Source organism: Balaenoptera borealis, assembly GCF_965194805.1.
Source record: "Balaenoptera borealis genome assembly, chromosome: 2".
In the NCBI taxonomy this organism is placed as follows: Eukaryota; Metazoa; Chordata; class Mammalia; order Artiodactyla; family Balaenopteridae; genus Balaenoptera; species Balaenoptera borealis.
Genome location: NC_138867.1, coordinates 60,962,898 through 61,451,572, shown reverse-complemented (window position 1 = coordinate 61,451,572; position 488,675 = coordinate 60,962,898). Strand labels below are relative to the sequence as shown.

General features: G+C 38.1%; 4 protein-coding genes across 14 annotated transcripts; 2 read left to right on the top strand and 2 right to left on the bottom strand.

Annotated features, from left to right (window-relative positions):
* The first annotated feature begins 165,962 nt into the window (after positions 1–165,962).
* On the top strand, positions 165,963–204,158 carry POC5 (POC5 centriolar protein). 7 transcript variants are annotated; one of them, XM_082377360.1, is made up of 12 exons: positions 165,963–166,085; positions 169,502–169,597; positions 176,428–176,569; positions 178,373–178,456; positions 181,903–182,108; positions 183,980–184,156; positions 185,759–185,863; positions 187,489–187,668; positions 189,143–189,296; positions 193,844–194,127; positions 199,094–199,270; positions 201,559–204,158. In XM_082377360.1, the coding sequence occupies exons 2-12, from the start codon at positions 169,514–169,516 to the stop codon at positions 201,700–201,702; spliced, it is 1,737 nt and encodes a 578-aa protein (XP_082233486.1). In that variant the 5' UTR covers positions 165,963–166,085; positions 169,502–169,513; the 3' UTR covers positions 201,703–204,158. The 7 variants fall into 7 exon arrangements, with proteins under 7 accessions (XP_082233486.1, XP_082233484.1, XP_082233487.1 ...); XM_082377358.1 differs by having other exon boundaries at positions 178,370–178,456; XM_082377359.1 differs by having other exon boundaries at positions 165,969–166,082; positions 178,370–178,456.
* A 107-nt stretch (positions 204,159–204,265) lies between these two features.
* ANKDD1B (ankyrin repeat and death domain containing 1B) lies at positions 204,266–262,103 on the bottom strand (the record flags this gene model as incomplete). Its single annotated transcript, XM_082380428.1, is given in 18 exon segments — positions 204,266–205,164; positions 206,135–206,213; positions 206,215–206,262; positions 208,683–208,904; positions 212,932–213,027; positions 217,228–217,326; positions 219,856–219,954; positions 222,459–222,557; positions 228,423–228,521; positions 233,274–233,350; positions 233,353–233,371; positions 234,116–234,214; positions 241,733–241,837; positions 241,936–242,034; positions 251,205–251,290; positions 253,840–253,962; positions 261,529–261,787; positions 262,092–262,103. Coding segments are annotated over 18 exon segments (1,782 nt in total). The 3' UTR covers positions 204,266–205,102.
* A 2,785-nt stretch (positions 262,104–264,888) lies between these two features.
* On the bottom strand, positions 264,889–343,229 carry POLK (DNA polymerase kappa). 3 transcript variants are annotated; one of them, XM_082375968.1, is made up of 16 exons: positions 343,108–343,197; positions 326,716–326,884; positions 315,724–315,888; positions 309,335–309,454; positions 300,061–300,213; positions 290,849–290,980; positions 287,604–287,757; positions 283,809–284,048; positions 282,516–282,640; positions 281,031–281,197; positions 278,619–278,651; positions 275,315–275,411; positions 272,805–272,976; positions 270,148–271,104; positions 269,535–269,577; positions 264,889–269,300 (listed from the first exon to the last, which is right to left on the bottom strand). In XM_082375968.1, the coding sequence occupies exons 2-16, from the start codon at positions 326,761–326,763 to the stop codon at positions 269,216–269,218; spliced, it is 2,691 nt and encodes an 896-aa protein (XP_082232094.1). In that variant the 5' UTR covers positions 326,764–326,884; positions 343,108–343,197; the 3' UTR covers positions 264,889–269,215. The 3 variants fall into 3 exon arrangements, with proteins under 3 accessions (XP_082232094.1, XP_082232096.1, XP_082232095.1); XM_082375970.1 differs by lacking the exon at positions 326,716–326,884 and having other exon boundaries at positions 343,108–343,229; XM_082375969.1 differs by lacking the exon at positions 278,619–278,651 and having other exon boundaries at positions 343,108–343,198.
* On the top strand, positions 343,195–476,416 carry CERT1 (ceramide transporter 1; the record flags this gene model as incomplete). 3 transcript variants are annotated; one of them, XM_082377324.1, is made up of 19 exons in its annotated part: positions 343,195–343,280; positions 343,513–343,933; positions 348,768–348,902; positions 380,856–380,972; positions 403,860–403,967; positions 404,759–404,897; positions 410,014–410,097; positions 421,572–421,729; positions 425,909–426,001; positions 447,192–447,278; positions 449,370–449,462; positions 449,972–450,049; positions 455,897–455,992; positions 463,492–463,624; positions 464,472–464,542; positions 467,726–467,854; positions 468,402–468,531; positions 469,763–469,899; positions 473,361–476,416. In XM_082377324.1, the coding sequence occupies 18 exons, from the start codon at positions 343,195–343,197 to the stop codon at positions 469,888–469,890; spliced, it is 2,286 nt and encodes a 761-aa protein (XP_082233450.1). In that variant the 3' UTR covers positions 469,891–469,899; positions 473,361–476,416. The 3 variants fall into 3 exon arrangements, with proteins under 3 accessions (XP_082233450.1, XP_082233449.1, XP_082233448.1); XM_082377323.1 differs by lacking the exon at positions 343,195–343,280 and having other exon boundaries at positions 343,442–343,933; XM_082377322.1 differs by lacking the exons at positions 343,195–343,280; positions 449,972–450,049 and having other exon boundaries at positions 343,701–343,933.
* Positions 476,417–488,675: the final 12,259 nt, after the last annotated feature.

The following is a 488,675-nucleotide window of genomic DNA, read 5'->3' as shown; positions in this document are numbered from 1 at the left end:
GAACATTTTCTATTCGCTGTTGGTTGAATCCACAGATGCAGAACCCACAGGTATGAAGGGTGACTGTATAGGTCTTCTACTGTACTCAGTAAATGGTGTTCATATTTCTTATTTTGTGATTATCCCCACTCCTTCGAGAGAGAGAGAAAATCTGAAAACATCTATTTAAAGGAAAAAAATGGTGTTAGAGAGAGGAAGCAAAGAGCAACTTGGCATTGATCCGCTTTTAAACAAGTCAATATTAAACAAATATATCAATTCTATTTTTCTCTTTGCATACAATTCTCAGCTAAACTATACCTGCCTTTCAAATGTGCTCTTCAAATGAGCCATTGCACTATTATTCCTGCACTGTTTTAGTAAGTACATTTGTATACTAGCTCTTCTGCAGTATTGATTTAAAGTGAATGACTTGGGATTACAGTTACTGACATAAAACCCTTCTCTTTTGGAACAGGAAAGCATGATATAAGCTTCTCCCCTCCCCTCTTTGTCTATTACACAGGACAGTTTAATGCAGGACTGTAAGGGATAGACAGATTGATGCTGCCTGAGCCGCACTGCTCTTGAGTTTATTGTGTCACTGTGTAGAGACAGCTGTGCTCTGAGGCTTTCCCTAGAGCCTCACCAATCTAAAATCTCTCTCACTTTTACAGTGTTTGTGATGCATGCATCCCAAGGCTCTGCATATAAAGCATGATTAAAACAGGCTTTCCTGTGCTATGCGGCTGCTTCTCACTAGTTATCTATTTTACATTTGGTAGTGTATATATGACCATGACACTCTCTTACCCTGTCACATAGCACAGGGAGATCAGCTCGGTGCTTTGTGACCACCTAGAGGGGTGGGATGGGGAGGGTGGGAGGGAGGGAGATGCATGAGGGAAGAGAAATGGGAACATATTGTATATGTATAACTGATTCACTTTGTTATAAAGCAGAAGCTAACACACCATTGTAAGGCAATTATACTTCAATAAAGATGTTTAAAAAAAAAAAAAACAGGCTTTCCTCCTGGAAGCCAGAATGTCCTTTCTATTGCCAGTTCTTAGGACTAGAGGGAGAGGTTTCAGGATGCTAATCCCTCTACGAAGAGTCTGTCCTGCGATAATGAGAACGCTTAGGAGATTCACATTCAGTGCACAACATCATCATCCTCAATACGAGACACAGGAAATGTCTCAGGCATCCTATAAGTTTTAAATAAATTCCTACATGAATTGGAAATAAAATGTGCCTATAGACATGCAGCCAGGATTTTTACATATTAGATGAGGTCATTTATATCCAAGTTCAGCTGATGAATTCACGAGTCCACCTTTTCTTTCAATTTTAGGCAGACGTCAAATTGACTTGAAGAGACACAGTTTCTGCCATCATTTAATAAACATTCCAAACCACCAAAATGCACACAAACAGTGTTTTATCAGGTGTACTCCTGTGATATTTCCTGAATTTATGTTCCAGCAAGCTCCCTGTATCTGTATTTGAAAATCACCAACCAGCAGAACTGTAGGAGTGCTGTGATTTTCTTGATTTGGCTTTTTAGCAGCACCACCGTAGGGTGAGGTGCTGCGTGCTTTGTGCTGTACTGAGGTGCAGCTGTTGGAAGTAATGGAATATCAGTAGGCATCCTATCAGTTCACACGAGTCAGCAGGTGGTTAAAAGCAGGAGCTCTAGGGAGATACTATATGGCCTGGATTCCTGCCTCTGTTGCTTTCTGTTGTGTGATTTGGGCAAGTTTCTTAGAAACCTCTTTTTTTTTCCATCTATAAAATGGCAGTAATGATAGTACTTGCTTCGTAGGGTTTTGAGAAGCATGTTGTATAGTTTTAAAGTTATGTTATAGATGAGATAGGTAGGTAGATAGATAAACAGGCGGGTAGATAGACAGATGTAGGGTTAGGAGGAGTGTTTCTATAGTGTCTGGCACAAAGTAAACACTGAATGAGAGCCATGATGATGATGATGTCATTGATGATGATGGTGATATTGGACTGATATAGTCCTGAAGAGTAGCCTATTAAGGGAAATGTCAGTAAAGCAAGTTAGATTCTTTCAAGCTACTTTCATTTTTTCTTCAGAGATGTATCCTCGGCTGAAGCCATTATCTGACATTGTCAACAAATGGGATAACCGTGCTTCTCATTTGATGCCGAATGACAGTGACTCCTCATCCATGCTTAGAGGTCTAGCTCTCCACTCTCTTGGGGACATTTTTACGTGATTTCAGGAACAATGAGAGCATGCTGGAATAGTGGGAGTGGTATCACACCTCCTCAACAAGAGCTGTGCTTCCTTTTATAAGCTAAATTCATCTATGTATATAATAATCTATTACTTTTTATATTATATAAAATCTGAGTTTTGCAAGTTGGCTTCCCACTAAGCAAAATATACCTACACTGTATAGGGTGCAAAAGTGAATCTGGATGACACAATTCAATATTTACCTAGACACAAAAGCAAAGTATTGATTGGGATCTGTAGTTGGGAAACTTCTTAACATATTAATATCACGACCCAGTTAACATAATAAAATCTCATTATTTATATATCCTGGATTTGAAATTTTAAGAAATCCAGACAGAGTACTAATCCATGTGTGCTAGGCCCAAATAGCATATAGAAGACTGATTTTTAAACTTTTTTGACACATAGAAAAAGAATTTTTTGCCATATATATTTTCTCCACTCATCTGGAAGATCTGCAACCAGCCATGAGAATTTATGGAAGGCATTCGCTCATATCTAGGTTGAGATTTGCCACTGAGAGGAGGTGGTGGGCATGGGCATGGGCATGGGTCTCATGCAATTTTTTTGGAATTCTTCATTCTTATCCATGTCTCCAGCGAGAAAGAAGTCATAAACTTGGACACTCTGAACGAGGCTATAATTTGTCTTGTTCAAAACACCTTTTTTTAAAACACTGGCCATTCAAGTTAAACATGCTCATAACTTTGTAGGATGGAATGTTTATAGTACTTTGCTACAATGCTACGGTTGACCAAAACCATGTGAAATAGGCCTGGGGCAACCCAGTAACAGATGCCAGTCTAGACCAGATGTCATAAAAGTTTACTTTTCTGAATCCTACCCTAAGGGTCTTTCTCCTTGCTGGCTCCTTCTATCCCAAAGATCTCTTCTGAGCCACAAATGCAACATGTTTATCCTTTTTCTTCAGTGTCTATGCAATCACCCAATCTTTCTTTTAAGGTTCTTATTCTTCACTGGGAACAAATAGTCTCATATTAACTTAAACGTTTTTTCGGGAGAGGTTTTATGTAGGTTCAGGTTGGTCAGATTTACTTGAAAATGGAGACATGTGTAGGTGACAATCTGATTAGTGCCCTATTCATTCCATGTGAAGTCTTTTGAAAGATTTTCTAAGGGTGTTGCCAAATAATTTTGGTAGAATGTACCAATAGGTATTGAATTGTCCATACCTGAAGTAGACTAGGATAGTAGTTTGAGAACACACTCCTACAAAGCTCATTTAAATCTACATAGATGTATTAATGATAGCTTATCTAAGGTATTTAAAATAAGTCAATGTCTTCAAGGACTTGTACCTGGTGAAACTTAAAATGAATCACTTATTTGGTCTAGTCTGAGTATCTTGTGCTTGAAAATAATAAAACTATGTCTTTTAGAAAATTAAAAATTGTGGTTTACTCTGAAAGAAAATCATTTCTTAAATCAGACTCTGTTTCAATTTAAAATATTAGCAAATAAAATTATTGACTGAACTTGGGTATTTGCCATGAAATTTAGGGTGTGGAAAATTAAAATATATATGTAGAAATTTTATTAAAATTTTTAATTAATTAATTAATTGATTTATGTATTTACATTGGCCCCACCAAGTGGCTTGAGGGATCTTAGTTTCCCAACCAGGGATCAAACTGGGCCCTCGGCCGTGAAGGGGTGGAGTCCTAACCACTGGACTGCCAGGGAAGTCCCTATGTAGAAATTTTAAAACTTTATCATTAACTCATGATCATTATTGTTTCAATGAATGCAAAACTTCTTAAAATTAATAATAATAATAATAGTTATAATACAATACATTGCAAAGAGTGAATTTGTAAATTGATCTTCTTTTTTGGATATTAATATTAAATTTTCAGCCATAACTTATTTTTTGTCCATGGTTCTCAATCCCTTTAATAATATTGTAGTCCCATCTTCCCCCAAAAAATTCTCTCTTAAAGAAATAGTGCAAATAAGAGAGAATTAATCTTTCTAGAGATTTTGTTTGGCATCTTTCACAAATGTTCTTGATTTCATATGAACTAAAGTCAGTCTATTGACCATCCCCAAATATTTTGAGAGCTCTTACTGTATACTAGACACCACGTATCATTCATTCAAATTAAACATGTTCATTCTCTCAACAAGCACTTGAGTGCAGACTCAGTGCCTCCATTTTGAAAGACAGAGAACAACTTCCTGTTTTGCAGAGCTGTTCTGTATAGTCTTTTATAATACTCATCTAAGGCTAAATGTAAACCAAATCAACTGGACAACGTATTTATCATGTATCTCATTCAAAATGTGTATGTACCAATCTCCCCTCTTCCCTCTTTCAATCCATAGGCTGACCCTCCTGGAAAACACATTTCTGTATCACCTTCTCAGAAAGCCTTTTCTGGTGGGTTGCTTACACTCTCTAAATGCAGTTCTCACCCATCTCTTCCCTTCATATGCACTTGGAATGTGTATTAATCTGAATAATTAATGCTATATGATGTAAAAACCACAAACAAATAACCTCAGTGGCCTACTCCAACAAACACCTATTTCTTGCTCACGTCATGGACTGATGTGGCATTGGTCCCTCTCCAGCCTGTGTCTTCTCTATCCCCTGGCTACGCCATCTGGAACATGTGGCTCCCAAGGTTGTCTGGGCAGGAGAAGAGAAGAGCATAGAGTGGACTCCCTACTCTTATCTACTTGGGACTGGAAGGCACACATTACTTTTGTTCACATTCCCTTTGCAAGAATTAGTCACATGGCCCCGGTTTAACCACAGCAGACTCTTCCTGTGTATCCAGGCGCAGAAAAGGGGTGGGGGACATTGTCTCTGGTGGAGACATATTTACATGTTTCCGCTTAGAAAATAAAAAATATTATCTGACCTTGACACTGACATACCCTTTTCTCTACCTAGTAGTGGTACATTCACTCACTCATTCATTCAAAAAATATAGATTGTATGCCCACCATACTGCAGAGTGGAGGGATTGGAGCTGTATCCACATCAGGTTGCAAACTCCTTCAAGATAGAGATCATAGCTGTTTTATTATGTGCCTCATTTGCCTATTCTCAGCTTTCAAAAAAGTGTGTGCTCTATAAAATCTCATCAATGTGATAATCTAATATGATTTTTACAGACAAGGGAGTTTATTTTTCTATGACCTTTTTAAAACCTTTGGGTTTATTTCCTGAAGAGTCAACTCAGCACTTACTGTAAGTCCCAAGGGAAGTAACTCGCTAACTAGTTTTACACCAAGCCCTGGAAATGTCAACATTCAACCCTAGTATATAAATTTCTAGACAATAAAGAGATGCAAGAGTCCGGCTGTTTATTTAAAGAAGGCTGAAGAATCATTCACAACATGGACTTGAAGTTAAACATCACTTTTTATATGTTTTCTATGTTGTTTTCATGTTTTGGTTATAAACAGCAAACGAATTCCCCTTGGTTTCACTATTTTCAGTTTCATTACCCCTCAAAACAGCCTGTTGCCCCCTTCGTCCTCCCTGTCATTTCAGGTCTTGTGTGTATCCTAGGCACTCCCAAGGGGAGTAGGAGAGTGAAGGGAAATAAGACGTATAGTAATAAGGCAACATTTCAGGGAGCATTAATGGTGTTACCCTATTACTTCTCTTTCCCTTTAAGTCAGTGCTGCCAGGGGTAGATCAAGCACTTTAACTGCAGAGTTTGCTGGGGTAGGAAATCCAGACCTTCATGGAGCTTAATTATTTGAAGAAAAGTAAGACACAGAAAGCATAAAAGAAACATGAAAGAGAAAAAAGTGAGAAATATATTTAATTATGAATGGGAAATTAGCACAGGGAACAAGAAGCACAGACCAAAAGAATAGTAGCCTTTATCTTCCATGAAGGGGTGTGGTACATGTTTTTGATTAGGGAAAGAGATCATTAGAATGCGTATAGGATGGTTCACGATATTCACGTTATGTCTTTAAAATAGGGCTTTTTTTGTCTTCCAAAACTTTTTCAAAGATAAAGAGGGTAATATAGTTTATATAATCAAAGAGACAAATCCTAAATATTGAAAGAATTTGTCTCTAGGCATACAAATGTAAAACAACAACTCTCATGAGGCCCCTTTTCCATGGTAATCAGATTAAAAATTGAAAAGATTATCTGGCCTCATTATTGATTACTCCCCTCCCCCGTCCTCCCACATTGTCTAAACCTCCAGTAGAGGTCATTTCTAGTTAGTATACATCATTCATTCATTCAGCAAATATTTATCATAAGCCCACAAGGCAGCATGGTGAAGAGGTTAGAACACCCATGCTGAAGCCAGACAAGCTGTCTTTGTATCCCGGTTCTGACGCTTATTAGCTGTGTGACCCTGGGCAAGTGTACTTAACTCTCTGGGTCTCACCTTCCTCAGCTGTAAAACCTAACAGTTCCTGCCTTTGTACCAGCAGTTCTCTCTTCACAGATGTTCCTCCTCCAGCGAATCCCAGGGTTAACTCAATCACCTCCTTCAAGACCTTGATCAACTCTCATTTCAATGATGCCTACTCTGCCACCTGATATAAACTTTTAACCACCTCCTGTGCCTTCCTCCTGACCCTTCTTACCCTGACTTTAAAAAATTTCCTCCCTGGCACTTATAACATGCTAGGTACTTCATTTACTTATTATACCTGTTTCTTATCGTCCATCTCCCCCTGCTAGACTGTATGTTCCACCAGGGTAGAAATCTTTCTTTACTATGTATCTCCAGCATCTAGAATAATTCCCCACACATAGCTAGAGCCCCATTAGTAATTTTTGAATGAAAGAACATTCTATCGTTTAAGGAGAAGAGCATCAAAGAATGGGTTTATTTGCAGAAACATGACCTTTTGGTCATTTGAGTACTGAGAGGTTCATCAAAAAGAATAAATTTTTATAAATTAATCATAGTATATATGCCTTATTCATTTGATCCTCCATAATCATTTTAATTGTGGAATATATACATATATTTCCTAAAGAGTTTCAGATACTTGCAGAAAGTCAGGTAACCAAAGCCCAGGGTCTAAACCTGGGTCTTTGGACTGTTGTGCTTTTTCCCACCATATAATGTAGTATGGGAGCAAAACAGAATAGCCATCTTCACTTTTTGACTGCTGAAAGTGTGATTCCTCACACAAAACCTTAGTTTACTTGTTTCTCTCTCACCTTAGGTGAATGTATTAGATTTAATGAGCTATTCAAAACAAAGGCTAAGCATAAGTCTCAGTCATAACTAACCTAGAGGGCACTTAGAACTGGATTGTATAAAACTCCCAGCAGTTAGTTTGGTTACTTATAGACCAGAAAAGTTTTCTTCTTTGCTATACTTTCCTTCACAACTTGTATTGAAGGTGGGTAATCAATAAAGTAGAAAATACTTCTGGAAGCCATATAGAGTGCAATTGTAACAGGGTCTTTGCTTTCTTAGCTGTACATTGTGTTCAGAATCTCAACACAGTGACAATTTTAGTTTTGTTTTTTTTTTTTAATTTTTTAAATGCTCCGTGAAGCTGATGATCTGGAAAGATTTAATATGGGAATGTTAATCTTTTGCCTTTGTGTGTGAGCATTTTTGACAGTCAAGTACAGCTATGCTAGGTCATTGATTTTTCTTATTTCTCTGGAAAATTGAAGATAATCTTCCAGCATTTGAAGAAGCTCTAGTATTTGCTCTTCCTGTATCTCTAGCAACGACAGACTAGAATTCAAAGACTCAGTCTAGAATAAATGTGTAAAATTATACCAGGAGGACCAACTCACATCCATTAGGATAGCTACTATCAAACAAAACAAAACAAAACAAAACAGAAAATTACGTGTTGGTAAGGATGTGGAGAAATTAGAACCCTTGTGCACTGTTGTTCAGAATGTAAAATGGTACAGCTGCCATGGAAAACAGTATAGTGGTTCCTCGAAAAATTAAAAACAGAATTACTCTATGATCCAGCAATTCTACTTCTGGGTATGTACTCGAAAGAATTGAAAGCAAGATCTCTATTGGATATTTATTTCTACACCATGTTCAAAGCAGCAATAGTCACAATAGCTAAAACACTGAAGCAACCCAAGTGCCTATCAGTGGATGAAAGGATAAACAAAATGTGGTATATACATACAATGGAATATTATTCAGCCTTAAAAGGGAAGGAAATTCTGACATATACTACAACATGGATAAAACTTGAGGACATTATGCTAAGTAAAATAAGCCAATCCCAAAAGGACAAACACTATATGATTCCATTTATATAAGGTACTTAGAGTAAACATCATAAAGACAGAAAGTTGAATGGTGCTTGCCAGGGGCTGAGGAGCGGATAAATGGGGAATTATTGTTTAATGGGTGTAGAATTTCAGTTTTTGAAAGATGAAAACAGTTCCAGATATGGATAGTGGTAATGGTTGCATAACAATATGAATGTACTTAACGCCATTGAACTGCACACTTAAAAAATGGTTAAGATAGAAATTTTATGTTATATGTATTTACCACAATAAAAAATTTTTTTTAATTCCTCGCAGGAGGAGAGGAATCAATCTGCTCTACTTTCTTACTCCATAATCCTCTGACCAAGCACTATAATTAATATGTTCAGTTTGTGAGAGTCTAGTGTCTCTGAGACCGAGCTGATTGGTTTGATCTTCAGGTGGGCAGTGAGCACCTATTATCGCCACTGATGGTGCCCTTCTTCTTAACTCTTGCTCTCACGGTGAGTGTGCCCCTAATCATAAGCAGGAACAAGTGAATGTGTCTGCAGATTCATGATCTGTACATAAAGACAGTCCTGTGCACATGTCCCTCTAATACTGTCATCTTAAATATTAAAATGGAGAGTTTTTATAGATCGTACTGGGTTGCACCAGTGAATATATTATCGTAATTATAGGTTTCATTGGGAAGCTAAAGATTTTTAAATCGTCTTCCTATCATCTTTTTTCTTTTAACTAGTTTATAAAAATTACTTTTATTGTTGCAAAAGAAACAGAAACTTCATGATGACTACTGAATACACATATTTATTAGCCTCCTTCCCCACCCCAAAACTCCATTAAAATGAGAGCAAAAGAATAAAAAAAATAAATGCATAGCAGGAAAGGGACTAAGACGGGAGCCATGAATGGATTAGAGATTTCAACAAATTTCTGAAAGATAGAAAGTGGAGGAAGTGTGATGATTGGTAGAACGTGGTGGAGAAAGCCTTACCCAAGAATATTCTGGAAGGGGCTTTGATGGAAGAGGATGCCCAGAGAGGCTTCAGCCATGGATTCAGCAGGTATGAAGGTTAAGAATGAGAAGGGGGCTGAAAACAGGATGGGGACTTTACTGAGAGCCTGACAACAAAAGAACTATGCCAATGGCTTCACTCTCCTGTCTCACTAATGAGCACAATACTTACAACAGTTGCATATAGTACTCAAGAAGCATCTCATAGTATTAAACAACTTATATTACTTCAAGTTTACACTTATATAGAACTAAATGTAATATGTATGGAAATGTATACTAATTCTTTACATCGTTAACTAGATGGCTCTTGAAAACTAAAAATGCAAATGGTTTATTTAAAATAATTTAATATTATGTAACTAAAATTTCAAAACAGATTAAATTTCAGGTTTTAAAAATAATTTTACTTAAAATTTTGATATTTATTAATTATATTTTGTAATTTTAAAATAACATTCTTGAAACATATACAGTAACTTGTTTCTGTTTACCTTAATTTACATTTTTTAAAAACATTCTAATTATGCTTTCATTTTATACATTTACCTTCAGTTTTTATTCTTTTACACCATTTCTTTCAAGAGAATACAAATAATCTAAAAATCTTGATTACAACAAAGAAATCAGTGAATTTGCTAAAATGAAGGCAAGAAAAATCAATTTAATGGACTATATATAATAATTTATGAATTATGTATGTCTTTATTACTCATCCAAATAGCACCAGCCCACTGACATGCAAAAATAATTAAACCACCTAGACATGTGCTAAAAATAATTAAACCAAGTCATCTTTGATATCTGCTATCTTTCAGTCATATGGAAACCATGGCTTTATGTGTATTTTTCAATTTTACAGTTATGAAGGTATATTTACAAGGTAAGAGGAGAGAGCATATTTTATTTAGAGGTGTACTAGCTTAATATATAACTTTTAAATATTTATACGTAGATGTATGGTATATGGGCTTCCATTTGTATTCTTGCCCCAGCCCACAAATATTAAGGGAGGGCCTTCGAAGAGGCACAAGACAGAGTCCCTAGGAGTCAAATCAATCCACTAGGACAGCCCAGTGGGTGTGGCTGTGATCGAGGTGAGTGCAAAGTGGTGTCAGAGCACAAGGGAGGGGAGGGCCCTGTCCTTTCATCCTTGTATCTAATATGAACACTCTGGAAATGTTTGGGAATGGATAAATGAATGCATGCAGGCATGCATGAGGTACTTATAAACATGAATACAATAAACAACAAAGCTATAAATATTAGAAACAGGTTGTAAAAAGTCATAAAAGAGCAGAGCAATAGACAGTGACTGGCACTTGACTTAACATGGTTATTATAGAATATACCCATGAGTTCTGTTTGTTGATATTTGATTGACCTTCAAGGTCATATAAAAATAGCATCAGGAAGAATTAGAAATGGTGGGGGGGGGGGTCATACCAGCAGGAAGATTTTATAATCGCATGAAGCCACTCTTAAGCTTGAATATCATTTTTCACTATAAAGTCTTTTCAGCAAATTCACTCTGCAATACAATCGTGATGTACAAGCATTACCGCTAATTTTGTCTGAGGAAGCAGTAATGATGCTTCAAGTCTTTAAAAGAGTATTGATTTTTAGTGCAATTTCTCGTTTCTTTGTGAATAGAACTGGTCTTATATTTCTTTTTCCCTCTACCGGAGAGAACGACGTTTGCAAAATCAGGTATTTCTATCTTTGGACTGACAGAAGATAGATAAAGAAGGAGGATGCGAACAATTGACCCCACAAAGTAACAATGAAGTAATGTTGTCTGAAGTGTATATTATGCCATCTCTGTGGATTTACATAATTGATATTCCTCCCAATGATCATAGAAGCTAGACTAAATCTTTGAGCAGCAGTATGATTTTAAGGATGTTGTGTGTGCGTATATTTCATTGATAAGCTTCAACCCTAGTTCCATTTTAGAATGACTTGGGGAGCATTTTAAAAGTACCATTATCATGCTCCCCACCCCCAAAGATGAAGAGAGTCAAAAATTACTGCATTAAGTAGACAGGAATTATTAGTTCTAACTACCTAACACCCCATGAGGTGTTAAACAGGGTAAGTGTGGAGGCAATCGATTCCCTCCAGATTGTATTTGGGATTTCCTTAGAAGGAACACAGAATAAATGACAGAAGTTCCAAAAAGGGCTGTTCTATGCAGGTGGCAGGCAAAGAGAGCAGGTCTCCTCTAAGGACAGCCTCCACCCAGCCACAGAGCAGAAAATTAGAAAAGAGGTCCTTTACTAGCCTGTCTCCAAGGCATAATTTGTTCATATCTGGACTTCTTAAGTCAGAAACACTGTCTTCTTCTTTTTTTTTAATTGAAGTATAGTCGATTTACAATGCTGTGGCAATCTCTGCTGTACAGCAAAGTGACTCAGTTATACACAGAGACATTCTTTTTTTATATTCTTTCCCATGATGGTTTATCACAGGATATTGAATATAGTTCCCTGTGCTGTACATTAGGACCTTGTTGTTTATTCATTCTAAATGTAATAGTTTGCATCTACCAACCCCAAACTCCCAATCTATCCCTCTCCCTACCCCCCCAGTGGCAACCACAAGTCTGTTCTCTATGTCTATGAGTCTGTTTCTGGTTTGTAGATAGGTTCATTTGTGCCATATTTTAGATTACACATATAAGTGGTATCACATGGTATTTGTCTTTCTCTTTCTGACTTACTTCGCTTAGTGTGATAATCTGGAGTTGCGTCCATGTTGCTGCAAATGGCGTTATTTCATTCTTTTTTATGGCTGAGTAGTATTCCATTGTATATATGTACCATATCTTCTTTATCCATTCATCTGTTGGTGGACATTTAAGTTGTTTCCATGTTTTGGCTATTGTGAACAGTGCTGCTGTGAACATAGGGGTGCATGTATCTTTTTGAATTATAGTTTTGTCCAGCTATATGCCCAGGAGTGGGATTGCTGGATCATATGGTAATTCTATTTTTAGTTTTCTGAGGAACCTCCATACTGTTTTTCATAGTGGCCGCACCAATTTACATTCCCAGCAACAGTGTAGGAGGGTTTCCTTTTCTCCACACCCTCTCCAGCATTTGTTATTAGAAACCCTGTCTTCTTTATCCTTGTGTCACTAGCAGTCACCATGGTGCAAAGAGCAGGTGTTTAATAAATAACTGGTAAAATAATATACGCATGAATAAATAAAAACTGATGTTAATGAAAGACTCTGTCACAATTTTGGTGTGAGGGATGAAAAGGTAGGGGAACAAAAGGGTAGACAGAAATTCGTCCTCGTTTGCCAAAGGGAACCACCAAGTCACCTATAAAAGGAAGTGTTTCGAAACTCTTATCCCAATGTGCACTTCAAGAGTATCAAAGAGTTAAGGGTGAAGAGGTCAGGGAGAGGATTTCCTTGGAGAGAAGTGTGGGTATGCTGTGAACACCCCACCGTACAATGGGAGAGTGTAAGGGCCCCCCCTTCACTTCAAGCGTAATGAGAGATGCTTCAAGGAGAACCATAGGGAACCTGATACACATCCCCTGAGCCTAGGAGGCCAGTGGAAATCTATACTAGAGAAACCTCCAAGGCCAGAGGCAGTGACTGGAATCTCCTCACCTGAAAGGTGAGGATGAGTGGCCAAGTTGTAAGGGGTCTGCCCTCCAGAGTTTGTCAGGGCAACAGATGCAAGAATGTGTTCTGGGAACCAGATGTGGTCCAGCTGGAAGCTGCCTTAAGAGTATGTACCCAAGAGGAGTTCCTGCCAGAGGCAAGTTTGCCTCAATAGAAGGAAACAGGAAGAATACCAGCAGATACAGATGTCTGGGGGTGAGAGGTAGGGGTTTTCTAGTTTGGAGAGAAATCAATTCCCTCACATTTATAGAACTTCAGATGAAAACTTACCAGCTATGAGGTGTCTCCAAAGAATCCACAAATGCACTGCAAGAGAAAGAGACGGTTTTGAAGATCTACCTGGCCCATTGAGAGTCAGCTTCGACACCCACCAAACCGAGGGGGTGCCATTTCAGGTCATGACAGTTCCACTAAAGACATCCTTCCCTACCCCCGCCTTCCTTGAAAAACTCTAGTGCGGAAACTGGGGGCAGGTAATCTCAGCTGCCTTTCTAACTGCAGGCCCAAACTATGGGAGAAAAGGAGCTTTAACTTCACGCTGAGTTTTGAGTTTTAATTATTACACGAGTGGATTTTTTAATTCCTGAAATGAAACTGGTTTTTGTATATGTATGTGTACGTGTGTGACCAAGGCTAATTGGAAGACTCTTAGTATCTACGTACAAGTAGAAAAAACTCTAGGTCTACCAGAAATGGTGTCCAAGGGAGAGAAGGAACCCACTCACCGAGTGGTTTTGATCAGGCAAATAAAATTGCTTTATGATTACGCACCATCAAATGACTCTTGTTCTGTGCAATGGTTACACTGGTTATAGTCTGAATTCAGAAAGTCACTGGTGCTTTTTAAAAAAGGGGGTTTTCCGAATTTTAAGTATACTCTCTAGATATTTTCAGTGCTTCTCACTATTTGCAAGGGTATCCATGAGTCATTCACAAGTTATGCAGACTATACATTGACAGTTTTCAATTAATGCTGGAGAGTGAACAGGGAGGCAAGGCCATGTTCAAGAATGCTGATTCTGGACTCAGAGTCTAGGGTGTGAGATAATGCTTCCCACCGGCTCCTTGACCGATCTCTTGTTTTACCATAAGTGACTGATTAGATGGCACCTTAGTTTTGTAGGGCAGTAGGGAAGTGAGTCAGGGAAGGGAAGGCAGCCAAAGAGGGGTGTGTTACCACTGTAGGTAGCTGGGAAATGGTGTAAAACACCCACCTCAGAATTATCCCCTTGAGGGGTGAGGGAGCTGGGGTTCTCTGCACCAATTATTGTCAGTCTTGAGTGAGGGCTGCTCCTGGGAATGTGAATTCCTCTGCGTTTAAGGCCTGGTGTGCACGAGGGCAAACTGGTTTTCGGTGTTTCAGAAAAAGTCATTAGGCACAGAGGTGCAGACTGGGATTGGCAGCCAGCTGTAACCCATGGGGATGGTGAGTCTGAAGCACTGCCAAGCGTCTGGAATAGCACATCTCTTTCACCACTCAGTTCCCTTGTACCCTATGTTAAGTTCCCTCTGTCCTATCACTAATTCTTCAAAGTGGTAGCTGGTCATAATTTCTTAAAAGAAAGACTTTTAACGACAGGAGGGGTAGTAAGAAAAGATACAATCCACACTGCTGTAGCTAGTCCTAAGGCTGCAAGTGATATCTGTCATCTCCTTCCTTCCCACCCTTCTAGACTCAACTCATTCTTGACTAGCACTTCTGCTGGTCTAGGTTGCTTGCTCATGGGGATTACACACACTTTCATCCATGAGAGGTCTGAGCCCTTGTGCTCCCTCCAGGCTATGGTTGTTGCAATCACCCATTTGCGGACATAGAAGCACCAAGAGGTGTCCCGGTGAATCTCCTGTAACTCTAGATTTAGTGAAACACTTTCTGTGTCTTTTAGGAAATGTGTCCCTCTCCTGAGAGTCAGGATTTCTGATTTCACAGAGCCTAAAGTTGCAGGTATGGGAATCACAAATTTCCCAAGTGGGCCACTGAGAGTAATGGTGAGAGGGTCCACTTCTACTTTAACCTCGTTTCCCAAACCCGTGCGTTCTACCTACTGAAAACACAGTACCATGCAATCGCTACTATGCAGAAAACTTTTGGATAATATGAGGTAGGACCAGAGGATACTGTGACTATAAGTCCATTGTTGGACCTCTTTCACCCTTACATGGGTCCCTGGTTCATAGCATTGTTAATAGGCTTCCATGAGAAATCAGACACTCCATGTGATTGGACTGGCTGAGGAACTATGGGACAAGGAAGGCAAACTCACATCCAGAATGTGTACTGACTGTAGGAAGAATGAATTGTTGTCCCCTCCAGGGTGGCAGGGGTCTGATGTAATAAACCTGTCACCATATTTTCCTCACAGTGTGGTACCATATCAAGGACTCAGCATCAGTCTCTGCTGTTTACAGGTCAGCCATTCAGCAGTGGCAATTGCCAGAGCATCTTTGGTGATCCCATGCTGCTGGGCTCACGGATAGCCGCCATCCCTGCCACCATGGCTTCTAAATTCATTGGCCTGAGTGTGCAAACAATGGAGTGACTGGAAGGCATAGCTGGCTGACTTCCACTGGACAAGCTTTCCTCTCTATCCCATTGATCAGTCTCTTTTGTGGTAGATGGCTTCTGGTTGGTATTGATATGAGATCCAATGGGAAAGAAAAAGAAAAATGTGGGAGAAGAGTGTCTTGGAAATCAGAGGAAGTGAAGAGATTCAAGATCAACAATGTCAGATGAATTATCTTGGTCAGGGTTATTTCAATTTTCTGTCCTTCAGTTTCACTAAAAGCAAGTTGGTCTATCAATCTTTATTCCATTTTCACTGGCTGTACTTACTGAACCCCTTAGGTTATAATAAAGACTTGTGAGTTCTTTGGGTTACATGAGTATGATTTCTTATTATTTTTACTACTGCTCACCAATCACTTGAAAAGATTTCCTTGCTTGTGGGTGAAGCAGGGGAGATAACAATTAGTTTTTTCCATGACCTTATTTCCTTTGCTATAAAATGAGTTCCTTGGTGAAAAGAAGTTTTATGTGGGTTACCATAATGGTGTATAAGGCTTTCTATAAGTCTACAAATAGTGCTGTTGACAGAAATATGGTGATCGGGGAAGGCAAATCCATATCCATAACCAGAATGAGTGTCTTTTTTCAGTGATAACAAATCACTGCCCTCTCCTTGATGGAGATATATATAATTTTTTTTCTCTGTGTGAAGCATCTCTAGAAGATCAGGTAAATCCCCAGATTGAGACAGTGTATTTAATTGGAATCTCCTTTGTTACTTCCTTGTTTAGCCAAAACAACCCCATGAAGCACAGGTTAGGGTTCCTTGGCATGGGATACAGTTCAGCAAGGCTCTCCAACCTTGAAAAATTTGGAAGCCTTGGATCTGAGAGAGCCTTGCTGAAATGGAATAATTTTTTCATTCCGGTTAAGAAGCACTGACAGTTCCCATTTCCCAGCAGGCAGAAGCAGAGTGATCAATTCTGAATAGAATCTCTACTGAGAGCATTTTAATCAACTAGAATGAGTACAGACAGCTGGCTCATCACCAAAAACTCACAGATGTGTTTGCACCCAATTGGAAAACAGTAAACATCGGGCATCAGGCCAGGTCGATTTGGTGTATTAATTTCTGAGTCTAAAATAAATCTTACAGGCAAACATTTTTTCTACCCTCATATACAGGAATACTTACCTTTTTCTTCCTACCATCTAGACTATCTGAACAGAACTAGCTCAAACCCAGCTTATAATAATCAAGATAGTTTTAATATCCTATGGCATTTTTGTATACAAATCTATAGACCAAGAATAAAAAGGGATAGAGAGAGAGGCTGGGTGCTGAGAGTTGGCATAGGGGAATTAAATTTCACCTCTTTACCATTTTCCCTAATTTTTAAGATAATTAGAATTATTTATTTGACTTTGAAAATGTGGCTGTAACACAGAGATTTCAACAGCAAAGCTTATGTATCTAAATGAAGGCAGACACCATGGAAGAAACATAATTATTCCAGGGATATTGCCATTGTTCAAAAATATTTTTGAATTCCTTCTTTGGAATGTCTCTCAAGGCCATCAGGAAATTCAGTCTTATAGACCCAACTCACATTTAAGAGTAAAATGTTTCTCAATTTATTCATCCATTTATATCTGGCTTGACTCTGAGTGATGTTTGGCAGTTTTAAAAAATAAAATCCACCCTCAAAAGACATTTTGCCATCTCTAAGGATTCTCGAAGCAATATGTGTATGAAGGATAGTCCAACTGTAAATTCCAAATATATCTTGACCAATTGTAGTATCATCAGACTAAGTATTTAGCCATTGAAAGGGACTATTTCAAAAGAGGGAGTATTCTTTTGAATGTAAAAATTTCTCATGTTTGTTAAGTTAGTCATATTACTGAAGTAATATTTAGTAATTTAATATTTAGTAATATTTATAAATGTTAGTAATGTTAGTAAAATTAGTAATATTTATCACTTTATAATTTATCAAAATGGGAAATAACTTTCTAATTCTTCCCCTCCATGTGGGGTCTTTTTGAAAACCATAACATATGTGAGTGTTGGTAATTTATTAAACTCATTGGTGATGGCCTATTTCTCAGATGTGTTCTCTTCATACCATCTCCTCATTCAATTCAGTTCAATTATGCTTATTTTTGAAGTATGTACCATGAAACACTAGAGAGATAAGCGTAAATTCTGTAATGGAATAAATTTAAGAAATGCAGCCTGTTATATTCCCTCTTAGATATTCATAATGCATGTAAACACATCAAATGTGCCCCAGGGCTCAGTTATAGCTAATATTTTATGGGGTGGAATAATACCTCCCACTCTTGATAAAAACTTGGAAAACATAAAGAACATAATTTGGAGCCCCTTTTTAAAAAAGCAAGATCAAGGAGGAGACAAATGTTACTTAGCTCAATCATGCCCGGGGTGATTATTTTGTAAGAAAAAGGTTAAAAGAAAGGTTAGTAAGAGGTTATACCTTTCTCATTTGAGATAGGATGTTTATATTTACTGTAGTCAGGTACAATTTGCTCTTGGGTAACTCAGGAGAAAATGAGCTGTAGCTGCCACTGGTAGGACTAGGACACTCATTATCTGCTTTGTACTCTACAGACCAAATCGCATGTCCTCACCTTCCCCTCCCACCCTTGTATCCAGCAAACCCTGGGGAGAAGAAATCTTGTAGCATTCAGAGTCTGAGGCACCAGACTTTTTAAGATATGAAGAGAGTCTTAGGACTATGATGGCCTCCCTAGTATGGAAAGGGGTGGGGTTTTCCAAGGGCAGGAATGGAGAAAGCAGACTGTAGGTTGTGGGTTCTGAATTGAGACTGCAGAAAGAGAAAGCCAAAGTGAGATAAAGAGGAATCTGGAGTGAACGTTCAGTCCAAAGACAAAACTGGGGCCTTCTCTCTTCCTCAGCACAATTCCCAGAGGGACTAAGTTGGATCAGGACACAACTCCTGATTCTCATGCTCTGTATTGATTAAGGTGTCCCAATGCGCATTTATCTTTATTCCCACTGGCACCTCCAAATTCTTCCTATTTGGGGAGAGTTCCCAATTGTATGAAACTTTGTGGGAGTCCAAAAGAAGCCAACAGCAACCCAAGACCACCTCTCCCCACCCCTGGAAGTTAAGGCGTGGTCACCAACCAGACTCAGCCAATCAGATTCTCATACTTGGATCTTTCAGTCTTGAGCAAGATATGCAAAGATAAAAGATTAGTAATAAAAAATACTTTAAAATTTAATTTTTATTTGAAATACAGTAAATTTCACTCATTTTACGATTCTGTTCTTTCTGTTCTCATGAATGGATATAGAGTCATGTATCTATGACCACAATTAAGACACAGAACAGTTCCACTAACCCCAAAACTGCATGCTGTCCCTTTTTAGTCAAACCCTTTCCCTGGCAATTACTGATCTGATCTCTGTTGCTACAGTTTTGCTTTTCCAAAATGTTATATAAAATATGTAACCTTTTGAGTCTATCCTGTTTCACTTAGGATAGTAAATTTGAAATTCATCGATTTTGTCAAGTGTATCAATGATTCACTTGTTTTTATTACTATGTAATATTTCATTGTTATTTCTGGTAATGAAAAGGAACAATAATAGCTTAAAATTTTTCAAAAGACGAGAACAAAATTGAAAGACTCATACAACCTGATTTCAACTAGAAGCTAGAGAGTTCAGAAATTAACACACATAAATATAGTCAATTAATTTTTGACAAAGATGCAAAGCAATTCAATGGAAAAGTACGGTCTTTCTTTTTTTTAATATAAATTTATTTATTTATTTATGTTTCTTTTTGGCTGTGTTGGGTCTTCGTTGCTGTGCGCAGGCTCTCTCTAGTTGCGGTGAGCAGGGCCTACTCTTCATTGTGGTGCATGCGCTTCTCATTGCGGTGGCTTCTCTTGTTGTGGAGCACTGGCTCTAGGCGCATGGGCTTCAGTAGTTCTGGCTCGCGGGCTCTAGAGCACAGGATCAGTAGTTGTGGTGCACGGGCTTAGTTGCTCCGCGGCATGTGGGATCTTCCAGGACCAGGGCTCGAACCCGTGTCCCCTGCACTGGGAGGCATATTCTTAACCACTGCGCCACCAGGTAAGTCCAAGGATGGTCTTTCTAACAAAAGTGCTGGAATAATAGGCTATCCATAAGCAAAAACCCGAAAACCCTTACCTCTACCTCACACCTTATTCTTTTATTATAATATCTGTAGATCTATAGTGATACCTCCTCTTTCATTCCTGATTTGGTAATATGTGTTCTCTCTCTCTCTCTCTCTCTCAATCGATGTGGAGGTTTGTTAATTTTTAAAAATCTTTACAAAGAATCAGCTTTTAGTTTCATTGATATTATTGTCTGCATTTTTTATTTCTCCTGTTAATTTCCATTTTTCTGCTTGCTTTGGATTTCATTTTTTTTTCTAGTTTCTTAATGTGGAAGCTTGAATTATTATAAGGTCTTTCCTTTTTCTAACACAAAGGTTTAATTCTATCAATTTTACCCTAAGTACTGCCCTACCTGCCTCCCATGTATTGTGATATGTTCTGTTTTCCTTTTCACTTTACGCAAAATATAATCTAATTTTCTCTGTGACACCTTTTTTGACCTATTCATTATTTAGAAGTCTGTTGTTTAATTCCCAAATATCTGATGATTTTCCAGATATCCTTCAGTTATTGATTTCTTATATAATTTCATTATAGCTAGAGAACATATTTTGTATGGTTTCAATTCTTTAATTTTTTTAAGGTTTGTTCTATGGTCCAAGATATGAACTATGTTAGTGAATATTGTATATTATTAAATACATGTATTTTGTGGTTGATGCCTGAAATATTCTATAAATATCAATTATGTCCAGTTGATTGATAGCCTTGTTCAGGTATTCAGATATAATATTTTCTAGTTCTAAAATTTATGTTTGTTTCTTTTTTATAATTTCTACATCTCTACTGAGAACTTCTATCTTCCCATTCATTTTAAGAGTTCCCACCATCACTTCATGGAGCATTGTTATTATAGCTGCTTTAATTCTTCTGATAATTCCAACATTTGAGTCATCTTAATGTTGATTCTGTTGATCATTGTTTCCTGGGGTTTGCTGGGCTGTTTTTAGTTTTGTTCGCATATTAATTGTATTTTTTACTCTTTGTATATTGGGTAATTTTTGATCCTAGAGTGAGCATTTTGAATATTATGTTGTGAGACACTGGGTCCTATTAAAAATCTTCTGGGGACAATTAAAAAATGGGCAGAAAATCTAAATAGACACTTTTCCAAAGAAGACATACAGCTGGCCAACAGGCACGTGAAAAGATCCTCAACATCACTAATCATCAGGGAAAAGAAAATCAAAACCACAATAAGATATCACCCTGTCAGAATGGCAATTATCAAAAAGACAACAAATAACAAATGCTGGTGAAGATGTGGAGAAAAGGGAACCCTCCTACACTGCTGGTGGGAATGTAAATTGGAACAGCCACTATGGAAAACAGTATGGAGGTTCTTCAAAAAACTGAAAATGGAAATACCATATGACCCAGCAATTCCACTCCTGGGTATTTATGCAAAGAAAATAAAAACACTAATTAGAAAAGATATATGAACCCCTATGTTCATTGCAGAATTATCTACAATAGCCAATATATGGAAGCAGCCTAAGTGCCCATCAATAGATAAATGGATGGAGAAGATGTGATACACACACACATACACACACACACACACACACACAGAGGAATATTACTCAGCCATAAAAAAGAATGAAATCTTGCCATTTGTGATAGCACGGATGGACTTAGAGGGTATTATGCTAAGTGAAATAAGTCAGTCACAGAAAGACAAATACTGTATGATTTAACTTATACTTAGAATCTAAAAATCAAATTAATGATCAAAAACAACAAAACAGAAACAGACTCATAGATATAGAGAACAAACAGGTGGTTGCCAGAGGGGAGAAGAGTAAGGGGATGAGAGAAATAGGTGAGGGAGATTAAGAGGTACAAACTTCCAGCTGCAAAATAGATGAGCCATGGGTATGAAACATACAGTCTGAGGAATATAGTCAATAATTATGTAATATCTTTGTATGGTGACAGATGGGAACCAGCCTTACTGTGGTAAACATTTGGAAATGTATAGAAATATTGGCTCATGATATCATGCACCAGAAACTAACCTAGTATTGTAGGTCAATTATACTTCAAAAAACAAACAAACAAATCCATAAAGAAAGAGATCAGATCTGTGGTTACCAGAGGTGGGGTGCAGGGGGGGGGGAGGGGGAATTGGATGAAGGCGGTCAAAAGGTACAAACTCCCAGTTAGATAAATAAGTACCAGGGATATAATGTACAACACGATAAATATAATTATCACTGCTGTACGTTATATATGAAAGGTGTTAAGAGAATAAATCCTAAGAGTTCTAATCACAAGGAAAATTTTTTCTATTTCTTCCATATCGTATCTATATGAGATGACAGATGTTCACTAAACTTATTGTGAAAATCACTTCATATGTATGTAAGTCAAACCATTATGCCTTACAGCTTAAACTTATATAGTGCTGTATGTCAATTATATCTCAGTGAAACTGCAAGAAAAAATCCTCTGGAGAATGTAATTTTTTTAGCAGACAATCAACCTGGTTTGTTTTGAACCATAAAGTCTATCTTGCCTTCTGTGGGTTCCAATAACAGTTCATTTTTAAAGCCTTCAGTAGGCTGTTTGGATCTGGCTGGTAAAGACCCAGATGTTAGATCTGGTCAATATTTCACAGGGCAGTTTATTTCTGGAAGTCTTTGCTCTGTTTCTTTGGGTCTGGTCTACATGTGTCCAACTTGGAGGTGAGCCTGGACCTAATATTAGTTTGTGCATATACTTAAGGGATCCTCATCTCCAGTCTTTTCTCTCTGGTGTTTCAACCACACTTTGGTTCATAGTGACTTGTTTTTCCCAGTTCCTCTGGCCAGAAAGATGGAGTGCTAGCCTCCTGTGCTTTTTTACAGTTCCACATAACTGGTGCTGCCTTCAGAATAAAGGAAATAGGGAAACAAGAAAGAAAAATAAGGGGATTTCCTCACACTCTTTGGACAACAGGGGCCCCTTTTTCCAATTCCTTTTTCCCAGAACTCAGTCTTCTCTTGGGGTAAAGGTGACTTCATCACAGTGGTGGCAGTGCAATGCCATGACTAAGGCAGGCCCTGAGTCAGGAAAAGAAAAGAAAAAACGTAAAAAACGGGAAAAAAGAAATCTCCTCCATACTTTCTGGAAAGCAGGGGTCCCTTTTCCTGATCCTCTGGATAGAAAGAGATGATTTCTCCCAGGTTTCCTGTCAACACTTGCTGCCCAGTTGCTCATGTCAGCCTGCCCCCAGTTCAAAGCCAGGAGTCAAAAGAGAGAGAAAGAAAAAAACCAAAAAGACCCCAAAACCACGAAACTCTTTCTTGCTACAGTTTGTTAATCAAGTTTTGACTTCAGTCCCTGTTTCTTGTATTGTTTACTTTTCAGAGTCCTCAAGTAATTACCTTTTCTATGCTGTCCAGAGTTTTAGTTGTGACCAGTGGGATAGGCCATTGTCTACATACCCCATCTTGGCCAGCATGGGAATTTCAGTAACAAACATCTCTTTATCCAAGCAACAGGGAGCAATTTAGTTGGCCTGCTGACACACATATATCAATGAAGACATTAGTAACAACTTGATTATTGAATACTAACTTCCCAGGATATTTGCTCATAGACCAAAAGACAACATGAATTAAGCTATACCACACTCAAAAAGCCACAAAAGTGGATGGGCAAAAAACATTAAAGTAGGTAAGCAGTTTCCAAGTTCTTAGCCCACTATATGAATTAGTTCTCTTGTTTTTTTTCTTTTTGTCTTCTTTTTTGTAACAATTCATGTCCTGCACCATTTTTTTAAATGAATAAAAACATTGATACACTTCTGCTCAAAAAAGTTAATTCTCCCATCTTCACAGACCCCTTTGGCAGCAATAAAAAGTTCTCTTGCTAAAGCAAGTAGAGAAGGGTGAGGGGGATAAAGAGGGGGATAGAGGAGTCATTTAACACATATCAGAACGAATACTGGCACCTCCAAATGAGTCTTTAACAAAAAAAGGAGGCCATGGATGTGGTCTTGGGGAAAAGACTATTTAGAGAACACCCATTTCCATATTTTAGGACAATAAAACTGAAGTCAAGAGAGGTGAAGTGTTTTATTCAAGTCAACCATCTATCTCCTTTTTGCCCACGTTTCAGAATTTAGCATAGCAGTTACAGACGGAGTGATTCACTTTGAGAAACACTGCTTTGTGATTTGGAAGTTTGTAGATTGTAAATCTTTTGCAGTGTTGAGCAGACAGGATGGAAAAATCAAAAATGGAAAATAGTAGGGGTAGAGGAACAAGAAAATGAATGAGCTGAAAGAGGATAGAATATTACATCCTGAAAAAAAAGGAGGGGGGAGGGGGAGGAGAAAGGAATGCAGAAAAGCCAGAAAGGATCTGTCCTCCTGGAAGCATTATTTTAAGTTCCAGAGCCACTCTACTGGGAACAAAATATTTTTGCCATTCGGGAGAAAAGTCACATTAAAATAATATCCATCAACAGTTGTACCCACTTAAAAGCCAGTTGCCAATTGAAAAGTATTTAATTTATATTTATCTCTCAAGCAGTATCACAAACTCTAGACTTCTTCATCTACTCCTCCAAGAATTGTCAGCTAAATCCTGTTCCTGAAGGGTTTATTCTTTATTAGCTTTCACATTAGAATGTGATCTTGCTCATGTAGATAATTCTGGAGCTGTACCAATGGGCACTTCCAGACTCAGCCCTGTGCAGAGGTAACCAGGTCTCTATTCCAAGTCAGATTTCTTAATTTGAATAACACAGTGCCAGCCTTAATAAGAGAATCTTCCTTTAATCCAGAAACCTGAAAATAGAGAATGAATAAAAGCAATTCGATAACCTAACTCATGTTAAGAAGTTACTGACCAGAATACTTTAACATCTGCTCTCCCAGAAGAGTTGAGTTTTAAGAGGGAAATCTAGACGATATTACGCTTTAGTCCCTAGAAATAAATTATGAATGGTGGGAACTTATGTACCAGTTAGGATACAGGTTTAAATCCAGCTATAGAAAAGGGCAAAGAAACAATAGCTTAAACAAGTTAGACATTTTTTTTTCTGTCACATAACTGACCGAGGTAGGCAACCTAGGCTAATATTGCTGCTCCATGGTGCTGGAGACCCCAGTTCTTTCTGTCTCATGGCTTGGCCATTCTCAGCATACAGCTTCTATCTCATGATCTAATGTGGCTGCTCCTGCTCTGGCCATCACATCTAAATTCTACTTTGTGGGTAGAGGAAAGGAAAGGGGGAGATCACATGCCTCTCCTTTTAAATGAACAACCAAAAATGCATGTAGGTTCATCAGTTGTAACAAATGTATCACTCTGGTGGGGGGATGCTGATGATGGGGGAGGCTATGCACGTGCAGGGCAAGGGGTATGTACATGGGAAACCTCTGCATCTTCCCCTCAGTTTTGCTGTGAACCTAAAACTGCTCTAAAAAATAAAAGTCTATGAGAGAAGGAAGGAAGAGAGAGAGGAAGGGAGGGAGGGAGGGAAGGAGGGAAGGAGGGAGGGAGAAAGAGAAAGATTACAACCAGCCACAGAAAAAGTAAAAACAGTTGTAGGTCTTACAGAACTAATAAAACAAGCACACAATTACATTTAAAAAATACTCTTGTGCCCTAAGCGTTATACATTTCAATTATAAAGTAACAAAAGATTAAGAATCTCTTGCAATTTAAATCCATTTAGTCATTAAACCTTCCATTCTTGTTTTCTCATGATGAAATAGTTCTGTAACTACTGCAAGGATTATTTGCCCTTTCCTATAACTCTCTTTTAATGATTTGGTACAAGGTGACTCTAATAGGCAGGAGGTCAGTCACACTTTGAAGTAAGAAACATACCCATTAAGAAGTAAATCAAGTGTGACTGAGGCTCTTGTTTTTGAGATATTAGAGTCTCTGCAAATTGTGCATGGCCCGCAAATTTTGTTGTGAACCAAGGGGACCATTAACTGGTAGGAAACAATTTTAGTCCCATCAAAGCAAAGGTATCAGATACTAAGAAAAACAAAACCTGAAGGCACAGGTGAATGAAAGTGCCAAATATTACTTCAATGGTGCTTGTTAAATAAACATTTATAGAATGCCTATTATGTGCCAAGCATAGTAATGGTACTAGGAATCAGACAGGTGAAAAAGCAAGGTTTCTCTGCTTAGGGAGCTTACAGTCTTGAGGTGGAGACATTCTTGAACATATAATTTCAACACGGAATGATAATTATAGGACTAAAGTTCAGTTCCCAGTGAAGAGACCTTAGGGGGAAGTAAGGCAGGGACGAGGGAAGGTTTGCTGGAAGAGACAGGGCTGAATTCAGACTTGAACTAAAAGACAAAGGAAGGCAGGTGAAGGAGAGGAGGAAAGACCTTCCAGGTAGGAGGGCCAATTGAGTGAAGGCACAGAGACCTGAACAGACATGGTACAGGCTGTGTGCGATTGCCAGGGCAGGACAGAGGTCATGCTTGGGAGGGATAGATTTGGGAGTCAACTGCATTTTAAATAGTGTGATACTTCTGGGTTCTTGTTTCATCTGACCTACTAAAATCATTGTACAACTATTTGGGAAGATGGGGGATAGGAAGGGTGACTACGTTGTGAGGTTGAGAAAATATGAAATCTTCATTTTTCCCCCATTGGAAGTTAACAGATAATGTCCAGAATGGACTGAATTGTGTCCCCCCACCCCCAGATTCATATGTTGAAGCTCTACCTCTAATATGACAGTATTTGAAGATGGGGACTTGGGGAGGTAACTTGGGTTGGGTGAGGTCATGAGAATGGGGTCCTCATGATGGGATTACTGGTATAAAAATAGGAGGAAACAGAGCCCTCTCTCTACCATGTGAGAATACAGCAAGAAGGCAGCTGTCTATATGCCAGGAAGAGGACCCTCAATGGGAACTGAACTGGCAGGCACCTTGATCTTGAATTTCACAGCTTCCAGAACTGTGAGGAATAAATGTCTTTTGTTTAAGTCACCCAGTCGAGTTATGTCACCATACAAAGATATTGCAGATCTAGTGGCGGCCTGCTGGTGGGTAGGGCCAGCTCCTGACATGGCTGGCTGCAGGGTCTGGTATGTCCCCAAACTGGTATCGGCCTGCTGCTGGGTGGTACAGATCCTGGGAAGGCTAGATGCGGTGCCCAAGGTGTTCCAGAGTTGGTGTAGGCTTGCTGGTGGGTGGGGTCAAGGCCCAGGGGGTTCTGGGGCTGGTGCTGGTCTGCTGGTGGGTGGGTGGTGTCCTGACATGACAGGCTGTAGGGCTGCGGTGGTCTTCGGGCTGATGTCACCTGACGGTAGGCAGATCCAGGTCCCAGGGTCTCTGGTTGCAGGACCTCGGGGTCCCAGAGTTGGTGTGTCAGCCCAGGACCCGTGGGGTCCAGGGCTGATGTCTGTCTACTGGTGGGTGGGGTTGGGTCCTGGGCCCTCTGGTGGACAGGGCCAGGCCCTGGCGCTAATAAGCTAGAGGAAGGATTCCAAAATGGTGCTTGCCAGTACCAATGTCCTTGTGGTAGAACAAGCTCCCCCAAATGGCTACCACCAGTGTCTCTGTTCCCAGGGTAAGCTCCACTTGCCTCCTGCCTCTCTGGGAGGCTCTCCAAAATCAGCAGGTGGGTCTGACCCAGGCTCCTTTCAAATTACTGCTTCTGTCCTGGGTCTTGGAGCAGCTGAGATTTTGTGTGCACCCTTTAAAAGTGGAGGCTCTATTTCTTACAGTTCTCTGGCTCTCCCAAAACTAAGCTCCACTGGCCTTCAAAGCCAATGTTCTGAGGCCTCATCTTCCTGGTGCAGGACCCTCAGGCTGGAGAACCCCATGTGGGTCTCAGAGCCCTCGCTCCTTGGGGAAAACCCCTGCAATTGTAATTATCCTCCTGTTTTGGGGTCACCTACCCAGGGTATGGATCTTGACTCTACTGCGTCTCCACCCCTCCTACCCATCTTGTTGTGGTTCCTCCTTTATATCTTTAGTTGCAGAAAATCTTTTCTGCTAGTTGTCCAGTCTTTCTCATTAATAGCTGCTCTGTAAATAGTAGTAATTTTGGTGTGCCCGGGGGAGGAGGTGAGCTCAGGGTCTTCCTACTCCCCCAACTTGGCCACTCTTCACCTCTATAAACATTCTTATGCATGTCTTTTGATGAATACATGTATGCATTTCTGTCAAGCATATACAAGCAGTTCCCAGCTTGCACAGTACCAATATGCACAAATTTCAGTCGCCACAGTTTAGTTAAATAACACCAGTCCCCCAATAAGACAACCTGAATTTCAGTTAACGCTGTATGTTAACTGTGAGCAATTGCAGAAATTACAGACTTCACTACTAACCCTTCAGTTCACAAATCACTATGTAAAAAATAAGATGGACATCATGATCAGAGATCAATCATGGACTTTGAAAGAAGTCTACACATCTGTTATTCAGTTCACTCATAGCAAAGCCTATCGCTGTGTTGCTTACTTGTTTCCCAGTGATAAATCCACATGGCATTTTATAAAAATGGATAATTGAAAAAGGAAATTGGCCAATGAAGAAGAAAGTGCAAAAAATAAGCAAAAAGTGGCAACGCTAGAGGTGAAATTTGAATCAAACATAAATGGAGTTATAGAAGAAGTAGTTGGTCATGGGAATATTGACACTGCCATCATCTGAGACACTAGATATGCAACCAGAAGAGCCTGGCAAAGGTGAACTCATCAACATATATGAAGAAAAATGATTATGATGAAAAGGATGAAGATGTCCCAGAGGAAGTGACACCGGCAAAGATCTTTAGTTTAAATGAACTCTCAGAGATACTTCACAACATTGAAAGAACAAAAATGAAATGTTGGGAGCTAATACAAACTTAGGAAGGAGTGTGACAATCGCTAAGGCATAGAAAAGATGCTCATTCCATATCGTATATAATATGACAAGAAGAAGGCAATTATTCTTCAAACTACCTTTGATAACTTTTTTTACAAAGAAACAAAATGCTTTAATTCTCAATGTTTCTAATGTAATAATTTACAGTGTACTAAATACATATTAGTTTTACTCCCCTATACAAATGTGACAGGAAGAGACTTAACGTTTTGACAAAGTTTTTGAAAGATCACAGAAGAATTATCATTTCCCCATTGATTATTAAGATCGTTTTCCATGGTCTCAGGTTACATGGTCATGTTTCTCTCCCACATTACTGTGCAAGGCAAGGACTGCCTGTACTGAGGAGTATAATTGCTAGCTTAACAAACATTTGACACACTGCTCAACTACCAATTAATTCCTGTCATAAACCCCTGTCCTAGTGTGATAGCCTTAAAGACTATGTTCCAATTAGGATCAATAGATGTGTAAGTCAACTTATGCCCTTGGAAATTAGTAAAGGTAAAGCAAAATGAAGAGTGAATAATCATTAGACACTAGCTCAGAATCTCAATATCAGCAAGCTCTTCTCTCTGCTTATAACATATGAAGTCTGTCTTTAGCCACATGAGCTCAGGCTTTGCCACGGTAATGCACCTTTTCACTTTGCCTGGTCCCACCCCTTATGTCACTGTCCACAAACTTCTGACAAGATAGGCCTTTCTATGTAAAACTTGGCTGTACTTCAGTAGCAGGACCTGAACCAAAAACAGTCACTATATGTGGATAAATTTTTAAATACTAATAGTTGGAAATTAATTTCAAAAATCAAAAATCAAATATTAGAGTAAACAGATAGAATCAAAATCTTTATTCAAAGTGTTTCCCAGAATTGCCTCTGCCCAAAATGGTGATGGGCCTGTAAAATCATAGACCTGAGGATGACTCAAAACCAACAAACAAAAAACCAAAAAGCAGAGGAGGTCAGCCTGCAGAGAGGAATTGTACAGATGTGTGAAGAGAAGCAGATGTAAGAGACCCTGGGGCTCTGGAAAGAGAAGCTTTGGAACTTCCCTGATCCCTAGAGACTGGATTGTATGAGTTTCCTAAGATTCTTCTACATTTTTTCCTACAATTTAACCTACAATTAAGGGGTTAATTCTACACATGTTTTTTAAATGAGTTTCTGTTCCTTAGGGTATTATTGCGATACCCTAAGGTCACGTTGCAATAATATCCCAGTAATGTAGCATAATTCAAATGCCACATGCACCATGCACAGAGCTCAGTTTTTAATAGAAATCTATCATTTTAATCTAACCAAAACATTTGTAGATTCACACTAATAATTTTTCATTTCTGTTATAAAGTTACAAAGGTATTTCATGTAGGGATAGTCAGTGTAAAAAAACTAAATGATCCAGAAATGTATAGAGAGACTGTGAATGTGAAAATTCCTATACTTTCCCACCAAAGACTGGCCCTCCCCATGTACTCTCCAGAGATAAACACTAACAACAATCTTTCAGATACTTTGTATGCCTCTATGTTTATAAATGTCATCTATTCCTTAATATAAGCAAGATAATACTTTATTCATTCTTTCATAACTTGCTTTTGCAATCATTAATATATCCTAGATATATTTGTCAGTCAATTAAGATCTTCCTGATGGTTTTTAACAGCTCTATGGCAACTACAGTATTAATAATTATACACTTAATTATAACCATAATTATTACCCTTTCCTTATTGATGGTTGTTTCTAGTCTTACAGTATTTAAAATTATGCTGCAATGATTTATACATCAATTACTGTGCACATGGTTGAGTATTTCCGGAGCGTAGATTCCAAGAAACAGAATTGCTGAGTCAACTTTCAGAGATGTTTCCCTCCTATTCCAGCATATAAGAGAACATATTTCTCTCACATTCTAATCAGTACCAGACACTAAATATTATCAATTTTTGATGAAAATAACGGGTAAAGTTTTTACCAATCTGGTAGTGAAAAAGTTCACTTTTTGTTGTTTTAAACTCATAATCCAAAGAGCAAACACAAAATGAGGTTTTAAAATTTTATCTAATTCACTTTTGAGTATCTAATTTAGAATACATGGTTTCATGTTGGAAAGTCAAATATGAAATTTCAACCATGTCTGAGAAAAATTAGTATATAAACTATTACATTATAGGTAAGATATATTTAAAAAATAACAAACCCATGGGCATTTCTTACAAGAAAAGCTGCCATGTAGTTAAATACATTGGTAACATTTCTATATGTCAGTATTTTATAAGCAACTGATATTTTCCCACAAAGTAACCAAAGTTAGTACACAAGATAAAGAGCATGAGATGACTGAAGATGAAAAAAAATTGTTTTCCTCTATCTGCTCCTGTCCATCGTACTGGCACCAATGTGTGTTCACTGCTTCTTCCCTGATCCTCTCCATCCCTGAGGAGGAGAGGACATAAGTGCAAATGGCCTCATAATGACCACGGACCCTCCTCCCCTTAAGTAGACTAGGACTCAAAAGCAAAATTAGTAAGACAATGACACAATGAGACATTTTTCTAAGGCCTACGTCATTCTAATTTCCTTTTTCAAAATTTCTTTATGTTTTAAAACAAGGGAAGAAAGAAACCAAAGCAGAATTGGAAACAAAACTCTATTTACTAGGAAATAAAGCAATGTCGTTTGTCTCAGTGGAGTGAGTTATAAGATCATAGTCTAATGAAGTGGAGGATTAAGAGTATAGGTTGGCCCTACAATCAGACCATGTGAGTTTGAATCCCAATGTCCCCTCTTACCTTGAGCAAATCATTTTCACCATCTAAGCTTCATAAAAAGGCGATAATAACAGTAATTACTCAATAGAATGGTTGGAATTGAATGAGAATTGAAAGCAATCATCCTTGTAAAGTTCTCAGCCTCTGTCTGGTGTAGCACCTAAATGCTAAATTAATAGTATCTACGTTTCAGTGGAGCTGAATAGTGATCCTGTGCCTTATAAGAAGGCTGTATGTGGCCTAAGGTGAGAGAGTCTCCCCAAAGGCTATGAAGGTATAGGGGAATGAGGTGGCTCTACTGAGGTGGCTCTACTGAAGGGGTATGAGCAAACCTAGGTAGGCAAGATGAGAATGTAAAGCATAAAGGGATCATAGACAGGAAACTGGAGCAGACTTCTATAGAAGAAAGGAGGTGAATGAGGCAGGAAAGTAAGAGGAGGCAAGCATGGCAGCAGTTGGCCTGGAACCTGGATGGTTCCGCACTAGATGCACAACATATTTAACCATATCAAAACATTCAGCTGAGCAACTAGCTGTGGTGGTTTTGGTCCTGCCCCATGGTAGCCCTACCCAGTCTAGCTCCCTGAATAGTGATCTCAAGGATAAGTGGCCATGGGCTAGAGACTGTCAGGCCTTCCCTTAAACATTCTCCAGGCCATTCATTCATTCAGCCATTATTTGTTGAACATCTACTAAGGGCCAAGCACTGGCATAAATGTCGAGGATACAGTGGGTATAAACTGGTGAACAGACAAGTAAATATATAATCACAAATTGTGAACAGTTTTATGGAGGAAAAGAACAGAGTATGATGAGGAAGAATAAGAAGAAATACCTAATTTATATTGTTAGGTTAATGATGATGGTGGGGGTAGGCCTAGGGGAGGCTTCTTTGAGGAAGTGACATTTAGGTTGAGAACAGATAAGCAAAAATTAAAGTTGGAAGAAGAGCTTTGATGAAGAGGAAATATCAGGTGCAGAGATCTTAAGGTAGGAACAAACAACCCAAGAACTGAAAGTAGACTGGAGTGTGGTGTGCCAGGGCACCAGGGGCAGAAGATGAAGTTGGAGAAGTAGGCAAGGACCAGATAATACAAGGCATTATAGGCCACTGTCACAGGTTGGGTTCTGAGATGGAGTTTAGTTTGCGGGATATTTATTAAAGAGTTCCCTCTAGATCAACACATGTGGAAAAGGGGAAGAAAGTAAGAAAGATGGGCAGAGCAAGAAGTGAGCTGAGGTTCAGGCCCAAATGACAGCTGCAGCCAATCCCATGTGGAGCTATAATGGTCTTTCAGGCCAAGATGGCCAAGCATTTATGCCACTGCATTAACCTGTTATTGGATGTGGGCCACCCTGGGAAGGGCAGGACCTTAGGCAAGGCAGCTCCCTGCCACTGAAGGGACTGATAGCTGAAGGTATCCACCAACAGCATTCTCAGTAGCCAGAGCAACAGATCCTTTTTTAAAGGGGGATCTGGGCAGGATACCACAGTGTTTCCCATAGCCATTGTCTTGAAAGTTGGGATTCTATTTCTATGCAATAGGAAGCCACCAAAGGATAGAAGAGAAGTGGATGACACAGCTCAATACACATGACCAATATGGCTGCTGCATAGAGAATGGATCAGAGGGGTAAGCTTGGCAGCAGAGAGACCAGCCAGGAGGCGGTAGTCCAGGCAAGAGATGATGAAGGCTAGGATTAGGGTGGGAGAAGAGGAGACGGAGAGAAGTGAAGAGATTTGAGTTGTATGGAAGAACGGAATTGATGAAGGCTTACATAAGTGAGGAGGGGCAGTACCAAGAATGCCCAGATGGAGCCTGATTTCTCAGAGGCCTGGAGCTCTGGAGCTAGGGATTGGGGACACAGCTTTGAACTTGCTTTCGTTCAACAACCAATCAGGTTGAATGTAGCCTCAGCCTCCATATGACATTAACATAATGGGCCAGCAATGATCTGGTCCTCAAACAAGGGAGCAGAGCAGCATCTGTGGAAAAGGCAGCATTGGTTTTGGAACAAAGATTTGCCCATGCACTACAGTTTACAAAAGAGAGAATAACATTACATGCAGTTGTCAGGGCACTTTCAATCATCACCACTTTGAACCGTAGCATTTTAGAGCTGGAAGGGACCGTTAAAAAACATATGATTCAACTATTCTATTTTACAGATGGGAAGATTGAGACTCAGAGCAGTTAACTGACTTATTACCACATAGGAGATTTGTGACAGAACATAAACTATGATCCAGCTTTCTTACCCTGTACATTTTCCACTATACCACTGCCCTTCAAATGATTAGAGATGGAAGAAATGCTGCAGAGGGGAGTTAGCCAGTTATTCCTAAAATGAGGATTCTCTCTCTCAGGACATGACAAAAAGGGTTTGCTTACTGTGACTCCTCACCAAAAGAAACTGATTGTCAAATCAATATAAACAGTCCATAAATTATTTAACATACTATTCTCAAATGTGTCTTTCTCTTGAATGTACATTCTACTCACATTTAAAATTTTTCCTGAAAACACCCTCAAGCTTCAAATGTGTCATTAGAAGAGTGCTCACACCCATGAATTTCCAACTTTCATACCAAATTTGCAGTGTTTTTCTTTTTCATAAAGGTCAGTGAACAGAAACTGCATTCTGAAATGCAATCTCCTGGATTACAAACCTTCCAGAGAATTCTGTGTGGTGTTCAAACCATCACACACACTGCAGAACCAATTGCTGACCCATGAAGGGAATAGCATGTCATAGAGACCTTTTGTACAATTCCTTTTGTTAATAGAACCAGTGAGCCTCAACTGAATTCAATCTTAAATTCCCAGTGCACCACAGCTGGATGTCCACAGAGAAATATGTGCCCTTCTAGGATATTGTAAAACTTAAAATTGGAAACTTCTGTCCTTTTCCAGAATAATGTGAGGAAGCATGAAACATTTCTGTTTGCATTTACAGATGGTCCCCTTCCCAAATGTCTCCACATTGCAACTGAGACTATTTTAATGGGTGTTGCCAGACTTAGCAGGGAGAGGGGAGAGAGACAGAGTGGAGGGGAGGAGAGGATAAAGGAGTGGAAGGAGAGGAGAGGAGACGAGAGGAGAGGAGGGGGGAAATGGAGGAGAATAGAAGGGAGTAGAAGGGAGGGGAGTAGAGGAGAGGGGAAGGATGGGGGGGGAGAAAGAAGGGAAGAGAGAATGCTTATGAACCAGCTCTCATCAAGCTTTTTCTTTCATTGCTTTCTCCTAGAGGCTAAGAATTTGGGGAAATTCCCATAAAAATCTATTTTTGTTGGTATGACAGATAGAATTTTGACAGTAAAAGTTCTGATAAATACGAAACACACACAACTAGTCTGTACTCAGGACTTCCAGAGCTTTAGGATCCAGCCAATGTTTTACAAAATATAAACAAACAAAAAATAAATAAAATAAATATTTCTTTTGTTCAAAAAAAGTAGTTTGTTTCTCTTAAAATATAAAAGATAGACCATGCTCAATAAGTAACCAAAGACTGAGAGCAAAGTCTGAGACTAAATAAAATAATTTATATATAGTGATTAGCACAGTACCTGCGCTTAGAAGGAGCTCAGCGAACACTAACTTATTATCATTATTATTTGTGTAATGGTGCAACCCAATAAAGCTTACAACAAAATTAATTGGACACGAATTACCTACATACATAAATGTTGGTGTATGTGGTAATTAGCCATAAATGATAAGTTCTCATAAATTTTTATAATTAATATTACCTTTACAGAACCAGATCTAGTTTTTCTCCTTTCTGTTTTAGAGTTTTGCATCTTTATAATGTAACATGACTTATATTTTCCCTAACTTCAAATTAATCCTCTTTCCACATTCATGATAATCCTATTCCTGGAAGCCACAGAGGCCAGATAGTATTCTCCCAAGCAGGTGTCCCTGCTTCCCCACCTGACCTTAGGTGCACATTCCCTGGTTCTCCTATGGAGGGGGCCTGGCCTGGGTACCTGAAGACAGAGGGCTCAAGGCTGCTGACTCTAGAGTGTGAGCAGTGCAGAGAAGGCCAGTAGCATCCCCCCAGAGAAAGGACCAGTATAAAGGGACAGGCTGGGGGTAGGAAGGCTCAGACAGGGCAAGGGATGTCAGTGAACCTTTTAATTTCTCTGCAAAAATCTTACAGACCAGGAGATAGTGGGATGATATATTCAGAGTTTTGAAAGAAAAAACTCCAACCAAGAATACTTTAACCAGCAAGGCTCTCCTTTGGAAATGAAGGCGAGATAAAGACTTCTCCCAGACAAAAGCTGACGGAGTTCACCATCACTAGACCTGCCTTACAACAGATGCTGAAAGGAGTTCTTCAAAGTGAAATGAAAGAATGGTAACAAGTAATATGAAAACACATGAAAATATAAAAAACACTGGTAGGGGCTTCCCTGGTGGCGCAGTGGTTGAGAATCTGCCTGCCAATGCAGGGCACACGGGTTCGAGCCCTGGTCTGGGAAGATCCCACATGCCACGGAGCAACTTGGCCCGTGAGCCACAATTACTGAGCCTGCGCGTCTGGAGCCTGTGCTCCGCAACAAGAGAGGCCGCGATGGTGAGAGGCCCGTGCACCGCGATGAAGAGTGGTCCCCACTTGCCACAACTAGAGAAAGCCCTCGCACAGAAACGAAGACCCAACACAGTCATAAATAAATAAATAAATAAATAAATAAAAGAACGTGAATTTCTTTAAAAAAAAAAAAAACACTGGTAAAGGCAAGTATATAGTCAAATTCAGAATATTCTAATACTGTAATATGGTGGTATGTTTACCACTTAACTCTAGTATAAAGGTTAAAGGACATATATTAAAAATAACTATAGCTACAGTAATTTGTGAATGGATGCAATATAAAAAGATGTAAATTGTGACAAAAACATAAAATGGAGTGGAGTAAATGGGTAGAATTTTTATATAAGATTGATATTAAGTTGTTATCAGATTAAAATAGACTGTTATAACTACAGGATGTTTTATGTAAGCCTCATGGTAACCACAAAGAAAACACCTACAGTAGATAGACAAAAGATAAAGATAAGGTAGTCAATGCATACCATTACAGAAAATCATTAATTCACAAAGGAAGACTGTGAGAAAGGAAGAAAGGAACAAAGGAATTACAAAACAGCCAGAAAACAATTAATAAGATGTCATTAATAAATCTTTTGCTATCAATACTTACTTTAAATGTAAATAAATTAAATTCACCAATTAAAAGGTATAGAGTGACTCGATGGATAAGAAAAACAAGACCCAACTATATGCTGCCTACAAGAGACTTATTTCAGCATTAAGGAAACACACAGGCTTAAAGTTAAGGGATGGAAAAAAGATATGCCATGCAAATGGAAACCAAAAGAGAACAGAGGTAGCTATACTTATTTCAGACAAAATAGACTTTATATCAAAAACCGTAACAAGAGACAAAGAATCTCATTATATAATGATAAAGGGGTCAATTCTTTAAGAGGATATAATAATTGTAAATATTTATGCACCCAACGTTGGAGCACCTGAATATATTAGATCTGAAGGGAGAAACAGACAGCAATTCAGTAACAGTAGGGGACTTCAATACTCCACTGTCAACAATGGATAAATCATCCAGACAGAAAATCAGTAACAAAATATTGGACTTGAAGTACATATTAGAACAGATAGACTTAACAAATACATACAGAATATTCCATCTGAAAGCAACAGAATACACATTCTTCTCAAGCATTCATGGAACACTCTCCAGGATAGCTCACATGCTAGGCCACAAAACAATTCTCAACAAATTTAAGAAGACTGAAATCATATTGAGCATATTTTCTGATAACAATGTTATAAAACTATAAATCAAAACAGGAGGAAAACTGGAAAATTCACAAATATATGGAGATTAAACAAATGCTCCTGAACAACCAAATGGATCAAAGGAAAAATAAAAATATACTGAGACAAATGAAAATGGAAACACAGCATACCAAAACTTAGGGAATGTAGCAAAAGCTGTTCTAAGAGGAAAGTTCATAGTGATAAGAGCCTACACTAAGAAAAAAAAAGATCTCAATCTAACTTTACACCTCAAGAAATTAGAAAAAGAAGAACAAACTAGGCCCAAAGTTAGTAGAAGGGAGGAAATTACAAAAATCAGCATGAAAATAAATAAAATAGAGACTAGAAACACAATAGAAAAGATCAATACAAGTGAAAGCTGGTTTTTTGAAAAGATAAAATTGATAAAATTTTAGCTAGACTAACCAGGAAAAAAAGAGAAGACTCACATAAATAAAATTAGAAATGAAAGAGGAGACATTACAACTGATACTACAGAAATACAAGTGTTCATGAAAGACTACTATGAACAATTATATATAAACAAATTGGATAACCTAGAAGAAATGGGTAAATTTCTAGAAACATTCAACCTAGCAAGACTGAATCATAAAGAAAAAGAAAATCTGAACAGACCAATAATAAGTAAGTATACTGAATCAATCATCAAAAACCTCTCAATAAAGAAAAGCCCAGGACCCAGTGGCTTCCCTGGTGAATTCTACCAAACATTTAAAGAAAAATTAATACTAATCTTTCTCTAACTCTTTCAAAAAATTGAAGAGGCCAGCATTATGCTGATACCAAAGCTATACAAGAAGACTACAAAAAAAAAAGAAAATTGATGAAGAACATAGATGTAAAAATCCTCAACAAAATATTAGCAAACTGAATTCAAAAGCACATTAAAAGGATCATATACCATGATCAAGAGGGAGTTATTCCTGGGATGCTAGATGGCTCAACATATGCAAATCAATCAATGTGATACACCACATTAACAGAATAAAGGATAAAAATCATATGATCATCTCAACAGATACAGAAAAATCATTTGACAAAATTCAACATCCTTTCATGATAAAAACTCTCAAAAAATTGGGTATAAATGGTATGTACTTCAACAACAAAGGAAACCATCAACAAAATGAAAAGACAATGAGAGTGGCAAGAGTAGGCCTCCTTGATAGTGGATGCCCAATATTCAACATAATACTGGAAGTCCTAGCCAGATAAATTAGGCAAGAAAAAGAAATAAAAGGCATCCAAATCAGGAAGGAAGAAATAAAACTGTCTCTGTCTATAGACGACATTATACATAGAAAACTCTAAAGACTCCACCAAAAAACTTTCAGAACAAATAAATGAATTCAATAAAGTTGGAGGATATAAAATTGATATACAAAAATCAGTTGCATTTTTATACACTAAAAAATCAACTATTGGAAAGAGAAATTAGGAAAACAATCCCATTTACAGTTATGTCAAAAAGAATAAAATGCTTAGGAATAATTTTAGCCAAGGCGGTGAAGACCTGTACACTGAAAACTATAAGACAGTGATGAAAGAAATTAAGGAAGATAAAATAAATGGAAAGGTATCCCATGTTCATGGATTGGAAGAATTAATATTGTTGAAATGTCCATACTATCCAAAGCGATCTACAGATACAATGCAATCTCTGTTAAAAATTCCAATGGCATTTTTCACAGAAATAGAAAAAACAATCCTAAAATTCATATGGAACCACAAAAGACCCCCTAATAGCCACAACAATCTTGAGGAAGAAAAACAAATCTGGAGGCTTTACATGCCTCAATTTCAAACTATATTACAAAGCTACAGTAATCAAAACTAGTATGGTACTGGCATATAAACAGACACACAGACCAATGGAACAGAACTGAGAGCCCAGAAATAAACCCACACATATATGGTCAACTAATCATTGACAAGGACACCAAGAACACACAATGGGAAAAGGATAGTTTCCTCAGTAAATGGTGTTGGACAAACTGGATAGCCACATGCAAAAGAATGAAACTAGGCCTCTATCTTACACCACTTACAAAAAAATTAACTCAAAATGGATTTGGGACTTAAATGTAAGATCTGAAACTGTAAAAATCCTAAAAGAAAACACAGGGAAAAATGCTCCTTGACACTGGTCTTGGCAATGATTTTTTGGATATAACACCAAAAGCACAAGCAACCAAAAAAAAAAAAAAAATTGGGACCACATTAAACTAAAAACCTTTTGCACAGCAAAAGAAACAATCAAAAAAATTAAAAGACAACATACAGAATGGGAGAAAACATTTGCAAACCACATATCCAATAAGGAGTTAACATCCAAAATATATAAAGAATTTATATAACTCAATAGCAAAACAAACCAACAACCAAGTACCCCAATTAAAAAGTGGGCAAAGAAGCTCAATAGACATTTTCCCAAAGAAGACATGCAAATGGCTAATTGGTGCTCAACATCACTAATCATGAGGGAAATGTATATCAAAACCACCATGCGATATCTCACCCCTGTTAGAATGGCTATTATCAAAGAAACAAGAAATAACAAGTGTTGGTGAGGATGTAGAGAAAAGGGAACCCTTGTTCACTGTTGGTGGTACACTGGTAAACCCACTATGGAAAACAGTATGAAGGTTCCTCAAAAAATTAAAAATAGAACTACCATGTGATCCAGCAATTCCACTTTTGGATCTGGGTAGATAGCCAAAGGAAACAAACTCATTACGTGGAAGAGATACCTGCACTCCTGTGTTCATTGCAGCATTATTACAATAGTCAAAAGGGGCTCTATGGGCTTTCTCATACCATCTGCCTAGATGCCTCATGCATCCGTTTCTACTCTATTGCTCCCACATCATGTTGGATGCTAGGGCTTCTCTAGATGCTTGATACATGTCCTGGCTTGGTTTAGAAAGCAAAGCACAGATCCAACCTGTTGTCAGAAACCCAAATCTATAGGTGGTTTAGAACATGCACATGCCTCTGGTCTTCCACCCTGGGCTCAGCTCCACTTGGGAGTCAAAGCACAAGATCCTTTCTCAGAAAGACTCAATGGTATCAAACTGTCTTGTCCTCCAACTCCTCCCCCAATCTGTAGGATACATAGCTCCTCTCCAACAGGAAAAACAAGCTCTACATTACAAATAGTAATTATAGTAATAATATTCTAAGTAAATAATATTAATCTGCCAATTTAAAATCCTTCAAATTGCACAGCAAATAAATTGAAATATGATAACAATAGATTTAACTAAATTTATAATAGCAGAGTGAATGAATTATACTATGAAGAAGTAGCAATTTGGAAAAGCTGCAATGGCAGTGTTTTGAAGAAATTAAATATTTCTAATGTCAATCCTGAAAAGCCACTCAAAGAATTACAATGTTTATGAGTAATACCATTTCTTCACATAGCTTAATCATCTGAAGAAAGGAAGATCATTTTGGTTAATTGATAAATGGGTATAAAAAATGCTTCAAAATGAAGGATAACAGCCTGTTTGTTTATTAAACTGGGGTTATAAATAGAAAAGTTTGTTTTATTATTAGCTATATTTTTACAACTTGGTTATTAATATGCTTTTAAAATACTTAATATTTAGTGATTTTTAAATAAATTTCTCAGGCCATTTCATTAAAAATTTTTTTAAATTTTATTAAAAAAATAGCCCTTAAAAATTTGAAGAACAATGTCTTCCATTAATTCTATCAATACTGTCTTTTTAATCTGTATTCCAGGTATGCTAATAGAGAATCCTACGTAGTAGGAAAACAGGTGCAACGGGCTAGAACTGTTCAAATAACCCTCAGTCACATTAAGATGGGAACATTCAATGTAGAAAAAATCTCTTTTTTTATTTTTACTGAATTCTTACATAAATGGGACCTAAGCTATATGGAAATGGCATGCTTGCCAGTAGCATCCGGTTCTGGTTGTCATATTTTCAAAGGAAGTGGAGAAAATAGTGATGATTCAACGAAAAAGAACCTAAATAATGTAGCAAACAGAAGTTGGGCTGTGTGATACATGTTGAAGGAACTGTTCACTAAAGAGAGAAAAAAGTTTAGAAGTGACAATTTGTGAAGATTTTCCATGAGAAAAAGTTCAGTTGTTTCTCTCTAGAGATATAATTACCAGATGTGATAAAATGGAATTAATATGGGAGGTATTTAATGTGTAATATAAATCAATTAATTGACCAATATGATATAAAAAATAAATTGACTACAAGAAAAAAACAAACAAGCTCTGACATCCACATGCATTCCTTCTAACTGTGTTAATGGCAAGACTTTTTTGCACTCTTTCAGGATCTTAGTTCTTGATATTCAAGAATCAGGATTTTGAAATCAAAACTTTTCCTTCAAACTGACTTGAGTCCATTTTGAACCTCAAACCTGAGAATTGATTTCTCTTTTTTTTCTCTCTCCTATGACACGCCTTCCCAGAAGAAATTGATGCTTCTGGTCTACTGTAAACAGGTGTGGGGATGGGGGTAGCTATAGGGATTAAAAGGAACCACTAAGAGGAGTTTTTTTTAATGGTTAATATATTAAGATGTTGTAACCTATTCCTCAACTGTGAGGATTGCTTGCCAAAGGATTTTGGCCCTTTGTAGCCATGTGCACACTCAGCCTGGCAGGAATGCTGCTTATATACACTGCTCTGGCCCACATCAGCCTTTTTCCCCCTATTTGTTGGCAATATCTGGCTATATACAATGTATATTCATCAGGAACATTTGGTCTCCAATATTATTCAAGTGACTTGGATTCAGAGCCACCAGATTACGCAGGTGAAAAGTAGAGCCAGCCTCTTCAGTATATTCCAGTACTATACTCCTTTTTAGTGTCAGGAAAACTCTGACACTAAAAAGGAAAAACAAAAATGGAAAAGATGTATGTGTTTAAGAATTATTAGCATTCTTTGAAGCCAATATGATTGCAAAAATTATCAGTAGCAAAGCTCATTAGTTCTTTTAATGTCAACTGAAATGCCAAGAATTCCTTCTGTCTTTCCAAGAATGTTTTGTTATACTTGGTAATTTTTTTATTGAAGTGAACTAAAATAACTCTGAAAGAAACTTCCATTATACAGCTGCAAGCCTTGGAGCAGAAGTAAATTTGGATAAGCTCAGTGAGGATAATTTATATCTGTGTCAAGCTACCCTGGCCTGTAATTCTTTTCCTAAATTACACACAACTTTGATTAAAGTGAGTATTGCTTTTTTCTATCAATTACAGTTAAATGGGACCTATATGGAAGTCATTTCAACCTGAAACACAAAGAAGCCCCGATGTCAGTGTTTCAGTAATTTCAGCATTCAATAATTTGTACAAGAGTCTTACTGTCTCTGGCTTAGACATGAGTCAAAGAAAGAAAAGAATAAAAGAAACCCAAGTGGTTCATAGAAACCTAAGGTTAGGAGGTCATCCAGTTCATCTGAAGAGTCACATTTCACCACCACAGGGGATGATAAATCATCCTATTTGAAAAAACTATAACCTTCTCAGATGGCTTATTCTTGTAGTCTACGTTCTTTGTGTTTTAAAAAATATCTTCCCTGTTCATAAAATTAATATATATTTTTAAATGTACATAATATTGCAAATAATGAGGACTCTCCCTCTCCACCCCCATGATACTGACAACCAGTGCTAGTCACTGAAATACAAGCAGAGTTTGAGCCCTTGAGTCCATGGGTGACTCAGGTGTATCTAAGGATTATCTGTTGAACTTCAGGGGCTGCCCTCCGGCACCCTCTTTGTTGAAGTTTGGGAAGCCTTCAGGAGGGAACTCTCCTGGAGGAGTGCCCATGATGAGACTGATCTCCTGAGCAAGCCCTTTGCTGCTGGAGGGAAGGAGTGGTTCTGTGCGCTGTGTACACAGTGTACTGGACTTGCTATCTCAGCCCTGTGAGGGGATCGGGGAATGCTGTGAATAGGAACTGTAAAAGTAATTTCTCTACATTCTGACTTACTAGGGTCCAGACAACACCACCTTGATACCCATTTACAGATTATGACAAAGGAGATGGAGGCATTCTTTCCTGGGGCCCAAAGACAGCTTGAGTGCATCTATGATGAGGCTGGTGGAACAGAGGTCTGGCCTCAGTGCCCATGGGGAGCAACCTCACTGTTGTGAGCACATGTAAAAATCTCTTACCGGTAAAATGGTACCTGATACCATTTTACACATTACAGGTTTAAAGAATAACCTCCTGCATATTACCTTATTGAATGCTCACAGCAATCTGTGGCAAAGGCTTGATAGATACGTGAGCCTCTGAAACAAAATGCCGGGGGAGCCCCAAACACCTGACACCCTCTGTTCTTTGTGGTTGTGTCTTTTGCTGTTAACAGATAAAAGTGGGTCTAGTCTTTAAACCATGATGTTATTACCACATCCTTGTTCTCATCTCCTAGACAATGTTCTTCTCCTTTATAGCTCTACCAGAGTCTACTCACAGGATATCTGCTATGCCCTCAGCCCCATTCTAAAGAACTGTTATCCAGAGACTTTTTTTCTTAAGAAAGTGGCTATAGCTAATTCATTAAACATGTATGGCTATGTCTTGTGCCACGTATCTCCACCATCTGAGTATATGTTTTGGACCAGGAGAGGGACCTGACAATAAATCCCTGAACTGACAATCAGCCCATAAGAGGCCTGGTACTTCAGTTTTGTCCAACAGGGATGACAGAAGTTAATCAAACTTATCAAACTCTTGCACTTATGGAGTTTGGAGTTTAAAATATAGAGTTTGGAATGGAGTAAAGAAAGTTGAAGGAGAAAGACACAGAGAATGCAGTACACAGGTGCCACTGTCAAATACTGGCTCCCCAAAATGTCACCAGAACAATCTGTTGATAAGACAAAGCCAAGTGTATTGTTTACCTACTGAGAGAGAATACTACCTCAACAGAGTCTTGGTAGCATCTCAAAGAGTAAATGGCAAAATCAGGATATTGAATGAAATTTTGAAGTCTGGTTCTTTTCATGAGTGGGAGGGGCTTAATTAGGATAAGGTCAGGGTTATGACATAATAATTTAGGATTGGTGCACATGGCTAGGTAAGGATTTTGAGGGGAAGGGTTCAAAGAGTCTTGGGAATAAACTGGTTTTTGATGTGCTCTATTGAAGAGTTAATGGATCTTCCAGGAAATTACTGGAACAAACCATGAAGTTATTTGCAACTTTTATCTTCCTGGGGAGAGTCTCCTGGACTAGTAAAATTATTCTGATGAAGACAATCAACTGTGTGGATGGTTTTGGTTCCCATCACAAAGCAGAAGAAGCAAAGAAGTAAACAGAAGCAGAAAGCAGAGAAACACTGTACAGAGCAGAAACAGAGAGCATCTGAATCACAGATGGTGGAGCATTGGAAGACCAAGTCTTATTGCAGAAAGTATGTTTTTCCCCTCATCAATCTGCTTTGCCCTCAGACAATCTGAGTCATCATGCAATCCAACCAGTAACTGGTACTGTTATTTCATGTTGAGCAAAAAGAATGAACCAACCCAAAACAGGGTATTCCATGATAAGCCTTGGGCTCACAAGTTTACATTCTCACTTACAGTTCCATTCAACAAAGCTTTGGAGGTGGTGGGATCCCATCTGGATATGAGAGAGAGAAAATTGCCAAATCAGGAAATCATGGATTCTGCTGGCATATTTGATATATTCCCTGGCATCAAAGAGTCAATGTAAGCTCATTATGCAGTGAATATCAGATCTCACCATTTACTTCTTACGCCCACTACTTTGTGAACTGGAATGTGTTTATAGCAAAGTACATTTGGTTTCCAGTTACAAACTTGTGTTAGTTCTGTTGGATTTGGGAATTGTGTTTGTCCTTTTCCTGCAGTATTCACTCCCTAGGGTAATCCTCTTCTCTCTTGTTCTCTGACCTCTGGTTTCTCTTGGAGCATCTATCACTCCTGTCATTCACCATGAGCACCTCAAATTCCATCATTCAAGAGATAGTCTTTTTAGTTTTGATTAATTGCAACAGTCTGAGTGGCAGATGAGGAGTCAAGAAGAGCCACTCGGAATGAGCAGCCTACAGTGCCTCACACACAAAATGGTACCAAGGGCTGTTGTGTACCAGACATCTCTGTGATGATCGAGTTCTTCCTCTTATTTCTCCAGCTCAGCTTTTTTTTTTCTTAGAGCATCCATTTTTCACCAAGATGCAATATTTACTTAATCAAAAAGTCACAGAAAATTGTTCGTCATTGAAATGACAATAAATATGCCACTATCATTCTGTTCACTTGCCTATAAAATACTTAATACACAGGAAAAAGTGTGTAAAGCCCCAGCCTTTTTTTTTTCTAGAGACATGGAGAAGACATTTGCTTGGGCTTACTGCATTTATCAAAGTGTTGGAGGGTTGTTTGGGACAAATGATAGGTTACTGTTCCTTGAGTAGCATGATATGGTACAATCCCAGCTCTACAAATAACTGGCTCTGTGACCTGCATAAGCCACTTAAAATGTCACTTGTTCATTCATTAAACAAATATTTTTTTCCAGTTTAACTATGTGCCAGGCTGTCTGCTAAGACCTGGATACAGTGGCAAGTAAGATACAATCTCTACCTTCTTTGGTCTTACCATGTAATAACATCTTCAGCCAAAAAATAAGGCAATATCTACTTCTCAGGTTGTGAGGTTTAAGTGAGATTATTATATGTAGAAAGTGCCTTATTTGGTGCCAGCTCTGTGGTAAATACTCCTTTAATGTTATTTCTTTTCTTGTTCCTCTTTTAATAGCATTCTAGGTATATTTCATTCTAGATATGGCTCTATACCTAACTTCAGCATTTGAGAGTTTATATACAGACAGACAAAAATGCTATGCACACCTGTCAGATACTCATGCTAACTTCTTGTGGCTGAATTCTCTATTTTTGTTTATTATCAATTTTGTGTGGTAGGGAGGAGTGAGGTATTGTCCTGGACTTCTTAAAAAAGAGTCTGTTATTTTTTTTTTAAATCTATTTTAATCTTTATCTTAAGCAGATGTTGAGACAAGGATTAAAGCGCAAATAGTTTCATTGAGAGGTTAAAGAAAAACCTGTTTCTCTAGTTACAACACTTCTGATACCAAACGTATGGGGTTTTCAAACCAAGCAATTCTCCAATTTTATGCAGACATCAACTGAGTGTTGTATAATGTAATTCACATAATACTAACTACTTGGAGTTAGTGCAGACACCACAGATTAAGAGCTCAGTCCCACAAGACTGCCCCCCACTTCAGATGCCAATTGCAAGTCTGGGCCTCCCATACTTCTGACTGGCTGGTTATAAATTGAAGGTTCCCATGACCCCCTCCTCTGATTCAGTAATTTGCTAGAATGGGTCATATAACTCAGAAAGCACTTTACTTACTATTACTAGTTTATTACAAAAGATATAACTTAGAAAGAGCCAGATGGAAGAGATGTATAGGGCAAGGTACAGGAAAGGGGGCACAGAGCTTCCATGCCCTCTCCAGGCACACCATCTTCCCAGTGCCTCCATGTGTTCATCATCCTGAAAGCTCTCCAAACCCTGTAGTTTAGGGGGTTTTATGGAGGCTCCATCACTCAGGCATGACCAATAATTATTAACTAAATCTTCTGCCCCTCTCCCCTCCCTAGAGGATGGGGGATAGGGCTGAACATTCCAAGCTTCTAATGAAGGCTTAGTCTTTCTGGTGACCAGCACCCATCCTAAAGCTATCCAGGAGCCCACCAAGACTCACATCATCAGAACAAAAGATGACATCACAACAGTATGAAGATTTCTTCCATGTTGTGTATTTCAGTGGTATGTAACTTACAAGTCCTGTTCAAATACTCTAGCTTTTTGAGAAGAATCCAGAATCTCTCGCTTTTTTTTTTTTTGGAAATGTTCACGTTAGCAATGGTATTTCTAAGAGCTCTGTTCCTGAAACACAAGGCAAGGATGGTTCACCAGTCCTGGTGTCCTCCAACTACTTTTCAACACATCCAACCTGCAATCCTGGACCCTAGGAAGTCCCCAGACAGTTTAGTGGGATCATTCCTATCAGAAGATGGGGTCTGGAACCAGTCTTGCCATCTACATACAATGTACATGTAGTGAACTCAGGCACTCACAAGCTTTCAGAACTACAGCCTCCCTCTACCCCAAAACTACTCTCATGTCTGCCTAACCCCTAATCTTTCCACGTCTTTCTAATTATCTCCCCACTTTCCAGCACCTAGACTTAAGCCTTTTATGAGCTTATTTGCCTGGGACCCTGAGATTTATCTTGCTCTAATTTATACCATCCAGCGTAGGTTGGATCTTTTCCTCCAAATGCAATGAATTATCCAGAAGCATGATACTGTTACCTACCTGATTTCAAGTATGGTCAATTTCTGGAGACTCTTGATTTATATCGTACTCACTGGATTAGATATGGGGACTTCAACACAGACCAAACCCACTTTCACTCTGTACCTTAAGACACTATCATTTGGGGAACCCTACCAGACTAAATTACTAGGTTGGGTCCAAGCATCTGATGTCTTTCTCTCCCACTGGTCATTCCTGTGGTCTAGCCTGCTTCACAGAAAACCTGGTTTGCATTTACCAGGAATGAAACAGGGCCTGGTTCAGATTGACCTAAAATGGATCAGGGCCATTCTTAGATTCTTGCCTTCATGGCTTCCACTAAATCCCAAATCAGATGTACTCTCCTGCCATATGAGAAAAAGAGAATTTGGTCAATTCAGAGTTACTCCAGCCCACCTGGCTTGATCTTCCTCTTGGGCAATGTAATCTCAAAATATAGTCTAAAACCTATTAAGCTAAGGTACGTTACTTTGGCTTTATTCTGAAAGAATTCTGCAAATATTTTCTGTGGAAAACTTTAAAACGTTCCCCTGTTTCAGTTTGTTTCTTCTCTTCTACTTGGTTGACTGTTACTTAAGGGTGGGAAGAAAAATAATGGGGCCTTGCAGAGTTTTCATCCAGGGCCCTCCATTGAATAAAGTCTAAAGAAGTGATGTGAGGTTAAAAACAAAAACAAGGTCCCAGTTGATCATATCCCACACACTTGCTCCAAGTATATCATTTTTTTTTTTGACATTTTTCATAGCCAAGGGATATGTTCTTTTTTCTATTCAAAAAGGAGATGAGGACTTCCTTGGTGGTGCAGTGGTTAAGAATCCGCCTGCCAATGCAGGGGACACGGGTTTGAGCCCTGGTCTGGGAAGATCCCACATGCCACAGAGCAACTAAGCCCGTGCGCCACAACTACTGAGCCTGCGCTCTACAGCCCACGAGCCACAACTACTGAGCCCGTATGCCACAACTACTGAAGCCCTCGTACCTAGAGCCTGTGTTCTGCAACAAGAGAAGCCACTGCAATGAGAAGACTGCGCACCGCAACGAAGAGTAGCCACTGCTTGCAGCAACTAGAGGAAGCCCATGTGCAGCAACGAAGACCCAAAGAAGCTAAAAATAAATAAATAAATTTATTTTTTTAAAAAAAGGAAATGAAACTACTTTAAACATGAGATAAGTTGGAATCAATCAAATATTTGTTGAGCCTTCTATGTACATTGGTTCACTCATTCCACTAATATTTATGGAGTGCCTGCTCTGTGATAGTCATCATCAGGGATGCAGCAACGAACAGTAGGGTATAATCCTACAGCTCTGGAGTTTCCTGGGCAGGACACACTTAGATCAAACAGGGGCAATTCTTGTGTCTGCGGAAGGATTATCTAGGCTCTGTGGTATTCGGTGGGGGGGGGGGGTAATAATTCTTTGTGATTTTATGTCTTTTGTGAGGGGGATGGGGAAATAGGTATAATTGTTTTTTTAATCAAGTAAGTATTTGGAAAGTACTGACTTTATTTTTTTATTTCATATTTAGATATTTTATTCATCTAGATATAAATCCTTATTCATTTTTATTAACACTCAATCAAATGCTTAGAATATTCTGGAGAATCCTAGTGGCTCTTTTTTTTTTTTTTTTACATCTTTAATTGCTTTACAATGTTGTGCTAGTTTCTGCTGTATAACAAAGTGAATCAGCTATATGTATACATATATCCCCATATCTCCTCCCTCTTGCGTCTCCCTCTCACCCTCCTTATCCCACCCCTCTAGGGAGTCACAAAGCATCAAGCTGATCTCCCTGTGCTATGCAGCTGCTTCTCACTAGCTATCTACTTTACATTTGGTAGTGTATATATGTCAGTGCTTCTCTCTCACTTCGTCCCAGCTTACCCTTCCCCCCACCCTGTGTCCTCAAGTCCATTCTCTACATCTGTGTCTTTATTCCTGTCCTGCCCCTAGGTTCATCAGAACCATTTTTTTTTTTTAGATTCCATATATATGTGTTAGCATACGGCATTTGTTTTTCTCTTTCTGACTTACTTCACTCTATATGACAGACACTAAGTCCATCCACCTCAGTACAAATAACTCAGTTTTATTTCTTTTTATGGTTGAGTAATATTCCATTGTATATATGTGCCACATCTTCTTTATCCATTCGTCTGTCAATGAACATTTAGGTTGGTTCCATGTCCTGGCTATTGTAAATAGTGCTGCAGTGAACATTGTGGTACATGTCTCTTTTTGAATTATGGTTTTCTCAGGGTATATGCCCAGTAGTGGGATTGCTGGGTCGTATGGTAGTTCTATTTTTAGTTTTTTAAGGAACCTCCATACTGTTCTCCATAGTGGCTGTATACACTTATATTCCCACCAACAATGCAAGAGGGTTCTGTGGAAATAGGTATAATTTTACTACCTGCTATTTTGGGAAGTTGAGAAGGATAAATGAAAGAGATAAGAGATAAATTAATTAGTTTACATATTTAGGAGAGTGACATCACCAGGATGGTGGCATTGGTCATTCCCAACTTAGCTTTCCCTCATAAGAACAACTCACAACTATTCATGGACAAGAAACCATTGAGAAAATCCTAGAACAAACTTAACAGTAGCTTGGGCTTAGAGGGAAAAACAGGCTAAAACTAAAGGTCAACACATGTATTTATTGTTATGTATGCTCTCCTGGTATCCCAACAGTGTCTTAATGGAAAGAGATTGGAAACAGAAACAATTTTACCACTCAACAGTAATGGTAAAAAAACAAAATGCCTTCAAGAATAATCCCTCTTCCTCTGCCTTTAGCCCACTCGCTGTCTCCCTCTTGCTGGTGTCTCTCTCCCACAAACATACCATTTTCTAGGCCTCACACTCCCACGGTGCATCAACAGAAATAAGACCATGCACTCAGCAAATGCAATTAGCTAGTCACTGGTACGGTGCAGATCCATTCACCTCCCCCGTTTAGACTAAGTGACATTATAACAGCATCTGTGGTACCGGAGAAAGGGCAAGCAGGAGCACCGACGCCTCTGCTGCCTCCGCATGAGAAGGGCAGTACTTAATGTCTTACCAAGGTAGCAGGAAGAGCATTCAGGACCTTGACACATGAGGACAGGCTGTCATTAGCAGACCAATTGGGCCACATCTTGCCATGGTTAGCACTGCACTGTGGAAATCAGCGTGGGCCCTTAGGAAAGAGGAATAGAGGCTTGGTCAGCAAGCCTGATTCTGGAGCCGATGCTGCTGCCTCTGGCTTCTGAGTCTCAGCATCTCTGCAAGTGAGAACAGTAACATCTACCTTCCTACAATCAAAAAGCATGATGCCTATAGGAACCACTAACACTGAGTGACAGTGAATGTCAAAGGGGGTTTTAAGTACAAAATGTGGCAACTTCATAGGCATTTATTATATGAGATGATACTGAAAATTTCTGTACTGCTGGAGAGGTTATCTAGCACTTGAAGAAGGATTGTCAGAGACTGGTGGAACAAAAACCACCAGCAATGATAAAGCCACAGAGTTGGAGGAGCAGGCAAAACAGGGACTGATGGAATTGTGGAAAGGCTGAGTGGTTGGCATAACCAAATCCAGAGGTCCATGGAAGGAGAGGAAGGTAAATTGCTGGGATTGAAATGCACTAACAAGCCCCAAGTCACTGGTTGGATGAGTAGCTCACAGGTACCCAAACCAAGGGGCAGATTGGGACTCATCCTTTCCCTTGCTCATCTGGCACACGCAAATAATTCATACAAATTATTGCTGGAAGCAACCCAAATATCTGCCAACTGATAAATGGATAAATAAAACGTGGAACATCCATACAATGGAATATTATTCTACTATAAAAAGGAATAAAGTGGGCTTCCCTCATGGCACAGTGGTTAAGAATCCACCTGCCAATGCAGGGGACACGGGTTCAAGCCCTGGTCCGGGAAGATCCCATATGCCACGGAGCAACAAAGCCCGTGCGCTACAACTACTGAGCCTGCGCTCTAGAGCTTGCAAGCCACAACTACTGAGTCCACGTGCCACAACTACTGAAGCCCACGTGCCTAGAGCCCGTGCTCCACAACAAGAGAAGCCACCACAATGAGAAGCCCACTCTCTGCAACTAGAGAAAGCCTGCTCACAGCAACGAAGACCCAACACAGCCAAAAATAAAATAAATAAATTTATTTTTAAAAAAAGGAATAAAGTACTGATACCTGCTACAACATGAATAAACTTTGAAAACAGGCTAAGTGAAAGACTCCAAACCAGAAGGCCACATATTGTATGATTCCATCTGTATGAAAAGTCCAGAACAGGCAAATCCATAGATAATGGAAAGTAGATTAGAGGTTGCCTAGGGCTGGAGAAAGAGGAGAATGGGGAGTGAGTGCTAATGGGTAGTCTTCCCGAGGTGATGAAAATTCTCTCAAATCAACTGTGGTCATGGCTACACATAATCTGTGAATATACTAAAAGCTATTGAATTGGATACTTTACATGGGTGAATTGCATGGTATATTCCAAAAAGCTCCATAAAGCTGTTATAAAAGAAAAGTCATACTCCCTTTCTGACTCATGCCCAACTAACATTGGCATTCTCTGCCCAAGGCCAAGAGCATCACACAGTTAAATCCCCCTTTCCCAGGAATGCACCTACCAGGAGATGAGAAGGAGCAAGGACAAGGCTGTCTGTGCAGGGACAGGGCTCAGAGACTTCATCAGAAGCTCATGGCAGTGGTTCTGGGGTTTGGCTTCCTCAAGGCATGTTTAATATTCTGTCTTCCTTTAATATTCTGTTTTCCTCCCTCTATTACATTAGAACAATTTAGCTGTTTTGCTTCATCTCTTTTCTTACCAGGCTACACAGAATCAGACTAAAGAAACAAAAATTAACCATCTACCTGCCTTTCCAACTACATGATGGTCTAAAGAGGATCTATCTCAGTTAGGGTCAACCTTGGTCCTCACCAACAACCCCTCACTGACATTTCTGCACAAACCCATAGTTATGTCACCTTTGCTCTCACATATGCCAGATGACAAGTTTCCCATCTACCCAAGATAAGCCATTCCTATTACACTCTCTCCCAGGGCTCTTTTCCTTCTTAGCACTTGTCTCAGTTTTATATGTGTGTTTGCTTATATCCCTCTCCTCCATTAGCCTGTAAGTGTCACCATAGTGTAACAACCTGGCAGTGAAGCTCACCACCTTGGCCCCTGCATACTGTACCTGGCACAGAGCCTGGCACAGGCCAGAATTTCTGTGAGCATTTGCTGAAGGAATAATCGAGCCCTGGTGTGCTGCTTTGGAGACGGGCCATGATCAAGATCACCTTGTTTCTTTTAAGTAATATTTCACAGTCAAAAGAGTCAGAGCTCCTCCACTTGTCTCCTTACTGAGCATGTATTTTCCCCCAAGCATTCCTCCCTTTGGGCACTACTCCTCTTTTATGTGGCATAGATGGGGTTAACCATGTGACCCTATGAGTTGTTATTATGGCCACTTCAATTGGTTCAAGCTTGGGCACATGACCAAAACTGGGCCAATCAGAATCCCCCTGAAACTTCTCCACCAGCACTTTCAGGAGAGATGCTCTAAGGCAGATTTTTCAACATCAGCCCTATTCACTTTTTGGTCAAGATGATTGTCTGCCCTATGCGTTCTAGGATGTATATCAGCATTCCTGATAGATTCCAGTAACAAGCCCCAGTCTGGACAACAAAAAACTTTTCCAGATATTGCCAAAAATCCCTTGGGGAGTGCAAAAGTAACCCCAGTTAAGACCCACTGCTGTAAGATGTGCCTGTGAAAAAAATAAACTGGTTTTGCTTGTATCTGTGTCCCTGGGGCTCCCTGGAAGGAAGCTTCCATGCAGAAGCCATCTGCAGGAGGAGAGGCCAACAGAAAAACAGTAAGAAAGCTGAGAGATGGGGAGAAACCTAATGACATCTAAATCTCATTTGGGTGTGATTTTTAGGTTATCTGCAACTAAAGCAGACTCCTGACACATAGGACCACACATAACTATCCTTTCTGAAGCCAAGTATGACCCCAGTATCTCTTGCAGAGACACATTTGCCTATTCCAACCACAGGTGAGTTGGTTAAAAAAGGCTCACGATCAGCCGAAAACAAACACAAAAACTGTCTGCTATCCATTGGGGCATCTTTTACAACTTTTGTATTCTTCATATCTTTTTTAGTATAGTGTGGGACACAAAGTAGCTATCACCCAAAAGTGGTTGAAGGATAGTGTGTGTGTTAGTTTCCTAGGGCTGCCTTCACAAATTACCACAAACTGGGTGGCTTAAAACAGTGGAAATTTCTTCTCTCACAGTTCTAGAGGCCAGAAGTCTGAAAACAAGATGTCAGCAGGATTGCTTCCTTCTGGAAGCTCTAAGGGAGAATCTGTTCCAAGCCTTTTTCCTAGCTCCTGGTGGATGCCAGCAACCCTTGGCATTCCTGGACTTATAGCTGCATCACTCCAATCTCTGCATCGCATGGCCTTCTTCTCTGTGCGTCTGTGTATATGATACTGTCTCTTCTTATAAGAACATCAGTCATTGGATTTCGGGCCCACTCTAACCTAGTTGACCTCATCTTAACTAATTACATCTGCAAAGACCCTAATTCCAAATCAAGCCACATTCTGAGGTGCCAGGTAGATGTGAATTTGTGGGGGACACTATTCAATCCACTACAGAAGGTGTAGCAATACTTTATGTTAGAAAGCCCTACAGCTTTCACAGCATTTTCAAGAAAATAAATAGAGCAGGCAGGCATGAAAGTCACCTTTTTTCAAGGATGCTCTGAAGTGGAGAACTCTGAGTTCCACAGAGTGAGTTAGAAAACCACTTTACAGCATCAGCTGGGAAACTGGAGACAAGCTGGATTGCCTGTCTGCAGACCACTATGCCTCTCTTTCTTACTCTGTCTTAAATTTCATCTGCAGCCTCAGTATGTGGATCTAAATGCTGGTTATATTGTTTTAAGAATCATCTGAGTTTCCATGTGCAGTTCTATCCAAAGCAATATAACACCACAGCCAACCAAAAGAGTTACTATTTCTTTTTCCAGTTTATTTTGCAACATGGGTATGCATTTCTAAATGCATGCGTTAATCAAACTGCCTACTAGATGATTTGTCCCAGAGGATAAGGACAAGGACTCCAGCAGAGCACTAGCAGCCAAAAGCTTGCCATTTGAGAGTTATTATGTATCAAAGGCCTTTGTTCTCCTATGATCACTACCAGTGGCTCCTGGGTGGAAGCATAGGAGAGAACAGAAGGCAACTTTGCTTTGTTTCATGGCCAAATCCTAAATTGGAAAGGTTAATGGTTGTAATATCATATTGCAGGACTAAAACCTAAATTGGAGCTAAAAGCATCACTCCAAGGACATTTTGAAGTAGGGTCATGCTTACCTCCAGTTATCATTGATAATCATTTGAAGTGTTGGGATTATCTACACTCATCCTTGCTTTCCAGTAAGAAATACGACTTGATTTTCATTTGCAAAAGTGAACTCTATGTCCTCTCCATTTACTATCAGGGTCTAGTCAGCTCAAGAATTTAACAGAGGGGAAGGAGTCAAGATGGCGGTGTGGGAGGACGTGGAGTTCGCATCTCCCCACAACTAGGGCACCAGCTGGACACTGGTGGGGGACCTCAATACTCAAGGAGACAGGAGGAACCCCCAAGTGACCAGGTAGGATGTGGGGGGACTGAGGGGGGAGGAGAAGTGGAGGCTGGACAGCACTGGAGTCCCTGAGGGGTGGCTGGGAGGCGGGAGGGACCCTCAGGGGCTTGGAGGATCGGGCGGAGTGCGCCTAGCATTTCCACTGCCCAATCAGGCCCTGGGAAGCCTGCTGGGCTCCCGGGCTAGGTCCTCTGTTTTCCGGGGCCCCTTCCAGCCTTGTGGGTCCTAGGGACATGGGAGGGAGGGAGAAGGGGGGAAGAGGAGAGGCGGATGGTGGCGGAGGGACCCTCCAGGACCAGAGGATCAGGGAGGCGTGGTGGGCATTTCCCCTGCCCACTCAGCCCTGGGAAGACTGCTGGGCCCCCAGGCCGGGTCCCCCACCCTCTGAGGCCCCATCCAGCTGCAGGGGTCCTAGGGGCATAGGAGGAAGGTGGAGGGGGAAGAAGAAGAGAGGCCAATGGGGAGGGGCCCTCCAGGATCAGAGGATCAGGGGGGAACATGCCTACTCACCCACTCAGGCCCAGTGAGCCTGCTGGGGTCCTGGATCTGGTCCTCCACCCTCCAAAGCCTGGGTGGAGGCTGTGTTGGGTCCCTGGGTCCCTCCTGCTGTGTTGAGCCTAAGCTCCACCCCACCCCCAGGGCCTTTTCCAGCTCTGTGGGTCCTAAGCATAGGCCTCACCCACCACCTAAACCCCGTCCCTGCCTAAGCAACCCCCCCCCAACAGCCAAGGCCTTTTCCTGCTTTTTTTTTTTTTTTCTCCTCTTTTTTACTATTGTGGTTCTGTTTTACCTTCTGGTTGTTGTTTCATCTATATTTTTATTTTTTTATTCTTTCTAACATACCTGTTAGTTTTCAAATCTTATTTTATTTTTTACTCTTTGTTATTGTTCTGCTTCTTTTTTTTCATTTTTTCTTTTTTTGCCACCCTGCATGACTGGCTGGATCTTAGTTCACGAGCTGGGGCTCAGGCCTGAGTACCTGCGGTGGGAGCTCCAAGTCTGAACCATTGGACTAACAGAGAACCTCAGACACCAGGGAATATTCATCAGAGTGAGGTCTCCCGCAGGTCCTCATCTCAGCACCAAGACCGAGCTCTACCGAACAGCCTACCAACTCCAGTGGTGGAAGCGTCAGGCCAAACGACCAGTAATACAGGAACACAAACCCACCCATCAAAAAATTTTAAAAATGAGACGACAAAAAATTGTGACACAGATGAAGGAGCAAGGTTAAAACCTACAAGACCAAATAAATGAAGAAGAAATAGGCAACCTACCTGAATTCAGTAAGGATAGTAAAGATGTAAAGAATTCAGAGTAATGATAATAATGATGATCCAGAATCTCGGAAATAGAATGGAGGAACAGATTGGGAAAATACAAGAAATGTTTAACAAAGATCTAGAAGAACTAAAGAACAAACAGAGATGAACAACACAGTAATTGAAATGAAAAATACACTAGAAGGAATCAATAACAGAATGAGGCGGGAGAACGAATAAGTGAGCTAGAAACCAGAATGGTGGAAATACCTGCCGAGGAGCAGAACAAACGATGAAAAGAATTGAATACAAACTCAGAGACCTCTGGGATAACAGTAAACGCACCAACATTCGATTCATAAGGGTCCCAGAGAAGAAGAGAAAAAGAAAGGGCCTGAGAAAATATTTGAAGAGATTAGAGTCGAAAACTTCCCTAAGATGGGAAAGGAAATAGTTACCCAAGTCCAGGAAGCACAAAGAGTCCCATACAGGATAAACCCTAGGAAAAACACACCAAGACACATATTAATCAAACTAACAAATATTAAATTCAAAGAAAAAATATTAAAAGCAGCAAGGGAAAAACAAAAAATAACATACAAAGGAATCTCCATAGGTTACCAGATGATTTTTCAGCAGAAACTCTGCAGGCCAGAAGGAAGTGGCAGGATATACTTAAAGTAATGAAAGAGAAAAACCTACAACCAAGATTACTCTACCCAGCAAGGATCTCATTCAGATTCGATGGAGAAGTCAAAAGCTTTACAGAGAAGCAAAAGCTAAGAGAATTCAGAACCACCAAACCAGCTTTAAAACAAATGTTAGGGTTTCCCTGGTGGCGCCATGGTTGAGAATCTGCCTGCCAATGCAGGGGACACGGGTTCAAGCCCTGGTCTGGGAAGATCCCACATGCCGCGGAGCAACTAAGCCCGTGCACCACAACTACTGAGCCTGCGCATCTGGAGCCTGTGCTCCACAACAAGAGAGGCTGCGATAGTGAGAGGCCCGCGCACCACGATGAAGAGTGGCCCCCGTTTGCCGCAACTAGAGGAAGCCCTCGCACAGAAACGAAGACCCAACACAGCCAAAAAATAAATAAATAAATAAATTTTAAAAAAACAAACAAACAAATGTTAAACAAACTTCTCTAGGTGGGAAACACAAGAGAAGAAAAAGATCCACAAAAACAAACCCAACAATTAAGAAAATGGTAATAGGAACATACATACCGATAATAACCTCAAATGTAAATGGATTAAATCCTCCAACCAAAAGACACAGACTGGCTGAATGGATACAAAAACAAGACCCATATATATGCTGTCTACAAGACACCCGCTTCAGACCTAGGGACACACACAGACTGAAAGTGAATGGATGGGAAAAGATATTCCATGCAAATGGAAATTGAAAGAGAGCTGGAGTAGCAATACTCGTACCAGATAAAATAGACTTTAAAATAAAGACTGTTACAAGAGACAAAGAAGGACACTACATAATGATCAAGGGATCAATCCAAGAAGAAGATAGAACAATTATAAATATTTATGCACCCAACATAGGAGCACCTCAATACATAAGGCAAATGCTAACAACCATAAAAGGGGAAATCGACAGTAACACAATAAGAGTAGGGGACTTTAACACTCCACTTACACCAATGGACAGATCATCCAAACAAAAAATAAATAAGGAAACACAAGCTTTAATGACACAATAGACCAGATAGATTTAATTGATATTTATAGGACATTCCACCTGAATGTGGCAGAACACATTTTCTTCGCAAGTGCACACAGAACATTCTCCAGGATAGATCACATCTTGGGTCACAAATCAAGCCTCAGAAAATTTAAGAAATTTGAAATCATATCAAGCATCTTTTCTGACCACAATGCTATGAGAGTGGAAATTAATTACAGGAAAAAAACTGTAAAAAAACACAAATAAATGGAGTCTAAACAGTGTGCCACGAAATAACCAAGAGATCACTGAAGAAATAAAAAAATACATAGAAACAAATGACAATGAAAACACAATGACCCAAAACCTGTGGGATGCAGCAAAAGCAGTTCTGAGAGGGAAGTTTATAGCAATTCAATCTCACCTCAAGAAACAAGAAAAATCTCAAATAAACAATCTAACCCTACACTTAAGACAACTAGAGAAAGAAGAACAAAGAAAACCCAAAGTCAATAGAAGGAAAGAAATCATAAAGATCAGAACAGAAATAAATGAAATAGAATCAAACAAAACAACAGCAAAGATCAATAAAAGTAAAAGTTGGTTCTTTGAGAAGATAAATAAAATTGATAAACCCTTAGCCAGACTCATCAAGAAAAAAAGGGAGAGGACACAAAACAATAAAATTAGAAATGAAAAAGGGGAAATCACAACTGACACAGCAGAAATACAAAGGATTATAAGAGAGTACTACAAACAACTATAAGCCAATACAATGGGCAACCACGAAGAAATGGACAAATTCTTGGAATGGTACAGTTTTCCAAGACTGAACCAGGAAGAATTAGAAAATATAAACAGACCTATCACAAGTAATGAAATTGAAACTGTAATTAAAAATCTTCCAACAAAGAAAAGTCCAGGACCAGAAGGCTTCACAGGCAAATTCTATCAAACATTTAGAGAAGAGCTAACACCTATCCTTCTCAAACTCTTCCCAAAAATTGCAGAGGGAGGAACACTCCCAAATTTGTTCTACGAGGTCACCATCACCCTGATACAAAAACCAGAAAAAGATATCACAAAAAAAGAAAATTACAGACCCATATCACTGATGAACATAGATGCAAAAATCCTGAACAAAATACTAGCAAACAGAATCCAACAACACATTAAAAGCATCATACACCATGATCAGTAGGATTTATCCCAGGGATGTAAGGATTCTTCAATGTATGCAAATCAATCAATGTGATACACCATATTAACACATTAAGGAATAAAAAACATACGATCATCTCAGTAGATGCAGAAAAAGCTTTTGACAAAATTCAACACCCATTTATGAAAACAACTCTCCAGAAAATGGGCATAGAGTGACCCTACCTCAACATAATAAAGACCATATATGACAAACCCACAGCAAGCGTACTCAATGGTGAAAAACTGAAAGCATTTCCACTAAGATCAGGAACAAGACAAGGATGTCCACTCTCGCCACTCTTATTCAACATAGTTTTGGAAGTCCTAGCCACGGCAATCAGAGAAGAAAAAGAAGTAAAAGGAATACAAATTGGAAAAGAAAAAATGAAACTGTCACTGTTTGCAGATGACATGATACTATACATAGAAAATCCTAAACATGCCACCAGAAAACTACTAGAACTAATCAATGAATTTGGTAAGGTTGCAGGATACAAAATTAATGCACAGAAATCTCTGGCATTCCTATACACTAACAGTAAAAAATCAGAAAGAGAAATTAAGGAAACACTCCCATTTACCACTGCAACAAAAAGAATAAAACACCTAGGAATAAACCTGTCTAAGGAGGCGAAAGACTTGTACTCAGAAAACTATAAAACACTGATGAAAGAAATCAAAGATGACATAAACAGATGGAGAAATATACCATGTTCTTGTACTGGAAGAATCAACATTGTGAAAATGACCTATACTACCCAAAGCAATCTACAGATTCAACGCAATCCCTATCAAACTACCAATGACATTCCTCACAGAATTAGAACAAAAATTTTTTTAATTCACATGGAAATACAAAAGACCCCGAATAGCCAAAGCAATCTTGAGAAAGAAAAACGGAGCTGGAGGAATCAGGCTCCCCGACTTCAACTTATGCTACAAAGCTACAGTACTCAAGACAGCATGGTACTGGCACAAAAACAGACATATAGATCAATGGTACAGGATAGAAAGCCCAGAGATAAACCCATGCACATATGGGCACCTAATTTATGACAAAGGAGGCAAGAACATACAATGGAGAAAAGACAGCCTCTTCAATAAGTGGTGCTGGGAAAACTGGAGAGCTAATGTAAAAGAGTGAAATGAGACCTCTAACTAACACCATATACAAAAATAAACTCAAAATGGATTAAAGACTTAAATGTAAGACTGGACACTATAAAACTCTTAGAGGAAAACTGGAAAAACACTCTTTGACTAAACCACAGCAAGATCTTTTGGACCCACCTCCTAGAGTATCGGAAATAAAAACAAAAATAAACAAATAGGACTTAATTAAACTTAAAAGCTTTTGCACAGCAAAGGAAACCATAAACAAGACAAAAAGACAACCCTCAGAATGGAAGAAAATATTTGCTAACAAAGCAACAGACAAAGGATTAATTGCCAAAATATACAAACAGCTCATGGAGCTCAACATCAAAAAGACAAACAACCCAATCCAAAAATGGGCGGAAGACCTAAATAGACATTTCTCCAAAGAAGACATACAGATGGCCAAGAGGCACAGGAAAAGATCCTCAACATCACTAATTATTAGAGAAATGCAAATCAAAACTACAATGAAGTAACCCCTCACACTGGTCAGAATGGCCATCATCAAAAAATCTACAAAAAATGAATGCTGGAGAGGGTTTGGAGAAAAGGGTACCCTTTTGCACTGTTGGTGGGAATGTAAATTGATGCAGCCAGTATGGAGAACAGTTTGGAGCTTCCTTAAAAATAGAACTACGGTATGACCCAGCAATCCCACTACTGGACATATACCCTGAGAAAACCATAATTCAAAAAGAGTCATGTACCCCAGTGTTCACTGCAGCACTATTTACAATATCCAGGACATGGAAACAACCTAAATGTCCAGCAATATATGAATGGATAAAGAAGATGCGGTACATATATACAATGGAATATTACTCATCCATAAAAAGGAACGAAATTGGGTCATTTGTAGAGATGTGGCTGGGCCTAGAGTCTGTCATACAGAGCGAAGTAATCCAGAAAGAGAAAAACAAATATCATATGTTAACACATATAAGTGGAATCTAGGAAAATGGTATAGATGAACCTATTTGTAGGACAGGAATAGAGATGTAGACGTAGAGAACGGACATGTGGACACAGAGGGGGAAAGGGAGGGTGGGACAAATTGGGTGATTAGGTTTCACATAAATACAGTACCATGTGTAAAATAGATAGCTAGTGGGAACCTGCTGTATAGCACAGGGCAGCTCAGCTCATTGCTCTGTGACGACCTGGATGGGTGGGAGGGAGGTCCAAGAGAGAGGAGATATAGGTATACATACAGCTGATTCACTTCATTTTACAGCAGAATAACACAACATTATAAAGCAATTTTACTCCAATTTTTTAAAAAAAGGAATTTAACAGAGTGATAATTCTCACTAAGATGTACGGTTTTTCAAGTAACAAAGAGTTATCCATCATAGCCAGACCATAAATAGTACTTTAAGTGATGGATTTACTAAAACTGGTTCTCACATCATAGACTTCACCTCTGTCTGTGTCTATGTCTGCCTAAGGGAGGATGACAGATGGGAGCCATGTTCTTCCAGGATCCAGTCCCAGAAGTGATGGCTCAAACTTGGGAGGGGGATAGGAAGTCAAGTCATTAAATTGTGCAGTGATATTGATCACTTGTTAGGGTTTGGGCTCCATTTTCCTACTCACATGTGCAAAGGACAACTTTGTTCTCAACATTCTGGCCAGAGGACAGTCCATCCTCTCAAAGTTCTAATCAATTGGCACAAAGAGGGTGAGAAGTCACAGGACACCCAGAGCTGCTGGGGTATTTCACTGGCTTAAGCCTACCCACAGCCTCTCTTTTTCAGGACTGCAGCCTCTGGGATCCCTGATGCCAAGTAATCCACGTCAGAAGTATCTCAAGGGCCCCCAGAGAGTGAGCTGGTACTCAACTTACCTTCCAAAGGCCTGTTTTGAGCAAACAAAATACCCTAGCCAAAAGAAATCATGTTTTTATAGGCAATAATTTAATCACCTGAATTAGAAGAAAAAAAGAAAAGTTCATCTCTCCCTAACCTTCTGAAACTACACCAAACTATATAAAAACTATCAAAATCCATCCCTCAGATGTGAAAAGCACAGATTTGGTTTTGAGCTGTAATGTGTAATTCATGCTTTCAACATCCATGTGTGTTTATGCAAACCTCTTTAATCATTCGCCCCAGAAGATTTTATTCATGAGTGTGTGTAACACTATGCTAATTGATGACCTTTTTCTTTGAATGAAAGAGGAATGCAAGTAGAAACCTGAGCTGTAAACAAAAATTTAAATCTCAAAACAGAATTCTAAAGATGAAGTTGATAATTCTGCCTACCTTCGTGGCTTCAACTCCCACAATTCCCCTTAACATCCAGTCAATTGCACCAGTTGCCACAGGTCCAAAATCCTTGTTCTCCTTGGTGACTTCTCTGGGCTCTCCAGCAAGAATATCTCTCTTCCTCTGTCTTATTTACTTCCAGAGTCTTTCTTCTGTGCTTTTCACATGGCAGATGTGAAGCAAATTTGTTGAATCAAATCTCAGTGTTGGGGCTTCCCTCGTGGCGCAGTGGTTAAGAATCCGCCTGCCAATGCAGGGGACACGGGTTTGAGCCCTGGTCCGGGAAGATCCCACATGCCACAGAGCAACTAAGCCCATGTGCCACAACTACTGAGCCTGCACTCTAGAGCTCACGAGCCACAACTACTGAGCCTGTGCTCTAGAGCCCGCGAGCCACAGCAAGAGAAGCCACCTCAGTGAGAACCCCGTGCACCAAAACGAAGATCCAGTGCAGCCAGAAAGAAATAAATAAAACAAATAAATTAAAAAATATATATCTCAGTGTTAGAAGTTAGTCAAACCCACAGAAGCTAGAAAATTTTACAGACCTCATGATGGCATATTTGCATCATGAGAGCAGACAACTCAATATCTTAATCCCAAATCTAGAGTTTGAATAACAGACCTAGATGGTTAAACCTCTGCACTCTTTCCCAGTGCATTTCAAGACCCATCCTCATTGTGCCCTCTCCCCTTCCCATCACCATAATAGCACATGTTTCGTAATGAACAGGGAGTATAGTACCAGGAGAAAGAAGAGCAATGAGCCCAACTTTTTCCCGTAGTGAAGAGAAGTGACTCCTCAGGGGCCTCCCTGATGATCTTGTGGGTTCTTAATCAACACCAACAAATTGGCAATTGAAAGTCTCCATAGGTCAATGTGTTTCTGATTTCTTGGCCCAAAGGCTACTACTCAGAAGCTTAAGCCTCTATTCAATATCCAGGCTATAATACATATATCAGTTGGAGTTTTCAGCCTCTTGAGGTCTGGGTGAAATTGCCTCATCTCATGCAGTTTCTGGCCTTCAGGACTACAACACTTCTCCAAGGCAATTAGATCTGGAAATCCCTGTTGTGTTTTCTCCACTTCTCAGGAGTCTTTTCCTCACCTGACACCTCAACATACTCAATCATCTTAGACAAATCAGTTCATCTGTGGTTTTTCATTTAAAAAACCTATATATTCTTACCCAAAACATTCTTAATTTGTTTAATATCTGAGATTCCTAGGAAGGGTTCACATTGTGGATGGTACAAGAATGTATCCTGAAAACCTCTGTTAGCCATTCCTACTCTCCAAAGTTTTTACTCTCACCTTACCTCTAAGGGTTCATCTTTTGTACCTTCTCTTCTCAGAGACCAAGGCTTTATCCTTCCATCCTTTTCTTTATCACCTCTTCTGTCATGAAAATGACAAATAAGTCCTCACCCCCTTTATGTGGGTCTGCCCTCTTTCCTCACTTTCTGTCACCAGCTGACACCTATCTCTTTGGCCTCTAACTTTCTACCCCAAGTGCCTATCCAGGTATTTTTCCAAATATAATCCTCTCCCTAAGAAAAATTATCTTGCCAGACATATTAAGCAAGTACAAGTTTTTTCCCAACTTGTTTCAAGAGAAAATAATTATACATCTGACTGTCTAACTCTACCTAAATCACATAAAGAGCCAACAATATGTCCCAGAATAAAAGTAGATGTCAGCTGTCAACTAGAAATCAACATATTGAAGAGTAATAAAAACATTATTTGGATGGAATAGAGGGAAGAGGGACTACATTGCTGGGTGGATTGAAAATAGTCACCGTCTATAGAACCTTCCCCTGTAAGATCTCATCTACCCAAGACAGCTCACCACAGTTCCACCTGAGCAGCCTCTATTATAAATCTTCCCATCAAGCAGTTCAGTTAATAAGGTAGTGACTGACACAACATAAACCATAGTAAGACCCAAACCGGGGATATAGGAAGATACATAATACCAGAAAAGAAATAGATCCCTTCAGCCATGAAGTAAGGATTGGCATTTTAGCGCAAGGCCAAAATCAAGTCTGAAGAATAAAAGAGGCCAACTGTTATAAAAGGCAGGTAAAAGAGTTTTAACTTGGAAATGGAGGCCAAAGTTTAAGAATCTGGAAAGCACAGCAAGCAGTAAGAAACAGGTGATCAAATTTTGTTATGGAGGTCAGGGTTTATCAGACCCTAAGCTATCTTTAATGGACCAGCATGCTCAAGTCATTCTGGGTCTGTGACTTCTCAAAGGTCCCTCCTGGCCCCAGACAGATCTCTGCAACACAAAATGGGTGTTGCCATCTCACAGTCTAGACACAGTCCTAATAAAGATGAAAAGGGAGAAGGAAATTTATTCTACAATTCAATTATGTCAGTCAGTGGCACATTTCTTTCCCAAGTCACAAAGACATTTACATAGTCTGACATTGCAAGGCAGATATCTCAAAACTAAACTTCTGGAATGAAAGAAAATGGATTTTAAATTGCAGAGGTAACATTTCTATTTCATGCCATCTGTTATAACTCAAGTTTCCCCAAATAGATTATTCACCAGAAAGGATACAAAAAAAAAAATCAAAATTATGTCATAGGAAACAAAGAAATTAAAAAATGATGATAAATAATCATTATTTAAAATAATTTTTAAAGTACTGAATCAATTTTTTTTAACTTAAAATGTAGTTAGAGATTATTGATTATGCATCAGTGTTCTTGGATGTACCAAAATGATGATATATTAAACCTTTTCCTGAAATAAACCTAGAACATGAGTGCACATTCTATGTATTTTACAAATCTCCTAGCACGAGTACTGAAGCGTGAGCATTTGTCTTAAGAATGTTCTACTCTGCAGAGTCCCTTTGAAATCTGAGATGGTGGATAAAGGCAGCTGGTCAAGGATTAGGAGTCCTGGACATTTTACTGCAGGCACAGGTAAACCCAGTGTTTGGATCTGATCAATAACCAAAGTTACTGGACTAACACCACATTTGTCCTCTATATTAATCTCACTTTGAATGGATGAGCAAGAAGCAACAAGTATATTGGAGGCCTTCTTAAAGTACTGAATTCCAGAGGCTGGGGAGATAAACTGAGAAGATACAGGGTCCTGCCCCATCTGTGAAGATTTTAGGGGTCCAGTGGTCTCGGACATGCCAGGATATCCCCTCTAAAGTGAAGGACAAATGACTACATCTTGCGCTTCCCACCACTAAGGAGGAAGCACCATGCCTGGTAGGCCTAGGGTGACTAACTGTCTCGGTTTGTCCAGTTCTGGGGCATTTTCTGGGGTGCAGGACTCCTAGTGCTAAAACTGAACAGTCCCAGGCAAACTTGGATGGTCAGTCAACCTAGTAGGCCTCTTATATTTTTTTTAATAGATATTTATTGGAGTATGATTGCTTCACAATACTGTTAGTTTCTGTTGTACAACAAAGTAAATCAGCCATATGCATACATATCCCCTCCCTCTTGAGCCTCCCTCCCATCCTCCCTATCCCACCCCTCTGGGCCATCACAAAGCACCAAGATGATCTCCCTGTGCTATGCTGCAGCTTCCCACTAGCTATTTTACATTTGGTAGTGTATACGTGTCGATGCTACTCTCGCTTCGCCCCAGCTTCCCCCTCCCATCCCGTGTCCTCAAGTCCATTCTTTATGTCTACATCTTTATTCCTGCCCTGCAACTAGGTTCATCAGTACCATTTTTTTTTTTTAGATTCCATATATATGCGTTAGCATACGGTATTTGTTTTTCTCTTTCTGACTTACTTCACTCTGTATGACAGACTCTAGGTCCACCCACATCTCTACAAATAACTCAATTTCTTTTCTTTTTATGGCTGAGTAATATTCCATTGTATATGGATGCCACATCTTCTTTACCCATTCATCTGTTGATGGACACTTAGGTTGCTTCCATGTCTTGGCTATTGTAAATAGTGCTGCAGTGAACATCGTGGTACATGTCTCTTTCTGAATTATGGTTTCTCAGGGTATATGCCCAGGAGTGGGATTGCTGGGTCGTATGGTAGTTCTATTCTTAGTTTTTTAAGGAACCTCCATACTGTTTTCCATAGTGGTTGTATCAATTTACATTCCCACCAACAGTGCCAGAGGGTTCCCTTTTCACCACACCCTTTCCAGCATTTATTGTTTCTAGATTTTTTGATAATGGCCATTCTGACCAGCGTGAGGTGATATCTCATTGTAGCTCTGATTTGCATTTCTCTAATAATTAGTGATGTTGAGCATCTTTTCCTGCACCTCTTGGCCATCTGTATGTCTTCTTTGGAGAAATGTCTATTTAGGTCTTCCACCCATTTTTGGATTGGGTTGTTTGTCTTTTTGATATTGAGCTCCATGAGCTGTTTTTATATTTTGGCGATTAATCCTTTGTCTGTTGCTTCATTAGCAAATATTTTCTCCCATTCTGAGGGTTGTCTTTTTGTCTTGTTTATGGTTTCCTTTGCTGTGCAAAAGCTTTTAATTAAGTCCAATTTGTTTATTTTTCTTTTTATTTCCATTTCTCTAGGAGATGGATCAAAAAAGATCTTGCTGTGGTATATGTCAAAGAGTGTTTTTCCTATGTTTTCCTCTAAGAGTTTTATAGTGTCTGGTCTTAATTTAAGTCTTTAATCCATTTGGAGTTCATTTTTGTGTATGGTGTTAGGCAGTGTTCTAATTTCACTCTTTTACATGTAGCTGTCCAGTTTTCCCAGCACCACTTATTGAAGAGGCTGTCTTTTCTCCATTGTATGTTCTTGCCTCCTTTGTCGTAAATTAGGTGCCCATATGTGCGTGAGCTTATCTCTGGGTATTCTATCCTGTACCACTGATCTATATTTCTGTTTTTGTGCCAGTACCATACTGTCTTGATTACTATAGCTTTGTGGTATAGTTTGAAGTTGAGGAGCCTGATTCTTCCAGCTCTGTTTTTCTTTGTCAAGATTGCTTTGGCTATTTGGGGTCTTTTGTGTTTCCCTACGAATTGTAAAATTTTTTGTTCTAATTCTGTGAAGAATACCATTGGTAGTTTGATAGGGATTACATTGAATCTGTAGATTGCTTTGGGTAGTACAGTCATTTTCACAATGTTTTTTCTTCCAGTACAAGAACATGGTATATTTCTCCATCTGTTTATGTCACCTTTGATTTCTTTCATCAGTGTTTTATAGTTTTCTGAGTACAAGTCTTTCAATTCCTTAGGCAGGTTTATTCCTAGGTGTTTTATTCTTTTTGTTGCAGTGGTAAATGGGAGTGTTTCCTTAATTTCTCTTTCTGATTTTTCATTGTTGGTGTATAGAAATGCTAGAGATTTCTGTGCATTAATTTTGTATCCTGCAACCTTACCAAATTCATTGATTAATTCTAGTAGTTTTCTGGTGGCATCTTTAGGATTTTGTATGTATAGTATCATCTGCAAACAGTGACAGTTTCATTTTTTCTTTTCCAATTTGTATTCCTTTTATTTCTTTTTCTTCTCTGATTGCCATGGCTAGGTCTTCCAAAACTATGTTGAATAAGAGTGGCGAGAGTGGACATCCTTGTCTTGTTCCTGATCTTAGTGGAAATGCTTTCAGTTTTTCACCATTGAGTATGCTTGCTGTGGGTTTGTCATATATGGCCTTTATTATGTTGAGGTAGGGTCACTCTATGCCCATTTTCTGGAGAGTAGTTTTCATAAATGGGTGTTGAATTTTGTCTAAAGCTTTTTCTGCATCTACTGAGATGATCATATGGTTTTTATTCCTTAATTTGTTAATGTGGTGTATCACATGGATTGATTTGCATACATTGAAGAATCCTTGCATCCCTGGGATAAATCCCACTTGATCATGGTGTATGATGCTTTTAATGTGCTGTTGGATTCTGTTTGCTAGTATTTTGTTCAGGATTTTTGCATCTATGTTCATCAGTGATATTGGTCTATAATTTTCTTTTTTTGTGATATCTTTTTCTGGTTTTTGTATCAGGGTGATGGTGGCTTTGTAGAATGAATTTGGGAATGTTTCTCCCTCTGCAATTTTTGGGAAGAGTTTGAGAGGGACTGGTGTTAGCTCTTCTCTAAATGTTTGATAGAATTTGCCTGTTAAGCCTTCTGGTCCTGGACTTTTGTTTGTTGGAAGATTTTTAATTACAGTTTCAATTTCATTACTTGTGATAGGTCTATTTATATTTTCTAATTCTTCCTGGTTCAGTCTTCGAAAATTGTACTTTTCTAAGAGTTTGTCCATTTCTTCGTGGTTGTCCATTTTATTGGCATATAGTTGTTTGTAGTAGTCTCTTATAATCTTTTGTATTTCTGCTGTGGCAGTTGTGATTTCCCCTTTTTCATTTCTAATTTTATTGATTTGTGTCCTCTTCCTTTTTTTCTTGATGAGTCTGGCTAAGGGTTTATCAATTTTATTTATCTTCTCAAAGAACCAACTTTTACTTTCATTGATCTTTGCTGTTGTTTTCTTTGATTCTATTTCATTTATTTCTGTTCTGATCTTTATGATTTCTTTCCTTCTATTGACTTTGGGTTTTCTTTGTTCTTCTTTCTCTAGTTGTCTTAAGTGTAGGGTTAGATTGTTCATTTGAGATTTTTCTTGTTTCTTGAGGTGAGATTGAATTGCTATAAACTTCCCTCTCAGAACTGCTTTTGCTGCATCCCATAGGTTTTGGGTCATTGTGTTTTCATTGTCATTTGTTTCTATGTATTTTTTTATTTCTTCTTTGATTTCTTCAGTGATCTCTTGGTTATTTCGTGGCACACTGTTTAGACTCCATTTATTTGTGTTTTTTACAGTTTTTTTTCCTGTAATTGATTTCCAGTCTCATAGCATTGTGGTCAGAAAAGATGCTTGATGTGATTTCAAATTTCTTAAATTTTCTGAGGCTTGATTTGTGACCCAAGATGTGATCTATCCTGGAGAATGTTCTGCATGCACTTGAGAAGAAAGTGTATTCTGCCACGTTCAGGTGGAATGTCCTATAAATATCAATTAAATCTATCTGGTCTATTGTGTCATTTAAAGCTTGTGTTTCCTTATTTATTTTTTGCTTGGATGATCTGTCCATTGGTATAAGTGGGGTGTTAAAGTCCCCTACTATCATTGTGTTACTGTCAGTTTCTCTTTTCATGGTTGTTAGCATTTGCCTTATGTATTGAGGTGCTCCTATGTTGGGTACATAAACATTTATAATTGTTATATCTTCTTCTTGGATTGATCCCTTTATCATTATGTAGTGTCCCTCCTTATCTCTTGTAACAGTCTTTATTTTAAAGTCTATTTTATCTGGTATGAGTATTGCTACTCCAGCTTTCTTTTGATTTCCATTTGCATGGAATATCTTTTCCCATCCATTCACTTTCAGTCTGTATGTGTCCCTAGGTCTGAAGTGGGTCTCTTGTAGACAGCATATATATGGGTCTTGTTATTGTATCCATTCAGCCAGTGTGTGTCTTTTGATTGGGGCATTTAATCCATTTACATTCGAGGTTATTATCAATATGTATGTTCCTATTACCATTTTCTTAATTGTTGTGGATGTATTTTTGTGGGTCTTTTTCTTCTCTTGTGTTTCCCACCTAGAGAAGTTTCTTTAGCATTTGTTTTAAAGCTGGTTTGGTGGTGCTGAATTCTCTTAGCTTTTGCTTGTCTGAAAGGCTTTTGATTTCTCCATCAACTCTGAATGAGATCCTTGCTGGGCAAAGTAATCTTGGTTTTAGGTTTTTCTCTTTCATCACTTTAGGTATATCCTGCCACTCCCTTCTGGCCTGCAGAGTTTCTGCTGAAAAATCATCTGATAACCTTATGGGGATTCCTTTGTATGTTATTTTTCGTTTTTCCCTTGCTGCTTTTAATATTTTTTCTTTGAATTTAATTTTTGTTAGTTTGATTAATATGTGTCTTGGTGTGTTTTTCCTAGGGTTTATCCTGTATGGGACTCTTTGTGCTTCCTGGACCTGGGTGACAATTTCCTTTCCCATCTTAGGGAAGTTTTTGACTATAATCTCTTCAAATATTTTCTCAGACCCTTTCTTTTTCTCTTCTTCTTCTGGGACCCCTATAATTCGAATGTTGCTGTATTTAGTGTTGTATCAGAGGTCTCTGAGATTGTCTTCAATTCTTTTCATTCTTTTTTCTTTATTCTGCTCCTCAGCAGTTATTTCCACCATTCTGTCTTCCAGCTCACTTATTCGTTCTTCTGCCTCACTTATTCTGTTATTGATTCCTTCTAGTGTATCTTTCATTTCAGTTATTGTGTTGTTCATCTCTGTTTGTTCTTTATTTTTTCTAGATCTTTGTGAAACATTTCTTTTGTTTTCTCAATCCGTGCCTCCATTCTATTTCCAAGATTCTGGATCACCTTTACTATTATTACTCTGAATTCTTTTTCAGGTAGGTTGCCTATTTCCTCTTCATTTATTTGATCTTGTAGGTTTTTACCTTGCTCCTTCATCTGTGACATATTTTTGCTGTCTCATTTTTTTTTTTTTTTTTTTTTATGAGTGGGATTGTTTTCCTGTCTTACTGGTTGTTTGGCCTGAGGCTTCCAGCACTGGAGTTTGTAGGCTGTTGGGTAGAGCTGGGTCTTGGTGCTGAGTTGAGGACTTCTGTGAGACTCTGATGAATATATTCACTCTGATGAATATTCCCTGGGGTCTGAGGTTTTCTGTTAGTCCAGTGGTTCCAACATGGAGTTCCCACCACAGGAGCTTAAGCCCGACCCCTAGCTCGTGAACCAAGATCCCGCAAGCCTCATGGGGTGGCAAAAAAAAGAGAGAGAGAACAATAACAAAGTAAAAAATAAAATTAGACTAGGAAACTAACAGATATGTTAGAAAGAACATAGAAATAAAAATATAGATGAATCAACAACCAGAAGGTACATCAGTACCACAATAGTAAAAAAGAGGAGGAGGGAAAAGAAAAAGAAAGAAAAAAAGAAGGAGGAAAGTCCTTGCCTGTGGAGGGTGGGGCCTAAGCAAGGGGGAGGTTTGGGTGGGGGGTGTGGCCTATGCTCAGGACCCACAGGGCTGGAAAAGGCCCTGGGGGCTGTGGGGGGTGGGGCTTAGGCTCAAGCAACAGAAGGGGCCCAGGCGTGCCCACCACCCCTGGTCTCAGAGGGCAGGGGACCTCACCTGGGAGCCCAGCCGGGTTCCTGGGCACTCAAGCTCGAGTTCCCAGGAAGCCTCTGCTCCTCTCCAGCTCTTCCCGGATGGCTCCTCCCACCCTGCCTCTCCTGATCTCCATGGCCACCCCCCTATGCCCCCAAGGACCCACGTGGCCTGGAGGGAGCTTTGGAGGGCAGGGGACAGGCCTAGGAGCTCAGCAGGCTCCCTGGGCCTGAGTGGGTGTGGCAAATGTCCTCCACTCCTCTCCCGTTCCTCCCAGAAATTCCCTCCCACCTGCCTCTCCTGATCTCCCTGGGCTCAGAGGCACCGATCCTGTCTGGCCTCCACTTCTCCTTCCCCCTCAGTCCCCCCACGTCTTACTGGTTCACTTGGGGGTTCCTCCTGTCTCCTTGGGCATCAGGGTACCCCCACCAGCGGCCAGCAGGCACCCTAGTTGTGGGGAGACACTAACTCGGCGTCTTCCCACACTGCCATCTTGACTTCGTTCCTCAGGCCTCTTATTTTTTAGAAGCTACCCTGAGTCGGGTCTTTGTTTCTTGCAGCTACGAGCATTCTAACTTATACTACCCCAGAGTCTGAAAGAGACCCAGGCACAAAGTAGGAACTCTGTAAATGTCTGATTGAATTGAGCTCTGAGTTGAACGGTTACTGAGCAAACAAGAAGAGCACCTCCATCTATTAGATCCTAAGTGTCTGGCACAACCCCTAGACCACAGAAGGTGTTTGGCAAATATCTGCTTAAAGCCAGAATGGCTTCAGGATCTTCACAAGCAACAGAGAAATTTTAGCAGTCTGGATGGAAGGCTGAAGATGAGAAAAAATTAGCTCAGTCAAAACTCAAGTTCTGGAAGAATCTTTCTACTCAAATGTACATTGAGGGAGCCGCCCCAGGCAGGGTCAGGAAAAGAGAAGCTGAAGAGGTCTCTAGCCTTCTCTGGTGGCTCAGAGGGGAAGGCACTGTGTCACTTAGGAATCTGTGTGAAGTTGGAGATGGGGAAGGGAGTGGAAATGTACACAAGAGACATCCCTTGGTAAAAAGAGGCAGAGTCTGATGTCTGGAAACTTCCTTAGAAAGGAGAGGGATGAAGCAAAGGAAACTCCAAGCTTTCCTGCCTGTATCTATCCCATTAGCTCATGGGAGTTATGGCAGCTGAGAACTCTCAGCCGAGTCCATCTCCTGGACTTGCCCTCAGTTAACTAGTGCTGACTTACCCAAGGCCAAGCCCCCTTCCTTGGAGCAGCCCAAATATAAAGACTTGTCCATGCAAACAGCTTCCAGGCCCAAGCCTCTTTCTCCAACTGGGGATAACACTGAAAGGTCATCCAGGCTTCAGAACTGCCCGTGGAATTGACTGAAGCTTGTGGCCACACTGCAGTTCAACAGCTTAACTTTTCCCTCAGCCCAGCCCACTTTCCTGTGTTCCCACAATGGTATTGCTCTCAAAAGCATCTCCCATTGACTTTGTGCATGCAAATCTCCTCCCAGTCTGCTTCTCTACATCAAAAACTGAAGGGTCTGAGACTTTTACTCTACCTGCAAGCTAACAAGTTAATCTGCCACAGGCTCATAGATTCTGGCAGAACACATGAGACTCCTAGGTCAAGGACAAAGAATGTTGTTACTCATGGCACAGTAGGCAGCATGAACTTCATACTTAAATTGATTTTCCTTGCTCCCCAAATCCCACGGGGTGATACAGAACACAGAGTAGGTTTGCGTCACAGCCAAAGAACCCTGTGCTTAGGAAAACCCTATCTTTTAAATGGGGCAACTAGCAAATCTGCTTACCCTTTGACCTGGAGGGAGACATTATATTTATTCTACTGGTTAGGAAACAAATATGCCTTCTGTCCTGGAGGCAGGTGGTCTCTCTAGCTTCTAAGTCTGTTTGCCACATAAACATCCTTTAAAAATTTTTTTTTAATTTTTATACAATCTTTGGATATGTACTGTTCCATTGTACATAAATACCACATCTTCTTTATCCATTCAGCTGTTGATGAACACTTAGTTTGCTTCAATATCTTGGCAATTGTAAATAATGCTGCTATGAACATTGGTGTGCATGTATCTTTTCAAATTAGTATTTTTGGTTTTTTTGGATATATATCCAGGAGTGAAAACACTGGGTCATATGGTAGTTCTATATTCACTTTTTTGAGAAACCTCCATACTGTTTTCCACAGTGGCTGCACCAATTTACATTCCCACCAACAGTGTACAAGTGTTCCCCTTTCTCCACATCTTTGCCAACATTTAAATTTGCATTCTTTTTGATGATAGCCATTCTGAAAGGTGTGAGATGATATCTCACTGTGGTTTTGACTTTCACTTCCCTGATGATTAGTGATGTTGAGCATATTTTCATGTGCCTGTTGGCCATCTGCATTTTTTCTTTGGAAAAGTGTCTATTCAGTTCTTCTGCCCATTTTTTAATCGGGTTGTTTAAACATCCTGGAATAGATAGTTCAGAACAAAAACTGATAGAAGATATGCAGAAATGGGAGATGACCAGGGACAGTTGTCGCCCAACACGGGAAACCCAGCCTGTGCTACACACACATGCACACACACTTGTGAAGCTATTGTAATTTCAGCATTCATGTAAATGTTGTCTCTTAATTTTCAGAGTAGTGTTTTTTTATTTTCAATTATATATTTGAGGGTTATTATAGAGTTTTTTCTTTTTAGTTGTTTACTTTTGTCAATTAAATATGTATATAATTTAAAAAATCAAATGGGGGACTTCCCTGGTAGTGCAGTGGTTAAGAACATGCCTGCCAATGCAGGGGACATGGGTTTGAGCCCTGGTCCGGGAAGATCCCACATGTCATGGAGCAACTAAGCCTGTGCACAACAACTACAGAGTCTAAGCTCTACAGCCCACGAACCACAACTACTGAGCCTGTGTACCACAACTACTGAAGCCTGTGCGCCTAGAGCCCATGCTCCGCAACAAGAGAAGCCACCACAATGAGAAGCCCGCGCACCGCAATGAAAAGCAGCCCCCGCTCGCCACAACTAGAGAAAGCCAGTGTGCAGCAATGAAGACCCAGTGCAGCCAAAAATAAATACATAAATTTTAAAAATATCAAATAAAAATCAAATGGAACCAAACTCATAATGGAAAACAAGTAGTCCCCTACCCAATCCCCGTCACTACTATTTACTGTTTCCAAAAGGCAACAACTTTCAATTACCATAGCCAATTCCACTGGTATTTACCTTCATATTAATAATTTAAAAACAAAATACTGATCATGTCATTGTTGTCTGTTTCTCTTAAATAGAACTTGTTGCCTACCTACAGAAGTCAAGGAATTAACTCATATCAATTGTCATATACACACATTTTTTCTCCCCCACCCTCTCAGTATTGTTTTAGTTTTAGTTAAACCCATATTCAATTTTTCCATTTTTATGATTAAATAAATATTGTTTACCAAGGAGTCAAGAGTATATGATAATATTTCCTTCCTAATTCACTTCTTTCCTGGAATTAATTACCTTTTTTTTCCCATTTGGTTTAAATCTCCAAGTGCTTTCACTGTCTTCAAATAGCTCCATAAAATGTCTCCCAATTCAATTTTCCATATGACCAAAGCTGTCCAATAATCTACGAGTCCAATTTTCCTGAAGGTATTCTACCTGTAATGTCCTTTTCCAGCCTGGGCCAGTTGCTCTCTAGACCAGGTGTGCCACTGCTATCCCTGGATTCCCAGGTGTATTATCAAGGAAAATTTCCTCTACTTCTCTCCCTCATTTTGGTAAGGCAACTATCCTCCAGTATTTGCCTGAAAAATGGTGCATAAGAGATAAAAATCTGTAGACCCTGGAGGTATGAACATGGCTTTTTTTTTTTTCTCTCCTTATGCTTAAATAACAGTTTGTCTGGGTATAAAATTTGAAGAAATTATTCATCAATTTCAAGCCTCCAGAGTTTCTTTTAAGAAATGTGATATCTATCTTAATCTTTTATATGCAATCTGTTTTATATATCTGGGAGAATTTAACATCTCTCTTCTAACTGAAAAGTATCTTCATATACTTAGTGGGCCCTTTCAATCTGGAAATATGTTTTTCAGTTCCAAGAAATTCACCTTGGTCAATGGATCCATTTCTTATTCTCTGTTCTCTGGTTCTGAAATTCTATTAATTGAACATCTACCTCCTGAACAGATCCTTTAATTTTCTTATCTCCTCTTGACTATTTTGTATTTTCTGTCTTTTTTATCCTTTGGTCTTTCTATAAATGTCATCTTTATCTTCTAATCCCCCTCTTGAAGTTTAAATCTTTGTCCATATTTTTTAAGTTTCAAGAGTTTTTTTCTTATTCTCTGACAATACTTATTCTTCTTTTTTAAAAAAAATAGCATCTTGTTATTATTTCATGAATCATTATCTTTAATCTTTCTAGAGTGATCATCAGTTGTAGGTTTTGGATAGTTCCTCCTACATTTACACTGCCTTTTTTCCTGGTGTGTTAGTTTTGGCTTTGTATTTCATGTTAGAGGGTATCTTCAAATGTTAGATGTTCCTACGCTGTCCATTATGATTAATAGTGAGAATTAAAATCCCAGTTGTAAACTTTATATGAATGAGCCAGACCTGTCAACAGGAAGGTTTCAATATTGTTGACTGAGGTGGGTCCTAGCTTTTCTTAGGAGGAACTCTCAAATATCAGTATCTGTAGGTATTTTTTGTTTTGTTTTTAAGCTGGCAAGTTTCCCCAAATGGAACTGCTCTAATCTCCTACCTCTCCTACGGCTCCGAGGCTCAGCATTCTCAGAGCCAAGAAGAAGAGATTGGGGATGGATCTCATCCTTCAGCTTATGGATTTTCATTTAATCCCCTCACTCTATTTTTAACACAGTGCCACACCACTGTACCCATCTGTGCCTGGTATCCCTGAGACCTGACCTCATATGGCTCAATACCTCTAAGAGAGTGAACATCCAGTCTTCTGCTATGGGCTGAATTGGCTGAGTGTGCTTGTTGATTAGCTGAGTGGTCTGGAAGAAGGAACCTGGAAATCTAGCTGACTCTTCTAAAGGCTTTCAACTAGTTTTCTGTTTGGGGTTCTGCCCCGTAATCTCACCTTCAGGAATATCCAATGTCTCCAATTCCTGAACCTTTCTAGGGTTCTGTGATGCAAAAATTACTTTCTCCTCACTGATTTCTCCTCTACAGGCACGTAAGTTTCAGCTCTCTCCGGCAGGCTAACTTGTTTTTACATTTATCTATTTGCTTTCCATATTCCAAAATTTTGTTTTTATCTCTCATCTGCTGCCATCTTTTCTTCCATTCCCAATGTCTTTGTGGTTTTTCACCTTTCTTTACCCGTTCACTCATTTTAATAGGGGAGGGAGTTGAGAAGAACTAATGTGCTCATTCTATCATGTTTAACAGGAAGGCTTGGGATGCCATCATCTTTTTATATCTTATGATCTCTAAGGTTTGTGATCTAGCCTTGGGGAGATTTCAAGGCAAAAACTACTCATTAAACACCTACAACCTACCAAAGATTCAAAATAATTTCTGGTTCAGAACACATACATATTCATGGCTTACAAAGAGGAAACAACTAAATATTTTACAAGCTAGGAAATAATAACACTCAACTATATGATACAAATAAAGACAAGACCCAGGGCCTTCCTTGCTCTATACCTCTCAGAGGGGATCAATGTGTGGTACTTGCTGTGAGTTTGCTGGAGGTGGTGGGGTGCAGACCTAAAGATTCTTAGAGCAGACTTGGAAGCTCTATCTTACTGGAAGATGTGTAGGAAATGAAATAAACTTTGAAGAGTTAAAACCTTAGAAATCTTAGAAGCAGAAGCTTATGATAAGATAACCCACATATTTAAATGTTTTTAAAAGAATTTACTATGCAAATAAATAGTATAGCTGTAGAAGTGCTGGCCCCCTGTAGAAAGAAGGTCTTCAGCAATAATTTTCATCTTTGAGCAAAGATCTGTTCATTTTAAATCCTTCTTTTTTCTTGTTAAGATTCACTAACTTATAGAGCTCTATTCCCTCCCTCTTCAGTACAGTGTTATCAAAGAAAATCGTATTTCTTTAAATATGTTATATTACTCAGACAGCTCGTTAGCTCAGTCTGACTTTCTCTGCTCTTCCATTTCCTGCCAGGTAATAAGCTTAAAGCCAGAAACAGAAATGGAATTGCCAGGGGCAGAGGGCAAATGTCAAACAGTAGAGAAAGGTAGGCTCAGAAAGTGACATGGAGAGACTTCCCTGGTGGTCCAGCAGTTAAGACTCTGTGCTCCCAAAGCAGGGGGCCCGGGTTCAATCCCTGGTCAGGGAACCAGATCCTGCATGCCACAACTAAAGAACCAGCATGCTGCAACTAAGACCCGGCGCAGCCAAATAAATTAATAAATATTTTTAAAAAAAGGAAAGAATGAAAGAAAGAAGGAAAAGAAGGAAGGAAGGAAGGAAGGAAGGAAGGAAGAAAGAAAGAAAGAAAGAAAGAAAGAAAGAAAGAAAGGAAGGAAGGAAGGAAGAAAGAAAGAAAGAAAGAAGACAAGGACACAGGGAATAAAAAAGGACTCAGAAGGTGACTGATTGACATAAGTGGAGAAGGGGGGGGTTGCAAACAAAAGGGGATACAAGGAAAGGGATGGAATGAGCAGAGACACCACCCAGCAGGGCAGGTTGTTGGTGCAATGGGAGGCTCCTCTGCAAAGGGTAGACCTCAGAGCAGTTCTCAGACAAGAAATGCAAATATGCCAAGCTCCATCTGTCCTCTGAGAATATGTCTGTGGACTGCAAGAGTTGTAGGAATTCAGATTTGAGGAACACTGATTTATGAACCTCAAGTCTTATGAAAATGTCTCTTAATCATGAATTACCTTTGCAAAAAAGAGGTTTTCACTTTTATCTGGTTTAAAAAAGGTTTTACGTTTTCATAAAAATAAAAATACCAAGTTTAAAGAACCGTATAGAACTTGAGGACCCAAACACCAGTTTGAGAGGTGTTGCTGCAGAAGGCCAAGGAGAGGGTCCACAGAAGTGTCGCCTAAGGAAGGCTCAGGTGTGATGGGCAGAGGACACAGTACACACTGACATTTAAATGAAAATAGATCACTGGTGCTGCCTACCTGACTTGTTGCTTAAAAAAGTAGGAGTGTAAGAACAGTGATGATAGGGGCCAAGGCAGGGAACAGCAGCACACATAGAAAAGGAGTATTACTTTCTCTCGTGATTTAGCAAATTCTTCAAAAAAGTTGTCACTAATCCCTGGAGTCATAGGCCAGAAAGGACTCTACAAGGTCATTTAACCTGGCCCTTTACTTCAGATGGCTAACTTTGGCTACCTTTCCTCCCTGGTAGCCAAACTCTCAGGAAGGAAAAAAAAAAGCCAAGTCACATTTGTTTCAACTTTTCTTAGACCAGCAATGAAAAAAACAGTTGTCACAGATTGTCAGTTATCCAAATGTGAAATTCAGCTTTCTTTGCCACTGAGCAAAAATTATTATAAATACAGCTTGTAAAATAAAAGCCTCTATTGAGAGTGCCTTGCCATAAACAAGAGAAGTTCTGCAGCCCCAGGCGCTGAGTCAGGATTTGTATGCTGTACTATCTAATTCCAACCAGAAGCAAGACTGGGAGTTACAGCACTGTTTGTCCACCAACCACTCCTGCAGCCGCCCTCACACCTGCTTTGGTCACGGAGCAGAGAATACTCACCCCCCGGAGATGCCCACGGGCACTGTGCCAAGGACACTTGATACGGCTGTGGGGGAAACTGTGCCTGAGAGCTATGCCTGGAGTCTGGCAGGCCCTTGCCTGAGCTCTGACTCTGCAGCTTAGAGCTCTGTGATTCCAGAGGAGGTGGGAAGACAGAGAAGAGGGTAATAAGCAGGAAATAACAGTACCTGCCTGATAGGACTACTGTAAGGGTGAAATGAAGAAATAGATGTAAAATACTTGGAAGAATGCCTGGCAACTCCTCCAAAAAAATGTCAAGTGCCGTTAGCATTAGCAGCAGCAGTAGCAACACCAATATCAGTAGTTGGAATCCCTATATTAAAAGCATTTCTATATTATCGTAAGGCTTAGAGGGGGCAATTTAATTGGAAAAGAAGGGAGTTTGGTGGGATGGGATCTTAAGCTGTGCTTGGGTAGTAAGAGTATTCATAATGCATGTTTATTTGGAATGGTTTAGCAGGGAGGCAAACATCTCTTGGCACTGCTGCTTACCATTATTATTATTGTGTTGTCCTTGTAATTACTATGATGACTACTACAACGTCTGATACCTGAAGAAACATATCTGGGTACCATGTCTGGAGAGAAATGGCTCCCAAGAATTGGTGCTTTACATCAAAGTCCCCCATGGTCAGTGGTGGGTCACAGGGCAAGAGAACTAAAAGGAAATAAATGATCAGGCCCTACACTGCACAAGAAGTACAGAAAAATCATAGAGCAGAAATATGGGTAGCATTAGAACAAACCCTATGGGGTCCTAGGAGCTTTTGATAGGATATCTTATTTAATTCTCTGAACAATTCTGTGATGCAAGTATCCTTAGCCCCATCTTTAGAGAGCCAGACTCCCTGGCTCTGCTACTTATTAGCCCTTTGACCTCAGCAAGTCATGTACCCACTTTCTGCCTCAGTTTCCTCATATTTAAAATGAGGACAATAATTTACCTATTTTGTAGGGTTCTTAGGAGGATTAAATGAGTTAATGAATGTAAAGCATCCAAATAGTGTCTGGCACATAGTAAATGTTACAAAAGTTGAGGTGAATATTATTTTAGAGCTGAGTAACTTGATACAGAGAAATTGAGGAATGCCCCATCAGTGTAAAACATTAGGCATCCCTAGACTCTAATTAGGGTTGGGGGGAAGGGGTGATAGGATGATTAGGGGGAGTATTTACTTGGTAATCCCTATAATTTGTTTTGGCGCAAAGAGCCACACTTTGGAATAATGGGCACTAAATTTCTTGTATGTGTCACATCTCTAGGATAAACAAGCCCTGTAAAACTTTCACGTGTTGAGTCAAAAGCCACTCAAAATAGCCTTTATTCTATTGTTTACTTGTTTTTGTTGCCTTGAATTTCAAGTATGATTTAGCATCTTAAATGTCACAAAGGTTTTTATTATTATCACTAATTGTGCTGTGAAGATCCAATACTTTTGGCACACCAGAATGAGTATGTTGTTATTGAGTTCTATACAATATGTTTTAAATGCATCATTTACATAAGTTTGCAACATACTCAGCAAGCATACCTCAACCCAGTTTTACATTGTGAAATAAGAATAACCAAGTCCATCAACCCTGTCTATGAACAGTCAGAAAAGGCAGATATTCCTTGAATGGATATATTGAGCCATTATTCTATAACATAAGGATGTTGCTTCTGTAGGATATTATTTAGCCATGTAAAAACAAAGTGTATTATTATTAGAGTTAAAATAGTCTCTCATTATGCACAGTTTGAGACCAATGACATAAAAGCAATTACAGCGCAATCAAGCAAAATGACATTGTCGGCAGGTTCCACTTATCATTCCAAAATTACCACATTAGCAAAAGTCAAGCATTTATTTGTGCTATGCAAAGCCAATCAGATAGTCCATTCACATGGGCCCTTTTGGTGTTTCTAAAGTTGTGCTCACACCTGTGGAGCATGATTAATTCACGGTAAAATTTCTGTTTGCCCTCCCCAAGAAAACCCCCCAAGACTGGAGTCAATCTTTCCTAGTTTAACAGAACCCAAACTCACTTTTGTTGAGTCCCAGTCTTTATTAATTTCCTTATTAATCAGAATTTGCATTTTCTTGCATCTTCTTCAATTATCAAAGTGACTGGTAAACAATACCATTGTGAAAATGCCATTGAATAGAATGTTCAGACAATGGTTAGCTCTGTTAACAAGATAACCAGAAATATACCTGAAAGAATTCAGTTTGTTGAAAACCTTTCTAAAATAATATTATGTACTTTCAAGATTTCATAAGTATACTAATAAAAATAATAGTTAACACTGCGTAGTACTTACCATGGGCCAGTCACTATGCTTTACATATATTGGGCTGGCCAAAACATTCGTTTGGGTTTTTCCATAAAATGTTACGGAAAAACCCGAACAAACGTTTTGGCCAACCCAATATTAAGTTATTTAATCTCTACTGCAAAAAGGAGGAAGCTACCATTTTTCTCTTCATTTTACTGAGAAAATTGTTAATTTCCTCAGATTAGTTGGTTTCCCAAGGTGAAATAAATGATAAGTTCAAGTGAGGTTTTGAACCCAGCACTCTGGCTCCACTCATTCAAGCACTCCAGTACATGGTATAGCCAGTGTAGGGTTTATGTTTATGTGTAATAGTTCCTTAATGATTTATTATCCTATATTATGTCAAGACCACCATTATGGACATGATTTCTCACTGAGGAAAATGTAAATAAAGTAGGTGTAAGAGCTTGTGTAAATGGTGGGTGCTGGGGAAGGGGAAGAGGTGGTTTAGACCTTGAGCTCAGTTAATTTGGGGGCTTTAAAAATTGTTGCAGCTTTCCCTCTGAAATAATACCAATCCATATTAATTGGGAGAAATAATAAAAGTATAAAAAAGAAAGAATAAAAATTACCAACTGTTCCTGCCATTAGTAACATTTTAAAGGATGTTTTATCAGTCTTTCTCTGTATCCTACAGATGTGTTTAAAGAAATTAATGGAAGTTTATAGTATAGTGGTTAAGTAGAGTCTCAAAAAGAGACAGACCTCTAACCTCAAATTTCTAGACTTCAGCTTCCTCCTTTGTGAAATGGGCATAAGCCTAGAACTTACCCCCACTGAAGGATAGGCAGATGTTCCATGTAAAATACTGAGCATGATGTTTGGCATATAGCAAGCACTCAAGAGAAGTTAGATATTGTTATTAGTATCAGCAATACAGAGCACTGTCAACTTGCCTTCCTACCCAAATCTAGATTGTGTTTTCTCACTTTATCAAATATTCTTCAAAAACATTTTATGCAGCACTATTTACAGTAGCCAGGACATGGAAGCAACCGAAGTGTCCATCAACAGATGAATGGATAAAGAAGATGTGGCACATACATAAAATGGAATATTACTCAGCCATAAAAAGAAACGAAACTGAGTTATTTGTAGTGAGGTGGGTGGACCTAGAGTCTGTCATACAGAGTGAACTAAGTCAGAAAGAGAAAAACAAATACCGTATGCTAATACATATATATGGAATCTAAAAAAAAAAAAGGTTCTGATGAACCTAGTGGCAGGACAGGAATAAAGACACAAACGTAGAGAATGGACTTGAGGACGTGGGGAGGGGGAAGGGTAAGCTGGGACGAAGTGAGAGAGTAGCACTGACATATATACACTACCAAATGTAAAATAGATAGCTAGTGGGAAGCAGCTGCATGGCACAGGGAGATTAGCTCGGTGCTTTGCGACCACCTAGAGGGGTGGGATAAGGAGGGTGGGAGGGAGACGCAAGAGGGAGGGGATATGGGGATATATGTATGCATATAGCTGATTTACTTTGTTATACAGCAGAAACTAACACAACACTGTAAAGTAATTATACTCCAATAAAGATGTTAAAAAACAAATAAATAAAATTTTAAAAAACATTTTTAAATGTTTATTAGAGATTTAATTTATTTTATTTTTTATTTTTTTGCAGTTTTAAGTGTGCTGCAGTGAATGTCCTCATAAATAATTCCTTTGTGATTTTCTGATTTTTTCCTTAGGATAAAATTCCAAAAGTGAAATGGCTATTTCTAAGGATATAAACACAAATATTTTGAGATAATAATAATATATTATTTTCATATTATGCTACTGAATCAATTTACTTATTTTTTCCTCACATTTTAAAATCTGCATTTATATGAAGTTATTCTGTCATTTCTTCTGTTATATCCACCAGATTTTGACATTAGACTCATGCTAAACTTGTTTAAATAAATGGAAAAGATTTCCATCTGTTCTGTGCTCTACAAGATGAATAGAAGCAAAGTAACTGTTCTCTAGATGTTTATTAGAACTTGCTAACAGTATTTATGCACATGCGACCTTTCCATCTTCTTAGAATGTAACACCTTATTTTTAAATTCCTCTCTCAATGCCTTTGTAGTAAAATTTTTGTGTCACAATCTTTCTTCCTCACAAGTCTGTAACAATTACTCCTTTATCTTCAGGCTTTTGATAGTAGAGAAACCCTGGTGCTTCTCCTTCCTGGTGGATAACTTTTTTAAACACCTGATTATGTATACATTTTTTTTAATCTTTGAAAGTCAAAGTATTTGCCAGGATATGTCTAGGTGTTGATCTTATTTACTTTTACCAGAACTTGTTGACCTCTTAATCTGAAAACAATTAATGTTTAATATTTGTTCAGCTCCAGAAAAGTTTTAAAATCTATTTCCTGATTATTTCATTTCTTACACCTACTCTGTTCTCTTTTTCTGAGATGTCTATTACATGCATATTAGATCTCCTGGCTCAGTCCTTCATTACTTATCTTTTAAATTTTTTCCACATTGTTGTCTTCTCTTTATTCCTCGGAATAAATCCTGCAAATCTGATCTTCATTTAGGCTTTAAATATTACCATCAATTGTTTTTCTTCTATGCTCTTTTTTCTGACCCCAGATTGTTCTTCATGACCACCTTGTTTATTTTTGTAGACTCAACAACCTCTTCTCTACCATGTTAAGATGACAAATTTAAAACTTGAACTTTTCCCCTCTATTTTGAACAGTAACTGCAGGTCATAAGAAGACATTTGCCCTGGTCCTACAGCACAGCCCACTCTTTTTAAAGAGCAGTATCTTTTCATATGTCTGATGGATTCTTCCTGTTTGCTCACCCTTAAAGAGGTATCTGTACTTGTTCAGTTCTGGGAAGTGAGATGGATTCTGTCAAAGATTATTTGGATCTTTGTCCAGATCTTTCAGACCCAGACAAAAAGGGAAGTGAAAGGTTGGGATTTAATGTAATTCTCCATTCAGAGTATAAAAACGGAACCGCCTGGGTCACTAAGCCAGAGCTAAAGCCAGAGGCAGTCACAGCAGGAAGAACAGTCCTCAGGCTGGCGCTGAGCTTCTGTGTTTATTGAGCAGCCAGGAATTAGCTGCAGCAATGCCCCGATTCCTTGTTTGGCATGTTTGTCCTCATCAGGAGCCAGATGAAACTCTTTGTCTGGGACAGATGTCTGTGTTTAGGGTAAGCCAGGAACAAAATCATTCCCAGCTCCACTAAGTGTGGCATGTCCCAGGGGAACAGGCCCTCACCTTGTCACCGCCTGCCACCACACCACAAATCCTCCTAAATAAGGGAAGGAGAGGAAGTTCTGCTGAGAACTATATTCCTCGACCTCCCAGGACCCAAGTGGAGAGCCTTGATTCACATTAGTCCACCCTTCACTTCAGTCTCATCTGTCCTGCAACTGACAAACTTCCTGGCAAATTGGGCCACGCTTTCATACTTTCCACTATCAGTTTCTAATATTTCTATTTGACTATTTTATAGGTGTGTAAGTGGAACTCTAGGGAAGTGGTAGACTTCTTGTCTGTGCTCTATTAGTTTCTTTCCAGGGATCCCTCAGTTCCTTTCTAACCTACCCTTAGGAAAGTGCTATTAGACACTGCTAATGGGGATGGGGACAAAGCCACAAAAATTTTCTTTAAGAATATAAGGGAAAATTACTTTTTTTACTTAAGGAAACTAGCCACAGAATTTTTATACTCTTAATATGGTGATCTTCACAAGCTGTTTTTTTCCCCCCCCTTCTTTCTCTTCTTGATTGAGAGAAATAATGCAGAAAAACTCAGATAAAGGGTGTAGTGGGAACTGCACAGGCTTTTCTAATTTACTGAACTTGCTAAAGATTGAAATTTAATTCATTTCTTCATCCTAAGCCAGTAAAACATATTTCCTCTGGCTGAGACAACAGGTTACTACCGCCAGGTACTGAAAATACGCAAATCTGATTTTTGATAGAATTCAGGCTGAATTAAAAAGAAACATTATTAAAGTAGTCCAAGTACAAAATTGTTAAAGAAGTGTGAAGGATTGAGAAGGAACATACCCAAATGTGTTTGGCATTTCTTTCTAATTAAAACTTGCAAGAAAACAAGTACTTGCTTGCTTGGCTGTTCTTTTTTAGGTTTAATTGTCTTAATAAAATATTGTTTCGGGTAAATTAAGAAGGAAAACTCGGAATTGTGATAGGAATCTTTCAAGCAAAGCCTGTGCCTTGCAATTCACACCAGGAAGCAGAGAAGACTTTTCAGGAGAGTGCTGTCAACAGTCATGGCCGTGGAGTAGTAGTGGGAAACAAGCATGGTGGGCCGGTCCTCTGGAGCAGAAAGATGGTGTCTTAACTCCCAGACTGCCTTCCCTTTGACGTTGCCACCACCCAGCGCTGGGACTCTGCGTCCTCACTTCCAATTCCGTTCTCAACCCTCAGCATCATGACTCTCAGCTCACAACATAACAGCTTTTTATCGGTGGGCAGAGTGAAGAGAAGATTTTTAAGTGAGTCTTGGTGAGCAAACTGTTTCAGTTAGTTCACCATCTTCTCTTCCAGGAGCAAGTATTTCCTGAAGCCAGCAGCTAGGTTTTTTAGGTCTGGTCCCAGTACTGTTTGACACGGAGATTCCCTCTCTCCAGTCTTGCCCCTCTCTTACCCACCTCACATACAATAGTCAAAGTGCTCACTTCAGAGAACAAATGTGTTCATATTACTCTCTTGGTTTTATTTTTAAATACTCTCTTCATAAATGGCAGAGGAAAAAATTCAGTCCCTAAAGAGTTTCATATTCAAGTGTTTTATGAATTGGCTCCAACCTCATCACTCCTAAGGGGGACTTCCCTGGGCCCTGATGGTACATGCTAGCTAATTCTCACTGATCCTTCAGAGTGTGATTTCTTACCTGCTTAACAGACCCAGTGCACCCCCAGCTGGGTTGTGCTGGGATTGAACCCCAGTTATCAGCCTGGCAGCCAGCAGAGGAGGTGGGTGGGCCCTTAAGGAAACCACTTGCTGCCATGATGGGAGGGACTCCAACGTGTGGATGGAGACTTCAGAGGAGAACACAGAGCCAAATTCCCTAGGGACAAACACCCAGACGCCCTCATCCTTATTTTCAAGGTTCCAGTTTGCCAGCCAGGGAAAGTCAATGCAACTGACCTGCCTTGGCTGGCAAGTTCCATCTCTGTGGGGAACTTCATTCTAACTATCCAGCCTAGTATCTTACCCTCACCTGGGTCAGCTTTCTCTGCAGGAGATCAGAGCAGATACACAGTAGGTACTATTTGGTAAATAAATGAATAAATGAATGGCACTGAACAAGCAGTGGTTTGGAAAACCATAGAGGTCATTAAAAAATTCAGTTTTGTATTATTTCTAAACAAAACAGAGAATATGAGAATCAATTTTTCTAGAAAAAAGATCCTTTTGTCCTTTATTTTCTCTCATTATCTGATAAATCATTACCATGAATTATTAAACAGAATGTGTTTTTTATATTGCTTCTCATGTCATTTGTAAAATAAGAAATTGTAAATAGGATGTATAGAATATTACACTGAAATCATTCTACAATAATTCAAATGATTGTAAAATCAAAGTTATGTTGTTTAGAGCTAATTATATACTGCTTTTTTTTTAAATTAATTTATTTTTATATATATATATATATTTTTTTGGCTGTGTTGGGTCTTCGTTTCTGTGCAAGGGCTTTCTCTAGTTGCGGCAAGCGGGAGCCACTCTTCATCGCGGTGCACGGGCCTCTCACTATCGCAGCCTCTCTTGTTGCGGAGCACAGGCTCCAGACGCGCAGGCTCAGTAGTTGTGGCTCACGGGCCTAGTTGCTCCGCGGCATGTGGGATCTTCCCAGACCAGGGCTCGAACCCGTGTCTCCTGCATTGGCAGGCAGATTCTCAACCACTGCGCCACCAGGGAAGCCCTATACTGCTTTCTTTATGTAATGGGCAGACAGTTGAATATGTCCAAATTTATATTTGCCATATATTGAAAATTGAAAGCTTGAAACATTTTAAAGATTCTTTAGTAAGCAAATTGAATCAGCAGAATAAATCAACAGAAAAACATAATTTAGGATTCCGGAAAAGAATAAGAAGAAGTGACATTCAATCTGCTCAGAATGATATTTGGGCACAAAATCTTGTTTGGTAAATGAGCTATAATTTCACTACCAGAATGTGGGTCTTTAAAAATATCTCAGGCATTAATGTCACCAAGTGAGTCAGAACCAAATAGTTGAGCAAAACCTCGAAATGTGAAGCCCTGACAATGCATAAAAACCCTTGTGATCCAGAGAAGCTGAAGGTAAAAGGGACAAGTGAAAAAGCTACAAGTGAGGGAAAATGGCCCCAAAACCTCTTAAATGTTCTACATAATCAGATTATTTGCAAATAATAAGACATTTACCTCTACATTTCCAATATTAAAAGCAAAGGCAATCAATACTCAAAACACATAACTTTCTAATTTTACAGTTTTCTGTTCTCTATGCCCTTAAGATTATATCTGTTTTCAAAATGGCTTAAAGATTTAAATATAAGACATGACACCATAAAACTCCTGGAAGAGAACATAGGCAAAACATTCTCTGACATAAATCATACCAATGTTTTCTTAGGTCAGTCTCCCAAGGCAATAGAAATAGAAGGAAAAAAATACAAATGGGACCTAATTAAACTTACAAGCTTTTGTACAGCAAAGGAAACAATTTAAAAAATGAAAAGATAACCTACAGAATGGGAGAAAATATTTGCAAATAATGCAACCAACAAGGGCTTAATTTCCAAAATACACAAACAGCTCATATAACTCAATAACAAAAAAAACAAACAACCCAATTAAAAAATGGACAGAAGACCTAAATAGACATTTCTCCAAAGAAGACATACAGATGGCCAACAGGCACATGAAAAGATGCTTAACACTGCTAATTATTAGAGAAATGCAAATCAAAACTAAAACGAGGAACCACCTCACACTGGTCAGAATGGCCAATCATCCAAAAGTCTACAAATAACAAATGCTGGAGAGGGTGTGGAGAAAAGGAAACTCTCCTACACTGTTGGTGGGAATGTAAACAGGTGCAGCCACTATGGAAAACAGTATTGAGGTTCCTCAAAAAACTAAAACTAGAATTGCCATGTGATCCAGCAATCCCACTCCTGGGCATATATCTGGGCAAAACTATAATTTGAAAAGATACATGCACCCCAATGTTCATTGCAGCACTATTTACAATAGCCAAGGCATAGAAACAACCTAAATGTCCATCAACAGATGAATGGATAAAGATGACGTGGTACATATATAAATGAAATACTACTCAGCCATAAAAAAAGAATGAAATAATGTCATTTGCAGCAACATGGATGGACAGAAATTATCATACTAAGTGAAGTAAGTCAGAAAGAGAAAGACAAATATCATATGTTAACACTTATATGTGGAATCTAAAATACGACATAAATGAACTTACCTACGAAAGAGAAACAGACTCACAGACACAGAGAACAGACTTGTGGTTGCCAAGGGCAGGGGGGTAGGGGAGGGATGGATTGGGAGTTTGGGATTAGCAGATGCAAACTATCAATATTGTATACAGAATGGATAAACAAGGTCCTACGGTATAGCACAGGGAACTATATTCAATACCCTGTGATAAACCGTAATAGAAAAGAATATGAAAAAGAATGCATATATGTATAACTGAATCACTTTGCTGTACAGCAGAATTAACACAACACTGTAAATCAACTATACTTCAATAAAATAATTTTTTTTTAAAAAGATTATATCTATTGTGTCTCTGTGGTGGAAATGCTGCTTAATGTTATTCTACCATGCATCTCTACCCAACCTCAAGTTCAGTAACATCACATTGGTAGCTTGAAATCAGCCATGGTGGGAGTATCTACATCACAGAAATTGGTGAACACTATAAATTGAAGTTTTTTCTTCGTTCAGAGACCAGGTGTTTAAACATTCACCAGCACAACCTGGCAATACTCTTCCAGGCCCTAAAAATTTGAGAAAGGTCTCAGTCTTTCCGGATCAAGGACTGAAATACTAAATATTTTGGAATCCACACCAGCTGACAGATGACGTTTGAGTTCACATTAGCAGTGTTTGTATAGGCCCCCTCTTCCATAATTCCTGGAACCAAGCATTGCATTGTGCCATCATCAGAAAGAGTGAAAATTTTGATCCAGCAATTCCACTTCTGGATATTTATCTGAGGGAAATGAAAAGATATCTGTATCCCTATGTGCACTGCAGCATTATTTACAATAGCCAAGACATGGAAACAAGTGTCCATCAACGAATGAATGGATAAAGAAAATGTGGAATATATATGAATATTATTCAGCCATAGAAAAGAAGGAACTCCCATTTTCAACAACTTGGATGGACCTTGAGGACGTTATGCTAAGTAAAATAAAAATGGACATAAAAAGACAAATATCATATGATCTCACTTTTACATGGAATGAAAGAAAGAAAAGAAAGAGAAAGAAAGAAAGAAAGAAAGAAAGAAAGAAAGAAAGAAAGAAAGAAAGAAAGAAAGAAAGAAAGAAGGAAGGAAGGAAGGAAGGAGGGAAGGAAGGAAGAAAGAAAGAAAGAAAGGAAGAAAGAAAGAAAAAGAAAGAAAGATGAAATTCATAGATACAGAGAACAGATTAGTGGTTGCCAAAAGCACAAGGTAGGGAGTGGGCAAAGTAGGTGAAGGTGGTGAAAAGACACACACTTCCAGTTGTGAGGTAAGTAAGTCCTGGGGATGTAATATACAGCACGGTGACTATGGTTATTAACATTTTACTATATAATTAAAAGTTGCTAAGAGAGTAAATCTTAAAAGTTCTCATCACACTCAAAAAAAAAACGTAACCGTGTGTGGTGATGGATGTTAACTAATTCATACTGCAATATATACATATATCAAATCATTATGTTGTATATCTGAAACTAATACAATGCTATATGTCAATTATATCTCAATTTTTGAAAAAAAAGAGTGGAAATTTTGTTCTGATCACAAGAATCAGTTTTGTTCCCCATCCCACCCCTGATATCATTACGCTTTCTCTTTCTGCATCTACTCAGAGACTGTGATATCATTGTGCAACACAAGAAGCAGAGAGATGGAGAAAGATGCCTTTCATGTTGGGATGGTCAGTCCTCTAAGAAAGGGCAGAGAAAGGATGAGGACAGGTTGCTTCAACCACAGTTCCTCTTCTCCAGCAGTGCTTGCTGGGGCTAAACTTTTCCTGAAAACACCCAAAGACAACAACTTGCCACAGCAAGACCTTTTTCCTCTTGACGTCCAGCCAGTTAAGCCGACCTGAAAAATGCCCTGGTTTCTTTATTTGCAGAATACTTATTTCCCTTATTTTACCACTTGCCAAATAACAACCTTGGTTTTATAAGACCAAAGGACATTCAGCTATTTCCTGATCTGTATGTATATGTTTGTCATTATAAAATTCTCCACACTAACCATGCATTTCCCAAAGTTGTCTGGCCATCCATCTAGAGCCTAGGCAAATGGCATCATGTTTACATAGTTTTTCTCTAAACATGAGCTGCTCCCCCACTAAAACAGATATTTTAATTTATTAATATATTTCAGTTCTCCCCCTAGCAAGAGAGGTCTATAGACTCATGTTAAATTAACATTGGCTGTTCAGGGTATTGCAGGGATGATTGGGGCAGAGGAAGGAGGGCAGGAGAATGTAAAGTGTGCTATTTTCCAGGTCAAGCAGAGGAAGGAGTCTGAAATTAATAATGCATTCTTGACTCTAATTTAGATGTATTAATTAGGTTCTTTCAGGTGGCATGAACAGAAAAATGATCATACTGCCTCAAGTAACAGGAACTTATTTATGATATAGGTTATTCAAAATGCACACAAGTTCAATGAGAAATGCAAGTAAATAAAGACGATTCAGACCTGGCTCTTCAGAGAACTGATGCCCAGTGGTATTCCAAAGAGTTGTTGGTTTTTCTCCTGAGGGCAACAGATAAACTCCTAGAAAGTAAGTGCCCTCTTGTATGAAGATGTAAGAGACACAGACTGATAGATATCAGGATTCTAACTCTTTAATCTGAGTATCATTCAAGTGATAAATAAGAAGTTCAGTGATACAACAAAAGTGAATCTCATATCCCTAGTCATGTGTATTCAGTCAAGAAATTGCTATTTCACCTGAACAAACAGATGATTTCAGATTCATGACAATTCATCCAATATTAGACTTCTGCTAAGAAAAGAAAAAGGAATCAGTACATTTGACATGTGTACAAACATTATTGACTATAGAAAAAATTGTGTAGTAGACTAAATGGATCTTGGAGCTTATACAATTTGCTACTTTACAGTTATTAAATAGCAAGATGACTTCATTACTAAAATAGACCATTTTCAAATTACTGCTAATACCATATGTAATGGTGAAAGATTAAATACATTTCTCTTAAAAGTGGAAAGAAGACAAGTCTTTTTCACTGCTCCTACTCATCATTGTACTAGAGGACCCAGCCAGTGCAACAAAGCAAGAAGAAAAGTAAAAGGCACGCATACTAGAAAAGAAAGTGTAAAACCATCTTTACTCACAGATGACATGATTGTGTGCATAGAAAATTCTTAGGAATCTACAACAAAAGCTAGTAGGAGTATTTATTAATTTAGTAAGGTCACAGGATACAAGGTCAATATATAAAAAGTAATTGTATTTATCTTAGCAAGCAATTAAACTGGAAATTGAAATTTAAGTATCCAAAGCCATTTACAATAGGAAAAAAACCCATAAGGTACTTAGGAATACATGTAACAAAATATCTGCAAGATCAATAAATGGAAAACTACAAAATACTGCTGAGAGAAATTAAAGAAGAACTAAAGAAATGAAGATATACCGTGTTCATGGTTTGGAAAACAATATTGTTAAGGCAAATCAAAACTACAATGAGATATCACCTCACACCAGTCAGAATGGCCATCATCAAAAAATCTAGAAACAATAAATGCTGGAGAGGGTGTGGAGAAAAGGGAACACTCTTGCACTGTTGGTGGGAATGTAAATTGATACAGCCACTATGGAGAACAGTATGGAGGTTCCTTAAAAAACTACAAATAGAACTACCATACGACCCAGCAATCCCACTACTGGGCATATACCCTGAGAAAACCATAATTCAAAAAGAGTCATGTACCAAAATGTTCATTGCAGCTCTATTTACAATAGCCAGGACATGGAAGCAACCTAAGTGTCCATCATCAGATGAATAAATAAAGAAGATGTGGCACATATATACAATGGAATATTACTCAGCCATAAAAAGAAATGAAATGGAGGTATTTGTAGTGAGGTGGATGGAGTTAGAGTCTGTCATACAGAGTGAAGTAAGTCAGAAAGAGAAAAATAAATACAGTATGCTAACACATATATATCGAATCTAAGGAAAAAAAAAAAAAGGTCATGAAGAACCTAGTGGCAAGACGGGAATAAAGACACAGACCTACTAGAGAATGGACTTGAGGATATGGGGAGGGGGAGGGGTAAGATGTGACAGGGTGAGAGAGTGGCCATGGACATATATACACTACCAAATGTAAAATAGATAGCTAGTGGGAAGCAGCCGCATGGCACAGGGAGATCAGCTCGGTGCTTTGTGACCACCTAGAGGGGTGGGATAGGGAGGGTGGGAGGGAGGGAGACACAAGAGGGAAGAGATAAGGGAACATATGTGTATGTATAACTGATTCACTTTGTTATAAAGCAGAAACTAACACACCATTGTAAAGCAATTATACTCCAATAAAGATGTTAAAAAAATAAATAAATAAATAAATAAATAAAAATAAAAAATTTTAAAAAAAAGATATCAAATCTCCCAAAATTTGCCTATAGATTAAATGCAATTCCACTTAAAATTCTAGCAGGATTTCTTTTAATAAAAATTGACAAGCTGACTTTAAAATTATGTGAAAATGCAAAAGACATAGAATAGCCAAAGTAATTTTGAAAAAGAACAAACATGAAGGATTTAGAGCACTGGTAATCAGTAAGTAAAGGCTTCCTTACATCCAACACACTTCAAAAGTCCCATAGACAAGTATGAGTTTTATGTTGTCCAGATTTTTTTGTAGTATTACAAAAAATACTACAAGGAAAGGTAATACAAGAAAAAGTTTCCCATGCCCTTCCTAAAGGTTCTGAGCACCCAATCTCAGTGTGTGTGGGTTTTTAATTCACACATCCAAAAATTTCTCCAACACCAGCTGATGTCCTACAATTCAACTCAGTTGTGACACCGTGTCCCAGAGGTAGCATCAAATTCCACAGGTTAAGGGCTTAGTCCCACATGACTGTCCAGAATCTCAGATGCCAATCGCAAGCCAAGTTTGTTCCCTGGGCTTCTGCCTAACTGGCTATTGATTGGAAGTTCCAATGACCCCTCCATGGGTTCAGTTAATTTGCTAGAGTGGCTCACAGACCTCAGAAAAACATTTTACTTAATGGATTACCAGTCTATTATAAAATGATATAACTCAGGAATAGCCAAATGGAAGGGTTTCATAGAGCAAGGTATGGGCAAAGGGCATGGAGTTTCTATACCCTCTTCCAGTGCACCGATCTCCCCGCAACTCCATGTGTTTGACACCCTGGAAGTTCTCCAAACCCATCCTTTAAAATTTTTATGGGGGCCTCATTACATAGGTATGATTGATTACATCATTGGTCACTGGTAATTGAACCCCATCGCCAGCCTCTGTCCCCTCCCAGGAGGTGAGGCAGGGGGACAACTGAAAGTTCCAGCCCTCTAATCCCATGGTTGGCTGCCCTGGCAACCAGCCCCCATCCTCAGGTGTTGGTCCAAAAGTCACCTCATTAACATAAACACAGTTTTGGTGGAAAGGGGCTTGTTAGATTAACAAGACCCCATTTCACCTTTGTGGCTCTGAAGTGATTTCAGAAACTGAGGACAAGAGACCTAACGTTATGACAAAAGATGCTCCTATTGCTCTTATCACTCAGAAAATTCCAAGAGTTTGGGGATATGTGAGCCAGAAACCATGGGCTAAGACCAAATTTACACTTCTTATAAACCACAATATGGCACCTTCACAACCTAGCCTGAAGTGGAACTGTCTACACCAGTTATTTTATTTTTATATGTGGTCTTATGAGAAGAATATGGTCTTTTTGATTCAGACAAATAAAACTTGGACTCAAAGTTTTTAATTCAAAACTACACTTACTAGCAGAATATACTTCAGCTAGTAGCTAATATATAAAAATATTATCTGGTTGGTAAAAACCTTTTAAGATATCCCACTGAAGCATCCTTTCACATTGTATACATATATCAATTCATCACGTTGTATACTTTAAATATATGCCAATTTCATTCATCAATTATACCTCAATAAAGCTGAAAAAAAGTAAACTTTGAAACGTTAAAAAAAAGATATTCCACAAAGGAAGAATGAGCTACTGTTAGATAATAATTTCTGCTGAAATTTCCTGGGTCACCTTGCATAGCTAGAACTGGAGCTAGTGACCTGACCAAAACTGAATACCAATCTGTGTGATAGCCTGGGATTTAACAATTAAATTCTTACCAGTGTTAGGTAGTCATAGTAACAGATTGGTCATTTTCTCAGAAATGAAAAGTAATGGTCCACTCAAGAAGTTAATTTCATATTATTGATTATAAAAAAAGAAGCTGCAGTTTCAAAGCCCGTCTTTAAAAGCCTATTAAAAACATAAGTATTTTGTGGTTATTAAAATGAATACTTCCCAGAAAGTGTCATCTTTTTCTGCATATGTATAACAGAAATTGACAGAATATCAACTTGCCTCAGAGGTGAAAACACAATCACACCAATCATTGGAGTGGACAGTTCTTGAATATATTAATAAAACATATCTTTTGATTCAGAGTCTAATTCAGTAAATCATTCTGCACAGAAAGAAGTACTTAATAATCATTTGTTGGTCGACTTCTAACATCTGATTTTATCTATTAAATCTGCTTAGTAAAAATCTGCAGTCAATAGGGAAACAGCAAACATTCTACTCAGAGTAGTGATCTCTGAAACTAATTCTACCTTAGTTAGGGCAGGGCTCCACTTCCATTCATTGATAAGTTTTTTGAATACCTACTGTGTATCAGACTCTGCGTTAAGAACTGGGTACAGCCATGCATAAGAATCTTGTGGCTTCTGTCCTTTTAACATTTACAATGTTCCACAAAGTCAGATATTAGACAATCATTACTATGGTAATGAATGCCACAAAGAAGTACAGAGAGCTACTGGAGTGTTACAACAAAGGCTAACCTAATCTGGAAGCTTCCATCCAGGAAATGAAGTTTAAACTGAGGCCAGAGGATACCCAGGAGTTAACCGGCTCCTGTGAGCATAGAACACTTACGGCAGCAGGAACTACCAAAAAGGAGAGAAAGTAATTCAAGCTAACTTCTTAGTTTCATTCTTGCTCATCTTCAGCTATCCTAAACAGTTTGATGATCTAAATTTATTGCATTCCGGACTTCCCTGGTGGCACGGTGGTTAAGAATCCGCCTGCCAATGCAGGGGACATAGGTTCGAGCCCTGGTCCAGTAAGATCCCACATGCCGCGGAGCATCTAAGTCCATGTGCCACAACTACTGAGCCTGCACTCTAGAGCCCATGTGCCACAACTACTGAGTCTGTGCTCTAGAGCCCACACACTGCAACTACTGAGCCCGCATGCTGCAAATACTGAAGCCCACGCGCCGAGAGCCCGTGCTCCGCAACAAGAGAAGTCACCGCAGTGAGAAACCCATGCACCGCAACAAAGAGTAGCCCCTGCTCACCACAACTAGAGAAAGCCCGTGTGCAGCAACAAAGACCCAAGGCAGCCAAAAATTTTTTTAAACTTTTTAATGAAAATAAATAAATAAATAAATAATAAATAAATAAATGTATTGCATTCAACTATTTCATGGAATACCTGGATTGGATTCCTTTTTCATCTACACTTGCAGCATCTACTAAATCTGTGCTATTCAAATCATAGTCCACTTACCAGAGCACCAGCCTGTAGGAAATGCAGGGTCTTGATCTGCACCTGTATTAGTATCCTAGGGCTGCTCTAACAATTTACAATAAAGCAACAAAAATGTATTCTCTTACAGTTCTAGGGGCCAGAAGTTGGAAACTGACGCATCAGCAGGACTACGCGTCCTTCCAAGTTCTAGGGAAGAATCATTCTTTGCCTCTTCCAGCTTCTAGTGGCTCCAGGTGTTCCTTGGCTTGTGGCTACAAAACTCCAATCTCTGCCTTCACATGGCTGTCTCCCATGTGTGTCTTTTCCTCTTCTGTGCTATCTCTTATAAAGACACTTATCATTAGATTTAGGGCCCACCCCCATAATCCAGGGTGACTAAATAAGGTAATATTCATAGATTCTATGGGATAGAATGTGAATATATCTTTTTGGAGGCCACCATTCAATCAACTACACTATCCATTAAATCAAAAGCTCTGGGTACAAGGCCCAGAGATTTGCAGTTTAACAAATTCTTCAGGTGATTCTTACAATGCTAAAGTTCGAGAATCACTAGAACAACTCCTTCCCACTCAGCTGGATTCTATTAGCTTCTCCTAAACAACTCTTTTCTGCTACTGGTCTTAGAGAAAGATCTTTATGGGAAGCATGAAACGTTTGTTCTACATTATTCAATGATGACATACTCAAATAGCTATTTTCAAAAAAACATAAGAACCTTTTCCTTTTCTCATAAATAAAAGAGCATTTACTTACAGCTTGATGAGAATGCCATAACACTAGGGCAGACCACTTTGTACAGAGGGCATTCCTTAATGTGGCAAAGAATATGGAAATCAAATGAGGAGGATTTTCAAGAAAAACAGAATTAAAGAGCATCACTTACTTTGTCAAGGATATTAAATCTCTTTAAATATTAGAAATATAAAATTTTATTCCTTCAGAAAACTATTACCCATCATTCCTAGCAGTTATGATAAAATAATGAAAACTACAGATTTTAAAGGATTTTTTTTTAATTTTTACAAAAGGAAAAGAAAGAAGGTTTACTATGTCCTAATCCTATCATCCTTTACGATTTTGCTCTTATTCCAAGGTCAATTCTGTTACCCATTTTATAAATGAGCCAGGTCTAAGGGCTAATTATAGTCTAAAAACCTACAGTGGTCTTGAAATGTCAAATGAAAATCTTTAAAAATTTTCTTCATCTTTACAAGCTTTTAAAGCTACTTAAAGCATTAGAAGTAAAGAAAAAAAAATTCTTAAAGCATTAGTACTGACCTTGTGATGCAGTTAAATTCTATTGTTTACATTTTTCATACAGAAAAACTCATTTTGCGTATGATAGATGGATAGATAGATAAGTAGATAGATATAGAGATCCAAAACAAGCAGGTCAGAATGAAAAATCTAATCCAAGTACTTTATAGACACTCAGAAACACACAGTAGAAACACACACACACGCACTTCCCCATAAACATACACATACTTTTGGAAAAAACAACAGTGGTCTATAAAGGTATGATTCTATAGCTCAGGATTTTTTCGCCAGTGTGGACCATGGCTATGTATTCCCTTTCTATTGTCAACATATGTGTGCCTATGACTATGATTGTTTTCTGTTTCCGTCCCTGTGATCAAAACCTGCTCTCCTGAGACTCATTCACAACCATCTGTTCTTCCATTTACCTCACTGAAGTCTAAGTTTTTTCCTTTCATTTGGGACTTACCCTATGAGTAGAACCCACTTTAATACTCCCAGCTATCTCTCCAGAGCTCCTTCCCAATTTATTCATTCAACAGCTATTTTTTTGGGCACCTACTTTGTGCCAGACACTATGGATACGAATGTGAATAAAGCAGAAGCTCTGCCTATATGGAGCCTTCTTTCATGGTGAGGGGTAGGAGTGAGTGAGGGTGGGGTGGGGACGAAGGGGCACACTGGAGGTCAAGAATACAATACCGTGATTATATTCCAGACACTATGTGCCAAAAGTGTAGTATATTTCATCTCATAACCTCACAACAACCTTATGAAGTTGAACATTTCCTATTTCCTGCAGATGAGAAAAATCAGATTCAGTAGAATCAAATAATTTGTTCCCAAACAGAAAACTGGTTGCCTGTTTCAGATTGTCTACTCTCCATCATATCACCAAACTACCCCATATGGGATAGAAACTTCAATACACTCCTCTGCCCCCTTCACCCTCATCCCCTCAACCCCTGCCATCTCAACACAAAAGCAGGCTGAGCCACACAGGTACAAATTAACAGGGTGCAAACATGTTCACTTTATTTGTATAACAATTAAATCTGTTTCGCCAGTCTGTATAAGGAGAGGCAACTTAAAACAAGTAGTTCCTGGATTTTCTTGGTCCAGCAGTGATCTTTCACTCGATCAATTCCAACTTGCAATCAAATCACTTACCAGGTTAAACCTTAGTGAACTAAATGTTCTGTCTTCCTCCATCCTTCTCTCTGGGATACTATCTGAGTCCAGGTGGGAGCGTTACGGCACTGGTAGGCTATATGTCACCTCTCTGAGATCATGTCTCTGCTGGTGTCCCCTGGGGGTGTAACTTGTCTGTCCTCTTGGTTTAAGGTGTTCAGTGCTTCCTCAGGCAGAGCTCAGAGCTCTTGACCACCAGCTCCCTCTTTGCTCTCTGGTGCTGCCAGCCCTCTGGCTTCAGTTCTGCAATCTATCTTGTCCCTGGCTGAAAGCACAAACAGCATTCTTTTGGTGAAGACCTTCTCAACCCTGTAAGGTGACCTCCTGGCATGTGGTTTATCAGCTCTCACTCATAGCTAACTTCTGTGTCCCCATGCTGGGGCTCCAGGAGTAACTGGATCTCAGGATCCATGAGAAAAGTGGTGTGTTTTTTGAGGGGAGGGTAGTGTCTCCGTCCCACTCTTTTCCATCTATACCATTCCGCCATTTTGCCGAGACAACATAGACCAAGGGATTTCTCTGGAGGCTTGCAGTTGTTCCAAATTTCACCTGGGACATTCCTCTCTGGGATCTTGAGATGTAAGGAAGATTTGAGAGGGTGGAGACATACACTTGGGTGTGAAGTCACTATACTGATTCTAATTTCCTTTGTCCTCTCTCTAAGTCTCTCCTAGTCTCTAGCTTGGATGTCATTTATTAAGTTTGGGGATTAGCAGGCAGAAATATAAACATGTTCTTTCAGTTCCTCAAATCCATTTCTGGTCTCTTCTATCTCACAATCACCTCAAACTTAGAATCAAAGAATAAGTCGGCTTTGTCCTCAGCTGTGAATTATTCCTACATTGAGTTTTTCTCGCCACATGGGAAGAACTGGGCAACTATACAAGGTGGACTTGAAATAGTGCAGCAATTAATGATTTGAAATATTATCCTGCAATACTAACAATACATATTTAACAGAATTCTAGCTTTGGACCATTTTCTCCTCCAAGTCAGTGTGCATGGGCAGACACAACTATAAAAACTGAAGTTATGTGCTAGGTGTCCACTTAGACTCTACATTTTCTTCAATAGCAATATAGGTGTTCAATTAACCGCAAGAAGTGGGATCAGGGACAGAAGCAAAGAAAGCATTCATATGGTGCATGTTTTGATACACAGTTAAAGATTGGTGGTGTTTGAAAGCATTAAGAATCATTCAGAATGCAACTGAAGATTTTCATGATTCTTCACAAGTTTCTATCCTCAACTGTTAAAAAAAGCAATATGAAAAGATATACAGAAAAACAGCGGAGGAAATGGCAATGTACAAATAATCATTTGGAAGTCTTACTTTGTTCAAAGACAAATAATGGTCATAACAAAGGTGGCTTACCTTAGATTTAAAAAGGCAAATAATTTGAAATTAAAAGCATAGGGGTGTTTAATATGTTGAGTTGCTTAGAGAGTGGTTCAGGGCAAATTAGTTGGATCAATGTTTCCCTGGCAGAGAGGCAATTACACTTAAGAAAGTTTTAAAAGGTGGTTACTAAGCAACTACACTCAGCCTACACACATTGTTCATCACCTCTGGTAAATGACAGGAAATGACAGCCTGTCATTATAGAACAGAGACATACAAAATTAGAGCATTGTTACTCTATGTTCCCCCTACAGGAGAAAGATCAATTATATCTTTGGCACCACGATTAGGTTAAATAACTACAATAAGTATTAAATGTTAGTGTGTCGTGGTGAAAATGTGTAAAAAGTCCAGGAGTTTTTCGAAGAATGACCCTTGTCAGTAGGTACAACCCTCCCCTAACCTGACTTCATATCATACAACATATACTAGTATTATTCACAACTCAGAATTCTTTATTCTCTCTAATAAGAAGATGATATTCTTGGAGTCAATGCTGTTTCAATAGTGGTATCTTAGTGACTGCTTAACTATTCATGCGAATAATACTAATATATGTCTTTTTTGTACAGACCTCTTTGACCAAAGACTCACTTAAAATTCTGCTAATAAAGTTGCATGTTTTGAGCTGCTCTTGCCGTGACAGGAAAGACACAATGTGAAGTCAGGTCAGGGGAGGTTTGTACCTGCTGACAAAGGTCATTCTTTGAAAAAGTCCTGGGCTTTTTACATATTTTCACCATGACACACTAACATTTAATACTTATTATAGTTATTTAATATAATCATTGTGCCTAACTATCCCTTTAGATAAGAAGCTCAATATATAGCAGTAGGTGAACTCCAAACACCCCATTTAAGAGTACTGGGAAAACATCTAGTTTCTTGGGTAACAACATACTTCTTTGAAAAGTGTATGCCACCCATATATCCAGACAAGACTTATAAAGCAAAAAGATACATGCACCCCTATGTTCATAGCGGCACTATTCACAATAACCAAGATATGGAAACAACCTAAATATCCATCGACAAATGAATGGATAAAAAAGATGTGGTACATATATACAATGGAATACTACTCAGACGTAAAAAAATGAAATAATGCCATTTGCAGCAACACGGATGTATGTAGAGATTGTCATACTAAGTGAAGTAAGTCAGAAAAAGAAAGACAAATATCATATAATATTACTTATATGTGGAATCTAAAATATTACACAAATGAATTTATCTACAAACAGACTCAGAGACAGAGAACAGACTTGTGGCTGCCAAGGGGGATGGAGAGAGGGGAGGGATGTCCCGGGAGTTTGGGATTAGCAGGTGCAAACTATTATATATAGAATGGATAAACAACAAGGTCCTACTGCATAGCACAGGGAACTATATTCAATACCCTGTGATAAAGCACTATGAAAAGGAATGTATATATAATGTATAACTGAATCACTTTGCTGTACAGCAGAAATTAACACAACATTGTAAATCAACTATACTTGAGTAAGATAAATTTTTTAAAAAGTGTATGCCATTGAATTAAGTAATCATGTGACCAATATATACCAGATAATGCAAATGTTCTCAAATTTCAGGGAAAACCTATTGAATAAATGTATTTTGAAGTTTTTTTTCCATTCCTTATTTACAAAAATAATCCCTGTGGTTGGGATAAAACCAGACCTCTACTGGTTATTCATTGCCATTTCAAAATGCATTCTAAAGCAATCCATCTTCAGAAATAAGGCGTTATTTTCTCATGCTCGCTTCCCACTCCTCTTCTCAGCCTATGATGGTCAAGTTCAGGTGGACATACTGAGCAGAGTGGCTCTTTCTCACTACTCAGCAGCACCACTTCACACAGTTATTTCTCTCTAATGGTGGCTCTCACCATCACATCAGTAAAAACTCTGAGGAAAGAAGAAACTTGTTTCCCAGCCTCATTCATTTCAGCACAGCTTATTGCCATGTAGGACATTATTATTAACTGTGACCTAGAAAACTGGGTAAGAAAGAAAAGCCCAACGTCAAAAGCAACAAATGACCTGGAACTGAACAGGAACTGCCAGACAGGGGGGCCATTCCAGAGACTCCCCTCTCTTACTATGGCCCCTCCCCAGGGCTACATGAACTTTCTTTCACTTCATTTCTCCTCTCTTCATTGTATCTCTACTCAACAGATGTTCTGCTTTCTCATAGTTTCTGCTTCTTCATAACCTTGGTTTACCCATGGCCTTGTCTATAAGTCATGGTTTTCTTCCAACTCTACCTCCCACTTCTAACTAGATTATTCCAATGCATTACTTAATTTAAATTTTTGAAAAAGAGAAAATAATTAACCCAGTTTATCTTTTTGAGCCAGACCATGTTATAGACCACTACCTAGCCTATGGGTTGTGTGATGAAATTTAAATGTATCCAAAATTCTCGGACACTCCTCCCATCCAGAGATGAGGGCGTATGTCTTCTCCCCTTGAATCTAAGCCGTGAGACACAACCGAAGTGACACTGTGCAGGTTTCCAGGACCAGACCTTAAGAAACTAGTAGGTTGCTCTTGGAATCCAGCCACCATGCTGTGAGAAAGCCCCAGGCTACACAGAGGAGCCAGGTAGGTGCTCCAGCTGAGATTCCAGCCAACAAACAGCACCAACCATGACACACATGTGAGTAAACTGCTTCCACATGATACGAGGCCCCAGCCATTCAGTCATTCCCAGCCTTTGAGTCTTTCCAGCTGATGCAGCAGATATCATGGAGCAGTGACAAACCATACTTACTGTGCCCTGCCTGAATCCTTCATTGACAGTATCTATGAGCGTAATAAACTGCATGCTTTGCATCACTAAATTTTGGAGTAGTTTGTTATGTACCAATAAATAATGGGAAAATATTTTGCTACTATAAGTAAATTATCTATAGCTGTATCAGTTAACAATACACTTTAGTGACTTAAAACAACAACAGTTATTTTCTTTTCTTTCCTGTTTCTGGGGGTCAAGAATTTAAGAAGCACTCAGCAAGGGGAGTTGTGGCTCAGGGTGTCCCATGACACCCTGCTGTAATAAGGTAAAGGCTGGAACTAGAAGACCATCGGTGCTGAAGCAGCTGGTGGCTGGCCAGGCACCTCTCTTTGTTCTGAGGTTTCAGGGGCTCACTGTGTGGTCTCTCCATATGGGTGGTTTGGGCTTCATCACAGAATGGCAGACTCAGGGTGATGAAATTCTTTCATGGTATGTAAATTCTTACATGGTGTGTAATAGTCCAGTGTGACTGTTCCAGTGAACCAGGTGAAAGACATATGGCCTCTTTTGACCTAGCTTCCTAAGTCACATAGTATCATTTCTACCATACTCTATTGGTTAACTGGTCATTAAGGTCAACTTAGACTCAAGGAGAGGGGACACAGACCTCACCTTTCAAAGAAAGGAGTTTTAAAGAATTTGCTAATGTCTATTAAACCACAGTTTAGTTCTGGGCCAAAGCTAATTAATTCTTCTTCTAATGAGCTATGCCCAAGGTTGGTGGGATCATATGTGTACCTACCACTGCTCTTTTGTCAGGGAATAGGGGCAGGGATGTCTCCCTTAGAAGGAGCTACATTGGCCTATTCAGAGCACTACACCCCTTTCCCGCCTGGTACCTAGGATCCTTCCTCTTCTGTATACCCTATGTCCTCTGCATCCTGTTGATCCCATCTGTTGGAAATCTCTTGAACTTCTCTTCAACTGGCAGCTATAAGATAGTCTTTACACAAAATTTGGAGAACACAGAAAACTAAGGGAGAGAAAATACCTCATTCCACATATATAGTTCCTAAGATACCCACTCCCAACATGGTCTAACATGTTTACAATCACAAATATGCTGATCTTCTGATAAGAGGAAAGCAATCCAAAGTCATGACCAGTTATAGCATCCAGAAAAAAATATCAAGGACTGCTTTAAAAGCTGCTTGCCTATCAGAGTTCAGCATCTTCAATGACATGTAACCTTTTTCTCTAGTCTGGTCTCCTTTGGCTCTGCTCCCATCCAGACATTATTTCTTACCCTTTTATGGACTCAAACTGACTAATGTTAAACATCAAAGCACTCTGAATATAACGAGAAAAAGTAAATAATATTTATAATAACAATTTTTATTTGAGTACAGAGGGAAAATAAAGAACCATCTTTTAATCCTGAAATTCTAGACTTACATATTTGTGATCAAGCAGTATCTACAAATTTGTATTCTGCATTTTCTTAGTATTTCAAGTTGTTTGGTTATTACTATAATCTCTTAAATCATGTTTTTCCTCTTTATTTTCTATAAAAAAATTAGTCAAATGAAGAGAAAAAGTAAATATCTAATAACTTAAGCAACTCACTATTTCCATTTTTCCTCATCACCTTACTATTAATAACAAAATATCTTATTTTTAAGTTGAATTAGTCAGCAAACTAATTTGCCTAATTATAACTCTATCAATATAACCACTTCTTATTTTAAGGCTTTTTCATAATTTAAAATGCAATACATAAATTTATGAGTAAACATGGTGGGTAGAATATAATTGTTTTTTCCTTGTTTCCTCTGAAATCCCACTAAAATGAAAGGAAAAGGTATTTAAAACTATAAGTCCACAGGGAAAAAAATAAGGAAATAATTACAGCATATGAGAGATGTCAACAAAATCTGGAAACTGAAGAACAATAAATGAAAAGTAGCCTAATAGACCAGAGAAAAAATAAGCTTGAATCTGTAATGGAAAATCCAATAAGAAGTAACCTAATTATGTGTCCAAAACTTGATAAATTACTGAAGCTTGGGAATTTTCAAGAATTGGATAAACCAGATATCACTGAGTACAACAGTTTAGGTTGGGCTGAAAGCAAGAGGATTGGTTGAAAATCTTTATAAGTAGGTAGGAGCCCAGTGCCCAGAGTACTCCACCAGCCCATTCAGACAGGGCATGGAGAAGATCAAAAGACCAGAGATCAGAAGATCTCTCTGGCTTGGGAAAGGTCAATCAAAACTGAGTGCAGGGATGGGGTGACTTATTGAAAAAGTAATGTTGTTAAAATGTCAGTACTACCCAAAGCAATCTACAGATTTAATGCAATCTAAATCAAAATTCCAAAGGTGGTTTTTGCAGAAATTAAAAAAAAAAAAATCTGTCCTAAAATTTATATGGACTCTCAAGGCATCCTGAATAGCCAAAACAATTTTGAAAAAGAAGAATAAAGTTGGAAGTCTCACACTTCTAGATTTCAAAACTTATTACAAAGCCACAGTAATCAAAACAGTACAGTATTGGCATAAAGATAGACATATAGGGACTTCCCTGGTGGCACAGTGCTTAAGAATCCACCTGCCAATGCAGGGGACATGGATTCTATCTCTGGTCCAAGAAGATCCCACATGCCGTGGAGCAACTAAGCCTGTGCACAACAACTACTGAGCCTGCGCTCTGGAGTCCACGAGCCACAACTACTGAGCCCATGCGCCGCAACTACTGAGCCCATGCACTGCAACTACTGAAGCCCGTGCGCTCTAGGGCCCGCATGCTGCAACTACTGAAGCCCACGTGCCTAGAGCCTGTGCTCTGCAGCAAGAGAAGCCACTGCAATGAGAAGCCCACACATCACAACGAAGAGTAGCCCCCACTCGCCACAACTAGAGACAGCTCGTGCGCAGCAACAAAGACTCAATGCAGACAAAAATAAATTTAAAAAAAAATTTTTTTAATTAAAAAAAAGAGAGATAGACATGTAGCTCAGTGGAACAGAATAGAGATCTCAGAAATAAACTCTCACATATATGGGCAAATAATTTTTGACAAGTGTACCAAGACCATTCAATGGAGAAAGGACAGTCTTTTCAACAAATGGTATTGGAAAAACTGGATACCCACATGCAAAAGAATGGATTTAGACCCTTAAACCACATGGCAAAAATAAACTCTAAATGGATCAAAGACCTAAGTGTAAGACCTAAATATACAAAATTCTTAGAAGGAAATATAGGGGAAAAGTTTCATGACATTGGACTTGGTAAGGATTTTTGGGGAATGATACCAAAAGCATAAGCAATAAAAGTAAAAATAGATCATTGGACTACATCAAAATCAAAAACTTCTGTATGTCAAAGGACACAATCAACAAAGTGAAAAGGCAACCTACGGAATGGGAGAAAATATTTGCAAATCATATACCTGATAAGGTATTAATATGGAGAATATACAAAGAACTTCTACAACTCAACAACAAAAAACAAATAACCTGATTAAAAAATGGGCAAAGGACTTGAATTTCTCCAGAGAAGATGTTAAAATAGCCAACAAGCTTATAAAAAGATGCTCAACATTACTGATCATTAGGGAAATGAAAATCAAAACCACAATGAGATATTACCTCACATCCATTAGGTTGGCTGCTATATAAAAAAAAACAACAACAGAAAGTAACAAGTGTTGGCAAGGATGTGGAGAAATTAGAACTCTTGTGCACTGTTGGTGAGAATGTAAAACAGTGCAGCCACTATGGAAAACAGTATAATGGTTCCTCAAAAAACTAAAAATAGAAATACCATATGAACCTGCAATTTCACTTCTGGATATATATTTAAAAGAATTGAAAGCAGGGTCTCAAAGAGATATTTATACACCCATGTTCATAGTGGCATTATTCCCTATAGCCAAAAGTGGAAGTAACCCAGATAAATAGTGATGAATGGGTGGATAAACAAAATATGTTATATACATACAATATTACTCAGTCTTAAAAAGGAAGGAAATTCTGACACATGTTACAACATGGATGAACCTTGAAGACATTATACTGAAACAAATACTGTGTAATTCCCCTCACATGAGGTATCTAGAGTAGTCAAACTCATAGAAACAGAAAGTAAAATGGTGGATGCCAGGGGCTGGGGGGAGGGGAAAATGGGGAGTTTTCAGGTATGAAACAGTTCTGGAGATTGGTTACACAACAATTTGAATATACTTAACAGTACTGAACTGTGCACTTAGAAGTAGTTGAGATGGTAAATTTTATGCTATATGTATTTAACTACAATTTTTTTTTTATTTTAATGGGAAGGTAATCATAACACATTACTTGGCTCAGCTGTGGACATGTACATACATATTCATAATAGTGTAGCACTCATTATTTATTTAGACAAAAATTGTGTTACAACTACATTTGCTAATAAGATAGAGGAAGCTTAGTATGGAGGAGGGTATATTTCATCCTTCTATATTTCATCCTTCATCTACTCTATTCTGTCTAATAAGGTAGGTATTTGGTCTCTGCAAGCTACATTCTCCATGCTGCCATGTCAGATGAAAACAGCTGGTTTGGTCAATGGGTGGTACTGTCAGAAAACTGAATGGCAAGAGGAAAAGAAAAGACAGAGTACTTTGTTCTCCTTCTATGTCATAAGTACCATTTCAAGCAGTGTCTGTGTTTCCCTCAAGACTCCAGCTCCCACCAGACAAGCCCACTCAATGGTTCCAGATTCTGCTTATTTACTCTAGCTACCGGCCTAAACAGCACCTCTTCCCTTCATCTCCCAGCCTCAGCTTCCTGATGTTGCAAATTTTGATTTGCTCACCAACCCCTGTTTGGCTTCTCAGCTTTTCCCTTACTAATTCCTGCATTAAAATTCCTCTATTGTGAGAATTTTGTTTCTGCCTAGCATGTAGCTGGAAAGGTATCATTTCCATCCCAAGTACAAAAAAAGATGGATTAATTGCTAATTCACAACTTTTCTTTAACCCATCAGAGAGCTGAGATCAAAGGCCAGTGAAGTAGATTGAAAGCCAAAGAAAGACAGGAGCCTCCAAGGAGGTGGAAGTATTGGCTTACTTGCGGCAGAGTATGGGAGACAGAGACACTGGACACCATAGAAGTGGGCAAGAAGAATTCAGCTAAAATTCTTAACAACTTGCTAAAGGCCAGCGTGGACTAGTGTGATATCATAGAACACCTGGGAGCTTCAGACACAAGTGGAGTTCATATTCACCTGCAGTTCTTCTACAGAGAACTCCAAAATGGGCTCATGAGAAAGGTTAGGCAGGGTGAGAGACAGGAGAGGGCTTCCCTCAGTAGAGTGGGAAAGGCACAAAGCCCACCTGAACCCTATTTTTCTGTGGAAGTCACAGGGGAAAGGGCAACAAACCCCGCCACCCCCGGTAGAAGGTTATAAGCAAAGGATGCACATTCTAAACTAGAAAACAACCTCTAAAAGCAACCAAGTTAATAAACAAACTTATTAGCTAAAAGGATAGCTAATAAGTCAATAGTGGAAACAAATGAAATATTATAAAATACTCAACTAACCCCCAGAAAGAGGGGAAAAGGGAACAAAGAACAGAGGAGATTAAAAAAATAGGTGACAAAATAGTAGTTTTAAATCCAACCGTATCAATAGTCACACTAAATATAAATAATTTGGATGTTCTAATTAAAAGGCAGAGATTATCAGAGTGAATTAAAAGAATTCTACAAAAATGTTCATAGACACTTCATAATAGCAAAAAACTGGGAAAAATCCAAATGTCTACCAATAGGTGAACAGATACACAAGTTGATTTGTTCCTGCCCCAGTGCCATTGTGTTTTAATAACTATAGTTTGTAATATGTTTTAATACCTTGTATGAGAAGTTTTACTCCTTACTACTCTTTCAGATTTTGTGAATTCCTGCATGTTTTTCTTCCAAATTAACTTTAAAATATTCTTTTCAACTCACCCTTCACTCCTACCCCAAACTTCCTATAAGTCTTAATTTAAGGAAAAAAAAATCATACAAGATTGAATCTACCTACCCAAGGTAGATTATTTTCACTTTTTCAGGTGCACCTCAAGAAGTGGAATTGCTCTTATTGGTTATCTGCTAACCTATGCCACAATCTCACTCCCAATATCCCACCTAGGATACTTCAACTTTTCTATTTACAGAGTTGTATTCCAGAGTTTGGGGCTATGGAGATGAAAAGATTTGCTGTCATCTTAACAGTTCATCATGGCTCTGGGGCAGTTCTTCATAGACATGATCAGAATTAGAAAGCAGGATGTTTGTTACTTTATTGAATTCAGTCTAACTTAATTCAGTAATCATATATTGTGCACCCATTTGTGCCAGACAAGATGCTAATATCTGTGAGAGTCACAAATGCACAAGCCATGGGCCCTGCTGTCAAGGATCTTCTGCAATATGATGGTATCAACCACATAAATCAAAAAGCTTCATAGGCAAAAACGTCCTCAGGATGCAGAGAGGCTATGTGGGCACAGAGGAGAGACTTCCTCTTTATGTAAGAAAAAAAGCAATATGATAAACTACAATGTTCTGTATAAAAATATTGATTCAACTTCTTATATCTTCTTTCTAACAAACCCTGAGGCCTACAAATTTGCTGAACCTGGTGCTTTGGTGACTGAGTCCAGTTTACTTCACCGTTCTTGCAACTACAAGGTTTAGAACATCCTAAGCTTGTATTTTGTTTTACAATCATATTCCTCACATTGCCTGCTTAGGTGATAATTCTTTCTTAGCTAAGAACAGAACTTGCCAAAGAAATTAAAAAGAGAAATTAATGTAGGAATGAATGGTGGGGCAGCTCTCCATTCAACATTTTATTGTTAATTATAAATTTGCTGCATAATTTCAGTTCCTAAGGAAGCTTAAATTTTGTTCTAATTACGGGAGACAAGTGGTGTGTATCAGAGGCAGCTGCTCCAGAGAGAGTTTTTGCTAACAGTCATTTCCACATTATACACACGCAAATGATTCAGCCTTGTTTCTTTCCATTTCAACCTTAATATGTGTGGGTTTGTCATTTCTTCACATACAATGTAAAGAAAAATCAGTTAATCTCCCAAGATTTTATTATGCCTATTCACTTCATTTTCTCAAATCTATGAAGACCTGTGCAAGATAACCCAGCTAAGATCACTTTTTAAAATATAGGGATAGGACTGCCCTGGTGGCTCAGTGGTTAAGAATCTGCCTGCCAATGCAGGGTACACAGGTTCAAGTCCTAGTCCAGGAAGATCCCACATGCCACGGAGCAACTAAGCCCGTGCGCCACAACTACTGAGCCTGCGCTCTAGAGCTCTCAAGCCACAACTACTGAGCCCGTGTGCCACAACTACCGAAGCCCACGTGCCTAGAGCCCGTGCTCCGCAACAAAGAGAAGCCACCGCAATGAGAAACCCATGCACCGCAACGAAAAGCAGCCCCTGCGTGCCTCAACTAGAGAAACCCTGTGTGCAGCAATGAAGACCCAACACAGCCAAAAAGAAATAATAAATTAATTAATTAATTTTAAAAATATATTTAAAGTATAGGGATAGAAGGAAAAAGAGAGGGAGGGAGAAAGGGGCTAAGGGAGAGAAGAAGAGAAAAGATGGAAGAAAGGAAACAAAGGATAAAAAAGACGAATGGAAAGAAGTTTGAACAGAGGGAAGACTACTGGAAGAGTAGAGAATGAAGAGAAAAATGCAATTTCTTGCATTGTTTCTGCATTATAATAACACATTCTGGCCTAAGAGTAAAGTGTTAGCTAAAATGTTATAGCTTGGAGTTAGATTCTCCAGCATCATTCCTGACTTCCTGTCCCCTACTAACTGCGAGGCCTTGGACAAATTATTTTCTAAGTCTTAGATTCCCCATCTATAAAATGGCATTAATAATAATACCTGCACCTAAGTTTGACATCAGCGAGAGGAAAATAAGAACTGTAATGTGATACCATCACACCCATCAGATAAGCAAATTGTTAATATCCGATAACAACGAATATTGTTGAGGAGGTCAGGAAATAAAATTCTCATACAGTTGATGGGAATATAAAGTGGAAAGCAATTGAACAATAGAAAACGTTAGAAATGTACCATACTCTGACTCAGCTATTCCTCTCCTAGGATGTTCCCTAGAAAAGCTCCTGTACATGTCAACCAAGATACACATACAAGAATGTTTACCATTATATTATTTATAATTGCCAAAAACAGAAAAATTCAAATGTCCCTTAACAGAAAAATGGGTAAATCATAACATATTCATACAGTAGTGAAAAGGAATGAAGTAGAGCCACATGTATCAATATAGATGACTCTCCTACACAAATTAAGTAGTAAAAAAAGAGTCAAGTTTGAGGTTTTAGAATGTCAAGGCAGAATCACAATGGAAATAGAAGAGGGATAAACTTCACCCAGAGAGCCTGAACTTGAAGCTCAATACAATAACTAATGTGTTCTCGATCGTATGCAAGGTATTTTTTAATATTAGGATAAGGCATTTAAAATTCTGCCTGAAAATCCACGTGTGATGTGGAGGGGAGGGAAGTGAGCCTTAAAGTGGTAGAATGTGGTTTTGTTCTTTTTGTCTGCCCAACATCCCCATCCTTTTATTCGTTAACCATACTTTTTGTTCCTGTCAATCGTAATTCCCCTTGAAGCTCCACCCCTGACCAGTGGCTGGGCATAGAATCCAGTCTAGGTAAATCAGACACCCTCTCTCTCAAGGGAATTTAAACCTTGGGTGGAATTGCAAAAAGATGAAAAATGATACCAGTATCCCCTAAGAGCTCATGGCTCATCTGATCACAGAAGGATTACATTGGATCCTCTCCTTCATGAAAGGAGTAGCAATTTAAAACCACTATAATTGACACTTATTTCAGATCTGGATTTGCCATCCCCGCTTGCTATGCTTCGCCAGTGAAACCATCCATGGTCTTATTCACCATTACGGTGTCCCATAAAATGTTGCTTCTGGTCAAGGAACTCCATTCACAAGAGAGGAAAGGCAATGGAACTCACTATTTTATACAACGTGTTGATGGTGGGTAATTTGGCAGTATAGGATATAAACTGCAGAACACTGATGTAGAGCTGTAGCAGAGCTAGATGGAGTTGGATTTGGAAATGTAGTGGTAACTGAGGAGATTTGGCCTACCTTTGGGAAGGCACAAGTATGCTTTCAGGTGTCTGAATAAACAGTTGCATTATGTAAGGAGGGAGATTTTTCCTTTCTTTCTTTCTTCTTAACAGAACTAAACATGGGAAGTAAAGTGTGCTTTAATGTGGGGCAGCCAATAGCATGGATTGTAGTCAAGTCCTTTTGGCTGCCGAACATTATCCCCTTCCTAATGGGTCTTGGTGGGAGGCACATCGCCTAGAGCATTTGACCTAGGGGAAAGGAATCAGACACAGAAACTAAAAGTGTGGATGTGAAGCTAGGGATGCAAGAAACGGGGCAGTGGTGAAATTTAGGTGGTGGCAATGGCAACAACATGCTCTAAAATCTAAGGCCAGCAAAAATTGGAAAGAGTCACTACTTACATTAATTCTGTCATGGACCATACTGTGATGTCCTCAAATTATCTTGCCTAGGATTGATATATGTTACTCCCAAGCTAGGCATAACTACATCTGGTTTTAAAAAAAAAAAGCACCTGATTGAAGAATCATAATGGCACAACATGAGACCCATTATCCCTGTAAGTTAAATCATGCTTTTTATACTGCATTTGACTATGAGGAAGCCTGAGGTGTAATACTTGAAGCTGGGCCCAGAGGTTGAGCTGTGCCCGACTCTCACTGTCCTTCCGGCTACAGCTTAGCATCTCTGACGCCCACTCAGTTCTGCACCAAATAACCAGTTATGCGGCCTCTCTGTAGCTCCCTATTTTTATCATGCACATAATCTACTACATGGAGCGTTCTTAGGGAAGCTGTCACAGCCATACTCCACGACAGCTTTGGTACTACGGCTTCTCTGAAAGAGTCAATGAGGAGACAATAATGGCGCAAGGATGGAATCAAAGGCTCACCATTTATCTCAGGAAATACATTGTCTCCCCACCTCAACCCATTCCCCATTTTCGAATTTGGCCGTAGCTAAGGGTCAGGGTGTGAGGTGCCTGCTGTGTACATTACTATGTAATAAAAGGTGAAATTTTTACATTTTGACTCAGCGACTTTAACGCTATGCTTCCAGACAGCTGCATCAGAATGATATCAACAAAGTGTCTCCCGCGTCAAAAGAGCTGAACCAAAACCATAGGTCAAGATGGCTGCTTCACTTCCCTATCTGTATGGCTGCATGAACGTTGTGGGCGGCATTTCTGTTAGAAGCAGCTCCTTGAATCTGCCTTGAGCTATCCTTGGGGAGGGTGATGTCAGGGACTTCCTCCTTCCCTCACTGGCTTGGCACCTGAAGGAGGAGACAACACCTGCTGTCTAGTGACCCACAAAGGGATGTTACTGTGGTTGCCTATTAACAGCAGAGGTGTGGAAGAGTGGGGACTGAGGGCCCCCACCTGTAACTCCTCACTCCCGCATCAGGGAAAAAACCTCACTAAAGAGCTGGGATAGGGACAGGGAGGGTGTTGGGAGGGTGCCTGAGTGTTTGCTTCTTTCCTAGCTCTCCCCCTCTCTCTTTCCTAATTCTCCCACAGCCCCCGTCCTTTAACCCTTTCTTCCTCTGCTAGCCGTGCTCCAGTCACTGCCCAGCTTCTCCCCTGGGTTCTACCACGACGTCCCACGAAAATAGTCATATCAGTCCCCATCGTTTGCCTCCAAGTCTTGCAGATTCCATAACCCCAAGTGTTTCGTGCCAGAGGGTGTCTACTGTGCCCACTGCTCAGCAGAGGGGAAGGGTGGTTCTGCTGGATCTGGGCTGGGGGAGGGTAGAGTGAGAAATGAAGGGGCTCCTCTACTCTGGGGTCTATGCAGCGCATTCTCTCTTAAAGGTTCTAAACGTTAAACACACTTTGTCACCATAAGGATTAATTTTCACCCTCCAACTCACATGATAAATTCATAGCATAAATTTGATGTTATTTTACACTAAAAAATATCACAGCCTTATTATGAGAATATTTGCTCCTTCTTGCACTGGGTTACATGACAAAGCATGCTACATTACCTGAAGATAAATTTTGCCATGCCCAAATTGTCTCTATTACTTGATTTCCCTCCTCACTACGGGAGGTAAGGGATGAGTTTTATTTGCCCCACTGCCCATGTTATGGCAGTCTGACTGGCCATGACTTTTTGTTGAGCCATTATAAATATCAGGTTTGGTAAAATGGTAAAAGGTGCTACTGGACAACTTCCATTTGAACTGAACATTCACAATTTTATAATGGGTTATCACTTAAGAAATTGCCTGAATGGGCTGCTGTCTCATCTCCAGTATTTTCACATTTGCTGGTAAGGAGCTGGTGTTCTCTGCCATTTTATATGACATCTTAAGAGTCCTGTTTTTCTATCACAAAATAGATTCTCTATACCTTGAACTCAACATTTCCAGAGTTAGAATCTTCCTGCCCATGGGATGATTGTCTGCCCTGAATTCCAGATCAGGGAACCATGGCTGGCAGTTGCTGACAATATAGTCATCATATTTTTCACAAAGGACCAATTTATGAACAATAGCATTGTCTTGGTTGAGAGACACTGTAGTCAAGACATATAGGAAAGACCAGAAAGGCTGGGATTTTTAGAGTGGATTCAGTGCATCATTTTGGTGACAGAGGGTTATTACTGTACGGGTTGTCATGCTGCTCACAAAGCTCCCCTATAACCTGGCTACTGTAGGGGAACACAATTTGCCATCCCAAAATGTGTCTCTTTGCATGAGGATTAATTTAGGCTGATTATTTTTAACAAACAGAAGACTCAGGAAGTTTTTCTTGTCACCTCCCTCCTAACTGAGAATTTAGATGAGGGGCCTGTTTCCAGAACAGAGCTAACACCAGTGAAATCTGCAGAGTATCCCTGGGCTAGGTGTGGTAGATGAAACTCTAGGCAGGGCCTAGAGATTAGAGTCCACTCGTGTCCCATTGTCTCTGCATGGCCCAGCAAACATTTGTTTACCAAACATTTGCTTTTCTACCTCCATGTGAATTGCCTTCCTCCCCTCTGAAGTCCCAAACCACTACCCCCAACATCCTCTTTTGTCTTTAGCTGAAGACGGTATTTAAGGTGCGGGCTTTGGCCATTTTGGTGAGTTACTCAGTTCTCCCAGGTCTCTCCCATACATACGTGTTACTAAACTTTCGTTTGGGTTTCTCTTGTTCATCTGTCCTATGTCAACTTAATTCTTAGACCAGCCAGAAGAATCTAGAGGGGCAGAGGAAAATTTCTTGTCCCCCACACACATTACCTTATAAATATATAGTGTTTAGCATATTAAAAAATACCAGTTTAATGATGTTCTATCATTTTAAAGTAGAGAAAGTCTCTATAGTGGGAGTTATGAGACAGCAGTATAAGACTTGATAACCCTCACCACCTTTGATTAGAATTGTGAAATGTATATGTGGTGATGCTGATGAGAAGCACACCTATGGAAGCCAAGTCTTAGTTCTAAACAAAGTTAGTGCAACTGAAATCTTTCTAAGGCTTCTGTTTGGGCTTCACAGACTAGCAGGAAAAACACATGAGTCTTTTCATAGGATTCTATTTTGATTGTTTCCAACTAGACTAAACCTATAAGTTGCAAAAGAACGGGCTGACACAATTTCCCTTTATCTGGCCCCCAAAACCATTTTAAATACATACAATATTCAATTTCCAGGGTGGAGGCAGTATTAAATTATTTACTACTAGTTCACGATAGTAGAGTAACCCTACTACTTGTTTCCAAACTCCCTAACTCTAAGTTAACTGAATACATTACATTTCAAATTAGAATTTGCTAGATAACTAATTTTTTATATAAACTTTATTTTTAGAACAGTTTCAGAGTTACAGAAAAATTAAGATAGTACCAGGAGTTCCCATATACCTGTCCACCTAGTTTCCCCTATTGCTAATGTTACATTAGTATGAGGTATTTGTTATAATTAATGAATAAATATTGATACATTAACTAACATCCATGGTTTATTCAGATTTCCTTACTTTTTACCTAATGTCCTTTTTCTGTTCCAGGATCCCATCCAGCATACCATATTACTTTAGTTGGCTTGTCTCTTTAGGCCCTCTTGGCCGTGACAGTTTCTCAGACTTTTCTTCTCTTTGATGATCTTGACAGTTTTGAGGTGTACTGATCAGGCATATTGTAGGATGCCCCTTTATTTGTCTGATATTTTTCTCATGGATAGACTTTTGGGGAGAAGGATCCCAGAGGTGAAGTATCATTCTCATCACATCATATCAAGGGTACATTCTGTCAACATGATTCATGACCATTGATGTTGACCTTGATCACCTGGCTGAAGTAGTGTTTGTCAGGTTTCTCCGCTTAAGTTACTCTTTTTCTCCCACCACTTTCCATACTGTACTCTTTGGAAGGAAGTTACTAAGCACAGCCCATACTTTAGGAGTGGGGAGTTATGCTCCCCCTTCTTTAAGCCAAGTACTTACATAAATTATTTGGAATTCTTCTGCATGGAAGATAATTATTCAATTCCAGTATACAGTTACAGTAGTGTTAGAATTGTTAATCTCACCCTCATGAGAAACAACTTCATCAACTAGAGTAAGCACTCATATACAGTTCCTTTTGCCCTTAGTCTTACCATCTCCTCTCATTTCCAGGGTGACTTAGGTCTGCACATCTCCCTTTACCCACTTGGGTGAGATTGTTTAAAACATTTGTAATACATTTAGATTCTCTTGTGCCAGTCTGCATTCCATGCTGAAATCCCCTAAGCTCCTAAATGATTTTTTCCTAATACTCATACATTAAACACTCAACACGAGCAGTCAACCTGTCAAGAAATCTTTCTTAATAAAACTGGGATGTCAGCTTCTTCTTTCTGCAGACAGGTCTAATTATCTTATGACTACAGTTTTCAGATTTACTCTAAACAGCTTTCTAGAATAGTGGCATGAGGGTGCAAATAGTGGGCCCTGGGAAAAGTTGTCCAACAAAATGAACACATTTGTTGACCTCTAGGAGTGTACCACTTGCAGTGAACCAGTTCCAAATGTATAAAGCATGCTCTCTCTCATTGTAAATTTCCATCTCATAGCTCATTGCAAAAGACACTTATGTCTAAACTACTTATGAACAAAAGAATTGCAAGAAAATGTAAGAACAGATAAGAGATTGAATTAAGCCAGCTCTGCTACCCTTGAATTCACTCAGACATGAAAACTTTCCCTTCTCAGTTAGCCCATGTGCTAAAGGCCTAGCTCATAAATTGGGTCATCTCTACTAATGAACCAAACCTACTTTGGCCAAGTTCAACTCCACCAAGAGGAGGACCATGGCTAAGGGCAACCAAAGATCCAACAGACTTGTTCACTGGGATCCTAGGGACCTAGCAGAAGTAATGAAGTAATGAATGTCCATTACCTTGAACACCAATGGGGATAGTGAAACAGCTGAATGAGGAGATGCACTGCTGAGCTTGAGACCATCCAGAGGCATAAGCAGAACACTGGGTACCTTAGGTGGAAACAAAATTGGAATCAGATGTGACCGAAAGTTGAGAGGAAGAGTGCTGAATACAGAGTGACACAATAATATTTGGTAGCCACTATGCAAAAACCAACCAACAGAGAGAATAAATGTTAAAGAACTTGTTTGCAACTTTAAAATAAAAATAGCTAGAAATCTTTTTATTTCTATGACACCTCTTCCTCTGATGAGGTCAGAACAATTAACACACTTAATGAGTCCTCACAGTTTGAGTTTCCTCATAATTGAGAAGTTCTTCCAGGGATGCTACTCGTGATTCACATAAGAGGTTTTGAAGGAATATTTTTTAAAAGGAAAGAAACATTTATAAATCTAATCAGGTCATTTCTCCTCCATCTGGTGGGAGAAATATGGTCAGTCTGGAGTTGTCATGAGTGTTCTCAGGCCCAGCATGCCCTTATGACTGGCGTTGAAAACCTCTTGAGCAATGTCCTTCATTTGTCAGTAGCCATTGAGAGCTCTGTATTGAGAGGCATTCAGAGACCCAGTCCCAGTTTAGTGGGGAAGGATACTATGATAGATCTATGTCTCACAAGAACAGAGAAGCACAAAAATTATTTGACAGCAAGTTTGTCCTAAGAGGGTCTGCTAAAGAAGAGTGTAATTCCAGAACTGACAACCTCTCCATGTTGCCATATTGCCAAGGAGAGCAGACTAGATGGTAATGGCACATTACCCTTACCTGGCTCACAGAAACTGGACCAGGACCAACACTGATGCATAGAAGAGGCATGGAATGATGGGCGTCCAGCTCACCTAGGGGCAGGGTGGAGTTTTCAGGCCCCTCCGTCTCATTCCTTCTTAGAAAGTTGGAAATCTTTTTGGTGAAGCTGTTAAGCCATGAAAATTAATCCTTATTAACAAGAAGAAAGTTTGCTTGTGTTTTGGGTGCTCCTTTTGTGATGAAGGATTTGAGGAACCTGCTGGCTCCAAGAGCTGACTGCTGCCTATTCAGGATATGACCAGTGGATTCACTTCCTGTGGCTGTAACAAATCACCACAAACTGGCACTCAAAGCAACACACGTTCATTCTCTTAGAGCTTACGGTTCTGGAGGTCAGAAGTCTGGAATCAATTTCACTGGCCTTATATCAAGGTGTTGCAGGGCTACTCTCCCTCTAGAGGATCTAAGGAAGGACCCGTGTCCTTGCCTTTTCTAGCCTCAAGAGCTGCATTCCTTGCATTCCTTGGCTCATGGCCCCTTCCTTCATCTTCAAAGCCAGCAGAGTAGTGTCTTGCTTCAGTCTTCACATTGCCTTCTTCTGGACTCAAATCTCTCCCTGCCTCCCTCTTATAAGAATACTTGTGATTACATTTAGGACCCACCAGACAATCCAGGATAATCTCCGCCATCTAAACATCCTTAACTTCATCACATCTGCAAAATCCTTTTTGCCCTATAAGGTTCCAGGGATTAAGCTCTACATATATTTAGGGGCCATTGTTCAGCCTACCACAGCCAGGAATCATGACTTCCCCAGCCTTCACCACACTAGCAAAATAAAGCTGGGCACACAGGAAAAAGGAGAGGATAGGAAAGGAAAATGGAAGGGCATCAGGACAGGGGGATAGTCATCTGAGACTGAGTCTTTAGGGCCTAGAAAAAGCAAAGAATGTCACATATCCACCTCTGGGCTCCATATTGTTCACTTTCTGTAATGTAGTGGACCCACTTGCTCTTGTGTATAGTATGCTGCCATTTGTATAAAAGGAGAAAATAGAAATATGAATGTGATTTTATATGGTTAGAATATCTCTGGAAGTACATATACAGAACTGGTAACAGGTTAATTCTGGAGAAGTTTCCTGGGGTCTGAAGGTCAAGGGTAGGAGAATGAATTTCCTCTGGATACTCTTTCTGAATATTTTGAATTTTCTACCATATGATTATTTTACCTCTTTAAAAAATAATGAAAATGAAAAACTGGACAACTTGGAAAGGTCATTCTATCTCCAGAGGTTTTCATGAAGTCAGCAGAGGCAACTCAACTTCTCTTTCTGCCCAATCCTGCCTCATTCCATTTTCATCCATAGGTATTGACCCCAAGGGCACTTGCTAATAAACACACTGCATGCTAAACTTCTTCTCAGGGTGTGTTCCCAGGGAAGGAATCTTACACCTGCTCTTTCAGCAAATTTGTAAAATTTGCAAAAGTAGAATATTTTAACTATAATTGATTAAGATTAATGATTGTCCATCTCACCTTCTGCTCCTTCATGCTTTCCATCACATTGTGTGATGTTGGAGTGACTATGGCATTTGGGGATCCAGTTAAGTTGGGAGTACAACCAATGAGGTTTAAGTCCATTTTTCTTGGCTAAATTACATTTATTAATTTTTCCTAATTATAATATCAATACCTATTCACAGCAGAATTTTGGGAACTACAGAAAATAAAGGTCCCCTATTATACCTCTACTGTTAACAGTTTTGTATATTTCCAAGCCATCTGAGCCCATTGTCCTTGGACTAAGTCCTTGGATCATTTCAAGTTCAGTCCTGTCAAGAAATCCTTACTCAGAAAATCAGAGACAATCTTTAAATATGCAGTTTTTGGATGAAAACACCAAGATAACAAAAAAGTGAAGTGCTTCATCTAGAATCATTCAGTAGAATCAATACTAAATGGTGACACTTCGGCCTCTTCCTTCTCATTGTTGTCCTTCTAGTCATCTTCAAAGACTTCTTCTATTCCACATGCAATTAAACACATGCCAATTCCTAGTCAGGATCTCAATGATTCATTTGTTATACATGTTGATGGCACATCCACATTTTGACCATTTTTTTCCCAAGTCATAAATCAATATCTTCCTCTCCATAGTCAGAAGCTCCATTGCTATTCTAAATCATGAATTGGAATACAAATTAATCAATTATTTAGCCTGTTAAATCCCTAAGAGAAGAGCAAGGATAAGCCTAATGCAATTATTTTGTTGTTGTGGAGCATGCTTTGGATGGTGAGAAAACTAACAGGTGTTTTTCTTCACTGTTAGTCAATTTGAATCTCACCCACAAATAAGTAAAATCAGCTTTAGTTACTAGACAATGAATCAATAACCATAGTGCTGTTACACTTCAGTGTGGGTTTTTTCCTTTATTGACCTAAAGAAGACTCATGACAGAGAGGAAGAGTGCTTAATGAGCTTGAAAATGAAGCCATTCATTTGAACTGAAGAGATCAACGCAGTCTCCCTCACCTCATATTAACCCACTGTTCCTGTTATGGAGAAAACTAGAGGTACCAGAAACAAGGAGGGCCCAGTCACAAACATTCAGAGTATGATACCTTTCAGGTCTTCAGCACTGCTGGATAAACACTAAGCAAATTTTTCTTCAGTGACTCCTCACTTTCTGGAGTCTTCACAGATAGATTTCAGTATGTTTCTGTCTTATTCCATCCTATTTTGTTGAGTATAATTCTGATCAGATTGTTAGGATGTGAATATTCCCAGAATTGGATTCAGACATGGGCTACCCATTATAGCAGCCAGCTATAATGGGCATTAAAACAGATCTGGAGTAAACCAAAAATATAATGTCACTAACTCAGATTTCCAGAATCAATCTTTTACATCGGGGGTCCCCAACCTCTGTGCCATGGATCGGTGTCAGTCTGTGGCCTGTTAGGAACCATGACACACAGCAGGAGGTGAGCAGTGGGCAAGCAAGCGCAGCTTCATCTGTATTTACAGCCACTCCCCATCGCTTGCATTCCTGCCTGAGCTCCACCTCCTGTCAGATCAGTGGCGGCATTAGATTCTCATAGCAGCGCAAACACTACTGTGAACTGCACATGCGAGGGATCTATGTTGCACGCTCCTTATGAGAATCTAATGCCTGATGATCTGAGGTGGAGCTGAGGCGGTGATGCTAGCGCAGGGAAGCGACTGCAAATACAGATTATCATTAGCAGAGAGGTTTGACTGCACAGAGACCATAATAAATCAATTGCTTAAAGACTCATATCAAAACCCTATCAGTGAGAGGGCAGAGTCAAGATGGTGTACTAGGAGGATGCGGAATTCACGTCTCCTCACAACTAGGGCACCTACCAGGCACCGGTGGGGGACCACGGACACCTAAGGGGACGGGAGAAACCCCCAGCAACTGGGTAGGACATGGGGCATGGGGGGAGTGAAGGGGGAGGAGAAGTGGAGGCAGGACGGGACTGGTGTCCCTGAGGGCCGGCTGGGGGAGGGGAAGGGATCCCATGCCCAAAGGGGGAAAACTGGGGGACCATTGGGAGGGCAAAAGATAAGAAGGGAGCATGGCCAGGTTTTCCCTGCCCAGTTGGGCCCCCAGGAACCTGCTGAGATCCCGGGCCTGATCCTCTGCCCAACTAGGCCACCTCCAGCTGCGTGGGTCCTGAGGGAGTGGGAGGGAGGTAAGGGGGAGCAAAAGTAAAGGCCGGACCTCTGGGACCACCACCCTTGAGGGGTAGCTAGGGAGGAGAGGAGTTCCTATACCCAGCGGGACCCACCCACGCTTAGGGGTCCAGCAGAGACAGGGGAGACCCTGGGGGAGACGGTGGGGAAGGGGAGCGAAGGAACGGAAGGGAACGGAGCCAGTGCCTTCCCTGTCCACTTAGGCAACAGGAAGCCTGTTGGGCTCCCAGGTCTGATCCTCTGCCCTCCCAGCCTCCCTTCTGCTGCACCGAACCCAAGCCCCACCCCTACACCAGCCCCCGCCAGGGCCCTACCTCTACATTCGGAGACCCCCTCCAAGGAGTTGGGCTTAAACCCCACCCACACACCCTCACTCAGCACCCTACCTCCAAACTCCAGAACTCCACACTCCAGAGGCCCTCCTTTAGACATGCTACCTCTCCCCTCCACGCAGGTCCTAAGCAGAGGCCCCGCCCCAAGCTGGAACATCGCCCTGCCTAGGCCCTGCCACCAGGGCCTTTTCCAGCTACATGGGTCCTGAGCCTAGGCCCCGCCCCACGCTTAAACGTCACCCAACCCACCCACCTAGGTCCCGCCCCACCCTAAACCCCACCCCTGCCTAAACTCAGCCCAAATAGCCAAGGCATTTTTTTTTTCTTTTTTCCTCTTTTAGATTAGGATTCTGTTTTACCTTGTTGATTCATTGTTGATTCTTTTATATTTTTATTTTTCCTAATAAATCTTTTATTTTTCTAATTTTATTTTATTCTTTATACTTTGTTATTGTTCTCTCCTTTTGGCTTGTTCCCCCCTACCTTTTGTTTTTTCCTTTTTTCTGCTGTGGTTTTATTTTACCTTTTTGCAGCTGCTTCAATTATACTTTTATTTTTCCTAGTATATTTTTTATCCTTCTACTTTTATTTTGTTTTTTATTTTTTGATATTATACTGCTCCTTTTCTTCTTTCTTTTTTTTTTTTTTTTTTTTTTTAACCGCACCACAAAGCTTGCGGGACCTTGGTTCCCAGGCCAGAAGTTAGGCCTGAGCTCCTGTGGTGGGAGCTCTGAGTCCAAACTACTGCACTAACAGAGAACCTCAGACCCCAGGAACTATCAGTCAGAGTGAGGCCTCCCAGAGGTCCTCATCTCAGCACTGAGACCCAGCTCTATCCAACTGCCTGTAAACTCTAGTGCTGGACATCTCAGGCCAAACAGCCAGTAAGACAGGAATACAGCACCACCCATCAAAAAAAAAGAAAAGAAAAGAAAAGAAAAGAAAAGGAAGGACAAAAAAATATGTTACAGATGAAGGAGCAAGGTAAAAACCTACAAGAACAAACAAATGAAGATGAAATAGGCAACCTACCTGAAAAAGAATTCAGAGTAATGATAGAAAAGATGATCCAAAATCTCGGAAACAGAATGGAGAAAATACAATAAATATTTAACAAGGATCTAGAAGAATTATACAGCAAACAAACAGTGATGAACAACACAATAACTGAAATTAAAAATACTCTAGAAGGAATCGATAGCAGAAAAACTGAGGCACACGAATGGATAAGTGAGCTGGAAGATAAAATGGTGGAAATAACTGCCAGGGAGCAGAATACAGAAAAAAGAATGAAAAGAACTGAGGACAGTCACAGAGACCTCTGGGACAACATTAAACGCACCAATATTTGAATTATAGGGGTCCCAGAAGAAGAAGAGAAAAAGAAAGGGTCTGAGAAAAAATTGGAAGAGATTATAGTCAAAAACTTCCCTAACATGGGAATAGTCAATCAACTCCAGTAAGCACAGAAAGTACCATACAGGATAAACCCAAAGAGAAACACACTGAGACACATATTAATCAAACTATCAAAAAGATAGTTTTTGAGATAGTTTTGAGAAGATAAACAAAATTGATAAACCATTAGCCAGACTCATCAAGAAAAAAGGGAGAAGACTCAAATCAACAGAATTAGAAATGAAAAAGGAGAAGTAACAACTGACACTGCAGAAATACAAAGGATCATGAGAGATTACTACAAGCGACTATATGCCAATAAAATGGACATCCTGGAAGAAATGGACAAATTCTTAGAAAAGCACAACCTTCTGAGACTGAATCAGGAAGAAATAGAAAATATAAACAGACCAATCACAAGCACTGACATTTAAACTGTGATTAAAAATCTTCCGACAAACAAAAGCCCAGGACCAGATGGCTTCGCAGGCGATTTCTATCAAACCTTTTGAGAAGAGCTAACATCTATCCTTCTCAAACTCTTCCAAAATATAGCAGAGGGAGGAACGCTCCCAAATTCATTCTACGAGGCCACCATCACCCTGATACCAAAACCAGACAAAGATGTCACAAAAAAAGAAACTACAGGCCAATATCTCTGATGAACATAGATGCAAAAATCCTCAAAAATTACTAGCAAACAGAATCCAACACCACATTAAAAGGATCATACACCATGATCAAGTGGAGTTTATCCCAGGAATCCAAGGATTCTTCAATATATGCAAATCAATCAATGTGATACACCATATTAACAAACTGAAGGATAAAAACCATATGATCATCTCAATAGATGCAGAAAAAGCTTTTGACAAAATTCAACAACAATTTATGATAAAAACTCTCCAGAAGTAGGCATAGAGGGAACCTACCTCAACATAATAAAGACCGTATATGACAAACCCACAGCCAACACATTTCTCAATGGTGAAAAACGGAAACCATTTCCTCTAAGATCAGGAACAAGACAAGGTTGCCCACTCTCACCACTATTATTCAACATAGTTTTGGAAGTTTTAGCCACAGCAATCAGAGAAGAGAAAGAAATAAAAGGAATACAAATTGGAAAAGAAGAAGTAAAACTGTCACTGTTTGCAGATGACATGATACTATACATAGAGAGTCCTAAAGATGCTACCAGAAAACTACTACAGCTATTCAATGAATTTGGTAGAGTAGCAGGATACAAAACTAATGCACAGAAATCTCTTGCATTCCTATACACTAATGATGAAAAATCTGAAAGAGAAATTAAGAAAACATTCCCATTTACCATTGCAACAAAAAGAATAAAATACCTAAGAATAAACCTACCTAAGGAGACCAAAGACCTGTGTGCAGAAAACTATAAGACACTGATTAAAGAAATTAAAGATGATACAAACAGATGGAGAGATATACCATGTTCTTGGATTGGAAGAATCAACATTGTGAAAATGACTATACTACCCAAAGCAATTTACAGATTCAATGCAATCCCTATCAAACTACCAATGGCATTTTTCACAGAACTAGAACAAAAAATTTCACAATTTGTATGGAAACACAAAAGACCCTGAATAGCCAAAGCAATCTTGAGAAAGAAAAACAGTTGGAGGGATCAGGCTCCCTGACTTCAGACTATACTACAAAGCTATGGTAATCAAGACAGTATGGTACTGGCACAAAAACAGAAATATAGATCAATGGAACAGGATAGAAAGCCCAGAGATAAACCCACCCACATTTGGTCACCTTATCTTTGATAAAGGAGGCAAGAATATACAATGGAGAAAAGACAGTCTCTTCAATAAGTGGTGCTGGGAAAACTGGACAGCTACATGTAAAAGAATGAAATTAGAACAATTCCTAACACCATACCCAAAAATAAACTCCAATGGATTAAAGACCTAAATGTAAGGCCAGACACTATAAAACTCTTAGAGGAAAACATAGGCAGAACACTCTATGAAATAAATCACAGCAAGATCCTTTTTGACCCACCTCCTAGAGAAATGGAAATAAAAACAAAAATAAACAAATGGGGCCTAATGAAACTTAAAAGCTTTTGCACAGCAAAGGAAACCATAAACAAGATGGAAAGACAACCCTCAGAATGGGAGAAAATATTTGCTAATGAAGCAACAGACAAAGGATTAATTGCCAAAATATACAAACAGCTCATGGAGCTCAATATCAAAAAGACAAACAACCCAATCCAAAAATGGGCAGAAGACCTAAATAGACATTTCACCAAAGAAGGCATAGAGATGGCCAAGAGGCACAGGAAAAGATCCTCAACATCACTAATTATTAGAAAAATGCAAATCAAAACTAAAATGAGGTATCACCTCACACGGGTCAGAATGGCCATCAACAAAAAATCTACAAACAATAAATGCTGGAGACGGTGTGGAGAAAAGGGAACCCCCTTGCACTGTTGGTGGGAATGTAAATTGATACAGCCACTATGGAGAACAGTATGGCGGGTCCTTAAAAAACTAAAAATAGAACTATGGTATGACCCAGCAATCCCACTACTGGGCATATACCCTGAGAAAACCATAATTCAAAAAGACACATGCAGCCCAATGTTCACAGCAGCACTATTTACAATAGCCAGGACATGGAAGCAACCTAAATGTCCATCACCAGAGGAATGGATAAAGAAGATGTGGTACATATATACAATGGAATATTACTCAGCCATAAAAAGGAACGAATCTGGGTCATTTGTAGAGACGTGGATGGACCTAGAGAGTGTCATACAGAGAGAAGTAAGTCAGAAAGAGAAAAACAAATATCGTATATTAATGCATATATGTGGAATCTAGAAAAATGGTATAGATGACCTTATTTGCCAAGCAGAAATAGGGACACAGAGGTAGAGAACAAATGTATGGATACCAAGGGGAAAGTTGTGGGGTGGGAGGAACTGGGAGATTGGGATTGACACATATACACTATTGATACTATGTATAAAATAGACAACTGATGGGAACATACTGTATAGCACAGGGAACTCTACTTAATGCACTGTAGTGTCCTAAATGGAGGGGATATATGTACATGTATGGCTGATTCATTTTGCTGTGCAGTAGAAGCTAACACAATATTGTAAAGCAACTATACTCCAATAAAAATTAATTAAAAAAAAAAAGATTTTAACATAAGGGGAGGCAGAGTGAAAAGTATATGCGAACTCTCAGGCTTCCCTGGTGGTGCAGTGCTTAAGAATCCGCCTCCCAATGCAGGGGTCACGGGTTCGATCCCTGGTCCTGGAAGATCCCACATGCCGCGGAGCAACTAAGCCCCTGCACCACAACTACTGAGCATGTGCTCTAGAGCTGCGAGCCACAACTACTGAGCCCACATGCCACAACTACTGAAGCCCGCGCACCTAGAGCCTGTGCTCCACAACAAGAGAGGCCACCACAATGAGAAGCCCGCACACCGCAATGAAGAGTAGCCCCCGCTCGCCGCAACTAGAGAAAGTCTGTGCACAGCAACGAAGACCCAACGCAGTCAAAAATAAATAAATAAAAAATAAATAAATTTTTTTAAAAAACTATTAAAAAAGTATATGCGAACTCTCTGTACTATTTTGCAACTCATCTGTAAGTCTAAAATTAACTCAAAATAAGTTTTTTCTAAAAAAACAACAGTGGCACGGACCCCAGCGTTTGAAGCGCCCAGGCCACTGTTGAATACCAGGGCTCTATTTTTAGCTCAACTTTCCTGAAAAGGCACCCTGCTTCCCCTTTTCTAGAATACCCCAGCATCCTCTCCAACAGCTTTGGCTTCCCCTCTCCTCCAAAAGTTTCTGTGAAGACTCTCTCTAGGAAAGTGAAGTTCATTTCTATTTTAACATCATTTATACATTCATTTTCTTTTTCAACCTATCTTATGGTCAAAGCATTGGGCAGCAAGTTGCTAACCAGTGCTATTTAACATTTAAATGCTGATGTGTATCCTTGATAAATTTCCCTTATTTTTCCCATTTCCTTGGCCCCATTCTCATTTCTATCAAATTGACAATCTCCAACTCCTGTGCATTAAATAGAATAACAGACACATGCCACAAATATGGGTAAAATGTGAAAAAGAAAGAAAAGTTTAATGTTCCTCAATGACCGCTCACATCAAAAGACAATAGGTACTGTAATTCTTATTGGGAGCAGTCAGGTGCTTCAGCTCACATATTTGCATATAAATTGGTCCCTACTAAAATGTACGGTGATGTGAATTGAAGAGTGTGAATGTACACTGATATTATACTGAACAAGAGGAAAACAAGACATTTCTGGTCCCATCATTGCAAAAATGTCTGAGAACAGGAAAGTGGCATACACTGCTCAGTGTCTACTGATATCTAATCTCCTTCCTTACCAACATATACTGGTTTTTAATGGGGTGGTAATGTGCCCAGCTGATAAACTACATTTCCTAGCCTTCTTGAAACCAGAGTATTTATACGACAGAGTTCTGGCCAATGAAATGAAAGCACAGGTCACTGGGTGGAGCTCCCAGAATGATCTGTAAAGGGAGACCAGTCAGCTAACATCTTTTGCCCTTTCTCTTACTTCCACCTGGGATTCAGAGGTGATATTGTAGTACAGGCAGTCATCTTACAACCAGAGGCATCAAAAAGGAACTTTAAAAGGTGCAAGACCTGCAGCTACGAAGGCATGGAGGAAGCATTTGACCAAATGACCTAAACACAGACATACAAGATATTTGGGGAAATCTGAAAAAGAAGATACTAATTGAAATCTAGCACCGCCACAATTAAAACATCATAATTTCCCACTAACTTATAAAATATGATCATCCCAGATCAATAAACATCAGCTAATAGAACAGATTAGAATACAGACCTAAACATAAGTATATATAAAAATTTAGTTTAGGATAAAAGGTGGCATTTCAACTCTGTGAGGCAGAAATGTTGGGGCAACAGGCTAGCCATTTGGAAAAAAAAATAAAGCTGGATTCCTAACCCACTTCTTCCACCCAAATAAATTTCAGATAGATCAAAAATTATAATAACTGCAAATGGCACAAGGATTGTCTTGGAGGTGATGGAAATATTCTAAAATCAGATTATGGCAATGATCGTATAACTCTGAATTTACTAAAAGTTATTGAACTGTACACTTAAAATGGGTGAACTTGGTGGTATGAAGGCAACACAAATTTCAAAATGTATGTGTGGATAAAGACACTAAACAAAATCAAAAGAAAAAGGCAAACTGAAAAAAATGTGGAATGTGTATGACATAGCACTAATTTCTTTTGTATAATCAATAACAACAAAACTGAGTAAAATAACTCAATACAAATATAATTCCTGTATCCACCCTGTCTCTACACATGATACATTAATTATTATCAATATATTATCACCAGTTCACACCAAGTATTACCAATCTGATAGCCCTCAAAATCTTTCTGTCTCCTAATGTGGCACTGAACAAAAAAAGCAAAATTACTATTTTAAGTTCAATTCCATGGCGTTTTTAATCATCTCTGCAGTCAGTTTACAGCTGGGAAGAATGTGATTGAGTTTTGGACTATCACATGTCCCGTGTGAAGGCAAAATGTACTTGACAAGTGGATCACAGAAAAAGAGGAAGTCTTATGACTGAAAAAACACAGAAAGGTAGACTGGTTGGATGCTTGTCCAAACATATACTGGAGCAGTTTTGTGGATTCCTGTTTTGTCTCTAATCTATCCTCGAGGGCCCATTTCAGTTGTAACTGGCTGTATCACCACAGTTCTCCAGCACAAACCTTGTATTAGATGATCGTGACTGTGCAGAGACAGCATGGGCTTCCTTCATCTGGGATTTTCATTTTCTATAGGATATCCTCTCAACTTCGTAGACAGTGGCATAGCATCACTAAGTATTTCCAGAACTATCAACTGAGGCCTTCCCACATATAAATCAATCACTTAATAGCATCTGAAATGTACTATTTCCATTGCCAAGAAATGGATTCCAAAATCGTTTCCAAATTATTTATAAGAAACCCTTGTTTGTTTCGGTAAGTCTTGTTTTTGTAACTGTCCACTGGCAGCCACTCACACTGCACCAGCTTTGTTCAGCTGGCAGCCATAAGTGTTGCAAAGGCAAGAAACATAAAGGAAACTTATTTTTAAATAGTGTGTAACTATTCAGCTGCACTTCCAAATAGTATGTTCAGTATGCTTCTGGGTAAAGTGTAATAAATACACTATTCTCCTTGTGTTTCCAGATATGCCCCAAGAGGAAAGTTTTCCAAATACCTTAGAACCTCAGGGCGGTCCATTACACATCAGCATCACTCAGGAGCTTGCAAGAAAAGCAAGAAATCTCAGGCCCCATCCCTGCCCTTCTCAACCAGAACCTGCATTTTAACAAGATCCCAGGTGATTCATATGTACGTTAAAGTTTCAAAAGCACTGCCTTAAAGTATCACATTCCTTTCCTGCCTGACAATTTCTGCTTCAGAGGCAAAATTCTCATCTAACAGTCTTTGGGTTAGATGAGATCTAGGCTTGTTGCCTTGGAATTAATTCTCTCATGTAAAAGGTCACCAGGAAAAACATCACATGTGAAATTATTTTGAATAGCCTATCAAATGTGCACTTTCCTCCACTGAGCTAGACTAAGAAATCTCAATGACGAAATGAGTTTATTTTGCAGAAACAATCTAGATTTTTAGACGTTTTCTTAAAGTTCCAATCCTACCTACTCTACTGTAACCATCACTGCTCTGAGTAATTATGGACAACATCACCATTATTAGACACAGTTGTTCCTGACCATAGAACCATAATTTCTTAGCTGAGTTTAAGGAATCTACAGACAGTTACCTTATCAGAACCATCACCACTCATGCTTTATCACCTTCAAGTAAACAGTCAAGCTAAGCTGTAAGAATGGTGCAGGTGTCTGAGGAAGATGGTCAGGAGCAGATTGTTGGAGTAGATTCCCCAATAAAGGCTGCCAGCTTTCTCTGCACTGAAATGTCACTCCATGTGCAATAAGTGTTGTTTCTACCAAAATACTAAAAGGGCAGTTTAGTCTGTACTTCCCTAGATGAAATCCTTCCATACTGAACTGAGGATTTATAAAATTATTCTGTATGCTATCCTGTCTTCATCTACCCTTCATTCAATTCCTTAAATAACATTTTAGTTAAAAATAAAAGGTAACACATGCAGAAAAATTAACTTTGTTAAAGCAGAATTCTGGAAGAAGAAAAATTACTGGGTTTTGCCTACTTTGGACACCAGAATTTTGGCTCTAATCTACAGGTGGGCTATATTCAGTTTAGGTATATATTATATGACACTACCTACGTGGATTATTTAACTTGATTTTCACAGAGCCAACAAAATCTTTATTGGAACAACTGAGCCCAAAGGCTGTAATTTAATGGTTTGTAAATGCTGGTCCATAGAACAGTACTGGGCTGGCTTATAAGAATCACCAGGGAAACATTTTTAAAGTACAGCTCCTAAGGCCCTATCCTCTGGATTCAGATTTCTTAGATTAGGGATGAGCTCTGAAATGGACATTTTTTACAAACCCCACCAGATGATCCTGATGCACAACTAGGATTGGGTACATATACAAGAACTCGAAAGGCCATTTATTGGGTTCTGATATCCAATTCCCACTGCTCTTCATTTCATTACTAGTAACCATTACATGGCTTTTCCATACTGTATTCAACAGGACACACTTTTCGTTAGATATTAATAATAAATATCTAAATGAGTAAATAAAAATAAGGTTTTATATTCAAAAAGGTTTGAGATACACTGGGTTTGCATAAAGTTAGACTGTTTGCTTTAATTCATATGTATTACACATCTCCACCAGGGAGGATATGCTAGGTAGTCTTTCCTAATTGATTTGACCATGGAATCCTCTTTTTGGTGTGTCCTAGCTAAACATCTCGCAGAACCGGTGTTCTGTGGAACACAGTTCAGGAAACTGTCTCAACCAGAGTGACTAGGAGACAGTAACTGGATGCTGTTGTCTGGATGCGCTACCGTGAGCCCGGTCATTCCTGTCCCTCTTCCCCCTTTCTCTACAGCGCTGTGCTGTCTCCTTTCCTCAGAGCCCCTTGTGTCTGTTCACAGACAGCTCTCAGTCTTGGTCCACGGACTTGTTCATGCAGAGTCACTGAGGATTAAATCAGCACCATCGATTAGCGTGAAAGGCTTTCTTCCCTCTACTCAGCTCTGTTGTACTGTCATGGCTATGATGGTTAGAGCTCACTGTCTCTCTCTCTGTCTCTGTTTCCTTCTCTCTCTCTCTCTCTCTCTCTCACTGGAGGGCAGGTTCTTTCTGCAGGTATCAGCATTCTTGCTGAAATGGTAGTTGAAAAGGGACCCTCCATTTGAGCTTCTCCATTACAAGTCTTGCCTGATACCATTAAACACCTTCAAACGACCACAGGATATTATAGTCTTCCTTCTTCATGCCAAATGTTGTATGGGTAAAACTAAACAGTATTATAAATTCACGAACCTATTCTCCAACGGCCACAATCTCTAAAGTCCTGGGAGGATGCAAAGAGACTTTTTTAAACAGATGGTATCCTTCACTATTATAATAGGGATCAGTCAATGTCCAAGTCAGAAATAAATGTTCACATGGATTTTATAAGCTTCGAATATTACAGTAAGTTTCAGTCCTTTCCCAGTTCTACTTCCCTCCTATCACCATGGCAATCCATGAGACAAAGAGAGATCTAGAGAGGTTTCTGATCCTATCTTGACCAGAGACTCTTACATTACTTTGATAATGAAAACAGGTGGTCACTATACATGAAAAAATGTATATTCTTTGCATTTCCTAATCTATACTCTACTTCAAAAAGGCCTCCAAGTAGTCTAGTGTAAAGAATCAGGAGAGAAGAAAAAAATAAAGGAACACCCAGCAAAACCATCATGCAATTATACAGCCAGACAAAACCAGGCTACCCTGGGGAGGGAATGACAGATAATAAGAGAGGGAGAAAATCTGAAAGTTTTTTACCCCTCAATACTATTTTAATATTAAACCTCTGTATAATGAGTATTAGCGCTCTATGTGATTGACTCATAATTACAAATCTCCTAAAGAGAGTACAGGGCTAGCCTAAAATCAAGGTCTGTGAAGTCTGGGTCATCTAAGAGAGAGAGTGCAAGCTGATCCATGTGGCATCACCATGGTGACCACACTAGAAACTGTTCCTCCAAGGGTGACTTTACAGGGATAGTAGCAGAGCCATTAACAAAACTCCTCTAGAGGCAAATGGAAATAATGGTTCATAAATGGTTCATATTATAACCATAATAATGGTTATAACTGCTGAGGACAGATGAAACCCCAAGGAGAAGACAGGAAGTGGTCTTCTACAGCCGTTACAAGTGCTAAGATATCATCCCCAGGTCTTTGCACTTCTCTAAAGTAGAACTCACTGACAGGTAATGGTGATCAGCCATTGGAATTGGAGGTGCTTTTATGATTAAATATTTCTGAATTTCTGTCCCTTTGAATTCCTATTTGTTACAATATTTTGGATGTGGTTATGCCAGAGAACTTTAACAACAACGAGGACTGTTTGCTAAAATCCTATCTTTATTCTTCATTTGTTTTTTATTGTTCTTTAACCCAGCACTGGAATAACCAAGAACCAACCTGTCAGTTCCAAGTGGTAAATGGACTGGTGGTCATGAAGAAGTGAGATCCATATTGTCTGGAATATTCAATAAGCTGACGGCAAACAGAAGTTAGGCCAGGAAGCTTGGTGGCATTATTGAATGAACTCAGTCAAATTCATGGAGGAAAATATACCTCATTAATTGCAAAGTAAAAATCAGAAAATATAAGCTCTGCCCCAAGCACTGTGTATAGATAAATTAGAAAATGGTTGGACAGACGATACACTTCTAGATTTCTGGGTGTGAATGCCATGTGAATGCACCACTCAGCTCTCCTGCTGGCAGGAGCAGAATGGATCTTGAGATCCACCACCATGTCTACACCAAGGCCATGCTTTCCTTCCCCTAGACTTCCCCAAGTCTTGGCTCTGCATGGAAGGGGTACTAGTGCAGGTCCATCTTGTAGGATGAGAAACTCCTCTGACAGGTGACTTAGGCTAAAGAACTCTTCATTGATCTGGCTGACACATTCTTAGAACTGTACTGCAGTCTGAAACTCTTCTTGTCAAATTCCTCTCCTTCAAAAGTGTCTTAACCACATCACAGTCTGAAGCTCTCCCCACCTACTCCCACTCTCTCTCCTTTATCTTTCACATACGTTTTCCTCAAAAAATCTCCCATAATCTGAACCAATCTTGGTGACTGCTTCTCAGAGAATTCAGAGTGATGCAGAGAGTTTACATGAAATAACCAACATCTGAATAATTATTTTAACTCCTTCAAAGTCTATTTTTTGTACATAATCTTATTGGATCCATGTAACTATTTATAAAGTTTTCTTGAGATCTTTCATGAATAAAGCCCTTCTTCCTTAAATGAATAATAATACTCTACAAGTATCTGTGACCACACACCAATATTAATAATAATCTGTGGGACTTCCCTGGTGGAGAAGTGGTTAAGAATCTGCCTGCCAATGCAGGGGACACGGGTTCGAGCCCTGGTCCGGGAAGATCCCACATGTCGCAGAGCAACTAAGCCCGTGCGCCACTACTACTGAGCCTGAACTCTAGAGCTCACGAGCCACAACTACTGAGCCTATGTGCTGCAACTACTGAAGCCTGCGCGCCTAGAGCCAGTGCTCCGCAACAAGAGAATCCACCACAATGAGAAGCCCACGCACTGCAACGAAGAGTAGCCTCCTCTTGCCACAACTAGAGAAAGCCCATGTGCAGCAACAAAGACCCAACGCAGCCAAAAATAAATATAAAATAAATAAATAAATCTTTAAAAAAAAAAAAAAGAATCCGCTTGCCAATGCAGGAGACACGGGTTTGAGCCCTGGTCCGGGAGGATCCCACATGCCGCGGAGCAACTAAGCCCGTGCGCCACAACTACTGAAGCCTGCACACCTAGAGCCCACGCTCCACAACAAAGATAAGCCACCACAATGAGAAGCCCGCGCACTGCCACGAAGAGTAGCCCCCGCTGTCCACAACTAGAAAAAGCCCGCACGCAGCAACAAAGACCCAACGCAGCCAAAAAAAAAAAGAATAATCTGTACTCATATACACTATTATATATAAAATAGATAACTAATAAGGACCTACTGTATACCACAGGGAACTCTACTCAATACTCTGTAATGGCCTATATGGGAAAAGAATCTAAAAAAGAGTGGATATATGTATTTGTGTAACAGATTCACTTTGCTGTACACCTGAAACTAACACAACATTGTAAATCAGCTATACTTCAATAAAAATTTTTTTAATTAAAAAAAAAGGAATAAGCTGTATTGTTCATTGATCCATTCAACAATTATTGAGTCACTTCTATGCACTCATTGACAAAGATTCTTTGTTTGACCAAACTTTAGTCAGGCTCCTGAACCCTTCTCCTAGGCCCATCTGTGTACTCCTTATAAAATCCAGTTTTAACAAGAACTCTGCTAAGTCATTTTAGCAAGATATCTGATCAGGTTCCTTATCCTCTACCAACTGCCAGATGATATCTGATCACCCTGGCCTATTTTCAATAAGACTCCTGTTATATAGATTTAGCCAGAATTCTATCTTACTCCTGATATTTTCCTTAGTAATTTTTCACCCACTGACCCCCATCCTGAATTCCCACTTGCCCATGCTGTGTTTGGAGTTGAACCCAATCTCTCTCTCCACGCAAAATTCTATCAGAGTGGTCCATATACTTATCACAGAGGAACTGAATAAAGTCTGCCTTACCATCTTTAATAAAGGCCATGAATAATTTCTTTTCACCATCTTTAACACCATCTCTGTGCTGGATTCTCTTGGAGATACAGCAGTGAGCAAGATAGAGTTGGTACCTGCCCTTATGGAACTTACAGTAAAAAAAAAAATATGATCAACTTTTTAAGTCCTAATTGGGTTAAGAGATATGCAGGAAAAGATCAAGGTGTTACAGGGTTAGGGAGGAGTCTAGAGAAACCTACCGTTGGTAAATGGCTTAGAGAAGGCTCCCTAAGACCTAACACTGAAGTTTTGTTCAGAAGGATGAGTGGACATCATCTGGCTGAGGGTGGTTAAGTTAGCTTTGGGGGCAGAGTGGTGCCATTGAGCAGATAAGGAAGGAGGAAAAGTCCTTAGGCAGGAAGCAACTAGAAGAATTCAGAGAACTAAAAAAGGACCAATGTGCCTTGGAAGTAGAGAGCAAATAAGAGGGAAGCGCCTGATAAGACTGGAGAGACAGGCAGAGGCTATGACATTCAGTGCCTCTTGGCCAGAGGAGTTTCTAAGATTTACTTATGTATCCCTCTAAAATAATTATGAAAAACTATGTACCCATTCACACAGTATTAATTCACATCTAAATTATTTCATTTTAAATTTACATGGTTGCAAAGGATTTGATTTTTGGTATGTTGTAAAATTGACATTTTAAAATAATGGAATAATTAATATATCAAAAAAATATATAAATACCAAAGCTATTAATACCCAATACCATCCATTGAAATATATATATTTATGTGAACAAGCTGATCTTCCACACTTAGAAATTTTATATCATTCCTTTTTCTCCTTGAACTTGTGTTTCCATTCCAGCTTCCCCACAGAATATCTTCACATGAAATATTTTTATTCTTGAAAATCTTTCACTGATGCCATTTCATCTTTCCAAATAAAATTTTTCCTTCTGGATTGAGTCATTATTAAAATTATTATTAATATATAGTTTAACAAAAGCAATATAAATATAAATTTTAAACATAAAAAGAAAGAATTTAGAAATTCTTTCATTAATGGGGTAGATGAAGATTTTTTATTTCATTTCATATTTTGGTGGATGAATATTACTTATAGCTACGATGAGACTGGGTTCAGCATCATTTCCAAAGTGTTTTTTGTGAGCTCTGAGAATATTTGTTAACATACATAAATAGATGGAATTGGAGCAAAATTTGCTATAGAAATGTCATTCATCTCTTTGAGCTTCTTCCACTTTATATTCCAAAACCACACAGTGACACATCTTCAAATATTATTTTTGTGATCCACCAGCTGACAACTCAATTAGACATTCCTCAATTTTGTTGAAAGCAAAGAAATGAAAATCATCCTGAATTGTGAAGAGATTTGTTACCCATCATTAGTGACATCAATTTCTCAATTTCTAGGAAATATATCAAAAATCTTTTCCAAGACTGATCAAATAATTATTAACTATACCTCTTAATCTTTCATTTAGTGGCATCGTCTGTAGCCTAATATACCCAGAACAAGTTGAGAAAACTAAGATATTGTTAATTATATTCAATATTGTTAACATGTTTTCAACAAATTGGGTTAAATCTTCAGCTTGCATATTTTTAAAAAAGGTATTAACAAAGGTGTATCAAAAATACTCATCCTATAACCTAATTAGCAAAGTTATTCCTCATTGCTAAACCAATAACCAATCAGAATTCTGACTCCATTTTTCATTTCAAATAACCCTGCCTTCTGAATTTTAACTGTAGATGTATAGGTAGATAAAACGTGGAGTCCTGCCTGAGTTTGCCATCTGGATATGAGAGAGGCATGGACTGCCTCTCCTCTAGGAGCAAATATGGCTTTTGGTGTGACTCATTAATTTTCAAAAAGGAGTTACATTTATTGTACTACACAAGTATAAAGACATTTATTGAAAAGTTATAGAAATAGGTATTTACAATAAAACATTTACATTAGTATTATTATCGACATATGTTTACATTCAATTAGAATTTTTTAATGATTAGGCTGATGGCATAGTTACAGAAAAGATCAAATAGAAAATCTTCTTGGATCTAATTTTTTATGGTGGGAAAGGAAAATAGATGAAATGGATGGAATACCCATCATCTGCTACATGGAAAATGCTGCAGTGGATCCTTGTGTGGTGATCAAGAGCAGGGAGAATTTTTCATCACCTCGGTCCAACTTAAATCACTCACAAAACACAGTTGGTTTTCACACAGCACCACGTCAATATTGCATACAAAATAAGCCATGGTCCATGTCCTAGCAGAACTTATGTTTTTACTGATGAGACAATACATATTCTTACCCATGTGAAATTTAAAAGCCAAAAAATGGTACAGAATGCATATGGTCCTCAAAAAGACAAAAGGAGTAACTGTGAACCTGCATAGTTAGAATAGGCTTCAAGGATCTTGATCCGAGTCTTGAAGGACAGGTTCAATGGAAAGTCAGCATTCCAGGTAGAGGGGAAAATATAAGGAAAGACTTGGAGGTGATTCAAGGATCAGTGAAAAAAGCAAACAGGCTGGCACAGTGGCTTTGGATTGGGGAACAATGTAAGAAAAAGTCTGGATTATGAAGAACCTGAAATGAACCCGTAAAGACTGGGGCTTGATTTTATAGGAAATGGAGAGCCATAGAAGCCTGTTGTACAGAGGAGAGACACAAAGAACACAAAATACCATATGTTCTGTAAATGAGGACGTAGGAGAGGGGAGATCAGAGACAGCTAAGAATGTATTGCAATAAGCCAGGTCTCAGGTGGTGATAGCGATGGTACAGGTGATGGACCTGAAGGGCACTAAACTTTAACTTGACTTCTAGTCCCAGCTCTGCACTAACTGGCTTAATGATCTTGGACAAGACACTTATCTCTGGACCTTGGTTTCCTCCACTCCCAGGATCCCTTGGGATTAAATAAAGCATCTTTGAAGGTGACAACAAGCCAACAAAAATGGACCAAACAGATAGAAGTCTGTGACCCTCCTGTCTACTCTTGCTTCAACCAAATCAGACTCAGCAGCAGCAGCAGTAGCAGCAGTAATAGTAGTAATTTGGGGGCTTCTAAGTATCATTCAGAGAAAGGGTTCTGTTACTCTAGAAGTTTTGAAAAAACTGGACTATAGGAGCTTCCTTCTAGGACATAAAAATCTGTGATTCTATGGAGGAGAGTAGTTTTAAAAGAGAAGACTTTGGAACTATAGTCAATATCTTGTAATAAACTATAATGGAAAAGAATCTGAAAAAGAGTGGATGTGTGTGTGTATATATATATATAAAACTGAATCACTTTGCTGTACACCTGAAACTAACACAACATTGTAAATCAACTATACTTCAATTAAAAAAAGAAAGAAAGAAAGAAAAGACTTGGTAGGACTTGGCAACTGATTATATAGAGAAAGAAAGTATGAAATATCTCAAAGAAGACTGAATGACTGGAAGACATCAAGCAATAATATCATAAGGAGCAGAGTAGGTTCCTGGGAGAAAATATTCAGCTTTCCGCAGAGTTTGAGGGGATTAACTAGTATAAAAATATGTGTTTTCTCTTCAAATATGTGTTACCTCTCAAAGAAGATCTTTCTCTATAATCTGCAACATCCAAAAAGAGAATACATATTCCAAATATAGTCTAAAATATTAGATATGATGCCTTTGATTATTAATTAAAAATCAATACAATCTCCAATTAAAGATAAATTTTCTTCAATGTGTACTAAGGCAAAATGCTTTTGCTTCAGTGATGCAGGTATTTGCAGTAAACCTTTCAGGCTTAAATTATTGGCTTCTGTTTCCCACATTTAAACAAACTCACAATCTCAAAAAGTACTTTTCTCCTAAGATAATTCTTTTAACAAAAAGGGAATATTAATTTGATATATCCTCTTTTGAAATGTTACCTTTGCCCTGGATTTTCATACTAGATTCTAGAAGGTATATTCAAGAATGCGTTGAACAAGCGAAACTATAATCCTTCCATATGTAAAGTCAGCATATATTTTAAATTTTCTTTCACGATCAACAGTATCACATGCAACTGGGAACAAAAGCTACAGGGAACAAAGTGTAATGGATCGTGATGACTGTTTTAGAACAGCTTGAACCTCCTTACAGCCTACAGGAAGGCTATGTGAGCTGAATTCAGAAGTGCTGAAAATGGATCTTACTGCAAGCTACACAGTTTCAGGGGCAAATATGCTTTTTTATAACTTACAACTATAGAATGGATTCTCAAGTAAAAGGATCATGCCAATGAAAAGGTATTTTATCCCTCACATCCTACCATTTTGTGTATTTTTTCTTAATACACAGCACACACATAATTACACACAGAATGGTTTCTAAACTAATACATTTTGTTCCAATTGCTTGCCACTAATGCAACAAATTGCATTTTTCTATCATTTTACTGGTGTTATTGTTCTTGTCTATTGTGAATGGAATTATTACTGTTATAGCAAATCAATTGGATTTTAATGTTTTGCAGCAAAAGAGAGGTCAAAGAGTAATTTTTGATTCACTGTCTCCATCTTCTAAATGTATCATACTTACATTTGACACAATGGTATTAAGCACAGAAAGGAGGAAAGGAGAGAAATGTACCACACTTCCATTCTATTCCAGCTTTTAATATCCTTAAGGTATACTGCCCTTGTCCTATATCCTTGGAAGTAACTCCCACTGAGTTCGGGGCCATTTTGTTCAGATTAAATTCTTCAAGCTATGCTCAGCTTCAGCTTAATGAACAGAAGCCTCCCATATCCTGGAAAATCATGTCTTTTCAGTGTGACTGGGACAACATCCTTCAATTCCCCACTGAGGGATTACAAGTAAATGTATATGGGCAAGGCTAATGACCTAGGAGATCTGACATTTGGTCATGCTGTTCTGCCACTAAGGTGATCCCTCCCCCAACCCATTCCCCCTGCCTGGGAACCTGGCATGCTCGAACGGAATCTTTCATCAGGAGAGAATGCCGTTGTTAAGGGCTATTTGGTTGCTTGAAAATCATGACACACAGTGAGATTTAGCTGCCCATCAAGCACATTAGTTCATTATTTTCTTCCTTGGAAAACAACAGAAAACTCTCTTCATTAATCCCATTTCTACTAATCCGAGTCTTCCCAGGCAGCATCCTCACACTCCCATTTTTTTCCCCGTGTTGTGACTCTCCATACGATTTCTGATAGGAAGACTCAAGCAAACATTTAATGGTGCAGAACAAGCCAGGCAGCTCTCTCTGCAGTGCACCCCATCACAATGAGAGTATGCTCCCCATGACTCAGAATGAATCAGATGGAGAGGGAAAAAATTACAGCACAAAACTGCAGCTTAAAAAATAAACGGCAACCTGTGATCTTGAGAAAGAAGACTGCACTGCTGATCAGTTACCCAAGAACTAGTTGCCCTGCCTTAGGCATTCTTCAAAGAACAGGTAGAACACAGGGCAGGTTTTTCTTCCAGAGGAAATCAAAACATTCTGTTACTTAAATACATTCTGGAAAAATCAATCATTTCTCTCTGTTCTCCCCAATTGTGTTGTATCAAAAGCAGAGGTACATGTCAAAAACCTGTTCTTTACATTTATATTTTTTATTGCCCCAATGTTCTGCCCTTTGTAATAGCTTTATGTATGTATGTATATGTATACACACACACACTCAAATACAAAATGCAAAATTGTATATATGTGTGTGAGTGTGTATTTGTATTTCAAAATATTGGAAAGGGTAAGTTCTTTGGGTTATGCCTACTTCCTTTTTCATTATTTCTTATTGAAACACAGGAAGTCCTTCACCAGGAATAGCCAGCAAATTTGCTTATGTATAAGAGCCACTGGCCTGTGCTCACCCAGACCTACTCTCTTTCTACTTGCTACGGGCATTTTTCTTCCTTCCATCCTCTCTTAGTGGCTTTAATTTGCATTCCCCTAATTGCTAAAGATGTTAAGCATCTTTTCACGTGCTTATTTGCCATCCTTTGTCAAAGTATTTGTTCAAATCCCTTTCTCATTTTCAAATTGGATTGTTTTATTCCTGTTGAGTTTAAAGATTTTTAAAAATATATTGTGGATAGAAATCTTTTGTGGGGTATGTGATTTACAAGTAATTTTTTTCCATGCTATGACTTTATTTTCATTCTCTTAATGGTATCTTTCAAAGAGCAAATATTTTTAGTTTTGACGAAGTCCAATATATTGACTTTTTTCGTTTATGGGTCATGCTTTTTGTTATGTTTAAGAACTGTTTGCCTACCCAGAAGACTTTCTTCTGTCTTTTCCTCTAAAAGTTTTATAATTTTATACTTAGACCTACAATAAATTTTGAGTTAATTTTTGTATAAGAGATACACTCTCTTTTCAGTTACTCGGGCCAAAAATTTTGAAGTTACCTCTGACTTCTCTATATCTCTTACACCCACATCAAAACCATTAGGAAGTTCTACTGATTCTCCATTCTCACCAGTTCCACATCTACAACTCTGGCCCAAACCACTATTATCTCATCTGGATTACTACATATGTCTCTTAATTAATCTCTGTTTTCTTACCTTGTCCTGTACAGTCTATCCTCAACATGGCAACAAAAGTAACCTTTTATTTTTTTTTAATATTTATTTATTTATTTATTTGGCTGCACCGGGTCTTAGTTGCGGCATGCGGGATCTTTAGTTGCAGCATGTGAACTCTTAGTTGTGGCATGTGGGATCCAGTTCCCTGACCAGGTATCGAACCCAGGCCCCCTGCATTGGGAGAGCAGAGTCTTAGCCACTGGACCATCAGGGAAAGCGTAAGAGAGATTAGGTCACTCTTCTGCTAAAAACCCTCCAGTAGCTTCCGTTTCTACGAAATCTGCGCCCTCCTTTCCTTTTCTGACCACATATCTTAGACCTTTAACATTCAATCCCTCCACTCCCTCCTCACAGCATCCTTGTGTTTTTTGCACCATGCCAGGCATACTCCCACTTAGTCGTTATACAGCTGTTCCCTTGACTGAAACGCTCTGCCACCAGGTAGCCACATGGCTAACTCCCTCACCTCCTATAAGACTCTGCTCACATATCATCTTTTCCAAGACGCCTAAAATTTCAGCCTGCTCCTTGTCACTTACCAGCACTCCCAGTCACCCTTACCTTGCTCTACTTTTTATTTTTCCATAGCGCTAATCACCTCCTGATGCGTCTCCTAATATACCTGTTAATTATATTTATTGTCTTATTGTCGGTCACCACCCCTGCTAGAATATAACCTCCATGAAGGCAGAGCTCCTTGTTTTGTCCACCGACATGTCCTATGCACACAGAAGTGCCTGGCAGGGACAGGTATTCAATACGTCTTTTTTCGAAAGATAGCATTTCTCAAATCAGTGATTCTCAGAGTATAGTCTGCCAGCTCTTGGAGATTCCCAAATCCTTTCAAGGGAATCTACAAGGTCAAAACTATTTTCATAATAATCCTAAGAGGATATTTGCCTTTTTCAATGTATTGACGTTTGCACTGATGGTGCAAAAGCAACGTGGGTAAAACTTCTGTCACCTTAGCACCAATCAAGGCAGTGGCACCAAACTATTCTAGCAGTTGTATAATTCATTGTCATGCACTCACAGTTTAGAAAAGAAAAAAAAAAGTCACTTTCACTTAAGAATGTCCTTGAAAAAGCACTAAAAAATTGTTAGTTCTGAAGCCTGGAGTACACTTCTTTTTAATATTCTATGTTACAAAATGGAAAGTATTCATAAAGCACTTCTGTTATATACCAAAGTACAGTGGTTGGCTCGAGGAAAACAGCTTGTGTGAGTATTTAAGTTGCAAACTGAACTACACACTTTTTTCAAGGGATTCCACATTGTCTTGAAAAAACACCGACAAAGTATGGTTATTCGGATTTGGGTATTGGTGGACATTTTTACTTCACATTCCAGTCACTTTAAAGAAAAGAACAAAGTATTTGTTGCCAATTACAAACTCTAATCTTTAAAATAAATTAAAATATTGGAAACATATCCTCCACCATGAGCTTGTAAGCTTCCCAATACTTAGGTTTTTCTTATTTAATTTCTCAAATGGTAAATATAAACAGATGTAACCCACGTAAACGAAAGGTCTCCGGGTTCTTCAATAATATTTAAGAGTGTAAGGAGTCCTGAAAACAAAAGGTTTTCAGAACAGATGATTTGTCCCAATTATCGTATTACCCTCCTTATTCTTTACAACCCTGGCTACTCCCACGAGTATGTGATACAGCAGAGCACACGCAGCTCTGCTCTTCCACACCAAGAGGTCCCGGCCCACCGGCACTCCCTAAATCATTTGTTTTTATTTGTACAACTAAGTGTCGCTTTTAAGGTATGGCATCTACAGCTGAGATCACTGCTCGGTGGGAGGGGGAGGTGCTAGTGATCAAGAGAGACCAGGGATTTGCTCTAAGACTCACCAACCCCAAATGAACTTTTGAGGTTTCCAAGGCCAGACATTAGCTGATACCTCACGGTTTTCTGACGAATTCACAAAGGAATTGCAAGCACCATTTGATTTACTGTAGAGCGTAAATACTGCACATCAACAAGTGCTTTTCATGCTTGGGAATCACCTCAGACCCTAATTCCCTAGCCCTGGAAATAAAGTTGCACATAGGAATTAAAATTATAAAAGAGTATACATATTTACCTGCATGCCAACTTTCACAAACTTATTTGGAATTGGAGGCTAGGAGACAAAAATATCTGAATATCTGTCACAGGCAGAAACCATTTATTTTTCCCCGGAAAAAATAAGATGGAATCTAGGCGAGAAGGTTTAACCTGTTCTTTTGTGCTGAGTCTGGTTTCACGTACCTCTAAGGAGCCATGTGCAGAGGCCTTATACCTAACACGTCAGAGTAGAGCTCACAGTGCAGAACTACCACATCGACACCCCAACTCCGTGGACCCTGTGCCGAAGAGCCGCTCGGTGCACCTCAGTTCAAGATGGCCGCACCGGGCACCTCCGTCTGAAGTGCTGTGAGCAACGCGCCTGCGCCCCAGAGGCAAGTCCTCTCCCCTCCCCCCTCCCCCCTACGGGAACCCTATAAAGAAGCCCCACCCATGGCCCGTGGGAAGTGCCTGTGCTCCAGAGCGCAAGCTCCTGCCTCTCCATTCTTTGATCCAAGAATAAAACTTTCCTTTGCTTCTGAACGGAACTTGATCTTGTCCTAGTGGAGTGAGCGACGCTGGGCAGCAGGACCTTTGTTGGGGCTCATCTCAAAAGGGTCGGTAACATATCCAGGAGTAATTTTCTCTTCGGCAAGTTAGCGTAAATATTAACCATCATTTCCTCCCAGGGGTGTTGTAGTGCAAGAGCCATTGAAAACTTCTGTTATAAAAAGATGCTCCAAAAAAAGCTTCCCTCTACAACGTAAGACAGAATTCCTGCTTATCTGTACTCACTGTTCCCACAGTTGAGCATTTTATAAAGACAATATAAAGTTTTTATAAAGTCAGTATTCGATGGCCGCGGAGGGTGAGGGTGGTGGGAGCTGGCTCGATAAACACACACTCTTTTGACTGCCTTCGCTTCCTTCTCTCAAGCCACCATGGCCCTGCCTTCACCTTCCAAATAAACGACAGTCCTCCCTCAGTATGGGGGATTGATTCCAGGACCCCTACAGATATCAAAATCCACAGATGCTCAAGTCCCTTATATAAAATGACATAGGATTTGCATATAACCTACACACACCCTCCTGTGTACTTTAAATCATCTTTAGACTACTTATAACACCTAATACAATGTAAATGCTATGTAACTAGTTGTCGACCTGCGGCAGATTCAAGTTTTGCTTTTGGGAACTCTCTGGAATTTTTTTCAAGTATTTTCCATGCGAGGTTGGTTGAATCTGGGGATGCAGAACCCATGGATACAGAGGGCCAACTGTACTCTTATTTGAATCTTTGTCTCAGGATCTGCTTCTGAGACAGGAGACAAACAGAAAAGAATAAAAAAGCCAAGTTTTGAGTGGGCCAACCATGCTTTTCCTGCACTCTGAAGTACACAGAATATCCCCCCCATCTTTACTGAGGTGTAATTGAGAAATGAGAGTTGTATATTTTTAAGGTGTACAACATGATGATTTAATATTGGTATACACTGTGAAATGATCACAGTCAAGTTAGTTAACTTACCCATCACCCCACAGAGTTACCATTTGTGTGTGTGTGTGGTGAGAGCACTTAAGATCTACGTACTCATCAAATTTCAAGTATCTAATATAGTATTATTAACTATAGGCACCATGTCACCATACTGTACATTAGGTTCCCAGAATTTATTCATCTTAGAACTGAAAGTTTGTGAAGTACACAGACCTTAGTCCAGTAATGTGTCCTATCTCCAGCTACCCACTTTTGCTACCTTTAATAAACTGGGAGACCTATAGCAACAAAACTGAGAGAAAAAAGCCTGTGAATACAAGCACCTGACTCCCGCATGAAAGCATTGAGAGTCCCCCTTGGGCCCCTCTTCAAAACCAAAATGTATAAGAATGTAAAGTGAAGCTAGTGAGGGAATTACCAAGGTTATCTGGTGCCCCTTATGAACCCTCAGTCTTCCTGAGCTGAAACGAATAGGTTGGAAGCAAACTGATATGGGAGGGAGGAAAACGGGAGGAGAGAAGAGGCAGACTTGCCATTGACTGTATGGCCCCTAATTGCCCTACAGTCCTCTGACCTCTTTGGTGTCTATAAACTTTAATAAACCTCAAGGGGAACACCCCTTTTTGAATTGATGTGCATGGTTATCACCTATAGGAGGTGTAGATTATATTCTGTATGCTCTGCTAAGATGGCAGGAAATCAAGCATTACATTTTTTGATTGAAGTATAGTTGATTTATAATATTATATTAGTGTCAAGTGTACTACATTGTGCTTCAGTACTTTTATAGATTAGACTCCATTTAAAGTTATTATAAAATACTGGCTCTATTCCCTGTGCTGTACAATATATCCCTCTAGCTTTTTTATTTTATACATAGTAGTTTGTACCTCTTAATCCCCTACCACTATCTTGTCCCTCTCCTCAAGCATTATATTTAAAAAAAATATTATCGGGCTTCCCTGGTGGCGCAGTGGTTAAGAATCCGCCTGCCAATGCAGGGGACATGGGTTCGAGCCCTGGCCCAGGAAGATCCCACATGCCACGGAGCAGCTAAGCCCGTGTGCCACAACTACTGAAGCCCGCACACCTAGAGCCCATGCTCCGCAACAAGAGAAGCCACTGCAAAGAAAAGCCCACGCACCGCAAAGAAGAGTAGCCCCCGCTCACCACAACTAGAGAAAGCCCACGCACAGGAATGAAGACCCAACGCAGCCAAAAATAAAAATAAATAAATAAATTTATTAAAAAAAGAATGTTATCAATATTTAACTGTTTAAAAGAAAAAAGGCAGCTCTTGAAGATGTAAGCTTTAGGGGTTCAGAAAACTTACTCTAACAGATCCTTCCCCCCAAAGTCATAGAAGCTATTTATATTGTGCTCTAAGATCATAGCCCCTCCATTTTTCATTTCCTCCCCTCAGTTAAATATTTTAAAGGCAAGTCATTAAAGCACTTGTGTTCCACATATAATAAGTATTCATTTAAGTGATGCTTGGCAAGTACTATACTAAATGAGCAATTTTAAAACAGAAGGTATTTTACTCACAGTTGCTCATAGATAATCAGTATAAATACACAAACAAAAGCCTACAAATATTGTACTCCTGTCACAAATAATCACAGACTTTAAAATATCAATTTATCTTAATCGTCCAAGCAGCTAATGAAAATTCACTGTCAGGGGAGAACTGAAATGAGTCGAGAGAACAATGTGTTCTTTGTCTTTTACTTCAATTATCTTTATGTAAGTCCTAATTTTGTGATGAGACATTTTGGAATCTTGATTGCTTTCTTAAAAATCTATTGATTGCCTCAGTACATGCCTGAGATTCAGTCGAGTATTTAAAACGTATGCAGGAAAAAGAAGTGCCAGTAAATTAATTATAAATCTTAACTTGCAAATGGAATTATTTGCTACGGAATAAATAATTTTTACTTTGGGGGAACTTGACAGTCTTTAAAGCAATAACACTCCAGAAACATTTCACACTTAAGGAAGAAGACATTTGATCCAGGTGTCAATAGCTGTAACTCCATGGATCCAGGGTGACTGCTCCTTTCTGGACTCACCTTTGGGTACAGTGGTTTAGTGGTTACACTGCTACAACTGAAAACAGTCTGCCTCTTAAGGACATTTTAAATTATACCACTGATCCCCCCAAATGTACAGTGTCCCTTTGGAGAGTCTCTGACTGCCTGTGCTGCTATCAGAATATCATCAAGTTAAGGACTGGTTGCCTAAGAATATGGGTACATAGAGGACCAAAAAACAAAGACTGGAAGGAGTGTAGGGAAAACTTACGTAGATATGAGGATGGAGTATTGTGGCCTCTGAATTTCTGTGTTATTCCTCATTGTCATGCCCCATTATTCATTTCTCATGCCTTTCTTGCTGCGGTGGTAGATGATTCCATCTGGCTTATATGTGTTCTGGTTCCATTTACCATTGTTTAGGATCGAGGGACTGCTGCTGTGACGACTTCAACACAAGGTGAAGAGCCAAAGGGGTAGTTTTGCCTCAACCTCCCAGCAAAGAACTAAGTGCTTCCCTCTTTGATAGTTATTGTGACTTCCCTTGGCCTTGTAAACATAGACCTGAAAATTCTAAATAAAACATTGGCAAATCAAATCCAACAGTATGCAAAAACAGATAATATATAGCAGCAACTACAGTCTGAAGTATTTACCCAAGAAAATGAAAACATATGCCTATAAAAAGTCTTGTATAGGGGCTTCCCTGGTGGCACAGTGGTTAAGAATCCGCCTGCCAATGCAGGGAACACGGGTTCGAGTCCTGGTCCAGGAAGATCACACATGCCACGGAGCAACTAAGCCCATGCGCCACAACTACTGAAGCCCGCACGCCTAGAGCCCGTGCTCCGCAACAAGAGAAGCCACCGCAGTGAGAAGCCCGCGCACTGCAAAGAAGAGTAGCACCCGCTCACCGCAACTAGAGAAAGCCCGCGTACAGCAATGAAGACCCAGCATAGCCAAAAATAAAATAAATAAATAAGTTACTTTAAAAGAAAAAAAAAAAAAGTCTTGTATATAAACATTAATAACATCCCAAACTGGAAACAACGAAAATGTCTACCCACAGGTGAATAAACCGGTTGTTGTATATTTATACAATGGAATAACACTTAGAAATAAAAAGGAATGAATTACTGATAAACACAATAACATGGGTGCATTTCACAAACATTACACTGGGTAAAAGTGGCCAGGCATAAAAGAGTGCATACTATATGATTCTACTTGTAAGAAATTCTCATATAAGTTAAAACTCATCTATAGCGATTTAAAAAAATGAGACCAGTGTTTCACTAAGGTGAGGGTGGGGGGAGTGTTTAGTCAGTTGGGGCTTTTACAACAAAAATACCATAGACTGGGACAGCTTAAACAGCAAGCATTTATTTTTCACAGTTCTCAAGGCTAGAAAATCCAAGATCAAGGCGCTGGCAGATTCAATATCTGGTAAGAGCTTGCTTCTTGGTTTCTAGATGGCTATCTTCTTGCTGTGTCTTACATGGTGGAGGGAGGCTAGCTAGTTCTTTGGCCTCTTTTTATAAGTGCACTAATGCCATTCATGAGGGCTCCACCTTCACAACCTGATTACCTCCCAAAGACCCCGCCTCCTAATACCATCACACTGGGGGTTAGGATTTCAAGATAGGGATTGGGGCGGGGCAGTGGGGGGGAGCCCACAGGACAAACATTCAGTCCATTGCAGAGAGATTGAAAATTAACCGCAAAGTGGCACAAGAGAACTTCGGAAAGATGGCAATCTTCTATATCTTGATTTTGATTGCAGTTACATAGGTGTATATATTTGTCAAATCATCAACCCATATACTCAAAATATGTGAATTTTATTATTATAAATTATATATTAACTTTTTGATTTAAAGAAAGAGTATTATTGAAAATCGATAAATAAACAATATCTTTGTTACCAAAAAAATTTTTAATCTCAATGTCAATGATTCCATTCTCTGACCACCACTTTCTTCCTCTCCCACTCACTCCATATATTACCAATGCTTTGACCCCAGTGGGCCCTCCAACTTTTCATTCTCCCTCACCTACCTCGTGTCCTCCTTTTCTCCCTTAACCCACCAAGAGTCCATGGTCTATCTTTAGAGTCACTCCCTCGCATCGCTCACCATTCTTGCCCTTCACTTCAATGGGCTAAACAGTATCCCAGACTAAATTACTCTGCTTATTCTGCTCCACACCCACACCTAATCAGCTGAATGTGGCTGGAAAAAAACTACACAACTAGGATGACTGGATTCATTTTAAATTCATGACACTATGGTGGCCCATAGTGCTACCAACATGGCCCTGGTTAATCCTCTGCCCCACTCTTCTCAACAATTATTTCTTATCTTCTCATGAATAGTCCCATGCCGAGGGTTCCCCATAATAAAGAGGGATTCTGTAACTAGAAGGGAAATGGGGTACTGGTCAAACAACAGCAAGTCTTCTATTCTGCTTTTCTAAAAGACTGGTACCTTGCTAATTACTCCTTGATATCAAATTTAAGTGTTTCCTAGTACGAACATTAAAGTTCCTAGTTTTGAACATTAAAATTATTTCCCCCTTTTTTTTTTTCAGGTAAATTTCCATTTATTCAACTCCCTCTCAAAGCTACACTAAAACATCAGAAAAGAATTTTTAAAGGACACAAAACCACAAGGACAAAGAAAAAAGGGACAACTGCCGCACAATTTTGAAAGCTGGATAAGTGGGAACGAATCTAAAGAGAAAGAATCTAAAGAAAGCTCAGTCCTAAACCAGCAGTGGAAGAAGCCAAGAAGAAACCCAATATGCTTTGCAGAATCTACAAAGGTTCTGGAATTGGCAACATTAGGTCCTCTATTTCCCTCTTATTTATAAAAAGCATTTTACTTATAAATGTAAATATTAAAATGACTTCTTGTTAACTCAGTTTTGATTGCTTTATCTCATTTATTGGATCTTTAATCAGTTCCAGATTACAGTTATACTGTATTCTTTCTTTTTTTTCCTTTCTTGGTTTCATATAAAACTTTCCCTAGATTTATAAAGCAATAAAGTTTTTACAACTTATCCCAAAATTTATGTCTAGAAAAAAAAGAGTACATCTTCTCATTCCTTGTTTCTATCAGGGTTTTAAGTGACAAACAGCAGGATCCACCTTGGAAGGTTTAAGTGAAAAAAGAATTAATTAAAGGCTAGTAGGTAGCTCATAGACTCTCCAAGAGGGTTTGAGAACCAGGCTTGGACTCTGAGCGGTCAGGAACGATGTCCAATTACTCTGCAGGAGCCACTACAGCTCAAACACCCCTGCTGCCACTGGTTGGCACCTCCACCATGACTTGCACAGATGTTGCCCAGTTCATGCTGGTGACGGTCAGGAGCAGACGCTGGAAACTCTGGCAGTGATGCCCCCTAAAGCCCCAACACAATTGTTGCTGTGCTTGCCAGATGACAAGTTCTGCAAGCCTCCTTTCTCCCATTGCTCGCTGCTGAATCAAAGTCACATGCAAGTACATCTGATTGATGGAATCCAGGCCATATACACCTGTGCCCTTGCTGCAAGGGAACCTGGCAAACTAGTTTGCTGCTTCATCCTGGGGAAGTGGAGCTCATAAAACAGGACATTTTCGAAACATTAGAAGAGTGCTCAAAAGGTGCTAGGTAATCAGAAATGCCCTAAATGACAAATGTCCACAATAACCCCTAAAGGTGAGATTTCTCTCTGTTGGTGAGTGCTTCTATCTTACAGTTGCAACAAATGCTCAGAAAACCAACAGAAATGTAGAAGTGATAATACATGCCAAGTGTTGCAGAGCGCGCTACTTCATGGAGGAATATGGTAGATACCAGAATAATGCAATTATTCCTTATTTCACCATATCCCAAATTCAGAGGGACTTCAGCTGTAATCCCAATTTAAGACAATAATACATGCATGGAAAACATTTTGCAGAAATCATTCACCTGCACCAAAACTCAACCATTTTATAACTTCAAAAAATACTATTTCTTGAGAATCAGATTAATCTCTTAATTTTTGATAGGTAGGATAGTCTGACCATTTGAATTCCAAAGAATTATTGTGCCTTTTACAGCTATTCTCATATTTAGAAAATCTTATAATAACAATAACTTTCAATATGATCACTTCTATTCCCTTACATAATGCAAATATTTGCTCTTGTCTGCCAGGATACATATTTATTTCTCTGTATACCTGTTGGCAGTGCAAATAATACTTCCTTTTTTCACTTTTCCCTGTCAATAGCTGTCATGTAAATCACACAAATCTTGAACCTCTGATTAAAATATAGAAAATTGAGTTCATTTATCCCTTTTGTGTTAAATTATTTTCAAATGTTTTCTTTGTAGAATCACTGAATTGTTTTTCCTCATACACTTGCCTTGACGGCCATGCAGGCCTGGGTCACACTGCCACCTGGTGTGGCGGTGACAAACTTCCTTCTATTCTGTAGAAGCTACCAGGGCAGGGACAGCATTGCTGAGTCATGCCGCAGGCTGAACTTCGTTCTGGACGAATTTGCAGGTCTACATAAAATGAGAAGAGAGGTTTGCATCAATAGCAAACACAAATCATTTTATAGAGGGGGGAAAACCATACGTATTCAGCATTTTTAAGTCAGCAAATGTTTATTTAGGGCCCGTTGCAGGTAAGATCTATGCTTAATTCTGCAGGTGACACAAAAATGAGGAAGGCACAAACCCTGTCCCAGAGGATTTAGCAATATACGACAGAATACAATATGAGCTAAGCATACAAAGTGCACAAATGGGGAAGAGCTCACAAGAAATAATAAAAAAAAAAAAACAGACTTCTTAGAGGAGTGGTATTTGGAACAGGCATTGAAGGAAATTTGGGATTTTATAGGCTGCAACAGGAAACTGAGGAGGAAGAGGAAAAATACATACAAAAAATAACAAAATGATAAATTGAAACCTCTAAAAAAATAGAGTTATTACATTTTTATCTTGCCATTTTATCATAAGCAAAATATAGAAGAGAAAATTTATAGTTTTCACAGTCACTTGGGATTAGAATTTTATTATTAGAAGGGTTAAGTTATTTAATTAAAAATACTGAAAGATTTTGTTTTCCCTGAAAAGTAATTCCTAAATGATAGTGTTGGATAGCAATACTTCCATTAAGTTTTCTTCAAATCTCTTTAACCTCAAAAAAAAACAACACACACACACACAAAAGACAAAAACCCTCCCATATAAATGTTCCATAATTTTATTAAGACAGGATTACTTAAAATTATAAATAATTTGGGATTTCCCCGGCGGTCCAGTGGTTAAGACTTCGCACTCCCAGTGCAGGGGGCCTGGGTTCGATCCTTGGTCAGGGAACTAGATCCCACATGCATGCCACAACTAAGAGCTGGCATGCTGCAAATAAGAGTCCTCATGCTGCAACTAAGAACCAGCACACCCAAATAAATAGATAAATAAATAAATAAATATATTTTTTAAAATTTAAAATAATTTAAATCATATACTCATATGCTCGTATTCATATTATATTCATACATGTTATATATTCACTGACCATAAATGAATTAACAGCTGTTTACATTTTTTTTCCCAATGGAATATTATTTTTTTTATTATTTTTTTTAACATCTTTATTGGAGTTTAATTGCTTTACAATGGTGTGTTAGTTTCTGCTTTATAACAAAGTGAATCAGTTATACATATACATATGTCCCCATACCTCTTCCCTCTTGCATCTCCCTCCCTCCCACCTTCCCTATCCCACCCCTCTAGGTGGTCACAAAGCACCAAGCTGATCTCCCTGTGCTATGCGGCTGCTTCCCACTAGCTATCTATTTTACGTTTGGTAGTGTATATATGTCCATGGCCACTCTCTCACTTTGTCCCAGCTTACCCTTCCCCCTCGCCATAACCTCAAGTCCATTCTCTAGTAGGTCTGCACCTTTCTTTCCTTCTTGCCCCTAGGTTCTTTATGACCTTTTTTTTTTTTAGATTCCATATATATGTGTTAGCATACGGTATTTGTTTTTCTCTTTCTGACTTACTTTACTCTGTATGACAGTCTCTAGGTCCATCCACCTTACTACAAATAACTCAGTTTTGCTCCTTCTTATGGCTGAGTAATATTCCATTGTATATATGTGCCACATCTTCTTTATCCATTCATCTGTTGATGGACACTTCAGTTGCTTCCATGTCCTGGCTATTGTAAATAGAGCTGCAATGAACATTTTGGTACATGACAGTTTTTGAATTACGGTTTTCTCAGGGTATATGCCCAGTAGTGGGATTGCTGGGACATATGGTAGTTCTATTTTTAGTTTCTTAAGGAACGTCCATACTGTTCTCCATAGTGGCTGTATCAGTTTACATTCCCAACAACAGTGCAAGAGGGTTCCCTTTTCTCCACACCCTCTCCAGCATTTATTGTTTGTAGGTTTTTTGATGATGGCCATTCTGACCAGTGTGAGATGATATCTCATTGTAGTTTTGATTTGCATTTCTCTAATGATTAATGATGTTGAGCATTCTTTCATGTGTCTGTTGAGCATTCTTTCACAGGTCTGTTGGCAATCTGTATATCTTCTTTGGAGAAATGTCTATTTAGGTCTTCTGCCCATTTTTGGATTGGGTTCTTTGTTCTTTTGATATTGAGCTGCATGAGCTGCTTGTAAATTTTGGAGATTAATCCTTTGTCAGTTGCTTCATTTGCAAACATTTTCTCCCATTCTGAGGGTTGGCTTTTCGTCTTGTGTATGGTTTCCACTGCTGTGCAAAAGCTTTTAAGTTTCATTAGCTCCCATTTGTTTATTTTTGTTTGTATTTCCATTTCTCTAGGAGGTGGGTCAAAAAGGATCTTGCTCTGATTTATGTCAAAGAGTGTTCTGCCTATATTTTCCTCTAAGAGTTTGATGGTGCCTGGCCTTACATTTAGGTCTTTAATCCATTTTGAGTTTATTTTTGTGTATGGTGATAGGGAGTGTTCTAATTTCATTCTTTTACATGTAGCTGTCCAGTTTTCCCAGCACCACTTATTGAAGAGGCAGTCTTTTCTCCACTGTATATTCTTGCCTCCTTTATCAAAGAGAAGGTGACCATATGTGGGTGGGTTTATCGCTGGGTTTTCTATCCTGTTCCATTGATCTATATTTCTGTTTTTGTGCCAGTACCATACAGTATTGATTACTGTAGCTTTGTAGTATAGTCTGAAGTCTGGGAGACTGATTCCTCCAGCTCCGTTTTTCTTTCTCAAGATTGCTTTGGCTATTCGGGGTCTTTTGTATTTCCATACAAATTGTGAAATTTTTTGTTCTAGTTCTGTGAAAAATGCCAGTGGTAGTTTGATAGGGATTGCATTAAATCTGCAGATTGCTTTGGGTAGTATAGTCATTTCTACAATGTTGATTCTTCCAATCCGAGAACATGGTATATCTCTCCATCTATTTGTATCATTTTCAATTTCTTTCATCAGTGTCTTATAATTTTCTGCATACAGGTTTTTTGTCTCCTTAGGTAGGTTAATTCCTAGATATTTTATTCTTTTTGTTGCAATGGTAAATGGGAGTGTTTTCTTAATTTCTCTTTCAGATTTTTCGTCATTGGTGTATAGGAATGCAAGAGATTTCTGTGCATTAATTTTGTATCCTGCTACTCTACCAAATTCATTGATTAGCTCTAGTACTTTTCTGGTAGCATCTTTAGGATTCTCTATGTATAGTATCATGTCATCTGCAAGCAGTGACAGCTTTACTTCTTCTTTTCTGTTTTGGGTTCCTTTTATTTCTTTTTCTTCTCTGATTGCTGTGGCTAAAACTTCCAAAACTATGTTGAATAATAGTGGTGAGAGTGGGCAACCTTGTCTTGTTCCTGAACTTAGTGGAAATGGTTTCAGTTTTTCACCATTGAGGACGATGTTGTCTGTGGGTTTGTCATATCTGGCCTTTATTATGTTGAGGTAAGTTCCCTCTGTGCCTACTTTCTGGAGGGTTTTTATCATAAATGGGTGTTGAATTTTGTCGAAAGCTTTCTCTGCATCTATTGAGATGATCATATGGTTTTTATCCTTCAGTTTGTTAATATGGTGTATCACGTTGATTGATTTGCATATATTGAAGAAGGCTTGCATTCCTGGGATAAACCCCACTTGATCATAGTGTATGATCCTTTTAATGTGCTGTTGGATTCTGTTCGCTAGTATTTTGTTGAGGATTTTTGCATCTATGTTCATCAGTGATATTGCCCTGTACTTTCCTTTCTTTGTGACATCCTTGTCTGGTTTGGTATCAGAGTGATGGTGGCTTCGTAGAATGAGTTTGGGAGTGTTCCTCCCTCTGCTATATTTTGGAAGAGTTTGAGAAGGAGGTGTTAGCTCTTCTCTAAATGTTTGATAGAATTCGGCTGTGAAGCCATCTGGTCCTGGGCTTTTGTTTGTTGGAAGATTTTTAATCACAGTTTCAATTTCAGCGCTTGTGATTGGTCTGTTCATATTTTCTATTTCTTCCTGGTTCAGTCTCGGAAGGTTGTGCAATTCTAAGCATTTGTCCATTTCTTCCAGGTTGTCCATTTTATTGGCATATAGTTGCTTGTAGTAATCTCTCATGATCCTTTGTATTTCTGCAGTGTCAGTTGTTACTTCTCCTTTTTCATTTCTAATTCTATTGATTTGAGTCTTCTTCCTTTTTTTCTTGATGAGTCTGGCTAATGGTTTATCAATTTTGTTTATCTTCTCAAAGAACCAGCTTTTCGTTTTACTGATCTTTGCTATTGTTTCCTTCATTTCTTTTTCATTTATTTCTGATCTGATTTTTATGATTTCTTTCCTTCTGCTAACTTTGGGGGTTTTTTGTTCTTCTTTCTCTAATTGCTTTAGGTGCAAGGTTAGGTTGTTTATTTGAGATGTTTCCTGTTTCTTAAGGTAGGATTGTATTGCTATAAACTTCCCTCTTAGAACTGCTTTTACTGCATCCCATAGGTTTTGGATCATCGTGTCTCCACTGTCATTTGTTTCTAGGTATTTTTTGATTTCTTCAGTGATCACTTGGTTATTAAGTAGTGTATTGTGTAGCCTCCATGTGTTTGTATTTTTTACAGATCTTTTCCTGTAATTGATATCTAGTCTCATAGCGTTGTGGTTGGAAAAGATACTTGATACAATTTCAATTTTCTTAAATTTACCAAGGCTTGATTTGTGACCCAAGATATGATCTATCCTGGAGAATGTTCCATGAGCTCTTGAGAAGAAAGTGTATTCTGTTGTTTTTGGATGGAATGTCCTATAAATATCAATTAAGTCCATCTTGTTTAATGTATCATTTAAAGCTTGTGTTTCCTTATTTATTTTCATTTTGGATGATCTGTCCATTGGTGAAAGTGGGGTGTTAAAGTCCCTACTATGATTGTGTTACTGTCGATTTCCCCTTTTATGGCTGTTAGTATTTGCCTTATGTATTGAGGTGCTCCTATGTTGGGTGCATAAATATTTACAATTGTTATATCTTCTTCTTGGATCAATCCCTTGATCATTATGTAGTGTCCTTCTTTGTCTCTTGTAATAGTCTTTATTTTAAAGTCTATTTTGTCTGATATGAGAATTGCTACTCCAGCTTTCTTTTGATTTCCATTTGCATGGAATATCTTTTTCCATTCCCATCCCTTTCAGTCTGTATGTGTCTCTAGGTCTGAAGTGGGTCTCTTGTAGACAGCATATATATGGGTTTTGTTTTTGTATCCATTCAGCCAGTCTGTGTCTTTTGGTGGGAGCATTTAATCCATTTACATTTAAGGTAATTATCGATATGTATGTTCCTATTCCCATTTTCTTAAATGTTTTGGGTTTGTTATTGTAGGTGTTTTCCTTCTCTTGTGTTTCTTGCCTAGAGAAGTTCCTTTAGCATTTGTTGTAAAGCTGGTTTGGTGGTGCTGAACTCTCTCAGCTTTTGCTTGTCTGTAAAGGTTTTAATTTCTCCATCAAATCTGAATGAGATCCTTGCTGGGTAGATTAGTCTTGGTTGTAGGTTTTTCTCGTTCATCACTTTAAGTATATCCTGCCACTCCCTTCTGGCTTGCAGAGTTTCTGCTGAAAGATCAGCTGTTAACCTTATGGGGATTCCCTTATGTGTTATTTGTCGTTTTTCCCTTGCTGCTTTTAATATGTTTTCTTTATATTTAATTTTTGACAGTTTGATTAATATGTGTCTTGGCGTGTTTCTCCTTGGGTTTATCCTGTATGGGACTCTCTGTGCTTCCAGGACTTGATTAACTATTTCCTTCCCCATATTAGGGAAGTTTTCAACTATAATCTCTTCAAATATTTTCTCAGTCCCTTTCTTTTTCTCTTCTTCTTCTGGGACCCCTATAATTCGAATGTTGGTGCGTTTAATGTTGTCCCAGAGGTCTCTGAGACTGTCCTCAGTTCTTTTCATCCTTTTTTCTTTATTCTGCTCTGCAGTAGTTATTTCCACTATTTTATCTTCCAGGTCACTTATCCGTTCTTCTGCCTCAGTTATTCTGCTGTTGATCCCTTCTAGAGAATTTTTAATTTCATTTATTGTGTTGTTCATCATTGTTTGTTTTCTCCTTAGTTCTTCTAGGTCCTTGTTAAACATTTCTTGTATTTTCTCTATTCTATTTCCAAGATTTTGGATCACCCTTACTATCATTATTCTGAATTCTTTTTCAGGTAGACTGCCTATTTCCTCTTCATTTATTAGGTCTGGTGGGTTTTTACCTTGCTCCTTCATCTGCTGTGTGTTTTTCTGTCGTCTCATTTTGCTTAACTTACTGTGTTTGGGGTCTCCTTTTCGCAGGCTGAAGGTTCGTAGTTCCCGTTGTTTTTGGTGTCTGTCCCCAGTGGCTAAGGTTGGTTCAGTGGGTTGTGTAGGCTTCCTGGTGGAGGGGAGTAGTGCCTGTGTTCTGGTGGATGAGGCTGGATCTTGTCTTTCTGGTGGGCAGGTCCACGTCTGGTGGTGTGTTTTGGGGTGTCTGTGGCCTTATTATGATTTTAGTCAGCCTCTCTGCTAATGGATGGAGCTGTGTTCCTGTCTTGCTAGTTGTTTGGCATAGGGTGTTCAGCACTGTAGCTTGCTGGTCATTGAGTGAAGCTGGGTCTTGGCCTTGAGATGGAGATCTCTGGGAGATTTTCGCCGTTTGGTATTACGTGGAGCTGGGAGGTCTCTTGTGGACCAGTGTCCTGAAGTTGGCTCTCCCACCTCAGAGGCACAGCACTGACTCCTGGCTGGAGCACCAAGAGCCTTTCATCCACACGGCTCAGAATACAAGGGAGAAAAAATAGAAAGAAGGAAAGAAAGAGGATAAAATAAAATAAAATAAAGTTATTAAAATAAAAAATAATTATTAAGAAAAAAATTTTAGAAAGTAAAAAAAAAAAAACGGACAGACAGAACCCTAGGACAAATGGTAAAAGCAAAGCTATACAGACAACATCACACACAGAAGCATACACATATACACTCACAAAAAGAGAAAAAGGGGAAAAAATAACATATCTTTGCTCCCAAAGTCCACCTCCTCAATTTGGGATGATTCGTTGTCTGTTCAGGTATTCCAGAGATGCAGGGTACATCAAGTTGAGCATGGAGCTTTAACCCGCTGCTCCTGAGGCTGCTGGGAGAAATTTCCCTTTCTCTTCTTTGTTCCCACAGCTCCTGGGGTTCAGCTTTGGATTTGGACCTGCCTCTGCGTGTAGGTCACCTGAGGGCGTCTGTTCTTCGCTCAGACAGGACGGGGTTAAAGGAGAAGCTGCTTCGGGGGCTCTGGCTCACCCAGGCCGCGGGGAGCGAGGGGTACGCAGTGCAGGTCGAGCCTGCGGCGGCAGAGGCCAGCATGACGTTGCAGCAGCCTGAGGCGTGCCGTGTGTTCTCCCGGGGAAGTTGTCCCTGGATCACGGAACCCTGGCAGTGGCGGGCTGCACAGGCTCCCGGGAGGGGCGGTGTGGAGAGTGACCTGTGCTCGCACACAGGCTTCTTGGTGGCAGCAGCAGCAGCCTTAGCGTCTCATGCCCGTCTCTGGGGTCCACGCTGATAGCCGCGGCTCGCTCCCATCTCTGGAGCTCCTTTAAGCGGCGCTCTGAATCCCCTCTCCTCGCACACCAGGAAACAAAGAGGCAAGAAAAAGTCTCTTGCCTGTTCGGCGGCTCCAGACCTTTTCCCAGACTCCCTCCCCACCAGCTGTGGCGCACTAGCCCCTTCAGGCTGTGTTCACACCGCCAACTCCAGTCCTCTCCCTGCGATCCGACCGAAGCCGGAGCCTCAGCTCCCAGCCCCGCCCGCCCCGGCGGGTGAGCAGACAAGCTTCTCTGGCTGGTGAGTGCTGCTCGGCGCCGAGCCTCTGTGCGGGAGTCTCTCCGCTTTGCCCTCCGCACCCCTGTGGCTGTGCTCTCCTCCGCGGCTCCGAAGCTTCCTCCCTCCGCCACCCGCAGTCTCCGCCCGTGAAGGGGCTTCCTAGTGTGTGGAAACCTTTCCTCCCTCACAGCTCCCTCCCACTGGTGCAGGTCCGTCGCTACCCAGGTACCTGGGGAGTTTCTTGCCTTTTGGGAGATCTGAGGTCTTCTGCCAGCGTTCAGTAGGTGTTCTGTAGGAGTTGTTCCACATGTAGTTGTATTTCTGATGTATCTGTGGGGAGGAAGGTGATCTCCGAGTCTTACTCTTCCGCCATCTTGAAGCTCCTCCCCTCAGGAATAGATTTTTGATAGATAGATAGATAGGTAGATAGATAGATAGACAGACAGATATAGGTTCAGGTTCAGGTTTAGCTTTAGATTTAGATTTGGTAGATTCTATTATTTTCTCAACTTTAAAGAGATGAGCTTAGGCTCATAAAGGATACAAAGCTTCCCCAAAGTTGTACACCTAGTACATGGTAAATTTGAAACTCCAGGATAGACCTTCTGAATTTAGGAGAGCTTTGAATGTCATGTAATACTAAGGAAGGTTTTTGAGGAAGAAGTGATGTAATCCAAATTTAAGAAGATAATTTATAAGCAGTGTGAAGAGTGAATTATAGAAAGAAGAAATAAAGACCTGTAACTAGAGAAGCAGTGCAAATTTAGCAACAGATTAACCTAAAACAGTGGGGATTAAAAGGAAACAGATATCAGACCAGAGGTTCAGAACTTAGGGCCCATGGAAAGGCATCTATATGGACAAACTCAGTAGTCACTTCACTAGCATTTTACTGAAGCCTCTCCTGGTTTTCCTCCCACTTCTCCAGCCCCTCCTTCTGTCTCATTTGCTGGCTCTTCCATTCTTACCCAACCTCTGAACATTAGAGGAATCCAGGGTTCAGTTCAAAACCCTCTTCTCTACTCACTTTACTCTCTCCCCCCAGGTTGTCTCATCTAGTTCCTTAACTTTAAATTGCATCTTATCAGTTATTTATTACCACAATAACTCTACATGACAAGCCACCCCAAAGCACAATGGCTTTAAGCAATCAGTGTTCATTTAGCTCCTGATTATGCAGGTTGGCTGGGTGGTCCTGCCATCCTTGATTGGACTTACCCACCTGTCTGGGTGTCAGGTGGCTATAGACTGATCTAGGATGGCCTCAGCAGGGATGATCAGGCAACTCAGGTCTACTACACTGTTAACTGCCACTAGGCTAGTTAAGACACGTTCTCATGATGATAACAGAGGGCAAAAGCAAGCCAAGCCAATCAACAAGCATCTTAAAAGCCTCTGCCTCCATCATGTTTCTTAACATCCCATCTGCCTTTAATGAGAAGGCACGGCAAAGGACACTGATATAGTAAGAGATGAATAATTGGAGCCATTTTTGAAATCCTCCACAATTTCTACATGCAAAGCCTCCTTGATTTACGTATCTGTGTCCCGACCTCTTTTCTGAGCTCTAGACATATATGTCTAATGGCCTAATGGACACTCACTTGGCTATGTCCAGGTATTTCAAACAGCATATTTAAAAATGAACTTTAGATCTCCTTTTTTAAAAATTTTATTTATTTATTTATTTATTTTTGGCTGTGTTGGGTCTTTGTTTCTGTGCGAGGGCTTTCTCTAGTTGTGGCAAGCGGGGGCCACTCTTCATCGTGGTGCGCGGGCCCCTCACTATCGTGGCCTCTCTTGTTGCGGAGCACAGGCTCCAGACGCGCAGGCTCAGTAGTTGTGGCTCACGGGCCTAGTTGCTCCGTGGCATGTGGGATCTTCCCAGACCAGGGCTTGAACCTCATCCAGTGTTCTCCTTCTCAGTAAATGTCATCCACTCAGTCGCTCAAGTCACAAACTTGAAACCGGATTATCCTTCTTAGCACTTCCCTCCTTCATCTCAAATACAATTCATCAAGTCCCATCAATTCTACTTCCAAAATATATCTCATATCTGTCATCTTCTCTCCATCTCCCTTGCAACCCCTCTATTCTAAGTTGTTTTCATCTCTCTCCTGAACATCTAAAAATATCCCAATGGACTTTAAGTAAAATCTCAAACCCTTAACATAGAACCCTCACTTCCATCTGCGGCCTTATCCTGTACCTGTCTCTACTTCACTAAGATTACTTGCTTTTATTCATCATCCAGATATAATAAGTGTTTTCTTACCTCAAGGCCTTGGCCACTGTATTGATTTCCTAGGGATGCCATTACATATTACCACAAAATGGGTGGTTGAGACAATAGAAATTTTTTTAAACATCTTTACTGGAGTATAATTGCTTTACAATGTTGTATTAGCTTCTGCTGTATAACAAAGTGAATCAGCTATACGTATACATATATCCCCATATCTCCTCCCTCTTGCATCTCCCTCCCACCCTCCCTATCCCACCCCTCTAGGTGGTCACAAAGCACCGAGCTGATCTCCCTGTGCTATGTTGCTGCTTCCCACTAGCTATCTATTTTACATTTGGTAGTGTATATAAGAGACAACAGAAATTTATTCATTCACAGTTCTGGAGGTTAGAAATCCACAGTGTCACTAGGGCTATGCTCTCTCTGAACACTCTAGGGGAAGATCTTTCCTTGCCTTTCTAGCTTCTGGTGGTTGCTGGCAATACTTGGCATTCCATGGTTTATAGATGCATCACTGCAATCTCTGCCTCCCTTTCTCCCCTGTGTCTCTTCTGTGTCTAAATTTCCCTCTCCTATAAGGATACAAGTCATTGGATTAAGGCCCACCTTAATCCAGTATGACTTCATTTTAACTTGATTATATCTGCAAAGACCCCATATCCAAATAAGGTCACATTCACAGGTACTAGGGTTTAGGACTTAAACATATCTTTTTTGGAGGATACCATCTAATCCATAACGGTGATGCTATTCCCAACAGAACATTTTGAGTGATAAGGACATGGACTTTGGAGCCCAGACTGTCTCAATTTGAATACCAGTTTTGCTCTTATTAGCTGTGTGTGCCTAGACAAGACACATAACCTCTCTGGGTTTCAATTATCACATATTTAAAATGAAGATGGAAACAGAGCCCACGTCACAGGGAGAATCTGAGAATTAAATGAGTTAATTTGTACAGTGCCCTGAACATAGAAAACATTATATGTGTGTTTATTAAAGTTAGTTCCTTATTTACTCATCCTTCAGGTCTCAGCTTAAATGTACTTTATCACACAGACATTTCCTGATTTCTCCTCACTTCAAACATAATTCATAACTATTTATTCATTTGTATTGTTAATTTGATGTCTGTTTTCCAATTAGACTAAGTCCCATGAGAGCATAGTGTGTCTATTTTTATTCACCACTCTATTCCTAGCACCAACAAAATGCTTTGCATCTGATGACTGTTAGATAAATATTTGTTGAAAGAATAATTACGCAGGGTTCAAGCTGGCAATTTAATTTTCATGGGTTTGTGGAGGGTTTTAGTCTCCCTTTCTCTCTTTGGCTCCACCTCTAGGAACCTTTGAAAAAGAATCTGTTCTAAATTCATAACATGGAGACAGGTTTGTTCTCCTTCTCGATGTAGCTTCACAGAAGAATGGTGATGCCTTAGCCAACAGTTTTCTATGAAAATCTGCCCCCCAAAGGGACAGAGAAGAGAAACATGGAGCCAAGTACAGGAGGGCACAGGGATAGTGAATCAGAAACAATTACAGTGTAAGGGGTTACCACATGGTAATTCAATTAAAAAACAGATTTTGGGACCAGGTATGAATTTGTATCTATCAGTAGGAATTTGTCCTTTATTATAAGCATGTAAAAGGTGGGGGACAGAGAACAAACATAGCTTATGCTGAAGAAACTGCTGGTGCTCTTCTTATTTCATTGCTTGTATAAACAGAAGTCTGGCTCCGTGAACAGGTAAGTAGGTGAGACCCAGGTTATGCCATTTCTATCTACAGAAAAAGAAACGGATACCTCATCCTCCAGGTAACACAGGGAGCCTGAAAACTCACCAGGATCTCATTACTTGCTCTCCAGATTGGGGCACTCTCTTTGCCACCTGGATCCTAACGTACCTCTAGCCGTCATGCCAATATAAGCTGAAAGACTAGTTTTTTGATGTTTATGCGATAGGTATTTTAGATATAGTAAGTCATTTAATCCCCCTACAAGCCTATATGTGGATAGCATTATCCAAGGTGACAGTGAGTACGTGATACAGCCAGGATATACTTATGATGATTCTAAGGTCAATACTCAACTTCGCCCGAAGGGCTTGCCTTGCAGTCTGACTCGTTTGAAGTCACTAGTAAAACCTAGTCCAGCAGTTTCTTAAAGCCTGGTCCGCAGACCCCTGCATCAGAATCACTGTTGGTCTTTGTTAAAAATTCAGATTCCCTGGCCCTGCCTAAGACAGAAGGAATCAGCAGGTGGGGGGTTAGTGATTCTGCTGCAGGGCACCTGTGGAAGCAGATGATTCACATACATGAGGACCACACGCATAGGCTATGGGCGTTATCGCACAGACAGCTGCATAGCATCCTAGCTGACTTCAGACCCGTTCGCCAACTTCTAACCAAACCGCCTCTCAGAGCCGCCTGGTCTCCCGCAGGCGCAGAACGGAACTGATCACGGGGCTCCTGCACGCTGGGCGGGGCTCCCTAAGACTCCGCCCCCTCCGAACAAGCGGAAGTATGGGGCGAGGCTCTCCCTAAGTAACTTAATTCCGGCTTCTCCCTCCTGCCCCGCCCCCGGATCTCAGACCAATCAGACGGCAGGTTGCTGAAGCTCGGGGCCAATGCTCGGGGCCGTCCTTATTTCCTCCGTGCAGTTTGAAACCGTCTGGTTGCTGCTGAGGAAGCCGCTGGACTCACTGTTGTCTCAGCGGCGACGCTGAGAGAAGACGCGGAGGAAGGAGTCCGTGTTTGCGGAGAGCCGAGGTGGTGGGTAGCGGCGCCGCGGGCGGGCCCCGCGCCCCTGGCGGAGGCACTGGAGTGGGGTTTAAAGTGTCTCGGCCTGGGTTGGCGCCCCCGGGGATCGAACAGGACAGGGCTGGGGGCATCTTCCCGAAACGAGGGCCCTTCAGCTGTTCTGCGGGACGGCAAGGTCGAGAGGTTTTTTTCCCTCCGAGGCGTCCAGGAAGAGAGGGCAGGAGTGAGGGGTGCCTGAAGTATAGCGGTATTGTCGCTATAGGTTCGGGTCATTTAAAACGTTGGGGGGTAAAATGACCATGTCTAACCCTTTGTTTTTAAGTAAGAATTCGATTAACACAGGGGTAAGAGAAAGTGATTGAAGAGAACTTGTAGCCCTTTGCTTGCTCGCAGAGGCTTCTCCCTCTGCCTGTAGTCCCTGACGTGGGGAGGGGCTGGCGCACCCGCTCTCCTTGACTGCAGCTAAGACAGCTCGAGGGCTCAGGGACGTCACCCTGCTGCCAGCTCGCAAGTTAATTCACTCTTTCTCTGCCTCTTGGAGGTTAATTTGAATTCCCGGACCCCGCTTCTCCTATCAGCCAGGCAATTACCAAGATGTAATTTGATTTCTCTGGCAATAGACAAGCGCTCGGAACTTTTTATCTCGTGGTTTCTGATATCTTGGGTTAGAGAATACTGAAAATTTAGTTATCTGATGTACATCTGCTTCCCATCAAAGCAAGTTTCATTTTTCTCCTTTGTCTCTGAACTAGAAACAGTAAGGAAAATGCTACTGTTGGTAGAGTTTTAGATAAACTGTCATACCTTGTTGGTCTCAAAACAGGGCAGATGGAAGATTTATAGCATATTTTCCAAAAGTACAGTAGTTGTTTTGTGTCTGCAGTATCTGTATTCAGAAATCCTTTTTGAGATCTGACCATACTTTTCAGCTTATTTGTTTTTTAAATAATCAGCACCCCCCAACCCCTGCCCCCCTTCTTACCAGTCTGCAAACACATCCTAAAGGAAGAAGTGAATTGAAATAGAAGGGACAAAGTTACCACAGTGGTGGATTTGAAATCCATGAAGCAGCCATTCCTTGCTGCAGATGCATGTGCTTATTTTATCCTCCCTAATTGGCTTAACTAAAGTCAGTCATGCTGAGATTTCATTTACTTATCATGTCTCTACACAGTAATGCTCATTGAATAAAGTTGAAATTTCCTTTGCACAGTCTAGCCCCAACCTATGTTTCCATTCTAATATTGCACTTCTCCCTGTATCTGCCCTTTCTATTTAAGTTTCTTCATCTCTTAGTTTTCAGCCCACTGTGATTGAGACTTGTTCTGCTGTCCACTGAAATTGTTCAGGCTAAATGCCCCAGCAACCTCCTGATTGCCAAATTCAAGGGACTCTATCAGATTCTCATCTTCCTTTGGCATCTGTTTCTGACCACTCCCTCCTGGAAGCTTTTGTTCTACTGTTCTGACTTCCTTTTCCATCTTTGCTGGCTCTTCTTCACTTCCCCTTTAAATATTAGCGGTTCTGATTTTAACCCTCCTCTTGCTACAGTAGTGGCCCTTAACTTCACTAAGGTTATAGTACCCTCTGGACACATATTGGAAGCTGAGAATCCCCTTCCTAGAAAAATACGCATGTGCTAAAAGTATTGCATACAGTTTGGGTGTAAGGACCTCAGAATAAGAACTCTCTCTCACACTCCTTTTCATAAGTGATCTTATCCTCTCCCTTTTTTCAGCAGTTCCCATTATGCTGACGATTCCTCAAAATGAATCTCCAAACCTATACATCCAGTGCAGGGCTCCCACCTTGCTTAACTCCAGAAAGCACCATTCACGTCGTAGCCATTGTGAATGGCAGTCCTTGGAGTTGTGCATTGCATAAGTAGTGTGGCCAGATACCGAATACCTGCAGCCTCACTTCCGTGCCTCAGAGGCACCTCACACCCAACAAGTCTGATAGTGAGTCCATTACCCTTCCTCCCAACCTGCTTGTCTTCCTGTATTCCTTGCCTTGGGGAGTAGCACTACCATCCATCTAGTTGCAAGCCAGAAATCTGGAAGAGATCAACATTTCCTCCCATTAACCCCTTAACCAATTGTTGATCATGATCTCGAATTTCCACTGCCGTAACGCAACTGTCTCACAGGCATAACTCCGTCCACTTCCCATTGCTGCCTCCTCCATTCACCTCCCCATTTGCCGGAGGGAACATTTATCTGTTGGACTACTGCAGTTGGCTCTCCGTTGCTCTTCCTTCAGTATCCCACCTCTCAAATCCATCCTGAAAGCTGGCAGAGTGATCTTTCTAAAAGACAAGCCTGATCATGTTATCACTTGTTTAAGACTTTAATAACTTCTCTGAGAAGAAAGGTGAAACTTTTTAACATGACATAATTATGATCTTCCATGATCTGGCTGCTCCTTACCTTGCCTGTTTTCATCCTTAGCCAAACCTTGCTCTGTACCCTTTGCTGTAGCCTCGCAAACTACTTGCAGCTCCTGGAGTATGTGTCCGTGCCTCATTGTCTTTGCTTGTGCTGCGCTACTGCCTTGCGTATCCTTTAATCTTTTATCTGTCTTTCAGGTCTCAACACCCTGACCGTTTATTCCCACTCCTTCCCACTCTCACCATCCTACCCTGTGAAAAAGGCTACTCTGACCTCCCTGCTTTGTGCCTCTGTTGTTTTAGGATCTAACAGCACTTTTATCATCAGTCATTTCTAATATATACGTGTCTGGCCCTCCTTACAGATTGCAGAGTCCTTGAGGATAAGGACTTCTTCATCTTACCTTTCTCACCAGTGTCTTACATATAACTGGTGTTCGGCTCATTTGAATAGTCATTATATGCCTTTTAAGGAACTTATGTACTTCTTACTAACAGTACTTTTGTTATTATTTATTTTTTTGGTTAAGACCTTAAACAATTTTTCTTTGCATGGTATTGGGATCTATTGTTCCATATAGGCTTGCTTTTCTTAAAATAGTATTCCCAAAAGGTCCGTTCGCCAAGCAGAGAATTTACACAGTTTGTTCCTTCTCTTTTGGTTCAGTATCTTGTAGGAAAGGATGCAGCACCTAGGTCCTCACACACTGTTGAACAGTGATCACACGTTCTGATTCTCAGCAGCCCCTACCATGGCTTTCTCTGGGGAGCCTCCATTTTTTCTTTAACCTTTCATGTATTTGTCTCATCTCCTTGACTACATTATAAACTCACTCGTTGGGAAGTGAGTCTTTATTTTGTTCTTGCCCAGTGATTTTGTATGTGGGTGTTCAATATGTTGAATGATTTTAACGTATCGAATGGTTATTGTTTACAGGGTAGGATGTTATTACACACACATATATGTGTATAGAAAACATTTTATTTTAGTTTAAATGTTGCAAAAAACAAACTAAAGTTAGCTTCTCCTGTTTTATAGTATTCGTACAGAATGTCATCAGATGAGGAGAAATGCTCACCTCCAGTTTTGCGCAATGACTCCGACCGAGGCAGTTCTGTCTCTTCAGATCTTCAGGTAGGAAGACATGTCTAAATTTGTCATGACTTGTTTATTTCAAACAAGTGACAATATGAGGGAAAACTAGGAATACATTTTTCATTCATTCATGCCATTTACATTTATAATTATAATGTGTATCAAATTATAATAATATCAAACGATGGGAATTATTTTACAAACCTTGGGAAATACCTTACATTGTTTTAGTTAACCTTTCAGAAAATAATCATGAATGCTTCCAGCATTCTCTGTACGAAGGCTTCAAACAACACAATGAGAGGAGAAGCTGAAAATCTGAAGAAACATTTTTTTCTTGAAATTTTCTCTTTGTAGCTCTCTCATATGAATGCTGCTTTCACTTTAATGCAAATTAATCCAATATCAAACCATCCAGAGTTCTGGGGCCCTAGATTCCCCAGTGTTCCACTCTTGGTTCCGGGCCCTGTTGCCACACCATTCAGCACCTGCTGGTGCCCAGGACCTGGACAGTGACAGGTACACTGACGACAGAAGGCGTGGCTTTTATATGAAATGTTTTCAATTTCTTTTAATTCTAAGTGTTTTATCATCAAAAATATGGATTCAGATTTCTAGAGTAGATTTTAAATGAGAGAATACTGACACGGTATATCTTGGGTTTTATGGTTATATTACTTAAGAGGGGAAAAGCTGGATGGTATGTTTATGCCTAAGTAGAGTAAGTTGTTACTGGCACTGCATAAGATGACAGAAGCTTTAGGGAAATATTTTATGAAACAGATGTGTTCCTTTAATTGAAATGACAGGTTTAGGAATTGGGAAGCTATTGGAAAAGTATCTGTGAATATTTACTAGGGTAAAAGTGGTCTGGAATTGTGACTTAGATGTTTCATCCTTGCCTTCCCTTTGGATGTTACCTCTCTACCTCTCCCATATAGTGCTATCTCTTTAGGCAACAGTGTTATCCTGCACCCTTCATCTTTGCCATATCCAAACTTCCTTCAGGAGAGAACTGATTAACTTATTTATACCTGTGATACTGTGGGTTATAATAAATAAATAGTTGGTCTTCATCCCATTTCTGGCACAGAGCTCCTAAACCTATTGGAATTTCCTAACTAGTGAGAATGATGGTATCTTTTGTTATGTTGATGATGTGACTTTTGGACCTCGCCTAAGGATAGGGACTGGTTGCCAGGAGAGACAACCATGTGATCAGAGGGTTGAAACTTTCAGTCACACCCCGCTGACCTCGGGGAGAGGGTCTTGGAAGTTGAATCAATCGCCAGTGGTCATTAATTTATTTAATTATGCCTATTTAATGAAGCCTGCATCAAAATCCAAAAGGACTGGGCTTGGGGAGCTTCCAGTTGGTGAACACGTGTAAGTGCTGGGTGACTGGTCTGCCAGGAGAGGGTATGGAAGCTCCATGCCCCTTCCCCATACCTTGCCCTGTATATTCCTTCCATCTGGCTGTTTCTGGGTTATATCCTTTTACAATAAACTGGTAATCTACTAAGTAAAATGTTTCTCCGAGTTCTGTGAGCCCTCTAGCAAATTACTCAAACCCAAGGAGTGGGTCTTTGGAACCTCCAGTCCATAGCTGGTTGGTCAGAAGCACAGGTGATAACCTGGACTTGCGATTGGCATCTAAAGTTGTGGGGTGTGGGAGGGCAGTTTTGTGGGACTGATCCCTTCACCTTTGGAATCTGATGCTATCTCTGGTGGGAAAGTGTCAGAATTGAGTTGAATTATAGGACACCCAAGTGGTGTCTGAGAATTGCTTGGTGGTGGTGGGGAAAAAACTCACACATTGTAATTGTTGGGTCCAGAACCCTTTAATATTAAAATGTAAACACCTTATAAGATCTCAAGTTGTCATTTTGTCAAGAAACAAAGCTTTACATCAAAAGAAATGTCTAGAGTAGAATTTTAAGAGAGGGAGGGGGAAGAATCTTCTAGACATGCCAGAAATCATTTTGTGTTATTGGTTACCTACTTAGAATGTCACCCCACCTGAGATTCTGTTTTTAGTAACCCTCAGCTTATGACCCTACTGGTTCTTGACTACACTTGAAAAGCTGCCCATATTCCATTACTGGAAACATTTCAAAATGAAATACCAAAAATGATGTTAAAAATAAAATAGCATAAAATAATTATATAATTTAACATATATAGTAAACATGTAGCACCAAACACTTAATACAAAAGCCCCTCATAAATCAGTATTCCTCTTAAGGGCGTTTTTATTACTGTCTCAGATATGTGAATGCTTCATAAAACTGTGGATGATAAATGTGGAGGGAGGGGCAGCATGCATAGTGCTTATTCACTTACAGTTTCCTCTAAGCGCAACTCGAAAATACCAGCCAGTTGTCCTGCCCGCACCTGGTATGCATGGGTTCAGCTGTATTTTAGGCTCACATCAGTCCAGCTCTTGGAGGGGGGGGGGTGGGCAGACTTACAAGTTTTGGTTATTACTTTAGGATTCTTGTTTACCTTAAGGCAGGTTATCTTTGACAGTTAAGAAAGACAATATTATTTATTTTGATCCTTAACTAAAAAATAACCCATTTGGCCTGTATCTACATATATGAAACTAAAATAGTTGTTCAAATAACTGATTTTTAAAAATTTTTCTTTAAAGTTAAAATGTATATGTACATCGAATCCTATTAACGTATACCTGTTTACATCCCCTTTAACTCATAGTGATTGTTGTGGGAACTTGGAAACATATGTTTGGATCTTTCTCCCTTTTCAGAGGTCAGACTAGGGAAGCCACAAGTTAAAGTCTCTGACTTTCACTTCCCCTCCATTCCTAGAGGCACAGTTTATTCCTGTGGTAATAAACTAACCGAGCAGAGCTGATTTGGCTACATCTAGTTGTAACTGCCTCCAGAGGAAGGAGATGCTAAGAAGTTAATTGACATCAAAATACAAATATAAGATAGCCATTGTATGAATCTTCTCCTGCTCTCATAACAAAATACCATAGACAGGGTTGTTTAAACAAAAATTTATTTTCTCACAGTTCTGGATCCTAGGAGTACCAGATGAAGATCTGACAGGGTCAGTTTCTGAAGAGGGCTCTCTTCCTGGCTTGCAGATGGCCACCTTCTCATGGCCTTTCCCTTGGTACATGTGTGTAGGGGAGAGAGAGAGAGAGCTCTTTGTTTTCTCTTCTTATAAGGACATTAATCCTTTCAGATCAGTACTCCACCCTTACGACTTCATTCAACCTTAATTATGTAATTACTTCCTTAAAGGCCCCCTATCTAAATACAGGCACACCAGGGGATTAGGACTTCAACATGTGAATTTTGTGGGAACAAAAATTCATTCCATAATAGCCACACTTTTATATGTTCTTTGCCAAAATCAAAAGTTTACTTTGGCTGTTTGCAGATTATACTGGGATATTGTTTTGGCTGCTTTAACAGGAATCAAGAGTGATTTAAGTGAGTGGCTTAAAGTTTGATTCTCTCTCTTGTAAAAATCTGAGCTGGTACATAGTCTTGTGGTCATCTTAGGACCCAGTCTTTTCTCTCCTGCTGCTCAACCCTGCCCTAGGGTTGACTGTGTTTGCATTGCCAGTGAGTGCACTGACTCACTACAACCTCTAGCCCATGGGAAAAGCTGAATAGGAAGCAAGCAGCTTCTTTCTTAAGGACTTGATCTGAAGTCGCACCCATCTTTTCTATTCAAATCCCATAGACCAGGTCTCTTGGCCACACCTGCTTGCGAAGGAGGCTGAGAAATGTCTGTGGGTGCCCATTTGCCTAGGTCAAACCCTGCAGTTTTATTAACTTAAAGGAATAAAGGGGAAATGGGTGCTGCTGAGCTGTTAGCCTCTCTACCATAGTAAGTTATCGTACTTAAAGTTTTATGTATTTTGATAGTTAGCTCATTAGGACTGACTCATACATTCAGGGTTGTAGGAACCAGTGAAATATCTTGTGTATGGCCTCAAGTTATCAGACTATTTGGGAATTTCCTTTTATTCTAGTAACTGGAAAACTGATATGGTTCAGGAAATATAAACCTAAGGCTTTTCACATCTATTTAAAGACTTAGTTATTTTTGTTTACATAAAAATTAAATGTTGTATCTCTGATACTCTAAATGATTTTTTTTTCTGATAAGAGCCTTCAACCTCAGTGATAACCATTATGTGAAATACTGACTCTTACTTTCTATCAGGAAATGTAAGTTTAAAACTCAGACATGTGCTTATTGTCATGAAGAGGACATCACTAACAAAGGAGCTGACTATAGCAATATGAAGGAGATTCTGATGATTGAGTTTTCTAACAGTGCTCTCTTTGCAATATCTCTGTTTCTCTTCTGTTGCTAGCCTTAAATATGTAAAAATCGGTACTTGCTATGACTAAAATTTACTGCATATAAGTAATCTATGTTAAATGTTAAATCAAGGTTGAAACTGAAACCAAGTCACTCCTTTACATTTAATTCCCCTAAAGACTAGCAGTTTTCAAACATCTACCAAGCATAAACATCTATCAAGCATAAACTCTTTCTTCAAACAATTTTACTTCAAATTCCAATATAAAAAGATTAAAGCCAAACTACAGTTGTATAGATTTATTTCATAAATTCAAATTTGTGACATTTACTTCTCAAAAGCAGTACGGAAAAACAATGGAGCTGCCTTGATAAATGTACATTTGAAATTGGGGGACACTCGAAGGCCGGTGCAGTATTATAAACCTAAGTATCCAGTTTACTTCTGTATTTTGTTTGGGTTACAAATTAACAAGAAAATTCTGATTCTCAATATAAGTAGTTGAAAATAGTAGATTTTTAATAACATATTTCATTTTCAGTTAAACTGATTTGAAGTGTAAAAAAGAATTGCTAGGAAATTTTTGATTCAGTGTTGAATCACCAACAAAAATCTATCACCTCTTCAAACTTTTTTATCACACAAGCAGCACCCAAAGACTCAAACTTGGAATAAGTGCTAATGATAAGCATGTGACAAGGTGTGAAGTCACTGGCTACCACACAGCTCATCACTCTCGTGTCATAAGGAGGGACTGGCCCCATCAGATGTGCTTGAGTTTGAGTGGCTGGTAGTTGGTGTGGACCACTTATGTCATAGTTGTGTGCTCACCTGAACAGCTTACTTGAGCAGATGTGTACAGGTGTGAAGTTAAAATAACAACAAAAAATAAACTTGTACAGAGCTACAACCTTTCCAATCTATGACACATTCACAAGAATTTGACATCAATGGCAGAAGGAGCTTTATTCCAATCAACAAACAAATTTAATAATATACAGCTTCTGGCCTGTTAAAATTTAGTATATATGGCACCTTTGATAGTGTATGCTCTTTTATTAGTTTTTTAAAGAGTTAAATAGCTTAAAAATGAAATATGAAGAAAATATTGTGGATTCCCTGAAGTACCTTCTTGGAAACTAGTTTGAAACATATTGATATTGACTACTTACATAGTCTACAAGGTAGTTCTGACTTTAGAACTCTGACTGCAATTACATCTATTCTTTTGGAAAACACAAGACACTATGATATATTCATGGCCAGAAACTTGAGTGTGTTTAGACAGTTAAATATTCTTACTCGTAGAAAACATAGGGAAAAAGTAAGGGTTGCTAATTTTCAAACACCTATACCATATCATAACGGTCTTATTAAAGGTAAGGTTCTTTCTTTGCTTTAGACAGAATCTCTTAACTCAGTTCAGATATTTACTGTGACACTTCAAGGAGGTAATTTTTAGCATCATTTTTCTTCATCCTGAAGGTGAATCAAATAATAAGACAGTTATGACTAATGAAATGATGATAGTGGAATTTTCTGTATCTGAACTAAACTTTTTATAGAGAAAAATTAATATTAAATAATTCTTAGAATAATGACATTTCATATTCTTGAAAATCTTCCCCCCATTTTTACTGCAAAGACGTTCTCTGGGTCCATGGCGTAATATCCTTAGAAATTACTCCTGAATAGGAATATTTTTTGCCTCAGTGACCAACCCCTTTTGAATGGAGACTAAGTTCCAGTATATTTTTTACTTCACTGATAGAATTTTTTGGTTTGGCTAAACAAATACCTAACTATCTATATTAGGAAATTCCACTTTTTTTTTTTTTTTAACTTGAGGAATATTCCTGTAAGTTCTACACTTTGTGGCGTGCTTTTCTTTATCCTCCTTTGGCATGTGCCATGATGTGCCAGCAGGTAGAATGCAGGTTGGCATTGTGTTCTCTTTTTATCATCAGTATTCTTTCTCTTCCAGTATCTCTCTCATACTCTTTCCATGCTTACATATGAAAAGAGACTCAGGGCTGTTGTAGAATTGGGTGGGAGCAGGGATTGATCAGAGCCAAAACTACTTTTCATCCCTAGACCTTCCTGTTGTGGAGTCTTTGGGAGCAGCATCTTAGAACCAAATTTCAGAAAAGCAGAGAAATTGCTGTGTCTTTTCCCACCTGCGAGCAGCTGCCAATTGAAAGAGGGCTCTTCTGTGTTGTAGATGTTGATCAGCTTCAGGAAACTGCTCTAGGTAATGTGTCACCGTTTTAAATCGACATGCTGAAGGAATATGGGTACTAAGGCATTAGCACTAGAAGAAATTTGTGTAGGTATATTTGTTGGATATTTTGCTTGTTTTTAAGAAATTTTACTTACTACAAGAGTGAGTAAATGATGAACGAAAAACATAAATCAAAAGTACACATTCCTTACTATCGTTTAGGCACACTATTTTGGGAACTGAAGTAGAGAACATCTTTGTGCCTTTACCATTCTTTTGCCTGAGTGTCCCTTGTGACAGGGATATAATACATTATTTATTGCTGGCTTCTCATAGGAAGAGTATGAAGAGCTGCTTCGTTATGCTATAGTGACTCCAAATATTGAATCAAGTGCTTCACAGCCGTCTCATTCTAAGGGAGAAGTGGTGCCAGATATTAGAATTCCTACTATAATTGATGATATTCTTCAAAATCCAGGTTATGTATATTTTTTGAGATGTCTCTTCATTTAAGATGTTACTGAGTTGTTTAATGCTATTGACTTTTGACTGTGAAAATACTTCTCTAATGATTCTTCTCAATCAACAGTGTATATCACTATAATTTGGGGGAAATTTTACATTTTAATACGTTTTTCTTGGCTCTTACATAACAGTTGGATTTTTATTTGAACTTCGTTTAGCTATTTTATGAAAAGTCATAAAATTAGAGCAACACTGTAGCAATTACATGTCTCTTAGTGGAGTATGTTGCATCTCTGTACATGTTACAATGGTTTTATGCCAGGAGACACTAGAAACGAAATGCCCAAGCCCCCGAATTAGAGATGGTCTATAGGTAGCCCTCAGAACCCCTTAAGTTCATGAACCATGTGCTGGGACTTTGTCAGCAGTATTTATACAGGCCCGGAGGACTGTTTGGATTGTTACCGCAAAGGCGAACCCATCTTTGAACTGTGTCGCTGACAGAATTGAGAACTAACACAAACCAGGATGTGTGTTGATAGATGAATGAGTGAAAGGTAGAGAAAGGAGGATAAAGCTCCTTTTACCTATCTGTTCCTTATTCGATACAAGATTCCAAACAGCTCACTCAAAACAAGTGTTCTTTCAAGGGGTGCAGATAGCCTTCCTAAAACAACCCTGATAATGGGCAGTTATCAACAATAAGCATAACTCCAAGGACCCCTTGTTGAAGCACATGACACAGCCTAGTCAGAGCCAGCAGGCTCTTGGGTTCCTGGTAAGTCACAGCCCTAGTGTCTGTTGTTCCTCTCCCTCTGTAGACATGGAGTTTTCATTGCTTCTCAGCCTACTGCACTGGATCAACAAATAGGACCAGAACCTCAAAACATACATATTTCTTCTAACACTGAAACGTACTAACACTGAACACTTTCTGCCCAAATTCTGTTGATCTTCAAGAGATGTGACCCTTGGATTTATTCATTCTCCATCAGTGATCTCGACCATGTTTTGATTATATGCACTTCCTACTGAGTAAACCCAAAGTGCTGAATCCTCTCTTAAAGCAATCACTTGGGACCTAAGAACCCTGGTCTTTTCTAGCATGTAAGATAGTATTCATTTGTTTATGGTCTGCCCTTTTCAAAAAGGATTTGAGATCTAAGCATACAACATGCAGTGAGTTTAGATATCCTGATTCACACACAGACTTGGTTAGAATGGACTATGTAAATTTATCCCATTCTCTTTACTCTTGGTATTGCCGTTGCTTGGTATAAATAGGGTGTGTTGAAGTAGGCAAAGTCTCTGTAAGCCTCTGACACAGCCATCCTTGTGAGGTTTTTTTCCCAGTTTCCTTTTCGCCATGTATTGACTAAAGGTTTCTGAGGTGGAAGTAAAGAAGTCCCTATTTGGGGGTAACCGGTGTCACTTTAGTTTGAATGCAGCTAGTGAAAAGCAGTGGGCCCCGGAAATATCCAGTGTTGTAGGATAAGACAGCTTTTCTAAGTTCTAATGTCATTCATCCACTTACTCTTTTAGTGTGAATTGAATGCCATTAGTAGACTGAATTCTTTTTCATATTTTTTGGGTGAATTGAGCTTATTAATGATACAATAAGACTTTTCTAGTCAAATTTTTTTCTTTCTTCCTATTCTTTGTCTTAATGTTCCTGTATCCCCAGCATACTGTATTTTCCTTGTTCTAAAATCTTACTCGTGTACAGCTACCTTCTTAAATTAGGTATGTGTGATTAGGCATTCTACATAAGACTGGTTGGGTTTAATTAAAAGAAAAATCTCTTTCTTTTCAGCAGGAAATAGCCCTGCAGTAAGAGAAACGAGGATGGAAGTTGGAAAAAGATGTGATTTAAATATTTCAAGTCATTCAAAGACAGACGGTATGACTTTTGCTTAGCTTCTTTTTATTAATATACAACATTTTGTGCTTGGTGAATATTACCCATGTAGTAAGGAGAATAATTGCAGCATATTACTTATTGGCAGGATTCTTAAATGCTATTATTGCTAATTTATTAAGTAATACTATTTAAAATAATTTTTGGGGCTTCCCTGGTGGTGCAGTGGTTGAGAATCTGCCTGCCAATTCAGGGGACACGGGTTCGAGCCCTGGTCCAGGAAGATCCCACATGCCGTGGAGCAAACTAAGCCCGTGCGCCACAACTACTGAGCCCACGCTCTAGAGCCCGTGAGCCACAACTGCTGAGCCCGCATGCTGCAACTACTGAAGCCTGCATGCCTAGAGCCTGTGCTCCGCAACAAAGAAGCCACTGCAGTGAGAAGCCCGCACACCGTAACGAAGAGTAGCCCCCACTCGCTGCAACTAGAGAAAGCCCGTGTGCAGCAGCGAAGATCCAATGCAGCCAAAAATAAATAAATTAAATAAATAAATTTATAAAAATAAATAAATAAAATAATTTTGGGGACTTCCCTGGCAGTCCAGTGGTTAAGACTTCACCTTCCAGTGCAGGGGGTGCAGGTTCAATCCCAGGTTGGGGAGCTAAGATCCCACATGCCTCTCAGCCAAAAAAACAAAACATAAAACAGAAGCGATATTTTAACAAATTCAATAAAGACTTTAAAAATGGTCCACATCAAAAAAATCTTTAGGGCTTCCCTGGTGGTGCAGTGGTTGAGAGTCTGCCTGCCAATGCAGGGAACACGGGTTCGAGCCCTGGTCCGGGAATATCCCGCATGCCGCGGAGCGACTAGGCCCGTGAGCCACAATTGCTGAGCCTGCGCGTCTGGAGCCTGTGCTCCGCAACAGGAGAGGCCGCGATAGTGAGAGGCCGGCGCACCGCGATGAAGGGTGGCCCCCACTTGCCGCAACTGGAGAGGGCCCTCGCACAGAAACGAAGACCCAACACAGCCATGAATGGATAAATAAATAAATAAATAAATAATTAAAAAAAAAAAATCTTTAAAAAAAATAAATTATTTTGCAAGATGTCCAGATACTACAATTAAAACAGGTTAATGCATTATAATGTGTGACATTTTTTTCTTAAAACTGCTAGATTAGAGGGCAGATTTTTTTTTTACATATTTATTTATTTATTTTGGTTGTGCTAGGTCTTAGTTGCAGCACGTGGGATCTTCGTTGCAGCACGTGGGATCTTTTAGTTGTGGCATGCATGAGGGATCTAGTTCCCCAACCAGGGATCGAACCCGGGCCCCTTGTGTTGGGAGTGTGGAGTCTTACCCACTGGACCACCGGGGAAGTCCCAAAGGGCAAATATTTTTAAAGATTTAATGGGATATCATTTTGGCCAATTTAATTTTTTTCATAAACCAGAACATTATTTCCCAACTTTCAGGCATCCATGTACAAACTTAATGACGTTGGTCCCATCTTTACACCACCTGTCCTATCATTTAGTGTTTTTCTTTAGATATATTCATTTTTAGCTTAAATCCATTTTAAAAGGAAAATTTATATCTGTCATTATTGATTATCGCATAAAAATAATATATACTTGTTACAATTAGAAAGCAATGGTTAAAATAAATGCAACTAAAACAAAGTTGTTAAATTTTGATTGAATACTAGTAGTGATGATATGTTCAGCCTGAAGTCTGTTTTTTCTTTGTTGAAGGGTAAGATTAGCAAGTGTTAAAGAGGTTGTAAAAGCATACTAACACCAGACTGAAACTTTTTCTTTGACATAGAATAATAAAAATAGACTTTTCTTACTATGTGATTCAGTGTTATTTAATGTAAGGACCATTTAAGCCACCATATAAGAAGTGCCTCTATCCTTTAGTTTTCTCACTTATAAATGGAAGACTTGGAGCCTCCCAAATTACTAAGTTGATGCTATTTTTTAAAAGATGAGTATATATTTAAAAAAAAAAAAAAAAAAGCAGAGCCATGCTTTTTCCCTGAGTGCAGATCTAATTGTAGTAAAAGAGAATATTCACGTACTTTGTCATTCTGCCTTTTTCTTTGGGTTCCTTAACCATCTTCAGAACGTGTAGGTAGTGTTTCATTGTATGACTAGCCTGAACCATTTTTTGATACATTTTTTTACACAAAATATATGTATTAGGGAACGATTTTCCCTTTTGCAAAGTATTCTGGAAAGACTTACTTTTAAATAACAAGTTCTATAGTAGATTATTCTTTGTTTGATACATTCAGTAAGGAAAAGAGGAAAGCCCTTCAGTCTTGGTTATTAGGACTCTTATAGTAAAAGTGTGAGATACATGAGAAATTATGATGAATAGTCTGTAATTCCAATATTCATGTGTGATAAAATAGTAACTTTTCTATTTTTGTGCTTTTTAAAGATAGATACCAATTCTCTTTCTGGCTCTGGCTCTCACACCAACCCCCCATGTACATGGGAAGGAGGTGGGAGTGATGTACATATGTACATACATATATATAGATACATATATTTCTCACCTGTATGTTGAAGGCTCACAGGGTGCCTTACAACTGAGTGTCTGATAAACTAAACTAGTCTCTTATAGTGTTGAATTTTAGTAGTGTTAAAACCCACCCCAGGGGCTTCCCTGGTGGTGCAGTGATTGAGAGTCCGCCTGCCAATGCAGGGGACATGGGTTCGAGCCCTGGTCTGGGAGGATCCCACATGCCGCGGAGCAGCTGGGCCCGTGAGCCACAACTACTGAGCCTGCGCGTCTGGAGCCTGTGCTCCGCAGCAAGAGAGGCCGCGATAGTGAGAGGCCTGCCCACCGCGATGAAGAGTGGCCCCCGCTCGCCGCAACTGGAGAAGGCCCTCGCGCAGAAACGGGGACCCAACACAGCCAAAAATAAATAAATAAATTAATTAATTAATTAAAAAAAAAACCCCACCCCATTGTTTTACATAAAGTAATAATGACTTATATACAGCCACTCTGATGTTGGTCAATTACTTAACCCTTTCTAAACCTCAGTTTCCTCATCAGTAAAATGGAGATAATAATACCTTTTTCTTAGAGTAGTGTGTATTATGAGCTAATCCTTATGACGTTTTTATTACAGGAACATAAAAAGCACTTAGTAAATGTTGCTATGATGATGTGAATGATAATAGTTTCAGCTCAGGCTATACCTAGGTATATGAAACATCCTTATTTGGGATAGAGGTCATTTGTGGGTGGGGGAGGGAAGTGTAGGAGACTTCTTGTGCTGGTCAGTCCTAAATCAGTGACAATACTGAAATTTAAAATAGCCAGATTCAGTACACTGAAAGTCCATTCTCTGCATTTTCCTCAGCCTCCATAGATAACTGACATCTTGTAGGCTTCCAGTATAACTCCTTACCAATTTGGGTTATTTTCAATTTAGCTAACCACTCCAACTTTTCTTTTCTTCTAGGGTCATCACCAGTGTCGTCCCCAAGGAAGTCACCTCACCTGGTTATGGACTTTTTCAGTTCGAATCTTTTAGTTGACTCTCCCTCACCAAGGTCTAACTCTAGTCCTGTAGATGCCCATGAAGTAGTTGGGACCGATTTTCTTATTTCTGATGAAAACCTTCAAAAGATGGAAAATGTGCTTGATCATTGGAGTTCAGGTCTTAAGGTATTACAGTGTTCACTTACATTGTTTAATATGTAGTATAGCAGTTTTGCTCTTGATTCCACTGTTTATTCTTTTCTTTGAATTAAAAAGTTAAAAAAAAAACTTTAGTTGCCTTAGATCAGTCCAGTGTCTTAAATCTGTGCCTCTCAATCGTTAACGTCCATATGAATCACTTGGGGATTCTGTTAAACTGCAGCTTCTTACTCAGTCGGTCTTGGCCATGGTCCAAGATGGTGCATTTCTTTTTTTTTTTGAAACGCACATAGTTAGATCTGTACCACTTTTTTTTTTAATTTTTTATTTAGTTTTATTTATTTATTTTTGGCTGCATTGGGTCTTCGTTGCTGCACATGGGCTTTCTCTAGTTGCGGTGAGCCGGGGCTACTCTTCATTGCTGTGTGCGCGCTTCTCATTGTGGTGGCTTCTCTTGTTGTGGAGCACAGGCTCTAGGCTCCCGGGCTTCAGTAGTTGTGGCACGTGGGCTCAGTAGTTGTGGCTTGCAGGCTCTAGAGCGCGGGCTCAGTAGTTGTGGAGCACAGGCCTAGTTGCTCCGTGGCATGTGGGATCTTCCCGGACCAGGGCTCGAACCTATGTCCCCTGCACTGGAGGCAGATTCTTAACCACTGCACCACCAGGGAAGTCCCTAAGATGGTGCATTTCTAACAAGCTCCCAGGTGATGGTTCAGAAGCCATACTTTGAATAGCAAGGTTTTAAATAGTTGCTGGAACAGCTCTGCATGTGCTACTGAACTTCTCAAGATGTTTTGAAAGGCTCAGCCTGTGTGACTGAGAGAGACACCTATTGAGCCTTTCCCACATTGTACCTATGACTAATGGAAATGTTTCCTTTTATATGAAGCATAAGACCCAATTTTAGCAACATGTATTCATTTTATAGCCAATCTTATAGCAACCACAGTGTACAACTGATAAATCAGTAAAAATTGATTTTTATTTTGGTGATGTTAGTGGTCTCTAAATAAAACAAAGTAATCCAGAAATGGCAGTTTTTCTGCTATTTAAAATATAATGGAGAAGATGACAGTTTTTCTGAAACATAGTTTGAGAAAACTAAGCTGAGTATTCACATATATGGAGAAATTATGGTCATGAGAGTTTTGTGGCATCTATATTTTCTCCATTATTTGGAACCTTAAATTCTAGAAGTAATCTTTTAGTATAATTTCTATCATTTTTCCCCAGGGAATAGGTTTCATACTTCTAATTGTGGCGTTAAGTCCATTGGAGTAATGTACCACCAACCATTTAAAAATTGTCCTATGTTCAGTTAACCATACTGTTACCCAGTTTTTTGATACTATTATCCAATTTTTGATAACATGATTATTTGGTCTTTTTATTTATGCCAGTCAGTAGGGTGAAAAGGGATCAGTCTTAGCAATTTGTTGTTAGGTGGCTGTTGTGATGAATGATTCGGAGGAAGAAAGCATCAACTCCAATGGTTTCCACTGTTCATCTTTATATAAATATCCCAGTCCTGTGGCTCAGCCTAGGCCATAGTCCTGCATTTCCTTTTTCTCTGATCCACCTTAATATGGATATTTAAGTCCTTGAGTAAACAAAGGAACTGTTTATTAATGAATGAGACCTAAAAAAAATTTTAATGACACTAAGGTTTCATACAAAGTAACTTAAAATAGGGGAAAAAAAATCATGGCCTTAGTATGGAGAATGTGAACTAAGAAGAGCTGTGACTGTTGAACTTGCAGATGTTTTCATTAGTGGATTTTTTTTAATAGCTCTTATGTTGATTGTTCTGATTTTTTAAAAATTTTTCTTAATTTCAGTGTCATTTTATGAAGCGGTATTAAGGAACAGACTACTTAATTGTCAGTATATTTATTTTTCAGACAAACGTCATATCTGAACTAAGTAAATGGAGACTGAATTTTATTGACTGGCACCGAATGGAAATGAAAAAAGAGAGAGAAAAGCATGCAGCAGATATAAAACAACTGTGCAGCCAGATCAACAGCTTGAAGGAGCTGCAAAAAACCTATGAAGTCTCCATTGGGAGAAAAGATGAGGTCTTCTTTTTCATACTGCTTTTTAACTGAGATTCAGTAAATGTCTTGCTAGGTAATAAATGCCAGGAACTGATTGTTTAGATCATTACAAGATACAAAGGGAAGATCATTTCAGAAACTGGTAGAATAATAGATGCATAGAAATAAGATTTATTCTTCACGTTAAATGTGCCAGGATCATGTCATTTTATCTTTGCCATCATGTTTGGTGTGCTTTAAGAGTGCATATTAAGTGTGGGAACACTAGTTTTTACTTCCCAATCTTTTCTTCCTAACTGCCCTTAAGAGAATGTCAGGGAACCAGCATTACCCACATTTTAAACCATCCTTTCGGAGGGGCGTAAGTATCCCACATTCTATCTGTGATATGTCTTTATTCATTAATGAAGTCCTTCATTTTGTTGATAAGCACAAGAGCACTGTTTATTTCACTTTCTGTCAGCCTCTTAAGAACTTGAGAGTAGGGTTCAAATCTGTGCTAATTTTGTGCTTCCCAATGGCACCTTGAACAAAGCAGATGGGCAGCAAATCTGTAGCTCCCCCAGGAGGATGGTGACCTTCAGAGAAGAGGGACTCACAGCAGACACCTCAGCTACTTGTCTGCAGATGCAGCACTCACTGTTTTAATGAACTAGTTAAGATTATCGGTTTTTTTAAATATACTTTTTTGGGGGTGTTATGGGGTGCAGTGTAAAATTGATCATTTTACGTAGTTTGCTTTTTTGAAACAATAGATACTAATGTTAGTCATTTTCTCTGTTACCCTCAAAATTCTCTCCTAAGGTTTTAAAATATTTTATTAAATTTACCTTTTTTATTTCAAAAGTGTCACACGCAAAGAGTATATATGCATGTCCAGTTTTTGAAAATAAAGTGAACAGCCATGTGCCACTACACAGCTTAATGGACTATTACTAGTATCTTAGAATTCCTGCCCTTTTCCACTTTTGAAAATTATTTAAAGAACCAGAATAAATGTCTCTCAGTAAATATGCCTAATTTACCAAATCTCTTTTTAATGGGGCCATTTTTAGATATATATTTCAGTTACTCAGTTATTTATAAGAGAGAATATTATCTCGGGATTTAAAAGCCTTCATAGATTTTTTTTTTAAAAAAAGAACAGGAATAATATCACTGAAAAAGTACATCAAAGTGTAACAATTATTTGCTTTTATGAGTTTGTTGAATCCAGAAAATCATTAAACAATTATTGAGAAACTTCTAATCCAAGGTATTGAAGGTGTTTAGGGACTAGAAAGATATTTTAAACCTGGTCTCTGCCCTCAAGTCTAGTGAATAAAAACATTTTGTATACATAGTAAAACTCTCAAATGTATGGTTGTTTTTCTTGAATTAAATTCCAGTGATCATATTAATTTTCATATACTGTATATAAACATTTTACCGATTATTACCAGGATACACATAATGAAGATTTCTTTCCTCTTTTGTTCCCCTTCATTCATTGATAAGTAGTGTATTCATATGGGAACGTTTTTTTAATGAGGTTAACTGGATGAACACAGTAGTGATCCATAAGTACTCTCTCTAGCATTTTTTGATATATAAAAAAACCAGTTTACTGATTGCTGTTTACAGGTGATTTCTAGCTTGTCTCATGCCATAGGCAAGCAAAAGGAGAGGATAGAGTTGATGAGAACATTCTTCCGCTGGCGAATCAGCCATGTCAAATCCAGACAGGACGTAAGTGTGAAAAAGAAAAGCAGACTGACACTTATTAGACTTCTGAACTCAGAAGCATTTAGAATCATGTATTAGAACTCTTGTTCAAGTCAAAGAAAGATTTTTTTAATAAGTCAAAATGAATTAACAATTTAATGTTACTCTTGTTTTAAAGGAACTTGATTTTGGTATGGTTTGGGAAAAATACTTCTTATATTTTATAGACTTATTGATATATCATTTTCTACTTCATAGTAGGTTAATAAGGACTGTACCTAAATTACAGATGTCCTGGTGGTGGAATCCCCTTTAACAGATTTGACTTCAGATGTTATCACATAAATTTATCACCTTTAGCATATCATATGCTTTCTATATTATTTCTACTTCTAAAATGCCTGAATATATCATCTTCATAAAGAGGCAATACAATACATTATAAAATTGCATAAACGTTTGTTGCATAACTTGCCTTAATAAGAATTAAAGAAATCCATGTCCATAAAGCTTTTTAAAAATTATCCTTAGTTTATATATAAACTTGAATATCTTTTAATTAAGTGAGCTGAATCAGTATATCAGTATAAATATAAGCTGAGAATAGTAAATTATTGTATCAGAAGTAGAAAAGTATGAAAGTATATATGTATCCCACAAGAAGGCAGAATACAGAGACTCAAAGAGTGTAGGGGATGGAGATTATATATATATATATATATATATATATATATATATATATATATATATATAATTTTTTTATATATGATGCCCATGTGAGTCATGGAGTAATCTTTGTGCATTTAGTTCTAAGAGATTAATATTTAAGGAAAAGACTGTTACTGTCATGGAACAGGATTTCTCCTTTAAGAATACTTATTAGTGCTTTTTTAAAAAAATTAATCCCAATAGATTAAATCTACATTAACCATATTTAAAAGAGCTATTTAAAACTGAGTCATATTTTGAAAGTTATTTATTGGGTGACATAATGAGAATATGTTTAACTGTTAGTTGAAATAGTTGAAGTTGCCATCAGTTTTTGAATAAAAACATTTTTTAAGAAAATCAAAAATTGGAAATGCTCCTTCAAAAGAATTTAAATTCATTGATAAAAGAATAGCATATGTTCCTACTAGGATCATTTTGGTACTAAATATGATGGTAAAGTATGTAAATTAAATTAATCTGCTTATGGTGGTGGCCACCAAGCTGTAGAGGAAGCAGGGCCATCTGGAGCCACAGTCACCACCCCTTCTGCCTTCCAGCTCCTAGTCCTGTTTTCAGCTAAAAGGTCATGTGAATTCATAACCAAGATGGCAAGGGGCAAGTTAACTCATTTTCTTTCATTTGTTTTTTTGTTTCCCCCCTACCTTAATTAGTTGCATAAAGCAATGATGTAATGGATAAGAGCTTAGGCTCTGGAATGAGGCAAGGTTGGCTTTTCCCTTTCTGCCTGTGTGACCTAGGCAGGTTGCTTAACCTCTTTAAGCCTGTCCTCCCATCTGCACATGAGAAGAACACTGTTACACAGTATTAAATGATAACGCATGTACCCTGCTTCCCTCAGGCTTATGTTTTTTGTTATTACTGCCAGTATATTTTACCAGTCCACTGTGTTTTTGAGGTTGTATATTACTTTCGTTTAGGTTTATGAAAGTAAACTAGCTGACCAGTACTTCCAGAGAACTTTACTGAAGAAAGTCTGGAGAGGCTGGCGGGCCATAGTACAGAAGCAGTGGAAAGAAGTGGTGGAGCGAGCTTGCCAAGCAAGAGCTGAGGAAGTCTGTGTCCAGATTTCCAATGACTATGAAGCCAAAGTTGCTGTGGTAAACTTTGTTTTATTTTCACTTTTTTTAATAAAAATAAAAAAGATGGGTAGCATCACTCACTGTTAGTTTACAGTTAGGCAGAGTAACCCATTTCTCCAATTTCATTCAGTGCAGTGTGGGTTCAAATGAGACTACTGGGAACAAACAGTACTAGTCAGACTTACAGACTATTTGTTCTTTTAAATAGTTATAACTTTGACCTCCAAACCTGTGTTAAATCTCTTGCATGTACATTTCTCTTGGAAATGTAAATCAGCCACAGACCCTTACATCTCTAAGAAAGCATACTTTCTTAGGCTTCTTTCGGCATTTATTTAGCCAGAAATAAAGACCGAAAACAGAAGTGTTTATCCTGATGTTATTTTAAATATACTATGTTTTTATAAGGTTGGTATAAAGTGGTTGTATATAAATTGACGTTATTTAGACTTATAACAATATTAACATTGTTTCCATGGGAAAACGTTTGAGACCCAAAATGAAGATAAAAACCATACTAAAGAATGCAGTAGGCCTCTTGAAATCAAATATTAAGAGGAAAAAAATTTTTTTCATCATTATAACACTAAATTCTTAAAGTTCTATTATGCAAATAATTTTCTGCAATTGAAAATGACATGCAAAAAAATGCAGTCCCTTTATTTTTTTATTTTTTTAAATTTATTTTTATTTATTTTTTATTTTTGGCTGCATTGGGTCTTCATTGTTGCGCTGGGCTTTCTCTAGTTGCGGAGAGTGGGGGCTACTCTTCGTTGCGGTGCGCAGGCTTCTCATTGCGGTGGCTTCTCTAGTTGCAGAGCACAGGCTCTAGGCGCAGGGGCTTCAGTAGTTGTGGCGCACGGGCTTAGCTGCTCCGTGGCATGTGGGATCTTCCCGGACCAGGGCTCGAACCCATGTCCCCTGCATCGGCAGGCGGATTCTTAACCACTGCGCCACCAGGGAAGTCCCATGCAGTCCCTTTAGATCTGGTCTGTGGGAAAGTGTTGTACCTAATGGCACTTTGCACTTTAAATTCTATAGATAACATCTAGTAAAAAAAAGAAAAAAAGAAAAATCTGTTACTGTTGCAGGCATTTAGTTATTTTTTTCTGAAGGGGTGAGGGCTGTTTGGGGCTCTTAATATTTTTTGTTTAGTATCCTACATAAAAATTTTATGGTGAGAAATAACATCATTTTGTATAATTAGAACACATCAATCAGGATTGGGACTGGTGTAAAATTCCCTTTGTTTAAACCTTGACTTTATGGTTAGGAATGAAAATGGTTTGTTGATGGAGACAATAGAGGTTAGATGCATCTTTTAAAATAAATTGAGACACAGCAGAAGAGGTATGTGGTAAAGTGATTTTAGTATTTCACACAAAAATAACTTCACAGTGTAAGTCTCTTTTTTTTTTTTTTTTAAACAATAGATATTCTTCCTTGTGTCTCAATTTTTTTCTCTTCTTTTTAAAAATTTTCCTGATTTTAGTTATCTGGAGTTTTGGAAAATGCAAAAGCTGAGATCCAAAGGATGCAGCATGAAAAAGAGCACTTTGAAGATTCCATGAAGAAAGCTTTCATGAGGGGTGTATGTGCATTAAATCTTGAAGCCATGACTATATTTCAAAACAGAGGTGATACAGGTTAGTATTTTGTTTAAGATTCTCTGCCTACTTTCAAAAAGGATTTAAGGAGATTTCAGTGATTGGTGTGGTCTGCAGTACTAATTTTCTGCAGTACCTATGTCTTATCCAGGCACTGCTATTTTTAATATCATGGTGTTATATCCAGTGTTAAATCTGCCATGAAAATTCTCTCAGTCATGGTTACTTACAGTGTCTTATATCTGATCAAGTAAACTGTTAACTCAAGTATTTAGGCTCAATGTTATAATAATGCTTTGAATGTATAACATTATTTTGAGGCTTTTTAAACTATAATGGTAATGCCTTTAAGTATAAAATTTCATTTTTGTTTTTTTCTAAGTAGCCAAATTCCTTAGACTGTTTTCATTATTAAATATTTCTTGTCTATTCCTGGTTTCCCGTTTTTAAAAAATTGCTTGTCTTCCAGTGCAAGAGAGTCCTCAACTAAAACTCATTTTCAGCAAATATAAATATAGGCCTGTCTATAGAAGTTGAGTAAAATAATTCTATGTCAAGAAAGGTCCATATATTGGCTAGGATCTGAGTGGCTTTTATCATCCACATGGCTTAGAACAGCTTTGCCACCAATTTACAAGAAGGCCTATTTTCCTCACTGGGTTTTAGTTTTCTTCTCTGAACAAAGATAATATAAATCTTCCTTACCTGCTTCATAGAGGGTTCTTGTGAGAATGCAGTGAAATATAATTGAAAGCACTTTACAAGACAAAAAATACTTTAACATGTAAGAGGATACTCATGATATAATTATTGCAGTCTTAAGTCAGCCTCCAAAGTTTCATGTAAACATTGAACATTTTTGCAGTATTTCCTCATATTAAATCCTGTTTGAAACTCAGTTTATTTATCAGGACAGTTTCATTTTGTACCATCATTAATATGATTTCATTCCTGTGAATAACTTGTCTGTGCTTGTTATGCCCTCATTTTAAAGCATCAACAAACAGTTTTTATTTCAATTGTGTGCGCTATGGACGGTAGTGAGTTAAGGCAAATCGTTTTCTTTCTGAAGCAGTCATGGTGTGTGGCCCACATGCAAGTTAAAAACTTAGAATCATAGAATCTTGAGGCTGAATGGTTTATCTTGCTAATACCCAAATAAGTACTTGATTTCTCTAGTAAATTGTTTTTTAATTGAGTATTAATGCTAAAAACAAACTTACCATCCCCAATGATTGGATAGTCTGCTTTCGGTTGTAATTGTTAGCAAGTTGTATGTACTAAATTGAAGAATTTAATTATCTACTTGTAACAGATATTGGGTTTCACAAGTACAGTGAGAAATTATAATCATTAGAACTTGCTACATCAGTTGCAAGAAATCTACTTCTCATAACCTACTTAAGAAGGTTACGAAATAAATTTATATATAAAAAAAAAGGTTACGAATTTACTTAGGACAGTGTTTTACCACCTTAATGAATTTACCATCTTAAATTTTAAGTTCAAATACAGCTATGTCTCTTACAGGCAAATATCCATAACAGGACTTGGAGAAAATGTATTCTGATAATTATACAACATGATTTATTTTGCTCCTATTGCTTTTAAGTCTACTGTCATCTACAGCTAATGCCAGGTTCTGGGATCCCAGCTGTTTTGAATGGCCTTGTGCTTTGCTTTGTTTTGTTTTGTTTAATTTTGGCCGTGCCGTGCGGCACGTGGGATCCTAGTTCCCCGACCAGGGATTGAACCTGCACCCCTTGCATTGGAAGCACGGAGTCTTTTTTTTTAAAGAATTTCACTTTATTTATTTATTTATTTATTTATTTATTGGCTGTGTTGGGTCTTCGTTTCTGTGCGAGGGCTTTCTCTAGTTGCAGCAACCGGGGGCTACTCTTCATCGAGGTGCGCGGGCCTCTCACTATCGCAGCCTCTCATTGCGGAGCACAGGCTCCAGACGCGCAAGCTCAGCAGTTGTGGCTCACGGGCTTAGTTGCTCTGCGGCACGTGGGATCCTCCCAGACCAGGGCTCGAACCCGTGTCCCCTGCATTGGCAGGCAGATTCTCAACCACTGTGCCACCAGGGAAGCCCGGAAGCACGGAGTCTTAACCACTGGACTGCCAGGGATGTCCCCTTGTGCTTTGTTTACCATAACAATGGGGAATAAAGATAACAGGACTAGTAAGACACATGTTAGCAGTACACACTAGTGTTGATGGAGCTACCAAAGGCACAAGTTCAGTGTAATGTAATGCTGGATTTGCTCTGTGATATTTGTCTTGTGGCATTTTAATAACAGCTATTAAAATAAATTTTTAAAAATTCTCACAAGAGGGACTTCCCTGGTGGCCCAGTGGTTAAGAATCCACCTGCCAGTGCAGGGGACACGGGTTCGAGCCCTGGTCCGGGAAGATCCCACATGCTGCAGAGCAACTAAGCCCGTGCACCACAACTACTGAGCCTGTGCTCTAGAACCTTCATGCCACAACTACTGAGCCCTCATGCCACAACTACTGAAGCCTGTGCACCTAGAGCCCATGCTCTGCAACAAGAGAAGCCACCACAATGAGAACCCGGCGCACCGCAACGAAGAGTAGCTCCTGCTCACCACAACTAGAGAAAGCCCATGCACAGCAACGAAGACCCAAGGCAGCCAAAAGTAAATTAAAAAAATAAATTTATTAAAAAAAAAATTCTCACAAGAAAAAAAAAATTACCTCTGGCCCCCTTAAAGCAATTGTTTTTTATAATGCAGATTTTAATAATACAATGTTTCTAATGTACTGCTCTACTTGTTAGAGCAAAATAAATATTTGATTTTTTTTGTTATCTCTTCTGATTCTCTGCTAACCATAATCTGCAGTGCATCTCATGTTGTAAAATATCCTAATAAATCTTATAGCTTGGATAAAAGTTTCTATAGCTTGGATAAAAGTGTCTATAGAGGTAGACAAAATATGTCAATACAAATGGCCTTTAAAGGGATACCTGCCAATTTTTAAAGTAGTTTTAGGAACAGTAGGAAAATGCTTTCCAACTGAAAAACATACCCAATTAAAGCGAGAATAATTACTATACTGGTTCCACATCTGATAAGTCTGCCACCCACCTAAAAAGAGAGACAATCAGTCACTTTCTATGAAAAACATGTTAAAACTCAGTGTGTATGTGTGTGTGTTTTGTTTTCAAAGCAAAAGCAGTATTTTATGTTGAAGTCATCTCTTTCATCAAATTATTTCAAAGGACCTATGCATTATAATCCTCATTAAACTTTGTTAATGAAGTAACTATTGCTCTATTTTATATAAAGATAGTCTAAGACAAGAACTTATACAGAAGTCCAAATTTCTGGATAGAACTTATACAGAAGTCCAAATTTCTGGAATTTCTGGAATGAGGACAACATGGAAAACCTTTTCAACATAGGGCTACATAATGCCCTCTATTCATATATTCTGAAACATCTCAGTGACTGAATATTGAAATCCTCACCCTGATGTTTGGTACCAGGAAGATATAGTCTTTTTTTTTTTTTTAATTTATATATTTTATTTATTTATTTTTGGCTATGTTGGGTCTTCGTTGATGCACACAGGCTTTCTCTAGTTGCGGTGAACAGGCTTCTTATTGCGGTGGCTTCTCTTGTCGCGGAGCACGGGCTCTAGGTGTGTGGGCTTCAGTAATTGTGGTGCACGGGCTCTGTAGTTGTGGCTCACGGGCTTAGTTGCTCCTGGACCAGGGATCGAACCCATGTCCCCTGCATTGGCAGGCGGATTCTTAACCACTGTGCCACCAGGGAAGCCCTGAAGATGTAGTCTTAAATGGAAATTTTAACCAAATTCTAATACTGGGGGGGGGGGGCAGAAATCTCGAATGGGACCCTTCATCCTGGCTTCTGGAAGCTGACGTTATTTATTCCTTTGATCTAAGATTAAGGTTCAGTTTTGAGAGAAGGTTTCTATATATGTGTCACTAAAATCAGCTAAGTGTGCAAATATGCTCTTAGTTCATGACATATAATCTACCTGCAAGAACTCATTTCTTTTACAGTATCAAAAGTAAAGATTTTAGTGTTACTTATTGATTTATTATTGTTTGCTGAAAAAAATCAAGAATTAAAAATACATTGGTTTTGTTAGGCTAAGAGCAATAGATGGTAAATGAAGAGGGTATGGTGATATCAGAAAATTATTCTAAAGATCTAAATACCAGGCCATTTATCAGGATAGTTGTATTAAATAATGCAAAGAACATAAATCTTTAGGCACAATGTGACCATATTATTATAGTGGTTGCAAGGTCCCAGCTGAGTACATAATTTCTTTTTTTACGTAAGAGCAAATCATTCATTAGCTTTCACATGTTGAAGGAACTGGTCTGAAGTCTTTAGTGGTTAATGCTGACATTAACCAGTTAACACTGACAAACTGCATTAACCGAACAGTGTTAACCTATCCAGTGTATGACACAGTTCTACGTTTCTGTTGGACCACATTTTAGAGATTATGTGTTTTCATTGTTAGGAAGATTAAAGTAATCTTAACTTGGAAGAGTGTTAATGGAATTAATTTGTGATTTATAGGGACAGACTTCACAAGTAATAAAAGGGAAGAGTGTGGTCCTGGTGTTCAAGGAAAAGAACATTCTTCTCATTTGGATCCTTCAGCTCCTCCGACGTCCTCAGCGGCTGCAGTGCCGCCGTCCCCGCCAGCGGCAGCCCTGGGAGCCACCTGCACTGCTGCCTTTCCCTCTGCTGCTTCCATCACTCCTGCCGGGGCTGCTTCCCCTTCCGCTGTTCACCTTCCTGTTTCTGCTCCTCGCGGCGCTGCACCGACAGCTACAGCTTCCGCTACACAGGAAGAAATGGTCAGTACAGTTAACTCAGGTGCCTATGTTGGGAAAAGGGTTCCAAACTTGTTTGTATATTGGCTATTTTGAACTCAGAACATATTTTCCCATGGAGAAAAAAGTCTATATGGTCTTTAGGCCAATCCACAGAAAATATTTAATACACAAAGTAGCTAAAATATGAATTTGTAATGAAAAGAATACCTGAAAATTCTATCACAGTAGTGATAATTAAACAAAAATGAAGAACTTTTTAATTTTAAAGGCAACTAGTGGGTATTTTCAAGGGCTTAGGAGGCTAATGGCTTTTTTGTATATTCTTATTTAACTACAGCTTCCCTTTTCCTGGATGCAGACATATTAACACTACTCTGTAGTGACTCCATCTTGATTAGGTTTTAAGTTTTCATTTATAATTGGAATGAAGATAGGAATTGTTCTTCCTAAAGTCACTAGCTGCTAATAGAGGAGTCCATAGAGGGGGAAGAGTACTGAATGAGGATGGTGTATTTGTAGGAGAATTTACCTGAAGTTAAATTAATCAAGCTATTAATATGCGTATTGTGGTTTTGACTTCTCAGCCTCCTGTTGTTAAACCTGTATTCTTCAGTGTCTCTCAAGTGAAGGGCACAGGGATACAGGCCAAGCTTATGAGACTCACCTCTGCAGGGCTTTTTTTTCCAAAAACCCTATGCCCTTCTTCCCTACTCTGGCTTGGATCTGGCACAAAGGCATGTACAGTTCTATAAAGGTGCTGGGATGATTCAGATTTGCTTGTCTCCCTCTCCTCCCTGACCCTAACCACTTACGTGAGAGGAAGGAAGATGGCAGAGTAGGTTTTAGGTCTTAATTAAGAGTTACAGGGACTTCCCTGGAGGTCCAGTGGTTAAGAATCCGCCTTCCAATGCAGGGAAAATGGGTTCGATCCCTGGTCGGGGAACTAAGATCTCTCATGCCATGGGGCAATTAAGCCCACGCGCCACAACTACTGAGCCCACGTGCCTCAACTAGAGAGACGCCTACGTGCCTCAGTGAAGATCCTGTGTGCCGCAACTAAGACCCAACGCAGCCAAAAAAAAAAAAAAAAAGAGTTAATGCAGGCCATTAGAAGGTGCCGTAGTGCTAGGCAGCTCTCTGCAGCTAAGGGACGCATTGAGTCAGCCAGACAATTGATCATCTGAAGTATTCCAGCCTTTTGCTTTTCTTTTTTTTTTTAATTTATTTTTGTCTGTGTTGGGTCTTTGTTGCTGCACACGGGCTTTCTCTAGTTGTGACAAGCGGGGGCTACTCTTTGTTGCGGTGCGTGGGCTTCTCATTGCGGTGGCTTCTCTTGTTGCAGAGCACGGGCTCTAGGCGCACGGGCTTCAGTAGTTGTGGCATGTGGGCTCAGTAGTTGTGGCGCATGGGCTTAGTTGCTCCGCGGCATGTGGGATCTTCCCAGACCAGGGCTCGAACCCATGTCCCCTGCGTTGGCAGGCGGATTCTTAACCACTGCACCACTGGGGAAGTCCCTTGAATTTCTGCCTTTTGGAAGCTACTAACTTTGGGGAAAAATATGTTGAGATCTGCTATTTTGCATTTCTTAAATATGACTTAAGAGAAATTTGAATGTGTGGGGGAGTTTTGATTTAGAAATAAGGCACTAAAATTCAACCCTGACATGCGTGCAAGCTGTGTTTATTTTTCATGATTACACATTTTGAAGTGTGATCCTATACTGATGATCTCATTTAAATAAAGACAGTGAGTATTTATTTAAATTTCTGGTTTGTCATTCATGTTGCATATCCAGATAACACATAGAGCTAGATTTTTCAAAATTCCCTTCTTAAAATATGACTACACCATTTGTACATCTGGGTTTATATCTGAATCTGAACATGCATAAGGAGAACTGAATGAATGAGTGTACTTACCACTTTATTTATTTTTTATTTTATTTTTTGAAACAATCTGGTCACCTGAGATAATTTTGAAGCCTTTGAAACCTGAAAAACACAATATCATATAGACAGCCCTTCTTCTTAACCCACCCCTCCAACTACATCCTGCTCCTTCAAAACAGACACCCATTCAATTTCATTCACATAAGTACAGCATTTAGGGTTAGAGAGAGAGAAAGGAGAATCACAAGTAAATCAATCTGTAAGTGCCATGCTAGTTTTCTTCCTTTCTTATTTAATACTCAGATTTACCTCAAATATGTCTTCTTGTTTTTAAAAAGAACCATATTGACAAAAGCAAAAACAAATACATTACTTGGATTACTTACCTTACATGAAACCATTATTGTTGGGAACAGGAAAAGAAGAGAGATTTGTGATCCAGGCCTGGCTATCTTTCTCTTCATTTGAATCACAGAGGCTTCCTATGAACATTCAAAACTTTTTCTAGTCTTCTTCAGTAATTTCCAGTAGCTAAAAGGAGGTGTGTGTGGAAAGTAAACTGCAGAGAATCAGGAGACAAATAACTGGAGAAGGGAGGATTACCATTCCAGTGAAAGAATATTTTCACCTGTAAAATTATTTCCTTTCTGCAGACATCATCAGTATGTTAAATAAAATATCAGAATTTCATGGTGGAAAATATTTTCAAAAAACCTATGTGCTCGCTTCGGCAGCACGTTTACTGAAAATACATGTATATTAGGCAGTTATACAAGCAAATGTACTATTGCAGTTCACAAAGTTGAACAATAGATGGCACTTTACTTTTTCTAACTCCATTTGAAATAATCGAGGGGTTTTAATTGGATTTTTAAGCTATTCAGTAAAGTTTCTCTTCTAACTTTGCTCTTCATCTGAACAGAAAGTGAAAGGCTAGCATTAGTCAGTTGGGCCTGATCTCCCTGTTTCATAAATGAGGAAATTGAGGCTTAGGGAGAGTAACTTGCCAGTGGACACAATTACTAATGCAACTGTAATTCAGACTTTGACAATCTGGCTTCAGAGCCCTGTACTCTCAACCAATAATCTGCATTGTTTCCATGTCAGATATTAAGATACAAATATTGGGGTTTTTTAAATAGGTCATTTCCCTTTTTTTTCTTACTCCTTTTGATTTTTGCCCAGCTAATGTAATTAGTTGATCATGAAAAAAAACAAATGAGTACCTGTATGTATTACTCCTGACGTGAATGTAATCTTTCTGGTGTACTGTCCAGTGGTCAGCAACAGAAACTGTAAAACCTGACATTACCTTTTGATATGATCATCTCGCTTTTTTTTTTTTTTAATTTTATTTATTTATTTATTTATTTATTTATTTATTTATTTATTTATTTATTTATTTATTTATTTATGGCTGTGTTGGGTCTTCGTTTCTGTGCGAGGGCTTTCTCTAGTTGCGGCAAGCGGGGGCCACTCTTCATCGTGGTGCGCGGGCCTCTCACTATCGCGGCCTCTCCTGTTGCGGAGAACAGGCTCCAGACGCACAGGCTCAGCAGTTGTGGCTCACGGGCCTAGTTGCTCCACGGCATGTGGGATCTTCCCAGACCAGGGCTCGAACCCGTGTCCCCTGCATTGGCAGGCAGACTCTCAACCACTGCGCCACCAGGGAAGCCCGATCATCTCGCTTTTTGCAATACATTCTACAAATAACTCTCAAAGGAAAAGGAAAATCCAGGAATTCCTTGGTGCTCCAGTGGTTAGGACTCTGTGCTTTCACTGCTGAGGGCCTGGGTTCCACCCCTGGTCGGGGAACTAAGATCCCACAAGCTGCGTGGTACAACCAAAAAAAAAAGAAAAATCCTTTTTTTTTTTTAAATTACAAAAATTTGCTATATATAATAGGAAAAGAACTGGGACAGTTAAACTGCAGTTTGTTGATATAAAAACTCTCATTAAAAATGATAGCTGGGGGGCTTCCCTGATGGCGCAGTGGTTAAGAATCCGCTTGCCAATGCAGGGGACACGGGTTCGAGCTCAGGTCCAGGAAGATCCCACATGCCGAAGAGCAACTAAGCCCGTGCGCCACAGCTACTGAGCCTGTGCTCTAGAGCCCGCGAGCCACAACTTCTGAGCCCGTGTGCCACAACTACTGAAGCCCGTGCGCCTAGAGCCCATGCTCCGCAACAAGAGAAGCCACCGCAGTGAGAAGCCCACGCACCGCAATGAAGAGCAGCCCCCACTCGCCGCAACTAGAGAAAGCCCGCGCGCAGCAACGAAGACCCAGCACAACCAAAAATAAATAAATTAAATTAAAAAAAAAAAAAGATAGCTGGTCTCATGTATAAAATTGATAACTAAGAAGAACCTGCTGTATAAAAATAAATAAAATTCAAAAATTCAAAAAGAAATGATAGCTGGTCTCTATTCATGAAAAAAAGTATATTAACAATGCCATAAGAAAAAGGGGAAGACACAAAAGCATATGAGTAATGATGATTTATCCATAAGGGTCAGAAATTCATAAAACAGATTAGCGGTTCAAGAATTAGGGATTGTTTGGGAAGGGAGATGAGTATGACTCTAAAGAAAGGACAGCACGAGGGAGAGCTTTGTGGTGATGGAATAGTTCTGTATCTTGATTGCAGTGATAGTTACAGGAATCTACACATGTGATAAAGTGACATAGATCTATACCCAGGCATCATTCCAACATCGCCTCCTGGTTTTGATATTGTAATTATACTGTAATTATATAAGATGTAATCATTGCAGGAAACTGGGTGAAGAATACACAGGACTTCTCTATGCTCTCTTTGCAACTTCCTATGAATCTATAATTATTTCAGAATAAAGTTTTAGAAGTTCCTAAAATCCTATAAAATAGTTGGTATACCAAGGTTAAAGGGGTGTTTGGGGTGCTTGGTTTTATGTTTTGCTTTTTGCCTTATTGTTTAAAAATTTTTCCCCATGTTAGAGTTGGTTGCATATACAATTATTTTAAGTGCCAGTGTATTTTCTTTATAAGTTATAGAAGCAAAAGTACCATAAATTTTGCCATGGGTTTTCTACCAACTGAATATTTCTTTGTTTTTTAGTATGGGCCCAGGGTTGTGACATCAGCACAACAGAAAGCTGGAAGAACAATCACAGCCCGGATCACAGGGAGATGTGATTTTGCTTCAAAAAATAGAATCAGTAGCAGTTTAGCTATAATGGGAGTTTCTCCTCCCATGAGCTCCGTCGTTGTGGAAAAACATCATCCGGTCACAGTGGTGAGTCTGCATTTGATAACTTCTTGTCAAAAAATCTTTTTCCTGAGAGTTGATAGACTAATAAACACTTAAATGACATGTTGAAGAGAAGATCAAAATCCATGACAACTGGTACTTGTTCTGCCTTTACTGTTACAGTCTTTATATACTTATAATTATCACACCTGCTTTAAATCTACCTTTCCTATTTCAGGAAATTAATTTCAGAAACATTGTTTCTTCTCAGTAGTATAAAAATTATTAAATACAATTAATCCAGTGTATTGATGGCCAAAACGGTAAAGTATATAAATGATTTCTCATTAATTAAAAAAAAAAAGACAAAAACTGTTTACTCATTAAGTGCTGTCCATGTAGCAGATTTTTTACTCTAAGAAACACCTACTTTTATGGTTTTTAATTTTTCCTCCTTTTTTTTATTTTTTGAAGTCTTCGTTTTCAAATATAATTGTCAACGTATTTCTAATTTGGAAAAAAATCAGGTTGCAATAGATTCATGTGATATAAAGGAAAGTACATGGAATTTAAGCAAAAAAAAAAAAAAACAAGAAAATCTGAGTTAGTGCCTCAGTTTCGCTACTTACTGCCTTTGTGATTGTGTACAAATCAAGTAAAATATTTGAGCCTCCATTTTTTCATGTGTAAAACGGGAGCAATAAGAGTACTTAGCTCCTAGAGTTATTGTCAGGATTCAGGATTAAATAAGATAACATGAAAATTAAATGAGATGTGTAAAGGCACTTTGTAAATTGTAAAGCTATAAGCAAATTTAACTTAATAAAAGTTACTAGAGAAGGATACACGGGATATCTCTGTGTTATTTCTTACAATCGCATATGAATCAACAATTGTCTCAAAAAGTTTAATTTCTAAAAGTTACAAGAACACATCCCTAAAGAGAAACAAGGATTGATTTTAAAAAAGAAGGCCTTTATATAAATTCTCAATGTTAAGCAACATTCCTGTCTGCTTAATATGTCAAAAAGATAAAAGGAATGATTTTAAATCCTTTTCTTTTCTGAACACTAGATTGTTACTAGATGATTAAGTCAAAAGAAGCTGGATTGATTGTTTAAATTTAGCTTCAGGTAAAGTGTGACCACAGTGAAGTGGCAGACTGAGATGGAGGTACCAAGTCCAAATGGAACACATCGAGGGTAGAGGATCATCTTAGCCTTCATAGGTTGGACAGCCTCTGAAAGTCCTTAGATGACTTCTCTACGTATTTTTGAAAATGTGAGATTAGGTATCAAAGATGAGAAGAAATTAACTCATTTCTATTTTTATCAGCACATATGATGTTTATAAAGGGATAGGGGGAGAGAGACTGTCCATTCATAAGGTAAGGGAGATATAAAGAGAGCACACATGTATTTATTTTTAATTCAGACAACCTGTTTTTTTGTACTGATTGGAATGATATTTTACAGAAGAAAAACCAAGGAACTAAAGACTTACAACCCCTGTTTCTGATATTTATCTCTCAAACTGCCCTTTATTTAGTATGTTCAATTACTCTTCAGTAATTGGGCACAAATTCAATAGCCATAAACTGCTTCCATTATTACGTACTTTGGATTGTGTAACAGGCACAGTGGCAGTCCTCTGTACTATTTTTATTTTTCATTTTATCCCAGGATCCTAAGAACTAGAACTACTAGAAACAGTTATTACTAATAAACCATTCATCAGATTTCTGACACTTGAGCTCCATCTGCTGGATAATTGCTTGCTCCTAGTGCTGCTTCATCCTGTGCCATGTTTTGTAGATCATGATGCCAGTGGTACCACGAATCTGTTTCTACAGGTTCTCTTGCCCGTCATCCCTAAGGAGAAATAGCTCTTTTGTCAGGGTCAGATTAGGTGGTTAGCAACTAAAATTGCATCCTAGTTGCAAGAATCTCTCCCATTGTGTAATGGTTATCCAGTTATTTATGTACAAAGAAACATTTACATAAAATACTTTAAGAAAAGAGGTTATTTCTCCTTTTCTTTAAAGAGAAAACCTTATTAAAGCAGAATCTGACATGAGGATCTTTGTTTCAAAAGATTCCATTCATTTATTTTAAGTAAAAGCTGTATCGTAGAGCTTTTGAAATACACAGTGAATGTTTTGATATAATATATATAATTTTACTTCAAGTATTTTAAAGATGACTTTTCTAAGTGGAAGACCCTAATAGGAATCTACATGTACTAATGTTTGTTGGGTTAAGTTATAGATAATGAAATGATATTTAGTATGTATAATTTTATTGAATTGTTGAAGCATATTTTTGCCTTTTCAGCAAACCATTCCGCAAGCTACTGCAGCAAAATATCCCCGGACCATTCACCCTGAAAGTAGTACCTCAGCTTCCAGATCTCTCGGAACCAGATCAACTCACACCCAGTCTCTCACAAGCATTCAGTCCATAAAAGTGGTTGACTAAAATGAATATGTTCCTATTGAGGTCGTTTAATTCTTCTGGCTTTACTAAGAATTAGAAGTCTTTAGTTTTTAAAATTTCATATTCTTAGAACATCATGGATACATCATGTTCATTTCCTCGAAATTACAAGAGACTTTTTCAAGCTGTACCGTCCTTTGTAACTGTATGTAGGATTATTTTAATGTTTTTTATATAAGCAATTAAGTAAAACTTTTTTAAATTAAAAAAGAAACTAGCCTTAATTTTTTTAATAGGTTCAACCTGTGACCGATTATATCATCAAAGTATATAAATCCTGTTTTTGCGGTGTTATTTCCAAAAGGCTAAATCATTTCCAATGTTACCAAGTAAACTTTGAGAGAGAACTTTACTAAAAAAATTATTTAAACTAATAGAAAGTAAGGTATTTTTATTTGAAAATTAAAAAAATAAAAGCCCAGAGTAATATCTTATCACAAAGTTTTTTTGTGACTTTAATATATTAGTCCTCATTTTTCTGGGGCTCTAACAATTAAAAATAGGGGGGGAATAGCAATACCTATGAATAATTTTTAATGTTAAAGGGAAGAAATATTTTACTAGCACAATAACAGAGTTACAGAAACACCAAAAAGAAATTTCCTATTGGGACTTCCCAGTCCAGTGGTTAAGACTTCTTCCAGTGCAGGGGGTGTGGGTTCGACCCCTGGTCGGGGAGCTAAGATCCCACATGCCTCGTGGCCAAAAAACCAAAACAGAAAACAGAAGCAATATTGTAACAAATTCAATAAAGACTTTAAAAATGGTCCACATCAAAAAAAATCTTTAAAAAAAAAAAAAAGAAATTTCCTGTTAGAATGATCCTATTTCAAATGTTCTTTCTTACCTTTTTGAAACTCTATAGCATTGAAATTTTTTTTGCTCTGAACATCCAAACATTGTCCTGTGATGGTACAGGCCTGGACAATTCAGCAAACCTTCACTGGATTTCCCAGTGAAGTCAATATGTCTTGGGTTTAACTTTGAAACAAATTAAAAAATTTAAAAACTGAAAAAAAAAGAAAAGTGGATTCTGAGGAACTTGTGAACAGCCTCAGTTTCCATATCTTTAACAGAAGTGGATGGTTTCAGCCTCTTTCAGTCTGAACATGACCTAGCCCTGTGCTCTAACTTTACTATTGGAAATAGTTTTTCTATTGCCTCATGTTGTAATAGGACATGAGAGAATCAATGTGAGACTGGCAAATATCCCATTTTCTTAAGGACACACCAAGGCTTTTTTGAACTATACAAGTATCTGGCTGTGTCTTCCTTCTTATGCAGCGCTTCTTTTGGGTTGTGGCCAGCTACCACTGGTGGCAGACAGCGCCTCTTGGGTTTCAATAAGCACAAATCAGCAGCACCTCATCTCCTGCTGCCGGTACCATGGGCATGCTCCTCCCCAGAGCGTCCCTGTCCACTCAGAGAGTCGAGATACCGGCAGGCTCCACTCATATGCAGCCTGGAATTAACATCCCATTGGGGTAAACAGATCAATTCTTACTTTCTCCCCATATGAATTGTCCTGAGATGCACTAGTCCATTCTTGAGGTCAAATAATCAGTTGTTCCTGATACCAAGTGTTGGCCCATTTGGTAAATCATGCTGGTCTTGGCTCTCCCTCCTTCCCCATCTCACTTCCTTTTTCCTTCACTCCTGCTTCCTTGGATCTACACTCCTGAAAAAAGCAGTTGCTCATAAACTTTGGTCTTGGGCTCTGCTTTTTAAGGAACTTACATGACAACTAGGAATGGTGTTCAGTAAGCGGCTTCCCTGGTGGCACAGTGGTTAAGAGTCCACCTGCCAATGCAGGGGACACGGGTTCGAGCTCTGGTGCGGGAAGATCCCACATGCCGCGGAGCAACTAAGCGCGTGCACCACAACTACTGAGCCTGGGCTCTAGAAGCCACCACAATGAGAAGCCCGCACACCACAACGAAGAGAATAGCCCCCGCTCGCCGCAACTAGAGAAAGCCCGTGCACAGCAACGAAGACCCAATGCAGCCAAAAATAAATAAATAAAATAAATTTAAATCACAGATCAATAGGTTTTTTTAAAAAAAAAAATATTGTAAGCATCTTTTAAGGCTTTATCTAAACTCTAGAAATTGTATATTGTCTACAGCACGAAGTAATTAGTGTTAGCCTAATTCAACTTAAATTCAACAATTAAAACAAGCAGTAAGAGTATGTAGTCATATTTGCTTATTATTGCATAAAGAGGTTACCCAGATTTTGAAGCAGAGTCAGTGGAAACTGGCCATACTGAAGAACAGGTGGGGACAATGCTTTTCACTAAATACCTTTCTAAAAACTTTTTATAATCATGTGAACATATTACCTGTTTTAAAATTAAGCTTACCATTCGCAATCAGCATGAGATGAAGATGTAGAACTATAAATTCATGATACAATAAATGGACTGACATTGCTCGTGATTTTATTTCTGGTCTTATAGACTTAGAGTCAGAATTTGATAATGGAGAGCCTTAAATTATAATGAACAGGTGCACATAAGCTGATAGAAATTGATACTTGATTTCATATTTCAGAACTTTCTCAGATTACAAAAATAATGTGTGGTTAATAGTTTAAAAAATATTGGAAAGTACCAAAAGTACAAAGATAATGAAAATCACCTGTAATTACATCACCAAGAGATTAAAAAACATTGGTGCATACACCTCTGGTCTTAAGTGATATATTACACATAGGTGTTATTTAAAGCCAACAGTAACTAAATTTCCAAAGCAAGTTTCTCTTATGAAATAGAAATAACCGTTAATCATTTCAATACTATGGATATGAGCTTAGGCATTTCACAGGCATTCTCCCTTCATCATCACCTCAGTATTATAGAAGAGATAGACCTCTCCCCAATCCTATAGAGAAGGAAACTAAAGATCTGAGAACTTGAATGTTAGCATGCCCAAAGGCTCACAGCTAATAAATGGCAAAACCATGATTCAAAACCATGTCTGTCTATTCTAAAACCCTGGGTTTTTTCATTTACCATAATGTTCCCACCATCATAATTTTTTAAAACATGATATACAAAATCCTAGGTTATTCTATCACTAGATATGTTATCACATATTATGTTGCATCAAATGACAGAAATGGGAAAATCATACACAACTTGCCTTAAGCAAAACCAAAAAAATTGACTTTTCAGTGGTTGGAAAGTGTAATACCATTTTTTCATCTGTTAGAGAATCCTGTCACTGCCATCTTCACAGTTGAAAGGAAAATCAATACTACTGTTGGAAGAACTTTATGGGGAAGTTCTTTATTCTTAAAGGAAGAACTTTATTTCAAGAACTGAATTTAAGAGGACTGAATACTGAATGGAAAATCATTTAAATACAATTTCTTTAGGCATTTATGAAACTGCACATTTCTTGGGCCTTGAGTCAGTTTCACTTTTAAACTGACGAGTCTTTTCTGGAAAAAAATGAGATAACATGATTAATAGCTAACATTTATGAAGCACTTGGCTACATGTCAGGCACCATTAATCCCACAACAGCCCTTTGACACAGACACTTTCCTAGTTAATAACTGAGAATGCCGGCAGAGCGAGTTCTGTACAGAACTGGCTCAAAATCACAGCCCATTATTTGTTGGAGTTCAGCTATAAGCTCACACGGTCTCACTCCGGAGCACACGCCCTCACCCACTGCAGTGGGCTGCCTCTCAGCCTTCCCTGAGAGTTCTTGTGGACACTCTTTCATAGAAGTGAATAAGTTCAAAACTGAGGGAACAAACCCAGAGCTAGGAGGATAATGTCATGGAAGGTAGGCATAATCCATGCACTATTCCTCGTACCTACCACTGCTTGAAACTGAATATCGGATCCGTGATCTGATGTGCATTTATGTTCTCAGTTTCAGGTAAAACTACACCGGTGAAAATAATGATGATAAGTTTCCAAAGCATCTTCCCTGACAGTATGGTCTTTGGCAGAGTGATTTTTAGCAGTAATCCCAGCTGGCAAAGTAATTGCCTGTCTGCTCTTTTCTCTCAGCACAGAAATAACTTTTTCAAACATACTAACTTGCAGAGTTCCCAAGAGGAACAGGCATGTTGAGCAAGACAATTCTCAGTTGTAGAGCTCTGTCCTATAAGATGGTTTAGCACTCCTGCTCCCGTCCTCCCACCCGCACCCCTCCCACACACACACACACACACACACACACAAAAGTGCTCCTACACTTTTCAAGTGCCCAGCAGGGAATGACACTGAGAACCACCAGGCTAACAACAGGACCAGTGCTGATTAAGTCACCATAGGAGAAGCTGCATGTTCTGACACCAAGCTGGGACTGCTGTGGCTCAGGGGAGCACTTTTGCCGACCGTCCCCTACCATTTTAAGAGAGCGGAAGTTCCCATCTGTTGAAAACGGTAACTCACCAGCTAGTTCTGAGAAGCCCGCGCACACCAGCTCTTCGTACAGGTGCTTGACCGGCGTGGCCTGTGTCACCAGGGCCCCCGTGCAGCCAGATGAGCAGAGCCCCGTGGCCGTGTTCATGGAAGCTCTCCTCCCCCGTGGCAAGCACAAAGGGCAGACGCTGACTCCTCCTTACTGTGAACTCAGTTCTAACGCAAGTTCCATATGACTGTGGTTGCATGTTCATTCCTCCCCTGGCAGCTGTGAGATAAGAAGCCCAGTGGATGAAAGCCCTTCCAGTCACCTCACTGGTACTTCTAGGGGGACCAGAGTTTGGAGTCTCTCAGCACTTGCCACGCACCTGCTGTGCTTAACACAGACGAAAGCTGAAGATGAGAGAGGGGAGGGACAATCTTAAAGAGATGTGGAGCTTTTCTTCAACGTTCAGGTGGCACTGCTAGAGGCTAGCACTTCTCAAACTTAACATGCGCAATCCACCTGAGGGTCTTGTTAGAGTGAAGATGCTGGTTCAGCCAGTCTGGGTTGAGGATCTGCAGGTGAGTAAGCTCCCAGGTCCTGCTGCTGCTGCCGCCCGTGAACCACACCCTAAGCAGCCAGCATGCACCCACCTGCCGGTCCAGCTTCCAGGAAACTCCTCTGGTGGAAGTCTGCAACCCCTGGCCAGGCCAGGGCTCTTCACGGGGCAGATCTCACTAGACGCCTAACCCCTGAGAGGTGTTGGGGGAAGTGCTGGGATACGGAGATGGGAACCGTGGTCACTTGCGGCTGGAGGTCACAGTTACAAACCCGTGCCAGGTTCCTAGCTCTGCCAGATGCCGAGATGAGGAGGGCCTGAGCTATGGGGAGGAAATCCGCTGCACAGACTGTTAGAGGGGCAGGCGTTTCAGGGAGAACAAACTATATGCATGAAGAATGTACTCCTAGGGACTTCCCTCGTGGTCCAGTGGTTAAGACTCTGCGCTCCCAGTGCAGGGGGCCTAGGTTCGATCCCTGGTCAGGGAACTAGATCCCACAAGCTGCAACTAAAGAGCCCACATGCCACAACTAAATAGCCTACACTCGGCCACAGAGATCCCGCACACAGCAACAAAGACCCGGCGCAGCCGAATTAAAAAAAAAAAAAAAAAAAAAGTACTCCTAGGTGAATCCAGTTCCTTTCTTAAATCTTGCCGCTACCAGACTAATTTTTCTTAATTACCATTATCAATGTGTCATTCTTTTGCTCAAAAGCCCACCAACTCCATTGTGCCAGTAGCATAACCCAGGGTTACAATGTAATTGGATTGTGAATGTTACTATTATCATGCCAACTAGATTATCAATTCCATCAAACATGCACCATGGCTTACAGAGCTGATGTATCTTCCCCTGGCACAGCTAAACACACTCTAGGCCTCCATAATATGTGAATGAAACACATCAAAACTCCCCTTATCCTGATGGCAAGTACTCTGAAAGCACACTACGTTTCCAAATCAATTTTTTAGGTCAAGAGAAATCTCCAGAAGGCAACTCCATTTTCCTAAAGACTTCACAGAACACTATGTGCCTAATTAGCAACAAGGAGAAATCTTAACAACAGAAAAGAAATCTTTTTAGAAACTGTAGTCAATATTCAACATTTTCAATGCATTATCTTCCATTTTTTCACGTGAAAATGTATCCTTAGAATTAGCAATAAAAGTGTCATAATTTACTTGTGTGTGGTATAAGTAGCATGTGCCCATGGGCTGTGGTTCTGCTATCCCCAATCCCAGGCAATCAATAATGCGATCACCCCCTGAGCATGGGACTCGTTCACATCTCATGACAGCCATGTAAGGACAGTGCTCTGAATAAAAAGTTTTGCCAAGAAAAGTCTTTGCTTCTTTGTTTTTAAAGCTAATTAGTTGATAATGCAAACAAGCTTTCTGTATTTCCTAGGTTTGGGTCAAATCATAAAAAAGCAAAGCTAAGGACTCCGACCTCACTAATTCTGACAGCTGGAGTCTGGCTGAAATGATTCCATGGCTTGGAATCCTCTAACCAAGAGAGCCATGGGTCTCTATCCCACACGTCTCTCATGGGACACCTGGTCTCACCAAGGCCATGACCTACAAGAACCCCTTGCCCCAGGCCTGGTTTAAGGGATTCCTTCCTGGTGTGGAAGCCCTAAACAGTAAGTCTCTTGTTAGGGAATGAATCAGTTCACCCCAGGATGATCTCAAGGAACTCCAGAAATCAGGTGGCTTCCCAGTGACAAGCCAACTGTTAAACCCTTGCTTCCTTCGTGCCCAATTCAGTTGGGAACCTTAATTTCCTTCTAGGCTAAATGCCACCTTTTCAATATGGCTCAATAAAAGTAATCATCCTTTGCAAACTTCAGTCTACTGCAGGTTCCCATGAGTACTAGCAGTCTGCAAGGTTCCCAATCACCTCTGTGGTCCTAAGCTAACTGTCCCCACTCCTGGGCCCCTGCAGTCTGTTGCCTATCAAGAGCACTGGACACCCACTTGGAAGATGGGCACCAGTAAGGATGGCTCTTCCTAATACCGAATGCCTCCTGCCCACATCTCCTGGGCCATGCTGACCTGACCACTGCTCCTCGATGGCTCTGATCTGGGCGTCTGTAAAGTTCCACAAATGGGCCAGCCTCTGCCACTCGTTGGCCTTCCGCTGACGGTAAGCCAGGTGCCAGCGGAGACTGCAAATGTGCCTGGTCTCCTGACTGTGATCTTGCTTGAACGTCAGAGTAAAGCTGGTTGATGGGTCCTTGATGTTCTCACCATGCTCCTAGATTGAAGGTAATTGTATCAGATGATTTCAGACATTTTCTGCTGATTGCCTTATTTCAGAGTATATACATATATATTTTTTCAGATGTAACCCATAGAGTGGTAACTGAGACTATGTTTTCAATATTAACTATAACTGGATCATTTTTTTGTCATCCAAGATAGAGACAAATGTCTGAAATAGAAAGCTGGAGTCTGGACTTCCCTGGTGGTGCAGTGGTTAAGAATCCGCCTGCCAATGCAGGGGACACGGGTTCGAGCCCTGGTCTGGGAAGATCCCACATGCCGCGGAGCAACTAAGCCCGAGTGCCACAACTACTGAGCCTGTGCTCTAGAGCCCGTGAGCCACAACTATTGAGCCCACGTGCCTAGAGCTTGTGCTCCACAACAAGGAGAAGCCACCGCAATGAGAAGCCCGCAACCGCAACAAAGAGTAGCCCCCTCTCGCCGCAACTAGAGAAAGCCCCTGCACAGCAATGAAGATCCAATGCAGCCAATTAATTAATTAATTAATTAAAAAAAAAAAAAAGAAAGCTGGAGTCTGTCTGACACAGGAAATGTGAGGGATTTTGCCATGCTGTATTGCCTGCCTCTATCCCAGCCTGCTTACCACCCCAAAAGAAAACAGAGGGGGTATGTTGACTACAGAAACGTCACAACAACAAATGCATCTTTAAAGGTGTTACTTTCAACCATATCCCTTTTTCTTCTTTGGGGTGTTTGATTTTCTCACATCAAAGTTTCAGTGGGGCCCAGATTGGATGTATTCTTGATGAGACCCCATAGCTGATCCCTCCATACATCCTGCTCTCTGGTGACTGGGAGGAGAGCAGATGAGCATCCTAACTCTGGGGGCCGAGCAGTGGAGAACACAGGCTCCAGATCATTTTGTATTACAGCCCTGCAGCAGGCTCAGCCCAGGAGCACCGTGCCTGGATTGATTCTTGTTTTCTGATTTGTCAAAGATTCCTTTTGTCCCTTTTTAAGAATCCACCCAAAAAACTCACAAAAAACAAAAAAGAATCCACCAGAGTTCTATAGAATCCAACCAAAACAACTGAGAAAATCTCAAAGTGAAAGCAGGGGTCATGGCTTCCTATGGCTGCCCTTGTCATACACATGCCAGCAGGGCTCCAGACAAGCCTTCCTCTGGACAGTGGGGATAAGGGACACGCAGGACACAGAGCCCTCCAAGAGGTTTGGGACTTCCTATCTATTCTCCTTTCCTCTTTTACAGATAGTGAATTTTATCTTTATCTTTCATTTAAATAAAAGTGAGTCAGTGAAAGGTACTCTGAACAGCCATACAGGAGTCAATGCTGGGGCAGGGAGTGGACTAAAGGGATATGGGGACCTGGTTTTGGAACCCTATGAGAAGAACGTGGCGAGGCTGGTGCCCCAGCCACCAGCAGGGACCGGCCTGCACCCTCACAGCATCAGTGACCTCCTCCGGAAGGCCTACAGTCTCCTGGGAAACTTGGCCAAGGAGAACAGCAAGACCGTTCTCCGATATCTGGACTTTGTGAACAGAAGTTGGAATAGGAATGGGAGGAGTTCATTTCCCATAATTTTTTCAGGGTCTTCTTCACCCCAGCCTTGCTCTACTCCCACAGTGCCTGGCCCCCAGGAAATCCTAAAAGAGGTAAAGCCGAGGGTGGGAGATCCAGAAACTTAGGAGCTGTGGGCACTGCCCTTTTTCCTTTTCTCCTCGTTCCATCTCCTGAAAATGTTAAATCCAAGGAGATTAAAACCCCAAACACCACCAGTTAAAGGGAAGAATACAAAATGCCTCTGCTTTCAACTCCGCATTACAGCATTTTTATTTCTTTGAGAAACATGCCTGCTTTGTGCGTTCCAGGATTGGCCTGGGCAGTCCTTCAGGCTTCCACAGAAAGGGCCAGGGATTTGGAAAGCCCAGGTCTTTTTCAACAGTCAGTGGAAGCATTAATAACTTGTCTGCAAAGCACTGAACTATTTGCAGGAATAATATAAGCCAGAACTGGAGGAAATTAAAATAGCATAAGCCACGATTGTAGGAAGCTCCCATTTACCTCTGAACCATTGAATTTATTTTTTTAATATAAATTTATTTATTTTATTATTTATTTATTTATTTATTTTGGCTGCCTTGGGTCTCTTGTTGCTGCGCACGGGCTTTCTCTAGTTGCAGTGAGCAGGGGCTACTCTTCGTTGTGGTGCACGGGCTTCTCATTGCGGTGGCTTCTCTTGTTGCGGAGCACGGGCTCTAGGCACGCGTGCTTCAGTAGTTGTGGCACGCGGGCTCAGTAGTCGTGGCTCGCTGGCTCTAGAGTGCAGGCTCAGTAGTTGTGGTGCACTAGCTTAGTTGCTCTGAGGCATGTGGGATCTTCCCGGACCAGGGCTCGAACCCATGTCCCCTGCATTGGCAGGCGGATTCTTTACCACTGCGCTACCAAGGAAGCCCTGAACCATTGAATTTAATGATGGATGATTAGGTGGTTAGGTAGATGGGTAAATGGATATGAGAGGGGAAATTCCAATCATCTTTTTAATCTTTTCATTAGGAACCATTTTATATAAGGCCAGGATATAAACTTGTTTAATAACAAAGGGAATTTTAAATAATAAATAACAATAAATATATTTGGTTAAAAAAATTTTTTAAGGCTGTATATTAAAAAAACAAGTCTTCTTCCCACTCCAGATCTCAGGGTCCCAGTTGTCACCAGAGTTAACAAATCATAGCATTTCTGGGGGTCTGCTTCAGCTACATGTATGCATTATTTATGATTTTCAAAGTTCATCCAACTCTCACATCTTAAGATTTGTTAGGAAAGAGGGCTTATTCATCTGGTGGAAAAATAATTTATTCTCATCTAGGAAAAAGAATCTAAAAATGCTAAGAGGAATTATAAATAGAACCAATGAATATTCCTATTTTTAAAGAAAACGTGAAAACAAAGACGGAACTTGGGAAAGTGATCCTCAGTAAAATACAGTGATGATCTAAGAAAACGAGAGTGAGGCTAGGACAAAGAGGAAGAGGAAAAAGAAGAGAGACTAGAAATCAGAGGAGAAAGGAGAGTGATTAAACAGAATTCTAATTGTCAAATGTTATTTTGTTTTGTTTTGCCCTACAGGCAAATAAGAAAAGTCGGGGGAGGATAGTGTGGCCTTTAAACTGATCCCCATATACCAGGACTACTGAGCCAATTAAACAGTACTGTGATCAAGGAGGCAAATCAATGCCCCTTAAGGATTTAAGGGACATTTCTCAGGATTGGCAAATTAGACAACAGTCCGGGCTTAAGGCTCCTCAGGGGTAGACATGTGAGGGACTAGGACCTAAATTCTGGCTCCAGCCTATTGGACCAGAGTGGACATTCAGTCTAGGACAGCAGCAGAGGGTGGTGTCTGGTGATGAAATTCCTGCCCGAGGGCATAGACTTGAATCTTGGAGGGGAGGGCATTCTACTGAGAAGCTGCGTGAGTGGCAGCTATCAGAGGGAGTACTGATGAAAGAAGACAGAAGGAATGTCTTGGAGACAAGTTTTTGTATTCTCAAGATGAATAAGGTTTTCGTGACCATCGCAGAATACTTGAGTGCTGGGTAGCTGGCACAGCGGTATGTGGAAAACTGCAAAACCCTAAATATGAACTTCCTTACCACTCAGTAGAATGCGAGTCTCAGAGCTTCCAGAAGGGACCATAGCCAGAGACTCCATGACAGCAGGCACAGCCAGCAGCCAACCACCCGGGGCATGCATGCCAGGCTCCTTAGAGCCAACGTGGACTGGCCTGCTTGGCCCAACTGAGCTCTGCACACTTCAGTTGCAACCACTGGTGCTGACAAAGGATGGAGGGGAAGAGAGGCAGCTGTCCACGCCGCAAATTGGACAGCACAGGACAGAAGGGACAGCTATAACACACTAACCAGGGCCCTGCCCACTAGAGCAGAAAAAAGAATTACACAGATCCCACCCTGCCCTGTAAGAAGAGGGGGCTGCAGAAGAGGCCCTCACTGAGCTGAATTCGGCCCTCCTTACCTCTCTCCAGGCGTAGCACCTCTTGGCTTTAATGAGCGTGTCCACGATGAGGCTGCAGTTGCTCCTGGCGGCCACAGCCAGGGCAGCCTTCCCTTGCTAAAAGCCAAAAATCAAAGAGTCAGGCAATGCGGCCTACTGGTTAGGAGCTCTAGCTTCGGAACAAGGGGGCCTGGATTCAAATCTTGATCCTACTGCTTCCTTGCAGGGCAAATTTGGGCCAGTCCTCAGCTTCCCTAGGTCTCCATAACTACCCCTCTGTGTAGTGGTGAGGGGCAAGTGTGATAACTCGTATAGGGTCCTTAGGACTGTGTGTGGCACAGTCTAGGGCTGTGTGTGGTAATCGTCTAAGAGATGCTAGATATTGATAGTGTCAGGTGCTGTGTCAATGGGGCAGGGGGAAGGATTTGGGCTTAGGCACCCAACATCAACAGGTAACGTTCTACACTTGCTCTATCAATGAGAACCCAAGCATTTCTCCAAGACCCGCAGGGTCTCCCTGGCTCACTGCACTGTGAAGTCCTCAGCAAATAACGTAATCATACGTTTTTCTCCTCCAAAGTCTGACCCCACCTGTGGCAGAGGCTTTAGTCAGTGTCCCATGCCCCACCCACCATAAATAGCCTTTTTCTTCTAAAAGAGACCTCCTGATTTTAGCTGGGCACTTGGCCACCCCGAACATTTCCTGGTCTCCCTTACCCTTGGGTATGTGAACTAAGTTCTGGCCAATGGTATGTAAATGGAAGCAGCACATGCAACTTCTGGGAAGTTTCTTTGAAAGAAACTTCAAAGTTTCCTCCTCCCCCAGTGGAATGCTTGCATGATGGTAGGAGCCTGAACAGCCACTTTAGATCAAGAAGTGAAAGCCATGTGTTGAGGAGGGCAGAGTAATAAAACAGAAAAGGGATGGATCTTATTCAGAATACAGTCAATAATGGTAACCCTACATAATACAGAATTCAGCTCACTGGACTCCTATCCAGAATTTTTTCCTATTATATCATACCACTTCTAACCAAAGATGAGGGGTTGGGGTTGGAATCTTAACCAAATGGAATGAGCAATAAAGGCTGTTCTAGACATAATTTGGGGCATGAATGGCCTGGTGCCCATATGGTACCTTATACAAATTACAAATGACATACCTTGGTCAAGATGGATATAGTTCAAAGCTACAGCACACAGTTTTGCAAGCAGTGTCCCCTAGATTTTATGCAGTGCACAAGCTATACATCTACACTTTTTTCCCAAGCAAAAGATGGTGGTTCTCATTTGTTTTCCAAATGACCCATGAAAAATCTGCTCAGGGATCCTGAAGATAATTTAAATGAATGGTCAGAAGTAACCTCGGAAGAAGTTCCAACCTCAGAAACCCATGTTTCTATGCTTAGAGATGCAGAAACTTATCCTGATAATTCTCTCACATGGCTGAGTATTTGTGAAATGCAACTGCCACCAATTCAAATGATTTGTCTGCTACTCCAGGAACTGAGACCCAGGTGAGCCTGAAAATTAGAGCTGAAAGTAATCAGCGTCTAATCAAAAGAGACAGTAATGAAATTAGGAAGAACTGCATTTTGCAGGCATTTAGCAAGCCTCTAATTGTATGCTATCTAAATTCTGGCTTGTAAAGCCATCTGAATCACCATAATTAGCCTATTTTGGGAAGGCAGCGTTCTGGGAGCCAGAGGTTTCAAGCTCATAGGAAAATCTTCACAGGGAGTATAGCTGGAGTAGAAATCCAAATACTTGTGCTGTTGAGGGTGGGTGGCCCTCGGAGAGCTTTGTGACGCCACAGGCTGAGAGGACAGGGAAAGTCAGCTTTATACCAAAACTTGGCTCCTTTTCTTCTATCCAGAGCAGACCTTAATTCAGTCTTAGAAACAGTCACTTATCTTTGGTAAAAATTGTGGGAACAGGCAGAAAAGATAGTCTTTATTCATTAATTACATATGTCCTGGGTGCCAGCTAGGCACCAGACGCGATGAGAAAAGAGGGAAGAGGAGAAAGGAAATCTGGGAAATCAGACTGGGAGGCCCAGGAAACTGTGGCTTTTGCTCTGAAAACAGAATCAAGCTGTAGCACAGACGTGTTCGCTGGAATATCCAGTCCACTTGCAATGGGGGCGCAACATAAGTTCCCTGCCCAATGCTATAGATGCTCTACTCACCAGACTGCCCTGGAGGTGTTAATGTTATTGACAAAGTAGAATAAAAGAAAGCAGGAGAAGCTATTAACATTTAGCTACAAATGTTCAATGTTAATACTAACGCTAAATGTTAACAGAAGTTAATGAGCCACTAATGGTGGAATTCCACCTAAGTGATAGAAATATGGGTGATTGTGTTTTCCTCCCCTATGCTTTTCTACGTTTTCCAAATTGTATTACTTTCATGATCAGAAAAAGAAAACTGACCGAGACAAGTAAAATAACATGTCACTACTTCAGATCCCACAAACATGCGGTGTGTGATTCTAGGGAGGACAGACTAGGGAGGACGCAGGCTGGCACTGGGAACAAGGGATGCGCTGAGCTGGTGACTAGTGAGGGCGAAGACCAGGAAGGAAACGCTGCAACTTCCGGAAGTGCGGGGCAGTCAAGCAGCCAGTAGCCTTGGCTTTGAAGCTCAGCTCTGCCTCTTACAATGGCCCTGATGTCATCAAATCTTCTCTCATAAACCGGGATAATTTCGTCTGCCTCACAAAGGAGATGGGAGAATTGAGCTAAGATGTGAGTGAGTACCTAGCCTGGGGGGATAATTCTCTTCTTCTCTTATAAACTGGGATAATTTCGTCTGCCTCACAAAGGAGATGGGAGGATTGAGCTAGGATGTGAGTACCTAGCCAGGGGGGCCACACAGTGTCTTCTTCTACACCTTTCAGTAAAGCTGGAACCCCAACCCTGCCATGGCTGAGCCTGCGGAACTGCGTCACGTGAAAGAAACAAAGCTGTCTGTCTTTAAAAACACACCTACACAATGGCCTAAGGGTGCAAGCAACCCAAATGCCTATCCATGGATGAACAGATAAACAAAATGTGGCACATACATACAAGGGAATAGTATTCAGCCTTAAAAAGGAAGAAGATTCTAACACATGCTGCAACTTGGTTGAGCCTTGAGGACACAGTCCCAAAAGGGAAAATACTGTACCATTCCACCTAGATGAGGTACCCAGAGTAGTCAAATTCATAGAGACAGGAAGTGGAATGGGGCTGAGGGAGGAGGAAATGAATGTTGTTGTTCATAGAGTTTCAGTTTTGCAAGATGAACGAGTTCTGGAGATTGGTTGTATAACAAAGTGAATATTCTTAACACCACAGAAATGGACATTTAAAAATGGTTATGGGACTTCCCTGGCAGTCCAGTGGTTAGGACTCCGAGCTTTCACTGCCAAGGGTGCGGGTTCAATCCCTCGTTGGGGAACTAAGATCCCGCAAGCCACGCAGCACAGCAAAAAAAAAAAAAAAAAAAAAAGTAGGAAATGAATAAATTAAATAAAGATATAAAATAAATGGTCAAGATGGTACATTTTATATTGTGTGCATTTTACAACAATTAAAAATTTTTAAATAAATTTAAAAAACAAGTTTAGACACATATAAATTTATTTATTGCAGTTCTATTTATAATAGCAAAAGCTTAAGGACAACTTATATGCCCATCAGTTGAGAACTAAACAAATTATGATATATCCACACCACAGTCTATTATGTAGCTGTATAAAATAGAAGAAACTTTCCATGTACTTATATGGAATGATCTTTGCTTTATACTGGTAAGGGAAAAAAGCTAAATGTAGCGCAATATGTATAGGTATCCACAGTTGTGTAAAAAGGATGGAGGAATGGAATAAGAATATAATATATTTATGTTTGCTGTTATATGCATAAAGAAATTCTGGCAAGAACAGAAGAAACTTACAATAATGGGTATGTATAGCAAGGACAGTATGAGAGCTAGACAAATAGGGATGGGGTAGATGGGAAATTTTTACTGTAAAACCTTTACTAATTTTTAAATTCTTGAACCATGTGAATCTATCATCTTTTAAAAAAACTAATAAATAATTTGAATTTTTTTTTTTTTGAATTTTTTAAATGTATATTTTACTGTTGAGAGTAAAAATTCTTACCAACTTATCTCAGTTAAAATTGGAATGTTACTATCAAGATACAAGGTCTCTCCAATTTGTGTCCATTTCACAAAGGATGTGGTAATACTACCTCTCAAGGCTTACAGCCGACAGGGAGGACTCAGCAACCAGCTCGGCTAAACAGAGTGAAGCCCATGAACTCACCTTGTCAACAACCTTTAGGTCACCGCCCACCTTCCGCAGGGTTTCCACCAGTTCCACATTTCCAAGATCAGCAGCTACATGCAAAGGAGTTTGCGGCCTCTGACATGAGAAAGTTCAAAAATGTAATCCAAGCATGTTAAGGAGAGAAAAAACTTGCATAGTAAAAAGACAAAGAGAAAGCAAAGGTGTCCTACACAGGCATAAGGGAAAATAGGTAAGGTCACATATTTTTAAACAGGTACAGGAGACATTCATTGCAGTGTTATTTATAACAATGAAAAATTGAAAGGAAACTCATGAGATAAATTATGGTATATCCACATATTGGAATAGTAGGCAACCGTCACAAATGATTTTTAAAAATGATTTCAATTTGGGATACCTAGAGTAGTCAAGTTCATAGAGACAAAGTGAAATGGTGGTTTCCAGGAGAAGGGGGAGGAGGGAATGAGGAGTTATTGTTCAATGAGTGTGGAGTTCCAGTCTGGGAAGATAAAGTTCTGGAGATGGATGGTGTGAGAGTTATGCACATTGTCAGTGTACTTAATGCCACGGAATTTTACACTTATATGGTTACAATGGTAAATTTTATGTTTTGTTTATTTTGCCACAATAAAAAATAATTTCAGAGATTTTTAAAAATGAAAAATGCTTATGATACAACATTAAAAACATTAGGAAATAACACTATCTAGCTGAGCTCAATTTATAGAAAAAAATAGAGGGAAAGAAGGAAATGCATTGGTGATGTTAAGAATAATAATGTCTAGACGGAGGGATTAGAGCTTATTTTTATTGGCTTCTCGATGCTTTTCTCTATTTTGTAAGTTTCCTACATTATAGTGTATAAAGGAGTGCAAGACTTCTAATTTCTTTCTTGAATAACCACTCTCCCATGAAGAGGATAAGAATGCTTCAGAGAAATATATGAAATCACAAGAAAATCACCCATCTTAACCTCCCACTGAAAGGAATGCTGATGTGAAGACAATTCTAAAATTTTAGCACAGAAAGGAACATTGGTTATAATCTAGCCCAACTCCTAAACCAGAGAGAGGAAGCAACTTCCCAAGGGTCACACAGCTGGGCAGTAGCATCTAGCCCAGGACTCTTGCTACTAGAGCATATGGCCAACATGCTTGGGATGTTAACATAATTAATATCAACAAGCATTTACTAAAGACCCACTTTTAGGTGGCAATGTGCCCCTCTGGGGGCTCATTATCCACGACATCGAACTTACACTGACAGACCTATCAAAAATCTACACCAACATGGAACAGAGACACGAGTGTCATACATCAAATACCCATAAAATCTCCCTGTGGCAAAACTGCTAGAAGTCTAGAAGGCAGGAAATGTACCAAAATGTTAACAGAGTTCTCTTTCTTTGGGGGGATTATAAACAAATTGTAAGTTTTTAGCTTATTGATGTTTTCTTACTTTTATACATTGTGTGTATTCCTGGTCTAACAAAAACCACAAATGATAAAGTCTAGTTCTATAATTGGGTGGCAGCCTACAAGCCTCCTTCACTGGAGTGGATCTAGTCAATTCTGGTGAAGCCAGAATCACTTGTGTGTTCTGTCCACGTGTAGAGCAAAGACTCTGCCCATGAGGAAAGATGCAGGGCATTAACATAATTGAATACATATGTATGTTTAATAATAAGAGAGATTTTCTTCCCCCAAACTTTTGGGATAGTAAAAGACCAGGGAGGAGGACGGTCTCCGGGGAAGGAAGGGACGGACGGGGAGTTAAGTCCCCATTCAGCTCAGGGCACCAGGGACCTCACAGGCTGGAGTTGGAGCAGACTGCAGAGATCTGAGTCAGTGCTCTGGTTTCACAGATGAGGAAACCGAGGATGACACAGTGGGTTAGGACACGCATGCCCACCACACGTGGCTGCTTCCTCACCTGGGAAGGGGCAGCCAGGAAGGAGGGAGGAGTCCAGAGCCTCAGCTGTCCTCAGGACTCTGGCAAGGGCCCTCTCCCGAGAGTTTTCCTTCCCACTCCTGACCTCTGGAAGAGGGTAGCCCTTCCCAGAGCAGGCCCTGGCTCAGACAGCACCCACCCATATCCTTTTAATTCTTCTACCTCAGCATTTCCATTTCCTGCCAGTGATGGATGCCTTTTATGCAGCATTTGATTCTGCTCCAGTGGTCTGAATTCATGGTGATTTTTTTAAAAATTCCAGGAGGTCTCTTTTGCCTTTGGGCAAAAAGAAGATACATTTACTGTCTATAATATAGAAACAAAGCTTTCTTTCTTGCGGAGAAGGGCTCCCTGCCAATTACAACATTTCACACTGGGGGAGTAGCTTTTGATTTAAATAGCCTCCGGCAATTTACCTCTGGGCTACTGTTTATCTATCAGAAGTACTGGGCCTGTTAAATGTGAACAGTTTAATAACACACTGGCTGAATCCCAGTTGTGCGTTTGAAAAAGACAAAATATGTGTGTGCAAGTGGGAGTGGGGTTTACAGAAGCAAAAGGATAAAAAAATGAATGTGCATATTCTTCCCAGGAATCTTTAGAGCACCTTGAACTTGATCAAAACTACCTCTAAACACATATTGAGTTGAAACAAGAAAATAGACTCTCTAGGTTCTGATTTGCTTGGCTTACCTGATTTAAGATGTCAATATCATGCCGTGCACTTAATAAGCTGTTTACCACTGTGATATGGTTATTGATAACAGCTAAATGAAGAGGGGACTCCTTAGGCTGCAGAAAGAAATGACATTTCAAATTCAAAAGATTCTGGCTTCATCAATGAGATCAAAAAGCGACTCATTTCATCAGACATTTCCTGATAATCTCCTGAATACTGGTACTTCCCAACGTGGTTGCAGGCCCTTAGTAAGTCTTCAGCAATCACTTCCATGCCAAGGTTGTACAGAAATCCTGCTCACCAGCAACCCACTTTCCCACTTCATGCATTCTAGAACTTGACACTGAGCACCTATTATGGGCCAGGCTCTTTTCAGGATGTTAGGGGTTCAGTGGTGAACATGGCCTATCCTCAGGAATCTTTCATCTAGTAGGGAAAGCAGATATTGATTTTTTTTTAAGTCACAAAATAAAAGTACAGTTACAGATTGTGATAAGTGCCTTGAAGGAAAAGTGCACAGTGGTAAGAGAGCACATGTGGGTGTGGGCCGAGGGCCAAACTTTCTGGAAGTCAGAAAAGGCTTTCCTGAAGAATTGACATTTGAGCTCAAATACGAAGGCTAAGAAAATATTAAATAGCTTAACTGCAGGACTTGCCAGAGGCTTCAAAGAGCTAAAGTGCAGTGGGAATAGCCACAAGGAAGGAATAGCATTCACCTTCAGCATTTCCTGAATTGCTCTGATCTTGGGCTCTTTCTCCCTAGAGCATGTTGTGGGACTAATGCCCCACTCACCCAGGGGCACCGTCCGTGCTCAGCCCTCCCACTGATGTAGAGTCCAGCCATCGGTATTCACCGGGCCCTTGCAGCCTGCTCCCCTTTCCTCGTCCTTTGTGGCTAAACCGCCTGTCTTCCAGCCATGCGCTCAGCCACCTCTACCACGGGCTTCTTACCAGCCCTGCCAGGCTCAGTGCCCACCTCCAGGGCCACACACACAACCTCCTGCTGTCTTTGCTCCCACCCAGCTGCCACTGGCCCAGGAGGCTCGAGAGAAAACACATCTCCGGGGGTAGAAAAGGCAGATGCAAGGAGGAAAAAAGGCGAGGAGAACACAGGTAAGGTGTGAGAGAGCGAGGTGAGGGGCATTTAGTGGGGAGGAGAGGGGCAGGGGTACAGGTGTGAGAGAGCAGGGGCAGACGATGCGTGAGACTGTGCGGACAACAGTAGTTGAGCTGAGAGGCAAAACGCGTGGGAAGAGGGAACACAGATGCTGCCAGGTGGGTGGCGAGGACGGGGTGCAGTGTTGCTCAAGCGGAGTAGATGATATTAATCAGCATCATTTATGCACATGCAGCACATTCTCCCAATGGTGCCTACTACTCACTCACTCCCCCTACAGTCTATACTCTGTTTGAAACACCGGGCTGACAGCTTTTCATTCACAACCACCCTAGCAGTTAGGGCTTCTCTTCCCCACTTTATATACGAGGCACAGAGGTGAAATCACTTCCGCGAGGCATCGGAGCTAGGAAGGAGCAGAGACAGGATTTGAACCCAGATCTTCCTGACTCCAACATCACACCAGGCTCCTTCCCAGGAAACAGGGGTTGACGGATGGAAGAGAGATGTAGTGAGTTAGCAAGGGATTCACCAGCATACAGAGGAGAAGGAAAGCAGGGGCAGGTGGAATGCTATGTCTGTGTATGTCAGACTGTCCAAGGGTGAGCAAGGGAAGTGGGAGACAGATGGGGCAGAGGGGCAGAGGGGCAGCAGGAGGGGAAAGCTTTCTGTGCAGACCTCTTCTGCTCAGGGAGGACCTTCTCTCTAGAGGCGCTAAGGATGAAAAAAGAGAACGTATCCCTCGTCCCAGGGATGTAAGCAGTGCCCTTCCTGCTGGGACCATTAGCCTTGCTGGGGCCCAATTCCTCCTGAGAAACAGGAAGCATCCTTGGATGGACCAGGCAAGGTCAGAACCAATTCCCCTAATGCCATTCTCCAGAAACTACCAGTCATGGGTTAAATCACATCCCTCCTCTCCAGTTAATACAATAAATAGTAATGGCTAAGCAATATCAGAGAAAAGAATATTCTCACAGGAGAAATGAAAGTAGAGTGAAAAATAGGGGAATGTTTCCCCATCTAATTCCAGCACAGAGGGCCTTTGTTAATTCTACCAAAGCCAATTTGAACTTCAGAAAACCTAAATCAATACAAATGACTGACTTTCAAAAGAAAAAGAAGATCGGTCAGTGAAGGGGGAAAACTAATCATTCTCCTTCCAATTAACAGCAGTTTCATCATTGTCCCAGACTGATAAATTTAATACAAGACTGGCATCTCTAGATACATGAGAAAATTTAACTGCAGCAAATGTAAATATTTAAAACACAAAGATTTCATTTTGTTCAGGAACTTCAATGACTTTCTAAAATTCATCCCTTGGATTGTATTTCTTAAGATTAAGACTCGGTCTCCAAAAGAGGTCAGTCGGCCCTCCCAGGAAGAATTCCTCCTTTGTGATCACTTGTCTCCCCCTCCAGCCCTCCATGCATCTGCAAGGAGCATCTCCCAGCACTCACAGAGCTGGGATCAAAGCCCATGTTATCATAATAGACTCACTTCCACCTTCTGGTGCAGATCAACATTCTCACTGAGAAGAAAGCTGACAAGGGATGTGTGGCCGTTCCGGGTTGCTATCTGCAAAGCACTGATATTGAGCTGCAGGAGACAGGTGGAGAGAGAAGGCAGGGAGGGATTCCCATTAGAATCTAGCATGCTTTCTGGTGTTCATTCCATGGTAATCAATTAATACAATAAAATAGTATGACTAGCTAAAAAAGAAAATTCAACGTGTTTCTGATCATTTGGGGCTGGGGGGGCTTTTGGTTGCTTCTAGGTATCGCCCATATAAAAGAGACAGAGTCCTAGACAACACATGCCTCAGGCAAATATGAGCTAAAACCCGCTTCCCTTCTCCAGGAAGTATGAAGCGGACTAGGGCCAAGCCTTCGCTCTATACACCCTGCAAACCCCCTCCTTGAGCCAAAAGAGCTGAACTTGGTATCGGCCCCAGAAGTGCATCCACCCTCTCCCGCCCTGACCACTTACTAGCAACTCTCTCCTTTGCAGGTACCACCTCAGAACTCAGCATGATTGCTGCCTATGTGCAGGTTCCCTCACAGCCCTTTCACTCAACTTCTTTAGCGTCTCTCCTTCACTTAGTGCCCAGGCTAGAGGGCGAACTACTTAGGTCAGGGCCTGCTCTTGATTATCCTGCCCTCCTCCAAAAGGCCTTGCAATAAGACAAGGTCAGTGAATAGTTATTGACTGATTACAGTTGGTCCCCCAAATTCACGGGTTCTACATCTGCAAATTCAACCAACCATGCATCAGAAATATTCAAAAAGGACTTCCCTGGTGGCGCAGTGGTTAAGAATCCACCTGCCAATGCAGGGGACACGGGTTCGATCCCTGGTCCAGGAAGATCCCACATGCCGCGGAGCAACTAAGCCCGTGCACCACAACTACTGAGCCCGCGTGCCACAACTACTGAAGCCCGTGCGCCTAGAGCCCATGTTCCACAACAAGAGAAGCCACCGCAATGAGAAGCCCGCACACTGCAACGAAGAGCAGCCCCCGTTCACCGCAACTAGAGAAAGCCCGCACGCAGCAAGGAAGACCCAATGCAGCCATAAATAAATAAATAAATAAATTTATTTTAAAAAAAAAAATTCAAAAAAAAAATTCCAGAAAGTTCCAAAAAGCAAAACTTGAATTTGCTCATGTGCTGGCAACTATTTACATAACATTTACATTATATTTATAATTATTTACATAGAATTTACATTGTATTAGTTATTATAAGTAACCTAGAGATATGTAAAGTACATGGGAGGGGACTTCCCTGGTAGCGCAGTGGTTAAGAATCCGCCTGCCAGTGCAGGGGACACGGGTTCGAGCCCTGGTCCGGGGAGATCCCACATGCTGCGGAACAACTAAGCCCGTGCACCACAACTACTGAACCTGAGCTCTAGAGCCTGCAAGTCACAACTACTGAGCCCGTGAGCCACAACTACTGAAGCCCGCATACCTACAGCCCATGCTCCACAGCAAGAGAAGCCACCGCAATGAGAAGCCTGCACACCACAATGAAGAGTAGCCCCCGCTCGCCGCAACTAGAGATAGCCCGCGCCCAGCAACAAAGTCAAAAACAATAAGTAAAAAATTTTTTTAAATAAAGTACATGGGAGGCTGTGCATAGCTTACATGCCAATACTATGCATTTTATTTAAGGGACTTGAGCATCCTCGGATTTTGGTATCCCAGGGAGGGGGTGTCCTGTAATTGCAGGATTGCTGCAAAGTATTTTCAGGTCCTCAGAATAAGGAGGCTGTAGGTTAGTATGTTTTCCTAAAATGGCTGCATAAGTATGTCCCATCCAATCTGCTCTTCTGCAATGTGACCCTGCCACTCCCCACCAAGGAGTGGGGTTTATTTCTTCACCCCCTTGAATCTGGGTAGACCCTGTCACTGCTTTGGCCAATAGAATATGGCAGAAGTGACAGTGTGCTAGTTCCAGGTGTGACCCTTAACTGGCCTGGCAGCTTCTGCTCCCTACATCATGGAAGCCAGCTGCCATGCTATGAGAAGGCAATGGAGACGCCACACGTTGGTGCTCTTGTCAAGAGCCCCAGCTGATAGCCAACCTCAACTGCCAGGCATGTGAGTGAGCCACTGTGGACATCCACCTCAGGTAAGTCTGCAAACGACTGAAGTCCTGGCCGAAACTGACTGCAACCACATACCCGGCCCAATGTAAGAATCTCCCAGCTGAGCTCAGTCAACCCTCAGAGCCAGGAAAGATAACAGTGCATTGTTCCAAGCCACTGTGCTTTGGGTTGGTTTGTTATGAAGTAATAGATAAGTGGTATAAATACTCACAGGAATGATACACGCTCTGACCAACTGGAGTCTAGCTTGAGCTGATACTAAATGCCTGTATGACCTTGCATAAATGGCCTCTCAAAGATGGGCCTCTATGTCTTCCTCTGTAAAAATGACATAACCACCTATATTATTAGTTTTCTATTGCTGCTAATAACACATTACCACAAACTTAGTGCCTTAAACAATACAAATGTATTATCTTACAGCTCTGGAGGTCAGAAGTCTGAAATGAGTCTCACTGGGTGAAAATAAAGGCCTTTCTGGAGGCTTTCAGGAGAATCCATTTCTTTACCTTTTTCAGTTTGTAGAAACCACCCACATTCCCTGGCTGGCGGCCCCCTTCCTCCACCTTCAAAGTCAGCAGTGGTGTGCTGAGTCCTTCTCACGTTTCATCCCTCTGACCTCCCTGCCGGCCCCCTCCTTCCTTTTTAAAGGACCCTGGTGATTACATTAGGCTCACCTGGATAATTTCATTGTAAGGTCAGATGATGAGCAACCTTAATTCCATCTGCAAAGCAACCTTAATTCCCCTTTGTCATGTAACCTCACATACTCACAGGTTCCAAGGGTCATAATGTGGACATCTTTGGGGGCCGTTATTCTGCCTACCACACCATCCTACCTCTTTCTCTCAAACGAAAGCAACACTTGGTAAATAAATGAGCTAGTAAATGTGTACAAGAATCACAAGTATCATCTTATTCATTCCACAAAAAATTACTGAGCACTTATTACGTGTCAGCCCCCATGTTAGACCGCGGGGGCTATGACTAAACCGACAAGATCTCTGACGTTACATTCAGTAGGGGTGGACAATCAGTTGATTGGTAGATCAGTAGATCAGTAGATTTAGAACCCATTTATTAGATTCTAGACATTATTAGAAAAATAACATCAGCTAGTGACAATGAGAATGCTACAATGAGAAGTAAAATAGCATGACTGGATGGTTACTTTCCAGTGAGTGATCAAGAAAAGCTTCTTGGATAGGGTGACGTCTAGACTGAGATCAGAATGGTAGGAAGTGTCCCCCTAATGGAAAGATCTGACACAGAAACAGGCTTGTGAAGAGCCCAAAGCCAGGAACCTTATAGTGGGAAGAGCTGTAGGAATCTGTGGCATTTCATCCATGAGGCACAACAGGCACAGTGTGTAGGGCCTACAGACTTTTTAAGAGCTTAAGAAATATTTGAAATCTTAAAAAAAAAGGTTGGGCTTCCCTGCTGGCGCAGTGGGTAAGAATCCACCTGCCAATGCAGGGGACAAGGGTTCGAGCCCTGGTCTGGGAAGATCCCACATGCCAGGGAGCAACTAAGCCCGTGCGCCACTACTACTGAGCCTGCTGTGCTCAAGAGCCCGTGAGCCACAACTACTGAGCCCGTGCACCACAACTACTGAAGCCCACGCGCCTAGAGCCCGTGCTCCGCAACAAGAGAAGCCACCGCAATGAGAAGCCCGCGCACCACAACGAAGAGCAGCCCCGGCTAGCGGCAACTAGAGAAAGCCCGCGCACAGCAACGAAGACCCAACGCGGCCAAGAATAAATAAATAAAATAAAATAATTTTTTTAAAAAAGTCATGCCATTCTTTTTAAAAAAAAAAAAAAACGTTGGTTCCAAGATACCAAAAGAAAAGCACAAAACTGAAGTGAATATTTAATCGACATGTTCATACTTCGTTGACTGCTAAATGTAATCTTCATAAAGTATTCATTACACTGTAAACAATTTGTAGGTTAAATTTTTTCACCTCCCTCAAATTCTCAGGTCTGCACAGAGTTCTAAGAAATCAGAGTCAATCATAAATTAAGGTAGTTTATCGTATCCAAATGATTGTAAATGCACAAATAAAAAAGCCTTTAAAAAATAATTTACAGCAAAAGAAAAGAGGTATTCAATGTGGAATGCGGGGGCATTTAAAGTTATTTGATAAGATGTGAGGATAGGGCCTCCAGAAATATGGAATTCCTAGGGTCTACAGAAAGTCTTCACTGGACCCAGGGTAGCTAGGCAGCCTCTCCGCCCAGCCCAGATGCAGGCGGTCTCTCATAGGCAGCTAAAGCCACAATCTCTCCCCACTAACCTCCTCAGAAACGACTCGACCTTTACCCCCTCCCCTTAGCTGGATGGGTGCAAAGAAAGCTCCCGGAGAACAAGACTAACTAATGTCAGCGGGTGAAGCATTTCCAAGATCAAACACAGTAATCACCCACAGATGTGAAAGCAAAATGAGTCTCACACAACCCTGGTGTGTATCCTTGCTTCTGGCTTCCTGCTTCCTGCTGCTTGTTTCCCCCGGGGCCTTTACTGGATTGGGCGGAGACAGGTGTGGACAGCAGTGGGGGGCCGAGGCTCTTGATCCAGGAAGTGTGCTAATGAACTCCAGGGAAAACCCAAGATAATGTAAAAGATGTAAAATTGACTTAGGACAATTTCCAGGCTGTCTGGATGAGGCCAAGGCCATAAGGATATGGACAACGTGGAGCCTACAGTCCTGGCAGGGTGGGGAGAATGCGAGCATGTGAAAGCCATTACAAAGCAAAACCTTCAGAGGGCCAAATAATTAAGTACAGAAGGGAGGGAGGCACAGAGCAACTGGGTGAGCCAAAAGAGTGATCCCAGGAGGATCTTGCTAATAAGGGAGGCCTTTCCAGGGAGGCTGCAGTCCGGGGGCAGAGGGGCACCTGGGCATGACAGAAAAACAGCACTGCTCTCCATATTCTGAATGTTTCCTGGGTCCCGTGAATTCTTAACTTTGGGCTCATTTATTGCATTAAAAACCTTGCAACGTCAGTGGGAATCACCTCACCCTACATATTCCACTCTCTCTTGCAATCTTGTCTATGTATATATAGTTTTATACAGTGAGGGACTTCCCTGGCAGTCCAGTGGTTAGGACTCGGTGCTTTCACTGCCATGGGCCTCGGTTCCATCCCTGGTCAGGGAGCTAAGATCCCACAAGCTGCTCAGTGCGGCCAAAAAAAATTAAAAATTAAAAAATTTTAAAAACAAATGAAGATCAGTGTCAAAGGATCTCAGAACCAAAGTATTTTGTATTTAGAAGAAGGCATCATCCTGTCTTCTTCAGGCTCTAGAATGACCTCTTGGCTTTTTACACAATTTTCTTTTTCAGCATCTACTGTGTATAAGCCAGGTACTACTTGTTTCTAGGAAGAAAACAAAGTAGAATAAAAGTGTCTGTTTGAGAAGCAACAACTATCTGCTACTTTTGCCCTATTTTCAATTATTCTCCAAATAAATTATTCCCCAAATAAATAGGAAGAATGGTATTGTTTTCGAGGAAACGTTAATAGGGGAATGTCAGAGGTAAGTCATTAATTCTTACCCCAAAGTAAGCAAATTATTAATACAATCGGCCCTCCAAATCCCCCTGCCCCCCACAGTTGGATGGATAACCACGGATAAGGACTGTATTATACCATTTTACATAAGGAATTGGAGCATCCATAGATTTTGGTACCCCTAGGCAGGTCTTAGAACCAGTCCCCCGCGGATACAAGGGACAACTGTATTAATTCTACAAAAGCCCAGTGAATGGGTCAGTGCAGGACCAGATTACCCAAAGAACATTCTGAGTCCCCCTCCCTGTGTGAGTAAATAGACATGGAGCACATACTTTATTTGGAATGCTGATATCACTTCCTGCTGCCAGTAGCACTTTGCTGCATTCTTCATGACCTCTTTCAACAGCTAAGAAGAATGGTGTTTCGCCATTCTAACAAAAGGAAAAAAAGTTAAAATTAATTGCCCCTTGGCATGGAATGAGATTACTTGAGAAACAGCATGCTTTCTCTATCTCTTGTGCATTACTCTTAATAGATAGCATTTACTGAGCATCTATGTGCCAACTTATACTGCCAAGACTATATGCTTTGGCGCAGTTTAACTGCACAACGACTCTGAGGTCAGGGTTATTATCCCCATTTTACACATAAGGAAACTAAGCCTCAGTTGAAAAGTGGCAAAGCTAGGATGCAAGTCTAGCTCTTTGGCTCCAAAGCCTGCATTCTTAACTACTCTGTTATGCTGCCTCCTTTCTCACCTTCCCTCCATCATTCATACTCTCAATCTTTATTAATCTAACAAACAGTTATTAGACACCTGCTGTTTGTCAGACAGTAGTAGGCATTGGGATTGGGAAGACAACTAGAATCCAGACCCTGTCTACAAGAAGGTAACAGCTTGTTAAGAAAGATAATCATGGAAATGAGGAACTAAAATGCAGTATGAAATACAAAAATAGAAGCATATTTGTACCAAGTAGTTTTAACCTTTAAAACTGATTTAAAATATTGTATGTCATTTAAAAAATGTAATACCTTACCTTAGTAATTAAGGTTCCTGAAACTCATTATGATAAACACTAGTAGGACAAAGTGAGTTTAGTTTAGGCCACAACATAGAAAAGAAGGAACCGGTCTCACACAATAGCTACTTGGATATTTCCCCCTCCTCATGCAGATTCTTTCCTAAAAATATTGGGAAGAAATGCAGAATTCCTTTCCCATGTCCTAACCATTCTCCACCTTGGACATTATTCTGCCTAACAGCTAGGATAAGTTCAGACAATTTTACTTGTAGCTAATTAGGTACAAACAATCATGTTAACAGGGACAAAAGAGCATGGAACCAATGTTCCTATCCCACCGAGATGGAAAAACTGTATCCCAGCAGCTTCCCCTGAGAGCCTGGGACAGCCATCTGTTAGAGAGGAATTTCTTTTCATAATCTGCCTTCTCCTTTTCCAGGAAAAGAGATGCCAAAAGGCAAACCCCAGTGGAAAAATATTTGCAAAAATTGTGAAGGAAAGAATTCATGTCTTTAACATATCAAGAGCCTAATAAGCATTTATATCGTTGACCCAGCTATCCTACCTCTAAGAATATATCCAAAGGAAATAATGAGGAATACAGACTAAAGTTTGTATACAAAGAGGTTCATGACAGCATTAGTTTAATTGTGAAGAAAAACTGAACAAAACCTAAATGTCCAGGAGCTAAAGAACAGTTAAATAAATTTTGGGCAGGCACTAAAAATATACATGCATAGGAACACAAAGAAAACTGGAAGGAAAATACATCAGATATTTACAAGATAATCCTTTCAGTGTAGAGAAAAATATGAAAAATTGCTATTTATGTTTATTTTTATCTCAATCTTTAAAATTTATATTTCTGGCATATGTTTTATAATATATTAATTTAATTATAAATGTACCTGTGATTAGGTGCATGCTCAAACTTGCTTTACTGGTATGAGTTTGCTACCCAGAATGTTTGGAGACCACTGCTCTAGAGCCTAGTCCCATGAGTCACTCCAACTGGTCAGGCAACAGCCTATGTCAGGAAACAGAGGCAGCCCAAGACTGTATGTACATTACGGGCTTCATCCAAAAGGCTAATATTATCACTAGATACTTTACTTTGTGCAAATAAAACCTATCACAATCTACAATTACAGTTTGTTGGACTTTATGACTTTTCCTCAATGTGCCCCAACACGAAAATAGCTAAAAGGTAGATGAAATCCAAGTGCACACATTCCAGTGGTAAAGTATTAAAGCAAAACAGGGCAAGCACAACTAAGACTTTAAATTAAATCCTATGACTATAGGACTGGATCTCTATATTGATTTGTGAAGGCCAATCATGGCTAAGATTTATCCTAGGTGAATCGTGTTCTATTTGAGTTTCTCACATTCGTAACTCTTATTCAAGAAGACCAAATTCCTAGGATCTTTAAGTTAAACCAGTTCAACCTGATCATCACTACGTCAGATGGTCACACACATAAAAATAAACAAATCAAGGCTCTACTTTTGTCCATGATCCTCAGCTGAAAGCCTGGCTTACATTCTCCTAGGAACCGGAAGAGAGAAAAAGGAGGATAATAACAATATGTACCACTGATACCGATGATAACCAAGATCCCACTTACTGCATCCAGATAACACCGGTGATGACACCGGATACCACTTGTTGCACACTTACCCTGTGCCAGGCACCATTCCCTGAACTAAGTGTGTGACACAGCCTTTCATCTGAAACCTCACGAAGGCCTTATGAGGCTATTTGATAGATGAGGAAGCTAAGGCTGAGAGGGGCCAAGTAACCTGCCCAAAATCATCTAGCTGGGGTGATGGAGCCAGGATCAGACCCAGGCAGTCAGAGCCCTGCGTTTAACCCCAGTCCAGGGATGCATGTGACCAGGCTGATTATGCTTCTCTGGTCCAAGGGGAATACTGACTTTTCCCAGGCATCACACATGTCCACTTTCACAGCCTTCAGTTTGCATTTTGTTGCCCACAGTTGCTATTTTTATGACCATACGCCACCAACTCTATAAGTCACATCCTGTTTCTCATGTTAACATACCTGAGATCAGGATGCACCTCACACTCTCAGTCAACCGGGCAGCAGACATGATATCGCTGTCATGGCTTGTGATTTGCATTAAATCAGAATGGGTGTCAGTGGCTTAGAAGAAAATCTCAGAATCTATAGCAGGGCACCTTTTGAAGAAACACTGCATCACAAGCATCCTTGAAGGCACAAAAGACAATATTTTGTCTGGAAAAGCAAGGACATCAAGACTCTGAGTGAGAAAGTGATTTAGAAGAATTCGACTCAATGTGTGAAGTATAGGAATACTTAACCAAGCTCCCTTGCTTATGTGGTCCTTTGTATGTATATGATTAAAAAAATCTAAGATAAAAGTCTAAAAACTCAATAATATAAAATATTCTAAATGACAAGAGAGTTTTTTGCGTCACAGTTTAATTGGCAGCATTATTTTTTCTTAGTGTTACATGAAATAATGATGTGCCTTACAATCAATGGTGTCTTAAAGTAAATGATTATATTACTTCTTAAAGCAGCTCTCAGGAGAGGTGCCAAGTTAGAATTCGTCAGAATATTAAACTATGAAGTCCAAGAGGACTCCACTCATGTGGGTCTCCAAACAGCCAGCCTCAAAGGCGTTGAGCCAGAGGTTAAAAAGTGACCACCCAGAGCAGATGACTCACAAGGGGTTTACAAGAACCCCAGGCCCGGTTTCTAACTCCCTGCCGCCCTCCACCTGAATATACCCCCTCCCCACTCCGGTGCCTCAGACTGAACCCCCCCAAACCCTTACTACTCACCATGCATCACCCCCTCCTCCCCTGTACCCCACAGCTCAGGGATGGGCACCCCACCCTCCTGGGAGTCCAAGCCAGAGAGCTAGGGGCCAGAAAGTCTGCCCTCTCCGTATCCCCTGGTCACAAATCCTGTGGCCTCTGTCTCCTCCTACCACCTCGTCCTGCTTGCTGCCAGAGAGAGCCTCGGTGAGGGGCTTTCTGTAGCTCTTGCTTTAGCACTTCTGCAGTCACCTGACTGGGGCTCCCCACCTCCTGCCTCTCCAGGCACCAATGCCCCCTTCAAACCACGGTGACAGTCACCCGCCTACACCCAGGATGGATCCCATCCCTGTTTGCTGCTTAAAACCCTCCAAGGTCTCTGCTGCCAATAGGTCAGAATCACCCCTCCTCCTGAAGAGCACAGCCTTTCATGGTCTCTCTGCCTTGGCCCACTTGGCATCCACCTTTTTCAGCCCACCCATCCTCAATTTCTGCCACCCTGAACTTGTCATTCCCAGGACACACCATGCTCTTTCATGCCTTGGTTCCTTTACAGGCGGGCTCTTCCCTCTGTCTGAAATACTCTACCCTTGTGCCCTCCTCCAATCTCCTCGTACCACTGTCCATTCAAATGCTCAGACCCACATAACATACCACCTCCTCTGTGAAGCCTGTGATATTTGTGAAACAGATTTTCCTTTGTGTTCCCACAGCACACTGTATATACATCTATTACCGCATTTAGCCTGACATATTATTTTTTGTATGCTCTTCTTGCCCTGTAGGCTTCTAGAATAAGAAAACATACTCTACCTAGCATAGAGCACATACATACTAAATTTTTTTTTTTGGTGAATAAGTGAATGGTTTAACAAATGAACCGCCATGAGTTACTTTAGAGAAAAAAGTAGGAATCTTTTTGCATCACATTTTATGTCCTATGGCATTAATTAATGTCTTTGGCTCCCATTCCTTTCTTGAAAGCCATTCCTTGCACTTTTTTTTTTTTTTAATTTAATTTTATTTATTTATTTATGGCTGTGTTGGGTCTTCGTTTCTGTTCCAGGACTCTCTCTGGTTGCGGCAAGTGGGGGGCCACTCTTCATCGCGGTGCGCGGGCCTCTCACTATCGCGGCCTCTCCCGTTGCGGAGCACAGGCTCCAGACGCGCAGGCTCAGTAGTTGTGGCTCACGGGCCCAGTTGCTCCGTGGCATGTGGGATCTTCCCAGACCAGGGCTCGAACCCGTGTGCCCCGCATTGGCAGGCAGACTCCCAACCACTGCGCCACCAGGGAGGCCCTCCTTGCACTTTTGAGCCCCATGCCCACCTGTAATGAGCACCTGCACATGACTCATTGGTCTCATTTATTTCTTGCCACTGGGTGAGCAGCACCTGGACCGCAGGGCTGTGACCATGCTTTGCTGCGGGTGCAGGGCCGTCTTCCCCTCCTGCAACAGAGACACACCACAGCAGAGCCTCCTGCACCAAGGAACACGTTCCCCCCACTGTCAGGACTGTAGTGGGGCTTCTGGGGTGGGGCTCATATTGGTTAAAGCTGTGGACAGAGTAGTGGCCATGTTTTCCACAGCTTTAAGTGAAATTCATACTTTCAAAGTGTTAAATGAAAATAAATAGCTGTTTGAACGAGAAGGGAAAAATCCATCCACGTTCCTTGTTCTACCTTTGCTGCTAATTTGCTAGCAAAAGTGGGACAATAAAAGTAATTCTATATAACCTTGAGAAGGCAAACTGGTGAAAGATTTCTCGGAAGTAGTTTTAGCAATATATACCAAAAGATTTTAAAATGTGCAGAACTCTTTGACCCACAATTCCACATCTAGGAATTTCTCCTAAGGAAAGTATCAAAGATATGCACATAGACATGTTTCCCTCCCTGGTCAGGTGGGGCTGAGTCTCCCGCAGACCTCAGTGGAAGAAAAGAGCAACTGGAGTTGATAGTAGAAAATTCCATGTAGTCCATTGATTTCACAGACATTTATGGAGCAAAATCGGCAATCTGGACGATCCACTGAAAAAGTGGGTTCATTTCACCTGGATATTTGATGATTCCCTCTGACTGTAGTAACAATGGAACAAGTCTACTGCTCACCAAAATGCCATCACCAAATCTACACCTCAAGTGTCACTCCCCTTTCTCTGGTACTCAGCAAGGAAATAAAAGTCCATTTCACCTTGTCCTTTTCTGAAGTATGCAGATTAAGGAAGATAAGTTTTTCTATCATTTCAGTGTGGCCCCGCTCTGCCGCCAAAAGAAATGGTTTTCTTCCTTTCTGAAAATCAATCACAAACTCCAGTGTTCATTATACACTTACTGAGCAGGCAAGACAACCGACAAAGTGGGCAGCAGTTTGAGCGGAGGGGATGGCGAGGAGGCCAAGGTGGTGATTCTGGTCATAGCATTCTGGGCCCTTCCTAGGGAAGGGTGATAACAATCCCTCTCACTTCAAACCAGACCCATTTCTGAGTTGTTGCCCCGAACTGTGGGAACTCCGCATCAGCACAGAATCATTTTTATGGGGGTAGAGAAGTACTGTTTGGAAACGGTCTTCCCAAGCACCGGGGGAGATGCCACCTCACAGCCAGACAATGAGATTCCCTTTGAAATATAACAATTTTACCAACTTTTTGCATTTATTGAATAGTTCTTTCACTCGACTATTTATTGAGAAGCTGATTTTGTGCCAGACCCCATCTGAGTCACCTGCATATCGCTCAGTAAGCCTTGCCTTACTGATAAAAATGTCTGAAGCAGAAATTGTCCAGGGTTTAATATTTACGTGACTCATTCAGACATGACATGTATCAACTGCTTCTCTTTAGGCCCTCCTTGCTTGCTCATATATTTACCTCTAACGTTCACCAAGAATCAACGGGAAAACTCTTGAGAATAGGTCTATATGAAATGGGATGGAGAAATTAGGAATTATCCAGAGAATATAGCTTAAGAGGGATGTTTAGGTGTGATTTGTTGGGGAGGAAAGTTCAAGTGCAGAATCTTCTGATTATGGCAATTTCTCCAACTTTTTACATTGCAAAGGGAGACTGCATTTTCAACAGGCAAAATGTCATCGAGAACAATGAAAGACCCATAAAAACCTCAATTTTCTAACCTGAGATATTTAAAAGCAGGAAAAGAAGTTGGGGTGGCAAAATAGCAGCAGAAGTATTCTCTTCGACTAAAGAAAACATTCACAGATTGGTTTGATATGTTATTAACTAAAAGCTTAGCAAGATGTTTGAAATGTGAAAAGCAAGATACAAGACTCTTTATAAGAAGGTTCCTGAATCTAGATTTGTTATCTGATCTCCTGCTAATGCAAGATAATAAAAAGATAATGGTCACTGTTAACTTGAGATAGCGGCTCATGATTCTCCGACAACTTAAAGAGAAAGGAAGGAAAAGTGCTAAAATAATAAATGGCCAAAAAAAAAGTGTGTATAGATCAGCCCTCCGGGGCTCTGCACTCATGCACGTAGGGAGGCCGGAGAAACAAATTGGCACCAAAAATTCACCTCATTTATATTCTTGAGACAGATATGTTGTCAATTAGACCTACATCCCCAGCCCTTCAGAGTTTGAAATCCTGACTCATCATCGATGATTCTCATCGCATCACTAAGGAAGGGCAAAGGGAAGAGACAGAAACTGCTGGGGGCCTCCATTTGCTGCTTGTGAGATTAGACCCCTAATTGAAGATCAAGATCTAGTCTTGAGCCATGAACAGCTCTTGGGAAATGACAGAGCCAAAATTACTGTGTCTGGCTTATACAAATATCTGCGAATACTGACAACAGATAAAGGTCCATATAAACAAATCACAAAAAGGAGGATGAGAAACACTGATGATATACTAGATGAAAACATTTAGTCACACATCCTTATAAATCAGTCACTTATTTATTCAACAATTATTAAGCACCTATGTATATGTCAGATACTGTGCTAAGCGAGAGTGGCCAAGATAAAAAATACGGCACCCCGACGTTAAGAAGCTCAGAGTCTGTTAGGGAAGACGAACACACATACGAGTGATCATAATGAAATGCAGGACCTGAGCTGGCGATTTGTGGGAATACGTAACTCAGTGTGAGTGTGTGTTTGTGGCTGGGGAGCAGGTGACAAGAAATGGGGGGAGACAGCCTTTAAAGGTTGCTAATGCCCTGGAACAGCAGGAAAGAGCACTGGTGACCTGTTTCCTGTCCCCATCTTTTCCACTGGAGAACAGCCCCTGTGCCCCATTTTTGTGGAGCTGTTCATTACAGCTCCTGCCTCCTCCACCATCTACCCCTTGGTCAGAGTGTCTGGTTCAGGATGGTCACGTGCCAAGCCACAGGCCAATCAGAGTCACCTGTGGGCTTTCATATATAAAACTTGAGGTTGCTAGTAGCCATCTTTCCCACCATGTGGAGAGTAAACCTATCAATAATGCCAACAGAGACAGCCAAGAGTTGGCAGGAAAAAAGAGAGCTGGATCCAGCCATGGCTGAAGCCAGCCAGATACACCCTCAAACTCTTTAGTTAGGAGTTAATAAACTACCTTTAATGTTTATTCTAGATTAAACTGGATTTTTGTCACTCATAACAGAAAGAATTCTAACTAATACATATTTAGCCGTCTGGGGACACACACTACCGGAAGTATCAGGAGTCTGTTCAACTTTAGAATGGCCTTGTTCTTTTATCCTTGGTTGCTACAAAGTCTTGCATGTCTGCTTGCCTAAACAGAGTGACAAAGGACCCACCCACAAAGAAAGCCTAGTCTGGTGAGAAATGGGAGGTTATCAAAGATGAAACATTTTTCCTCGCCAAGAAAACAGCTATTACTTTAAACTTTGTAGGCCCTTTAAAAAATGTTATCATCAAGAAAAAAAGTGAAAGCCAAATTACACAAAATAAGAACATTTAAAGTAGTCTCTATCTTATAAACATATCAAAAGGTAGCATGAAGAAAGATGAGGTGACAGTAAAATGAGATACAAATCTTTTCTCCCATCTCTAGTACAAGTTATTAAGCAAAATAACAACAAGAATTTCAAAAATGTGGGTTTTTGTAAAAAATATATAGTTTCTAATGTCTTATTTCATTTTTTAACCACTCAACCCTTTTAAATTACGCTCAAGTGGGCCTCTATCCAGTGCAGTCTCGGAGGACTGAGACTGCCCTCACTTGGAAGGCAGGGAGATTTTCCAGCGTGGAGGACCATGGAGCCTGGTGTCAGGGCCTCAAGCTTCAAGCCCCACACAAACCACAACAACTTCCCAGCTCAGGAAGGGATCCTGAATCCCTTTCTTAATTAACAAAAATAAGGAGGGTCCAGAATTCCTGTTCCTTTTGCCTTTATTAACTTAATGTGCATTTAACCTAATATGTCTTAATTCAATGCATTTAAATTGTTTGCACATGAATAAGTCTGAGGAGTTGCAATTATTCATTAGAAATTATTTTTCATTTTTAAGTTTACTGCCAGGGTTATTTGACAAATTACCAAGTTCAGTAAATGTTTCACAAACAGCCATTAAATGTGCACCTTAAGTCCAACCTGGCCATCCCTTCCCACAGGGATCCCAGAGAGGGTGCCCTGGAGAGCCTCCGAGGAGAGGAGGCCGGTGGAATCCAGCATGAAGCCCCCCGGTGCCTCCTGGGCATGTCTACACACCCAAGACATTTCCCTTCACCCTGCGATCAGGAATCCACAGCAGAACCCTAGTTGAAGGGGAAAACCAGCAGGGCCCTGAATAACCAGAGATTTGAGAGAGAACAAGAACATTGCCATGAGTAAAAAGTACCGAAAGAGTAGTGTGTTGAATATGAAGGCATGGAACTGGTGTGAAGGGGAGCTGCTGGGTCAGTTCTCCCCAGATGGGAGTCAACAGGTTTGATGAAATCCAAGGCTGTTAGATGTGGGCCTCAGGTCCACATAGGAAACTGTCTTATCAAATCCCTTCATGATTATTATCCCCAGTCCTCCAAAAAAAGGATGCTTCTTTGCATTTGGACCTCTAGAGACTTCGTATATAGATTCCTTTAAACCAGTGGAAGTTCCCCGATATAGACAGCTGAAACCAACCTAACGTCGTACCAACAAACTTTATAAACATTCAACAGATACATGAGTGGCCTCTGAGGCCATTCCCTTCTGTGTCCCTCCCTCTCCAAACATTTTAGTCTGAGTATTTATTTTTGATCACTAGGTGGGAGTTTACATGTAGATTCTAAATATCTAGACTGCTTTACCTATGACTTCTCCTGGCTGCTCTAATCTCTCTCCCCTGGAGAGGCCACATGATTTCTAGAGCTATGGAGTTGGGAGAAACTTCAGTATACTCCAGGGTCCTCCATCTCTCCCATCTCACCCAATCTCTTCCAGGCCTAGTTAAATCCATTTTGTTAATAAAGACCTCCTCCCTGTAAGGCTTTCCTTGTTAGCTTTTGGAGTTCCCTCTAGGCTAATGAGAAGGATTACTAACACTGGGCAGGTATAAAGGCTCTCCATCACTTTCTGTGGGTAAGAAACTAGGGAAGAAGGTCCGCTGTGAAGGCAGAGCAGTCTTTTCTATACAGTGCATTTCATGAGCTCCACAGTATCTTTAAGCAAATACAGATGGAAAACCCAACGCTGAATTAATTGACCCTGAGCTCCTGATCCCAGTTCCTACTGGCTTTTGCCAGTATCCTTGACCTCACTCACAGATCTCAGAAAAAGGACAGACTTTGTCTTTTTATTGATTAATCCAGGCTTCTTTAGGACTAAAATTGGACTCAGAGATTCTTCTCTCCCTAGATGACCCAGTGGACTCATTATTTGCTCCTTCCTCATCTGTCTCTCCACCCATCTTAATTTTAGGTCCTCTTAGTTTCACATCTATCTGGCTCTGCACAGTCCGCTACCAGGGCTCTTCAGCCTTTTCCCCAACAAATAGTCAGAGTTGGAGGAAGAGGAGTGGAACAGGACCAGCCCAGAGCCTGCCGAAGAGATAATGGCCAGCAGAAGCTCCAGAAGTGGGGAAGGTTCCCCACAAACTGCTTTGGTCTTTGAGCTCCTTCAGCTTGCCTGACCCTCCCCACACACAGCTGTCTCCTGTGAAAGCATCCAGAGCCCAATGAAAAGGAAGACAGCCCTGTTCTCACACAAAACAGGTCCTGATAAACAAAAAGGTCCTACTGTATAGCACAGGGAACTATATTCAATATCCTGAGATAAAAGAATATATATATTATATGAATGCGCTATATATAACTGAACCACTTGGCTGTACAGCAGAAATCAACACATTGTAAATCAATTATACTTCAATAAAAAAACAAAATAAAATAAAAAGAAAGTAAAAAGAATGTATATATATGTATAACTGAATCACTTTGCTTTACAGCAGAAAGCAAACACAACATTGTAAATCAACTGTACTTCAGCTAAAAATACATTTTATTAGGGCTTCCCTGGTGGTGCAGTGGTTGAGAATCTGCCTGCTAATGCGGGGGACACGGGTTCGAGCCCTGGTCTGGGAAGATCCCACATGCCGCAGAGCAACTGGGCCCGTGAGCCACAATTACTGAGCCTGCGCGTCTGGAGCCTGTGCTCCGCAACAAGAGAGGCCGCGATAGTGGGAGGCCTGCGCACTGCGATGAAGAGTGGCCCCCACTTGCCACAACTAGAGAAGCCCCTCACACAGAAACGAAGACCCAACACAGCCATAAATAAATAAATAATTTTAAAAAAATACATTTTATTAAAACAAACAAACAAACAAAAAATCAGGTCCTGAACATATATCTGCTGAATTGAATTGAATGGAATTCACTCACAGGCCACACTCCTAGTTAGCCTGGATCAAGCTGGAATGTCTGACTTCCTCATCCTGACATTAAATGCTGTTTGATTATGGTTATCAGTTTGAGGAAATTAGATAGCATTTTACCCTATAATAATTGTTATAATAACTAACATTTAGTGAGCACTTACCAAGTACCAGGTTCTCCGCTAAGTGCTTTATAGTCATTAACTCATTTAAGCATTCCAACAGTGGCTACTCTGATATATTACTACATAGGAATGGCTTAGGGGTGGTGTCTGGTTGGAAAGGGGTGGTAGAATGGCTTGCCATTTTGCTCACTGGCATAGGTATTTGTATATAAGAATGAGGAAGCATCAAAGTCATTTCTATCAAAGAATGGAGGTATTGCTGATAAAAAATGACATGGAGGTCAAGACATTCACCCCCCACCCCATCATGCCTTGGTGCTACCATGAAGTAGGTTTTATTATTCCCATTGCACAGAGGGAGATACTGAGGATTTCAGCAGTTGGAGAACTTGCTAAAGCCACATAGTTAATATACGTCCAGGCCTCAGCCCAAGTCTGTCTGCCTCCAAGCTGTAAAGGTATAGTTGCTCAGTCATATTCAGAAGAAGTAAAATAAATTTATAGACTTCACTTGAAGAAATGGCTTTTGTTGTTATTATTTTTAAGATTGAGGTCAGAAAAAAATGTGAAGGTTTTTTAAAAGAGGTGAAACAGGGGGCTTCCCTGGTGGCGCAGTGGTTGAGAATCTGCCTGCCAATGCAGGGGACACGGGTTCGAGCCCTGGTCTGGAAGATCCCACATGCCGCGGAGCGACTAAGCCCGTGAGCCACAATTGCTGAGCCTGCGCGTCTGGAGCCTGTGCTCCGCAACGGGAGAGGCCACGATAGTGAGAGGCCCGCGCACCGCGATGAAGAGTGGTCCCCACTTGCCGCAACTAGAGAAAGCCCTCACACAGAAACGAAGACCCAACACAGCCATAAATAAATAAATAAAAAATTAAAAAAAAAAAAATAAATAAATAAATAAAAGAGGTGAAACAAAGCAAATATTACTGATTAACTTCTAGAGAGACTTTAATGGAGAGTAAAGTTCTAGAGGCACAGTGAAAAGGAGGTTCCATTCAAAATCCAAATGCCAATCCCACAGAGGATATTATCCTATGAAAAAAGCCTAGAAGGAGATATTCCAGGGAAAAGACAGTCCCTAGCACACGGGCAATGCCCACTGTCCTCTGAGAAGGGAGATGGTGCAGCACGGTGACTAGAGTCAACCAGACCGGAATTCAAACCTGGCTCTGTCACTTCTCAGTTTGGAGCCCTCAGACCAGGTACCTAGCCTCTCTGGGCCTCAACTTCCTCAAATATCAGTAAAAATAAGACTTCCTTTGAAAATAAGTAAAATATTTTTTCTTTATAGGATTACTGTGGGGATTAACAGTATAATTCGTTCATTCAGCAATGATTTGTTAAGCATCCATACGTGCCAGGCCCTAGACCTCTAGCTGAAATAATGTGTGGACACAGCATTCCTCTGGGTCAAGCACACTAACGAATATTCCATAAGTGGTAGCTGTTACTATATCACTTCTTATGAAAGGAAAAAAATATAGATGGATATGGTAAAATTGCACTATATTCCATGGCTCATTACAGCACAGCCTTGGGTCAAATACATTCCCAAAAGGCCAGGCATAATCGAGTAAAATGCAGGCACCCAAACGGGGTGGATACTGTCCACCCCTGGCCAGGATGAGGGAGTAAAGGCAGCTTCCTCAATACCTCCTGCCCTCCCCACATGCAGGTGCTAGGGCCACCACCAGCACCAACAATTTCCTTCTGCTCTGTGGTCTGCCAGACAGAGAGAGGATCCAGCTACAGCGTCAGGTCTGTCTGTGCTGGCTGCTTTGGCAGCTTCTGCAAGGGCAGGAAGAAAGCAGAATTTAGTGGGGGTGTATTTGGGACCTGTCCCCCCAAAAACAAACACACCTCATCAGGCTGGTCCAAGTCCCTCAGGTGCAGATCTTGAATGAGGTACTCCACAACGCACACGTTGTTGCTCTGAGCCCCAAAGTGGAGGGCATTCATTCCATCCTAAAGAGAGCCAGGGTAGGGGAGACAATTACACTGCAATCTTCTCCTCCTGCACTGTGAGGAGAGGGTTTCTGTCCAGGTGTGATCCACATACCTACCTGATTCTTGGTTCTCTGGTCTGCTCCAGCTCTAACCAGCATGAGCGTGATCTCGAGGCTTCCAGACCAGGATGCAAGGTGAATTACTGTGAAGCCATGCTTCCTCCAGAAAAGAGAAGAAAGGAATCTGTCACTTGGGTGAGCCACCACACTGTCTCAGCCAACAAAAGCTAGGTTAATACCTAACTGTTGAAAATTAAGAAATGACAGTTTAATATACAGCAAAGGTGATGTTTCAATTCTATGGGGACAATGAATATATTTAATAAGTGGTATAGGCACAAGTAGTTCTTCATCTGGAAAAAGATAAAATTAAATCCTATATCATATCATACATACAAAAAAAGCACACAAACAATAAATATATTAGAAGAAAACCTAGACTATAATGTATAGTGTTTTAATTCAAAAGTTATAAAAGGAACAAGATGATAAACAAAGACAATAAACAAATGATAGATTTTTTTTAATGTATCTTAATAAAGATAAATGGTTATTTTCTGTAATACATGAAGTACTCTTACAAATCAACAGAATAAGGCAATTAAACCCATTGAAAAATGGACCCAAAAATGTGCTCTCTTAAGGTATTAGTGGAAATGAAACCATTATAGTTTAAGCAATCTGGCAATATCTATTAAAATTTTAAATACAACCAGCAATCCCACTCCTGGGACTCTATCCCATGAAAATAAGTTTTAGGACCTAATGTTATATAAATAAGGTTATTAACTGCAACCCTTAAAACTGAGTGCAAGGTAAATGTCCATCAATATTGGAACACTGAACAAATCAGGGAACAGTCATACCACATGATGTAGGCATTAAAAATAATTAATTAGGGCTATAACAATTGACATGGAGAGACTTCCATTAGGTAGCTGTTAAATGTGGAAAATAAGATACAGAGAAAATATAATACGGTCCCATTTTTTATAAAACAAGCTATGACCAAAAACTCATATGTGTATATGTATGTATCTATATCTATTATAAGTGGGTAAGTGGATAGATAACAATGTGGATATGATTATATGAGCATGAGGAAAAGTACTGAAATAAACACACAGATCCCACATTGTTAAATGTAGTTACTGGAGAAGAGGAAGCTACACAAAAAATAAAAAACAGAAAAGACTGAAGTTATAAAAAAAAATTCTATTTATGCATAAATTATTTAAAATATACTCTCTCTATAAAATCACACATGCATAAAAGAGGCTGAAGGAGAGATTTCGCTCAAGACCTAGTGACCTACAGTGATGCTGGGGGTACTTAGACTTGTACACCAAATGAACAGGAAGAGAAGTGTGAAAGGAAACAGCCAGCAGTTAACACTTGTCTCAGGGAGGAGGGATTGGAGGTCTGTAACCTGAGGAAAATTGAGACCTGCGCCCTAGGTCCCAAGTTAAAGAAGTCTATAGAGCAGACATTATGAGCATGATCTGTAGACTCAAACGAAACTGACCTCAAACTCTGGCTCTACCACTTTCAAATGCTGTAATCTTGGTCAGCTTAGTTAACCCTTAGCCTCAGGATCCTTAATTGTAAGTTCATGTGTCTGCTTTTCTGTTTCCTTTTATCCTTGTCAAAAAATCATCCATTACTATGAATAAGGTCTGAGGATCTAATGTATCACATGGTGATTATAGTTAATAACACTTTTATATAATTGAAATTTGCTAAGAGAGTAGAATTTAAATGTTCTCATCAAAAAAAGAAATGAGGTGATGAGTGTGTTAATTAACTAGATGGGAGGAATCCTTTCATAATGTATACACACACTGAATCATCACCAGGTACACTTTAAATGTATCACAGTTTTATTTGAACCATAAAGCTGAAAAAAATTTTTTAAATAAATCTCTTTTAAAATGAAAACAAACAACAACAACAGCAAACCCCACAGGGTTTATAGGGGAAATGGGGCAGGGGCTCAACACTCAAAAACTCTGTCATTGACACCTTTTTAAAAAGATAGGACCCTGCTATGGACTGAATGTCTGTGTCCCTTGATAATTCATATGTTGAAGCCTAATCCCCAATGTGATGGTATTTGAAAGTCATGCCTTTGGGAGATAATTAGGTCAGGAGGGTGGAACCCTCATGAATAGGATTAGTGCCCTTATAAACAGACACAGAGAGCTTGCTTCCTCTCGCCGCTCTCCACTGAGAGTGGATAAAACCAGAAGCAGCTCTCACGAGATGCTGGCAGTGATGTCATCTGAATCTTGGACTCTCCAGTTTCCAGATCTGTGAGAAATAAACCTTTGTTGTGGAAGCCACCCAGCCTATGGTATATTTGTTACAGCAGCCCAAGCTAAGACAGACCCTAATAAAAACAATAGTACAATTGTACATGTTAAATGGTTAGGTATTTAATCACCATAAATATGGTACTGGACCTTAAAAAAAAAAAATCATCCATAACCTCTGTATACATGCCTTCCAAAAAGTAAGCCTTCTCAGCACATCTTATTTGCCTCTCTTAATCAACTGTATTTGTAATCCTGGAGACCAATTTGCTAAATGTATAGCATATAAATAAATAAACAAGGAATGAGGGTCTGTGGGGGACTTCCATTTTAAAGTGTATAAGCCTTTTGGCAGTTACTTTGGCTGCCCCCAGAAATTGCATTAATGTTTTCCCTTATTCTCAGTAAAGTTTGGGTATGGAGAAGTAAAAAAGCAAGTCCCAGATTATGGAGATGTAACTCTAAATCTGTGGTTCTTCACTGGGGGCAATTTTGCCCCCAGGGGTCATTTGGAGATGTCTGGAGACACTTTTGGTTGTTGTGACCTAGGGGAGATATTGGCATTTAGTGGGTAGAGACCAGAGATGCTGCAAACATCCTATAACCTCCCCAACCTCCACCACAACAAAAAATCACCTGCCCAACAGGTCAATAGTGCCACTGTGGAGAAACCCTTCTCTAAACGTACATACCCTATAATATTTACCTTTCAGCTGTCACACTACACAGTGAGGCAGTCTATTAAAGTCTAGAGTGAAGAAAACGCTTACCAATTTCTGCACTTTTCCCCAAGGAACAATGATGTACAATAATAACTAGTTGAGGTTTTTCAAGAAATTTTACCCCTTAATTTAGCCTTCCCTATAAATCAATGTTTCACACCCCATAACACTAAATCTAGTTTCACATATGGTCAAAAAAGAGGCCAGAAATATTTGGGATAGGTGATAAATCATATTTGATAGAAGCTCTATTTTTCCCTAAGAGGTCATTCCTAATTTTAAAGCAGCCAACACTTAAGGATTTCAAACACCCATCATAAAATCCAAAAGCAAGGAATTCAAGAGGCAAACAACTTGAGTCTCTGAAACTATAAATTCCAAATGGAGCCATCGTTCCTCAGAGGCAAAGAATCACTCCTCACAGATGAAAAGTAAGTCTTCTGATAGGAAACTGACATGCCTGAGAAGTTTATGAGCATGAGTCATAGATTACATTCATAGTCAATACCTGATGCTCTATAAAGTGTAAAATGCCCACAGACACCGAAAACCTGTCCTCATTACCAGTCTGATGACAGGCAAGAAGGTCAATAACTTCCCCGAGGAACACTTGCACTCAGAGTAAGGAGCTCTGGGAGTAGATGCTTGCATTATCCTCTGGGCACCACCTGCACTCCACCTGGGATCCTTTATTCACATCTGGGGTAAGAGCCTCCATTTACCTCGTCTGCCTCTTCCCCAGATTTGTGGATGCTGCCCACTTTGACCCTGGAGTCCTCAGCCTCTGGGCCATGCATTTGATCCTTGGCACGCAACTTACCTGCTACAGTCTCAGTCTTTGCTCCCCAACAGAGTGTAGGTTCCTCAAAGTGGGGACTGTATCTATGCCAGTGCTTCCTGAAACAATCACCTGGGGATCTTGTTAAATCGCAGATTCTGATTCAGGAGGTCTGGGGTGCGGCCCAAGATTCTGCATTTCTAACAAGCTCCCCGGTGATGCCAGTGCTTCTGGTCCCAGGACCTACTTTGAGTAGCAAGGACTTATATCTAGTTGAATCCCCAGTAGTTGGCATTGATACTCACCCACAACAGGCACTGAATAAATATTGATGGTGAAGGGGTGCCATTGTTGGCTCTTTGCAAATAGGTGTTAGAACTCAAAAGACAGAACTGCTAAGTCAAACTGAGGGCTCATCACTCAGGTAAAGAAGCTGCCAGGTCTGGCCAAACATGGCATTGCTTGAATTATAAAAAGCATTTTATTAGTTATGCTCTAATGCCACTGTGAATAATTGATTTAGTTACAGAAATACTTAACTGAATGAATCTTTCAAGGCAGAGTACAGAGGTACATCAGGAATGATGCTATTTCCAACCTGACAGCATTTCAATCCCCCAAGGCAAAGTTACAAGAAGCTGATGCTAGCTAGAGTCATGCTTCAAATACAGGGTAATACAAATACATGTTCGGAAAAGCCTCAGAGAGAACAAAGTGGTAAAAGCTCTCTCCATCATTTTGGGTATAACTGACTTACACTCTGACATAAACGAGTAGTGTGTTTAATACATTAGACACATGGCGATCCTCAGACATGCTGTTTAAAAGAAAAGATGCTATTGAACCTGGGCAATGGATACACCAGTGTTTACTGTACAATTCTCTCCACTTTCATAGTATACCAAAGGTTTAGGGTTATGGTCCTGTTTAAGATGGTATAAGTACACTCCACTCTGTCTCTCCCAACAAATGCTACTAAAATCTCTGGACAGACGTTTGGAACAGCTATTTGAGGACCCTGAGAAGTAAATGACAGCAGGTAGGTTGGGGAAGAAAACCAGAACTCAAAATACAAACAATCAGGGTTTCCTGATCTTTCTGTTTTTTCTTCCATACCTTCCAGCTGGGACTCAAGGCAGTACAAATCACTGGCCCGGACAGAAACAGCTCCAAGAGGAGCTTCCCATTCTGGTCTAAGAAGTGGAAGGGGGCCCCTACAGGGCAGAGAAGGTGGGGGAAATCCTAATTTTGTTTTGTTTTGTTTTGTTTTGTTTTCTCTTCTGGTTGCGCCCCAGGCAAGCCTCACTCCCACAGTTGCAACCCCACAGTAGAAGGGGTAGGAGCAGTGACTGGGCAAGCAGTGACAGAGGGAATCCTTCTCTCTGACCCGAGGAGCTGTGGTCAGAAGAGGAGGGTGCAGGTGGAAGAAGGGGAAGAAGGGGTTTTTTTCCTCTCTTAGTCCCAGAGGCAGACATAATTGTGGGAAGTACACAGCAGAGCTGGGATACTACACCCTTGGCTTTCTAGTCAGAAGACCGGGAAAAGGTGGAGAACGGTCCTGTAGGTGGAGAATGTAGGGGAGATGATCTTGGAGAGGTGGGAGTTCAAGAAAGCAACCCCATAAAGTTGTGTATGTACTACTGGCCTCCCCCCGGACCTGTACATGTTCCTGACCCTAAACAGTGTGACAAAAGCTTGGGGAACTGAACTATGGGGTAGACCACTGCCCAGGTCTCAGACTGGCTCATGGATAGAGCACAGGTCCAAATAGCACTGCAAAAGTGCTAAAAACTGGTGACATTGGTGTCAAATGGTGTTGAAGAAATCGGTCATCCATATACCAGATTCCTTATAACTTTATACTTAAATTAACTTAAAACGGATGATAAATCTAAATGTAAAACACAAGGTTATAAAAGTTTTAGGGGCTTCCCTGGTGGCGCAGTGGTTGAGAGTCTGCCTGCTAGTGCAGGGGACACGGGTTCGAGCCCTGGTCTGGGAAGATCCCACATGCCACAGAGCAACTGGGCCCGTGAGCCACAATTACTGAGCCTGCGCATCTGGAGCCTGTGCTCCGCAACAAGAGAGGCCGCGATAGTGAGAGGCCCGCGCACCGCGATGAAGAGTGGCCCCCGCTTGCCACAACTAGAGAAAGCCCTCGCACAGAAACGAAGACCCAACACAGCCATAAATAAATAAATAAATAAATTTAAAAAGTTTTAGAAGAAAAATATGAGAAATCTTCATAACCTTAAGTTAGGCAAATCATTCTTAGATATAATACCAATAGCTAGATTCATTTTTTAAATACAAGTGAATTGAATTTCATCAAAATTAAAAACTTCTGCTCTATGAAAAACACTAAAAAGATAAGCTGCAGAGTGTGAAAAAATATTTGCAAATCACATATCTAACAAAGGACTTGGATCCAGAATATATAATGAACTCTCAAAACTCAACGATTAAAACAGGGACTTCCCTGGTGGTCTAGTGGTTAAGAATCTGCCTTCCAATGCTGGGGACACAGGTTCGATCCTTGGTGGGGGAACTAAGATCCCACATGCCATGGGGCAACTAAGCCTGTGCACTGCAACTACTGAGCCTGCGTGCCACAACTAGGGAGTCTGCGTGCTGCAACTACAGAGCCCACATGCTCTGGAACCTGTGCGCCACAACTAGAGAGCCCTCACACTCTGGAGCCCACGTGCCAGAACTAGAGAGAAGCCCGCACGCTGCAACGAAGAGCCCACGTGCTGCAACTAAGACCCTCCACAGCCAAAAATAAATAAATAAACAAATAAATATTTTTTAAAAAATAGTACCAAGCACACAGGGTTGTTGCAAAGATCAAATAAAATTAATTTTAAAAAAACAACATAATCAATTTTTTTAATGTTCCAAAGATTTGAACAGACATATCACCAAAGAAGATATACAAATGGTAAATAACACAAGAAAATATGCTTTAATAATAATTAGCTATTAAAGAAATGCAAATGAAACCACAATGAGATGCCAATACAAACCTATTAGAATGGCTAAAATTAAGGGAGAAAAATAACAATACCAAGTGCTGATGAGGATGTGGAACAAATGGAAACCTAGTACATTGCTGGTGGGAATGAAAATGGTACAGCCCCTCTAAGAAAGTCTAGTGGCTTCTTGTATATAGCTCACTATATGCCCCAGTAATCTCACTTCTCTAGGTATTTACACTAGAGAAATGAAAACTTATGCTTACACAAATACCTGTACACGAACGTTTACAGCAGCTTTACTTGTTATAGTCAAACACTGGAAGCAACTCTAATGTCCTTCAACTGGTGAATGGATATAATAAACTGTGGTATATCTATATACTGGAATACTATTCAGCAATAAAAAGGGAGGAATTATTGATACATGCAACACATGAACCTCAGAGAAATTTTGCTGAGTGAAAAAAGCCAGTGTCAAAAGGTTACATACTATATGGTATCATTTATATGGCACTCTCAAAAAGGCAAAAGTATAGAGATGGAGAAAAGATCAGTGGTTGCCAGGGTAGGAGAGGGTTTGACTACAAAGAGGTTTTGACTACAAAGAGGCAGCATAAGGGATTTTTCTGGATGATGCAACTGTTCTGTATTTTGATTGTGATAGTGGTTACATGAATTTATACATGTGTTAAAATTCATAAAGCTGTATGCCAAGAAGAAAGTTAATGAATAGTATGTTAATTTAAAAATTAAAGTAAAATAAAAAGTTATTGTATCTGGGTTTCAATGTTAAAATAAAAATAGACTCTTGGCAATCAGGTCTATTACCAAAACATCTTTTGCAGGCTAAATAACATTAAAAAATAATCAAATGATAATTTTCAGACCTAAACAACATGTTCCTTAAGTATTATAACTGTAATACAACTTATTACACTTGTTAAGTTGGAGTGCTTGCAGTGCCAATTTTTTTTCAATTTTTAAAAAAATTTATTTATTTATTTATTTATTTATATTTATTTTTGGCTGTGTTGGGTCTTCGTTGCTGCACGCGGGCTTTCTCTAGTTGCGGTGAGCGGGGGCTACTCTTTGTTGCGGTGTGCGGGCTTCTCATTGCGGTGGCTTCTCTTGTTGTGGAGCACGGGCTCTAGGCGCACAGGCTTCAGTAGTTGTGGCACGTGGGCTCAGTAGTTGTGGCTCGCGGGCTCTAGAGCGCAGGCTCAGTAGTTGTGGCGCACGGCTTAGTTGCTCCGCGGCATGTGGGATCTTCCCGGCCCAGGGCTCGAACCTGTGTCCCTTGCATTGGCAGGCGGATTCCTAACCACTGAGCCACCAGGGAAGCCCTGCAGTGCCAATTTTTAAAAACGGGTTTTTCTTCATTCTGATTCTGTTGTTTATCAATCCACTTGCCTACCAATACCAGAGCAATAAATTAGACAGAGAGGGATGTGTCCCTCTGGTGAAACAAAGAGAAACTCTCATCATTATGAAGTCTAGGCTATGTCTATGAGTGCCGACAAAACCAATAAGATGACCAATTGGTTTGAACTGATTTCATTTATTCATCTTCCAAAGATTTACTAAGCACATACTAAACCTAGCCCTGTGAGACATGAAGGTAAAGCAATGCTGAGTCTTACCCTCCAAAGAGTCAGTCCAGAGAAAAAATAGAATAGCTCTTTAAGAATTTTTTGAATAGTTTAACTTTAAAAAACATGGCCCATTGGATTAACTAAGAATCAAGAACTGTCGTCCATTGGATTAACTAAGAGCCAAGGTTATCACCTACTTTTGCAACTGGAGATGATAAACGTGATGTTGGGTCTCTCCAGCCTAACTGGTTTCCTTGTTCCATGGTAAAGTATTAAACGAAGTTGGGAAAAGTACGTGGAAAATCTTTAGGGTGGATTTTGATATCTAGGCAGATAAATCATCAAGGTGATATGTGGCTAAGGCCATGGTCTCTGGAATCAGATAAGCCAGGTTCAAATCCTGCCTCCACTCCTTCTTAGATGTAACTTTGGGGGCAAGATACTTAACCTCTCTTTGTCTCAGGCCCCTCATCTGTAAATTGGACATTATTGCAATACTTTTCTCACAAGGCTGGGGGCACTAAATATCAAAGTCCTGAGACTGGTGCCTGGTACACAGTATGTGTTTAATATGTCTTATTTATCAGAGTTCACAGGGAAAAGTCCAGATTTAATGTCCCTGAGTCCAGTTAGCTTCTGTCTTCTATGCCCGCAGTTACACTCTAGGCAACCATTTTATTCTTACAAATGCATGCTACTGGCCATAAGGTCAATATGGGAAAATAAGTAAAAGCGTAAATCCTATAGGTAATGGGTAAACAATGGGTGACTACCAAATACAAAGAGCACATACTATGCGTATTCTCTAAAGAGATCTTTCCAAAATGAACACTGCCAATGGAAATATTTTGTGTGTAGGTGGAGAAAAGATAACCCAAGCGGCCAGATTTTCCCCTTACGTTGGTTATGGTCCGATCCATTCTCCCCAGTGAAGACAAGGTTACCTCACCAGCAACACCCCCCCCGGCCTTGTGATTCAGCAAGAAATCCACCGCAGACAAATGACCTGTCCCCACTGCAAAAGGCAGGGCTGTGCAGTTCATCTGAGCAAACACAATTTGTGTTTTCACTCATCTGATTGTTATTTAGCCTTCTTCAGATTCCTGGTTCTTGAACGGCCATAATTTTCTATCAGGTGCTTGTGTTTTGATTATTTATCTACTATTTGTCTTGCCTTTGAAAGTAGTGAGAACTGTATCCAGCATAATCTTGCATTTCTCTACTGTTAGATAATAGAGAATTTAGCAATCAACTGGAGGATATGCCTCAAGCTGAAATCCACTGCGTAACCTATGACTGATTGTAACAGTAAAATGGATTTCAACTAGAGAGTAAAAGCTGTATTTCTCCTGTATGCAATCATTAATAATGGTAGGACATGTTGATAATGCATAACAAAAAATCTTCCTAGAAGTTCAATCCATATACGGTTCTTTCCTCTGTAATTTTTGGACTGTAAATTTTACTGAAGCAAACAAATCAAGAAAGAGAAGGAAGGAAGGAAGGAAGGAAGGAAGGAAGGAAGGAAGGAAGGAAGGAAGGAAGAGAGAGAGAAGGAGAGGGAGGTAGGAGGGGAGGGGAGGGGAGGGGAGGGAAGGAGGAAGGAGGGAGTGAGAAAAGACACACAGAGAGAAAGAAAGCTATAAATATCTTTTGCTTCAAAGAAAAGCCAACTTGGTGCTCCCAGGATGTCTAGAGACAGTCTGATGTGCTTCAGACAATGGATGTTTTGTTTGTAACTAAAACACATGTCATATTTCCCACATCTAGATACTGATCTTGCTTCCAAAGAATTTACTATCCTTTGTTTCTCATAAATAATTTATTGCAAAAATTGAGAACTGTTTAATCTGATTTCCTTGATAGCTAAATCGGTGATAAACTAAATTTGAATTATCCTTGCTATTGTCTGCAGTCTAAAGCTATGTCCTAGTATGTCAAATTTGGGCTTATAAACTCCCCTTTAACTTTATTCGTGAATAAGGATGCAAATCAAAATACCATTCAAGATAATTCAATAAAACCACTTCCATGTTTTTTCATTTCTGTCATCACAGATTTTAAGGAACTCTACAAGTAACCATGTCAACAATTTGCTGTAAACAGGACTAAAAGAGATGTCATTAGAAAGCATAATATAATTCATCAGGAGTTTACAATAACTTGCTACACTGACTGTAAGTTTAAGTGTACTATCTCTCTAAGTACTTTAATATAAAAATATGGTTTAAAATATCAGAAAGTTATATGGAAAAAATTTTCAAATGGTTATAAAAGTATACTGGAGAATCTATTTCCTGCTGTCTGGACAAATGATTATTGCTTTACTTATTCAACAATTAATCTAGATATTACCTTCAAAGATCCTTGCTTATTTCTTTTATTTTTGCCATTTCCTTCCTTGATTCCCTTCCTTTTTTTTTTTTTTGTTCCTAAAATTGTTATGCTGTAAAAATTTGTTATTTTTCTACTCTTTCTAGGATGTCTGTGGACAATGAATATGGTATACACAGGTAACACATCAGACATACACATGTACACACGCACAATATACACAGACACATAAACTCCCACATACACATAAACACAGATCCCCCTCACACACACACATGCACAGCTGCTAAACACCCTTCCACTGCACATGATGCATGACCTCAGTTTCTATGACCTCATTGCCTGGGATAGATCCAGGTTTTGTGGAACGTCAAGTTTACACTCTTTGGGAGCCCCCTTTAAAGCCATAGTCAGAAAGCTTAACGGATTACAGTTAAAATTTCTTACTTTTTCAGATTTTACAAAATCATATGACAATGGAACACACTGCTAGAGTCCTCCCAGTGCCTTGGAAGGAGTCTGTGCAAGCAGGTGTCTTAAAGTTTATGCTTCATTTAGCATTACATCCACCTCTGTCAGCCCCACCTGGAACCGTCCCCACAAATTGTCCTAAATAACTGACACAGCCCCCAGTCTGTTCACTTTGATAAACCCTGCCTGGTGGGGCTGTCAGGAAATCCCCACAGAAGCAAGCAGTAGGAAATCCATATTTCTGGCAGTGGGACCTCTCCCCTAAACCCAGGCACTTGAAGAACAAGTGAGAGCCAGGTTTCAGAAGAGGCCTCACTGCCCAACATGCAGATGAACTATATTTCAAAAGCAATAAAATGCAAACCCATACTCTCCATTGGATTTTAAATTTGGAAGGCCCCAACCATAAAGGACATCACTGGCAAGAAAACAATGATGAACCGTGTAGCAAAAGATGTTCTGCCTTTCCAGAATGTTTGAGGCCAAAGTGATCCACAGGCTATGATCCAGGACCAAGTCCAGGCCCATAACCTTGACAGTTGGCTTCACTGTCCACACACAGACTTAGCACAGCTGCACATAAAGACCCTGGACGCTTCCCCTTGGATTAGATCAGTTAAAGCACCCAGAGCCTCTTCCACTGCTTGATTCAACCTTTAGCTTAAAAATTATGGAATTGCCAGCAATGGAGCTCTCCCCCATCTCATTTAGCAGAATCACTTTTATTTTTATTTCAGTTGGACTGTGTAAACCCACACCACTGTCACTTGTCACATCTGTGATTTCTACTCATATTGTTCACAGCATTCATGTTAACCTTCTTTTCAAACAGCTTCTCCATAAGCTCCAAATTATTGCTTTTAGCAGCATTCTGGAAGCTTCTCTCATTTGGCAGCACTGAAAGCAAGCAAGCAAGCATGACAGGGAATTTAAGAGGGCTGAAGAGAAAGCAAACCTCGTGTGGCAAACCTTGGAACTAAAAACTTGAAACAACAACAGTCTTGAGCCTTTCGCATTCTGCTATTCTGGACATGGGAACTTTGCTTCAATATTTCATAAAGCTGTATTATCAAGATTCCACTTTCTCCTCATGCTGCAAGTGTTTTCACAGCCTTAAAAATCTTCCTGGTCCCAAGCAAAACATTATTCCAAAGGACCACCCTGAAGTCAGCAATGCAGTATCTAGCTGTAGGAGGTCAGAGGGTGGCCATTGACTTCTCAGGGGGTGTTGTTTATGAGACGTTTGTACAAGATTACACAGGGAGGACCCCAAATGCTCCATGCAAGCTTACAGAGATAAAACTGTTGTCTGCAGAACCCTGTGCAGATGCCAGACCTGCAGAAACAGAACCTTAAAATGCAGCACATCATATAAAGATACTCGAACGAAGGCTAAAAGGGATGAACCTGTTTTATCCTCATTTATATGAAAGGAGATAAAAGTGGATTCACACTTTTAACTATAAACATTAACATTACGATACACTATGAACATTATATGTCACACACAAATACATATTCAGATGGCAGGTTTTATTAAATAGCCTAGAGAAGATTCCAGGATTTACTGAGTTGTTTGTTTGTCGTTGGTTTGTTGTTGTTATTTTGTAACGTAAAGGAGCTGGAAAGCTCTCAGAGGACAATCACAACATTCTGGAATAAAGTCAGAACTGGGATGATCTGAAATCAGCAACAGACCATCTCCAAAAAGAAAGGACCTAAGAGAGGTTGTATAGATGTTTTTTTTTTTTAATTAATTAATTAATTAATTAAATTTTTGGCTGCATTGGGTTTTCATTGCTGCGTGCAGGCTTTTCTCTAGTTGTGGCGAGCAGGGGCTACTCTTCGTTGCGGTGTGCAGGCTTCTCATTGCGGTGGCTTCTCTTGTTGCAGAGCACGGGCTCTAGGCATGCAGGCTTCAGTAGTTGTGGCACACGGGCTCAGTACTTGTGGCTCGCTAGCTCTAGAGCACAGGCTCAGTAGCTGTAGTGCACAGGCTTAGTTGCTCCGCGGCATGTGGAATCTTCCTGGACCAGGGCTCGAACCCGTGTCCCCTGCATTGGCAGGCATATTCTTAACCACTGTGCCACCAGGGAAGTCCCTATAGATGTGTTGTTGAGTAGTTTCCCTAGCATCTGCCAAGGACTTTTCAGCATGCTTCCAAGTCCAGTCAAAGACCAGGGAGTATCTTCCTGGGAGACATACACATTCATTCTAGCGCTTGGCTCTTCCTATTGGGTTGGCCAAAAAGTTCATTTGGATTTTTCTGTGCCATCGTATGGAAAAATCCGAACGAACTTTTTGGCCAATCCAATACTGCTACTCTTGCTACCACTCTAAGTAACTTCAACATCCAGGTAGATGATTAATCCATCACCTTGGTCTCTCAGTTCCCTAACCCCCTCACCTCCAATAATCTTTTCCTCCACCTGACCTCAGCCACCTAATTTCAGAGTCATACTCTTGACATGACTATCATCACTATATCATAATGAGACAGGAAGGGGGCAGGGCACAATCTCTAAAAGAATGACATAGCCTGAGGACACGACATAAACTGATTAGAACCAAATAGGTCCAAGATGGCAGATGAGTTGACTTCCACTAGACCTTGAGCCTCAGTATACGCTCAGCTCATCGTAACACATCAGCACCGCTAAATGACACACCCACAGGTGCCATGACAGTTCCAAGGCCGACCATAAAGGTCAAAAAGTGGGTGGTGGCCCAATTCCTGGAGATCCCCACCCCTTCCCCAAAATAGCTGGAATACTCCTCCCACTCATTAGCCTATGAAATTACCCATCCCTATAAAAACGGACAAGCCCATACCCTGGTGCCTCTTGCCTTCCAAGATGCCCCACACTCTGTCTATGGAGTGTGCATCTCCCTGAATAAACCTTCTTCCACTTTACTATGGCTCGCTCTTGAATTCTTTCCTGCGCAAAGCCAAGAACCCACACTTGGCAGCCGTCCCAGGGACTCGGACGTGACCTGGGATGTGAACATCCTCCCGCGCCCTACTCTCTTTCCTGCAACAATAACGACACTACCTCTGACATCTTCAAGAATCCCATTCTCTGACCACGGCCTCATCCATTCAGCTCACCTGCTCTAGTTTTCCCAGTCCAGAAATTTTGCGACCTCATCAAGTCCTCCATTCCACTCTTCTCACCATCTTTTTATATTATCCATCCCTTCGGCCCTTACTTCCCTCCTCACCCAGTTTAGATCCTATGGTCCATCTTTGAACCACTTCCGTGCAAACACATTTACCTCCCTCACCACTCGCTTCCTTCATCCGACTAGTTGGCAGAATCCAAATTCTGAGATTAAACCCAACTGCTATCTGCTCCATTTCTATACCTGGACAGCTAAAAGTCAACCAATCTACCTACCTACATTTATACCCACACTCTCTGTTTTTATTACTGTTACAATCAGTGAAGCATCCCTGTGCCTACCCAAGGCCAACCTCTCCACTTGGGATCTAGATCCCATCCCTTCTCATCTTTTCAATTATTTCATCTATCTCCTGGAAATTATCCTCTTTCTCCTCTGCATCATTTAATGTCTCTCCAGTGGACTGTTCCCTTCAACATATACAGAGATGCTATAATACCTCTAGTGTAAAAAAAAAAAAAAAATCCCTTAACTTCACATTCCTTTCCAACTGCCATTCCACTTCTCAATCTCCCATTACCCTCAAACTTCTTAGAATTGTTCTATAACGATGTTCTATAATGATGTCTCCATGTACTCATCTCACCATCTCATCTCAACCTATGCTAATCAGACATCATGCCTATTGCTCCACCAAAACTGCTCTTATCAGGGTCACTCCATCTTGCTAAAATCCAGTCATCACTTCTCTGTCATGTGCACTGAACTCTTGGCAGATTTGACACAGAGGACCACACTCTCCTTATAACACGTTTTCCTCCAGGCTTCTGTTAGACCACTTGTTGCTTTCCAGTCTCTTTCACTGGTTCTTCCTCCTCTGCTTGATCTGCAAATGTTGGAGCACCCTAGGGTTTTTATAAAACTAACAACCAGATGGAGTAGACATTATTACCCCCATCTTACAGATGAGGAAACTGAGGCTTAGAAAAGTTAAACCACTTGCTCATGCCTTAAAGATAATAAATGATAAAATTGTCCTAGGCAGCCTGAATTCAAAGCCCAAGCTTCCAGTCACTGCATGTGTCCAGGGTGTCAGTATGAGAGTGTACTGCTGAAGTAGAGGTCCAAACTGCCCACTGGCCACATGCTTTAGCTAACACATTCCTCTGGTTAGGCCAGACTCCTCTCAGCTCCTTCTCCTGGTTCGTACACAGTCTGGCCACAGCTCCTTGCCCCAGTGTATTAATCCAATGGGAGGGGGTTTCTATTTCCAGGTCCTTATCCCTCTTTGGTATGTCCCTGAAATAGCAAGTCAAGACCTTACTGTGCCCGGAAATATGACACATGGATTCTAGTCTGTCCCTGAAGTTGAATATCTTGCCCCTTTTCTACTATATCTATAAGGAAAATTAAGGGACTTCCTTGGTGGTCCAGTGGTTAAGAATCTGCTTTCCAATGCAGGGGATGCGGGTTCAATCCCTGGTTGGGGACCTAAGATCCCACATGCTGCGCCGCAACTACCGAGCCCACGTACTCTGGAGTTTGCGTGCCATAACTAGAGAGATGCCCGCATGCCACAACTAGAGAGAAGCCTGTACGCCACAACTAAGACCCGATGCAGCCAAAAATAAATAAATAAATAAATATTTTAAAAAATTTAATTTTAAGGAAGTTTCTAAGACAATTAAAAAGCACCATAAAAAACTCCTGGTCCAAGCCAATTACATCAGAATATCTAGGGGCTTAAAATGTTCACTGACTGGCCCACAGCTTACTAATTGTGTAACCCTGTAACAATTATGAATTTTAATATCCCAACCTGTAAAACAGAGATTATAAAACCTTCCTTCAGTGGTGTGAAGGAGCTAGCTTGTACAGGCTAATAAGAACTGACTGTAACTCTTCTCAACTCTGTGTTCAGTGACATCACATTGTAGCTTGAAATCAGTCACAGTGGAAGCATTACACAAAGGAAATTGGAAAACAATACAAATCAGAACTTTTTCTCCCAGAGAGTTGGTAGTTAGACCCTTACCAACACACCACTGTCTACCTTCCGGGTAATAAGTGACAGAGTCGAGAAAATGGCCCAGAGAAAATCATAAACATATCAATTAACGAAATAATATTTAGAGGAGTACTTTACTATATATGCATTAAAAATGTAATGGATAAAATCAAGTAAAGGTTAAATGTTCAGTCAAGAACAACAGGTTACACAGAGCTGTATCATTCACTTAAACTTTTAGGGGTCCAACACTCCATGCCTTCAGTAGCAGAGCAAGTTTGAGGAAAGAGGGTCAGAACAGGAGGGGGCCATGCTGAGCTAGAAAAACAAGTCCAGACTTCCTCTTTCATTTCATTCAGGCGGTACCTCAAATGGTACCACCTCTGAAAAACCATGCCTGACTACCCAATCCTCTTTCAACCCTGTCATTCTCTACCCCTATGCCCTACGCCATTCTTTCCTCATACCTTTTTTTTTTTTTTTTTAATTTAGGGAAGGCTCTTATTTATTTATTTATTTTTATATTTATTTTTGGCTGTGTTGGGTCTTCGTTTCTGCGCGAGGGCTTCCTCTAGCTGCGGCAAGCGGGGGCCACTCTTCATCGCGATGCGCGAGCCTCTTCACTATCGCGGCCTCTCTTGTTGCGGAGCACAGGCTCCAGACGCTCAGGCTCAGTAGTTGTGGCGCACGGGCCTAGTTGCTCCGCGGCATGTGGGATCTTCCCAGACCAGAGCTTGAACCCATGTCCCCTGAATTAGCAGGCAGATTCTCAACCACTGCGCCACCAGGGAAGCCCTCTTCATATCATTTGATATTATTTGACATTATAATACATATATACATGTTCACTGTCTGCTTCCTTCACCTGAATACACATCCACGGGGAAGCTGAAGTAATCCCAGTGCCTAGTGCTAGTAGGTGTTCAATAAATATTTGTTCAATGGTTGGATGGAAGGGTTGGGTAACCACAATCACTTCCAGAAGAATACTGCCAGGAGGGAATATAGGCTCAGTACTATGAGAACTTCCAATTTTTGGAAAAAAAAAAAAAAATCTGGACCATGGATCAAAGAGGAAATCTCAAGAGAAATTAGAAAATATTTTGAACTGAATGAAAATAAAAATAAAATATATCAAAATGTGTGGGATGCAGCTAAAGCTTATAGGATTAAATTATCAGAAAAGAAGAAAGGCTTCAAGTCAATAATCTAAGCTCCTACCTTGAGAAAGTAAAAAATGAAGAGCAAAATAAACCTAAATCAAGCAGACAGAAGAAAAACAACAAAGGTAAAAGCAGTAATCAGTGAAACTGAAAACAGAAAAACAATAGAGAAAAGTCAATAAAAACAAAAGCTGGTTCTTTGAAGACATCAATAAAATCAATAAACCTCTAGCAAGACTAAGAAAAAAGAGGGAAGACACACATTACCAATGTAAGGAATGAAAGAAGATGTCAATAAAATCAATAAACCTCTAGCAAGACTAAGAAAAAAGAGGGAAGACACACATTACCAATGTAAGGAATGAAAGAAGATGTCAATAAAATCAATAAACCTCTAGCAAGACTAAGAAAAAAGAGGGAAGACACACATTACCAATGTAAGGAATGAAAGAAGATGTCAATAAAATCAATAAACCTCTAGCAAGACTAAGAAAAAAGAGGGAAGACACACATTACCAATGTAAGGAATGAAAGAAGATGTCAATAAAATCAATAAACCTCTAGCAAGACTAAGAAAAAAGAGGGAAGACACACATTACCAATGTAAGGAATGAAAGAGCGCAGAGCACTACAGTCTCCACAGACATTAAAAGATGAAAAAGAGAATACTATGAACAACTCCATGCACATAAGTTCAACAACTTAGATGAAATGAAACAATTCCTCAAAAACCACAAACTACCAAAATTCGCTCAAGATTATATACATAACTGGAATAATCCTATAACTATTAAAGAAATGGCCTTTGTAGTTTTAAAAATTCCAAAAAAGAAATCCCCATACCCAGACAGTTTCACTGGTGAATTCTACCAAATATTTAAAGGATAACATCAAGTCTATACCATCTCTTCCACAAAACAGAAGAGGAGGAAACACTTCCCAACACATCTTATGAGATCAGCATTTCCTTGATTCTAAAACCAAAGACACTACAAGAATAGAAAACTATAAACAAATATCCCTCAACAACATAGATTCAACACTCCTCAAACATTAGCAAATCAAATCCAGTCATATGTAAAAAGTATAATACACCATAACCATGTGGGGTTTATCCTGACAATGCAAAACTGGTTCCATATTTGAAAATCAATCAATGTAATCTACTATATTATTAGTCTAAAAAAGAAAAACTACATGATCATTTAAATTGATGCAGAAAAAGCATTTAAAAAAATTCAACACTGGGCTTCCCTGGTGGTGCAGTGGTTAAGAACCTGCCTGCCAACGCAAGGGACAAGGGTTCGAGCCCTGGTCCAGGAAGATCCCACATGCTGCGGAGCAACTAGGCCCGTGCGCCACAACTACTGAGCCTGCGGTCTAGAGCCCGCGTGCCACAACGACTGAAGCCTGCGTGCCTAGAGCCCGTGCTCCGCAACAAGAGAAGCCACCACAATGAGAAGCCCGCTCACCACAATGCTGCAACTGGAGAAAAGCCCACACGCAGCTACCAAGACCCAGCACAGCCAAAAATAAATAAATAAATAAATAAATTTATTAAAAAAAAAAAAAAAGAAAAACTGGTGCTCTGCCCACAAGGCTGGTCTTCAGGAAATGAGGCCATCCCACCTATCCAATTTGGAGGGTGTGCTCGTTAAGAGACTCGACGTCATTCTCAACCTTGAAGACCCTTAAACAGCGTCCCTGAGTTTATGCTATAAATGTATCCCCAAGGCATAGATGATCCCCTCCATGCTTTAAAAACTTAAAGTACAGAAAGATTAAGTGACTTATTTAAAGTCACACAATAAATCAGTGAACGCGTCAGGCTATAGGAGATAACAGCACATAAAACTCTTTCCTTATTTGTAAAAGGGCTTAATCATTTCTTGAAAAATCCTTTTCCTTAATTTGAAAGGGTAACACTTTCCTTCCACCCACAGTGCAGGGTTAACCTGAAATAAAACGTCCTGAGAAATGTGAGCCAAAACTTGGGTGGGGGTGGATCCCAAAGCTGAAAACTAGCCCGCAGAGGGTACAGGGATGCAGATGGGCTCGGGTCCCTTCCCGCCGCGGCCCGAGCGCTGCACCCGCACCTGCTCAACCAGCTCCCCGCGCCCGCGCGGCGCCGCCAGCGCCGGCGTTTCCAGGCCTTGTTCCCAGACTCACGGAACTCGTGCTCGGCCGCCGCCTCCTCGCGCGGCGGCCGCTCTTGCTTCGGGATCCGCGCCAGGCCTCTCCAGGGCCGGCCCGCCGCGCCCCTCAGGTCCTCCCGCAACCCCTTGGCGGCCGCAGCTGCGCCGAGCAGCAGTCCCCTCGCCGCTGCCCTGCGCCCCGGGGCGCGCCGACCCGGCTCCCTGTCCGACCCCGAGGCCCCAAGGCCCCCGAGGCCGCTCACCCCCGGGGCCGCTCTCGGCTGCGGGCGCTTCTACGGGCGGCTCGCCCCGGGTCTCCAGCCCTGGCCGGTGGGAGGCGCCTTCAGGTGTGGCGTGATGTGGTTGGGTTCACGCGAGGCAAAACGTTCTGAGAAAACTCCCGGCGCACACTTGGGCCGTTCTTCGTACAGTTGGGAGAAGTGTCGAGGTTGGCTTGATAACCAACACTATCGGAACTCAAGGATTGTATCATTTTTAAATGGGCTTCCAGAATTTTCTCTAGAATAAAGTAAGACTCAATAGCCTCTCTGAAGATGGAAAACCTTGGTACCCCATTTTAATGCAGTGGTAACCTACTGGACTCCCCATCTTGGGTTTTATTTCTTTCTTAGTGGTTTATAAAATAAAGAATTGATGAAATATAGTAAACTATTCTGGGCAATCGTATGCCTAGCTAAAATTCTAATAATATGGAAGAAAAGTAGAATATTGAAGGACAACCAGGATATCTCCATTGAATCCCTAGTACATAATCACAGTGTGTTTGACGGATTACAAACAGAAACCATGGCACATCTCATGCCTGTGGATGGGTTCAGAGGTTAAATTAGAAGTTGAGCATATTCTAGGAGTGAAAAAAAAATTGAGCCCTCATAAAACAGAATGAGGTCTGAACCCAGAACTGACCCACCTTTTTGGTACACACACACGGATAGGAGTGATGTTAGGAAACAACTGTCTATAAAAATGCACAAAATGGTTTAGAGAAGGGAAGGAAACTGATGAAAGCTGAGAAAAAGGTTGGAAGGCCAGAGATTAGGCAACTGTTGAGGATTTGACAAAAGGAATAGAAAGAAGTGGATGTTTTCAACAGGCCCTACAAGGGTAGACAGAATTCAGTAACAGATACGGGTTCGGCTGAGGTTGTGTGTATGTGTGTATAGTATGTATATACACACATATATATATGGTGTATGCACATCTATGCATATGTATACGTAGGTATACGTGGGTTTGAAATCATAACAAACTTAAGAGACTGCGATAACAAGGAAAGGGTGAAAACTATTTGCCTCTGAATTATCTTCTGTCTCCCTGAGCCTTTTGTAGACAGCAATAATTAGAAAATAAATTACCTCACACTTGTAAGGGGAGCAGTCCAATATACGATTTAATAAGTGGAATCATGTTTTCAATACTCACCATAATATCATTTGAGTTCTTCTTGAACAACTGTTAATCCAATTATGTATTACAAAGCAAAAGTGATTATCCCTTAATGATTCAACAAAAGAACAGCTTTTGCTTCAGGGGTATAAACACCACCTCTCTGTGATGTTCACTAGAGCCTTACCAGCACCAGGTATGCTCAAATATATTACTGCTTTTCAAAATGGGACATTACTGGGACTTCCCTGGTGGTCCAGTGGTTAAGACTCCACCCTTCCACTGCAGGGGGCACAGGTTCAATCCCTGGTTTGGGAACTAAGATGCCACGTACCACAAGGCATGGCCAAAAAAAAAAGGGGGACATTACTTATGAAAGAAAAAAAAAAAAGCAGACAGCAGGCACCAGGTGTGATTTTCATAATGGAATATTTCCTCAAAAAGCATTTTTTTTAGCCCTAGGTTACTAGTCATATTTGGAGCCTTTTTCCAAATATTTCCAAGCTACCCCAAAAGAACATAGTAATAAAACATTTATAAAGCAAGCAATTATCCATTAAAGGGAAAGAAGTACAATTCTCTCTTTCCGGAATGCCCATCCTTAGGGCCCAGTTTGAGTGTAGCCATCTATGTCGGCCACCCTGTCTTCACAGAGAAAATTAGGATGACAGTAATAGACACCAGTCTTTGGGCTAACATTATTTATTCATTTATGGGTCAACAAATGATAGTTAACACCTACTGAGTGCCAGGCTTTACACTTCACACTTATAATTCAGAGATCAGTGGAAGACAGTCCAGCATCTCTAGCAGCCTACAACCTAGAAGGGAGAGACCGCAGCAAAGCCACAGCAAAGCCACAACAAAGAATGTTTCAGTGTCTTCATAGAGAAACAGGAGCACAAAGGAGTGACTAATCAGCTTTCCTAGGGGACAGAGACCCTTTCTTGAAGGTGGTCCTTGGGATGAGTTGAAAGATGAACAGTTGTGTATGGTAACTGTATGGAGAGGGCAAAGGGGCATTCAGGAAGCACATTCTGGGCAAAGGGAGCAACTGAGCACACCAGAAGGGAGAAATAGCTTGGTTAATTCAGGAAACTGCAAGCTATGCAGTGTGACTTGACCGGGCTTGAATGCCAAGCCAGTATTTGGTGTGCACCATGAACAGTGATTTTCGGGAACTCGCTTGTGCTGGCACCCAAGAGCCAATTGTTAAATTTTCAGGAACTTTGTGAACTGGTTGACATCGTGTCAATAGCTTGAAATCTGTCATGGTATTTGCACCATAGAAATCATCATATACTGAAAATCAGTCCCCTTCTCAGCTCCCACTGATCCTGGGCAGAGTTGAGAGCTTTGAAATCTTTTTTTGTTTTGCTTCTAATACGAGTGATGTTATGAAAACATTATGGCTAATGTGCAAAAAATGCACAAAATGGTTTAGAGCAGGAGAAGCTGAGAAATCAGTTGGAAAGTCAGAGTTTAGGCACTATTAAATAGTAAATACTTTTTGTACTGAGTTGTGTAAAATGTCCATACCCAGGCCAATACTACTCTATTAGTGTATGGTATTAATTACTACAGCTTTATAATGAATCTTGCTATGTAATAGGACCTGTCCTTCTGCCTTATTATTCTTGGGCCTTTGCTCTTCCATATAAAATTTACAATCTACTTAACAACTTCCGAGAAAAACCATGAGAAGTTCTGTTTTGAATTTTATTGAACTTATAGAATAATTAGGGGAGAACAGTTATCTTTAAGATAGTTATTCTTCCTATTCATAAATAGGATTATTCTTTTTATTTACTCAGACTGCTTGTCTTTCAATAATATTTTGTAGTTCCTAAGTACTTGCACCTATTTTGATAGATACCCGCCCCCCCCAACCCACTGCCCCTTTAGGTCCCTTATAGATTGTTGTCATGAAAGAGATTATTTTTATATTTTCTAATTGGTTATTACTGTTGTACAGGAATGCTACTGATTTTGTACATTGATCTTGTAGCCATAACCTTGTTGAACTTTTTTATTAAATGTAGATTGTTTTTTTTTTTGGCTGTGCTGCACAGCATGTGGGATCTTCCTTGACCAGGGGTTGAACCCATGCCCCCTGCAGTGGGAGCACGGATTCTTTAACCACTGAACCACCAGGGAAGTCCTAAATGTAGATTTTTAAAAATGTAGACAAACACATCATCTGATAATAAAGTTATATAGTTTTTTTTTAATAGGTGAGGCACAATTTACTAACAGAACCCGATTTTGTTTGGGTGTAGCAACGTACCCAGCTAAAAACTACATTTCTAGGTTCCCTTTAATATGAGGAAGCCACATGACACTGTTTAGTCAATGAGATGGAAGTGGAAATTGGTAATGTGGGGCTTCCAAGAAAGCTCCTTAAAGTGGGACAGAGTTGCCCTTTTGTCCTTTTTACTTCCTCATCTTCCTACCTGGAACTCATGTGTAAGGCTGGATATAGAAAAATCCATCCATCTTGCGGCCAGAAGTTGGCCATGTGAGGCCAAGAAAATCAGACTGTGAACCCATCTTTGAACTATTGAGCCAAAGTTAACCAATGAAATTTGTGTTTCGTGGGAACACTAGAACTGATTTTTTTTTTTTTTAAGACACTGATTGGGTCTCTGTAATTCACAGCTGAAGTAAAATTCTGAAGTGATACAGAAAGCAGGGTGCTGAAAATAACAAAATCTAATATACAGAATTGGCTTAGTGTTTGAGGGAGGGGCTTTGAGGAGTGGCGATATATATCACAGGCTGGGAAGCTGGTGACTTGTTTGGAGATGATAAAATATTTGGTCAAATTGTCAACTTTGGCAATTTGACTTTGGAGAGCAGACCAAATGCTGATTGAGGCTGTAGCATTAGGGGAAACATTAGGAGAAAAACTCAAAATGTTGTCATGGGATGACTCTTTCTTGCTGTGCTCAGCAAAGTCCTAGCAGAGAGAAATGTACTTTTTCTCTGTTGAAGCTAGTAGCCTGCAGAGATGAAGGAGAACATCACCTTACTAAGGAAAGTGGTTCCTGCCGTTTTTTTTTGTTTCACTTTTTGTCGTGATATAGGTCACATATGAACAAGAATCTATAAAATACACACATACAGTTTAAATAATATTTTTAAAATAAACACCCATGCGGTCACCACCCAAGACAACAGAAGACTGTCAGCATCCCAGCAGCTCCATGTGCCATTTCTCCATCACATTCCCTTTTCTCCCCACAGAGGAAGTCATTATTCTAACTTTGGGGACAATAATATACTTGCTTCTCTTAATAATTTGATCTCATATGAATACATCCTTAAAGCAGTATACACTGTTTTGAACTATATAAATGGAATCATGCTGATGGTATCCTTCTATGATTTGCTTATTTTGCTCCACATTATGTCTGTGATATTCATCCACCTTCTGATTAGCTATTTCCTTCACTTTCACCACTGTATAGAATTCTATTGTTTGAATCCACATGAATATACAATGGTAGAATCTAACCATTCTACCAGTGCTGAATATTTGGTTTATTTCCATTTGTTGGCTATTACAGTGTTGCTATGTGCATTCTTGCACATGCTTCCTAAAAAAACATGTTCAATAGTTTTCCCAAGACATTGTATCAGTTATGGCTCTGGCAGGAAAAAAAATTGTATTTTGAGATGACTTTTAAGAAAGGGACCATTTACAAAGGTGTGGGCAGGGTGTGGGGAAACCACAAAAGATAGGGCAGCACCTCAGGGCTAAAAAGGGCAAGGCTCTGTTGCCACCCCTAGGATGAAGGGGTGAGGGCAAGGAAAGGATTATCAGAACTTGGAGAGAGAGTAGAAAATGACATATGAAGAAGTTGTGACCTTTCGTCAAGGGACTTAACCAGCTTGACATGATTCTTCAAAAAGGTATATGAGGGAATAAATAAACAACTTCATCTTCTTTCCTCCCTGAAACCTTCTGCAGTGGCTCCCCGCTGCCATGATGCCTCACTGAACTTAAAGCAGGGTGGAGGGCACAGAGTAAAATCAGGAGGGCAAATGGAAGATAACCAGCAAAGGCGTATGTTTAGGAGTGCAGTTGCTGGGGTGTTGAGTGTGCACATCTTCAGAGTTACTAAAGAAGGACAAACCATTCTCCAAAGAGATTGTTTTCAAAGTAAGAGTTCATATTGCTCCATATCATCACCAAAACTTAATATCATTGGATCCTTTCATTTTTGTGAATCTGGGAAAGGTATTACAATACCTCTTTATGGTTTTTTTTTTTTTTTCATTTCCCTATTACTAAAATGGCTGAGGATGTTTTCATGTTTCTTGGCCATTTGGATTTCTTTCTATGTAAAGTGCCATCTAAAGACTTGTCCAAATTTCTATTGGCTGTCTGTCTTTTTCTTAATGATTCATAGGAATCATTTATATATTCTGGATTATATATATATACTGGATACTAGTGTTTTGCCAATTATATGTGTTGCAAATATGTTCTCCCAGGTGGTTCCCTATATTCTGACCCTCTAAATAGGTAAGATTATAGGTGCTTATTCTTTGTGGTTTTGTTGTATTTTCTTTTAATGCCCCCAAACAAAATTATAATAAAAAGAAAATGAGTTGGATTATTAGATAAAACAGAAAAGGATGTGGAGAAAATTCTGGGCAAAGAAAATAAGAGTGAAAGCAACAGAGGTGGGAAAAGAGTGGAAAACTAAGGAAATCATTTCTACTGGCTAAAGATTAAACATTTAAAATTTCATTTTAAATTTTTATTAAATATTACTAAATGATAACATTCAATTAAATGAATCATCTCAGTGAAAATAATTTAGTATTCACTCTAATGTTGAAAACACAATAAAAATGAACTTGAAACAAGATAGAATAGAAAAGAAAAAATATGGTGCTATCTACTTTTCAATACATTAAATCAGTGCTTCATTGAACTTAATTTTGTAGCGAATTAATGTAAGTAAATCACACAATCAAGAAGCATAGCTCTACAATCAGGTATTCACCATAGCGTATAATAATATTAGGCATGAAATTGGTATGTTAATAAACATTAAGCCTAACTTTAAACCATCTAGTAATTTAAAGTCAAATTACCACTTTGGCCAAAGGTTGTGCGAGATCCTAATTTACACTATTCCTAAAACATTGTCTTTATACATTTAGGTAATGAGCTATAAAATATGAAAAGAAACAAAAATATGAGAACAAAAGATTCAGTTCCTTAAAGCAGTAATAGAAAATGGGTTCCATCTTCATGTTTCAATTAAATAATTGTTTTTTTGATAAAAACTCCTCTATTGATAGCACAAAAATATTTGGAGCAACTACTTAAGCTAACTACTGTTAAGCTGTCTTCTTCCGTGAATATTAATGAAAACATGATAGAAATATAACTAAGATAAATGAGGTGTTTTAACACACGTTAATCTTTTGAATTGCACATTCTTCTTTAGAAGTCATAATAAAAATGAGGTGAGTGTACAATTTATCCTTTTTTACAGATTTGTGTAAAGTACAAATATAACTGCCAAGAAATGAAATATTGCTATTTAAAAGTCCTAGATAAGAAAATAATTACCTTGAATCTTAGACTAAATATTTTTTTAAAGTGAACCAAGTGCTTATTCATTAGATAAAGAAATTTTAAATTAAAAAAAATCAAATGAATAATCATATTTTAAACAAAAATTCTTTTAACACAGCAAATAATACTGTGACATTATTTTCCTGAAGGTAACAAAACCACTCATGCTAGTTCTGCTAAGCTAATACTCTTCATAGAACTTAAGATAAGTATTAATTATGAATGTTCATGAGGTATCTGAAGATACTAGGAGCTAAAATATAATTATACAAAGTTATAGAAGATACTAAGATCAAACATAGCAGTCCAGTGCCAACAAAGTGGTTAAGTGCTGAAAAATTCTTATGCTAAAACAGGTTAATCTGAACTTCTGAGAGCCCTTATAAATGTAAGTTTTTATATTCACTATAAAACATAATAAAGAAAGAAATCACTTCCTGATCCCATTCCTAACTTCTCATTTTAAAATTATCTCTAACAGGACTGATTTCCAATTGAAGTATAATGGAAGTGAAATTCTCATTGTTATCAAAAAAATATACAGAAGTAAATTAGTATATATTCCAAATTCATATAAAGGAAATGTCATTTGGGGAGGGCTTATTGCACTTGCCTTTCACTCAATGAATCTGTAAGCCTGGAATGAGGAAGAATACATTCATTGATTATAAAGTAACAAGTTTCAATCAAAAATTAATGATAAAATGTTCAACGTTCATTTAAAAAATATATCAAGGGTGTGTCTGGGACTGTTTGGTTTTGTTTTCTTTGATGCCGAGTACTTTGTCATCAGTCCTGGCCTGGAATAAGAAAGAACATGCAATTAAAATGCATGAAGAACTACAAAACAAAAAACAAAAAAATATAAAATAATAAAATGCATGAAGAGATTTAAAAAATTGTTTATGCAAATAACTGATTTTAAAACTTTTACTTAATGATTTCTAAAAGCAAATTTTAACATTTCTTAAAAATCAGACCTCAAAATATAACAATTTCAGAGCCAGCTTTGTTAAAACTCAAATTAGCCATACCTGTTTGCTTTTGTTCCAATCTTCTGTACTTTGCCTGAGTTATCTTTAGAGGGAAGAAATTCCACAATGAATAACATGAAATAATTGAAAAGCTTTCTAAAAATTTAAAGACTTAAGGTTGACTGATTAAAGATAATAAAAACCTCCTTAGTACTACATTGTTCGAATTTATATATACCAGAAACTAATTTATAGCATAATTTCTTTGTAATTTACTTGTTTCATTAGTATTACAGCTGATTTTGAAGTTGGGTTAGAGTCGGAACTACCAAAAAACAAGTTAAAGAGGCTTTCTGGCTATATAATTATAGTTAATTTACCACTGTGCCTTGGCAAGTGTTCTCTGAAGGAATTTCTGTTTTGATTAGATCACTCAGCTCCCTAAACCTTTGAGTTCATTCTGTGCTAAATCAAGCCCAAACCAGAGGTTTCCCAAAATTTAAAATCTAATGTCTTCAGCTAATTCTAACCCACCGTAAGGTAACTAACATTTTCCTAAATGGCAGCGTACATGAACTATCCCTTTCAAGGTATGTTTCAGATTTAACAACAATCTCAATTTTAATAAAACATTCCTAGAAAATCAAGTTCTTTAAAATAACTGTAAACTCACCAGTACTTGTGCTTTCTTTGGGTTGGTTAACTGGATTAACCTTATCCTTTCTCAGTTCCTGGATAATGCCTTTATTTAAGCAAACATCTACATGCACATTGAATAGGGTAAGATCTGAAGTCTTTTGTTCTAGGTTACAAACAGGACAAACGAGGACTTGGTCACTGATCACTTCATATAAATAAGGTTGTAGGGGCTCTTTCCTTCTTAATGATGCAACATCTTCATTTTCCAGTGAAACAGCGCAACAATTCTGAGGACAGTGTTCCATATTAAATGATTTGCTTGGAAGACTAGAACATTCCTCTTTGCTGTGCTTATTACTTAGAGCATCTACACCTTCTTTATTAGATGGATTACCAGTAGTCTCTGCCAACTCTACAGAATCTACTGATGTGATCTCTGTATTCTTCTGATGAGTTTCATAATCCTGCTTCTCACAGAGAGAAACAGAATCATGTACGTTTTCTTTCTCGTTCACTTCTGTAGAGGAAGCATGTGAACGTGAGGACATTTTAGAGTTTCCACTGATGGAAGGTCCATCAAGACATGCATCTACATGTTTATTAAAGGCTTCCAGACTGATGCTTCCTTGCTCCCTGAAGCAAACAGGACAGGTAAATATATGACAGTTATCTGAATTCTCCAATGTTTCTAAATTCTCACTCATCCTCTTCTTTAAAACTTGGAAGGATTGTGATGTCTGTAAACTTTGTTTATCTACAGTTTCACATTTAAATGTGTCCTGGTAGCTCCAATTCCTTTCAGACCGTTTTTTGTCAAAGAAACTCTTCTTATGAGCCATTTCTAGAGGTTTTAGAAACTGATCTTTGTCAGTTTTCTCTAGTATACACCTAGTGGCTGACAGGGCTTGGTTTCCAGGCTGTAAGAAGCCAATAATGCTCCTTTGTTGGTGTTTCTTCTCCTCTTCACTGGGAAAACCAGATAGCCGCACCCCTAAATTAAACCAACCATAATTAATCCATTTCAAATTCAATAAAGACATTTTGCATAGTACTATTATAACATATATGAAAAAGGCTATTTAGCCAAAAATAATAGGCAACACTGTATTTTCTGAATTAAAGGATGCTTTTTCAAAGGTGGTATTATGAGTAGAAATTAACTTTCTTTATAAAGCTGGGTATACTAAATAGTAAGTATCTACTGGAGTTAGCATGATTATATAGGTCTTTCAGTTAATATCTGACACATGATACCATTAAATATCGAGTAACTAATTGGAGTCAATTGCATAGATTCTTTAGCTCCCTTTTTTGCAATAGGCACTATTTTTTAGAGCAATTTTAGGTTCTCAGCAAAGTTGAGTAGCAAGTACAGAGAGTTCCCATATACTACCTGTCCCACACATGCACTCCTCCTCCACTATCAACATCCTACACCAGAGTGGTACATTTGTTACAATCAATGAATCTATACTGACACGACATTATTACTCAAAGTTCATAGTTTACATTAGGGTTCCCTCTTGATGTTGTACATTCTATGGGTTTTGACAAATGTACAATGACAAGTATCCACCATTATAGCATCATACAGAATAGTTTCACTGCCCTAAAAATACTCTGTGCTCTGCCTATTCCTCCCTCCCCCCACCCTTGACAACCACTGATCTTTTTAGTATCTCCATAGTTTTGCCTTTTCCAGAATGTCATACATTAGAATCATATAGGATGTAGCCTTTTCAGATTGGCTTCTTTCAGTTAATAATATATGTTTCCTCCATGTCTTTTCATGGCTTGACAGCTCATTTCTTTTCTTCTCCCCCACCCTCTACTCCAAGAGCTCATTTCTTTTATGTGCTGAATAATATTCTGTTGTCCAGACGTACCACAATTTCCATTCACCTACTTCTGGAGGACATCTTGGTTGCTTCCAAGTTTTGGCAATTATAAATAAAGCTGCTATTAACATCCACTCTTTAGCTCTTTTAGTTAACATACTTTTTTCAAATTGACTTCAGTGTGTGCTATCTTTCATATGTGAAAGTATGGCTAATGACCCATTCTTAGCAGTAAAGTTGGCATTTGGAGTGCTTATCCCTAAACATTCTCTCACTCGTTCACTTTGGAAACATGGTTTGTTTGTCTTTTTTTACCACGTGATGGCTAGAAATGTGGTTTTATAGTGCCACAATCCCTTATCTGTAATTCTGAAATCCAAAAAGCTCTGAAAATTGTAAGCAACAAATGGTAATTGATGACAAGATTGGTGTGAGACTATTTAGAGTCTTTACAACTCAGTGTGAATATTTTTTTGTTTTGCTACAGAAATAATAATGTGTTTGATCATGAAGTGCTGCTTCAGATCCCAAAGGAGTATTATATAGTATACTCAACATGCACTGAATTTGTTTTCTAAAATCTGAAAAGTTTAAAATTTTGAAAGATACCTAACCCCAAGGATTTCTGTAAGTAGTAAGGAAAAGAACGACTTTAATTGGTTCTTACTGGAATTAAACTAATGATCATGGCTTCACATGCATCAGGTTCTAAGAATCAAGAAAAATGGCAGTGGCATAAGTACAACTTCCTAGACAGGTTTAAGAAATAAAATGGAGGTGAGAATATTTCCCAAGTTGATTCTTTGGAAAAGTCTAGCAGATTTAAGGAAAAACAAGTGAAGAAAAGTCATACCCATAAGTCTTAATCTCAAGGGATGTGGAAAATCAGCATCAATTTCTGTTCTTAGCAATTCTTTAGCAATAGCAAATATTTCTTCTGCAGTAGAAACAACAGATGAAACTGTAGATGCACGAGTTTTTACTTCAAAATTCACATTCTTTAGCTTAATGGTAACAGTTCTACCCTGTAACAAACAGAATACATTATTATATATGGCTCTTTAACTTCCAGAAAAAAGTTATCTTACAGGTTAGAAAAATTCAGAAAGGTCTCTTGTGTACACAGAGTACGGAAGTATAATCAATTATTTACAAAACATGGTAACGTGGAGCTTTTGTAGGAGGAGGAGTTGTTGCCCTACCCTCTGTGCCTAAACAAAACACTAATGAAAGACAGCAAAAACAAACACAATTTTGGCTTATGTTATAAAATAATGACTCAATCTTTAATGGTCTAGGGGCTGATCATAGAGTTTTTGTATCCACACTCCCTTCCCTATGTTTGTCAACTGCATCATATAATAGTTTCTATATAAGAGAAATTTCTAGGAAGGAAGAACTCCAATGACACACTAGTTGACAGGTCTTACAACGGCAAAACACTAAACTTACAATTTTAATTCTTTGGGGTTGAGATCATTCAATGTTAAAGATCAACATTCATTAAATAAAGACCCTAAAACAGTGCCTGACATATATTAAACGGCATTAAATATAAACTATTACAATTACAAAAAAAAACCATGGTAATGAAAATTGTCATAAAGAATAACTGAAATCCATAAGTAATCTAAAAATCCCATTTTAGTCAGTAATTATTACTTCCCTCTCCAACTGACTTTTTATAAAAGATTTTTATATAAAGGGCAAAGTTAACTGATTACTTTTCTTTTTACTGAATCTTTTTTTGAGGTTAATTCAGTACCTAAAAAGATAGGAAAAAAAATCTTTCTGAAGGAACCTCATTGAAAAGATCTTCTGGACAGCTCACACTTATTGTGTGCCTACTATATGCCAGATATTATGTTAAATTTATGTGTTAGAACTCCTTTACAGTTATTGCTTAATGGATACAGAGTTTCATTTTGGGATAATGAAAAAGTTCTGGAGATCAAAAGTGTTGATGGTTGTACAATCTGAATGTACTTAATGCCACTAAAATGTATACTTAGAAAGTTAAAACAGTAAATTTTGTAATGTATATTTTGCTACCTCCTGGAGGTTGTGAGAGTAGGTTAGGCTTATTAACTCACTTCCAAAGAACAGAGTATGGAAAGGGAAAAATAGTAATTTCACAGTGGAGAAGCCTAGCAAACACTACTTTAACCAAGTGAGGATGGTTATTCTCACCTGTGACATCATGTGGCTATCATATACCCTGATGGGATGTGATGAGAAGGATACTTCATTTCTGTGGTATTCTTTCTAAAAACCTATAACCCTGGTCTAATCATAAGAAAATCATCAGACAAACCCAGATTGGAAGACATTCTGCAGTATACCTGGCTAGTATCCCTCAAGACTGTCAAGGTCATGAAAAACAAGGAAATACGGAGAAACTGTCACAGACTAGAGGAAACTGGGAAGACATGACAACTAAATGCAATGTGGTTTCCTGGACTGAACCCTGGAACAAAGAGAGGACATGAATGGAAAAAAACAGGTAAAACAAAAATACTGTCTGGATTTAGTTAACAGAAATGTGTTAGTGTCAGTTTCTTAGTTTTGCAAATGTACTATGATAATATAAGATGTTAATAACGAGGGAAACTGGGTATACTGGAAATCTCTATATTATCCTTGTAACTATTCTATAAATCTGAAATGATTCTAAAATTAAAAGTTTATTTAAAAAATTTTTAAAAAAGAACTCTCTATATATTTAAGGTATAACAGAGAAGGATTATAAGAAAATATTCATCAGATATCCCTTTGTTTGTAATAACTTTTTATTGCTTTTGTATTATACTTTGTAATAACTCTACCTCTGTTTTGAGAATGTTGGAAAAATACTAAACATGGATTGTTGTGAGTGAAGATTATAAAATACAAAGTTCAAAGCCTTCCAGGTTTTGTTCTCAATGTGTTAAGCAACCTGGATTAAGGCCTTGAAACAAAATGCCTATTCCAGAAGGTCACTGTCTACCTGACAATGACATTAAAGAATAATTGGAAAGGCATTTATAACAAGCACAGTTCTAGGGAAATCCTTTCCTATCCCTTATTCTTTACTGCCAATATAACTCTGATTTTGAACTTATTCAAATGCACTCCCAAGGTAATATAAACTTCTCTGGAATTATATTGGAATCACTCCAGCCTCGTAAGTTGCTTCTCATAAAATGACCTCATCATAGGCCTCAGATAAGGGTCAGAATTCAATTTGTCTCTACTGAAGACAAGAACTCTCTTTTCTGACACATCCCAATTTGTATTTCAATGTAAAATCTAACTCTTGGTTTAAGGTAGCTTTTTACTATTAAAAATTTAGAAAACTAAGAACACTGTATAAAAATAAAGTACCTTAAGTCCTTCTTTCTGCAGATCTTGAGCAAGTTCACTGCAAAGTTCTTGGCACAAGCTGTACTGTTCTTCTGCTTTACTTATCTCACTGAATGTCCTAGAAAGGCAAGAATGATTTTGGTGCACAAAGTAAACTACAATTCAGTATACTTTAGAAATGATATAGTACATGTAAATGGCCTAGCATTAAGTTATATTTTCTACAGTACAGAATAAAGTTTTCAGATGAACTAAGATATGATTAAGTAAAAACATCCAAGATCTTCTTAAATAATGGAAGATTGTTTATAGCTAAACTGATTAGCAAAGGTACATTTGCTCTCTACAATATTTTTTAAAAGATGATTAAAGTCACCAACATATAAGGATAAGGCCCTCAAAACTTACAAAACATTAGGACACATATGTATACAGACTCTGCTACAGAGGATTATCTTAAGAAAGTACAAATGAGAACAACATTCCAATTACTGCATGTGTATTTTCTGTAAGCGAATTATCTTCAAGTAGATTTAAGGGGTTGGTTCGTGGCACCTACATAAAGTCATCTAATAGGCAACCGGAAATGGAGGGCTGGTAAGATTAAATGTAGAACTTGTGACTTCATCTGCACAAGGGTATTGAAAGGTCATATTAACATAAAGACACTAAAGAGAGAGTGGGGTAACCAGTAAAAAAGCCCGAGCAAACCCTGAATAGTCATTCAGTGAAAAGTCCCCCTTCTAACTATTCCCAGCTACCCAGTTCTCTTCCCTAGTGGCAACCAATATTGCCAGCTTCCTATTCATTATTTATTCCTCTAGAATACTGTATGCATATAAAAGCAAACAAGCAAACATTTCCCCTATATAAACAGTAGAATATTAGATACATTATTTACCACTTTGCTTTTCTCATTCATCCTGGTGAGAGTTCCCTATAAGTAAATAATTTCATTTTTATATGGCAGCATAAATTCTAATTTAAAGATGTAAGATCATTTAACCAATCCTCTATTTGTAGAAACTTATTTCCAATCTTTTGCTATCACACAAAAAATTGCAGTGCATAACCAGGTATACATGTAAAATGACATGTGATTACACCAGTGGAATGAATGCCTAGAAAAAGGACTGTGGGACCAAAGTACATGCGTATCTGTGATCTTGATAGATACTGCCAAATTGCTTGCCCCCTGCGGTAGGCAAAATAATGGTCCCCGAACATGTTCAAATCCTAATCTCTCAGAATCTAGTACTTTACATGGTAAAATGAACTTTACAGATGTGGTTAAATTAAGATGGGGCGATTATCCTGAATTATCCAGGTAGGTCCAATGTAATCTCAAGGGTCCTTGTAAGAAGGAGGCAGGAGGGTAAGAGTCAAAGAAAGACAAAATGTGAGAGGTGAAGATAGAGAATGGGGCCGTGAGCCAAAGAATGCAAGAAGCCTCTAGAAGCTTTTAGTAAGGAAATGGATTCTCCTCTGGGGCCTCTGGAAGGAATGCAACCCTGCTGACACCTTAATTTTAGGACTTCTGACCTTCAAAACTGTAAGAGAATAAATTTGTGGTGATTAGTTATACCACCAATAAGAAACTAGTACACCCTCCTTTAGAGTTTAATAGCTTTTTCACTCCCATAGTCTTGTCAATAGAGTGTGCATCTTTGCCAACTTGGTTAGTGAAAAATGCTATCTCAGAGAATTTTCAATCTGAATTTCTTAAATTATACGGAGACTGAGATTATTTTCACATGTTTATAAAGCCATTTGCACCGTCTTTTCTGTTAACTAATTAGATCTTTGTTCACTTTTTTCTATTGGTTTGGTGGCCCTTTCTTAAGAAATATTAATGTTAGTTAATATTAATATTCTTGTACAGCGAGCAATGTTCTCAATAACAAAAGACAAAATAGAAGAAAAAATCATTAAATAGGACGATACTATCTCACTTTTGGATGCTTTTCCCCCCTCTCTTCCTTTGATTGCTTTTATGTAAATCACAGCCTAAAACAGCAATATTTATCAAAGTCATTTACTGAGTGTGTTGTCTTGTAAAAGTCATTCATCTTTTCTAGGGAACCCCCTTGCACTGTTGGTGGGAATGTAAATTGATACAGCCACTATGGAGAACCGTATGGAGGGTCCTTAAAAAACTAAAAATAGAATTACCATATGACCCAGCAATCCCACTACTGGGCATATACCCTGAGAAAACCGTAATTCAAAAAGACACATGCACCCCAATGTTCATTGCAGCACTATTTACAATAGCCAGGTCATGGAAGCAACCTAAATGCCCATCGACAAACGAATGGATAAAGAAGATGTGGTACATATATACAATGGAATATTACTCAGCCATAAAAAAGGAATGAAATTGGGTCATTTGTAGAGATGTGGATGGACCTAGAGACTGTCATACAGAGTGAAGTAAGTCAGAAAGAGAAAAACAAATATCGTATATAAACACATATATGTGGAATCTAGAAAAATGGTACAGATGAACCGGTTTGCAAGGCAGAAATAGAGAACAAACATGGACACCAAGGGGGAAAAGGGTGGGTGGTGGAGGTGGTGGGATGAATTGGGAGATTGGGATTGACATATATACACTAATATGTATCAAATAGATAACTAATAAGAACCTGTTGTATAAAAAATAAATAAATAAAATTAAAAAAAAAAGTCATTCAGCTTTTCTGATCATGAATAATATACGTGCAAAATGAACACAACCTTATACTAGGTCCGTGGTTCTTAAATGTCTTAGTGGAACTTTGGTTCTTTGAGGAGATAAGCGAGGGGCTTTTCAAACAATGACATATTTCCCAAAACAATAAGGTTTCATCAAGATTTCATTTGACTTCAAACAAGATTGTAAACCACTGAACTAGATCACCCCTAAGCTCTCGTTGATCAGTATCTTACTATTTGATGCCTGTGGTTATTCACCAATATTTGAAGAACTTCAGGAAGAATTTCCATCATCATTTCTTAAATTTCCCAAATAACTATTCAGTATAATTTTTCTTATAAATAAGCCTAGAAATTAAGATTTAGAATCCTAAAATGCTTGGTTTTCACTGAATAGGAACAAAACCAACATTTAAAAAAATAACTGCAGTTAAATTTTTTCCCATTGAGAACATAGCAAGCAAAGATAATAAAGCATTGCACTGCAATATTTACTGTAGGAGTGTCAACTGCTGAAAATTGTTATTTGGTTTGCAAATAGATTTTTAAATTTCAGTGATATTTTACTAAAAATTAAAAATTAGTTTAAAATAATACAAATTATGAATAATTAGTAACAAAACATTACCTCTCAACACTCATGCTTTTCCTCTCTCCATCCCTTGAAATTAAAAAAAAAAAAGCTTTTATTTGCTTTCTCAAAGAAGATTGACTTTCTTTTAGTTAACCAAGATGAGTTTACATCAGTTACCCTTTAGAGATCTCAATGTTTTAGATTAAAATTTATACATCATGAAACACAGTGAGTTTTTTAATCTAAAAATAAAACTATCACCAAAGAATGTAGAAAGATATGCTAATATAATTACATGTGTGATGGATCAAGTCTACATCTATCAAAGAGAACAAATTTGAAAACAGGATGATATTATAAATTGTTTCTATTAAAAGCCTGAATATAAAAAATCACAACTTACAAAAACCAACAGAAGGTAGTAGCATAATGGCTTGCAGTTATAAGATATAATTAAATTTTAAATAATTTAATATCCATTATCTAGTTTTTGGCCTAGTACATTAATAATAGCCTATTTATTATTCACTTACACCACTCTATAGAAGCTCAGTCAAAATTTGCCATACAGCAATAGGATGATGATTGGAAATCTGAACCACCTAGTTTGGTTGGATTCTAGCTGCTCTGGTAGGAGTAGTTAAAACCAGAAAGCTGAAATGACATGTAGATTATTCATTTTCCTAATATTTCACAAACCAATTATGAATCAAGCACTGTTCTAGGCCTTGGAGATAACAGTAATGAACAAAACAGACCAAGTGCCTCCCTTTAAGAAACTTATATCTTAGGGACTTCCCTGGTGGCACAGTGGTTAAGACTCCGTGCTCCCAATGCAGCAGGCCTGGGTTCGATCGCTGGTCAGGGAACTAGATCCCACATGCGTGCCACAACTAAGAGTTCGCGTGTCACACCTAAGGAGCCTGCACGCCACAACAAAGGAGCCCGCCTGCCACAACTAAGACTCAGTGCAACCAAATAAATAAATACAATAAATGTTAAAAAAAATAGTTATAAAGAAACTTATATCTTAGTGGAGGGAGACAAATAAACACAGCAGTAAATATGGAACAGGTTAGAAGGGGAGAAGTACTACAGATTAAAAAATAAAGCAAATTAGGGAAACAGAGAATGTGGATAGAAGGGAAGGTAAGTTTGCTATTTTATATTGTTAAAAATTACCTATGAATTTCACTTAAAAGCATTACCTCCATCTCTACCACAGGTTAATATGTGCTATGTTATATTAAAAACTATATTGTTTTCAAGCACTATGGAAATAAAAAGAGGATAATTTTTGGATTAAAGAAGAAAGTTTTATTTATCATCGCCTTCATATACTGGATTATTTATAGTACTGTGATGTCTTTCTCTTATCTTTCATTATATCCACCCAAGATCAAAGTCAGCTACCTGGACTTGAAAGAACGAGGAGCACGGAGAGATGAGAAAAATAATAGCACATGCCTTGCAATCTCTGTAAGGTTTAGCAGGTCTAATTGGTTAATCAAACTTATTTTATATGCCTCCTCAGTAATCTTCTTGTTTTCCTTTAGTTTAACTATATGAATATAAAAGAGTTATTCTGAGGGCAGGCTAACAAGATGATAATAAAATGGTAAAAATAGTGCCCAGTGTTAATTTTCATTCTAGTTTTTAGTGCCTTCCTTTCACCCACCCTGAACAGTGTACCCTTCTAGCTCTGGGATCCTTCTTTTTAAGACCCAGATGAAAGAGTGGCAGGGAGGAAACACAGGGCCTCTCCTCTAGCCGTTTCCTCTTCTCTTAGATCTTTGCATGGCTGGCCCCTTCAGGTCTCTGCCTCTGGAGAACCGCTGTCAACCCTATCTCTTACCCCCCAAGTCAACGTCTACGCCCCCACTCTGCCTTATTTTCTCCATTTGTTTATTTGGTTACTTTTTATTTCCCACACTACTCTGCAAACTCCATGAAGGCAGGACTTTGTCTTGTTTACTGCTATTATCCCCAGTGCCTTGAACAGTGCCTAACACAAAGTACTCAGTACTGAATGAATGAATCATTTACAAATCTGGAAAAGAGAAGAAATACAGGTAGTTCATGAGGGCTTTCAAAGAATCGTTAAGTCTACTTGCTTAAAGGGTGAGTTCTGGAGTATGAGCCATCTTTCTTACCTCCACAATCTGATCACCAGTATTCTTACGTTCTGAACAAAGAACAAGGCAGGTACAGAAAAGAAAGCACCCATCATTCCTCTTATCCCTCTATCCAACTGCTGTAGCCAACAACCTAGGAGTGATTTTTTACTCCTCTTTTCCTTTTCTCTCACATCCAATCTTTTGACTCTAATTCAAAAATTATATTCTGAATTGAGCTAGCCTAAAAGAAATTTAAAACATGTTATCCTTGTAGTCTCTATCTCAATGGTGAAAACTGTTATTTCAGCAAATGATAAAGAAAAAGCAGAATAATTATAAATACAGATACCTTGCCAGGTGTGTTGAACCTAGACCCAAGGAAATATGAAGGAAATAATGCCAAGATGTTTCAGAGAAAAGGAGAGAAAGTAATGCCCTCTGTTGGTAGAGTTCTGTACAAGTAATAATTCCAAGGGCCTTTAACATTTTCTCTGTAACTTTTCCTATTCCAGAAACCTAGAAAAGAATCAATTTATCATTAATACATTTTAAAATTAAGATAAGAAGTGATATTATAATCTCATCATACATTTTATAACTAATAAAATGTATAAATAATGTGCCTAGTTTCAAAAGTCACACAAGAGAACGGCTTTAGTTACTTTTTGGCTATATTTCCTAAACTAGTGTTCCATGAAAATTAAAAATTTTACATTCCATGAAATTTTTAAAAAGCATTTAAAAAAGAGTTCTGTGGTCATATAAACTTGGGGAATGGTAGGATAAACAACTTTTTATTCCCTTTTAATTTTTTAAAATTGAAGTATAGTTGACGTACATTATATTAGTTTCAGGTGTACAACACAGTGATTCAACATTTATATACGTTATGAATCAATCACCACAATAAGTCTAGTAATCATCTGTCACCATACAAAGTTATTATAATATTACTGACTATAGTCTCTATACTGTACATTACATCCCATGACATTTTTTTTATTACTCCAAGTTTGTACCTCTTAATCCTCTTTACCTATTTTGCCCAACTCCCCACCCCCTCCCCTCGGGAAACCACCAGTTTGTTCTCTGTAACTATGAGTCTGTTTCTAGGATAAACAAACTTTAAATGAACTTTTGTATTGTAAGAATTATGAACCTTCAATAAACTAATATCTCTTGTGACCCACCAAGGGTGGTACATTCCAAAGTTCTTTGACCCCAGAACGTTTTTTAACAGAACACCCATTCATACCTTAAAAATACATTGGAAAACACCGCTTTATAGCTACATTTTATATATACTAAGCTATTCAGGAGTCATTAGACATTATATATTTTGATATAGCCTTTCTTCTGAGCGTTGAAAATGTTTATTTAGATTCACTAATATACACTATGCTGAGTCAGGAAAGCAAGCCCTAGAACATCAAATAGTGTATAGTGCAATTATTATTTTTTAAAAAGCATATATATGCAGAACAATCTAGAAACTGTAAAAAAAATAATAAAATATACCCTTTCTATAATTCCTGAGGGATCATTTTACTATTTTAAAGATGGTAAAGTATTTGGGGTTTTTTTTTTCTGGTCAAAAACAATTAAAATTCTAAATCTTTTCAACAAACTTTTCAACAGATAAGCTTCCTAAACCTCACTTTTAGGATTTCACAGAAAGATTTCTTCAAGTCCAAATTAAATCATCCGTTATCATTCTTGCTTGTTAGCTATCATTTTTAAAAGTTTCTGAAAGAATGATTACTATCATCCTAAATAGTATTTCTTCAGAACACCGAGTATATACATAGATGACAAATTTTGCATAAAAGTTCACCTTTCTAATGGGTAAGTCCTTGATGAAGTCCATCACAGCTTGTCTATTAGGAAGAATTTGGTATTGTCCATTTGGTTTATTCTTATCACTGCATACTTTCGCTAACATTGTATTTGGTGCAATGCCTTAAAAGAAGAACACTCTGATGACTCAAAGAACATGATATGTATGATTTTAAAATATGTGATAACAACACAGAAAAAAAATTAAATGCAAAAATCTGAAATGATGTGGAATGCTACTTTAAAAATAACATTTGATTACTATCTATCTCCCCAGGGCTTGCTATGGTTTTAGGAAAAGGAATTGTATTAGTTATTGTGACAGCAGAAATGAGGAATATTTAAATCTCCATGGTATTTTAAAGTCTAAGAGTAATTTCTGAGTTTAAGTGATATTATTAGTTTACTTACTATATTTAGTAGGAATACAGGGCTGTCTTACAGAAAAGATCGAGCATATAATTTAGGATGGATGTTTACTCTTTGAAAAGGTCTTCTGTATAGATTATCCACATAAAGAAAAAAAAAATCAAAGATTCTGTTTCCAGTATATTTAAAACAATGATAATGAAATGCGTGTATCCTTTTTTATGCTACTCACAAAGCAAATTACCCCTTTTCAGAGAGGTGTTTTATAATTTCTAGGTGTCTTAATGATTAAGATAACTTGAAATAGGTATATTCAACTATGATCATCAAATAGTTCAATTTTTATACACATCTTTCTAAAATTTATTACTTATTCTCATGCTTTGGCATAGGAAGAAAAGACTAACCCAATCATACTATGGCTTTCTTAAGATAATCTAGGGTCCTCATGAATATCAGTTTCTATGCTAAGACACAGTGATACCCTCATGAGTTATTGGTATATGTAAAGCTCTTTTTCCCTTCACCAGATGATCCTAGATTGCTATGTTGCTAGTTCGTGTTTTTTCCTGTCTCATCCATATTTTGTGTGGTCATCTGTGGTCTCTCTTGCACTGTAAGTCTTCAAAGGGAAAACAAAGTACTATGTCCAAAACCAATTAAAATATATTTTGTGTTTCAAAAAAGATAGCTACATGAGCTTTATGATAAGTTTTTGCTTTGGACACATGGGCTTTTGTGCTTAATTCCAATTTACCTATAGGTTCACGGTATTCTGAATAGGTGAATTGTCAGAAGTTAATAAAAAAACAGCTAAGTAAAATGTTACTCTATACTTTACAGTGAGAAACTACTAATATTACACTATGTTAGCTAGTCTGAAAATTATAACTATTGGAACCATCAATATCCTTTTAAGTACCTGCACTGGCTGTCAGTGTAGTTTTTTGCTCGATTCTGAAACGAATTTCCTTTACCACTTCCTCAGCTGATGTTCCAAAAACAATTGAGTTTTGGAGTATTTGAAGATTATTCAGTTCTTCAAAGTTCACTTGGAAAGGACTTCCTGGGGACTGCAAATCAGGAGGACTATCTTCAAAAAGTAGAGGAGAGATGGATCGTTCCTGCTCATGCAGTTTATTAACTTCCTTCCCTGGTTTATCTAAATTAGAAACAGGAACAGTAATTCATCTTCATTTTAAAAATTACATACTTCACAAATTAGGTTTCCCTACAGTCTTTCTAAAGACAAAACAAATCTAGTTTAGTTTTCTTTCTAAGAACCAAGATCAGAAATGTCAGCATTTATATTTTTAACTGTTTACCAAAGAAAACACTGATTCTAAGTTTTTCTTAAAAGGAATATTATCCATTTCCATTGTATACATTTTAAAACGAAATATCTTATGTGAATCTCACTAATTTTTGTACTGAAATTAATTGAAACCCAGAATTGGAATTAGATTCACAGTACTTTTTTCTCAAAAAGATGAAAGGTTTTTTTCCTTTACTCATCTCTAGAGGGAAAAAAGAACCTTCTTAAATTAGAATTTAGGAATAAGGAAAAAGGCATTAAGCAACATAGAGCAATTATGCCTGAAAGATAAATTTTGCTTTTGGAGGGGGAAAAAAGCCTAAAAATTTTTTTCATTCATGGAAGAACTTTTCAAATGTTAAATAATCTGAATTTTCTTCTTTCAAATGCTGATTTTAATTTTGACTTGTTTGTTTATAAAGTATCACTTTTACTAAGAGCACATTTGAAATAAATAGAAATTACTTCTGGAAGTTATATTTCTTTAAATATATAAATTCTTAAGGTCTAATCAGATTAACCATGGTCCAAGTTTAAGAACGAGAAGCCTTTGTTATTATCAAAAGGCAGTAAACTAATATTAATATTAAAAAGTACAGTAAAAAAACTAATCTGGTTATTATCTCATTTTAGTTGCATTTTTCATAAATGAACTGTGAAATACACTTAACTCTATACAGATACTAAAAATGTCCTTATGAACAAATCTATTGAAGACTTTACTTTCCAGGCTTAATGGAAGAGAAATCAGTTGAAGTGTAAAATTTATAAAAACTAAGATTAACAACAGAGCTTTCTCATCCATTTCATAATTTTATTACATATAAATGTTTTCCAAATTAAGGTAAATACAGATGCAAAAATTAAATTTCTAGTTTCAAGGCACATATACTTAAAAAATGAAGTTGGCCTTTTCGAAAGATTTTATAAAGATAATATAAATAAAATGACAGACACCTAATTAGTTTCAAATTTTTAAGTATGTAATATGAATTAAGTTACAGACAGATATTTTCCAAATCTGAATTCCCAGGCCATATACAAAACAAGCCTTATTTTCAAACTTACACTAGCTGTTATTTATGTACTTTAGTTCCTTTCATTTTCCATTATCTGGTTTTAAAATGCAGAGCAATTCAGGGGGATTAACACTAAGGCACAGCTGAAATGGTATTTACCTGGACCCTCTTTTTCCCAACTAGATGTGTGAAAGTCAAGGTAAAGAGCTACGGAAAACCTGCAGGCCACGTAAGGCACGTTCACAACCTCCTTCTGCAGTTCCTTATGCCATGTTTTGTACCTCATGCTTCTATCACACTACCCTCAGGTGAGTCACTGATAGTACGACACTACAGTAGAAAGCAAAGCATGCTGTTTTCAGGTTCATTGTTTAGAGCCGCTGCTGAATGGTGTAGTTATCGTTTCAATCTGTCTACTTCTCTGTGAGGCCTGGCTATGCAACCAACTGCTGAAGTGGTTTTTTATTTGCTTTCTGAAAGAAATATCTTTATAAGCCTCATAACTGAGGTGATCAGCATATAAAAGTAAGGTTTCTTATAATTTGAAACAGTAGGATTAAGATCCCATCTGGATGGCAAGTGCTAAAAAGTATACAGTACAGTATTTTAGTTTTTTACATTGCCTGGCACCATCTAGATTTATGAGAGAATAAACATAAAATAATAATAATTATTATTTTATTTCTTTACAGACTGCACCTTTTAGAAAAGGGGCAAACAGCATAAAAATCCCTTGGACTTTAGAGGAAGATATATCAACCACCTGCCATGACTCCAACTCACTGCTGACAGCTTCTCTGGGCATAATGTGAAATCAGACATGCCTGAAAGTCCAGCCCACAGGCACTTATATATGAAAAAAAAAAGTTAAACTATTTAAATTGCTTAAGAATATGAAATACATGAAGAGGAAAGTACATAAATAAATATGTTAAAAGCAACAGATATTAAAAATTCACATCCTCATAATGAGTGTGGACATATAGTAAATGAAAAGAACATTAGTAGAGAATGAAAATATTTACCTTAGTCCCAATATAATTTTTTTATAACATATTGTGAAAGTAATTATTATAGGAGACCCTCAGGGGATGCTTTGACATAACTATTTAATGGCTCCCCTCCTTTCTCCTGTGAAAAGTAAGGAACTAACAAAGTAAGATTTTAAGCAAAGTGACATTAGACTTTGTGTGTCACTTCCTCAAACAATAAAGTTATACTAAGAGCAAAAAACCTTTTGCTCCAAGCCTCTGTGTCCAGAAATTATGTTTGTTTATTGTTTAATGTTTCTCTTAAAGAGAGAGACCTACCCCATTAGAGTTCTAAGTAAGGTAATAAAATTATGATTTGATGTCCATACTAAATTTGCTCCAAAGATGTGAGCCCCAAACAATGGTAAAGTTAGAATCTTATGGCATTGAGGATCCACCATTTTTGCTTCAGAGAAAGTTACAAAGAGCTTCTCCACCACAGCCTGTCCCCCCTGAAGCAGTTAATGAGTTGTACACATGAAACGTGGCTATGGGTTTTGAGCAAACCCTCTATTTCTACCTTTTCATCCAGGTGAACTTTGCTCAGGGGTCCAGGGCAGTGCTGGCATTTGAAGTAATCACACCTCTGACAGAGGACTGAAAGCAGTACGTGTATTATCTGCATGATTTTTGGCATTGTTTTGGGTAGGTAATAAGGGGCTCATTTGAAAAAAACCTTGGGGTCATAAAACTTGTTTCATTATATATAAAAAGAATCAAAATAAGATCTAAGGCCAAGAAGGGAGTTGGGGAGTCATTAATTTCCGCAAGGTTAAGAACAGTAATCACTGTATAAACAGATTATAGAAAATTTGGGAAATAAAGAAAAAAAAACTCCATCCAGTGTTTTGATATGTTCGAGGCTAAATAAAAAAGAATCTACTTTCTATTAACAGCTACATAAAAAGGCCACCATAAACAAAGAACCTCCTCAGATTCAAGGCAATCCAACCCCTGGTTAGTTATATCTTACGGGAAAAACTGCTATGAAATTACTTTGTTTAGGGACTCTGCACACTCTTAAAGTCTAGAGATTTAACACTCTCATTTGGTTTAAAAGTGGCATTCCACACATTTATCTCAGAAAACCCACTTGGTTGTGCCGTGCAGCTTGTGGGATCTTAGTTCCCCAACCAGGGATCAAACCCGTGCCCCCTGCAGTGGAAAGCGTGGAGTCCTAACCACTGGACCACCAGGCAATTCCCTGATTTTTCATTTTTAATACTTTTTCATAATAAAGCTATATTTAGTCCCACACCTATGCATCCTAATGAGTTAACTGGTTAATTCAAAGGATTTTTTGTTTGTTTGTTTGTTTGTTTTTAGTCTGAGCATTCTAATAAATTGCTTACCATTTTCTAGAGAGTTCCCTGTTTTGATGAAATACTTCCTTTTGTCCTCAGGCCAATTTTGTCTTTCCTCTAAATGCTTTGTTATATTCACGTAGGCTTCATCAAGACTCAGGGCCATAAAATTGGGATCATAATCAGCAAGTATGTCCTTAACCTTTGAAAGGAACAAAATGGTTTAATTTTGCTGCCAAAGCAAAACGTGCCACATACAGCTGATAAGAAACATTAATATTCTTACTTTGCAACTATAGTAAGAATTCTATAATCAATAGCTCATGGATTTAGAGAATAAATAATTTACTGCTAGGGTAAGTTTGTCCAAATTCTCTTTTGTATTAAAATAGATCACAAAGGCAGAAGACCATGAAATAGCTTCATTTGATACAATCTCTATTTAGCCACCTATATCTATATATAATAAGTGATTCAAATAAACAACAACATCATTCTGATAGGCCCAGAAAAAATGGTTAAGCAACATAATTTTATGTGGCAAGTCAAAAGCAGAAGTGGAGACAATAGGATACTGCTCTCCCTTACCTTTTACGATCATTTTTGTTCTTTCTTTTTTTTAGGTAAGAAGTGGATTTATTTATTTAGTTAGTTATTTTTAAATTTTATTTATTTATTTATTTATTTTTGGGCTGCGTTGGGTCTTCCTGGCTGCGCGCGGGCTTTCTCCAGTTGTGGCGAGTGGGGGCTACTCTTCGTTGTGGTGTGCAGGCTTCTCATTGCGGTGGCTTCTCTTGTTGTGGAGCACAGGCTCTAGGCTTGCAGGCTTCAGTACTTGTGGTGCACGGGCTCAGTAGTTGTGGCTCGTGGGCTCTAGAGCACAGACTCAGTAGTTGTGGCTCATGGGCTTAGTTGCTCCGCAGCATGTGGGATCTTCCCAGACCAGGGATTGAACCCATGTCCCCTGCACTGGCAGGCAGATTCTTAACCACTGCGCCACCAGGGAAGTCCCGAAGTGGACTTGTTTAGAGAGAGACACGCTCCACAGACAGAGCGTGGGTCATCTCAGAAGGTGAGAAAGGCCCGTTTTTGCTCATTTTAAAAAGGAATAATCTTACATGAAGGTATTATGTTGCTTTAGAAAGTAGTTCTACTCCAATTAATTATAATATGTCCATCAAACTCCACTCAGTACACACATTAATGCATGTATCCATTCAGAAAACAAAAATCAGGATTTAGAATGGAAAAGATGACAAAATCTGTAGTGTAAGTCTGTGTCTATATTAAATGATGGGGAGAAGTCTGGAGTTGCATCTTGGGATAAAAGAAATATGTAAAGAGATCAGAATCTCTGCACGATTCCAGAAATGCCTTTTATATAAGATAGTTTTATTATATGAAAGTATGAATTTTTTTTAACCACTGAAGTATTAGCTGAAATTAGAGGAACTGGTTGCCAAAATAATATGTATATTAGAAAAACATACTTGCTGAATTATATTATGTTTCACCTAGTGTTTAAAAGCTGTCTGCCGTATCATGAGAAAACTTTTTTTTGATGTTTTATAAAAAGAAAGCATTTTAGCTTAATATAATTATGAACAGCTGAGTCAAAGGTAATTTTAGAAAATGGTGACATAAAACTTGGCCAAGCTTTACTTAGAGAGTACCTTAATTAGTTTTGTTCTTGTAGAAGAAACCAATTCTACAATGTGCTCAAATGGAATCTTTCTAGTGAAAATGAAACTCTGGAAGGTCTGTAGTTGGCAGCCAACTAAGATTATTCTGAATGAGAAGTACTCTCTGGAGACAAGGAATACTCACGCGAACTTCCTTTACATAGGATATTGCTTTAAGAACAAAAATAGACAGACTCCAGTAAAAATCAAGCACTTAGGCTTGGAGAGCAGTTAAAGCTATTCCATTCTTTTTGGATAAAACAAAAATGGCTTCTTCTTAAACGTTTAAACCAAGCCATAAATATTAATGCATTTATAATCAGTGAATTTGCACTGTAGTTTATTTACAGATAAGAGTCCATTTGTCATCTGCAAATAACTAGTTAGACCCTGATTGAATTTGAAGAAAGGTTTCTCCATCTTATGTAAATAACTAAAGAGAACTAAAAACAATTTAATTCTCATTGTCATACTGTCAGAAGTTTTACTGAGTTAAAGTAGAATGTAAAAAAATTCTTACGAAGTCTTTGAAGGATTTTCAAACTTACTAAAAGCTTATAATATTTATGGTTGGCATTTTATCTCTACTTAAGAATACAGTAAAACAGATAAGCAGTAACCTGTGTGAACGTGCTTTCCCTTCCCCACCACCTCTGCAGATGTAGGCACAAAAGCACTTGCTTCCACAGGCTGTTTTTGAAAGAATTTTTTAAAACTTTAAAAAAACTGGGGGTGGAGTATCATTTTGATTTGGGGGAGGTTTCACTTCTAGGGGAAATGAGGTGGAATACAAATAAGAAGAGTGAATCTAAAGACAATTTACGAGACTAAATGGCAATAAGTGGGAGGCCAGAGTTTTTAAATGTTTCAATTCAGACAGTAGTCTTTAACACACTGCATTTTGCCACAGTAGTCTAAAAATGTTTGATGTCATATACTAAAATTTCAATTTATGACTGAAGTTTTAGCAGTGGCATGATAGTCCAGTTGTTACCACAACTAGAGAAAAGGGCAGTTTAGGCTATTTTAGTGAATAATCAAATCTTTATTTTTCAGAGGACCTTTTCAAAGCAATAGATTATTCCCTTTTTTCTTTGATTACAGCCTTCTGGATATTAAATGCTCATAAGCACCTTCCCTAGATTATGGGGCAAGGAGAGCAGCTAATCAAAATAAGTTAATTTTGTTACTGTTTAAAAACATTGATAAAAATTTATTCAGAAAAGAGCGTGGAATTAATGACTTGGAATTAATTCTGTAGACTATAAATATAAGGTGATTCTAGAAGAAAATGTACATTGCACATTAACAGAAAAATAGCTAAAGTTAATTTAGGTTGTAATTAAGGCAATTCAGAGTTTTCTGGGGAGATAAGAGTTTTCTATGCAGACAGAAAAACACATGGAAAAGCAAAGAACTGGGAAATAGAAGAGTGTATTCTGGACACATATGCAGCTCAGTATTTGACATATAAGCTGAGGAAATGGTAGAAGGGAGACTTAAAGGGTAAGTTAAGGCTAAATTCTGATGTGCTACAGTATTTGGACTTGACTCTGTAGATGATAGGAAATCAGCAGAAGGCTATAAGTAGGGGTGAGACATCAGACTTACCTCTCTACTCACAGCTCGGTATTTGTCAAAGTTTGGGGGCACTATAATAAGTTGTGGGCAGAGTCTTTTTGCAATGAATCCTGGCATGGCTGCACGAACACCAAATCTCCTTGCGTGGTAATTTGAAGTAGACTGAAAGAAAATGGACCACATGCGGAAAAATATTCAAACCTAAATGGACATATTGATCGATGCTTTCAAAAGAAACATTACTGATGTGCATTTTCAATTCAAGGACATTTCTTTTATAGGCCACTGTCTCAAATCAAGCTTTGACTTTATCCTGTTATGGTATAACACCATGACCCTCTCCCACTGCTGTACCATATTTATAATGTGACATGAGGTAATAAGCAAGACTGTGCTAATAAAAAGGTTCTTACATTTCCAGTAACTAAACTTCATTGGTTTTAATGCATACCTGTAATATAGTATATATAAAAGTTTAGATGATAGTGGGTGATGTTACATTAAAGTAATAATATAGTAGTAGTCAAGTAATAGTTATAAAGCAATATAGTATAAATAGTATAGAAGTTACAAAAAGTAATAGTATACAAAGTAATGGTATAGTACAATAGTATGGATTTGGAATTTGCTCTATTCGGGATTTTGGAAATTTTTGATCTAGAAAAAAAACAAAACAAAGTTCTAATATATGGTCAGTTAAATTAAGTCTCAAACATGAAGTGATTAAAGCATAAAAGAACTTTAAAAATTAAGCTTTATTTCTTAATGCTTGAATATCTTTTTTGGTGAAAACATTTTGACTAGGAGATGGTACTAAACAATTATGAGAGTGTTGCAGCAAAAATAGAAATGAGACTTTTGTTTTCTGATAAACAAGGAAAATAAGGAAACAATGAATAGGCTGGGAAAACAACATAAACAGGCCTGAAAGAGTTAAGCAATCTTGGTTATTCTTTAGCTGTTACTACTAACAAACACTCGCAGCTAGACTTGTCCTTCACAAAGCTGATTACTCTCTGACTCCATACAAATTACCCTTTGCACCTGGCATTTCTTCTCCCCCTATACTCCCTTGTAGCACTCTTCATTTCAGAAAGAAGGTCACGGGCTGATAATCACTATCACCAGTCCCAGTGTCTGAGCCTCCTGATGCCAGCTTTGGCCATGAATTTGCAGAAGAAAAGAAATGCAAGACCTTCATTACTTTGAGCCTTATCACCTACCCTAGACCACGAGCCCCAGGCTATACAAACTTCCCCTATAACCCAGGGAAGGGGCACAGCTCTTGAGGTGCTACCCTGCTGTGTTACCCCTTTGCCTGGGAAAAGGAATAAAGCTACTCTTTTCTACTTCCTCCAAACTCTGTCTCCGTATTTTTCATTCAGCATTTGTGGACAGGGAGCCAAGATTTTGGCATCGAGAGTAAAAAGGAGAACATTACTTATTAAATCCTGTTGATGAAGATACCTGACAACAATCTAGGTTAATGTGGCAGGCCATAGTACCATTTAGAAAAAATTAATCACAAATGGAATCTTTGGAATCTCAAGTGAAAATTCAAAGAAAGCAAACAAAATCTACTAAATGAAAGCATTATTTCAGAATGATAATATAAATTTGCCATTAATGGTTTTCAAATGGTGTTTAAGAAATCTTGATTGTATTCAAAACTATGCTAATCCTTGGTCAATATTCTGGACTAGAAAGTGCAGACAGCACTTGAAGGACAAACCAATGCTTTAAATATAAACAAATCTAACGGAATTGATATAAAAGCTAGATCTACAGTAGATAGAAACACAATTTTAGATATGACTTGCTTTAACTTTTAGGTTTGTGGGGGATTATAAATCACAGCCACAACCTTTTACAGTTCCTCCTGTCAAAAGGTGGGTTCTGGTTCCTCATACCAAGAGACTTGGTTGTGACTTGCTTTGACCAAAAGAATGTGAGGGAGTGACATTATGAGAGTCCTGAAACCTAGGCATTAAAAAGTCTGCAGCTTCTGGAGAGATTGGTTCAAGATGGCGGAGTAAAAGGATGTGCGCTCACTCCCTCTTGCAAGAGCACTGGAATCACAACTAACTGCTGAACAACCACCAACAGGAAGACACTGGAGCTCACCAAAAAAGGTACCCCACATCCAAAGACAAAGGAGAAGCTGCAGTGAGATGGTAGGAGGGGCGCAATCACAATAAAATCAAATCCCATAACTGCTGAGTGGGTGACTCACAGACTGGAGAACACTTATACCACAGAAGTCCACCCACTGGAGTGAAGCTTCTGAGCCCCACATCAGGCTTCCCAACCGGGGGGTCCGGCAACGGGAGGAGGAATTCCTAGAGAACCAGACTTTGAAGGCTAACGGGATTTGACTGCAGGACTTCTACAGGACCAGGGGAAACAGAGACTCCACTCTTGGAGGGTACACACGAAGTACTGTGTGCATCAGGACGCAGGGGGAAGGAGCAGTGACCCCATAGGAGACTGAACCAGACATACCTGCTAGTGTTGGAGGGTCTCCTGCAGAGGTGGGGGGTGGCTGTGGCTCACCAGGAGGACAAGGACACTGGCAGCAGAAGTTCTGGGAAGTACTCCTTGGCGTGAGCCCTCCCGGAGTCTGCCATTAGCCCCACCAAAGAGCCTCTAGGCTCCAGTCCTGGGTCGCCTCAGGCCAAACAACCAACAGGGAGGGAACTCAGCCCCACCCATCAGCAGACAAGCAGGTTAAAGTTTTACTGAGCTCTTCCCACCAGAGCAACACCCAGCTCTACCCACCACCAGTCCCTCCCATCAGGAAGCTTGCACAAGCCTCTTAGATAGCCTCATCCACCAGAGGGCAGACAGCAGAAACAAAGAGAACTACAATCCTGCAGCCTGTGGAAAGAAAACCACATTCACAGAAAGACAGACAAAATGAAAAGGCAGAGGACTATGTACCAGATGAAGGAACAAGATAAAACCCCAGAAAAACAACTAAATGAAGTGGAGATAGGCAACCTTCAGAAAACGAATTCAGAATAATGATAGTGAAGATGATCCAGGACCTCAGAAAAAGAATGGAGGGAAAGATCAAGAAGATGCAAGAAATGTTTAACAAAGACCTAGAAGAATTAAAAAACACCTAGAAGAATTAAAAAACAAACAGAGATGAACAATACAATAATGAAATGAAAACTACACTAGAAGGAATCAATAGCAGAATAACTGAGGCAGAAGAACAGATAAATGACCTGGAAGACAGAATGGTGGAATTCACTGCCATGGAACAGAATAAAGAAAAAAGAATGAAAAGAAATGAAGACAGCCTAAGAGACCTCTGGGACAACATTAAACGCAAAAACATTCGTATTACAGGGGTCCCAGAAGGAGAAGAGAGAGAGAAAGAACCCAAGAAAATATGTGAAGAGATTATAGTCGAAAACTTCCCTAACAGGGGAAAGGAAATAGCCACCCAAATCCAGGAAACGCACAGAGTCCCAGGCAGGATAAACCCAAGGAGAAACACGCTGAGACACATAGTAATCAAACTGACAAAAATTAAAGACAAAGAAAAATTATTAAAAGCAACAAGAGAAAAATGCCAAATAACATACAAGGGAACTCCCGTAAGGTTAACAGCTGATTTCTCAGCAGAAACTCTACAAGCCAGAAGGGAGTGGCAAGATATATTTAAAGTGATGAAAGGGAAGAAACTACAACAAAGATTACTCTACCCGGCAAGGATCTCATTCAGATTCGACAGAGTAATTAAAAGCTTTACAGACAAGCAAAAGCTAAGAAATTCAGCACCAGCAAACCAGCTCTACAACAAATGCTAAAGGAAATTCTCTAAGTGGGAAACACAAGAGAAGAAAAGAACCTACAGAAACAAACACAAAACAATTTAGAAAATGGTAATAGGAACATACTTATCAATAATTACCTTAAATGTGAATGGATTAAATGCTCCAACCAAAAACTCAGGTTCGCTGAATGGATACCAAAACAAGACACATGTATATGCTGTCTACAACAGACTCACTTCAGACCTAGGGACACATACAGACTGCAAGTAAGGGGATGGAAAAGATATTCCATGCAAATGGAAATCAAATGAAAACTGGAGTAGCAATACTCTTATCAGATAAAATAGGCTTTAAATAAAGAACGTTATAAGAGACAAGGAAGGACACTACATAATGATCAAGGGATCAATCCAAGAAGAAGACATAACAATTATACATATATATGCACCCAACATAAGAGCACTTCAATACATAAGGCAAATGCTAATAGCTATAAAAGAGAAAATTGACAGTAACACAATAATAGTGGGGGACTTTAAGACCTCACTTACACCAATGGACAGATCATCCAGACAGAAAATTAATAAGGAAACAAAAGCTTTAAATGACACAATAGACCAGACAGATTTAATTGATATTTATAGGACATTCCACCTGAATGTGGCAGAATACACTTTCTTCTCAAGTGCACGCAGAACATTCTCCAGGATAGATCACATCTTGGGTCACAAATCAAGCCTTGGTAAATTTAAGAAAACTGAAATCATATCAAGCATCTTTTCCAACCACAACACTATGAGATTAGAAATCAATTACAGGGAAGAAAACGTAAAAAACACAAACACATGGAAGTTAAACAATACGTTACTAAATAACCAAGAGATCACTGAAGAAATCAAAGAGGAAATCAAAAAATACCTAGAGACAAATGACAACGAAAACACAACAATCCAAAACCTAGTGGATGCAGCAAAAGCAGTTCTAAGAGGGAAGTTTATAGTAATACAATCCTACCTCAAGAAACAAGAAAAATCTCAAATAAACAACCTAAGCTTACACCTAAAGCAACTAGATAAAGAACAAACAAAACCCAAAGTTAGAAGAAGGAAAGAAATCTTAAAGATCAGAGCAGAAATAAATGAAATAGAAACAAACAAAACAATAGCAAAGATCAATAAAACTAAAAGCTGGTTCTTTGACAAGATAAACAAAATTGATAAACCATTAGCCAGACTCATCAAGAAAAAGAGGGAGAGGACTCAAATCAATAAAATTAGAAATGAAAGAGGAGAAGTTACAACAGACTCTGCAGAAATACAAAGCATCATAAGAGACTACTACAAGCAACTCTATGCCAATAAAATGGACAAGCTGGAAGAAATGGACATATTCTTAGAAAGGTATAACCTTCCAAGACTGAATCAGGAAGAAATAGAAACTGTGAGCAGACCAATCACACATAATGAAATTGAAACTGTGATGAAAAATCTTCCAACAAACAAAAGTCCAGGACCAGATGGCTTCACAGGTGAATTCTATCAAACACAGAGAAGAGCTAACATCCATCTTTCTCAAACTCTTTCAAAAAAGTGCAGAGGAAGGAACACTCCCAAACTCATTCTACAAGGCCACCATCACCCTGATACCAAAACCAGACAAAGATACTACAAAAAAGGAAAATTATAGGCCAATATCACTGATGAATATAGATGCAAAAATCCTCAACAAAATACTAGCAAACAGAATCCAACAACACATTAAAAGGATCATACACCACAATCAAGTGGGATTTATCCCAGGGATGCAAGGATTCTTCAATATATGCAAATCAATCAATGTGATAACACCATATTAACAAATTGAAGAATAAAAACCATATGATCATCTCAATAGATGCAGAAAAAGCTTTTGACAAAATTCAACACCCATTTAGGATAAAAACTCTCCAGAAAGTGGGCCTAGAGGGAACCTACCTCATCATAATAAAGGCCATATACGACAAACCACAGCAAACATCATTCTCAGTGGTGAAAAACTGAAACCATTTCCTCTAAGATCAGGAACAGGACAAGGATGTCCACTCTCGCCCCTCTTATTCAACATAGTTTTTGAAGTCTTAGCCAAGGCAATCAGAGAAGAAAAAGAAAGAAAGAAAGAAAACAAATTGTAAAAGAAGAAGTACAAAGGTCACTGTTTGCAGATGCCATGATACTATACATAGAGAATCCTAAAGATGCCACCAGAAAACTACTAGAGCTAATCAATGAATTTGGTAAAGTTGCAGGATACAAAATTAATGCACAGAAATCTTTTGCATTCCTATACACTAACAATGAAAGATCAGAAAGAGAAATTAAGGAAACAATCCCATTCACCATTGCAACAAAAAGGATAAAATACCTAGGAATAAACCGACCTAAGGAGGTAAAAGACCTGTACTCAGAAAACTATAAGTCACTGATCAAAGAAATCAAAGATGACACAAACAGATGGAGAGATATAGCATGTCTGTGGATTGGAAGAATCAATATTGTGAAAATGACTATACTACCCAAAGCAACCTATAGATTCAATGCTATCCCTATCAAATTACCAATGGCATTTTTTACAGAACTAGAACAAAAATCTTAAAATTTGTATGGAGACACAAAAGACCCCGAATAGCCAAAGCAATCTTGAGAAAGAAAAACGGAGCTGGAGGAATCAGATTCCCTGACTTCAGACTGTACTACAAAGCTACAGTAATCAAGAAAATACGGTACTGGCACAAAAACAGAAATACAGATCAATGGAACAGGATAAAAAGCCCAGAGATAAATCCATGCACCTATGGTCAACTGATCTATGACAAAGGAGGCAAGGATATACAATGGAGAAAAGACAGCCTCTTCAGTAAGTGGTGCTGGGAAAACTGGACAGCTACATGTAGAAGAATGAAATTAGAACACCCCTAACATCATACACAAAAATAAACTCAAAATGGATTAAAGATGTAAATGTAAGACCGGATACTATAAAGGTCTTAGAGTAAAACATAGGAAGAACACTCTTTGATACAAATCACAGCAAGATCTTTTTTGACCCACCTCCTAGAGTAATGGAAATAAAAACAAAAATAAACAAATGGGACCTAATGAAACTTAAAAGCTTTTGCACAGCAAAGGAAACTATAAACAAGATGAAAAGACAACCCTCAGAATGGGAGAAAATATTTGCAAACAAATCAACGGAGAAAGGATTAATCTCCAAAATATATAACCAGCTCATGCAACTCAATATTAAAAAAACAAACAACCCAATCCAAAAATGGTCAGAAGACCTACAGAGACGTTTCTCCACAGAAGACATACAGATGGCCAAGAGGCACATGAAAGGCTGCTCAACATCACTAATTATTAGAGAAATGCAGATCAAAACTACAATGAGGTAGCACCTCACACGGTCAGAATGGGCATTATCAGAAAATCTACAAAGAACAAATGCTGGAGAGGGTGTGGAAAAAAGGGAACCCTCTTGCACTGTTGGTGGGAATGTAAACTGATACAGCCACTATGGAGAACAGTATGGAGGTTACTTAAAAAACTAAAAAAACATAATAAAAACCCAGCAAAAACCATAATTCAGAAAGATACATACACACCAATGTTCACTGCAGCACTATTTAAAATAGCCAGGTCATGGAAGCAACCTAAATGCCCATCAACAGACAAATGGATAAAGAAGATGTGGCACATATATATAATGGAATATTACTCAGCCATAAAAAGGAATGAAATTGGGTCATTTGTAGAGACGTGGATGGACTTAGAGACTGTCATACAGAGTGAAGTAAGTCAGAAAGAGAAAAACAAATATCGTATATTAACGCATATATGTGGAATCTAGAAAAATGGTACAGATGAACCGGTCTGCAAGGCAGAAATAGAGACAGAGATGTAGAGAACAAACGTATGGACACAAAGTGGGGAAAGTGGGGATGGGTGGTGGGATGAATTGGGAGATTGGGATTGACATATATACACTAATATGTATAAAATAGATAACTAATAAGAACCTGCTATATAAAAAATACATTAAAAAAAAAAAAGTCTGCAGCTTCTGCCTTTGCTTTTGTGGGATCCAGCAACTATGTAAGATCTTGTGTTAGATTACAAAATGATGATGCACCACGTGGAGTGGAAAGCTCATAGCTGGAAGCACGTTAGTGAAGCCATTTTGGATCCTTCAGCCCCAGCTAAATAGGCCCAGCCAACCCCAAGTGGAGTAGAGATGAACCATCCCCATTGTCCTCTGCTCAAATTACAGAATCATGAGCATAAATGGGTGTCCACTAAGTACTGAAGGGGTTCATATACATAATTTCACATAAATATATGGTGATACATATTCTTAATAAAATTAAATATATTTTTTTCAAATATTAGTTGATGATTTGTAGGAGAGGAGAGTATCCTTTCCTACAAACACTACTTTGGAACCAGGATTGTTAGTTGCCTGCATACTTGTGGGAGCAGAGATAATGAACAAACAGATTACAGTTTTATAATAAAATAACTCGGGAATCAGGTTAATAGATACCTAAGGCACTGAAAGGAGTAGAACAGGAAAGAAGCTTCCTTATGTCTTTTGTATTTTTTTTAATACCAAAACCCATATACTCCAGTTGCTGTTTCTAATTCCCAACACATTTTTAGCTACACACAGCTATCCTGGTCACCTTTACCTTCTGTGGTGAGGGTGGCAATAAGGAAAAGCAACATAGTCACAGAAATGCAAAGGTTTCAAGTCATGGAAAAAACCACTTAATTACAGTACTTACATTAATGAAACATGTTACTCCAAAACTGGTGTTGGCAAACTTTTTCTGTAAAGGTTCAAATACTTTAGGCTTTGCAGATCATATGGCCTCTGTTGCAATTACTAAACTCTGCTCTTTTAATGAAACAATAATAAATGAATGGGTGTGACAGTATTCCAATAAAACTTTTAAAATTTTTATTGGAGTACAGTTGATTTACAATGTTGTGTTCAATAAAATTTTATTTTCCAAAATAAGGCAGCAGGCTGGATTTGGCCTGTAGGCCATTGTTTGCAAACCTCTGCTTCAGAATAACATTTCCTTTTCTTTCTTTTTCAATTCTCTTTAACTAGAACAGTTACTTAAGAAAAATATAATTTGCAACAGAAAGATACAATGCCACTCTACCATTTACCAGGTTTGTAACTTTGGGGACATTATTAAACACCTCTCTGAGTTTGTTTTCTTATCTGTCAAATGGAAATAAAAATTTGTACATCAAGTGATGTTGAAAAGATTCAGTAATTGAACACATAGAAATACTCTGATAGAACTGGTAGAACTCAATAGTCTTTCCCCTTCGTGAACCAGTAAGGATTACTTGAATATGAATATGTCATGAACTTCCTATTTGTCTTTGATCTTTATCTACTTACCAACATACTCACTGATCCTACAGCAATGGGTTTATCCTTCAGTTCTGGATTGTCTCTCATTTCTACAGCTGCATAGAAAGCATCCATGTCAATGTGTACTATGGTATTGTTCAGATCCCGGCTGTGTTCCAATTCCATTGCAAATCTGTCGACCTTAATTTTTAAAAAGTTAACATACTTTAGACAACACAATATTGAAATACCACTAATCATAACATTAATCTTTTTTTTTTTTTTTTTGGCCAAGTGACTTGTGGGATCTTAGTTCCCCAACCAGGGATCGAACCTGGCCCCATGGCAGTGAAAGAACCAAGTGCTAACCACTGGACTGCCAGGGAATTCCCAACACTAATCTTACTTTTAGTAGGTGTCAATTTGTCTCTGTCTGTCCATCCATCCATCTCGCCACACACTCACCCACCCATCCCCACACCTATCTATGTATATTTGATTATTGTTTATTAAGGCTTTTATTTTCATGAACATAGGCAGTCTGTTCTCAAACATCATTCCCTACTAACTCTTTCATTTTTCAATACCCACAAGTACATAACAGGTACTTAATAAATATTTACTAAATGAATAAAGCATTCCAACTGTTTATATATCAAATGATTCTACTGCTTTATAAATTTGGAAAACAACTTACTGTAACTAAAAGCTTCAGTTCAGGTAAAATAAACAACAGCTCCCACCTGACTCATAATATTAATGTCTTAAAATATTAACAAAGGAAATGTACAATAAAAGATTATACTTCTTTGGCATATGATGTTTATGCTGAATACTACTGTACAATTGATTGTCCTAAGGTGTACTGTAAACATTTCCTCTGCAGAATTGCTTTTATAAGGCTAAAATTTGATAACTGTTAGCCTATTTGAATCAAAATTGAAAATTTAATCTGTAATTTATCCTTTCATGAAATTTCAACATATATAAATATATCAAATATAACAGTGAAGAATCTTTAAGGAAATTTTGTTTCTTTACAGAAAAAGAGTTGGAGTGATAAGAAAGAAGAAAGAGAAATGAAAGAAATAACCAAAGTAGGGCAGTAAGAAAAGGGTTTATGTAGCAGACATACCCATTCTCAAGTGTTCCTTTTTTGTGGCCTCTACTATACAGGCTGAAAAAGCTAAATACACAGTTTTCTAGCTTCCCCTGCAGCTGGGGGTGGCTGTGTGACCATTTTGATCTAGTAACATATAAGGAAGTCAGTAAGAGCATTAAGTAAAATCATGAAGAGAAGAGAAAAGAAAGCTATTGAATGAAACAGAGTACATAAAGAGCATGGAAGAGTGTCTTGGCACATGGTACAAGTTCAATAAATGCAATCTATTACTAAAAGGATCACTGGAGAACTGCATAACAAAGCAGTAAAAAATTAAGGGAAAAGCAGCCAGAAAGAAATAAGCAAATGGGGTGAGCTCTGGAATGAAAGCAATTTCCATCATGTGGAGATCCCTAGAGTAGGTTTCCTAAAAGGTGGAGAGTTTCAGAGGCATAATTTAGCTTTTTCCCCTCGTTGGACTTCAACCGTGTTTTCATTCTGCAGAATTTTTTTTTTCAAGGTCTTCCTTCTTAACATTATAGTGACGCCTGGCCTACTGGCTACAAGTTGAAACCGCAACTCCCTTCCTCCCTTTCTTCTTTCCTTCCTTCCTTCCTTCCTTCCTCCCTCCCTCCCTTCCTTCTTTCTCTTTCTTTCTTTCTTTCTTTCTTTCTTTCTTTCTTTCTTTCTTTCTTTCTTTCTTTCTTTCTTTCTTTCTTTCTTTTTCTTTCTTTCTTTCTTTCTTTCTTTCTTTCTTTCTTTCTTTCTTTCTTTATGGCTGCGTTGGGTCTTTGTTGCTGCGTGTGGGCTTTCTCTCATTGTGGTGAGCAGGGGCTACTCTTTGTCACGGCGCGTGGGCTTCTCATTGTGGTGGCTTCTCTTGTTGTGGAGCACGGTCTCTAGGTGTGCAGGCTTCAGTAGTTGTGGCGCACGGGCTTAGTTGCTCTGCGGCATGTGGGATCTTCCTGGACCAGGGCTCGAACCCATGTCCCCTGCATTGGCAGGCAGATTCTTAACCACTGCACCACCAGGGAAGCCCCGCAACTCCTCTTTTAGAAACAATCACCCTGATTCATATTTGTCTCCAGTAGCCACAGTGAGACTTTCTAGAGGATCCATTCCTGTTTAGGCTGCAACTCACTGAATAACCTGGGGTGCTCTGTGCCTTCTTCAGGCTGTTCCTCTGTGCAGAATGCCCTTCCTAGTTCTGTCACCAACCTTTCAAGGATCAGCTCAGACGCGTCTCTGTAACTTAATTGGATCTCTGTCCTCTGTGCCACAGAATTCAATGTTCCCTTACTTGTTTTCCTGCTCTTACTATGGCACTTACTGTAATATTAGACTCTAAATTGTGAGTTCCATCAGGAGAAAGATCTTATCTGCTTTAAAAAGTTTTCCTCAAAGGGAGATTAAAGGGTACAAACTTCCAGTTACAAAATAAATGAGGCACAAAGATGAAGTATACAGCATGGTGAATAATACTGTAATAACTTTGTATGATGACAGATGGTAACTATAGACTGATCCTGGTGATCATTTTGTAACATACAGAAATATTTAATCACTATATTGTGCACCTGAAACTAACATAGTGTTATAGGTCAATTGACCTACTTCAGTTAAAAAGAAAAGATGAGTAAGATTTGGGGTCTAAGGTACAGTATGATAACTATAGCTAACAATACTGTACTGATATGTGAAAGTTACTAGAATGTAAATTTTAAAGGTTCTCACAATGAAAATAAATAATGGTAACTATGTAAACAAGCAAACAAACATAAATTCTTTCCTCATAAAAGAGAAAGGGAGGAGAGACTTGTACACCCATTTATACATATCAGTATAAATTTTATTCTTTTATATATATTTATTCCATATATATAATATATATATTTCTGACTAAAAAAGAGAAAGTAGTATTTGTAGAAAAAGTTTGGAGAAGGCTGATCTCATGCAGTGAGATACCACACCTAATAAATGGAACTTTTTTTTTTTTTTTAATAGCTACTTTATTTATTTATTTATTTATTTATTTATTTAGCTGTGTTGGGTCTTTGTTTCGTGCGAGGGCTTTCTCTAGTTGCGGCAAGCGGGGGCCACTCCTCATCGCGGTGCGCGGGCCTCTCGCTATCGCGGCCCCTCCCGTTGCGGGGCACAGGCTCCAGACGCGCAGGCTCAGTAGTTGTGGCTCACGGGCCCAGTCGCTCCGCGGCATGTGGGATCCCCCCAGACCAGGGCTCGAACCCGTGTCCCCTGCATTAGCAGGCAGACTCTCAACCGCTGCGCCACCAGGGAAGCCCCATAAATGGAACTTTTTAACATGACTGCAATTTATCATCCAGATTTAAAATAACTATTTCTTCCAGTACTTCAATTTCAAACTAGAGAATAGCATCCTGACATAAAAAAAGATGTAAACAATTCATGGAGACTAATAAAAACAAGGGTTGATTAAAAACAACTCTATATCAATCCAGAAAATGTGCCTTAGATTTGAGTCAACTGAGAATAAGGGAGCAGCATCTGAAATACCTTAACCCAGAAACGCTGAAAAGGAAGACCATAATAAATAGAAAACAAACCAAATGGGAAAAAGTTCTCCTTAGACTCCTACATTAATGCTATGACAGTTTCCTCAGCAATCTATTGTCTTTTCTGTGCTTAAACAAGTGTACAGGTGCCAAAAGGAAACCTCGCCACTGAATGACTCACACATTCCACTTTGCTTTACTGTCTCTCATTAGTCACCCTTATCTGAACTCTTTTCTTCTACATCTACCAAATGCACAGCACCACTGCTTTTTTCCAGTTTCTTCTACTGAAATTCTCATTCATGTTTTCCTTTCTTCCATTTTTCCTTCCAAATGACTTCCAAGTTCTGATCTGACTCTCTAATATGTACCTAGTCCCTCTTGCTACAGTTCAGAGCCAGTGTGTGTCACAGTGGGTTTTTGTTTGGGTCTCAAGCCTGCCACTTACTAGTTACATGATAGTGAGTAAGTTAATCCCTCTTATCCTTACTTTCTTTATCTGTAAAGAGGGACTAAACCAATTTCAAAAGGTTGAAATAATTAAGAGATACCCATATGATGCACTTATCTAGGAATATGGTAAGGGCTTAGTGATAGTAACTATAATTTTTAAAGTAGAAATGACATTTACTGAGTATATTATATGTAATATGAAAAATGCTTCTTATGTTAACTCACCTAATGGTCAAATTAATTGAGAGAATAATTATTATTCCCATTTTATAGATGAAACTAAAGCTCAGTAAGATTACATAATTTGCCCTAAGTCATAGAGCTGGTAAATGTTAGAATTAGACCTGGAAAACATGTTACTCTAAAGCCTGTGCTCTTTCCATTACTTTATGATACTTCCCTAAAATGAATTTTTAAAGTATTTAACACTGAAATAAGCTCAAATCAAGCTCTAGTGGTATATTTTATATCCATATTATGTCTTATTTATGTTTTAAAAATCCCCCTTTTGGATTACATTTAGGAGACTACTTCAGAAATATTGTTTTTCATTTTCTTGACTTAATATTACCCTAAAAACTGTTGAGTAAATCTGGGTTCTCCAAATCAAGTGTTAAACTGGTCAAAATGGGCTTCCCTGGTGGCGCAGTGGTTGAGAATCTGCCTGCCAATGCAGGGGACACGGGTTCGAGCCCTGGTCTGGGAAGATCCCACATGCCGCGGAGCAACTAGGCCCGTGAGCCACAACTACTGAGCGTGCGCGTCTGGAGCCTGTGCTCCGCAACAAGAGAGGCCGCGATAGTGAGAGGCCCGCGCACCGCGATGAAGAGTGGCCCCCGCTTGCCACAACTAGAGAAAGCCCTCGCACAGAAACGAAGACCCAACACAGCCAAAACTAAATAAACATTTTTTAAAAATGTTAAAAAAAAAAAAGTGCTCAAAATGCATTGATTTGCTGTGTAGTTGCCATTTAATATAACATGGATGTTTGTCTATTCAATTCAAGAGCCCATGTTATAATAAGATGTTTTGACAGCTACAAAAATGATTGTGCTTTTAAGAAGTTTAATGAGGATGGGATGGGGTGGGGAATACTTAGGGAGGTTCTCAAGAAACATCAAGGGAGTTTATGCCTACAGAGCTTTCTTATCTTATCACACATAATAAAATCTACTCCTTGGCAATTTCATGACTCTAAAATAGAAACACATTTCCCATGAAAACCTCTCTGTTCTTTCAGACCTTCTAGACTCCTTAGGATTTCCTCAATACCCTCCCACTTATACAACTTCTTTTAAAGGAAGCTCAAAAACCGAAACAATTTTACAATCAACATAAAACACATTTCCTGCCATTTCCCTTGCAAAAGATGCCACAGAGCCTCCCATGGAATATCAACTAAAACCGTAGCAAAACCTGAAGTACTGCTACACAATGTACGGTATTTTCTGTTTCCTCAGATTATTAGCATATTTAAGGATATGAGCTTTAAAAGTATTATAAACAGCAAGAAGTTGTTATATTGTACCACTCCTATGTATTACATCTTTAAAACTTTATTAAAGGTATTTGTAGACTATAAATCAATAAAACTTACCAAAAAGAGAAAGTAAACTGCCTAAGGATTAATATCAACTTAAAAACAATGTTACTGCAGAGAGAATAGAATTTCTTTTTAACTTGATGAAATAATGCTTAAACTTATGTGAAAGAAACAATGCATGAGAAAAAAAATTTTTTTTCTAAAGAGTAGTGAGGGGGAATATTAAACTATATTCTTATCATTCAATAAATAAAACTGCATGGTACTGATATGGGGAAAGATTCAATTGATTAAAAGAGAGTCCAGGGACTTCCCTGGCGGCGCAGTGGTTAAGAATCTGCCTGCCAATGCAGGGGACATGGGTTCCAGCCCTGGTCCAGGAAGATGCCACATGCCACAGAGCAACTAAGCCCATGCGCCACAACTACTGAGCCTGCCCTCTAGAGCCCACGAGCCACAACTACTGAGCCCACGTGCCACAGCTACTGAAGCCCACGTGCCTAGAGCCTGTGCTCCGCAACAAGAGAAGCCACCGCAATGAGAGGCCCATGCACTGCAACTAAGAGTAGCCCCCGCTCGCCACAGCTAGAGAAAGACCACGCGCAGCAACGAAGACCCGACACAGCCAAAAATAAATAAATAAATTTATTTAAAAAAAAAAAAAAGAGAGAGAGAGTCCAGAAACAAATCCAAGCACAATGAAAATTTAGTATATGGAAGTGCCTCATTTCAATTCAGTGGAGAAAGGACTTATGATTAAATAAATGATGTTGGGACAAGCGGATCACCATTTAAGAAAAATAATACCATTTAGGGAAAATATAATATTATTTAAGAAAAATATACTTCATACTTTACATCAAAACAAATTCCAAATGGACTAAAGATTTGAATATAAAAAAACTATAAAAATACCAAAAGAACATACAGGCTTGGTTGTGAGGAATAACTTTCTATGCACAATACTAAAGCCAAGAAAAACAATTTTAACACTGCTGGATTTGATTACATAAACATTTAAAAATGTATAGGGGAAAAAAATCCCTGCAAAATTAAAAGACAAACAACATATTAGAAAAAATCTTTACAAGTGGCAGAGAAAAAAATTTTTCATGTATGATAAGATCTATAAATGAGGAGAAAAAGATACAAACTCCTCTAGAAATGTGGGCAAAGAGTATTGCTTTAGACTGCTAGTTGTACCCTGAAATCTACTCTCTCTTCCTTCCATAGTAATAGATTTTTAGCTGACACATGGCCACCCAGCTAGAGAATATATTTTACAGCTTCTCTTGCACTTAAGTGTGGCTGTGAAACTTAAATGTGAGCTAAAGTAACGTGCGCAAATTCTTTTTCACTTGTTTAATAGTAAATTACTTTCCTTCCATGATATTTTCCTTGTTCTTTCTTCCTTCCCAGAGGCTGGAATATGGATTGAAGGTAATCCATTTCTGTCAATCCAGGTAAGGATAACACTAGGGGATGATGGAACAAGACAATGTAGAACCTGGGTCTCTAAATTACTATGGTGATCAGAACCACCAGATCAGCTGGGACTACATACCTATTATGTGGGAAAGAAATAAACTTACTTGAACCATTATTTTTTTGAGTCTCTTGTGCTAGCTACTTAGCCTATATCCTAACAAACAGAATAAAGGAGGATATTCCCACAAGAAGGAAATATTGATGGCTAATTCACATGTGAAAAGACATTCTTTCTCTGTCATAATCAAAGGAAGGCAAATTAAAACAACCATGAAATAATATTTTGGACACTGTATCAGCAAAAACTAAAAGACTGATAAAATTGATAAAACCTAATTTTAAACAAGTATGTGAGGAAAACAGCACTTTTATGTTGAAAATGTAAAATGGTACCATCTTTGGTGAAAATAACAGAACAGGAGAGTACAAAGATACATGAATACAAATGATCATCCCAATGTTGTACATAAAGCAAAAAACTGGAACCAAGGTGGGATGAGGTAAATAAATTATGCACCTCCATACAGTGGACTGCTTTGAAGCATTAAAACTGATGATTTGACTGACAAATCATCTTTAGTCATGATAGCGCAGAAGATAAAAAACTAGCTTGGGGCTTCCCTGGTGGCACAGTGGTTAAGAATCTGCCTGCCAATGCAGGGGACACGGGTTCGAGCCCTGGTCCAGAAAGATACCACATGCCATGGAGCAACTAAGCCCATGTGCCACAGCTACTGAGCCTGTGCTCTAGAGCCCTTGAGCCACAACTACTGAAGCCCGCGCGCCTGGAGCCTGTGCTCCACAACAAGAGAAGCCACTGCAATGAGAAGCCCGCGTACCGCAACAAGGAGTGGTCCCTGCTCGCCGCAACTAGAGGGGGCCAGCGCACAACAACGAAGACCCAACGCAGCCAAAAATAAATAAATAAATTTTTTTAAAAACCCCAAAACTAGCTTGTGCTCTAGGAAAGCATATATCAAAAAAGAAAATGACACACTGTAGTTTGATAAAGAAAACAAAATTTATAATCTTCGAACTCTATCATGAAAAGAATTTTGTAGCACAGTAGATTAATATTATAATTTTATTGTTATGTTATAGCTTAAAGTGCTTTGTAAAACAATCAGATTTTGATAGAGGGTAAAACTTTTTTTTTTTAATTAATTTTTGGCTGTGTTGGGTCTTCGTTGCTGTGAGTGGGCTTTCTCTAGTTGCAGCGAGTGGGGGCTACTCTTTGTTGTGGTGCGCGGGCTTCTCACTGCGGTGGCTTCTCTTGTTGCAGAGCACGGGCTCTAGGTGTATGGCCTTCAGTAGTTGTGGCACATGGGCTCAGTAGTTATGGCTCGCGAGCTCTAGAGCTCAGGCTCAGTAGTTGTGGCACACAGGCTTTGTTGCTCTGCAGCATGTGGGATCTTCCCGGACCAGGGCTCGAACCCACGTACCCTGCACTGGCAGGCAGATTCTTAACCACTGCGCCACCAGGAAAGTCCCAGAGGGTAAAACTGTCTTTAAAAGTGAACTTCAATGTTACTGCTTTGAGTTCTCAGTCTACCACACGATGCCTTGCAACTTGGCTCTTCTCAAACTCTTCTACTGAAATAACTTTTAATACCACAGGAAACTGAGTATTTACTCCCCAAAGATGCTGAAGAAGCCAGAGGCCCCAAATTTTTAGAAGTCTTGTGTTTATCTTAAAAGTTCACATACATTTGGCACTCTACCATTTACATGACTTTTCATTTTACTGTAACACAATTATGTTTTAAAGTACTTTCAAATTTAATTAGTTAACATGTTCCCCCGAATCTTTTTTGCAAAATTAGTTTTGCAGAAAACATGCCACATTTATCTTGTGGGCTTTTCTAGCTGCAATGTACCTACATAATAAAAAGAACAAAAGCTTTGGATTAAATCCTAGCTCTGCCAACTACCTGTCATATGAAGCTGGGCAAGTCACTTAACCTAACTAAGGCTCCATTTACTCTTCTGTATAATGCAGGTGACAATGTCTAGGTGTGGGTCTTTATGTAAAAGGGTAGAGCAGTATTTAACAAAGTTGTATGCACATTTGTTAAATTTTATGCTTTACAATGTAATGAACATTTACATTTCACCTTGTTTTCAGTTATGACTTGACCATGATGCATTTTAACTATCAATTATTATTCTACCAGCTTCCACTTTACTTAGCAATTGAATTAATACCTGTAATTGTGCTTTCCTTAGCTGCTGGCTGGTAATTTGAGCTTTTTGTTGCATCATATTTTCAATTCGTTGGTTGACTTGCTTTTCTTTCTTGAGCTCGTTTCCATAAAATCTGGACCCCTACATAGGAAAACAAAATAAGTATAAGAAGAATGTTTGAAGGAAGCATCACTGTGAACCTGATGGCTAAGAGCACAGACTCTAGAAACAAAATGACTGAATTCAAAACTTACCTCCATTACTCACTAGCTGGGTTACCCTAAAATTAATCTTATTATGTTTCAGGTTTCCTTATCTGTAAAATGAATTTATAGTTACCTAAATCATAGGATTCTTGTGAGGCAGTATGTAGCACAGTACAAACTCTAGAGATGAGTACAGATCTGCACTCAGAAAATAACAATGTGTCCTAGGTGGGATTCTCCGGGCATATCCAAGGCCTTAGTCAGCTGGGTTATCAGTTATCTCCTTCACTTTCACTTAAAAATTATTGTAAAAAATTAACTAACAGAAACCTCAATTAAATAGAGTCAGAGATCAGAAGGGGGAGTTCTCATGCCCTTTGATGATAGTAGAAAGCAAGACAAAGAGGACTCCTCTTCTTTTCTGGCAAGAACTCAGCCAATGAAAAGTCATTGACTCTGTTTACTATACCCTTGCCAACTTCCTTTTCCCTTATTGGAAAGAGTTTTCCTCTCCAGTTTTGCTGGGGACTTGCATTTGGCTTGCCATGGTTGCAGACCTTGAACTGCAATTTTCTGCTGATCTTGAATAAACCCATTTTTTTAGTGGAGAAATAACTGGCAGTCTATTTGTTTTAGGTAAACAGTACTTTAACAAATTTAATGTTAGCCATTAAATAAAATATAGAAAATAACTTTTAGAAAATCATCCGTCATTCCATCACTGAACATACTATCTATTTATAAGGTTGATGGACATTTAATTATTTTCACTTTCTGGCTATTACGAAAAACGCTGCAATGAACAATTGTGTACACATTTTGTGTGGACACATGTTTTCATCTTCCTTGGATATGTACCTAGGAGCGGAATCTCTGTGTTATATGGTAACTCCACGCTAAACCTTCTGAGGAACTGCCAGACTGTTTTCCAAAGTGGCAGAACCATTTTACAAACCTACCAGCAATGTATGAGGGTACCAATTTCTCTATATCCTTGCAACATCTGTTACTGTCTATCTTATTTTTTTTTAAATAAATAAATTTATTTTTGGCTGCGTTGGGTCTTCGTTGCTGTGCGCGGGCTTTCTCTAATCGCAGCGAGCAGGAGCTACTCTTTGTTGCGGTGTGCAGGCTTCTCATTGCGGTGGCTTCTCTTGTTGCGGAGTGCGGGCTTCAGTAGTTGCAGCACGTGGTCTCAGTAGTTGTGGCTCACGGGCTCTAGGGCGCAGGCTCAGTAGTTGTGGCGCACGGGCTTAGTTGCTCCATGGCATGTGGGATCTTCCCAGACCAGGGATGGAACCTGTGTTCCCTACATTGGCAGGCGGACTCTTAACCACTGTGCCACCAGGGAAGTCCTGTCTTCTTTATTACAGCCATTCTAGGCTATAATACTATGAATGGCATCTCATTGTGGTTTTAATTTGCCTTTTTCTAATGACTAATGTTGAACATCTTCTCATGTGCTTATGAGCCATTCTTATATCTTCCTTAGTGAAATGTCTATTTATATCTTTTGCACATTTTTTGATTGGGTTGTCTTCTTATTTTGCAAATATTTTACCCTAGTGTGTTGCTTATCTTTGTATTTTTTAATGGCATCTTCTGAAGTACAAACATTTTGAAATTTGATGAGGCCCTATCTGTCAACTTTTTCTTTTACTGACTGTGCTTTCGGTGTTGTATCCAAGAAATGTTTGCCTAACCAAAGATCTCAAAGATTTTCTCCTATCTTCTAAAAGGTTTATTGCTTTAGGTCTCACATTTAAGTCAATTTTGAGTTAATTTTCAGTGTATGGTGTGAGTTAAGGGTCTAATAAGTTCATCTTTTTTGCATGTGGATATCCAGTTGTCCCAGTATCATGTGCTGAACAGACTATCCTTTTGCCTTGGTACAAATATCAATAAACTATAAACATTTATTTCTAGACTCTTAATTCTGCTCCATTGTTCTATATGTCTAGCCTCATGGCAGTAGCACATTGTCTTGATAACTGTAGCTTTATAGTAAGTTTTGAAATAGGAAAGTCAGACCCCCATGCTTGTTCCTTTTTACAATTGTTTTGACTATTTTAGGTGTTTCTTATTTCCATATAAATTTTAAAATCTGTTTGTCAATTTCTGCAGAAAAAAAAAGCCACTGGAATTTTGATGAGGGAAGTACACTGAATCTACAGATCAATTTGGGGAGAATTGCCTTCTTAACCGTATGGAATCTTCTCATCCTTGAATAGCCATATGTCTCCATTTTTTAGGTCATTATCTTCCCTCACCAAGTTTTTGTAATTTTCAGGGTACAATTGTTGCACTCCTGAAATTCCTTAAGACTTTCTATATATTAGATCATGTCATCTGTGAACAGATAGTTTTAGTTCTTCGTTTCCAATCTTGATGCTTTTTATTTCTTTTAATTGCCTGACAGCACTGGCTAAAATGTTCAGAACTAGGTTGAAAAGAACAGGTGAGATTGGACATTCTTGCCTTGCTCCTGATTTTAGGGCAAAAGTGTTTAGTCTTTCACCATAAAGTATAATGACAACTATAGGGGTTTCTTTTTTGATTTTTTGTTTTTTAATTTTTATTGGGGTGTATAGGTTTTTATAGATGTCCTTTTTAGGTTGCAGAAGTTCCCTTCTATTTCAAGTTTATTAAGAGTTTTTAGCATGAATGGGTATAGGATTTTGTCAGGTATGATTTTTCTGCATCTATTGACATGACCACGTGTTTTTTGTCCTTAATTGTATTAACATGGTATAGTACATTAATTGATTTTTGGATGCTAAACCAATCTTGCATTCTTAGGATAAATCCCATTTGGTCATGCCACATAATCTTAACATATTGTTGGATCCAGTTTGCTAATATTTTGTTGAGGACTTCTACATTTATAAAGATCTATAATCTTCTGCTTGTCTGACTTTAGTATCAAGGGGATACAGGCCTCATAGAAAGAGTTGGGAAGTGTTCCATCCTTCTTTATTTTTTGGAAGAACTTGTGGAGTATTGGTATTATTTCTCCTTTAAATGTCAAATAAAATTCACCAGTGAATACCCAGAGAAAACCATAATACAAAAAGACACATGCACTCCAATGTTCATTGCAGCACTATTTACAATAGCCAGGTCATGGAAGCAACCTAAATGCCCATCGACAGACGAATGGATAAAGAAGGTGTGGTACATATATACAATGGAATATTACTCAGCCATAGAAAGGAATGAAATTGGGTCATTTGTTGAGACGTGGATGGATCTAGAGACTGTCGTACAGAGTGAGGTAAGTCAGAAAGAGAAAAACAAATATCGTATATTAACGCATATATGTGGAACCTAGAAAAATGGTACAGATGAACTGGTTTGCAGGGCAGAAATTGAGACACAGATGTAGAGAACAAACATATGGACACCAAGTGGGGAAAGCGGCGGGGTGGTGGTGGTGGTGGTGTGATGAATTAGGCGATTGGGATTGAGAGGTATACACTGATGTGTATAAAATGGATAACTAATAAGAACCTGCTGTATAAAATTTAAAAAAAAGAAAAAAATTCACCAGTGAAGCCATCTTGACCTGATCTCTTTTTTTTCTTTGCGGGGGGGAGGAGATTTTTAATTACTAATTTAATTTCTTTCCTTTTTATAGGTCTATTTAGATTTTCCGTATCTTCTTAAGTCAGTTTTGGAAAATTGTGAATGTGTAGAAATTTGTCCAATTTATTGGGATTTGTTTTAAAATACTCTTCTTTCCACCTCCAAAATTCAGTAGGGAGAGGTAAGTGAGAAAGATGAAACAATATTTGTAAAAATGTTGATAACTGTTGATGCTGGGTGATGATTACCTGGGATTCACTTTACTATTCTAATTTTGGGTATGTTTAAAATTTTCTGATAAAAGTTTTTAAAAAGTAAATTGCTATGGAATGGCAAGAATTAGAAAATTTCAATTTAAGAAAGATATTTCAGATAAACTCACCCCTCCTCCCTACTAGAGGAATATATATTATATAAAATATACAAATATTTTAATATATAAAATACATAAGTATCTATTCTATGATTGATACATATCAATACCATACAAAATTTATATGGAAGAGCAAAGATTCAAGAATACCTAAGATACTCTTGTAAAAGAACAAAGGCCAAAAAAGAGAACTTGTTCCAACAGATATCAGGACTTTAAAGTATTGTATTTAAGATCATGTTGTATAGTGCAACAACAGACAAATAATCTATTAGAACAGTAGAAAGCACTGCAGATCAATAGGAAAGGATGGACTATTTAGTAAATGGTACTGAGACACGGAGAAGAAAGAGGGAAGATCTGATAGGGACATCTAAGATAACTTAAATATTCTATTTCTTAACTTGAAAACTAGGATCAAAGGTTTTACTCTTCATCTTTTAAAAAACTGTTATGATGAAAATTTCAAAGAAGTCTCAAACAGAAAAATATAGAGATTGCTATAATAAACAATATATAAAACTATCACTGAGATTTAACAACTGTTAACATTTTGCTTAATTTTCTTCAATGATTTTTTTAAGTGAACTGTTTTAAAGTAAATTACAGATATAATGACATTTAGCTATTCTATAGAGTATTTTAGCATGCATCTTTAAAAATAAGGCCATTTTCCATAATAATATGTAATCATAATAACATTTCATAACTAATAAAATTAACAATAATTCCTTAATATTATCTAGTACCCTCCCCATATTCAAATTCCTCTAACTGTTCCAAATGTATTTGTTCCAACCAGGATCCAATCTATATGTTATATTTCCTTATTTCATCTCTTAATTATCTTTTATTGATACTTTTAAAATTGTATCTACATTTTATATACTTAAAAAATTATTTTTCCCTCAACTCTTTATTTTAGAATTTCCAAATATTCAAGAGTTGAAAGAATAGTACAATGAACACCTATATGTCCTCACCTAGATTGACCAATTGTTGATATCCTGCTACATTCGGTTTCTCTCCCAACTCTTATGTGTGCTTGTGTGTGCACACACACACATACACACACATTCTCTCTTTCTCTCTCTACTCTCTGTTTTTGGCTAAACCATTTGAGAGTAAGTTGGTGCAGTTATCAGCATGCATTTGCTAAGAATAAGGATATTCTCTTAAATTTTACACCTTTCTGCATGGATATTTCATAATACATAAATGAAACCCCCCAAATGATAGAAAAAAACCATTAAAGAACTCTTTTATGATCTTGGAGAAAGTCATATGTAGTTAACTAATTCAAGTACGTAAAAAGAAGCAAACGAAAAACTATTGCACAGGACTAAACTACCATGAGTGAAGTCAAAAGGTAAACAATAATCCAATGGAAAACTGTGCAAAGGGTAAGAAGAGACAGTGTTAAAAAATACATATATAAGTGGCTTTTAAACATATGAAAAAGATGTACAATCTCACTTTTCATAAGAGAAATATAAATTAATGCAACCCTATGTTACCATAGACTGGCAAATCCAAAAGTATAGTAACACACTATGTTGGTATGGTTGCAGCATGGTAAAATGTACTCTCACATATTGGCAGTGGAAATGTAAATTGATACAACTACTATGGAGGGCAATTGCACAATTAATTAAAAACTGCACATGCATATATCCTTTCATGCTATATGTATTTGGTGGAATAATTCCACTTCTGGGACTCTCTCCTATAGTTATATTTGCACATATGTAAAGTTATGAAATACAAGGTTATTCACTGTAGTATTGTTTGTAAAAATGAAAGACTAGAAATGACTTATTATATGTCCATCCATAAAGATTCTGACTAGTTCAATAAAGTATAGTATATCCACATATGCAGGCATAAAAAAGAATAAATATCTCTAGTTTCTTATACAGAAAGACTTCCAAGATATATTAACTGAAATAAAAACAAAAAAACCACAATTGTACTATTCTCCTATTGGGGTGAAAAAAAAGGGTGAAAAAGAAGATATATGTTATTTTGCTTTAACATGCATACTATGTGCATGTGAAGTAGAAAACTGGATGGCAAAAGCAACACAAGAGAAGAGAAATTATTCTATATGCTCTGTAGCTTAATAATTTTATATATTAAAATATTAAAAATTATAATTAAAAGGATATTTAAAACACTAATTTTCTTTTAAACAGAAAGTTTAAAAGTTACTAAATTAAAGATATTGAAAGAAAAAAGAAACATACCTTTGTGGCTTCCATTATAATTTTGTTAATTTTCTCTTTATCTAATCCTTCCATTCCGGCTTTATTATCATTAAGTCCCACCCTTAGGAGAAGATCATCTTTGTAATTGTCATTCTTCTCCTTTGTGCTGTCATTCTTCTCCTCTGTGCTATCCATGGTGTAAACCTAAAGTAAAAGAAAAAAAAGTTAAAATGGCTTTTTTTAATTCTCTGAAAAGCGTACAAAACAAACATGCTTTTCAAAGCATTCATGGAGGGTGGGGATTGGGGAGAGGGATGGACATTTAAAAGTTAAAATGATACAGAAATCAGCAAAATAAAAATGACAGTTAAGATTTTTTGGCTATGGAGAAATAATTATTACTCAGATTTAAAAACTATTATCCCAAGATTATCATACTCTTGGAGGGAAGAAAGGAATCAACATTTCCTGCCAACCTGTGCTAGCCACTATGCTTGGTGCTTTACACTTGAATTTTACACAGCAGCCCTGAAAGGTAGATATTATTATTCCCAATATAAAGAGAAAAGGAACCTAAGTTTTAGGACATGCCTACCGACACAAATTTGATAATAAGTGACAACATCTGTGTCCAACGTTCATGTTTTTTCCATATTTAATACACTGTATAAGAAATAAATACAAAATAACACTTCCCCTGCCAACATTAAGATCAAAAACATTTATTACCTACTGTTTGCAGAGCTCCATTCTTAAATCAGTGAAAAAATATAGGAAGAAATATCTATCCACTTCCAGGAAATCATTACATTTTACAATGTTATATCACTTCTTAGGTTGATTTCAAATAATAATTCTTTAGTGTCTTTATATAATTCTTTATAATTTACCTTCACATACATTCACTTTTAAAAACAATTATTACAACCATGTAAAATAGACTTGCTCATTCTCATGTTAGGGAGAAAGAAATTTGAATTTCAGGAAGGTTAAATGAATTGCCCATCACAATGGGTAATTATGATAATAGTTGATAATAAGCAATTATGATAATTATCTGATAATATGCAAAAGAACTAGGATTTCAATCCGTCTTCTTACTCCAAGTCTAAAGCAGGTACCATGACATCACAGCTGCCTCCAATTTGGGGTTCACTTATACTACAAATAAATGGCCAGGTGAATAGCTGCCATGAATCTACAACAAATTATGACAGTGATTTCTCATTTGCATGATTTACAGAGGGTTCACTTATTCTACTCTGCCTTGAGGACCTTCCCTCCCCACCGCTCCCCTCCTCTTCCCTTCCCTTCTTTTCTTTTCTTTCTATTTAACATCCATCACCATAGTTGTTTTTTTTTTCGTGTGATGAGAACTTTTAAGATCTACACTCTTAGCAACTTTCAAGTATACAATACAGTATTATTAACTATAGTCACCATGCTGTACATCTCCATGACTTATTTTATAATTGAAAGTTTATACCTTTTGACTCCCTTTACCTATTTCCCCCATCCCCCTACCCCTCACCCCTCCCATCCACCCCCCATCCCTGCCACTGGCAACCACCAATCTGTTCTCTGTGAGTTGTTTTTTGTTTTTGTTTTTAGATTCCACATATAAGTGAGATCATACGGTATTTGAATTTCTCTGACTTATTTCACTTAGCATAATGCCCTCAAGAGGACCTTTTCTTGATAGCTGCTTCCATTTTTGACACCAGCGAAGAATAAAATAAATTATGGAAGGAAATTTGAATACTGTGATTATTAGTGACAGTTCCATTAGAACAAAAAAAGTGTATATCACAGTAGTTCTCAAACTTTGCGACACACTAGAGGGATGTCTGGAGGGATCTTAAAACTCTTGATGCCCAGATTGTATCCCATACCAAATAAATCAGAAATTCTGGGAGTAGGAGCCAGATACCAGTATTTTTAGGAGATGCCCAGATAATTCCAGTGTGCCCTGAAGTACTGGAACCACTAGTGATGTTGTTTCTAGGTACCTAAGGGAATATAGGTTGATTTTCTGTTCTTATCATTTGAATTTTTTTCTCTTCAGCTTTCACATTCAGCCTAATATTATCCTGTATTTTGCCTTATGCTTTAGTAATCCAATAACTTGTCATTTTCTAGTAAAACAGGTGAATGTAATTCATTCATAATTTCCCCAAACCAACACTACTGAAGAGTGAAGGGACTAAATGCAGACATCCTGCATTTAAGCTGCCTTGTCCTTTAAATGTTAAAATGTACGAAAGGAAAAGAAACAATTATTGAATGCCTACTACTTCACATATAGTATATTACTTAGCCCCAAAACTCTGAGAATTGGTTTTGGTCCTTAACTGGGGAGAAGAACTGGGCTATCAGCAATACTGGCACCAGGCAAAGTTGTGAGATAGGTAAAGTTAGTTTTCATTACCTTGCTGCCTTTTTTTTTTTTTTTTTTGGCCGCACTGAGTGGCTTGTGGGGATATTAGTTCCCCTACCAGGGATCAAACCTGGGCCCTTGGCAGTGAGAGCCCGGAGCCCTAACCACTGAACCGCCAGGGAATTCCCACCTTGCTGCCTTGTTGATGCCCCATCACCAGGTAACATATATCCAGTTTCATGGACACAGACTTACTATCATCTACATGCTAATGACTTGCAAGTTTACAGCTCTAGTCTAAATGCCTGCCTGACATCTCAAATTTAGCAAGTCTGAAACTGACCTTCTCATCTGCCTCCATGCCCAAAACCAGCTCTACTTTCAGCCTTCCTCATCTCAGTTGAGGGCAGCTCTAATCCATTCCAATTGCTCATGCAAAAAACCTTGTAGTGATTCTTGACTCTCCTCTTTATCATACCCCACATCCAAACTGTCAGGAAATCCTGTGGGCTCTACTTTCAAAATGCACCCTGAATGTAACCTCCTCTCACTATTTTCACTGCTTTCACACTAGTCTGAACCACCATTATTTCTTGCCTGGATTATTGCAATAGCAATAATCTTAAAAACCTCTGTTCCTGCCCTTGCCCTCCTATAGTCAATTATCAACACAGTAGCCCAACTGATTCTTCTAAATCATGAGTTAGGTCATATCACTCCTCTAATAAAAACAGTACAATGGCACCTCATCTCACTCCAGAATAAAACCCAAAATCTTTACAGAATCTGTATCCCTATTACCTGTTACCTGTCTACCCTCATACCTAATACTCTCCCCCTTGCTCACTGCTTTCCAACTTTGCTGTGCCTCAAATCAGCGAGGCACACTCTGACCTGGAGGCCTTTTGCACTGGCTGTTCCTTCCTCCTCGAGGGTTCTTTGGCCAGATATCCTCTTGTCTAAACCCCCTTATCTCCTTCAAGTCTTGGCTTAAATGTCACCTTCTTAATGAGGGCATATCCTGACTTCCCTATTTAAAACTGTAGCCTGATTATCCCTCCTACACACTCTTTCCAATGCCCCATTGCTTTTCATAGTTTACTTACTTATTATGTTTATCATTCCCTAACATAAGTTTACTTACTTATTATGTTTATTGTCTACCTCTCCTGTGAAAACGTAAGTTCCATGAGGGCAGGGAACTTTTTCCCCCTCTGATGTATACCAAATGCCTCAAACAGTGCTTGGCACAGAGTAGGTGGTCAATAATCATTTGTTAAATGATCAAACTCAGTTTATATCATTTTCTCATTCTTTTATTCACATAGCAAGTTCACATAATCACATTAAAAGGTTGGGAGAAAAACTGCTTTTCTGAAGTTAATAATTTAAAAATACTTTGTTTTCCCTTATTTCAATATTACATATGTAAGGACAAGTATATGAGCTTAACCACTTTTGATTTTATAAGCCTTATTTTCCTATGATATTTAATGGTTAAATTGGTTTATTAAAGCTTTCAGGACTTGTATTATAATATAAGAATATTTTGAATTTACATGTTAGAATGCTTGCTAGGCTCCATTAATATTAAAAAATTCTAGCTTGTATTTCTGCTTTAGGAAATTAAGTTACTTTGTTAAATTTAATTTGTTTGATTAATATTTTTCAATTATATCTAAATCTAAGAAAAATCAATGGACAAAGGTAATAAACAACATACTAAGTTTTAGTATACTTGGATCTCTCTGAGTTCCTTTTGGTACTATCATTTGTGTTACTATGGTGAGTCTGCTTTTGTTGTTATTGGTTAGTATTTGTTATTTTCAAATTTCTAAAATTTCTCGTTAGCACTGGCTATCTGTATTCTTCCCATTAGCTCTCACTGCGTTTCTTTATCTAGAAATCCACAAATTGAAAGGGGGAGCTTCTAGCCGAGATGATCACATAATATAACACAGTATGATAATTTCCATATTTTTCTGGGAAGTGAGATTTAGTACTACTTCAAATGGCTTTGTAAGGACAGCATATAATGGAAGTGCCTAGTGTATGTCTGGTACATGATAAACTCACAATCAATACTTATTATTTATTATTATTATTAAAGTTAAGCCAAATTTCCAGAGCTGTGAAAATCACTAGTCCTACTTTTCTTACTTCACTCTTTAAGATAAAGAGACCCTAAAAGGGAACAGGGTACACTGTGAGCATCCTTGAGAAAAAGCTAATGTTCACAGATCATATAGATGAATTTTGTTTGTTTTGCTTCCAAAGAAGTATTTGTCCTATGATTACTATGCACCCACATATAGTCACATATATAGTCCCAAGGCCTATGAATGGATATAACTGTGACTTAGAAACAAAAAATTTTTTTGAGAAAGAGAATAGTCAAACATTTTTATAGTTCAATATTACAGAATACAGTCTGTTAACTTCAATTCAGAAGCTGCACAAACAGTAATGCACAGCTCAAAGGAAAGAACTCTGGGTTCTTGTGGTTTAGCATATTGGTTTAAAAGCACATTTTCTCTGAAAATATTCAAATTCTTCCAGTCTGATTCTACCACTGACTATTCAGGTTACCACTTTAAAAATGTAAGGCCAACCTCTGTTTTGGTGATAGTAAGAAAGGAAAATTAGAATTTTTCAGAAGGAATTCTAAGAAAGAAGTTTTCTGTGGTAGGGTTCCTCCTCCTTATAAAAAGCACACAAAACTATGTAAACAGTATCACAAGTGCTTAGCACATTGACCAAAGTCACCTGGAATTAATCTACTAGGAAACAGGTAAAATATACTAAGGGTAAAAGAGAGAGAGAAGGAGGGGATCAAGCAGGAGGGGAAGGAAGAGGGGAAAGAGGAGGAGGGAAAACTAAACTATAGTAGGCTCCTAGACAGAGCTTGCTTCCTATTTCTAACATACTGTAAATAACCAAACTCAATAACCACCCCCCAGAAAACCTTTATATGTCTTAAGAACAAATATTATTTTTAAATCCCTCAAATGTTCAAATATTTAATGTCTGAACAGATTAGGCACCCAGTACAAAACTTCAGACTGTGATTAAATGTTCTTTTTACAATCTACACTTAAATACAGTGAATTAAATGTATCAAATTAAGAATATTACTCTAATTTTAATGTAGTAATTTCCAAATTAATGCCTGACTTAAAGTTTTCTTTTTCATTTTCATTTATTATAAAAAAGTTTTTTAAATTTTCAAGAAAATTTAAAAATCACAACCCCAAGACTTTAACAGATTAATTTGTTAACATGTTCCTCTCCAATTATTTTACACACACATATATGAACATATATACTCAAACTGCATGCCTAAAATTTTTTAAATAAATTTGTTTATTTAATTTATTTATTTTTGGCTGTGTTGGGTCTTCATTGCTGTGCACGGGCTTTCTGTACTTGCGGTGAGTGGCGGCTACTCATCATTGCGTCACACGGGCTTCTCATTGCAGTGGCTTCTCTTGTTGTGGAGCACAGGCTCTCGACGCACAGACTTCAGTAGCTGTGGCACGGGCTCAGTAGTTGTGGCACACGGGCTTAGTTGCTCCGCGGCATGTGGGATATTCCTGGACCAGGGCTTGAACCTGTACCCCCTGCATTGCCAGGCAGATTCTTAGCCACTGCGCCACCAGGGAAGTCCCTACAATTTCTATATGATGGGAATTAAAGCACAGAGGCACCTCTGTATTTTTAGCTTTAGCTTTTTATATCTTTGCAAAATAAGATGTACAAAAATTTCAAAATTATTTGAGACAGTATTATCTGCAAGATTTAAAAATTTACATGTATCACTGAGAGAAATAACAGAAATAATGTAACCCCACAGATCTTAAACCAAGGGGATGTATGCTAAAAGAAAACTCAAGTTGGGAGTTCCCTGGCGGTCCAGTGGTTAGGACTTGGCGCTTTCACTGCTGTCCCCTGGGTTCAATCCCTGGTTGAGGAACTAAGATCCCACAAGCCACATGGCTTGGCCAAAAAAACCCTCAACCTTTCACCAAGGATTTAAGGTCTATTCTTTAAGAGAGAACCATGCATATATTCTCTTCAATTGTCTTTTTCCTTCCTGAGTTGCCTATTAATTTTAATTTATTTCAAAGATGAATGAGACAGAAGGCAGTCAAAAACCCTACACTCTACATAATCCTACAGATGTATAAAATTCGTACTTAGAGAATAATAAATTGAAATTATCTGCTTCTTAGTACAGAATGAAATATATCCTGATACAAAACACATTAACTAAACATCAGTTCAGGGACTTCCTTGGCGGTCCAGTGGTTAAGACTCCACACTTCCAATGCAGGGGGCACAGGTTTGATCCCTGGTTGGGGAACTAAGAGTCCACATGCTGCGTGGTGTGGCCAAAAAAAAAAAAAATCAGTTCAAAGGTAAATTCCCAAAGCTCAGTTTATACATTCCTATTCTGATGATGAGTTGCATATTTTGTAAAAAGTCTTCCAGGTTCTTTAACAAGGAAAACTTTGTTTATACTCACACAAAGGAGGTAGGCCAAGAGGTTCTTTCGTTAGGTATTAGATCAAGTTAGCAAAAATATTTACTTTTGTAGACATGATACCAAACAGATTAATTTTGTTTTAGTTGAGGTATATAGTAAAGCACACAAACCTTAAGGGATAGTTGAATACATATGGTCTTAGAAAAGGAGGAAAAGGTTCTCCTGTGGTACCATTTTGGGTATTGTAATAATTTTTAAAATTCTACAATCTCAAATGTTACCATTTTAATATAGAATTGCATAAGAAGCCAGGATAATAAAGGAAGGTTACACCACTAGTGGGAAATATCAACTATTATATTATCACTATACTATCTCCTATATTATTGGAAGGAAAATATTTAATAAAGTCAGAAAGAGTTGTACAGGATATTATTTTATTTTCCTATCCTGGGAAAATGATCACTTCAATTACCTCCTCTGCCAAATGGCTCCAATTTTTTCTGAGCCCTAATCTTGATCCATTGCTGATTTCTTAAATTTCTTATAGCTCTAACAGTCTATGGCAGGAGTTTAAAATATTTTTAGCAACGTAACCCTTTCACATGAAATATCAAACTTTTCCTTAAATCTTTGTTCTACAAATGCTGTACAGCTCTCTTATAATTTCTTCATATATATTCTATCACTAAAGTAAAAGAATAGGTAGCCTAAAGAAAAGGAAAAGTTAATAATAACCTTCATTTCTTTGGTTCTCCTGATTCCTTAGAAATACCTGTGTGAACACTGATATATACTGAAATTGTTACCAACTCCAAGACTGCACTCACAGTTTTCAGATAACAATTGTTTACTATTGATGAATTTTAAAAGATTGTTTCCATAAGAAGTCAGGCTCTAAAAATCATTATTATTATGTTTTCTTCCTAGTCTTATACATGCCTGAAAACCAGAAATAAAAAATTAAACATCCAGAAAATCTGCCAATCATAGGAAAAAAAATTAGTAAGAAGTTGTGATTTTGTAGTAGTTAACCCAGAATGATTTAAAATATATCCACATGCCTCCCCCTGCCCTAATAAATAAAAAACTCCATAAGTATCTGACTTTTGTTTAGATTATACTCTGTTAAAAGAACTTTGGTTTTAAAAATTAATCTATTTGTAAATTATTACTAACATAATTATGAAAATACATTTAAATAGACATGACATAGAAGAGCATCTGATAACAAAGGATCTGGAATTTATACTAAATTAGCAAAAATAATTATTCTTGATGAGACGATCTCTTTCAGGGTTATATGCTATAAATGGGAGGGTAATAATGATTTGGTTTTAGTGATACTAAATTTGTTTTGAAGCTTCAAATAACATTAAAGGAAGGTTTGTGAAAGGAGCATGAGTTAAAAAAACCGTGCAAAACACTGAGCTAGAATAATTTATTAAACTATCATCTCTTATACAATAAAAGTCATTTATGTTAACTAATGTTATTAACCCATAAAAGCAAAAGCAGTCCAGACTTACTGATTCCTATTTTTTTCATAACTAGATCTAAATATGCTAACTGCTTATTTTAATATTCAGAAGACTTAATAAAAAGAGTTCAGTTCTAAGAGGAAATTTGACATAGTGCAAAAAGTATGTGCTTTGGGGACTTCCCTGGTGGCACAGTGGTTAAGAATCCGCCTGCCAGTGCAGGGGACACGGGTTCGAGCCCTGGTCTGGGAAGATCCCACATGCCGTGGAGTAACTAAGCCCATGCGCCACAACTGCTGAGCCTGCGCTCTAGAGCCTGTGAGCCACAACTACTGAGCCCACGTGCGACAACTACTGCTGAAGCCCGCAAGCCTAGAGCCCGTGCTCCGCAACAAGAGAAGCCACTGCAATGAGAAGCCCGCGCGCTGCAATGAGTAGCCCCCACTGGTCGCAACTAAAGAAAGCCTGCGCACAGCAACAAAGACCCAACGCAGCCAAATATAAATAAATAAATAAATTAAAAAAAAAAAAAAAGAGTATGTGCTTTGAAGCCAGAAAGACCTGGACTGAAACTTAAACTGTGAAACTTAACTAAATTGTGTCTTCTTAGGCAATTTATGTGATTTCAAGGTGTATGAATCTTGGTATTCTGCTCTGCAAAACTTACTTTTCAGGGTTTCTGAGGATTAAATGTGTGATATGTAAGAGCCCACAGCACAGTAAACATATAGTATGCATGCAACAAATGTGGAGTCTCTCCTCTCACTTTCATTCTTACTGATTTCTCTAAAATGTGATGAAGCCTACAGGCCTGGCTGCAAATAGCCTGTAATCGATTCAGAAATGATAGAAAAATAAGAAAAATCTTCATTACTAAATAAATGACAAGTGAAAAAAATCACACACACACTCTCCCTCATCTCCATACACAAAAAAAGCCACCTAACTTTAGGGAAGTTGGAAAGAACAAATGGCACCCACCCTTTGGATCCTGTGGAACTCAGTGAACCAAAAGGGAATATTCTTCATGGCTTTTAAGGCTATACCACTGACATGATCCTAAAATTCAAATCAAGATACCAAGCAATTATATTTTAGTTTACCTTAAGTGTATGAATATAATATTAAGGTAATCAAGTCTAGACATATTTGAAATTTCAACATTAATACCTAATGTTGAATTCGATCTCATAATGATTAACTTGTATGAATGCACTGTCATGTTTGGCATGACTGATTTAAAAATCACGTATATTACTGTCTAGAATATGTACAAAAATACTTTATATTAATGAAGCTTGACAAATAAATGCATTTTTAATATTAAAAAATCACATTAATATACTTGTAAGAATAAATCAAGTTTTCAGAGTAAGTTTTTTTGTTTTTTAAAAAATTTTATTTATTTATTTATTTATGGCTGTGTTGGGTCCTCGTTTCTGTGCGAGGGCTTTCTCTAGTTGTGGCAAGCAGGGGCCACTCTTCATCGCGGTGCGCGGGCCTCTCACTATCGCGGCCTCTCTTGTTGCGGAGCACAGGCTCCAGACGCGCAGGCTCAGTAGTTGTGGCTCACGGGCCCAGTTGCTCCGCAGCATGTGGGATCCTCCCAGACCAGGGCTCCAACCCGTGTCCCCTGCATTGGCAGGCAGACTCTCAACCACTGCGCCACCAGGGAAGCCCCCAGAGTAAGGTTTTTAATTAAATTACAGAATACTCCCAAGACAATCTCTGGAACTCTAGTTTAGAACATGTATATTCTAAAAATGTAAATATCTGCTAAATGCTCACATTAACAGATAATTTTCATCCCTTAATCTAAAAATGCACTTGTATTATATAACATTCACAGGTAAGCAAGATATATCTCTGCCTCTGTAGGACACCATAATTTTCTTTAAAAAAGGAAAATGAATCCCTTGCTTTGGTTTCCTTATGGAATTTTTCTTTTTGATTTCCAATCTAATAATCATTGGAAATGTTTCTATATTCCTTACCAGCCCGATAGGTTGGGAGTCAAGCAGACTCTGAAAACAGCATCCATTTATTTCAACAGAGATTAGAACCATATAACTTGTTACCTCCTTTACTCAAAGGTTTAGAGCTAAGACTAATAGCAACCTTGCTTTGGGACTTAAAATCTGGCTTCTTGCTATGTGATTATAATTATAAACTGTTAAAATAAAGTATTGGTTTTTACTAAAGGGAGAACTTCAATTTATCAGATTTCAGAATTTTAAACCATAATGGCATTAGCATATTTGCAAAACCTACTAAGTTAATATTTTTGCCAAAAAGCCCTTGCCCAATGCCAGTAAATTATGGTTAACTAACCCTGCTATTAAATCTGCACATGATATAAAATTATGAAAATTGATCAAGTGTTGACAGTAGCTTCCAGCATGTGAAGCACTCATTTCTATACTGCCAAGTACAATAAGAAACAAAATTTCATTTACAAATGAAATACCCATTTCCTAATACTACTAAAATAATTATCTTTAATAGTACTTCACAGATGCTAGGAAAAACAAAAAGGCACAACAAAAAAATACTATAATGTGTAATTCAGTGACCCACCGCTTAAAGACAGAATACAGCAGAAGTGATAAGATGTCATGTCCAAGAATGGGTTATAAAACAATGTGACGTCTATCTTGAATATTCTCATTCTCCCTTGGATTACTCACTCTGGGGAAGCCAGCTGCCATGTGAAGCAGCCCTGTGAGGAGCTCCATGTGTGTGAGCTTAGAAGTAGATCCTCCTCCCGTCAAGTCTTCAGATACGACTGCAGCCCTGCACAAGAGCTTGACTGCAACCTCATGAGCCAAAGGCACTCAGTTAAGCCCCACCAGGATTCTTGATGCATAGAAACAGTGAGATAGTTAACATATATAGCTTTTTAAAATATATATATATTTACAGCTTACTATCAAACTTTGTAATTATCTCAGCACGGAACACCACCAGTCTACAGACCACATTTTGAGTAGCAGTGCTTTAAAACAGCTGTTTTCTTTCTTCCTTCCTTCCTTCTACCCTTCCCTTCCCTTCCCTCCTTCCTTCCTTCCTTTCCTTCTTTCCTTCTTCCTTTCTTTCTTTCTTTCCTTCTTCCTTTATTTCTTTCCTTCTTTTGCCACCCCACGCAGCTTGTAGCATCTTAGTTCTTGGAGTCCTAACCACTGGACCACCAAGGAACTCCCCAACTGTTTTCATTTGAATAAAGGTGAAAACTGTAAACATACTAATAAACTGATCAACTAAATAAATTTTAAGCCAAATAACTTTTTCTCCTAGAATCTGTGCAAAAAAAATTAGGCAATATTTTTTATACTTAGTACAACTAAAATATAAACTTCCAAGAGGGCAAAAACTGGTACAGTGCTAGGTCACTGAACCTGTTATTTAATAAATGTATGCTGAATGAGTGGCTGATGGGCAGATTAATATACAGGAAGCAATAAAATTAATGGTAACACCTCAGTTAAGTCTTTTAAAATGCAATCAAAAGTTAGCATTTGGATCTTACAGTGTTTTACACGCATTATCCTATTCAATTTTCTGGAGAGATGAGGAAACAAAAGTGCAGGTTTAGTAAATATCTTAGATAAGGTCATAGAGATTTGCAACTATTTCAGATCTGGCTTCAAAGCCATCACACTTAACCACTACACTATAAATACAAAGAAGATGAAATAGAAAATTAGTAAAATTTAGAAAAAAAAGAAGAGTAGTTGTTCTGTAGACTGATATGGAAGTAACATCAAAGTGGTGTGAATGATAACAGATAAAATATCATACATTCACTATAATAGAAAGCACAAGTTAGGGTCTAAATTTATTTATAAATGACATCATGGTCTTGAAAACTCTCTAAAAGCCTAGGAAGTCTTCAAATGAAGAATATGAAATAATAACAAGGAAACTAAAATAAAATTATGAAAATATGATGTTCATTCAGACTTTTCTAAAAACCAGGAATTTTTAAAAGAGTATCCTGAAATGTGAGAAACACTATACAAAGAAAAATACATTTGGGGATCAACTGCAGATCTTCCTAGTGATCCAAAGGGCAATTTCTTCAATAATCATAGCAACTAAAATAAACAGTTTGTTTTTACCAGGCATTGTCTTACCTAATAACTTAAATAAAAATCAATTATCAAAATAAAAGGCCCTAGGGACCTCCCTGGTGGCACAGTGGATAAGACTCTGCACTCCCCAATGCAGGGGGCCCTGGTTCGATCCCTGGTCAGGGAACTAGATCCCACATGCATGGCACAACTAAGAGTTCGCATGTCGCAACTAAGGAGCCCTGGAGCTGCAACTAAGGAGCCCGCCTGCTGCAACTAAGACCCGGTGCAATCAAATAAATAAATATTTTTTTAAAAAAATAAAGTTAATTGTACTTTAATGACACTGAAAACAAAATGGGCACTGATTGTATCTTGAGACCAGAACCTTGTCCCCAATCAATCAATCAATCAATCAATAAAAGGTCCTCTATTTCTCCCTAAAGTGACGCATGAAATAAAGGGAAAGCATTATCATAAAAAGAAAGACTTGCTCTGAAAATGAGAGCTTCTTAGGTATGGTCTTGGTACAAGTCAAAGTAGCAGCAAAAATCATTTCTCTTTTACAATACTGTCAGCCAAACTCTCTAAAGTCCGGGGGAAAATTAAAACAGATGAAAATAGAAAATATGAAATTCTAGAAGGTTGGCTACATTTGCTGAAAATATGAATAAATGATAACTAACATTTTCTAACAACTTACCATATGCTAGGCAGGTACTAACTGCTTGAGAAGCATTCTCTAATTTATTCTTCATGATTATTCACTAATTTAGATATTACCCCAACAGAGTAAATATTAGTAAAATATATAAGGAAATCGAGGCTTAGAGAATTTATGTAATTCACCCATGATCACAGGAGGTGTCCAAGCTGGAATTCAAATCCAGATTCTGTCTCCAGAGCCCACATTTTAAATCTGTACGCTAAATATACAAATACTGCCTAAGATGCCAGTAGGTTTATTTTACCTTCATTCTTTTTTTTTTTTTTTTTGGGCTGCATTGGGTCTTCGTTGCTGTGCGCGGGCTCTCTCTAGTTGCGGTGAGCGCGGGCTACTCTTCATTGTGGTGCGCAGGCTCCTCATAGCAGTGGCTTCTCTTGCTGTGGAGCACGGGCTCTAGGTGCACGGGCTTCAGTAGTTGTGGCATGCAGGCTCTAAGACACGCGGACTTCAGTAGTTGCAGCATGTGGGCTTAGTTGCTCCGCAGCACGTGGGATCTTCAGGGACCAGGGATTGAACCTGTGTCCTCTGCATTGGCAAGCGGATTCTCAACCACTGCGCCACCAGGGAAGTCCCTTACCTTCATTCTTGAAAGATATTTCCATCAGACATAGAAATGAGTTGACAGTTTTTTTCTTTCAGTACTTTTCAGATGTTGCTTCGCTGTTTTCTAGTCTCCATTATAACTGTTAAGACCACAATCATTCAAACTGTTGTTCCTTATATTTGATGTGTCATTTCTTTCTGACCGCTTTCAAGTTCTTCCTCTTAATCTCTGGTTTCGACAGTTTGGTCATGATGTGCCTAGACACACACCTTCCTTCAAAGGACAGATCTAGACCAGGTTCCTATATTCTCCATGAACACTTCCTTCTACTCCTGCTTCCTCTTCATCTGCCCTTTTAAAGATCTGAAGGTTTTCTCTGTCTCTGATATGCAGCAGAGCTGCCTTCCTCATCCCCTCTTACCCTCATATTGCATATATATTTTTTTTTCTCTTTTTCTAAAATTTCCCTTAATGAGAAAGAGAAAAAATGCTTTCCAAGGCTTCAAAAATTCCAAACCTTTCTTTTCCAAGACTATGACCTACAAAATCTATTTGGATTATGTACCTGAAATATCAAACATTATACTAATCTTACTCACAATATAGTTTGGGTTCTCATTCCACAAAAAACTAGCAATAATCCCTACAAAGAAGCAAAGGGCTTTGTCTCTGGAATTTACCAGCGTTTCTTTACTTCATACATCTTTTAATGCGTCTGCTTGAGGCTAAAGTAAATAATATCCCACGTTGGTCATTAATTCCCTTGAATTCCGGTTGGTTTTTGATAACTCTCTTAGATCATGATGTATAAAGTATGGATCCACTGTGAAATGCTTGCTACAATGGGATATACATGATAGCCATGAATTTTTTATGTGAAAAACTGAAAAATTCTGTTAATATTTTAGATATTTCTAACAGAAATGACCTATTGAGATGTCCCTAAGGTAAGATATTTATTATATACTTTATACTTTTTAAAAAAATTACTCTAACTAGTTCAGATTTGGTTATAAGATTAGGAATGTGGTCATATTAACCCTTGGTATACCACAAAGATCTATTAGACTCAATTTTAGTTTTCGAGTTTTTTTCTTTGAGCTAGTTTATTGTAAGCATTGATATTTCAAATCTTATTCCTTTTTAGGAATCTTCCAAAGAACAAAAAAAATTTATTCTTTTTTTATCAGAATAAAATTCACCTTATCTTGCAATTTCTATATGGATCTATTTGAATCCTTTGTAAATTGAAGATACATTATGGTGATCTCTATAAACTGAAGATATTTTATGGTATCTTAGGGATCTTATTTTTCCTATATCTTGAGTATTTTGTTATTTTATCACCCTAGGAATTATTTAATCATTACTAATCAATTATTTTTTCAAATAATAAGAAAATGGAATGGAACCATCTAGAAAGATGATCTAGTAGTGAAATAAATCATCACTATTACACGGTTCTTCAGTTTTCTTATTGTGTTGCCCATAGTATCATATCTTTGAAAGAAAGTATAAGAGAAGCATAAAGATACTATTTTTGCAGGGGTTTTTTTGTTTGTTTGTTTCTGGGGGCTTGTTTTTTGGTAGTTTTCATTAAACATAGTTGAGAGTTCTAAATTTTTCATTTTCTGCTCATACTGGCAAAAAGAGGAAATTTGACAGAAGAGTTTCACAATTATCAGACAAATCAGAAGATAAATGTAAAGAGACTAGTAGCATTCTAAACTATAATGATGGTGAAATTAATTTTATAAGCAAAATCTCAGACTGAAATTTCAGATGATTCAAATAGATACATTTTCTGAAACTCAAAAATCAATGAGTAAACAATGCACTTTTAAGAATAAAAAGCAAATATGGCATTCCCACCCAGTTTGTCATTCAACAGGAAGGACTTCATCACAGCATATTTTGCAACAAGAATTTGGAATATCCCATTTTGCTAAGAGGATGTATGACACTGTTCTTTCATCCTTTATGATGTTTGTGCACTAAAAGTTACTTAATATAGTTTGTAAGTGCACAAATGCTTAATGCAGATATTATACAAAAGGGATAGGAAAGAAATAGATGATGAAGAAGTGAAAACTTTATTGGCCTTCATTCTAACTAGTGTTTATAAATATAAAAATGAAAATGTTTTACAATTATGAAGGAAAGAAAATGGTTGTTTTTTCTTTAACAAGATTATGAGAGGTCAAAGTTTTTAATGTCATTGCATTTGGATGATGTAAGTGCAAGATAAAGAACCAGAAGTAATGATAAGCTAGAATCTATTAAAGATGCATATGAAATCTGGGATATTTATTTATTTATTTATTTTTGGCTGTGCTGGGTCTTCGTTGCTGCGCGCGGGCTTTCTCTAGTCTCGGCGAGTGGGGGCTACTCTTTGTTGCGGTGCGCGGGCTTCTCATTTCAGTGGTTTCTCTTGTTGTGGAGCATGGCTCTAGGTGCGCGGGCTTCAGTAGTTGTGGCACACAGGCTCAGTAGTTGTGGCTCGCGGGCTCCAGAGCACAGGCTTCAGTAGTTGTGGCGCACGGGCTTAGCTGCTCCGCGGCATGTGGTATCTTACCGGACCAGGGCTCGAACCTGTGTCTCCTGCATTGGCAGGAGGACTCTTAACCACTGCGCCACCAGGGAAGCCCTGGGATCTTTATTTTTTAAATGGATAGTTCCAGGATCATGCATAAAAGTCGATGAGCAGCTAGAGTTACTTTCAAAGGACATTACCTATTTCAGGAAAATATGAAATAAAAACCTAAGTTTACTAAGTTTTGATTTTTATTACAATTTCTAATAACAATGTTGTTCACTATTCCTTTATTGTTACTTCTCAAGATTATTCATAAATTACTCCAAAATATAAAAAATAAAATGATAATAAATGCCAATTACTACTTTTCATGATACAGAAGAGTTAAATCAATACATAACTCCTTTATCAACATTGGACAAAAGGATGATTGCAACAGGCTCTAGAGATCACTTAAATTATTCATGGGTAGGGACTTCCCTGGTGGCACAGTGGTTAAGAATTCACCTGCCAATGCAGGGGACGTGGGTTGGAGCCCTGGTCCGGGAAGATCTCACGGGAAGATCCCACATGCTGCGGAGCAACTAAGCCCGCGAGTCACAACTACCAAAGCCCGTGAGCCGCGCTCCGCAACAAGAGAAGCCACCGCAATGAGAAGCCCATGCACCGCAACGAAGAGTAGCCTCCGCCTGCCGCAACTAGAGAAAGTCCGCGTGCAGCAATGAAGACCCAACGCAGCCAAAAATTTAATTAATTAATTTAAAAAATTATTTATGGGTAATTAGAACATAGTCTTGCTAGTAAACACACTCCTTTAGTTATCAGTCATAGAAAAAAATCGTAGACTGGCTACCTAATAAGTTATTGAAGCTTGAAAATGTATGTGGATGAATTTTCTCTTAAGAAAATTGTCAAACTAAAGAAAAAGTATGCAACATACCTAGAAAGTAACAGATGCTTAAATGTTTAATAATACTAATCATAGTTGTTGTTGTTTGTCTAAATAAAGTTGGCCCTCCGTATCCCCAGTTTCCACCTCCGGGGATTCAACCAACCAATGGATCTGCAGTTGGCTGAATCCGCAGATGTGGAAGGCAGATATGGCAGGCCAACTATCCTATGCTGCTATTATACGAGGGACTTGAGCATCCTCGGGGTCCTGGAAACAAACCCAACCCCCAGAGGATACTGAGACAACTGTATATGTATTAAAAGTACATAGTATAAGCCTCTGAAGTTCAGAAGTCCAGGCTAGACTATTTACTAGCTAGGACCTTGGAAAACTTATTTAACTTCTTTGAACTTTAGTTTCCATACATGTAAAATAAGGATAATGTATATCTTGCAGGATTTTTGTGAAAAAATGAATACTAAATGTAATAAACCTAAAACAATGTCTGACATTGAGTAGGCCCTTAACAAATGATACTTCTTCCTTAAAAAAACTATGATGGAATTTGGTTCTTTAGTTTCTCATGAATTTTAATGGTGCTTAGTGATTTTTCTCCTGGGTCTTGTTAATTGCAATTCCTACAACTTCCCTTCAATCATCAACCAACTAAACTTATTCCATTTATCCATATATACTGAACACTCACTATGTGACAGGTAATTTTAAAGCTTTCCTTGCTCTTTAATAATAATGTAACTGTTAAAAACATATCAATAGTTTTATTACTTATTTTTGTCTATATTTCTAAACAGTCTAGCATTATTGTCTACGTTCTTAGACAGACATTTCTGTATGCTAGAAAATGAGTCTATGAAAGATGTCATATATATCTCATTTTTACAGCACCTTAATCAGGATCATCATATAGCAAGTTCTTTAATAAATACTTTAAATGAAGCTGAAGATAACTGTATATTAATAAACTATATCACCATAACAGCATGCATATTCCATAACAATATTTTTCAGCTTACTTGACTAAGAAGAAGAGGATCTGAAATTACAGTAAAAGTGAAACAATGAAAGGGCTGGGGAGAAAAACAGAAAGCAAACACATTTACAAAATAACTATCATGAGGATTCTACCAATACTTAAGAATACCACAATGCTTTATATAGTACGGCTTTAACATATTAACAAAATAATTTTTCAATGTAATTTCTCAATGTAATAAAAAGAGGTTAAAAGTTAGAGACTCAAAAGCTTGGGGAGAAAAACAGAAAGAAAATGTATACATGCAGAGAGTGGACACTAATATCCCTGTTCATCTATTACATATGTACACTATGTACTTTTTAGACTAAAGGATTTTTTACTGTTATAGTGAAACCTATTAAATGACAACTACCCCTGACAAGTTTTTAACGCACAAAACCAAATAGATATAAATAAAAGATAATGAAATACAATTTCAATTTTATTCAACAGACAGAAAGAATAATTCTGCTTGGAACATGCCTGACTTGGCTCTCTTCTGAACAACAGGAAACAGGACAAAAGGGTAGCCTATATGCTCTTTGAAATTCTGTTTCTGAAATCAGTCTTAATGCTGAATGTTAGAACTGTCCATGGGATGTGACTTATTCCTAAGTAGCTGTATGCAGTGTATTAAGGTATCAATGAGTACCTCCCCTTCCCCTCTCAAATAAAGTTGTCCTTGGAGAGTTAAATGGTAAAAATTCAACACACAAGGGAGTCTAAGATATATATGCAAACTCACCTTAAGGATCAGAGTAACAGGCAAGTCCTAGCAGTATGAACATAATATAATAATAATAATTGATGTCAATAAAACAAAGTCTTTCAATCCAAACGGAGTGTGGATAGTTAGAAACAGAACAAAGAAAAAGAAAATAAGCAAGGTAAATATTGGCAGTGCCTAGTTAAATATCCATCATCACAACAGGGATAACCTAACTTAGTGCTACTAATCATTTAGAGTCATAATTGAGGAAAAAAATATGAGATTGGGATATAGTAAAAGGACATCAAGCCTATATTTGAAACCAAGATATGAAGAGCAGTCACAGGGCTGGGGAAAATGGTGAGAATTTTAGGGGCTCTTGAGATAGTGAGGTGGGAAAAAGGACTGAAGTAAGAATTAAGAATGGGCATAACATAATTCTCACTATTCCTATAAGTCAATTACAACAGGATGGAAAGCATGTTTTGAAGGTTCTATTATAGCTTTTTCTTCTTCTAGCTTCTCACTGTTTCTCACCTACTCCCTCCTCTGTTTTTCCCATCACTACTGCCAATGACTGCTACAGTAGAGGAAGAACAGAAAAGGAAGAAAAATAGTAACAGACAATAGTAATGCACAACACATATAAACAATAGGAACGCAGGGGAAGGGGAGGAATGAGGAAAAAAAAAATAGTACCAGCATATATAGGAAGGAGAGAAATTCTGCAGCTGTCTGGCTGTGGGGACCATTCATACATAAAGAATGCACATAAACTGGTCAGATTAACTACAAGGCTTCTTTTATTCAACTAGATTTTACGATTGGCTTTTGGTATTTTTCTCAGCAACCGGAAAATTTGTTCAACTATTTAAAAAACTTGACAGATCCTTTAATTAAGTTAATTCATAGACTGGTACACTTGGGTTACTTACACTGGATATGAATATACCTGCAAAGATCTAAGTCTAAGAGAAAATCACTGATTTGGGAGACAGGCAGACCAGATGTTGACTATTGACAGGTAAAATACAATCACTTTTTTGCACCAACTCAAAAGTTTAAGATACATAGGGGAGCAATGCCCTCAATATTCCTACATTCACTTTACAGGTTTGTATACGACCCCCTTATTTGAATACACTCACAAAGATATCACAAAAGAATTCTGTATAATGTCATAAAAGATGAATACATGCAAGTTTCTTGTAGCCCCTAATATTTCTGAAACTGGTGCTTACATCATCAGAAATGGACATAGACGCATTCACATTTTACATAAATGAATATCCACTTTGATATACTTATGTAAATATCATTTTACAAATGCATATAACACCACAACAATTGGGATATACATAGTAATAAAAAGACTGGTTATACTAATGCCATTTATTAAGTTAGCATTTATTTAATACACAACCAAAGTCATACGGTTATTAAGGATGAAGCCCTAGGATTCACCCAGGCACTGTCTGCTTGCTCACTCTGAACTCAGGGAGAATCACCATAGTGGCAGAAACTATACGATTCTTTAATGTGCTTATGCCTTTGAAAAGAATTAATATCTGTGTGGTGCTTGACAATGAGATTTTCACATATGTTAGATAATTCTTTCTCCTCAGAATGCCCCTTTTCCTACCACTACAGTTAGAATATAATGCAAATTATATATACTAGATATGCCTATTGTTTCCAGTTGGCCTCCCACTCCCAACAAACCACAGAAGTAGACTTACATTCCACACTTTTGGGAATAGCTGATTAGAGCACTGGCTGGCCAACTACCTATTTCTTTTAAGAATCCGAACTAAGAGACATTGAGAGAGCCCTGAAACTGACACGTAGTTAAAACAAGTTGGACAACATGCAAGATGAGATTTGAAGAGACAAACTGAGATTGAGAACACAAGAACATAGAGATGAAAGCTATCATGAAGCCCCAGAGATGAATAGAAAAACACCAAATCCTCATTTTCCAAGTATTGAAGTACGTGTATGAGGCCCAGCTGAGGATTCAGAGATCTCAACAATAACATTCTCTTATTTGAGCTACCCCAAACATATTTCTGATTCCTTCAGTCAAAGAGCCTTGATAAGATCAATAATAGTATAATATCCGACTGGTCAACCAAAATAAACATCGATAAAAGTATTCCAATGTGGTTCATTCTGAAATTGTAACCTCCTACCATTATCTCCTTCCAATAGCTTGCTCAAATGCTATCCTACCACCATCCTTTGTCTTCAAGTATTGGGGCAGGGAGGGGTGGTGGGAGGGCGGGGAGGAAGGACTCAGACACACTACTGGGCAGCGTAAACTAATGCAAACTTTTTTGAGGACAATTTGATAGTCTCCCACTGTAAAATGTACATATTCTCTGTTTCAGCAGCCCACTATTGGGAATTTACCCCCCAAAAAGAGCTAGACAAGTACACAAAAATAAAGTTAAACGAGTGTTTCTTTATAGCGTTTTTGTAATAGCAAAACACGAAAAATGTTGATTGCCCATCAAGAAAGGAATTCTATGCAGTCATTAAAACGAACGCTACGAAATAGATGTTCACAATATACTGTTAAATTAAAAATGCAATTTGCACAATGGTAGAGTGTCCCCCCCATCACACACACAGATCTTCCTTGACTTATGATGGGGTTATGTCCCAATAAACCCATCGTAAGCTGAAAATAACTTTAGGTAGGAAAAGTATTTAATACATCTACTGAACATCATAGCTTAGCCTAGCCCACCTTAAATGTACTCAGAACACTTAACAATAGCCTATAGTTGGGCAAAATTATCCAATACAAACTCTGTTTTATAATAAAATGTTAAATAGCTCATGTAACTTACTGAGTACTGTACTGAAAGTGAAAAGCAGAACAGGGGTATGGGTACAGAACGGTTGTTAAGCGCTCATGATCATGTGGCTTGCTGCCACTGCCCAGCATCACAAGAGAGTATCACGTCACATGTTGCTAGGCTGAGAAAAGATCAAATTTCAAAATTCAAAGGATGGTTTTTACTGAATGTGTGTTGCTTTTGCACCATCATAAAGTCGAAAAATCCTAAATTGAATCATTTTAAGTAGGGGACTGTCTGTATATGTTTATATTCTAAAAATCACAAATAGTGCTCTTAGGGAGGACAAAAGAAGGGGAAATGCTTAAAAAACCAAGTACAGTCCTCCCTCAGTATCCACAGGGGATTGGTTACAGGACCCCCTGCGGATACCAAAATCCATGAATACTCAGGACCTCTATGTAAAATAGTGCAGTATTTTAGCCTCCTGTATACTTTAAGTCATCTCTAGGCTACTTATAACACCGAATACAATGTAAATGCTGTGTAAATAGTTGCTGGTGGGCAGGAAATTCAACTTTTGCTTTTTGGAGCTTTCTAGAATTTTTTTTTTTTTTTCTGGATATTTTTGACCTAAGGTTGGTTGAATACGAGGATGCGGAACCCCTAGATAGGGAAGGCTGACTGTACCATATTTCACTGCTTCAAGAACACACATTTTTTCATTTAAAAAATCGGGATGGTTCATATAATCCTTGTCAGTGAGACAGCAGTTGTGACATAACTGTCATTATGTATGTATCAAAATGTGAAGGATAGGGGTCAGCAGCTTGGGGAAAATAACTCTGAAGACAATGATAGGGCCTTTTTAAGAAATCCTGTAATCATCAATTCTCTTGATGGTAAAGAGGAAAATGTATGGAAAAACAGGGACATTAACAACTCTAAGTTGAAAATTAATTTAGAACACTGTGTGTAAAGAGATTAATCTTTAATTTATATCATTTATAATTACCATTTCTTCTCACAAAAGTGATACATATACACATGCACACACTCACATGATATACTTTTTTCATACAAAATGGTACAAAGAGAAAAATTCAAGTGGTCCATAATTTCACCACCCAGATTATTATTCAAGACGTTAAAATAGGGCAAAAAAAATCAGTTGTTTTATTCATATGCTGTATTTTGTTCACTTGTACTTTAGTTTTTAGACTGTTGCTATTCATAGATCATTACCTCTATTTCATAGATTAGTATCTCTAAGTTTTCAAAATCAAGTTTCTTATGTAAATCCCCAGTTTTTAACTAGCTATGCTTCAGTTGGGAACAGCATTATAAAGATTACAAAGAACAGTTAAATTCCCAGGTTAGCTAAAAAGGCCTATTTAATTCCAAATGCATCTTTACCGTAATAAATACTGTGGGAATACAGAACCTACAAGCTCTGTTATGGACTAAATTGTGTTCCCCTCAAATTCATATTTTGAGGACCTAACTCTCAATGTGACTGTATATGGAGACAGGGCCTATAAGGAGATATTTAAGGTTAAGTGAGGCCATAAGGGTAGGACCCTAATCCAATAGGGCTGGTGTTCTTATTAGAAGAGGAAGAGGGACCACAGCCACCCAGCCTGTGGTATTTTGTTACGGCAGGCTAAGATACTAACAAAGGCTTTTATAGCATCATTTAAAAACATTAGACAATGTCTTCAATTTCAACTTGGGACATCCTCTCCTACTACAGTTCTTGCATCAAGAAGAAATATTCCCGGGAATTCCCTGGTGGTCCAATGGTTAGGACTCCACGCTTTCACTGCTGAGGACCCAGATTCAATCCCTGGTCAGGGAACTAGGATCCCACAATCCGCGCATCGCATCTGGGGTGGGAGTTGGGGGGAGGCGCGACTGGATATTCCCTTCCAGGCCTCTACCTGTTGATCAGTAAAACTGCAAGATTCTCACTTCCAGTACCTCTGGGTTTTTGGCTTCTGTGTCATTGCAGTGCGAGAGTGAGGTAGGGATGAAGGCTTTGGGATTGGTGTTTTGTGGAGAAAAATGGTGGGAGAATGAGGTGAAGTGGAAGATGGGGAGAAAGAAGAGGAACTGAAGAACTCTAGTGGGATGAGAATGAATGCTGCAATCAGGATAGTTGGGCTCAAACTGCAACTATGCTCTTTACTGCTGTATGACCTTTGGAAAGTTATTTAACCTCTCTGGGTTCAGTTTCTTCATATGAAATATTAGAAATAGAAATAATAATAGAAATAGGATAGCAATAATAAATTCTATATTGCGGTTAAATAAGACAGCATAGATGTAAACAGTGGGTAAATGAAAGATGTGCAAAATCATTAGCTGAATTAAGAGCATAGTTGCTCTGATATACTCATCTACAGGATATGTTATTTATTTACACAATTCTTCCCACTTTTAGAGGTATTCTGAAGCAAGGAAAAGAGTATGATCTTTAAAATCAGATCTGTGTTCAAATCCTAACTCCAACACTTAGTACCTATTTGACACTGGATAAGTTACTTAGCAGCACTGAGCTTCAGTTTCATTATCCTTAAAATGAGGCCAACAACGCTCACCTTATGTGGTTTATAGGGAATAAGTTAGATCAGGTATGTAAAGTGCCTGATGGAGGCTAAGAGTTAATATTGTAAAGATGTCATTTTCTTCATAAAATAAGTGCATTATTAATCCAAATTCCAATAGAGTGTTTCATGTAATTTGACAAGGTGTTCTAAAATTCATCTGGAAGAGAGGATATACAAAAATATCCAAATGAAAAAGGACATCAGGAGAGTTTTGGTATTATATACGAAAATAGTATAAAGTTAAATAATTAAAACAGTATGGTATTAGCACAGGTACAGACAAGTAGATCAATGAAAAAGAATGGAGTCCAGAAACAGACCTAGGTATATGTAGATTTTGTGTATCACATAAATATAAGCATAAGAATAGGCTATTAAATAAAATGTTGGGCCAAGTGGCTGTCCTTAAAAAACAATTCCTACCTTATTCCATACACAAAAATAAATCCCAGGTGGATTCAAGTTTTAAGAGTTTAAAAAAAAAAAACTACTAAAAGAGAAAATATGGAATATCTACAAGAAAGTTGGGGAAGGTTCTAAGTTAGCGAGAAAACTGAGAAGCTGTCACTCCCACCATAAAGAGAAAGCTCATGTATTTTACTACTGTATTGCAATTTCTTCCCATTAGCAAAAATGAAGTGAATCCCAACCTCTAATGTGGTATTCTGATCAATATACAAAAATTCTTCTGTACTTAAAAACATTTTTAAATAGTCTTGTAAGTATAGAGAGACAATGTGGCAATAGCTTTTATTTATTTATTAGGCCATGCCATGGGGCATGTGGGATCTTAGTTCCCCCCCACCCCAGGGATTGAAACCATGCCCCCTTCAGTGGAAGCACGAAGTCTTAACCACTGGACTGCCAGGGAAGTCCCACAAAAACATTTTTAAAAAGACAATTTCTCTCATATTAATTCTAAATACAATGAAACAATTCCCTACTGATTAAGTGGGCACTGTAGTCATATTAGTGTTGGTGGTTACAATCACACAATTTAGAAATGCATAAGGGACTTCCCTGGTGGTCCAGTGGTTAAGAATCCACCTTCCAATGCAGGGAACGTGGGTTCGATCCCTGGTCAGGGAACTAAGATCCCACATGCCACAGGGCAACTAACCCCTTGTGCCGCAACTACTGAGCCCGTGCGCCACAATGAAGAGCCTGCGTGGCGCAACTAAGACCCGATGCAGCAAAAAAATTAAATAAAAAAATATTTTCTTAAAAAAAGAAATTCATAAAATACAATAAAAAGTTCCATTTGAAAATAAATATAGGGACTTCCCTGGTGGCTCAGTGGTTAAGAATCCACCTGCCAGTGCAATGGTCACGGGTTCGATCCCTGGTCCGGAAAGATCCCACATGCCGCGGAGCAACTAACCCTGTGCGCCACAACTACTGAAGCCCGCGCACTCTAGGGCCCCTGTGCCGCAATTACTGAGCCTGCGTGCTGCAACTACTGAAGCCTGCGTGCCTAGAGCCCATGTTCCGCGACAAGAGAAGCCACCACAATAAGCCCGCGCACCATAACCAAGAGTAGCCCCCGCTCACCGCAACTAGAGAAAGCCTGCTCACAGAAACGAAGACCCAACGCAGCCAAAACAATTTTTTAAATAAAATAAAAATAAATATATACTATGCTCCCATGATTCTAAATTGCATTATGAAGTGGAGTTCTCAACAATTCACAATCATTTCCTTGAGATTAATGACATTTTAAAACCTAGAGCTCAAAAGAATCAGAAAAAGGACGTCAACTATATTAGGTAATTGGAAGGCAAAGCAAAATTTAATTGCTACAATATTTGATATTCTAAAGGTATAATTTACTAATTCAATAAAGAGGAAAAATGTGCTAAGTGGGTTTTTTCTTTTTTGAATGACAAAATTTGGATTATGTTTTAATTAATGTTGACAAAGTATTTTCAAAAGCTTTATCTCAAGGTTTTATTCATCTGAATGGCTTTCAATTATGCATTGTCATTTGATTTCACAATGGAAAAATGATTTGTAACTGATTTACAATAGATCCAGCATTTTTAAGTGTAAATCTAGGAAAATGAAAGATTCATAGGTACTTCTCAGAGACACTTTCCATCATTCCGTTTTTTTCCTTAAGATCCCAGTTAAGTTGACCTCTTTGGCTACCAGAGCTATTTCTGGCCACTGTGCATTTTCCCCTAGACTCAAAATTTCACTTCTATTCTCCTGTCACCTGCAGTCAGCAGGTATTCTTTCTAAGGTTTAATAAGTAATTTTACTGTTGGCAATTATTAGAAAATTGACGAGATGGAGAAGTAGCAAACAGGATGAAAGAACTCAAGCTACAAAGTTAAAGCTCTCCCCATAAAAGTTATCCTTATAATGTATGCAAAGAGACTAAACAAGATTTGTTACATCTTCTATTGGTCTTTCCACTAATTCAATTCTAGTCTTAAAGCAAAGCCAGCCTCCTATTGCCTAATCCCTTATTACTCAATACGATCATTGCACTTTGGTTTTTGTTATACATGACAGTTTCTATTCCAACCTCTCCTTTCAGAGGAAGGTAGGTCAGTAGAGATTGTTGTTAACTTGGGTGTCAGGAAAACACTCATTTACAACTAAGAGAAAACTCCAGGCTCTCATCTCACATTCTTATTTTATTTTATCAACTCTTCAACGTCATTTATTCCCTGACATCTTCAAAATTACTTTCCACATAAAAACTCTGTAAATCTAACAACGAAAAGCTCTTGCTCTGGTGAGAAGGGACTAAATTCTTCCTTCTAAAGAGGGAAACGTCGTGTGAAGTCTTAACTTCTAAAGAGCGAGATGGAAGACCTTCGAAATTCGCAGAGGTGGTTTGACGGCAAGAAACGCCCTAGTCATTAGAGAGGTCGCAAACCCCTGGCCCCCGGTTGAAGCAGAAGCGCCCGGTACACTTCTGTCCGGGCAAGCGGCAAGATGCTCCCGGGCTTTCGGGAAGCCGCCATGGAAGGCAAGCCCGGGCATCCTCAGCAGAGTTATCTCACGTCCGGGCCCACAAGCCCGCCATAAGTTCGTCATAAACACACTACGCTGAGATAGAAGCGCGGCCGAGGGGACGGGTCACGCAACTGTCAAAAGAAGCCCACCCTCCCCTTGCCCGTCCCCAAGGCGGCAAAACTTACCAACGCGGATCTCTCCCCAGTTCCCTCAGGACCTCGACTACAACTCCCAGGAGGCTGCGCGGCGTACGGAGCAGCGTCCTTCCCAGAATGCAGCACAGTGGCGTCCCCATCCCTCCTTCTCCTTTCTCCGCTCCTCCTACTTTTCTACCCGGCGTCACCCGGGAGGGCAGGAGGTAGGTTGCGGGAGGGGACTCCGAGCCTCGGCGTGTCGCGTCAGACGTTGGGAGGAGGACGGGGCGGAGAGCCGGGGGAGAATGGGAGGACGAAGGGGAGGGGAGAGGGGAGGGGAGGGTAAATAGTGGGCCAGGCAGGAAGATGGCGGCGGTAGCGGAGGTATGAGTGGACTTGGGTCTCTGCAGCTAGATTTTCTTTTCCTCTCTTCTTCCCCTTTTCGTTTCCCCCGAGGTTGGCATCGAGGGGGCTGAGTTCGGGTGGCAGCGCCGGGCAGAGCGCAGGGGTCACGGCGACGGCGACGACGGCGGCGGCGGCTGACGGCTGGAAGGGCAGGCTTCCTTCGCCACTCGTCCTCCTTCCCCGGTCCGCTCGGTGTCAGGCGCGAAGGCGGCGGCGGCGCGGCGGGCGCACTTCGTCCCTCCTCCAGCTTCCTCCTGCTCCCGAGCGGGCACTCCTTCCTTCGCCATCCTCCGACCCTTCACCCCGGGGACTGGGCGCCTCCGCCGGCGCAGCTCAGGGAGCGGGGGCCGGTCTCCTGCTTGGCTGTCGCGCCTCCATGTCGGATAACCAGAGCTGGAACTCGTCTGGCTCGGAGGAGGATCCGGAGACGGAGTCCGGGCCGCCTGTGGAGCGCTGCGGGGTCCTCAGCAAGGTGAGCAACCCGCGGGGCCGAGGACCCCTTGCCCAGACTCACCTGCGGCGAGGCGAGCCGCTGAGGGCATGGGGTGGGGCTGGGCGCGAGGCACAGACTCTGCCGGGGCGGGGGCTGCGGAATGTGCCGGGGTGTGGGCCCGAGTACTGCGGCACGAGTGCCCGGGCCAGGGCTGGGGTGGGGGTGGGGGCAGAAGGGGACTGTCTTCCTCGCCTGCTCTGGGGCTCGGCGGTCTGGGACCGGGAAAGACCTGTCCCAACCCCGGATCCTGTTTGGGAGCGGGATGCGCACCGTGTCTTGGGACCCCGGGCGGCAGCTGTCCGGGTATAGCAATTTGGGTTGGGCAACAGCGGTACCCGAAGGACTGGGCATGGGAACCGTGCACCTCAGATCTCTCAAACGAGGTTAGTCCGGAGATGCCAATAGGGTTGAGGGGTTTCTGCAGACCTTGCTTTTGAGACAGAAGCCGGAGCAACTCGGCTTGGTGCTGAAATCTGAGGTGGTAAACTATGCCAGGCTAGATGTAGTGAAAGATCTCAATGAGAGGAGGAGTTTTGTACTTTTCCCCTTACTCTTTACCCGAGTTCAGAGAAGAGCCATTGAAGAGTCAGGTGATAGGTACAAGAAATATTCATATTCATAGTAACTTGAAACCTGTCAGAATGGAGACCGACCTTTAGTCCAGGAAGAAGAGCATTATTTAATAGTAAAATATTCTTGCAGTGAGTGGGCCAGAGTAAGGAAAAGACATCTTACTTTTCCTAAATTTTTTTAAACCACTTTTCCAAAATTTTTGCAAAGCAGATAGTCATTTGTAGAGTTTGAAAGCTAATTAATTGAAATGGATGAGGCCCTTTTTAAGAGAGAAGGTGGGTGATCTTTTGGTAGTACATAGTTTGGGGTTTGTTGTTGGGGTTTTTTTTTGTTTCTTTTTCTTTTTCTTTTTTTAATGTTTTTGCTATGAGAAGATCCACATTGTCTTTTTTACTTCCTTCTTTCTTCTTGTTAAACTTTTAGAAATGGCTGGAGCTAGCAGTTAACTTGGAGAGGGGGAGCAAGGTCCAGTCTCTCAACAAGCTGGTCATAAGATCCTAGATCATGTGCAGCCACTGGCTATTAAGAAATCACCCTGCTTCCAGTATACATACTTTGGCTAAGCATTGGGACGTTGTTTGTGGAATTGTTTCATATTAGCTTTTATATTGTCTTTAGAAGGCTGAGAAAGGACCTAAGAAATGCGTGAGTATGTCAGAACTAAGGGTTGCGAGTGTTAACTTTCATTTGCATACAGAAAAATTATGGTGTGTGTTGATACTGTGATCATTATTGGAATTTCAGTGAAAAGTTTTCAGTAAAGTGAAGCTCCCTAGGGTTTCTTTGGATTAAATGTATCTTGTAATTTAGGAATCTGTATTGAACACGTTGTGCAATAGGTATACATTTCTCTTTGGAACTGTTATGAAATGGGCTCTTTGCTTCTCAGTGATTCAGGTAATTTCACCACTTTTTTCTCATTAAATGAGAAGCAGACTTCCAAATTAGTATTGTGGAGTGTCAGGTATTTTACAAAACAAGCCGTACTTTTGAACTATTGATCATCCCTTTTTGGGGGGTAGGAGGATCGTAGTGATTGGTGGAGTCACCAGTGCTCTGAGTATGTACTGTATATGAGTATCTGACCATCACTTACACAGAGCAGTGTAGTAAGTGTATACTTTATGACAAAAAAATGGAAGACTATCTCCTTGATATCTAAGTGTATAGAAATGTAGTTTTTGACCACTTCTTTGGTTCGTAAATAACTTCATTGTTGCTGCATATATAGAATCAACGTAGTTTTGGTGTTCTTGTTAACAGCTATGAAGGAAATTTCCCTGAAATTTAACAATTTATGGTTGCATATGTTTTCTTGGAAGTTTTTTAATCAATAATATTTTTTATTGAATGTATGCTTTTAAAGTACATATATATTTTCAGCCTTTGTATTCACCTGGTAATTTTAAACAAGTGTTAGAACTCAGCCTCTGTTCTTTTCCTTCTGCTTAGTAATGTAGTTAAGTCCAAATACTAATTTGTTTTGTCCCCCCACTCCTCCCCCCCCCCAAATGGAGTGAGTTTGGAATGGTGGTGATGGAGTAAACTTGTACACCAACCCAAAGGTTTTTTTTTATATAAACATATTTTCTACAGACTCGCTTCTTAGGCACATAAATTCCAAAAATACTGGATAGACAGTAATTCTAGGTTATAACAAATATCAAGATAGATTGTGGATGGGGAAAGATTCATGCCTTAGTAGGACTTGAGAGCAATTAAGCCTTGGTCAGTCTCATCCAATTCCTTCTGAATTCTCTCCATCCTTTTTATCTTATCTTTACCTTAACGTTTTCGCCACATACCTAACTGTTGGCTGAAATTCCGTCCATGTGTAGAGTCCATCTCAACTATTCTTTTCATGAAGACTTTTCTTATTTCACCAACCATCCCAGAGCTCCTTCTCTTGAATTCCTATAGCATTTTATTTGTAACTTGCTTCTGACTCTTATTCTAAATGTATTTTTTTTTCCTCTTGAATTTATGCTTGCTGGACTATTGGAGGCAGGAATGTTTGCTTCTCCTGCAGTGTCTGCATATTGCCTTGTCTCTGTTAAATGGGGAAGAGCAAGGGAATGTTATGAGGGTAGAGAAAAGGCAAAAATCTGCCTTCTAGCTGTGAATAGGAGTTAACATTTTCTGCGTAAATCCTGCAGCTTATGTAATTATTGGGTCCTCTGTAAGAAAATAATATGAAAATATGGACACATGATTTCTAGGGCCCCTTCTGTCACTTTGGAAGGTGTCTGTTCTTGTGAGCTTCCCTGAAGGTTTCTAAGCTTCATTAGCTATGCATAGCTCTGCCTCCAACTGAGAAAATACTGTGTGCTTGGCAGTGTTCTAAGTCTATTCTTGCTTAATGTTAAACAACTTTAAGAGGTAGAGTTTGACAAACAAACAAACAAACAGGTAAGTAACTTGACCACAATCACAGCTAGTAGCTTTCTGGCAGTAATTGGAAGCGAGGTAGGATTAAGGTATGCCAATCTAAACGATTTGTATTACAGGCAATTGGGAGTTGTTCATGTAAGTTTTGGAGCTGGAGGCTCAATGAGGTTAATATGTAAGATAAGTAAGCAAAATATGCCTAATAAATAAATAAGATTATGTAAGTTATGAAATAAATAGCAGAAGATATCAGAGGTAAGGTTATTAAGCCTTCTCAGGAATCCAGGAACCTGATAATTTGATTGGATTACTTGAAAATAATGGAGTCAGATTTAAGGGTTTAATGGGAAGGAAAGATGAATAGGAGTTGATAATGGGCTATAAAGATTAAGAAGGAACAGTCAGGTATTGAGTATCTCCTAGGAATATAGTAGGTGTATTCGTGATTTTATTCACCCATTCAAATGACTGAGGAAAGAAACTGAAGTTCAGAAAAGTTAAATAATTTGTCAGAACTTTTCACACAGCTCGTAAAAGTAGTTGAGTCTCTCTGATGTTGTATCCACTGCTCTGTCCATACAGTACAGGAACGCTGAGCCAGGTTTGAGTCTGAATGGCTGTGGCAGTAGCAGTATAGCCAAAGAAATAGGAACATAGGGGGATGTGCACCCTATGGGTGGAGGTAAATTTAGTTTTGTATGTAACCTTCATTATTTCAAGTCACTGTCTTAAGTGGTAGTAAATTGCAGGGAGTTAAAATGAGGAAATAGTGATTAGAGAGCCCTCAGGAAAGAATGAGTTAAATTGCCAGCATGGATAAGCTTTTAGGGAGGGGTTGTAATGATGGAGTTTAGAAAATATAAGAGCTGAACCATCTCAAACCTGTGGAGTTAGGAAATAGTAAAGAAAAGATTTCTCTGAGCCAATGCAGTATACTTTTAACAATCCATTTAGAGTTAGTTTTTGGTAGATAGTTTTTGAGTTAGCAGATAGTTTTTGGAATTGTCTGTACTTAAAACCCCAGAGCATAAAAATATGCAATATCAACAATTCCCATAGAGGTTACATTTCTGCCTTTGCAAGTTTATTGATTGTGATCTTCACTGTGCAGCAGCGAAACTTTAGCAACGTAGAAACCATTTGTAGGTACTGGAAACGGATAATCCACGTATGTTTTTGAAAACCAGTTTTATGTTTGTATTTTACTCTTGAGTTTGAAAAATAGATCTTCAGAGAAACTTAGAAAATGAATTAACTATTCTATAATATTGAGTTCTGTGGAGGTAAAAATAAAGTTGATGTAGACTTACTAAAGATTAATAATCTATTTTTACTTTAATGTAGTCGTAAACATCATACATTTTCATGTAGGAATAACTTACAACAAAAATAGAGTTTTGGCCATGATTGACTTCTACTTCTGTTGATTTAGAGGGCTTCATGCAGTACTTGGTGTAGGAGAATGACAGACTGTATAGCCAAACTTACTTTTCTCTTGAATATGTCATTTATGGCAGGGACCAAAACAATTTAAGAGTTTTGAAGGTGGTGAGGAGGGGAGGATGAAAGCACACAAAGAGTAAAGCAGAATTTTGAACTGAAGTGTGCTTCACTTTTATTCCTCAAATATTACAAGAAAATGTTATATTTTATTATCTTTTATTTATAATTTTGTAGAAATTACTGAAAATTATATGCAATCTGGAAAATTTTAACTTTTCACTTTTTTTTTTACTGTTTATAATTAAGTTAGGACTTTTCACATTTTGGTTTTAAACTTAGATTGACTGCTGTTTCAGAAAGTTTGGATTTCTAAAATACTGACTTAATTTTTTGTTTTCTTCTCCTCCAGTGGACAAACTACATTCATGGGTGGCAGGACCGTTGGGTAGTTTTGAAAAATAATACTCTGAGTTACTACAAATCTGAAGATGAGACAGAGTATGGCTGTAGAGGATCCATCTGTCTTAGCAAGGCTGTCATCACGGTAAGCTCCTGTTCTCCTTCATTCAACAAATATTTATTGAGCATAAGTGATACACCAGGAACCTATTCTAGGGGCTTGGGATATGTCTATGAACAAAACAGATTAAGATCCTTGCTCTTGTGGAGCATGCAGTCTAATTTTTTTTTCCATAAAATTATTTTATAGTGTATTACTACATACTGTTATTTTATATAGACATGTAGTATTTATCTAGTTGGTTACAGCAAGCCATTAAACAAGGGCTTCAGAAAAAAAGATGTTAGATGGCTTCGTATCTGATAGATTGGGACAGTTACTTGGTGAGTTATTGAAAAAGTTAAAGCAGGAAAATAAAAAGATACGTATCTTAACATTTTAAAATTTTGACTTAAAATATATAAATTTAAATTCACTTACCAACTTTTTGATGTAGAGCTAATGGTATGTCTTTGAATATGGAGTTGAGAGAAGTTGTTCTTGTGTAAAGTATTATATCCATAATGCCTGGTTTGCAATTTCCAGTTTTGATTCTCTAAAGTGGAATAAAAAGTTAAAGATACTTTTGAAAAACCCTAAATATAGGTTCCTCTTTTTGACTTTTAATGTTTTTCCCTAATATTTTACAGATGTCTCACCTTTATTTAATACCTTTTAAAAGAATGACTCACCTTTATTGAGTCATTCTACTTAGCTTGCATTCAATGTAGTTTACATAGAAACAGCTCTCTTTGCTCTTGTATTCCATAGATTTACATGATGTTTAAGTTATGTAAGAACTACAGCAAGTAAACTGGCATAAACAGGTTTAGGAACAACCAACTGACTTGTTAAACATGTAACTCAACTAGTGGGCCAGAAGTGCCTGAATATACTAAAAATAGCGTACTAGTTGAGAGTGCTCAGCATGTCGAGACATATTTAATAAAGGGCAAAAAAAAAAGGTGTTGTCTAAGGCAGGTCAGTTAAATGGAGGTCAGTTAAGGAAGCTATTGTAGTTAAAATCTAAAAATGGGTGTGTTAAAACAATCATAGATTTTACTGATACATTCAAAGAGAATTCATGTTACGATAGAGTTTATATTGTTTATAAAGATAAATGGTGTACTTTGGATTATGTGTTGATATCTAAATATGACTTACATATATTTATGTTACACATTTAAGTAAAACCATATAGTATTTTTCCATCACTTTTCATACATTCTGCCCCTCTTATATATTCAGAGTTTGAAAATAAAAGCTTAGTTGGATATTGAGTTGGAAAAACTTATAGAGGGGTTGTTTGGAAATGTTCAGAATGAAACTACTACTCTCCATTCTTATGGACAATTTTGAAGAAATAGTTTGGACATAAAGGCTCACTATTTATTTGGACTGGTATGTGGTATGTTATAATGTACTTTTGAAATTGTATCTACTGATAGTTAATATTTTGGGGTTTTATTTCTCTTGAGATAGATCACTATTCATGCTAGAGGAAAGAATCATGGATAGTAATGTACTTTACAATTCTGAAATGTCTTCCCTTGGTTCTTCCCCTTCTTCCTTCTTTTGCATATTGTTGGATGCTTGTTAGTTACAGTGCTTGTTAGACTCTTTGAAAATAATTTATATCTTTATTGTTTCCTAACTAGTAGTATTCCTAGAGTACCATGCTAGTTTAAATTTAGTTATCCTGTCTTGAATTATGGACTATGGTAATAGTGCATGGCTTATTTGGGGAAACGAAAAACTTCTAATAAATATTTACATTGCATCTGCTTAGGAAAAAACAATGTGTTAGTTCTTCGTAGATTTTTTATTGTTGTTATTTTGGTATTTTTGTTATCTGTATTTGCTTATAGAACTTTTCATTGTGGTTCATAATCAAAGAAATGAGTAGGAAAGCAAGACAATTTGAAAACATTGAAGGGACCTAGTGGAAGTACTCACTGGGCTAAGTGGTAGTAGAGAAGGTTAAAAAAAAAAAAAAATGAATGAAGCAGCAGAATCTGAGTGGTAGTTAGTCTTCGCTATAGTTAACCAGGTGGTATGGAGAAACACAAGTATTTATATTCCTGACCTTCTTCAACTCTGTTCCTATTCTGTGGGTTCATAAGTTCACTGTTACATATTTCAAGGAAATTACAAAATATAACTGAATTCAGTGAACTTCTCAGAATGAAGTTTACAAATACAGTATGTATTTGAGTTAAATTTTTAAAATGTAATACTAACCTCTGTTAAATAGGTGTCTTTTGCTTTTCTTAAATATGGGCTATTATATGTATCAATTCATCTCTGAAGGCAAAGAATAAATATGGTTGAATTTGTGCACATGACATCCTTATGAAATTGATAGTATTCATATATGAGGAAATCTGGACTTGAAGAGTTGTGACTTTACTGTAACCGTTCATTAACATATTTATTATTTGTTGGTGAACCTAATGTTTGAGCCCACCTTTTCTGATAGAACCTAATTCATTGTTAAATTCACTATTATTTTAGCTTAACATTTAAGTCATTCCTTATTCAAATCATGTTCTTTAGTTATGTGATAATAAATTGAGTGAAATACTTTCAAGGAACAAAGTATTTCCTGGGAGAATTTGTTACCTGGAAATAATTCTTAACGTGAAGGGATTGGGAATAAGTTAATGAGAGGAAAAATAGTACTCTGTCACTTTTTGGGAAATCACCTATTTGTATATTTAATAAATGTTTGTAGAAAGTTGAATTTCTCAATTATTATAGTTTAATAGTTATTTGCTTAAGACCCAGTCCCTGCTACAAAACTTGCCATGTAGTAGATGTTCAATATATGTTAGTTGTGTTTCATCGATCAAAAGCAATGTTTATGGAGTATTTAAACTGTTATTTATTTTTTAAGTTCTGTTTTTAAATAAAGTACGTGTGGTAAAAAAATATAATCTGTGGCATGAAGAGGTTTAAAGAGTAAATGCTTCTCTTTACTCTTAGTCCTGCACTCAAGACATAGCCAAAGTCAAATTTTTGGTCTGTCCTTCCAGATACTATGTATGCCTATATAAGCATTTATTTGTTTATATCCTTCATTTTCATTTACACAGATAGCATCATACTAAATCTATCGTTCTGCACCTTGTTTTCTTTTAATATGTCTTGGACATTTACTACATTTTGTTGAATATTGTGGATGTACCATGTCTTATTTATTTGCCCCTTCCCTGTTCTTGGAAATTTAGATCATGTTTAAATTTGTTTTACTACAAACACTCTTGAAACAAACATACATAGTATTTTAAAATTTTTTTATAGTTACTGTCAAATGCCCTTTCCAAAGTGCCACTTTTCATTCCTACAAATAGTGCATGAGTGTCCCTATTTCCCCATACCCTCAAATATATATATTTTTAATTTGGTTGCACCGGGTCTTAGTTGCGGCAGTCGGGCTCCTTAGTTGCGGCAGGCGGGCTCCTTAGTTGTGGCTCCAGGGCTTCTTAGTTGCGGCACATGGGCTCCTTAGTTGCTGCATGCGAAGTCTTAGTTGCAGCATGCATGTGGGATCTAGTTCCCTGACCAGGGATCAGACCCAGGCCCCCTCCATTGGGAGTGTGGAATCCTATCCACTGTGCCACCTGGGAAGTCCCTCCATACTCTCAAGTATTGAGGAAGTCAGGTTTTGGCAAATGTTAAAATATTTGGCAAACTGCTAGATAAAAATGGTGTCTCATTATTTTAAAGTTGCACTTTTTTATTCAAGAGGGTAACTTCTTAGGTTTATAATTCATTTTTTCCTCTTCTTATCGCTTGTTCATCTCTTTCTCAGTTATTGATTTGTAGAAGCTCTTTATATCATGATATTTGGCAATTTGTCATATTTATTGCAAATGTTTCCCCCCAGGTTGTCATTGTCTATTTTTTCTTTCCTTATTTTATATTCTTTATAAGCCTTAAAAGAAATTTAAAAATTTTATATGCTCTTATTGAGCTTTTCCTTTATGGCTTATGTATTTAGTTATGTTTAACTAAAACATAACTCAAAGACTATAACTCTATATAAATGTAGTTACATTTTCATCTACAATTTTACATTTGAATTGATTCCTGTGGGAGTTATTTTAGTATTAGAAGGGATGTGGGAATTTAGCTTTTTAATTTTTTCCCAAATGGCTAACCATGTAGTCTAATACCATTAATTGAAAAATTCACCTTCTCCCCACTGGCTTGAAATGTTACCTTTATTGTATATTATATTACCATGTGTATTTGAGGCTGTTTCTGGACTCTCTTCTCTTCAATTGGTTTGTCTATGCCTTTTTGTACCATATTTAAAATTATATTGCTAATATATCAATCAGTTCTTTAAACTGCTAATGATCCTTTTGTGGAAATAAAAGAAGTGGTTTGTTTGTAGCTACTGAGATTAGAAGACGTTTCAGGAATTAGGTAGGTAGAGATTTTTGGTAAAATGGAAATAGTAATGTCTTTAGAATTGGTTTGCCTAAGTTCTATCTATAGTCCCAAGTCTTACCTTAGGTATCTGACTTTGTATACCTACTATCTTATAAAACTTCTTTAATTACCAAATGAATGGGATTTGTATTATTCTTATTATAGGTTGGATATAGTAAAATTTATTCACCAATTTAGTGTTTTAATATTCCCAGACGGAAAACTGAAAGGTAATGAAAATGTTTACTGCTACATTGAAAAAAATTTTAAGCCAAGGAGCTCTTAAGTAGGTAGGGGTTAGAAGGGAGGAAATTTAAAGATCCTGGCAAAATTAAAGAAGCCAACAGAGATGTGTAAAAGAAAGGGAAGGGGGCTTCCCTGGTGGCACAGTGGATAAGAGTCTGCCTGCCAATGCAGGGGACACGGGTTCGATCCCTGGTCTGGAAAGATCCCACATGCCGCGGAGCAACTAAGCCCTGTGCACCACAACTACTGAGCCTGCGCTCTAGAGCCCACGAGCCACAACTACTGAAGCCCGCGTCCCTAGAGCCCTTGCTCCGCAACAAGAGAAGCCACCGCAATGAGAAGCCCGCGCACTGAAACAAAGAGTAGCCCCCGCTCGCTGCAACTAGAGAAAGCCCGCGTGCAGCAACGGAGACCCAACACAGCCAAAAATAAATAAATAAAATTTAAATTTAAATTAAAAAAAAAAAAGAAAAAGAAAGGGAAGTGTTCAAAATTGAAAAGGATCATTAAACAAAAAAATTTTAAAGTGCCAAATAAAGAGTAGTCAAATCTAAACAGTTTTTGAGTAAACTATTTCTCAGTAAAACTGGAAGAAAAAATTTTTTTTAATTTTTAAAGTTTTCGAATGTGGGATTTTAAAGGAAAAAATTGTGATTTAAATTGATGTTCAGCAAATTGGATCTCACCAAAAATGAACAGGGCCATAACTAATCATCATACGAGGAACTCCAGATTAGTAAGAAGTCCAAGAAGTTCGCTTTTTATCAAATGTGCAATTTTGCTCTATTGAACTGTGTTAGTAAGAACCAAAGGAGAGAGAGGAAGGTATATCGACCAGTAAAAGCATTAGATAGATACTAGTTGATAATTCTCTTCATTTGAGGAGCATTTGCCAGTGAATTTCTAAAGAAATTAGAACCTTATACTACTAAGATTTATGCCTTTAGAAACTAATATTATCTGTTCAGCAGTTCATTTGGAAATAATTATCTTCCATCTTTAGGTAACTGGAATGTAACTCAAATAATGTAACTCAAATAATTAGATATAGTGGGAAATATTTAAAATATTTGGTGAGAGGATTTGGAAGAGGAAAAATATAAAGAAAGATACCAGTTGAAATGTAGAGCCAAGAATGTTGAAATAGCTTATCCAAAATTATGTAATTACAAAATGTGTTAGTTTGTTAGGGTTGCCATAACAAAGAACCGCAAACTGGGTGTATTTTTTTTTTTTTTTTAATTGAAGTATAGTTGACTTACAATGTTTCAGGTGTATGGCAAAGTGATTCAGATATATGTGTGTATATATATATAATATATATATTATATGTGTATACATATAATATATATATATATATATATATATGAGTTCTTTTCCATTGTAGGTTATTATAAGATGCTGAATCTAGTTCCTTGGTTTATACAGCAGGTGCTTGTTGTTTATCTATTTTATATGCAGTAGTTTGTATCCTCTAATCCCAAACTCCTAATTTATCCCTCCCCCACCCCCTTTCCCTTTTGGTAACCATAAGTTTGCTTTCTGTGTCTATGAGTTTATTTCTGTTTTGTAAATAAACTCATTTGTATCATTTTTTAAGATTCCACATATAAGTGGTATCATATATTTGTCTTTCTCTGTCTGATTTACTTCACTTAATAATCTCTAGGTCCATCCATGTTGCTGCAAATGGCAATATTTCATTCTTTTTTATTATGGCTGAGTAATATTCATATTTTATACACACACACACACACACCCCACATCTTCATTATCCATTCATCTGTCAGTGGATATTTAGGTTGCTTCCATGTCTTGGCTGTTGTAGATAGTGCTGCAGTGAACATTGAGGTGCATGTGTCTTTTCAAATTATCATTTTCTCTGGATATATGCCCAGGAGTGGGATTGCTGGGTCATGTGGCAACTCTATTTTTAATTTTTTAGGGAACCTGCATCCTGTTTTCCATAGTGGCTACAGCAATTTACATTCCCACCAACAGTGTAGGATGGTTTCCTTTTCTCTGTACCCTCTCCAGCATTTGTTATTTGTAGACTTTTTAATGATGGCCATTTTGACTGGTATGAGGTGATATCTCATTGTAGTTTTGATTTGCATTATTCTAATAATTAACGCCGTTGAGCATCTTTTCATATGCCTCTTGGCCATCTGTATGTCTTCTTTGGAAAAATGTCTATTCAGGTCTTCTGCCCATTTTTAATTGGTTTGTTTGTTTTTTTGATATTGAGCTATATAAGCTGTTTGCATATTTTGGAAATCAAGCCCTTGTTGGTCACATCATTTGCAAATATTTTCTCTTGTTCCGTAGGTTGTCTTTTTGTTTTATTTATGATTTCCTTTAATGTGTAAATTCTTTTAAGTTTAATTAGGGCCCATTTGTTTATTTTTGCTTTTGTTTCCATTACTCTAGGAGACAGATCCAAAAATATATTGTTGTGATTTATGTCAAAGAGTGTTCTGCCTATGTTTTCCTCTAGGATTTTTATAGTATCTGGTCTTACATTTAGGTCTTTAATCCATTTTGAGTTTATTTTTGTATATGGTGTAGAAAATGTTCTAATTTCATTGTTTTTACATGTAGCTGTCCAGTTTTCCCTGCACCACTTATTGAAGAGGCTGTCTTTTCTCCATTGTATATCCCTTCCTCCTTTGTCATAGATTAATTGACCATAAGTGCACAGGTTTATTTCTGGGCTTTCTGTCCTGTTCCATTGATCTATATGTCTGTTTTTGTGCCAGTACCATGCTGTTTTGATGACTGTGGCTTTGTAGTATAGTCTGAAGTCAGGGAGTGTCGTTCCTCCAGCTCCGTTCTTCTTTTTCAAGATTGTTTTGACTATTAAGGGTCTTTTGTGTTTTTATACAAATTTTAAGATTTTTGTTCTAGTTCTGTGAAAAATGCCATTGGTAATTTGATAGGGGTTGCATTGAATCTGTAGATTGCCTTGGGTAGTATGGTCATTTTAACAATATTGATTCTTCCAATCCAAGAACATGGTATATCTTTCCATCTGTTTGTGTCATCTTCAGTTTCTTCATCAGTATCTTATAGTTTTTCAGAGTACAGGTCTTTTGCCTCCTTAGGTAAGTTTATTCCTAGGTATTTTATTCTTTTTGACATGATGGTAAATGGGATTATTTCCTTAATTTCTCTTTCTGATAGTTCGTTGTTAGTGTGTAGAAATGCAACAGATTTCTCTATGTTAATTTTGTATCCCCCAACTTTACTGAATTAAATAACAGAAATTTATTATCTCACAGTTCTGGAGGCTAGAAGTCCAGATAAAGATGTTGTCAGGGTTGGTTCCTTCTGTTGCTTTTGATGGTGTGCTGACAGTCTTTGGCATTCCTTGGCTTATATATGCATCATCCCAATCTCTGCATTCATGTTTACATGGCATCCTCCCTGTGCACGTAACTGTGTCCAGATTTCCCCTTTTTATAAGAACACCAAGTTATATATATAGATTAAGGGCCTATTCCACTCCAGTGTGACCTCATCCTAACTAATTACATCTCCAGTTACCCTATTTTCAAATAAATTTCAAATATTTTCAAATAAATTCACATTCTGACATACTTCAGATTAGGGCTTCAACATACAAATTTGGGGGTATGCAATGTAACCCATAACCCATGAAAGTATCAGCGTTAAGACTAGAACTCAAGTCTCCCGATTCCCACCTGGTGTTATTTTATTGTATGTCAGTGAGCATAGGAAAAATACATATACAATGCATTTTATTTTGTGTAAGACTTGCAGGAACATGACTGTTAAATATTTATAAAGCAACTCTTTAAAATTTGTTTTGAACAGAGCATCTTATTAAGATAAAAAGGGTTTTTTTTTCCTTTTAATCCTAAGAAGCTCTGTTTGAGATATATGCTTCTTACTTACATGTAAATTTTATCAATTTTTTTTTCTAAATAAAAATAGAGAAAAGAAAGAAATTTGTGATTTACTATTACTGTCTTCTGTTAAATCTCTAATAAATATAATTTGTATTTTAGCATTCAAGTTTCCTTAAAGCAAGGAATACACAAAATTTTCTAGATTTGCCTGCTTGAAATGGTTAGCAAGAAGCTTGTTTTCTTAGTTTCTCTGAAGGTCTTTTAAGCTTCACATATACCAGTTTTTACTTAGTATTTTTTTTTTTAATTAAAGTACAGTTGATTTACAATATTATATTACTTGCAGTATACAGCATAGTGATTCAGTAGTTTTACAGTTTATAATCCATTAAAAGTTATTATAAGATAATGGCTATAATTCCTGTGCTATACATATTTAGTATTTTTTATTTAGCATTTTATCTTTTTTTTTTTTTTACAACCAGCATCTTTTTTTTTGTTTGTTTGTTTGTTTATTTTATTTTATTTATGGCTGTGTTGGGTCTTCGTTTCTGTGCGAGGGCTTTCTCTAGTTGTGGCCAGCGGGGGCCACTCTTCATCGCGGTGCGCAGGCCTCTCACTATCACGGCCTCTCTTGTTGCAGAGCACAAGCTCCAGACGCACAGGCTCAGTAATTGTGGCTCACGGGCCCAGCTGCTCCGCGGTGTGTGGGATCTTCCCAGACCAGGGCTCGAACCCGTGTCCCCTGCATAGGCAGGCAGATTCTCAACCACTGTGCCACCAGGGAAGCCCTAGCATTTTATCTTAATTTCCAAAGTGCTTAAAATATCGTTCATGGGCTCTGAAGTTAAACCTGGATTTAGATCTTGGCTCTGCTTCTTATGGCTAAAGGTACCTTTGAACAGATAACTAAAGTGGTTAAAGATGGGTGCATAAGATCTAAGGGTAGAATGATTATGTGCATTAAACAAAATAACAAAAGCACTTGTACTTTTGTTCTTGGCAACATAAGAGGCACTCAAATTTCTTTTAAGTTTATTTTGTGATATGTTTGTATTAGAAATAGAGCCTACAGTTTTAAAAGAAGAAAGGAGAAGCTGGCAAAGCTTTTTATTAAAGGGAGACAAAGATGCAAGTGACTTGTTAAAGCCGGAATATGTGACATGTCATATTTGAACAGGTTCTCATGCATTTCCTGTAAGCAGTTTCCTTCCACCAAGTGGTTCTGTTTCACAACTTAAAAGAAATTATATGTATGTGTGTATAAAATATATAATATATAAATGGTTAACTGTTTATATGCTTTCTGCATGTTCCTGACAGATTGTTTTTTTCCCTTGTTCTACTATTTATTGTGTGTGGGGTTTTTTTAAGGCATATTGTACCTTTTAAAAAACCAGATTTATTTAGGCATAATTTACACTCAGTAAAATTCACCCTTTTTAAGTGTACAGTTATAGTTTTCACAAATGTATATAGTCATGTGATCACTAGCACAGTCAGATTATAGACAGTTTTCATCACCCCAGAAAGTTCTCGCCTGCCCCTTTGTAATCAGTACCTCCCCATCCCCAATCTCTGGCAACCACTGTTTTGATAGTTTTATCTTTTCCAGAATGTGATATAAATGGAATCATACAGTATGCAGCTCTTTGTGTCTGGCTTTTCATTTAGTATAATGCTTTTGAGAGTCATCTGTGTTGTTACATGTATCCCTAACTTACTCCTTTTTATTACCGAGTACTGTTTCACAGTATATATGCACCAAAGTTTGTTTATCCATTCACCACCTGATAGATTTATGTTTCCAGTTTTGGGCTACCATAAGTAAGGCTGCTAAACATTCAAGTACAGGTCTTTGTGTAAATGTTTTATTTCTCTTGGGCAGATACCTAGGAATGGGATTGCTGGGTCCTATGGTAAGTGTATGTTTAACTTTATAAGAAACTGCCAGAGACTTCCCTTCGCCTTCCAATGCAGGGGGTGTGGGTTTGATCCCTGGTCGGGGAACTAGATCCCACATGCCTTGAGGCCAAAAAACAAACATAAAACAGAAGCAATATTGTAACAAATTCAATGAAGACTTTAAAAATTGTCCACATCAAAAAAAAAAGAAATCTTTTTTTTTTAATTGGGGTATAATTGTTTTACAATGTTATGTTAGTTTCTACTGTACAGTGAAGTAGAGTTCCCTGTGCTATACAGCAGGTTCTTTTTTTTTTAATAACAACTATTTATTTATTTACTTTTTGGCTGCGTTGGGTCTTCGTTGCTGCACATGGGTTTTCTCCAGTTGCAGTGAGCGGGGGCTACTCTTTGTTGCAGTGTGCGGGCTTCAGTAGTTGTGGCACGTGGGCTCAGTAGTTGTAGCTCTCAGACTCTAGAGCGCAGGCTCAGTAGTTGTGGCGCACGGGCTTAGTTGCTCTGTGGCATGTGGGATCTTCCCGGACCAGGGCTTGAACCTGCCTCCCCTGCATTGGCAAATGGATTCTTAACCACTGCACCACAAGGGAAGTCCCTGTGCAGCAGGTTCTTCTTAGTTATCTATTTTATACATATTAGTGTGTACATGTCAATCCTAATCTCCCAATTTATCGCACCCCCCGCCCCCCTCTTTCCCACCTTGGTGTCCATACATTTGTTCTCTACAGCTGTGTCTCTATTTCCTTTTTTTTTTTTTTTTTTTAAAAAGAAAGAAACTGCTAAACTGTTTTCCAAAGTGGCAGTACCATTTTATATTTCTACCAACAGTGTATGAGAATTCCAGTTGCTCAACATTTTTGTCAGTACCTGTTTTTTGGGTTTTTTGTTTGTTTTGTTTTTTATCTTAACTATTCTAGTAGGTGTGTAGTGATATCTCATTGTGGTTTCAATTTGCATTTTCCTAATGACTAATGATGTTGTACATCTTTTCATCTGCTTTTTATTTATATCTCTTTGATGGTATGTCTGTTCAAATCTTTTGTTTCTTTTCATCTTCTTAATATTGAGTTATGAAAGTTCTTTATATATTCCAGATACCATTATTTCAGACATGTATTTGGCAAATATTTTCTGCCAACCTAACAGACTGATTTTTGTCACTGTTATTAGAAAATAAATTACATTTGAATGTATATTCTGCTGAATTTTTGTTCTGAATTTTTGGGAACCTTTGAAGCTTATTTATTTCCCAGAGTAGTTTCCAAAGATATCAGCACTATTATTAGTTCTTTTCTTAGGTTATTTATATGGAGGCAACATTTCTCACAATTTTTTTAATTTTAATTTTTTAGTTTGGGTCTACAGTGGCACACTGCCATTTAATTAAAGTGACAAAGCTTTAGATTTAAAGTTACAAGCTGACAGCTCATCATGTAGTGATTTCACGAGGGAAGTTGGTATTACTGTTGAGTTTCTTCCTTGGAGTGAGTGCTGTGTAGGCTTGATCTCTGTCCTTTCTTCATCTAAGGAAGGAAACCATAGCTGATAAAAAGAATGAGATACACTCTTAGTCTCCAAGTAGAGATATATGTTATGCAACAATTACTTCTTTTAAAAATATATGTTTTCACTAGTGAGGATTTATCACTTAAAAGAGAAAAAGATCATTTATAAATTGATTATAAGGAATCAAGAGACCAAGAAGTCATGACCAGTTGAAGCTCATCCAGAAATTAAGGTGGTCTCTAAAGTGATAATGTCTTGAGGGTGGGAGATCGGGTTGGGTAATAATTTTTGAAAACTTATGTATAAACCCAATTTCATAAAGTGAGGTTTGCTCCTGTTATGAAGGACTTCAAGTGGTTTCATTTGGCTTTTAAAAAATTAGGAAGTTCATCCAGGTAAAGATTCATCTACTCTATCTCCTTGCCCATAAAAAGAATAGTAAAGTGGTAAAAAGTTTTTTAATCCCAAAAGGGAGAAAAGTGAGGAGACAATAGAAGACAGAATTTTAGAAGCTGGAAAACATGGACAAGTACTAAGTGAGTTTGTGGATCTGAGAAATCCAACTCTTAAGCTATGAGTTGGGAATGCTGTGAACTAGATTTACATCACAACTATATAATACTTCAGCAGTACCAGATACCTCTTGAAATAAGAATTGGGAGTGGAAGTTGTAAATAAGGAAGATGAGTCAAATATCAGTTTAAGAAACAATCACATCCCCAGATTTTTCTCCCCCAGCTGTGGGCAGTTGGGTGATTGACCCATCCCTAACCTGACAAAAGATGGTGTATTATTCTTTTAGGGTGGATAAAATAGTGATCTCTGGGCTGGAGAGTGGGGAAATAGGCACTAGAAAAAAATTGAGAGCAAGGAATAGAGGGTAATTAAGTATACTGACTGAATACTGAAACCTCCCTCCATCCCATCCCACTCCTGTTCCCCACTTTGTTCCCAAAACACTAGCTAACAAACTTTCACTCTCAGGGCAGGAGGTTGCTGGAGTTTTTTCTAGAGAATCCAGCCAGCTCAAGAGGAAAGACCTAATGATAGCATTAGAGCTTCCCCAACAAAGTAGACCAACTACATTATCCCACAGTGAAGCCCATCTTTGATTAAACTATCCATAGCCTTACAGCTTCCCATCAGTTTTTAGATCCCCCACTTTTAAAAATGAACAAACAGTCAACAACTACCAGGCATGTGAGGAAAGTTTTCAGTATGAAAGAGATGAAGAGAATAAATGCAATACTAGGCAATAAATTACTCAAATATTCCACAAAAATAAGAAAATTCGTTAGTATTCTCGAAGAGCTAAGAGTATTTGGAATCATTAAATCAGAAAGTATACTATTGGGACTTCTCTGGTGGTGCAGCAGTTAAGAATCTGCCTGCCAATGCAGGGGACATGGGTTCGATCCCTGGTCCAGGAAGATCCCACATGCCGTGGAGCAACTAAGCCATGCGCCACAACTACTGAACCTGTGCTCTAGAGACCGCGAGCCACAACTACTGAGCCCACGTGCCACAACTACTGAAACCCACGCACCTAAAGCCCGAGCTCCACAACAAAAGAAACCACTGCAGTGAGAAGCCCGCGCACTGCAACAAAGAGTAGCCCCTGCTCGACTCAACTAGAGAAAGCCTGTGTGCAGCAACAAAGACCCAACGCAACCAAAAAAAAAAAAAAAAATTAAAAAAGTATACTATAAAAAAGGAAGAAGAATGTATGCATCCTTTTGAATTACAGTTGCACCCTGATATTCATTGCAGCACTATTTACAATAGCCAGGACATGGAAGCAGCCAAAATGTTCTTCACTAGAGGAATGGATAAAGAAGATGTGGTACATATATACAGTGGAATATTACTCAGCCATAAAAAGGAACAAAATAGTGACATTTACAGAGCCGTGGATGGATCTAGAGACTGTCATACAGAGTGAAGTAAGTCAGAAAGAGAAAACAAATATCGTATGATATCACATATGTGGAATCTAGAAAAATGGTAGAGATGAGCTTATTTGCAAAGTAGAAATAGAGTCACAGATGTAGAGAACAAACTTATGGTTACCGAGGGGAAAAGGGGGGATGGGATGAATTGGGAGATTAGGATTGACATATATACACTACTATGTATAAAATAGATAACTAATGAGAACCTAGTGTATATAGCACAGGGAACTCTACTCAATGCTGTGTGGTGACCTAAATGGGAAGGAAATCTAAAAAAGAATGGATATATGTATACGTATGACTGATTTACTTTGCTGTACAGAAAGAAACTAACATGACATTGTAAAGCAACTATACTCCAATAAAAATTAATAATAAAAAAAAAGAGTTAAGGAGTTCTCACAGATATAGAGAACAGACTTGTGGTTGCCTCCGAGGAGGGGGGTGGTGGAGGCATGGATTGAGAGTTTGGGATTAGCAGATGCAAACTATTGTATAGAATGGATTAACAACCAGGTCCTACCATATAGCGTAGGTAACTATATTCAGTATCCTGTAATAAACCATAATGGAAAAGAATATGAAAAAGAATATGTGTGTGTGTGTGTGTGTGTGTGTATATATATATATATATATACACACACACACACACACACACATACATGTATAACTGAATCACTGCTGTACAGCAGGAATTAACAGATTGTAAATCAACTATACTTCAATAGAATACATTTTTAAAAAAAGAAAGGATAAAAAAGAGCTGTTAGAAATTATAAATATGGTCGCGGTGATGGAAAAAAATTGGAAGGGTCAGAAGGTAGAATTATAGTCATTTCCCAAAAAAGTAGAAAAAAGAAAAAAAGATAGTGAATAGGAGAAAAGACAAAATTAAAGGAATCATCCAAGAGTTTTGAGATTTGAACAATGGGAGCTTCAGGAAGAGAGAACAGAGAAGAAAAGAATCATCAATGCAAGAATGCGAGAAAAATTTATGAAAATAGAGGACATGAGTTTTCACACTGAAAGGGCCAAGGAGGGGCCAACATAACAGATGGAAAAAAAAAATCATAAAAGAAACATTTTGAGGTGAGTCAGACCACTGAGAAGAAAGAAGATCCTGAATGCTTCAGAGGGAAAAAAATACAGATCACAGCAAAGGATAAGGATTCAAAGTAACTGTGGACTTCTCAAGAACAGCCCTGGAAGCTAAAATGCAATAGGCCATGCCTTCCTTCTTCTGAAGAAATATTTTCGACTCTGAATTCTGTATCCAGCCAAACCACTAAGGAAGTATAAGGGCAGATAAAAGCATTTTAAAATATGAAGGTCTTAAAAAATTTACTTCTTGTGGTTTTTTAAAAATGTTTTATATTAGAGATACATAATTAGATCTCTGAAGATGGAGTGATATGTTTTGAATTTGCTTCAGAATAATGCATTTAGTGAGGTGTGAATTTGTGAGGGTATAGAGGAAACAAGAATGACTACGAGTTAGTAACTGTTGAAGCTGAATAGTGGTATGTGGGGGTCGTTCTTTATTTTTGCGTATGTTTGAAAATTCTCATAATAAGTAAGAAACACACATTTTACATTCTTCTGGAAAATGTGCCATTTTAAAAAAAGGAAGTATTAAATAAGAGGAACACAGGCAGAGGATGTTGTTCTCCAAGTGTGATATCCAGGCCAGTAGCATCAGTATCAGCTGTGGACTTGTTAGAAATACAAATTCTCAGGTCCCACCTCAGACCTAATGAATAAGCTCTGGTTATGAGGTCCAGCATTCTGTCGTAACAGACTCTCCAGATGATTCTGATGCGTGCTAAAGTTTAGAACCACTCTCCTAAAGCAAGAAGACTAGCTGTGCTCAAGAAGAGAATGGACATGACTGGTGGTTTATTCCATCTGATTTTCTTAAGTGCTTCTTCACTGGACCTCGATAGTTGATCTGACATTTAGATCAATCAAGTGGTTATATATAAAGGCAGAGAAATTGCTATTAGTTGTGCTATTATTGCTAGCAATCTGAATGTGTGTAAAAGGTTCAGACTTTGGGAAACTGTTAAGGTTAGTGATTGTCTCAGAAATGGAATAGTTAGTTATAAGGAGAAGAGATGAACATCCTCTACACCAAACTGGCTGTTTGTCTAACTGGCACCTTGACATTCTCTGCTAACATTGCCCATTGAATTCTCTGTTTACCTAGAATAAAATGTCTTTTTCCTCCTCCATTATCAAACACCTGTCTTTCCTCTGGGCTCAGTCTAAACCACAACTTTTCAAAGAACCACTCCTCGTCTTTTTGTCTTAACTATAAGATTTTTAGAAAAGAAACATGGACTGAGTGGCAGTTATGTGGTAAGCATTGTGCTAGGTATTTTGCACGTCAACTCCTTTGGTAGTCATAATACTCTCCTTATACATAACCAAATAAATATTACCTTATATTGTATATTTAACCTTTTCATATATGTGCTTTTATCTTGTTCTGTGCCTTTGATTCTTATTATAGGAGAAATAGTAATTGCCCACTCCTACTTCAAGGTGGAAGGATTTCCATTAGCCCAGTGGTTCCCAAACATTAAGTGTTCATGTAGAATCATCTAGAATACTTGTTAAAAACAGATTCCTGTTGAATTTGCAAGTTCTATGAAAAAGTAAATCTGTTTTGGAAGAGACATGAATATTTTCAAGTTATTAAGTTGTTATTACTATTTAGAAGACTTGGAAAGAATCAGTTTTCAGAGCTAAGTTAAGGTCATTAAAATGTACTTTGATCGTAAAGCAGTCACAATCAAATAAATTGTGGTAAAGTTTTATAACATACCAGTAGTGTTATCATTACAAACATATAGTGTATTTGGGACTCTGCCATCACATTATTTTGAACAGAAGTTCCTTTACGGGATTATGATTTCTAGTGTCTAGCATAATGCCTTTATAAAAGCCTGTCAGTTAAATAAGAGCAAATCTTTGTATTTCTGCTATGGATTTGATTTTCATAAACTGTTAGATGTTATTCAGAATTATTGAAGAAGATGACTGGAGCTAAATAAAGTTATATTTGGCCAAGATATATTTAAGGTAGAGTGCAACATATCAAAAGATGTTTATTTATATTAATTTACTTACTATGAAATAGTATAGTTTTATCATAATAGGAAATGTGCATGGATGCAAAAGTTTGCTTTTTATGATTCTTGGGACAGGTTCGTTTTTTAGTTGTAGACCATTACCAATAAAATTCCATTACAAGTCCACAAGGGATTTGCAAACATGGTGGGAAAGGATTACAACTTTATTTTCACTAACTTTTAAGTGAAATTTATCATTTTCTTTAATTATTAATGTAGACAAAAATCACAGTAATATTGCCAGTATCTGTGACTTTTTTACCAACAGAAATTACAGATAGTATCACATGGCATTACGTGTATTGCAGATATCTCAGAATATCACTACCTATCACTAGATATTAATTTAAATATAATGTGAGTCACAAATGCAAGCCACATGTGTAATTAAAAACTTTCTAGTAGCCACATTAAGAATGATTAATTTATATTTTATTTAACTTTATATATCCAAAATATTATCGTCCTAATTTATAGTCATAAAAATTATTACTGAGATGTTTTATTTTATGCCAAGTCTTCAAAATCCAGTGTGTATTTTCACTTACAACACATCTCAGTTCAAATTCGTCACACATGGCTAATGACTACTCTATTGGACAGCACGCATGGTAAAGCGTATTAAAAATGAAGAAATTGGGGGCTGCCTGGTTCATGGTCTAGCCTTTATATGAGGGTAAAAATTGAAAGGGTTTTGTTTATTTAGAAATTCTCAAAATTGTGGTAAAAATAAGAGACAAACTACCCAGAGGGTATATCAAGTCAATATGTTAAATGAAAAAAGTTGAAATGAATAATGAATACTTATAATTCGCTTTCCTATATATTTTCCTGAAGATTTGCAAATTAGGTTTACAAATAAAAACAGAAGAAATCTTGGGGAAGATAATATGCAGTTGGGGGCCATGAAGTTAATCAGAGTGACTTTGCCTGGGAATCTGTTATCAGGGTCTGCTCTTTTAAACTAACATATATTTGTTAAGAAGGTTTTGTTATTTTAGCATCTTTTATTGTAGGGTAATCTGGGAAGGTTTCTCTGGCAAAGTATTACTGTATTTTAGTGAGTTTGATGCCACTAAATTCATGATGCACCATTATTTTATATGCCACATTGCCAGTTCTAGTTGATATCAATTGTAAGATTTGTCCTTATTTCAGAGATTTTAAAAGGGGGTAGTTTTTATAATGGGTGAAATGGGGTATTTGAATAGAAAATTCAAGGAGGAAAAGGAATAAGGGGATAGGTGACTAGGAAAGGAGCAGCAGTTGTAAAGGCCCTCCTGGGCCACTTGAAGGAATTCTAAGGAGGCCTGTATGGCTGGAGTGGAGTAGACAAGGGGGGAAAGTAGTAGGAAAAGAAGGCAGAGAGGTTGTGGGACCTGACCATGTAGGCTTGTAGGCCATTATAAGTACTTTGGCTTTCATGCTGAGTGACATGGGAAGTTATTGGAGGCTTGAGCAGAGGACTGATTTGATCCTTGTAACAGGATCACTTTTGGCTGCTGTGTTAAGAATAAATTGTAGGAGGCAGGAATGGAAGCAGGAAAATAAAATCAGGCCAGCTGTAGGAGGCTATTGCAAGTAATCCAGATGAGAGACAATGGTGGCTTGGACCAGAGTAGCATTGGTGAAGATTATGAGAAATGGTTGGATTCCAGATTTATTTTGAAGGTAGAGCAGACAAGATTTGCAGATTTGCTGATGGATTCCTTATGAGGTGTGAGGAAAATGAGGAGTCAGATGACTTCAGGTCTAAGCAACTAGTAGTTACCATTTACAGAAATGTGGAAGGAAGCCTGCAAGAGTAGTTTAGGGAGGCAAATCAGCTGATCAGTTTTGGATATGTTGAGCTGCCTCTTAGGCATTCAAGAGAAGATGGAGGAGGCAATTAACTAAAAGTCAAGGTATCAGGGAAGAGGGCCTGTTTGGAGTTACAAGTTGTATATGTTTGTGTGTGCATGGATGTGCATGTGTGATATGTGTGTGTGTGTGTAAATTTATCTTTTGGTCCTCACATCATTGATTTCTTCAGAATTCCTTTTTTTTTTTCCCCTGGCGTGTTTCGTCTTTGATTTTAATGTTAGAAGTTTTCTCAAATATTTGATGACATTGGTTCCCCTTAACAATGAGATGTAAGGAGAGATTAAGCAGCTGGCTGTCCGCATAGTACAGGGAGATCAGCTCAGTGCTATGAGACCACCTAGAGGGGTGGGATAGGAAGGGTGGGAGGGAGACACAAGAGGGAGGACATATGGAGACACAAGAGGGAGGAGATATGTATATGTATAGCTGATTCACTTTGTTGTAAAGCAGAAACTAACACACCATAGTAAAACAATTATACTCCAATAAAGATGTTTAAAAAAAAAAAAGCAGCTGGCTGTCAGAGGGGACTGTTGTGAGTAGAGAAAGGGTAGAGTTGACTACTTGTATCTTTCTATGTAACCTTTATTTTGAAATAATTTCATACAGAAAGGTTGTAAGAGTAATGTAGATAACTCGCATAAACACCTAGATTCACCAGTATTTTAACATTACAACATTTCTTTCATCATTCTTTCCCTCTACACACGTACACATGCACACACACTTTTTTCTGGGTCATTTGAGAATACGTTGCATACATCATGCTTCTTTTCCCCTTAATACTTTAGTGTGTAATTTCCAAAAGAAAAGATATGCTCTTACTAAGTATGTAATTTGGCTGTCAAATTTGGGAAGTTTTATATAATACCTTTTTCTAATTTACAGTCTACATTTATCACTTGTTCCAACAGTTTCCTTTATAGCATATTTTTTCCTTTCAGTACAGAATCCAGTCCAGAGTATATATTGCATTTAGTTGTCATGTCTCTTGGTTTATTTTAATCTGGAGCCGTTCCTTAGTCTTTCTTTGTCTGGCATGACATTCATATTTTTGAAAAATACAGGCCAGTTATTTCATAGAATGTTATTCATTTGGGGTTTATCTTACAGTTTTCATGATTAGATTCAGGTTGTGCATCCCTGGCAAAATACTACTAAAATGATGTGATGTCCTTCTCAGGGTATCACATCAGAGGCACATGTTTCTGTTTGCCTCTCATGTGATGTTAATTTCAATCATCCAGTCAAGGGATTGTCCAGTTTTTCTGTTTGTAGTGACTGTTTTTCTCCTTGAAATTAGAATGTAAGCTCCCTGGGAAGACATTTTAAGACCATGTAAAAATCCTGTTCATCAGAATTTTCCCTTTTTGATTTAGTGACCATTTATGATGCCTGCCCCACCCAATCGTTTCTATAATGATTGCAAAATAGAGATTTTCCAGCTCTATAAACCCCTTCCACATTTATCAGTCAGCATTCTACTGTTTCGTTTTTGTTTTTTAAAAACCCTCTCTTTTTGTCCTATTTGTTAATAGAATGGACTCATATATTCCTGAATTATTCAGTGAGCTACTGAATTATTCAATCCACTGCTGTACTTATGTATTTTGATGAACAAATTGCCCTTGATTTGGCTAATTGAAGTCCCTTAGAGTTGGTTCTTTGGTCCTTTTGACATTCCCCCCATGACCACCTCCCCATCTCCAAAAGCACTTACTTTTAGGCTCGAGATTTTCCAAGTTCATTGTGTACCTTACCTGTTCCAGTCCTGGAATCAGCCATCTCTCTAGAAGCCTTGATTGCTTTGGGTAGGCAATGGTATCAGATTGGGGTGGGAGTGGGGGTCTTATTATTCAGTATAGACTTTGCCTTAATCTTCCTTCCTGTTTTAAATATTGCATCCTTTTTTTCAGCTTTCCTTGATTGCTGTTAGTTTAAGGGTTCCTTTAGTTCAACATACCCAAATAGAAAACCTCTAATCTTCTGCTAGAGGGATAATTTGGCTATTTTTAGAGATGGTATCTAGGCAGACTAATTGTTTGTTTCTTATAATCAGTCTTTTTGTTTGTAGCTTCAGAGGAACCTGGAGCTCCAAATTACTGATTCTCATTCTTTTAGTCTTTCTGCCCTTCTGTGGCACAAATAAGCTTGCTACTTAGCCTGTCCTCCCCCACCGCTGTACACTTAGATGAGGCTGGTTCAGGGAGTTCTAAAAGAGTATGGAGACTGGAACTGACTGCCACTGCCAGAGCTAAGGACCTTTGGTGGGCAGATGTTGAGGGGAAGCAGTAGACAAAGAAAAGCACATGTTTTTTCTACCTTCTTCTTGGCTGCCAGACTCCGTCTAGCATATTGCGCATATTGGGAGAACCTAACAAAGGAGGCTAGCAGGGGAGAAATGTAGTTTGCAGCATCCCAGTCCAGTAGCACAAAACAGTATAGAAGGGCAGATTTAAAAAAATAATAAGCGGCATGCTCTTTCAAAATCTCCTCTCTGCTTTTGAAGAATGCCCTACCATGAGTCAGAGTAGGTTTCCCACATGAATCTGCAAAAGCCTGATACTCGATTTTCCCTCCCACCCCAGTATCCCTCCACCCCCTGAACTCCCCTTAGTTAATACGGACATATGAATTAGGCTGAACCAATCAGACTCTGTTACACTACCTTCCCTTACACCTACCCCTCCTTGTCTCCCTTAGCTCTGCCTTGATTGTGGAGCAGAATCATATGGAGAAGCAGAGACAAGTTTTTCTTCTGATGATGCTGGCAGCTGCAGCATCCAGTCTTTGGTGGCAGCAGTGCCAGTAGAGGCTCACAAGGTCCTGAAGAGGAAGCAGCCCTGGCTATATAGCTGGCACCCACAGTGCAATCTCAGCTGGGGTTCTCTTGCCTAATCTCCCCTGGTTCCTTTCCATTTCTGATCTCATTTATTCATATTTCTTAACAATGTAAGTTGTCTGATACCTTCTAAATAAATTCCTTTGCTTCTTGAGTAAGAATCATTTTCTGTTGCTTATAATTTAGAGTACTGATTGATTTATTTTGTTTGAATCTGATAGGATTTGACTATTTCCTTGTTAAAGAAGATTTAACATTTAGTCATTTAGTATTTATTTGTAAAAAAGAGTTAGATGCTCTGCTTGGATAATTTAAAGTCTTTGACTTTAATCTCAGTGTTGGACAGATTATTTGGCAATGAGTAGAATTAGGGTCAAATCTTCATTATAGTGGTGGCACTGGGTGGCTAAAACCTCAACAGGAAAACCAGGCAGCGTCTTTCACCAGCAGAACCTGGGAAAGGTACCTGGTACAACCAGGGCTGCTGGAGAATGAGGGAACCCCACAGAAGAGAAGCCAAGAAGGGGAACTCAGAATTGTGTGTATAAACTCTGCCCAAGTCTCTGGCTGACTCCTGAACCATGCATGCGTGAGGCAGTTGGAAAGCAGTCTGAAGTGTTGCCTGAGTCACTGCTACCATGGCAGAGAATTGGGGGAGCTAAAACTCCTTTAAAGAAAACTGCCATTTTTTTTTAGCTGTGAGGACCAAAAGGGGCCCAGTTAATAAAATAATCTGGAAAAATAGAGCCAAAGAAGGGGAACCCCAGATTCTGAGTATAACACTCTGCCCAAATTTGTACCTGACCCCTCAGCAATGTGTATGCAGGCAGGACTGAAAGCTTTCTGAAATCAGGTCCTAGATGCTGCCCCTTAAACATACAACAGAATTGGCCATTTGAGTCTAAGCAAAAAAATTGCCCGCTAAAACAAAAACAGTATTTTTCAGAGTAATATAACAGAATCCAGAGTTCACAACCTAACATTCGCAATGTCCAAGATCAACTCAAAATTACTCAACATACAAAGAGCCAGGAAATTGCAGCATGTTCTCAAGGGAAAAGACATGAACGAATGCAAAATTCAAGATGAATTAGATGTTGGAATTATCTGACAAAGATTTTAAAGTAGCTTTTATATAATTATTTTAGGTAAAAGAAAATATGCTTGTAATGAATGAAAAGGTAGGCAGTTTCAGCAGAGACAAAGAAAATATATAAAAGAACCAATGGGACTTTTAGAACTGAAAAGAATGATATCTGAAATGAAAAACATTCACTGTATAGGATTTATAGTAGATAAAGATGACAGAAAATCAGGATTTTGAATTTAGAGCAAAAGAAGTCATTCTTATCAGTAGAGGTTTTGAGGTTTTTATGTTTGTTTTTAAATGAACAGAACCTTAGGGATCTCGAGGGCAATTTCTAATTAAATGGGTTTTACGAGTCCCTAGAGGGAGAAAAGAGGGTAAAAATTTTTTTGAAGAAATTATAGTAAAAAGCTTACCAAATTTGGTGAAAAATATAAATTTACAGATTCAAGAAGCTTAACAAACACGAAACAGGATAATCTTAGTAATCATAGTCAAACTGTAAAAACCAAAATTAAAAAATTTTGCAAGTAGCCAGAGAGAAGTAACACACATATTGGGGGAAAGTGATTCAAATTACCATACACTTCTCATTAGAAGCCATAGAGGCTAGAAGATACAACCTGTTGAAAGAAGAAACTTTCCATTCAGAATTCTGTATTCAATGAAAATATCCTTTAAAAATGAAATGAAATAAAGATGTTTTCAGGTAAAGGAAAATTAAGAGAACCTGTTGTGGGCGGACCTGCATTAGAAGAAATGCTGAAGGAAGTTTTTCATACTGAAGGGAAATACACCAAAGGCAAACTCAGATCTTTAGGAACTAATGAAGGGCATCAGAAAAAATAAATATATGGGTAAATATAATATTATATTTTTCCCTCTTAATTCTTTTAAGATACAAAAAATGTGAATAAACCAATGTCTAAAAAAACTGAATTTGTTGATTCCCCCCCACCAAGAAAACACACCCATATAATTTCACCAGTATATTCTTTTCATATATTCAAAGGAATAATCCCAATCTTTACAAACTCTTTACAACACACATTATGTGGGCAGCATAACCATGACACCTAGGCTTGGCAAAGACATCGCAAGAATATAGAATTACATCTCTGTATCTCTGGTAGACATAAATGCTGTATTCCTTTACAAAATATTAGCAAATCAAATCCAATAGTATATAAAAAGGACCAAGTGGGGTTTATTTCAGAAATGCAAGGTTAATATAATTTTATTATAAATCAGTCATTTTAGCTCACTGTATTAACAAACTAAAGACAAATTCATAACAGATTTCGGTAGAGGGAGACAGACAAGAAAAGAGAACTGTTTGACAAAATTCAATACTCCTTTAGATTGAAAATAAAAATTCTTAGGGAACTAGAAATAGAAATAACATCAACCTAATGAAGGGCATCCACAAAAACCCACAGCTGACATGCTTAATGGTGATATATTATGCCTTTCCCCTAAGATTAAATGGAGTGTTTTTTAATTTTTTATTTATTATTTTTTTAAAATAAATTTATTTATGTATTTATTTTATTTTTGGCTGTGTTGGGTCTCCGTTGCTGTGCATGGGCTTTCTCTAGTTGCGGCGAGTGGGGGCCACTCTTCATTGCGGTGCACTGGCCTCTCACTGTCGCGGCCTCTCTTGTTGCGGAGCACAGGCTCCAGACACGCAGGCTCAGTAGTTGTGGCTCACGGGCCCTGTTGCTCCGCGGCATGTGGGATCTTCCCAGACCAGGGCTCGAACCCGTGTCCCCTGCATTGGCAGGCGGATTCTCAACCACTGCGCCACCAGAGAAGCCCTCCCCTAAGATTAGAGATAGGGCAAGGATGTCTGCCCTTACCACTTCTGTTTAACATTGTACTGGACATCCTGGTCATTTCAGTAAGGGAAGAAAAAAGATATAAAAGGGCATAAAGGTCAGAAAGGCTGAAGTAAAACTATTTGCAGATGACATCATTGTTCTATAGATCAGTGGTCCCCAACCTTTTTTGCACCAGGGACAGGTTTTGTGGAGGACAATTTTTCCATGGATGGGAGGGAGGGGAGGATGGTTTCGAGATGATTTAAGCCTTTTACATTTATTATGCACTTTATTTCTGTTATTATTACATTGTAATATATAATGAAATAATTATACAACTCACCGTAATGCAGAATCAGTGGGAGCCCTGAGCTTGTTTTCACTTGCCACTCACTGATGGGGTTTTGATAAGAGTCTGCAAGCAACTGATTTATTACGGTCTCTGTGCAGTCAGACCTCTCTGCTAATGATAATCTGTATTTGCAGCCACTCCCCAGCACTAGCATCACTGCCTCAGCTCCACCTCAATCATCAGGCATTAGATTCTCATAAGGAGCGCGCAGCCTAGATCCCTTGCATGCGCAGTTCACGGTAGGGTTCGTGCTCCTATGAGAATCTAAGGCCACCACTGATCTGACAGGAGGCGGAGCTCAGGCGGTAATGCAAGTGATGTGGAGCGGCTGTAAATACAGATGAAACTTTGCTCGCTTGCCCGCCCCTCGCCTCCTGCTCTGCAGCCCAGTTTCTAACAGGCCAAGGACCAGTACCAGTCCATGGCCCAGGGGTTGGGGACCCCTGCTGTAGATTCCTTCAGATTTATTAGGTAAACAGCTTTTAGAACTAAGTGAATTTTGCAAGATTGTAGAATATAAGGTTAATATACGATTATGAAATGTGTTATATGCTATAAGCAAACTGAATTTTTAAAGCAATTTCACATACAGTAGCATAAAAAATACTTTAGGAATCAGTCTAACATTGTATACTGTACTTTGTACACTGTAAACTGCAAACTGTGTGAGCTTGTCAAGATAAAGAAGACCTAAATAATTGGAGAGAGATTATGCCCATAGATTAGAAGGCTCAGAATTAAGATATCACATCTTACCATATTAATCTATAGAAAATCTAAGATATTAATGCAATTGGTACTAAAATTTGTCTGGAAATATATATTATGTAATGCAAAGTGCCTAGGCTAGCCAAAGCAATTTTTAAAGAGTATAGTTTGAGGACTTAACACTACATTATTTCAAGACTTACTATTAAGCAGCAATAATCAAAACAGTGTTATTGGAGTAAGAATAGTCATTTAGATCAATGGAACAGAATAGAGAGTCCATAATTAAGCCAAGCAAGGATGTGGAGTAACTAGACTTTGATAGACTGCTGGTGAGAATGTAAAATGGTGCAGCTACTTTTGGCATTTCCTTAAAGTTAACTGTATACCTATTTTATGAGTCAGCCAGCCCATTCCTAGGTCAAAAGAGGAGAAAATTTATGCCCAAAGACATGAATTTTCACAAAAAATTTATTCAGAATACCAAAACCTGTAAATAGTTGTCCAACAACAGGTGTGAATAAATAAATAAAATATGTTACATCCAGCATAATTTACTCAGCAATAAAAAGAATGAGCTATAAGACAACAGCAATATGAATGAATCTCAAAATTGTTATATTGAGTAAAAACAGTATATACTATCTGATTCAATTTATATAAATTTAGAAAAAATGAAAACTAATATACAGTGAAAGAAAGCAGATCTTTGGTTTCTGGAAGCTGGTGACAGAGGAAGAGATGTTCTGCAGAAAAGCATGAGAAATCCTTGGGGGGTTATGGAAATGAAAACATTTCCATCTTGACTGTGGCAGTGATTTCATGGTTATATACAAGTGAAAAAACCATTGAATTGTACTATTTGTTTACTTATTTAAAAATTTATTTTCTGGCCATGCTGCGCGGCATGTAGCATCTTAGATCCCCAACCAGGGATCAGACCCGCGCCCCCTGCATTGGGATTGTGGAGTCTTAACTGCCGGACTGCCAGGGAAGTCCTGAATTGTACACTTTAAATGGAAAAGTTTATTGTACATTAATTATATGCCAATAAAGTTTTATTAAAAATTTGGTTGACTTTCTTTGAATTTCTAGGTAAATCTTCCTACAGTTTCTCCACTGAGTTTAACTTTTTAGATAATCTTTTCATTCTACTTTTCTCCCACTAGAGCAGTCCTTTCTAAAGCATCCTGTTATACTGTTCTAATCCAGACTTTTCTGTCTTCTGCATAATTCTGCTGCTGGCATTTTCCTTAGTGTCCTCCTGGGAAGTCCCTTTGCTACTTCTTTTCTTGGATCTCAATTGCCTCTTACTTCTCTTGGTTATTCCTTCATTTTGGTGAAACGTATCTTCCAGTTCTGAAAGGTAATTATTTCTTCATCTTCACAGTTTAGAATTTTCATACTGATTAAGGGCCTGAGTAGGAAACCCTTAAATATTATTACTATATGCCTTTTCTCTTGGATTACTTAGTTTTCCTATAGAAGGAAATATAGGAATCTTCCTTACAGGCAGAAGGAGATAGAATGAGCAAGCATGGGTGCAAGCCTTCTGGGAGTCAAGTAAGGGAAGGAATCCTTTAATATGAACACTTTTCCTTAACTGCTTTTTTCCTTTTCTCCTGCTGTGGAGGAATGTCCCTTCTTCTTATACCTAATACCATCTCTCTGAGAGGTGGGGCCTCTAATGTTACTGCACAGAGGGATGGGCAAGTGGGGTTCCAGGGGTCTAGTTGCACCTTTTAATGACTTTTGATCAATTCTGTTTTCAGCTCTCCCGATGCCTTTATCTTTAGGACTACTTGAATTCCTCCAATACAAATTGGCTTTTTTTGTCTTCTTTTCCCTTGTAGATGTTTACTTTTCAGCACTTTCAGGCCTGCTAATAAGTCAGTTGTCAACATTCCAACTTTAAATTTTGTTCCTAACTTTTTTTCTTCTTCTTCTTCGTGGATTTATGCCTCTTTTGTTCCTATAAGATTATTTTGATAGATAGTGGATGTTGTGACATATGTTAAAGCCTTAATTCTCACTGTGATGGTAATTTGGAGGTGAGGCCTTTGGGACATAATTGGGTTCAGATGAGGTCATGAGAGTAAAGCCCCCATGGTGAAACTGGTGCCTTTATGAGGGGATGAAGAGACCAGAGACCTGTCTCTCCTCCATATGAGGACACACCTAGAAGGCAGCCATCTGTAAACCAGGAAGAGGGCCCTCACTGAGGGCCCTCCCATGCTGACACCCTGATCTTGGACTTCCAACCTCCAGAACTGTGAGAAATTTCTGTTGTTAAAGCTACCCAGCCTATGGTATTTTTGTTATAGTGGCCCTAAGAACTAACAAGACAGACAAAGAATGGATATAAATGCCATTTCACCTTTTGGTATATTTTTCGTCCTTAACAGTGAATGTTGACATGATAAAGGATGAGGCCCACCTACATTTTCCTTTATGTAGTTGGCTTTCTTCCATTCATTCTCAGTGGGGACTGATACTTGGTTCTTGGGAAAGTGAAATAATCTTAGATATTACAATATCTAAGTGGCCTTCCAGGAAAAACCTACTGGACAAAATCTTAATTCTTACTGTTTAATTTCTCTCACTAAAGAGAATTTATTTTTCTTGGGGTGGGGGGTGATAATGCAAAAAGCTTGAGAAACATTGTTCCTATAGCATTTTCTTTATTCTTAAATAAACTGATTTCACAGAATGAGTCTTCAGATTGATTTTTCCTGGGCATAGTATGTCTGATCTGTAACTTGAATATTTTATATAAAGAAAAGGTAGTATCCTCGAATTTTTTGTTACACTTGTTACATTTTCCCCTTTGAAAACACCAGTTAAATCATTTGCTTGACCTCCTTCTTCACTCAGTATTATATTTCTTTCACTTTGTATTTTTCTCAGGTCTGTTCACCATGCCCCTTTTAGCTTTGTTTGCTTTTTATTGCTGCTTCTGAGGTGTTCAACTCGTTTCTTTTTCCTTAGCTGTATTAGCTTACTTTTCATTGCCTGCTGCTTTATCTCATCTTTAAAGTTTATGGTTTGTTTGTTTTTTTTCCTGAAGATAGCTCATGTCATCTCTTACAATCGACCACCTCTTGTAGTTTTCATCTACTTTTGGCCTTTATACCTTATTTCTTTCCTTCTAATAATCGTCTGTCAGGGCTAGGACTAGGATGAGACCAGTGAGGGGCTAACCTCAGTTGTAAAATGTAAGAGAGCATCAAAAAACTCAGTAATCAAGATAAATATTATTTTAATGCATATTTTTTGGAGTAATGCATAATGAACAAAACAATGAAATTCTAAATAAAGACAAGATCAGTTGTGTTTGAATGAAGCAGTCCATCTATAGTAGTTCCCCCACCCCACCCCTTATCAGCAGTTTTGATTTCTGCAGTTTTAGTTACCTTCAAGGTCTGAAAGTATTAAATGGAAAATTCCAGAAATAAACAATTCATAAGTTTTAAATTGCATGTTATTTTGAGTAGCATAATGAAATCTCTTGCAGGCTGCTCTGTCCCTACCAGGGCGTGGCTCATTCCTTTGTCCAGTATATCCATGCTGTATATACTTCCTGCTCATTAATACCTGTATAGGAAAATACATAGTACAGTTGACCCTTGAACAACAAGGGTTTGAACTGCGCAGGTCCACTTATACTCGGAATTTTTTCAATAGTAAATACTACTTACAGTACTACCCAATCCAAGAGTGGTTGAATCCAAGGTTGGTGAGCCCCAGATGCAGAGGACTGACTGTAAGACACTTGGGCTTTCTACTGTGCAGAGGGTCCACATCCCTAATCCCAGTATTGTTCAAGGGTCAGCTGTATCTATAGGGTTTGGTACTATCCGTGGTTTCAGGTATCCACTGTGGGTCTTGGAATGTATTCCTCTTAGGTAAAAGGAGACTGTTGTATTATGTGTTTAAGGGGGTTGTGTGTGTGTGTTGAGACACGATGTCAGCTTTATTGTCTAGACTTTGGTTTATCACCCTAAACACACCTCAACAAATCTGTCATGTCTTTTGCCTTGTAGACTTAGCTTCCTACACTTCTTCACTTTTTAGGGATTCAAGCCTTCTGTGTTATTCACAAACTCCCTATCACCTGAAAATTGGTACATCTCTCTTCTCTGCCACCTATCCCTCAGATTGTTGACGGTAGAAATGGCTACTTTGTGTACACTTTCTGTCAACTCCATCTCTTTGAGCAGATATTGAGATATTGCATCTCATAAATGTATGACATTCAAATGAAATTTTCAAATTCTTTAATTCTAGATTTGTAGACTATCATTTTATTCCATTCCTATGTATAACTTTATCTAGTAAAAACTTAAAGTTCTCCATATATCGAAACTTTGAAACATAGGGAGAAGAAATCATAATTGATATACTTAACAGATTTAGTAATGGCAAAGTTTACTTATGTTGATTTCAGGTTTTATTAAGTCACTCACACCCAGAGAAGGCTTAATAGCAGGTTCCTGTTTTTAGGAATATTTAAAATGTGGCATTGGACTCTCTGGAAGATTGTGAGGAAATTTTGAAGGTCTAAAAGCTGGAACAAGTATTTGCTGGAGAAACTAGTAAATTTCTAACTATAGGCGGCCCTCCATATCCGCTGGCTCAGCATCTGCAGATAAGGAGGGCTGACTGTGCTGAGCCATTTTATATAAGGGACTTAGGCATCTGAAATTCTGGTATCCGAGGGGAGTCCTCGAAACAGTCCCCTGCAAAAAACAGGGGACGACTGTTATATGTATTACTTCTTTTTATTTTGTAAAGCTTTAATGAGAATATTGAACATAATATAAAATATAAAACATTTTCAGGAATAGTCACTAGAAATATAATAATCATTATGAAGTAAAAGTTTAAAAACCTTTGTGCTTTTTAGAACAGTAGACTGATCAGATGAATTGTTTACTTAGTTCTTCAGATAGTATATATGCTTCCCTTCCTCCAAGAAGCTTTTCTCAATAACTGGATTCCATTCTTAAGATTTATGAATATTTGGCTTTCAGTTAAATTTATAGTCATTATATTTATGAGTGTTAAATGTTGTCTTTTGTGTATTTCTGTGTTCATAATTATTGAAGCGGGGTATGCATTGTCTTGTTTTGTCCTTTTTCTTCTCTATAGCACACTCTCTCACTGTAGTCCTAACTATGATGCCCAGCACATAGTGATTCAGAAAGTTTAACTTGTATCCTTTAGCCAGTCAGAACCATGAATTGTTGTCTTAATCTTAAAAGAGAAATTGTTTCATAAACTAAAGACATTGTGGAATTATCTCATATTGTTTTTGTTAAACTGATAAGGAGATAAAAGATTGATGCTGTCAAAGGGGGGACAGAGTAAATACAATATGTAGATTGTGTTCAGCAAATAAGTTTATTGTTACATTGACCAGAGAGGATTCTCTGTCCTCTAAGGCTAAGATTGTTCACAGGAGAGGAAATTGATTGTGCTTTATCCAGTAGAAGAAGAGGTCATATTTGTGAAATAGATCCTGTCATATTTGAACTTATTCACTGGGGGAAAAACAAGTATATAAAATATTTCTTTTATATATTCTTATGAAGAATGTGAAACACTGAACCAAATAGTTGACATTTTTACTAATTGTTTACATTTTGATGGAAGCAGTTTCCTCTAGCTATCTGACATAGGTCTGATGTAAAGTTCATTTTATTTTTGCTTTTCACTGGAAGCTCTCCTGGCTGTTGCGATCAAAGATGTGTAAAAACCTAGAAGTTAATTTGAAATACTTGGGAGGAACTGTTAATGTTATAAAAATATCTTGTTTATCAAATGTAATGAAATAAAACTATTGATGATGAGAATTTACTTTTGAATAATGGAGGCAGAAAAAAATTAGTAAATGTCTTTCATAAAACTTACTTTGGCCCTTTTTAAAATTGTGCTTTCAGTAGTATTCTCACTAGTTAAACTAACTCGAAGTATTTGATGAAAAATATCTCTTTTTTTTTTTAATATGTTTGTAGTTTATGTGTCAACTCATTTGTAGGAATAGTGAATGAAACTTAGTTTTTGGTAGCTATGCCCTTGTTGTGCTCTTTATCTGAAATATCTTCAAAAAAAGTTATTTGAGTAGAAAAATAAAAGAATAACAAGAATCTCCCACCAGCCAGAATGGGTATGTTCATGTTTTTGCTGTAGGGTGTAGCACTTCTAAGAATATAATTAACTTTGCTTTTTATTTTCTCCTTTTTCTCCACAGCCTCATGATTTTGATGAATGTCGCTTTGATATTAGTGTAAATGATAGTGTTTGGTATCTTCGTGCTCAGGATCCAGATCACAGACAGCAGTGGATAGATGCCATTGAACAGCACAAGGTGGGTCTCCAATGTTTACCTGTCTGTAGAGACCTAGGCAAGAGACTGGTGGTAACTCCTTTAAAATAATTTTGAGATGTATATATGTTCCTGAAAAGTTGAACATGATTTGGGTGGTAAAGATTAAAGTGGTACAGATGTAAATTTTTGAAATAATTTTATTTCTAACACTTGAGTTACACTAAGGGAATTTTCTATGATAAATATTTTTAATTGTTAATTAAAACAACATATGCCCTTTTATATAAAACAAATTTGGTTTTTATATTTAGGGTTTGCTTCATAGTGAATGCCTTTTATATGATCTGGATAAAAGGATTCTTAAAATAACATCAAATTTTAAAATCCTAATATTTGAAAGCTTCAGTGTTAATTTTTGTTGTCATTTGTAACCATTTGGGTGTATTCTTAGTATAAACATTTGTAAATTGTTAAATTTTTGTAAATGTGAAGTTTTCTAATAAACCTTGAGAAAGTCTTTCTTACATAAATGTATAAGCCATATTCTTGTAAAGCTAGTTTTTGACTTCTGCTATGAATAATTGGTAAGTAGACTAAAGAAATACATGATACTAATAAGTATGCATTATTAGCTAATTCAGTATATCTTGGTAAAACAAGGAATAGGGAAAGTTATAAATTCACCATGCCACTCCTGATTGTGGCTTAAGAAAACTTTGGACTTGTTCATATACTTGTCTGTACTTGTTCATTTGGGTTTCACAGAGTTTAGTTGAAACACCTGTTTTGGTTATTTAACAGGCACAAAACGTGTACACACACAAACACAACAAGAAAAACCAGTCTGGCCTGGGATACTACAGGCACATTCTTCTTGATATTGATCATGCATTGGCTTTTATTTCTTGATTATGAATTTTTCCCAGCCTAAAGAAATCTGACTGTGTAATGCTTTCTTTTTCTCCTTGTTTTAGCTTTAGAGTTATATTGCTTTAAAACATTTTGTGAATCTTAGTTATCTTGATATTATTACCTCAGAAAACAGTCTAAAAATGAGAAACAGTTTTCTATTATTTAAAAGAGATGAGCCGATAGCTAAAACATGGAAGCAACGTAAATGTCCATCAATAGATGAGTGGATAAAGAAGATGTGGTATATATATATAATGGAATATTACTCAGCCATAAAAAGAATGAAATATTGCCATTCGCAGCAATATGGATGGACCTAGAGATAATCATACTAAGTGAAGGAAGTCAGATAGAGGAAGACAAATATTATATCACTTATATGTGAAATCTAAAAAGAAGATACAAATGAACTTATTTATAAAACACAGACTCACAGACATAGAAAACAACTTATGGTTACCAATGGGGAAAGGAGAGGGGGAGGAATAAATTAGGAGTATGAGATTAACGGATACATACCACTGTATATAAAATAAACAACAAGGATTTACTGTATAGCACTGGGAACTATATTCAGTATCTTGTAATAACCTATAATGGAAAAGAATCTGAAGCTGTATACCTGAATTAACACAATATTGTAAATCAACTATAGTTAAATAAAAATTTAAAACAAAAATAAATAAATAAAAGAGAGATGAGCTAGAATTCCAAAATCTCAGTGCTTTGGAGCTGGGCTTACCTGGATACAAGACACTGCAGCCTCCGCCATGTATGACATATGTGACCTTGCCTGACAATTCACTTCTTCTAAATGTGTTTAAGAACACACAAAATAATATATGTAAGGTTACTTACCAGAGTGGCTGATACATTTTCCCATTTATGACATAGTGGAAAAAGAAAGGGTTTTGGGAGTCACAACTAAATTCACTAAAATTATACCATGTTTTTTATGGATGAAGAGTTCTACATTCAATGAGAGTTGCTAAATGTGCATATAAGGAGAGTGGCCTATTTTGTGTAGTTAATCAGGGCCAGCCCTCTTACTAGTGATTAAAGACATTATTAAGTAGAACTAATTTATATGTTTGTAACTGAGATGACCTTTAAAGGCTTAATCAGTTGATTTAGATTATAGGGCTAGCTTTCTCTGTTTTAATTAAGCATGTTTTATTTTGCTCATTCTTCTTGGTAAAGCTGATTCAGGAATCTTTGCAGGTTCTCGTTTTATTTTTTCTCCTTGGATGTAGAATGATGCATAAAGCATATATGTGTTCCATATCATTGATTTCTTTGCACCCTTGAATAATGGATAGGTTATAATCTTTGGGTCTCCCTCAGAGTATTGTGACTTAATGCTCGATAACAGATTTTTGGTGAATTTAAGTTCTTAGACAATAGATTCAACAGCAGTGTTCCAGATACATTGTATAAACTTTCTGATTTCTAAATATGGTTTATTCATAGACAAGGAGAAATCATTGTTAATTGTTATTCTTATTAATGCTTATTAAATTTTAATGTAAAACATGTGATATGTACCAATTAAACAACATATCAGTGAAAATTTAAATTGAATTTGAATTCTAAAAATAAATTGAGTTCTTAAACTAACATAGGAGGGAGAAAATTCAAGTGCTATCACCAAACATAACCAGCAAAGTTTTCTTTTTTTTTTTCCCCCCCCATAGACCAGGAACAGGGAGGTAGTGAGGAGGTGTATCCTGATTCATTCTTCAAAATCACTTAAGACTATTAATGTGGAACCTAAGTTTAGTAATTTTACTATTTAAGCAAGCATTCTTATATTGATATTCAAAATTAAAATCAAATTGTTAAGGCATGATGATGATGATGATGATGATAGGAGCTACTGTTTATTGAGGGTCACCAAGTACTAATTATTGTATTATGTACTTCATGTACTTTATTTTCTGTCTACTATCCTGAGAGGTGAGGGAAATATTGTTTTACAGACAAGGAAACAGGCTTAGATTAAACTTAAGTAACTTGCCAGAGATTATACTACTTTTTGGCTAGTGGATACTTAGGATTCAATTTTATGTTGATTGTGCTTTCTGTCAGTTACCATTGGCAGAATGTTTGAAAATAATTCCCATAGGTTCACCTCCTGCAAGTTAGAGTGTGTCATCTGAGTTCTGCTACCATATATATACAAGATAAATATGAACACATCTTTCTGCCCATGGATTGCCGTAACGTTTTACTGTAGTGTTTAAGCACTGGATACTGGTGCCTGACACATATGGGATTAAATCCTGGCACTATTACATAATAGCTGTGTGACCTTGATAGATTACTTAAAGGAGAAGAGATGACATAATGCAGTGTATACCCCCCCCACATCTCCCCCCAAAAAACACAAAAAACAAACAAGCAAGCAAAATAACCAAGTTGTGATAAATCAAGAATATTGTATAATATTGTGTAATATTCCCATCATTCCACCTCACTCACTTCAATTCAGAGTTACTTCCATGGCACCACCTGTCCTTATGATGGCCAGACAGGACACTTGGGACAGCGGACCTGTCTTTTTCTCTTCTGATGTCATCAGATAGTCCCTCATTGCCTTGCTATTAGGCCTTTGTTAGGGCTTCCCTGATAGGTTTTAGCTGGAGAAATTGGAGGTTTCTATTCTTTTCTTTCCAGGAAGCTGTTATCTTCATTATAATAACCTTTATATATCAGTCAGTTTCACATACATACATACATACCAGGAGTTCTAAATATTTTATAGACCTCTTCAACAATAATAATATGGTAGAGGTGATGATGATGATAACAAACATTTTTGAGGATTACAGTGTGCCAGATATAGTGATAAACACTATATACACTTTATCTCATTTTACTCTCACAATCTTATGAGGTTAACATTATTGTTCTGTTTTTACAGATTAGGAAATTGAGACATAGAGAGGTTAAATAATTTGTCCAAGGTTAAACTGCTAATGAGTGAAGGAGCCAGCATTCAGACCCAGGTCTGTATGACCTGAGAACCAGAGCTTTTGTCCAGCAAGCACTTCTGCCAATCCTATAAGTATGTATTCATGGGAAATATATTTTGTTGACTTAACTCATGGGCTTCTTCAATCACAAGGTTCTCATATTTTTTATATGTTCTTCATATCTCTAGTGTTTGTTTTGGACCATAAACTCCTTAAAGGCTCAGGGTTACAACTTCTATGTAGGAATTAGCAAAGCATTGGACACATAAATTTTCCAGTTGAAATAATTTACAGTATTGGAAAACAGATTTTATGAGGGAAATTTGTAATTTTTGGAGGTTTTTTTTTTTCACCCTTTTATCTTCATGGTTGTTGTTAGAATGACTACTGACAGAAATACACTAGGGTTCTATGTTCTTTGTCTAGCTAGCTCTGTTGTTTTGTCCTCCTCAGTATTCATTCCAGCATAACTTGCTCAGTACAAGAAAAGTTTTAAAAAGATGATTCTATGATTTATATTTTCTCAATATATTAGAAATTGTATAATTCACTGTGACATTAGACAAGTTAGCCCCTGTGGAAGAAAGGTATTTCTGAGGTCATTGTTAAATTCAAAGATTATATTTTAATTTAAAATACGGAAAAGGGAATATGTATACCAGACCAGTAATTTTATTTAGAATAGTGTGTTGGTTTTATTATGTGGAATCCATTCATATTCTGCATTTCTCCTTAGGATTTGAGACAACACTAAATAAATCTTTAAAGACAGGGTTTGCTTGTTTTTTTTAATCTCTTAGCCATCTGCCATGTTGTCTTTGAGGTTGAACGAGATTTTGTTTGTGAAAATTATTTGAAAACAAAAAGCTGTATGAATGTAAAGTTAAGATGGTTATTTTTTATTTGGATAAGTTAATATATTTCTAGTAAAGATGTATCTATGTATTATCTAAGGGCTTCTGTGAGCGTTTTCTGCGTAATTAGTTAATAAAGGAAATATGATTAAACCATCTGTTGATGCTACTATTTAAAAGAATTATAGGATTACTCCTGGAATCTTCTACAGTTGCAATGTGTATGATTTTGAGTAAACACAGTTTCTTCTTACCATGAAAGAAATAGACTCCCCTACTTCACCACCCCATCCCTCAAAAAAAAAAAACTAGCAGGAAGGCTCTCCTTGCACTAGCAGATATAAGAATCTTGTTGAAAAAGTTAAGTTTTTTGGCTCTGACAGAGTTTGTGGTAATCATGACATTCCCTTATTTCCTTAAGGGAGCAACCTTAGTAGATCCTGAAATTTTGGTTGTCATGGACCACCCATATTCCCCATATTTTAGAAATTATCTGATATAAAAGGAGTCATAGGAAAATACACAATTTAGGGAGGAAGAATCCAGGTAATTTTTACAGATGTTGATTTTCTTTGGTGAGAATCTACAGGCAGTTGTTTTGCAATTTAATGTGTATGCATTTGTTCCTTTGTGAAGGCCCACTAATTCATATGTGACGCTCCATTTTATTACTTTCAGAAGAAAGGTTTATTCTCAGCCTGAGAAGTTAAGGGATTTCTGTCCAGGAAATTATGTGGAAAAAGATTGTCACAGTTGAGCAACCTAAACAATGCCCAAGACTCACTTTAAAGATCATTTTAAAATTGTATTGCTATTTGCCATAATGAGTTTTCTTTTTCCTGTGGTATGTCAGGGTCAGCTTGATCTTGGTGCCTTTTCTTTACTTTTAGGAGCAATTTCTGCTTATTTGACACCTTAATTGTTTTTGTCTTAAATTTGACATAAACTTATTAGAAAAGTATTTTTAAATAGCTAGGTGGCAGAATATACCTGTTTCTTCTTAGCACTTTTTAAATATCAGTCATATAAAGTCATCCTATCTCTGTTTGCCTTTTTTTTTGACCACACGATGTGTGGCATGCAGGATCTTAGTTCCCAACCAGGAATCAAACCTGCACCCTCTGCAGTGGAAGCTCAGAGTCTTAACCACTGGACCACCAGGGAGGTCCCCCGTTTGCCATTTTTAACCAACTATAATATTGGAAAAATTTCTTAACAGATTCTAGAAGTTCTTTCTGTACTTGTCTGCTTTATAAATGATTATCATGTAAACTTAGCTTTGCAATTTTGAATCTGATTAATTGGCAAAGGCTTAAAACTACTATTTTTTAGTGGACACTTTATATAAGTAATTTCATGGGGTCAGTGGATTAGAACCAATGTTTCTTTTACATTATTTTCATCATTACCACAGTGATGGAGGGAAGAAGATGGAATCAAATTTTACTTTTCCTTTACATTCAAGAATTTTAATTTTTGAGGGAAGTGCAAATCCAGTAACTAGCTGCCGGAGTAGTCAGGGCTTTGCCATTTTCTCAGATAAGTTGTAGAAAAACCCAAGTAGGTGGTATCACAACTGAACTTTATTAACCAGCAAAAAACCTTCATTATGTCTCTGGATGTTTCTCTCAAGATAAGAAATTTGGTTAGTTTCTAACAGTGGGAGTTAATTGCTAAATTGCTTGCAGTAATCCATACATGGTTAGTAAATTTTTTTTAACACCTAAATGTAGATAGTGTCATACTACCATGATTTTAAAGGTTGGTGAAATCAAGAAAGAAAACATGGTACTAACTCTTATATTCTTAGTGTTCTGGGAATAAAAAGTACTTAAAATAACTTTTTAAGTTTCTGTTGCCTACAATTTTGTTGCATGCAAAAGCTGAATTCACCTGAGCCAACATTTGCATTTGTACTTCCATACGTTGCCTAAATACTTAATGAAGTATATCATCTTAAAAAGAGGGAATAAATGTCACTAATTTGTAGTTTTCAGCCAGGTTCTTTTATCTGAGGAAGGTGTTTATCTTTTACCAAGATAGTAAAGGAAGACAGGATTTTACATGGAACAGTGAATAAAGATATTTAGGTAGCTAATCATATTAACTGTGTGGTTAGTTGAGGAGAAATAATTTGACAACATTTTATGTCAGAAAGGTAGGGAGAGTCTTACAAGTCAATAAGAAAAGTTTACACAGCACAATTAAAAAAAAAAAAAAGGCCAAAAGACTTGATCTGGCACTTCATAAAGAGGATATCCAAATGGGTAATGAACATATGAAAAGGTAGTCAGTGCCATTAGTCATCAGGGAAGTGCAAATTTAAAGCAGTGAAAGCAGCGTATGCCTGTCTGAGCGGCTTAAAAAATAAAAAGATGTAACACCAAGTGTTGGTGAGGCTGTGGTACAACAGGTGTAAACTGGTGAAACAATTTCGTAGAATCTACTAAAGCTGAGCATAGTTGTCTGTCTAGATCAGGTGAATATTGCAAGTTTGAAAACATCTCACAAGTATTGATGTCATAGGTCCATCCATTTTTAGTTAAGCTTTTTAGGGTACAGGGGGTACAGGCCAACCCATGTTACCTTGAAAAATGGGAATATTGCCAGGAACCAAAAAAATTTATAATGCCTTACCTGCAAAGAAAGCTGGAACTGTATACTTGATTCTGAGTGCTTTTATTGTTAACAAAACTCAGTTACTCAATCACCTGCCCCCACCTACAGTTAATGTAGCTTAGTTTCATTCTGTTATTTCTTCTCTCTTTCATGGCTCCTGTTTATCCGTGTTTTGCTCTCCCATCCTACTTAGTTTGTTTTTCCTTGCTTTGTCATGACCTTTTCCTACTGTCGGCTTCTTTTCGGCTTCAATTCCTGCCTCTATCTGCCCTAATCTCTTGGCATTTCCTAAAGTAAATGTCTTGAGAAAACCCGATTGCCTTTTTACTCCAGGTTACTATTGGCCACCCTAGGTCCAATTATAATGAATTGTATATTTACTTGTACTTAAAGGATAGAGTGGGATTGGCAGTTATACAAATAAAATGTTCTGAAAAGGTATTCTATAATTTTGTATAGAGTTTACCAAACTTGCAAGTTTTTGTAATGCTTACCACATATTTGCTACTAACAATTTAGGTAAATATTGCTAGATGTTCAGCTGATTTATCTTTTATTAGTCTGTAATTTGCTTGCAGAACGTTTCTTTAGATAAGAAATTTTAAAAAAAGACAGTTAATCTAGAGTTGAATAACTGTTCTGTATTGTTACTATAGAAAATATTAAAGAAAATGAGGCTGTGTGCTATAGAAGTCCTTTTTTTCCAGTATTTTTCAATTTTTTTCAATTTTTCAGTATTGTATTTGAATTTTTATTTAATCAGGAGGGAAGATTTCTGACAGTCACCAGGACAGATGGGATTCTGCTTTTTCTATATCTGATGTGGAAAAGTAATGGTGGGTGGCATGGCTTACGCATATTGACAGCAGTGGAAACTATTTTCTAATTTTACTTGCTGAGTATATTGGACATTAACTGGGAGAAAATGTTTCTTAAAAAAATCAAGGAACACAAAACTGCTCTTTTTCACCAAACACATCTTTTTAGCTAATAGCTTAAAAATGATTTTGCTTCTGTTGTCTTTATTGCCTGGTAAATATTCTGGGCTTGTTTGGTATTGAGGTATGAAAGACAGCATTGGGTTAAGAATCGTAAGAAAAGGTAGCAAAGTAAATGAATGTTCTACAGGTTAAAATGTTATACTGAAAAAAATTCTGTCATTTTTTAGTCACATAGCAAGTTCACGTTCTTGACAGACAAGACAGGATCATTGGCAAGAATGCTTATATCACTGTTCATTCCCTAGCCTAGTTCTCTTCAGTAGCACCCCTTTGAACTATACAGGGATAGATGAGTAATTAGGCACTGTTATCATTTAATCCTCCTGGAAGTCTTTCACTGCAGGTGTTATTCCCATTTTGCATAAAAATGAAATTGAATGGATTATGAGAACATTGATCAGTGAGTGGTAACATTATTCCAAGAACAGCAACCTCAGTTTTTTGTAATACACCCCCCCTTTCTAGTTAATTTCAGCTTTTTCTCATGGATGTGTAGTTGAATACTAAAAAATAAATCATGTCTGCCTCCTTAAAAGAATAATCTTCCCCATACAGTTAGATCTAAAAATTCTTAGCAAGTCTTTTAAAACCATTCCTGCAAGTAGTTTTATTGATTAGATTTCATTGGCTTTTGCACTGGTTTTTTAAAGTAATTTTTGTTAATTATAAGGAAAAAAAATACAAAACTACCATCAATCTTATAACCAAGACAATTATTCTTCATTTTGGTGTATTTCCTTCTTATTCTCTGAACATTTTGCCCCTAAAATATTATGGAAATAACAAGTTTATATCCTGTTTTTTTTTAAATCTAACATCATTTTGTCCATATAACACAGCTTTATTAATATTTCATTGTATTATCATTTTGGTACTCATTTGCTTATTATAAGACCTTTAGATTGTTTCAGTTGTTTTTTTTTTTGCAGTTAGTATTTAATGCCTTCCTACATAAAGTATTTTCCTGTAGTTTAACTGTGTCCTCATAATAGATTCTCAGAAGTAGAATTGCTAGGCTTAAGGATACAGGCATTTTTGATATATGTTGCCAGATTATTTTCTAGAAAGATTGTGCTGATCTACATTCCATCTGCAGAATGTGCAGATCTTCCTTTCACTGCATCTTTACTGGCATTATTAAGTTTTTAGCCCTTTCTAAGTGAGATAGATTTAACATGTATTCTGTGACTTTATTTTTTTGTTTTTATTTTTGTAGAGGTGATATATGATTACTGTAAAAAAATTCAAACAATATAGACAATACTGAAAACTATAAAAAAGAAAGTGAAAATTTAGGCCACATAGAAATGACCACTGTTCATCCTTGGTAAAGATTCCTTCCAAATATTTCTTTACATGTATGCCTTACAGTTTTACATAAAAGATACCATACTGCTTTGTAGCTTTTCCTTCACTCAACAGTAAGTTATGGGTATCTTTTCATGTTTGATATAGATCTCCATTCCTCCCTTACCCCCTAAGAAAGGAATTCGTGTCTTTTGTAGAAAATTTAAGTTTGGGACCAAAGCCCCAGAATAATTAAGAATGTTCATTTACTGACCATTGTTTTATGTGCATATATTTCTTTTAGGATCCTGGCAGGAAAGAATTAATGGTTCAGGTCCCCTGGCCAAATACAATCTTAACGTTTCAGCAATCCTGCGAGTACTACTTATACATATTAAACCTGTTTTTTCTCTTATTGGGACATTTAAGGGAGCCTCAAAAAGTAGTATTAATTGTTTTGCCACTGTCGTCTCTTTGCAATTAGATAAAAAGAATGGAATTATGACCTTTTTATTTTGTGCCTATGAAACTTCCTTCTAAAAGAAAATATATTTACATTGGCCCTTTTCTCTAGGGCAAATCATAAATTAAGAAAGTTAATGAGCAGTGTTGGTATTTTGTTACATCTGCTGCTAGCTTCTTTTTACATTTATTTTCCTCTATGTAAGTGTTTCTGGAGTAGAGATATAAAGGAATATCCTGCCTTTGTGGGAAGGTGAAGAAGGAATGGTAGCTAACATGTATTAAGCACTTATGATGTAATATAAATATTACAAAGTATTATTAAAGACTTCTTCACTATAAAGCACATTTCTTTTATCCTTGTCTATTTCTTCAAGTTCTACTATTTCAAGACAGATATTTCCTTACAACAAACAGATGCTAGAACAAAAGACTTCATTACAGCAGTACTGATACAAAACATTTTAAATAATGGATAATAAGTGAATATGGAGGCTGATAGTAGTTTAGTTTAATTGTACTTCTGCCTCTAACAGGGACCTATAAGCAGTGTATGGACTTGATCCAAGGAGAAATATGGAGCCAAATAGGATTTAAAACAGAAAGTGAAGAATCAGATGTCTGTTTTTAAAGGACCACTCTGGCTACACTAGAAAGGATTTCAAGAGGAACAAGACTAAAAGTAGTTAGAAATCTGGAGGATTTATCCAAATGAGACACTAGGTGACCATAACTAGAAAATGGCAGTGGGAAAATAGAGAAAGGGACAGATTTGAGAGAAGTAGAAGCAAAGTCTCTGGATGTTGAGGCAACATAGTAATGATTAACATCATGGGCCCTTGAATCTGGAATTAAATCCTGGCTCCCTTACTTATCATTTGCATGACTCACTATGTAAAATCACCTATAACTGGGTATAATATTAGTGCCCATTTTACTTAGACTATTGAAAGAATTAAGTGAGATAATGCACTTAAAGCACTAGCATCATGCCTGGTACAAAGTAAGTATCCTAAGTATTAGCTTTTACTATTGGTATTGGTGTTATAATTTATCCAGGGTGGCTGTCTGGAATTTATATATAAAATATCCATGTAAAATTGCTCAACTCTTTCATCAGCCCTCCTCTCAAAGCAAAACAAGAAAGATCTCCCTTATCCTTTAGTATTCGCCTTCTAAAGCTAGGGTGGAAAAATTGCTTAACAGTCTTCCTTTATACAGCCTCATTTGATTTATCTAGTTATTTCTTACCTCCATTTCAATGTCATTAAGAAACGACAATTGGACTTTTAGACTCCCTCAAAGGGGGAAGGATAAAAAAAAAAAGATAAGACTGGGTTTCAGAGTGTCAGAGTTAGTTTATTTAGAATCATCTTTTGTATCACGGATTGGGTTCTTTTGGTGCAGAGGCTTTTGGTGCAGAGGCTTTTGGTGCAGAGGCTGTACTGGTAGCTTCCTGATAAGTCTACTTTAATTTCTCCTATAGATAAAACAATGTGTCAGGGAGTCCAAAACCCTAAATTAAAACTGTTAAGAAAGAGGAAGCTCTGAAATCAAGGAGAGTGGAGACAGCTATTGTTAACTCTCTACTTCTACAGTATCATCTTGTATTTGGCATTTTTTTAGTACTTTGGATTTCCATTGGCAGTGTCTTATTTTCTTTTACCCCCCCAGCATTCTTTTAACACTTAACTAGGGTGTGCAATAAGGCCTTGGTTAACTCTTCCAGCCTCATATCACTACAACACTGCTTATTTAGATATTTCTGTAAAGGAAAGCTTATCTCATGCTTATTAGAAGAAAATGCAAAATGAATAACCAACTAAGGTCCGCAACTAAGGTCCATAAATGACCTTCAAATGAGGTATTTTATTTGATATTGGTTTTTAAATTATGATACAAGAATGACTAGGAAACATTCCAGTATGATTTGAGAAAAGTATCTTGAGGGTAAGCAAATGTTCTACTCAGTGAAGTTAACTGTATTGCTGCTGGGTTCTAAGCAGTTAGAAATGGATAAAATCTTTTTTAATTTTCTTAAATATATTTTAAAATTTCTTTGATTCATGAGGTACTGCAATTTCTGGAAATCATTGTAGGTTGAACCTTTCCTCATCTGATACATTATTAGTGTTGCTTTTCTGAATAAATTGTGTGTTGTTTTTTTAAAATAAACAAATAAATATTTATTTATTTATTTATTTTTGGCTGCATTGGGTCTTCATTGCTGCGTGCAGGCTCTTCTCTAGTTGCAGCGAGCAGGGGCTACTCTTCGTTGCAGTGCACGGGCTTCTCGTTGCGGTGGCTTCTCTTGTTGCAGAGCACAGGCTCTAGGCACACGGGCTTTAGTAGTTATGGCACGTGGGCTCAGTAGTTGTGGCTCTCAGGCTCTAGAGCGCAGGCACAGTAGTTGTGGAGCATGGGCTTAGTCGCTCCGCGGCATGTGGGATCTTCCTGGACTAGGGCTCGAACCTGTGTCCCCTGCGTTGGCAGGCAGATTCTTAACCACTGCGCCACCAGGGAAGTCCAATTGTGTTATGTTTTAATCTTCCCAGCTGGTTCAACAAACGGCTTTCTTATATTTGGCCTCCACTGGATATATACATTTTTAGCCTAAGTTTTGGTATTTAGGTTTAGTATAGAGAATTACAATTCTAGACTAGCCATGTCATTTTAAAGATAAGAAAATTAAGTCCAGGGGACTTCCCTGGTGGTTCAGTGGTTAAGACTCTGTGCTCCCAGTGCAGGGGGCCCGGGTTCGATCCCTGCTTGGGGAACTAAGATCCCACATACCTCAACTAAGCCTGCACACCGCAGCTAGAGAAGCCCACGTGCCGCAACAAAGACCCTGCGCAGCCAAAATAAATTAATTAATTTAAAAAAAAAGAAAAGAAAATTAAGTCCAGGAAGGTAATGACTGACTTGTTGTCTAGTGGTGACAGTGACAGTCGAGCAGGTCTTCTCTCTGTTATCATTGTGCTCTTTATACTTCAGAGGCTACCGCTTCTCTAGGGGGATCCGTATGTATTTGAAAGGCTAAATAGATGAGATTTTAATATTTATAAGTGTGAAATTGTCATGCCAAATTTTATTATAGCAAATAATATATGTTTACCTACAATCATAAATAAAATTGTTGCCATTGTAACTTATTATGATACTGTAAACCATAATTCTATTGATTAAATTGTTTTCCTGGTTATAGTGTCTTGCTTCTCATGTGGTTTGCTTTAAAATATTAATATTGAAAGTAGATGTGTGGATGCTGGCAACATAGCAAACGCATTTGGTTTTATTATGGGTTTCAGAATTTCAAGTTCTGGAAAATGCTCCATTGTTCTAATGTTAACATTTAATCTTCTATTTTCTCTCTTCCCCTAATTAAAATGGGAAGAAACAATAGGGAGACTATGCCACAAAATAGGTAATTTTTGACACCATGAGGAAGTTAATTTCTTTCTCAGTTACTTTGCTGTGCTTCTTGCTGGAGAGTGTTATTAGGAAAATGAATAAGCTTTTCAAAAGGCAGGTGCTATGAAAAAAACAAATAAGCCAACCTATTTCCTTTATTTTATACCACTGTTTTTTGGAGTATAGATGGGCTGATGAACAGACCGTGCAAAATGAAAATATGTGTTTATCTCCTACATGAATAAGCCAAACTATAAAATTTAGCTGTGACTTTAAGGGAGTTTTCTTTTCAAATCAGTTCTTAGGCATTTCTGGTCCTTTATTAAATTCATAACTTTGAACTGTATGACTTAATTTATCATGATTTTAGGTGTTCTCAGAAAATCAAGATACAGAAAGTACAGGTACATACATGCAAGGGATTTAGTCTGAAGGTTACTATTGTACTTTGACCAATAGTAACCTTTGTATCAGCTTTCCAAGTATACTGCTTGGAAAGTGCTACTGGCCCCCTCCAGTGGCCAAAAGATTACACTCCCCACCCCCAAAATAAGGAGGAATGTTATAACAAAGGTGTGGTCTCATTACTGTAATATTTAAAGGAACCCAGCCTTGTTCTATACGGGACATGTTCAATAAGTGTTTCATTGAACCAAAATGTCATTGTATGTTCATGCAAAACATGTTGAGGAATACTGCTTACAAACACACAAATTTGGGAAAGAAGGGTTTTTTTGCAAAGCAATTTGTGTGAGGGATCTTAAAGTGTATATGTTGAAAGGAGGAAATATTCCTATAGTAACTGTATTTGAATTCCACATTATTAATTTTAGTTGGAAATTGGTGTTTTCAAAAATACTGTATTGGTGATTAGAGGTTGTAAGTAAGCTCTACTTTTTTCTTGTGGAAGAATGGGATTAAGAAAAAGCCAGCATGCCTTTAAAGTATTATCCCTAAAATCATACCAATGAGATTTTGAAGGCATGTCAAGATTTTTAGGAACATTTAACAGTATATATCAGTTGTGACCATAAAGTAATTTCTTCCCATTTCCATCCTTGGAAATTTCCCTCACCCCCACCTTCGAAAAGCAGACCTTGTTAAATTCAGGATGAGTATTGTTGCCTTTAAAGTGGACATCTTGGAAAGCCAAATAGATGTCAACAACTTTGCTACTTTTCAGAATAGTTTTATAACTTACCTTTTAGAATCATTTTAGCCCCTGTGACGAAGTGTTTTTCAAATATTGATATCTTTGATGATAGATTAGATATTTGAGAGAAATCCAGTACTAAATCAGAGCCATGTCATGTGACTAAGAAAGGCAGTCAAGCTTAATTATACAGTTTATAGCTATTCCTTTAAAGTAGTGAGACAGTTTTAAAAGTTTTATTCTGCGACTCCCCAAAATTAGATAGCTCCATTTTGTGGCTGTATCATAAAATTACTCTAAATATTGTGGTAGTACCATTAGGAATCTTTTATGCAATGATAGCATCATTGGCACAATCACAGACATTTCCAGAATGACCAGTTTTTAAACAGTGAGGATTCATTTGTATGTGCATGTGTGTATTTGTTAAACCCTTAAATTATTTATTTTAAAAGTTATCCCAGTGCAGTTACTGACATAGAGTGACAAATGAATCCCCATTATTTAAATTGAATAAAATGGAATTGGTCTTCATGAGTATACTTTATTTTCTTTTTCCTTGGAATGATGTATATAATTTATAATGCAGTTTATTTAAGTGAAACTTTATTAAAGGTAGAAATACAATTACTCTAAACTCAGCCTCAACATTCATTTACTATTCATTACTTAAAATGTACAGCAACAGTATTGCTATAGTAGAGTTTTTTGTTCTATCATGTCTTTGTTGTAAGGAGATATTACTGTTTTGAAATAGTGGAACCTGAAAAAACAGGCAAGGATGTAAGAAGTATGTTTCATAGTGAGAAAACATTTAGTAAAGCTTTGTAGTGTTTATATTTTTTTTCAAGATTTTAAAGTTTTGACTTACTCTGTTTAGGACTCATTGATATAAAGCAAGTAAATGGAGAGGGTAGATTCATTTGGATTTGGATTTGAAATTGTTTGGTTTTAAATATTTTTCAAATAAATATCCAAAATTTGTTTTTAAATAAAATTTTGATTGTAAATTATGGGGTAGTTTTGTATTTAAATGGACGGTTCAGATTAACTTCTGTTGAGAAGTGAATGACACATAGGTGTCTAAGTGATTTCTGAAGTGCGTACCTTATATTTTTGGTCCATCACAGATAGATTTTTCTTATTTTTAATTCCAGTCTTCTATATTTAAATCTAACGAAAAACTTTACCAAACCAATACAACAATTAAAATGTAGAAACACTATACTTAGAAAGTTAGCATTATTGTCAAACGAGAAAGAGAAACTAGATCCATTTTAGTTAAGGAACCTAGCTCAGTACCTTTGTTCCAGGACATTATTTGATAAGAAGTCTTATTTTTTTTATGAATTACATGATTTCTGTAATTAGAATTTTCTTTTTGTGGGATTCTGTGATACTGAAACAAGCTTACCTTTTTTTCTTTAGCTAATTTATTGAGGTACAATTTATTGTACCTTTGATTCCATCTAGTCATGAGTTTATATGTAATTTGTTAGTAAATTCAGAGTTAAGAACATATTGCAGTACCTTTTATAGGTAGAGTGTTTTATGAACAGGCGTTATTAAAGTATGACAATTTTACTTTGAATCTTTAGCGACTGGTATGTGCTGGAAGCTTGAATTTTAAGAAGCTGCACTAGGTGTGATGCCAAAAATGATTAGATATTATTTTACCTCTTAAGTTTGGTGTCTAGGATTAAAATTATGCACAGTACTTCTAAAAGAATAACAGTAGGAAGAAATCAGAGATCCCAAAATACTTGAGCAGGTTTTAGGTACTTGGAAGTTGTTTTTTTCAAATGTTTAATTCTTTTGTCCATGTTTTTAGTACTGCATTTTCCTAAGGAGGATGGGATGCAAAATTGATACTTTAAAAGAGTGCCAACTCCATCAAAATTAGATCACAGTTCTGAGTCTAACTAAACCCCAAAAAGAGTTCAGTTATCTTCTGTGATGTGATTACAGAATAGACTGGCAAAATTGGGGATTTTCTTTGTGCCATGAACTGTCAAGGTGGCTACAAAAATGGAAGAAATACAGTCTTCTTACAGAAGGTACAAGTCCACTAGTAGTTACAAAATGTAAACTATTAAAATTGAGTGGCAAATGCCATAATCATGATATGTTAAGAATGGTTGAGAATACAGAGACAGACTATCTGGAATAATGAGAAAGGCTTCATTGAGACTGATATTTGAGCTGTGTCAGGATAAATAATTCATCTATAAAGAAGTTTTCCTTTTTTTTCTTTTTTTTTTGGTCCTTGTTCTACCAAAATTTTTTATTGTGGTAAAATATGCATGACGATCTGTCATTTCAGCTATTTTTAATTGTACAATTCTGTGACATTAAGTACATTCACACTGTTGTTCAACCATCACCACCATCACCATCCATCTCCAGAACTTTTTCATCTTCTCCAACTCCAGCTCTGTACCTAGTAAATTCTAACTCCTCATTCTCCCCTCTTCCTAGCCCCCTGATAACCACTGTTCCACTTTCTGTCTCTATGAATTTACCTACTCTACGTAGTTTTCCTATTATTAAACTCTTTTAGCCAACTAGCCCAGCATGTAGTTGGTATTCAGTAAATTTCTAAATTAAGTGGCAATTAGGAATTGAAAGCATTGCTTATGCCAGTGGATTGCCTATATTTCTTTTTTTTTTTTACTTATAACATTATACCAGAACATATAAGATTTTTAGAAATTTCATGTAATGTCTGAAACATTTATATTAACATATTTCCATACATATTTCCATACAAATACAAATATAAGATTTTTAGAAATTTCATGTAATGTCTGAAACATTTATATTAACATATTTCCTTACAAATAACCCAATGAAAGTTTAGTATTAGTTGTTTTGTTTGTTTTTTTATACTGCAGGTTCTTATTAGGCATCAATTTTATACACATCAGTGTATACATGTCAATCCCAATCGCCCAATTCAGCACACCACCATCCCCACCTCACCGCAGTTTTCCCCCCTTGGTGTCCATATGTCCATTCTCTACATCTGTGTCTCAACTTCTGCCCTGCAAACTGGCTCATCTGTACCATTTTTCTAGGTTCCACATACATGCATTAATATACGATATTTGTTTTTCTCTTTCTGACTTACTTCACTCTGTATGACAGTCTCTAGATCCATCCACGTCTCAAGAAATGACTCAATTTCGTTCCTTTTTATGGCTGAGTAATATTCCATTGTATATATGTACCACAACTTCTTTATCCATTCGTCTGTTGATGGGCATTTAGGTTGCTTCCATGACCTGGCTATTGTAAATAGTGCTGCAATGAACATTCGGGTGCATGTGTCTTTTTGAATTACGGTTTTCTCTGGGTATATGCCCAGTAGTGGGATTGCTGGGTCATATGGTAATTCTATTTTTAGTTTTTTAAGGAACCTCCATATTGTTCTCCATAGTGGCTGTATCAATTTACATTCCTACCAACAGTGCAAGAGGGTTCCCTTTTCTCCACACCCTCTCCAGCATTTGTTGTTTGTAGATTTTCTGATGATGCCCATTCTAACAGGAGTGAGGTGATACCTCATTGTAGTTTTGATTTGCATTTCTCTAATAATTAGTGATGTTGAGCATCTTTTCATGTGCTTCGTGGCCGTCTGTATGTCTTCTTTGGAGAAATGTCTATTTAGGTCTTCTGCCCATTTTTGGATTGGGGTGTTTGTTTCTTTAATATTGAGCTGAATGAGCTGTTTATATATTTTGGAGATTAATCCTTTGTCCGTTGATTCATTTGCAAATATTTTCTCCCATTCTGAGGGCTGTCTTTTCGTCTTGTTTATGGTTTCCTTTGCTGTGCAAAAGCTTTGAAGTTTCATTAGGTCCCACTTGTTTATTTTTGTTTTTATTTCCATTACTCTAGGAGGTGGATCAAAAAAGATCTTGCTGTGATTTATGTCAAAGAGTGTTCTTCCTATGTTTTCCTCTAAGAGTTTTATAGTGTCCAGTCTTATATTTAGGTCTCTAATCCATTTTGAGTTTATTTTTGTGTATGGTGTTAGGTAGTATTCTAATTTCATTCTTTTACATGTAGCTGTCCAGTTTTCCCAGCACCACTTATTGAAGAGACTGTCTTTTCTCCATTGTATATCTTTGCCTCCTTTGTCATAGATTAGTTGACCATAGGTGTGTGGGTTAATCTCTGGGCTTTCTATCTTGTTCCATTGATCTATGTTTCTGTTTTTGTGCCAGTACCATATTGTCTTGATTACTGTAGCTTTGTAGTATAGTCTGAAGTCAGGGAGTCTGATTCCTCCAGCTCCATTTTTTTCCCTCAAGACTGCTTTGGCTATTCGGGGTCTTTTGTGTCTCCATACAAATTTTAAGATGATTTGTTCTAGCTCTGTAAAAAATGCCATTGGTAATTTAATAGGGATTGCATTGAATCTGTAGATTGCTTTGGGTAGTATACTCATTTTCACAATGTTGATTCTTCCAATCCAAGAACATGGTATATCTCTCCATCTGTTGGTATCATCTTTAATTTCTTTCATCAGTGTCTTATAGTTTTCTGCATACAGGTCTTTTGTCTCCCTAGGTAGGTTTATTCCTAGGTATTTTATTCTTTTTGTTGCAATGGTAAATGGGAGTGTTTCCATAATTTCTCTTTCAGATTTTTCATCATTAGTGTATAGGAATGCAAGGGATTTCTGTGGATTAATTTTGTATCCTGCAACTTTACCATATTCATTAATTAGCTCTAGCAGTTTTCTGGTGGCAGTTTTAGGATTCTCTATGTATAGTATCATGTCATCCGCAAACAGTGACAGTTTTACTTCTTCTTTTCCAATTTGTATTCCTTTTATTTCTTTTTCTTCTCTGATTGCCGTGGCTAGGACTTCCAGAACTATGTTGAATAATAGTGGTGAGAGTGGACATCCTTGTCTCGTTCCTGATCTTAGAGGAAATGCTTTCAGTTTTTCACCATTGAGAATGATGTTTGCTGTGGGTTTGTCATATATGGCCTTTATTATGTTGAGGTAGGTTCCCTCTATGCCCACTTTCTGGAGAGTTTTTATCAGAAATGGGTGTTGAATTTTGTCAAAAGCTTTTTCTGCATCTATTGAGATGATCATATGGTTTTTATTCTTCAATTTGTTAATATGGTGTATCACATTGATTGATTTGCGTATATTGAAGAATCCTTGCATCCCTGGGATAAATCCCACTTGATCGTGGTGTATGATCCTTTTAATATGTTGTTGGATTCTGTTTGCTAGTATTTTGTTGAGTATTTTTGCATCTATATTCATCAGTGATATTGGTCTGTAATTTTCTTTTTTTGTAGTATCTTTCTCTGGTTTTGGTATCAGGGTGATGGTGGCCTCATAGAATGAGTTTGGGAGTGTTCCTTCCTCTGCAATTTTTTGGAAGAGTTTGAGAAGGATGGGTGTTAGCTCTTCTCTAAATGTTTGATAGAATTCACCTGTGAAGCCATCTGGTCCTGGACTTTTGTTTGTTGGAAGATTTTTAATCACAGTTTCAATTTCATTACTTGTGATTGGTCTGTTCATATTTTCTATTTCTTCCTGATTCGGTCTTGGAAGGTTATACCTTTCTAAGAATTTGTCCATTTCTTCCAGGTTGTCCATTTTATTGGCATAAAGTTGCTTGTAGTAGTCTCTTAGGATGCTTTGTATTTCTGCGGTGTCTGTTGTAACTTCTCCTTTTTCATTTCTGATTTTATTGATTTGAGTCCTCTCCCTCTTTTTCTTGATGAGTCTGGCTAATGGCTTATCAATTTTGTTTATCTTCTCAAAGAACCAACTTTTAGTTTTATTGATCTTTGCTATTGTTTTGTTTCTATTTCATTTATTTCTGCTCTGATCTTCATGGTTTCTTTCCTTCTGCTAACTTTGGGTTTTGTTTGTTCTTCTTTCTCTAGTTTCTTTAGGTATAAGGTTAGATTGTTTACTTGAGATTTTTCTTGTTTCTTGAGGTAGGCTTGTATAGCTATAAACTTCCCTCTTAGAACCGCTTTTGCTGCATCCCATAGGTTTTGGGTCGTTGTGTTTTCATTGTCATTTGTCTCTAGGTATTTTTTGATTTCCTCTCTGATTTCTTCAGTGATCTCTTGGTTATTTAGTAACGTATTGTTTAGCCTCCATGTGTTTATCTTTTTTACGTTTTTTTCCCTGTAATTCATTTCTAATCTCATAGCGTTGTGGTCAGAAAAGATGCTTGATATGATTTCAATTTTCTTAAATTTACTGAGGCTTGATTTGTGACCCAAGATGTGATCTATCCTGGAGAATGTTCCGTGCGCACTTGAGAAGAACGTGTAATCTGCTGTTTTTGGATGGAATGTCCTATATATATCAATTAAATCTATCTGGTCTATTGTGTCATTTAAAGCTTCTGTTTCCTTATTCATTTTCATTTTGGATGATCTGTCCATTGGTGTAAGTGAAGTGTTAAAGTCCCCCACTATTATTGTGTTACTGTCGATTTCCTCTTTTATAGCTGTTAGCAGTTGCCTTATGTATTGAGGTGCTCCTATGTTGGGTGCATATATATTTATAATTGTTATATCTTCTCCTTGGATTGATCCCTGGATCATTATGTATTGTCCTTCCTTGTCGCTTGTAACATTCTTTATTTTAAAGTCTATTTTATCTGATATGAGTATAGCTACTCCAGCTTTCTTTTGATTTCCATTTGCATGGAATATCTTTTTCCATCCCCTCACTTTCAGTCTGTATGTGTCCCTAGGTCTAAAGTGGGTCTCTTGTAGACAGCATATATATGGATCTTGTTTTTGTATCCATTCAGCCAGTCTATGTCTTTTGGTTGGGGCATTTAATCCATTCACGTTTAAGGTAATTATCGATATGTATGTTCCTATGACCATTTTCTTAATTGTTTTGGGTTTGTTTTTGTAGGTCCTTTTCTTCTCTTGTGTTTCCCACTTAGAGAAGTTCCTTTAGCATTTGTTGTAAAGCTGGTTTGGTGGTGCTGAATTCTCTTAGCTTTTGCTTGTCTGTAAAGCTTTTGATTTCTCCATCAAATCTAAATGAGATCCTTGCCGGGTAGAGTAATCTTGGTTGTAGGTTCTTCCCTTTCATCACTTTAAGTATATCATGCCACTCCCTTCTGGCTTGCAGAGTTTCTGCTGAGAAATCAGCTGTTAACCTTATGGGAGTTCCCTTGTATATTATTTGTCATTTTTCCCTTGCTGCTTTCAATAATTTTTCTTTGTCTTTAATTTTTGCCACTTTGATTACTATGTGTCTCGGCGTGTTTCTCCTTGGGTTTATTCTGTATGGGACTCTCTGCGCTTCCTGGACTTGGGTGGCTATTTCCTTTCCCATGTTAGGGAAGTTTTCGACTATAATCTCTTCAAATATTTTCTCTGGTCCTTTCTCTCTCTCTTCTCCTTCTGGGACCCCTATAATGCGAATGTTGTTTCGTTTAATGTTGTCCCAGAGGTCTCTTAGGCTGTCTTCATTTCTTTTCATTCTTTTTTCTTTAGTCTGTTCCGCAGCAGTGAATTCCACCATTCTGTCTTCCAGGTCACTTATCCGTTCTTCTGCCTCAGTTATTCTGCTATTGATTCCTTCTAGTGTAGTTTTCATTTCAGTTATTGTATTGGTCATCTCTGTTTGTTTGTTCTTTAATTCTTCTAGGTCTTTGTTAATCATTTCTTGCATCTTCTCAATCTTTGCCTCCATTCTTATTCCGAGGTCCTGGATCATCTTCACTATCATTATTCTGAATTCTTTTTCTGGAAGGTTGCCTATCTCCACTTCATTTAGTTGTTTTTCTGGGGTTTTTTCTTGTTCCTTCATCTGGTACATAGCCCTCTGCCTTTTCATCTTCTCTTTCTGTAACTGTGGTTTTTGGTCCACAGGCTGCAGGATTGTAGTTTTTCTTGCTTCTGTTGCCTATATTTCTTGAGTGAACTCAAACTGCTAATTATTGTTACAGTAACCTTACTTAACAAAAATTTTTTTTGCAATAACCTTATTAATTTATAGGGAAACTTTTGTTTTCTCTTAAGTATTTTTCCAGTTTTATTGAGATATAATTGATATATCACATTGTATTAGTTTAAGGTTTACAACATAATGATTGGATATATGTACATATTGTTAAAGGATTACCACAGTAAGTTTAGTTAACATCCATCACCTCACAGAGTTAAAAAGTTTTTTTCTTGTGATGATTAAGTATTTTTTATTTAATTTTTTTCATGTAGTTTACTTTCCTTTTTAGACTGAGTCTGGATATGGGTCTGAATCCAGCTTGCGTCGACATGGCTCAATGGTGTCACTGGTGTCTGGAGCAAGTGGCTATTCTGCAACATCCACCTCTTCATTCAAGGTTTGTGGTTATGAATGCTTTAGTACTGAATGTTGTGAACAGAACTTATTTGATAGAATAAGTTTTTTGAAAGAATTTTCCTACAATGTAATTTATTTGAAGTTGTTACAGAATAGTTTTTTAAGAGGTAAAATCATGACTCATAAAAATAAAATGAACACACGTCAGAGATTTTGTTTCATTCCTTAATGAAATAAGATGTTAAAGAAAAAATATAGTTCAAAGAAGAATGTGAAGAATGCTGAAATGATTTTGCTAATGTATGCAAAACTAATCAATAGTCACACATTAGTAACCAGTGTACCTCCACTGGACAAAGTTCATTTGCTTTTCTATGGACAAGAATCATTTACATTACTCTCAGTTTTCTATGACTTAAAGAGTTGTAAAATAGCTCAAATGCAATGAAATCAAAGACTTATATATGATCAGACACCCTCTCCGTGGATGATACTTACTATTCCTTTCAAAGGACACCCAGTAATATTTTTGCCCAAAGTCTTTCACAATTTATCATCACAGTGTTTAATTTGAAAATATTAAATGTTGTAGTAGCAAGTTGTCAGGCTTATTGCTCTCATTTCCTTCAGGCTTATCACTATCAAGCCATTAATTACTCAGTTTCAAGTCCGTCCCTGGAAATAATACATTGAACTTGACAACTCTCCCTACTCCATGCCCTCAGTAGTAAGATAGAGACCTTAAAAGGTGATGAAATACGATGGGACTAAATATAAATAAATTCTAGTTTTGTTAACTTGGATTACATCCCCCCGTATTGTGTTTTGCAGAAGGGCCACAGTTTACGTGAGAAATTGGCTGAAATGGAAACCTTTAGAGATATCCTATGCAGACAAGTCGATACTCTACAGAAGTACTTTGATGCCTGTGCTGATGCTGTCTCCAAGGATGAACTTCAAAGGGATAAAGGTTAATTAGGCTATTACCACTATTTTTACTTGGAGAATGAATGGATTTAAAACCTCTTGATCTTAAGGGTAATGTCTTTAAGTGATGAAGGTAGTTATAGTCACTTTCGCTGTACACCTCTAATGTAACAGATTTCAGTGTCCACATAACTTGTATACTTTAATAATATCCTAATTAATCTGATCACCCATACCAGATATCACTGAAGATTTTAAAATGGTTTTTGAACTCTTTATTCCATTAAAAAATATAATATCATCTTGATAATATGGGGCATTTCACATGATTATGTCTAATACATGTACCCTATGATGGGTCTTAGAGACAAACATATGTTTATGTTAAATCCTCCAGATCTGGAGTCAGTTGATCTTTTTGTCTCTCGCTCTTCCTCTTCCTCTCCCTCTTCACCTCTCTTTCTCTCCTTCCCTCTGTCACCCTCCCTTCCTCTGGCGTTTTTCTCATAGAAGAAGTCAATAATGGAATTACATATGCATGTAAAAGTAATTTTAGTGAGTTTTTTTTTTTTTTAAGAGAGATGATCTTTAGTTAACTTATAATGTGAATTTTGAAGTTACTTTTCATTTGTTACTGCTAAATATTACTGGTGTTGTCAATATCTGTTCTTCAGTTTTTCTCTTAATTTGTTATAATGGGCAAAAATGAACTACTCATAACAGTATTACTAAATCATGCTAAGTTCCTACCCAGTATAACTAGGTTGCCTAACATGGTTTCTTTTCTTGGTCTTATTAAATGTCTTTGATCTGAGTTCATGTTCTTTTTGTTGACTTGCTGGCAAGATGGTGGAGTAGAAGGATGTGAGCTCACCCCTTCTTACATATTCTTTTTGTCTTTTCTGTTCTTTGTTCCCTTTTTCTGCCTTCTTTTTTTTTTTTTTAATTAATTTATTTATTTATTTATTTTTGGCTGTGTTGGGTCTTTCGTTTCTGTGCGAGGGCTTTCTCTAATTGCGGTGAGTGGGGGCCACTCTTCATCGCAGTGCGTGGGCCTCTCACTATCGCGGCCTCTCTTGTTGCACCACGCAGGCTCAGTAGTTGTGGCTCACGGGCCCAGTTGCTCCACGGCATGTGGAATCTTCCCAGACCAGGGCCCGAACCCGTGTCCCCTGCATTGGCAGGCAGATTCTCAACCACTGCGCCACCAGGGAAGCCCTCTCTGCCTTCTTTTGGATTGAGTATTTTTTATAATTCCATTTTCTGTTTCCTTTGTTGGCTTTTTAGTTATACTCTTTGTTATTATAATGGCTACTTTAGGGTTTATAGTATGCACATTTAAGTTATTACAGTCTCCCTTCAAGTAATACACCCACCTCCTGTATTGTATAAGAACCTTAGAATAATGTATTTCCATTTCTCCCTACTACTGTGGCAAGGCAGTTTCGCATTCTCTAGCCAATTCCCTGTGAATTGTTCCAGGTCTGTGTTGCAGGAACAGGTGCTTTTCCCTGCCCCACATAGGCTTTGGGTACTCTTCCCTGGAATCCTCTCAAATGGTTCTTTCTATGACCTCTATAGTTCCTCAACTTGTATGTGCTATCAGTACTCTGCTGAATACTCAGGGGGACCTTCTGCCCATCTCCAGAGTTCTCTCCCTGTACAGTTCTCTCCTCCCAAGTCCTCTGCCTTGTGAACTCTAGTGTCCTTTGTCTCTCTGGATTCTCAGCTCCATTTCTTCACCTCAGAGAGTCTACCAGGCTCCTCCTGGGTTTCTCGTTACTCTACAGCTTGGAAACTCTCCCATGGCAGTAAGCTGGAGCATTCACAGGGCTCACATCATTTGTTCCCCAGCCCTTAGGGATCATTGTCCTTTGTTGCCTAATATCCAGTATCTTGAAAGCCATTGTTTCATATATTTTGTCTGATCTTTTAGTTTCATGCTAGAGGATAAATTTTCTCCCTGTTATTCCATCTTTGCCTGAAGCAGAAGCCCATATTCGTCTTAAAGCACTTAATTTTACCTAAAGTATCCTTGAAGTTCTTTATATTTGATACACTCTGAAGTTTTTGGTTCTTTAACATTTAATGTTTATTTCTCTAAAAATAAAGAGAGTTGAACTTCTATTTCTCATTAATTAAAAAAGTATGTATACTTTTTTTTTTGTCAAATTAGACATTACACATCAGCTTTCATTTACTTGCAAACAGCCCTTTAAACTAAAACAGGATGTATACAGATTTAGATTCCTTGTTTATTTTTAAATGATTCACGTCAATAATATATAGCATTTTAAAGACAAAAGTGATAGTGGAAGGAGTGGAAGTTGGGATGTAATAATAACCATGTTGTGTAGAAGATTAGAAAAATATTTTTAAACATGTTTGATTATATAGCAACAGTCATAGACTAATGTATTAGTTGTTAGGGATGCCATCGCCAAAGTACTCTATAGACTGTGTGGCTTAAATAACGGAAGTGTATTTCCTCACAGTTCTGGAGGCTAAAAATGTGAGATCAAGGTTTTGGCAAGTTTGGTTTCTTCTGAGGGCCATGAGGGAAGGATCTGTTCTAAGCCTCTCTCCTTGGTTTGTAGATGATCATCTTCTCCCTGTGTCTTCACATCATCTTCCTTCTGTAAGTGTCTGTGTCCAAATTTCCTCCTCTTATAAGGACACTGGTCATATTGAAGTAGGGCCCATCCTCATGACCTCATTTTAATTTGATTACCTCTGTAAAGACCCTGTCTCCAAGTACAGTCACATTTTGGAGTACAGGAAGGTTAGGACTTCAACATATGAATTTGGTTGTGGCACAATTCAGCATATAACAACTGATTTCCCTATAAATGTCTATTTTAAGAAATGATGTTTTTAAGAGTACATGCTGGGTAAAGGTGAAATAAGAACATGGACCATAGTTTCCTACTTCGACTATAGATTGGAATTGCTGACCTAAGGATCTCTATAGATGTACTTTCACTAAATTATCAAGACTAAATTATCTGTGACTTAAAAATTTTTAGAATCACTGTTCTTCATTAAGTGTGTCATTGAAATGATAATAGCAAGCTCTTATTTTAGGTATTCAATGTTTTCATTTAAAAAGTTTTATCGTAATTGCTAGTAAGGAGACTTAACCACACACATACTCACACACCCCACACTCCAGTAATATTTAGTTAACCATTTAGGTCCAGATACTCTAGGATTACAGAAGTAGAAGACATTATCTCTGACCTAAACATATATTTTAAAACAAGACATATATACCATGTTAAACTTAAAGGTTCTAATCTTGCTCTTCTATTCATTATTAGTTTGATGACTTGAAGTAGATTACTTAACATTTCTGCACATCTCTTTCCTCTGTAACATGGATGTTGTATCCAGCACATATGATTGTGAGATTTAAATGAGAATATGTATATTAGCCCTGTGCTTAATAGCAAAAAATCAATAATAGTTGCTATTATTAATGTGGTTGATTTGGATTATTGCAGGGATAATGAAAGCAGGAATGTACAAGATCCAGAGGTGGAATTTAGCATAATAGATTTGAGGGCTGGTAAGGGAGACCAGTCTGATTGGGATGGGAGATTTGTATTAGGACAGTGGTTTTAATTCATGTCAGACATCCCTTAAAGGTGCCTCAGTGATGGACAAGGAGTGCTTGGTTGGGAAGGAAAGGGGGAGGGCCACTCTTTTAGCCAGAACAGCTCTTGTTTTCCATCAGTTTTATATTTTGAGTATTTACTAGAAAAAGAAGTTTGAAAATCCCTGTTTGGTAGTACTAGGCTATTGGATGGTTAGAGATATGAAAGTGAATCTTTAGGAACCCAAGGTAGATACTGAGGAGACAAGTGAAATGCAGACATTTCAGTATTTAAGAGCAGTTAATCAGATTAGTAATGAGTCAAGGTCAGGATGTTGTCTGATGATTTAAAATCAGTAATGATTTAAAATCAGAGCAGCACTGTAGTAGTTAATTTCTTAGAATTGACCATATTTGCAAATTATTGATGAAAAGACAGAGATCCACAGAATCTGGGAATTTGATTAATCTTGGAACTAAGGCGTTTGCAGAGGCTTCAATATGGATACTGAAGTCTGTAGGAATGATGGATGTGGGAAAGAAAAATGTCAGTTGGATGCTGATAGCAGTTAGCTGGTTATAAAATAGTAGGTGTTAGTAGATAATAGCAGCTTATGATTTGAAAAAGTTGTTATAGATGAGTGCAAAATTTTCAGGTGATGAAAAAATGAAATAGCCCAGTAATTAGAAAATTGTAGTACAGAATAAAGGTATTTTCCATAGTAATTACTACCATTTAGTCAGGTGAGGGAGTAAGGAATAGTAGTGGGCTTTGCATCCATTGGAGAGAGAGTTAAAAATAGATGAAATGTTCCTCATAGAGCCAAATTACTCCTGACGTAAAGAGAGATAGGCAAGGAGTAAGACATTAGTTTAAAGTGAAGATTTATTCTGTAGAAAGGGAGTTCCTCAAAAGATAATAAACTAAAGAAGCCATTCAAAAACAGAGAATAAGGTTGGGGGCTGAGGTTTAGAAATTTGCACTAAGAAGTGGAATACATAGTGCAGAGGATTAAGTATGTTAGGCAGTAGAAAAAGGGATAGTACGTAGAAGAAAGAGGTATGTGGAAGATCACAGGGGATTCTGTATTTTCTGGAATTGGGTAGGTTAAAATGGATGTCCAGGCACAGACACATTGGGATAAATTAAAATCGATATCACATCTATAAGTCATTATATTTTCCCTGCATATCCTAGAGACAAGGTAAAGTATCTTCTGCATGTACCATTACCATCCTCTTCCGTCTTTGTAGGCCTCTGGTAGAATTATGAAATCTCCGCAAGGTCAGGAGGAAGAGATAGAAAGACTTAAAGGACAGAATAAATCGTATCTCAGTACCATCCCTTGCACAAATGAGAATGGGTACAGTTTTTATAATAATGTATTTAAAGACATTCCACAGCATATTTATTGGGCATACATTGATAAGCACTGAAAATACAAAGATGAATAAGACCATGCACTCACAGAATCCAGAGTATATTTACTCCGTTGAACATAAGAATAAACTGGTTAATTTCTATGTGCTTTCATCCTGATATCCTTAAATATATTTTACTTAGTGGTAGAAGATGATGAAGATGACTTTCCTACAACACGTTCTGATGGAGACTTCTTGCATAATACCAATGGCAATAAAGAAAAGGGTAAGTAGTAAAATTTTCCCCCTCAGTTGGGTAAAATACACTTTCTAAAGTTACATAATAACTAACTATATAACAAGAATAATTAATGGAATAGTTAAGAAAATTTTTTTAAGCTGGAAAGCGAAATTTTTCTTCTAAGAAAAAACATGTAGGTAAAATATGCATTCTGACATTAAATAATCTGACAGCTCATCTGACAAAGACTTATTCTAAATTTTAGACATTGGCCTCTTATTTCAGCAGTATTTGGTAGAATCAGTTTCTAGTACTGAAAAAGTATTTCTTAAGGAGGAAACATTGTAATGGAACTTGAATGTTTCTTTAGAGTGTATTTCTCTCTGTTAATGTTCTTTTCTCTCTCCACTTGATAAACTGGTGTTGCAAAGTATATAATCATTGTTATTAAAGGGAAATTATTGAAATCACTGATTTCACAGCACAGTTGTTTATAGACTCAGGAGCAAGGTGGTTTATTACATGTATCAGTTTACTGCATATATCAGTTAATTGTTGCTCTGTTTATAAGGGCTCACTCATTAGATGGAATTCTTAATTGTTCATTGGGAACCTGTGTTTTGCAACAACATGGATGAACCTGGAGGGCATTATGCTAAGAGAAATAAGCCAAAGACAAATACTGCATGGTATCACTTATGTGTGGAATCTATGTATGGGGCAGGGGTGGGCAGGGAGGTTGCGACAGAAACCTGTGATTCATGGTCAGTGCTTTCTTTTAACATATGCTAAGAAAAAGCTGGCATGGATTCCTAAAACTTTTTAAGTTGCAAATAAGCCTTTGTGAAAAAAAATAAGTTAATCTAATTATGCTTATTTTTGCTGAAGTTATGAAAGAATATGAAGTAAAATCTGTGGCCGTGGCATATTTTCAAATAATTTTTTTAACAATTACATGCATGGAAATTTCACAAATCATATGGGAATATTGTAATATTGATACTAAATCTAATGCTTCTCTTCCCCACCTTTTCCTTCTTTCCTCTTCCTGTTTCTTATTTTCCTAATGGTTCTCTTCTTCTTTATAATCTACTCTGCTCTCAGTCTTGCAAAATACTAGCTTCTTATTGCAAAGTTTTCCTTATGACTTGGGGCTAAAATGTTGAACCTTGTTGAGTCATCCGGATTTATATGTCTTTATGGAATTAGAGGATTACTTTGGGAAGGTTCTTTCTGTTACATTTTAATTTTACAGTGAATAATCTGCTTTAATAGAAAAAAGATTTCGTTTGGATATGGGAAAAATTATTGAAAGAAGTTGTAAAATTCTCAGGTCCAATCTTCCATCATCTCACATACACTCAGCTGCCCCATCTGTATTCCCCAAAAGAGAATGGAAGCTTATTTTCTGTAGAAATTGAACTGCAGAGTTTTAGATTCAGGAGTACCAGATACATCAAAAGATAGATTGTATTGGCCTATCAGTAAAGTAATTAAGTAGAAGTGTACATGCTGACTATTCAAATCCAACAGCCTCACCATTCTGCTTCTCTCTAAGAACTCTGGTAGCCGGGGACTAAATGAAAGTCTATACACGGAAAGATGTAATCTCCAGCTTCTTTCTCTTACCCTGTTTCCATAGTATATTTTCTGATACAAAACTGGACATAAATTTTCTGATACCAAATTAAAAGTTAACTCTGGAGGCACTGAAAGGCCATAGAGAAAAGACTGAGAGCTGTTGCAGGGTCCATCATGAAAAAGCTGTCTCACTACCAGATCACCCTTTGATGAAGTCCAGTAGTTAAAGCCCTGCTAGTGTATGTAGAGCTTCCAGTACCTAACTCTTAAATGTGATCTGGCTAGATCTCCAGACATTTGAGGGAAGCCTCCAACATCTCTTTTTCAAAGAGACTGAAACCAAGCAATAGAAGACTGGGTTATTAAAGTCATTTAGAGAAATGTCCTGTAAGATATCTGAATAATTTTTAAAATCACGAGTGATGTTTTAAGTATACTTGGGGAATTCAATGTTTAAAATAATTCCTTTCTTCAGAATCATGGACAGAGAATAGACTGGTGGTTGCCAAGGGCGAGGTGGGGTGGGAGAGGGATGGATTGGCAGTTTGGGATTAGCAGATGCAAACTGGTATATATAGAACGGATAAACAGCAAGGTCCTACTGTATAGCACAGGGAACCATATTCAATATCCTGTGATAAACCATAATGGAAAAGAATATGAAAAAGAATGTGTATATATGTATAACTGAATCACTTTGCTGTACAGCAGTAATTAACACAACATTGTAAATCAACTATATTTCAATTAAAGAAAAGAATTCCTTTCTTAATGTTGATGGAAATTAACTCTTGAAAATCATCATAGGTGGAAAGTATCTTTTTATGGTTAACCTCTAGAAATAAGTTAGTCAGAAGCATTGAATATAAGCCGGTAAAGTGAACAGAGCATATAGTCTTTAAATCTGGAACTACTTGATTGTAGTCTGGGATTAGGGTATTTCAGTCATCTCTCAAAAACAGGGTCTTAGTCCTAGATTGATCAGCTATTGGAAGAGGGAAAAATAATACTCTATTCTTGGGAGTGATCATTGTAATGTTCTCACCATTAGGGCCATTATTAAAGATTAGGTCTAGATCAAATATTGTGATGTAACTATACTAAAGTTTTTTAAAATTTAGAACTAGTTTACCAACCTACTAGTAAATATGCCAAAAATAGGAATGGGGGGTATGGGGCGAAGACTAAAACAGGAGTAAAACTTCCAGATATTCTAAGATGAGAAGAAAGGCAATTAAAGTAATTTGAAGATTAGAGCAGAGGAGAAATTTTTGAATTAGAAAACACCTTCCTTAGTTAAAGACTTTTAAGAGTTCTAGATCACAGTGAAAGGAATGTTTCTTCAATCTTTTGTGAACAAACTTCTTATCTACCTCTAATATAAGTTTTCTTCTGTTAAACTCTATACCATCTTTTTAAAATTATACTTCTAGAGACAAAAGGAGAGATTTTATGACAATAAAATACGTATTTGCATGTAACAACAGAGCCCCAAAATACATGAAGCAAAAACTGACCAAAGAGACAAGTCAATAGTAATAGTTTGAGACTTCAATAACCAACTTTCAATAATGAATAGAACAAGTAGGATAAAGATCAACAAGACAATAAAATATTTGAATAGTCTAAATAAACAGACCTAGTCGACATTCACAGAACACTCCACCTAACAATAGAAAAATATATATTCTTCTCAATTGTTCATGGAATATTCTTTAGTATAGACCTTATGCTTGGCCACAAAACAGGCTTTAATTAGTTTAAAATGTTTGAAATCAAACAAAGTATGTCCTCCAACCACAGTGGAATGAAATTGGAAATTAATAACAGAAATTTGGGAAATTCAGAAATATGTAAAAATTAACACACTCATAAATAACCCATGGATCAAAGACAAAAATCACAAAGGGCATTAGAAAATACTGTGAGGTGAATGAAAGCAGAAACACAAGATGCCACAACTTACGGTCTGCCACAGTACTTAGAGGGAAATTTGTAGGTGAAACACATTTATTATAAAGAAGAAAGAGAATTGAAAAACAGTACAGAGAATCAATGAAACTTTAAGTTGATTCTTTGAAAAACAAAGTTGACAAACTGTTAACTAAACTGATAAAGAAAAAAGGGGAGAAGACTCAACTTATTAAAATCAGGAATGAAAGGGAGGACATTACTACTGACCTTACAGGAATAAAAAAGATTATAGGGGGATGCTATGAACAGCTGTATGCCAACAAATTAGATAACTTAGATGAAATGGACAAAAGTCCTAGAAAGACACCAACTATTGAAACTATGTCGAGAAGACCTACAAAATCCAAATAGACCAATAATAAGTAAAGCGATACAATTAGTAAAAAAACTTCCCACAAAGAAAAGCCCAGGCTCCAGTGACTTCACTGGTAAATTTTACCAAACATTTAAAGAAAAATTAATACCAGTTCTTCACAAATTCTTCCAAAAAGTAGAATAGGGGGAACACTTCCTAACTAATCATTCTCTGAGGCCAGTTTTGCCTTGATACCAGTATCTCTTAGTGAAACCCACAATTAATATCACTTTTAATGGTGGAAGACTGAATGCTTTCCCCCTAAGATCAGGAACAAGATAACCTTGTTCCTAACTAATGTTCAACCTTGCCACTTCCGTTCAACAATGTATTAGAGATTCTACCTGGACAGCTGAGCAGGAAAAATAAATAAAAAGCATCCAGATTCAAAAGGGAGAATTAAAACTTTCTCTGTTTGAAGATGCCATTATCTTACATAGAGAAAATCATAAGAAATCCACTAGAAAACTGTTAGGACTAATAAATTAAGACTGCAGGATATAAGATCAGTATACGAAAAATCAATTGTATTGGATTGGCCAAAAGGTTCATTCAGTTTTTTCTGTAAGATGGCTCTAGTAGCACTTAGTTGTCTTTAACGTCATTCAAAACAATTTTGTTAGATTGTATGTGACAGCTGGCATATCAGCGTGCATTTAAAAAAAGATCTATCAAAATTGGTGAAATTTTGTGTAGTCATTTTAATATTAAAGATGGAAGAAAAACAACATTTTCAGCATTTTATGCTGTATTTCAAGAAAGGTAAAAATGCAACTGAAACGCAAAAAATGATTTGTGCAGTGTATGGAGAAGGTGCTGTGACTGATCAAACGTCAGAAGTGGTTTGTGAAGTTTCGTGCTAGAGATTTCTTGCTGGACAATGCTCCATGGTAGGGTAGACCAGTTGAAGTTGATAGCGATCAAACTGAGACATTAATTGAGAACAGTCAACGTTATACCACATGGGAAATAGCCAACATACTCAAAATATCCAAATCAAGTGTTGAAAATCATTTGCACCAGCTTGGTTATGTGAATCGCTTTGATGTTTGGGTTCCATGTAAGTTAAGAAAAAAAAAGACTTCTTGACCGTATTTCCACATGTGATTCTCTACTTAAACGTAATGAAAATAGTCCGTTTTTAAAACAAATTGTGATGGTGATGAAAAGTGGATACTGTACAATAATGTGGAACAGAAGAGATCGTGGGACAAGCGAAATGAACCACCACCAACCACACCAAAGACCGGTCTTCATCCAAAGAATGTGATGTTGTGTATATGGTGGGATTGGAAGGGAGTCCTCTATTATGAGCTCCTTTTGGACAACGAAAAGATTAATTCCAACAAGTACTGCTCCCAATTAGACCAACTGAAAGCAGCACTCGATGAAAAGCATCCAGAATTAGTCAACAGAAAACGCATACTCTTCCATCAGGATAACCCAAGACCGCACATTTGTTTGATGACCAGGCAACAACTGTTACGGCTTGGGTGAGAAGTTCTGATTCATCCACCATATTCACCAGACATTGCACCTTCGGATTTCCATTTATTTTGGTCTTTACAAAATTCTCTTAATGGAAAAAATTTCAATTCCCTGGAAGCTATAAAAGGCACCTGGAACAGTTCTTTGCTCGAAAAGATGAAAAGTTTTGGGAAGATGGACTTATGAAGTTGCTTGAAAAATGGCAGAAGATAGTGGAACAAAAGGGTGCATATGTTGTTCAATAAAGTTTGTGGTGAAAATGAAAAATGTGTCTTTTATTTTTACTTAAAAACTGAAGGCACTTTTTGGCCAACCCAATATTTTTTATACACTAGCAGTGAAGAATATGAAGATAAAGTTAAGGAAACAGTTTTGTTTATAGCAGCATCAAAAAGGATTAAATACCTAGGAATAAATTAACAAAAGAAGCACGAACCTTATATTATGAAGACCACAAAACATTATTGAAAAAATTAAAGAAGACCTAAATAGATGGAAAGATTTTCCCTGTTCATGGATCAGATGACTTAATATTGTTAAAAATTCAGTATTCCCCAAATTGACTTGTAGATTCAATCCAGTCTTTACCAAAATCCTAGGTAGAATTTTTGCACAAGAGGACAAGCTAATCCTAAAGTTCATATGGAAATACAAATGACCCAGAGTAGCTACAACAGTCTTGAAAAAGAACAAAGTAGGAGGACTCACACTTCCAATTTCATAACTTACTACAAAAGTAACAGTAAAGTATAGTTCTGGCATAAGGAAAGATATATAGAACAGTGGAATAGAATTGAGAGTCTAGAAATAAACCCTCACATTTATAGTAAAATAAATGTGACTTTTCACAGGAGTGCCAAGACAACTCAGTGAGGAAAAAAGTCTTTTCAACAAATGGTGTTAGGCAGCTGGATATCCATATTTAAGGAATGAAGTTGAACCCCTACTTCACACAAACACAAAAATTAACTCAAAGTGGATCAAAAACCTAATTAAAAGAGCTAACACCATAAAACCTTAGAAGAAATATAGGAGTTAATCTTAATGACCTTGAGCAAGGCAAAGCTTTCTTGATCTTTAGCAAAATTTTAAACTTTTGTGCTTTAAGGAAACTATCAAAAAGTGAAAAGATAACCCACAAAATGGGAGAAAACATTTGCCAGTCATTTATCTGGTAAGGGATTTGTATTTAAAATACATAAAGAACTCTTACAAATCTATAATAGACAAATATCTCAGTTCAAAAATGGGCAAAGCATCTCAATAGACATTTTTCCAAACAAGATATACAAATGGCCAGTGAGCACCTGAAAAGGTCCTCAACTCATCAGCCGTCAGGAAAATGCAAATCAAAACCACAGTGAGACACCACTTCACACCTATTAGGCTGGCTGTAATTGGAAAGAAATACCATAACGTGTTGGTTGAGGATGTGGAGAAATTGGAACCCTCATACACTGCTGGTGGGAATGTAAAATGGTGTAGCTGCTTTGGAAAACAGTCTGGCAGTTCCTCAACATATTATACATGGTGTCACCATTTGACCTAGCAGTTCTACTCCTAGGTATATATTCAGGAGAAATGAAAACATAACATCCATATAAAAACGTGTACATGGATGTTCATTGCAGTATTATTCATAACAGTCAAAAAGTGGAAATAACCCAAACATCCATTCACTAACGAATGGTTAAACAAAATGGAACATTTTTTAGCCATATGCAGGAATAACATACTTGACATGTGCTGTAACTTGGATGAACCTTGAAAATATTATGCTAAGTGAAAGAAGCCAGTCACAGAAGACCACTCATTGTTACTTTATATGAAATATTCAGAGGCAAATCGTAGAGCAGAAAGTGTATTAGTGGTTTCCTAAGACTGGGCAGTAGGGTTGGGGGAAATGGGAAGTGACTACTAATGTATGTGGGATTTGAGGGGATGGTTCATAAAAATGTCCTAAAGTTGATTGTGGTGATGCTTGTACAACTCTGTGAATATACTGAGAATCATTTAATTGTATGTGTTAAATGAGTGAATTTTATGCTGTGAAAATTGTATCTCAATAAAGCTGGTATTTATAAAAAGACTAGGGAATTCCCTGGCAGTCCAGTGGTTAGGACTCTGTGCTTTCACTGCTGAGGGCCTGGGTTCAATCCCTGGTCAGGGAACTAAGATCCCATAAGCTGTGTGGCGCAGCTAAATAAATAAATAAATGATAAATAAATAAAATGTACACTTTAAATTTTTAAAAAAGTGTAAATAAATTCACTGACAGTACTGTTCAATTTTTTGGCCCCTACTTTTTCTTGGGGGGGGCCGCACCATGCAGCTTGTAGGATCTTAGTTCATGACAAGGCATTGAACCTGGGACCTCAGCAATGAAAGCACAGAGTCCTAACCACTGGACTGCCAGGGAATTCCCTGGCCTCTACTTTAGATTAAATCAATCTAAAGTCAGAAATTTCCTACCCCTAAACCCTTATTTCTTATGATTAATTGTATTAATTACATGTCAAAGATGGCTACTTGCATGGATTTTTTATATCTATTATATTTTCCAGTTGTTCCCATCCAACTGTATATTTAACCATATTTTCTAACCAATTTTTTAACTTCTATCTATTCCTGTTTTGTAAATAATATACAAGAGCATATTGTCATCTACTATATAAAATAATGACAGTAAATATTAACTAATCTGTCAAATCAAGGTATACTCTTGATGAAACTCATTGAGAGGCAATTTAGTGTTAATGGAACATGCATTACTCTATGAAACATGATTATCGTCTTGTCCTTTTCTCCCACGTAGTCTGTGTGCAGATGCTCATACATTAATTGTCTAAATGAAGAAGTTGGACCAGCCACAGATCACTTTTCATCATCTTTTAGCTCACAGATTTTTCATGTGAGAATATTTTAAATTTAGTTTTTTAGCCAACTGTATCTTACTTTGTTAGAATAATCATATCTATGATAGACCAGTAGTCCCAAACCAGTTGATTGTTGACCCTAGTACGATTAATAACATGGTCATAGTCTTAAGCCATGTTTCTTCTTTATCATAGTAGACAGGTGAGGAGAGATTTAAACAAAGTTGCCATCCTGTATGTCCAGAAGGACACAGTCATTTGGAATATTTCAGGTGGGGAAATGAAAAAATCCTCACCACAGAAACTGGGGATTCCCCCTTAGGTTGCCTACTATTTAAATTAGTGTTTGGGAGTCTTAATGAAATGAAAGGATTAGAAATCTCTTGGCTTCTGTCAGTATTTGTTTTTATTTTTGACATGTTGATGTTAGCTTCTGGGTTCTGTGATTTTATGAATGTTAGCACCTTTAAAAGAATTTTGAACTCTATAACGTCAGTTCAACTAAAAGAACTATAGATTTGAATGATAATTTTAAGAGCTTAAGTACTTAAAAATCTAGGTTTATAGATTATTTTATAATTTCTTTCATCTCTGCCCTTCATAAGCATGGTTACATTCACATACTTGCAACTTCCTTTTGCTACAGTGTATCATTTTCCCAGAAGAAACTAAGGCATGCCACCTTGTCTCTTGAAGATCTTCCTTCCCTTGTGGTCAGCTGGGACATTTAGATGAGTATGCTCATCTAAAATTATTGAGTACTTTGGGGTTTTGCTTAAGTTTTTCCATCAAGATTAATGTAGTTCTACAAGATAAGGTATGAGAGACTTAGAGCAAAAATCAAAGTAACCAGTACTTAGAGGAGCCCAGTGGATGACAAATTAAGATGAGGTTTTGTCTTCATGACCTTCATTTCCTAACAGATGTAACATGAGAGAAATTTATTTCAGAGACCTTACTATGTTTGAGACACTTACTTTCAACTGTTTGAAAGTTTAAAAATCTGTTACATAACCCTTGTATCATTCTGAAAAGGATTTGAGGGTGACAGCTTCTGAAAGTAGTTAAGTGCAGCTGAAGAGGTACATTTCTAAAAGCTTTTTCAAAGACATTTTATGTTGGTCTTTCATCTTGTACTGACTCTATATAAATTAGCAAACAGCATGGAGGACCCATTATTACAATGGCACACATTGTCATAGATAGGACACAGGTGACTTTTAGTTTCTAAGTTGATTATTAAAAAAAAATCGTAGTTTGTAATAAAACATCAATCTTGGTAAGAATGGTAGAAAATATAGAAGTTACAGTGATAGGAAGGATTTTCGGAAAATACAAGAAAAAGAAAATAGGTTTTAAAAGAGCTTTACTGAGATATAATTAACATGCCGTAAACTACGTATATTTAAAGTGTACAGTTTGGTAAGTTTTGATATTATCATGAAGCTGTCACCACAGTCAAGACCATTATTATGTCCATCACCCTCAAAAGTTTCTTCCATCCCTTTTGTCTTCCCTTCCTCCCTCCATTCTCAAACAACCACTGATTTTTCTGTCACTATAGATTAGTTTGCATTTTCTAGAATTTAATGTAAATGAACTCATTTTTTTGCCTGATCTCTTTCTTAGTTTGAGATTTCTCGTTGTTGTACGTATCAGTATTTAATTTCTTTTCATTGCTGAGTAGTGTTCCCTTGTATAGATAACAACCACAATTTCTTCAGTCCCTTCGTCTATTGGTGGACATTTGGGTTGTTTACAGTTTGGGGCTATTATAAATAATGTTGCTGTGAACATTCACACACAAGTTTTTTTTTATGTACATATACCTTATTTCTTTGGGCTAAATACCCAGAGGTGGAATGGTTGAATCATATGGTAGGTATGTCTTTAACCTTTTAAAAACCTTCCAAGCTGCATTTCACCAGTCATATTTATGAGAGTTCAAGTTCATCCAAACCCCCACTAACACTTGACGTGGTCAGTCTTTTAAAATTTTAGTGTTCTAATAGGTGTGTAGTGGTACTCGCTGTAGTTTTAATTTGCTTTTCCCTAGTAACTAAGAGTATTGAGCATCTTTTCATCTGCTTATTTGCCATCCCGATCTCTTCTATAGTGAAATGTGTATTCAATTCTTTGGTTCAGTTTTTTAATTGGGTTATATGTTTTCTTATTGTTGAGTTTGAGATTACTATATTTTGTATATTATAATACAGAATATGTCTATATTAATATAATATATATATAGATAAAGGATATGTCCTTTATCATACATATTCTGTGCAAAGATTTCCTCCCAGTTTGTGGCTTGTCTCTTCATTCTTTGTTAAAAAAAATTTTTAAATAGATATTACATATATTTAAGGTGTCCAATATGATGATTTGGTGTACATGATGAAATGATTACTGCAGTCAAGCTAATTAATATATCTCCTCACAGTTACCATTATTTTATTAACTGTAGATTAGCTCTCTAGACTGAGTTATCCTACATAACTGTAACTCTCATTCTTTTAACAATGCCTTCAAGAGCAGAAATTTTAAATTTTGATGAAGTTTAGTTTGTCAGCTTTTATGGATTGTGCCTTTGCTGTCATATCTACATATGAGTTTTTAAAGTTTAAAGTATCATTATTTCATTTAAAGAGTTCTATTGAAAAGGTTTCTTATTAACTATAGTATAAGATATTATGCTCTCTTATTTGCATCTTATGAGTTTTAAGATTTTTCATTTAATTCAAAGACTAACTTTGAATTAAAATTATAATATGTAAACATAACTGTTTAATGTGTGCATTGGTCCCCAAATTATATTTGGACATTTATTTAAATTTTAACATATTACCTTATTCATTTCCGCAGTTTCTTTTCAGATATTTTTAAATTCAGGATTTCTCAAAATGTAAGGTAGTTCTTGCCATAATTAGGTCTCACTCTAGGCTGTCTTGAGTGTTATTATTAAAGTATTATTCCACCTACCACTTTCTTCACTGGGTGCAGCATAGCAAATAGATTTCAGGAAACAGAATCCAGAAAAAAGGACTTGAGAGTACATATGCTGTCACAAGCTTCCTTGCTCATAGAGATGGATGCAAATTTTAAAATGTTGGCCAACAGGAAGGAAATTACAGTTTGAAAGTCTACTCTGATGTGATAGTTTTCTAAAAATTTTCTAATTTTAAGTTGTGCTGAGGAATGATTTCTTTGTTAAAAAGATTTTTAGTGAATAAATTTTTTTTTTTCAGTATTTCCACATGTAACACCAAAAGGAATTAATGGTATAGACTTTAAAGGGGAGGCAATAACTTTTAAAGCAACTACTGCTGGAATCCTTGCTACACTTTCTCATTGTATTGAACTAATGGTAAAACGTGAGGACAGCTGGCAAAAGAGACTGGATAAGGTAAGATTTGTTTTTCTTCTTTGTAAAATAATAATAATAATCAGATTTTGTTTGTTTATGTACTGATCAAACATTTAAACCAAACTAACTTCTTAGGGAAAAATCTATTGGATTGAGAGAAGTAGCAGGTAGTACTACTCCTCTGAAACTTTGTGAGCATCTTAAACTCATTTTTCTAATGAGATTCACCAGTTATGTATTTGGTTACTGTACAATATGCATTCTTCATTGGATTTTAACATAAAAGTTTTTGTAATGGCAATAGTAATGCTTTGGAATAGAAGTAATGAACCATTTGACATTTCCTAGCTTTATTGTGTAATACATGAAACTGTACTTAAGTTATATGAACTACTAAAAACACCAATTTATAAAGTTAAATATTAACTTATTGCATTCATGGCCATGTATGTTTTCTAAGGTCATTGTGATATCCTTTAACACACATTTTGTTGTTCCTTGAACATTTGCCTTATGTTCACCTTTCCCACCTTTGTTTAAACTGCAGCACTGATAATAATAATATGAATCTTTAGTTTCGAGTGTGAAGTAGAATTTGGCTCAGTGAATTTGTTTAGTAGGAAAACGTTTGCTTATAATTTAACATCAGTAAAATCTTAGAACCAAAGCATACCTTAGAGAATTTAGTTCTAGTCCAATGCCATCATTTTATAGAAGCAGCAGCTGAGGCCCAGAGACTTGTCTAGAGGTGTTAAGTAGCAGAATAAGAAGAATTTTACTCTTCTATATTTCAGCTCTGGATATTAGGGCAGACATCAATCAGAATCTTATCATTCATTAGTGAGTCATATTGCTTGTGGTATTTGGAGGTCTTATCAATGTGAACAGAACACTAAGGAAAGCAATGTCATCATTGATGTAATAGCAGAATGGCTACAGGATTTAAACAGCACTGTATGTTTAAGAAGGTCCCCATGTTTAAAGAAAAGAGAATTGGTCAGAATTCTTAGGTGCATGTGAGAGTAAGCCAGGTTGACTAGCAATATGTATTCTTTTAAAATAAGCAATGAAAATGTCCATTTAAGGTACACGCAGATACTTCATTATTATTTTGGAGTAGAACTGTTATGTTGTCATAGATTTCAATTTTGGATCAAATTCAATTTTTAGAAGATTCTCTGTTCACACAAAAAAATAGCACTGAGAAAACAGGACAGTTCCTTAAATCCATTAGACTAATGGTTCAGGAGAATCATTCAACTTATCCAGATTAGCTTACTCAAAACTTTTTGGCAACTTTCTCTTAAGCTCCCCTCTCTTCAGTCTACTTATCCTTCACTAAAGGATCATCATCTCTAGTCATATGCTCTAACCACACTGCCTAAAAAAATTCATTAAAAATAAGACATGGCTTCCCCATCTTTTTGTCAATCAAATTTCTTATTTGAAAGGGATGTGAACTTGCAGTTGTCTTCAATGTTGGTAATCTTATCCATTCTGTTTCTTTATTGGGTAGCAACAAGTAGACTATACCAAAGGATCCGTGAAAAAACAGTTTTGTTAGACCACATTTAACCAAATAACAGCCACAAAAGATGGTAGTATTAATTGAAATCTGCAAATGGCTGTAATTTGTAATCCTTTTACAGGTCTATCTGATATCAAATCTTATTCACCTTTTGCACCATAATTTTTTTCTCAAGGTCGATATAGGCTCCCAGTTACATTTTACAGGAAATGTAAGTGCGTGTGTGCATACACAGTATATACATACATATTCAGTGTGTGTGTATATATATACATGTGTGTATATATACATATGTGTATGTGCATACATACATGTCTATATACACACTCTGTAAAGATTAGGAAGTTCTTGAATAGAGAGAGTTGTTTATCAACAAACATATCTTTTAGGTAATTCATATAATTGAGGAGGAAAATACAGTGTTAACAATATGGTTTACTTGAAATTGTTGTTTTATTCAAGAAGTATTTATATGCTTGTTGTGTGCTAGACTCTAAGCTAGAAATGAGAAAACAGTAGTGTACAGGAAATCATTCTTCAAGGAGCTAAAACTCTAATGAGAGTGATTAAGTAGGTGATAGTTGATATAATAATAGCTATTTAATAGCTGTTTGTATACCTTTTATGTAGATTTCTAATATATGTTTATCTATGTATATAACAGATATACACATACAATAGATGTGTAAAACATACATACAAATCTCTATATAATAGTTCTCTGATTTTATGTTTAATAGCTCTTATGTACATTTCTAACATCATTTCCATTGTTCTTACAGCTAAATAATTGAATATTCTTAGTTACCTATAAAAATAATTCCTTCTTTTCTAGAAGAAGTGTACTTAATTTTTAGCCAGTCGTGTCCAGGAAGACCAAAAATTCTAAGATTAAACAAATTTTAGTTGTTAACAATGTTAATAAGAAGAAAATTATTCATTGAAGATGTTTGCTTATATTAGTAGATTCACAAGTGTGTAACTTCACATGTTTTTTCGCTTTCCTTGAAATCTTTTTAATATTATTGCTGTGTTGTGTGTTTTTGTTTTGTTCATTTTTTAAAATTAAGGTTTAACATATATACAGTGAAGTATACCAATCTTAAGTGTACTGCTTGACGAGTGTTATACACATGTATACTCCCCTGTAACCACCACTCAAATCAAGATATAGAACTTTTATAGCACCCCAGAAGGTTTCTTCATGCCCCTTCCTAGTCCATACCGTACCAGTACTTCAAGAAGTGACCACAGTTTTAACTTAGACAGTCATAGATTAGTTTTGCCTGTTCTTGAACAGCATGTAAATGGAATCATACAAAATATACTCGTGTGTCTGGCTCGCTCCCCCACCCCCTCAACACTGACTGTGAAGTTCATTCATCTTGTAACTTTTAGTGGTAGTTTATTATTTTTTATTGTTGTATAGTATTATTGCTGTATGCTGTTCGTTGTATGATGAATTTTCATTGTATGACTTCAATTTGTTTTTTCCTTTTTCCTGCTGATGGACATTTAACATTTTATATTTTGGCTGTTGTGAATAAAGCTGCTGTGAGCATTCTTGTACGCATCTTTTGGTAGATACATGCACTCTTTTCTCTTGGGCACATACCAAGCAGTAAAATTATCGATTCACAAGGTATATGCTTAGCTTTAGTGGGTAGAGGCAAACAATTTTCCAAAGTGGTTGTATCAGTTTATATTCCCACCAGCAGTAGGTGAGAATTCCAGTTGCTCTTCACCATTGACAACACTTGGTATTGTCTTTTTTTTTGTGGGTGATTTTTTGTGTTTTTAAATTTTAGCCATTCTGATGGGTCTGTAGTCCTGTTTTCTCTTCAGGACACAAAAATCAGTTAATCTTTGGGCCTAATGAACTAACTCATTGATTTGCACTAGCTTAATTCAGGTAGGGTTTTTAGAAGTAGTTAAGCTCTGGGTGAGTTCGGTGTGGACTTTAATTTAGCCCTTAAATATTTGAGGTGAGGGAATAAAGGCATTAGGTTCTTTATAAGCTTGTAGGGCTTTAATATCACATTTGACTCATTGTAGTCCATTATTGTAAAAAAAAGTTTGAGGTTGGTGCCAAGGCCAGCCTTTTTACATTTTGTCCTTGGACCTTTTAGCAAAGTCTTAGAGCCATAGACCCTGTCTATAAAAGGAGAAGGTTAAAGTAGAAATCTAAGCTCTTTTTCAGCTCTAAAATAATTTTAACCAGCAGTTGGAAAGTATAAGAAAGGTATCTTTCTTTAGAATATCTTTTTGCATTTATTGATTCTACCAATAATTGAGTTACTTTCTTCCTGGCATCCATTACTTGCCTTTTTTCTCTGTAACAAAATTAATTTAGCTCCTACTGGGGGAAACAAACACGTGAATGTATATTGTAGGCATTTCTCTGGTGCTAATTTATCCTTTTTTTTTTTTTTTTTTGAAGTGTAGACACTTTGGTAGTTACTTAATCCATTTAAATGTATAACCTACCTATAAGGTGATCTTAGTGGTATTTTAAGTGGTAGCTTGTATGTGATATATGGCCCAGAAAAAAGTGTTTTCTTGGGCAGAAGAATACTCATTTTTAACAGAAGTGGAGTTATTTTTGGGCCAAGTTATAAAATTTTGATGAAATGTAGAGAAAATCCCACTTGACATGATAAATTTTTCACTTGCTTTTTTTTTTTAAATAGGAAAGTGAGAAGAGAAGAAGAATAGAGGAAGCATACAAAAATGCCATGACAGAACTTAAGAAAAAATCTCACTTTGGAGGACCAGATTATGAGGTATGAAGTTATATTCTTGCTCTTAGAAAGAGAAACACATAGGCGATATATATATATATATATATATATATATATATATATATCTCACAAAAGTGATGAATTTTTACATAATACTTTTGTAACTTTTAAATGTTTTGAATATTTCATAATGTATATATGCTGGGCTTACCCTGAAACAGATTTTTTTCTTTTTCACCTACAAGATTTTTTCTTTTTTCACCTTTCACCTTTAAAGCTTTAAAGGGCTTTAAAAGGCTTATTACTAGGCCTGTCTACTTTATAGGACAAGTTTTTGTCTCCCCTGTGAGGATGATACTTATTGATATTACATTCTAATTCTTTTTTTCTTTAATTTTATTATTTGAAATCTATAGATAGTTTATTTTATTTTATTTTTTGGCCACTCCATGAGGCATGTGGGATCTTAGTTCCCTGACGAGGGATCGAACCTGTTACCCCTGCATTGGGAATGCAGAGTCTTAACCACTGGACCGCCAGGAAAGTCCCTAACTCTTTTTTTTTTTTTTTTTTTAAACAAAAGTAACCTATAGAGGAAAAACCTGAGAACTTTACAGGTGAAAGATTTTAGTCTGTGCTGTATACTGTGAGGTCTTATCCATAGCAAAGCATGAACTGTTCAAATTGTCTTGCCTTTATATTTGAAAAATGTCTGAAACCAGCTTCTTTCCCCTTTTGGTTATTTGTTAAGCAGTTAGTGAAATTTGCCTCTCCATATACAAACACATACAGGAGTGGCAAGGAGTATCGTTGACATAGAAGAAGAATGGTAAAAAAGTTAGACTGTACTTAAGAAAGTAGAAGAAAAATTTCCTGCCATTTTTATTCTAGAAAGGAAAAAATAAGACCTGCTCTTGACAATATTTTTTACCTTGGAATTGATTTCCAACTGTGAAAATCCATAGTATGAGACTTGAGCGGTAATTTTATTTTATTTATTTATTTTTAAAATGTATTTATTTTTAATCTTTATTGGAGTATAATTGCTTCACAATGCTGTGTTAGTTTCTGTTGTACAACAAAGTGAATCAGCCATATGCATACATATGTCCCCATATACCCTCCCTCCTGAGCCTCCCTCCCATCCTCCCCATTGCACCCCTCTAGGTCATCGCAAAGCACCAAGCTGATCTCCCCGTGCTATGCTGCTGCTTCCCACTAGCTAACTATTTTACATTCAGTAGTGTATATATGTTGATGCTACTCTTACTTCGCCCCAGCTTCCCCCTCCCACCCCGTGTTCTCAAGTCCATTCTCTATGTATACATCTTTATTCCTGCCCTGCAACTAGGTTCATCAGTACCCTTTTTTTTTTTTTTTTAAGATTCTATATATGTGCATTAGAATACGGTATTTGTTTTTCTCTTTCTGACTTACTTCACTTGTATGACAGACTCTAGGTCCATCCACCTAACTACAAATAACTCAATTTCATTCCTTTTTATGGCTGAGTAACATTCCATCGTATATATGTGCCACATCTTCTTTATCCATTCATCTGTCGATGGACGTTTAGGTTGCTTCCATGTCCTGGCTATTGTAAATAGTGCTGCAGTGAATATTGTGACACATGTCTCTTTTTGAATTATGGTTTTCTCAGGGTATATGCCCAGTAGTGGGATTGCTGGGTCATATGGTAGTTCTATTTTTAGTTTTTTAAGGAACCTCCATACTGTTTTCAATAGTTGTATCAATTTACATTCCCACCAACAGTGCAGGAGGGTTCCCTTTTCACCACACCCTTTCCAGCATTTTTTGTTTCTGGATTTTTTGATATTAGCCATTCTGACTGGTGTGAGGTGATACCTCATTGTAGTTTTGATTTGCATTTCTCTAATAATTAGTGATGTTGAGCATCTTTTCATGTGCCCCTTGGCCATCTGTATGTCTTCCTTGGTGAAATGTTTATTTAGGTCTTCGGCCCAGTTGTTAATTGGATTGTTTGTTTATTTTCCTATTGAGCTCCATGAACTGTTTTTATATTTTGGAGATTAATCCTTTGTTGTTTCATTTGCAAATATTTTCTCCCATTCTGAGGGTTGTCTTTTTGTCTTGTTTATGGTTTCCTTTGCTGTGCAAAACTTTTAAGTTTAATTAAGTCCCATTTGCTTATTTTTATTTCCGTTACTCTAGGAGGTGGGTCAAAAAAGATCTTGCTGTGGTTTATGTTAAAGAGTGTTTTTCCTATGTTTTCCTCTAAGAGTTTTATAGTGTCTGGTCTTACATTTAGGTCTTTAATCCATTTGGAGTTTATTTCTATGTATGGTGTTAGGTAGTGTTCTAATTTCATTCCTTTACATGTAGCTGTCCAGTTTTCCCAGCACCACGTATTGAAGAGGGTGTCCTTTCTCCATTGTATGTTCTTGCCTCCCTGGTCATAAATTAGGTGACATATGTGCATGGGTTTATCTCTGGGCATTCTGTCCTGTACCATTGATCTATATTTCTGTTTTTGTGCCAGTACCCTACAGTCTTGATTACTGTAGCTTTGTGGTATAGTTTGCAGTAGGGGAGCCTGATTCCTCCAGCTCCTTTTTTCTTTCTCAAGATTGCTTTGGCTATTTGGGGTCTTTTGTGTTTCCATACGAATTGTAAAATTTTTTGTTCTAATTCTGTGAAGAATGCCATTGGTAGTTTGATAGGGATTGCATTGAATCTGTAGATTGCTTTGGGTAGTATAGTCATTTTCACAGTATTGATTCTTCCAATCCAAGAACATAGTATATTTCTCTTATCTGTTTATGTCATCTTTGATTTCTTTCATCAGTGTTTTATAGTTTTCTGAGTACACGTCTTTCGCCTCCTTAGGCAGGTTTATTCCTAGGTATTTTATTCTCTTTGGGAGGATGGTAAATGGGATTGTTTCCTTAATTTCTCTTTCTGATTTTTCATTGTTGGTGTATAGGAATGCCAGAAATTTCTGTGCATTAATTTTGTATCCTGCAACCTTACCAAATTCATTAATTAGTTCTAGTAGTTTTCTGGTGGCATTTAGGGTTATCTGTGTATAGTATCATGTCATCCGCAAACAGTGGCAGTTTTACTTCTTCTTTTCCAATTTGTATTCCTTTTATTTCTTTTTCTTCTCTGATTGCCGTGGTAGGACTTCCAAAACTATGTTGAATAAGAGTGGTGAGAGTGGACATCCTTGTCTTGTTCCTGATCTTAGAGGAAATGCTTTCAGTTTTTCACCACTGAGTATGATGCTTGCTGTGGGTTTGTCATATATGCCCTTTATTATGTTGAGGTAGCTTCCCTCTGTGCCCACTTTCTGGAAAGTTTTTATCAGAAATGGGTGTTGAATTTTGTCAAAAGCTTTTTCTGCATCTATTGAGATGATCATATGGTTTTTATTCTTCAATTTGTTAATATGGTGTATCACATTGATTGATTTGCGTATATTGAAGAATCCTTGCATCTCTGGGATAAATCCCACTTGATCATGGTATATGATCCTTTTAATGTGTTGTTGGATTCTGTTTGCTAGTATTTTGTTCAGGATTTCTGCATCTGTGTTCATCAGTGATATTGGTCTATAATTTTCTGTTTTTGTGATATCTTTTTCTGGTTTGGGTATCAATGTGATGGTGGCTTTGTAGAATGGATTTGGGAGTGTTTCTCCCTCTGCAATTTTTGGGAAGAGTTTGAGAAGGATCAGTCTTAGCTCTTCTCTAAATGTTTTATAGAATTCACCTGTGAAGCCATCTGGTCCTGGGCTTTTGTTTGTTGGAAGATTTTTAATTATGGTTTAAATTTCATTACTTGTGATAGGTCTGTTTATATTTTCCAGTTCCTCCTGGTTTAGTCTTGGAAAATTGTACTTTTCCACGAATTTGTCCATTTCTTCGTGGTTGTCCATTTTATTGACATATAGGTATTTGTAGTAGTCTCTTATAATCCTCTGTATTTCTGCGGTGTCAGTTGTGATTTCTTCTTTTTAATTTCTAATTTTCTTGATTTGTGTCCTGTCCCTTTTTTTCTTGATGAGTCTGACTAAGGATATATCAATTTTGTTTATCTTCTCAAAGAACCAGCTTTTAGTTTTATTGATCTTTGCTATTGTTTTCTTTGTTTCTATTTCATTTATTTCTGCTCTGATTTTTATGATTTCTTTCCTTCTACTGACTTTGGGTTTTCTTTGTTCTTCTTTCTCTAGTTGTTTTAAGTGTAGGGTTAGATTGTTTATTTGAGATTTTTCTTGTTTCTTGAGGTGAGATTGAATTGCTATAAACTTCCCTCTTAGAACTGCTTTTGCTGCATCCCATAGTGTTTGGATCGTCGTGTTTTCGTTGTCATTTGTTTCTAGGTATTTTTTTATTTCTTCTTTGATTTCTTCAGTTATCTCTTGGCTATTCAGTAGCACACTGTTTAGCCTCCACGTATTTGTGTTTTTTACAGTTTTTTTTCCCTGTAATTGATTTCCAGTCTCATAGCGTTGTGGTCAGAAAAGATGCTTGATGTGATTTCAATTTTCCGAGGCTTGATTTGTGACCCAAGATGTGTTCTATCCTGGAGAATGTTCTGTGTGCACTTGAGAAGAAAGTGTATTCTGCCACTTTGGGGTGGAATGTTCTTTAAATATCAATTAAATCTGTCCGGTCTGTTGTGTCATTTAAAGCTTGTGCTTCCTTATTTATTTTCTGTTTGGATGATCTGTCCATTGGTGTAAGTGGTGTGTTAAAGTCCCGCACTATGATTGTGTTACTGTCGATTTCTCCTTTCATTTTGTTAGCGTTTGCCTTATGTATTGAGGTGCTCCTATGTTGGGTGCATAAACATTTATAATTGTTATATCTTCTTCTTGGATTGATCTCTTGATCATAATGTAGTGTCCTTTCTTGTCTCTTGTAACATTCTTTATTTTAAAGCCTATTTTATCTGATGTGAGTATTGCTACTCCAGCTTTCTTTTGATTTCCATTTGCATGGAATATCTTTTTGCATCCCCTCACTTTCAGTCTGTATGTGTCCCTAGGTCTGAAATGGGTCTCTTGTAGACAGCATATATATGGGTCGTGTTTTTGTATCCATTCAGCAAGTTTGTGTCTTTTGGTTGGGGCATTTAATCTGTTTACATTCAAGGTTGTTACTGATGTATATGTCCCTGTTAGCATTTTCTTGTTTTGGGTTTGCTTTTGTGTGTCTTTTTTCTTCTCTTGTGTTTCCCACCTAGAGAAGTTTCTTTAGCATTTGTTGTAAAGCTGGCTTGGTGGTGCTGAATTCTCTTAGCTTTTGCTTGTCTGAAAAGCTCTTGATTTCTCCCTCGAATCTGAATGAGATCCTTGCTGGGTAGAGTAATCTTGGTTGTAGTTTTTTCTCTTTCATCACTTTATGTATATCCTGCCACTCCCTTCTGGCCTGTGGAGTTTCTGCTGAAAACTCAGCTGATAACCTTATGTGGAGATTCCTTTATGTGTTATTTTTCGTTTTCCCCTTGCTGCTTTTAATATTTTTTCTTTGAATTTAATTTTTGTTAGTTTAATATGTGTCCTGGTGTGTTTTTCCTAGGGTTTATCCTGTATGGGACTCTCTGTGCTTCCTGGACTAGGGTGACTATTTCCCTTCCCATATTAGGGAAGTTTTCGACTATCATCTTCAAATATTTTCTCAGCCCCTTTCTTTTCCTCTTCTTCTTCTGCGACCCCTGTAATTCGAATGTTGGTACGTTTAGTGTTATCCCAGAGGTCTCTGAGATTGTCTTCAATTCTTTTCATTCTTGTTTTCTTTATTCTGCTCCTTGGCAGTTATTTCCACCATTTTGTCTTTCAGCGCACTTATTTGTTTTTCTGCCTCTGTTACTGATTCCTTCTAGTGTATTTTTCATTTCAGTTATTGTTTTGTTCATCTCTGTTTGTGTGTTCTTTAGTTCTTCTAGTTCTTTGTTAAACATTTTTTGTGTTTTCTCAATCTGTACCTCCATTCTATTTCCGAGATTCTGTATCATCTTTATTATCATTACTCTGAATTCTTTTTCAGGTAGATTGCCTATTTCCTTTTCATTTATTTGGTCTTGTAGTTTTTTACCTTGCTCCTTCACATGTGACATATTTTTTTGCCATCTCTTTGTTTTTGTTTTTGTTTTTTTGTGAGTGGGATTGTGTTCCTGTCTTGCTGGTTGTTTGGCCTGAGGCTTCCAACACTGGAGTTTGTAGGCTGCTGGGTGGAGCTGGGTCTTTGTGGTGAGATGAGTACCTCCGTGAGACCTCACTCCGGTGAATATTCCCTGTGGTCTGAGGTTCTCTGTTAGTCCAGTGGTTCCACCTCGGAGCTCCTGCCCTAGGACCTTTGGCCCGACCCCTGTCTTGTGAACCAAGATCCTGCAAGGCACGTGGGGTGGCAAAAAAAAAAGGAGAGAGAGAGGACAATAACAAAGTAAAAAATAAAATTAGACTAGGAAGCTAACAGATACATTAGAAAGGATATAAAAATAAAAATATAGTTGAATCAACAACCGGAAGGTACAATAGTACCACAATACTAAAAAGAGGGGGAGGGAAAAGAGAAAACAAAAAAAGAAAAAAAAAGGCCTTGGCTGTGGAGGGTGGGGCCTAAGCAAGGGTGAGGTTTGGGTGGTGGGCGGGGCCTATGCTCAGGACCCACAGGGCTGGGAAAGGTCCTGGTGGCTATGGGGGATGTGGCTTAGGCTCAAGGAACAGAAGGGGCCCAGGCGTGCCCCCAACTCCTGGTTTCAGAGGGCAGGGGACCTCACCTGGGAGCCCAGCAGACTTCCTGGGCTCAAGTCGGCAAGGCAAACACCCTCCTTTCCTCTCCTGCTCCTCCTGCTCCTCCTGTCCTGGAGAGCCCCTTCCACCTGCCTCTCCTGTTCTACCCTCAGCCTCCTTCCTATGACCCCAGGACCAATGCGGTCAGGGGGACGGGGTGGCCTTGGAGGGCAGGGGACCAGCCTGGGATCTCAGCAGGCTCCCTGGGCCCGAGTGGGTGGGGCAAACACCCTCTGATGAGCAGTAATATTTTTAAATTGCTAAGCTGTCATCTCATTCCTTCTGGAATGTAAAAAAGTACATAATTAGCTATTGTCTGGGATTTTAAAAGTCTAGATTACTGAAATATTAGCTGTTACAATTTTAATCTTTATTCTGAAGCTGAGCAAAGTCGTTTGCTATTTTAGGTTTATTTTGGGGAGGACTATCAGCTTTTAAATTACCCTATTTTTTTCATATTATAAATAAAATAGATGTACATCATATGAAGATTATAGAAAATACAAATAAAGCCTATCTTTTTAATTTAACAATATGTGGTACCCATTTATCTCCTACCAGCAATATGTAAGTACTGTATAATTTTATATTTGTTTATCTCCACTTTGATCAACACAGGTTTTATTTCAGGGGAGAGAGCAGGGTGGAGAAAGGAGGGTCCTTGTGCTAGGTTTATGTGTTTATTAGTTTTAAAAACAATTGCTTCATTGATGTGATTTAGGCTTTCTTTTAAAAATGTTTATTGGTCATTTGCATTTCTTCTTTAATGACTCTCTTGTACACGTCCCTTCACATTTTTATTATTAGAATTTGGGTGTTTTCCCCCTGTTGATTTAGAAGATGGGCAGGATTGACTTCATTTCTCAATTATTTTCTTCTTTTTATAGTTTTAAAAAAATCTTTTTAATTGTTCGTTTTGTCATGTAAAAGTTTTATACTTTCTTGTAATTAACTCACAGTCTTTTGGTACACTTATCTCTACATTTTTTTTCATGTTTTAAAAAGCATTCTCTTGTCAACCTAAAGAGGTAAACTGAGACATGCTCAAATTACCAGAAATTGAGTTTATTTCAGAATAGCAGAGGAATTGCAATTCGGGGAATGCATGCAGTACCAAGTTACAGGCAGTTTTGTTGAGGGTTTGGGGCAGGTTGTATTTATGGGCAAGGAGTACAGACAAGGAGAGTCCAGCCAGAGTCCAAGCAGTAAGTTCATTGACTTGAGGATGGGGAGAGATACTTGGTAGATGGTCATTGGTCAGGAGATAAGGCTCAGTCTTCTGATTATCTGGCATTTATGGGAAATCTTTCTCTCATTTCTTAAATTCCATTCTTCACAGGGTGCATGCATAAAATTCTCCATTTCAATCTTTTGGCTGCACTGTGCAGCATGTGGGGTCTTAAGTCCCCAACCAGGGATTGAACCCGTGCCCCTTGCATTGGTAGCGTGGTGTCTTAACCACTGGACTGACAGGGAAGTCCCATCTGGTTCCATTTTAGATCGAAATCCTTTCACACTCTACTTCAAATAATCTTCTGTATTTTCTGTTCTTTTTTTTTTTTAATGGTCTCTCCTAAATATATTAATACATCTGAATTTTTTAAAATTATGGTGTAATGGAGGAATCTATATTTTATTCCAGTGGCATTTGTTGAATAAACCATCTTTTTTCCAGCCATTTTAAATGCATCTCCATCTTTCTCTTTTAATGAAGAAAATAGTTAAGGGTACTTCAGTTCTCTTTTCACCATCTTCCTGTTGATGAAAAATTAACAAAGAAATGGAAAATATATTCTAGTCTTCTTGAGAATTACAACCCAGGAACAGCATCTCAGAAAGCTCTGAGAACTGTTGCATCCATTAGAAGTGTTTTTGAGACAGGATGTACATCATATCAAATGACATAATACTGACAGTTTACACAGTTCACTTCTGCAGGTACAAAGTGGTAAGTAACCTGACTCTACAAGATCAAGAAGGAAGGTTATATTTTAAGGAGTTGTCTTGTTGATGCTAGAAGAATGTTGCAGTTTAAGATTGGGCAGGTATTTTTGCCGATGGGGAAAATTTGGTCATGATGCATAATGCAGATATACAGTACACTGTAGAGGGGGCCAAAGGTCAGAGAAAGTTTTTATGTTTAAATTTTTCTTGTCTTGCCATAAAATATGAATTTTATTTCACAGTTTCCTCTCTGATCATTAACCTTTTGATGGAAAGCATTAGGTGAGCAAATATTTGGTCCCTTGATGCCAGGGTGGTTGCTCGCCTGCCCTTGGTCCATCATGTCCCTCAGTGCTGGGTCCTAATGGCCCGGTTCTCTTTTTTTGGGGGGTGGGGGGTGGGGTGGGGAATTATACTAGCAGAATGTTCAGCAAGGACTGAGAGCCAATTCTAGGCTGTCCAGTAAGACAAGCCAGTTCTCCTCACATGTGCATTATGTATGCCTATTATTTTATAGAGCACTGTAGACATGATCCAAAGTTTTAAGTTGTTTAGACATCATTATTTTACTATGAATAGGTGATACACAGCATGAACGGCAAGAAGCTATCACCTTGTAAGTTCCACAAACTGTAGTTTAAGTTGCCAGTAGAACCAACAACATCATTAACAAAGATTTAAGCCGAGATCCTCCTGAACCAAACCCTTTTCCTAGTATTTCCCCTAAACTGGGAAGAGGATTGTTCAGAGTGGAAATTTGACCCTTTGTATGTCATAAGATGAGTTAACAAATATTGTGGCCAAATGGTCATACCATTGGAAACCTGATAGAAACCAGTATGCTCACATTACAGATTGACATCACAGATTGACAGGAGCTACCCATCAGTGACCTTGAGCCCAAGGGAAACGAATAGCATATCTTCCTGACCAACCTGGGGAAAGCCAAGGTCATAAACTTGTTCCATAAATCCATTGGGTCCTCTTAGGAGCTACCCAGTATTCACCATCTAATGAAAAGGATTGCTTATAGCCAGGTTCAGAACAGGCATCATTAATTGGCCAGGTAAGACTTGAAGCTCCTCGATGGGCAAAACCCAGGCCTTCTACCCCTCAGGTACCTGAGGCCAGAGGTCTACCCCAGTCCTCCCCCCACCCCCTGGCTCCTAGAACAGCCTCCCTGGCCCCAGGGCAACGTACCAGGCTGGCATTGCCCTCTCCATCACCCCCCAGCTGCCCTCAGCTGTCTCCCCTTCTGCACAGCCCTCTGTGCTGTCCACCCCTCCCTCTGGCGGCTAGCAGGGCAATAGGTGGGGAGGAGCTTCGGACTGTGAGGACCAAGGTGGGGCTCAGGCCCTGTCCTCCTCCCCAGGAGGGGCTCTGTATGCATTCCTTGGTGCTCTCTGAGTGCAGCTGACGTCCTGCCCGTTTGGAGCAGATGCCTGTGTGCGTGTGTGTGCGTGCCTGTCCAATGTATATTGTATCTTAGCTTCCATTTTAAAAATTGTTCTGTACAGAGAGATGCAGCGGGGGGTGGGAGGGCAGAGTGGACAGAGGGAAGCCACCCCGTTCCCAGCAGTGGGGGTCTGGGGTGGGAGCAAGAAGGCTGCAAAGGGTCTGGCCTGGCCCAGGCCCCACCTTGGGCTCAGCACGAAAGAGCTTTCAATGAATTAAGTGAAAACTTCTTTACAAAAACGCAAAAATCAAAGCTCCAAACGTATTAGAAATAAAATATGAACTTGCAAAAAAGAAAATTAATTGGCCAGGTAAGAGCATCTCACTTAGTGTGATTGGCAGTGATACTAGCTTGCACGGTGCTAGAGTTTCTTTCTTTTAAAATACAATTTCTAAGGGCTTTCCAGTTAGAGCCTTGGAGAGGAGAAACCTACCAAGGCAACCTGGGAGTACTGGACATAGGTAATTGGCCACAAACCCAGTAATTAGATTGATTTTTGAAACTTGCAAATAATTGAGCTCAAGCGAAAGTGTGAGGAAAACAAAAAGTGTGAGCAGTTGTCAAAGTAATCAGTATACAGACCTAGTCCAGCATCTTGGATCAGCTGTCTTCTTCAGATGTCGTCTCTTGCTGGTCTGGTAGTGCTGTTCTTAGTCAAAGTCAAGTGTCAGAAACAGGAGTTGCAGTTTATTCAGGAGAGGAGGCCTGATATGCAGTTTATTCAGGAGGGGAGGACTCTTCCAGTGTGGCTATAAAGAGTCCTTTATCTGATACCTGTTCCAGTATGAATAATCTCCTGGTTGCAGGTCATGGCACATCTGATCTTCATCCAAAGTTAGATTACTGTGATAAGCTTCAGAAACAAACTTGGAGTGTCCTTTTGATAACTAAACTTTATAATAATATAACAACAAGGAAACTATCTGGGAAATGAGTCTTAGGCAGTAGTAAATAAAGACCTCATTTAATGAAACTAGAATTTAATATCCACTGAAACAATCTATTTCTCTCTAAAATTACCCTAATTTCTACCAAATGTAGCCACATTAAGACTAATTGGTTTGCAAAATGTCTGGTTAATTGACAACCTAGGCTCTTTAAATTAGCTGTGCTGGAACTTTTCACAAGGAATCTCAGATTGAACTTTTAAAAAAAAAATTCTCAGGGCCAGGAAAGCCACACTAAAGGCATGTCATAGATTCCACCTGTGACAACTGTAGATTTGGGTGCTAGGTTTGGGTGAATTCCTCTCTTCTCAAAGTCTCCTGAATACCTCGAGATTCCTGTACCTGTTAGGAGGTGGCCTTCCTTATTACCTGAGAAAGTTGCTAGGAACCTAAGAGTTTACAGATTCTGAAGGGATCAGGTAGAGAGAAAAGATAAATGTTTCAATTCTACATACCGAGGTGTGATTTAAAGGTTTCTTTATATCTGGAAAACAGTTTAAAAACAAATAATATTTCAGACAAAAAACAAAAATTATAAAACCATACTCATAATTTCACTCAGTCTTATGTGACTAATCCTTGATCTTAATCTTCAGTTAACGGTTTTATGAAGCCATCAGGTTTTCCATCAGAAGTCTTTAATTTCTTACCCAGTTCAGTGGTATGATCTGAAAGTTATCAGAAACCTATAATTGTCCTAAAGTCCTTTCTGTGAATCTTCTTCAAGATGAAGCATTTTTGCAAAAACTTCAGAATAAAATAATAACTGTCCATAAATGATAAAAGATTCAAAAAGTCAAGGTTAAAGACCTGATTACAATGCCAGTTGACAAATAAACTTGGTTACTGTTGTGACATACAACAGTTTAAGATAATTACTAGAATTATGACTGATAACATTTTACCAGGACATACCAGATTTTTAGGAGTTCTATATAATTTCTAGAATTTCTATATTAATAACATTTACCCATATGATATAACCTGAGAAGTATTATCACCACTCAAATTTGACAATGCTTCCCATGTAATTTAACATACCAAATAAGCCTAATTAGCTTAATATTCCTCTCTATAAGATGGAGAGAAAACAAATATTTTGAGGCATACCAGGTACCCTTTGGAAAACCTCAAAGTTAACTAGAGGTCCAGTGAACTTCATTTAGAATTTGATCTTTGGGACGTTTGTCAAAAATATCAAAAAGTTTCAAAATACCTGGTTAAATAGGATCATAGGTCACTGTGAAACAATACCCATTCATTTAAGCAAAGTGACAATAAAAGATTTCAAAGGTAGTAAATCACTTAAAGGCAAAGAAAGTCACACAGTCTCTTACCAAAAGCAGCTCAATATTTTAAGAAAACTTTGTGCTGTTAGAAAACTAAATTCAGGTTTTATACACTTTACCTTTAAAAATCATTTTCTTAACTAAACTCAATCTTAGCCAATCCTGACCATGTACAAAACTCTTTTCTCAGTGTTCGTTTTCCTCAACCCTTTTACAACTTTCTGTATCCATATTATTTTATTTTATTTTATTATTTTTATTTTATTTATTATTTATTTTAATTTATTTATTATTATTTTATTTTATTATTTTGTCCCTTATTTTCTTTTCCATTCAGAAACAACCAGCTCTAAGACAAAACTACCCTTTTTTTCCTTTAACAAAATGCATTTCCATTCCTTATGCCCTCTTTTAGTGAAAACATGCTTCCCATTTTCCTTGGATACTGAAATGTTTCCCTTATTATTTTATAATATTATAAATTCTTAACCTTAAAACATAGTTTCTAGCAAAAACTAAGTAAGCAATTATGAACTGTCTTTTCCATTAGTATTCTTCAGATTGGCAAGCTTATAAATACTATTTATGGTTCTAGAAAACATTCTCTTTCTTACAGAAAATGTCTTAATGGGACATCAAACATATTAATAGTCCTAACTAACCTTAGTTTCTTTGAAAAAGGAAACCTGTGCTCAGTAATTAATGTCCCAATATCTTAGCTGGAAATGACCTGGGTATTTGATGGATTCCCATTACTTAAGTTAATTTCGCACAACTCTAAAGTTTCAAGTTACCAAAATCTGGAAAGAGTATTTTAGATAGACATCCCCAAAACACAGTTATTCCTAAAGAGTTAAAAGTTTCATCATATTGTTATTTTTTCTTGCTGAACAACTTTCTAACAAGAATAATAAGGTTTTATTTGATTTCTAGTATACCTAGGTACAATAAAAGTATTATACTTAATGTTGATGACTCTAAAGACATATTTGTATTAATTAAACCAACAAGCTTAAGCTAACTTTAATACCAGATATTAATTCAGTACTGAGTGTTTCCTAGATCACATAAACCTGAAATTCATTCTGGCCAGGTTCTTTTGTATTTCTGAATATTTATATAAGTGCTTAATTTCCTTTAAGCCAATTAAACAGAGCTCTTTTACAAATTAATTTTTGCAGTACCACACATCTACAACACACCTATGTAGACAAGAAGAAGCACACAAACAGACACAGAGACCTCATAGTGCCCATTCCAAAATTTCAGCCAGGAATCAGGTGTAACAGTATAAAACCCTCAGTTATGAAAGAGGTTGAATTCAAATTGGGTTTCTGGCAGATGGAACAAATCAAGATCACCTATCTAGATTGCTAAAACCTTTTTACTAGTATTTATGAGAAGACACTTAAGATTTCTATTTGTCATTAACAAGTCAAGTACCAAGTTATCTACCCTCCCTCAAGGCCAGAAAAAAAGTTTTTTTCTCTGTTTACAAGCCTCTTAAGATAAATACGGGGACATTTTGGGAGTGGTAAAAAGATTGGTGGGCTTTGGATTATTTCTGGAGCCATACCTCTGGTCCTATAAAGACTAGATTTGTAAAATAAGAACAGTTTTTCTGTTTGTTTTTGTTTTTTTTCCTCAAAGAATTGGGTGGCCACCTCAGTGATTTCAAAGGATTGACATACCCCTTCACCTATGTTGGAATGTCTTACTTTCCTTCATTTAGCTTAGGGAAGAAGCAGCACCCCCCCCCCCCCAAAAAAATTACTATCAGGCTCCAATTTCCAGCTATGGTAAGTTTAGTCAGACCACTGGCTTCCCACCTCCCAACTTGGTAATCCATTTATTTTTTTTTTAATTTATTTATTATTTTAATTTTAATTATTTAGTTAGTTAGTTAGTTGCACCAGGTCTTAGTTGCGGCAGGCGGGCTCCTTAGTTGTGGCAGGTGGGCTCCTTAGCTGCAGCTCGAGGGCTCCTTAGTTGCAGCTTGTGGGCTCCTTAGTTGCGGCTCACTGGCTCCTTTAGTTGTGGCATGCAAACCCTTAGTTGCAGCATGCATGTGGGATCTAGTTCCCTGACCGGGGATTGAACCTGGGCCCCCTGCATTGGGAGCGCGGAGTCTTAACCACTGCACCACCAGGGAAGTCCTGGTAATCTGTTTATAAACACTTTTAAGGATACTCCCTGGGTTTAAGAAATTATTTAACTGTGGCCCTCAGTTTGGCCTTTGATCTGAAGAGGCTTGCCTACAAGCCTCATGTAGTCCCATTCCTAAAGGTAACCATTTAATGGGGTCTTCTGAGTAGAAAGGCAATTCAGACAGAAGATTATTAGTAGATGGGAACAGTAGTTAAAGTTTTAGGTACCTTTTATATCATTAATCTTTTATTAACTTTCTAGAACAAATCTTTCAATGAGGCTATTTTGAAATTTTGAAGCCTTTTGGGGCTTCTGTATACCAATTAAAATAGGTACAATATTTAAGATGAGAGCTCTCTAAAATTTTAACAATTTAGTAGACTTTCCCATTCAAAGGATCTAAGAAGCTAGCCCAACAAATATTTCTCCCTGCTAATATAATTTTAGAAAAGAGAAAAACTCTTACTGCTGTTGAAAAAAATCAGTTTGGAAGTGCCAGAAGAACCTGTCTCACCATTTCAGGGCCCAACATCCTTTAGTTCCGATTAAGAACTTGCAAGCATACATAAACCCAGCTGGTATTCCCATAGGTGACTGTCCATCTGGGAGCTGTTTGGCCTTTGAGGCACAATTTCCCATTATTTCATAGCCTAATTCGGATGGGATATGAGATATGATCTGCACAACTTTCTGAGGACAGTGTGGTAGATCAAATATGTGCTGCTTCTGAGTCTAGCCCCAAGGAGTTAACCTTGGGTTGGTTTGACTCTTGTACATGGCTCAGTTTCTCCCTGTGACAGCCTAAAACCACCATGGGTGCTTAGAGCACTAGGTTATCAGCCTCTATTGTGCCCCGTTGGATGAGCAGTATTTACTTAATGGTTGTAGTGGATCTCCCTTATTCTTCAGAGCTGAATAATTCAGTCTCTCATTTCACTAGCAAAAACTTTGTTCAGAACATGTATCAACTCATTTTTTTCAGTGTAAGCCAAATTTAACAAAAACCCAGCCACCTATGTTTCCCTGGGCCCCTTGTTCAGATCCCCGAAGTCCTGCCCAAGAACTGCACCAGTGCCCCTTAAGACTCCAAGCCTTAAGTGAAACAGCTCAAATAAAATTTCAGGATCATTACTCAAACAATGAGATCCAGATATTAGGAGAGCTCACCAGAACACCTGAGGAGTACTGAGAAGCTGGTGGGGCTCAGTTGACCCATGCTTGGTACTGAGCACCAGTTCCGGGTGGGCTCCAGGTGTCCTCTAGTGGGTATCTCTGATATCCTGCCAGCTAAACCATGCATGTCAACAAAAATTAATCAGTCAATCTGAGAAAGAAATGGAAATTTTATTTGAGCCAAATTGAGGAGAATTGTTCTGCCCATTAGAAGTCAAAGCACAGTAATATAAGTTTTTTGAGACAGAGGGCGGTACATCAAATGACATAATATTGACAGTTTACACAATCCAGTTTTACAGGAACAAGGTGGTAAGTCATGTGACCCCTTACAAGATCAAGAAAGAAGGTTATCTTTTAAGGAGTTGTCCTGTTGATGCTAGGAAAATGTTGCACCTTAGGATTGGGCTGGTATTCTTGGGAAAGATTTGGTCAGGATGCATAATGCAGATATACAGTACAGGGTAGAGGGGAAAGAGGAGGCCAAAGGGCAGAGAAAATTTTTTTACGTTTAAATTTTTCTTGTCTTGCCATAAAGTATGAATTTTATTTCAAATCCCTGTAGTATCAAGTTATGTAATTCTTAAATAAACTAGGGCCTGTTTTTACACTTTTTTCCCCTTTTGGAGTTTTAAACCATCTATATTTACTTGTGTTCATACTACGTTTGCATGGATTTTAGACACTAATTCAAAATATGACTTTGGTCCTTATCGAACGTTCATGATGTTCTAGTTATTGAATAAAGTTTAAATGTTTCTGTCATCTGTGGCCTCAGAAATTATAATCTTAAATCCGTGCCTTAAGATTTTACTAATGCGAGACACTGCTAGGCATGGGTGATATTGCAAGGAACAAGGTAAACAAGGGTCCTGCCTGAGGGCCTTAGCTGCGTATTGAATGGGAACACAGAGTAGTTAACAGGCAATTAGAATAATGTATGTTATGGAACACTTGAACACTGTGAAGATATTGAGTCAGGGATGGCTTCCAGATGCAACAACGTCTGAGCTAAAACCTTAAGAATGAGTGGCTGAGTATTTGTTAACCAGGTGAATAGCCTGTAAAGTGTTTGCTTATAGGGGCTGAGAAGAAAGAAGACATTTGGAGACCAGAAGAAAAAAGAGAGCATTTAGCCGCAGGGTAACGCAAAGCACTTATCTGTGGAGGGTAGAGCCAATCAAAAGTGGGGAGTGGCAAGACTGTCTAGAACCAGTATCCTCAGGCAGTGGGTTTAAGTCATTCTTACTTCCTGCAGTGAGGAGAGTGGACTGAAGTTGACTGTTGTGACTGAGGGCTTGGAGACTTTTTCAGTATTACAGGTGAGAATTGAAGATAGCCTACATGGACAAATCAGATACTTGGAAGGTAGAATTGAAGGGTGTGGTGACTGAATGAGGGAAAAAGGAGGGATTCAAGAACAGGCCCAGGTTTCTGCCTTAGATAGATTGGTATGGAGATGAGGGAAAAACAGGTTTTAGACATGGTGCATCTGAGTTGAAACATTCACTTGACCACTCCATCTGATATATTATTAGATGTAAAGATCTAACACTTAGGAGAGAGATGGACAGGCTGTGAATTTGGGAATCATCAGACGATGACTGAAGTCACAGAAATGAGTAAGAATGCTGTGGGGAGAGCACGTGTGGAACCCTGAGGAGCACTCACGTTTAAGGGGTAGACAGAGGAGGAGCCTGCCCTGGAACCCAAAGAACAGTGCTTACTTAGAGAGGAACTGGGAAATTAAGACTCCAGGGGAAGGATGGCTCCAAAGAGAGTCATTAACATAAGAAATGCTGCTAATAGGGCCAGTAGATAAAGACTATGAAGTGTCCCATAGATTCAGCAATAAATAGCTCTTTTCTTTGGTAAGCGTGATGAGGTAAAAGTGTTTCTTTAAGTTTTTTAATAAAGGAAAATTTATTCCAATTACTTTAGTTCTCCCTCAGATTTTTAATGCTGTAGTTCCCAGTTGGTAAACTCCTGAGACTCTGATGTAATTGAATAGATTGAATGAGTATTACAATTTTTTAAAGTGTAGATGTGGTTATGATCAATAGAATTTTTAAATCATTAGAAAATATGTTTGAGTTCAGAATAAATTTGGGGTATTTTATATTTTTCTCATATCAAGAGATCAAAGTGATACTGCTATCATTTAAGTGTCTGAAATGCTTTGGCTTTATAAAGGGAGTCCTGCAGGACTCTTTCATGATCCAGCTGGTCATTAGATGGTTATGTCAGGGAGGAATAAATTTTCCTCTACCCTTCTATGTTCTTCTGGCTCATCTAAGAATTAAATTGACATGAGACAGATTAACAGAAAATCAAAGTTTAATAATATGTATATGTGGGATAGATCCAGGAAAACTGAGTAGTAACTCAACAAAATGACTGAAACCCTCACCTTAAATACCATCTTCAGCTAAAGACAAAAGAAGATTTGGGAGTAGTGGTTTGGAACTTAAAAGAGAGGTGTAAGACAATTCACATCAAGATGGGAATGCAAATGTTTGGTAAACAAATGTTTGCTGGGCCATGCGGAAACAGTGGGACACAGAGTAGACTCTGGTCTCTAGACCCTGCTGAGTTTCCGCCATAACACCTAGCCAGTATTCTTTGCAGATATCTCTAGTGATAGCTCTACTCCAGTAACAGACCCTCTATCTAAAATTTTTTTAGGCAGTGAGAGGGGAAGGTCAAAGTTTCTTCCTGAGTCTTTTGCGCCTTAATTGTTTTTAGCTCAAAATAATCCACATGACAAAGAGACATTTTGGGGTGGTACGTTTTGCTCCCCTGCAGTTATATTCACTTAACGGTAATTCATCAAGATGTGCACTGTTCTGTATGTGTGTTGTAGTTAAATTAAAAGTTGGTGGGGGGTGTGTGGTTTGAAGTGACTTTTGAGGGATCCCCATAACTCTACAAGAACAACTACATTGAATCAAGATTTCTGATATGCCTGTGCGAACTGACAGGAGCATTACAGCATAGTTCCTCCCTCTCTTCTTGTGTGGCCCCAGGTTGTGGCAGCGCAGGGATGATGTTGCGTCATACTTTTTAATGGAGTAGTGACAACTTCGGATTTATTCCAGACAGACCCGCAATTGTTCACGTGTCTTATTTTGTATATTTAAAAATTGGGGGAACTTAAACCCAAGCCTGCCTTTTCAGCCTTCAGTTTGATCTCAGGTGGCCTCGGCTTGCAGAGGCTTGAAGCAGGGTTTCGGTTCCTGGCCAGAGATTGAGGTTGGGTTACGGTGGTGAGAGCACCAAATCCTAGCCACTAGACCAGTGGTCAGTGACAAGGCCCTGGCCCTTCAGCTTTGCAGAAAAGAATTCCCACAAAGACGGAAAGTAGTGAAACAAAGTGTTTATTAGGAGGAAAAAAAGAGTACAGTACGTGTGGATAGACACACGGGCAGACTCGGAGAGTCACGCCCTTGTGGTAGTTTGAATCACTTATATGGGGCGTTTCTTCCTGGTTTCCTTTGACCAGTCATCTTGCTTTGCCTGGTTCGGAGTCCGTATTTGGTATATCTCAGGGTCCTCCCACGTGTGCACGCGCATCTCTTAGCCAAGATGGATTCCACTGAAGAGGCCTATGGGTAGCTAGCATCACTTACTATGTGGTGGCGCCCCCTACATTTTTGACCTCCAAGGAGCCTTTCTGTGCATGTGTAGTCGGGAAGGTCTCCTGACTTCAAGAATGAGAAATATGTGTTCTCTTATCTTCTATCTGGGCAGGGCCCAGCCTCCTCCTCCTATTTTCATCATAGAGTATCCACAGAGAACTAACTCCAGCTGTTTGCCCCAGGGGCCCATCTGTCTCCTGCCTCAAGTTTAATAGTAATATGAAGCTGTTGTAGAGAGGGATATTTCCCCCTCTGCCCCTCTTGAGTTCTTGTGGCTGGACTAATAATAAAATTGACACAAGATAGATTAACAGGAGAAAAACAAATTTTAAGTCATGTGTGTGTGGGTCCCACAGAAATGGGACCAAAGCAGTGGCCAAAGCAGGCAGCTTTTATACTCTTTCAACAAAGAAACAACAAAGTTGTGAGGGCAAAGAAGCTTAGGTTTGGGGTGCCCAATTAGTGAAGAGTCTAAACAGAGTTTGGACTTGGAGTAGTAAATTTAAAAGGTAACAAGATTTGTTTATATAGGCTTCCGCTTCTCAGACCAGATTCCCTATCTTTGGCAATAATGGTGTCCTACCTCCAGGTGCAGGGAATACACATTTCACATGAGATTCGTTTCCTGCTTTCAGGGAGACGGGAGTGTCAGTGTCCCTCTTTCACTGGCCATTTCTTAAGTAACTTTAATTCAAAATAATCAATATGCCACTGAGGCACATTTTGGGGGAGCCTACTCTGGGCCCCAGCAAAGCTATTGTTCCACTTATAGTCCACTTAAATTTGTTTTATCACAGCAAGATACATATCTTGCTTGTTTCCATTTTGCTATTATTCTTTATATTTTTATCTTCTGATACAGCTGAGGTTCTACTTGCATTAGAACTACTTGGAGGACTTATTAAACATGCATATTCCTGGCTCCCCCCAAGACCTACTGAAAAGTAATTTCTGCGAATGGGGGCCTGGGAATTTTCATTTTAACAGGTTCCCCAGGCAGTTCCCCAAGTGATTGAGAACCACTGCTCTACCATTCTAAGCAGGCTTTCAAGCATCGGTTCACCTTTTCCTTCTCTATGATGTTATTGTCTTTGCTTAGGAAGGTTCCCCTCAGAAGCCCTATCTGTACTTCTCATTGGCTATAGATCTGCAACTTTGTTCTTAAAACCTTCCTGCAATTTTATATGGTTTCTGTGGACAAGTCCTCAAGTCACAGGTATTCAACTCTGCCACTGTACCATGAAAGCAGGTATAAACAATACATGAATGAACATGATTATATTCCAGTAAAGCTTTATTTTAAATTCATATAATTCCCACATGTCATGAATTTTTTTTTTCCTTTTTTTTTTTTTTTTTTTGGCCATGCCACTCAGCTTGTGGGATCTTGGTTCCCTGACCAGGTATTGAACCTGGGCCCTCAGCAGTGAAAGCACAGAGTCCTAACCACTGGACCCCCAGGGAATTCCCCATAAAATGTTGTTATTGTTTCCCAGCCATTTAAAAATGAAATTCTGAGCTTAAAGGCCATTCTGAAAGTAGGCAGCAGACTAGAATTGACCCACGGGCCATAGTTCACCAACCCCCTGCTCTAGATTATTGCCCTAACACAGTGTCGGTCAATATACAGTAAATATTTGAGTACCGAGTGAGTGAATTAATTGTAACACTCTGTGCACTGATTTGCACAGAGCATATGTTGTTCATCTTTGTGATAATATTACCTAGTGTATTAACTGGTTCAGAAATGTTTGTCAGCTCACTTTTCAACTTTCTCCTAGAGTTAATGCCAGGGTTATCAGTGTTTTCTGTTTTCTTGAATCAACAGCTTTTTTTTTTCCTGTATGTCTGAATAGGAAGGCCCAAACAGTTTGATTAATGAGGAAGAGTTCTTTGATGCTGTTGAAGCTGCTCTTGACAGACAAGATAAAATAGAAGAACAGGTATGTATATTATTAAAAATTATTAAAAATCCTTGATGTATTTATTCATATAAATAGAATTTGAAATCATGATCCTAATAACCTAAAAATGAACTCTTGTCTACAGTGAGACACAAATGTAGAAGAATCTTTATAAGTCACTTTATTGACCAATTTCCAAGCAATAGAAAGAAGACTAATGATTGTTTAAAGCAAGCATGCATAATTAACATGAAATTAAATGGAAATATTCTGCCTGTTCCCCTTGAAGTGTCCAACCTTATTATCATTCTATTAGTACAAAGCATTTATTTGCTCTGAGTAAAACAGTCTCTTTGAATTTCTCTTCACCACCAAGTGCCATATGAATTCAAAAGGAAGATGACCAAGAATTTATTTTTCTTCTATGTTAGTACCATTCAGTTTTTATTATTAACTCATTTATTGCTTTCACTACCTTCACCTTAATTACTTCCTCACTTTTAACTTTGCTCAGTGTTTTTTCATCATTAAATTCACAGCAGTTATACCCAGCTCCTTCTGTGGAAATTGAAGGAAGGCATTTCTAAAATCCTTTAACTCTAGTTTCAAGATTAATTTGATCCTTTACCTTTAATTCTGCAACAATGCAGTTACCATATATTACCACTAGACGGTACTTAAAGATGAATTTTAGTTATTCTTCTCAAGACTTTAAGCATCTTGCAAATAAATCATATGTGTATCAGTTTTATACTACAAATTAACTTGCATAGAAAAATTGGCTTGTTTATTCCCTCTGATTGCTAAGACAGTCATGGCTGTTATGCCCATTTACTGATCCATCTATCCGAGGGTAAGTCATCTGCAATAGTGGCTGTTTGCTTTTCTTGTTTATATTTCCCTGTTTTTTTATCAGTGATGATAAGTTTGTCACATTAATTTATAAAAGCTTATTGCACATTTTTAATACCCAAAAGATGCTACACAGCACTCAATAGAACTTCCAGTTCCTAAATAAGTTCTAATTTTGGATGCCAAAAATATCTGAAATAGCAGCATTGTATTTGGTTTTTTAGGGTGTTTTGGGTGTTTTTTTTTTTTCCCTTCACTGTGTTTTCGCTTTTGTTTTAATCTAAGATGTATTATTTCATGAAGAATAGCAAACTGTGAGGTCAAGACAAGTTAGTCTTAGTTTTGCCACTAACTGTGTAGCTCTAAACGTATCACTTAAATTCTCTGGGCCTTGGTTTTCTAATCTGTGAAACAAGGAGTTGGACAAGATGATTCAGATCATCCCTTCTGCCTCTAAAATGCTCCTCCACTGAGTATCAATATGGTGGTTGAGTTGGTGTTGAAGAGAATCAATAAAAACTTCTGTATGCTTTAGATAAAAGAAATATTCACGGGACGATCAACTCATTTAATATCAGTCTATTCCTGACACTCCAGTAGATAAAAACAAGTCATTAAACAGACCCTGATTTTCTTTGTCTGAGAGCCACACACGTTGATATGACAAAGATAATCACACACACAACACAGCATAGTTTCTGGTACAGTATATTTAGTAAATATTTATTGAATAAGTGAGAAGAAACTAAGCAAGCTGAGAAGGAGGAAAGAGGTTAAGTGGCAGCTTAACAAGAGTGAGGTGATGGGATGAAGGCAGAATACCTTCATGGAAAGGAGACAAAGATATACATGATATGTTCTTTTGAACATAACTGAAGCAAACAATGATTATTGGTTCAAATGATACAGCCCTGCAGGGCCCTGATGATGTGGAATGATTGGAATAATTTGGCCAGAGTTTGGATAAGAAAATTATTTTGGTAGCAGTGTTAAGGTTGATTCATGGTAAATGGTGCCATGCTGGTATTGGAAATTCTGACTGAGAGCAAAAATAAAAGAACTAATCCTTGGTCTAAGGTAGTATCTATGGAATCCAAAAGAAGAAAATTGGGATACATGAAGTGTCAAGATTTGGCAAGGCTTGTATCTTTAGAGTAACTTCATAATTCAAATATTTATAAGTACTAAAGTGTTCAGTAATTAAATGTTATATTATCCATTCTTAAGCTGCAAAATACACTTCAAAACCTTCCCATTTAACATTATATGTTTTCTTAGTCACAGAGTGAAAAGGTCAGGTTACATTGGCCTACATCAATGCCATCTGGAGATGCCTTTTCTTCTGTGGGGACTCATAGATTTGTCCAAAAGGTAAGCTAATGTCACAGTTTACTAAAAGTATATGATATATTTTTCTTCACTGTTGACGAAACTATCCTGTTATATAAAGTCTTCTTCCTTTTCTTGAATTTAAGTAATGAGATTTTTTGGTATTACATGTTTTCTTCCATATACATCCTCCAGAACTGTTAGAAATCTTCTTCTGAACATAATGTTCTTTCTTTTTTATTTAAGGGGGAAAGAAGGGTGGGGGAATAGGGAGTGGCTTGTCCAAAATAGTTAACCAGAAGCGTAGCCAGTGATATTAGATCTCTTTTTCCTTTGGGGTTAAGTGGTATTATTTTGTATCATTGGAAGCACTGCATTAGATTTTGGAGCATAACACATAATAGGTGCATGAAGTCAGCACTTGCTGCTGAGCTTGTTTCATATAGTGCTTTGTTCTCTCTTTCTTTATCTTGTGTTTGGAAGTTGGTACTGAATGCTCTGTTGTGCCTTTGTTCTGATTACTTGGTTTTTTCTTTGTCTGTCTCTGGTAGCCCTATAGTCGCTCTTCCTCCATGTCTTCCATTGATCTAGTCAGTGCCTCTGACGATGTTCACAGATTCAGCTCCCAGGTACTGTATGAATGTATAGAGTGGACTTGAGTCTTTCTGTGCTATATTTCAGCCTGCTTTCCCAGTTCCTAGAAATCTTTTGGTTAGGCCACTTGTTTTGGTTTTGAATTTTAAATAGTAACATCAAGCATTTAAAAAAGCCTTCCTTATCTGTTAAATAGTTCCTCTGTCAGGCTTGCATGTGCCCTTTGTATCCTGTATTGTGAATAGCTTGGAATTTCGCCATATAGGAGATACTCCTGAAAGATTTCAAATTGAATTGAAACGAGTAGAAGGTACCTGGTTTTTAACTATCCTGTGATATCTGTTTCTTCAGACAGGATTCAGCAACTTTTGTGGACATGGTCTATAGGATATGTTATAGCATTAAAGCAGGTTTCAAGCCTTACTTCTAAACTAATTTAAAATACCTCATAATGTATTCAACAGGGAAATAATTTTTTAAATAAAATTTGTCTCATTACCATTATACTAAGTTTCATTGAACAGGTTGCGTTTTGCTTTGGCAAATTACCCCTGGAAATGAGTATTCCAGTCCATATGATAAATCTATGGAAATTGATTTTAAATTATTTAGTATCAGCACGGGTTAGGAATTTAGGACAGGAAGCTGGATGCTTGCAATCTCTGCCCTCATAATAAAATCAAAAGTATCAATGGAGGAATATTTTTTTAGCATCAGCATTAGGTTAAAAAATTTTTTTTAATCTTCACATATTTGCCATTCAACTTTGTATTTTTATGGTGTTTGCATTTTATTGGATTGCAATATGTCATAGTATGTTAAGAACCTGAGCTCTATAGTCAAAATGACCAAGTTTAAATCCGGTTTCCTGCATGATGTTTGACAGCTTTTCTAACTCCTCTGTGCTTTGCTTCTGTCATCTAGCTAGGAACGTGATAGAGCTAGAACCTAGCATGTAGTAAGTGCTCAGTAAGTGAGCTTTTATCATTATAATATTATTTCTTTGAGCTAATCAAAGTTATCTACATTATTTTTTCTCTATCAGAGTGTTCCAATAAAAAAAATTTTTAAGTCAGTGTAAAAGAGGCATACAAATAAAATTTACATTAGTTTTCAACTATGTAATAAAGAAGAAAATTAAGTTTAAGACTCAAATTTTTTTCTGACTTTTGTAGCTTTTTTTTTCCTTGAACATTTTTGAGAAAGAGATGGATCAGTTCCTCATCAGAAATTACCCTTAGCCAGATTTATTACAATATTTCTTACCTATTGCTCATTCATTTATGTATGCTTTTAAAATAGTGACTTATATTCACAATAAATCATTGACCAAACTAGATTATACTGGGAGACTTCGGTTTATTCTTAATTAAACTCCACCTTGAATTAAAATAATAAATTAACAGACTAAAAGACATCAGTACTGGTCACCATTTTCCCTTAAAATATGGAAATATACAGGCTATAAATTTAAAAAAATGTAATGGGAGCAAAAAAAGAATTTGAGCCGCTGATAGGTGCCTACGAATGAGGGCTTCAGAACCCAGACCTGGGCCTTAGCTATAGAGATATATAAAACAGCTGAAAGCCTTCGAATACAGGTGAAATATCACTGAGAAGCAGGTGTGCAGATTTTTATAAGACTGTCAAATTGTAGCTTCTTTACCTAATTTTTTGTGTAACTTTTTTGTATAAGTTGAGAATAATCTTTCTAGTATTTTTTTTCTAATGTATGATGCTCGTTATTGATCCGATTCTGTTTTTAAACTTTTGATTATTCTACTGTTTTATATTCCAGAAGAGGAAATGAAGGAAGACAACATTGAGGTCTTCAAGTATTTATTTTCCTTGCTAAAGTATTTGTTGTCATTAGCAGACTTGGGCTCTGGCAGTTAACTATTGATTAATTTGGCTTTGCTATCTACATATAAGTCTTGGCTCATGACTGTTTTGTTCTTGTTGAAATAATGGTCATAGTCCTGCTTGAGTAGGATACTTAAATGTAGAACTGAGAGATGCCCTGAAAATAACTTCAAATAAAATATGTGACTCTACTAGGAAATTAGTAGCAACACATGAATCTGTATCTGTCTGATGGACAGATGTTGGAAATGAAGTAGCTCTCAATGAAAGTCTGTAGAAAGTAGGAAAGACTTAGATTTATAAATGGATCTTCTTGGCCACATTTATTTCTATAACAGTTACCACCTAAAGATGTCACCTCAGAAATCAAAGGGAAATAAAAAGCATCCTTAGTTGGGGGAAAGAAAAAAAGAAAATCAAAGGGTGTGTAGTACATCTGTGGGTTAATATATGATGAGCATCACCATTGCAAAAACAGTTCTGCGTAAAGCTTTTTCCCACTTTTGTCCATAGTAACATCATTGTTGTGGTAACTATTTATTTTACCCCTCCCTTTTTTATTGTATCAATATAAGTAATAGAATGCTAATTTAGCAGAACTAGAAAGTAAATAAAATGAAATTACTAGATAACTATTAATATTCTTATGCATATCCTTTTTCCACGTATGTGTAAATTAAATAAAATCAGTCACATATTGATAATTACACACACCTTAGTAATTGTTTTTTTTCTACCAAAGTAGGTAATTCTATATATACTGTTTTGTAACTAGCTGTTTTGTTTTTTTAAAGCGCACATATAATTAGGCCCATCTTCCCATCAGTAAATATAGGTCTAGATCTCCTTGTCTATTGTATGGATATGCATACTAGATTTACCTACTCCCCTAATATTGAACATTTAGTTTATTTTCAGTTAGTCTCTATTATTTAATAAATAGTGCTACATGGGCATCCTTGCATATACAGCATCCTTGCATGTACATCTTTGTACACTTATCCAATTATTTCCTTAGAATATATTTCTAGAAGTAGAATTTTTAGGACAAAGGCCATGCACACACCCAAGTTTTTTATTCTTATTGCCAAACTGTTCATTAGAAAAGTTGAACCAGCTACACCCCCAGGTCAGTTTTCTTTTGCTATACTGACACTGAATATTATCATTCAGTAAATATTTGCCAATCTGATAGAATAAAAGTGTTATTTTTCTTCTTGGCTATTTGCATTTTTCAGTGAATTGGCTATTCATGTCCTTGACCATTTTTCTTTTGGGTTAACAGTAAACTGTTAATTTGTTATTAATAAATTATTGTATCCAACAGATCCTTTTATGACTGTAACAATAAGCATAGTTGTATTCCTTTCACATGGGTAAGAAAAAGAGATCCAAGCTCTGTTTGAGCCCTTCTGAGACTTCTGTTCAATACAATTTTGTTGTACCATCAAAGGACAATTTTCTTTTAAAGTTTCTATATTAATAATGTTAGAAAGGTCCAATTAGATCTAGCCTCCTAAAATGGCATACTGAGTGATTCAAATGTGAAGTGAAAGAAAAAGTAAGAATTGGAGTGCCATCACCTCTATTTCAAATCTGTTTTGTCTTCAGTTTTTTCATAGTTAATTTGTTATGAAGACTGTATGGTGCAAAAAAATCGAGGACATGATTCCTGAAATTATGCTTAGTGTAAAATTCAGCCTTTTTTTTTTAAGTGATAGATGTTTCTAGTAACATTATTTTCTAGTATATCAAATTTTGAACCTAATAAGGTAGAAAATTTGGCATACGTTTATTCTTGTCATCCAATTAATGGTCCCTAGTTTCCCACTTATTTTTGATATAGAGTCATAACTGAAAACAGTAAATGGAGCATCTTTAGATATATATCTGAAATGTGAGTGTGGTCACATGTGCCCAGGTCATTGCCCCTATAGTAACATTGGCTACTGCATATTTTAACATAAAATTCATAATAGTGAAATTTTACCAGTATCATCTTTCTTTTTAACCTTAATGTTATTACCTCGGGGAATATACCATAATGGATAAAGATTCCTTGATGAGGGCTTTGCAGACATGGTCAGTACAGTAATTGGGTACTTCGATAGTTTTGTTAATTTCCTAGGAGCACAGTACTGAATACATCTTGTTTGTTTCTCTGTTGGACTTTTTCAAGCCCTCTTAAGGAAGTAAATGAGGACAAAAGACTGAAAACTTTTCCATAGATGCAGTGGTAACTATTCTTTCATCTATCTAGCAAGACAATGTTGAATGCATTTACTGTACATTGTTTCAAACTTAAGTTACCTTCTCTCAATTTATATTTGTGGAATCTGGTTTCTTTTGCACCGAAACATAAATCAAAAACACCTTCTCATTTTTCAAACATTTGAAATAACTAATTTAGGAATAATCTCCTAAACAGAAACACAGTTACCTGCAATATTTTTCAACGAAAGAGCTTAATGGCACTAAAGTTTTTTTTAAACAGAACTCTCTTTGTTTTTTAGCAGAATAAAATCCTTAACATTCTTCTTTCACAAGTAATCCATTTAAAGTAGGGCCTATTTGGGGGAAACATTTCTTTCTGCCTCTAATCTCATAATAAATATGGGTGTTCTTAACTCCCAGTGTCGTACCTAAAAAGTACATACGTATTCAGATCTGAAGATTTTTTAAGATCTTGGGATCTAAAAATCAAAAAAGAATTTTTTCGCAATCATGATGTGATACAGACAAATGAATCAAGCCAGCGCTACTGTTGAGGCTTTATTTATGCATACTAACTGGGACTTCCTTTGTTCTTCCTCTTTTGGTAATAAAATACGTTTTGTATGTATCATTTGTAACTTGGAGTCCTACATTAGTCATCTGTACCCTCTCAAAGCAGATTTCAAAATTTTAGAGGCACAAAGGTTTTTTCCAGTCAGCCTCTGAAGTTATGTTACTTAGGAATAAATCTTTAAATTGAAGTATATACTATGCATATTTTTCAACTCTTTTCTGCCTTCTCTTAATAATATTACTAGGTAAAACAAAATTATGAGTAAAAGTTTAGAAAATAGAACTTAGAAACCAAGTGTCTATGCATAGATGGTAAAGGTGCCAGTTCCTTCAGAGATGATCTTTCTGTCACTTCACTTCAGTTCTGTTTAAAAATATGTTTCATACTAGGAAGGTTACCAAAGAACACTTAAATGAAATCTTACCAATAAATCTGATTGAGGATTCTGGGAGTGTGAACTGTTTGACCTTATTTGCTTATAAAAGATGGGTAGGGGTAATTTGATAGTTAAAAGCAGAGGTTGCAATTTAAATTCAGTAAAAGAAATTTAGTAAGAAATTTAGTTAGAAATTTAGAAAGAATGAACTATTAATAAAAGGTGATAATTTGCAAATCTTTGCGTGTATGATTATTAGCATTGTCCCTAAAAGAGTTTAGAACAATGAAATTGGAATCAAATACATAGAGGGATTGGTTATTTTTTAAGTTGGCTTATATTCATGATAAAAGAGGAGCTTATCAGCGAAATAACGAAAATCTTCTTACCTTTTTGTAGAGAAATCTTGACAAATAACGAGCTTTCTAATATCTCTATATAGTCTTAAACATAGGAACACTGGACTAGGTCATCTCTTTGTGCCCCTCTTACCCTTAATGTTCCATGATTTTATGCTTTAAGACATTATCTCCGTAAGGATGCATTTTATGATAAAGGAAGGAATAATTATTTTTTTGGTCACTTGATGCACGTTAGGCCAATATGTTATTAGAGTGAAGCACCTTCCTTCCCCGCATTTCTCCTTCCTGTCATTAACCTGGATATGATATCTGGAATGTGGACTAAAACTCTTCAACACTATATAAAACCTACTAACCTTTGTGCATTTGGTCACTTAGCTTTCTAAGAACATCATTTCTGAACTGAAGTAAACTGAATACCATTCTGTTTTAGAGATTATGACATAGCTGTTAATTGGAGGAGGATTCTTATGGCTCTATTTTTCCTTTTAAGGTTGAAGAGATGGTGCAGAACCACATGACTTACTCATTACAGGATGTAGGTGGAGATGCCAATTGGCAGTTGGTTGTAGAAGAAGGAGAAATGAAGGTAATTCCCAGTGTATTGTTGTAGGTTGCTAATTGCAGCCCTGTTGCAATCATACTATATTATTACTATTGATATAAGTAAGATAGCATTTAAAAATTTCTTTTAAATAAATTATTACATGTGATCAAAGAAGCACTAAATATTGAGAAATAAAATGTCCTTTTGCTTCCCTGGTTTAGCTTTTACATAATTTCTTTTCTTTATGATCGTAATATGAATCTGTGCACAGATCATTCTGTTTTACCTAGGCCATGGAGAAAATAGTTTGGGGGTTTCAATATGAACAGGTCATAATTAGCTGATGGCTCTCTCTTCGGATATTTCTCTCTCTTTTTTAATATACCAAATGTTGTGCCCAGATGTCACTTTTTTCCCTCTTTGTTCTGTACCTCACTTCTTGGTCTTTCTCTCACTGCATCTTTTTTTGATATTTGGACATTGGTTAGCTAATCTTGCTCACATCCCTAAACACAGAAGACATTAAGAGCAAGGAACAAGAGATTGAGAGCTGGGTTGAAAAGCAGCAGCAGCAGCATTGAACTTTGGATTACTTCATGCCCAAGGTGCTATGCTAACAGTAAAGAGAAGTTTAATAAGACTCCCTCCAAGCTGAAACTTTGGTTGGAGAAAGAGGATGTTGACATCTAAAAGATTACTTAGCTCCATTGGATAACAGTGAGTGAAAAGTACAGGTGAACAGTGGAGAAAAATTGGAAAAGAAAGAGATCTCTGATTTGAGACAGATTGTATTACACTGAGGAGCATTTGAACTATGTCTAGAAATGGAAACAAGGCTATGACAAAGGTGAGGTGAGGGCATTTTAGAAAAGAAATATAACATGAGCAAAAACTTCAAAGCAAATTTTGTATTCAGGAGTTTTGTATAGACTTTTGACCAAAATTATTCTAGCAAATGAGATACAATATTAGATGTTGGAATTTCCTCTCCTCCTGAATACAGAAGAAATTAAGAAATAAGATAGAGGAGATAGGCAAATGAGATACCAAAATGTTAGTTATAATTCTAATAAGCTGATTGGAGAACATGAAGACTAGCTGCCATGAGGTCTTGCTAATATGTTACCCCAGAATTAAACATAGTATTTTTTTTTTTAATATATTATTTATTTATTTTTGGCTGTGTCCGGTCTTAGTTGCGGCACATGGGATCTTTGTTGCAGCACGTGGGATCTTTCATTGTGGTGCACGGGCTTCTCTCTACTTGTGGCATACTGGCTCTAGAGCACGTGGGCTCTGTAGTTGCGGCACATGGGCTCTCTAGTTGAAGCTTGGGGGCTCAGTAGTTACAGCGCACGGCATGTGGGATCTTAGTTCCCCACCAGGGATCGAACCCATGTCCCCTGCATTGGAAGGCGGATTCTTAACCACTGGACCACCAGGGAAGTCCCCTAAACATAATATTTCTGACATAGCTGGATAGTCCCAGGCCTTCCCCCACAAGAGCAAGCCCCAAAAGCAGACCAGCATACATCCTGTCCACAGGAGAAAGGGTTGAGCCAGGCCTGCCTAGTTTTCCTTCTGTGCTCACCATTCAGATGTCCCCATTTCCCCCCAAGGAGGAGGAAGTGAAAGGGTGAAGAGAAACCAGGAATGATAGTCTAGATGATGGTCTTCCACGCGGAGTGAGTGGTAGAGAAGAAGTTCTCCTACAACTTTAGAGAGAGAGAAATTGGGGCTGGATTATAGGGAATATAAAATAGCCCACTAAACAGAATTTTCTGTTGTCTGTAGCAGTAGGCTAGCCATTGTACACAAAGTAACATTTTTGGTGGACTAGGCTGATAGGGATGAAACTAGAGACCAAGAAAACCACTTCAGAGAGTCAGGTATGAGGTCATGAAAGCTTACCTAAAAAAGGCATCCAGGGCTTCCCTGGTGTCACAGTGGTTAAGAATCCGCCTGCCAATGCAGGGGACACGGGTTCAAGCCCTGGTCCAGGAAGATCCCACATGCCCCGGAGCAACTAAGCCCATGCGCCACAACTACTGAGCCCACGCTCCACAACAAGAGAAGCCACGACAATGAGAAGCCCACGCACTGCAACAAAGAGTAGCCCCCGTTCGCCACAGCTAGAGAAAGCCTGCACACAGCAACAAAGACCCAACGCAGCCAAAAATAAAATAAATAAAATAAAAATTTAAAAAAAAAAAAAGGTATCCAATAGTAGAAAAGTCAAGCTTTTGGATGTCTTATAGAAGATTAGTAATAAGCTTAATAGCTACGTGAAATGTGAGGGAAGGAATCAAAAGTCTAGAGTTCCCAGTCTCCATGACTGGGAAAATATCAGTCCCAATAACGTGAATAAGTATGTAAGGGAAGGTACTTTGGAGAGAGAGATTGTAAAAGAAAAATAATGTGAAATGCCTAACAGTGTTTGGCACCATAGGCACTCCATAAATTGAGAGCTGGTTTTCCCTGTGATAACATGTTTGTTCATTTTTCAAAAGAACTTATTACAGAGCTGCCTAAAGTAGCAAACCCTCTATAATTTTGAAGTAATTAATTTTGTTCAGCAGTTTATGTATACAGTCTCAGTATTTAAAGCAAGATAGACCTTTAGGTATGCAGCCTCAGTATTTAAAAGCAAGATATCATTGATCTTTAAGCGATTTTAGCTTTCCATCATTGGTTCAACAAATAATTGAGTGCCTACTGTGTTTCAGATACTGTTCTAGATGGTGGGGATACAGCATTGAACAGAGCTGCCTTAAGTCACTGTCCCTAAGGAGATTATGTTCCAACTAGCTTTATTTGGCCTTCTTAGCCAAGTTAAATGGTCTTTGAGAATGTTCAGTAAATAATGCCTAATTTAAATTGATATATTTACTCTTTCAACAACTCACAGTAATTTAGTCATTCATCATATATGCATATGTTTCATAGTTGGTGTTTACCTTGGATTTCTAGTTTTAAATATTTTTATGTGGTAATAATTTGAAATTTTAAACTTTTTGGCAGAATATTTATGTTCCATAAGTATATTTTCTTTTTTTTTTTTCATAAGTATATTTTCATACATAAAATTCTAAAAAGCACCTAATTGGAAAACATGATTTCAAGTTTGTAGTTTTGGGGTTGGATTTTTTTTTTTTTAACATGTTTTGGTTCCTTTTTTTTTTTTTTTTTTTTTTTAAATTCCAGTCTGAGTCCAAAGGCCACCAAAGCCGGTTTCTGCTTTCCTGGAGCACCGTCTTCGGCCCCAAAGCCTGCTTTCTGTTTAGTTAAGCGAGGAGGCATTAGACTCTGTTTGGGTTCTTTTGATTTTTTTTTTTTTTTAACATCTTTATTGAAGTATAATTGCTTTACAATGGTGTGTTAGTTTCTGCTTTATAACAAAGTGAATCAGCTATACATATACATATATCCCCATATCTCCTCCCTCTTGTGTCTCCCTCCCACCCTCCCTATCCCACCCCTCTAGGCGGTCACAAAGCACCGAGCTGATCTCCCTGTGCTATGTGGATGCTTCCCACTAGCTATCTATTTTACATTTGGTAGCATTTATAAGTCGATGACACTCTCTCACTTCGTCGCAGCTTACCCTTCCCCCTCCCCGTGTCCTCAAGTCCATCTCTATGTCTGCATCTTTATTCCTGTCCTGCCCCTAGGTTCTTCAGAACCTTTTTTTTTTTTTTTAGATTCCATATATATGTGTTAGCATATGCTATTTGTTTTTCTCTTTCTGACTTACTTCACTCTGTATGACAGACTCTAGGTCCATCCACCTCACTACAAATAACTCAATTTCATTTCTTTTTATGACTGAGTAACATTCCATTATATATATGTGCCACATCTTATTTATCCATTCATCTGTCGATGGACACTTAGGTTGCTTCCATGTCCTGGCTATTGTAAATAGAGCTGCAATGAACATTGTGGTACATGACTCTTTTTGAATTATGGTTTTCTCGGGGTATATGCCCAGTAGTGGGATTGCTGGGTCATATGGTAGTTCTATTTTTAGTTTTTTAAGGAGCCTCCAAACTGTTCTCCATAGTGGCTGTATCAATTCACATTCCCACCAACAGTGTAAGTGGGTTCCCTTCTCTCCACACCCTCTCCAGCATTTATTGTTTGTAGATTTTTTCATGATGGCCATTCTGACTGGTGTGAGGTGATACCTCATTGTGGTTTTGATTTGCATTTCTCTAATGATTAGTGATGTTGAGCATTCTTTCATGTGTTTGTTGGCAATCTGTGTATCTTCTTTGGAGAAATGTCTATTTAGTTCTTCTGCCCATTTATGGATTGTGTTGTTTGGTTTTTTGATATTGAGTTGGATGAGCTGCTTGTAAATTTTGGAGGTTAATCCTTTGTCAGTTGCTTCATTTGCAAATATTTTCTCCCATTCTGAGGGTTGTCTTTTCGTCTTCTTTATGGTTCCTTTGCTGTGCAAAAGCTTTTAAGTTTCATAAGGTCCTATTTGTTTATTTTTGTTTTTATTTCCATGTCTCTAGGAGGTGGGTCAAAAAGGATCTTGCTGTGATTTATGTCATAGAGTGTTCTGCCTATGTTTTCCTCTAAGAGTTTTATAGTGTCTGGCCTTACATTTAGGTCTTTAATCCTTTTTGAGTTTATTTTTGTGTATGGTGTTAGGGAGTGTTCTAATTTCATTCTTTTACATGTAGCTGTCCAGTTTTCCCAGCACCACTAATTGAAGAGGCTGTCTTTTCTCCATTTTATATTCTTGCCTCCTTTATCAAAAATAAGGTGACCATATGTGCATGGGTTTATCTCTGGGCTTTCTATCCTGTTCCATTGATCTATATTTCTGTTTTTGTGCCAGTACCATACTGTCTTGATTACCGTAGCTTTGTAGTATAGTCTGAAGTCCAGGAGCCTGATTCCAACAGCTCCGTTTTCCTTTCTCAAGATTGCTTTGGCTATTTGGGGTCTTTTGTGTTTCCATACAAACTGTGAAATTTTTTGTTCTAGTTCTGTGAAAATGCCAGTGGTAGTCTGATAGGGATTGCATTGAATCTGTAGATTGCTTTGGGTAGTATAGTCATTTTTCACAATGTTGATTCTTCAAATCCAAGAACGTGGTATATCTCTCCATCTGTTTGTATCATCTTTAATTTCTCCTATCAGTGTCATATAGTTTTCTGCATACAGGTCTTTTTTCTCCTTCAGTAGGTTTATTCCTAGGTATTTTATTCTTTTTGTTGCAGTGGTAAACGGGAGTGTTTCCTTAATTTCTCTTTCAGTTTTTTCATCATTAGTGTATAGGAATGCAAGAGATTTCTGTGCATTAATTTTGTATCCTGCTACTCTACCAAATTCATTGATTAGCTCTAGTAGTTTTCTGGTAGCATCTTCAGGATTCTCTATGTATAGTATCATGTCATCTGCAAACAGTGACAGCTTTACTTCTTCTTTTCCAATTTGGATTCCTTTTATTTCTTTTTCTTCTCTGATTGCTGTGGCTAAAACTTCCAAAACTATGTTGAATAATAGTGGTGAGAGTGGGCAACCTTGTCTTGTTCCTGATCTTAGTGGAAATGGTTTTGGTTTTTCACCATTGAGAACGATGTTGGCTGTGTGTTTGTCATATCTGGCCTTTATTATGTTGAGGTAAGTTCCCTCTATGCCTACTTTGTGGAGGGTTTTTATCATAAATGGGTGTTGAATTTTGTCGAAAGCCTTTTCTGCATCTATTGAGATGATCATATGGTTTTTCTCCTTCAGTTTGTTAATATGGTGTATCACATTGATTGATTTGTGTTTATTGCAGAATCCTTGCATTCCTGGGATAAACCCCACTTGATCATCATGGTGTATGATCCTTTTAATGTGCTGTTGGATTCTGTTTGCATGTATTTTGTTGAGGATTTTTGCATCTATATTCATCAGTCCTATTGGCCTGTAGTTTTCTTTCTTTGTGACATCCTTGTCTGGTTTTGGTATCAGGGTGATGGTGGCCTCGTCGAATGAGTTTGGGAGTGTCCCTCCCTCTGCTATATTTTGGAAGAGTTTGAGAAGGATAGGTGTTAGCTCTCCTCCAAATGTTTGATAGAATTTGCCTGTGAGCCTTCTGGTCCTGGACTTTTGTTTGTTGGAAGATTTTTAATCACAGTCTCAATTTCAGTGCTTGTGATTGGTCTGTTTATATTTTCTATTTCTTCCTGGTTCAGTCTCAGAAGGTTGTACTTTTCAAAGAATTTGTCCGTTTCTTCCAGATTGTCCATTTTATTGGCATATAGTTGCTTGTAGTAATCTCTCACGATCCTTTGTATTTCTGCAGTGTCAGTTGTTACTTCTTTTTCATTTCTAATTCTATTGATTTGAGTCTTCTCCCTTTTTTTCTTGATGAGTCTGGCTAATGGATTGTCAATTTTGTTTATCAATTTTGTTTATCTTCTCAAAGAGCCAGCTTTTAGTTTTATTGATCTTTGCTATTGTTTCCTTCATTTCTTTTTTATTTATTTCTAAGCTGATCTTTATGATTTCTTTCCTTCTGCTAACTTTGGGGTTTTTTTGTTCTTCTTTCTCTAATTGCTTTAGGTGTAAGGTTATGTTGTTTATTTGAGATTTTTCTTGTTTCTTGAGGTAGGATTGTATTGCTATAAACTTCCCTCTTAGAACTGCTTTTGCTGCATCCCATAGGTTTTGGGTCGTTGTGTTTTCATTGTCATTTGTTTCTAGGTATTTTTTGATTTCCTCTTTGATTTCTTCAGTGATCTCTTGGTTATTAAGTAGTGTATTGTTTAGCCTCCGTGTGTTTGTATTTTTTACAGATTTTTTCCTTTAATTGATATCTAGTCTCATAGCGTTGTGGTCGGAAAAGATACTTGATACGATTTCAGTTTTCTTAAATTTACCAGGGCTTGATTTGTGACCCAAGATATGATCTATCCTAGAGAATGTTCCATGAGCACTTGAGAAGAAAGTGTATTCTGTTGTTTTTGGATGGAATGTCCTATAAATATCAATTAAGTCCATCTTGTTTAATGTATCATTTAAAGCTTGTGTGTCCTTATTTATTTTCATTTTGGATGATCTGTCCGTTGGTGAAAGTGGGGTGTTAAAGTCCCCTACTATGATTGTGTTACTGTCGATTTCCCCTTTTATGGCTGTTAGCATTTGCCTTATGTATTGAGGTGCTCCTGTGTTGGGTACATAAATATTTACAGTTGTTGTATCTTCTTCTTGGATTGATCCCTTGACCATTATGTAGTGTCCTTCTTTGTCTCTTGTAATAGTCTTTATTTTAAAGTCTATTTTGTCTGATAAGAGAATTGCTACTCCAGCTTTCTTTTGATTTCCATTTACTTGGAATAACTTTTCCCATCCCCTCACTTTCAGTCTGTATGTGTCCCTAGGTCTGAAGTGGGTCGCTTGTAGACAGCATATATACAGGTCTTGTTTTTTGCATCCATTCAGCCAGTCTGTGTCTTTTGGTTGGGGCATTTAATCCATTTATATTTAAGGTAATTATCAATATGTATTAACATGTTTTAAAATATATCCTCTAGGTATACAGAAGGGAAGTAGAAGAAAACGGGATTGTTCTGGATCCTTTGAAAGCTACCCACGCAGTTAAAGGTGTTACAGGACATGAGGTCTGCAATTACTTCTGGAATGTTGATGTTCGCAATGATTGGGAAAGTAAGCTGCCATTATTAACATATTTTGATAAAATTATTAGTTTGAATTTAATACCAAATCTAACCTGGTTTTCTACATCTGATCTATGGTTTACAAAGTCAATATAGAAAATATCTGGAGAATCGTGTAGGGAACTGATAATACCTTACATTTAAATAGAGCTTTTCACTGTACAAAATGCTTCTCAGTAAGTTATAGCATTTGATCTGCTACCTCAATAATCCTGTGTGATAGGTAGGTAATAAAGTAAAATTCAGATAGCTCAAGTGACTTGTCATAGAGCACAGAACTAATTAGTGGAAAAGCCAGGACTAAAATAAAAGATTTCTGTTTTATCATCTTGTCTTTTCCTAGACTCTTTTGTTTCCATGATAAATTGTAGATGAATCCTGCTGTGGTTTGTTTAGAGTTATTTGATCCCCTCAGGCATCGAATTTCATAAATATGGGTACTTCTGAACAACATGTTTATCAATGGCAGTTTGACACTCTCACAAACATAGTCACCTAAACCTAAGTAGAACAGCTTATTCAGCTTCAATAAATGAAGGATTATAGGGAGGGGAGGGGTCATAGTGTTAGGGAATAATTTGTGCCCTAGTAATGAAATGGTGATTAGAATTGGTTTCTTGCAGTGGAAGCTAATGAGATTTCCTGGTGATTAGGTCTCACAGCCACCATCTATAGCCCTAGTACTAAACCGCTTTCCATTTGGACTTAGCCTATGTAGGGCAGGATCCTGTTCATTTTGGTATAGTGTCCATTTGTAATTGACTTTCTCAGTAATCACATTCTGGGAAAAGGTAATATATCTTTTTTGACTACTAACATTTTTTTCTTCATTGCAGCAACTATAGAAAACTTTCATGTGGTGGAAACATTAGCTGATAATGCAATCATCATTTATCAAACGCACAAGGTAAATATCTTTTCATCCCAAAAGGATTCCAGCATAGTTCAAACAGAGATGTATAAATTCTCTAAAGTAAAATTTGTGAGGAAATTAAGTGCCACAAAAGATTTAAAGACTTTATTAATAATTCATGAATTTCATGTATTTGAAAGGTAATTTCAGTTCATTTAAAGCAGAAATGGGTGAAAATAAGAACCTGAGAAATATTCAGAAACAGTGTGTTTGACAAAGATATACAGTTAGTTATGCAAACTTTAAGTCTAGAAAAGAAAGTATGAAAATCCACTTAAATGTTTTTCTAGCATCTAGTCTCTAGAGGAGATAGATGAATTACCAAATATGAAAGTGAATCAGTTTCCTGTGAGAATAATAGAGAAATGCGAAGTATGTTATTAGTCTATGTTAAGACTCAGAAGTAAACGTGATCTAAGTGGATTATCTGACATCAAGGGAAAATTGCTGAGCATCAGCTATTGAGAGGATGGTCATACACCAGAGCACAAAGAAACATTGTCATTTAAATTGGTTGCCTTTCACTTCATTTCTTCCTCTGTTAATATAGATATTTAAATTATAGAATATTTCTCTTATCTTCTTCTGCTCTGTTTCCTTTCTGAAAATTGCCAAATATTATATTGAATAAACAATAATAAAATAAATTAAAAATTTGTAGAGATCCACCAAAAACAATATTGTATGTTATATAAGAAACATGATAATTCAGTAAGTACTTCATTTTTCTTTTTTAAAATAATTTTTAACTGAGCTGAATATTTGAAAATATTTTAGGTTTGCTGTGTATACTTGAGCTCAGTCTTGTCATCTGAGGCATCTTATATTTAATGACTATGACCTAGGCTTCCTTTTACATGACAGCTACTCAAGAAATATATAACAATGAAGATTCTGTTTCAACCTACTGATTTAGGGGGGGTCTAAAGCGAAGTCTAAAATTTAGTAGACTTTAAAATATTAGTTGTCCTGTAACTTGCAATGAAAATAAATGACCAGTCATTTAGAATCAGAAGACTCTTATTCTGTGAAGATAATTGATCCTGGAAAATGGTCTGCTGAAAGTACTTCACTTGGTAAATAGTAGATGGAGGGGAGGAATATATAGGTTATATTAGGATTATTTCTGGAAAAATAAAACTAAAAATTATTAAAATAATGTACTTTATATGTAACAAAATTTAAGTTACAGTTGTAATTGTTTGAATAAATGAATTGTCCTGGCATAATTTTTTCAACAAAATCCAATAACTATACAACATCTTTCTCTTTAAATTTGGCTTCTTTTATAATATGGTCTTAAAAAGGGCTACTCATCTCTTGATGTTTGTCATTCTCACTCTTTAAATTTCTGTCTTACCATCATCCTTGTGGATTTGCATCCATTAGTTCTAATATGGCCACATTTTGATTTATTACTGTCTTCACATACATTTGCCCAGTACTACTTTCATCAACTTAATGAAATTTTGTATCTTTAAAAGATGAACCATTTCACTTTGCAAATGTTTTGTGTTGTATTGACACTGAATTGTTGGCGATTTATTAAATTCAGCAATCGGGAAAGACCCTGTACGTATTTTCTCTCATTTAGAAGTGTATAGTCCTGGGGCTTCCCTGGTGGCGCAGTGGTTGAGAATCTGCCTGCCAATGCAGGGGACACGGGTTCGAGCCCTGGTCTGGGAAGATCCCACATGCCGTGGAGCAACTGGGCCCGTGAGCCACGATTATTGAGCCTGCGCGTCTGGAGCCTGTGCTCCGCAACAAGAGAGGCCGCGATAGTGAGAGGCCCGCGCACCGCGATGAAGAGTGGCCCCCGCTTGCCACAACTAGAGAAAGCCCTCGCACAGAAACAAAGACCCAACACAGCCAAAAATAAATAAATAAATAAATAAATAATTTTTTAAAAAGTACATAGTCCCAGTTTTCAGAGACCTAGGTTCCATGTCATTCCAACAGTATGTTGGAATGCATACCATGAAGTTGGAAGATTAAATTACTGGTTTGGAATTCTTTAAATATGATTATGATATCAAGGAGCATCCTCTTTCCCTAATATATTTGCTTTTAAAATCTTTGCTCTGAACAGTTGAAACAGAGGTTTAATACTATACTTAAAATTGGATTAATGGGGCTTCCCTGGTGGCACAATGGTTAAGAATCCGCCTGCCAATGCAGGGGGCACGGGTTCGAGCCCTGGTCCAGGAAGATCCCACATGCTGCGGAGCAGCTTAGCCCATGCACCACAACTACTGAGCCTGTGCTCTAGAGCCTGCGTGCCACAACTACTGAAGCCTGTGTGCCTAGAGCCTGTGCTCTGCAACAGGAGAAGCCACAACAATGAGAAGCCTGCTCACTGCAACAAAGAGTAGCCCCCGCTCGCCGCAACTAGAGAAAGCCCACGCACAGCAACGAAGACCCAACACAGCCAAAAATAAAAACTATAAAAAAAAAAGTGGACTAATGGCTGTGGGAGGGGCTAATGCGGAGTGATTGCTTAATGGATACAGAGTTTCTGTTGGGAGTGATGACACATTTAGAACTAGATAGTGGTGGTATTTACATAACATTGTGAATATAGTTAAGGCCACTGAATTGTATACTTAAAAATTATTTATGGCATTTTATGTTATGTATATATTACCAAATTTACAAAGAAGGAAAAATAGGGTCTTCCCTGGTGTTCCAGTTGTTAAGACTCCTCACTCCCAATGCAGGGAGGCCAGGGTTGGATCCCTGGTTGGGGAACTAGATCCCACATGCCTGCATGCCACAGCTAAGACCCGGAGCAGCCAAATAAATAAGTAAACATTTAAAAAAGAAAAAAAAAAGAAATAGCAGAACATTATTCCTTTAGTATGTTCTTCAAAGCCTTTAACTCAGTGTTCATAATCAATCCTTTGGTGGGTGCTTTCCATTTAAAATTTGACAGATGTTACCTTAAACAAAGGCATTTATTAGTTTTACACCTGTTTCTTTGTTAGTTCCATATTATATATGAATAAAAAGTAGTTCAAATTTTGGGGACTTCCCTGGCGGTCCAGTGGTTTAAGACTCCGAGCTTCTACTGCAGGGGGTGAGGGTTCAATTCCTGGTCAGGGAACTAAGATCCCGCATGCCATGTGGCGCAGCCAAAAAAAAGTTCAAATTTTCAAAAGATTTGTACTTCTTCCACAGAGAGTGTGGCCTGCTTCTCAGCGGGACGTATTATATCTTTCTGCCATTCGAAAGATACCAGCCTTGACTGAAAATGACCCGGAAACTTGGATAGTTTGTAATTTTTCTGTGGATCACAACAGTGCTCCTGTAAGTACATTGTATAAATGTGTATAATTGTACGATACAAAGCTAAATATACAACACAGGGCAAAAGTGATAAACGCATACCACACATACAGAGATAATTGACTTGAAAATGCTTCTTAAATTTTTGTTTATTAAAGTTGGCTTCTTGGAAGAGTATAGCCACTGTGTTATCTGAGGGCAACAGTCATGGCCATGAGCATCCCAGCAGGGTTGTTTTCCTTTCCTCCTGAGGTTAGATGAGACAGCTGAATGGGTAGTATAGGTAGGCTACTTCTCACAGTTGTCTCTCAAGCCATGATCAACTACTGGCAAAACCTCTGTGGTTTCTACCTCGATTTAGCTCCTTTTACTACTTAAGAGGGGGGAAAACCATTCCTGGTGTCATATCAACTTGGCATGTATTCTTTATTAGTGCTTATGAGATTTTGTTGGAGATGTAGATGAGTTATGGTTTTGGTTAATCTAATGTAGAATTAGACCAGAAGAGGTTACAGAATACTGGGTATCTTCTACACTGGTGTTTTGTTTTTATTTTTTGTTTTGGCAGCTAAACAATCGATGTGTGCGTGCCAAAATAAATATTGCTATGATTTGTCAAACCTTGGTAAGCCCGCCAGAGGGAAACCAGGAGATTAGCAGGGACAACATTCTATGCAAGATTACATATGTAGCTAATGGTATGTATTTTGGTTTTGTTTTTGCTACTTTTGGTAATATGGATGTTTTTATTGTGATCTACATGATAACTGACAGTTTGGATAAGTACCATTTACAAATGTCTTTTTAGTTTTTATCCTTTAAATTTAGTAATTTTTAATTTGGAGAGATGTATATCAAAATTATCGGGAATCTTTCAGAATATACATGTCTGAATAACTGCTGTATCAGGAATTCTGAAGCTGGGGCTGGATAGGTAAATTTTTAAACTTCATCTTTAGATCACTGTTACATATTATTGGTTTTAAGAACCGTTTTATTAGATATTTGCCTAATAGAATATGTGTAATTAGGAAAATAAGCAACAGTGAGAAAGAAAATTAACACTTCTTTTTTTCCCCCAAATTTTCAAAGACCATTTAGTGATTTAGAAAAATGTTTACAACATAATGTTAAGTGGGGTGAGAAAAAGCATATAAAATACCATTTCAATAATTTTTAAAAGAAGAAAAGAATATATATATGAAAAGTTGGAAAGAAATACAACAAAGTGTTAATATTGAATTGTTGCTTGGTTGTTGGATTACTGGAAATAGTTTTCTTCTTCTTTTTTACTTTATAATTTTGGGTTTTTTGTGTCTTTTTTTGTTTTTAATTGAAATAATAGTTGATATAAAATATTATGTTAGTTTCAGGTGAACAGTTCTTTTTCTTGTTGTCAGGCTTTTTAGTTTTCTGAATCTTTGCTCCCTGCTTCTTTCTTAGTTGCTAGTGACTTACTTATTTCACATTGGCCTACTGCTGGACAGCCCTGTTTATCACTTGTTATGGTTCCTTGCTACACCTGTTTCCTACCTGCAGTAGTTACTGGAGTCCCTCTAATCAAACTTTCAACCCTTCTTTATACAGGGCCATCACTGCTAGTATGTTTAAAGAGACAACTATGCCTGAGCAAGTTACTATTTGATTATAGTAGAGTTCATTGAATCAATCTGCCTTAAGTAACCTAAAGTGTTGTTATACTAATATTTGCTTATAATTTAAGAACATTTTAGAACAGTAATAAATGCTTTCTTATTTGTTATCTGTTCTCATCTGGTGGTTAGTACAGTACTAAGGACTGAGTGGTCAAGACTTTTAAGAGATGCTTTTTCAATGTGAGGAATTTTTAAAAAACAAAGGAACAAAATGAGTGCGTTATGCGTATTTGGAGAATTATCTTAACAGTTTTCATTTTCCTTTGTCTCACAGTAAACCCTGGAGGATGGGCACCAGCCTCAGTGTTAAGGGCAGTGGCAAAGCGAGAGTATCCAAAGTTTCTAAAACGTTTTACTTCTTACGTACAAGAAAAAACTGCAGGAAAACCTATTTTGTTCTAGTATTAACAGGTACTGGAAAATATATGTTATTCCTTTTTTTAAGCTTTATAGACTAACATGGCTCTGCAGACATTACAAGTTAGTTAATTTTTGAAAGTAGTTTCTTTTACATGATGTTTCCAGATGTGAAGAGTTGTAGTTTTTATACCCTTTAAAACTTAATTTTTCATTATTTTTTCTGATTATGTTAGATAATGATTGCTTAATTGAAGGAAATTTTAATATTATAGAACTATAAAATTTCAGAAGTACAAATCCCCTATGTTTCTCCCTTCCCAGAAATTAGTGTTAGGTTTGTCGTATATTCTTCCAGACTTGTACATATGAATTGACATATATCTAGTAATTTTTTTTTCAAAGCATTATCTTGCAGCTTTCTTTTTCTACTTAATATATCTTGACTATTAGTCCATATAAAGATATGAGACGTACAAAACCATCTCATTCTTTTAACATCTGTTGTATAAATGTTGCAGAATTTATTAACCACTGTCCCATGTTAATGTCTGGTTGGTTCCATATTTTTACTGTCAAATAATGCTGCACTGACTATTTTTGTACAAGGAGCTGAACTCTTTAATTTTTCTTAAATAAGTGACATGTTAACATGGTTCAGAAGTCAAAAGTATGAAAAGATACGCAGTAAAATTCATCCCCCGTCCCCTGCTCACCCAGTTCTGCACCACCACACTCGCCCCCCACACACACGCACACAAGTGTATAGCCGCTGTGAGTAGGTTCTTGTGTCTTTCCAGAGATGTTTCATTTTCACCTGAATAAGCAAATACAAGTGTATTCCTCCCACACATACACTTACAGTTATTGAAAAAAATTGCATACTCTACACAGGGTTCTGCATCTTGCTTCTGCATATGCTTTATCTTGAAGGTCTTTCCGTATTGGTGCAGAGCTGCTTTATTCTTTGTTTATGGCTATGTAGAATCCCATTTGTATGGATGTACACAATTTATCTAACCAATTCTCCATTTGTAGATGTTAAAGTTGATTTTAATTTTTGCTAGAGCACACAGTACTGCAGTCATATCCATGTGTCATTTTGTATGTGGGTAGATTACTAGATGTGACACTGCTGGCACTTCTGGGGGGCTTGTGCATTTGTAATTTAGATATTGGCCTCTGTAGAGTTGGTATTAATTTACCATCTCACTAGCAATAACATGTTGGAGTGCCTGTTTCTCTGACCCTCTCACACAATGTATGAAATAAAACTTTCTGATTTTTTTCCAACTTGATAGGTGAAAAATACTCTCCCAGTGTAGTTTAAATTGTAGTCCTCTTGGGAGTTCCCTGGTGGCCTAGTGGTTAGGATTCCAGAATCCCTGGTCGGGGAACTGGGATTCCACAAGCCACGTGGTGTGGCCAGAAAACAAAACTGTAGTAGTTCTCTTGTTACAAATGAATTTGAGCATCTTTTCATCCATTTGAGAACCATTTGTATAATTCAATTTCTGTGAAACTCTGAGTGTTAACATTTAAATTTGTAATAGATATTACCAAAGTATAATTCACAAGCAGTAAGTATTTATGACCATCCTCTCATGCTCACCTACATTGACTGTTAAATCATTGGCTGAGAAGTTTATATTCTTGAGTCAATTTCTTTAGATAAAAATAATATAGTTAATAACCATATACAGTTGACCCATGAGCGTCGTGAGGGTTAGGGGCGCTGGCCCTCTGCACAGATGAAAATTGAGTATGACTTACAGTCCGCCCTCCATGTCCTAGGTGCCTCTGCATCGAGGACTCAACCAACCCCAGATCGTGTAGTACTGAAAAGAATTTGCATATAAGTTGGATGTGCGCAGTTCAAAGCCATGTTGTTCAAGGGTCAACTGTAGTGACTATACTTTTAATTAAGTCTGGTTTCTGATAATGTTTATAGTGTGCTATTTCTTAAAAAAAAGACCTCAAAGCCTAAATTTATTTTCAAACAGTAACACAAGGGTTAGTGCATTGATGTCCCAGATATGTAGCTTTTCCCAGGAAAACAGGTTACATGAAAATGTTAAATAGGTTCTAGTCTTACTTCTCTGAATGGTTAGTGTTTGGGACAAAGCCTGACCTTTGAGGGATTCTCTTAAAGCATAAATGCACTGCCAAAATGCACTATTTTTAGGATATCTTGTACTTTAGAATTGTTATGGCTCGATCTGGACACATAACTTCTTATTGATTCTGTCACTGCATTGTATTTATCAAATAAACCTGATGCCACATGATGGCAGCAGGCTTGTCACCTTACTTAGCTGGGTGTCTCTCCCCACAGCCTTAAGATTTCTAGAGTTGCTGTTTGCTCAAACCAAGACCAAGCTTGCAGCTGTATCTGTTTTCCCTCTTCACCTCTACCTTCAGCCTTGCAGAGAAGGGTAGAAAATATAACTGGGTATTAAGCAAAAGAAATCAGAATGCAGTTATATAATAAAACATGCTCTCAACTATGTTTGAGAAGAATAATTTTGAAAATATTTGCAAAATACATGCTAACATGTCCACAGCATTTGCCTCTAAACTGTTGGATTTGGGGCATTGTTTTATTGACTGACTGTGTGTGCGCCCACGAGTGTACACATTCTTCTTTTGTGGACCTAGAGGGAAGGGCTCGAAATCCTTGGAAAAGAATTCATCTTAGGGGAAGGAGATGGTAGCATTGTTTGTGGACATGTGTGTGTGTGTGTGTGTGTGTGTGTAAAGATAGAACTGGAAAGACTCACTGGCCAAAACTTAGCTCTGGCCTTTGAGTCCAGATTGAGCTTCTTTCTGGCAGAGAACCAAATTTTCATTTACCTAAAGTAAATCTTCATTTACCTGAAGTAATAACTGTTTCATAATAATTTCAGAAGATGTATGTATGAAGTGGATCCTAGCACTGAAACCTTAGGAAAGCTAACATTCTTAATTTTGGTGATGGAGAAATAGTAACTTTCAATAGTGTGTATCATCTTTAGAGAAATTCCATAAAGAGTTAATGAGGCCCAAAGATATTTAAAACTTAGTCAAAACTCTTAAACTCATTTGACACAGTATTTCTTAAGATAAGGCAGACCTCTTTCCCATAGCCTAAATAGATTTTTAAAATTCCTGATAAATGATATTGTATAGCATAGTTTTTATTGAACACTAAGAAGAAGGAAATTCCAGTTTATGGGATACAGATCCAGAACCTCTACTTGATTCCCTCTTTGCTTCTTGTAGCACATTGCCCTTTTTAGTTTTTTCTAACTTTCGAAACATTTCTTATACCTTCTATTCCTTTCTGAGGATAAATTTCAAATATGTAGAGTGAATAATTTTATATTCTTAAAGGTGAAAAATCCTTAAAATATAAGCTTCGATAAAGATTCTGTGCATTATGAGAATTCAGAAGGTAGGAGTCTGTTCTGGTCGTCCTGCAGCAGCTGTTAGTGATACAGCGCTGAATGTCTTACCTGCCATTTTCTTCCCTGCAGCGACTGAAGCAAGGCTGTGTGACATTCCATGTTGGAGGAAGAAAATTAAAAAACAAAATTGAATGCTCTAAGCTGGAACATAGGATCTATAGCCTTGTCTATGGCCCAACACCTTGGCCTTGTGTACAAAAGTGAAGAAATACTGCAATAGCAGAGCTGAACATCTTAACACTAGCTGTCTTCTGCTAGATCTCCTCGCTCAGCATATAACTATAAATACATGTAAAATTACATGTATATGGCTATATTTTTATTTGCTTGCTCCTAGAAGAGAAAAAAAATCAACTTTGAATCACAACTAGGAATCGATGCTTTAATTTTTGGAAACTTTTTCAGAATTTTTAATTTACTATGGTTTGGCCTAAGATCCTCAGTTGTACCAGGCTTTGTGCACAAAAGATAAAAGCACAAAAGTTGGACGCACGTGGGGCATGTGCTTTCTGTGCACCAAATTTCTGGATGGGGTTCTTTTTTTAGGCCTACAGTCAAATCTGTGTCCAGAATTTTTTGACTTTTTTGCTTTGTATAATCATAGAATTCATTGCTGCTGATTTCTATAATAATTCATGTTGTCATGTAAAGTGTCTCTTAATAACTGAGGGCTGTCAATAACCTGTGATTTCGCCTTTTCTATAGTCTTACTCCCATGAAGAACTTTGGTTCTGATGGAGAAAGAGTGAAAAGCTTTATTTTTTTTTCCAGATATCTTTATATTTCTATTGTATTTTTAGTTGTGTACTGTGTGCTACAGATTTTTTTCAGTTTGTTACAAACACAATTTGGTAATTTCTAAATTGGTTCTGCCTGCCTCCAAACAGAAACATCTGTACAACCTTATAGGCATAATCTACTTTCTGGTAAAACGGTCAGAATAAAATGAGCTCATGTTTTCCTGAAATTTGTGAGAGGATATACGGTATTACATGTTCCAGCAAATCTCACTATTTGAGTTTGGCATTTGATTCTATATTTCTAGTATTCAGTAACACGTGTTTGTTCTTCTAATTTGGGTCAGTTTAAAAGATACGTTGCAAGATATGCATAGAAAATGTGGGCACCGCTCCTGTTTGCCTCTTGATCAGAAACTTCAGCAGGGCAGTAAAGAAGTCCTTGTGATTCAAACTGAAATTCTTTCTTTAGTTGCTGTAAGAAGTTAAACGTAAAATACCTTTTTTAGTTTTAGGCCCCTTTGAAAAACCCTGAAACATGGAGCAGAGGCAGGGAATGGTACTCATTGAAGTAGAAATGACTGCCCACTTCAGAATCTTCACTGTGTTTATACACAAATGTGCTTACGTAAATCAGAGGCATTTTGTAGATGCTTTGCTGACTTGTTCATCTCTATAGAAACACAGAAACCAGACCCATTTTGTAAAGCAGAAAATCATGTCACGTGGAACATGTCCTGTATATATTTCCTACATGGTAATGGAGTCTTAATGATAAATGCAAGGTGATAATTTAATGATGGGATTAGTCTGATCACTTAATATACACAATCCTGGAAGTGAATTACTTGCATCAGATAAAGTGGTATTTATTAGTCTGTACAGAGAGGAAAATACATATAAAACATATGCTTACATTACATGCACGCAGATTTCATGCTCCATAAATCTTTTCTATTTTTTAATTTACCTTTCTCTAAATGATGTGCATGGAATATGCCTTATTACAGAAAAATACTATTCATAATTTGACTACAAGGAAAAAGTGCCTACATGGTGGTAATGCTAGTTTAGGCAAATTATCTTATCAGTTTACTACATCACCAGTTAACATTTTATATTGTGATGTTTAAAAAAGAGAAGTTTATACCTCAAATGTGTATTTTATTTTACAATCAGTTGCGGGATTAGGGTTGGGAGTATGGGAGGGTTGGGGAGGGAAGGTTTATTCACCATAGCCACTGATGGGAATCTTCAAAAACAATTCTATATGCCCACTATAAATGTTTCTCTGTTTGCCATTTCTGGTACTATCATGACTAAATTGGATAGCTTTATTTTACAAAGGTATGGAAAGTTTACAGAGCAGTGTCTAAATCTACATTAGTTGCATTTGCACTAAATGTTAACGATATACTTTTGCAATTCTGTAAATAAAATGATTACAGGAAAAATATTTGTATTAAAAAAAAAGAAGAAAAGAAAAAGATAATTGCACTGGTACTTCACTAGGGTTAATCCTGCCCAACCAGATTTAGAAATGAGTTGGGGAATATGAAAGGAGTTTAAAAGAGATCAAAATTTGGAGAGGTACTAGACCTTTAGACAGCATTCAGACCCTCTAGAATTATTTCCATAAGGCTAATTCCTACATATTGAATATACATGATGTTTTCTCATCCACAGTTATTTCCTACTTCTCTTCCCCAAGCAAAAAAAAAAAGTTATCATTTTACTCACTTTTCTACTCAGTTACTCTTTTGTACTGTGATAGAAACATGAAAAATATTGGTGATGAGGGGTTTTGTCCCTGAGTGCCCACTGTACAGTTCAAGAGAGCACAGTATTTCACTTGGAATTCAGGGCTCCTGATTTTGAGGTGGAGGGTGATCATAGCAGCTCTTGATTTGGGTTCGCCACAGGGGTAGCCAGACCAAGGAAGAGGATGACTGGGAGGGATGTAGGAATACAAAAGAAGGAAAAGGAGGAATGGGATTCCCATTTGTTCAGTTTCATCAACTAATTTGTACTCCTATACAACATCAGTGTCAATTGCTATTGAGAAAATTTTAGTTGGGCTGAGCTGGTTCTCTTGTGAAATTGTGCTGATTATCTTTAAGCTTATCAGTTGTTTGTCCAGTTAAACACTTTCACCAGTATTTGATCCAAGTTGTACAGACAGTGTATTTGGATTATTGTCATTGTTCATCTACAGACTCAAAACATAATCATTTTAAAGTACCTTGGGAGTGTGTAGAGTGTATTCTAAATAGCTTTATGATCCTGGTGATGTTTTTAAAAAATAATAAAGTTGGATCTTCCATGTTACAATCACAAAATTAAAACCAGTATTTAAAAGTGGAAAAGTATTAAAATATTATGGACAAATGTGCTGCTTGATTGTTTTTCTTAACCCCCAGGTACTGCCCTACATAATTCTCTGAGTAGTTAAGAGCTTGAAATACTCCAGTTCAATGTTCTTCAAACTGTATGTTGTAACCCGGTTGGGCATCAAGAAAGCTACTGAGTTGCAACCTAAAAAAATTTTAACAAAGTAGAACAGAACGGAATAGATCAAATACATAGGATGTAATAAAGGTAAATATTTTGTGAACCTTTTTACATATATATGCGTATGTATGTATATGCATGTATTGTATATACACACACAGACGTGTGTCTGTGTGTGTGTGTGTGTGTAGTAGGTTACAGTTTTAAATGATTTTTTTTTTTTTTTTTTTAACCTATGGACCCTGGTCCAAAAGTTTTTTTTCAGTTGCTAGAGAGTGAAGCCATATGCAACTGGGTGTTTCTAAAACCCAGCCAGTCATACACACATGAAAGTTAGCTATATGCGTTTAACCATAAAAAAATCATCCCTCATTTATTTAAATAACATGGCCAGCTCCACTTGCTACACTCCGGGAACTTATGCCCTAGAACCACCATGAGATGGGAAGTGTGGATTTGCAGTTCACTCGGTCATTGGTTTCCTCCATATTGAAAGGCACTGAGCATATTTCTCTCCTGGTGTTCAAAGAGAAATACCATCCAAACAATATGACCTCACATACAAGCCAACTACTTAATCTCAGGGGATGCTGGAGAGAAAATCTGGCTGTTGTGTTGGGTTAATTGACAGAGAAATAGTATTGTCACCCTCATGGCACACTTCTAAGAAGTTTTTCAAGAATAATTTTAACTTACTGCAGCTTTTGCCTTAGGCTTGGCTTTGGAATATAACCTGTAAATACGGTGTAGTTTTTTTTTTTTCTTTACTTTTTAAACAGCAGGTCCTTATTAGTCATCTATTTTATACATATTAGTGTATACATGTCAATCCCCATCTCCCAAGTCATCCCACCGTCACCAACCCCCACCCCCACCCCCCCGCTTTTCCGCCTTAGTGTCCATACGTTTGTTCTCTACATCTGTGTCTCTATTTCTGCCTTGCAAACCGGTTCATCTGTACCATTTTTCTAGATTCCATGTATATGCATTAATATACGATATTTGTTTTTCTCTTTCTCACTGGCTTCACTCTGCATGACAGTCTCTAGGTCCATCCACGTCTCTACAAACGACCCGATTTCATCCCTTTTTATGGCTGAGTAATATTCCATTGTATATATGTACCACATCTTTATCCATTCATCTTTCGATGAGCATTTAGGTTGCTTCCATGACCTGGCTGTCGTAAATAGTGCTGCAGTGAACATTGGGGTGCATGTGTCCTTTTGAATTCTGGTTTTCTCAGGGTATATGCCCAGTAGTGGGATTGCTGGGTCATATAGTAATTCTATTTTTAGTTTCTAAGGAACATACATACCGTTCTCCATAGTGGCTGTATCAGTTTACATTCCCACCAACAGTGCAAGAGGGTTCCCTTTTCTCCACACCCTCTCCAGCATGTGTTGTTTGTAGATTTTCTGATGATACCCATTTTAACCAGTGTGAGGTGATGCCTCATTGTAGTTTTGATTTGCATATCTCTAATGATTAGTGATGTTGAGCATCCTTTCATATGTCTGTTGCAAATCTGTATATCTTATTTGGAGAAATGTCTAGGTCTTTTGCCCATTTTTGGATTGGGTTGTTTCTATTTTTGATATTCAGCTACATGAGCGGCTTGTATATTTTGGAAATTAATCCTTTGTCAGTTGCTTCATTTGCAAATATTTTCTCCCATTCTGAGGGTTGTCTTTTCATCTTGTTTATAGTTTCCTTTGCTGTGCAAAAGCTTTTAAGTTTCATTAGGTCCCATTTGTTTATTTTTGTTTTTATTTCCATTACTCTACGAGGTGGGCCAAAAAAGATCTTGCTGCGATTTATGTCAGAGAGTGTTCTTCCTATATTTTCCTCTAAGAGTTTTATGGTGTCCGGTCTTACATTTAGGTCTTTAATCCATTTGGAGTTTATTTTTGTGTATGGTGTTACGGAGTGTTCTAATTTCATCCTTTTACATGTAGCTGTCCAGTTTTCCCAGCACCACTTATTGAAGAGACTGTCTTTTCTCCATTGTATATCCTTGCCTCCTTTGTCATAGATTAGTTGACCATAGGTGTGTGGGTTTATCTCTGGGCTTTCTATCCTGTTCCAATGCTCTACATTTCTGTTTTTGTGCCAGTACCATATTTTCTTGATTACTGTAGGTTTGTAGTATAGTCTGAAGTCAAGGAGTCTGATTCCTCCAGCTCCGTTTTTTTTCCCTCAAGATTGCTTTGGCTATTCAGGATCTTTTGTGTCTCCATACAAATTTTAAGATTTTTTGTTCTAGTTCCGTAAAAAATGCCACTGGTAATTTGATGGGGATTGCATTGAATCTGTAGATTGCTTTGGGTAGTATAGTCATTTTCACAATATTGATGATTCTTCCAATCCAAGAACATGGTATATATCTCTCCATCTGTTTGTGTCATCTTAGATTTCTTTCATCAGTGTCTTTATAGGTTTCTGAGTACAGGTCTTTTACCTCCTTAGGTAGGTTTATTCCTAGGTATTTTATTCTTTTTGTTGCAATAGTGAATGGGATTGTTTCCTTAATTTCTCTTTCTGATCTTTCATTGTTAGTGTATAGGAATTCAAAAGATTTCTGTGCATTAATTTTGTATCCTGCAACTTTACCAAATTCATTGATTAGCTCTAGTAGTTTTCTGGTGGCATCTTTAGGATTATCTATGTATAGTATCATGTCATCTGCAAACAGTGACTGTTCTACTTCTTCTTTTCCAATTTTTATTCCTTTTATTTCTTTTTCTTCTCTGATTGCTGTGGCTAGGACTTCCAAAACTATGTTGAATAAGACTGGCGAGAGTGGACATCCTTGTCTTATTCCTGATGTTAGAGGAAATGCTTTCAGTTTTTCACCATTGAGAGTGATGTTTGCTGTTGGTTTGTCATATATGGCCTTTATTATGATGAGGTAGGTTCCCTCTGTGCCCACTTTCTGGAGAGTTTTTGTCCTAAATGGGTGTTGAATTTTGTCAAAAGCTTTTCCTACATCTATTGAGCTAATCATATGGTTTTTATTCAATTTGTTAATATGGTATATCACATTGATTGATTTGCATATTTTGAAGAATCCTTGCATCCCTGGATAAATCCCACTTGATCATGGTGTATGATCCTTTTAATGTGTTGTTGGATTCTGTTTGCCAGTTTTTTGTTGAGGATTTTTGCATCTATGTTCATCAGTGATATTGGTCTGTAATTTTCCTTTTTTGTAGTATCTTTGTCTGATTTTGGTATCAGGGTGATGGTGGCCTCATAGAATGAGTTTGGGAGTGTTCCTCTGTACTTTTTTGGAAGAGTTTGAGAAGGATGGATGTTAGCTCTTCTCTATGTTTGATAGAATTCACCTGTGAAGCCATCTGGTCCTGGACTTTTTTGTTGGAAGATTTTTAATCACAGTTTCAATTTCATCACTTGTGATTGGTCTGTTCATATTTTCTGTTTCTTCCTGGTTCAGTCTTGGAAGGTTATACCTTTCTAAGAATTTGTCCATTTCTTCCATGTTGTCCACTTTATTGGCATAGAGTTGCTTGTAGTAGTCTCTTACAATGCTTTGTATTTCTGCGGTGTCCGTTGTAACTTCTCCTCTTTCATTTCTCATTTTATTGATTTGAGTCCTCTCCCTCTTTTTCTTGATGAGTCTGGCTAAAGGTTTATCAATTTTGTTTATCTTGTCAAAGAACCAGCTTTTAGTTTTATTGATCTTTGTTATTGTTTTCTTTGTTTCTATTTCATTTATTTCTGCTCTGATCTTTATGATTTCTTTCCTTCTGCTAACTTTGGGTTTTGTTTGTTCTTCTTTCTCTAGTTTCTTTAGGTGTAAGGTTAGATTGTTTACTTGAGATTTTTCTTGTTTCTTGAGATAGGCTTGTATAGCTATAAACTTCCCTCTTAGAACTGCTTTTGCTGCATCCCATAGGTTTTGGGTCGTCGTGTTTTCATTGTCATTTGTCTCTAGGTATTTTTTGATTTCCTCTTTGATTTCTTCAGTGATCTCTTGGTTATTTAGTAACGTATTGTTTAGCCTCCATGTGTTTATGCTTTTTACGTTTTCTTCCCTGTAATTGATTTCTAATCTCATAGCATTGTGATTGGAAAAGATGCTTGATATGATTTCAATTTTCTAAAATTTACCAAGGCTTGATTTGTGACCCAAGATGTGATCTATCCTGGAGAATGTTCTGTGTGCACTTGAGAAGAAAGTGTGATCTGCTGTTTTGGGATGGAATGTCCTATAAATATCAATTCTGTCTGGTCTGTCGTGTCATTTAAAGCTTGTGTTTCCTTATTTTCTATCTGGATGATCTGTCCATCGGTGTAAGTGAGGTGTTAAAATCCCCCACTATTATTGTGTCACTGTCGATTTCTTCTTTAATAGCTGTTAGCATTTGCCTTATGTATTGAGGTGCTCCTATGTTGGGTGCATAAACATTTATAATTCTTACATCTTCTTCTTGGATTGATCTCTTGATCATAATGTAGTGTCCTTTCTTGTCTCTTGTAACATTCTTTATTTTAAAGCCTATTTTATCTGATGTGAGTATTGCTACTCCAGCTTTCTTTTGATTTCCATTTGCATGGAATATCTTTTTCCATCCCCTCACTTTCAGACTGTATGTGTCCCTAGGTCTGAAGTGGGTCTCTTGTAGACAGCATATATATGGATCTTGTTTTTGTATCCATTCAGCGAGCCTGTGTCTTTTGGTTGGAGCATTTAATCCATTCACGTTTAAGGTAATTATTGATATGTATGTTCCTATTACCATTTTCTTAATTGTTTTGGGTTTGTTTTTGTGGGTCCTTTTCTTCTCTTGTGTTTCCCACTTAGAGAAGTTCCTTTAGCATTTGTTGTAGAGCTGGTTTGCTGGTGCTGAATTCTCTTAGCTTTTGCTTGTCTGTAAAGCTTTTGATTTCTCCATCGAATCTGAATGAGATCCTTGCCGGGTAGAGTTATCTTGGTTGTAGGTTCTTCCCTTTCATCACTTTAAATATATCATGTCACTCCCTCCAGGCTTGTAGAGTTTCTGCTGAGAAAACAGCTGTTAACCTTATGGGAGTTCCCTTGTATATTATTTGTTGTTTTTCCCTTGTTGCTTTTAATAATTTTTCTTTGTCTTTAATTTTTCTCAGTTTCATTACTGTGTGTCTCAGTGTGTTTCTCCTTGGGATTCTCTGTGCTTCCTGGACTTGGGTGGCTATTTCCTTTCCCATGTTAGGGAAGTTGTCGACAGTAATCTCTTCAAATATTTTCTTGGGTTCTTTCTCTCCTTTCTCCTTCTGGGACCCCTATAATGTGAATGTTGGTGCATCTAATGTTGTCCCAGAGGTCTCTTAGGCTGTCATTTCCTTTTATTCTTTTTTCTTTATTCTGTTCCACAGCAGTGAATTCCACCATTCTGTCTTCCAGGTCACTTATCCGTTCTTCTGCCTCAGTTATTCTGCTATTGATTCCTTCTAGTGTATTTTTCATTTCAGTTATTGTATTGTTCATCTCTGTTTGTTTGTTCTTTAATTCTTCTAGGTGTTTGTTCTCTAATTCTTCTAGGTCTTTGTTAAACATTTCTTGCATGTTCTCAATCTTTCCCTCCATTCTTTTTCCGAGGTCCTGGATCATCTTCACTATCATTATTCTCAGTTCTTTTTCTGAAGTTTGCCTGTCTCCACTTCATTTAGTTGTTTTTCTGAGGTTTTACCTTGTTCCTTCACCTGGTACATAGTCCTCTGTCTTTTCATTTTGTCTGTCTTTCTATGAATGTGGTTTTCGTTCCACAGGCTGCAGGATTGTAGTTCTTCTTGCTTCTTCTGTCTGCGCTCTGCTGGATGAGGCTATGTAAGAGGCTTGTATAAGCTTTCTGATGGGAGGGACTGGTGGTGGGTAGAGCTGGGTGTTGCTCTGGTGGGCAGAGCTCAGTAAAACTTTAGTCTGCTTGTCTGCTGATGGGTGGGGCTGGGTTCCCTCCCTGTTGGTTGTTTGGCCTGAGGTGACCCAACACTGGAGCCTACCTGAGCTCTTTGGTGGGGCTAATGACAGATTCTGAGAGGGCTCACGCCAAGGAGTACTTCCCAGAACTTCTGCCAGTGTCCTCGTCCCCGCAGTGAGCCACAGCTGCCCCCTGCCTCTGCAGGAGACCCTGCAAGACTAGCAGGTAGGTCTGGTTCAGTCTCCTATGGGATCACTGCTCCTTCCCCTGGGTCCCGATGTGCACACTACTTTGTGTGTGCCCTCCAAGAGTGGAGTCTCTGTTTCCCCCAGTCCTGTCGAAGTCCTGTAATCAAATCCCACTAGCCTTCAAAGTCTGATTCTCTGGGAATTCCTCCTCCCGTTGTCGGACCCCCAGGTTGGGAAGCCTGACGTGGGCCTCAGAAGGTTCACTTCGGTGGGTGGACTTCTGTGGTATAAGTGTTCTCCCATTTGTGAGTCACCCACCCAGCAGTTATGGGATTTGATTTTATCGTGATTGCACCCCTCCTACCGTCTCATTGCAGCTTCTCCTTTGTCTCTGGATGTGGGGTATCTTTTTTGGTGAGTTCCAGTGTCTTCCTGTCAATGATTGTTCAGCAGTTAGTTGTGATTCCAGTGCTCTCACAAGAGGGAGTGAGCACACGTCCTTCTCCATCTTGAACCAATCTCCAAAATTAGAAAGGTGTGGTTCTAACTAGCTGTTTTCAATTGAACTGTTTTTATAGTGTCTTCCAGATTTCTCGCCATTGTTTGAACTAGATTACCAGAGGGCTCATACTGTTGGCATTTGCATTGTCTTCTGATTAAGAAATTTTTTGTGAACCCTCTTTGTACACTTTGAATAGCCTTAAACAAGTATCATAAAGTTAAACTACTTTATTTGGCCTCTTTGTTCTGCTGCAAAGAATTCTGTGAGTTTAGTGCTAGAACAAATCTTAATGATCTTTGAAGTTACTAAAAGATGCCCAACCAGGATTTTCTCATCACCCAGGCTTTAGGATTGTTGAGGTGCTAAATGAGAATGTCTCCATTACGTATACCACATACCTTGCCTGCGTTTTATCTAACTTCCTCCCTTACAACATGCTGGGTGGCAGCAGCAGTGGTTGGTGGTGGTAGTAGTTGGTGGTACCACCCGTATTATAAAGGTAAGGAAATGGGCCAGGATTCCAGGCCTACTGAGTGAATCTCAGGTCTTTTCTCTCTGTTAGACTCTGCTACTTTTTAGTGCCTTATGTATTTAATGTCTAGAATATAGTGTTTAGCAGAATAGGAAGAGCTGACATGCTTGAAGACTAGAACTTTGGGGGTAGAGGTCTTAACATCACACACTTCAGTATTGGCTTCACAAAACCACAATACCTACATGTCATAAAACCCCACCAGATCTATAAATATTGTCTTAAAGGTTAAATCTGGCCTTCATTTGGTGCCTTAACTGCCTTCCTGTCTTCCAGTTTGGAAGGATGAAACATCACCACAAGCCCAAGGAGGGTATTTTATCTTGGATTTTTCAACCCAAGGATGAGATTCAACATAGCTATCACTTTTGTGGGCAGCCTGCTGCAAAATGACCACTGAGGTAGTGACTGAAACATGCTTTGGATCCACCCCTAGTCAGTTTACTGTGATTCTTTTCTATTACTACTTCTTGCAATTGGGAGACCCAAGTGGTAGCTGGGCCCAGCATCAGGGAATCCTTGTGTGGCAATTAAGTCAAGATGTCGTCAACATCCAGCAATTTTAGCAATATAGATATGTAGCACTAATCCTACAGCACCCAAAACAAGTTGCAGAGAAATACTTGTTGAGCACCTACTACATGCCATGCAGTGCTCCAGGATTAAGGATACAGCAACAAACAGAACATCTGGCCTTCATTGTTTTTGTCATAACCAAGCTTTTTAGAAATGCACCTAAACTAAGAGGAAATAGACTTTGAGATCAAGAGCATTTCAATACAGTGCATTAATGGTAGACTTAACCACATTTGAGGTGTGTGAAAGTCTTTTTGATTCTTGGTTCTCAGTTGTGTCCTCAAAAGGTAGATAGGGAATGGATTGTTGCTGTGTTTTAACAAGTTCACCAACTTCTGTGCACGTCAGTAGCACCAAATTAGTAAGCTGGTCTACTCTGCTGAGTATTTAAAACTACAACTTATTTTGTGGTTTGTGACTTTGACTTTTCATTTGTAACATCCAGTAGATTTTTCTCTTACTTCTAAGTGTATTTCTCCCCATGTTTCTGCATACCATGCATTCAACAAACTGAAAGGAATGAAATTTAGAAGCCAGAAGACCAGAGTTTTTCTGGCTGTCTCACTTGAACACCTTTGATCTTGCCAAGACATTTTGATGTCTCTAAATCTATTTTTCTCTTCCATAAAATAATATGAAATCATCTACATCACAGGATTGTTTGGGGAAGAGTGTGATAATGTATTCAAAACACTTTGCACTCTACCGTGCAAATGTAAGGAACGATTTGGTCAACCACAAATATGTGCTATATACTGTCTTTTGAGTGCTGAAGGCAGGAAGCTGAATAAGACACAGGAATAATGACAAGAAGCATGCAAACATTTTGGGGCTTTGAGCCAAACCGTAAGTCATGTGGGGTTTAGCCTATAGGGTATGTCTAATGAGGGAGAAAACCAGAAAGAGGCAGAGGCAGTTCATGGAAAACCTTGAATGCTGTGCAAAGTAGCTTGATCTTCATTCTATCAGTAATGGCCATCACTGAAGGGCTTTCTTGAGCATTGTTTTACATATCTAAGAAAAATCAGTGGGACTTGGTGCCTGGTGGTTTGGATGTAGAATAAGTCAACCATTAATGTTGTTTTTACTTGTGTATAATTCTCATGCTAATGTCAGAAATAGTGACAATTACAATGTCAGTAATAATAGTGACAGCTTTTAAAACTTGGGAAATGAAAGTGATAGTGCCTCAAACAAGCTGCCCAGCAGTCACTGCCAAGCTTGTAAATGAATGGGGAAGCATTCAGAGCTGAAGAATCAGGGTAGAGATGAGTCTCCTAAGTGATCTCTTTTCTCCTGATCGAGTTATCCTTTAATACCTAATGCCTCTTGCTAAATGTTTCAATAGTGCCCTTATCTCCAAGGACTGAGTCCACACTCCTTGACTTCAGTCTGATGTTCAAGGTATCGTTTAAGAGTTTGGCCTTACTGCATCTGCCTTACCAGCCTGCCTCTCTTGGTCCCCTCTACAAATAAATCATCCCATCCAGGTGGACTTACTCCAGTCACTCAGTGATCCATGCTCACCTTCGAAGGAACTTCTCTCTCTCCTCCCTTCAGTCAACATCCAGAACCTACTTCAGGGTCCCAATTTCTGACCTTAACTGTACCAGCCCCCTCAACCCTCAACTCTTCCTCTCCAGTTGTATGTGCTTTTCCCATCATACTTGGATTATGCAACTACTATGACATTGCTGTTGTATTAATCTATCAGCTCTACTAATAAGCTAGACTCTAGCTTATCAGCACAATTGGCTGGTGTATATACAGGAGGAGGGAGTAAATAAAGCATTTCATGGAATTTGTAGAGCCAGGTAAGGGCTTAGAAGCCAGCCAATCCAACTATGTCATACAAATAAGGAAACTGAGGGAAAGAAACACGAAGCCAATAACCCAAGGTATCACAGCTAGTGGCAGAGCCTTGACTGAAATGGAGGTCTCTGGATTCCCAGCTCCCTCAACACTGCCATTGTCTTTCTATTGTAACTAACTATTATTTTCTCTTTGGAGTAAGTCCTAATTACAAATTTATTGTGTCTGTCATTCAACAACATGGAGGACCATTAATTTTAAGGTAGTGTACTAGGTTACAAGAAAAGACATGGTGCCTGTCTTCAAGAGACCTTGGTCTGGAGGAGAATGTGGGCAAGATGTACCACTGAAATATGGAAACAAAAAATTTCAACTTTTATTTGTTTTATTTTTATCATTTTAGTTTTGTTTTTTCTGATGGAATGCTCAAGGTTGTTCAAGGTTTGGATTCTACTGGCCTGGGTAGGCACTGTTCTAAAAGCAAGTTAAAAATGGGCCTTTCCTCAAGAGCTTTCCATTTAAAGTTGTTAAATTATCCAGGCTATACCATTAAGCCAGCTTCAAGCTTTGGCTACTTACCAAGGGTTGTGCAGTGTGGGTGAGATCATCTGCTGAAGGAACCATGGCCAGAGGTGAGTGGGCTGCTCACACACACCTGAGTCTACTTTCCTATTAAAAGCAATAAAGGTTTAAAAATGAGGTAAGTTGTTCACAGGTCGTACCCTAGATCAGAAGAGACTGAGGCAGGAAGTGCACCAAAACTTGGGTGGGTTTTGACCATTAAGAGCCCTGAGGCTATAGCCCTAGTCCACACGGTGAAATGGGCAGGGAGGTAGGGGCACCAGTGTTTATCTCCTTTGTGAACTAAGGGCTAGGAGAGAGCTGCAGAATGAGGTTCTTCCATCACACATCATTTAGGGCTAATAATACACTGGATTTGCTTTACTGTGTCCACTGCTTTTAACATACAATCCCAGCTGATTTTGCTGTGGAGACAGAGACAGAATTGCTCCCTTCACTGTCCCCTCCCTCCACTTCACCCACTAAACCCTGTTTACCATTTCAAATTTCAAGTGACAGGAAAGCAAAGAAGTTCCATAATCAACACAGGCTAGTGACTGCAGTCCTTTTCTTTTGGATTACTTCCTGATACTTTCTTGCCAAGTTGCCTTGACAAAACACACAAGGTACCTGTGTGCTTTATGTTAGTAAATGGCACAGGGCCCTACTGCCTTTAGCCTCTCTGCCCTCTGGCTTCAGAATTGACCAGTCGAATGGTGTGTGGAATCAGCTTCTCGCCTCCGAGTGCTCCTGCTCCAGTGCCGCAACCCCGGGAAGTTGAGGTATCAATACAAAGCAGTCACACTTCGGGGCCACAGCGTGGGTGAGGGGAGAGTACTGAGCAGGGAATGGTATATACACGAACCTCTTTAAAGGTAGACTTTTTCCCCTTTGGTCCCCCACTGTCTCATTTGGGAGAGAGCAGAGACCAAGGGGTAGGAAAGTGAGGGGAGTAAGTGGCTAAAAATGTCTTTTTTCTGGGGCAGTCATTCCATTCTTTGAAAATGCAGAGAATTTGGTGTATGGGGGGGTGGTTCACATGTTGGGGGGCAGTAGGGGAGACACAAACCCAAATAACATACCTTCTAGTTGGTTCTCTCTCTAGGACTAATTCTGTCTTATTAAGCAGCACTGGGCCTCTCCATGGGTGTCTGCTAACTGTGTGCTTCTGAATAAACACAACTTTCTAATGCCATTTATTCACAGTAACACCAGGCACTTCACACTGAAACCCAGCACCATTAGAGCAGCAACAGCAATACTAGAAAGAAATGCAGAAGTCCCAGCCCCACCCCAGACCAAGGGAATCAGGAGCCCAGGTGAGTGTGCTGCACTGGAGCTGGAGAATCCCTGCATTACAGCACTCTCTCGTGTTCCACCTCCTAACTCCAGCTGGTGACACAAGGGTCTCTCCCACTGGCCTTAGAGAACAACTGTGTGGAAGTGCCTCACATCCTGATACAAGAGCACCCACACCTCCCTCAGGAGCTCCCAAACTTGCTCAGGAGGAAAAGAACAAAAAGTATAAGTGTGTGTGATGGGAGGAGGGGTTCCATGCATATCATAATGAAAAGGGAATCTGTTAAGATATAAATAAATCATTTGCCATCTTCTTTTGGCTTGCAGTGTAGAAGTTATCTATTATGTTTGCTAACTGGGCAAAGTTCATTCTTAATAAATTCAAGTCATGTCCAGAACAGAAAGACAGCTTGAGAAACACTGGTCTTGAAAAAAAATTCCTGTAGTGAATTTACTGCTCTTACTTGAACCTTCTGTACACGGCGGATTTGTATTGATGTTTTGCTGTTCCGTGTCCTCTTGTTTGAGCTCAGACCCTTCAATGTGAGATGTTCTCTTCGGATTTAATTCTCCATCCTCTCCAAAGATGAGGAAAAATCCTGTGCTGCCACGTGCATCTCACTGCTCATCAAATCACCCGAGCAGTAAGGGGACGAAACTTCTTCCCCATCTCCTGTCCAGCTTGCCCCACTCTCAAGAGGGCCGACCAGACAAGTGATCACATGCCATTTGGGGAGAAAAATTC

What these genes read in the sequence shown, in the direction of transcription:
- POLK (XM_082375968.1), bottom strand. Translation starts at nt 326,763, where the DNA reads ATGGAGCTCCTCACAGGGCTGCTTCACATGGCAGCTGGCTTCCCCAGA. An exon ending in TGGCAGCTGGCTTCCCCAGA is followed by an intron (nt 315,889 to 326,715) that starts GTGAGTAATCCA and finishes CTTTTACTTTAG; the next exon opens with GTTTACACCATGGATAGCAC. An exon ending in TACACTGACAGCCAGTGCAG is followed by an intron (nt 282,641 to 283,808) that starts GTACTTAAAAGG and finishes TCTTCTTTTAAG; the next exon opens with GCATTGCACCAAATACAATG.
- POC5 (XM_082377358.1), top strand. Translation starts at nt 169,514, where the DNA reads ATGTCATCAGATGAGGAGAAATGCTCACCTCCAGTTTTGCGCAATGAC. An exon ending in CTGTCTCTTCAGATCTTCAG is followed by an intron (nt 169,598 to 176,427) that starts GTAGGAAGACAT and finishes GGCTTCTCATAG; the next exon opens with GAAGAGTATGAAGAGCTGCT. An exon ending in ATTGGAGTTCAGGTCTTAAG is followed by an intron (nt 182,109 to 183,979) that starts GTATTACAGTGT and finishes TTTATTTTTCAG; the next exon opens with ACAAACGTCATATCTGAACT.